Source organism: Canis lupus, chromosome 18 (assembly GCF_011100685.1).
Source record: "Canis lupus familiaris isolate Mischka breed German Shepherd chromosome 18, alternate assembly UU_Cfam_GSD_1.0, whole genome shotgun sequence".
NCBI classification, from domain to species: Eukaryota; Metazoa; Chordata; class Mammalia; order Carnivora; family Canidae; genus Canis; species Canis lupus.
Genome location: NC_049239.1, coordinates 49,655,315 through 50,131,093, shown reverse-complemented (window position 1 = coordinate 50,131,093; position 475,779 = coordinate 49,655,315). Strand labels below are relative to the sequence as shown.

At 47.2% G+C, this 475,779-nt stretch overlaps 7 protein-coding genes and 1 long non-coding RNA gene across 46 annotated transcripts in view; 4 read left to right on the top strand and 4 right to left on the bottom strand.

The window, feature by feature from the left end:
- Positions 1-37,173: 37,173 nt before the first annotated feature.
- C18H11orf24 (chromosome 18 C11orf24 homolog) lies at positions 37,174-47,633 on the bottom strand. Of its 3 annotated transcripts, none has more exons than XM_038563699.1 (4): positions 47,497-47,633; positions 43,520-43,720; positions 39,324-39,497; positions 37,174-38,564 (listed from the first exon to the last, which is right to left on the bottom strand). In XM_038563699.1, exons 3-4 carry the CDS (start codon positions 39,397-39,399, stop codon positions 37,453-37,455), a joined length of 1,188 nt encoding a protein of 395 aa, XP_038419627.1. In that variant the 5' UTR covers positions 39,400-39,497; positions 43,520-43,720; positions 47,497-47,633; the 3' UTR covers positions 37,174-37,452. The 3 variants fall into 3 exon arrangements, with proteins under 3 accessions (XP_038419627.1, XP_038419629.1, XP_038419628.1); XM_038563701.1 differs by having other exon boundaries at positions 47,423-47,513; XM_038563700.1 differs by lacking the exon at positions 47,497-47,633 and adding an exon at positions 46,886-47,203.
- Positions 47,634-81,379: 33,746 nt separating this feature from the next.
- LRP5 (LDL receptor related protein 5) lies at positions 81,380-188,778 on the top strand. Of its 2 annotated transcripts, none has more exons than XM_038563697.1 (23): positions 81,380-81,484; positions 111,724-112,120; positions 118,299-118,496; positions 121,914-122,110; positions 123,237-123,368; positions 139,072-139,468; positions 140,865-141,036; positions 151,060-151,276; positions 153,520-153,809; positions 155,401-155,627; positions 156,791-156,975; positions 161,356-161,679; positions 162,889-163,088; positions 168,241-168,449; positions 169,644-169,834; positions 170,459-170,668; positions 173,765-173,890; positions 176,987-177,223; positions 179,608-179,748; positions 181,556-181,792; positions 182,001-182,140; positions 186,026-186,123; positions 188,324-188,778. In XM_038563697.1, exons 1-23 carry the CDS (start codon positions 81,421-81,423, stop codon positions 188,583-188,585), a joined length of 4,851 nt encoding a protein of 1,616 aa, XP_038419625.1. In that variant the 5' UTR covers positions 81,380-81,420; the 3' UTR covers positions 188,586-188,778. The 2 variants fall into 2 exon arrangements, with proteins under 2 accessions (XP_038419625.1, XP_038419626.1); XM_038563698.1 differs by having other exon boundaries at positions 179,638-179,748; positions 188,324-188,664.
- A 7,009-nt stretch (positions 188,779-195,787) lies between these two features.
- PPP6R3 (protein phosphatase 6 regulatory subunit 3) lies at positions 195,788-340,749 on the top strand. Of its 22 annotated transcripts, none has more exons than XR_005373574.1 (27): positions 195,788-195,914; positions 242,621-242,773; positions 248,497-248,574; positions 263,385-263,617; positions 268,228-268,414; positions 271,853-271,990; positions 274,646-274,711; positions 277,260-277,372; positions 282,045-282,158; positions 293,351-293,480; positions 295,593-295,745; positions 297,694-297,843; positions 299,130-299,194; positions 301,893-302,008; positions 304,104-304,189; positions 310,937-311,023; positions 315,704-315,801; positions 317,421-317,475; positions 318,809-318,939; positions 325,021-325,142; positions 327,276-327,429; positions 328,849-328,955; positions 330,626-330,776; positions 334,960-334,977; positions 335,246-335,365; positions 336,027-338,315; positions 338,517-340,749. XR_005373574.1 is itself a non-coding variant. In XM_038563691.1 (25 exons), the coding sequence occupies exons 3-25, from the start codon at positions 263,391-263,393 to the stop codon at positions 338,566-338,568; spliced, it is 2,589 nt and encodes an 862-aa protein (XP_038419619.1). In that variant the 5' UTR covers positions 195,788-195,914; positions 242,621-242,773; positions 263,385-263,390. The 22 variants fall into 22 exon arrangements, 10 of the variants coding, with proteins under 10 accessions (XP_038419619.1, XP_038419617.1, XP_038419615.1 ...); XR_005373573.1 differs by having other exon boundaries at positions 248,439-248,574; XR_005373579.1 differs by lacking the exon at positions 248,497-248,574 and having other exon boundaries at positions 315,755-315,801.
- Positions 334,788-348,037, bottom strand: LOC119864261. Its single transcript, XR_005373584.1, has 3 exons — positions 347,865-348,037; positions 340,097-340,539; positions 334,788-338,672 (listed from the first exon to the last, which is right to left on the bottom strand). It is a non-coding gene; the product is annotated as an uncharacterized LOC119864261 (long non-coding RNA).
- Positions 348,038-382,081: 34,044 nt separating this feature from the next.
- Positions 382,082-387,886, top strand: GAL (galanin and GMAP prepropeptide). The gene is made up of 5 exons (NM_001313781.1): positions 382,082-382,162; positions 382,898-382,952; positions 385,862-385,948; positions 386,333-386,416; positions 387,622-387,886. Exons 1-5 carry the CDS (start codon positions 382,082-382,084, stop codon positions 387,690-387,692), a joined length of 378 nt encoding a protein of 125 aa, NP_001300710.1. The 3' UTR covers positions 387,693-387,886.
- Positions 387,887-396,291: 8,405 nt separating this feature from the next.
- Positions 396,292-436,267, bottom strand: TESMIN (testis expressed metallothionein like protein). Of its 15 annotated transcripts, none has more exons than XM_038563669.1 (12): positions 436,192-436,267; positions 435,114-435,700; positions 431,880-432,038; positions 429,648-429,768; positions 427,129-427,205; positions 423,642-423,733; positions 420,148-420,219; positions 404,894-404,996; positions 401,603-401,740; positions 401,198-401,251; positions 399,535-399,710; positions 396,292-397,938 (listed from the first exon to the last, which is right to left on the bottom strand). In XM_038563669.1, exons 2-12 carry the CDS (start codon positions 435,621-435,623, stop codon positions 397,746-397,748), a joined length of 1,695 nt encoding a protein of 564 aa, XP_038419597.1. In that variant the 5' UTR covers positions 435,624-435,700; positions 436,192-436,267; the 3' UTR covers positions 396,292-397,745. The 15 variants fall into 15 exon arrangements, with proteins under 15 accessions (XP_038419597.1, XP_038419596.1, XP_038419603.1 ...); XM_038563668.1 differs by having other exon boundaries at positions 436,091-436,225; XM_038563675.1 differs by having other exon boundaries at positions 396,292-397,934; positions 436,091-436,225.
- Positions 411,061-411,429, top strand: LOC119864260 (histone H2B type 2-E1-like). Its single transcript, XM_038563685.1, has one exon. It carries the CDS (start codon positions 411,061-411,063, stop codon positions 411,427-411,429), a length of 369 nt encoding a protein of 122 aa, XP_038419613.1.
- Positions 436,268-437,429: 1,162 nt separating the features above from the next.
- CPT1A (carnitine palmitoyltransferase 1A) overlaps positions 437,430-475,779 on the bottom strand; it is a 104,844-nt gene continuing 66,494 nt past the window's right edge. Inside the window, 16 exon segments of the mRNA NM_001286860.1 lie at positions 437,430-439,702; positions 441,042-441,134; positions 441,401-441,514; positions 442,725-442,877; positions 443,760-443,894; positions 450,129-450,293; positions 452,526-452,642; positions 456,327-456,432; positions 457,122-457,310; positions 459,962-460,157; positions 463,126-463,213; positions 464,181-464,288; positions 464,966-465,043; positions 465,449-465,586; positions 468,523-468,624; positions 470,126-470,297. Coding sequence (NP_001273789.1) covers positions 439,616-439,702; positions 441,042-441,134; positions 441,401-441,514; positions 442,725-442,877; positions 443,760-443,894; positions 450,129-450,293; positions 452,526-452,642; positions 456,327-456,432; positions 457,122-457,310; positions 459,962-460,157; positions 463,126-463,213; positions 464,181-464,288; positions 464,966-465,043; positions 465,449-465,586; positions 468,523-468,624; positions 470,126-470,297 — 2,041 coding nt within the window. The 3' untranslated portion in view covers positions 437,430-439,615.

Here is a 475,779-nt window from a genome sequence, read left to right as displayed (position 1 = left end):
TCGGATACTTTACTGACTGAGCTACCCGGGCCCCTCTGCATCTATATTTCTTCTTCTTCTTATTATTTTTTTAGATTTTATTTATTCATTTGAGTGAGAGAGCAAATATGAGCAGAGGGGAGGGGCAGAGGGAGAGGGAGAAGCAGACTCCTCGCTAAGCAGGGAGCCCAATGCAGGGCTCAATCCCAGGACACTGAGATCATGACCTGAGCCGAAGGCAGATGCTTCACCAAATGCACCACCCAGGCACCCCATTCACAGCTATATTTCTATATCTAAATACATATTGGGGCATCTGGGTGGCGCATTCAGTGAAGCATCCAACTCTTGATCTCAGCTCAGGTCTTGATCTCAGGATTGTGAGTTCAAGCTCCCTGTTGGGCTCCATCTAAAAAAATCATAATAAAATAAGTAAGTAGGGCAGCCCGGGTGGCTCAGCGGTTTACACTGCCTTCAGCCTAGGGCCTGATCCTGGAGACCTGAGATTGAGTCCCATGTCAGGCTGTGTGGAGCCTGCTTCTCCCACTGCCTGTGTCTCTGCCTCTCTCTCTCTCGCTCTCCCTCTCTGTGTCTCTCATAGATAAAAATCGTAAATAAAATAAAATAAGTAAGTAAATAAATAAAAATGTGTAAACATAGACTTCAACCTAATTCCAATACATTACTGGTTCATTTTCATATTCTCTGTCCACCAACAGTTACAACCCACGACTACTATCTTTCTCTGGGCTGTTATAATACAATACCGCGTGCAGACTGGGTGGTTTAAACAACAGACTTTTCTTTCTCAGGATCAGAGGCTGGGAAGTCCAAATCAAGGTGCCTACAGATTGCGTGTCTGGTGAGGACCTGCTTCCTGGTTCACAGACGCCCTCTTCTCACTGTGGCCTCACACAGCAGAAGGGGCGAAGGAGCTCTCTGCTATCTTGTTTATAAGGGTTCCTCCCTCATGTCCTAATCACCTCCCCAAAGCTCCACCCTCCAGTATCATCACACTGGGGATTAAGTTTCTGTATATGAATTTGGGGGGGAGGACACAAACATTCACTTGATAGCCCTACCATTTACTTTATTTTGATTGCCCCAGGTTTGGCCAGTGGAATCCCCTTCAAGCTGGCACCTGTCCCTTTGGAAATGTTCCTCTCATTCTTAGAATACTTCCTTATTTTGTGAAGTCACAAGAAATCCTAGGATCAAGTTGTACTTTCCCTGCTCCAGTTCTGAACCAGTCATTTCTCTAAGAAGGTCACTTCATGTTAGTGGAGGATGGATTTAGAAAGCAAGATTCTGATGCCAGGTGTGCACATCTCCACTGGTGTATCATTTGCTCCTCGGCTCTCTTAGCAGACATGGCAGAGGGAGTATATTCAATCCACACAACACACACACCTACACATATGTATTTCACATATAACTATTATTGTTTCTATGTGGTCTGTCAGTCAAAAACAAAGAGTTCAGTTCTATGTTCATAACTCTTCCCCAGCAGTGAGAATCCTGACTCCCATTAACCTCAATAGATGTACTCATTTACTCAAGGCTAAAATACGCAGAGGGTAGGGGGCTCTTGGGTAGCTCAGTTGGTTAAGCTTCTGCCCTCAGCTCAGGGTATGAGATAGAGCCCCGCCTCCGTGTGGGGGTTCTCTGATCAGCAGAGTCTGCTTCTCCTTCAATCTCTGCTCCTCCCTCTACCTCTCCCCCTGCTCATGCTCTCTTTCTCTTGCTCACTCTTTCTTAAATAAATAAATGAAAAATCTTAAAATAAAATAAAATACACAGAAGGTAGCTTCAAAATTACCAACCAATTCCACCACAAAAAGCCACCCTATCAATAAGCGTTCAATATTTGGTTGCAGTTCCTTTTTTTTTTTTTTAGGTAAAATGTACATATATTGAAATTCTCAAATCTTAAGTGTACAATCATGTCCTGACAAGTGGATATAACCATGTAACCCACAACCTATCAAGATATTCACATGATCCCCAGAATGTTCCCTCATGTCTCTTGTCTCTTCCCAGTGTCTTCTCCCAGAGGCAGCCACAGTGCTGAAGTTTTTCACCTTTGATTAGTTTTGCCAGTTCTAGAGCTTCTTATAATTGAAGCATAATGTTTGGGATCCCTGGGTGGCGCAGCGGTTTGGCGCCTGCCTTTGGCCCAGGGCGTGATCCTGGAGACCCCGGATCGAATCCCACATCAGGCTCCCGGTGCATGGAGCCTGCTTCTCCCTCTGCCTGTGTCTCTGCCTCTCTCCCTCTGTGTGTCTACCATAAATGAATAAATAAAATCTTTAAAAAAAAAAAAATGAAGCATAATGTTTCTTTCTTTTTTTTTTTTTTTTTAAAGATTTGTTTATTCAGGGATCCCTGGGTGGCGCAGCGGTTTGGCGCCTGCCTTTGGCCCAGGGCGCAATCCTGGAGATCCAGGATCGAATCCCACATCGGGCTCCCGGTGCATGGAGCCTGCTTCTCCCTCTGCCTATGTCTCTGCCTCTCTCTCTCTCTCTCTCTCTCTCTGTGACTATCATAAATAAATAAATAAATAAATAAATAAATAAATAAATAAATGATTTGTTTATTCATAAGATACACACAGGCAGAGACCCAGGCAGAGGGAGAAGCAGGCTCCACGCAGGGAGTCCAACGTGGGACTCGATCCCGGGTCTCCAGGATCACGCTGGAGCTGAAGGCGGTGCCAAACCGCTGAGCGCCCCCACCCCACCCCGGGGCTGCCCCTGAAGCATACTGTTCTGTGAGTCATTCATGTTGTTGGATGTATCAGGCATTCGCTCTTTTTTTGTTTAAATTTATTTATTTAAGTAAACTCTCCACTTGCTGTGGGGCTTGAACTCATGACCGCATGCTCCACTGACAGAGCCAGGCTCCCCAGCAGTTTGCTCCTATCATTCCTGATATGCATACAATGCATAGATACCACGACCTTTCTACCTCCCCACCTGCAGCGGACTTTTGGATTGTTTCCAGTTCAGGATACTATGAATAAAGCTACCAGGAACATTCCTGTAAAAGTCTTTTTGTGGGAAAATATTTTCATTTCCCTTGGGAGTAGAATGGCCCAGCCATAGGGTAGGTGTATGTTTAATCATAAGAAACCGCCACACCTTTCCCGGAGTGCTGCACCAATTTCCACTCCCACCAGCAGAGTAGGCTCTATCTGTTCACCAACTTTTGATACCATCAGTCTTTTTTAAGTTTGGCCATTCTAGGGGGTGTGTAATAATATTTCATCGTGGATGTTATTTGCATTTCTCTGATGACTAAAGATGTTGAGCATTTTTTTTTTACAAGTTCATTGTCCATGGTGTATCTTCCTTTGGGAAAGTGTCCGTTCAAATCATTGACCAACTTATTAATTGGATTTTTTGTCTTGTTATTAGTGAGTTATAAACATCTTTTATTTATTTGGATACAAGATGATATGTTGTATATATATCTATACACATATATATGTATACATACATATATTTATATGTATATACATATAAAACAAACTACTTTATTCTAACAAATTTACAAATTTGACAAGTTAGATAAGATGGGTGTATTTCTCAAATGGCAAAAAAATAAAAAAATACCATGAATAACCAAAGAAGGATATAAGAATCTGAATAGGCCAATACCTATATCTATCAAAGAAATTTAATTCATTATGAAAAATTTCCTCTCTCTCTCTCTCTCTCTCTCTCACACACACATGCACACACACACAGTCCAGTCCTAGATGTCTTCACTAGTCACTATAAATTCTAGTTTATAAATAATGTAAATCTTACGCAAACTCCTTCAGAAAACAGAAGAGAAGAGAATATTTCTAACTCATTCTTTTTTTTTAATTTTTTTGACGATTTATTTTTGTTTATTTATGATAGAGAGAGAGAGAGAGGCAGAGACACAGGCAGAGGGAGAAGCAGGCTCCATGCAAGGAGCCCGACGCGGGACTCAATCCCGGGACTCCAGGATCACGCCCTGGGCCAAAGGCAGGTGCGAAACCGCTGAGCCACCCAGGGATCCCCTCTGACTTATTCTGTAAAGCTTGCTCCATCCCACTGCCATAACTGAAAAAGATATTATTACAAGAAAATAAAGTCACAGAAGGACATCTTTCATGATAGACATGCAAATATTCTTTTTTAAAATTTATTTTTATTTTTTAATTAGAAAATTGGGATGCCTGGGTGGCTCAGCAGTTGAGTGTCTGCCTTTGGCTCAGAGTCCTGGGATCGAGTCCTACATCAGGCTTCCTGCATGGAGCTTGCTTCTGCCTCTGCCTGTGTCTCTGCCTCTCTCTGTGTGTGTCTCTCATGAATAAATAAATAAAGTCTTAAAAATAAATAAATAAATTGAAGCCATAGACAGGAAAGTGTATAACATACCCAGGTGGGGAGCAGGGCTTCTTTAGTGGAAATAGCCCTGCCATCACTGATGTTTGGAACCAGATGCCAGAAGTTCCACCATTGAGATCCCTCTCCCCCAGCCCAGTGATGGTGGGGAATGAAAGTGAGGACAGTGAGGATAAGGGTGGGGGAAGAGTCTTGGCTTCAAATGCCTCACGGTCTAGTCACTCCCGGAGGGAAGTGATGTGCTTGTGCATTAACTCATTCATTCCCCCAAATATTTATGGACTGTCTCCTTTCTGCCAGGAGCCCATGCTAAATGCTAGGGATAATGTAACAAAGGTGCCTAATTCTTGCTGTCATGGTGCTTCCAGGTTCCTGGGTGAGACAGAGCCAAAGCAAACATCCGCTGGGAGAAGGGAAGAGGCAGGGCTCTACTGAGGAGGGTGGGGTTGATGAGGTTGACCTGTTTCAGAAGCAGCCACAGCCCGGCCCTACATGGGCATCCTTGGACCTCAGGGAGCATAGGTGCCAGGCCCGCCCAGGCCAGTCCTGGCTGTCCTCCTTGCAGGCACTGGCCCACTCCTCCCCTTCCAGGAAGCAGTTCTTCTTCCCTCTTCCAGAGCTGGCGTTGAAGAAACACATGGTCAACAGGGACCTGCAGGGACCTGGGAAGGGAGGCAGAAGGCAGGTGGCAGGCCTTGGGAAGAGGTACTGGCTTCATTCCCCTGGGTACTGGCTGCCAGGGTACTCAGCAGATGAGAAGGGTTGCAGGGAGGCAGAGCCAGCTCATCTCATGGCCTTGAGGGAGGTGCTCCTCCATGCAAATATTCTTAATAATATATTAGCAAAATAAACCCAGCAATATAGATGACAGATAAAAATACATAATGACAAAGTAGGGTTTATCCCATGAATGCAAGACTGATTTAATACTGACAAAAGTCAATATAATTCACTACATTTATGTAAAGAAACTTAATTAATTAAAAGGAGAGGGAAAACACACGTGACATTTTAATAGATGTATTTAATAAGAACTTGACAGAATTCAGTGCTTTGATGATTTAAAGAGAAGAGGAAAGAAAACCATCAGCAAATTTGAAATAGAAGTGAACTTGTTCAATCTTAAAAAGGCTGTCCTCGGGGATCCTTGGGTTTTTAAGATTTTATTTATTTATTCATGAGAGACACAGAGAGAGAGAGAGAGAGAGAGAGGCAAAGACACAGGCAGAGGGAGAAGCAGGCTCCACGCCAAGAGCCCGACATGGGACCCGATCCCGGGACTCCAGGACTGCGCCCTGGGCCAAAGGCAGGCGCCAAACCGTTGAGCCACCCAGGGATCCCCGACAATAATAAATCTTGATGAGGATGTGGAACAATAGGAAATCTGAGTCATTGCCAGTGGGAGTAAAGTGATACAGCCACTTTGCTAGACGTTTCTTACAAAACCAAATATCATTTCACCGTACAACCCAGCAGTCATGTTCCTTGGTATTTACCCAATTGAATTGAAAACTTATGTCCACACAAAAACCTACACAGGAATGCGGATTTATTCAATCACCAAAAATGGAAACAACCAAAATGTCACCCAACAGATGTAAGGATGAAGAGGCTGTGATACATCCAGTTGATAGAGTGTCATTCAATAATCAAAAGTAATGAGCTATTAGACCATAAAAAGTCATGGAGGAACCTTAAATATATACTGCTAAGTAAAAAGCCAATGAGAAAAGGCCTCATACTGTGTGATTCCAACTATAAGACATTCTAGAAAAGATTCAGCTGTAGAGGGATGCCTGGGTGGCTTATCAGTTGAGTGTCTGCCTTCGGCTCAGGGCATGACCCTGGGGTCCTGGGATTGAGTCCTGCATCGGGGTCCCTGCAGGGAACCTGCTTCTGCCTCTTCCTCTGACTACATCTCTGCCTCTCTCTGTGTCTCTCATGAATAAATAACTAAAATCGTTTAAAAAAAAAAGATTCAACTGTAGAGACAGTAATAGGATCAGTGGTTTCCGGGGATTTGGGGGAGTAGGGAAGTATGTAAGGAGAGCAAGGGGACTTTGAGAGCGTGCAACCATTCTTTGTATCACTGGGACTATAGATATATAGAAAGCACAACACCAAAAGGGAACTAATGTAAAGTATGGACTTTGGTTAATAATTATGTATCAATGTTGGGTGATAGAATGGAACAAATGGGCCACACTAACCAAGATGTTAGTGATAGGGAAAACCCTGGGGTGCAGTGGGATGTATACTGGAACTATCTGTACTGTCAGTTTTTTTGTAGATCTAAAACTGTTCTAAAAGAAATGAAGGTGATTGGGGTGCCTGGGTGGCTTAGTTGGTTAAGCTTCCGACTCTCGGTTTCAGCTTGGGTCATGATCTCAGGGTCAAGTGATCGATGTTGGGCTCTGCACTTAGCAGGGAGTCTGCTTGGGTTTCTCTCTCCTTCTCCCTCTGCCCTTCCGCCCTACAATAAATAAATAAATCTCTAAAAAAATAAGAAATAAAGTTTATTGATTTAAGAAACAAACTGAACAGAGAATTTGAATTTGCAGATCAAAAATGTCATTTGTACTCTGCTGGTCTCCTGAATTAGGGTCAAGTAAGCTAGGCAGTCCCCACCTGGCTGCCTGATGCTGTGCTCTGGGACAAATGGAATTAGCTGGTCTACAGAGAGAAGAGAGCAGCTTTGCAGGGAAGGTCAACACCAGGCAGGGGAGTGTCCCAGACAGAGCTTGAAGAACAGCCACTCTTATTGCTTTGTCTTTCCAGTTTCCTGTTCCCAACTCCGGGGCAGGCTAGGGCCCTTTCTGCCTGTGGTTCCATAACATATACAAAATGGGACAGTATGGTATCTACCTTAAAGGAGAACTATGGAGATTTGTGCTGTCACGTAGGGGCTCAGTGAATGTCAGCTCTCACTTGGCCATCAGTGTTCCACCTTCGAATTGTTCCAATCAAGTCCCCTCTTGGGCCCTACCTGTTCTGATTTTTTAAATATTTCTCATTATAAAAAGAGTCTTGCCTAAGGTGAGAATGTTCACCAAGAAGTGGCTGAGCTGGGCCATGGGCTGCAAGCCGGAGAAAGAGGCTAGAAGACTAGAGCCCGGGGGCTGGATCGGGCTGACATGGTTTCAGGGGATTCTATACAGGCTTGAGCAGGGTCTCTCAATCTCTGCTCTCTTGACATCTGTGGCCAAACTACTCTTTGCTGTGGGATCTGTCCTGTATATTGCAGGATGTTTAGCAGCATCCTACCCACACCATCCCTAGTCATGACAAAAATGTCTTCAGATGTTGCCAGATGCCCTCCGGGGACAACGTCACTCCCATCAAAGAGCCATTGGCTTATAGAGGGGTTGCTCTGATTTATAGCCGAATTCTGAGGCAAAGCAATTCCTGGTGACAGGAGGATCCAGGTGCAGCCATGGGAGTGGGTGTCTGCACTGGAGGCAGGAAGAGGACTTGAGAGATAAAGGGGTCAAAGTAGCAGGAATTTGCCCAGCTCTTGCAAGAAGGTGGCATAAGAAAACCTAAAAACTCCTCTGCTCACAAACACCTAGAAATGCTGAATAAAATATATCAAAATCAGAGCACCTGGGTGGTCTGCCTTTGGCTCAGGTCATGATCTTGGGATCCTGGGATTGAGTCTCGCATCGGGCTCCCTGCATGGAGCCTGCTTCTCCCTCTGCCTATGTCTCTGCCTCTCTCTGTGTCTCTCATGAATAAATAAATAAAATCTTAAAAAATAAAAATAAAACATATCCAAAATCATTTCTAGCATACAGCTGAAGTTTATTTGTTTGCTTTTTCAAATTAAATGCCATTTTATTTTGTTTGGTTTTGGTATATGCTTCTGTGAGATTTCACATGTTTATAGACTTGGGCATCCACCTCCATAGTGAGGGATGAAACAGCCCCATTACCCCCAAATTCCTTCATACTGCCTCTTTGTAGTCAAGTTGTCCCCTAAATCCTGGCAACCACTGGTCTGTTCCAATCCTGTTCTAGAATGTCCTGTAAGTAACGTTCTTCGGTAAGTAATCTTTTGAGACTGGCTTGTTTCACTTAGCATAGTGTTTTTGAGAGGCTTTCATGTTGTCACCGTATCAATAGTTGGTTTCTTTATGTTGCTGAAGTAGTATTCCAGTGTGTGGCCATTTGACCATTTGCCTATCTGCTCTTCTGGCAAGGACATTGGGTTGTTTCCAGTTTTTCACTGCCATGAATAACACTGCTGTAAACATTCATGGACAGGTTTTGGTGTGAACAGAAGTTTTTGCTTCCCTTGAGTAAGCAACCAGAAGTGGCATTGCTGATATATGTTTTATTTTATAAGAAACTGCCAAACCATTTCCCAGATGCTGTGCCATGTTGCATTCCACTATGTGTGAGAGGTCCAGCTCCCCACCTCCTTGTCCACACTTGGTCAGTTTTTTTTTTTTATTTTAACCATTCTAATAGGTCTGGAGTGGGGTGTCTTGTAGCTTTAATTTGCATTTCCCTGGGGACTAATGAGGGTGAGCATTTTTTTTTTCAGGCTTATTTGCCATGCTTGTATCTTCTTTGATGAAGCGTCTGCTCAAACCTTTCATGCATTTTGAAATTGGGTTATTTGTGGAGCACCTGGCTGGGTCAGTCACTAGAACATGGGACTCTTGGACACCTGGGTGGCTCAGTGGTTGAGTGTCTGCCTTTGACTCAGGGCATGATCCTGGGGTCCTGGGATCGAGTCCCACATTGGGCTCCCCAAGGGGAGGGAGGCTGCTTCTCCCTCTGCCTATGTCTCTGCCTTTCTCTCTGTATCTCTCATGAATAAGTAAATAAAATCTTTTAAAAAAACAAGATCCTGGGACTCTTCACCTCAAGGTCAAGAGTTCAAGCCCCATACTGGGGGCAGAGATTACACAAACAAATAAATAAATAGGATTGGTTTCTTATTTTTTATTTTTTTTAGAGAGGGAAGAGGAGAGGGGCCAAGGAAGAAGGAGATAGAGACCCAGCATGGCCCAGCATGGAGCCTGATCTCACAACCCTGAGATGACTGAGTCAAAATTAAGAGTCAGATGCTTAAACAACTGAGTCACCCAGGTGCCTCTCCTAATGCTTAATTTTGAGAGGTCTTTATAATATCTCCTTAATACAAGCCCTTTTTGGATAGGTGATCTGTAAATGTTTTTACAGTCTATGTCTTTTTTTTTTTTAAGATTTATTTATTTATTTCAGTGAGAGAGAGAGAGAGAGAATGAGCACAGTGGGAAGAGGCAGAGGAAGAGGCAGAGAGAAACTCAAGCAGACTCTCTGCTGGGCACAGAGCTGAGGGGGGGCTCAATTTCACCACCCTGAGATCAGACCTGAGCTGAAACCAAGAGTCAGAAGCTTAACCAAGTGTGCCATCCAGGCTCCTCCAGTCTATGTCTTATATCTCATTCTCTTGTTTGTTTAAAGTAAGATCTACGCTCAACATGGGGCTTGAACTCAAGACTCTGAGATCAAGAGTGTACGTGAGGAAAACAAAATGTCTGCTCAAACCTGGGAGACAAACACCCAAAAGGATCAGAGGGAACAATCACAATAGCTTACACAGGGCCAGGAGTAGATTTCCTGCTTCCAGTAGCCAGAGGGAAAGCCTTCTAGACTTTGGGTAAAGTGCTGAGAAGGTTCCTGCTTGTGTAGAGGGGAAAATTAGCCCTAGACTAAACACTGCTCTGATCTTGCCTCACAAAGCAAGACTAGAAAGAATCAAACTCTGTCTCAGGAACATGTGTGTCCCAGAGCAAAGTTCAAGAATATTTATATAAACACCAAACAGTCCAAAACAAAGTAAAATTATTTTAAAAACTAGTGTAAATGGTGTATGGCATCCAAAAAAAGTTGCCAGGTATGCAAAGAAGCAAGAAACTATGAGCCATAATGAGAAGAAAATTCAATCAATTGAACTGAACTAGAAATAACACAGATAATAGAATGAGTAGAGAAAGACATTTAAAAAAAAATTAAAAAAAAAAAGAAAGACATTAAAGTAGTTACTATAACTGTATCCCATATGCTAGAAACTAAAGGAAAGATTAAGAATGTTCAGTAGAGGTACGCCTGGGTGGCTCAGCAGTTGAGCATCTGCCTTTGGCTCAGGTGGTGATCTCGGAGTTCAGGGATTGAGTCCCACATCCGGCTCCCCGCAGGGAGCCTGCTTCCCCCTCTGCCTGTGCCTCTGCCTCTCTCTTTATATATATCACTCATGAATAAATAAATAAAATCTTTTTAAAAAAGAATGTTCAGTAGAGACATGGAAAATATTTGTTAAAATACCCAAAGTAAACATGCAGATATTAAAACTACAATCTCTGAGACAAAACACATGTTAGATAGGATTCACAGCAGATTAGCCATGGCAAAAACAAGGATTATGCAACTAACAGGTCAAAGGAAGTCCTTTGGCAGAAGGGAAATGATACCTGAGGGAAACCAGAATGGAATGAAGAGCTTTGGAAATGGTAACCCTGCATAAGATGTTTTCTTATGATTTAGATCTCATTATGAGGTCATGGCTGTATAAACAAAAATATTAACAGTGGGGTTTACAGTGGTTGTAGTGGGGTTTACATAAAAGTAACTATATGGTAACAACAACATAAAGACTATGAGGGAAGAAATGGAAACATGTTATTGTAAGTTTCTTACAGTATACATGAAGTGGTGTATAGCAGCTGAAGGTAGACTGTGATAAATTAAAGATATATAGTATAAAACAACCACTAAAATACAAAACTGAAAAGTTTTAGCTAATATGCCAACAGAGGAGATAAAATGGAATTCTAAAAAATTTGTAATTAGTAGAAAAGAAGGCAGAAAAAATATAAAAAGGGGGGAAAAGAAGATGGAACCAAAAAACCTACAAATAACAAGATGATATATTTAAACCTGATCATATCCATAAACACATTAAATTTAAATTGTCTATCCCAATTAAAAGGCAGAGATAGTTAAATTTTATTTTGTTTTATTTAATTTTATTTATTTATTTATTTATTTATTTATTTATTTATTTATTTATGAGAGACAGAGAGAGAGAGGCAGACATAAGTAGAGGGAGAAGCAGGCTCCCTGTGGGGAGCCTGATACAGGACTTGATCCCAGGACCCTGGGATCACGACCTGAGTCAAAGGCAGATGCGCAACCACTGGGCCACCCAGGTGCCCTTAAATTCTATTTTAAAAAAAGCTCCCCTTCTATACTACCTCCAAGAAATCAACTTTATTTTTAAATTTTTTATAATAGATTTTAGGGCAGCCCGAGTAGCTCAGTGGTTTACCACCGTCTTCAGCCCAGGGTGTGATCCTGGAGACTTGGGATCAAGTCCCATGTCGGGCTCCCTGCATGGAGCTTGCTTCTCCCTCTGCCTATGTCTCTGCCTCTCTCTCTCTCTCTCTCTCTCTCTGTGTGTCTCATGAATAAATATAAAATCTTTTTATAAAAAGATTTTATACTTACTTACATGAGAGAGACAGATCAAGAGAAAGCATAAGTGGAGTGGAGGGGCAGAGGGAGAGGGAAAAGCAGACTCCTCATTGAGTGGGGAGCTCAATGCAGGGCTCCATCCCAGGACCCTGAGATCATGGCCTGGGCTGAAGGCAGACACTCAACTGACGGAGCCATCCACATGCCCCCAAGAAATCAACTTTAAAAGTAAAGGCACAACTAGATTAAAGGCAAAAAAGAAAGAGAGAGAGACAGAGAGAGAGACCATGCTAACTAACACCAGTAAAAAGAAATCTGGGGAGGTTATTATGTTAGTATCAAGGTGGGTTTTTGAGGTGCCTGGGTGGATCAGTTGGTTATGTGTCTGATTTTGGCTCAGATCAAGATATCAGGGTCCTGAGATTGAGCCCCCCCCCCTCCCCTGCCCTTTGAGGCTCTGCACTCAGCAGGGAGTCTGCTTCCCCGTTCACATGTGCACATGCAAGCGCTCTCTTTATCAGCCCTCCTCCCCCTCTCAAGTAAACAAATGAAATCTTTTTTAAAAAAAGAGTAGATTTTAGGGTAAGGAATACTACTAGGTATCAATTTTATTTCATTGTGAAAAGTAGATCAATTCATTGAGAGGACACAACAATCTTAAATGTTTATGCATCTAATAGCAGAGCTTCAAGATACATGAAGCAAGAAGTGAAAGAAATATAAGAAGGAATGCACAAATCCACAATTTTAGTTGGAGATTTATTTTTTAAAAGATTTTGTTTATTTATTTGACAGAGAGAGAGAGAACCAGAGAACGCAAGTGAGGGGAACAGCAGAGGGATCAGGAGAAGCAGGCTCTCTGCTGAACAGGGAGCTCAATGTGGGGCTTCATCCCAGGACCCTGGGATCATGACCTGAGCAGAAGGCAGATGATTAATGACTGAGCCACCCAGGCGCCCCTTAGCTGGAGATTTAATACTTCATTATCAATAGTTGATAGAACATGTAGATGGAAAATCAGTAAGGATATAGAAGAGTTAAACATATTATCACACAGCTTGACTTTATTACGATTTATACAACACATCATCCAATAACAGCAGAATGCATTCTTTTCAAGCTCACATGCTAGACCAGATTCTGAGCCACAAAACAAATCTCAGTAAATTTAAAGAGATTCACTTTATACAAAGTATGTTCTCTGATTACAATGGTATTGAATTAGAAATGAATAACAGAAATAGCTTTGGAAATTCTCCAAATATTTGGAAACTAAACAACACCCTTATACATAATAAATGGATCAAAAATTCAGAAGGGAAATTAGAAAGTGTTTTGAACTCAATGGAAATGAAATACAACATATCAAAATGTGTACCTGAAGTAGTATCTAGGAGGAAACATAGAGCACTAAATATGTATATTAGAAAAGAAGAAAGGTTTCAAAGACTTCAGTTCAGCTTCCACTTTAAGAAACCACTTATAAGAATGTTAAACCCAAAATAAGCAAAAAAGAGGAAGTAATGAAGATAAAACTGGAAATCAATGAAATAGAAGACAAAAACAATAGAGAAAAAATCCACTAATCCAAAAGTGGTTTTTTGAGATCAATCAGATTTATCAATCTCTAATGCATTAATCAAAAATAAAAGAGAGAAGATATGAATCACCAGTTTCAGTCACATAAGAGGTGACTGACTCACTATAGGATTCATATATATTAAAAGAGTATTAAGAATTATGAACAACATGCTAAAAATTCAACAATGGCTTAGATGAAGGGGACAAATTCCTTGAAAGGCAAATTACTAAAGCTCACTCAAGAAGAAATAGACAACCCAAGTAGCCATTTGTTTATTAGATAAATGTAATTTGTAGTTAAAATTCCTCCCACAAATTAAACTCTAGGCCCAGATGGCTTAATTAATGAATTCTTACAAACATTTAGGGAAGAACAAAACACCATTTCTATGCAAAATCTTCCAGAGAATTGAAGAGGTGAGAATGTTTCTTAATTCATTTTTTTAAATATTTTATTTATTTATTCATGAAAGACACAGAGAGAGGGAGAGAGACAGGCAGAGGGAGAAGCAGGCTCCATGCAGGGAGCCTGACGTGGGACTCGATCTGGGGACTCCAGAATCACACCCTGGACAGAAGACAGGCGCTAAATCGCTGAGCCACCCAGGGATCCCCTTAACTCATTCTTTGAGGTCAGAATTATTCTGATTCTGAAACAGAGACATGGCAAGGTGGCACGGGAAAAACAAACAAACAAATAAAAAAACAAACAATAAAGACCCTGTAGACCACTATCTTAATAAACATAGATGCAAACATTCTTTTTTTTATGTTTTTTTTTTCCAAAGATTTAATTTATTTATTCATGAGAGACACACAGAGAGAGGTAGAGACAAGCAGAGGGAGAAGTGAGCTCCCCTACCAACCCCCAACCCATGCAAGGAGCCAGATGCGGCACTTGGTCCTAAATCCCAGGATCACACCCTGAGCTGAAGGCAGACACTCAACCGCTGAGCTACCCAGGCATTCCAAATGCAAACATTTTAACACATTTTAAGCAAATCCAATCCAATGAAAGGATAACATATCATGACCAAGTTGTGTTACTGTAGGAATGCAAGATTGGTTTAACAAGGGGAAATTCAAGAAGTTTAATGTAATACACCATATTAACAAACCAAAAAAGAAAAACTATAATCATCTAATATAAGAAAAACTATATAATCATCTAATAGATGCATAAAGCATTTTGTAAAATCCAACATCCATCTATCCTGTAAAAATGGGTAAGTGAACTATGAACAAAGGGAACTTCTTCAACCTGACCAGGGCATCTATGAAAATCCTACAGCTAACATTATACATAACAGTCCACTCTAATCATGTCTATTCAACATTGTCCTGGAGTTTCCAGCCAGTGTAATCAGGCAGGAAAAGGAAATTAATGACATCATATTAGAAAGGAAGCAGTAAAACTGCCTTTATTCACAGATGACATGATTGTCTATGTTAAAAATCCAATGAGATCTACAAAAAAGCTATTAATAAAGATGTGTAGCAAGATTGCAAGATACAAAACTTGATTGTGTTTTTACCTACTAGTAACAAATAATACTATGTACAATAGCATCAAAGATGAAATATTTTGGAAAAATGAGAAAATAGATGTGTAAGACTTACATATCAAAAACTATAAAATATTATTGAGAGAAACAAAAGAATACCTAAATAAGTAGAGACACATACCTTGTTAGTGGGTTGGAAATTTTAGTATTGTTCAGATGCCAATTTTCCCCAACTGATCTATAGGTTCAAAATAATTTCAATCAAAATCTTAGTAGACTATTTTGTAAGAAACTAACAAGCTGATTCTAAAATTTGAATGGCAATTCTAAGACCTAGAATGGTCAAAATAGTTTTCTTTTTTAAAATTTTATTATTGGGATCCCTGGGTGGCGCAGCGGTTTGGCGCCTGCCTTTGGCCCAGGGAGCTATCCTGGAGACCCAGGATCGAATCCCACATCAGGCTCCCGGTGCATGGAGCCTGCTTCTCCCTCTGCCTATGTCTCTGCCTCTCTCTCTCTCTCTCTGTGACTATCATAAATAAATAAAAAATTTAAAAAAATAAAATTTTATTATTATTTTAAAAAGATTTTATTTATTTATTCATGAGACAGACAGAGAGAGAGAGAGAGAGAGAGAGGCAGAGACACAGGCAGAGGGAGAAGCAGGCTCCATGCAGGAAGCCTGATGTGAGACTCGATCCCGGGACTCCAGGATCATGCCCTGAGCCAAAGGCAGACACTTAACTACTGAGCAACCCAAGCATCCCTCAAAATAGTTTTCATAAAGAACAACAAAGTTGGAGGACTAACATTAACTGACTTCAAGTTTTAATATAAAGCCTCAGTAACAAAATAGTATGCTGTTAACATGAAGATAGACAAATAAAGCAATAGAACAGAATAGAGATTTCAGAAGTCCACAAATATATGTACAACTCATTTTGAAAAAAGTACAAAAGCAAATCAGTGTTTGTTTTTTTCTTTTTTTAACAAATGGAGTTGGAATAATCGCAGATGTGCATCCAGGAGCAAATTTCAATCCATACTTCTTAACCTATACAAAAGTTAACTCAAAATAGATCATAGGCCTAAATGTAAAATATCAAACTTCTAGAAAAAAAAAAGAAAATCTTTGTAACATTGGGTTATTCAGAAGTTTCTTAGATACAATCCCAAAAACATGATCCATTAATTTATTAATTTGACTTCATTGTGCTGGCTGGGTGGCTCAGTTGGTTGAGCATCCAACTCTTGATTTTGGCTCAGGTCATGATCTTGGGGATGTGGGATTGAGCCCTGAGTGGGGCTCTGCACTCAGTATGAAGTCTGCTTGAGATTCTCTCTCTCCCTCTCCCTCCAGCCCTACTGCCATTCTCACTCTATCTCTCTCTAAAATAAATACATAACATCTTAAAATTAGTTAATTAACTTCACCACAATCAAAAATTTGTGCTATTCAAAAGACATGATTAGGAATGCCTGAATGCCTCAGTCAGTTAAGGGTCTGCCTTTGGCTCAGGTCATGATCCTGGGGTCCTGGGATCAAGGACTGCATTGGACTCAGCATGGAGCCTGCTTCTCCCTCACTTTCTCCCATTGCTTGTGCTCTCTCTCTCTCTCTCTCTCCCTCTTTCTCTCTGTCAAATAAATAAATAAACAAACAAAATAAAAGACATCATTAGGAGGATGAAAAGATAAGCTATATACTGGAAGAAATCTTTGCAAATCATACTGATAAAGGACTTGCACTGAGAGCTCATATCTATATATCTATATCTATATCATATCTCAAAAACTCAGTAATTAGACAATAAGCTAATTAAAAATAGGCAAAAGATTTGAATAGACAACTCATCAAGAAAGATACATGCATAACAAACAAGCACAGGAAAATATGCTTAAAGCATTAGACTTTAGACAAATGAAAATTAAAACCATAATGAGATACTACTCATACCTATTAGAATGGCTAAAGTTAAAAAGACTGACAGCATCAAATGTTGGTGAAGATATGGAGCAACTAGAACACTCATACACTAATAGTTGGAATTTGAAATAGTGCAAATATGGGAGCCTGGGTGGGTCAGTCAGGTTAGCATCTGCCTTCAGCTCAGGTCATGATCTTAGGTGGGACGGAGCCCCATGTTGGGCTCCCTGCTCAGCAGGGAGTCTGTTTCTTCCTCAACCCTTGCCCCTGCTGGTGCTCTCTGTCTCTCACTCTCTCTCTCACTCACTCTCTCAAATAAATAAAAAAAAAATTTTTTTTTAAAGTTAAAGACACCAACCATGTGATCTAGCCTCTCCATTTCTAGTTATTTACCTTAGAGAAACAGAAGCAAATGCACACAAAAAGACTCACACACAAATACTGATAGAGCTTAATAGCTCAAACTGGGAATAACACAATGTTCACCAACAGATGAAAGAACAAAGAAATTGTGGTATATTCATACAATGTAATACTACTCGTAAACAAAAAGGATGAAACATTGACATACATGACGTACTAATGAAAGAAGCCAAACAAAAAGAAAACACATACTGTATTCTTCCATTTACAGAAAGCTTTATAAAATGCAAACTAATCAATAATTGCAGAAGGTAATTGAGTGGAAAAAGTGGACAATGTGCATGAACAGATGGGGAATTCCAGCAGAGGGATGGAAACCAAAAGAAGGAATCAAATGGAAACACATTAAATTTTTTAAAAGTCTCAGATATGAAGAGTTCCTTCAACAGGCTCATCAGAAGACTTGATATGGCCAAGGAATGAATCAGTAAACCTGAATATATGTCAATAGATATTGCCCAAACTGAAATACAAAGTGAAAAAAAGAGTGGGAAAAAGTTGAACAGAGGATCAAAAAGCTGTGGAATGATAACAAGTTTTATTTTTATTTTTTAAAAATTTTATTTATTTATTCATGAGAGACACAGAGAGAGGGAGAGAGACCGGCAGAGGGAGAAGCAGGCTCCCTGCAGGGAGCCTGATGTGGGACTCAATCCCGGGTCTCCAAGGATCATGCTCTGAGCCCAAGGCAGACGCTCAACCACTGAGCCACCCAGTCGTCCTAAAAAGTTTTAAATAATTTTATCAGAGTCTCAAAAGAGAAAGAATGGAGCAGAAAAAATATTTAAAGAATGTTTCTAAGAATTTTACAAAAGCAAAGATAGGTAACAAACTATAGATCCAAGAATCTCAGAGAACCCAAGCCCTACAGGGGTGCGCGCGCGCGCACACACACACACACACACACACACATCATATTCAAACTACTGAGAAACTGATAGGAGAAAATAATGAACACAGCTATGAGGGCAAGTACATTGCCTACAAAAGAGCATAGATAAGACTCATAGCTAAGTTCTCATCAGAAAATAGGCAAGCTGAAAATAGAGTGACATCTTTAAAATGCCGAAAGAAAAATCTGTCAATCCAGAATTCTCTGTACAGGAAGAATATCTTTTTAAAATGAGGGTGAAATAAAGACTCCTAAAGAAAAAAAAAAAAAAAAAAAAAATCGGGCAGCCTGGGTGGCTCAGCGGTTTAGCGCCACCTGCAGCCCAGGGCGTGATCCTGGAGTCCCGGGATCAAGTCCCACATCGGGCTCCCTGCATGGAGCCTGCTTCTCCCTCTGCCTGTGTCTCTCTGCCTCTCTCTCAATCTGTGTCTCTCATGAATAAATAAATAAAACCATTAAAAAAAAACTAACATCTGAGAAAATTCATTGCTAGCAGACCTGTGCTACAAAAACTGTAAAGGAATGTAAAGGAAGTTCTTCGGGAAGGAATTTGATTTAAGGAGGAATATAGTACCAAACAGGAACTTTGGCCAACACACACAAATGAACTCTGGAAATGGTTAAATTGAAGGTAAATATTAAAAGACTCAAACAGGAACGCCTGGGTGGCTCAGTGGTTGAGCATCTGCCTTGGCTCAGGGAGTGATCCTGGATCTGGGGATCGAGTCCCACATTGGGCTCCCTGCAGGGAGCCTGCTTCTCCCTCTCCCTGTGTCTCTGCCTCTGTGTGTCTCTCATGAATAAATAAAAAAAAATCGTTTTTAAAAAAATTAAAAAATAAAAGACTCAAACATTTTTTCTAATCTAGGACATAACTGTCTAAAGCAAAAATAGTAAAATGTGTAATTATTAAAATATTTATTTATTTATTTATTTATTTATTTATTTATTTATTTGAGGAAGAGAGGTAGAGGGAGAAAAAGAGGGAATGAATCTCCAGCGGACTGCTCACTGAGCGTGGAGCCCAACGCAGAGAGCTTGCAACCCTGAAATCCTGACCTGAGCCAAAACCAAGAGTCAGTCACTTAACCGACTGAGCCACTCAAATGCCTCCAACAATGTATAATTTATAGCATATGTGAAAGTAAGCTGTGTGACAAACATTTAGCACAAAGGATGAAATGGAGAAACTAAGAGTTTATTGAAAATTGTGATGTCAGACCAATATGTCCAAAACCCATTCAATACCATAGGTCCCATTCATGAGTTCTCCCTTTTAAATTTGTACTTCGGTTGTCCAACCATGAGAAACATGTCTCTCTAAATCCTTAATCTCTTTCCTTAATCAATTCCTTTCAATGTAGCCAACTCTGCCACTGATGTTCCCCAATGCCAATGCCCCCCTCACCATACTCAGACTCTGACAACTTATGCTTGGATGCACATAGCTACTTGGAAGCTCTTCTCAACCTCCTTGGGCTCTAGAAATCTGCACTGGTCTTCCCTCTTCATAAACACTCTCCTCACCTTTCTTGGGGTCTAACCTCCTGCACCTGGCACTACTGTGTGCGTGTCCTCTTCACCGAGCTAAGGTTCTGACATTTTGCACCAAGATGCCTTGTAAGTGAACACTCTCCTAAACTAGGCTCTTGAAACCCCGTGCTGAGCTGTCACCCATGTGGACACTTCATGGACTCTGGTAAGGTTCTGACACCCTGCATTGGGCCATACCCTCACATGAATGCCCTCTTGAAATCATAGTGCTGCACTGAGTCATATTGGAACTTGAGGCAAAAGAATAATTCAGTATATTGATCCTTTGTTTAATATTTTTGATGGTTTGGTCATTATGGATTTTTTTGCATTTACTTTGCTTTTTTAAAGTAATACGTTAAAATGTGATTTATCTTAATTAATGAGCTTTTTAACACCCTCTTAAAGTTTTCAGCCAAGGTGAGTACCTCACTCTTCTTACCCTAGTCCTGGCCCTGTATCTTCACTCACTCTAAGCTGTCAAACTCTGCCTCCACCTACATGAAACCCTTCTATTTCTGCCCTCTCTAAAGGCTTTTGGGCTGAATTGTTCAGATGGGAAGAGAAAGAAAGAGAAAATGGAAGAGATTTCTAACATCTAAGTATTTTGCACATTTTCATTGCTTCCACTTGTATTCTTGGACTGGATCCTGCGAATATTTGGGGCAAAGAGAATCAGTGGAAATTCTTAAATTAATAGATGTTTCCTTCTTCCCAAAGAACTCAAGACTCAGCTCAAATACTAATGTTTATCTCCTCTCTGAAGGAGATGCTTACAGCTCTTTAGCCATTTTTTGGTTAATATTTAAATATATTGTCTTTCAAAAAAAGTAAAACTTTACCTCCTTACTTTTTCCTATACTCTGCAAACAATCCTTGCCCTTAGCCTTCTATTATTTAAGAATTCAGTGCATCAACTGGTACAGCCACTCTGGAAACAGTGTGGAGGTTCCTCAAGAAGTTAAAAATAGAGCTACCCTATGACTCAGCAATTGCACTATTGGGTGTTTACCCCAAATATATGGATATAATGAAACACTGGGACACCTGCACCCCAATATTCATAGCGGCAACATCCACAATAGCCAAACTGTGGAAGGAGCCACGATGTCCTTTGACAGATGAATGGATAAAAAAGATGTGTACACACACACACACACACACACACACACACAATGGAATATTACTCAGCTATCAGAAAAGACGAATACCCACCACTTACTTCGACACGGATGGAACTGGAGGGTATTATGCTGAGTGAAATAAGTCAATCAGAGAAGGACAATCATCATATGGCTTCACTCACATGTGGAGTATAAGAAATAGTGAAAGGATTATAAGGGAAAGGAGGGGAACTTAGTGGGAAAAATTAGAGAGGGAGACAAACCATGAGAGACTCCTAACTCTGGGAAACAAAGGGTTGCAGAGGGCGAGGTAGGTGGGGAGATGGGGTAACTGGGTGGCAGGCACTAAGGAGGGCACTTGATGGGATGAGTACTGGGTGTTAGACTATATGTTGGCAAATTGAATTTAAATTTTAAAAAAAGGAAAAAATGATTCAGTGCATCTTTCTCCAGAACTTTCCCATTCTTTCATATATATGCATATGTTTGTTTATTTAGAAATAACATCATAAATAAGCAGTATGGAGGATGGACTGAGGTAGCCTGGATTGTCCCAGCGTACTGGTATTCATGACGTTATGTAAGCTCCTCCCATTGAGTGTGGGAAGGACAAGGACCTATGACTTGCTTCTTATAACCAGTAGAATGCAGAATATCTGTGAGCACAGTAAGTGATGGTATTACATACGATGTCACACAAAATGGCAGAGTGGGAAGTTTTAGGAGTTGATCCCTCCACAGAAGCAATGAGAGAGTAAGAAAGATGACTGGAACCACCAACCATTTTTGAACTCTGACACCTGATTGGATACTTATAACAATCAAAAGAATGTTTTTGTTGTTGTTGTTGTTAAGATATTATGTACTTATTCATGAGAGACACACACACACACAGAGGCAGAGACACAGGCAGAGGGAGAAGCAGGCTCCATGCAGGGAGCCCAATGTGGGACTCGATCCCAGGTCTCCAGGATCACACCCTGGGCTGACGGCGGCGCAAAACCACTAAGCCACCAGGGCTGCCCCAGAGGAATGTTTAATGAAGGGAGAAGCTGCTATTCTTTGGTAAGAGAGAAGTGTTCAGTAACCATCTATCATCCCCTGTTCCTCAGTCTTGCCACAGCTGTGGAGATAGGGACCCATGTTGCTGGAGAGACTGGCTTGTGCCAGGGTGGGCCATTGGGTCCTTACTCTTCAAATATTTGGGATGGTACATTTTGGTTGGTCTGGCAGTGTTTTGAGGGGCCAGTGCAGATGCTTGCCTTGGTTTCAGACCTCTCAGCTACAGCAGCCTAGCTCCCCTGGCAGGATCTATGGACAGATTTAAAGAGACAAAAACTTTTTTTTTTTTTTTTGAGCCAGACATTTAAAGAAATCTTTGTCAGGTCACTGACTGACCACAGATTTAATGGAACAGAAACTTCCCTGACCATGCACAACAAGGAATACACACTTTGCAAGAATAGTTTGGAAAAGGCACAAATGGATGTTTCAGCCCTCAACAAGCAAAAGCCAGCAATCCCTGAGGATTGGGTACATCAGATTTCCAGAGCGACTTCATTATGATATTTGTAAGATCCAGTTCTCAACTAAAATTATGAAACATACAAATAAGGAAAAAATGGACCATTCACAGGAAAGAAAAAAAAAAACCTTGACAGAATACATCCCTGAGGAAGCCTAGACATTGGTATTGCTGGTCAAGAACATGAAATCAATTCTTAAATATGCTCATTGAGCTAAAGGGAACTATCAACAAAGAACTAAAAGAAATCAGGAAAATGTTTGAAGAAAATGAGAATATCAATTAAAAATAGAGACAGAAAAAGGAACTAAATAAAAATTCTGGAGCTGAATGGTATAACTGAAATGAAAAGCTCACTAGATGGGTTCAGCGTCAGATTTGAGCAGGCAGAAAAAAGGAGCAGTCAACTTAAAGATAAGATAATTGAAATTACACAATCTGACAGGCAGAAAGAAAAAAGAATAAATAAAAATGAGCAGAGCCTAGGGGACCTGTAGGACACTACTAAGCATACCAGCATATGCATTATAGGAATCTGAGAAGAAGAGAGGAAGGGACAGAGACTATTTGAAGATATAATGGCTGAAAACCTCCCCAATCTGAAGAAAACATGAGTAGGCATATCTAAGTTCAACAAATCCCAAGTATGATAAACTCAAAGAGATCCACTCTGAGACACATTATAGTGAAACTGTCAAAATCCAAAGTGAGAATTTAGAAAGCAGCAGAGCACAGCAACTTATCACATACAAGGAATCCTCAAAACATAGCTACCTGATTTCTCCTCAGAAACCACGGAGGCCAGAGGCAGCGGGATGACATATGTGAAGTCCTGAAAGAAAAAAATTCAACCGAAAATTCTATATCCAGCAAAACTCTCCTTCATTCTTGAAGGAGAAATTTATATATTTCCAGATAAACAAAAGTTGATGGAGTTTATATACAAGATATGCTAAAGGGAGTCCTTCGGGTTTAATTGAAAGGACACCAGACTGTAACGTGAAGCCATAAAGAACATTGGTAAATATAACTATATAGGTAAATATGGAAGTCAGTATTATTGTACTTCTGATTTGTAACTAATCTTTTTTTCACACATGATTTAAAAGGCAAGTTCATAACACAATAATTATAAATCTATGTTAATGGGCAATAAAGGTGTAATCTGTGGTAAAAACAACATAAAGGGGAAGGGACAGGGATTTACAGGGGCAGAGTGTTGATATACTGCTGAAACAAAGTTGGTATTACTCAAATTAGGTTGCTAAGAGATTAATTGTAATCCCCAAAGAAAACTAAGAAAATAACAAAAAACATACAGAAAAAAAGGGGCACCTGAGTGACTCAGTCCTTTAAGTGTCTGACTCTTGATCTTAGCACAGGTCATGATCTCAGGGTTGTAAAATTGAGCCCCAAGTTGGGCTCTGCACTGGGCATGGAACCTGCTTGGGATTCTCTCTTCCTTTCTCTCTGCCCTTGCCCCTCACTTGCTCTCTCTCAAAAATAAAAGTAAAAAGACATATATACAGTAAAGGAAAGAGGAAGGGAATCAAAATAGGTTTCTACAAAAAATCAACTATAAACAAATTTAAAAAGAGGCAGTAATGGAGGAAATTGAAGATCAGAAAAATATAAAACAGAAAACAAATAGCTAAATGGCACAGTAAATCCTTATCAGTAATTACTTTAAATATAAATGGCTTAAATTCTCCAATTAAAAGGCAGAGATGGTAATATTGGCATAAAAACATACTGTCTATATGCCATTCATAGGAGACTCACTGAATTGAATCTTCAGATCCAAAGACACAGAGAAGTCAAGGCAAAAGGATGGAAAAAGATATTCAAATAGTAACCAAAGGAGAGCTGACTCTATTATTTTCAGACAAGATAGTCTTTAAGCCAAAACAGTTATCAGAGATAATAAGGACATTGTGTACTGATACAAGTTTCAATCCAGCAAGAAGATATAACAATTATGAACCTATACTTACCTAACAAAGGAGCCCTAAAATATATATAAAGCAAAAACTGACAGAGCTGAAAAGAGAAATAGACAGTTCTACCATAACAGTTGGAGATTTCAATACCTCACTTTCAATAAGAGAACATTAAAACAGAAGACCAATAAGAAAAATTGAGCACTTGGGGTACCTGGCTTGCTCAGTTGGAAGAGTGTGTGATTCTTGACCTCAAGATTGCGAGTTCGAGCCCCATGTTGGGTGTAGAGATTACTTTTTAAAAATATTTATTTATTTATTTATTTATTTATTTATTTATTTATTTATGATAGAGACAGAGAGAGGCAGAGACACAGGCAGAGTGAGAAGCAAGCTCCATGCAGGGAGCCGGACGTGGGACTTGATCCCGGGTCTCCAGGATCACGACCTGGGCCGAAGGTGGCGCTAAACCACTGAGCCACCCAGGCTTCCCGAGATTACTTTTTTTTTTTAAAAGATTTTATTTATTTATTCATGAGAGACACATAGATAGAGGCAGAGACATAGGCAGAGGGAGAAGCAGGCTTCTTACGTGGAACCCAATGTGATGTGGGACTCGACCCCAGGGCCCTGGGATCACGCCCTGAGCCAAAGGCAGATAGATGCTCAACCACTGAGCCACCCAGGCATTCCTAGAGATTACTAAATAAGCTGAGTATACATTCTTCTCAAGTACACGTGGAATGTTCTCCAAGACAGATCATGTGTTAGGGCACAAAACAAGTCTTAGTAAACCATAAAAGGTTGAAATGAAACAAAATATCTTTTCTGATCACAAGGGAACAAACTGAAATGCAACAACAGAAGAAGAACAAGAAAGTTCACAAATATGTGGAACTCAAACAATACAGTCTCTTTTTTCTTTTTCAAATTTATTAAATTCTCTTTAGTTAACATATAGTGTAATATTGATTTCTATAGTAGAATATAGTGATTAATCACTTACATATAACACGCAGTGCTCATCACAACAGGTGCCCTTCTTAATACCATCACACATCTAGTCCATCCCCTACCTACCTTCTGCCATCAACTCTCAGTGTGTTTTCTATCATTAAGACTCACTTATGGCTTGTTTCCCCCTCTCTTTTTTCCTCCTCCCATATGTTCATCTGTTTTGTTTCTTAAATTCCACATATGAGTGAAATTATATGATAATTGTCCTTCTCTGGTTGACTTATTTTGTTTAGCATAATACACTCTAGCTCCATTCACATTGCTGCCATTGGCAAGATTTCCTTCTTTTTGTGGCTGAGTAATATTCCTGTGTGTGTGTGTGTGTGTGTGTGTGTGTGTGTGTGTGTGGTGTCTTCTTTATCCATTCATCAGATGATGGACACTTAGGCTCTTCTCTTAGTTTGGCTATTATTGTTTAAAGATTTTATTTATTTATTCATTAGAGAGAGAGAGAGAGAGAGAGAGAGAGAGAGGCAGAGACACAGGCAGAGGGAGAAGCAGGCTCCACGCAGGGAGCCTGATGTGGGACTTGATCCCGGGTCTCCAGGATCACACCCTGGGCTGAAGGCGGTGTTAAACCCCTGAGCCACCGGAGCTGCCCTAGTTTGGCTATTATTGATAATGCTGCTATAAACATCAGGGTGCAGGTATCCCTTCAAATCTTTATTTTTGTATCCTTTGGGTAAATACCTAGCAGTGCAATTGCTGTGTTACAGGGGAGTTATATTTTTAACTTTTTTTTTAAAGATTTTATCCATTTATTCATGAGAGACACACAGAGGGAAGGCAGAGACACAGGTAGAGGGAGAAGCAGGCTCCATGCAGGGAGCCTGACGTGGGACTTGATCTTGGGTCTCCAGGATCACGCCCTGGGCTGAAGGTGGCGCTAAACCGCTGAGCCACCCGGGCTGCCCTATTTTAACTTTTTGAGGAACTTCCATGCTGTTTTCCAGAGTGGCTGCACCAGTTTGCATTCCCACCAACAGTGTAGGAAGGTTCTCCTTTATCTGCAGCCTCACCAACATCTGTTGCTTCCTGAGTTGATAATTTTATCCCTTCTGACAGGTGTGAGGTCATATCTCATAGTGGTTTTGTATTTGTATTTGCCTGATGATGAGTGATGTTAAGCATCTTTTCATGTGTCTGTTAGCCATCTGGATGTCTCCTTTTGAAAAATGTCTATTCATGTCTTCTGCCCATTTCCTAACTGGATTATTTGTTTTTTGGGTGTTGAGTTTGATAAGTTCTTTATGGATTTTGGATACTAACCCTTCATCATATATGTCATTTGCAAATATCTTCTCCCATTCCATAGGCTGCCTTTTAATTTTATTGATTCCTTCCTTTGCTGTGCAAAAGCTGTTTCTCTTGATGAAGTCCCAATAGTCCATCAAACAACAAACTCTTAAAGAACCACCTAGTCAAAGATGCAATCCCAAGGGAAATCAGATGATACCTTGAGATGGATGAAAATGAAGATAGAGCAAAGAAAGCAGGGTAATTACAAGGGTAATTCATAGCTGTAAATGTCTGTATTAAAAAAGGAAGAAAGGGATCCCTGGGTGGCGCAGTGGTTTAGCGCCTGTCTTTGGCCCAGGGCGCGATCCTAGAGACCCGGGATCGAATCCCACGTCGGGCTCCCGGTGCATGGAGCCTGCTTCTCCCTCTGCTTGTGTCTCTGCCTCTCTCTCTCTCTCTCTCTGTGACTGTCATAAATAAATAAAAATTAAAAAAAATAAAAAATAAAAAAGGAAGAAAGATCTCAAATCAATAACCTAACCATATAGCTTAAAGAACTAGAAAAGAAGAGCAGACCAAGCCCAAAGCCAGCAGAAAGAAGGAAAATAGTAAGGATTAGTGTAGAGGCAAACAGTGGAGGAGAAAGAACAATCAAGAAAATCAGTGAAACCAAAAGTAGGTTCTTTGAAAAGCTCTACAGAATTGACAAAGCTTTGGCTAGATGAACTAAGGGAAAGAAGAAAGAAAGAAAGAAAGAAAGAAAGAAAGAAAGAAAGAAAGAAAGAAAGAAAGAAAGAAAGAAAGAAAGAAAGAAAGAAAGGAAAAAGAAAGAAAGAGAAAAAGAAAGAACACTCAAATAACTAAAGCCAGCAATTGAAGGACCAGTAGTGTGTGGCTCTACTTATGATTCCACCGTATCTGGTTCAGGCATAGTTTATAGAGACAAGAGAGTTGAGTAGAGGTTGCCAGGGGCTGGGGGAGGGGAGTAGAGAGTTGTTGCTCAATGAGTACAGAGTTTCTGTTTGGGATGATGAAAAAGTTCTGGAAACAGTGGTGATAGTTACACAACACCATGAAAGTGCTTGATGCCCCTGAACTTGTATGCTTTTAACCGGCTAAAATGGTAAATTTTATGTTGTGTAAAAGATTTACATTATATAAAAATATTTTATGTCTATCTTGCTTGGAGACTCCCTTGCTGGCTTTGAAGAATGTGATGCCAAGTTCTAGCTGCCTATGGAGTAAGCCATGTGGCAGGGAGGTGCAGGAGGCTCACCCCCCACCTGCAAGGAACCCAGGCCCTCAGTCGAGCCTTGCAAGGAACTGATTCCTGCCAACACCATGTGAGCGTGCAAGAGCTCCTTCCTCAGGTGAGCTTCAGATGAGAATGCAGCTCTGGCCGACTCCTTGATTAAAGCTCTGTAAGACCCTGAAGCAGAAGACCCAGCTAAGTCGGGCCCGATTCCTGACTCACAAAAACTGTGATAGGTAACTGGAAAATGCAAGCAGTATTGTACTGTGACTTCGGAAACTTTTCCTTTCTTGCTCAAAAATATGTCTCTGGAAACTACCAATTCTATCACAGATCGTTCTAGCTCTTTCTTTTAAACTGCTATCCATATTTGGTGGTACTGCTGAAGACCATTTAGAGCATCTGCATTTTTGCCTTTACAAAGAATGTGGTCAACGGTGTTCTAATCCGTGCCTCTCCTGTGCTTCCGTAGGGCAGAAACCGGGGCATGTGATTACATCTGTGTTTTAATACCATGGTCAGTTGCCCTGCAAAGTGCCTGCATGAATTGTGCTCTGAAGCAGGACCTAGGGGCCCTCCGTTTCTTTTGTAACTCTTGTCTGCGCCTCACTGTCCACCATCTGAATGCCCCACAAGCCTGCAACTCCTTGAGAGCAGGAAGCACGTCTCTTGAGTCATTGTGCCCTGGAGCTCAGCCCAGGGCCTGGCACATGGAACAGAAACCCACCAAGATGTGGGCATCCTTTCTTCTCTGTCCACACTCTTTTCATAACATCTGGGCTGCACCCACAGCCCACAAGGGACAGCCTCATGGCCATGGTGGATAGACAATGGATGACCTTAGGAGTTGGACAATGCAGCTGAAATGGGCCATGGTTGGTGCCAAGGTTACAACCAGAGTCACTTGGGGAGATCAGACCCTAAGACTTATAAAGGCAGGTGCTCAGCCCAGGGGAGAGTGGAGATGTGCTGAGAGAAGAAGAAACGGAGAGGAGCACACAGCACAGCTCCCAGAGTCTTGGCTCTTCTATCTTTGTGACAAATCCCCTCACTTTGGAAAGTCCCAAGGTTTCTGTTGCTAGCAATCCAAGGTTGTCTGAGACAAATAGCTGCTCAGGGCTTATGGAATAAAGTGGACTTGTTCTCTGGGGCTCCCAAGATGCCACACTGGGGGTCTCCCAAAGGTTCAGGAGAAAGGCCATAAGTGGGCATGAGGTCTCCTCTTTCAAGCTTTTCTATTTACAGGACCCAGGGCCGACCCCTTAAGGTCCCCTTGTGCTTCCTCTATACCTACCTGGATTCCTTTGTACCTGCTTCCCTCACGCAGTGTCCTGAGCACTGGCAAAGTGGAGCCAAGCCCCCGCTGTGTACCCTGCTTACGGGGCACAGTGAGCTTATTCACTGAGTATAATAACTGGCCAACAGGATGTGGCACCCCCAACTGAGCAAACCTGGTGCTCTACTCAATTTGGCAGTGGGAATGTGTGACTTGGAGCCAGATGGACTGAACTCAGAGCCTGGCTCAGTTCTTAGCTATGTGGCCTTGGGCAAGTCACCTAATCTTCTGTCCTCAGTTTTCCCATTTGGAAATGGGCACAATAGTTGCTCCTCCTGTGTGGGAGGCAGTGAAGCACTGATTTCCTTCTTTGGGGGTGGCTAGGTGGCTTAGTCGGTTGGGCATCTGACTCTTGATTTCAGCTCAGGTAATGATCTCAGGGTTATGAGACCGAGCCCCAAGTTGGGCTCCATGTTGAGCCCAGAAATGGACCTTCAACTCTATGGCCAACTAATCTTCGACAAAGCAGGAAAGAATATCCAATGGAAAAAAGTCTCTTCAACAAATCGTGTCAGGAAAATTGGACAGGTACATGCAGAAGAATGAAACTGAACCATTTTTTTTTACACCATACACAAAAGTAGACTCAAGATGGATGAAAGACTGAAATGTGAGACAGGAATCCATCAAAATCCTAGAAAAGAACACAGGCAGCAAGCAACATCTGTGACCTTGGCCACAGCAACTTCTTGCTAGACACATCTTCAAAGACAAGGGAAACAAAAGCAAAAATGAACTATTGGGACTTCACCAAGATAAAAAGCTTTTGCACAGCAAAGGAAACAATCACAAAACCAAAAGACAAGTGACAGAATGGGAGAAGATATTTGCAAATGTCTTATCAGAAAAAGGACTAGTATCCAAAATCTATAAAGAACTTCTCAAACTCAACACCCAAAAAAACAAATAATCCAATCAAGAAATGGGCAGAAGAGATGAAAAGACATTTCTCCAAAGAAGACATACAGATGGCCAACAGACACATGAAAAAATGCCCAACATCACTCAGCACCAGGGAAATACAAATCAAAACTGCAATGAGATACCATCTCACACCAGTCAGAATGGCTGGAGTTAACAAGTCAGGAAATGGCAGAGGTTAGTGGGGATGCAAAGAAAGGGGGAACCCTCTTACACTATTGGTGGGAATGCAAACTGGTGCAGCCACTCTGGAAAACAGTATGGAGGCTCCTCAAAAAGTTGAAAATAGAGCTACCCTCTGATCTAGTAATAGCACTACTAGGTATTTACCCCAAAGATACAAACATAGTGATCTGAAGGGGCACCTGCACCCCAATGTTTATAGCAGCAATGTCCACAATAACCAAACTATGGAAAGAGCCCAGATGTCCATGACAGATGAATGGATTAAGAAGATTAAGGAGATATTATATATATTAGATATATATAATCTATCGATTCTCTCTCTCTCTCTCTTACTCAGCCACCAAAAAAAGAAATCTTGGGGCACCTGGGTGGCTCAGTTGGTTGAGCCTCTACCTTCAGCTCAGGTCGTGATCTCAGGGTCCTGGGATCAAGCCTGGCGTTGGGCTCCTGCTTAGTGGAGGGTCTGCTTCTCCCTCTCCCTCTACCCTTCCCCACCCTACTTATGCTCATTCACTCTCTCTCAAATAAATAAAATTATTTTTTAAAAAAGAAAGAAATCTTGCCATTTGCAATGATGTGGATGGAACTAGAGAATATTATGCTAAGCAAAATAAGTCAGAGAAAGACAACTATCATATGATTTCACTCATATGTAAAATTTAAGGAACAAAACAGAAGCATAGGGGAAGGGAGGGAAAAACAAAACAAGATGAAATCAGAGAGAGAGTCAAACCATAAGAGACTCCTAATCATAGGAAACAAACTGAGGGCTGCTGGAGGGGAGACAGGTGGGGGGTGGGGTAACTGGAGGACGGGCATGAAGGAGGGCACATGATGTGATGAGTACTGGGTGTTGTATAAGACCAATAAATCACCGAACTCTACCTCTGAAACTAATAATACACTATATGTTAATAATTAAATTTAAATTAAAAAATTCTGGGATCCCTGGGTGGCGCAGCGGTTTGGCGCCTGCCTTTGGCCCAGGGTGCGATCCTGGAGACCCGGGATCGAATCCCACGTCGGGCTCCCGGTGCATGGAGCCTGCTTCTCCCTCTGCCTATGTCTCTGCCTCTCTCTCTCTCTGTGTGTGTGACTATCATAAATAAATAAAAAATTAAAAAAAAAAAACAGCTTCAAAAAATTCTCTCCTTCTCCCTCTGCTCGCCCTTCATTCATGCATGCTCTCTCTCTCAAAAAAAAGTCCTTCTTGGGCACTGAGATTACACAGAGTGCACTTATCATGATGAGCACTGAGTAATGCACAGACTTGTTGAATCACTAGGTTGTACACCTGAAACTAACACAACACTGTGTGTTAACTATACTGAAATTTGATAATATCCTTCTTGGTCCCCTCTCCACCTCTACCTGCTGCCCTGTGCCCCCTCTCCATCCCCACGTCTAACCAAACCTTTCCAGATTGTTGCCCCAGGTCACTGCCCCTTGCTCACCTGTCTTCCTTCCTAACCCTCCACATGGACTTCCTGAGGCTGCCTCCCCGAGGCCACTTGCCCACACAAGCAGCCACTCCCTGCCATGGACCCAGCCCATGGCAGCATCTGATGTGGCTCCCCTTCCTCCCTGAAACAGCAGCTTCTCTCGGATTCCAGGATGCCCCACTCTCCTGGTGGAAGAAGACAGGTCGTCTCTCTCCTCTGCTCGGCCTCACCTCCCCTCTCTCCTCAGACCACCTGCTCTGGCCTCCTGGCGTTGAACCCCATCTCTGCTGATGGCTCCTGACGTCTCTCCCGTGGGGGCCTTCCAGGCCTGTAGACCCGTATCCCACATCCTCCTGATGGCCTAACCGACATCCCAGCCTCAGCACAGACTCAGACTGGGTTCCCTGCCCACCTCCCCGCACCCTCCCGGCAGGAGGCAGTGGTGCCTCGTGGTAAAGCACAGAAGCTGGGGTGTGGCTCCAGGGTGTGAATCCCAGCTCTGCCCCCTCGTGCTGTAGGACATCGGGTAGACTCACTAATCTCTGGCCTCAGTTTCCCCTCTGTGGGCTAGGGGTGATGATGATAAGGATGCTTCTGTCTCATAGGATTGTAGCAATGAATTACTGTGCAAAGTGCGGAGAATAGGGGTGCCCTGCTCCCCAGCTCCTGGAAATGACCTCACCCCCATCCCATCCTCAAGCTCCAGATGGAGAGGCCATCCTGGCTTCTGCCGTGTGTGTGTGTGTGTGTGTGTGGCGGGGGTGGTATGGAAAGAAACACTGGACGTCCTGTTGACTCAGCTTCCAAAACACATCCCCATGTTCATGTGCGTCTCTCCCTCTGGGACACTCCCCAGTCCAAGCCGTGTCCGCATCACCACGGCCTGGGACACTGAGCAGCCTCCCAACTGACTGGCCATTATGCGCTGCCCCCCAGCCTCCCTCCACATCACAACCAGAGCCATCATTTACCTAAGAGATTTAAATGATAGCTCTAGGGACACCTGGGTGGCTCAGTGGTTGTGTCTGCCTTCGGCTCAGGGTGCGATCCTGGAGTCCTGGGATCGAGTCCTGCTTTGGGCTCCCTGCATGGAGCCTGCTTCTCCTCCCTCTGCCTACGTGTCTCTGTGTCACCCATAAATAAATAAATAAAACCTTAAAAAAAAATGGCAGCTCTACATCTCCCTTCCTTTCTCTTCTTCTTTTTAACTTTTCATCATGGAACTCTCCAGACATGCACACAGAGGAGTAGGTAGTGGCCCCCCCGTCGTGCAGCTCTTCATCTCCATCATGAGTTCAAGCCCCGCGTTCTTAGGCATTGAACCTACTTAAAAAGAAAAAAGTGAACCCCAGGGGCACCCACTTCATCTGTGAAGACTTCAGTGCAACAAAATAATGCTTCAACCTGAAATCAGAGGACATTAATCTGCGGAGCAGAGTCCTGGGCCTCCACCTCTTCCTTGCCCCACACTGGCCATGTCCTCCCAGCCCGGCCCCACCGTCTGTCACTCCCCCCCTTGCCCTCCAGTTGTCCATGCCCACCAGTGTCTCTCTATCCAGGGACTACTCCCCTCCTCCTTCTGCCTGGATCCCCATTTTCCAGATTTTTCGTGAATGCTTCTCTCTGGCCACGTGCATCCTTAGTTCACATTTGGATTTTTTTTTCCTACTATGGTGAGAAGCCTTTGAGGGACCTAGGCGGGGTGGATGGTATCCTGATCTGGGTTGTATTTTTAAATCATCATTCTGGCTGCCTTGGAGGATGACTTGTGTGAGGGGGTGGGGGAGCAGGAAGACTGAAATCTGAGATTATTAAATGAGATGATAGTTATCATCAGTGCCTGTGCTGCCTAGACACTGGTCTCTCTTATTTTGAAGCATAGCTGTTGTGGCCGAGCATGGACATGAATGCCCCGCTGGTTGCTTCTGGGACAGAAGTGCAGGGCTGTGGTCGGGAGGGTACTGCGTTCTCCCCGAAATCCTGATTTCCTTTTAGGGGGAGATGGTTGCAGGCACAAATGACAGGATTCCACCCAGAACAGTCTGTCCTACAGGAAGAGACCCCCAGCTGGGAGCATGCAGGGGCAAGAGCTCTTCAGTGTGGGGTTCCCAGGGGGGCCTCCCAGTGCCAGGGGGGCTAGCACGGAGGGAGACCCCCGAGCAGCGAGGGGAAAGCTGGGGTGCTGTGCTGGGTGGTGCTGGGACTAGCACCCAGGGCGTTCATCCCACTGAACGGACTTCATCCCTCTCAGGATGAAGGAGTGAGGCTTGGCCGCCAGGGGGAGCCCGTGGACCTCCCTGGCTTGGGGATACGTGGCTGCCCCCAGAGGAGATAGGCTGGGTCCCTGGGTGCCCCAGCTGCCTGTGCTCCCAGAGTGAATCCTGTCCTGCCACTTGCTTGGAGGGTGGCTTTGGGCAGCCCCTCGGCCTTCCCACACCTTGGTCTCCTCACTGGAGGGAAGTTTGGAGGCCAAGCCCCGAGTCTGATTTTCACTGCACCTCGGCCTTCCATCTAGACTCTCAAGTAGGGACCCTGCTCCTCTGCGTCAGTGCTGCTTTGGCCACTGAACCAGCCACAGCCACGGCCACCACAGCAAAATGCAAGGAAGAGAGGGGCTCTGAGTCCTCTCTGCCAAGCAGCCTTCCCTGACCTTCCCAGGAGGGTAAGGCACCTCCTCCATGTGCTCACCTCTTGCCTCCCTCCTTGTGTTTGTCACATCTCACTCACCACATGGTGAGTTCCTGTGGGCAGGGCAGGTGGATTTGTCTCTGAATTCCCAACTGGTTGGCAAACAGTGGGTGCTCAATGAATACCTGATGAGCTAATGCTGAATGGGTCTTTTGAGCAGGCCAGGAATGCCTGCTCACTGTGGGCTGGAGGCCTCCAAGGCAGGGGGATAGCTCGGGACTCAAACCTGCGGCACCCCACCCCCCAGACTGGACATGCATGGTCTCCACCTCCTGTGAGCTCTCTGTAGACTGGCTCTTTCCCTCATGCTCTGCTTGGCCAGGACTAGCCAAGTTTGCCTATTTCTAGAACGCCAGACAGAGCAGCTTTGCCTTTATCTTGGGAAGAAATACTGACTGGAAACGGTGTGGTCATGTTTGTGTTTCGAGGGGCCCCTGGCTACAGGGTGGAGGATGGCTGGGTTGGGGCTGGCACTTGGCGGCAAGGTCCCAGGCAGGGCAGCAGCAGGGGCCTGTTCACAAGAATATGGGGAAGGGGCCCATCGCTGGCTCAGTGACTCCTGATCTCAAAGTTGGGACTCTGAGCTCCACATCGGGTGTGGCAATTACTTAAAATTAAATCTTAAAAAAGGAAAAGAGTCTGTGGGTGGTTGACAGGACCCTGGGCTGAAGCACGGGTCTCTAGCTCAGGTAAGCAGCAATGCCTGTAGGTTTAGGAAGAACCCCAAGGGCCCAGGACACTCTGGGGCCCAATGCTGAGCTTGGCCATGGACGCCATGGCTTGAGGCACTCGTGGCCCACCTAGGGAGCCAAGATGACTAGATGGTTGGGAACATGACCCCCCACGGAGGGAGGGATGGAGATTGCAACCAATTCTCAGGGGATGAAAGGACAAGACGTCTCTGGCTGGGGCAGGGAGGCAGGCAGGCCCTGACGTCCTGTGCCCTCATTCCTTGTACATAGGGGTGCCAGGCAGAGGCCCCTGGCCGTAAGCTGAGGATGAAAGCCATCCCTGTGGGTTGTCCCCCATCCCACCTCTCCAGAAGGGAACAAAGCACCCGATTTGTGGGGATAGCCTCCAAGCCCTGGTTCACATGGGTCCGAGTCTCTGGCTCTCACGAGACTCAACCAGCCTGGGTATGAGACCTGCCTTCCGCAGACAGGTCCCGGTGCAGGCTGCCAGCGCTGGCTGGCAGAGGAAAGGGCATGCTCCAAAGTCCTGATGCTCTCCCCTGAAATGCAGAGCAGCTGTCAGGGCACAGTGATGCAAGATGGGTGGCAGCTCCGGCCAGGAGCAAGAATGACGAGCCAGGGGCTGGAACAAGCACCTTCCAGCCACAGCCAGCACCAATACCTATGAGCATGCACGCGATGGGCTCCGGTGTGCGATGGTGTCCTCTGGGGAAGGGAGAAACCAGAGGCACAAGCTGGTTGAGGCCTAGCTGCCAGGACACATGGCATGGCTCAGAGACAGGCAGAGGCCTGAGAGGGGAAAGGGGGCTGGTGGACAGACCACAGACAGACAGGCAGAACAGACAGGCTGCAGGAGCTAGAAGGCGGTGAGGACCACGTGGGTGTTCTGATCCCTGCTCCCTACTCTGTTTCTCCTCCCTTGGCTCCTACGGGATTTCTAGGTGATTCTAGGTCTCCCCATTCCACAGATGAAGAAGTGGAGTTCCAGAGCATTCCACACTTGCTCCAAGTCACGCAGTTGGCCACTGCACACTTGGTCTGGGGACTCAGCTTGATGTGTTGCCCACCAGCTCTCACTGCCTTGGGCAGGTAGGCTGAGCAAGGCTGCAGGCCAACCTCCACCTGGGCAGGGGAGTCAGTAAAGAGAGAGGATTCCAGAATGGGTTTAACCCTGATTCTGGCTCTCAGGGGGTGAGTATGTCTCCTGTTCCTCTGTGCCTCAGTGGGGTCGGGATGGCCATGCCTCTGTCTTAGGGTCAAGGTGGAGGTTAAGCGGGTTAGTGTGTGAAGTATGAGTAGCCAGGACAGTTAAGTACCTGACGCACACATGACAGGCCCCCTGTGTGGGCTCTGAGGGCTGTTTGGAACACGGGAACCCAGGAACGTCATCCTGCGCAGGAGAGGGCCCTGGGTGCCCTCACGCTGGGGGCTCCTCTGTGTTCTAGGGTGACACAGGGCAAGGTGTTAGTAAGGACTGTCCCGCCACATGAGCTGATTGGGTTTCCATGAGGTGAGTGCACAGCGTGAGCTATGCAGGTTCACTGAGAATCTAGTCCGAGCAGGTCCAGGCTGACCCGCCATGCCGGGCAGCTCACATGTGGTTAAAGTGCTGGCTTCAGCTCTCTCGTGCCCAGATCAGACTCTAAGCACGCACCACTAAACAATTCAGCAAAAGGATGTCTGTGGGAAGGCCCCATCCGCATGTGGTGCCAGGGGTGCCCAGAGGCTGGCACGCTCCTCGCCAAGGGCAGGGCAGGTGTGGGCATAAGAGTGAAGCCCCAAGGGCAGCCCAGGGACGCTCAGTTTAGCTCCTGCCTTCAGTCCAGGGCGTGATCCTGGAGACCCGGGATCGAGTCCCACGTCAGGCTCCCTGCAGGGAGCCTGCTTCTCCCTCTGCCTGTGTCTCTGCCCCCCGCCCTCTCTGTGTCTCTATGAATAAATAAAATCTTAAAAAAAAAAAATAAAAAAGAGTGAAGCCCCAGAAAGTTACACAGACATAACAGATCCCAGGGCCTGGGGTTACAGCAAGTGTTTATGAACACGAACCCCATCATGCGTGTCCCAGGCAGGCTCACCACGACGTAAGGGTTGGAAGGACTCGGCCTACACAAATGGGGAGACACAGGGCTGAATGGAAAGCAGTCATTGCTTTAATTCTGGTCGGGATCCACCTTGGGGCCCTGCCAGCCCCGCCCACGGGGGGATCGCTGCCTGCTCCATGAACATGACTGTTTACAAAAATAAATATGAAAAAGCAGCAACTCGAGTGATCGTGGAATTTGTCTGACAGCATGTAAATGTGTTGAAGCGTCCGGCATAGCTCCGAATTGCACCAAAAGAATCTGGAAGCACTGGGTTTGGTCTCAGGCAAAATGGAAGGAGGGGTGGGCTCAGCCTCCCAGACTCCTCACAGTTCTGAGTCCGCGTACATCCCATTGATTAGATAGTCTACCTGTGTGTACTCCTTCTTCCTGTAGCTCTCGTAGGCTTGTAGGGCAAACAGAACCAAAATTATGATGAAGAGAGTCACCCCGAGCAAGAGCAGTGCCAGGAGGAAGCCTTTGTTTACTAGAGACTGGGAAAGGGGCTTGGTGGTGACCACCAGGTACTGGCCTTGGGTGCTAAGCGAGCACGAGTCTGTGGTTGGCATCTTAGAGCCCCCTGAACTCCCGGGTGTCAGGGTGGTGGAAGCAGTACCAGGTGATGTTTCAGGCAGCACCTGTTCTGGTGTCCCAGGTGTGCCTGGTCCTGTGGCTCCCCGGGTCAACGGCGCAGGGCTTGGCTGTGTCGTGGGGGACGTGACCTCCACCTCGGGGGTTGGGCTGGTGTGAGGTGCAGGTGCTGGCTCTGTGCTGGTAGTCAGCTCCTGGGCTTGTGTCATGGTGGCAGTCACTGTGGTGGTGGACACAGAAGCCACAGAAGCCACGGATATGTGGGTGGGCTCTGAGGTTGTGTTGAAGAGGGTGGGTGTGGGCCCACTTGCTGTTCCATCCATAGGCCAGGCTGTCAGCGTCTGGATGGTGGAGACTTGTATGGACTCATTAAGTGCTTGGGGACTCAAGGAGGGTGCCAGGCTGGCTGGGGAGTTGCCAGGGATGTGCTCGGAAGGGCCCTGTGTGCCTGTCAGGCCATTGGCACCTGGTGTCATCCCAGGGGCAGTCTGAGCACTAGTGGCCGGTGTCGTCAGAGCTGCTATTCTTGGCACCTGCGTTGGGGATGTGCTGATGACAGTGCTGGAGGATAGAGTCTGCCGTGCTGATGACGTCAGGGCAGGTGGCAGGGGCAGGCTGGAGGTGACTGGGTCAGAGGGACCTTCTGTCCCCGTGTCTGTCCTGAGTGTTCTCCCTGCTATGACCACAGGAGAGCTGGGGTTGGCCTCCGGAGTCCCTGCAGCCAAGGTGACAGGAGAAGGTGCCACCACAGACACTGTTTTAGACGTTCCATTAAGGATGCTTATAACTGTCATCACAGATGCATTTATCTTGGCTGGATTATCCGTCTGGTTGGGGAGTAAGTGCCCTTAAAGTCAAAAAAGGGGAGAAGAAAGAGATACCATCACTTTTCGTCCTGGGCAGGTGGATGATTCAAAGAGTGTCTTAATTGCTGGCCTATTGGCCTGGCGTGGGTGGCTTTCCCCTTGGCTCGGTGAGAACAAACGTGATGTGTGAACACGCTTCCCTCTTATCTTCCCCCTGAGCACATGAAGCCTGCTGCCCAGCAGAGTGGATGTAAAAACTCCTCGTCCTCTGAACCCCTGGAAGGCTCGAGAGCTTCACTCTTTGATCCGATTCCCAAAACAGAGTGAAAGTCTCACCGTAGAGGTGTGAATCACTATTAACAAAACCCATCAAACACACACCTAAGTTTACAAAGCAGTAAATCATTGCCCAGATATTCACACCATAAAAGAATTCTTGGCTTTACGAAAGAATTTGTGGCAGGAATTTCTGGAGATGAACAGTGCCTGGCACACGGCAGGAGTGTAATGAAATATTTGATGTATGAACAGATGAATTCCCCAGTGAAGATCAGATTTATAGAAAAGATTTTGCAGGGCCAAGCAAGTGACCCTCTCAGGACTCAAAGGCCCAGTCCCCTGGGGGCTTTCTACCCAAGCTGGCCCCCAAGAAGCGTGGCCTGACAACCCTCCCCAGAGCAGCATCCAGGCAGCACTGGGGCCCCCAACTCACCAGCCTAGGCTTGTATATATCCCTTGGGCTCAGGGTGCTTTGGGACCACTGTGGGCCTGACCAGCAGTCACAGAGCTTTCTCACTTACATGAATCCTGAGTTGACACTTGGCTCTTAGATAAGGACAAGAAGGAAATCCAAACGAGCACAAGGGCTGTCCACATCTTTTGGGTGAGCCAGGAGCAAGGCTGGGCGGTCCCTGAGGCTCCCAGCTGGCCAATCCTCAGGCTGCTAATGGTTCCCTGCTGCTTGGCTGAAGGGTCTGTGGTCAAGAAAGAAGGTGTCTGGTCAGTAATGCACAGCCTCACCTGGGACATGGGGCATGGCACGGTACCTGTCATGGAGGGTTCTGGCAAGGACCAGGGTGCAAACCAAGCTGAGTGTTTAGACCAAGGCCTGGCGCCCAGGAAGTGTGATACGTCTTAACCATGGTGGTCTAGTGATCTGCTCTGTGCCTGCATTTGATGGGTTTAAAGCATGCCTTGACCGACCTTCCTACCCAGAGATCCTAGTGTGAAAGAGCAGTAGAGAGAGGTCAAGGTCTTTTGGTAATCAGGATCAGCCAAGATCATGTATATCTGGACCAAGCTACTTCTGTACACCCCATGATAGCCAACCGCACCTTTTTTTTTTTTTTAAGATTTTAAAAATTTATTTGACAGAGAGAGAAAGAAAGAGTGAGAGCACAAGCAGGGGGAGCAGCAGGCAGAGGGAGAGGGATAGGCAGGCTCCCTGAGGAGCAGGGAACCCAATGTGGGACTTGATCCCAGGACCCTGGGACCATGACCTGAGATGAAGGCAGACGCTTCACTGAATGAGCCACCCAGGCATCCTCTGACTCACATGGGAGAAAGCATTCATTTATCTATTGATCGATCGATTGATCCATCGATCTAGATTCATCTATTCATCATGTGTCATCCATTCACCCATCTATGATCCACCCACCCATCAATCCACCTATCCAACATCTATCCATCTATCCATTCACCCCATCCATGCACCACCCATTTACCACTCACTCATCCATTCACCACCCACCCACCCATCCATCCATCCATCCACCCATTCACCACCCACCCATCTATCCATCCATCATCCATCCACCCCTCCATTCAACCAATACTCCCTGATTCCCTGCTCATGTGCTGAGCAGTGCAAACAGAACAAAAAGATGAAAGCCACACAACTCCTTCCTCCAGGCAGCTTGCCATCCCGTAGGAGACACAGAAAGAGGTCACTGCACGCTGCTGCAAGCACAGAGCAGGTGTGACTCAGTGCCTGGAAGCAGGCAGGGCATGGCACATGGGAAGGCCTTGACCTGTAAGTGGGAGCCTGATCCTCTGTGTGGAGGCCCCAAAGGTGGGTGGGGAAGGACAGAGTGCTGTGGGGCTCGGAGGGGGCACTGAATTCTGGTGGGTGGAGGGGCGTGGCCAGGGAAGGCTTCCTGGGAAAGCAACACATGAGCCATGTTCTGAAACAAGGGATGGGATCCACTTGGTGGGGAAGAGGTGGGGGAGGCGAGTGAGAGAGTAGATGACAGCGGCAGGGCCAGAGGCTGAGAGCTGGGATTAGATCAGAGATTGGCAGGCCACCACCAGGCAGTTGGGATGTGTGGGGGAAGCCCCTGCAGGCCTGAGGCAGGTGTGTCACTAGCACAGCAGGTGCTTGGGCAGGAGGGACAGATGAGGGGCAGGCATGAGCGGAGCCCAGCAAGGAGGTGGCAGGGGTAGTAATGCAGGCAGGAGGGGACAAGGCCACAGGAGGCTGCAGGACTGGACCAGGGGGGTGCCACTGCAAGAGACAGAGGTAGTTGTGAGGATCTAGTCACCCAGCTGGTTGCAGAAACTTCCAGAAATGCCATGACGCTGAGCTTCACCAGGAGGAGGACTGGATCCAGCCAGAGCCGGCTTCCTGAGTACACAAGAGTCTCCCCACCCTTACCCTGGGGCCCTCCAGTATGCTGGCAGGCTGGGGTCCCTCACTGCAGGGGTGCAGTGGGGAGTAGAGGGGCCCACTGGCCTCAAGCATCCCATTGCTTCCTGCCCTGCTGGTCCTGGGTGTGCCCTGAACCTGTCCTCAGCCCTCACCTGCCTGAGTCCCGCGTAGCTGCCTGAAAGGCCCACGTCCTCTCTAGGCTATGACGCGGTCACGTGCAGTCATGGGTGGTCCCATGGACTAAACACTCAATTTGAGCACAGGGAATATAGAACACAGGCATGCTGGGAGCTGCAGGGCAGGCGAGGAGTCTGGAGCTCCTGAAGACACCTCCAAAATCAGTCCTGCCTGAAGACACCCAAGACCTTTGGTCTTTCCATTGGCCCTCACCATGAAGTTCCTGGGTTGCAGAGAACATCTTGGAAGGCCCTCAAGTCACACTAAGTGAAAATGTCCTGATCAATTCTTCACCTGGCATGGAGGCTGTCCACTGCCCTGTGATTAGGCCAGCTCCTGGCGGTTACAGCAGGCTCGCTGTCTTCCCATGAGCCCTGAGTCACAAATGAATCACCTTCAAGCATCCCTACCCCAGCCCTGATGCACATGCCCCCACACAGCTTCCAGAAAGATCCTGTAACCCACAAAGGTGACCTTGTCTCCACTGCTTAAATCCCATACTATCCCAAGATAACCCCCAAACTCATTAACACAGCCAAGGTAGCCTTCTAAATCTGGCCCTGCTACCTCTTTCCCAGTGGTCCCAGTCCCACTGGGCATGTGGAATACCTGAAGGTTCCAACCCAGCACCAGGCTTAGCCACCAGTCCATCCCAACAAGCACTTCCAGTCCTGCTGGGAGCTATGCCAAGCAGCCCCTGTGCAGCAGAAAGGGATGAATGGAGGGTGGCCACATGGCGGCTTTCTGCCTCCTGTGATCAGAGGAGATTGTGGTAAAGTGATTCCAAGACTGGAAAACCCCCTGGAGCACCACCTCTTCTGGAAGCCTGGTGCATTCTTTGATGCTTCTCACACCTTTGCAAGCGTCCCTAGCTGTTTTTTAGCCTCAAATTGTACGTTCTATCCAAAACTGTCCGTAAGGGCTCTTGGTAGCTTACAGGTCTAGAGGACTCAGTCCTACAGGCTACAGATCTGCATCTGTTCTCTAGAGTGCAAAGGCATTCTTTGTTCTGACAGAAACAAGTGGGGGAGGGTGGGGAGAGAAGAAACAGGCCGACACCATGAGAAGAAAGAATTGAAACTGGAAGGTTTCAGGGACAAAGAACCTACACTTACCCCATGAGCTGAGGCAATGCAGCTGGGCTTTCGGTAAATAAATGCATTTATAAAGAAAAAAACTAATAAATGCATTTAAATGACTCTTTCTTTGGCCAGTCACATCTACTGAATGCATTTAAAATGCTACCACTGCTGAACCCAGCATGCTCCCTGTGTGTGAGGCCTGGATCTGGGGTCCGCTGTACTGGGATGATGTGACTAAGGCTTCCTGAATGTACTCCAGGCCCTAGCGCCTTCTGCTACACCCCTCTTACTACAAATCTCCAGGGCAAGGTTGGCAAATTTTTTCTGTAAAGAGCAAGGCAGCAGATGTTTTAGATTTCTGGGGTCCACGCAGTCTTTGTCTCAGCTACTGAAGTCTGCTGCTCTAGTGCAAAAGGGCTGTGGGCCTTTGTAAACAATGAGTGTGGCTGTGTCCCAATAAAACTTTATTTACAAAAACAGGCAACAGGAAGGATTTGGCCCACAGGCCATAGTTTGCCAACCCAGCTCTAGCACTTGGATGAACTTCAAAGCTGATAATCCTGCTAAGGGACAGGGGGACCAATCCACCGTGCTGAATAGATTGCATGAATGCAGGACAGACACAGACTGTCTTGTTTGTGGTCTGGGCAGCCTCTTGTCTATCTCCTCCTGGGCCACTGCTGCTCGGCGGTTCCTCCTCCAACCCTGGCATCCGTGAGGGCCAACATACCCTGCTTGTGCAGCAGGATGGGCCCATGCAGGCATTGTAAGATCTCAACAAGAGGGCAAGAGAAAACCTCTCGAGGTGTCTGGCATTTGTGTCACGAGAACAGAAGATGGCCTAGAGGACCACATGCTCCCAGCCCCGCCTGTCCATCCCAGCTCGTGGCCCACGCTCCTGGTCTACCTCGGAAGGCAGAACCCCAGACAGTGAAGTGCCACAGAATGGGCCCCTCCTGGTTATGGGAAAGCTCAGCCCTCTGGGCTTTGCTCTTTCTTTTTTCCACCTGCAGCAAAGCCCTCTTGTGGCCCTCTCTGGGCTCACTATCCCGATACTGTGCTAACACGCAGGGCCACAGACACTCACCAGAGGGAGTTGCTTAGGGCATGCTCCCTGGCTGGGCTGTTTGCTTCCTTGGAGAGTTGTGGGCTTGGCACTGTGTGCGTTCTGGGTGAGGTCTGGCTTTGCAGGAGGTAAGAGCAACTTCGGGGAGCACTCGCAGGCCATGGCATGCTTTGCGGCAGATGTAGGACATGGGCAGATGCTCCACTCTGGGAACAGACGCATCTAGGATTTGAAAAAGAGTAAATACTTCTTAGGAAAAGCTTAGGGAAAAAATCCAGGGAGAAGGGAGGCACTGAAACAGCAGCACTAAATAGATGATCATGCTGGGAAGCTGATAATGTGTATTAGAACTTTCAAAGTCAAGACTTCTGATGTAGCACTTTCTACTGCTGGATTTCTTCAAAGAAAGCAACTGGATGGATGTTTAAAGATGGAGGTCTAAAAAGATGTTAATCGTGGCATTATTTATAACAGCAAAACAGAATGGAATGGTTACATAGGGATACAGTCCCACCCACATATCAAATACTATGGTGGCTGGGATGCCTGGGTGGCTCAGCAGTGGAGCGTTTTCCTTCTGCTCAGGGCGTGATCCTGGAGTCCTGGGATCAAGTCCCTCATCAGGCTTCCTGCATGGTGCCTGCTTCTCCCTCTGCCCGTGTCTCTGCCTCTCTGTGTGTCTCTCATGAATAAATAAGTAAAACCTTAAAAAAAAGAAACAAATATCATGGCGGCTGCTCAAAAACATATAACTTCCTGGCTGACTCAGGGGAGCGTGTGGCGCTTGATCCCGGGGTTGTGAGGTTAAGCCCCGCATCAAGTGGAGATTGCTTAAAAGTAAATCTTAAAAAAAGATATAGTTTCCTATTTATTGACATGGGAAGATGTGCAGCATGTATCATTAATGATTGAAAAAGCAGGGATCCCTGGGTGGCGCAGCGGTTTAGCGCCTGTCTTTGGCCCAGGGCGCGATCCTAGAGACCCGGGATCGAATCCCATGTCGGGCTCCCGGTGCATGGAGCCTGCTTCTCCCTCTGCCTGTGTCTCTGCCTCTCTCTCTCTCTCTCACTGTGTGCCTATCATAAAAAAAAAAAAAAAAAATGATTGAAAAAGCAGATCATACGATAGTATACACACCATGATCCTTTTTACTTAAACAGACATTTGTTAAGGGGTCTACAGAGATTTACACAAGAACATGATGATGGTTATGCCTGGGGAAAATACGTATACTGGTGATTTCCATCTTCTACTTCTAAATAAACAAACAAACAAACAAATGCATTTTTTTTCACACAAGCATGTAACAGTTTTGGAAAACATTTCTGAAAGGCTCATGAAAGAAAACAATGAATTGAGTATTTTGAACTATGGGAAGAAAGGGACAGAAATAACCCCACTGGATATATACAGTTTCACATGGAGATTTTAATAATTTAGAGAAACTCCATAATTTATATACCAGGAGTTGTATTTTTCTAGAGCCAACCAAAACTTTAGAGGAACCAGGAGGATAGTTGTAATGCAAAGATATTCTGGTCCATGATTCTCTCATTGATGAATATTTAAGGTAAACTCGGGAGACTAAGAAATAGCTCATCACCTCCTACTGTGACAGATATTAGTAGGTGGTGATGTGTGAGGACCACCATGGGCCCACTCCCTCGTACAAACACCCACAAGGGCACACACAGCCGCACACATGCACAATGCACATGCACACACATGCAGTCACACTTATGTGTGCATACAACTGCATGCATATCCAGCTACACACATGTATAGGCACACACATGCCCACATACCGCCACATATGTATACATGCATGTGTGTGCTATTGCACACACAGTTAGAAACACAAGGGTGAACGCATACATGGTGCATTTCTCTAAGACTATGTCAAGAAACTCCACAAGTTTCTTAGGAAACTTCTACTGGATACCATCATTGCTATTCACTCCCAGGCGGTGGGACTAGTGATCACTCCCACAGAAACGGGAATTGACCGCCTTAGACTCCAGAATGGGCCCTAGTTGGGCCATGACTTCATCTCTCTGGAATGGTCCTGCCTCCATTTTCCAAAAGCATATTCTAAATGTCAAGATTCACGTGTGGGGACCTGCACTCATCTTTGTGAGTTGACTCACAATGGCAAACCCTCAACAAGATTTAAAATAATAGTTTGTCCTGCAAATGCTTCAGTGAGCCTTAAGTGAGGGGCTCACATTATTAGGGTGCAGGGAGACTGGGTACACCAAGGTTTCAGACTACAGTGGATGGAAAGGAAAGAGACCCTGGGGCAAGAGGGAATAAACAAGAAAGAATTAAGTTATTATGAAGTGGAAGACCTGCAGATAGAAAGACAGGAGTTAGGCTGGTGTTGGGAGTCCCTCTTTTTCAGCAGTCAGCTCCCCACAAATTCTGCTGGGAGGAGGTAGCACCCCTTGAGCCAGGTGACACTCCATCAGAAAGACACCCCCAGACTGTGGCCCTAGGTGTCAACTTCCTGATCCTATTTTGGTCCATGATCTTGTGATGCCTCCCAATACCTCCTGTTTCTGAAATTTTTAAAAAAGATTTTATTTGCTTATTCATAAGAGACACAGAGAGAGCCAGAGACATGGGAGGGGGAAGAAGCAGGCTCCTTGAAGGGAACCTGATGTGGGACTTGATCCCAGGACCCCAGGATTATGACCTGAGCCAAAGGGAGATGCTCAACCACTGAGCCACCCAGGTGCCCCTGTTTCTGAATTCTTGTGTTCCCAACCTTGGCTTGATTTTTTTTAAAAAAACTCTTTTTTATGAACCTGCTTGTTATAATGCTGAATGCTGTGTGCAAGTCACATGGAATCAGACTCCAAATTGCTGGATTCCTTTTTCTGGTCCAAACGGGTTCCTAAGATCCAATGCAAGTAATCCTTAGGCTTGGTAAAGGATTGTAAGTGTTACTCCCACATTCTGGCACTCTAGCAGGATTTCAATCACTAGCAGGATGGCCTGGGCCCCTACTCCAAGCTGGAGAAACTATATAGACCAAGAAGCAGGAACTGCAGTAACAGATGCAGGGCAAACCACAGATACCTAATACTGACACGTCACCTGGCTGAACTTTGGCAGCAGAACCCAAGGAACACAGGCTCACGGTTTTGTGTATACAGACATTGCCCTGTGGTCTAAAGGATGTGTATACGTGGCAGATGGAAACCTGGAGAAGCGGATATCATCTTAATTACACTACTTGCTTCCTGGTTTCTCTAAGTTTTGGTATCACAGCTAAATGCTGATGGAAGGCTAGTTTTTGTTAGCAACGTGGACAAATCTGGCATTCCTTTGTCCGTGAAGCAAGTCCAGCATATAAGAGGAAAATCTGTATTTTACTTTCCTCACCGATTTTATTGCAATTTTTGGAGATGCTCCCTCCGGGGGGTAAAAATAGCTGCACGTCGGTAGAGGCAGATTTCTAAGCACGATGTTCATGTCTCATGGCAAACCATGTGGATGCCGCTTCCTCCTGTCAGCCGATGGGTAACTGCACGCGACCAGGCTCACCGGGGGGAGGGAGGCAGGCAGATGGAAAGGCACAACCCCCTCCGCGGTGCTGGGCCTGGGGAAGGCCTGGGGCATCCAAAGGGCCACCTCCTTCCTGCAGGGCAGCACTTCCTGGGGCCCAGCCTTGCCCCGGGAAGACCTTCCAGGTCCCCGCGCCTATGGGAGTGTCCCGACTCTCCCATCCTCCGCTGCCGGACCAGCGAACCAGCCGGGCGTCTCCCCTGCAGCCCTCCTCCTGCTCCTCCCTCCGGCCTCCCGGTCCCCCCTGCGTGCCCCGACTGACCCCCTCCGCGTCCTCCTCTCTCCTGTCCCCTCGTCTGGCACCTGCGCCCCCGCTAATCTCTTCTCGGTCCCCCCCTGCCTCCGTGCCCCTACCTCCCTCTTTCGCTCGCAAGCCGGTTCAGGCAGCCGTGACAACAGCTCCCCGGCCGGCGGCGCGGGCCCCTTACCCGGGCGCGGCAGGCCTGCGGCGGCCGGGCGGCCGTCGGACGGCGGGGAAGTGCCCGCGGCCCCGCGCAGAGACGTGGCGGGCAGCGGAGTCAGCGCACCCGAGCCAGACTGCTCAGGGCAGCCGCCCCAGCTGGCGCCCCGCCCGGCCGGCCCCGCCCCGGAACTGATGTCACGGGAGGCGGGCCCAGGAGGGCGGGGCAGCTCCGGCCCGAGCCGGCAGAGGCTAGGCGCTGCCAGGCACCGCCGAAAGGGAGCCGGAAGCGGGGGGCGTGGCCGCCCTCGGGCCCCGCCCACCGCGGGGCGGGGCGGGTCCTGTGGCTCGCGTGGCCGGAAGCGGCCCGAAGGAGCGCCTTCGGGCGAGAGTCCGGCGGAAGTGGCGGCGCTCGGCCTGGGCAGCGGGGCCGTGGGTGCCCGGGTGGGGGTGGCCCGCGTGCAGCTCTGCGCCCGCACACTTGGTCCCGCCCCTGGGGGCCGGGCATGAGGACTCGGGGTGCGGCCACCGTGCTCTGAGCGCTGACCACGTGCCCAGCGCAAGGTCATTGATTCAATTAAGCGGCGGCAGGCTAGGCGCTTTGCGCCCATTTTATAGATGCAGAAGCTGAAACTCAGAGTGTTTAGTAATTCTAAGACGCAGGATAAGAATGGGGCAAGCGTATAGGACTCGACTTAGAAGTAGGCTTGCAGGGATCCCTGGGTGGCGCAGCGGTTTGGCGCCTGCCTTTGGCCCAGGGCGCGATCCTGGAGACCCGGGATCGAATCCCACGTCGGGCTCCCGGTGCATGGAGCCTGCTTCTCCCTCTGCCTGTGTCTCTGCTTCTCTCTCTGTGACTATCATAAATAAATAAAAAAACAAAAAAGAAGTAGGCTTGCAAATCACCCGTTTTGTGACTAAATCCCATTCTGTAAAACTCTCTCAGGTCCCCCCAAGACCAGAAAGCCTGTGAAGGATGCTCCCTTGGGAATAAACAAAAGGCTTTATTTTCAGACGAGTGTGTAACCCGTCTTGGGGTCTTGGGCTAAGGAACTACATACACCAGAGCGGGGAAAACACGAGTGTGTAACCCGTCTTGGGGTCTTGGGCTAAGGAACTACATACACCAGAGCGGGGAAAACACGGTGTGCAAATCCAAGATCGCCTCCCTGCTCTGAGTTCCTGGGAGCCCTTGAAATGCAACTTAGAGCTGCAATGTCCAGTTCAACCTCATAATTTCAAGTTGTTTAGAACTCACCCCGCAGAGACAAGTTTACTGGGACCTAAGCCATTTGGGAATGTTTGTGAAGACAAGGTCCTTTTTTTGCTTTGTGCTTGCTTTGGTTTCCCCAACTCGCTCAGATCTAACATGTTCTCGAGAAAATACACCCCACAGCCAGTTGTTCTATGCCCGTCTTCCTCATAAGTCAATGTCTGTGACCAATTTCCTCTTTGGTAAAATCAGGACAATTTTTACTGCTAGGGGTGAAATTACAAAGATAAAGACACAAGCCTCCTGGAAGAGCTCATAGTCTAGGGCAGAGGTCTGCTGGCCCTCTGCTTCTGTAAGTAAAGTTTTATTGGAATACAGTTACACGTTTTTGTCTCTCTGCTTTTGCACTGCAAGGGCAGAGTTGAATAATTGCAACAAAAGCTGTATGGCTCACAACACCTGAAATATTTACTGCCTGCCTTTACAGAAAATATTTATGAACCCTCCAGTCTAAGATGTGAGTAGGAAATGATTTAATGATTTTCAGACAGCAATGGAACCATCTTGTCAAGATGGTCCAGAATACAGGGAAACTCACTCTCTTGCAGAGGAATCTAGCACCTTTTCAATGGATTGGGGTCACTTGGAACCTAGTGTTGAGCACAGCTCTGGGAATCGCATAGCTGCTTCTGTAGAGTGAAGCAGAGCTGCTGTGCTGCTCCTGATGGCAGTGGGTGCACTAAGTTAAGAGAAGGGTCCATTTAGATCCTCAGGCTTTTGTCTCAGGGCACAGATCATCTCAGGTGCTTTCTACGCAGAAAGAGCTAATAATAAACTCAGAGCCCAGTCCTCTTAGTTGTTGAGTTACGTTATTATTTGAATATAGTCCATGCTAGATTGCACATGTAAAGAGCTCTGGAGTAACCCTGCCTGGCTTCAAACCCCAGACCCACTTTTTAGCTGAGTGACAGCAAGTAAGAGGCTTAGGCATTCTGTGCCTCAGTTTTATCATTACCCATGGTAGTTATGTTCAATAAGGTCTCCATGAAGACTGACTTAGTGAATTCTGAACCATCACTCCTAGGAGAAAAAAAACAAGGACAATTTTCACCTTCATTGTCATTATTAATCGAAGGTTTGTTTTTATTGTAAACAGAAAAGGACATTAAAATTATGAAAATTTGTAGAATAAAGATGGCTAATGATGAAAATAGAAATATAATTCTGTATGCATTATTGGGCAGATGTTCCTGACCTGTCACTTATAGTGTTCAGAAATACTAAGTTTGGCAATCTCCAACATATTTACCCAGAGGCAGTGAAAACATATATACCCACAAAGACCTGCATGAAAATGTCTACAGCAACTTTATTGATAATTGCTAAAAGCTGGAAACACTCAAATGACAGTCAGTGGGTGAGAGGATATAAAATTTTGGTACAACTGTACTATACGATGGACTATTAGTCGTAGAAAGCAGAATTACTGATATAGCCACCATGACCGAAGAATCTCAAAAGCTTTATGCTAAGAGAAACCAACCAGACAGGAGAAACTACTGTTGAGGAAGGTCCTTAAGAAGATGTGACTTCTGGGGACGCCTGGGTGGCTCAGAGGTTGAGCGTCTGCCTTTGGCTTAGGGCATGATCCCAGAGTCCTGGGATCGAGTCCTGAGATCAAGACCCACATCAGGCTCCCTGCATGGAGACTGTTTCTCCCTCTGCCTATGTCTCTGCCTCTCTCTCTCTGTGTCTTTCATGAATAAATAAGTAAAATATTAAAAAAAAAAAGAAGATGTGACTTTCAGTTGACCTGTGAGCTGGACCTGGGCTCTCAGAGGCTACTCAGCCTCTCCCCTGTCCATGGAATGTGGGTTCTGCTTGATTTTCCCGCTCTCAGAGGCTGCTCCAAGGACATAGGCTTAAGATAATGAGTTGGTGTTGAGAACACCTGAGCAATATATGTGACTGACACTGTTTAAGACTTCTCTGTATATAAACTTCCAAGATTCAGCAGGTGGTGAAGGGATTCACTCACATTAATGCCACCTAAGACAAGCCTCATATATAAGTTCCCTTCACTTATTAAAACTGCCACCTACCAAACTGGAGTGCCCTTTCTCTTTCTTCAGTCTCTTCCTGCCCTCTGCATTTTGGGGTCAGTTTCATATTATACACAGAAAGCTCCCAAAGAGGTTACAAACCAACAACTACATACAATATGATTCCATTTATATGACATTCATGAAAAGACGAAAGTATAGGTGGCTCAATGGTTGAGCATCTGCCATTTGGCTCAGGTCATGATCCTGGGGTCCTGGGATCAAACCCTGCAACAGGCTCCTGGCAAGGAGCCTGCTTCTCCCTCTGTCTATGTCTTTGTCTCTCCCTGTGTTTCTCATGAATACGTAAATAAAATCTTGAAAAACAAAAAAGAAAAGAAAAAAGTATAGAAACAGAAATCAGTAGTCACCAGGAGATAGGAGAGGGTACAAGAATTGGCTAAATTTGCCAAATAAAGTACAGGTTGCCCAGCTAAATTTGCTAAATCTGGCAACTCTAAATTGACTACAAAGGAGCATAAGGGAATTTTGAGGGATGATGTAAATATTCTATATCTTGATTGTGGTGATGCACAACTGTATGCATTTATTACAGGTCATGAAAATGTGAATTTTACTGAATGTAAATTATGCCTCAATACATTTAACTAAAAACAAATACTTTGCTGTAAAGAAAGGCAAAAATTAAGGGATTATATTCGTAGTTACATGAGTGTATGTGCCTGTGTGTATAAGTGGAACTGAGCACTTAAAATGGATGCATTTTGTTGCATGTAAATTGTATCCCAATAAAGTTGGTTTTTAAAAAAACTACACTAAGAATAAAGAATGTCACTTCAAATTGATTCAAAATCCAACATAGTAGGAAGATGTAACACAGGGGCTCCTGGGTGGCTCAATTGGTTTAGTGTTTTACTCTTGATTTCAACTCAGATCTTGATCTCAGGGTTGTGAGTTCTGACCCCATGTTAGGTTCCACTTAAAAAAAAAAAAAAAGGAAGATGTAACATTTCTAAATATTCTATATGGGAATACACCCAATAATAAGACCTCAAAATATACAAAGCATAATTGGCAGAAGAGAAAGAGAAAAATCCCCAACATAGATTCGAATATGTTCCTTTTAATAATGTACAGAACAAGTGGACAAAACAACAGCAGCAACAACTACAAAACTCAGTAGGATCATTCAAGACTTGAATGACACCACTGACAAATCCTGGCCTCCTAGACATATAGAGATCACTCCACCCAATAACTGAAGAGTCAGTAGCATTAGTGGGTGTCCTGAGGGAAAAGTTTGAGAGTATGCTTATTGGGGCACCTGGGTGGTGTGGTCAGTTAAGCATCTGACTTGATTTTGGTTCAGGTTATGATCTCAGGGTTGTGGGATCAAGCCCCATGTTGGAATCTATGCTCAGTGTGGAGTCTGCTTGTCCCTCTCCTTCTGCTCCTCCCTCCACCCCAGCTCATGCTCCTTATCTCTAAAATAAATAAACAAATCTTAAAAAAAAAAAAAAAAAAAGAAGGGTATGCTTATCAAGTTTGCAGTTAACACTGGGGTTTTAACCAGTTGCCTTGGCTCACCTTCAACCTTGGGTTGGCCCCACATGGCCGTTTTGTCCAGGGAAAGTTCTGCTGGCAAACCCTGGGGGTCCCCAGTCATCCAATACCGATACTCGCTCCACTGCAAAGTTCTCCAGTCTAAGGAGGGGCTATTACCAGCATCTCTTTCAATGCTTCAGAGCCTCCTGCTGCCTTCACCAACAAGGGCTGCATGTTGCTGGAGGTGTTCATACTCCAGGAACCCAAGGAGCATGGCTCAGAATCCAAGAAATGAAAAACTGAGGGTACAGAAACATTGAGGTCAAGCAAGGATTCTCATCAGAAATGGTTGATTTGGGTCACCTGGGTGGTTCAATGGTTGAGCATCTTTCTTCAGCTCAGGGCATGATCCTGGAGTTCTGGGATCAAGTCCTGCATCAGCTCCCTGCAGGAAGCCTGCTTCTCCCTCTGCCTGTGTCTCTCCCTCTCTCTGTGTGTGTCTCCTATGAATAAATAAATAAAATATTAAAAAATAAATAAATAAAATCTTAGCAAAAAAAGAAATGGTTGATTTTAAAAATTGTTTTAAATATTTATCTCCTACTTATGCGAATAATGTATCTTGTATATCCTGATTTCCAAAATTCTGAAGAGATCATCATTAAAAATCTTGATTAAGGATTCTGGGTCATGGGTAGCCCCGGTGGCGCAGCGGTTTAGCGCTGCCTGCAGCCCAGGGTGTGATCTTGGAGACCCTGGATTGACTCCCATGTCAGGCTCTCTGCATGGAGCCTGCTTCTTTGCCTGTGTCTCTGCCTCTCTCTCTCTGTCTCTATGAATAAATAAATAAAATCTTAAAAAAAAAAAAAAGGATTCTGGGTCGTTGTTCCAAGCATGTGTTCACTATGTATGACATGGATGGAGAGGAAATGACAGGAATTTCTATTACAATTTAGTAAAAAAAATGGCTAACATGGTTCTATAAAAATCCTTAGCAAACTAGGAATCAAACAATATTTACTCAAAGTGATAATGATTATTTTGAACTATTATCCCACATCAAAGTTATTGATTAAGATTTTTTAAAAAGCTAGAGATATTCCTAGAAAGATCAGAAACAAGGTAACTATTCTCAAACTCTTAGTGAACGTTGTTCTAGTCAAAAATAAATGGAATATATATTTTTAAAGATAAGCTTTCATTATTTACATATGATATGATTACCTGAAATGTCTAAAAGAGTCACCTTAAAAATCAATTAGGGGCACCTGAATGGCTCAGTGAGTTAAGCATCTGCCTTCAGCTCAGGTCAGGATCCAGGGTCCTGGGATTGAGCCCCTCATCAGGCTCCCTGCTCACAGGGAGGTCTGCTTCTCCCTCTCCTTCTGCTCCTCCCCCCGCTTGTGTTCTCTTACTCTGTGTCAAATAAATAAATAAAATCTTTAAAAAAAGTTATAAGAACAAGTCAATGATTTACCTGGATGCAAAATAAATATATGTCAGTAGATTTCTTGCATACCAACAGTAATGAGCTAAAAATATTTTTTAATTAATTAATTAATTAACTAATAGTAGTTAATCAATTAGGGAACTTAAGGGAAATACCCAATGGTGGGGCTTGAACTCACCACCCCAAGATCAAGAGTCACATGCTCGGGACGCCTGGGTGGCTTAGTGGTTGGGTGTCTGCCTTTGACTCAGGGCCTGATCCCGGGGTTGGGGATCAAGTCCCACATCGGGCTCCTGCAGAGAGCCTGCTTCTTCCTCTGCCTGTGTCTCTGCCTCTCTCTCCATCTCTCATGAATAAATAAATAAAATCTTTATATATACATAAAAAAAGCCACATGCTCTACCCACTGAGCCAGCCAGGCTCCTCTAAAAAAATTTTAACATCAGTCACTCTGATAACATTATAAAATACCTAGATATACATTAGCGAGAAACATTCAGGACTTAAGGAGGCTTTCTAACTTGCTTTATATGGAGAACTTAAAAATAAACTTGAATAAATGAAGAGATACATTATGTTCCTGGGTAGGAAAACGAAAGATGTCAATATTCCCAAATTAATCCATAGGTTTAATGGAATTCTAATAAAAAAGACTCTTTGTAGGGATCTGTGGATGGCGCAGCGGTTTGGCGCCTGCCTTTGGCCCAGACCCGGGATCAAATCCCACGTCGGGCTCCCGGTGCATGGTGCCTGCTTCTCCCTCTGCCTATGTCTCTGCCTCTCTCTCTCTCTGTGTGACTATCATAAATAATAAATAAAAAAAGAAAAATATAAAAAAAGACTCTTTGTATTCTTTTGGAACTTGAGAAAATAATTCTAACATTTAGGGTGCCTGGCTGGCTCAATTGGTAGAGCATGCAACTCTGGATCTCAGGATCATGACTTCAAGCTCCATGTTGGATGTAGAGCCTACCTAAAATGATAAAATAAAGATCTAGTATTCATCTGTATTTCTTTTTAGCTATCTCACCAGAGGTAAGGGAAACAAAAGCAAAAATGAACCATTGGAACTTCATCAAGGTAAAAAAATTCTGCACAGAAAAGGAAACGGTCAGCAAAACTAAAAGGCAGCCTATGGAATGGGAGAAGATATTTGCAAATGGCATATCTGATAAAGAATTAATATCCAAAATCTATGAAGAACCTATCAAACCCAATACTCAAAAACCAAATAATCCAGTTAAGAAATGGGCAGAAGACATGAATAGACATATTTTAAAAGGAGTCATCCAGATGGCTAACAGACACATGTAAAGATATTCAACATTACTCATGATCAGGAAAATACAAATCAAAACCACCATGAGATACCACCTCACACCTGTCAGAATAGATAAAATTAACAACACAGGAAACAACAGATGTTGGCAGGATTCGGAGAAAGGGGAACCCACCTACAATGTTGGTGGGAAAGCAAGCTGGTGCAGCCATTCTGAACAGTATGGAGGTCCCTCAAAAAGTTAAAAATAGAACTACCATATAACACAGCAATTACACTGCTAGATATTTACCCAAAGGATACAAAAATAGAGATTCCAAGGGGTACATGCACCCTGAGGTTTATAGCAGCATTATCAATAATAGCCAAACTATGAAATGTGCACCAGCTGATGAATGAATAAAGAAGGTGTCATATGTGTACAATGGAATATGACTCAGCCATCCAAAAGAATGAGTTCTTGGGACAGCTGGGTGGCTCAGCGGTTGAGCATCTGCCTTCGGCTCAGGGCGTGATCCTGGGATCCTGGGATCGAGTCCTGTGTCAGGCTCTCCACAGGGAGCCTGCTTCTCCCTCTGCCTATGTCTCTGCCTCTCTCTGTGTCTCTCATGAATAAATAAATAAAATCTTTAAAAAAGAAAAAGAAATCTTGGGCAGCCCTGGTGGCTCAGCGGTTTAGCGCCACCTTCAGCCCAGGGCCTGATCCTAGAGACCTGGGATTGAGTCCCAGGTCAGGCTCACCGCATGGAGCCTGCTTCTCTCTCTGCCTGTGTCTCTGCCTCTCTCTCTCTCTCTCTCTCTCTCTCTCAGTAATAAATAAAAATATATTTTAAAAAAATGAAATCTTGCCATTGGCAGTGACATGGGTGGAGCTAGAGAGTATTATGCTAAGTGAAATAAGTCAGAGAAAGACAAATACCATATGATTTCACTCATGTGGAATTTAGGAAACAAAACAGATGAACGTGTGGGAACAGGGGAAAAAGAGTGAAGGAGAGAAAAGGAGGCAAACCATAGAGTCTCTTAATGATAGAGAACAAACTGAGGGTTGATGAATGGAGGGGTGTGGGGATGGGCTGACTGGGGGATGGGGATTAAGGAGGGCACTTGTTATAATGAGCACTGGGTGTTATATATAAGTAATGAATCACTAAATTCTACTCCTGAAACCAATATTACACTATATATTAACTAAAGAGAATTTAAATAAAAATTTGGAAGAAAAAATGCTAATGTTCATCTGAAAGACTAAATAGTGAAAATAGCAAAGATACTATCATGCCTTTCTATATTTCTCAAATTTTCTATAAAATATGAATTCTTTTTATTGTGGAAAAAGGTTTTCTGTTATAAAAACTTTTTGGAGGCAAAGTATTCTTTAACAACAACAAAAGATAAACTAATCCCAATACATATTTTAAAATACGTATTGAATGTAACTACTGATACAAAAACCTTTCTCTACTATGGCTCTATCCATTCCTTATCAGATAATTGTTAGAAGTGCAAATTATGGGGCGCCTGGTGGCTCAATTGGTTAAGGGTCTGCCTTTGGATCAGGTCATGATCTCAGGGTCCTGGAATAGAGACCCTCATCGGGCTCAGCAGGGAACCTGCTTCTTCTCCCTCTCCTGCTCCCCCTGCTTGTGCGTGCGCTCTCTCTCTCTCACTATGTCAAATAAATAAATAAATAAATAAATAAATAAATAAATAAATATCTTTAAAAGAAGTTCAAATTACTCTGCTTTCAAAAACTGACAAAGGAAATGGAAAAATAGTTTTTTGGGAAGAAGTCAGATGATTTGATACTGTCTTGCCTACAGAAAGAAACAAACCAGTTACAGTCTTGTAAAACCTGAAACAGGAGCAAACAAGCAACAGGAGTCCCCAGCTTGGACAGTAATCATCTTGAGAAGTAAAGGCTGCTTTTTTTCACAACAACTATAAACGCAATAGTCTCATCTGTGTGTTTAATTCCAGTCAAATGAAGTGGAATGCCCAGGTACTTTTGACCAATTCTAAACACTGAACTTCACTCCTGTCTCTGATTATAAGCCTGATCACAAGGTGCATGGAGGCAAACCCTAACCAGGAACCTTTCCTTTCATGTCTGATTTCAGCTAAGCTTCCCTGTGGCCTTTAGATTTCACTGATCACACACACACACACACACACGCACACACACACGCACACACACACCTGTAGATCCCTAAGATTTTGTCTCCCATGCATTTCACCTCTTGGGAGATGTCTGACTGTCCTAAAGCTGGTTTAGAATGTCCAACTAGTGTTTCCAGAAAGGCAGCCTGGAAGAAGTGCTAGGGAAGACCTTTCCATGCCTTGAAAAATGCATGTGGAGGTGCTTTAGGGAGACTGTGCTACCCTCTACCGCCACTGGGCACAGCATTCTTTTTTTTTTTTTTTAAGATTTTATTTATTTATCCATGAGAAACACACAGAGAGAGGCAGAGACACAGGCAGAGGGAGAAGCAGGCTCCATGCAGGGAGCCCGATGTGCGACTCGATACCTGGACCCGGAATCAGGCCCTGAGCCGAAGGCAGACGCTCGACCGCTGAGCCACCCAGGCATCCCTGGGCACAGCCTTCTACCAACATCCCCATCCCACCTCTGATGGCATCAGGTCACAGTCCTCCCCCACCCCTCCTTTGACATCATTAAGGGGGACTCCATTGTTTGTGTGCTCTGACTTTCTCTGCCCCCTGTCACGGTGAATTCCAGGCTTCTCCACCTCAGTTGGCCATCTCAAGGCCAAGATCCAGAACCTGTCATCATTCCTGTGCAGAGGCTCCCCGCTCTTGGGCCCTCCTTCCAGCTATCCCACTTCATTACTCCCACTGTACCTGTTCTTGAGCCTCATCCTCACCTACAGCCCCTTCCACTCTCTGCTTTCTCCTCCTTTGCCCTGCTGTCCTCCAGCTGGGATTCTGCGATCCAACAAGTAAGTCACTCTTTTGCCAACATGGTATCTTCAGCTTCCTTGTCCTTCAGCACAACCACATGGCAACACCACACCCCTGGATGAACCCAGCTGTCCACCTCTTTTCTGACTACACCTGGGTGCTAGAGAAGATCTGTAGTCTCTGGCCTTGGTGGGGTCTTCTCGGCTGCCAGGAATCCCACACTTTCCTGGGAGGCCCTTTGCTTCCACTTCCTTCCATCCTCTTCAAAACCCTGTGCTCATTTTCTCCACCTGTACTGGATAGGCCTGTTCCTCGGCCACTCTTCTCTTCTCCCTTCCTATCAAGTTGGAAGAAGAGTTCTCTCCTGTAAAAGATGATCTCCTCACCTGTGTCTATTGTTTCCTGTGAAACCTGAGTCTGCCAACTAACTACTTCCCTTTTGTCTGACCCACCTCTTCCTCTCTACTGGCATCTTCCCGTTGACAGTAAAACACTCGAGTTCTCATCTCACTTCCTGAGATGGATGTTTATTCCATTAATCTTCAACCTTGAGTTGTTTCCTAAGATATGTGCACAAGACTAAAAATGTCCTTTTTTTAATTTTTGTGATAGTCACACACAGAGAGAGAGAGAGAGAGGCAGAGACATAGGCAGAGGGAGAAGCAGGCTCCATGCACCAAGAGCCCGACGTGGGATTCGATCCCGGGTCTCCAGGATCGCGCCCTGGGCCAAAGGCAGGCGCTAAACCGCTGCGCCACCCAGGGATCCCTAAAAATGTCCTCTACGTGCTGTTTCACATACTCCACATTTTGGGGATATGGTATTATTTTTTTAATTCAAAATATTTCTCAATTCCTATCTGAATTATTCCTTGGGTCTATTTATTACTTGAATGTGTGTTTCTTAATTTCCAAACAAATAGGGATTGTATACGATGACCAATTTCCTCTTTGGTAAAATTTTTGTTTTTGATTTCTAGATGAATTGCACTGTGGTCAGAGAGTATGTTTTGTATTATTTTAGTCCCTTGAGATTTCTTCAAACTGCTTTATTTATTTATATTTTCTTTTTCTTTTTTTTTCTTTCTTTTTCTTTTTTTTCTTTTTTCTTTTCAAACTGCTTTATAAGCCAGTGTATGGTCACTTTGCACAAATGTTCTGAGTGTGCCTGAAAAGAATGTGTGACGGTCAGTGCTCTATACTCATGTATCAAGCCATTCGTTAATTATGTTTTCCTGGGACGCCTGGGTGGCTCAGCGGTTTAGCACCTGCCTTTGGCTCAGGGTGTGATCGTGGAGTCCAGGAATCAAGTCCCGCATTGGGCTCCCTGCGTGGAGCCTGCTTCTCCCTCTGCCTGTGTCTCTGCCTCTCTCTTGCTCTCTCTCTCTCTGTCTCTCATGAATAAATAAATAAAATCTTTAGGGATCCCTGGGTGGTGCAGCGGTTTAGCGCCCGCCTTTGGCCCAGGGCGCGATCCTGGAGACCCGGGATCAAATCCCACGTCGGGCTCCCGGTGCATGGAGCCTGCTTCTCCCTCTGCCTATGTCTCTGCCTCTCTCTCTCTGTGTGACTATCATAAATAAATAAAAATTTAAAAAAATATGTTTTCCAAATCTATACCCTTACTGACTTTTTGTTTCCTTGTTCTGTCAGTTAGGGATTGAGAAGGGTTATAATATTCTGTGGATTGTAGATTTTCCATTTCTCCTTGCTATTCTATCAAATTTTGCTTTACTTACTTAAAGCCTGTGTTATTAGGTACATAGCAATTTATTCATTTATTTTTACATTTTTATTTATCTGGGATAGATAGAGAAAGCATGAGCAGAGGGAGGGGCCCAAGGGGAGAGAGAAAGAATCTAGAGCAGATTCCACACCGAGCAGCTGCCTGGTGCTGGCCCCATGATAGTGAGATCATGACTAGGGAAAGCATCCTGCTGTAAGTCAGACGTGCAGGAATCCACATTGAGATCTCTAGTAACAATACAGGAAGCTAAACAATACCTTCTGTAACAACCAGCCAATATGGCCAGGATTTGATTAATAACTGACCATTTCCATAATTTTTGTCCCTGGTTCCAACTTAAGGCCAACCGCAGGAAGCTAAATATGCTCCCCTTACGAGTCACACAGGATGCCCCACTTCCAGTCCATCTGCCTACTACTTCCCAGGCCACCAGGCTCCAATCAAGGCACACCTAGAGCCTTCCCTTGCCCACCAATAAAGCTTCCCCACTGCTCTGCCTGCCCTGAGTCTCTGCTAAACACAAGCGATGGTGGTTGACTCCCTTATTGTAGCAAGCCTCAATCTGTATCCTCTGTTTGTGTCATTTGGGTGGTTTCTGTTTATTTCCATGCTTTCTGTTCATCTCTTTGACTACAACAAAAGTGACCCTCCTCGGAGCTGCAGAGTGTTCCTGTCTATCACACGCTCACCTCTACTTGCCGTTGAGAAAAGACAGCACCCGTCCCCAACACATCTACATGGAGGGCCCAGCTTATTGAATGCTTTGTGGCCAGGCCCCTCAAACAAAAGCCCCCTTGTCATCCACTGCATGTGGGCTTTCTTTTTTTTTTTTTCATCCACTATATGTGTAGTGAGGTTCCCTGGAAGGCAGACTCTGAGATGCCAAGATTTGCATGCAAGAGGTTTATCGTGGAGGTTTTTGGGATGGACATGTGTGGGGAAGTACAGGACCCAGGACAGGATGAAATAAACTGGCCTGAGATGCAGTAAGAGCACAGCCTCAGCTCATCTTGTGAGGGATCTCTGGACTGGAGGTGAGAAGCTTGGGCCTTTATTCCCCGACATCAACCAGTCATTGAATGAAGCTGCCCCAGGAAGGGCCTTGATCATGGGACAGGCAGCTTCCATTGTCTGAGAGCAAGTCCAGGAGAGAACTCCACTTGTACCTCAAGTGGCTGGGGAGTGAGTGTTTCGGTTCTGGGGGAAGAAAGATGTAGGGGGTCTGTCGGGGTGTACTGCAAAACCTCAAAGCCTGCCCTACCAGAAGCCAAAGGAACCTGTACATTTGTGTCTTTTGTTTGTTTGTTTGTTTTTTTTAAAGATTTTATTTATTTATTCATGAGAGACACTCAAAGAAAGGCAGAGACATAGGCAGAGGGAGAAGGTTCCCTGTGGGGAACCTGATGCAGGACTCGATCCCAGGACCCTAGGCTTGCAACCTGAGTGGGAGGCAGACACTCAAGCCCTGAGCCCCCCAGGCACCCAGAACCTGCACATTTGCATCAGCAGAGAAACCAATGACAGACCGCTTGTGGACTTTGGGACGTGGAGGGAGTGAGGCCAAGCTGAGCATGGAGCTCCCATGGAGTCAGAGCTCGCAGAACAGGCTGAGAGAGAGTAATGGGAGCCTCAAAGTGGATGCAAATAGGTCCTGGACAGTTTCCCAAGACCAAGAAGACGTCATTTCCAAAATTAAAAATTCAAAAGAGGAAATATAAAAAACCAATAGTCACGACAGAGAACCTTCTGAAATATCAGATGGAAAATCTGAGAACAAAGCAGAATTATAGTAAAAATGGAAATTAACATGAAAGAGAGCAGAAAGCTGCAGGACAGATCTGGAGAACACCCACCCCCCCCACCCCCCGTGAATGATGGAACTTCCAGAAGGGTGTGTGCCTGGGTGGCTCAGTCGCTTAAGTGGCTGCCTTCTGCTCAGGTCATGATCCCAGGGTCCTGATCCAGTCCCGCATTGGGCTTTCTGCTCAGCAGAGTCTACTTCTCCCTCTCTGCTGCTCCTCCTGCGTATGCTCTCTCTGTCAAATAAATAAATAAAATCTTTTAAAAAAAGAAAAAGAACTTCCAGAAGGAAAAGGGGAGTAGAGATGGGGTAGGGATGGAAGGAATAACAAAGCACTGGCCCCAGCCTCTGGGAGAGTCTTCCCTGGCCACTGTCGCCTGCAGCCACATCTGAGGTGTACACTTGGGGACTATGCCCTCCCTGGGTGATGTCCAGCTTTGGCAGCCCATGTCTGCTCATGCACATTTGTGGGCCTACAAGTCCTTTTTTTTTTTTTTTTTTTTTGTCTTTTATATTTTAGTTATTTATTTGAGAGAGACAGAGAGAGAGGGAGGGAGAGGGAGAGAATCCCAAGCAGACTCTACACTGAGAAACAATGACAGACCGCTCATGGACTTCGGGACGTGGAGGGAGTGAGGGAGTGAGCATGGACCTTGATGCAGGATCTCTAGCCCAATGTGAGGCTTGAACTCATGGCTGTAGAGTTGTGTACCACCGTTTGTCTCAGCTCTGATTTGAACCTGACCCCTGCATCTTTCCCAACTTCCAGCCCTGTGTCATGGCTACATTCAGAACCTGGAGTCTAAGCAAAGTCTGGCCCAGGGGACTGTCATGCATACTATCACCTGAGCCCATAAACAGAGAGACGCCCAAAGATGTATGTGCAGGATGTTAGCTGCAGTATTAGGTCCAATGCTGAGAACATGGGGACAGCTAGATGGTATGCAGTTGTAGTATATCCATAAGCAAAATTATTATTTTTAAAGATCTTATTTGTTTATTTGATTTGGAGAGAATGAGAGAGAGCATGGGGGGCAGAGGGAGAGAGAGAAGCAGGGAGCCCGATGTGTGGTTCATTCCAGGACCCTGGGACCACGACCCGAGCTGAAGGCAGAGGCTTAACTCAATGAGGCACCCGGGTGTCCTCCACAAGCAAAATAACTAAGCAGCTACTAAAAAATTATGCCTGCTGGGGCAGCCTGGGTAGCTCAAGGGTTTAGTGCCGCCTTCAGCCCAGGGTGTGATCCCAGAGACCCGGAATTGAGTCCCACGTCCGGCTCCCTGTATGGAGCCTGCTTCTCCCTCTGCCTGTGTCTCTGCCTCTCTCTCTCTCTCTCTCTGTCTCTCATGAATAAATAAATAAAATCTTTAAAAAAAATAAAAATGATGTCTGTGAAGGACGGCTAAGAATAAAGGAAAATGTTCAAGATATAATACCAGGTGGGAAAAAAAGCAAGAAAAAAAAAAAGAAAAAAAGCAAGATAAAAATTGCATACAAAATGCAATTACTAAAAACAAAACAAAACAAAAAACAAAATGCAATTACTCTTTGTGTCTCATGAATTTTATGTAAATGTATGGCTGTCTTAGAAATGTAAAGAACAGGGGATCCCTGGGTGGCGCAGCGGTTTGGCGCCTGCCTTTGGCCCAGGGCGCGATCCTGGAGACCCGGGATCGAATCTCACATCGGGCTTCCGGTGCATGGAGCCTGCTTCTCCCTGCCTCTCTCTCTTTCTCCCTCTGTGACTATCACAAATAAATAAAAATTAAAAAAAAAAATTAAAAAAAAAAAAAAAAAGAAATGTAAAGAACAAAATAAAAGATGCAGTCCAAAAAAAGAATGAGGGGCAGCCCCGGTGGCGCAGCGGTTTAGCGCCGCCTGCAGCCCAGGGCGTGATCTGGAGACCCTGGATCGAGTCCCACGTCAGGCTCTCTGCATGGAGCCTGCTTCTCCCTCTGCCTGTGTCTCTGCCTCTCTCTCTCTCTCTGCATCTCTATGAATAAATAAATAAAATCTTTAAAAAAAAGAATGAAAAAATAGGTATAAATGTAGGGCGGAAATAGTTAAATCACCCTCTCTTTCTTTAGCTGAAATGATTTAACAGCTAGAAAGCCCAAGATAATCAACATTAAAAAAAAAAAAAGACACACCTAGCCCCCAATCTTGGTTTCTAAATACCATTCTTTTTCTTTTTTTAAAGTAGGCTCCACATCCAGCATGGAGCCCAATGTGGGGCTTGATCCCAAGACCCTGAGATCAAGACTCAGACACTTAACCAACTGAGCCACATAGGCACCCCTAAATACCATTCTTTGTAAAAGAAACAAAGCTCCCTGGAGAAGTGGTTAAGTGATTGGTTCTTGGCTGGGCAGGGAATATACCAAATAATCCTGGAGGAACTCACAGAGCTAAAATGTAGGGAAATGCTAAAATAATAATAATAATAAAGTACTCATAATGGAGAGTATTTATCAAATGGACACAGTCAACTGAAGGAATTCCCAATGACCAAAGCTGGAGTAATTTGAGCAAGAAAACAAGTAAATAGGGATGCCTGGGTGGCTCAGCAGTCGAGCGTCTGCCTTCGGCTCAGGGCCTGATCCAGGTCCCGGGATCAAGTTCTACATGGGACTCCCTGCATGGAGCCTGCTTCTCCCTTTGCTTGTGTCTCTGCCTCTCTCTGTGTGTCTCTCATGAATAAATAAATAAAATAAAATATTTAAAAAAGAAAACAAGTAAAATAGTATTGAGCTAAACCCTAAGTATAAAATAAATATCCATGAGTGATATAAGTAAATGACTAAGTCAATAGGAGGAGGGAGATGGCAGTTCGATGTCCCATACAGAGGAATTCTAAATAATTTATATAGATACCCCACTCTCAGAGAGGTGAAGCACCACTCCCTTCCTTAAATGTGGGTTGCAATGAGGGACTTTCTTCCAAAGAGTACAGCAGGGAAACAGGAAGAGAGTAACTGCGGTGGAGAAATCTCACACATGCCCCTCAGCCAGGCGGTCAAGATTGGCAGCAACGGTGGTAAACCAGTCATGTTGATCCTATGTTCCCTTGATGTGATGTGATGTGATGTGATGTGATGTGATGTGATGAGAAGGTGCTTTACCTCTGTGGTCTTTCTCCTCCCCAGCCCCAAACCCCTGTCTCACCATGAGGAAACAATTCCAAAGGAGAGACGTTCTGCAGAAGAGTGCCCAGTGCTCCTCCAAAGCGTCAAGGTGAACAAAAGCAAGGAAGGTCTGAGAAACTGTTCCAGTCCAGATGAGCCTATGAAGACATTACTAAATGTGATGTGACATCCCAGATGGGCACCTGAATGGAAAAGGACATCAGGTAAACTCTTTGAAAATCTGGGGACACTTGGGGGGCTCAGTCGGTTACACATCCAACTCTTAACTCAGGTGTTGATCTCAGGGTCATAAGCAGGGCCTGGCATTGAGCTCCAAACTGGACATAGAGCCTACTTAACACACACACACACACACACACAACTATGGAAATCTGAATAGAGCATGGATTTCAGATACTAAGAATGTTATTGGATCATTAATTATGTATCATGCTAATGAGAGATATTAATACCACAGGGACCTGGGTATGGGCTATATATGATCACTTTATACTCTCTTTGTAACTCCAAATCTGAAACTGTTCCAAAAATAAAATGTGTACTTAAAATGCAGTTAGATAAAATAATGAAATAATATGTAGACATATTGGAAAGGAGGGAGTAAAACTCTTTTTTTGGTAGGTAATGTGATTAAGTAGAAAACCCAAGATAATTTTTTTTTAAAAATTAAAACACAGGGGCACCTAGGTGGCTCAGCTGGCTAAGTGTCCAACTCTTGATTTTGGCTCAGGTCACGATCTCAGCGTCTTGGGATGGAGTAGAGTCAGGGTCCCTGCTGGGTGTGGAGCCTGCTTAGGGTTCTCTCTCTCTCCCTCTCCCTCTACCCGACCCCCCACGCACACTCACACTCATACATGCACTCTCTCTCACTAAAAAAATAAAAAATATAAATAAATAAATAAATAAATAAATAAATAAACAAACAAATATAAAAAATAAAAAACAAGATGAAACAGGACAGACTTAGCATCCAGATCTTGGTTTCTAAGTACCATTATCCTGCCAAAGGAGCCAGGGCTCCTGGGAGAACTGATTATTCTAGCTTTGGAGCAGGGAAAATAGAAGATGGTCCTGGAGTGTCTTATGGGGCCAGACACTCAGTAAGTGCTGGTGGGGGTGTGCACCTTACAGGGACAGGAGCAAAGGACAGAGCTCGATGACCAGCGCTGCAACAGCTGGCCTCGCAAAATAAATAAGGGCAGTCTGTGATTATGACCCAAAGAAGAAACCAATATCCGTGAGTCCACAAGTCTACATAAGTGAGAAAGATGAAGAAATGCAGAATGCTGTCCTGCAGTTTCTCAGATCCACGTGGCTTCCTCCTGCACACACAGTGGGTGTTATGACTACTGTATACAGTCATTTATTTCCATTTATCCAAACCTTTACCATTTTTGTTGCCTCCCATTCCTTTACAACTCACACCTTTTCCCTGGAGAATGTGTTCAGGCAGCTTCTCCGCGGAGGGTATGTTGGCAAACTCTCTTCGTTCCGTTTGTCTGATAAAGGCTTTGTTTGGTCCTGTTCTTTTTTTTTTTTTTTTTTTTAAGATTTTATTTTAGTGCAGCCCGGGTGGCTCAGCGGTTTAGCGCCACCTTCAGCCTAGGATGTGATCCTGGAGACCCAGGATCAAGTCCCACGTCACATTCCCTGCATGTGCTTCTCCCTCTGCCTGTGTCTCTGCCTCTCTCTCTGTGTCTCTCATGGATAAATAAATAAAATCCAACTTCCTATAACTTCTCCCACAGAAAGAGAGGCAGAGACACAGGCAGAGGGAGAAGCAGGCTCCCTGTGGGGAGCCCAATGTGGGACTTGATCCCAGGACCCTGGGATCATGACCTGAGCCAAAGGCAGATGCTCAACCACTGAGCCAGCCAGGAGCCCCAAGTTGGCCTTATTCTTGAAGATGGTTTTCCTGGGTCTGGGATGCGCAGTGGAGGTGCTTCTGCTCCAAGGTCCCCCTGGCCCACTGCCCCCGGCCAGGCTGGCTGGCACTGGCCCGTTGGCATTCCATCCTTCCCTCCAGCTGGCTTTAGGAGCTCTTTCTGTCTGCCGTCCTGCGGTCTCGCTGTTGGGCCAGCTGCAAGCTTGCTGTCTTCCCTGTGGCAAGGGACCCAGAAGGCGCAGGGGACAGTGGAGTGGAGGACCGATTGCTTGTCCAGCTTCAGTGTGTTCCTGGGCCCTGGGCAGCTTCCTAGCGCAGGGCCACCAGCAGGACACCTCTGCACGACAGGCTTCCCTGGCACTCAAGGGGGGATTTCTCCAGTCTCTTGACTGGACTCTCAACATATCCTTATGTGCCTAGGTGTGGATTTCTTTTTTTAGTCTTTTAAAAAAATTATTATTACTACTTTTTATTATTTTATTTAAATTCAATTAATTAATGTATAATGGATTATTGGTTTCAGAGGTAGAGGTCAGTGATTCATCAGTCATCTATAACCCCAGTGCTCTTTCCATCATGTGCCCTCCTTCACGCCCATCCCCCAGTTACCCCGTCCCCCCATACACCCCACGCCCCTCCTCTCTCTAGCAACCCTCAGTTTGTTTCCTGTGGTTAAGAGTCTCTTACGGTTTGTCTCCCTCTCTGATTTCATCTTGTTTTCTTTTTTTCCTCTCTTTTTTCTCCTATGAAAACCTGCTTGGGATTCACTGGGTTTTCTGAGTCTGAGGAGGACTCCGTGTCAGTGACTACTTCTGTACACTTCTGTAAACTTTCAACCATTACCACACTGAATATTGCCTCTGCCCCTCTGTGGTTTTTCCTTCTGTAGGATGATGCTCTCTATGAGATATTCTTGTCCCACCCTCCATGTCTCTTCATCTCTCTTAAAAAAATCTTTGTTGAGATGCAATTCACATACCATACAGGTCACCTATGTAAGGTGAAGAGTAGAATAGTTTTTTGTACATTCGCAGAGTTGTGCAACCACCCCTTCAACTGACGCTAGAACATTTCATCATGCTGAAAAAAACCCATCCCCATCCTCCTATCCCCCCAGCCCTTGGCAAATTCTAGTCTGCTTTCCATCTCTGTGGATTTGCCTATCCTGGATGTTTCAAATAAACAGAATCATACAATATGGGGTCTATCATGCCTGGCTTCTTTCATTTAGCATAATAGTTTCCAGATTCCTCCTCATTAAAGTGTGTGTCAGCACCACATTCCTTTTTATTACCAAATAATATTATATTCGATAAATCAAATTCACCACATTCTGGACCCCGGGGCATTTGGGTTGTTTCTACTTTGGGTCTATCATGAATAATGCTGATGTGAAATTTCACGTGTATTTTTGTGTGGATTTTTGTCATCGTTTCCCTTGAGTAGATGCCTGGGAATGTGGTGGCCCTATATGTAACCTATATGAGCCCCCAGAGCTTTTCCAATAGAAACAATGTAGAACACACCATTGTATCTTGCCACCAGAAATGTGGACCTGACTTCCCCTTTACTTGTTTGGCTCTCTGGACTTCACCCGGGGCAATCTATTCCATCTGTTTCCAGAGCACTTAACAGTCTTGTCAGATCCTTAACCTGGCCATTTGGCTCCCAATTTCAATTATAATTCTTATTTCTGGAATCCTTCTTTAGTGTTTTCCTATAACTTCCCTGAAAATGTGATGGTTTCTGGTTTCTTTGTCATACTTTCAATATCCTGTTTTATTTCCATAAACATTTGAAGAAGGTTTTTTTTTTTTTTTTTTTTTTTTTTTTTTTTTTTTTTTATGGCTCCAAACTAAACTTTCTCTTGAACTTTAGAGTCTTGGCTCTAGACAAGTTTGCTTTTCCTGCCGACTCTTGCTTATGATGGTTCATTTCCCGATGTGCTCTTTGAATTGCACAACTTTATGAGTGGGAAGCCTTTGAGGGCTCCGTCTGAAGTGCATTTACTCCTGAGTTGCCTTTGCTTTGCCAGGCTCTGTGGAGTTCTACCAATGGGGACCACTTTGGGTGACACCTTCATTCATTTTTGTTAAGATTTTATTTATTTATTCATGAGAGACACAGAGAGGCAGAGACATAGACAGAGGGAGAAGTAGGCTCCCTGCGGGGAGCCCAATGTGGGACTTGATCCCAGGATCCTGGGATCAGGACTTGAGCCAAGGGCAGATGCTCAGCCACTGAGCTACCCAGGTGCTCAAAACCTTCAAACTTTATGTGGCTTCTTGCTCCAAGCCCCTGTGAGTATAGCACCACACTGAGACATTCTCAGGAAGATTTCTTTCTTCCTTCTAACTTTTTCTGTTCTACTCAGAGGCAAGCTAACGAAGTCCTCTCCCTCTTATCCCCATGGCCCTCCATGGGGGAGATAATTTTGTTGCAGTTTACTCACTGAGGATGTCTCTTTTCTGGGGATTCTCAGCTTCTTGGGGGTTTCTAGCATGACCTTCCTCCTTGCTCAGGCCCAGAGTTTTGCTCCTGTTTGGAATGTGCTGCCTTTCCAGGGCATCCTAGCTCTGAGGTTCTTGGGACCAGAGACACCCTGGGGCAAAGCTAGATGTAGCCCTCCATGATTGTGTTTTCATTTAATGGAAAATTTCAAATTTACATAACTATGCAAAGAATAATGTAATGACCCCAGTGAACTAATGACATGGCCAATTTTGAAGCTCACCTGCTCTCAATATGGTTTTGAAGCAAATTCTACACATTATGCTATTCCATCAGAAAATACTTCAGTATACATCTCCAAATGATGAGAGCTCTTTAAAAAAATATAGCCAAAGCATCTATATTCACACACAAAAATTTAAAATAATAATTCCCTAGTATCAGCAGTGTTCATGTCTCTGCTCTAATCAGTGCTCAAACTGCCAGTTGCCTCAAAAATGTGAATATGGCTTTCTTTGTTATTTCTGGCCTGAAAAATGTCCCCTACTTTCCTGCCAACTCCACTATGCCTTAACAAAGCTTTTTAAAATTAATATTGCTTCAGTATTTTTACACATTCTGTATCAGGAGGTCCTCTCTGGATATCTAGCCTGTCATTCTGCCAGAAACAGAAGCTTCTGACCACAATCTTGCTTTAAAAGTATCATCTCAGTGGCACCTGTCTGGCTCAGTCAGTTGAGCCTGTGACTCTTGTTAGTTGGAGCCCCATGTCAGGTGCAGAGATTACTTAAAAATAAAATCTTTAGGGATCCCTGGGTGGCTTGGCAGTTTGGCGCCTGCCTTCGGCCCAGGGCGTGATCCTGGAGTCCTGGGATTGAGTCCCACATTGGGCTCCCTGCATGGGAGCCTGCTTCTCCCTCTGCCTCTCTCTCTGTGTATCTCATGAATAAATAAATAAAATCTTTAAAAATAAATAAAACATAAATATTAAATAAAATCTTTTTAAAAGATGTCATCTCCACATATGTACCTAGGAAAAAAAGACTGGAAGGAAATAAATAACCATGCTAACAGTAGTGAGAGCTCTGTCATAGATCATTTATGATTTTTGTTGTCCTCTATCCTTTCCTATCTGTATTCTATAATCAGAATACAAAATAAATCCCATTACTTTAACCCATGAAACCATAAGCACTGCCTCTGAAACTGAGCTTCTCTGTCTTTGACTTTCAGCCTTATTGACACCTTATTATAATGATGATAGGGCTGCCCCAGGACACTTGCATGTTCCTCAGTCTTTTGGGGCTGGCAAGGGATGAGTGGGGGGAGATTCCTGTCTGCATCCCCCCTGGCTTCCCACTGTCTTGCTCATGGCTAAGGGTCCTGAGCCAGTGGAGAGAAGGCAAGGTAGACCAACAGTGGAGCTCTGCCTAAAAATTTTCGTAGGAAATCTGGCAAACCTGCCGGGGGTGGGGGGCAGATGTGAGGAAGGACAACTGTCAAAATGTCCATCAGCAGCTCTCACCTTGGTTGAGGGGGTTTGGGAGGAAATGAACGTCCCTGACCATGCAGAAGTCACTCAGACAGCCTTTTGTGCAGGTTTGTGTAGGACTTGGAGGGTGCCACCCTCACCCTCACAAATCCCAGCTCCTGGGATCCTTGGCTGAAGCAGGTGATGGCTCCAGGCCAGGTACCCAGCCTCTTTGAGCCTGTTTTCTTATCACAAAATGGAGATACCAGAGTCTCCCTGGTGGGGTGTGTGTGTGTGACGTGGATGCTCAGTGGCTGTCATGCATTTCTAGATGTGGGTCCCAGCGCTGGCCGAGGAACAACATACCTGGCTGTTGAAAGTCGTGGGCAGACCAGGGAGACTCAGAGCAGCCCTGCCCTGAGGGGCACCTGCCCAGGTGTTATGAGGTCCCAGCCTGGATGCTCAGGATCCCTCCTCCAGGCACATGCAGAAGCCTAGCCCTGGTCCTTGCTGCTGACCCTGCCTGGGGGCCCTCAGGACCCTGCCAGTAACATTTTACGCATGCTACCTGTGTACCTTTCTTTTTTCCCTTTTGAGGATTCTTCCCACCAAACCCCTTTAAGTAACTAACGTGAACCTTAGATGTTCAGGCAAGATTTTTCCAGGTCTCTCTACCCACTATCTTAATCCCCAACACAGCCAAGCCAGCAGCTACTATTATCATCATTAGCACCCATTAGAAAACTGAGGACCCCCCAGGTTCAACAACTCGCCCAGGCGGGCATTCCAACCGTGTTCACGGATCAGGGAGCCTGTTTTCCTTCCTCCTATCTTGACAGCATCAGGTGGTTTCTCTGGGGAGCTCCGCTTCGCTGAGAGCGATTTCTTGGGTTCCTCAAGCGCCAGGCAGAGCCAGGCAGAGCCAGGCAGGGCAGGCTGCTGCTGCCCCCTTCTGGCCGCATGGCTTACCGCAAGCCCGAGGACCCGGAGCGCCCAGAGCGTGGAGATGCCTGAGTCAACCCTCCCGGACCTCAGCTTCTTCTCCCCAGAAGGGACTCAGAGCTTTGTGTAGAGAGGAAATCACCGAGTCTGCAGCTCCATCCTTTGCACACTGATGAACCTCAGTCATGTCTCCCATCTTGCCCCTGGCCTCAGTTTCGCCCTCTGTAAAATGGGCATAAATGAGGCCTTGGAAGGGCTGTTAGGAGGCAAGGGGCTCAGCCGGCTGCAGATCGAAGGCGCTGGGTGCCCTTGTCCTCTGCCCGCTGTGATCTCTGGTCGGAGAATTCTGGAAAAGCAGGAGGAATGTGTGATCCTAGCCTGGGAGGGAACACTGGCAGGAGACACCCCAAGCCTTAGGCTCTCCCCTTGCCTGCAGTACCTGATAAGGGCTGAGGCCACGCCCACCAGAGCCCAGGGGTGCTGCTGCAGCTTTGAAGACCTCTGCAGGGGGAGGGAGGGGACTTCATGGGACTTGTAGGGACACAAGACCCCTGAGCGTGCCGTCAGCCACAAACAGCCCGGAGATCTGCACCCTTCTCCACCTTGTTCAGGCAAAGCCTCCTGTCCTGGGTGCCTTCCATGACTTCCTTTCCCATCACAGCTACTGGAGTGCCCACATCCCAGGATTCTACTGGGAAGGAGTGTGTCCTGCAGGAAGGGAGGGGTTGAGACCCACCCCACAGCTGGGCTCCAGAAGCATCCCTGAGGGCACAATGCACAATATTCCACCAATGCAGAGCCCTCATTAGGGGGATCCCCTGTTTGGGTCCTTGCCCCTACAGCCTGCCTACCCACAGATCCCATTCCTCTCCGCACCCCAGAAACCAGCTGCTCCTGGCCCCATTTCATGCATGCACCCTGTCTCCTTCCAGAGACAACCAGCCTCTCCATGGCTGCCCGTCCAAGCTGACCCTCGGTGAGGGCATAGTTCACCTGGTTCACCCTCGCCCATGGCTGGCATGTGCCTCCCCCACACGGAGTCTCTGCAGTATTTACTTTCTCTTTGCTCCTCCCTCTGTCTCCATCTGAGCCTTGTAGGCCTCATCCAGTGAAAGGTGACCTTGATGTCATGTCTGCAGAAGGGCAGCAGCTAGACCCAGAGACCCAGGGCTCTGGGAGGATTGTGACCAGTCTGGAGCATCTGTGCCTGGCTGGGGATGGATGCCAGCAGGAGAGGATGCTCCAAACCTGGAAGCTGGCAGAAGCAGGAGCCCTCGGGCACTGGGGAGCCATAGAGGATTTGTGTATAGGGAGGACCATGGTCAGATGGGCATTTCAGGACCGTCGGGCTGGTTATGCCGATGGCCAGACTGCCATGGGGGAGAACCTGGGGGGCCTGAAGCTGGCCCTGGAGATGGAGAAAAGTGGCACAGTGGTGGGCCATGCCTGGAGCAGGGCAATGTGTGTGGGCAGGAGAGGCTAGGCCCAGGAGAGGGGAACCACTGAGGGGGGTTGGACTCAAAGAAGCACAGGAAGGAGGCCTGGGGTGGAGAAAGCTGCAGAATCCAGAAGCAAGATACAGCAGGAAAGGCCTTTAGGGCTGGCAATGGGAAGATCACGGCAGGGGCAGGATTGAATGAGCAGGGGCTGAGGACAGGAGGCAGTGAGTGTAGACGGTGGGTTGGAGAGGCTTGGCAGGGGTGGGGGGCTGTGGGGGGAGCAGAGAGGAAAGAATGAAGGGGAATGGGGAGGTTGGGTTGTGCTTTTTTACGAGGGCAGACTCATGCTGCGGTTTGCAAGCTGAACAGGTAGAGCTGGAGGAGGGGGGTGCCCGGAGTGGTCCTGGCAGGAGGTGGGTTCCCGGGGAAGGAGAGGTGGTCAGTGCAAGGAAGGGGGTCAGCCTGGCAGGAGGAGGGCCTCGGCAGAGCCGGGAGACCTGGGTTCAAATTTTAGCCTGGCCATTTTCCAGCTGGGTGACTTTGGGCAGGAGCCACACCCGTGCCGAGCGGTGGTGTCTCTCCTGAGGGGTGAGTTCACGCGGGACTTTCCACCCCAGTTTTGCCTGATATCGAAGGCTTCAAACAAAACAGTGCCATCTGCCTGGGGCTCCAAGCACCCCCACCAGCCTCCCCATCCCCCACAGCAGACACGTTCCCTGCCCCCCACCCCACCTTGGACTCTGAATCCCTGCTGGGACAGCACAGAGCACAGGGGCCAGGCCCATCCCCCCACCTGCTGATGTCTCCTGGGGCAGAGGTCAGGTGAGCTCGCCTGACTCTTGCTACCAGGCTCCAACGCAGAACTCCAAGAAATCAAAAAGTTCTATGTGCCACTGCCTTCCTGATGTTAGGAAGGTGTGTTTGTCCAGCCAGGAGGACCGAACACTCCGTGTTCCATAGTCTGTGCACCTAATTCATTACTTTTTTTTTCAGTGGTCGCCCATAATTTTATTACCTAGGTTCTAAATTTGCTAAGGTTTTGCCACATTTGCCAAAAATATAAATATTGAGGACAGTTGCAGACAATATGGTGTTTCTCCACTGAATAGTTTGGAAGAGATCTCCTAGGAGAATCCTCCTACATATAGTTTGTCACATCTAAAAAAAAACAATGCTCGTGAGGCACTGGGTGGCTCAGTCCCTTAAGTACTTGTCTTCAGCTCAGGTCATGATCCTGGGGTCCTAGAATCAGCCCCAAGTCAGGCTCCCTGCTCAGTGGGGAGTCAGCTTCTTCCTCTCTCTCTGCCCCTCCCCCTGTTCATGCTCATGCTCTCTCTCCCTCTCAAATAAATACATAAAATCTTTTTTTAAATGTTCATAATTCTAAAAAAAAGAAATAAATAAAATAAAATGTTCATAATTCTTAATGTCATCAAAATTATTTTTTAAGCAGGATACCATCAGTCAGGATCTCTCTTTCATCTCTTTGTATTCAGGAAAATCCCTCTACTTAAACAAAAAATGACATTGATGAGCTCAGGAGGGATTTTTCAACTTTTAGGTGGCAGGCACAGTGCAGGGCCTGCTTTATATTTTTGCCCTGGGTCTGCAACGTGCTTGGGGTCAGGGCCTGCCAGAGGGGAGTTTGGTTTTACCAGCCCTACGGCAACCAACTCATTCCCGTTTGCCTGGGACCTTCTCAGGTTAAGCTCTGAAAGTCTGGAGTTCTGGGAACACCCAGTGCCAGGCAAACAGGGATGGCTGGTCACCTAATTAGCCCACTGCCCACCATGAGAGCATGAAAGAGGAGAAGACACAGTGAGAAGAAAGAGAGGCTCTGCGGTGGGTCCCTTTCATATTAGGACCTGAAAAAAGGGGATCTGAGGAACCAGGGGGACGATTGTCCCTGGAGCTGGGTCTGGCTGGAGGGGCCAACACATGAGTCTGGTGCTTCCTCCATGCCTGATAAAGTAAAGGGCAAGGCCATTGCTATAGCTGCCTGGGTGGCCACGGAACTAAGCAAAATCACGTGTCCAAGTGTCAGATGGCATCTAAGAAATAGCCAGCTTGCCCACCAAGAGCCCAATAGGGAAAGAATTGACATTTGGAATCCCCAAACCTACAGGCCCCCAGTCTGGTCACAGGGAGGCCTGCCCATCCCTCCTCCCCCACATCCCAGCCTTCTCCCGCCACCATGTCCTTCCCTCCCCCTGCTCCAGGAGAGCAGAGGCCAGCTAGCTCCCTCCTGCTGCGGCTCCCCTGCCCCCAGCCCAGTCCAGCTGGAGGAAGGGAGAAGCAGTGACTGAATAAACTTTGGTTTGGGTCATTAAGCCAGAACTGGAATTGCCGCTGCTAACCAGTGCTGTTTTGAGGCCCAGAAGTGACCCCAGGACCTCACTGCACCTGAGAGGGACCAGAGAGATGTGGCAGCTGCCTCAGTTTCCCCCCAGGTGCATGGCCCCAAATGATTTCTGCCTCCATCAGTGGAATCCTCCAGGTGTTCAACGGACTGTACATTGTGAGCCTGGTCCCAGGGCAGAGCCAGGTGCGTGTGAGCCACGGTGTCTTCCTGAACAGCTTCTCAAGGTCACAGCAACCAGCCACCTGCTAAGTATGGACAAGTCTCCATCCCCAGGCCACCCGTCTGGGCAGCAGCCACACTCGGCCCTGGCCCTCCACTCACTTTTTTCCCCCCGGCTTCTGGTCCCCTCACCTATAAGCTTGGAGACCCCAACCTGTAGCCTTGAACCCCTTTCTGCTTGGATGCTTCCCTAGGATTGTGGCCTCCACACTGAAGATTCCCACCTTTCTATGCCCAGCCCAACCCTCCTCCCTGAACCCCAGTCCCTGCCTGTTCTACTCCTCCCCTGGGAAGTCTAGTAGCTAGGCAAGTTCAAGGCAGGACACCACACCCTGAACCCGGGGGTCTCCTCCCTTTCACTCAGCAACCCTTACAATCTCAGCGAATGGTAGCCGTGCCTCCAGGTGCTCAGGCCAAAAGCTTTGACAGCATCCTTGACTCCTCTCAGCCTTGACGATGCTCTCTGTGTCCTCTCTCCTCTCAGAGAGATCCAGAACTCGACCACTTCTCACCGCTGCCGGCCTCGTTCCCACCATTTTGAACTTGGGCTCCTGCAATGGCCTCTCCACTGGCCTCTGCTTGGTTCTCCTGCCCCTGCAGTCTGTTTCCCACATAGTAGCAGAGAGATTCCATAGCATGGAAATCAGATCCTCTGCTCCCTCTGCTCCTGGCCTCCGTCTCACTCAGAGAGAAGATGGCAGAGCTGGCCCACTCCTCTCTGACCTTGGCTCTCTATCCTCGGCTCTACTGGCCCCTCACTGTGCCTCTGGGCCTTTGCACTGGCCTTCCCTGCTGACTGCAGTCTCCCTCCCTCCCTTTTTCCAGGTGCCTGCAAGGCTGTTGCCTTCCTAGGGAGGCGACCCTAGGAACTCGGTACCCCTTGACCCTCTTCCCCTGCTTTATTTTTTCCAGGACAGGCATTACCATAGGACTCCCCAAAGCACGGGTGGAAAATGTGTCTGGAAAGGACCAGATAGCAAACATTTTAGGCTTTGCAGGCACACCATCTCTGTTGCCACTCCTCGACCTTGCCCTGATCGTATAAAGACAGCTGGGGGATGGCACCCCGGATAAACCTCTCTGACCTCAGGTTCCTTCCCTGGGTTTGAAAAAATTAGGAGCTATATTCATTGCCTGCGGCTGCTGTAACAAACCACAGACTGGACGTCCTAAAACAGCAGAAATGTATTCTCTTGTAGCCTGCAGGCCAGAGTCCATGATGCAGATGTCAGCAAGGCTGCGCTCCCTTCCGAGGCTCTGGGGCAGGATCCTTCGTGCCTCTTCCACCTTCTGGGGGCTCCGGGCACTTCTTGGCTCATGGCCCTGTCTCTGCCTCTGTCTTCACATGGGCTTCTCCTTTTTTCTCCTTCTCTTCTGTCTCAAATCACCTTCTGTCTTTCTGGTATAAAGACAACTGTCACTGGACTTGGGGTCCACCCAGATAATTCAGGATCATCTCCTCATCTTATGATCCTTAACTTTAAAAAAAAAAGAGATTGTATTTATTTATTTATGAGACACACACAGAGAGGCAGAGACACAGGCAGAGGGAGAAGCAGGCTCCCCTTGGGGAGCCCGATGCAGGACTCAATCCCAGAACCCAGGGATCACGGCCTGAGCCAAAGGCAGACGCTCAACTACTGAGCCACTCAGGCACCCCTGACCCTTAACTTATCGATACCTGCAAAGACCTTTGGTCCAAGTAAGTTAACATTCCCAGGTTCTTGGGATTAGGACATGGGTATGTCTTTTGGGGGGCCACCATTCGACCCACTACAGGTGTCTTTAAAGTGCCCTAAAAGGAAAATGAAACCGGAACATCAGCTTCTTCATCTGCAGCAAAAGAGAAAATGAGGTGGATCAGACACCTGTGTGGCTCAATGAAGAACATGGTCCCCAAGGACACAACTTACACAGCAGCCGAACCATCAGCAGGGCTGGAACTCAGGCTACAGAAAGTCAGTGTTGGTGACAACGGTCAGCAGGGGAGGTGGGGAGGTGACACTGAGTGGGTGCCGGCACATCCATCCTCCTGCCCCGTCCTGGGCCCATATTAATCACAATTCACATCCAGGCAGGACTTTAACATCTAAAGAGCACATTTCTGAGTCTCCTCTTACTGGAGGGTCACATCAGCACCGACAGGTAAGAAGTTGATCAGATACCACCATTGTCATATTAACGATTGAGGACACCCAGGCTCAGAGAAGTAAAGTCCGGCCCATGTCCCTCACAGCCCAGCAGCTTCCACAGTGACCATGCCCGCTACCATCGAAGCCTTCCACTGCCCATCCCCTCGCAGCAGTGGCCATCTGCCCTCGCCTGGCCCTGGTGCAGGTTGCTGGGAGGTGGTGCAGGGGAGAGGTCCGGCGAGCTCGGTGACATTCCCATTGCACGCCTCTACTGAGCAGCCCTCCGGACGACGCTTGTGGCCCAGAGAGCCTGGGGACACTGGGTACCCAGTGCACACCTCTGATCACAGTGGCCAGGCCGGACGGGCAGGAGGGCTCTTGTGCTCAGAATAACTCTCTACAGAGTCAGCATGTCCTAGCTTGGGAGGGCAACCAAAAAGGCACCTTCCCCCAAGTGTCACAGGGCTGAGATGCCATCCCCTGATGGGCCCTACAGGGACCCCATTTGAGCCCCTGTCCCCGGAAACGATTAGATCCGACAGGTGCCGAGCCCCGTTACCTCATTGTGATGGAACTTGCATCTGAGCGGTGAATTGAGAGTGAACACTTCCAAATGTGAGGCCTAAGAAAAGGTCGGTGGTGTGATGAGCTGTGACAGGCAGTCTTCTGGGGAAGTGGGAGCTTAGCACATTCTCCGGTTGCTTCTTATGTGAGTGAGGAGTCTAAAAATGACTGCCCTTGTGATGTCGGAATCCTGTAGGATCTAATCGTGATTAGTTCTCATTTGTTCTCTGTAAATGACTTTTCTCAAAGTTCTGATAGGAATCAAGCAACCTCAGATCTTGCTATGATGCCTTGAGACCTGGGGCTCAGTCCTTCCCTTCTTGGGAGGGAGAGTCTCTGGTGGCTTCTCCACCACTGGCATCTCAAGAGTCCTCACAGGAAACCGTGGGGCATGCTTGGAGCTGCTGCCAGCCCGCCATCACCTGACCTCCACGGTGTCTTCCTTGTTGACTGAATTCTCCCACTGAATTCTTGTCAAGCTTTCCATCTCCCTCCTTGAGGGCAAAGAATCTCTGTCTGTCCTTTTATTCTTGGTTCATTTTCCTTTTAATCATCTGTATAACTGGGCATAGGGTCTTCAGCCACTCTATGTTCCTTCTCAGATCTAGAACCATGATTTGAACTTTGGATCAGCTGCTATTGTACATGTCCCCTTAGCAGAGCCCCTACAGCTGGCCTCCCTGGGCCCTCTTCCCCTGTGCCCTCAACAAGTCCCATTAGATCTTCCCAAAGCATGCTGAATCTGGTTCCTTCTAGCCATTTGTGAGCCTCTTGCTCCCCAACCCCATCAGCCCAAGCCACTAGCTCTTCTGGTTGCTGCCATGGGACCCATATGCAGACCAGTCTCCCACATCCTCCCTTCTCTCTGGTCCTCCTGTCCCTACTCAGCAGCCAGAATGTTCCTTTTATGAACATAAATCAGCTCTTTGCTTCATTCTGTCATTCAACAAACTTTTATTGAGCACCTACTGTGTCCTGGGCCCTAGTCCAGACTCGGGAGGATACACAGGGAACAAAACAAATGAAAATCTTTGTCCTCTGGAGCTTCCATTCTAGCGGAGGGCAGAAAAGTTAAGTAGACAGTGTGTCAGATATTGGTCAGAGCAAAGAAGAAAAGTAAAACAAAGAAATGGAGCAGGATGTATTTGCAGGGGTGAGTGATGGAAAGGGTGTAGTGTACTATTTTCAAAGGGTGTCAGAGAAGGCCTGGCTGAGGAGCTGAAGACGTGAGGGAATAAATCACATGGATAACTGGGGTAAAAGAGTTCTAACAGAGAGAAGAGCAAGCGCAAAGGCCCTGGGGCAGGAGTGTGCCTGGTGTGTTTGAGGACCAGCCAGGAGACCTCCGTGGCTGGGGCAGGGTGAGGAAGAGGAAGGACAGTGCATTAAGAAGTTGGAGAGAAAAACAAGAGAGATGTGGCCAGGTCAGGCCTTTAGGTGCCCTAAGGCCTTCTGCTTCTCTTCTGAGATGGGAGTCATAGCAGATTCTTGAGCAGATGAGGGAACGGGATCTGTCTTGTTTCAAGAGGCTCATTCTGGTTGCTGAGAAATGAGGCTGAAGGGGGTCACGGCAGGAAGTGGGAGACCCGCGTAGTTTGGGAGGTGTTGGTAGTGGAGGGGCCACAAGAACTGGGAGTCTGCATCTGGCCCCAGGAGAGGCAGCAGGATGTGCTCCTGGAGCTGGGCATGGGGCCTGCGTGAGGAAACAGCAAGGGTTTCTTGCTACTTAAACCCCGTGATGGTTTCCGGTTGCTTTTGGGATAAATTCTTGACGCCTTTTCCGGGTCTGTATGTGTGGCCCCAGCTAGCTTCTCCCGCTGCGGCTCTGGCCCTCTCCCCCACCACCCCGGCCTCTGCATACCTTGGCCTCCGGGCTTCCTCCCACGAGCCCAGCATCCTGGAGGGCCTCTGCCCAGGGCCTTCACCCTTAATGCTGTCTCCACCTGAACTGCCCTCCCTACCATGCGCCTGTTCCTGGTTTGTAGCCAGAAAGTCCTCACCTCCCTAAAGTCACAATGTCCTGAGACACTGCAGCTCAACACCATCCATTTTTCATGGCATCCCTTGTTGTCTGTTAACAGTGTTTTTGGTTTTCTGTTTTAAATCTGCTTGTCTCTTGTGGTTTTGTCTCCTTCTCTAGAACATAAGCACCGGGAGGACAGAGACTCCTGCCTGACCAATAGCTTGGTCAAGCTGTCACAAATATATGAAGAATGTGGGTATCCTGGCACATGTGGCTGCTCGTGTGAGTTACAGCTAGCTTAGCACCTGCCTGCGAGGTAGGCATTGCCCTACCTGTCTTATAAGGGAGGAAAGACTACCGGAGAGGTTTATATTTAGACCTGCCCAAGGGCACACCTACTTCTAGGAAGCAGCAGAGCTGGAGTTTTGAGCTTGGGCCCCCAGTTCAAGAGCCAGTGCATTGTCACCTCCCAGGCCCTCCTGTGCCCTGAGGGTTCAGAGCTGAGCCACCAGCTCAGTTGGGCACAGAACCTGAAGGATGGGGTGGGGGCGGCGGGCTCCCTTCGGTGCCTGCTCTAGGGACCAAAGGTGAGGTCTGCCATCCTAGGGGGGCTTTCCCGTCAGCCGGCCTGGAAGCGCATCTGGAAGAACAGTGCGCCTACTGCTCAGTGTTCATGCGCTGTGACCAATATGTAGGGTATTGCATTTAGTTTAAAAAAATAGCCTCAAGCCCACCCCACTGTCAGCCCCTGCAGCTCCTGCCTTTGCCCACCGTCTGCTTCTGGGGCTGCCTCCAGCTGACGTCGCGGTCGCCCTCCTCTGCCCTCGGGTGCGCCCTCACCGGTGAGAACAGGTGTCTTGGGGCCGCCCGAGCACTGGGCCCTGCCAGAGCGGCTGCGGTCGCGGGACGGCGCACGGGCTCCCGACGCCAGACGGGCCCGGTCGCGCGCCCTTCCCACGCCCCGCCCCCCGTGCCTCAGTTTCCCCGTCGGTAACGGCCGGCTCCGGCGCTGCTCCACAGGTGACACACCTGCTTCCGGGACCCGACGGGGCCCGGAGCCCCCGCGGCTGTCAGGCCGGCGCCCTCCCCGCGCCCCGGGGCAGCGCCGCGGGGGGGGGGCGCGGGGAGGGCCGCGGGGGCTCCGGGGGGCGCCCGCGGGAGGGCGCGGCGGCGCGGGGGGCGGAGACGCGGCGCGGCTTCCGCTCCCGCGCCTCCTCCCTCCTCCCTCCTCCCCCGCCGTCCTGGTCCCCGGCGCCCGAGGGGGGAGGCGGCAGGCGCCGGGAGCCGCGCGAGGAGCCGCCGCCGCCGCGCCATGGAGCCCGAGTGAGCGCGCGCGGGCCCGCCCGGCCCCGGACAACATGGAGGCGGCGCCGCCGCGGCTGCTGCTGCTCGCGCTGTGCTGCAGCCTGGCCCCCGCCGCGGGTAGGTGGCGCGGGCCGCGGGGACAATGGCCCGGCGGCCAAGTGCGCGGCGCGCGGAAGCGACTTTGCAAGTTGGGGGCGAGTCGGGGCGCGCCGCGGGGGCCCCCCCGCCCGGGCCGCGCGCCGGCCCTTTGTCTCGCCCGCCGGGCCCCTCCCGGGGAGGCCGGGCCCGTCCGCGCCCCGAGCCGGCCGGAGGGCGTGCGGGTGGCGCCGGCCCCGCCAGGTGCGGCGCGGGCGGGTCCTCACCTGCCCGCGGCCCGGGGCGCGCCCCGCAGTGCGGCCGCGCGGGACCGTGTGGCCCCCGGGCGGCGGCGGGCGCGCAGCGCGGACTTTGGCCCGGAGAGGCCTCGCCGCCCTGCTCGGGGACTCCGGCGCGCCCGCTTCCGAGGGCCGCGCGGCGGGCCTGCCGCCCCAGAACTGATTTAAGTTGCGGGAAAGTTCGGAGACGCGGCGGCGGGCGGCCTGGCCTGTGGCGCTGCCGCGTCCCCGGGCGGACCGACACCTGCCAGGTGTCCGCGGGCCCCTGCGGCCGCCCGGGCCCCCGCCGTGGCGCCGGGCCGCTGTCCCCGCGGGGGCGGGCGCGTGGGGCCGCCGCGAGGGCCGACGGCGCGGTCGGAGCGCGTGTGCCGCGCTGGTGCACGGCCGTGGTGCGCAGCCCCGGTGCACGGCCCTGGTGCGCGGCCCTGGTGCGCGGCCCTGGGGAGCTGGGGGCCGGGCACCTTTCTCTCCGACTTTTGGTGTGTCCCGAGCGAGGGGTGGAGTTGAGGTCAGGAGGACTCAGGAAACCTAAGCGCCTCGTGAAACGCTACACATGTTCTTTTAATTTGGAGATTGCCATGTGGTTTTGAAGCAAATCTCTTGCTACCTAAATCATTCTGTTTGGACGTGAGTGTTTTGTTTTTCTGGAGTGTGGCTGGCCAGACTGGACAGGGCCACAGAGCCCTGGGCTCCCCGGGCTGCTGTTCTGCTGCTGGTAGCAGATTTTTTGGGGGGTGGCGGAGGCGGTGGCGGTGGCGGTGGCGGTGGTGGTGGCGGTGGTGGTGGGTGGCTCAGGTCCCTTTGTCTGGGCCTCTTTAAGGCAAACAGCTGTCTCCCTGAATATTTCCAGTTGGGACATTGCAGGGAGGTGTCCTGGCCAGGCTCTGTGGTCACACTCCCAGTGCTGCAGCCCCTTCATTGAGGTTTGGGGGGCGTTGAGGGGAGCGTTTCCTCAGGTCCTTTTGCCTCCCAGCCCAAGCCTAGAGAATGTTGGCGGTTTCACCCCAAATTTATCTCCCTCAGGAGCGTGTTTACATTTCTCGGCCATGTCTGATACTAGCAAAACAAGGTGATGACAAAACAATGACAGTATCTGGGTAGTTCAGGCCAACGCTGCTTCTTTTCTTTCCGGAAATGCCTGGATCACGGAGGCAAAAGTTTTTTTTTTTTGGAAGATGTTTGTTTTAAAGGTGGGGTTTCTCAGCCGGCTGTGTTGCTTTTCACTTCGTTACAGTTTTGGATTTCCTGTACCTTTTGGGGTGACGTTGCTGGAGTCAAACGCCTGTCGTTTTGTGGTTCAAGCCCCTAATGAGAAGGAATCACATCTGTGGAGTGCAGTTCTGTAGGAGGCAAAAATAGAGTTGATTATTTTAACATTAGGAAGCATGTCAACACAAGGGTTTTAGAGCACTGGCTAAAGTGGCTACCCAGTCCTAAAATGGAAGGAGAAGGAGGGCTCTTTCTGCACAACTATTTTGACTGTTCTTGATATGTTCTGTCCCCGATTTCTGTGTTAGATTCATGCGTTAGTCCGGAGTGGAGCCAGTAAGTTGGTGGCTAATTATTTTTCCTGATTGCTTCCTGTTGCAATTTGAAGCTGTGAGCCCACGGAAATGCCTTTGTTTTAGTGGTCCCGGTGCTGGGAATGGCCTTCCCCAGCTCCACGGGCCCAGGCCTCCTTACCCTCTGGCCTCACAGCACTTGCTGCAGGACCACCTGTCTGGGACCCCCCCTTCCCTCCCAGGGTGGTTACTGCAGATGCCTACTGCCTGGCCCACTGCCTGGCAGGTGGGTCCTGCTTAGTTAATAATTAAGTGCTGTGTGGAGTCCACTGAGAGAGGTCCCCCAACCCCTGTTTTCAAAGCAGGGCCCACATGCTTTTGACCCTCCCTGTTCAAATCCAAGAATTTACCCCGGTCAACCTGTATGATCCCACATTTGCTGTGGAGATCCTGCCGCATTTGGAACCCATTTAATTTCAGCTACACTGTATCACTGCTCAGGCATTTAGCAGAATTTGCCCAGTGCCCTGGGGAGGGGTGGGGTGGGGGGGTTGCAGTCAGGTGAGGACTCAGCACGGCTGCCTGCCCTGCAGCTTGGGCTTGCCAGGGCTGAGATTGGAGAGCTCTGGGGTCAGGCCAACCTGGATTTTACATGCTCAGGAGCTATTTGGCTTTGGATGACTTGATTAGCTTTTCTGCGTCCAATGTCTTCACCTGGTCCCCCCTACCCCGGAGAGTTCAAGAGCAAGAAATGCTGTGTGTACAACTCTTAGCACCATCCCTGGCCCAGGTGTGGGGACCAGTGGTGGCCGAACTGCAATGCCTGTTGTGTAATAGGGTCCTTGATCTTTTTGGCCTGGAGGTCCAAAAGCCGTTTTTACACAAGCTGGATTTTTTTTCGGCATCCGATATTTAGTCCACTGCCCTGACTCACTTATTGCTGCAACCCTGGTGGGGTCTCGAGGTGATCAGCAGTGGGGACAGACAGAGCCTGAGGACCAGGGCCTAACATCAGCCTTGGTGCTTGCCATGTGGAGGAGCTTGAGCAGACGAGCCCACCTTGTGTGCTTTGGTTTTCTCTTCTGTAAAATGGAATAATAATACTTCCTATCACTAGCCCAGTGAGTTAACACCTGCCTGGCACTCCATCAGATCTTATCATTGCTGCCGTTACTCTTTGGTACCCCTGGTGCCATGTGAAGTGCGGTGATAGAATGGCAGATGAGGCTGGGCTTTTGCTGTCAGGGCGTCCTGTGTAGACGGGGAAGGTAGGCAGACAGAAGCTAAGTATGCAGCTGTGGGAGAGGTGGACCCTGGGGGCGCTCCCTCACAGTCCCAGAGTCCTGTCCTCAACCACCAGGTGGTCTTCTCCACTGAAAGAGACCAGATTGCCATGTAGAGTCTAGATGTGATCCAGAAGGCAATGGGAGCTTCTGGAAGAATTCAGTCAGAGGGATCGGAAATGTAGGCTGGAGTCAGGTCTGTCCTAGGTGAAAGGTGTCAACTTGATTTTTTTTTTTTATTGAAATGAAAATCACGTAATATAAAATTAATCTTTTTTAAGGATATAATTTATTGGCATTTAATACATTGACTAGGCTGTGCCGCCACCAGCTCAATCCAGTTACAAACATTTCTGTCTCCCTGAAATAAAACCCCACACCCGTTAGACAAGAACTTTCCATTCCCCTGTCACTGTCTGCTTTCAGTCTCAGTGGAGTTGCCTATTCTGGACATTTCATGTATACGGAGTTATATGATATGTAGGCCTTTTGTGTTGTGTCTGACTCCTTATGTCACTGTCAGTGTTTTCTAGATTCATCCATGCCGTAGCATGTGTCCATGCTCCATTCCTTTTCTTTTTTTTTTTTTTTTTTATTTATTTATGATAGTCACAGAGAGAGAGAGAGAGAGAGGCAGAGACACAGGCTGAGGGAGAAGCAGGCTCCATGCACCGGGAGCCCGATGTGGGATTCGATCCCGGGTCTCCAGGATCGCGCCCTGGGCCAAAGGCAGGCGCCAAACCGCTGCGCCACCCAGGGATCCCTCCTTTTCAATGCTGAGCAATATCCATCGTATATCGGATAGAGTGCACTTTAACAACCCCATCGATGGGTCAATCTTGGTTAGGGACCTCTCAACAGGCCCAGGCTCTGGGCTGTGCTGAGTGGGGTTTGGGACAGGAAAGCCATTTTAAGCTGGGCTGGGAGCAAACAGATTTGTTCTTAGATCCGTGTCTCGGTTCAGAGATGTGACAGCTGGTGGCTGAGGCTGGGGACAGGCTAAGGGCCGGTGCTGGCCTCTGGGAGGAGGGATGCTGGGAGGTGGGTTGTAGTGCTGTGGTTAGTGTTGCCAGAGCACTGAGAGACACTGGACATTGTGGCTTATTCGGCGTCTTGGACAGTCACTTAACAGGCTCTCAAAATGGGGAGACTCTGATGGAGTGAGGGGCTGTATCCAGGACCTGCTGGCACATTTGCTCAGAAAGCAGTAGTATATGTACCGTGGGACAGGCTCCCGGGGTGGAGGTGGGGGGTGGCTGTCCTGGGGACAGCATGGGTCCCAGTGCTGACCTGTCAAGGCAGCTGCGGGTCTGGCCAAGAGCTGACTCCCTGGGTCCTGCCTGCTGTTCCTGGCTGGTCCCTGCTTTCTCTTCAACTCTGGGAATGGTCTGCTAGCTTGTGGCCTCAGATTCCTCATGGGCAGAAGTGGCATCTAGCTTGTGGGGTTTGTGAGGAGGGTGTCTAGTGTCCATGAGGAGGGGCCAGGAGGCTCTTCCCTCAAGACAGGCTGCAGTGCCAAGGACACCAAGAGGTCCTGCCCTAGGTAGCCAGGTTACCTTTTCAAAGTGCTGGAGAGCATGATCAAAGTCAAGGTTGAGAACACCTTCCCCAGTGGGGGGGTGGGCAGGAGTGCTGAGACCTGATGGGGGCCTGGGTTTGGTGCCAGCTTGTCCCCAAGGGGTGCTCCAAGCAGGAGCAGACCTGGCTGCTGACTCTTCCCTGTAAGTAAGGGTGTCCCACTCCCCTGAGCCACCTTGGGCCCTTGTACACATCCATCCTGCCCCTTCTGAGCCCCAAGCAGCCCCATCTCCTGTGTGCCTCCCAGGCCAGCATTTACCCACCTGGCTGTGGACAGTTAACCCTCCCCAGGCCCCACCTGTTGCTCACCTGCCAGGGGAGTGCTTACCTCACAGCAGCCGAGTAGCACTGGAACTCAGGTCTAGATGCAGTCTGTGCCCAGAATCACATGTCCACTGTGTCCTCTTTGCTCAGGGTCTCCGTTGCCATGGACCCCTTGAAAGGTTATCATGGTGATGTCACATCTGAGCCCTTTCACAGGGGTGGGGATCTGTACTCTCTGGGTATTATCTGCTTTATTTGTTGGTATTTAATTTAGTGCTTTCAGATTGCCTCGTAGTAGTTTTCTAGTGCTTAAAGGAAAGCAAAGATCCGCTCAGGGAGACGAGGAGAGTTTAGGCTTTCTGGGGTCTCAGGTGTCCCTTTGGAACTATGGTAAGGCTCCTGTCCCTGGAAGAGCCAGAGAGTGGTGCACACACACTGGGCCCTTGCGGGCTCCCTCTTGAGGTCCTGGGTGCACTTCCTTCCCATGAACGTCAGTTTCCTTCTTTGTAAAATGAAACAAGTTGGCCCTAAACTTGGAGGTATTTTCTAGGATGAGGCTTTCATTTTTCTCCCTTCAGAGGTCTTTGGGAGGGCTGCTCCTGTAAGAGGCACCTTGTCTGCCATACTGTCTGGCCCCGCTGCTCCCGGCTCCTGTTCCCTTGGGCTGTGTGGCTTCCCCAGGGTCCTCGGGGCTCCCCTTTCCCCTGGGAATCCTGTATCCTCGGGTCTGGAGTATGGTCACCCCCCCCCCAGCTCTGCCATTTCTGCCTGTTTTCCCCCTACTTATAAGTGTATGATTCAGTGGCATTAATTGCATTCACAATGGCATGCGACCGGTACCACTATTTCCCCAGTTTTTTTATTTTTTAAGATTTTATTTATTCATTCATGAGAGACAGAGAAAGAGAGGCAGAGACACAGGCAGAGGGAGAAGCAGGCTCCTTGCGGGGAACCTGATGTGGGACTCGATCCCAGGACCCTGGGATCGCTCCCTGAGCCGAAGGCAGACGCTCAACTGCCGAGTCACCCAGGTGCCCCTATTTCCCTGGTTGTTTATTGCCTGAAACAGAAACAGTGTCCGTGGAGCAGTCAAACCCCATGATCTCTCCCTCTCTACAGCTCCATCCCAGATGTGGCCTTCTTACTTTCCCATGGCCACGAATCTGCCTGTTGTACGTACCCCCTCTTCGTGGAATCACACAGCATTTGTCCTTTTGTGTGGCTTGTTTCATTTAGTGTAATGTTTTCGGGTCCATCCGAGTTGCAGCGTGTGACTGAACTCCATTCCCTTTTATGGCTGAATGATACTTTGCTGCATGGGTAATGCATGTTTTGTTTGTCCACGTACCTGTCACCGGGGCTCCTGCCCCGCTGGCTGTTGTGAACAATGCTGCTGAGAAGGTGGGTGTGTGAGCACCTCCCTGAGCCTCTGTGTTACTCTGGGGGATGTGCCTGGAAGTGGAGCTGCTGGACCATATGGTGCATCTGTGTTTGATTCTTTGGAGGATTCATCTAACTGCACGATTGTATGCAGCCGGCAGCAGCCCTGGAATTCCAGTGTCTCCACATCCTGGTCAACACTTCTTCTCTTCTCTTTTCTTTTCTTTTCTTTTCTTTTCTTTTCTTTTCTTTTCTTTTCTTTTCTTTTCTTTTCTTCTTTTCTTTTCTTTTTTCTTTTCTTTTCTTTTCTTTTCTTTTCTTTTCTTTTCTTTCTTTTCTTTTCTTTCTTTTCTTTTCTTTTCTTTTCTTTTCTTTTCTTTTCTTTTCTTTTCTTTTCTTTCTTTTCTTGCCATCCTAGTAGATGTGAACTGGTACTTCATTATGGTTTTGATTTGCTTTTTCCTGGACGCTCATGACGTTGAGCATCTTTGCTCCTACCAGTTGGCCATTTTCTTTTATAAATACGCATAAATATTTAAATGCAAGACATACATGAATATATATGCTCTGCTTAACTGTGGTTCTTATTTCCATGTGGATGGACATCTTTGTTTATTGCCTACTTTATTTCTCTCCTCAGAGATGACTAGACCTTTAATACATATCGTAACAAATGTATTACATTGTTTTGAACGCTGTGTTCATATTTTTTACCTAAACCCAGTCACTCTTTACCTGTGATTCAGTAGCCTTTTTTACTTGCTAATGAATCTTAAATGTTTTCTGTATCTTTACTTTCAGATTTTCATTCTTTTTAAAACCTAAGTAGTGTTTTATAATATGGATCTACCACAGTTCATAGCTTTTTTTTTAAATTTTTATTTATTTATGATAGTCACACAGAGATAGAGAGGTAGAGACATAGGCAGAGGGAGAAGCAGGCTCCATGCACCAGGAGCCCAACGTGGGATTCGATCCCGGGTCTCCAGGATCGCGCCCTGGGCCAAAGGCAGGTGCCAAACCGCTGCGCCACCCAGGGATCCCATATTGTTTTATTTTTTAATTTAAACTCAATTAGCCCACATATAGTACCTCATTGGTTTCAGATGTAATGTTCAATAATTTATCAGTTGCATATGACAGCCAGTGCTCATCACATCACCCACTTACCCCACCCCCCCTCCACCATCAGGCATTATTATTATTATTATTATTATTATTATTACAAGGCATGCCACAGTGACTGCCTTGTTCATGCATATCTATGCATTTGTGTACAGGCTTTTCTGTAGGATTCGTTCCTTGTCCAAGAGTATATCCGCTTGTAAGTTTCTCGAGCTCCTGACCGAGTCCTCCAAAGAGGCTGCACCAGTTTGTACCTTCCCAGGCATTTGTGAAAGGATGTGTTTTCCTGTGCCCTCTCCAGTGCTGGCAATGACCAGACTTTATTGTTCTTAAATCATCAGTTTGTTTAAAAATTAGAACACGTTTTGATTTGCACCTCCTTCATTACTGGCTTCTTGGCTGTTTGGCCATTTGTATTTCTTTTTCTGTAAATTACCTACTCTTGTCCTTAGCCCATTTTTCTGTGGAGTTGTTTCTCTTTCTTATTGATTTGTGGGAGCTGTTTATGGGCATGGACAGTAACTCTTTGTTATATTTGTTCCAGTTTTTTCTTCTGATCTGTAGTTAGTCTTTCATGCTTATTTCTGGTGGTTTATTATCCTAAAGGCATTAAAAAGTTTCATGTAATCAAAACCCTGTGTCTATTCCCTCATGGTGTGTGGGTTTGTGCTTCGTTTCTCTACCTCTAGATTATAAACACCTCTTCCTTTATTTTCTTCCAGGGCTGTTATTGTTTTGTGTTCTGTATTCAGACGTTATTTTATCTGATTTTGGGGAGGTATATGGTATCAGGTAAGGATCTGAGCTGTTCCTGATGTGCCCCTCCCCCACCTCCATCAGTGGATGGAGAATTGTCCCAACACATTTCTGGAATGGCCCATTCTATCCTCATTCACTTAAAATACCACTCATTATGTCATGTGCAGTGTTCACAGATGGCGTGGCTCCTTATTCTGACATCTTCTATTCTGCTCCATTGACCTGTGGGTGTCTTTCTGTACCAGTGTGCTGTTTCAACTCCTATAGCATCACAGTGTATCTAGAGACTGAGTGTATTCAGAGACTCCCTCTTCATTATTGTCTTTAAAACATTGTATTGACTGTTCTTTTACGCTTATTCTTTGGTGATAAACTTGAGAGCCAGCCTATCAGGTTTCATCCTTTGATCTCTTGATCCAGAGACAGTGAGTGGTCACATTCAACAGGTGTCAGAGGGCTGGACTTTAGAAGTGGTCTCTGACAAGTAAGCTGGCCTCAGGCTGTGGAAGTAAATTCATCTTCTTCCGCCACGAAGGAGCTGGTCTTCATGCTTTTGTTTCCTGTTGGCACATGGAGTGCTCCAGAGGTGACATTTGTGCCAGATAGCCAGCCACGCTCCTGTTCCCCGGCACACCAGCGTCTGCTCGGGAGATGAGCTCTTAATGCAACCAATTCCATCGTTAGCCCGAAGGGAAATATAATTACCGTGTAAATTACTGCTCCCCTCCCCTAGTTCATTCCAGAACAAAATGTGAGTAACTTTAATTTCTTACCTGGCTTGCACCCCTTTATTAGCCCAATAGGGAGTTGGTTCCTGCCTAGCAGAACTCTAAGGCAGTTGCTCAATAGGGCATTAAAAGCCGCCCGAGCGCGTGGCCCTGGCCAGAACATGTTAGCCGGGGGTGCCTGGGTGCCTTCCAGACTGTCCACTTGCAGCAGCTGCCACCCTGGAGTTCACCCTGGGAGGAGCAGGCCTTTTCCGAGATGGGAGCTGAAGTGATGTCCTCGCTGCAAGATGGTTTCAGAGCAAAATGTGTCCTCCAGCTGTTTTTTTTGCGGGGGTGAGGGGGTGGAGGAGGGAGGGAAGACCATTTTTCTGAACTTTCCCCAGAACAGATTTGGTTCCAAAAAGAGCCTGGTGGGAGTGTACACTGTCTTGCCCACCCCCCACCCCTTGCCCCATGCCCCAGATTCCTCCTGACTGAGGCTGGAGCACGGGGCTGATTCTGACACCCATTCTTCCTCTGCTCTGTGGTGCAGGCCTGGTCTCTGTTCCCTCCCACATGTTGGAAAGCCCTGGTGCTTCCTTCCTCTCCATCACCACCCCTTCCCCAGCTCCAAGACCTCCCCTCTAGGCCCCCACAGTACTCACCCTTGGGGTGGGAGACTGTACCAGCTTCTAGCAAGTCTCCTAGAACCTCCCCCTGCCCATTTACCTTTTACTCTGGCCAGATTATGTTTTCCAAAACTAGTTTCATCATGTCCTTCCTTCCCCTTCTCAGAAAATGACAGCAATTTCCCAACATCTGAAGTTGGGACTTTTTGGCCTGGGATTCCACGCTGCCCCCAGGCTGGCTTTAGCCCTCTCCTGTGCTCCCTGGGATGAGTGCTTCTCCAGACAGAGCTGTCTCCTTGGAGTCCAGAAACTTCCATGACCCACTCAGCCTGAGAGGGCCTTGGGGACAGGGGCTGCCTTCATGCTTGTCTTTCCACCTGCTGTCTTGCATGTAGTAGATGCTCAGTAGCTATCTAGAGGATTCCCAAGACCTCGTCTGTCCAGGGAGCCAATCTTTCCTATCCTTATCCCCTCTGGCCCCTAGATCTACAGTGTGGTAAGTTCCCACCCCCATCCTGGCATCCAGCATGCTGTGTTTCCCAGATTACAGAGCACCTGTCCTTCATAACAGAAGGCTTGTGGGGCCAAGTGTGGGACCCACTTCCCCAATGGAGAGTCATATTCCTGAGATATGGACTCTGAGAGGGCCTACTACAAATAAAGCTGTTTTATTTCAAGAAACCCAGTGCATCCTGAACATACTTAACTGGAGTCCAGCGTCCATGAAATACCTACCCACTCTGGGGGTCATTTGTGCTGGTTCTCTCGGTGTCACCTGTGTTTGCACAGAGTTCTCCTTTTCCACAGGCCAGAGCAGTATCAGCTCATGAGGGCCAAGGTGCTGGATCCCTAGCCCTGCCAGGGAGCAGCCCCGGCACAGGGGATTTGGGTGGGCACCTCTTGCCTGAGAGGAGTGTCGGCCTGGTCATCTTGGTGCTGGCTGTGGCCCTAGCTTTGCCTCTCTCCACAGAGCAGGTGACTGCCTGGTATTGTATCTGCTGAACAGAGCAGCCCCGACATGTCACCCTTTGCCCCAGGCCCCCAACCTGCTGGGCTGGGTACAGCGTGTCATGTTGTGTCGTGTCCCTAGGGAGGATGCAGTGTGTGCCGTTTGCAGCCCTGGGAGGTCTCTGCCCGTGTGGCCCCCAGGTGAGCACAGCACAGTAGGTGGAATGGCCTTGCTGATGCTCCTCTAGTTTTCATGTAATCCCCACCTTCTTGCTGGAGGCACTTGTGCGGCCAGTGGTGGAGCTTGAGGACGATCACTCAAAAGAGCAGTTTTCATCTGTTTGGTTGTTACCATTCCTGGGTTCTTTCTCTTTCTTTCTTTCTTTCTTTTCTTTTCTTTCCTTTCTTTTCTTTCTTTCTTTCTCTCTCTCTCTCTCTCTCTCTCTCTCTCTCTCTCTCTCTCTCTTTCTTTCTTTCTTTCTTTCTTTCTTTCTTTCTTTCTTTCTTTCTTTCTTTCTTTCTTTCTTTCTTTCTTCGTGAGGACACACAGAGGCAGAGGGAGAAGCAGACTCCCCGCTGAGCCTGATGTGGGACTTGATCCCAGGACCCCAGGATCACACCCTGAGCTGAAGGCAGACGCTCAACCACTGAACCACCCAGGTGCCCCAACCCTTCCTGCTTATTGATTGCGGCTGCGCATGTGCAGGTGGCCAGGCACAGCTGGTTAGAGCTCTATAAGGCCCACCAGCAGCAGCCAGAAACTGAGGCTCGTGTTCCCTTTGCCCTCAGAGGGGTGTCTGCATTCAGCTTTTCTGTACCAGTGGCACCTCTCAGTGTCCATGACCCCTAGGGCCATGGATATGGGCTGGAAATAACTGATTTGGAGGGTGAATGGAACCCATGCCAGGATCCAGGCAGGTCTGGCCATGAGGTAGGCGCTGGGCTCCATCTATGAGGATCCAGAAAGACCTGCTCAGGAACTCTCTACCCCCACCACCCCAAAGCATTTCTCCAGCCAGGCTCCTGCATCCTGCATCCCTGTGAGACCCACTTATTGAGACCTGTCTGTGTGACCAGGCTTTCTTGGGGCCCCACTCCATCAGGATGGAATAGGATGTTTCACAGATGGGACTCTGTTACACAGGCAGAGGGATCCTCTTAGGGTGCTTCCTGACCAGGGGCCTGTGAGACAGAGTTTCCAGAGTCTCCAGGCATGTAATCACTGATTTCTTCTTACCACAGTAAGAGTGCAAGGTCTCTCCTAGATGGCTGGGAGCTGGAGAGGTGCTGGGTTTTCCTGAGCTTCACTAGCTGGTATCAGCAGAGCAGGATGCAGAAGCAAGTGGGAATGCAGAGTTAGGAGTGTGCTCCCATCCATGGCCAGTGAGGTCCTCCCTATCAAAAGGGATAGGGGACGCATTTGGTTAAAGTGACCCCCTTCTGCTCTTTGTGGGTGTGAAGAAGGCAGGAAGGCCTCATTTCTTCTTGCCTGCCTATGGTACCAAAGGCCAGATGGGTCACTGGGGAATACTTGGGAAGGTCACTGTAGCACATGAGTGTGGTATGGGTTTCCATGTAGCAGCTGCCCCTCGGAGCTTTCTGCCTCCCAGCAGTCACTGTGGTGGGGATCCTTGGACCGAGGACATGCTGTACCGCAGTGTCCTCCCCTGCTGACCTGCCCAGGGTTATTATGAGCAGCAGAGGGGGCTGCAGAGGCATCCCAGTAGGGAGCCCCGGGGGCCCTGGGAGCCTGGAAGCCCGGGCAGTGCAGGCTGCCTCCACCTGTTCCGGCCTGGCCTGCGTTCCTGGCTCTGCTCGCAGCTCCGTGGCCTTGGGCAAGTGTGTTAACCCCTCTGGGTCTCAATTTCCTCACATGTCAGGGGAAAATTGTTGCCTGAGGATGCAACGAGGCTGTAAAGTGCTTAGCATGGGGCTGGCTCCCAGTGAGGGCTCAATAATTATTAGCTATTAGGATTATTATTACAATCGTAATTGTGATTCTCCAGGGAGAGGGCCCTCAGGGGATCCTGGAGTCAGGTTCAACTCCAGCTAAGCGGTGGCTTGGCTGAAACCATCTTAGCTCAGACTCGTTAGAAGGTGGAGTGCTGCGTTGCGGTAATGGCCATGTTGAACCCAATCACTCCGCTGAATTTGCTTCCTTGCCCAGGTAAAGCCTGGTAGGGGTGTGCTCTGGAAGCCCTGCGGCTGGGAGAGCAGGTGCTTGTGTCTGTGGGGGTGAGGATCTTCCTGGGACTTTGCTCTGTCCGAGGTGTGGTGGGGGGTGTTTACCTCTAGTTCTTTCATTTGGAGCCCCCACCCCGTCTATTTGTAGGTGTTGCCTGCCTCGCCCCCGCTCACAGGAAGTTGTTGGTAGCCCCGCTTTCTTCTCTCCCCATTGCCTGTCTTCTGACTGCTGGCTCACTGGCCTGCCTGGCAGGCTCCCGGGCTGGGCAGGGCCTCCCGTCCACTGGATCGGCCACCTGGCCAGCCAGCAGTCATCTCTAGTCCTCTTGTGTCCATTGGCCTTCCCCCTGGAGGCAGAGAAGGGAGCCCAGGCACCAAGTCTTCACCCTCAGGTGAGGTCCCTGCTCCATCTGGCTTCCCTGCCCTGGGATGGGGACAGTCAGTGCCTTTGCCCTGGGTTCCTGATGGGGCCCTGTGCCCAGCAGGCACTCCGTAATTAGAGAGGCTGCCTTCCAGCTCGGGTGCCAGGCTGGGTCTCCCATTGCCATCTCCCTCTCTCTACAGCCTGCAGGAGGGGAGCAGACCCCGCAGCCCTCAGCTCCTGGCCCTTCTTCTGCACCTGCCCTCTGGCTATGAACCTAGGTGGGACCTGCCCGTCCCTTCCTCGGCCTAGGCTGGCTTTCCTGACTTCCTGTTGCCTCTAGCCCGAGAGTAATTTAAGCCCCTAGCAGGTGCTCCTGGCCCCAAACTAGGCCCCTGGAACAGGATGAAGACAGGCAGGCAGCGGCTCTGTCATGGCCAGGCCAGATCTGGGAATAGAACACTCTGACCCTTGACCAGTGGTGATTGTCCTGGAGGTGAGGCTGTGAAGGGAGGGCACCCCTCCACCCTGTGCCTGTTGCCCAGGCCTGGCTCCTGTGCTATCTGGACCCTGATTTCCTTGGCATTGGTCACTCCCTCTTGGGAGAGTGGGGTGGCCTCTCTCCCTGGCGGGCCATTCTTCTTCCATGGTTGACCTTCACAGCAGCCCCGGAGGCAGGGAGGCTGGGCCACATCTCCATGGTCACCAGAGAGGCTCAGAGTGCTGACCTCTGTTTGGAGAGTGAGCCAGTGAGGGGCAGGCACTCCTTCCCTCCACCCTTGCATGCTGCTCAGTGTGCGACAGAAATGTTAGACTCTGTCATGAGGGAGACCTGTAGCTCCAGGCTTAGAGCCCCTGAGGCACTCTTGAAGCCCAGTGGTCCTTATAAGGGGGCCCTTGGGGAGTGTGTAGGCACAGTGCCGGGTTGCCGTGTGGTTTTAATGGTTGGTATGTCCTTACCCCCTTCCTACAGATGTGGACATTGAATCTGAGGAGCACCTGGACCCTGTACAGAGTTCTGCTGGGATGCTGGGGGTCGGGGGGCCTGGGGCAGGAGCCACGGAGATGAGTAGGAGGGCCTGCCGACCCACCAGCCTTACCTGCTCCCCCTTCTAAGCAGCACTCTTCTGGGACCTACTCTCTCTGCGCAAGAAGGAGCAGTTGGAGTCCCAGGCTCCAGGTGCATCTCTCTGTTCCGTTTCTTCTCCCTGGGCACAGAAGGGTTGTACTGAAACACAGGACCCAGATATATGGTCAGGGGGTGGGAGGCCACCATCCCTGGGGGCAGAGGCTGAGATGCTGGGCTTCTTCCTTGGAGTGTGGTAGGTCACCGCAGTGCCTTGGGGACTGGATGCCCCTCCCTTGTCTGACCCTTCTGCAGAGAGATCTGGGGGTCATTCAGGTGCCCTGAATGAGTGAATTTCAAGTGCTTTGGTACGAACCTGTCCTCTTTGCTCTCCCGTGTTGCTGATTAGCAGAGGGTGACTTTGGGCAGGTTACCCAGTCCCCTCTTCCACATACCCACATACTGAAAAAGCCCCCCCCCCCCCCCCCCCCCCCCCCCCCCGCGCACCCAGGGCCCTCCCAAATGCTCATTTCAGGCTTCTCCACATTCTTACAAAACTTCAGATCTGAAGCTTAACTTGTTTCCAAGTATAATGAGAATAATCAGAGCTGGTCTAAAGTGCTGAGCATTTACAGGCAGCCCCCAGACCTGCATAAGATATTCAGGACCCAGAAGCTCCAGCTTTTCAAGACATGTTAGTGGCCGGAGGGGCTTTGGACAGGGTTTCAGCAGGGACCAAGAACCATGGTTTCTATCTGTCCACTCTGCTCTGCCTGGGACAGAAGTGTTGCGAGCCTGAGGTCTTTTGTTTGGCTCTTGGCAGCAGCCTCGAGGCCTCAGCACCTAGCGGGCTGCTTTTTTTTCAGGAACAGTAGATCATTTGAAAGCAGAGCCTCCCAGTCTTGCCCCATAAAAAAGGAGATTTTGTAGAGTGATGGTAAATTTGGCACGCCTTTATTATTATTTTTTTTTGTGCAACACTTAAAGAAAATAAAAGCTGGTACAAAGGTATGTTTGTTTCTGAAATGCATTTCCTTTCCCAGATGTTCTTTTCTGCCAATTCCAAAATGCATTCTGAGCTCAGTTCTCGTTTCCTCTCTGTGGAGCAGAACAATGAGATCTCTGTGACCACACAGGGAAAACGCAGTCTTCCTCGCCAGTGGGCCTGGGGCGGGGTGGGGCCGCTGCAGTCGTCCCACCTTCTCCCACTTCAGTGGAAAGGACCAGTCTGTGCCAGCAGGGTTAGGGACTCCCGCTGACACTCCCACTGACTGTTGGCGGGGGGTGGGGAGGAAGGGGGGTTGCTTAGAGGCACCGGGGCCCTGTGCACCTTTGTTTCTAACTCTTTAGTTTGCTGTGTGGCCGTGCACTAAATTCTTGTATGTGCATTGCCTTTGTGCATCCTGGGACTATGTTACCTGGAGCTGATCTGGCCCCTTCTTTCTGGCATCAAATACTGGTGTCCCTGGCCAAAGGGCAGGTGTCTAGGACACATTGCAGAGGCAGAGTTGGCCGGAGAGCCAGGTAGACCCCGGTGGACATCCCCAGAGTCGGCAGGACCTCGGGCCTTCCTTGGCTGGTTGGCCTGTCCCTTTTGCGCTTGACATGGGTGATGCATGTGCTCCTTGGGAGCCATGGACCGCACAGCTGCATGTGCTCCCACATAATACATGCGTGCACACAAGTGCAGGATCCTTAGCACCTCCTTGGTTAATTTCCAAGGACTGTTAAGAGACCCATAAAAGCTTGCACTTAGGATGGATTTTATACTGATGTCCATTAAGAATGTTTCTCTGGGGTGTGCATTTTTATTTAGGGTGTGCATTACATGATATCTTTACTTTTTGGTCAAGGTACCCTGCCTTCGAACACCCGTGATACACATAACTAGGCTTAATAAATAAAAGTAGCTCACGGTTACTACACATTTACAGTGTGCCAGGCAGGTTCTGAGGGATGTTCGATTGACTCATTGAATCCTTGCCGCCACTCTGGGGACTGGGTGCCCATTATATAGATGAGCAAACTGAGGTTAGGAGAGCCTGCAGAACTTGCTTGGGATCACGCAGAACTCAAATTGGCAGACTGAGGCCCCACTGCCTACTCCTTAATTGCAATTTGAATTATAAAAGTGTTTTCTTTCATCTATAAAGGAAATAGGCTGCAGAGCCCCCAGTGCATTTAGATACGTGGCCTTCATTATAAGAGGTGGGGAGGACCCAGGCCAGAAGGCTCTCCTGGGTGGCCCCACCTTCTGTACGAACCTGAGCAGCCACCTTGGTGCCCGTTTCCATGGGGCCTTCAGGACTTTGGGTGGAAGCTCCTGCCTCCCCTTTCGCTGGAATGGGCTGGCAGAGTCAGCCCCCCAGGGCCTCCGGGTCAGTCCCTGCCATGGCCTTGGGCCACTTCCGGGAGCGGGGAGCTGTTGAGCCGAAATGGTATGTAATCAGAATGCTATATTTTGTCGAAAATAAGAATGTTAGTAATGGGCTGGTTTCTGGCAAGTCCAACTGGGACTCTGAAATACATATTTTTCCCTACTCTGCCCTAAACCTTCTAATTAGTGAAAACGCACATTTGCAAACATAAATCAAATGTCGTATTTCCTACAAACTTGTCCTAGGTATCACTGAGCTAGTAACATTCCACGGTTGCTAAATTAGGGCTTGCAGAGTGAGTGCATGTGAGTGTGTGTGTGAGAGAGCGAGCACGAGAGAGCGAGCACAAGCTCATGAGGAACAGGAGGGAAGGAGAGACTGGGGTGCCTGTTGGGGAACCCACTTCTGTCCCTCACAGGTGCTTGGGCCCCTGCTTCTGGCTCCCTTACCTGTCAGCACCTACAGGGTCACCGCAGTGAAACTTATATATTTGCCCAAATACAACATAGTTGGTAGAGGAAACGGCTTCAGGGAGCAGCACTTTCCCTCACAGGGAAATCTCTGCAGTGTTTGTAACCAGACCCTGACATCCACCACCAATGCACTCCGTTAATGGACTCTGTTTTGGAAAGGGCGATCATCTCTGGTAACTGGCCCTGGTGTGGGCTGTGCCCTCCCTCCCTGGCATTGGCACCAGCTCTGGAGCCCCGTGCACTTCTGGGGCTGCGTTCAAGGAACTGGGCTTGGGGTCCCAGGCAGTTGGGGTCATTTCCAGTTCTGAGCCATGTTGTGGGGGTAGGATGCTTACCTGCCTGTGTAGACCAGCATCCTGGAGCTTGTTGGGTCATTGGTATCTGGGGTGGTTGGTTGCAAATGATTTCCCAGTAACCGGATGGAGAAAGCCTCTTTGTCAGGACTGACATCCTCTGGCCAGAAGACCATGTGAGAGCCCCCAGAGAGCCTCAGAGAGCCCCCAGACTTGGATATATCAGTCTTCTTGTTCACGAAAAGGGGAGGAGGTGGCTGGGGATGGGAAGTAAGTGTGATGGGCTGGAGATAGGATCTGTGGTGCCTCTGCTCAGTCTCTGCTGACGTGTCCCATTCAGTTTTGCTTTTGTGTTTTCCATTTCACTTTACCTCCAGGCCACTTTTTCTCAAAATGTGTCCCCTAGGTCAAAACTAAATGGTGCTCTTTCATCAGATACACTTGGGAAATCCTGGGTATAGGACATGAACTAGGTTTCCTCATTGTGGGACTTCTCAGAGCCTTTAAAATGGCAGTTACATGCTAGATGGTGTCTGCTCTCTATAGGCTCACTCCACAGGTTGGGGAAAAGGGGTGGTTACTGGTGTGTGAGCTCTATAGTGCCCAAGGTAACAGGGGACATCACTGGCACTGTTCTTTCCCATCACCACTGCTTCTTCACACTTGTCACCTCTGGGCAGTGGTCTCCTCACTCTGCTGACTGTATAGAGTAGCCTGGCTTTGTGTCTGGGTCCAAGGTCAGAGTAAGCCCCTGCCCACTCCTGTCAAGAGATTTAGTGAGATCTGTCAACTTTTACATTCTTTGAGGTTGCCTGTTGGTTGCTTTTGGGATTTGTGCCCTCAGATAGACGTGGGTGACGTGTGGTGTGGTGGGTGGTAGTGGAGGAAAAAGCCAACTTAGGATCGGGGTCTCCACCCCTGGGCCCCACCTTTTGTGTGCTATGTGGCCTCAGTGAGCTGCTGGAGGTCCAGCTTTTTTTGGTCATAAAAAAAAAAAAAAAAAAAGAGAAAGAGGTAAAACTGCTCTTCCCTCAGGCCAGGCGGCGGGGCAGGGAAGGTGCTATGAGATTGAGTTGGGTTAAGATAGAGAGTGAGTGGGCAGTAAGCCCACAGCAGATCCCTCTGGAGTCTGCTGACCCATGTGGGAGTTGGGCTGGGGGCTGGGGGAGCTGGCTTCAGTTGTGAAGGGGTGTCCAGGACTTGCCAGGTGGGAGGCTTGATGATCATCTGACAGTCATCCCGGGAGGTGTTCTGCATTGGGGGTGAGCCTATGTTGGGTGGGAATTACGGCCCCATAGTCACCTCTGGAAGGGGTCCATGTTACTTGGGCCAGGGTCAGGACCTTCAGAGTGGCCCTTGGGGGCAGTGTGCTACCCCAACTGATTCCTAGGGGTCCCTCTGACAGGTGCTCAGTGGGTCTGTGTCAGGTCCTGGGGCTTTGCTCATCTTCTAGGACTTTCCAGAGTAGCTGAGCTCAGGCTCCTCCTTAGCATGGGCCACAGTGTCGTCCTGCCTGCCCCAGGGCACAGCCCCCTTACACAGGGTGGCAGCAGGGACCCCCCCACCCCCACCCCCCGCCCAGCCCAGCTCCTTGTTTAATGAAAATACTATTTAAGGGTTTTTTTCTAAACTTCTTTGTACTCTAAGACATCTGAAGCTTCATTTTCTTGTATCTTTTACAACTGATTTCTTCTTTCCTGCTCCACTCCCCCCAGACCTGCCCTCATAGTTTCCTGTCCGCCTGCTTCCCTGACCTTTGAAATATGGTCCCTGCTCTGGAAGCTTTCCTGGGCCTCAGGGTTAAGTACCCTGTGTGTGTGTGCGCGGGTGCGTGTTAAGGCTAGGGAAACTAGCAGCTGGGGAACTGTAGAAACGGGGTGACCAAGCTGGAGGAAGATGGCTGGCTCTGAGCTGTGCCATAAGCCCAGGCTGGTGAGCCTGTGAATGGGGGAGCAGGTGGGGAGGCAACTGGAGTCTAGCAGGTGCAAGGTGAACCTGAGGACTGGGCACCAACCCACGTGACTGGGCTGGGACAGGGCAGGTGGGATGAGAGGTGGTGACCTTGCCTCTGCAGCCAGTGATGTGCATAGACCTCAGAGAGCAGCTTGATGAATGTCCACAGCCATGCGTCTTAGTCCAGGTCAAGAGTATAACTTCCGGAAGATTCCTCGAGCTGCTTTCTAGCTTTCCCCTGCCCGCCCTGTCCCAGGAGGCACCACTCAAGTTTTGTCTTCTGAACTCCCCACTCTTGTGGTCGTAATAAAAGCTATTTCTTTTTATCCCAAGCAGCCTTGGTTTGGGAGTAGATAAGCATCCTTTGTAATGGGTTATAGTCTTAATGCCAACTGTGGCTATATCTGCTCTGGATTTGAAGCAAAGTACAATATTTATTTATTAATATAGTGCAGATGTCAGCATACCTGATTGATGGATAGGTCATTATCAGGATAGCACCTTGAACAGAGAGGGAGAAGGAGGGCCCTCTGCCCGAAGCCCCATGTGCCAGAGCCAGCCTTGGAGGGGAGTTGGGCAGTCTCACGGAGGACTTGGCTTTCACCTGGGCCAGGTGTGGGACGAGGGAGGGCTCAGGGGGTAGGAATGGTGGAGGCATGGTGGTAGAGAGCGGAGTCTCCTTGGTCTGCTCTGGTGGGAGCTGGAGCCTGCGAGGAACCTGGGCGGCTGAGGCCAGGTTGGGGGTGCGAGAGGAGTTTGGGCACATCCCTGGCTGAGTGGGTCTGAGGTGGATAGATGGGTGGGGGAGGCTTTGGGGGCTCTGACAGGGCAGGCCAGGTGGGAGCTGGGAGAGCCGAGTCTTCTGGGGCTTTGGGAGAGGTTATGGAGAGTTCCACTCCAGCTCAGCCCACTCAGGCCAACACGTTTGTTTGTTGAGATTTCCATAAAAGGCAGAACATCTGTTTAGTTAAAGGAAACCCAACATTTATGATTGTTGTAAATGTCAAGTGTCCCCTTTAGAATGTTTAGGAACCGCAGAATGTGTCACTGAGGGGAGCCTGTCTTCATTGGGCAGAAGCCCCAGAGGGAAGGTGAAGCTCCGTTGCTGGGATGGTGGCCGCACGTGGCCTCTGCACCCCAGTGACAGGGTGCTCCCCTGAGCTGGGCGCCGGGCGGAGGCGTAGGGTGGGAGGTTCCCAGCTCCGAGGAACTGCCCATGTAAAAGGGATTTTGGGCATTTAACATGACGTTAATCAAGAAGTTGCCTTGAGAAGTTGCAGTGGGGTTTTGCTGAGCTCGGTGCTCCTATGGTGGAGCTGCAGACATTTTCCAGCCATTCGAACATCCCCGCAGTCTGTGCTCCGCGATCCAGCGTGTGCTTCTCGGACTCGGAAGTGAGGGACTGAACTTCTCTGTGCACACACCTGGGGAGCCTCATTCACTTGCATTTTTGGGGACCACGCAGATTTTTCCTTGATCCCCGTCATTTTAGCCAGATCAGCGCCTTTCCTGTGTTTCCTCTTATAGGGGAAATAGAACTTTCCTGCCCAGTGGTGGGGAGAGGCTCCCACCCCAGCCCAAGTGCCTCTGAGGTATGCTTTATTATAACATTCGAGGGAATTCTGCAGTTTCTCTCTGTTCAAGTCATGCTACTTTTTTTGTTTTTTATTTAATGAATTAATTTATTTTAAAAGATTTTATTTATTTGAGAGAGGGAGGGAGAGAGGGCGAGCACAAGCAGGGGGGGAAGCAGAGGGAGAGGGAGAAGCAGGCTCCCGGATGAGCAGGGAGCCCAATGCGGGACCCGATCCTGGGATCCCGGGATCATGACCTGAGCCGAAGGCAGATGCTTCACTGACTGAGCCACCCAGGTGCCCCCCCTTTTTTGTTTTTTTTTAATTAAAAAAATTTTTTTTTAAATATTTAAATTCAGTTTGCCAACATACAGTATAACATCCAGTGCTCAACTCATCAAGTGCCCGCCTTAGTTTTTTTGTTTTTGTAAATGATGGTTTGAGCTTTATCTAAAGTACCTGGGATTGTATCTAAGTAGTATGTACAAGACGGTTTGGGAAAAGAATACAGTTTTGTAGAAGGACCTAAACAATATTTAAATAAATGTTTATGGATAGGAAGACACAGTCCTGGAGGTGTTACTTCCCCTACACGAACCACTGTGTCTATCCTTTCCCAGGGCATAGGTGCTAGCCCCTGGCATGTGAGGAAGCGGGGTGGTGGTGGGGTACGGTGTGGAGGTGCTGGTGGTGATGTGGCCTGGGTGCCCGGTGTCCGGGAAGCAAGCAGGGGTGCTGTGAGCAGTGGCGGGCGGCAGAGGCTGGGGAGTGGTTGGGAAGTTGGTTATATTGAGCAAATAAGTCAGTCAATGGACAGCCCCAAACACCAGTTTTCCACTTTGGAGAAGATACTAACACACGCAGAAAGGGAACTGATTAGGGATGCCTGGGTGGCTCGGTGGTTGAGCGTCTGTCTTCGGCTCAGGGCATGATCCCGGGGTCCTGGAATTGGGTCCCACATTGGGCTCCCCGCTCATCGGGGAGCCTGCTTCTCTCTCTGCCTATGTCTCTGCCTCTCTCTCTGTGTCTCTCATGAATAAATAAATTAAAGCTTTAAAAAAAAAATCGCCAAAAAAAAAAAAAAAGAATGATTAGAAAGCACCCTGAAGAAATGTGTAAAATCGCAAGGAGTGCCACACACTCAAATGGATTTTTCCTGCATGTGCACGCACATGCAGAGGGTGATATAGAAATACAATTTTAGGTGTCTCTGTCTGTAAAAGTGCATGGATTCACGACTGTTGGTTCTCCTTATTTATAGCAGTGTGTCCTGTAAAGTCTCTACAGACACTGACTTAGTGAAGACCGGGAAATGCAAGGCTGGCTTTCTGTGGGCCTCTCGTCCTGACATCTTCATCTACCGATCAGTATGTAGTCTTACTTCCCACATGAGTTTGTCGAAGACTCCTTGTTTAGGATGGATGGCATGAATGCATGGCCAGCAGTGCTGGGAGTCATGCCCTCAGGAAGCTCCTGCAGCCCATATTGTGTCTGTAAGGCTGGCCTTGGCCTTCTTGCATGCGGGCATGCCACACAGCATTTGAGCACCGTGCCTAGGGACCGTTTGTAATGGTGACCCCGCCAAAAAGCCCAGAAATATGAACAACGTGGCACTCACTAGGGCACAAAACAGGATGCTAGTTTAGTTTGAGAGCAGAAACAAGGAGGCAGAGCATCGCCTCGTCCTGCCTCAGTGGGACATGCACATCAGACGACAGTTCTTTCCCTCTGTGTGTGCACAGAGGGTCTGGTGATCACAGGAGCTTTGCCAATGACTTGAGGGTTGTAAAGAAAATTTAGTATAGGCCAACTAAGAGATGGGATATTTGGATAACGAGGGTGGCCTGTGCTCGTGTTTTCTAGCTGCACCTCCTGACAACCCCGGGGATGGTGATTTCCAGGTAGCAGTGAGCAGACCCCATGCCCAGGTCTGGGCTTCCAAAGCTCACTGTCCCTGGAGAGGAACCAGAGCTCCTCAGAGGAAAGGCCAGAGCCAGGGCTGAGGTAGGGAAAGGGGCCCCTGTGCCTGGAGCATATTATTGGGGCAGAAAGTAAAGAAATCCTCAGGGGGCAGTGGAGGTGTGCCAGTAGGAGTCAGCGTGAAGGGAATCTCACTGTCCAAATGTAGGGAAGTATAAACATCATAGTAAATGGGAATATTGGACCTTAATCCATTTAATGAGCTAGGAAGGGGTGGCTAGGTGGCTCTGTTGGTTAGCCATCTGCCTTTGGCTCAGGTCATAATCCTGGGGTCTTGGGATGGAGTCCTGCATTGGGCTCTCTGCTTTAGCAGGGAGCCTGCTTCTCCTTCTCCCCCTACCCCCCACCTGGTGCTCGTATTCTCTCTCTCAAATAAATAAATAAAAATCTTTAAAAAAAAAAAAGCTAAGAATAGATGAGTCTACACGGGCTTAAATAAATAAGTAGCACATTGCAGACATGCTTTAATGACTGCCCAACATTTAAAGATAAAATCCTGAATGCAGGCTCTACCTGCAGTTCTAAGTCATTCTTTTCAGTAGCTTGTACGATTCTGTGATGTTACTACCCATGCGCTTTTATTTATACCATTAAGTTGTGTTAAAATATGCATCATATAAAATTTGCCATCGTAACCACGTAAAAGCGTCCAGCCCAGTGGCATGGGGTACATTCACCCTGTTGTGAAGCATCCGCTCCACCCACCTCCCACAGTAATGTATACACTCCTGAAGCTATGAGACAGCAGCGCGATAAGCATCCTGGTGTATCTTTCTGTCCTGCCGGCTTTGCTGTGACATTTTTGCCTTTCATACTGTGAACACTTTAAGATCCCATATAAAACATCCCAGCAGAGACTCTGGAACTCAGGAAGCTGGTTGTGAAATGTGGAGAAGGCTCAGGACAGCCAGGACATCCTGAGGAGGAAACGAGGGGCTGGCGCTGCCAGGTGTTGGGGAGTGTGCTGCTGGTTCAGGGCTGGACAGGTAGACAGGGGCAGAGGGACCCAGGCATACCTGGGGATATGGCATGAGTAGGGGAGCTCCTGGGGATGGGGTGTGCAGGAGGGTAGCATCAATACCCATTTGAGAAACTGCTAGAAGGCATCCAGAGCTGTTAGGAGTTGGATAAGTTGCTTGTAAGCCATTGTGAGTAAAATTATTTCAAGTGCATAGATATATCTTGGTATTGAGCCTGGGCACACTCGGTATTCACAAAGCCTTATTCATCCTTCCAGGCTCTGGTCTCCCTTCCTCCAGGAAGCCTGCCAGGTCCAGCCAACAGTTCATTTTCCTTCAGGCTCTAGATATCTCCTGTCTGTGGCACTCACCTGCCATTTCTTCTTGTTTAGTTAAACTGTGTGTGTGCAGTGTGTGTCCTGCCCGACTAAATCCTTGAATGTGTCCCACCCATGTAGTCTTCCTTTCCTAGAGGGCTGGTGTGGGATGGAGGGTCACTCCTGGCTGGTAAATCCACAGCTTGTGTCCCGGGCTAGCCAGCCCAGTGAGCAATGTAACGCTTGGTGAGTATCAATAAGGCGTGCACTAAAAATGTTGCTTATTTGGTCGAGTAGCAGAGGATTGGGTTACCTTGAGTTGCGTTGTGTTTAGAGTAACCATGTGAACAGTATAAAATACAGGCTATTGGAATGGAAGCCCAGACATCTGCTATGAATTCTATATATAAATACTGGATATGCTTACATGGGGTAGAGTGGGATGGCTGGCGCTGGATTTTCAGACTTGGAAATTGGTCATGGGTCCTGAAACCCAGGGGAGGAGGGAGAAGGAGCCAGCGGCCTGTGTCCGACGCTGTTTGGCTGAGGGTGCTGGGAACGTCAGACCACTTGCAACCAGGTGGGAGGACCTGCCCCCAGGCCCCTAACAGGGAGGGGTGGGGAACCCACAGGACTCTTTGGGGGGTGTCCTGAGGGTTATGGCAAGAAGGGACCATGCAAATCCAGGGCCACGGAAAGGGTAACCTATGCCTGGTTAAACCAACTGGGAGACCAGGACAGAGGAAACATCACAGGGGGATTTGGTCCACTCCGGGCCCGGTGGTGCCCTTTTAAGGGTAGATCTCATTTCCTGCCTCTAAAATTTTGTCCCAAATTTCACAGTGAGAGCCCAGTGTCCCCCCACCCCCACCCCCAAGTGTGAGTCCGTGCACATTCCTTTGGAGCCGAGCTGGCCCAGTACTGGATGGAGGATACTGCCCCACCCCGGCTGCTGTCTGGGTCAAGCCTGTGTATGAATCGTCCTGGCTCCCAGTCTAGTCCACAGTCTTTGAACTAGACGGACAGTAATCCCCCCCATTTCAGGCCAGACGCGGCCGTCCGAGAGGGTCGGGCCTGAACCGTCGCCCCCAGTGGGCTCCAGCGCTCACACTTGGAGCGCCGACCTGGTTGGCAGGCCCCTCTGATCCATGGTCCTGAAAAACTTGTTGGCACAGATAAGTTTGTAGCCACATAAATGGAATTCAGGGTGAAGACATGAAGAGTAAATTTACTCAGAGACCCAACGAGGTCATCTTTCCCGGTCTCCTGTTCAATCTTCGTCCCCACTGAGCCTGTTGGTGAAACCGCAGTGCAGGGGATCCCTGGGTGGCTCAGCGGTTTGGTGCCTGCCTTGAGCCCAGGGTGCGAAGGGTGCGATCCTGGAGTCCTGGGATCGAGTCCCACGTCGGGCTCCCGGTGCATGGAGCCTGCTTCTCCCTCCTCCTGTGTCTCTGCCTCTTTTTCTCTCTCTCTGTGTCTATCATAAATAAAAATAAATAAATAAATCTTAAAAAAAAAAAAAAAAGAAACCACAGTGCAAGTACAATTAGAGTTAGGTCATGTGGGTGTGGTTTTTTTTTTAATAATAAATGTATTTTTTATTGGTGTTCAATTTACCAACATACAGAATAACACCCAGTGCTCATCCTGTCAAGTGCTCCCCTCAGTGCCTGTCACCCATTCACCCCCACCCCCCACCCTCCTCCCGTTCCATCACCCCTAGTTCGTTTCCCAGAGTTAGGAGTCTTTATGTTCTGTCTCCCTTTCTGATATTTCGTGTGGGTGTGTTTTGACTTAACACGATATTGTGCACATTCTCTGATGTCCCCGCAACCACTTTTTTATTACTTCTGTGGATGTGACTTTACGCTGGGAGAACAGTCTGGCTACCCCTGACTGTGGAGATATTTTGTTTATATTTTTATTGCAAATAAGGCTGCAGCAAATACTGTGATCAGATCTTTTTCCTTCCTCCAGTATTCCTTCGGATGCATTCCTGCAAGGGTGAGCCCTGGGGAGACATTTCCATGGCCCTTAATGCCAGGTGCTACAGTGTTTTCCAAAACTGTTTTCCTGGTGTCCGTGGCCATCAGGTGACAGTCTGTTTTTCATGGTGACCCATGTGGGTTCCGGAGCTTGGAGGTGGCTGGGCCCAGTGGCTTCCGCTCAGCCTGTCCACCCTACCTTCCTCTTCCCTGTTGCGTTGCACTCTTTCTTCCTGCGATTCCTTCTTGCTGCCCAGAGGCTCAGGCCTTTTTTTTTTTTCTTTTCTTTTCTTTCTTAATTTTTTATTTATTTATGATAGTCACAGAGAGAGAGAGGCAGAGACATAGGCAGAAAGAGAAGCAGGCTCCATGCACTGGGAGCCCGATGTAGGATTCGATCCCAGGTCTCCAGGATCGCGCCCTGGGCCAAAGGCAGGCACCAAACCGCTGCACCACCCAGGGATCCCCTAGAAGCTCAGGCCTTGAGTCAATAAATCATCCCTGGGAATAAAGGGAAAGGAGAGAAAATGAGTGAAAATATCAGTGAGGGTGACAAAACATGAGAGACACCTAACTCTGGGAAATGAACAAGTAGTGGAAGGGGAGGTGGGCGGGGGGGGGGGTTGGGTGACTGCGTGATGGGCACTGAGGGGGACACTTGGCGGGATGAGCACTGGGTATTATGCTGTATGTTGGCAAATTGAACTCCAATAAAAATTTTTTTTAATAAAATAAAATAAAAAAATCATCCCTGGGTGGAGTGACCAGAGAAGGTCAAGGTACATTTCTTAGAGCTGCAGTCCTCTCACCTGGGGGATATGCAGCTGAGACCTCTGACCCACAGAGGACTGTGGGATGCGAGGGTCTGGGGCATACAGGCGCGCTGCCTGGCAGGGAAGGAGGACCTACGACCCGTGTCTGCTCCTCCTCCATGCTTCACCCTAGGACCTTTGCACTGGCTGTTCCCTCTTTTGATGATGCCTTCTCTTCAGCCCTCCCTCACCCCTTCACGTCTCTGCCAGGTGTCACTCTCTCAGGGGATTGCCCTAACTGCCTTAGGTGAAATGAGAGCCCCCCCACTCCCAGACCCTGTACCCTGCTCTGTTTTTCCAAACCATAGCACTAATGTTTCAAGGTACTAACTTTGCCTGTCTATTGTATTTATTGCTTATGACGGTTTCCCTACCATCATAGAGGACATGAAGGGGGTTCTGTGTGTCTGGGGTGATGCTATAGGGTCCTCTGCCACCACTCTCCTGGCTGTCTCTGCTGTGGTCTCAGTGCAACACACTGCCCGTCTTGACTGCTGTCCTGAGAGCTTCCTTGCCTTTCTGCTCTGCTCTGTTCTCTTCCATCTGGCCCCACTCCCACCAGCATCCCCATGGCTGGCTGGCTCCTGTCCATTCTGTGCCCAGCGTCTCTCCACCAGTGGGAGAAGAGAGGTCCCAAGGAGGCCGGGTGGGAGGGCCATGTTGGCCGGGGTCACCCAGGCCCTGAGCAGGCCACGAGGAGGGTAGGTGCTGCCTATGGCAGCTGGGGAAGCCGCCCTCACTCTGAGTTCCCAGGTACTTGGAGAGTGAGGTGGGTGCCCCTGTAGACCTGGAAGTGGAGTGTCCCATGCTTTCTAAACATCCTAGAAGCAGGAGCCGCTCCTCCTGGAAAGAGCCTGCCTGTTGGGGCCACGCCCATCCGGGTGGCGTGGAAGCTTGCCTGCCACCCACTCATCCACCCCTGGCTCCCCAGGGTGGTTCCCCTCCCTAAGAGTTTCACTTTGGGAAAAGCATAAGAAATTGAAAAACACTCCCCATCTGTGGCCTTTGAAGGGTGCACCTGAACTGCCCAGAGTGTAAACCGTGGTGAAAATGTGGTCTTTCCAGTTTGGGGAGAAAGTACAGAACAGAGCTAGAATTTTTTTTGTGCCTGGGGCAGCTTCCAGGAGCTCCTTTCCTCCCCATCTCCACAGCCCAGGCACCTCTTGCTGCAGGGTAGGGTGTTCTGGGTTTCTGGCTAACACTGGGTCTGGCAACTCACCCCCCCGCCCCCGTACCTCCTCCCCAGCGCTTCCCCTCCTGGCTGGAGAGCAGCCGATTGGAGGCCAGTCCTCTATGGAGCTGTCTTCCCGATGGTGCTCACACCCGGCGAGGCTCACCTGCGGCCCCTCACCTGTAGTCCCGGACTAACACTTGAATACCTGGCAACAGGGAGCTTGCTCCCTCCTGAGACAGAGGTTACTTTATAGAAAGAGAGGTCAGTAGCTCCCCTTACCTCCCCACTTGCCTAACAAGGGGTTATCGGGCTGGAGCTGGGTCCTCCCTGCCAGGGGGAGGTCATGGGACTTTGGTGACATCACTGAGTGTGCTCCTGTGGGTGTCTGTGTCGGATGAGAGGATCAGTTTATCAGAGAGAGCATTGTGACCCTCAGAAGGTTAAGAACCATAGTGTGGAATTTTGACTCCTCATGCCCCGGCAGGTCATGCCTTGGCTGGAGGAGTGGGGATGAGCCAGGGGACCGTGCTGCAGGGAACCTCAGGAGCCTGGGCACTGTAAACCTCTCAGGTGGGACGGGATTCCTGGTAATCCCTGCTCTGGGTGGCCGGGAACATCATGGCGATGATGAATGGGAATGTTGTCTAGGCATGCCACATCACCCTGGGTGTGCTGAGGGGTGTCTGCGTTTGGGTGGCTTTGTCCACTTGTGCCACTGTGTCCTTCAGATCCCACATGCGACCCTGCTCACAGTGAAGGCCCCCGTCCTCTGGCCTCATGGATTCTTCCTCTCAGAAGGTTCTGGACCCTCCTTCATCCTGGGTCTCATCTACCTTCTCCCACTGCCTTACACGGCTGGCCAGGACCCAGCTCTCACGTGGCACCTAACTGCCGGCCAAGCCGTGGGGGTGGGCATCCCTGCTTCACTACCCAGAGCCTCTGGCTGGGGGTGGGGGCCCACACCCTTCTGGACAGTCTTGCTTTCCCTCTCCACCTCTCACAGGGCAGAGGTAATGCACTTTCTTAAAGTTGGGGGATGCCGTAGGCTGGGTGGGGTGGGTGATGTGCACTTGCAGAGCAGCCCCTGTGCACGGGCCTGGGGCAGGGGCAGGAGCATTCTCAGCCAGGCAGTGGACCCTTGGCATATTGGGAAAGATTCCTATAAGAAGCCAGGAAAACAGGAAAAGTACCATTTTTGAATTTTTATTGAAGTGAATATACAACAGAAAAGCAATGCATTTTTACAAACTGAATACACCTCTGCAACCAGCATACCGTAAGCGACCCACAGTGCAGGGGCCTTTGGTACACTGTTGAACTGGGCTGCGCAGGCACCTCTCAAAGGCTTATCTTTCCCTTCCATGAAGTGGGCACAATGTCACCCACAGCCCAAACCTGGGCACGGGGTTCCCAGGGGACTTACTGACGAGCCCGCACAGCTCTGCGTACTGTGCATGAGCTGCAGAGAGCTGTCAGCCTGTGATGATGAATGTTCTTTACTGTCTGCATCTGTTTGGGGCAGGGAGGGGTGAGATCCGAGGACAGAGTACTTTGCAAGAGGTCCCTCCTTGCAAGAGGTCGGGGCGCCGGCTCAGATGTGTCTGCACCACCCCCACTTGATCTTTACAAGCGTCCCCTCCTGCCTCATGACGCAGTGATGCTGGTGATGGCGATGGTGATGGTGGCAGTGGTGGAGCCCATGGGGTCCTCACCTTCAGCCGTCCTTGTGTCCTTGTGTCCTCTAGAGGTGCAGCCTAGGTTTGAGCCTGGCACTTGCTGTGGCAGCCTGACCTCAGCCCCAGCAGCACAGGGCGCTGTCGAAGGGTTTGAGCTGAGGGGGTGGCATTCCAGAGTGGCAGACCGAGGCCACAGTCCCAGGAAGAGGCCTGAGCTAGGACAGCAGGTTGGGGAATTGTAAGGGAATCCTGAGACTGTGGCCCAGCCGGGACTGTGCCCTCCCGTCCCCTTCTCTGGCATCAGGCTGATGTGACTTACCTCTCTGCAGCCCCCAGGGGTGCCACGTGGTGTGGGCATGGCAGGCAGAGTCATCTAGGCTTGGGGTGCTGCACGGGGTCCTCCATGATCCCAGGAATTAGGGGAGCTAATGTTTGCTGCTTTAGAGGAGCTTTTGAGATGGCCCGGGCTGGGCCTGCCTGGGCACCTTCCAGCCTGTGCCCAGGGGAGTGGGAGGATGGAGCAGAGGGCCTGGGGGTGCGCAGTGCCCACGGCCCCCTGTGCCAGGCTGTGCGGGCTCTGGCTCAGTGAGTGGTCCTCATGGTTCGCTTCCACCCCCTGCAGCCTCACCACTCCTGCTGTTTGCCAACCGCCGGGATGTGCGGCTGGTGGACGCTGGCGGAGTCAAGCTGGAGTCCACCATCGTGGTCAGCGGCCTGGAGGATGCGGCGGCCGTGGATTTCCAGTTCTCCAAGGGAGCCGTGTACTGGACGGATGTGAGCGAGGAGGCCATCAAACAGACCTACCTGAACCAGACGGGGGTTGCTGTGCAGAATGTGGTCATCTCTGGCTTGGTGTCACCTGATGGCCTGGCCTGTGACTGGGTTGGCAAGAAGCTGTACTGGACGGACTCAGAGACCAATCGCATCGAGGTGGCCAACCTCAATGGGACGTCCCGGAAGGTCCTCTTCTGGCAGGACCTTGACCAGCCACGGGCCATCGCCTTGGACCCCGCTCATGGGTAAACCCAGCTGCCTTCCTTCTTGGTGGGAGTGAGGGGGGGTCGGGGTTTCCTTCTTGAATTTGCTTGAGCCCGAGCAACTTTTTCAGAGAAAACCTGACAATCTTACGAGTTTACCTTTCAGAACTTGTTGAGAATCATTTTCCCTTGATATGAGGAACTTGTTAGGGGATTGTTTCTCTGAGCTCTCCGGAAGCCCTCTGCTCCCCTCTGGTCCCTGGTCTGGCTGAGCTCACAGTGACCCACGAAGGCTCAGGGCCCAGCCGTGAGTTCCAGGTGGGATTGTGTGAGTGGCAGTGAAGCTAAGAACATCCTTGGATTTGAAGGCCCGGAGGGAGAGATCGTGGGGAGGTGGCTGAGTGTCACTGCCCAGCTTGGCCAGGCTCATTCTAGATTTTTCTGAGTGGGAGCTTTTGCTCAGTGACCCCTCCACCCTCAGTCCCCTCTTCCCACAGCCTGGGAGTGACACAGTCTTACCTGGGCAGCAGGTGCCTACCTGCTATCAGCAGCTGACCCACTGATGTGTGTCCAGTTCTCTGCTGATTCCGTTGTCAGAGGTGGATGGCTCCCTGACATCTGGAACGGAAACACAATAAGACCCCCGGGTTCTGGTCCTGATGCCACCCACTTGCTCTGCCCTGTCAGCCTGCCCCAGGGTGGGTGGAACAGGGGCTGGGAAGTGCTGACCTGTCCTGCCGGGGCTGTCATTTGAGTAACTCAGGGAACAGGTTGGTTGAAGGGGTGCTGTGGTGGCCGAGTAAACCTCCTTAGGTCGGGGGTGCTCGGTTGACTTAGAAAATGTACCTCGCTGATTCTGCTGTCCACCACGTGTGAGGTATGGGATGGTCTGGGATTTATGGCCCTGGTGTCTGACTCACTGAAGTCAGGCCAGACAAGCCTGATGCCTCCACCACGAGAGGAGCAGCCCAGCCCAGCATCCTGAGGGGCCAAGCCTAACAGTGACTTCCCTTAGACCCCTCTTGCCCAACTTCTGAGCAGGCTGAGCTGCTCAGGGCCAGGCTGCCCTTCCAAGATGTTCCCCATTTCAGACCTCTCCCATACTGCTGTATGGCTCCAGGACTTGCAGGAGGTGGCAGCTGGCATGGGCTGAGTCTCCCTGGCTAAGAGGGAATATTGTCAGTGATGGGAGAGGCTGAGGGGTGCTGCCTGGAGGCCCTTATGATGCACCAGGGGGAGAAGACCATAAATGTTGTATGCTCAGGAGGGATGTATGCCGCAGAGGAGAATAGTGCAGGGCCTGAGGACAAAGAAAATGAGGCAAGGGGCTTCCTGTTGTAGGTCAGGAGACTAGGAACATCTGTTGGTGACATTTGAGCAGAGACCTGAAGCAGATGAGAGTGAGAGCCACATGGCCATCCCAGGGATACATATTCCAGGCAGTGAGAGCAGCCAGTGCAAAGGCCCTGGGTAGGAGGAGGCCCGGCCTGTTGGAGGGGCTGTAGTGGAATGAGGGGGAGAGGGAAGGACACAAAGTAGGGGAGGGGCAGGTCCTGTTTAGAGTGGAGGGGTTGCTCTTCCGACTCATGTAAAGGAGTCCCTCTGGCTGTTAGAGTGAGGATGGACTTTGAGGTGGGAAGGGCGCTCATTAGCAGCTATCAAGCTATCATTGTGATCTGATAGAAGGTGGAGGCTTGGATCAGGAAGCTAGTGGGCTATGGGTGAGCAGTGGCCAGATTTGGGATGTTTTGAAGGCAGAATCACATGGGTTTGCTGGTTCTTTGCATGCAGGTTAGAAAGATAAGAAGCAGGGGTGACTTGCTGTTCTGTGCCTCAGTGTCCCCATCTGTACAGGGTGTGACCATGTCATGTCATGCAGAAAACACCAAGAACAATTAGTGGCTTCAGTAAATATTAGTAGTTGTTACACTAAAAATGCCCCTGCCTCACCACCCCAGATACAGTCTCCTTGTCTGTGCACAGAGTTCTCTCTTTTCTTCCTTATGACCTCTCACCATCTTGGTTGGGAGGTACTTGGTGCCTGGTTGGGAGGTGCTCAGCACTTGGTGGGGAAGTGCTCAGTACTTGGTGGAGAGGTGCTTGGTAGGGAGGTACTTGGTGGAGAGTTGCTTGGTGGGGAGATGCTTAGTGCTTGGTGGGGAGGTGCTTGGTGCTTGGAAGGGAGGTACTTAATGGGGAGATGCCTGGCACTTGGTAGAGAGGTGCTTGGTGCTTGGTTGGGTCTTCTCCATGTTCACGTCCAGGCTGGCCTTGCCTGTGCCATCTCTGCGAGTCGCTCAGTCTCTGGCTCTGGCTTTTCTTATTAAATGTTTGAAATCCTTTCTGATCTTGGCTCTGAATTCGCTCCCACAGCCTGGCGCCTGGGGTGAAGTTGACTTTGGTATTGATGCCCTGGGTAGGGCATTCTGAGGCCCTAGCCTCTCCCCCACACTTCCCCTGGGGAAAAGGTCAGAGGCACCATGCTGCCAGGAGGGGAAGACTCCAGCCAGTACCCAGATGCCATGGGCAGCACCACTACTCTTGCTGAATACAGGTTGGGGCTGAGTCCCGGGGACAGGACCACTGTCCTAAAGAATAGAGACAGTGGATCTTGTGCTCTCTCCTGGCCACAAGCATGAGGTTGCAAGAGCAGTAGCGCCCCTTCCCGGTCCCATGGGAGCCTTTCCCACATCAGATGAGGGGACCCGGACCTCAGGAGGGTAGATTCGCAGTCCATCTCAGTGTTCACGCCACCAAGAGCCCACAGCCAGGAGGGCCCTGGTCCTGACACTAGGCTTGACATGGTTTCCACAGCATAGGTAGTAAAGTGCAAACGTCCAGGTAGGGTAGAGGGTGGACACCCCCTCCCCAGTGCCACGTGCCCACGTGGGGGGCAGAGCAGGCACTGAGGGAGACCTTCTGGCCCTGAGTACCTGGTGCCGGGGACAGGGCCAGGGGTGCAGGGGAGGCCCAGCTGGCATCAGCCCAAGAGGGGCTGCAGTGGCTCCTGGGTCTCAAGTTAAAGCCAGGCTGAAACCCAACCCCTTCTTTAAAATGCAAAATGGTCCTTCCCTAAAATAACACACAACCGCGACCCACCACGACCGCAGCCAGCCTCTGCAGAGAGACCAGGCAGCCGTGCTTTCCTTCGGAAGTTGATTTTCCCCGTGGAATTTGGCCGGGCCTGGGGCAGTGTTCAAGATTTTGCAAAAGCACATCCACGCCAACTGGTCTCTGGTAATGGAGTGGCTCGCAAATTCCCCATTTAAGGAAACCAGCGGGCCTCTGTTATGAAACCCGGGGGAAGGAATTTGAATTATGCTCCTCACGGAGGTCCCGAGCCTTCACATTTTCCGGCCTTTCTCGTTGGCTGCAGTGGAGCATTCAGGGAGGTCATGAGTGGATCGCTCTGAGATTTATTCTCCTGATATCTTCTTGGCGGGTGGTGGGAAGGCTGGGCCCTGTCTGGGCTGCTGGGGGCAGGGAAAGCGTTGGGAAGAAAGGCGGCTACAGCAGGCCGGCGGGAGCCTTTGCCGAGCTGGCTGACAGCACCTGCCAGCCCGGGGCTGCCAGGAAAAGTGCACCAACGCCCCGGGCCTGCTGGCACGGGGGTGAGTCATATGATGGCTGGGCTCTGGTCTTACTCAGAGAACCACACGGTGCTCCCAGAACTGCTGGCGCAGGTCAGCCTCAGTTTTGTAGACTCAGTTTTTCCATCTGTCCAGTGGGAATAGTAATTCCTGCTTCCCCTTCATCTGCTGAGTACTCGCTAGATGCAGAGGAGAGAGTGCAGGAGAGGCTCCTGGGACAGGTGTTCCGTGTGAGGTGTGCCTTCTTCTCTCTGTCCCCACTGGGCATGGAGAGCAGGGGAGCTTGGTGACAGTAAGCTTGCTGCCACATGGGGCAGAGGGTGCTTTTTGAACCAAGCCCCTGCAGGCTCATTCTCAGTGACCTTGTCACAGCTCCTCCAGCAGATAGTAATGGCACTGGCTCGGAAATGACACCCCTCTGGGAAGGCTGCACAGCCTCACAAATGCAGCTGGTCACTCAGGCACCCACACCTCCTGTGGCCGCCGGGGTCCCAATGGACAAGGACCCATGAAAGGCCAGGTGGGGTTTGTTCTCCCCACACCCCTGATGAATGTGCTGACCTCTGGCGCACAGCAGTAGCTCAGGATTGGCTGAAAACGGATGAAATCTGGGAAGAGGTAGAGCCAAGAGCAGTGGGGGGGTGGGGGGGGACTTGCTTGGTGGGAGGGAAGAAGCTCGAAGGGGAGAGAGAGTCCATGGGCCCTGGAACTAGGATGCCTGAGAAGGGACAGGCCACAGGCTCTCCCCATCTGGATTTGCCATCCCAGCAGGCCCTTTCATGATGGCACAGATGGGGCCCGGGAGCTCCCTGCCTTCCTGGGTCAGGGTTCCAGGCTAACTCCTGTTGGCCCAGCATGGACGAGCTGCCTGCTTTTAAAACAAAGCCTGGCCCAGGGTTATGGGATTTGCTGATTGACCAGGACCCACCCACACCTACCTCAGAAGGAGAGCTTCATAGACCACACGTGGCAGCAGGGCTTCTCAAAGGGACACTGTCCTACTTATCTGCCGAGAGACACTGGGCAGAGCAAATAAAATAGGTCTGCCATTTGTGTCCTGTGGCTTATCCACGTCCGACTGGAACCTGAGGGTCATGTGTCCTCCAGGCTGGTGTGGTTCCTCTCAGCTGTCACCAAGACCCATGCCTGGCTTTGAGGAGCACGCTGGGTGGTCACCCCACCTGGAGAATTAGATGTGTTCTCTGGGTGCTGGTGAGCTTTTGGCCTGTCACCCCAGCTGCCTAGTGTCACTGCATATTATGTCTGCTTATGTGGTGGGACATCACATAAGGAAGACTTTAAGGAGGTAGGGTGGCTTCTCAATGGATGTGAGGCACCTGGCCCTTATTGAAAGCTGGAGGATGTGGATAAGCAGAGCCAAATCACCCACAAACCCACCCAGGCAAAAATGCTATTACTATTGCAGGGCACAACGCCACCCATGTGGGTTTTATTTTTTAATAGACTTTATATTTTTAAGCAGTTTTAGGTTCACTACAAAACTTAAGGGAAGGTATAGAAATTGCCCGTATACCTATGAACAGTCTGTGGTTTTGACCATGATTTAACATCATGTGTCCACCAGTGTCGAAAATCCTCTCTGCCCCACCTGTTTGTCCTTCTCTCCTCCACCTCTGGCAGCCCCTCATCTTTCTGTTCTATAGTTTTGTCTTTTCTGAGATGTCCTGTGGTTGGAATCACACAGTATATAGCCTTTTCAGATTGGCTTGTCTTGGTAATATACATTTACAATTCCTCCATGACTTTCCATGGCTTAATGGCTCATTTTTTTAGACTGCTGAATAATATTCCATTCTCCGTATTTTTAATTGGCTTTAGCAGTTCACTTACAGCATTTTTGTAGTAGCAAAAAATCAGAAACAACTCAAACGCCCAATGTGGAGTTGTGTAAATAATTTATAGTACATTAAGAGAACAAGGAGGATATCTATTAGTGTATTGCTAACTGAGGACACATGGGAACAGTGTATTTTGATTACTCAACTTTTTTTTTTTTTTTTTTTAGATTTTGTTTATTTATTCATGAGAGACACAGAGAGAGAGAGAGGCAGAGACATAGGCAGAGGGAGAAGCAGGCTCCATGCAGGGAGCCTGATGTGGGACTCGATCCCAGGTCTCCAGGACTCGATCCCAGGTCTCCAGGATCATACTCTGGGCTGAAGGCAGTGGCGCTAAACCGCTGAGCCACCTGGGCTGCCCCCCAACATTGTTTAAAAATTAATATGTTACTAACTGCTTAGAACACAAATTAGAGGAGCACTTGGGTGGCTCAGTTGGTGAAGCGTCTGACTTCAACTCAGGTCATGGATCGAGCCCCATATCGGGCTCCCTGCTCAGTGGGGAGCCTGCTTCTCCCTCTCCCTCTGTCTGCCACTCCCCTTGCTCTCTCTCTCTCTCTCTCTCTCAGATGGATAAATAAAATCTTAAAAAAAAAAAAAAATTGGAAGCAATAATAGCCTAGCCCCTAAGCACTGGTTCTCTCTAGTGGGTGAGATTTTAGGATGAATTCACTGTTTCTATGTTACATGTTTACATTTGTGTGGATAGAAAATGAGGACGAAAGCAGATCTGGGCTAGCCTTGTCTGCTTGTGCTCTGCCTCCTTGTTAGGTACATGTACTGGACAGACTGGGGAGAGACACCTCGAATTGAAAGGGCAGGGATGGACGGCAGCACCCGAAAAATCATCGTGGACTCGGACATCTACTGGCCCAACGGACTGACCATCGATCTGGAGGAGCAGAAGCTCTACTGGGCCGATGCCAAGCTCAGCTTCATCCACCGCGCCAACCTGGATGGCTCCTTCCGGTAAGTGGGCCCCCACCTCTTACTCTGCTCCCCAGCCACCGCCAGGGCCTTGGCCAGGTCTGGGCTTTTCAGAACTTCAAACAGAGAGTGCCCAGGGCATGTCTAATACCACACCCAGGCAAGGTCTGCCATCCACTGTGGGAATGCATTCACAAAAAAACCACAGAATGTTCATTCTAAGTGGGGTCGGAAGACGATAAACAGCCCCATGTCACACACAGGTTTTGCCACCAAATGAGTAATAGAACTCTAGAAATTTTCAGAGCTTTTTGGATTTCAGAATTGCAGATAAGGGATTGCAGACCTAAAGCCCAGGGGATCTGACAGGGTTGTGAGCTGTTCGGCTGTGTACCCCCTTCGTCCCTGTGCCAAGTACGCATCCTGAGGGCAGGAGCAGGGTTGGTTTTGGTGTTCATTGCATCCCCCAGTCTTGTGAGAGGACCTTATACATAGTAGTTGCTCAGTAAAATGGGTTAAGTGAATGAAATATAAAGGATTTTTACTTATTAGGTAATTGCTTTTAGAACTTTCTGGTCAGCTTAGCTTGACAGCCCCTGCCTCATTACCCTATAGATGTAGCAATGTCCCTCTCATGCGGAGGTGTTTATTTATTTTTTATTTATTGACCAAAGGCTGCCTGTTAGCTCTGTGCCAGGTCTTGGGGATCCTCCTGGAAGGACAGACCCTGTTCCTGCATGGTGGAGCTTCTGAACCAGGCAGGGTATATGTGGGTGCTGGTGCCATGGGCTGCAGTCACATGGTGTTGGGAACACTTAGCCGGATCTCTCCACACAGGCAGATGACAACTCCATAAGATGTGAGGATGTTAGCCAGTTTGCCACATTTTATCCAGGCCTGTGTATTAGTTAGCTATTGCTGTGTAACAAATTACCGCAAATGTGGCCACCTAAATCAACAAACAGGGTTTTTTGCAAGAAAGGGGTATCAAGAATTGAGAGTGGCTTTGCTGGTTTAGCTCAGAGTGTGCCCTGTGGTTATAAGCCAGCTCTTGGCTTGGTCATCTGAAGGCTTGACCAAGACCGGAGGATCAATCTCATGGTGGTTGGCAGGAGGCCTCAGCTCCTCCTTGATCTCTGCAGACCATGCCTAGCTGGTTAGAAACATTCTATCCCATTGTTTCTGTTGCACAGACTGGCCTGGGGCCTGGATGGAGACCTGGAAAGTGTGGCAGCCTGAAGAGCTGTGATTCTTGGGAAGTTGAATGACCCTGGCCATTGTGAAGGGAGTGTGTGAGGCCAGAAAGGCTGCAGGCTGGGGGTCCCTGGCAGAGGGATTGTGACAAGACAGGAGGGATGGTGGTGGCATTTAAGACATGATGATGACGGTGATGATTATGGTGATGATGGTGATAGTGATGTAATGATGGTGGTGGTGATGATACTAATGGTGGTGACGATGATGGTGGTGGTGGTGATGGTGATGGTGGTGAAGATAGCAATGACATGGTGATGTGGTGATGGTGGCTAACCCTTCCATACCGCTTGGTGTTTGCCAGGATATTTATCAGTTTGTTTCATGTTCACACCAACCCTCATGTGCTAGTAGTTATAATCCCGTATTATGATATTGCACAGAGAGGCATGTGAACCCCCCCAAGGCTAGTCAGAGTCAAGATAGGAAGCCAGGCACTATGACTCCAGGGTTCACTCAGCCCTTCTTCTGTCCTCCTCAGCACCAGATTCTTCTGGCTCTGCAGGTGGCTAACACTCTTTATGGATGTGTGTAGGGCCGTTCCAGTAGAAGCATAATCTGCTGGTAAAGAGGGCAAGCACTGCAGCCAGATGGACCTGCTTGGTCCCCTCTCAGCTGTGACCATGGCTGGGTCACTTCAGTGCTCTGAGCCTCAGGGCTTCACATGTGAATTGGGGGTGGCAATTATACTTTCTAGGGGTATTCACAGGGTTTGATGCAACAACAGACATCAAACTCATTGCATGGTGCCTGGATACAGTAAGCACTCAATAAAGGCTGTGCTCAGGAAGTTCCTGGACCCAACAGGAGGTGGGGTGGGCATGGCTGGGCCAGCACCTGAGAGGAGGGGTGAGGGTGGGTGAGGGGAGCTGAAGCCTGCACCAGCTTCCTGTGGTGCCTCTGGCTGAGGCAGGGCTTGGGGGGAACAGCCTGAGATATGATGGGCCTCTGGCTTCTTTGGTTAAAAAAGGACATCATGAAAGACAGTTGGGTGGTTCCTCAGAATGTCAACGTTGAGTGACCGTACGATGCAGCAGTTCCACTCCGGGGAGAGATGCCCAAAGGGAGTGAGAATTGGTATCAGAATAAATACATGTGCACATATGTCCGTAGCAGTAGTGCCCACTGTAGCCCAGAGGTGGAAGCAGCCCTGGTGTCTATCGCAGATGAATAGATAAACAAAGCATGGTCCGTCTGTGCCGTGGAATATTGTTCAGCCATAAAAAGGAAAGCTGCACTGGCATGCCTACAACGTGGGTGACACAGAAGGACTCCGTTTATAGGAAACGTCCAGAACATGCAGATCCATGGAGACAGAGAGTAGGCTGGTGGCCTCTGGGGGCTGAGGTGGAGGGGATGGGAGGAGGAACAGGCAAGTGGGCTCCGGGTTCTCCTGAGGAGCTGTGGGAATGTCTGGGAGGTAGATGGAGGGAGTGGTGGCAAAGCACTGTAAATGTGCTGCACGGCGCCGCATTGCTCACTTAACAAAATGGTTGATTTTGTGTTATGTGAATGTCACCTCAATGAGTTTATTTTAAAAGTTACACAGGCTGGGGAGGTGGTGGTGACCAGCCCCCTGCAGGCCACCCCCCCACCCCGCCCCAGGAGCCTGTAGTCGGGGGAGGGTCATTAAACCAGATAATCACACATGCTACCAGGTGTAAAATTATGAGTCTATTACCAGCGTCCATAATCCTGTTTATTTTTTTTTTCATAATCCTGTTTAAAAAAAGTTGTTTGCTGGGCGTTATAAACACATGAAAAAGCTGCTTTTTCTGGCACTGATAGCAACTTCAATTTACTCTGGTACTGTAAGTTATTGGCATTACAGGAATGAGCAGGCACATTTGGTCCAATCTGTACTACGTTGTGGAAACATCAGGGCTGAGCAGGCATGCTTGTCACCAGCTCGCTGTCATCAGCTGTGGCTCCCCCTTGTTTCCCTGTGGGGCACTCTGCCGCCAGCCACTTTTGTAGAAACAGGTGGGGAGGGGAGGCCCATGTCACCGTGAGGGATGGCAGGAGGCTGGCTGAGTCTGGGAGCTGCCCTGCACACATGGGCCAATTCCTGGGATGCCTGCCCCACGGTTATCCTATGTGATGTGAATGGGTCCACCGTGGCCGGTACGGAGGGTGTTCGAAGCTGGGCGTGCGGGGCTGTGGGGAATCTGCTGATGGCTCCTCCGTCTCCTCCCGCACCTGCAGGCAGAAGGTGGTCGAGGGCAGCCTGACGCACCCCTTCGCCCTGACACTCTCTGGGGACACTCTGTACTGGACAGACTGGCAGACCCGCTCCATCCACGCCTGTAACAAGAGGACTGGAGAGAAGAGGAAGGAGATCCTTAGCGCTCTCTATTCACCCATGGATATTCAAGTGCTCAGCCCAGAGCGGCAGCCTTACTGTAAGTGGGGGGCTGGGGAGGGGGTGGCTGGCCTCTTCCCTCAGCTGAAGCCCTTAGTCTTGGGGTGCTGGCCTCAGAGCAGTGGAGGAGAAGAGGAGGTGCTGGTAGAGGGGAGGGAGGTGTTTGCAGAGTGCAGGGCCAGGTTCAGGGGCAACCAGGGGAGCTCTCTGCAGAGCTGGTGTGGGGGCTGCTTCATGTGCCCCCCACCCCCTGCTGTCCTCTCTTCGGAGGTGGCAGAGGGACTCCCCAAGGAAGGTTGCTTTGTTTTCAAGGCCGACAGAAGTTACAGAATTATTGACGAACAATCAATAAGGCTTTAAGTTGAGACTCAGCCTGGGATCCCCATACGGTGGTGGCTGGGGTCTTTGTTGGTGAGAAGCTTGAAACACATGGGCTCAGGGCTCCTGTGACAGGTGGATAGCAGAGTGGGGGCCCTGGGCTTATGTAGAAGGTTCCAGCTTTGAACTCAAGAGTGGAGACCCAAAGGGGGCAACTGTTGTCAATGCCAAAGGGAAGGTGGGGCTCTCTGGAATCGTTTTCTGGTGAGAACATCATGGTCCTTAAATGGATCCACACTTGGGGCAGCCCACCCCGGAAGGCGGCTTTAGGGACAGGAGAGGCACCACCCTACAAGTCTGCTCCAGTTGTCGGGGGTGGGGCGGTTCCTACTTTGCATTTTAGGGTACCACACCCCAGCCTGCCCTGGGCAGAGTGAAATGACGGCAGTATTCAGTTCAGTAGCGTGCTAGTTGTGGACAGTCTTGAGAGAATGAAAAGGGTTGTTTTCAGCACTGAGAGTGTGCAGGTGTGGCCACCAAAGCATTGGTGCATATCCGGTGGGGTCCAAGCATGGCACAAAGACAAGACAGACCTCTGCTCCAGGAGCCCCCGATCCATACTGCATGGGCAGGTCCTGAGATCGTGGCAGGGAAGGCTGAGGGTGGCCTTCATGGAGGAGGTGTTGTCTGAGGGGCTTGGGAGACAAGAGTTTCTTATCATAGAGGGTTGGGGGGAGGAGCAGGGAGGATGCTCCCAGCGGGAGTGGTGCATGGGGGTGGGAGTAGGGTCGAGTAGGGTCGAGGGCCCTGTTCTAGAACCTTTCCTCAGTCTTCCCTGTCTTCCCCAGTCCACACACGGTGTGCGGAGGACAATGGTGGCTGCTCCCACCTGTGCCTGCTGTCCCCGAGGGAGCCTTTCTACACGTGTGCCTGCCCCACTGGTGTGCAGCTTCAGGACAACGGCAAGACGTGCAAGGCAGGTGAGACAGGGAGCGCCGGCTGGGGGCAGCCGGGGTGCTGCGGAGAGGGGGCAGCCCAGCAGCTGGGACTGGGGTTGGATCTGGGTACTGCTGCCCGCTGGGCACGTTCCCAGGCTCCGGGCTCCGGACTTGTGTTCTGGTCCATCGGGCCAGCTTGCAGTGGGCCGCCAGCACAGTGTGGTTGTAGTCCAGATGCTCACTGTTGCCAACTGCCACGTGAAAACTGTGTGGAGTGTAAGAGTGACATTAGGGTGGGGTGGGAGTGGCCAGGGAGCCGGGAGGTACCCTGAGGGAGGTACGGTCTCCTTTCCTGCCTCTCCATCCCTCCCGAGTGTGCGCTGCTGCACACTTGGGATTCATTTCTGTCCTTGCATCCGCTTTCCGTGGGGCCTTTGTGCCCTACTAACCTGCCCCATGGAAATTCAGCTTGCAAGCACATGCTCAATGGGAGAACACTTCAGGCACAGGGAGTTCAGTGGAGGTCCCTTCCTGAACACAGGTGTTTCTCTTTGCTTCAGGTATATGTCAGCCTCTTTGTTCTCCTCCCTAATTCTCAGCACTTGCCGCTTCCAGGACTTTTTGTATGATTATTTTTTAATGACATGCCACCCCCTGGTCCGGGACAGTGTCTGAAGCTCTTCATTTCCAAGTGTCAGGTTCAGAGTGTGCTCTTCTGGACATGATGCGCGTCCAGGATACAGCCATCTCTGGGATGCCCAGGGCCCAGCGCGGCTGGGTGGAGCCTGAGTGGCCAGTGAGGTGCTGGTGAGAGACGTCAGGAAGCAGCTGCCCCTGGGCCAGGGACTTCCCTGGGGACCTAGGGGCGGAGGGGAGGTAGTGTTACCAGAACTCGAGCATGGGTTTAGAACAAAAAAGTTCAGGGGTGCCTGGGGGGCTCAGTTGAGCACCCAGCTCTTGGGTTTGACTCAGGTCATGATCTCAGGGTTGTGGGATTGAGCCCCACCTTGGGCTCTGTGCTCACTGTGGAGTCTGCTTGAGATTCTCTCTCTCCCTCTGTGCCGCCCCCAGCATACACTCTCTCTGTCTCTCTCTCAAATAAACAAATCTTAAAAAAAAAAGTTCATCTTGGCAAATCTGAAAAATATGGAGTATATTAAGTTCCATGTATCCACAAGCAATGACCGCATGCCTGTTATGTGCTGGGTGCAGAGAATAAAAGCAGTAAGTGACACTGGCCTATTCCCCACCCCACTCCCCCCGCCGTTCTTAGAGCACATGTGCAAGTTGGGGTGGGGTCGACAGGAGGCCAGCAGGCACACAAATGAATAAAACCAATTCAAATTTGGATCAGAGTAAGGAAGGGCACAAAGGAGAGATTCAGATGGGGTAGGGTGGAAGGTCAGAGAAAGTCCTTCCCAGGAGGCACCATTCAGGCTGAGACTTGAGGATTAACAGGGAGGAAGGGCAAGGAACAGTGAGAAGGAACAGCATGTGCAACAGCCCTGGAGCAAAAGCTAGATGGTGTCAGAACTGACTTCACAGGGGTTTGGTCTGTGCAATCACTCGGGGCCCCGAGTTCAGAAGAGCCCTGGTTTGGTGCTCTGTTGTTGCTGACTTGAAATGCTTAATAATTTTTGGACAGGGGGCCCCTCATTTTCATTTTGCAGCGGCCCTGCAATATATGTAGCCAGTCCTGCTTTGTGTGCAGGAGAAACTGAAGGGAATCTGGAGGTAGTCTTAACATTTTGCTGTTTCTTTCTCTGCTGCTTTTCCATGGGTGTTTCTGCATTTTACTCAATATTATTGCAGGAATACTTGCAATTATAGGAGGTGTATATGCTTCTAAAACATGAGTTTTAGTGCCTGAAAAATGTTTATCCAATGACACATCTGTCCCCAGTTGTGCATTTCTGTTTTATTTATGTTTTTGCTATTTCCAAGTCATGCTGCCATGAGAGAGCCAGCTTGGGGCCTGGCCCTAGAGTTAGAGGGATCTGAACATGGTGTCTGTTGCTGCCATGTGAAGCAGGAGATCCATGCACCCACAGATCCAGGACTGGAGTGTGGAGCCCCCTAGAATCCCAGAGTCATGGCCCAGTGCAGCTATACAGCTAGAGAAGCCTGGAGTTCCCCAAAGGGTTGCCCAGGCTACCCTGGTGTACAAACGGCTGTTGGTCATCAGGGGTGGACGGTGTCTGGGGCCTTGTCACTCTGTGCCTCTCTTCCTCATTTGAGAGGTAGGGCTCACCGACCACCCCCTGCCCAGGGGAGCTGGGAGGACAGTGTATGGATAGGACTTAGAAGTGCTGTGCAGGGCACCCAGTGCATAGTCTGTGCACATACATGGCAGCCACACCCACCATTCACACCATTGGGATCTGTCTTCACGTTGGGCCAGAGGGAGTAGGGCAGGTCTTCCGGAGGCCTAAGTTTGTCTCCATGGTCCACAGTCCTCCCACCCCTTGGGGGAGGGCTGCCTTCTTTTCCAGGCAGAGGAGCAGGGACTTTCTGGTTCTCTGCATTCCAGTAGCTGGAGCCTCTGAGCTCTGGGGACCACTGCCTGTGGTCAGGCCCTTTGAGGGCATCCTGTTCTTTCTGCAAACATCTGTGGGAGGTGGGGTACAGGAGGCAGAGTAGGAGAGATGCCCTGGGGGAGAGGCCCTCCTGGAGGAGGCTGTACAAGGGTGAAGGGGGTTGGCTGGAAGCTCTGGTGGAGAGCTGGCACCAACCCTTGTGGATTGAACCTGGTGAGTTAGCAGCAGGGCCTGGCCCTGTGGGAAGCTGTCTGGCAGGGAGCTGATCCTTCAGGAAGGATGGCCAGCTTGCAGATTCCCCTGGGATTCAGGTCTTGTGAGAGCCATTTCCATCTCCCAACTGTAAAGGGCACTTTTACAAATAACTCAGTTGGAGAATGCCAAGTGAGAGGAAGAAAAAATTTTTGTTGTCTTTCAGGGCAGCCTCCTTGGGTGTGTGGGTGTGTGGATCTGTCTGCATAGAGCAGCTCAGGGGGCTCTTTCAGGCTTTTGCTCCAAATGCCCTGGAGGGTGTGTCACAGGAGGGGGAAGCTACCAGAGGACACAGAAGGGATGGGCTGGGACTTTTGCTCTGAATGAGAGTTCTGTGTTTTTATAAGAATGGTTCCCACCCCGTGTGCTTCCCACTAAATAGACTGGCTCTGGAGGCTGCATGGGGCTTCTGTAGCTTCCTGCCCTGGGACCACTTGAAGCTTTGTGGGAAAGGGGAAACAGAGTTTCCTCAAGATTTTAGTTCGAGTTGAGAAGAAATCCAGAGCTTCTCAGAACATTTCAAGGGTTTGCCACGAAGGTGGCTCTCTGGAGATCCGGGGTGGAACTGAGGTATGTATCTGTCCATGTATATTAATCTAGAGGTATCAGGGCATGAGTGAAACATGGATTCCATCTTTGAGGGGTGTCTGTTTAGGGGACAGACATGGCGAGTCAGAGATAGGGTCGTGAGCCAGGACCATGGGCTTCGGGCTTCACACAACGTGACAACTCCGCTGGCAGGCTGGGTTTTAGGACACAGATCTGCCCTCCAGGTTTCATTTCTTGCCACAGAATGTCACATTAAAGGAAGATGTTTGATGAAACCAGTGTGTCCACTGATTTGCTTTTTTCGCGTGGCCTTCCAGGCCTCTCATGTCTGCCGCCTGTAGTTTTGCCTGGGGGTAGGCATGACTTACATTGTGCAGCGTGGATTTTGACTGCTGGCTTTGTGCAGGTGATCCTGAAAGCAGCCTGGAGATAGTAGCTGGAAACATGAGGGTAAATTGGAGAAAGCAAAACACTGAGTCCTGCCTGTGGAGGCTGCCAGTGCTTGGGAGAGGCTTCCTGGTGGCCGGTAGGATGATGGAAGGCAGGCGCTGGCAGGAAAGATGAACGGAAGGCACCTGCTGGCACAACTTCCCGTCTTCTAAAAGGGGAGGCATCAGAAGTGACATTCGCTCTATAGAATGTAGCTTTGCTCTTTAATTGACTTTTGGAGTGGTGAGGAAATCCAGTCTTGGGGAGACCCAGAATTTAGATCAGTTTCCAATTATGTGATGGCTTTGTGTGTCCAGTCACCATTTTTTGATACCTGCACACACATCCTGGCTGTGTGATCTTGGGAAAATAACTCGGCCTCTCTGTTTTCAGTTTCCTCCCCTGTAGAAAGAGATGATAATAGTACCTGATTCTTGGGAGGAAGGCCTGGCCACCCAACAAATATGAGCTGTGCTTAAATTTAAACTTGAACTTGGAGCCAGACAGGCTAGTCTCATTTGAGGCCAGAAGAGCAATTCTTCCCTGAATGTTTGAAATCAGATGATGAGGCTGGGTGGTGGCGAGAGGAGTTTTGAAGATGGCATAGGGTGGGTGGGGAGCAGAAGAGTGAGGGGTATGTTCTGGGGGCACTGGGCATGTAGCTCCCTTTCCAGGGATGAAGGCCAGCATCAGGCAGGGCAGGATTGGGGTCTGAGGCAGAGGTCTGGATGTGTCAAAATTACTCGGACCCTTACATCATGTGCAGATTCCCCAGGCCCCAGCAAATCAGAGTCCCCAGGACAAGGGCCAGGTATGGGAGGCAGAAGGCTGAGTCTGGACTTGACACGCACCCAAGGTGGCTCATGTGCTGCATTTGGGGAACCTCCACACAGCCGGGAACATCGCAGGACCCGGAGCCACGGCCTCAGGCATGGCTTGGCGGATTCCTGGGGCTTTCACTCTGGGCGTCTGACCATCTTTGCTGTGGATTTGAATCTAAAGACATTTTTGTAATATGCATGAGTCCTATTTTTTTCCTGCTTTTGAGCAAATGAAAGCCAGCCCTGTGCACAGAGTTGACGCCACCTTCCCCAAGGAAGGGGCTGAGGTGGCAGAGATGCTCAGACCCCAGTGGATGGGGGTGGTGGTGGTGGTGACAACCCAGGGCCTGCAATCTGTACCCCAGAGGCAGAGGATGGCACAAGGCAGGGTGCAGAGGGTCACATCCCGGCTGCTGCCTTCTCACCTGTGAAATGGGGAGAGCAGGGTGACATCCCTCCATGTAGCTGGGGGACAGTTGAGAGGCTACTTTCCGCAGCACCTGTGTGGGGGCCACACAGACAGGATGGGAGACTTGGACTCCCTTCCTTAAGATCAACACTGGCTTATATCCCATGGCCCTGTGGGTGGGGTGACACACACTCGCCGCAGGGTGTGACGTCTCAGGTCCCCAAGCCCCTCCTCAAGGGGCCCCAGTGGAGGTCCTGTAGGCTAGGAGACTAGAACCATTGATGTCCTAGCAAGCGGCCCCTGCTGGGTCCCAGCTCTGCAGGGGGTGAGCTTGGTGAGACCCTGGGGCCCGAGTGACTCTTGTCTCGTGAGCCAAGAGCCAAGAGCCAGGGGAGGACGCCTGGGCCGGCCGTGATCCCATGCAGCGAGCCAGTGTCCTCCAGCGCCTGCCGCCCCCGCCCCTCCCCAGCAGCCTGGCCCACGGGGGCGCCCAGCTGGATTTGGTTTTCCCCATGTTTTTCCAATTATGTGGGATCGGCTACAAACAGCAGTAGCGGGGCCCAATCTGGGAGTTACCACCACTGTCCAAGGAAGCCTTCCGCCCCCCGCGCTCTGGCCCAGGCTCTCTGTAGGATACGCCCCTGCTGTTTTGACATTTATCCCCCTGCACCCCTCTCCGCTGGGGGCTTCCGGGCATTGTGCAGCCCTGCTCCCCTGCTCGGGGCCTGAATGACCTGGGCAGGTGATGCGTTGGGGCCGTGTCCAGAGCGGCCAGCCTCCAGCCCATTCCATGCCCTCCACCTTGGCCTTCCTAGAGGAGGCCGTGGCTGCGTGTTGGGGCAGGCGGGAGGCTTGGCCTTCATGATTTACGCTGAGAAGGAGCTTTAACAGATGTTCGTGAGGACAGGAAACAAAAGGACGAGGGGATGTGGGGGGCTGCGGTGGTGGGGGCCGGGCGAACAGAGGCGTCACTGTCGGGTCTGACGCGCAGACTGACAACTGGGCCGATGTCTCAAAGCCCCTCACATCCATCCGTCTCTCTGGGTGGATTAGCCGGGGCTCAGGGCTGAGGAATAAGGGGCGCGTTTGTTCCTGGTCTGGCTGTCTTGTCACTTATCAGGGAAGTAGGTCAAAGGGAAAAGAAAGGAGGCCCTTGTGGCCGAGGCTGATGCCGCCTGGGCTGTGATTGGCGTTGACTCTGCAAACAGAAGGCAGCTGCTGTTCTCAGCCATGGACCGTGAATTTTTAATAGCAAGAAAATCAGATTGCACAGTCCCAGGAAATGGTGTAACAAGGCCAAGCACTAACTTTTTTTTTTCTTAGTTTTTGGAGATGAAGGTATAACTCACAGACTATAAAATGCACAGATTCTAAGTATATGTTGTGATGTAGCTTTGAGAGTTGTATGCACCTGCCAAGCCCCCACGCTGGTCTGGATACAGAACATGGCCAGCGCCCGGGGGATTCCCGGGTGCCCCCTCCCCACCCACAGGGGCAGCCCTGTCCTGATTTCTATCACCATGGATTAGTTTTGACTGTTCTGGAGCATCATAGAAATGGAACCACACAGCATGTGTTCTTTTGTGTCTGAGCCTAGAGACTACTAAATCTAATGAAAGAGAAGAGGGGAGCATGCCGTATTCTTAGAAAGAGAAAACTGTCATCCTGCAGCCCCGGGATAAGACAGAGTGGTGCCTCCTGGGTGCGGTTAGCTCCCTAGATACCCTGGGTCCACTGACTGAGAGCTACACTGCAGTCACTCCCAGCCCTGGCCCTGTGTCCCTGCCCTGTCCCCTCCACCAACCTTCCCCCCCACCCACCCTGTCCAGCGTCCCCTTGGCTGGTGCTACCTGAGTTTGGCCCCAGAGTGGAGTCAGGTTCTGTGCCTGAGGTCTGGGCCCCGGTGGAGCCCTCAGGCTGCCAGAGAAAGCCCCTCCACCATGGGCTCCTCATGCCCTCTCTGGCTTTGCGGATGGCTACAGGTCCTCAGTCTTGGTTCCTCCCACTGACTGTGCCCTCCCCAATTCCAAGTGCCCTGGAGGCAGTGACTCGATTGCCCTCCCAGGCTGGGCTGACTCCAGGAGGCTCTTTTTCACTTTGCCTCCTGTTCCCATGGAGGAGATGGATGGTTCACCCCCTTCCCTCTGAGGACTTCCCTTCTGCCTCTGCCTGTGCTGTGCCCGTTGTCTAGAGCACCCTTCCTTGTAGCTCCCCACCTGATGTTCCTCCATTCAGACAGTCCCCGATAGATGTGTCGTGATGCGCTCCCACATCCACTGCAAGGGAGGGATCCTGGCTTCCCATGGGACCAACAGGCCCGGGAAGAATGCTGGGAAAGTTGGTTAGACACCTTCAAGAGCATTGGCCATGGTCATCCTGGAGCTGGGGACAACTTTGGTGACTGTGCCAAAAGGGACCTCTCCTTGTCCCCTCCCTGCCACCCCAGGTTTGGTAGGAATCAAGGCATCTGAGTCTGGTCTTGGCCCTATAGATGTGGCTGTGACCTGATGAAATGTAGGATCTTCGTGTCTTATTGGCCTGGGAGTATCAAACAAGCTTGTGTTAAATTGTAAGGTGCTGGGGTGCCTGACTGGCTCAGTCGGTTAAGTGTCCTACTTGACCTCAGCTCAGATCTTGATCTCAGGGTTATGAGTTCAAGCCCCATGTTGGGCTCCATGCTGGGTGTGGAGCCCACTTAAAACAAAAACCAAAAAACAAAAAAAATTCCAACCAATCTGTAAGGTGAAGTGCACTTGACTTAAGTTGAACCGTGTGACCCACCAGTGCTCAGCCACCTGCCTGCTCTGTGATTCCGGCCTCCACCCCCAGAGCAGGGTGGACAGTAGCAGTAATGATGTTGCCTGGGGGCCGCCATGCGGGTGCACTTGACAGACCAGCCTGCTTCAGAAGTTTGGGCACTCAGAGCTTGCTCAAAGCCACAGAAGAAGGGATGGAGGTGGGATTCGAACCTGGGGCCCTGGGGAGCTTTCACAACTGTGGATGTTATCAGGAGCAAGAAGGATTGCTGCTGTTTGCAGGGCACCTATAGTATGCCTGGGCCCCGGAAGGCACTCTGTTTTTTTTTTTTTAAAGAGCTGAGCCATGTGCCCAGAGAGGTGGGACCCTGCCTTCCCCATCATGTGAGTCACCGCCTGTTATATAGCTTCCAGCCCCACAACCGTTTCAGGTGACTGGGTAGCCTGCCTTCAATGAGTCCAACCAACTGCACTTTGTTCACATGTCTCTCTCTCTCAAGATCCTGTGGCCTGGGTCGTGAGCCTTCAGGGCACCTCTCTGCTGCTGGCTCAGAGAGAATGTGGCCTAAGGGAGGTCCCCTGGAGCATGCTCCGTGCCCCTGGGAGGGAGCCATGTGCTGGGGCTGTAGCCTTGGGCTCAGGGCCTCACTGACTTTGTCATGGGACCTCCCAGCCTCGCTGGGGAGCCTTATCTACTCCTGACTCTTACGTGTGAGGAGATGGAGGTCAGGTTGCTTACCCAGGGTCACTCAGTGAGGAAATGTGGCTGGGGGCCGAAGTTGGGTGTGACCATTGGGCTGTGTGGCCTGGATGGTGAATAGTCTCTGAGGGGGAGAGGCAGGTGGCAGAGGACGACGTGAAGGGCTGATGCCTGCGAAGAGGAGAGGAAGGGGCTGGCTGCAAGGAAGTCCTGAGGCCGGCACTGACCTTGCTACCCTGGCCGCCCCAGGCCTTAAGGCAGAGGAGTGACTCTGTGTAGAGCTGTGCAGAAGGAGGCCAGGACCCTGGGCCAAGGTACCTGCCTGGCCTCTCCTGGTGGGCTCTGGCCTCCCATGGGCTCACAGAAGGTCTGGGGTGGGCCCCGCAGGCAGACAGCTGCTCGGGCCTCAGGTTTCTAGTGGAGGCTGAGCCTGGCCCAGCCACTTCCCCTGTGGTCACTCGGCATGGTCTCCTGGGCCAGGGCGCCAGGCTGTGGTCTCAGCGCCTGTCCAACAGCTTACCCCAGGGGGCAGTGGAGAAACTTAATCAATTGCTAAAAAACAAAAATAAGTTGGCTGCCTACCAGCTGTGAAGCTGTTTATGGCCTCAGAGACTGTAGTGTGGACGGCGGCCTGCGCCGGGACCGGCTCTGCCCACGCGACTCCAGGCCCACTCCTGAGCCCACGTGAAGTCAGCGATGCGGGGCAGCGAGGGGAGCTGGGGCAGAAGAGAGGTAGGAGGCTCTGCTTCCCAAGTCTAGCATGATGAAAAGCTAGTAGGAGGAGTGGCCCTGGGGTAGTGTGAGCATCTGGGTGGGCACCCATCCTTTCTCGGAGATGCCATTGCTTCAGTGGGGACAGTTGTGATGTCCACTCTGCCAGCCGGGAAGGCCAGGCCCTGCTGCTGGGTGGCGGGTGGCGCAGGGGTTGTGGGTGCTGCCTCTTTAATCTGTGTTGATTTGGTCAGTCCACATCCTGATATGTGTGGTTTTGCTCATCCTGAAAAATCCTTTCCCATGTTGGAGTACAGAGGAGATTAACCTCGAGGACCTTCCAGGTCTCGCTGGACGACCTGCCAGCAGGCCCTCCTCCTGCTGGGCTGTAGGGGGCTGTGGATCCTTCTGCCCCATCCTGCCTCCCTCCTATGGTTCTTTCCTCCCACTCCGCCCAGAACCTGGAGGCTAAAGAGGTCAGCCCCGTGTGGTTGCTCCATTTCCCCTGGTCGTCGGGTGAGAAAGCCTTGTCCCCAGAGCTTCCCCCCCCCCCGCCCCTGCCCACTGGAACCACGAGGCCTCTACCCATAAGCGGGGGCACCATGTTTTAAAGTCTTGTTTTATTCTTGTTAAAAAGTAACATTTGTGTTTACCCTCAAAAAGAAAACATCACACAAAAGAACAGAAAATAAAAACCACCCGGAATGCTGCCGCCCAGAGATCGTTGCTGCTAACCTTGTGCTAAGCTTATCGCTCCTCGTTGCCCTCTGCTTATGCTCAGAGCTGGGTTTGCATGATTCCATCACAGCGTGTGAGCCCCACTGCACCTCACCTCACACACCGCTTCGCAGGCACGTCCACCCTGACCCTTCTCCAGAGCCCGCTGCTTTAGCGGGTCCCTCATTTACTCGATGTTCTAGCGTTAGTAGGACATTGACACTTGCCTACGGAGCTCTTCCTGCAGGTTCGGGCTTTGCTGTTATCACCACACCATGGTGACCCTCTGCAACCAGGAGGAATCTGTGGCCAGGAATCCGTGTGCATTTATTTTCAGCAGCCGCTCTGGGCTGGGTTCTCAGAGGGGAAGTTGCTGGGTCAGAGGGTCCCTGAGCCACACTGCCGGCCAGGAAGCGTGCGCTGGGTACGGTCCTCTGGGAGGCGGGGGCCTGGCTGTGGCCATGCTGGGCTGCCAGCATTTTCCACCTCTAGAAACCTTCCTTTCTCAGGTTTCTTGACTGTGTTTTTTTTTTTTTTTTTTTTTTTTTCTCCTGTTAATTTGCATTTGTGGTCTTCACCTGCTTGCTGCTGGGATCTGGGCGGTTTTCTTATTGATGTATCCACCTTCTGGTGTACTAAAAAAATGAATAGACTTTATCTGGCATAGCAGTTTTAGGTTTCCAGGACAACCGAGTGGAGGGTCCCGAGAGTTCCTGTGTATCCGCTCTCCCTCCGTAGACAGTTTTCAGTGTTATTGCTATGTGCTGTCTAATGTTGTAAAAGGCACATGTACTTGCCATGCAAGGGTCAGCAAAGCTCCCTTGGCCCATGGGCCGCATGGTTTGCACCTGCTTTTGTGCAGCCTTCGAGCTCAGAATGGTTTTGGTGTTTTTACATGGTTGAAAAGAGAATCACGAGAATGTTTCATGATGTGGGAAAGTACTGATAAACTCAGATTTCAGTGTCACTTCATGCACGAAGTTTGCCTTGCACACTGTTGCTTATGCGTTCTCTGTGGCCACTTTCATACTACAACTTGGGGCTGCCTGATGGCGACAGAGGTGGTTGTGGCCCGCAGAGCCTAGAAGGCTTACAGCTGGTGCTCCACAGAAAACGTGTGCAGACCCCCTGCTGGAGACCAGAAGGAAGACCGGGAATGGTCCAAAGATAGCTGCTGTGGACATTTGCGTGTGTTTCCTGCCAGGCTTTTGTTCTAGGATGGCTTTTGTTTGTCTTGTGGCTGGGCTCCTGCTGTATGCACAGCGTGCTGTTTGCACGAGGCTTCCTTGTAGACAGGGGTGGGCTCAGGGCTGTCCTAGCATCCTGTACACAAGGCACCCAGCCTCCGAGCTCAGACCAGACTCGCCCTGGGTGGGGTGGCAGGGTGGGGCTAGTGTCGATGGGCCAGCCCCATCCCTGCCCATCCGAGCTGCAGAAATGGCCCGGTGCACTCTGGCCTCCACGGTGTGGTGCACCCCTGCCTGGAGTCTCCCCACCCCTTGGACCTGCCTGTCCTCCCATGGAAGCTTTCCTCTCACCTCCACTCCCCATCTCTTGTGGATTGAATTGTGTCCCCCCAAAAGACATGGTGAATCCCTGGAACCTATACATGTGACCTAACTTGGAAATAGGGTCCTTGCCAGTGTAACCAAGTTAAGAGGAGGTCATACTGGTGTAGGAAGGGCCCTAAATCCAATCACTGGTGACCTAATAAGAGGGACACTGAGACACAGAGACATAGGGGAGGAGACTGTGTGAAGACAGAAACAGAGGTTGGAATGGTGAAACCACAAGCCAAGGAGCATCCAGGGCTTGTTGGTAACTGCCAGAAACTGGAAGAGGCAAGGAAATCTCCCCCAGAGGCTTCAGAGGGAGCATGACCCTGCCAGCACCTGGATTTTTTACTTCTATTCTCCAGAACTGTGAAAGAGTCCGTTATTATAAGCACACACACCCCAACCCCCATTTGTGCTGATGTGTTACAGGAGCCTTTTCCTGCATCTTGCCTGCTCTGTGTGGCCCACAGGACAGTGCCCCATGATGGAAGGCAGCTTGCTCCTCAGGGATGTTGGCAGGGAGGGATGGTGTTGAGCTTGACATGCCCATGACATTGGGCCATCCGTCAGGTCTGATTTTTTTGTTTTGAGAACGCCTGCTGCCAGGAAGGCTGTGCCCTGGCCTGTGTTCCGCGCCCGCGCTTGGCCTCAGGACAGGGGCACTGCCCTTCTTTCCTGCGTGTGCTTGCAGGGAGGAAGGGGAGAGGTCAGGAGTCCGCCCGAAGGAGGCTCCGGGGACTGCTGCCCAGCCAGCAAGGGGAAGGTTTCACTTTCCTTGGCAGCGCTGTGGGGTAGGCTATTTGTTTAAACAACCCCAAAGAAAACCATTTGGCCAAACTGTTAGTTTCTAAACAATTTACTTCCCTGGTGTTTAAACAAACTCCTACCCAGGATCTGGGTCTGGCCCCAGGGAGGGGGTTGGCTTCTCCTCTTCATGGCCGGCACAGTGCCCTACACCCTCCAGGCGGCCCAAGGCTGGGGCTGCTGCTCAGACCTCACTGCAAACAACCTTGGAGGTCACCTGTGAGCCGCAGCCTCGGCAAGCATTCAGCGGAGCCCAGGCCAGGGCTCTCTCTCTCCGGGTTCCTCTCTCCGCGGCCACCCCCTGCTGGCCTGGCCCTGGACACAGTGCTTTACCACCTTTACGCTTCAGGCAATGAGCTGGGCCATGGCTCTTGCCCACAAGTCCTGGTCTTCTAGGCAAAGCTCAAATAAAAACTTCAAAGGCTCTGCAGCCCAAGGGGTGTCAGACACCCCCGTTGGAATCAATTATCACCTACAGATTTATCCTGGCATTCAATTACTGCCTCAGCCACAGAGACTTAATTCTAAGGGATGCTGATAATGGGGTTCCCTGGCAGTGGGGTGTGCTGGGGACTTTGCATTGACCTGGTTAACAGAGAACTGGGGCCAGACACACTTGACAGCTCTGAGCCCACTGGGGACACTCTGCAGGGATCTACTACGTGGTCACAGCCTCATGAATCTGAGGTTCTTGAAGCTGGCAACCAACCTCCCCAGTCTCCACTGGTGCCCTGAGCAGGCCCACCTGTAACCCCAGCTCTCCTCCTAGTACTTGTTCACTGGTGGTCTTCCTCACTGAAGGTCTCTGCCCTGCGATCCCAGGAGCACCATGGGGGTCGATCCTGTGTTGGTTTTGCCCACCCCCACCCCTAGTTTCCTGGTCCAGGGCCTGGTGTGAAGTAGCTGCCTGCAGAGATACTGGTGGGGTGACCGAGCTAGTGGGGCAGTGCTTTAACCCTGGGCTTCCAATGTGTGCCATCTCCAGAGATCCAAGTGTCTGCGGGACCTTATTTTCCCTCTTGCTTCTGTGTGCCTTTGAGCCAGGAGCTTTACCTCTCTGTGCATCAAGGTCGTCCTCAGTAAAATGGGGCATCATCATACCTCAGGGGGTTGGTGTGAGGATCATACTATTCTAGGTGACTGTGTCTGGAGGATCATAGGAACAGGGTTGGGTGAAACAAGCTCAGAACGTGTTTTATGGGGCACAGTCAGTTAGGTGTCCAACTTGTGATTTTTGGCTCAGGTCATGATCTTAGGGTCGTGAGGTTGAGCTCTGCGTCAGGCTCTGCACTCAGCATGGAGTCTGCTTGCAATCCTCTCTCCCTCTCTCTCTGCCCCTCCTCCTGTTCATGCTCTCTCTCTAGTAAATAAATAAAAATCTTTTTTTAAAAAATGTGTTTTGGGACAGAACATTGGTTTTCCTTGGGGACAAATGTTTCCTCTGGGGAAGAAGGGCTGCTTGAAGTCAAGTGGGGTTCGACACACACCCTTCTGCTTCACAGACTGAGCTGTCCCGGGCTCAGCTTGGGAGGCTGACAGCCTCTTTGTACAGTTCTGCAGATGCCCGCTTGGACGGGGTTCTTCCTGGCCATGCTGTGGGGTCGGGGGGTTTCCTCCTTCCATCTATGGTGGCAGATTAAGCCAGAGCCTTTCATGGAGTTTGGTTCCTTTGATGTCAGAGCTGGATGGAAACTCAGACACCATCAGGTTGGGCTGATTCTTCACTATAAACGGGGAGACCAAAGCCCAGGGAGGGTTAGGGATCTGTCCAAAGTCACACAGTGGGAGCAGGGCCAGGAAGTTTCTGCCCTGTGTTCTCCCTGCTTGTCTTAGGATGTCAGCATCTGCTCTGGGTGTGGCTCTGGGTCTGCAGAGGACCAGGGGGGCATGTGCCAGAATCCCAACGAACTGTTAAGTGTGGTGCCCACGCAGAGGGGCAGGTAGTGTGTGTGTGTGTGTGTGTGTGTGTGTGTGTGTGTGTGTGGTCAGCCGATCCATGGGGGTGAGTGTCACAGGAACAGCTTCCTGGAGGAGGAGGAGGTATGTGACCTGGGTCTTGAAGGACAGGGCAGATGTCCATAGAACATTTTGGGAATGGAGCCCAGAGGAAGACAGTTTGTTGAAATTCACAATTCCCCTCCCCTCCTTCCAGCACACACCAGATCACGACCAAATCTGAACTTGGGCCTTGGCGGTTTCCAGTGTAGTCAGGTACTTGGGGAACTTTCTGAGGACTGCCTGCCTCAGTTTCCCATCCTGGGCTCATAAAGCCTTTGCTGTCATGTGTGCGCCCTCTAGTGGAGGAATCGGATTATGACCTCTAGGTCTAGGAGCCCAACAGTGAGGATCCTTGTCCTACCCTTACTTGAATGCCAGGCGAGGGACCCCAGGTGGATTCCACAATCACCAGGCTCCGGGGGGCTCTGCCGCTGTGGCAAGAAGCTGGCACTGGGTGAAGGAGACAGCCTGCTGTTTGAGGGCTGTGGCTTGACCAGGCAGCTGGCTGCAGAGGCTGGGCCTGGGGGCCTGAGTTTGATAAGTGTGCCCTGCTGGTTCCGCCCTGTCCCCATCCTGCGTGGCTGCATGACTTGAGGTGGGTCCTTCCCCATTCTGGGCCTTTCACCAAACCAGGCAAGTGGTCCCAAAGTTCCCAAAGTGGTCTCTGGGCCTAATCTTGGTTGTGGGTCATTGAGACCAGAAAGGGCCAGAATGAGTGAGTGGACAGTGACCCAGCTCTGGGGGAGGGGCCGCATCCTGACCCCGGCAGCCTCCAGAGGTGTCCAGGTCAAGGCTGGGGAGCACTGTGAGCTTCCCTGTGTTGTTTGTCCTGGAAGTTCTGACAAATCCCAGCAGGGAGGGTCCAGGACACAATCAAAATATTAATACTGCTGGGGTGGCCGAGGCCCCAGTTGCTCACCCTTGTCAGTGAGAGAGCCACATGGGGAAGAATCGGACTTTGCAATGATGTGTGTGCTTAGGTGGCATGAAGCTGCCCTGGGGGGTGAGCGGGGCAGGGGTAGGGCCTCAGGGAAGAAGTGGTAACTGAACTGAACCGTGAAGGATGAGCATGTGGAAGGCAGGGCCCAGGGGGGCTTTGAGAAGTATGGCTGGCAGTTGATGTCTGGAGCCCAGTGTCTGTGTGGGACTTGTATTTGGATCTAGCTTGTGGCCAGGAGAGGGGCTGGCAGGGGCGAAGGGGGACTGCATGTGAAGCGGTTCTTCCATAGTGATTGAAGTCAGGTGGCTGTGTTGCTTGACCTCTCTGTGCCTACCTCGTCTCATCTGTAAGATGATGGTACAAATTGCGCCGGCCTCACAGAGCCCTTATGAGGATGCACTAGTGACCACGTAGGAAGATCTCGGCAAGTGTTCCCCAAAGTCACCTGCTGTTGCAAGGAAGCTCTGCCCCCGAGGGCTGGCTGAGCCCCTCCCTGCCAGTCTCAGCACAGGCCCAGGCTGCTGTCCTGCTGCAGGCCTCTGACCCCACTGCTTGTGCATCCACAGGGGCCGAGGAGGTGCTGCTGCTGGCCCGGCGGACGGACCTGCGGCGGATCTCTCTGGACACACCAGACTTCACTGACATCGTGCTGCAGGTGGATGACATCCGGCACGCCATCGCCATCGACTACGACCCGCTGGAGGGCTATGTCTACTGGACAGACGATGAGGTGCGGGCCATCCGCAGGGCCTACCTGGATGGGTCGGGTGCACAGACGCTGGTCAACACCGAGATCAATGACCCTGACGGCATTGCCGTTGACTGGGTGGCCCGAAATCTCTACTGGACGGACACAGGCACTGACCGCATCGAGGTGACCCGTCTCAATGGCACCTCCCGCAAGATCCTTGTGTCCGATGACCTGGATGAGCCTCGTGCCATCGTGCTGCACCCTGTGATGGGGTAAGGATGGGGGTGGGTGGACCTCCCATCTGGTGGGGACTGGGAGCCAGGCCATCCAGAAGTGAGACAAGTGGTTCTGGAACTTTCTCTGGCATCAGAATCCTTTGGAGGAGGGCTTGTTAAAATGCAGGTGGCTGGGCCCTCTTTGCGGAATCCTGATTCTGGAGGTCTGGGGTGGGCCTGAGAACTTGAATTTCTCACGAGCTCCCTGGTGATACTATTGCTGCTGGTCCAGGGACCAGACTTTGAGGAGCTCTGACACAGGCTATTGTGCATGTGTATAGAGGGCCTGTTGAGCTTGGGTAAGTCATTTCTTCCCATGGGCCTCACCCTTCCCATGGAACGGTCCACCAGGGTGGTTTCCAGGCTAATCACGGTTTGTCCTTACTATGTATGGTCTGGGCCTCTTCTTAACACATTACACACAGTGAATCTTTACCTCCTCCTCTCACCCCATGAGGTCAGAGCAGTTGTACAGTGGAGGAAGCTGAAGTCCAGAGAGGTTAAGGGACTTGCCCAAGGTCACATAGCTAGGAGGTTGGGATTGGATCTGGCAGCCTGGCTCCAATTTTCCATTTTAGGATTCTGTGACAATAGCTTGTGAGTGGATGTAGGAGCCTTTCTGAGAATTTCAGCAGCTCAGGGCAGGGTCGCAGCCCCCTTCCTGGGGGTTCATGGCCAACAATGTGAAACTGGCAGACCCTGAGGGAGGAAGAACAGCTGGAGCTCCTGGTGGGTGGAGCCAGGGCTGCAGGGAGGCCTCCCACCCTCTGTGCAGGATATGGACAGTGTCCCAGAGATGGCCTGGAGGAGGAGCTGCAAGGACAAAACGGAGGGCAACCCATGAAGGCAGCCCTGGGAGCCATGCCTTGTGGGGAGTAGCAAAGCCAGTAATAGTAACCGTGGTAACTGGCTGCCGTCCACGGAGCACCCACTGGATGTCAGCTGCTTCTCTCATTTCCCTGGGTCTGAGGCTCAGAGCATGCAGTGACCTGTTGAGGTGCCTGCTGCCAGAACTAGGGTTCTGGGCCTGTCTGCCCGTGGAGCCTGCGCCTTGTACATGGGGGCTATATACTTCTTCCTCATCCTGGTGCTCAGTCCCGCCAGCCCATGGCTCTCTCAGCAGAGTGTCTGCTGTCTGCCAACCTACAGCCCGGGAGATGAGTCCCAGCAGCCCCCTCTAAATCAAGGACCCATGTAGTTAGGCCTGCACTGTGGGCACCACTGCTCCCGTGGGGCCCCTGGTCCTTCCTGCCTAGGGGCTTGGTGCTCATCTGTCCACCAGCCAGCACTTCTCGAGCACCTGCCATGGGGCAGGGAGGGAGGTGTCCTCAGCCCTGGGGTTGCAGCCGGGACTAAACAGACAGTGCCAAACAGATATGTGCTTCTTCTCCAGCCTCATGTACTGGACGGACTGGGGGGAAAACCCCAAAATCGAGTGTGCTAACCTAGATGGGCAGGAGCGGCACATCCTGGTGAACACGTCCCTCGGTTGGCCCAATGGTTTGGCCCTGGACTTGCAGGAAGGAAAGCTGTACTGGGGAGATGCCAAGACGGACAAAATTGAGGTGAGTCATCCCCACCAGTGGGCGTTGGTTCCTGGAGCTGTTTAAGATAGGTTGTGCAGCCTGGCAGAGCCCGGCAGGCCTGGAGCACTGTTGTAGGCAGAAGCCAGGCCTGGCCACCCCTGTGGCCTATCACGTGTACCAGGTGGGCATCAGATGGAAGCCTGTGCTCTGCTATTTTTTTAAAAGATTTTATTAATTTTTTTAGAGAAAGAGAACATGCATGTGTGCATGTGTGTGTGTGTGTGTGTGTGTGTGTGTGTGCAAGCCGTGGGGAGAGGGAGAGGAAAAGAATTTTAAGCAGTCTCCACATTTAGCACAGAGCCTGATACGGGTCTCGATCTCACGACCCTGAGATCATGACCTGAGCCAAAATCAAGAGTGGGACATTTAACCAGCTAAGCCTCTGTGCTCTGATATTTGACCAAATAGGATCCTTGATAAAATAATTTATTATGATACATTTCTGACATGTAAGAGGCCTTTAAGGATATATGTAGCCAAGTGAATGCCATCATAGGATATACTGTAGTGATGTGAGGTGTTACCCCAGGGAAGCTGGGGGAAGAGCACACGGGAGACACTTGAGTGACTTCTTGTGAATTTTAAGACTATTTCAAAATACAAAATCTTTTTTTTTTAAAGAGTTTATTTATTTGGGCACTTCGGTGGCTAGTGGTTGAGCATCTGCCTTTGGCTAGGATCATGATCCCAGGGTCCTGGGATCAAGTACCACATCAGGCTCCTCACAGGGAACCTACCTCTCCCTCTGCCTATGTCTCTGCCTCTCTGTGTATCTCATGAATAAACAAATAAAAATCTTAAAAAAAAAACCAGACTTTATTTATTTGACAGAGAGAGAGCACAAGTAGGCAGAGTGGCAGGCAGAGATAGAGGTAGAGGGAGAAGGAGAAGGAGGTTCCCTGCTGAGCAGGTCCTGGATCCCAGGACCTGAGGATCATGACCTGAGCCAAAAGCAGACGCTCAACTGACTGAGCCACCCAGGTGTCCCACAGAAGTCTTTTTTTTTAGTTCATAAATCAATTTATTTTAGAGAGGGGGAGAGAATGTGGGGGGTGTAGAGAGAGGCGGGGAGAGAGAGAATCCTCAAGCAGACTCCCCGCTGAGCACAGAGCCCGATGCAGGGCTTGATCTCAGGATCCTGAGATCATGACCTGAGCCAAAATCAAGAGTTGGGGGCTTAAACTTAGTCACCCAGGTACCCCTCAAAATACAACATCTTAATGAAAAATAATGTGCACATGCCCACCACCCAGCTCAAGACATAAAATCTCATCAACATAGTTGAAGCCAGAGGTGACCACTGTCCTGAATTTGGTGTTGCATTCCCAAGACATTTTCTTTGACTACATGGGTGTTCCCCTGAACAGTCTTGTTGTGAATGATTCTACATGGTTGATTTAAGTGGTGTCTGAATGTGTTCTTTGGCAACTTGGTTTTTGCTCATGGGTGTATTTTTTTTTGAGGTGCTCTTGATATGGTAGCTAGATCTGTCACTGTGGAGGGGAGACCCCAACATTCATGCCTGTCCTCAGTGAGGACGCCTCCCTCGGTTCTGGTCACTTTTGCATCATTCTGGTGTTTCTGGTCATATCACTATTTATCGGCATCACCACCTAGGAGTCACTGTCTCTCCTCTCTCGGCTTCATGGGGAGCCCCCTACCAGGCAGCTTGCAGGGAGTGAGGATCCCAATGTGTCTCAGAGTTTCCAGCCATGCTTCTGAGCAGGAATGTGAAGGGGACTCAGGGTTGGGTGGATGCCTCTCCTCAACAAGTTGCTGCCAGAGTGGCCATTTCCTGTCACATTCCCTACAAACAATCTTGTTGCAAAAGGGAGTTTCTTTTGAGCCTCTGAGCCTGAAGCTGAGACCCTTGATTCTGGTACAGTCAGCAGAGGAGGCTTCGTCTCCAGGGACCCCACCCACCCCTGGGAGCAGGCTGGGGATGCGTGTGTCCAGCTCACACCACTGGACACATTACAGGCATGGCTCTGTGTGCTTCCACGGCAGGGTGTTGTCTGCTGTGGTGAAATACATGTGATCTACGATGGCCATCTTAACCATTTTAAAGTGTGCTGAGCATTCAGTGCACACAGCAACCATCACTGCTACCTAGTTCCAGAATGTCTTCATCCCTTGGGACACCATACGCATTAAGCAGCCGGTCCCCAGTCTCCCCTCCCCAGCCCCTAGCATCCACAGATCTCATCTTGGTCCCTCTGGGGTTGCCTGTTGCGGATGTCATCTAGTATACAGCCTGTTGTGCCAGGCTTCTTCATGCAGCATGATGTCTTCAGGATTCATCCACGCCGTGGCACCTGTCTCCGCCTCCTTTTTACAGCAGAATAACACTGGTTGGATGGACAGACCACAGGTCATCCACTCATCTGTTGATGGACTTTTGGGTTGTTTCCCCCTTTTGGCTGCTGTGAGCAGTGCTGGGAAGAGCACTGTGTGCACATTTTGTTTGAGCGCCTGTTGTTAATTCTCTTGAGTACGTACTGAGGAGCAGAATTGCTGGGTCATGTAGGAATTTTATGTGTGATTTACTGAGGAACAGTCAGACTAGTCCACGGTCTACATCGATTGGCACTCTCGCTAGCAGCGTAGGTGTGTTCTACTCTCAGCATAGCCTCACCTGCTGTAACATTCCATGTCCTTTATCATTGTGGCCATGCTGGCTGTGGTGTCTCATGGGTTTGATTTGCATTTCCTGATGTTCAGCACCTTTCATGTGTTCGCCCCACAATAGTATGTGACAAGGTCCCTGTTTGTGGACCAGGAACTGAGGTCCAGGGGGATGGTACCTTGCTCGGGGTCATATAGCAAGTGGGTGGTTTTTTATTTTCTGCTCTTAGACTCAATCCACAGACAGAACCCAAAGACACTGTCAGGCTTCCATTCAGAATCCAAACGTTATCCCTTGTGGTAACCACTAAGTAGAAAGGACGGAAGTTAGGAGGCGTGAGGCTGGGGTGAGGTAGGAGCATGGTTTCAAGGGTAACCAATGGAGGAACTAGGACGGTGCCAGCACAGTGGCATGAGGGTGAGGGAAGGCCCGGAGTGAGGGAAGAGGCTTCGCCTACGCAGTGGCTGCGCCGGCAAACCAGGAATGTGCACCACAGGCCTGTTACATCTATCCATTTGGAGCTAATCACCAGAAAGCATAAAGAGAAAGGGCTGCAGAGTTAGAAGTGTTTGAGAATCTTGGGTCAAGCAGACTCAGGAAACATGCGGCGACTTCCCTGTAGGACTCCTCTTGTGGGAGCCTTTCACATGCTCACATAAGCTGAGCTGCTCTGAGGGGATGAGGCACGTTAAGTGTTCTCAAACCGTGTGATCGAGGGTCCCTTTCTTTCCCTGCTGTGGCTCTGGTGGCACACACTGTGGGAATGCTGACCCCGGTGGAAACTGTCGCTGCTGCCTCCCACACATCCAGGCCTGACCCTAGCTGCGGGGTTTGTGCAGGATACCCCTCAACCCCTGCCCCTAGGGAGGCTACTGACATGCACAGACAGACATGGAGACCATCCTCCACATAAACTCAGGGAGTCTTATCCCGCCAGTGGGAGATGCTCCAGGTGAGTCACGGGTGCTTTCTGGTCGTGCTGGTTCCTCTGGCTCTAGTGTTCTTTTCAGTGGTGAAATACCCCAGACACAGGGGTGAATGTTTTGGAGGTGGCCCAACCATGCTAGGGGACGTGTCTGCATGTTCCTGCTGTGAACTCCTTACTCTCAGGTCCCAGGGTTTGCCACGAGCACCTGGTGAGTGCCAGCGTTGTTCCCAGTGCTGTGGCCACCTTGGCAGGTATGCCCAATAGATGTTCCTCTGGTGTGCCCCTCAGGACAGATCTTTGGATCAGGCCACCAGCTTGGGTGCAGAAGCCCCTGCCAGAGGTCACAGAGGATCCTGAGGGCTTCAGGGGGAACAGCTGAGGAACCAGGGGCTGTGTTTACTTTTCAGTTTCCAGGTGGGAGGGGTGGTCAGGGGAGGCAGAAACCAGGTTAGGTCAGCAACAGGACATGCTTCTGGCAGTGGTAATGTCTCCAAGAAATTATGCCCAGTGACAATGGAATGGCCAGGCCAGATGCTAAGGAGCCCCAGCACTGGCCTTGGGCTTACCTCACGCGGCTGCCTTTGACGGGGAGAACTGATTCCATGCGGCCTCATTGTGTGCATGGCCTGCCTCTGAATGCAGAGAGAAGGCACTGGAAGAAAGGTACTTTAGATGGTGATAAACTGGCTTTTCCTTTGAAGAGGTGATCAGTCTCCTGTGTTCTGCCCACCGGGCCCTCAAGAAGGACTTCATAGAGCAGCTGTGGCTAACCAGGAGAGTGAAGGTCTGGAAAGGCCGGACGTGTGAAACAGGGTTGCATCTGGATGGCATTAGTGGCACGTAGATGCATCTTACAGAACAGGCCAAATTGCTGGCCCTGTTGGTGACAGCTGTCTGGACATGGGGTTCAGGCCAGCCCTGGGGCAGCCCCTCAGCTGTCCAGCGAGCTGCCATCATGGGAGTCGCAGGGTGGCTCCCCCTGTGGCGGTGGCCTCAGGCCGCTCCCTCCAGGCTTACACTGGGAGGCAGCCCCGACCTCCCCCAGCACAAGCAGGCTGGAGCCACGTGGGATGGGTGGGGGCTGAGGAGCCCCTCCTGCAGTCTTAGGTCTTGTGTCCCAAAGGTCAGCCTGATTCATGAAAGCAGCTGGGACTCACTGTCTCCCTAAGCTGGCTCTGACCAGTGGCCACTGGGGCCCTGCGCTTCTCTCTCTCTTTTTGGCAGATGCCACGTCCTTTCTCCCTCTGTCCATGCTGCTTGGCAGACACCAGGCTCGTGACAGCCCCGCGTGGGGCCTCCCCCAGGCAGCTGCACCTGTCCCGGCCGCCCCCAGGTCTCAGGCGTGGGGACGGCTCTTCACAACTGGAAGCCGCAGCACCTTTGAAACCCGTCCAGTGCCCATGCTCTGGCTTAGTCACCAGATCATCTGCATTGTCATTATTAATTTTTTAAAATTTCATTTAAATTCAATTTGCCAACATAGAGTATAACACCCAGTGCTCATCACATCATGGGCCCTCCTCAGTGCCCATCACCCAGTTGATCAGCATCATTATTTTCACCCCTTCCCTAGTTTGTGAGCAAGCCTTGTCTCCCAAAGCAGACGGGAGCTCTGTTGGGCCCAGCTTGAGTCAGGGTCTCCGTGCTGACCATGGGTGGAGACTCAAGACACACCGGGTCTGTATCGGGAGTGCCCTCCTCTGTTCCCTCCCACACTCTCTGTCGCTCCCACTTGCCCCTTGCTGGGCCCCCTCCTCTTGTCCCCCTCTGAGCAGGTCCCCCTTTCCCACGGCTGCTCAGCAGGCCCCTGAACAGAGCTCTCGACATGCCCCCCAACCCCTCCACACCCCTATTCATTCTCCAGCATCCACAGACACTGCCTCGTGCTGGAGGAGCACCAAGGGACAGCCCTGTGCCCTGGTGGGGCAGATGTTCTAGAGGGGAGATGGACACGGGGTGACCTGACAGCTGTAGCACGTTGGAGGCGGGCCGTGCTCTAGAAGGACGCTGAGGAGAGGCGATGGGGCACCGTGGTTGGGGGGTGACATCCAGGCTCCCCTGACGGCGCCTCAGCTGTGTTTCCAGCCGCGTTTGTTCTGAAGTCCTGTCTTCTCTGCCTTATTTGTGCAGATTCTGTTGCCTCTGTTTCTAGAGTAGAGGGAGGAATTGTGCCCATGAGCGACGCTCAAACAGGCAAAGCATTTAAACAGCCAGACACACACACCGCAATACATGTCCACAGAGGGTGGTTTCAGCTGTTACTGAATCAAAACTGGGACTGGTCTTGCCCCTTTGAAGTCTTGAGCTGTCTTTCTAAAGCTTCCTCCTCAGCTGTTTCCCTCTGGATTGTCTGGACTCCAAGACAGACCAAGCAGAGGTCTTGCAGGCCAACCCAGGCTCCCTGCGGCAGGAAATATCACCAGTGTGTGGGCTTACGGTGGACCTGCTGGGGCCCCCACCCCAACCCCCGTAGATCATCTGGGCTCTTTGAGGCACCCTGCTGTCTCACTCTGGCCAGGACAGTGGGAGCTTGCATCTCCTGCCCTTGACATCTGCCATTGGGGTAGGCTCTCAGATGGAGGATCCGAGGATCTGATCCACACACCTGGTGGGGCTGGCTGGTGGGTGGGCTGAGGATAAGTCACAGCCTGAGAAACTAAAAATATATCTATGTCCCTGTTCCTCACATGTCCTAGGTCAATGGAGGGGATTTCTGGTATGCCCAGAGTAAATACTTGGCACAAGAGTAATGGTTGCAAGGCCTGATGGCTGTGTGTCCTTCGTCCCCAGGGAGGACATTAGAACATGAGCCCTGCGCATGTGCATGCAAGTGTGTGTTTAAGATCTTTTTTATTATGTAGAACAAAATAACCAGGGCAGTTTTAATTTGATGCTTATGTCCAACTGTGATAATTATTTTTTTAAAGATTTTATTTATTTATTCATGAGAGACACATAGAGATAGAGAAAGGCAGAGACATACATAGAGAGAGAAGCAGGCTCCATGCAGGGAGCCCGATGTGGGACTTGATCCTGGGACGCCAGTATCACGCCCTTGGCTGAAGGCAGGTGCTCAACCGCTGATCCACCCAGGCATCCCCAACTGTGACAATTACTGCATCAAAAAACAGAAGTCTTTTTCCCTTTAAAAATGTATTTTCAAAGGGTTGGTCTTGGTCTCGTATCTCTTTGCATGGTGACTTTCTGGGGTCCACCATTGTGTGGGCCTCCCTCCAGACCCCCGTGGGTTCAGCCGCTCAAAGCTCAGCTGAGAGTGGGCTTCTTTTGGATCTGTAGGCATCTGCTCTGCTTGTCCCACGTCTCAGCCACCCCCTCTCTGACCCCAGATCTGGGCATGGAGTGCAGAGTCGGCCAAGCCAAGAGGACAGAAGCCAGAGGTCAGAGAGAGCAAGACTCTGGGCATGTTCGGCATCTGATGTGATCGCCTTTGGCATAAGTTCTTGGAGAGGTGGTTCCTTTCCTGAGGATCAAATGCACAGGTGTTTCTGTTCTAGAGCAGGGGTTAGAATCTATAGCCTGTGACCCAATTGCCTGTTTTTGTACCACTCTTAAATTCTTAAACTTTCAAATGATTGGAAAAAAATGAAAAGTAGTATTTCATGATGTGTATAAATTACATGACATTCGAATTTCATGATCCACAAAATTTTGTTTTGTTTTGTTTTGCACAAATGATGTTCTGTTGGAGCATAGCCCTGCTTGTTCACTTACATACGCTGTCTGTGGTTGCTCTTGCGCTGAAAGGACCATATGGCCACCAAGCTGGAAATATTTATGATCTGCTGCAGGAAAAGTTTGCCAGCTCCTGACCTGGAAAGTCTGTCTCCCATGCTCTCCCGTTGGCTCCAACATTCTTGGATGTTTAGATTTTATTCTGTTATTGCTGAATTCTTTTTGGATGTGTTATCCCCTCAGGGGTCAGAAGGATATGTGCCCTGGGTCTTGTCTCCTTACTCTTGGCTCTTCTCAGGGCTCTAGGAAAGCTGGAATGTTGAAATATGTGTGCTCCCTGTAGACAGGCCCCACTAGTGCTCCAGGACTGAGGAAAGGCCCGGTCCAGCAGAGTTACTTTTACAGATGGGCTGGATTTGCTCAAGAGGTGCTAAAAGCTGCCATAGGAAACCATTTTGGGGGGTGCCTGAGTGGCTCGGTCAGTTAAGTGTCTGCCTTTGGCTCAGATCATGATCTTGGGGTCCTGGGATAGAGTCCAATGTAGGGCTTCCAGCTCAGCAGAGAGTCTGCTTCTCCATCTCCCTCTGCTCCCTGCTCCCTATTCTCTCTCTCTCTCTGAAATAAATAAAATCTTTAAAAGAAAAAGAAAAAAGAAAACCACTTTGGGCTCATTTATTTTTCTCAAGTGTTAAGAGTCTTGATGGAGAGCCCATGGGTTCCCATGGGAGCTTCGTGGGTTCTCTAATTGGTGGAAGGTGACCAGCACAGGTGGGCAGCAAGGAGGGGGCAGGGGTGGAGAGAGGAGGTGATGCTGGCCACCCTCCCACCCTCCCCCGTTGGCCCCATGTCCTCCGTGGACTCATTCTCATTGTTCCTGAGCCAGGAAAAAGGTACTTCCTTTTCTCAGTTCAATAGAAATGTGTATTTATTTATGTCTGGAATTCAGCTATTAAAGGAAATTGAGAAAATATGGAAATAGTGAAGGAAGAGGAAAATCTCATACAGAGATGATATTGACATTTTGGTGTATTAAAGCTGAATCTTTTTTCTAGATGTGGACAATTTTCTTTGTATACGGTTACATGTACAGACCACCCTCTGACCACCCCCCCAGTTATCCTGAGCCGAGGGGGGAGCAGGAGTCCCCAGGCCTCGCTTGATCCCTGCCCTGACGAGACGTGTTCCTGGACACACTGTCTTTCTCTCCTCCCAGCCTCACCTCCATGGCCATGAGCCCCAATGTGACCCCTCCCGGGGGCAAGTTTTGTGCTGAGTGTCCTCTGAGGAATTCCTTGTGTTCTAGTTTTCATCTTTATGTGCCTTCCCGTTGGCAGGGGGATAGAATGGGAGCCAGTGCCCAAGCCGTTTGCAGAGGTGGTCTGTCACCTGCCATTTACTGCTAGCCAGAGGGGCCGGCCGGGATAGTGCCCAGATCCTCACAGAAATTGGTACAACCTGAGCTCCTCCCTCCGGGTGAGGCTGGCAGCTCCCCGGCTCACCGTCCAAGGGCATCCCCTAATCCAGTGTTCTCACCTGGGCTGTGTGTTGGAACCACACCTGCGGGGGGAGCTGCTTTCAGGACCCATACCTGGGCCAGGGCCCCCCATTGCTGGCTGAATTGCCTCAGATTGGGGCCTGGGTGGTGTTCTGTCTTTGGTGAAGTTTCCTGGATGACATCAGCTGCTCCTCTCAGTTACAGGTGGGCAAACTCAGGTCCTTGGGGTGTGGGGGCTTGCTGGGTCAGCCCAGAGCTGCCCACCCCTCCCAGCTGACCTAGCAGTTTTGTCCTATGCTGTCCTACAGCAGAGGACCCAAGCCTCTTCTGTTCGGCATGAATTTTATCTGTCTTCTGTTCTCACCACCTGCAAAGCAGAGGGTCTGTCGCTTTTCTGACGGGCTGGAAACATAATCTGGCTGCAGGAGGCCTGTTGGGACTCGTCATGTCGCTTTCATCCTGGCCCGAGAGCCTGAGAATCTCGATGTTGTGTTTTATCGAGTCTTCCTTTCAACAGAAGCTGCTACAGGATCATCTGTCATCAGAATCCCATCTTACCCCGTTTGTGTGTTTCAGTTGGTTAAGGCGTTTTGATGTCTGACAGCAGTTTTCTCCTTTGTGGCTTTTGTGGTTAATGCTTTTCATCAGCACTGATTCTTCAAGAAGACTTAGCTTTTCTATCTCAGAATAAATGACCACTGGCGTGTGGGGGGTGGAAAGCGTCTTAGAGTTACGGGCTCAGGCTAAGGGCCAGAAGTGCCCTCAGAGTTCATTTGGTCCTGACCAAGCACGACCTTGGTCCCCAGGCCAGTGGGAGGTCTGGCCCAGGGCCCACGGCATGTTCACAGGCCAGCCTCCGGAAATGCAAGTGTGTACCAAGAGTGTGATTTGATGCCTTCTGGTGCTGCATGCAGGCAGACGTTGCTATCAGAGGCTGCCCCGGGTCTGAGTCCCATGCCTTGGGACTGCAGGTGGCCATTGTCCGGCAGTCAGCAACAGGAAGGGTGGAGATGCCCATCTGCCCCGCCTGGCCCTTTCAGCACAGTGTCAGTACCCAGGTAGGGGAGGCTGCAGGGAGAGCCCCGAGCCAGCCGCAGCTCGGAAGATGTCATCCGTCCAGCTCTGCCAGTGAGCCACAGCCCTTGGCTTTGTATCGTAGCCTCGCAGGCTGCAGACAGAGCTGTGCACCCCACTAGCTGAGCCCACTTCCTTCTGGCTCAGGACCGAGGCTGCTTCATACCTGTGTCTGCCGTCCTGCAGGTGATCAACGTTGATGGGACAAAGAGGCGGACTCTCCTAGAGGACAAGCTACCACACATTTTTGGGTTCACGCTCCTGGGGGACTTCATCTACTGGACTGACTGGCAGCGGCGCAGTATTGAGCGCGTGCACAAGGTCAAGGCCAGCCGCGATGTCATCATCGACCAGCTGCCCGACCTGATGGGGCTCAAGGCCGTGAACGTGGCCAAGGTTGTTGGTGAGTCTATTGGGCCTCCAGCCACGGGTGAGCCACGCCGACTGGCACCAGAAAGGGGCTGTGGGCTCGGGGCGGCCCTTCACACAGGCGCTCACCCTGGAAACTGGCAGGACAGGATATGGCAGTACCTGGTTAAGGACAAGTGGGAATACACATGGTACCTCGGCCAGGAATGTTGACTCGCTACTGGTTGTGGACAGGCACTGCTGGTGATAATTATTATAATAATAGCTAATGTTTATTAAGTGCCTGCTGTGTGCCAGGCTCTGGCTAAGTGCCTTTGTGCCTGAAGCAACCCTGTGCGCTAATTATAGTATTGCCCCATTTACACTGGAAGGAATGGCTGATGTTTGGCTGAGCTCAGGACTCACCCAAGTCTGCCTCAGCCTCCTCCCTGCGGGGCAGCCACAGTGGCCAGGCTGGACCTTCAAATACATGCCTTTTTTTTTTTTTTTTTAAGATTTTATTTATTCATTTGAGAGAGAGAGAGAGCCTAAGGGGAGGGAGGGACAGAGGTAGAAGGAGAAGCCGACTACCTACTGAGCATGGAGCCCAGTGTGGAACCTGATCTCAGGACCCCGAGATCATGACCCAAGCTGAAGTCAGACCCTTGACCAACTCAGCCACCCAGGTGCCCCAAATACACACCTTTTATCTGAAAGCCAGGATCTGCAAAAGGTTCCCTTTACATGATTTGTCTCTTTATGAAAAAGGATTCCAAATGCAAGTCATTAGGCTACACTGGAGACAGTAGCATCCAGGTGTGGTAGGGGGAGTTTGGAAGCAGGGCTATGGGCTCCATGTGGGCAGGGCCTCTGTTCCCACCTGAGGTCTCTGCACCTAGTACAGTACCTGCATGTCAGAGGTACTCAACAGACCTTTGCTGGATGAATGAATGAATAATGAATGAATGAGCAGAGAGGATGCAGAGCTTGTCCTCAAGTAGCTCATGGTCTAGAGGGTGAGACACTCCTTAGCTCTACTGCCAGGCAGTGACTGTAGCTGGGACACTAGGGGTGCCTGGGTGGCTCAGTTGTTTAAGTGTCTGCCTTTGGCCCAGGTCACGATCCCAAGGTTCTAGGATCAAGCCCTGGGTTGGGCTCCCTGTTCAACAGAGAGTCTGCTTCTCCCTCTCCCTCTGCAGTTCCCCCTGCTTGTGCTCTCTTGCTCTTTCTCTCAAATAAATAAATAAAATCTTAAAAAAAAAAAAAAAGCATAAGGGAGGTCACTTGAGCTTAGAATTCAGAGAGCAGGTGGGGGCAAGGTTTGCCTGGCAGAGGGGCAGCTGAGCAAAGGCCTAGGAGTGAGGTGGTGTGGGGTGACCCGAGAGCAGCTGGTGCTTCTGTGTCACTGGGATGGGCCTTCCCTTCCAGTGACCTAGGTTCCTGATAAAGAGGTGATGGGACTGACTGATAAACTTAGTTTAACAGTCGCCTTTCAGAACATGTTGATTATCTACCATGGAAGGCGAGGCCTGTCTGTGAGTTATTGTTTAAAAAAAAAACAAAAAGTAAAACCGACAGGAGAAAAAAGATGTGTCTGTCGGGTGTGCTTTAAAGTTGAGAAATTGGGTTCATCTCTCTCTCTCATCTCAGGATTTCCTGAGAGAGATGGGGAAAAGGATTCTTTTTTTAGCTGAAATACTTAACACTAAATTAAAGCCAATTTTAATAGCACCTCAGTAGGTAAGTGAGATTAACAGGCTGGCCAAAAATAAATGAACACCCTAAGTACTCTGCTTTAATAAAGAAGAGACCCCTTTGGTGGTCCTGGGTGAATCTGGGTTTGTGAGGCTGCAGAGAACTGGTGCAGTGGATGGGCCATGCGGGTGGTCAGTCCAAACAGCAGGCCTGGAGTCCAGGCCTGGGGTGAGGTTGGGGGTGTGTGACTTGTCCTGTCATGTGACATTCTTACATCTGTGCTACTTCCTGCCTACGTCACCTTCATCAGACTCTCTGAGCTTCAGTTTTCCAGACTGGAAAAAGGGTGGGAATGGCTCCCACCTCCCAGGCTGCTGGGCAGACAGAGTGAGTTCAGATGCACTGGGTCGCACTGGGCCCAGAGCTACCACTTTGTCATTGCCACTGCCCTTCCCTGTACTGGGGGAGGACCTCGGTTTCCATCATCCCCACTGGTATCCTCATGTGATGTGCGGCTGAGGCAAAGCCGTGCGTGACTGTGGATCGATGCACGCCTCTCTCTGCTGGACTGCCAAGGTTTAGAGCTAGTATGCTTACTTCCAGGAACCAACCCGTGTGCGGACAAGAATGGGGGGTGCAGCCACCTCTGCTTCTTTACGCCTCACGCGACCAAGTGCGGCTGCCCCATCGGCCTAGAGCTACTGAGTGACATGAAGACCTGCATCGTCCCTGAGGCCTTCCTGGTGTTCACCAGCAGAGCTGCCATCCACAGGATCTCCCTTGAGACCAACAACAATGACGTGGCCATCCCACTCACGGGCGTCAAGGAGGCCTCCGCGCTAGACTTTGATGTGTCCAACAATCACATCTACTGGACGGATGTCAGCCTGAAGGTACAGTCTGCCAAGTATCCTATGCATGCAGCTTTGCCTGTGACAGCACCACCTCAAAGGCGTTTACGTTCTTTTTAAAAGAGCTGTAATATTTAGGGGTGCCTGGGTGGCTTAGTCGGTTAGGTGTCTGACTCTTGATCTAAGCTCAGGTCTTATCTCAGGGTTGTGAGTTCAAGCCCCACATTGGGCTCCATGCCCAGCATGGAGCCTATTAAAAAATTTTTTTAAAAAGAGCTGTAATATTTATTGTAATTTGATCTATGACAAAGTATTAGTGAGCTCTTTTAATAAACTAACGTGAACAATTGTAACAAGCAGATCCAGTAGACACACAGATGGGCTTTTCTAGACTGTGTATCTGTGAAACATTTGTGGTAAGTTGACACTGTCTTTGGATTCACACCCTCAGCAGGTGCCCACCTGCTTAGCAAATGCTATCTTTATGCATGGTGTGAATATATGTGAACACGTGGAAGGGCCTTTTCATCTTGTAAAGCAGGATTTGGCAAACTTGTTCCCGGGCTGGCCTCCTGGTTTTGTAAATAAAGTTTTATTAGAACACAGCGATGCCCATTTGTTTATGGGTTGTTTACAGCTGCATTTGTGCCACTAGGTTGGGTAGTTGCAACATTTCTGCGTGGCCCTTGATCTTTTATTCTATCGATTATATTACACAGCTCTCCAATCTTTCTGATTCTAAAACTCATGGGAGCTCACTAGAGAAAGAGAGCAATAGAAAAGTATGCAGAAGAAAATTAAAATAAAAAAATGAGATTCACTCATAACCCCCCAGCCAGCATTTTAGGGTAGTTCTGATGTTAATGTTCCTGACATTCACCAGTAGGTGCTATAGAGGATTCTGTATCCTCATTTTTTTTTTTTTTAACTTAACATTATAAGAGGTAATTGATTAAGCTGTTAGGAACTCTTTTTCTTTTTCTTTTTCTTTTTTTAAAAGATTTATTTATTTATTTGAGAGAGAGAGAGAGCATGCGCATGAGTGAGCAGGGGGAGGGGGAGGGGCAAAGGGAGAAGCAGGTGTCTGCTGAGCAGGGAGCCTGACCAGGGGCTTGATCCGAGGACCCCAGGATCACAACCTGAGCCAAAGGCAGACGCTTAACTGACTGAGCCACCCAGGGGCCCCTGTTACAAACTCTTTAATACAAGTCTTTAGATGTGTGAAGTGTTCCACTGCACAGATATTCCCCATTTTGTGTAACCGTTCTCTTCCAGTCTCCCCCGCTCTAAACCTTATCATGGTCATGAGCACCTCTGTGTTGCTTTAGTAGTGTCTCATCTTTTGCATTTTTATTCCCTTGGATAAAACTTCACATCACGGATTACTGGATGAAAAGACTTATCTCTATGTGATATACATATATAAATATAAGTGCTTAACTCTTGCCAAGTCATTTTTCTCCTAAAAAAGTGTGTCTTGCTGTATATCAAGCATTTTTTAAAAAAACTGTCAAATGTTGGCGATCTGGCCCCAGATGTGGTCAGTAGCTGCTCCAAGTGACCGAGCATCTTGTGGTTAGAGGTCTGCAGAAATGCTGACTCCTAACCCGTGGCCCCTGCCCCCTGCTCCCAGACCATCAGCCGAGCTTTCATGAACGGGAGCTCCGTGGAGCACGTGATTGAGTTTGGCCTCGACTACCCGGAAGGCATGGCCGTTGACTGGGTGGGCAAGAACCTCTATTGGGCAGACACTGGGACCAACAGGATCGAAGTGGCCCGGTTGGATGGACAGTTCCGGCAGGTCCTCGTGTGGAGGGACTTGGACAACCCAAGGTCACTGGCCCTGGACCCCACCCAAGGGTAAGAGCTGTTTTTGTCATACGTGTCCCTGCCCCCCTCCCACTTCTGTACATCAGCCAGTGTATGACGACCCTAGGCCGAGGGGGGTGGCTGCCCAGCTGGCACTCTGTGATTAGCGCCCTAGTGACCACTACTAGCCCTGGTGACCACCACTAGCTTTGAGGTGGCTGGGGCCAGCGGGACCTGAGGAAGAATCTAGTTTATTTCACAGATGTGGAAACTGAGGCTCAGGGAAGCTGAGTGACTTCCTGAGGGTCACATAACTGGGGAGAGCAGAGCTGGGCTCCTTCCTCGCCCCACTTGGATTCCAGAGTGCTCAGAAAGGGCTCCTCACAGGCCTCTTAGGCAGGGTGTCACCTGCTTTGCCAGGTACCTGCTTTTATCTGTAGGTGGCCAGGGGGCCCTGCCCTGGGCAAGGTGTCCAGAGGGGCCAGGGTGGAGTCTCCTCTGCACCAGAGCTTTCTGTGCCACAGACACAGCGCTTGCTCCCTAACATCAGTGATGTGTACAGCTTTCCCTAAGCCCTGCCTTTGCAGGCAACTAGTTAGGAAAGGAAGATTTTAGGATGGCAGAGTAGAGGGAAAGGCCGAGTTTTAGCCAAAAGGCAAGGAAAATGCACACAATTCTGGAACGGGGTTCCTTTTTTTGGAGCTGCTGAAGAACAAAGAAAGAGGACCCGTTGGAAGCAGGAAAGCTGAGTTTGGATCCTGGCCCGGTAGTGCTCACTGGCCTCAGATTCTTATCTTCTGCCCTCTTTGAGTAAGGGGATATCTTGTATATCTTGATTTGCCCACATTCATCCTGGCTTCCCCGTCACCCTGGCATCCTGTCCAGCTTATCTCACCTGGGCATTCTATTACATGGTCACTCCAGCTGAGCACCCGGCTTGTGTCTGTAAACAGATATATTCGCACTTACCCTGCAGGTGAACTGTTGTGGGAATCCAGGAGGTAGGAGGCATCGCAGTGATGCACCTGGGGGATGTTAGGGTTGTGGGCGGCTCCCAGGGTGTTGCCCTGTTCCTACTTCCTGGAGGGATATCACCAATGTGGCTTTCTCCAGGATGGAGAGGGCCACGCCGAGGAGACGGTGGTGGTCGTGTCCTCCTGCCCTGTAATGAGTGGACGCTCCTGAGCCCGCCCTGCCCTCCCTGTGTCTTCCAGCTACATCTACTGGACTGAGTGGGGTGGGAAACCCAGGATCGTGCGGGCCTTCATGGATGGGACCAACTGCATGACGCTGGTGGACAAGGTGGGTCGGGCCAATGACCTCACCATCGACTACGCTGACCAGCGTCTCTACTGGACGGACCTGGACACCAACATGATCGAGTCGTCCGACATGCTGGGTGAGAGCCAGGTGGGGTCCTGCTGGGCTGGGGCCTCCTGCGGCTGAGATACTGGCTGTCTCTCAGCCCCTGCTGCACCATTCCCTCTGACTTGCAAGTCCCAAGGCCCCACAGGAAGTGTGCACACAGCCCTGGCTGCCCATCCAGCCTTGTCTTCTCCCAGGGGCTGTCCCCTTCCACCCTGTGCCATTGCTCTAGGCATGTCGGCCAAAGCCTTGGTGACAGCTGTTTCTGCACACCTACAAGAGCTGGGGCCCAGCTAAGCCCTGGGCCAGGACCCTAACATGGTGTAGGTTTTCACTGATGGAGAAGCTAGGGCCCAGGGAGGTCACTGGATTTCTCTGAGGTCGCAGAGCATTGCTCAGATTCCAGGGCTACACACATAATCTCCATATGATCCTGGGCACCTACCATGTGCTGGGCATTATTGTGGGACCCCTCACAGGCCACCCCCAACATCCTGGGATTAGGTAAAAAGAGAAAAATACCTTATTCCAAGTCACCTGCCAGCAGGGGCAGGGCACACAAGTCTAGACTCTGTACAGCTGGAGGAGAGTGGTTGTGTTAGCTGTCTCCAGTGATGCACCGGGTGATAGGGCTGCCCTGTGTGATAGAGAGAATTTAATTTTCTGATCACTGATGCTGCTCCCCTGTGATGAGTGTGGTTGTACCCATTTTGCAGGTAAGAAAACAGAGGCATAGGCTGGTTGAGAGGCTTATGCCAGGTACTGTGTGAGCAGAACCAGAGCTAGAACCCCAGTGTCCTGGTTTCTGCTCAGGGCAGGCTGCAGCCACCCTGAATGCTGACTGTCCAGGTTTCTGAGGCTGATGGCAAGGTTTGAAGGTGTCTTTGAGACAGCCACCCCAGCCCCACAGTGAATTACAAGAGGCTGGTGCCTGATGAGGAACCCATCACTGAACAGCAGGGGTTGCCTGAAATAAGGAAGCTCACTGATTGCCCTGGGGTGGGGGGGTAGACATACTTGGGTGGAAATCTGCAGGAGCCCCTGAAAATTGCACAGCCCTGCAGACCGAGGGTGGGCCCGTGCCGCAGGCCTGCCTATCACTGCTGTTGCACACTCTCTATTTAACACCGCAGACATTCCTGCACTGGGGGCCTCACTGTCAGGTTGCAGTCCTGGCCGTGTCTTTTACTGTGTGACTTCAACCACGTTACTTAACCTTCCTGGGCCTCGGTTCCTTGATACTGATGGCACTTTCCTCCCATAGCTGCCATGGGGAGAATTGAATGAAGCAGTCAGGGTGAAAGCACTTCTCCCTGATGACGGTTGTTGGGAACCTGCTCCTGGTGCAGGACCCAGGGGCACGTGGAGGCAGTTTGGGAGCATCTTTATGTAATAGCTGGTTTGTTCCTAATGGTAAAATAATCAACATAGGGCATTTCTGAAAACACAGAAGCACAGAAAGAAAAAGTAGTTATTCATAATTTTTATCACCCTGTGATAATCAATATTGACATGTCAGCATATTTTTTTCTAGTCTCAAAATTTTTAATTGATTTTTTTAAAGATTTATTTATTTATTTATTTACTTATTTATTTATGAGAGAGAGAGAGAGAGAGAGAGAGAGAGAGAGAGGCAGACACACAGGTAGAGGGAGAAGCAGGCTCCATGCAGGGAGCCCAATGTGGGACTTGATCCCAGGTCTCTAGGATCATGTCCTGGGCTGAAGGCCGCACTAAACCGCTGAGCCACCCGGGCTGCCCTTTAACTGATTTTGTAAAGATTTTAAGTAGTCTCTACCCCCAATATGGAGCCCAAACCTGTGACCATGCTCCATGGACTAAGCCAGCCACTCTTTTAATTAATTTAAAAGTTTTTAAAGATTTATTTATTTGAGAGAAAATGCACGAGCTGGGGGAGGGGCAGAGGACGAGGGAGACAGATTCTCAAGCAGACTCCCTGCTGAGTGCAGAGGCCAACACCAGGCTTGATCCCACAACTCTGAGATCATGACCTGAGCCGAAATCAAGAGTCAGACACTCTTCATGTCTTTTTGCCCATTTCATGATTGGATTGTTTGTTTCTTTGGTGTTGAGTTTAATACAATCATGAAATGGGCAAAAGACATGAAGAGAAATCTCACAGAGGAAGACATAGACATGGCCAACAAGCACATGAGCAAATGCTCTGCATCACTTGCCATCAGGGAAATACAAATCAAAACCACAATGAGGGATCCCTGGGTGGCGCAGCGGTTTGGCGCCTGCCTTTGGCCCAGGGCGCGATCCTGGAGACCCGGGATCGAATCCCACGTCAGGCTCCCGGTGCGTGGAGCCTGCTTCTCCCTCTGCCTGTGTCTCTGCCTCTCTCCTCTCTCTCTCTGTGTGCCTATCATAAATAAATAAAAAAAAAAAAAATTGTTTAACAAAACCACAATGAGATACCACCTCACACCAGTGAGAATGGGGCAAATTAACACGGCAGGAAACAACAAATGTTGAAGAGGATGCGGAGAAAAGGGAACCCTCTTACACTGTTGGTGGGAATGTGAACTGGTGCAGCCACTCTGGAAAACTGTGTGGAGGTTCTTCAAAGAGTTAAAAATAGACCTGCCCTACGACCCAGTAATTGCACTGCTGGGGATTTACCCCAAAGATTCAGATGCAATGAAACGCCGAGACACCTGTACCCCGATGTTTCTAGCAGCAATATCCACAATAGCCAAACTGTGGAAGGAGCCTCAGTGTCCATCGAAAGATGAATGGATAAAGAAGATGTGGTCTATGTATACAATGGAATATTCCTCAGCCATTAGAAATGACAAATACCCACCATTTGCTTCAACGTGGATGGAACTGGAGGGTATTATGCTGAGTGAAGTAAGTCAATCGGAGAAGGACAAACACTGTTCTCATTCATTTGGGGAATATAAATAATAGGGAAAGGGAATATAAGGGAAGGGAGAAGAAATGTGTGGGAAATATCAGAAAGGGAGACAGAACATAAAGACTCCTGGGGATCCCTGGGTGGCGCAGTGGTTTAGCACCTGCCTTTGGCCCAGGGTGCGATCCTGGAGACCCGGGATCGAATCCCACGTCGGGCTCCCGGTTGCATGGAGCCTGCTTCTCCCTCTGTCTGTGTCTCTGCCTCTCTCTCTCTCTCTCTCTCTCTCTATCATAAATAAAAAAAATAAAAAAAAGAACATAAAGACTCCTCTAACTCTGGGAAACGAACTAGGGGTGGTAGAAGGGGAGGAGGGCGGGGGGTGGGGGTGAATGGGTGACGGGCACTGAGGGGGGTACACTGGGTGTTATTCTGTATGTTGGTAAATTGAACACCAATAAAAAATAAATTTATTATAAAAAAAAAAAGAGTCAGACACTTAACTGACTAAACCACCCAGGCACCCCTTACTTGACTTTTTAAATCTAAATATCCTTGTCAATATCTGAAGTTTTTCTTACGTTTTTACTTTTCGAAAATAATTCCTAAAGCGTTGTTTCAAGTCATGGCATATGTAATTTTCGTTCTGGTTTCTCTCGCTTGCAAGTATCACAAGCATGTTCTCATGCCATTAACGTGTTTCCACCGACACCCTCCTTATTATGATGTAGAACATGCTCGAAGTGTTCATACAACGTAGTACAGGGTCTGACAGGTGGAGACCTGGAGAACGTTGCAGGGTGGAAGAACAGAGCTTATTGAGGTCACAGAGGCCCTGCACATGGGCTCTGCCTCCCCCATGGTTCAGCCCCCATTGGCACCATCCCCCTGAGCCAGCACGTTCACCTCCTTTCCTTGACACACAGCCGATAATTGGTAGATAGCAGGTGCATACACATGTGCTCCGCACACGGCTCTGCTACCGTATGATTATCCCATGGTTCATTTCAAGAGTCCTCTGCTGCTGGAGTGCAGGGGTGGTTGCTGCCCTGGCTTCTGTCTCAGGTGCTACTTTTGCTGTTTTAGAACTTTCTATTCTTGTGATCATACAGCATGTGCTCTTTAGGGCCTGGCTTCTTTCAACCTCACAATTGTGTGAGATTTTTCCCACATTATTATTTTTTATTGCTATGTCATTTCTGTTCTATCAAGATTGAGCATTTTTTTATCCACTCTACTACTGATGGTCATCTGGGTTCTTTCCTGGTTCTGGCTTTTACAAACAATTGCTTCTGTGCATATGATGGTCTCTGTCATTTGAGTGCACAAATGAGTGCATTTCTGCTGTGGTGTAGGAGGGGGCCTGCCCGGTCACAGGGTAGGTGGCATCCAGCTCCAGCCGATCTTGCTTGTTGTCCAAAGTGGTTGAACACTTGAACTTTGACCCAGGTTGCCAGGCAGCTTTGAAGCACGTGGCCCCGTGCTGTGGCTGGCTATGCGTTGCTGACACTGTGCCCGTGTATCTCCATGCAGGTCAGGAGCGGGTTGTGATTGCTGACGACCTCCCACACCCCTTCGGCCTGACACAGTACAGCGATTACATCTACTGGACAGACTGGAACCTGCACAGCATTGAGAGGGCTGACAAGACCAGTGGCCGGAACCGCACTCTTATCCAGGGCCATCTGGACTTTGTGATGGACATCCTGGTGTTCCACTCCTCCCGCCAGGATGGCCTCAATGATTGCATGCACAACAATGGGCAGTGTGGGCAGCTGTGCCTCGCCATCCCTGGCGGCCACCGCTGTGGCTGTGCCTCACATTATACCCTAGACCCCAGCAGCCGCAACTGCAGCCGTAAGTGCCTTGCTTTGCTCGTGTGCCTCTCCTCCATATCAGATCAGGCTGGCCCTGGGCACAGAGGCAGGAAGGAGCTTCTTAGCTGGAGGTGCCTTGGTGTTCATGGCTGGTTGAGTAGACTGTACACTGCATAAGCTGCATGTTACCTAGAAGCCTAGACCTGGCTGTGGAAACGAGGGCTTTTGCCAGTGATTGTTTTTTGTTTTTATTTTTATTTATTTATTTTTAAAGATTTTATTTATTCATTCATGAAAGACATAGGGAGAGAGGCAGAGACACAGGCAGAGGGAGAAGCAGGTTCCATGCCGGAAACCCCATGTGGGACTCAACCCCGGGACTCCTGGATCACGTCCTGAGCCAAGACAGATGCTTAACCACTGAGCTACCAGGTGTCCCTCAGTGATTGGTTTTTATACCCAAAGATCCTCCTATGGAATGTCTCTGCTGAGGGTTCAGCCCATTTCCTTGAGTCTTGATGAAGCAACAGGTCCTCTATGCAGCCTGGACCTCCCTGCGCATGCACCCCCTTTGGTCCTATTGTCCCCTTCCCCTGGGGGCCATAACCTTGAAAAGATCAAGCAGAGGTGCACATAACCCGCTGGTGGGGATGCTTGTAATGCAAGTCTCTGCTTTTGGCCAGCAGACTTGGGGCCATGACATAGTTTCAAACCACCCAACTGTAATTCTCTGACTGTGACTCTAACGGTTGCCTCCTACACATTGTGAGCAGTGCCATTTCTGCACCTAGACAGTTTTGCTCACTGCCACCCCCATACAGTGTCCCCTCTCATGTCATGTTCACTTCATACAGTTTTAGCGTTCACTTGAGCACATCTAGGCATAAGGCAAATAATATGGTTACCCGAGCATTAAGTACGTGTATGGCTGGGAGTTTCATATTTATTACCATTACCTTTCTTCTGTCTTAAGTCTTGAGAATTAAAACATGCTCTGTATTTTAAAAGAGTTCGTGCGCTTACCAAATATCGAAACAGCAGAGACACACATAACACGGAGAGTAAAATTCACCAAAGTTGTACCCCGCCCCTCCGCCACCACTGGCTCCAGTGCTTTCCCCACTGCATCTAGTAGGTGCATATGCAAATCTGCCTCTTCCAAGAAAGCGGAATGCTGTCCATCCCCACCGACCTGGCTTCAGTTGCAGACGCTGATGTGCAGCCCCCTCGTCTGTTCGCCCCATTCTAGCGCCCACCAGCTTCTTGCTGTTCAGCCAGAAATGTGCCATCAGCCGCATGATCCCTGATGACCAGCACAGCCCAGACCTCATCCTGCCCCTACATGGGCTGAGGAACGTCAAGGCCATCGACTATGACCCGCTGGACAAGTTCATCTACTGGGTGGATGGGCGCCAGAACATCAAACGAGCCAAGGATGATGGGACCCAGGCAAGTGTACCCGTTGGGGAGCCACAGGGGTCACTTCAGTGAGGAACTCCCCTGGGCAGTTTCCAGGCTGCTACCCCTTTTGCCTAGCAGAGGGGGTGCCAACAGAGCACGGCTTGCGTCAACGACCCTTTGGGCTCTAATTATGTCATCCTAGGGTATAATCTGAGCAGTGTGAAACCCTTAGATTATGATTATATGTAGAAATGGGATTTTTTTCTTTCCACAGTGGTTTTGTGCAAAGCTAGTTGCTATTGGTTATTCTGGATTTATTCTTAGTTCATAGGACTTATATAGTCAGTTTTGTTGTAATGCAACATATATGTTCCCTTTTTTTCTTTTTAAAGATTTTATTTAGGTGGGTCCCTGGGTGGCTCAGTGGTTTAGCACCTGCCTTCAGCCCAGGGCGTTATCCTGGAGCCCCGGGATCGAGTCCCACATCGGGCTACCTGCGTGGAACCTGCTTCTCCGTCTACCTGTGTCTCTGCCTCTCTCTCTCTCTGTCTCTGTATCTCTCATGAATAAATAAATAAAAAATCTTTAAAAAATTAATAATAAAAGATTTAATTTATTCTTGAGAGAGACAAAGAGAGAGGCAGAGACATAAGCAGAAGCAGAAGCAGGCTCCCTGTAGGGAGCCCAATTTGGGACTCGATCTCATGACCCTGTGATCACGACCTGAGCCGAAGGCAGATGCTTGACCACTGAGCCACCCAGGTGTCCTGCAACATATAGGTTCCTAAAACTCACTACACTGTACAGATTCACACAGTAAAATCACAGGGCTATAGGGGAAGGGGATGAGGCACACAGCACTCAAAACTCTTGTTGGCGATATATGAAGAAGAGAAAGGGACCTCATAAATACAGGCACACTTTTTTGCATATGTTAAGTGGGTCAAGACATAACTCCTTATGACCATTGCTTTACCTTGGAAAGCCTTCAAGTTGGCTGAGGACATGGGGCCAGAGGGCTGCAGCTGGTGGGTTTGCGGGAATTGACGGGAGGGAACAGTCTGAAATGGGACAGGAGTGAGGAGCCAGCAGTCACAGACAGGCGTGGCTCACGGCACAAGGGAGGTGGAAGCGTTGGAGGTGTGTGTGCTTGTGTGTTCCTTAGTGGCTCACTCCATGCTGCGTGCTGTCCTCGCCCTCTCCTAGCATTTCTCACTGGGTTAAAATTGTGTGTTGGCAAATGCAAAATCTATGTTAGGCTCAAACTAGCCCTGGTGTATTGCTCCATCAGAACAAATAAGCATTTTCAAAATGCTTATTCTAGCAGAACTAACTTCCTTCATGTTAAGTTTTTGTGGCCTTTTCCACGAAGGACATTCTCACTGTGGCCTTGGGACCCACTCGGAGTCTCCACGTGGCAGGCAGCTGTGGCTGGCATCCGCTGGTGCGTCATCCACGGACTTGGCCTGGCTCACTGTGTCAGTTTCCAAAGAATCCTTTTATGAAAGCTACAGAACCTAGGGGTCCCTCTCTCTGTGGCATGGTCAGGGCAGGAACTCACGTCTCCACAGTGAAATCATGGCACCATTACAATAGTGACACAGAGAAATGCTGCTGGTGGAGATTTTCAGACGATTTTTGTGCCTCTGAATTCCTTTGGCCATTCTCCACCCTGAATTGAGCACCAGCGCTGTGTGTACAGGCTGGGCATCACTTTCGACAAAGTATTCCATCTGACAGCACAACGATGTAGATAGGACATTGGCAGTCTGTGTCCTTGGTTGGGAATAAAAGCCTCAGCTGAGCCTGGGCAGCTGTGGTATCATCTCTGCAGGGGGCAGAGCCTGGTGGAATGGTGGGAATGCGTTCCTTTCATCCCTCCACCATCCCTCCACTGTGCAGGTGACAGTCACTTTGAGTCCTTTGGAGAACGGGAAGTGTTAATTGATGGCTGGTGGCTTCCCTGTGGAGGCAGGTACTGGGTGCAAATTGCCTTGAAGTCTCATCAAGAGGTGTTCTTTCTTAGCGTCCACCAAAAGCAGGGAGAGACTTTGAAGGAAAAGTCTTTTAGGGACACCTTCTGGGTTTCTTTTCTTTTCTTTTCCCTTCTGGGTTTCTACTTAATTTGGGACACATCTGTTTCCCTCCCTGTGAGTCTTGCTAAGCTCCACCCTCTGGTGGCTTTCATTCTTTATTAGGGATGTGCCCCCAAGGATGGATGGATGGATGGATGGATGGATGGATGGATGGATGGATTTATTTATTTATTTATTTATTTATTTATTTATTTATATTTGATGGATTGATTATATTTATTTGGGAGAGAGAGTGTGAGAGAGCACAAGCAGGGGGAGCAGTGGGCAGAGGGAGAGGGAGCTGAGGAAGGAACCCCACGTGGGGCTCGATTCCAGGACCCGGAAATCATGACCTTGAGCCGAAGGCAGATGCATAGATGCATCACCAACTAAGCTACCCAAGACCCTCCCCACCACTCAAGGATGATGTTTTAAATTATTATCTACTTGACCAAGTTGTGTTTGCAGTAAACCTTTTTTTTATTGCAGTAAACATATGTAACACAGATTTTACCATTTTGACCATTTGCACGTATATGGCTCAGGGGCACTTAGTACCTTCATATGGTCATGCAGCTGTCACCATGACCATCTCCAGAGCTCTGTCATCTTCCCAAACTGGAAATCTGTCCCCACTAAACGCTAGCTCCCCCGCCCCCTCTTCCAGCTCTGGCAACCTCCCTTCTACTTTGTGTCTCCATGAATTAGGTTTTTCTAAATACTTCATGTAAGTAGAATCATGCTGTATTCTTCTCTGTGCCTGGCGTCTTTGACTCAGTATAATGTCCTCAAGGTTCATCCACATCGTAGCAGGTGTTAGAGTTTCCTTCCTCTTAAGGCTGAAAATACTCCACAGGGGATATACCACAGTTTGCCCCTCTGTCCATCTGTTTTTTTTTTTTTTTTTAAGAAAGATTTTATTTACTTATTTTGAGAGAGAAAGAGCTTGAACAAGGAGGAGGGAGAGAGGGAAAGGGAGGAGCAGATCTCCCTGCTGAGCAGGGAGCCTGACATGGGGCTCCATCCTAGGACCATGAGGTCATGACCTGAGCCGAAGGCAGATGCTCAACCACTGAGCCACCCAGGCACCCCCTCTGTCCCCATTGACGGATCCCGGGTCCTTGGGCTGTCATGACTGCACTGCTATGGACACTCCCCCGTGGCCAGGTGCTACTTTGTACTGGTATGGAGGGGTGGTGGTGTTTGTGGTATCGAATAGGATTCTCTTAAGAACTTTTGCATTTAGGGATGCCTGGGTGGCTCAGTGGTTGAGTGGCTGCCTTCGGCTCAGGATGTGATCCCAGAGTTCTGGGATCCAGTCCTGCATTGGGCTCCCTGCAGGGAGCCTGCTTCCCTCTGCCTATGTCTCTGCCTCTCTCTCTCTCTGTCTCTCATGAATAAATAAAACCTTTAAAAAAAAAAAAAAGAACTTTTGCATTAGCCTAAGTTTTGTTACTGATATTAAAATTGGAGTTTGCATTTTATAGCTGGCTAGTCGTTACAGCTCATCTGCCCTGGGAAGAGGTATGAGGGTCACCTCATACCACGTATGTTTCTTGGCTGGTTGTTCTGATGGCTGGTGTCCCAAAGTCTGGTTTTATGCCTGGGCCCTCACAGACCTGCCCTCCACAGAGAGCCTGATTCCTACTAAGGCCAGCTAGAACCTTGCTTTACTCCCAGCCTGGCAATTGCTCTGGGCTGTGGTCTCTGGCCAGAGTCTGTGGCTTTGGGGAAGGGGATGTTTGCAGTTGGAGCTGATGCTTGGCTCCCAGAGCCCCCAACTCTTGGGGATATGGCTGTTTTTACCAGCAGGGATCCATGGCCCTCGAAAGCAGTTCTCTGTGTTCAGACGTGAATCACACGCTTCTAGCAGCCCAGTGTGGCTGGATCAGAGGCTGCTGTTTGTGGTTTGTGTGTGGGGTGGTGTTCCTTTCTAGCTGGGTTCAAGAGGCTGGGCTTCTTTTCAGCTATAAGCCCCTTCTTGCCCCAGGAGACTTTGTTTTGACTGTTAACAAGAGAAAAAATTTGCAGTGACTTCTTAGCAGAGCATCATCTTAATGATGCCTTTCTTAGAGGGAAGGACTTTTCATCTAAACCCTTGGTGGGACCTCTGGGAAGTCCACTTTGCACCAGGTCGTGTCACCTGAGAACCTGAACACAGTCTTTCAGGGTACCCCCGAGGGACCCACATGCAACAGAGAGCCAGGCTTCTGGCCTGTAGGGGAGATGAGGGTGACATTGGGCTCTCCCCTCCTCCTGTGGCATTTTGGAAAACGCATTCTCTGTCGGGAGCTCCAAAAGCCAGGGCTCGACCCTGCTACACAGCAGATGGCATAGAGTCAGGCAGAGTTCTCCAGAGAGTCTCCCAGGGCAGAGACCCAGGGTGTAGACAGAACCACTGCTGGGAGAGGTGTCTGGCCCCTTGCTCTGGAGGTGCGCTGTGTGTCACCCATCCACCCTTGCCAGGGCCCGCAGCCCTGGTCTCTCCCTCAGGGAAGAGGGCTGCGAGAGGTGGGCTTCTGTTCAATACATCTAATTGTCCTGGCACCCTGAATTTAAAAAATGACAAGGTTTGAAGTTCTTTTTTTTTTTTTTAAGATTTTATTTATTTGTTCATGAGAGACACACAGAGAGAGGCAGAGACACAGGCAGAGGGAGAAGCAGGCTCCCTGTGGAGCCTGATGCGGACCTTGATCCCAGGACTCTGGACACTACCCAGGTGTCCCAGGTCTGAAGGTCTTAATCCAAAAGCATGAGTCCAAGATGATAAGCAGGAAGAGAGATGTCTTGAGAAGGAGGCTGTGGTTTGTGTGTGGGGTGGTAACTGTTGAACCATCAGGTGGCCCTTCTGTGGGGCAGGAACGGGACCCAGAGGGCATGGAACATGACAGCGCACTGCGAATTTCTTAATGAGTGGGCTGGAGATTTGAGCTAATGGGCGAGCGCCCTCCCAGGAGCTGCTGCTTGATCCATCTTCCTCTCAGGTGGACACAGGGGTGCGCTGATCCAACAGGAAAGGTCCCCAGACAGGGCAGGAGTCTCGACTTTCATTCTGGACTCAGGCGCCAAAGCCTCCACCCTCTCCTGGGGTCTGTAGCCAATGCTCGTCTCTTCCTGTCTTACAGCCCTTTGTTTTGACCTCTCCGAGCCAGAGCCAAAACCCGGACAGGCAGCCCCACGATCTTAGCATCGACATCTACAGCCGGACGCTGTTCTGGACGTGCGAGGCCGCCAATACCATCAACGTCCACCGGCTGAATGGAGACGCCATGGGTGTGGTGCTCCGTGGGGATCGCGACAAGCCACGGGCCATCGTCGTCAATGCTGAGCGAGGGTGCGAGGCCGGGGGTGGGCAGGCACTGCAGCGTGGGGTTTTACCTCAGCAGGGAGACATTGGAAGGACATAGTTTTAATTAATAGGTTTTGCACCATCCCCATCAAATTGAACCAATGCAAAAATCCCTTCCATAGCATGCCGGCTGATGGCTGTTATTTACTTGCATACGTTCCACCACAGGGAGCTCACTCCTTTCCTGGGTGCAGCCCAACTCCTGAGAGCTTCCTCCTTCCATGAAGATGTAGGCAGACTTGGAGGGTCGCGAAGGGAATAACCAGGGCAAGAGGGAGACCAGAAAGCCGCGTGACATAAAGCTCAGAAATAAACTTAAGCATGCGGAGGTTTGGAGGTGGGTGGCAGGCACATGGCAGCCACTTCAGATACCTGCAGGGCTGCCATGCCAGGCGGGACTCAGGCTTGTGGAGGCACCACTTGGTGGAGGGGTAAGGACAGCTAGTGTGAACACAGGTCCTGGGCTGGCCGGGTGCAAGTTTGAAACCTGACCCCATCACTTACTGCCCTTGTGACCTCAGGCAGGTGCTGTAACCTCAGGGATTTGGTGTCTTTATCTGAGAATTGGGGATGATGATGGTATCAGCCCCTGCAGCCCACAAGGGCTTGGGGAACACAAACCCATTTATTTCAGGTGGCTCCTTAGCAACCTAATGAGTGTCCCTTGAGGCTGACCTCCATGGAGGCAGGGACTTCTTAGCTGTGGAAGGGGACAGAGCGTGTGCTCGTCCTTGAGGCTGTCACAACAAATGACTACTGGCTGGGGGGATTGAAAGAACAGATGTTTGTCCTTTCACGGTTCCAGAAGCCAGAAGTCTAAAGTCAAGTGTCAGCAGGGCTGTGCCCCTCTGGAGGCTCTGCGGGGACCCTTCCTTGTCTCTCTTCCAGGTTCTGGGGGCTCCAGGTGTTGACCAGATGGTCTCCCCTTGATTCTTAATTGCATCTACAAAGACTCAGTTTCCAATTAGGGTCACATTCTGAGCTCTGGGCAGATATGAATTCTTGGGGGACACCCTTCAACTCTGTACAGTCTTGGGGGCCAGCCCTGACGGGCCAGGGCCGTGTGACTGTTATCTTCCCAAAGGCCTGCTGGATCAGGGGCTTTGTGCACTCAATCCTGGATGAAGACATGGCAGGTCAGGATGCAACACCTGACCTTCACCTGCTCCCCTCCCACAGGTACCTGTACTTCACCAACATGCAAGACAGAGCAGCCAAGATTGAGCGTGCAGCCTTGGACGGCACTGAGCGTGAGGTCCTCTTCACCACAGGCCTCATTCGGCCTGTGGCCCTCGTGGTGGACAACAGGCTGGGCAAGCTCTTCTGGGTGGACGCGGACCTGAAGCGCATCGAAAGCTGTGACCTGTCAGGTTGGTGCCCTGGGGGCCCCCCCAGGGGTTGGGCTCCTCCGCAACCAACAGGTCTGACCTTCCCAGGGCCAGCCAGCCTCCCTTGTCATCAGTAATTTTGGTACCAGCCACCACATGCGTCAAGGATCTGTTTCAGGTGGGCACTGTATTGCAGCTTTGTGTCTACAATATATAGTCCCAGCCAAGAATTCCAGGACACAGATCGTGAATGATCTCCATGTGGTGAGGCAGAAGAGGAGTCTCAGAGAGGGTGGGTGACCTGTCCAGGGTCCCATAGCGTGGGCTGGAACAGGAGTCTGACCCCTCCACCTCCAGCACCCACACTTGTAGCTACTCTGCTGCGGGCTGCCTCTTAGACTGGGATGCCCTGAGGCTGGAGAGGTGCTTCGAGGGGTTTTTCTTCCATACGTGAGGTGAGGTAAGGGAGGGGCCGGCCCAGATGGGAGCAGGGCTGTCGGAGGGCTGGTTTCAGATCTGTCTGCTTCCAGGGAATCTGCTTTAGCTCCTGGCCCTGGCCAGAGCACAGAATCCCCCAGGGTCGCTGGCAGCCCTCTGTTCTGAGATGAGCAAGGGTTGAGCTCTCAGGGTCAGCTTCCACTCAGGGGGCATTTGTCTCACTTGCAGGGGCCAACCGCCTGACCCTGGAGGATGCCAACATCGTGCAGCCTTTGGGCCTGACCATCCTGGGCAAGCACCTCTACTGGATTGACCGCCAGCAGCAGATGATTGAGCGTGTGGAGAAGACCACCGGGGACAAGAGGACGCGAGTCCAGGGCCGAGTCGCCCACCTGACCGGCATCCATGCTGTGGAGGATGTCAGCCTAGAGGAGTTCTGTACGTGGAGCAGGGGAAGTGTTGCGGGCAGGTCCCCGACAGGAGGGTGGGCATCTGTGCAGAGCCCTGAGCCAACCCCTCTTAGCAAGTAGGAGGCTGGCCAGTGCAATGGCTGCGGGGCTGGCTGTTGGCCGGGGCCACTCTTAGGCCCTCATTGGGCGCCTCTGTCTCAGCAACAGATCCAGGTTTGACTTCCTCCTCTACTACCAGCTGGACAACCTGCTCTGCCTTTCAGAGGTCCTGTGATTAGTTTTACACACCTTTAAATTAGCATCCCTTTTAATTAACTCCAACTCAACTGGTGAGTAGCCTTAATGCTCTGTAAAACCCCTCTACTGTATATGGTAACAAAACCACAGGCATGATAGCTCATCACACCCACTGTGCTGAGTGAGGATCAGGCTGAGGAATGGGATTTAGGATTTCACATACAACAGTCTGGGCTGTGCCCAAGGGCTGGGAGAGAGGGACCCCTATACTTAAGACCTCTTGTTCCTCCACCCTCTCCATTTATGGCTGTAGATAGATGTAGGGGCATGTGTGCATCTGTCTTTCCACTCTGTATTCAGTAAATATTCCCCAGCTACCAGCTAGATGCTTGCTACTGGGACAGAGTAGTGAACAGGGCCATCACTATCTCTGTCCTGTGATGCCTCTGGTCTGGCTTCCTTCAAACTGCCTGTCTTCAAGGCCCTGGGGGCTGCCCCACCTGCCCACCTCACCTGGGCCCCTCACCCTCCCACTGGACATGTCCACTCCTCCCCAGAGTCCTTGTCTCTGATCCCCTTTCCTGCTCTGAGTGAATCCTGCTAATTCCTTGGCTTCCCCTCAGCCCAAGTGTCGTGTTCTCAGTGGATAAGCTTCTCTCTTGGCCTCCTTGCTCAGCCACGCCGCTCTGAAGGCTAGCACCCGGTCCTTGTGCTCAGTGCATCACTCTTTGGTTTTTTAAGATTTTGTTGATTTGAGAGAGAGAAAGAGAGAGCGTGAGCAGGGTGGAGAGGAGAGAAAGAAGCAGACTCCCCACTGAGCAGGGAGCCTGGTGCAGGACTCGATCCCAGGACTCTGGAATCATGACCTGACCCGAAAGCAGATGCTTAACCGACTGAGCCACCCAGGTGCCCAAGTGCATCACTATGTTATGCGTGTTATTTTACTCTAATTCTGCATTATATCCGAGGAGAGCAGGGCTCAGAAAGGGTGTTAGCTTTCCTTGTCAAGTGGCTAGTACACAGGGTGGGGCTTGGGTCTGGGGGCCTGGGTTTCCACACTGGGCTTTTCTGATGCTTACCTCCTGTGGGGTAGGTAGATTAGCAGCTGAGATCGGCAGAGGTGTGTGGAGTACAAACACGTGGGTCTGAGTGGGGTTCTGGGGCTCCCTGCTCTGAGCTAGGGATGTGACCTGTGACAAACTGAATTGGTCACTTCTGTGGCGACTGTTGGGTGGCTGGTTCCTGTCCTGTGGGTTCTTGGTCGGGTCCTGGATAAGTGAAGTCACTGGGTAAGTGACTTCCAGATGGCTCAGATGCCCGATAGATGGGTCAGAGTGCCTGAGTTCCCGTTGGCCCCTCATACCATTGTCAGTGAAGCCACAGATTCTTGGGTGTCACAGCCTTCAGAATGGCTGGCATGTGGTCCAAATGGTGAACTTCAAGGCCACGGATGTCCAGACCTGCTGGTGTTGGCGCAAAGCTAGGCACATAACCAGCAGCTCCTTAGACCTGAGGGGGTGGGAGAGCCAGGAAATATTTAACAAAAAGGGATGAGGTTGGACACTGGGGTGCCCGTGTGCATGCAGTTGTGCAGTGTCTAGGGTGACATGACGTTTTTGAGGAGGCTGGGAGATCCTTGAGTGTGCTCCCCTGTGTTGATTTGGGACATGGAGCACCCAGCCTGCTTACTCAGGAAATTCTACAGTAAACTCTAAACCAGAGGTGGCGCTCCACGGCCTCTGGTCCCCATCCAGACATCTCCTGATTCTGTAAATAAAGTTTTATTGGCACCAAGCCATGCCCATTGGTTAATGTGTCATGTACAGCCACCTTCATGTGACAGCTGGCAGACCTGTGATGGATGGTCTGGCCCGTCAAGCCAAAACTACTTACTTTCTTGTTTATAGGAAAAGTTTGCTGACCCCTGCTCTGAACCATGATTTTTATCACTTTATATACTTAGTCCTGGAGATTGAGGCAGGCCACTGATTTTTCTGTGGGGTTGGGGCTTGGGCTCACGCTTTCTCTCATTTCCCCTCACCTGAGGGAGGGCAGGCGCCTTCCCAGGCTTCACCCTATTGTTAGGGTGTTAGTTAATCCAGCTAATTGAATCAAAAACACCACATTCCTTGGGGATTCGCTGACCTGGTATTTATCCCCATGTACGTTAGCTTCCTGTGGCTGCTGTAACAAATCACCACAAACTGGGTGACTTAACACAACTGAAGTGTATTCTCCTACAGTCTGGAGCCCAGAAGTCCAAGAACAAGGTGGCAGCAGCATTGCACCCCTCCTGGAGGCTGTGGGTGGGAACACTCTTTGCCCCTTCCAGTTTGTGGTGATTGCAGGTGCTCCCTGGGTCAACAGGGCTCCAGTCTCTGCCTCTGTCATCACACAGACTTCTCCATGTCTTCACCTGTCCTGTGGTCTCTTACAAGGACACCTGTCATTGGATTTAGGGCCCACCCAGAAAATCCAGGATGATCTCATCTCCAGATCCTTAATTTGATTACATCTGTGAAGACCCTTTTTTCCAAATAAAGTCACACTCACAGATTCCAGGCATTAGGATGTGAATGCGTGGAGGCCGCACACCATGAGAGACAGTGCAGAGTGGTGGTTGTGGGTGCAGTGGGAGCTGGTGTAGACAGGCTGGCTGTGATGAGAGTGCTTTTAGCCTCCATTTTCCTTCTGTAGAATGCACATTGTTGAGAAAGTAGACTCTGTAGGCTGCCCTGGAAATTAAGTGGGATGATGTGTAGGGGCTTGGCCACAGGAGCACACATTCTTGTGAGTTCTCACCTGGCCTTTATTTCTAGCACCCTCTGGGCTGCAGTCTTGAGGTGAGAGGCAGAGCCTGACCCCCTCCCTCTTTTTGTCTCTACAGCGGCCCACCCGTGTGCCCGGGACAACGGTGGCTGCTCCCACATCTGCATTGCCAAGGGAGATGGGACACCACGGTGCTCATGCCCAGTCCATCTCGTGCTCTTGCAGAATCTGCTGACCTGTGGTGGTAGGTGTGATCTCAACACTTTCTTTTGGGACATGGACAGGGACTGGATTCCTGTCTGTCAGGTCCCTCCCCAGCATCCTTTTAAAATCACAGTCACTGTGGCATCCAGTCTCCAGGGACAATTGTCTCTCTGTCTTCCGTCCTTTTCCAGTGTATGCATTCAGGGCTATGAATTTCCCTTGAGATACTGTTTTTGCTGCATCCTACAAATTTTGATAAGTTCTATTTTCTTCTGTTAGTTCAAACATTATAAAATTTCTCCTAAGACAATTTCTTTGGCTTCTGAGCTATTTAGAAGTATGTTATTTTAATATCAAAATAGTTGGGGATTTCCCAGCCAGCTCTCTGTTACTGATTTCTAGTTTAAAGATTTATTTTTATTTGAGAGAGAGACAGAGAGAATCCAAGCAGAGGGAGGAGCAGAGGAAGAGAGCATCTCTAGGAGACTACCTGTTGAGCACAGAGTCTGACGTGGGCCTCAATCCCAGGACCCTGAGATCATGACCTGAGCCAAAATCAAGAGTTGGATGCTCAACCAACTGTGCCACCCAGGAGCTCCTGCTTTCAAGTTGAATTCCGCTGTGGTCAGAGGAATACTTTGTATGGTTTCTATCCTTTTAGCTTTGTTCATTTGTGTATTACAACACAGCATGTGGTCTTTCTTGGCAAGTGCTCCACGTTGAAAAGGTTGTGTTGTCTGCTCCCTTTGGGGGAAGTGTACTGTAGACATCAGTTAGATCCAGTTGATGGATGGTGTTGTTCAAGGCTGTCTATATCCCTCCTGACTGCCTGTGAGCTCTCAGTTAGGAGGGTGTTGAAGTCTCCAACTCCAATAGTGGGCCTGTCTGTTTCTCTTTGTAATTTTGTCCGTTCTCCCTCCTTCCACCCTTGATCCTCTTCTTCCCTAAAGCTGGGTGGGGAGTGGTCAAAATGTAAGCTTTGGGGTCAGACATATCTGGTTCAGATCCTAGCTCTACCACTTCCCAGCTGAGCAATCCTGGGCTGGTCACTTGGCTTCTCTGAGCCTCCACTTTCTCTTCGGTGGAACAGAGAGTTTGAGAGTGCCTGGTAACCTTGGAGTCGTCGTGGTATTAAGTAACATGCATTTTTGCGGGATCCCTGGCATGTGGCACACAGAAATGCTAGCTGCTATTGGTTGTGGGACACTGGGCAGTCATAATAAAAAGAGACAATTGTTATCACTGTGATGAAGCCCAAATCCCAGGGTTCCTCTCTGCTGCCCCCAGTGTCCTCCAGGTAACATTGAATCCTCTCATTTACTCTCTTTGAGTTCCTGGGTGCTGGTTTTTATCCTGTCCTGTTTCTGCTTATCTTCACCCCTACGGCCCGGCCTGCACACTGTGTCCTACCCACAGCAGGTGCTCAGCATATGCCCGTCAGTACACTGATGCCTGTTCTCAGCTCACCCTGCCCCTGGAGATAATATCCACTGCCCAGGAGCCTGGGGAGTAGGACCACAGGGTCTGTCCTTCTGGAGCTTTCTCTTGCCCTGCCTTACACTCTGAACCCCCAAGAGTGGTGCGCAGAGAAGAGAGGACATTTTGTGCCTGTCCCCCGCTACCTTGACCCTCCTGAGCTCTTTATGGCTTTTCTCCAAATTCCAACCCCAGGGCTCATGTGGTTTTGTGGCCTGAGTGGCTTGGCAACTCCCACAGATGTCCAGGCTGCCTTGGCAAAGAGGGGACCACACAGAGCACTCAGCCGTCCCTTGGACTGCAACCCTGGGTCTCTATGTGAATGACATGAATGACGGGAACAATGTGCCCCCTGCCCCTTCCCCACCGTGCCCTTAGCCCTTCAGACTGGGGCTGCCTGGCTACTTCTCTGGGGAGAGCATAAGAGGACGAGAGCTCTGAGGGACTCTTGGGGGTGACAGTGGGCCCTTGTGCCTTGTGAAGTGGCAGGAACCAGATGGTGGAGGTACAACCACATGCTTCATTCAGCATTCTCAGGGCGCATCAGCCCCAAAGCCATTTGAGCTCTTCTGAGCCATGTGCAGTCACACACCCCCACGCTTACTTTGCTGTCCTGTGAGGAGCATAGGATGTAGCATTGTTTCCTAAACTTCTGTTTTAGGAATGAGGGAACAGAGGCCCTGAGAGGTTGGGACGTTTGGTTGAGCAAAGTTGCCAGGGGGAGCCTACGTTCAACCCCAGAGCTGTCTAGCTCCCACATGGTTCTACCCTGCTCTCCAGCTGTGTCCTGGCCTGCACTTGGCCTGCACTGAGGTAGTCAGACATGAGGAGTAGAGCGACTTGCCATGGTCACCAGGAAGGAGTTGGCCCCTGGTCCCCTGTCTCCTGTTCACCCAGTTCCCCACCTTCAGGTGACGTCTTCCACCAGGAGCCTTCCTACTCCCTCTTGCACTCTCCCACCATGGTATCCTCGCTTTCCCGCCTCTCCTTAGCCTTCCTCTCAACAAGATGCCTGGTAGGTCCTCCACTAGCCCCCCTGCTGTATCTGTGGGCATGCTGGCCACTCACAGAGTCCCAGCCCCACTGCTCCAGCTGCCTGAAACCTTTAATGGGTGCAGGTCCTAAGCACCTGCTTTCTGACCCTCCATCTCCTAAGGGGTGTGTGTGTGTGGGGGGGTGTATGTGCGTGTGCATGCAGTGGATGCTCAGGTGTGGCCAGCCAGGTATGCACACAGACCTGGGACCCCAGGGAGGCAAAGGTGAGGCTCCAGTGGGCATCCCCAGAAACCTGGTCCAGTGCCTCCAGGTGCATGTGAGGAGACTGGAGACCTACAGGAGTCTGCCTTGGCTTCTCAACGGTCAGGGTCGAGTTTCCAGCCCAGAGCATTTCCTGCTCAACTTGGTGTAGTGTTTGCAGCTTAAAGCTCACGTTCAAATCAGCATCCTTTCTCCTCCACAGTAAAAAAGCAACAAAGATTCACGTCTCCTTTCAGCAAACATTTAGGATCCCCGCCTTCATCTTACTCTGGGGCTGGAGGCGGGACAGCGGCAGGTCACGCTGCAGTGGAGACCGCGTGGATATAGCACCGTGATCGAGCCGAGCGTCTCCTGCTTGGAAGCCCAGCAGGGTGGTGCGTGATGGTGTTTGTGTTCTCCGCAGAGCCTCCCACCTGCTCCCCGGACCAGTTTGCGTGTGCTACCGGGGAGATCGACTGCATCCCCGGGGCCTGGCGCTGCGACGGCTTCCCCGAGTGTGACGACCAGAGCGACGAGGAGGGCTGCCCCGTGTGCTCGGCCGCCCAGTTCCCCTGCGCGCGGGGCCAGTGCGTGGACTTGCGTCTGCGCTGCGACGGAGAAGCGGATTGCCAGGACCGCTCGGACGAGGTCGACTGCGACGGTGAGGCCGGCCCCGCCTCCACCCCGCCTCCACCCTGGCCCCACCTCCTCTCCCCCGCACCCCGCTCCGGCCCCGCCCCCACTCCCTGAGCCGCCTCTGCTGCACCAGAGCCTGCTCCAGCCCCGCCCTTCCGTGGCCCCGCCCCCAGCTCTGCATGACCTACCCCTGGCCCCTCCCTGGTCCCGCCCCCACTCCCTGAGCCGCCTCCACTCCATCAGACCCTGCTCCAGCCCCGCCCTTCTCTGGCCCTACCTCCGCTCTTTGCCCCTCCTGCCCCCACCCGCCCCCACCCTGACCCTACCCCTACCCCAGCCCGCTCCCGACCCTTCTCTTACCTCTGCCTGGTCCCACCCCTGCCTGCCCTGGCCCCGCCCCCACTTCTACCTGACCTTGGACCGGCCCCTTCCTGGTTGCCGCCCTCCCTGAGATAACGGCCCCAGCAAGCCACTGGCCCTGCCCTCCTGGAGCTTGGGCTCAGTCCAGCCACACAAGAGTAGGTTTGGTGTAGAACCTTTGCCAGGAGCAAAATTGTCAGATCCTCAAGGATCCTTTTAGGTCCACTGAGGAAAACCTTGCCATCCACTCTGTCCTGTCCTGCAGGGCAATTTGACTTGAAGGCAGACTGTTAAGAGTCTATCTTGCCTTCCCTCATTGGAGCTAGAGTTTCACAAAAACCCAAGGCAAATCCAGTAGTCAGCAGGATTTCCATGGTGCACACTCTATTAATCTCCATCCCAAAAGGTAGTGCTGTCCTCCACAGAGCAGTCTGTAGGATAATGCTTACTCCTGGGTGGTTTCTAGCATCCCACTGAGCCGAAAGTGACAAAAAGATTTGCTTGGTCATCCCCAGTCCACTCTGACCAGCAGGATCTTCCTTTAGACCTTAACAGTGAAACCTCATCTGTGTGCATCCTCTGAATTTTCTTTTTATAAATGACTTGCTCAGTTGTTTCCTGCCACGTATCTATCGTCAGGGCCATGGCCCGATGACTGAGCTATTAGTGGGTTGCTCTAACTGCCCCCAACAGCTGCCAGATGCTGTTCTTAGATAACTCACGTTATCTAACTAACTATCTAACTCATTGGTCACCGTCCCCTGTCCCCATTCATGATATGTATCCATTTTGTGGAGGATGAGGGCCTGGGGGTGGGGGGAGTGACTTCTTCAGCTGTTTCTATAAAGCTGCAGTTGTGAAGTCTTTCCTGCCTATGGACCCTTTGAGGATTTGATGGAGGTGGGAGACCAGAGATTGGCAGACTGCTTACAGCCTGAGTGCCAGATCCAGACCTCCACCAGTTTTCCTCAAGTTTTATTGGAACATATCCAGGCTCATTTGTTTACGTATTGTCTGTGGCTGGTTTTGCATTAAAACAGTGGAATTAAGTCATTACAATAGAGACCTGTGGCCCTTGAAGCCTAAATACCTATTACCTGGCCCTTTACAAGAGTTTGCTGAGCCTTGCCACCCACTCTTGCCCTAGCGCAAGTGTTTTGGTGACAATCTCAGAGCAGGACAGGAGCCCTGATGAGGCACCATTTCCCTGCCTCTTCCCCTGTAAATGTTTATCCCGGTGCAAAGTGCAGTGCTGACCGCAGGCACTGTTTCAGGCTCTGGGCTTTACCGTCTTTTAGAAGCTTCCTCCCCTGTTCTGTTACCAACAAATTGTCCCACCCACTGAAAGGACAGGTTTCCCTCATCTCTAGTTCCCAGGAAGGGGCACTCGGGACAGGCCAGGGCAGGTGGGGAGCTGAAGTAGCAAGCCCTGGGGGTGGGTGATGGCTGAGCCTCCCCAGGCAGTGCCTTTCAGTGCCTAGAGCTGTAGCTCCTTCCAGGTCAGCCTTCTGGAACATGGAGTGAGACAGGGACAGCAAGCCATACCCAGCCTTCTTCCTCCTAGTCCAAAAGGCTGTGAACTGCCTTTGCCTTCCTGGTTGAGCTCTGCTCCGCCTTCCTGATTCTCCACCCACGGAGCTGTGCTGAGATGTATCACCTGTCTCCTGCCTCACCCATTCTGGATCATTCCTACAATTGGCTCTTACCTCCCCATAACTCAGGAGAGCCTTGGGGCAGGGGCTGTGTTAGTCCTGGCTCTGCATGGGCTGACCCGTCATGGTAAGAGCTGATAAATACTTCCTGGGAGTCATTGAGGTCTCTTTCCTGCCAGTCCTACCCCAGCTATACATAGACATTGGAACAGGGGTCATTGAGGGGAGGGTGGAGACTGGATTTGCTGTGACCACTCCCTGACCCCATCCTAGAAAGGGTCCCATTTGTCCATTCTGCTTTGGAACCCAGACCTTTCAGTTGGGTCTCAGTGGCGGGGCAGGGAGCAATGGTTGGTGGCTATGCACTTAGCACACCTGGCTGCATCATACCCTGTAGCCTCTCTGAATGCAAGACTCCTCCTTGCAGCCGTCTGCCTGCCCAACCAATTCCGATGTGCCAGTGGCCAGTGTGTCCTCATCAAGCAGCAGTGCGACTCCTTTCCCGACTGCATCGACGGCTCAGATGAGCTCATGTGTGGTGAGCCAGCTTCCTGTAGAGGGTTCACCCTGGGCTGGGTTCCTCCCCACAAGGGTGGGGTCTCGAGGGAGGAGGTATGCTGGGGGCCAAACGAAGAGGCTAGAAGGTTGGGAGTACTCAGCCTGTGGAGGAGGTGGGCAAGGGAGGAAGGAGGAAGTGGAGGCAGTTGTGAGGCTGAACTAGGATGGAGAAAGAGGATTGTGAGCCATGGAGAGACAGGCCCCCTGTGGAAGAGGCTGACTGCCTGAGAAGGAATGCTTGTGCCCACTAGGACCTCACTCAGCAGCATCTGTCAGGCAGCAAGGTTACTGATGGGACTTAGGGTGGCCCCTTCCCTGGCAGACTGTTCTCTGGCAGAGGAATTGCAGTATGCAAATGCACACATATGCTCCATACCTCTTGAGTGATGCAGCCTATACAGTCAGGGATACAGGAGCCACAGGATGTGAGGCCAGGGCAGTCAGGGAAAGCTTCCTGGCGGTGGTGGCTCTTGAAAGCCTGTCTTTGATTCTGACAGGAAGAGAGCTGGAGTCCCAGACAGGAAGTGGGAATGTGTACACATGTTTGGCGACATGGGCTCTCTATTTACCGTAGAGGTACCTAGGCTGAGAGCTGACTACAGGAGAGAGGTCTTATGGGCAGGGAAGGAGGAGGGGTCCCCGAACACTTTTGTACCTTCAAGTGAAGCCAAGTGAGGCACCTCAGTTACTATCTCAAGAAATTGGGTCCCTGGGGTCAGCGGGCAGAGATGGGTGCCACCAGGGGTCTGAAGCCCCACCCCGTTGCTGGGCATGTGTCATTCTGACAGTGTCTCTCTTCAGCCTCTGGCATGGTGGTGGCTCCAGTGTCGGGGGTGACATTTATCCACAGTCTGGTCCTGTCACCCGAGCCAACACTTTTCCTCCTTCCCTTTGGGTTTAGGCTGGCAGGAGGGTCACAGTGGCTTACCCTTGGAACCATTGGGCCAGCCTAATGGGAAAGTGAATGTCCTTTTGTCAAAGTTGACTTGAGAGCCTCCATGCTCCTGCCCTATGCCCCAGGCTTTGACAGTGGAGCCAGTTGAGGACTGTCCCCTCCTGGCCGGCACACTGTCAGGGCACCCAGAAAAACCTCCAGGTACCTTGTAGTCCTGAGCGGGCTCTGGCTTCGCAGGTTGACAGAGCCCCAAGCCCAGGCCCTATCACACTCTGCCCCTCACGCTACTCTCATGGTGGGCCGCTGTCTCAGGCAGGCATGGGGGGCACCGTGAGCCCTGTTGTGGTGAAGCCCTCCACCCGTGGGTGCCTCCGTCAGCCCAGCGCAGTCCCTACACGTGGGTAGTCCCCAGCTAGACAGGCTCATGGACCCTAGGCCTTGCCTACCTGCCCCACACCTGTGGCCCCATGGTCAGCTCCAGGTAACCGGCTCCAGGGGCCTCCTGGCCCTGCTGTCTTAGGGGCGTGACTCACAGAGCTTCCAGGGCGCACACTCTCAGCCACCCAGAGAGCCCCCAGACACAGGGGTGAATCTGAGGCTACTGTAGAGGAGTTGCTGTTGATGGGTTGTTGGAAAGTATGTAAAGCTTAGCCAGCCGGGAGGGGGTAAGGGAGGGTGGTTGGAGAGGAGGAGGGAAGAGGTGCTCCAGGCAGGCCAGGTAGGCAGGTGTCAGTGGTACTGAGGTCATGTGGTACCCCAGCACCCCAGCATCTCCCTCTTCCCAATGGGTGCTGTGCCTGCACCAGCCCCTTCAGGGCACACAGTATCCACCCCCAGGGGTGAGCCTATTCCTTGGCGCCTAATGTCCCTTGTCTCATCTGTTCTCTGGCAGAGATCACCAAGCCACCCTCCGATGACACCCCGGCCCACAGCAGTGCCATCGGGCCGGTCATCGGCATCATCCTCTCCCTCTTCGTCATGGGCGGGGTCTACTTTGTTTGCCAGCGTGTGGTGTGTCAGCGCTACACGGGGGCCAATGGGCCCTTCCCGCATGAGTATGTCAGCGGGACCCCCCATGTTCCCCTCAATTTCATAGCCCCTGGCAGCTCCCAGCATGGTCCCTTCCCAGGTGAGGAGCTGATTGATGTGTGCGGGGATCCTGGGCAGAGGTGGGCACGGTGTGGGGCGAGGGGGCAGAGGGGCCTATGGGGGCAAGGACAGGACAGGACTCGTGCCCCTGAGCCTGGGTCCTACGGGCAGCAGGAGCCACAGCGTGTGCTGTGTCTGTCTGTGAGCGCCCTGGCCCCTGACCTGCCTTGTCCCTCTCCCCCGGGCAGGCATCTCATGTGGCAAGTCCATGATGAGCTCTGTGAGCCTGATGGGGGGCCGGAGCGGAGTGCCCCTCTATGACCGGAACCATGTCACTGGGGCCTCGTCCAGCAGCTCGTCTAGCACCAAGGCTACACTGTACCCACCGGTAAGTGGGGGCGGGAGCAGGCTTGGCCATCTGGGGTTCCTCCACCATCAGTGGCTGGCCAGGGGCCACTTCCGATGACCTCAGGGTGCCTAGAATTATTAGCTGTCCTACCAGCACAGAGAATGGTGCGAGTGTTCACTTTCTTCCTTGTGTGTGTCTTGTCATCTTTCTCCTATGGCATTTTTTTTTTCTGTTTAGAAGGGGTGAAAAAAAAAAGAAGGGGTGTATACCCCTTATTCATTGTAGCTAATCTGGAAACCTCATAAAAATATCACGGATGGAGTCTCCCCCACAGTCCCACCTCCTGGGGTTGCTGTTGGCATGTCAGTGTCCCGGTGAGCACCTGTGTTCCTCACAGGGCCGCCCCTGTGACTACTTCTTGTAGGGCCAGTCTGGACCAAGTGCTCCAAGTCTGCTTATGTGACCTCTCCTTAGGGTCTCTGCTACAAGCATCCTATTTTCCCTCCCCACTGCTGGGTCCCAGGAAGTACCTGGATTGTTTTCCAAAGGACTGGCACTCACAGGTGACTTTTGTGGCTGAAATACTCCAAGGAGCCCACGTAGGGTGAGGACCTGGCCTGGCCCCATGCTATAGAGAAATGACCATACAGAGGGTGAAACACTAAATCCCCCAGTGTCCCCGCCCCCATCCCCAGGATCCTGCCAGGGGACCTCTCCTGAGGCTGGCTAGGAGGGACATTTGCAAGAGTACAGCCCCAGGGAACTTGATTCACGAGAGTCAATCTATGTAGACAAACATCAGGGTCTGACTTTATGTAGTTCTATACTTTTTAATCCTTAAAGACCTGACTTCCTGCCACATTTGCCCTTCTAAGGTGAATGTGGCCTCCTGTGCTTTCTCTGGGGTCTCCAGGAAGCTGCCCCTGCCAGAACTGGTGTTTCTGCCTTCCTGGTGTCTTCCATGTCCCGCTCTCCCCACCTTTTTTTAAAATTTAATTTTATTTATTTATTCATGAGAGACAGAGAGAGGCAGAGACAGAAGCAGGCTCCATGCAGGGAGCCCGACGTGGGACCCAATCCCGGGACTCCAGGATCACATCCCGGGCCAAAGGCAGGCACCAAACCACTGAGTCACCCAGGCGCCCCCCCCCTTTTTAAAAAATTTTATCCGGTCTCCCCTCCTTACCACATCTGACACTGGCAGCCCCCGGAGGAAGGGAGCAGCAAGGATCTCTGTCTCGGCTCTGGCTGCTGAGAACCGCGTCTCCTAGAGGCTATACGTCTGGGCTGTGTCTAGGGGCAGCCAAAGTGAGGAGCCGCAAGCCTAGAGTTTACACTCCTCCCCACCATCCCTCTGGTCCTCTCTGCTGCTGTCATCCCCTGACTCTCACATGTGCTGTATGACCAGCTAGAAATACCAGCAATCATGAAAGGCCGAGCCCACTCCAGGACAGCCCCTGGGACCCCCCCATGCAGACACCAGGAGGCTCGGTCCCCTGGCTTCTCTGTCCCCTGGCTCTGCTGGGAGCTGGGGGGGGTCTTCTTAGCAGCCAGAGGATAACTCTGTTACCAGACAGCTATTTTTTTAAAAAAAAGCTTTGTTGAGATAAACTTACATACCATACAATTCACCCGCGTAAAGGGGAGAAATTGGCGGTGGTTAGTATATTCATGGATTTGTGCAACCTTCACCACCGTTTTAGAACATTTTCGTCTCCCCCCCCCCCAAAAAAAAATAAAAAACCCTGCGTGAAGCTAGCTGTTTTCAAATTAACTGCATTATTTCACATCAGTAATATATGCTCATGGTACAAAATTCAAAAGGTACAATAGAATATACAGCAAAAAGACGGTCACCTCCTCATCCTGAGCAAGAACCCCCCCCACCAGAGGCACATCCTGTGGCAAGTTTCTTTCTTTCTTTCTTTCTTTCTTTCTTTCTTTCTTTCTTTCTTTCTTTCTTTCTTTCTTTCTTTCTTTCTTTCTTCTCTCTTTCTCTCTCTCTCTCTCTCTCTTTCTCTCTCTCCTTCTTTCTCTTTCTTTCTTTCTTTCTTTCTTTCTTTCTTTCTTTCTTTCTTTCTTTCTTTCTTTTCTTTCTCTCTTTCTTTCTTTCTTTCTTTTTCTTCTTTCTCTCCTTCCTTCCTTCCTTCCTTCCTTCCTTCCTTCCTTCCTTCCTTCCTTCCTTCCTTCCTTCCTTCCTTCTTAGATTATTTATTTATTTATTTATTCATGAGAGACACAGAGGAGAGAGAGGCAGAGACACAGGCAGAGGGAAAAGCAGGCTCCATGCAGGGAGCCTGACGTGGAATGACGTGGGACTCCCGGGTCTCCAGGATCACGCCCCGGGCTGAAGGCGGCGCTAAACCGCTGACCCACAGAGGCTGCCCTCTTTTTTTCTTCTTCTTTTTTTTTAAAGATTTTATTTATTTATTCATGAGAGACACAGAGAAAGAGAGGGAGAGGCAGAGACACAGGCAGAGGGAGAAGCAGGCTCCATGCTGGGAGCCTGATGCGGAACTCGATCCCAGAACCCTATGATCATGTCCCAAGCCAAAGGCAAATGCTCAACCACTGAGCCACCCAAGTGTCCCAAAAGCTGGTTTTTCTGAGCACCTGTGAGGCTCCCAGCTGGCGAATGCATTCGCCACATGTGACAGTAACCCAACCAGAAGGAGGCGCTGTGATGAACTTCCACCCCATGGAATTTGGGAAATGCTGCCAGACAACAGTGCACTGGGGGCCATGGCCCTGACTGGCAGCAGAGGAAGGGATTCAGGATCTCAAAGCTCCCCTGGGGGTAGAGGTCAAGGGAAAGCAGATCCAGATAGATTCTTGGGCAGAAGAGGAAACAGGACCCCAAGGGTGTGGGGGCAGTATAGGAGGCCCTTCCTGCTGGGCTTCCCTGCCTGGTTTCTGCTCCCCTTCTGAATGACACCCTCTCTGTATCGTGCCCTCCCGACTTTGGGGTCAAGTCCTGAGGAATCCTCTGGCTGGCTATTTGGGCTGAAGAGGACCCTCCCCAGAATAAGCAATGGGGACCCTTGACAGTTCCCAGAGGGCACTTCTTATGGGTTACTATCTGCGTGTCACCAGGGGGCATGGTACAGTGGGAAGTGATGGATCGGGACTCATACACAGCTGCCTGTTAGTGTCGTGAGTGGTGGCTGCGGGCGGAGATGCAGACCTGGGCGGGTCACTGGGGCCTAGGCCTCTATCCCTCTGTGGGGCCACTTGTGGGCCGCCCAGCTCTGGAGGATGCATTTACCTGGTGAGCTTGTGTATTCATTAGCACAGTTTGGGGCAGTACCTCCCCTGAGAAAGGTGCCGTGGGGGCCAGCAGCATGGCTGGGGTCCCTCTCTCAGCTTGGCGACCCTTGTACGTGGTCAGGATTCCAGCCGGAATGTGGAGCCCCCTTGGCGTTGGGAATAAGGAATGTCTTGTAGGAATTGGTCTTCGCACCTTGTGGGGAGAGAGGGGGGTGTAGTGGTCTAAGAGGGGAGTTGGAGATGTCCCAGAGGACCCTTGCGAGGTGCCCCCTGGCACCGCGGGACACCCCAGGGCTGGGGAGACATTTCCCGCTGCCCAGTGTGGGGGCCAGTGCAAGGGGCTGGTGCAGGCACCTGGGGACCCCTCCGAGTCGGGTTGAGCATCTGGGTTTGGGCCTGGGGGTCCCCACCAGTCTGCAGGGCGGGTACTTGGGCCACAGGCACCCTGCCTCTCACTGTGATGACCTCCAGGGGTGACGTGACAGCTGTGGATTCCAGTCCACTTTCCAAGTGTCACCACCCCTGACCCAGAGCTGTACCCACAATGTGGAGCCCGCCTAGCCCAGTAGGCCTGTGCCCATCTACCCGCCTGCTCAGGGGGCCGCGAGGAGCGCGCTGCTCCATCAGGTCACATCACCCTTGCTTGGCTCTCCTCAGATCCTGAACCCGCCGCCGTCCCCCGCCACAGACCCCTCCTTGTACAACGTGGATGTGTTCTACTCTTCAAACATTCCCACCACTGCGAGACCCTACAGGTACGAAGTCCCTGCTCTGGCCCTCCCCACCCGTGGCCATCTGGGCCTCCACACAAGCCTATGGTAGAGGGGGGGCCCTGTCCCCATATCCTGGGTGAGAGACCCCTGGCAGAGAGGTCCAGGGTTCTGGAAGGCTCTCCTGGCCCCTCAGACCCTACCTGGCCTGCCTGTTAAGTACAGAAACCGATCAAATCACATTTTCTGAGCAGGCTCTAGAATCTAGAAGTATCTCTGGGGGTGTTTTGTGAGTCGGGACACATCCAGGCAGGCGTGGCTGGAATGGTGCCACCAAGGGATTCCCACTGTGGCACGGCTGGCCCCACTGCCCAGGCTAATGCACAGGGGCGAAGGTTTGTGTCAGAATCTAGCCGCAGGACCCCAGTAGTGATGCCGCCGCTGCCTCCATCCCATGACGATCAAATCCAAATCACCTGAGTGCAGTTGTGGCACCTGCCACGGCGAGCCCTTGAATGTATGATCCCCTCTTCCACCCACTACAGGGAAACCCACAGGTCTGCTCAGGGCCCCAGGTTGTCTGTGTTGGGGTCACATTCCCCACCTCCCTGGGTCAGGAGGGGGCACTTGAGAATGTTGAGAAGAGGGATCTGGGTGTCCTGGCTTGTGTCCAGAAGCCAGGTCAGGGCCTGAGATGACCTTCAACCCAGTGGTTTCAGCCTACAGGGCCTACTGCAGAGGTGCACAGGACCCCTCACCCCAAGGGAGCTACTGAAGGGGCCATTGGAGGCGGATCTTGGGAGTGGAGGCCCTTCCTCTTCCTCCTCCTCCCCCTTCTTCTCCTCCCCTCCCCTCCTCCTTCCCCTTCTCCCCCTCCTCTTCTCCTCCTCCTCCTCTTCTTCCTCCCTAGAGTTGCCTGGTGCAGAGGAGCCTTTTTTTTTTTTTTAAGGTTTTATGTATTTATTTATTCATATGAGAGAGAGAGAGAGAGAAGGCACAGACACAGGCAGAGGGAGAAGCAGGCTCCATGCAGGGAGCCCGACGTGGGACTTGATTCCTGAACTCCAGGATCAGGCCCTGAGCAAAGCAATGCTCAACCGCTGAGCCACCAGGTGTCCCGCAGAGGAGCCTTAGAGCATGGTGCCTCCCGCCATCTGGTGGCCATCTCAGGAACTCTGGGGCCTGAAGAGGAGAGGCACCCAGTGTTACTGGTGCTGCCCTAGTCAAGGACTTGAACTGGTCCTCCCAGTGTGTCAGCGTCCCAGTGCGTCTCCAAATCTCCTCAGTTACTGGTCCACCCCCTACTCTACTCATTATGTCCAATTTGGGGGCCAACTCTTCCCTCCCTCTGTGTGTCAGGGCCCCTTCCTGCCCCCCTCCCCAGGGTCCTGTGAGGCACATCCTCCTGCTGCTCTTTCTCAGCACCAGGTGCCCCTGGCTGTCTCCGAGGTGCTGGCTACACCTCCTGACCCTCTGTGAGCCCACTGGGGCTCTTGAACACACCCTGCCCCCCCAGCTCAGGCCAAGCGGCTGCCCCACATAGAACCTTAGGGCGCAGGGGGCATCTGGGAGGCATCTCCTGGGTTGGATTGTCTTAATTTGGTAGGGGACTCTTCAGGCCCATCGGTCTCTGATATTTATAGTGATGATAGCATGGGGAGCAGGTGTCCAGCGCTTTCTGGTGTCCTACACTGTGTCTTCCACTTTCTGTGCAGAATCTCATCCAACCTTCACAAGCTCCCCCTACTTTTTTTTTTTTTTTTAAGATTTTGTTTATTTATTCACGAGAGGCAGAGAGAGAGGCAGAGACCTCGGCAGAGGGAGAAGCAGGCTCCCCATGGGGAGCCCGATGCGGGACTGGATCCCAGGACCCTGGGATCATGACCTGAGCCAAAGGCAGATGCTCAACCGCTGAGTACTTTGGTGCCCCCACAGCCCCCTACTGAATGGGGTGCTCTTTTTCTCCTCCTCATTTGACCACGGAGAGACTGAAACCCAGAGGAGTTAAGTTTGTTGCCCAAGGCCAACCAGGTAGGCTCTGGAGGCTGTGTTGGCCCGAAGGCACCCTTGACCCAGGGTTGAGGTCCCTGCCAAGGCCGGGGCTTGCAGCCCTGGAGCGCGGGTACAGGCCTGCCTGCATTAGAGGGGGGGGGGGGGCGTGTGGCTCAGGGAGGCCACATGATCGAGGGGCCCCCGGGGCTGTTCTCTGAGCCCAGACCCCACTGGGTGCCTCTGTTTCCTTCAGGCCCTACATCATCCGAGGCGTGGCACCCCCAACGACACCCTGCAGCACGGATGTGTGCGACAGTGACTACAGCGCCACCCGCTGGAAGGCCAGCAAGTACTACCTGGATTTGAACTCAGACTCAGACCCCTACCCACCACCGCCCACGCCCCACAGCCAGTACCTGTCTGCAGAGGACAGCTGCCCCCCTTCGCCGGCCACCGAGAGGAGCTACTTCCATCTCTTCCCTCCCCCTCCGTCCCCCTGCACGGACTCATCCTGACCCCTGCCGGGCCACCCTTGTAAATAGTTTTAAATATGAACAAAGAAAAAAATATATTTTATGATTTAAAAAAAATAAATAGAGTTGGGATTTTAAAAACATGAGAAATGTGAACCGTGATGGGGTGGGCAGGGCTGGGAAAACTTTGTACAGTGGAGAAAATATTTATAAACTTAATTTTTTTTAAACGTCACTGCCATTCTTTTGTGCCATGTGTGTTTTTGAACTGAGTGCTCTCCCGGAGTGCATCCTGACCTCTGGCCCTCCCCTGGGCAGCTGTCAGGGTTGTGCAAGCGTCCTTCTGAGCACCGTGTCTCCATAAGGCTCCCCCGGGATAGGCTGAACCCCAAGGCAGAGGCGTGCAGGCCGGTGCCTGAGTCATGCAGTACTGAAGGGCCCCTGCACCTTGCTTTGTGTGCCACTGTCGCCACCCCGGAATTCTAAATCGTTTTTAAGGAAGAGGCCCTGCATTTTCATTTTGCACTGGGCTCGACAGATTACGTACGTGGGCTTTGGGCTGGTCCTTGGCGGTGTCTGCTACCACCTGACCTCTGTGTGTGGCCGGCCCAGGCTTCTGCAGTCCGTGGAGATGGGGCCAGGGGATCCCTCCCAGCCCTGTCGTCCATGTGGAGCCCTGGGGATGAGGATGCCAGGCTGCATTCACCCAGGGTGGGGTGGGAAGCTCCCAGCCCTCCTGCCTCCCCAGTTGCCGCCCTGTCCTTTCCAGCAGACTTTCCAGCAGACAGGCCCTGTAGAGCTGGGTCCTCACAGAGGCAGTCAGTAAACACTGCCCCAGGCCTGCCCTGTACCTACTGGGGTGGTACTGGAGGAGGCCAAGAGATAAGGCCTGTTCCCTGCCCAGGGGGTATCTCCAGCCTTCAGGAGATGGAGAAGTCAGCAAGTCATGAGTCATGAGGAAGCCTGGCTGTTCCCTTGGTGCCAGGCCGGAAGGGCCAAACCCCAACCAGAATGTTGTGGGGAGGTCAGAGGAGAACCACTACTTCTGGTGCCGGGCACATACTCCACTCGGGAATCAGCATGGAGATCTGGAAGAAGGGCTTCCCAGCAGGACCGGAGATGGGACCCTTGGCCAACCCTCACGGCCTGGAATGTGGAGGTGACAGGCTCCAGGATGGGGAAGCCCCAGAACACTCAGATCCTGGGGCCCCGGTGCTGGGGAGGCAGGATGGGACAGGTGGTGGCCCTCGGGGCTCCCAAGACTGCTCGACCGGGGGACATAGCTGGGGACATCAGGCACGTAAGCCTGCCAGGCCTGGTTTCCTGAGACTTTTGGGGAGCTGCCTCCCCTGCTCCCTGATTGCCCAGGAGTCCCCTGAGGTCATGGTTAGCATTGGTGGTGCTGGGGGCTGGTGCACTTGCTGGTGCTACTGCAAGAGACAAGAGGATGAGGTGACCTGCCACTAGTGCAAGCAACAGTTTGTGCAGGAGGTCCGGTCCTGGTGGGGACCTACACTACAGGACCCTTTGCGACAGGAGGCATCGGATTTGCCCGGGGAAGGCCAGCTTCACAACTTATCCACTTCACCAGCTGGCCGCTTCTGTTAAGGAAGGCGCTGTCACCCACCCTCAGGACCGTCGTAGGCTTCCCTGAGATAATGCCTATCGAGAGAGGAGCCTTGCCCAGTAAGGGCCTGGCAAGTAGCACTTCCATAGTAAATGGAACCTGTGACCTGTTCAAGCTCAGGGAGGTGACATGCTCACCCAAGGTCACACCGCTAAGGACCAGCAGAGCTAGAGGGTGCACTCAGAGCTCTCAGGCCTGAGGTGGGGTCCCCTGCCGCCAGAGAGCTGCTTGCAGGGGTTTGGGGCCTCCCAAGCACTCGGGGTTCCTGTTCTTCCAGGTTGGGTCACAAGCCCTGAGGTGCTAATTGGAAGCACTAATCTCAGCCCGGGCAGATGGGGTGGGAGGCTTGGCTGACTCCAAAGCAGGAGCTGCATTGTGGGAGTCCACCAGGACACCCTCCCACGCTCCTGCCCTTCCTTTCATTCATGTGTTCTCCTAGGCCAGCTAGGGATCAGGCAAGGGTGAAGGGTGGCCTGGGCTGCCGCCCCCTGGTGATAGCCTGCCTGGGCTCAGGGGAGTTGAGACCTGCTCTTTAGCCCTCCCCCCAGCATCCCGGGCATGTTTCTAGAGGCCACTCTGCGGGACCCGTTCCTGCCATGAGGTGAGCGAGGAGGAATGGGGGCCGACCTGCTGGCCACTACTACCTTCTAAGTGAACCTGTCAGCCTTCATTAAGCACCCACTATGTGCAGAGCCCCGTACTTAAACCGCATGCTGGGGGACCCAGAGATGAGTCAGATGTGGGCCTCTCTTGAGGGTGCTACAGACAGTTTCCAAAGCTGAGGGGAGAGCTCTGTGCTGAGATATCCTGGGGCCCAGAGAGAATATCCTATTCAGATGGGAGGGCCAGGAGGACTTCCTAGAGGAGGCAATATCTGAGCTGTGTCTTAATGGAGTGAAATGAACCTGCTTTGATTCATTTAAACTTCACAACAGCCCAGATAGGTAGATTGTGGCCCCAGCTTGGAGTTGAGGAAGCCAAGGTTTAAGGGAAAACAGTAAAGCCAGGATTTTTTCCCACTCATTTGTTCAATCATTCCTTTACACAATAATTTAGTACTGACAGTTGGGCACTGCTCAAGGACTTCCATCCTGTCGCCTGTCTCTGAGTCCTGCAGGGGTCCCACTACTCCACTGGCCCTAGCACTTGCTGCACTCAGCCCCCCAACCCTCATCCAGAATATTAGTGTGAAGATCCTCTCTGGCCTGGGCCCAGCAGCCCCCTTGGGTCTCCAGCTGCCGTGGGCGCTTGAACAAAATCCATGTTGCCAGATCTTGGTCATATCCACTGCCAGGTCGGACGCTGGGGAGCACAGATGTGGCAGGTGTGGAAGGCTCTGACCCTGAGACACCTGGGGGTGGGGGGAGTTGGGTGGCACTTGGCTCCTGCAGGGTTCTTTCTTGAGAGCCACTCAAGGCTGACTCCTCACTTCACTGGGCTCCCCTTACTGGACCTCAGCCTCAGCTCACCAGGGAGGCTTCCCACTAGGGGGACCCCCGCCCCTGTTGGCTCATCCCTTTGAGTACATCTCCCTCTCTCTCTCCCCAGATGCTCTCTCCTCTTTTATAAGCCAGAAGCCTTGATCATTAGCAACACTAGTGGCTCCCCTTTCTATTAACCCTTGGGTCACACGGTCCTGGGTAGGAAGCAAGATACTCACTTCCTCCACAACCTAGATTGAATCTTAACACATTGAAGAAAAATAAAGGAAACGGAACAACTAAGTTTACAACATTAAAATGGACTGACCTTTCCTACCCACGAGAGCCCCCTACCCAGCCCTGCCCGCTCCAGGCTGCACAGGTGACCTGGCCCGGCACTGCTCACCTCTGCCAGGGTGGCCTCACTCTAGCCCTCAGACCAGGTCTGAGCCCTGGGGACATGACAATAGGAAAGGTAATGGGGAGTCAGTTTCTCTAAATTGAACTTATTCAATTTAAAGCCTTTTTCTGAGGGTATGTATGTGTTAAAATGTCCTTGCTTTTATGAAATCATGGCAATAGTATAAAGTGTTTTGTTTTTTTTAAATCACTACTTAAAAATTTTTTTTATTTATTTTTTTTTAAATTTTATTTATTTATGATAGTCACATAGAGAGAGAGAGAGAGGCAGAGACACAGGCAGAGGGAGAAGCAGGCTCCATGCACCGGGAGCCCGATGTGGGATTCGATCCCGGGTCTCCAGGATCGCGCCCTGGGCCAAAGGCAGGCGCCAAACCGCTGCGCCACCCAGGGATCCCAAAAATTTTTTTTAAATAAAATCATTACTTGCTAGAATTAAAATTTGGCAGCTCTGTGTCTGTTCCCAAAATTAGGGGGCAATAGCTGGGTGATGGGTATGTGGGCATTCATTATTCTTTTCTCTCTACTGTTGAATAAGTCTGAACATATTCACATAATTTTTTTAAGTCCAGGTGGATTGAAATTTTAAACATTAAAAATTAAACCATAAACTTTTCTCTCTACTGTTGAATAGGTTTGAACATATTCACATAATTTTTTTTTTTAAGTTTAGGTGGATGCTGAGGCCAATGCAAAGGTTCAAAGTCACTCTCCTGCTTAAAGCCTGTCAATGACTCTCTATGGCCCTCAGGGGACAGGCTGAGTTCAGATGCCTCCTCTTCCTTCAGGAAGTCCTCCTGGACTTCAACCCTTCCAGTTAGGTTAGCTCATCATAATTGGAGACTTTTGGGGCCCACTTAAGTTGGGCGAGGTACTACATTATTTCATGTAATTACAGTGCACATGTCCCTGTGACCCTCCTCAGAGTCTGGGATGGAAGAGCCTGAAGCACGTACCGGCAAGTTCTCTGATGATGAATGAGTGAAGGGATCTCTGTGTGTGGCTGGGCTCTCCGCAGGCTCTCTGGAGGGCAGGTCCCAGCCCTCGCCCAGCCTCCTTCTCAGACACCACCCCCTGTCCAGGGGTGTCCTGTAGCCACTCCCATGCTCCTAGGTCTAGTTCCTGGGGCCTGCCCCTCTGGCCCTGCGCTATTCCAGTAGCACAGCTCTGCTGCCCTTGCTCTAATCTGTCCTTTCTAACCTGTGGCCAGTCCTAAACATGCCCCTTCTTGCTCAGAAGGTTTTCCTTGCCTTCTGTCTCTGAGCACAAACCCAAAGTTACTTGGCTTATCCTCCAATGCCTCTGTGAGTTCCCTCCCACGCTCCTCCCCCAGTCCTGGGTCACCCCCACCGGATCCTCTGACCAATGGACATTCTGCTCCCACCTTCTGCAGTTCTCTCCACCAGGCATGGCGGTTCCCCTGCCCAGGCTATCTGTGCATTCGTTCTTTCTCAAACCCTCTGCGCCAGCACACCTCCTGAACTGGTTTCAATCTTGACCGTGTATGTTCCTCATGAGCCCAGTGGTCTTCCCCTAGAGGCTCTGAGCAGCAGGATCAATGCAAATAACATCTGCCCTTGGCTGCTACCTCCCTAGAGGTCCAGCACCCTTCAGCACTCGCGGACACAGGTGAGTCAGTATTAGCGGTACTCTACAGATAAGAACTGGAGAGTCCGAGAGGTCAGATCACCCAGCCAAGCTTACTCAGCTGATATGGGCCACACCTGGTGTCTGAATGCTTCCTGGGTTTCTGTTAACTAATCTGTAAAATGGAGATGATAATACTGTACTGTCCTGGAGCTACCAGCCACAAAGTCTTTCTAGAGTCTGCCTCAGGCTCTGCTGAGGGAGTGAGCTGGGGGAGGGGCATGTTTGTACCAGAGGCCCAGCTTCCCAGGCAGTGGGGTGGACTCAGCTCCATTAGGTTTCATTCTCCCTGCTGTTTGGCATGGGGACTCAGGGAGCCTAAGCCCGTGAGATGGAGGGAGCTCGGGCCAGCAGGGGGTGATGCAAAGGATGAAGGTACGGGTGCAGAAAGATGCTGAGCATCTGGAGAGCAATCTGGTGGCCAACTCCACTGGTCCTGCCCTCCCTACCCCCAGTGGCCAAGTTATGTCACTTTTTTCAGGATGCAGCTTGGGGACGCTCCACAGTAACCATGCCTTGCCTTCCTTGAGCTTGAGTGGCCATCCCTGACCGAGCCAGCACCACTAGAATGAGCTGCCCCAAAGATTGGGAGACCACCAACCTCCCTGCATGGAGCCCCCATTATGACTCCAGGCCTGGTGCCCAAGTGAAGTCTGGGCATTGAGGAGTGTTGGTTTCTCCTTGGCGTGGTGGCACTGTCCCCAAGGCCCTGCACCATGCAGCCACCTCTGCCACCTCCAGTCCCTGCCATGTCCCTCTCTCACCACAACCCTACCTCCTCGCCTGCCTCTCCAACGCTCGGCTTCCGGGTCTCTGGTCTCTCTCCCTGCCACCTGGACCCAGGAGCCCATGGCTCTGTCTTTCCTGTTAGTGGGTTGAAATGCCACCTGCTCAGGAGGGGCCCCCACCACTCTGCGGCCTGTCACTCACATGGAGTGTCCGCCCGTCAGAGCCAGGACCCTCTGCTCCCCACGCGCCCGCGCAGGCTGGGCACGGAGCAGATGCTCCCGGGAGGGCTGCCCAGGGGGCAGCGCACGCCTCCCCTAGCGCATGCGCACTCGCGGGTGTGCGATGCTGCGTGCTGCCCAGCTCGGGCTGGGCTCCGCGGGACCCTCACCTGGCCTGGGCTTCTCAGCCCTGCCGCCACCTTCCGCCCTCCCGTCGATTTACTCGGGACTCGGGACAGCGCCTCGCTTCTATTTAGAAGCCAGACAGGTCATTGGAAAGTGCCCAGGATGGGGCAAGGCAGGCTCTTCTTCTGTGTCCTGGCCCTCCTCCCCCCTCCCCCGCCCCGGGGAGCCCGCGCACAGGATGGGGAGTCCGGGAGAGCATTTCGGAAGAGGCTCCAGTGTAAATCCTTTCGTAAGACAAAAGGGTCGCCCGGCCTGCCAGTTTCCCTCCAGGGGATGCAGGCACAACCGGGGGCGCGCGCGGGCCCCTCACCTGGGCCCCAGGGGTGATGTCACCCTCACCCGGTCCTTCACCTTGACCTCAACTCCGAACACGACCACCACTTTGTAGGAAAGGGCCCAGGACAGACGCACCCCCCTACTTCTTCTGTAAAATTCAACCGTGGAGAATGCGGGCATCGATCCCGCTACCTCTCACATGCTAAGCGAGCGCTCTACCATTTGAGCTAATTCCCCAGCTCGGGCGGGCCCCGCCGCCGGAACGCCTTGTGGCTCACGTCACCACGGGTCTCCTCCGGGCCCGCCGACCCGCCCGCCCGCCGGCCTCGCTGCCCCATTGGTCCTCCCGCTGCTCCCAGCTCCGCGGCCAGGATTGGTTTGGCTCCACCGAGTTTTAAACAGCGTTGGCTATCGGATTGGTGGCCCGAAACATCCGTCAGGCGGAGGCCCTGCTGTTGCTACGGCGTTAGGGGGACCCAGCCAGGTTTCTCCGGGTTTCTGATTTGTTTCTCCAGACTCCGGGGTCCTAGAGGTTCCGGATCCGTCAAGTCCCTGGGAAAAGAATGCTCGCTCACATTTGACTGACGGGGCCCACGAGCCAATCGGAGTGGGCGCAACCGGGCCGCGGGGCGGCCCAATAGGATGCAGGGGGCGGGAGAGGAAGGCCAATGAGCGCGGGCCTGGGGGCGGAGACTGGGCAGCGATTGGCTGCGAGGCGGCCGGAGGGAGGGCGGGGGGAACTCAAGGCCTGCTTGATACGTCCGCCATTTTGGGCGCTTCGCTGATGGTGTCGGTGAGCGCGTTTCCCGCCTGAGCGCAACTAGCGGCGGGTCGCGGGCACCTCCAGGTAATGGGGGTGGGGGGGCGGCGGAGCGGGCTGCGGCGCGGGGTGCGTGGGGCGCGCGGCGCGCGGGCGGCGGCGGCGAGGCCCGTCCGCCCGGCCTCGGCGGCGCGGGGAGGGAGCGTCCCGGCCCCCTCCCCTCCCCCCCGGAATTCGCCGCTCGGCGGCCGGGGAGGTGCGGCGCCCGGGCTCCCCGGCCGGTCCCCGCCCGCGTCTGTCAGCCGCCTGCCCGCCGCCGCGGGGCGCGGGGGGCCTCGCCGGGCCGGGCGCCGGGGCGGGCCGCGGGCCGGCAGCGAACTTTGCGCCCGGGTTGACGTCCGCGGCCTTGCGCGGCGGCGGCGGCGGCGGCGGCGGCGGGCGGGGCGCGCCCCTCACCCGGCCCGGCCCGGCCCCTCTGCGGCCCCGCCGCCCGCCCGCCCGGGACAACTTCTCTGGGCGCGGGCCCGGGAGCGTGTCAAGTTGAGGCGGCCGCTCGCGGCAGACTGGCGCGGGCCATTGTTGGACTCCGTGCTGCGTGGAACAAGTTCTGCGGGGTCCTGCTCTTCCGCCGCAGAGCCCTCGGCACGCGCGGAGCCCAGCGCGGAGTGTTTCCGCAGCCTTCCGAGCGGGGCTCTTCACTCCGGTGTTGTGACTCGAATGTAGACCTGGTCACGGACGCCTCCCTGGCGAATATGAGCGAGGGGGGTGGTCCTCCGCGCGGCTGGAAGTACCTCCTCTTAAAGAAGCCCGTCGTGGTGAACTCGGAGGGCTTTCCTGCGCGCGCGGCGTGCTCTCCTCGCAGCTGCGCCGTGGGTTGTAGGTGCACGAGACGAGCCCACGGCTGTTACCCTATGTCCGACGTCTCAGCCTCCGCTTCCTATCGTTTCTTCACGTTTTCTCTCTGGGTCGGCTGGAGCTTTGTTTATGTTTTGCTTTTATGGGAGGGGCACTTGGTGGTGGTTTCCTTTCGTCCCCACGGCCCTTGTTAACGTGGATGCTGTTCCACTTTGTGACCATGTGAAGTTTACTTTGATTTATGTCCCCAAGGTCATGTGGCAGGTAGGCAGCAGCAAGTGGGGAAAGGGACACTGGATTTCCAGCCACGGGAATAAACGTCTCCTAAGTGGTGCTGGTGTTTCCGCTTTCTTGACTGCGAAGTTAGGCTTTCCCGGACTCGGGTCTTGGCTTCACCACTTTCTAGCCCTGTGACCTTGGACAAGTGCCTCCACCTCTCTGCTCTCCCTGTAATGTGACAATAATAGTAGTAGTGTCAGCCTCGTAAGTGTGTCGGGAGTAAATGGGCTACAAACGGGGCCTGGCCTGTAGAATCAGCTTAGTGCAATTAGTGGCTATTACTACTTGAACTTTGATTTTTAAATGTTTAGTATCTGGAAGTTAGGTGAGTGTTTGTGACTTGGTGACTATCTTCAGAAAGCTCTGTGTATTTGTTTATTTAAAGATTTTGTTTATTTATTTATGAAAGACAGAGAGAGAGAGAGAGAGGCAGAGACACAGGCAGAGGGAGAAGCAGGCTCCATGCAGGGAGCCCAACGTGGGATGTGATCTTAGGACTCCAGGATCACACCCTGGGCCGAAGGCAGGTGCCAAACCATTGAGCCACCCAGGTGTCCCAGCTCTGTGTATTTAACATTAGTTCTGCTGAGAAAGTGAACTGGAAGTTATTTTAAATTTTTTCAGAAGAGGGATGGTTGAAGATTCATTAAATAACAGATGTTTCTGGGAGCAATAAATGAGTGGTGGTGCCTTAGGATGTTTCCTCTAAGAGGTGGTTAAATAAAGAAAAGCCCATCAAAAGCTTGGGTTAGATTCTGTCCTTGGGATACTAGGTCTTGAGTGTGATTGGTCCCCATATCAACTCCAAGATTTCTCAGTGTACCTCTGGGTTATTGAGGTTTGAAAGGTTGCTGTGCATTGACATATACTTCAGTGAAACCAGTTTGGGAGATAACTGTTGTCCTGCATGGATGCTTTGGAAGCTGTTTTGCCTTTCAGTGTGTCTGATTATGGAGTTCTGCAGTATCTAACAAAATGCCGTTCACTCAAGTTACACATAATACTCAGTCTTCAAATTCCTGCCCTATGCTCTTTTTCCTGGTACTCAAAGCCATGCTTGCCGGTCTTTTGGTATTATTGCTTGGGATCTGGCTTGCTTTATTTGCACTGGGGAAATGTTTTTAGGCAGTTGTAAGTAGAAGTGAGCATCTTGCTGGTATAACTTAAGAACCGGAAAAAGGTTGTTTTGGATTAGAAAACTATAGTTTTTATGTGAAGTGTAGCAAGACAATGCAAAAACTTACAAGTTTGAATTAAGTACTTGAGAGTATGAAAATCAGACCATAGCTGGACAGAAAACGAATGGTAATAAGATTAAGATTTGTGGGACACCTGGGTGGCTCAGTGGTTGAGAGTCTGCTTTTGACTCAGGTAGTGATCCCGGGGTCCTGGGATCGAGTCCCACATCAGGCTCCCCACAGGAAGCCTGCTTCTCTGTTCATGTCTCTGCCTCTCTGTGTCTCTCGTGAATAAATAAAATCTTAAAAAAAAAAAAAAAGATTTGACATGGTGAGATTTGCTTCTTTAAGATAATTTTTGCATCAATTTGGTATAAAAGTAATGTGCTTATAGCAGACAAAAGTCCCTGCCCCCCAGTTTGTATTGGAATTGCAGTTAGTTGCAAGAATCTCTTCCTTAAAACGGTATTTGTCAGGATCAGTATTTAGTTTGTTACTGTCCTGAACTTGTGTCTTGCGGTTTTATATTTTGGATATTTGAGAGGCAGCATGAGTGTATATTGGTCTAAAATTTTGCAATGTTTTAATACTCCTAAGAAGAATAAATGCTAGTAACAATGAAGTTCTAATCATCTGCTCACCTAAAACTCAGCCTTTAGTTTATTTCATAAAAAGCACAAGAAGTTGTGGTTTGGTCTTCATAAGTCAAGATCTGAGTCCCCATGTGGGCGGAGTAGTTTGTTAGTTACTTAGGTCAGGTGGACTGAAGAAATAGGCCTGGGCTCTTAGCTTTAAGCAGCTAGCTTTCTTTCTTTCTTTCTTTCTTTCTTTCTTTCTTTCTTTCTTTCTTTCTTTCTTTCTTTCTTTCTTTCTTTCTTTCTTCTTTCTTTCTTCTTTCTTAAGATTTATTTATTTATTATAGACACACACAGAGAGAGAGAGAGAGAGAGAGAGAGAGAGAGAAAGGCAGAGACAGAGGGACACAGGAGGAGGGAGAAGCGGGCTCCATGCCGGGAGCCCGATGTGGGACTCGAGCCCTGGACTCCAGGATCGTGTCCTGGGCCAAAGGCAGGCGCTAAACCGCTGAGCCACCCAGGGATCCCCTAAGCAGCTTTCTTATTTCTTCTTTAAAGAATGTCAAGTAATTGGCTTTTTAAATTTACTGTAGATAGATGTTAACTAATTCAGGGGTGATTTGCCCCCAAAGAAACATTTGGCAATGTCTGGAGACATTTTTGCCTGTCATACCTGTGGGGATGGGCAATGTGCAACCTGGGTAGACACCACGGATGCTGCTGGACATCCTATAATGCACAGGATAGCACCGAAACATAAAATTATCCAGCCCCAAATATTAATAGTGCAGAAACTGAGGAGCCCTGTTCTAGATAGAGGGTAGGCTGGCTTGCATTAGAATCATTTGGGACATTTTTAAGACCATGGATGATGGGCTCCACTTCTGGAAATTTTTGGTGGTATTGAGAATATATTTTTCGGAAGCTCCCCAGGTAATAACTGAAGTATAGCTAGGTTTTGGAACTGCTCTGCAAGACCACAGATACTAGTGACTACTTGTGGGTCAGGGAATCCTTCAGGTGATCTGTGAGCTCGGTCTCTGTGGTCCCTAGATCCTGCCTTGGAGATTACTTAGTAGTAGGGAGAGACGGTATACATGTTGTTTTCAGGTGCATAAAGACTGACCTTTGAAAGAAATTTTAAATGAATTGATTGCTTGATATAATTTAGAAACTTTTTTGCCTTTATCTCATGAAAATACATTACCATATTGTGCTGAAACTTAGCACTCTTGGGTGTTTAGGGTTGTTTGCTCTTATGCGTAATAACTTTATACCGTGATTTTTGAGTTTTATATCCTGTGCTCTCATCCAGTCAGCTAGCTGTCAGTTCTGTTTTTAGATGCCAGCTTCATCATTATCTTTTTTTTCTTTTGTAATGAAGACCTATTTCCAGAGAGTTAGCCCAGGATCCGTTTGCCAGTTTTGTGTTTTGAAGGCGAGAGAGGCATACTTCATGCTTCACGTTTAACACAGACCCTTGCTTGCTAGTAAAAGGGGCTCCTCTGGGCCCTGGACTCTGGCCCAAATGGGTGAGTGTTTTTTCCTTCTGGAGGGGGCGACGGACGGAGAGGGATGAGGTGCAGTAGTAGAAAGGCAGATGTCCTTTTCTCACACATACTTACAATTTAGATCGTCTGGTTTATTGAATGAAAGAATATTAGTTTAAAAACTATTAAAACTATACAAATTTTCAGCAACTGGAATGTTAGTATCTGAATATATAAAAGGGAGACAATCGTGGAGGCCTTCCTAATCTTTCATCCCGAAATTCAGCTTATGGCTGTTATTGAGAATGACAAGCGACCCCTCCCCTACCAACTTCTTCTAATCCTCATTTATTTGATCAGCAAATATAGTAATTGAATCCTTACCTTGCCAGGAACTGTATTAGGGATTCACTCGTGAACAGGCACTTAAGGACTTGCAGTTTAGAGTGAAAGGTAGCAATTAGGAAAGGGATGCAGTTTTGGCTGGGAGACCAGGTAACAAAGCTTGTTAGAATTGTACATGGTGTAAGTGGGCTCCTCAGGGAGGCTCTACTGGCCTGGGAGGTTTGCTCCTTTGCAGGTTGAGTTTGCCTGAAGTCTCTTGCCAAATAATAAAGTAGTTACACCTTTGTTTCTTATATTTACTAAGTGGTTACTTTGACTTGCCTCCTTGGTTTGGTGTAAATTAGAAAGCAATCCCATTGTTCCTGTGCTGGTGAAGCTGTTTTATAATGACAAATAGGATTGGGCTGTATTGTTTTTTGCTCCACAGATGTTGGTTGTAAGTCAGTCATACCGGAAACACTGACAGGTTCCATACCGATCGGAGGTTTGCTGTAGATTCATGCCATGTTTCTTAAGCATCCTTGAGGTTGATTGTGCCACCAACGGGAATGGGTTTTTTTTCCTGCTGCAGTTGGACCTAGGTTGACTGGAGATTTGTTTTTGTGGTCTTTTGACTTTGGCTTAGATTTAGTTGCCACAGAAACCCCTTTTCTTCCGCTCTCCCTTCCCATTTATTTTTATTTACTTGGAGAGAGGAGATAGTTACTAGTCTAATCAATACTCAGTTTATTTCAGGGTTTGAATGATGATGCACTGACATCAGGTAGATCAGCTAGCGAAGAAGCAGGTCAAAGGAAAGGGAACCAGGGCACCTGGGTGGCTCAGTTGGCTAAGCGTCTGCCTTTGGCTCAGGTCATAGGGTCATGGGATCAAGCCCCACTGCTCAGTGAAGAGTCTGCTTCTCCCTCTCCATCTCCCCCCCCCCCCATGTTTGCTCTCTCTGTCACACTCTCTTTTTTAAAAAAGGAGGGGAAAGGGAATTTTGGCAGTAGTTGAAAGGCTTCTCACCTTATTGGGGATATTTTCATGTCACAGACTTGGCAAAGATCTGAGTTTACTCTGAGCAGAGGTGTTTTACCACTTGTCACTTACAGCTGGCTAGCATTGACTTGTTTTATAAGTATTAGGACAACACAGTGAACTGTGAGTTTATACAAAGTTTGATAGGTCCTGAACATCTTTTTACTGATATAAAGAAGCTCTGCTTTTGTACTTTTTGGTGACTTTGGAGAAAAATAGGGTTGTATTCCAAAATTTCTTGCAATGGGAATATATATTGACTTGGAATGGTCTGTGTAACCCAGAGGCTGACTGCCATGAAATCTGGTAACCTACAGGAAAGATAAATTAAAGATTGTTACTTTGGAACATTAGAAGAACAAAAAGGCTGCAGGAATAGGAGTCTGACTGGGTGTTGAATTAGACTTGGAGAAGGCTATTTGGATTGCTGGTTGGAGCCTTGAGTTCCTTTACCTGGATATAAATATGAACAATAGTGCTGGTGTCAGAGATGTGCTTTCGCAAGAGGAAAAAGGAAAGCTTATGTGAACAGCCAAGGCACCCTGAGACCCCAGTCAGGGCAAGTAAGGCAGGGGTGTGACTAACCCACTGAGGCGTGTTCTGTAGTGGCCTGTAGTCCATAGACATTGGCTGGACTTTGGTAAGATCTGGGCTTTTGGTCCATGGATGGGGGCAGTGGCAGGAGGAATATTGAAAAGTACTGACTTGATTGGCTATTTGGGGCTTCCTTTCTTGAGAGTCATGATTTTGGAGCTGGAACAGACATTAGAGGTCATTGATTCCTAGAGAAAAAATGCAGGCCATTGCTGGAGAAGGGACCTGTAGGCAGCTGACAAATTTCAGTTCCTGGGTGATTCCTTAGGGTTTTGGTGTCCCCCCCCCCCCCCCCCAGAGTGCAATTTCTAGTGTGATTTGCTTCAAGAGTGACATCACAACTGGATCTCACTAGAGTTGAGAATAAATGCTTAACTTCTGAGTTGTTTCCTTTTGGTGGTAGTACTTGTCAGTTTTCTGTCGTAGCAGATGAGGGGATAGTGTTTCCAGTTTTCTTTTCTTGACCTGGAGACACACAGGGTTTCTATTGCCTCTGGACATTGTGCACAAATCATCTGACTCTGCTGCCTGCAAGCAAGACCCTGCCCCTTCTGATTAAAAAATGCTCTTTCTACTATGGACCTCTCATCCTTGATTTATTACACCCTTACATGGATTCAACGACTGTGTATTTGGTACCTATGATAGGTGCATAGTATTTTAAACTAAAGGAGTTTTCACAGATTAATACTGTTCTCCTTCCCCAGTTCAGAATATATTGTGAAGGTCAAGAGTACATAAGGATCTAAAATAATGGGCTTTGACTTCTGATTCCCACAGTCTTCCAGCTTTGTAATCCTAATATTAGATGACATCTTTGTTCATTTAGTTTCCTTATCTGTGACATGAATATTAAATGTAAACTGATTATGGGCACCTGGGTGGCTCAGTTGGTGAAGCGTCTACTTTTGGCTCAGGTCATGATCCCAGGGTCCTGGCATGGAGCCCCATGTGGGGCTCCTTGCTTGTTTGGGAGCCTGCTTCTCCTCCATCTGTTTCTCCTCTTGGTCATGCATGTGCGTTCTCTCTTTCTCTCTCCCTCTCTCTGTCAAATAAATAAAATCTTTAAAAATAAATTAAACTGATTAGTACAATGTCTAGCACAGTAGTAGTTTTATTGATATTATTACTGTTATCAGCCTTCTTCCTAATAACAATAGAAATAAGTACAGAAATGACTGAGGTGCAGTGAATCTCCTAAAGAAGTGAAATGGAATATTGAGGGATCTTAGAGAACTTTGAGGTCTGACTAGTGGCTCTGGGGAGGTCCTGTGTGATGATGGTACAGGTTAAAAGAGGTTACGAAATTAGTGTTTGTGTGTGTGTGTGTGTGTGTGTGTGTGTGTGTAGAGAGGGAGAGAGAGGAGTTGTGTGTGTGTATATATGTATATATATATATATAGAGAGAGAGAGGAGGTAGTGTTTATATTATATATTAGAGGTTATGGAATTAGTGTTTTTTCTTTCTAAATTTGGATAGTGTTATATATGCTTTACTTAGGTAAATGTGGTATTTTCTTACTTTGATGAGAGTAGAGACCATAAATTTGAAGTTTTGCATTTTGCTTTATAAAACAGTTTAAAATTTCTGTTTCTGGCACTTATGACATTATAAAGGTAACTATTTGCTTTAGAGTCTCCTATGTTACATAGAACCATATTTTTCAGTGTACTGTGCTCTTGAAGAAAATCATATATGCTTTGAGGGATCAATGCATTTTAACAGATAATTGGATCTTTTTTATTTTGCACTTAATTTCTTTACAGATTCCGTGTTATAACCAGATAATACCTTTTTTTTTTTTTTTTTTTAAAGACTTTGAGAGAGAGAGAAAGCATGAGCTGGGTGGCAGGTGAGTGGCAGAGGAAAAGGAAGCAGCTGAGCAGTGAGCCTGACCAGGGCTCAATCTCAGGACCCTGATATCATGACTGTGCCACCTAGGTGTCCCTGGACAACACTTTTCTGTAGAGGGGCGGTTAGTAAATATGTTAGGCTTTGCAGGCTGTGTGATCTCTTAACTAGTCAGCTCTGTCATTGTGATATGAAAGCAGCCACGGACAAAATCTAAACAAGTGAAGGTGGCTATTGGGGTGCCCAGGTGGCCCAGTGGGTTAAGCGTCCAACTCTTGCTTTCAGCTCAGGTCATGATCTCAGGGTTGTGAGATCAGTCTCTCTGCTGTGTGGAGCCTACTTAAGATTCTCTCCCTCTGTCCCCTCTTCCCCCATCTCTCCTCTCTTCTCTTCTCTCTCTTCCCCTCCAAACCCCCCCCCCAAAAAAAACACCCTAAACAACAACAAAAAAATGATGACTGTCTTCCCGTAAAACTTTATTTACAAAAACAAAGTGGAATATATAAATACCAAATAACCAAGTTGTACATTTCAAATGAATATGATATTGTTTCTTAATTAAAGGTCAATGGAAAAATAATAAAACTATTTTGAAAACCAGGACCTCACAAACAGAACAGATGGTGGGCTGGATTTGGCCTGTCCTGCTCTAATATACTTTTTTATTTTAATTTTTAATGTGATCATATATTCAGAGAGTATATAGTGGCATGTGTAGGTACTACATGTTAAAACCAGCAACTATGTACCGACTAACTAGCTTAAGAAATGGAATGTTGCCACTACCTTTGGCTGAATGTCTTACCCTGACCACCTCTTCCTCTTCCATCTCCAGAAGGCAAGCACTACACTGCATGCAGCATTTTCTTGCTTTATGCTATTGCCATATGTGAAAGTATTCTTATATAATGTAACTTAATTTTTTCTAAGTCTTTAACTAGGATAGAATCATTTTATTCTATGCCCCTCCCCCTCAGTATTGTTTTTTAAATTCCTTTATTCAAATGTTTGAGGTTTGAGTATGTCTTAGGCACTAAGGTATATATTTTGATGCTGGATATGTTAGCATGAGTAAAGCAAACAAAAGTCTCTGCCCTCATGGAGCTTACATTTCATTGGGGGAAAGAGTTAACATGTAAGTCAAAGATAGAGCAGTATTTATGTAGCAGGGAGAAAAGTGAAGCAGGGAGGTGGGTGGATGGAGACTTTGTGAGGTTTGAAAGGTGGTCAGGGTGGACTTCCTGAGAAGGGGGCCTCTGAACAGAAGGGGGTGTGGGAAGGAGCCCTGTGGCTGTGGGTGAGGGTGGGGTAGAGTTGCGGGAGGACCCTTACAGGTAGGGTCCTGCTGGAGATGCTAAGAAGGGTTGTGCCTGCTATGTTGAAGGGACACTGGGGATGCCCACTGGCTGGAGGGAGAGCCCAAGGGAGAGTGGTAGTAGATAACATCAGAGGGGGGTAGGGGTGGTCCTTGGGGCCGTCACACAGACCATTGTTAGGATTTTATCTTTTTCTCTGAGTGAGATGGGAAGTCATTGTAGTGTTTTGAGCACAAGTGTGATACCAGACCTGAAGCTGTCAGGGTAGCTGCTGCCCCTGTGCTGCCTCAGGATCCAGCTGAGCAATGATTGCAACTCGGGCTGAGGGGGCACAGGGTGGCCATGAGAAGTGGTTGGGTTCTGGATGCAGGTAGACTGACAGGATTTGTGGACAGATTGAATGTAGGTGTAAGAGTGGAGTGAAGGATGGTACTAGGGGCTTTGCTTGCAGTGGGAGTTGTCGTGTGTGAAGAAAGGGAAGACCATGGGAGGTATGGGTTGTGGATGTCACATCAAGATTTGGGTTAAGCTTAGACATGTGAAGTTTGTGGAGGTTTTAGAGAACCAGCCAGACACATGGAGGATTAAGATGTCTGGAGTTGAGGGGAGAGGTCTGGGCTGAAGCTAGAAATGTTTGAGGCTTCAGTGTTTGGATGACACTTGAGCACCCCAAGGTGGAATGGGGGCCAAATCAGCAGAGACAACAGGGATGGGCCGTCTCTGAGGTGTAGGAGGATCAGGCTAGTGTGTTGTCTGGGATGCCAAGGAGGGAGGGAGAACCTGTGCTCACTGCCACTGCTGTCAGGTCAAGTGAACAGAGGGCCGGGGCTTGTTGGGTGACTCTGGCAGTGCTGAAGCCGCCTGCAGCCTTGAGAGCAGTTCCCACGTGCTGGTGTCTGAGAAGCCTGGGAGGGAGGCTTACAGAGGATGGAGAGAAGAGGACAGCAGGTAAAGAAAGTTCTTTCATGGGCATGTGCCATGACACCAAAGGGAGAGATTTGGGACCCTGAGCAGGTTTTGTTGAGATGGCAGAAATGACAGAATTTTGGTATCTGTGGCGGGAGATGATTCTTTATGGAGTCAGCAACCCAGTGAGGCAGGAGGCAGACACTGGCTGGAGCTGTGCTCTTGGGAAGGTGGCAGGAAATGGGCAGAGTGCCCAGGTAGAGAGCCTGTGGGGTCCTCCTTGCTGAGAGTTGGGGTAGTGGGAGCATGTGGACATGCTTCTCTTTCTTTTTTCTCTTGATGAAATAGAAGTTATCAGCAGTCAGTGAAGATTAGGTGACTGGAGGCTGGTAGGGACAAACAGAAGAGGGACAGGCCAACCTCAGGGAAGTGATCCTGAGTTTAAAGTGAGAACAGACAGCACTTGAGTTTGTTTTACCAGAAGCAGAGTAGGTAGTGCTGCAGTGGTGTTGGGGTTGTGGGTTTCCTGGGTTATAAGTGGCTGAGCAAGAGGTTAACGGAGTGATTGTAATGGGGTAGGGAGCATGGAATTACAGCTGGGAAGGGAGGGAAGTGAGGATGTGTGGACAGGGAGGTTTGGCCGTATTGGTGCACGAAGCTATACTTCATTCCTTTTCAGTTCTATGTTCTGTTTCAGACTGGGTAGATCTCAATCTTTGTCCAGTCATTGGAAGATAAAATTGTTTCCAGTAAAGAAACAGTGCTGCTTTGAACAAATGCAGAAACAATTTCTCCAGGGTATATACCTTGGAGAAAATTGTAGGGTAATGGGACCTATATACATTTTTAACTTTCGTAAATGGTGCAAATTGTATTCCAGGGTGGTTGTACCCATTTACCCTCCTACCAGCATTGTTATTCTGCATCCTTGCCAACACTGATATTGTAAGATTTTTTTTTATATTTGCCAATTTAAAAAAAATAAGCTTTATTGAGATATAATTCACATCTACATTTCATCCATTTAAAATATAGAGTCCAGGAGCACTTGGGTGGCTCAGTTGTTTAAGCGTCTGACTCTTGGTTTTGGCTCAGGTCATGATCTTAAAATTGTGGGATTGAGCCCCATATCCTGCTCCATGCTCAGTGCAGAGTCTGCTTCAGATTCTTTCTCCTTCCCCCAATACCCTCCTCCATGCTTGCTCTTCTCTCTTCAAAAATCTTAAAAAACAAAAAGTAAAGTGTAGAGTTTAATGCATTTTAGTATATTCACAGAATTGTGTAATTCTGTAATATAGAATTGTGTAATTAGACCACAGTCTAATTTGAGAACATTTTCATCACCCTGAAAAGAAACCTTGTCCTCTTTAGCAGTCCTTCCCTATTTCTACCTAACTTCAAGGCAACCACCTATGCTTTGTATTGATTTGCCAATTCTGGACATTGGATATGACAAATCATACACTGTATGATACACTGTCTCTCATGTCTGGCTGCTTTCACTTAGTGTCAGGTTTCACAGTTCATCCGTGTTGCAGCAGGTGTCAGTATCAGTACTTCATGCCTTTTTATTGTCCTATACATTGTCATATGGATATGCCCAGTGTTCTTATCCAATTATCAGTTGATGGACATTTGGATTGTTTCTACTTTTTGGCTGTTATGAGTAATACTGCTATGAGCATTTGTGTACAAGTCTTTGGGTGGACATATGTTTTTATTTTTCTTGGTGTATGCTTAGGAGTGGAATTCTTGGGTATCATGGTAACTCTGTGTTTAACATTTTGAGGAACTGTCAAACTTTTCCCAGCACTGTATCAGGGTTCCAATTTCTCCATGTCCTTTACCAACATTTATTATTTTCCATTAAAATTAATAGCTATCCTAGTGGGTGTGAAGTGTGGTATATCATTGTGGCTTTGATTTGCTTTTTCTTCATGACTATTGCTGTTTGACATCTCTTCCTGTGCTCATTGGAAGTTTCTCTCTAGAGAAAATTCTCTTCAAATCCTTTGCCCATTTTTTTTTTAAAGATTTTATTTAATTATTCATGAAAGACAGAGAGAGGCAAAGACATAGGCAGAGAGAGAAGCAGGCTCCACACAGGGAGCCCGATGTGGGACTCGATCCAGGGACTCCAGGATCATGCCCTGGGCCGAAGGCAGATGCTCAACCTCTGAGCCACCCAGGTGTCCCTCTTTGCCCATTTTTATTAGTATATTTTTGCATAGTTACAATGTTCTTTTCTCTAACTACTAATGAAGTATGCTTTTGGCAGTTTCATTTCTACCTCTCTAAAGTGCCTGCTTATGTCTTTTTTTTTTTTTTTTTTTTGCCTATGGAGTTGTTTGTTTTTTAAGTAAACTGTACTCTCAATGTTGGGCTCGAACTCATGATTTCTAGATCAAGAGTTGCATGTTCCACAGACTGAGCCAGCCAGGCATCCTTGTAGGAATTCTTGCGTATTCTGATTAATAGTCTTGTGTTAATTATCTGTGTGAAGAATACTTTTCCCAATTGATGACTTGTTTATTTACTGTGTTTATGGGGCTTTTTAAAAAGTATTTTTTGAAAGCATGGAATAAAAGGGCAAAAGAGGATCTCCATGTCTTCTGACCTGATCTTATTGGTGTACTGGCCAGTTACAAGAGGAAACAGACTTTTGGTTTATAGGTAATTGTCTTTTAAAAACTTTTATGGGGATGCCTGGGTGGGTGGCTCAGCGGTTGAGCGTCTGCCTTCCAGCTCAGGGCATGATGTTGGAGTCCCCAGATCAAGTCCCACGTTGGGCTCCTTGCATGAAGCCTGCCTCTCCCTCTGCCTGTGTCTCTGCCTCTCTCCCGGTGTCTCTCATGAATAAACAAAATCTTTTTAAAAAATAAATAAAAACAAAAAATAAGTTTTATGGTTTTTCTCCCTAAAAGTTTTACACATCTTTTGTTAGATTTATTCTTTGGGTACTTTATAATTTTTGTTGCTATTGGTAATGATTTTTTAAGTTAAATTTTCTATTTGCCAAATGGCAGTGCGGGTACCTTTATATGCAGCCCTTCTATGCTGTAATTCTCTAACTTAATAATTTGCCTGTGGACTCTAGGGGTTTTTATGTAGATAATCATCTCATCTTTGAATAACGGCAGTTCATTTCTTTCCAGTACTTTTACTTTTTATATCTTATTCTAGTCCTTTTGCACTGCTTGAGGACAGCCATTGCAGTGGAGACTATAACTGGTAATGGCAGACATCATTGTCTTATTCTCAGTTTTAAAGGAAATGCTTTTATATTTCATCCTTAAATGTATGGTACTTTTTTCCCCATTAACAGGTCGAGGATGATTGCTTCAGTATTAAAGAGAAATAATTAAAAAAAAATCACAAGTAGGTATTAAACTCAACTGAATGCATTTTCTCCCATCTATTGAGATGATGTTAACATGATTTTCAACTTTAATCTGGTAATGTGGAAAAAATTAAGGCAATTTTTAAATTAAGATAATATTGAAATGAACTTGGGATTAATCCATCTTGATCATGACATATTTTAAAGAAATACTGTATTATTAAAATTTTTTTCTGGTATTTTTTTTAATGTTTTGACTCACTAAATAACTTAGGATTTATGGATCCGTGTTAATTGGTAAGATTGGTCTATAATTTTCCTTTTTTTATATCAACCTTGATAAGTTTTATAATCAGGGTTATTCTAGTCTAATAAAATAAGCTATGGTATTTCCTCTATAATAATACATTCTCTTAGAGAATATGTAAAATTGGCATTACCTGTTCCTTCAATGTTTGATAAAATTTGCCTGTAAAACTATCAGAGCCTGCCTGATATTTTCTGTCTGACATTTTAAAATTACTGATTTGGTTGCTTTAACATTTACAGGATCATTGGGGTCTTTCTTTTTCTTTTCTTTTTTTTTTTTTTTTTTAAGATTGTATTTACTCATGAGAGACAGAGAGAGAGGGGCAGAGACACAGGTAGAGGGAGAAGCAGGCTCCTTGTGGGGGAGCCTGACGTGGGACTCGATCCCAGGTTTCCAAGATCAGGCCCTGGGCTGAAGGCGGCACTAAACCGCTGAGCCACGTGGGCTGCCCGGTCTTTATTTTTCTTGAGTCACATTTGGTAATTTACATTTTTTCTAAAATTTATTTTGTCTTCATTTTCAAATATATTGGCAGGAAATTTTAATTTCTTTTGAATCTGCCTAATTTGGAATTAGTCACTAATTTTTAACCTATTAAATAGAATGTTTAGGTCTATAATATTCTGCTTTTTCATCTACTTACTTATGTGTACATATATTCTAAGTAAGGTAATTTTCATTTAAATACTACTTTGACTATATCTCAAGTTTCACTATGTAGAATTTTTATCTTTCAGTTCTGAATATATTAAGATTTTCATTATGATTTCTTCTTTGATTAAAGAGTTTGGAAAGTATATTGAAAAATTCTGGTGTAGTTTTATCTTTTCTTAATATTTGTTATTGACTGCTAACATATATCGTGTTAATGAAGTGTGATCCACTGTGATTTTGATTTTTTTAAAATTTTGTTTCAGGCTGTTTTATTTTTTAAAATTATTTATTTATTTATTTATTTTTTAAAGATTTTATTTATTTATTCATGAGAGACACTCACAGAGAGGGAGAGAGAGGCAGAGACACAGGCAGAGGGAGAAGCAGGCTCCATGCAGGGAGCCTGACGTGGGACTCCATCCGGGGTCTCCAGGCCCAGGCCCTGGGCTGAAAGCAGCACTAAACGCGGTGCTAAACCACTGAGCCACCAGGGCTGCCCTGTTGAGGCTGTTTTAATGATGTCTGGTTTGTGGTAAATTTTTATCAGTCTTCCAGTGTATCTGTGTCTAAAAAGCCAGTGTGTTTCTGATTTTAAGGTGAGGTTTTTGTGCTCGCTTCAGCAGCACATATACTTAAGGTGAGGTTTTTCTGTGTATATTAAGTGAAATGCATTAATTGATTCGCATTCAGACTAGTATCTAGTTTGTCTGCTGTTATGTCACTTGCAGAGGAGTATTGTTGAAATCCTTTGTTATAATGGGAGCCCTGTCACATCTCTGAGGTGCTCTTAGGTTTTGCTTTGTGCCCATAGGTTTAGAATCATCTTGTGGTGAATCTGTCTCGCTAGGAATACTTTTCCATTAAAGTATATTTTGTCAGATATTGGTGTAGCTATACCAAGTGACTTTTGGTTAATGTTTGTCTTAATAGCTATTTTTCTGCCCTTTCACGAACAAACTTTTTGTTACCTTAACATTTTACATGTGTCTTGTTAAAAAAGACTGTATTTATTTATTTTAGAGAGAAAGCGAGGGAGAAAGAGTGCACCCACTAGTGCATGACCAGAGGGAGAGGGAAAAGCAGATTTCCTGCTGAGCAGTAGTCTGATGCAGGCTCCATCCCAGAGTCCTGGGATCTTGATCTGAGCTGAAGGCAGAGGTTTAACTGACTGAGCCACCCAGGCACCCTTACTCTTTGTTGTTACCTCTGAATACCCAAGTACCAGATATATGTTTGGCATAAGTATCAATCAGTATTAAAAAGACCTGAGAAATTACAAGTGATAGAGGATATTAATTTTGTTAAGAACTGGCAAATATTGAGTTTTTTTCTCCATTAGTGTGGAGCGGGTTTTGTGTCAGTAAGGGATTTCTTAGGGATTTTCTACTTCTTCACATTCGTTAGGTCATTTTTATGTCTAGAGATGGGAAAGTTTTCAAAGATATTACCTTTTTAAAATGGGATCATTTAATTGCTAGAAAACATTTATGTGGACCTCACATGTGACTGGCCTAGTGCAGAACACCAAAAACAATCTGGAAAAGGGATGTGGATCAAAATAGATTATGAGCCAAGTGAAAAGAGAGAGAGAGTGCATTTTAGCATTTAGAGCACATGGCCTATTCCGAGGGAGCGGAAGGACTGTTCTGTGCTTATTTTTTTATATGAAATCTTTTCTTACGTTGACTAATAAATGAAAGAGGGACAGTCAAAAACAAAAGAAGCATGGAGAGACTGGAGGGTATGTAGGCTGGGCTAGGGTTGGAACTCACTTTGTGACCCTGTGGTTCACAGGCCCTGCAGATTGTGGTCCTGCTTCTGCCACAGCCTTCCTAGGAGAGAGTTGGGTTTGATGCCAACACTGCTGATGTTGGGAGTGAAGATTTAATAGCTACTTCTAGTCCTATCCCAGTGGTTTTTCAATGAGGACAAAGTGTTTGAAATGCATAGACAATGTAACTATTGTTTCCATCAAACTTCAAAAAATAAAGCTCCATAATCTTCTGGGGCATTGAGGAAAGAAAGAAAGAATTATTGGGGGAATGGGGTGGAGAGAGAACTGGCTTAGCAGAATTATTGTGAGGATTAAAAATAAATATTACTGGGCATGTTTGTATGTATCTCCAGAAAAATATAAAGGAAGTCCATTCCTGCCATTTACCGTATTGTCAGGCCTGTTCAGTTTTGTTTTGTTTTGTTTTGCTTTTTTAAGATTTTATTTATTAGAGCATGCGCCCACAGCAGGAACAGTGAGTGGCATAGGGAGAGGGAGAAGCAGGCTCCCCTCTGAGCAGGGAGCCCCATGTGGGGCTTGATCCCAGGACCCTGAGATTATGACCTGAGCCGAAGGGAGACACTTAACAGTCAGTTACTACTGAATTGCCTCCTAATTAATGTAAACTGCCACCAGCCTGGTGACGTTATCTGTTATTTGGGGTTACTCTTTGTGTCTTGTGTTTCTGAATAACCATGTGCCAGATACATGTTTTGCATAAGCTCAATCAGTATTCAGAAGACCTGAGAAATTACAAGTCTGCATGCCTACATGCCTTACCCTGGTAGATGTAAATTGTGTCTCTTCTAAGTTTGTTTGCCCTGTGCCTGTTATTATAGCTATACTTGTGTTTGATTCATTGTACACATTATTTTTAACTTTTTCCCTCAAGATAAGTGTGGGATGTTCATCTTTCATATCAAGAAGGAGCCTCTGGGAGGGAGGTAGGCAGTATGGCCAGAATGGTTTAGAGGAAGGGTGGATTAAGTTCATGAGAACTGGATTGGAACCTTGGCTTGACCAGACTAGCTGTCTGATTTTGGGCAAATTATTTCACCTTTCTGAGCATGTTTCTCACATAAAACAGTGATGTTAACTTTGAGTAATTTGAATTTATGGGTGTTTATTTTTTATTTTTTGCAAGCATTCTAGTATAGAAGTCACAAACTGACAGAACAAATAGTTCAGGACAAACTGACTTTCTCAGTGGTTAATAGCTTATTTGATGAACTTTTACTAGCTTTGGTTTTGAAATCTTGACTAGAAGTGTAGGATATTGTGGATTTTTCTTTTTAAGTTTATTGCCATTTTTCTGTTTGGGATGAAAACTTAGTTTTTTTTTTTGTTTTGTTTTTTTTTTTTTACTCAAATATGAGATTATATTTGTTTTGAAAAAAAGTAGTCCTAGATAATACCAAACTCTCTTCTGATCACCTCCTGATCCTTTTCTACATTCTGCTGTTAGTTTTGTGTCTGACTTCTTGATTTTTTTCTGTGTATTTGCGTACTTATATATGTGCTTATGGAAACTGTACTGTGTTGGGAACATACACATTTTTACCACTCATCATTTCTCAGTCCTGGCAGTACAGAGAGCTCTTTGCCTCATTCACTTCGATTGCTGCATGGTCAAAGGGTCTCCTGCAGCCGTTTCCCATATCGGTGGGCTTTAGAGTTTTGTTTTGTTTTGTTTTTAATAGCCAGTAATTCAGCTTGTTTCGTTTGGCATAACAAAGTACATTGTTTTTAGAAGCTTTTAGAAACACAGTGTTTGCTGCAGAAATAGGAAAATGCCAAATTATAACCTGGATTCTTTGTTCTTTGGTTTTGCATGTAAAGTACAACTATTAAGCAGCGGAAAAACCTTGTTTTCTTTCAGAAAATTATTCATTTATCTCCCTTTCTTTTTCATTCAAATGATATATGACATATGACATTTTTAAGCTCTATTAAAAATGAACAATTATTTAGCAGTCTTTTTTAAGTTGTAAAATACACATAAGATTTATTTTTTAAACACTTAAAAATTAATAAGCTTTATTTCATAGAGTCGTTTTAGGTTCACAGCAAAATTGAGGCCAAAGTGAAAAAGCTCCCATATATTCCCTGCCTACAGTTAATCCCCACCATGGACATCAGCACCAGAATGGTACATCCATTACAATCCGTGAACCAATACTGGCACATCATTATCCTTCCAAATTCACAGTGTACTTTAGGGTTCACTCTTAGTGTATATTCTGTGGGTTTTGACAAATGTATAATGACATATATTCACTTTTATAGGATCCTACAGAATAGTTTCACTGCCTTTGAAATTTTCTATGTTGCCTATTCATTCCTCCCTTCTACCTTAACTCGCAACAACAACTAATCTTTTTATGGTCTTTATGGTTTTTTCTTTTCTAGAATGTCATATAGTTGGAATCACGGTTTTGGATTTTGGCCATTCTGATAGGTATGAGTGGTATCCTTTTTTTTTTTTTAGATTTATTTGTGTGTGTGAGAGACGGGTGTGTGCCTGTGTGTGTGTGCGCGCATGCGCGCGCACACACACATAAGAAGAGGGAGGGGCAGAGGCAGGAGGAGAGGGAGAGAGAATCTCAGCACACTCCCCACTGAGTGTGGAGCCTGACACCCTGAAATCATGAACTGAGCTGAAACCAAGAGTTGGATGCTAAACCAGCTGAGTCATCCTGGTGTTCCTCTCCTTTTTTTGGTAACATTGTTTTTAAATTGCAGTTCCCTAATATTGAGCATCCATTCATATGCTTATTTGCCATATATATGTGTGTGTGTGTGTGTGTGTGTGTGTGTGTGTATATATGTGTGTGTGTGTGTGTGTGTGTATGTAATTTTTTTTTTAAGTAGCCCATAGGGGGCCTGAGATCAAGAAAGAGTCGGACGCTTAATTCACTGAGCCACCCAGGCGTCTTTATATATCTTCTTTTTTTTTTTTTAATTTTTATTTATTTATGATAGTCACAGAGAGAGAGAGAGAGGCAGAGACACAGGCAGAGGGAGAAGCAGGCTCCATGCACTGGGAGCCCGATGTGGGATTCGATCCCGGGTCTCCAGGATCGCGCCCTAGGCCGAAGGCAGGCGCCAAACCGCTGCGCCACCTAGGGATCCCTTTATATATCTTCTTAAGTGAGGTGTCTGCTCAGGGTTTTAGTGCTGTATCTAGAAAGTCATTGCCATAGTTCAAGGTTTCTTAGTTTGGACTGGTATAACAATACTGTAGTCTGAGTGGCTTATCAACAACAGAAACTTATTTTGCACAGTTCTGGAGTCTAGAAATTTGAAACCAGAGTGCAAGCATAATTGGGTTCTAGTGAGGACTCTTTAGAGTTGCAGACAGGCATTTTCTCATCATATCTTTATATGGTCAAAAGAGGGCAAGGGAGCTCTCTGGGGTCCCTTTTATAATGGCACTAATCCTATTTATGAGAGCTCCACCTAATTATCTTTGCAAGGCCTCACTTCTAATACTGTCACCTTGTGGGTTAGGATTTTTTTTTTTTTTTTTAACGATTTTATTTGAGAGAAAGAATGAGAGAGATCACAGAGGGAGAGGGAGAAGCACACTAACTGTTGAACAGGAAGCCTGATGCAGGGCCCTGTCCTAGGACCCAGAGATCATGACTCGAGTTGCAGACAGATACCCAACCGACTGAGCCAGCCAGGTGTCCCTGTGGGTTAGAATTTCTGCATATGAATTTTGAGGGGTCAAAAATACTGAGTTTATTGGGCAAGGTCATCTAGGTTTTAGCTTACGTTATCTTCTGGGAGGTTTATGGTTTTGCATTTTACATTTAGGTCTATGATCTGTTTGGGGTTAATTTTTGTGAAGAGTACAAGGTCTGTGTCTAGGTAAATTCTTTTGCATATGATGTTCCAGCACCATTTGTTGAAACAACTGTCTTTACTCCATTGTCAAAGATCATTTATGTGCATCTATTTCTGGGCTTTTTTGTCTTGTTCATTGCTCTGTCCTCTGCTTAGTACCACACTGTCTTGATTATTGCAGCTTTGTAGTAAGTCTTAAGTTGAGTAGTGCTAGTCTTCCAACTTTGTTCTTTTCAATATGGAGTTTGTTGTTTTGGGTTTTTTTGACTCTCGTATACACTGTGAAATCAGTTTGTCATTAACCACCAAATAACTTGCTGGGATTTTGATTGTATTTGATTGGAATTGTTCCTGATCTCAGTGGAAAAGGTTTGAGTTTCTCACCTTAAGTATGATGTTTGGTGTTTGGTGTAGGTTTTTCATGGATGTTCTTTATAAGATTGAGGAACTCCCCACTATTCCTAGTTTGCTGGAAGTTTTTAGTCACAAATGAGTGTTGGATTTTGTCAAATGCTTTTTCTGCATTTATTAATATGATCATTTGATTTTTTTTCTTTAGCCTGTTGACATGAATTCTTTTAATGGTTTTTGAATGTTAAACCAGTCAGTCTTGCATACCTGGCATAAATCCTACTTGGTTTATAATTCCTTATATATGTTGTTGGGTTTGATTTGCATATCTGTTGTTGAGGATTTTTACATCTATTTATGAGAGATACTGAACTGTAGTTTTCTTGTAAGGTCTTTGCCTGGTTTGGGTACTAGCATAATGCTGGTCTTGTAGAATGAGTTAGGAAGTACTCCTTCTGCTTTTGTTTTCTGGAGGGCATTGTAGAGAATTGGTATCATTTCTTCCAGTAAATGTTTGGTAGAATTCATGAGTAAACCCATCCGGGCATAGTATGTTCTGTTTTGGCAGGTTATTAATCACTGATACCTCTTTTTTAATAGATAGAGACCTAGTCAGATTGTCTATTTCCTCTTGTGTGAGTTGTGAGAGATGTTGTCTTTCAAGGAATTGGTCCATTTCATCTTGGTTATCAAATTAGTGGCTGTAGAGTTGTTCATCCTTTGGTTATCCTTTTTTTTTGTTTTTTTTAAGATTTTATTTTTAAGCAGCCTCTACACCCAACATGGGGCTTGAACTCACAAACCCGAGATCAAGAGTTGTACACTCCTCCAACTGAGCCAGCCATGTGCTGTTACCTTTTTATTGTTCATGGCATCTGGAGTGATACTCCTTTCATTTCTGATACTAGCAATTTGATTCCCCCCCCCCCTTTTTGAAAGATTTTATTTATTTGAGAGAGAGAGAGAGAGATAGAGAGAAAGCATGAGTGGATGGAGAGGCACAGGCAGGGGCAGAGGGGGAGGGAGAAACATTCCTCACTGAGCAGGGAACCTGATGCTGGGCGCCATTCTAGGACCCTCGTATCCTGACCTGAGCCAAAGGCAGACACTGAACCGACTGAGCCCCCCAGGCGCCCCTGGGTCTTTTTTCTTTAGCTTAGAGAAAGGCTTATACATTTAATTGATTTTTTTTTTTTTTCCTCCTTAAAGAACCAGCTTTTGGTTTTCTTGATTTTTCTCTACTGATTTTCTTGTTTTCAGTTTCATTGAGTTTGCTAATTTTCATTATTTCAGTTTTCTGCTTGCTTTGGAATTAATTTACTCTATCTAGATTTGTAAGGTGGGAGCTTAGGTCATTGATTTTTAAAATCATTCTTAATATGTGTTTTCAGTGCTATAAATTTTCCTCTAAGCACTGCCTTTGCTGCATCCCTCAAATTTTGGGACGTTGTATATCTTATTTTCATTTTGTTCAAAAATTTTTTTTAATTCTCTGGAGATTTTTTTCTTCAATTCATGTGTTCTTTATAGGTGTGCCGTTTAATTTTCAAGTACTTTGGAATTTTCCAGCTCTCTGTTACTGATTTCTAGTTTAATTGCATTGTGGTCCGAGAGCAGACACTGTTATGATTCCTCTTCGTTTAAATTTGTTGAGATATGTTTTATGTGTGGTCTGTCTTCGTGAGTGTCCCATGTGAGTTTAAGAAAAATGTGTAATTGCTGCTGTAGTCTGAACATATCAACTATATGTAGTCGATTGAGTTGTGTTGAGTTGTGTTGCATTGTGTTGAGTTCAGTTACATCTTTGCTGATTTTCTGCCTGCTGGATTTGGCCATTTCTGACCCAAATGGTGTTAAAGTCCCCTTGCTACAGTGGTGGATTCATCCGTTTCTTCTTGCAGTTCTGTTTTTGGTTCTACTCTGTTGTTAGGTGTGTAACATTAAGGATTGTTATGTCTTCTTAGAATATTGACCCCTTTTTCATTTTGTAATGCCCCTTTTTATTCCCGATAACTTTCCTTCTCTCAAGTTTGCTGTCTTTAATTAAAATAGCTGCCCCCACTTGTTTTAATTAGCATTAGTGTGCTATATCTCCCTCCACTTTCATTTGTATGTGTCTTTAAATTTAAAGTGGTAGACAACGTATGATAATGTGTCTGTATAGTTTTTTTTTGGCTTTTGTTTCTTTGTATTTTGTTTTTATCCTGCTTGGTGTGCTTTGAGATTCCTGAATCTGTGGTTTGGTGTCTGATGTTATTTTGGGGGAATATTCAGTCATCACTCCTTCAAATATTGCTTCTGTTCCTTTTATCTCTTCCTTCCGGTTTCCCTATGACATGTAAGTTACACCTTTTGCTATTGTCCCACACTTCTTGGATATTCTGTTCTATTTTTTCCCTCAATCTTTTTTTCTCTTTGCTTTTCTATTTTGAGTTTCTTGTGTCAAATCTTCAAGCTCAGAGATTCTTTCCTCAGCCATGTCCAGGCTGCTAACGAGCCCATCAAAGGCATCCTTTGTTTGTTACAATATTTTTGATCTCTAGCATTTCATTTTGATTCTGTCTCCAAATTTCCATCTCTCTGCTTACATTATCCATCTGTTATTGCGTATCGTCTGCCTTTTCCATTAAAGCTCTCAGCATGTTAGTCATAGCTTTCTAAAATTCCTTGTCTGATCATTCTGACGTCCTTGTCATGTCTGACTCTGGTTCCGCTGCTTATTTGGTCTCTTTGGACTGTTTTTTGCCTTTTAGTATGCTTTGTAATCTTTTTTTGAAAAGGGGATATGATGCACTGGGTAGAACTGTGGTAAATAGGCCTTTAGAAATGTGATGAATTTCAGGGGAGGGGAAGCCGTGCTGCAGTCCTGTGGTTAGGTCTCTGTTTTGATAAGCCTGTGGCCCTCAACTGAACTGGAGTGCTTCGCCACTTTTTCTCTCCTTAGATGGGACAGAATGGTTAAGGTGTCCTTGAGTTGTATTTCCCTTCCTCCAGAGAGTATAGGTTCTGATAAAACCCCAGAGGTTAGGCTCTGGTAAAATAATTTCTGCTGAGGGCAGGCCTTGTTAAGAACAGAAAACTGAGGGATCCCTGGGTGGCGCAGCGGTTTGGCGCCTGCCTTTGGCCCAGGGCACGATCCTGGAGACCCGGGATCGAGTCCCACATCAGGCTCCCGGTGCATGGAGCCTGCTTCTCCCTCTGCCTGTGTCTCTGCCTCTCTCTCTCTCTCACTGTGTGCTTATCATAAATAAAATAAAATAAAATAAAAAATTAAAAACAAAAAAGAACAGAAAACTGACGTATTTCGGAAGCGTTCTCTTCCCCTCCCCCTGCTGAAAGCAGGAGATTTTTCTTTTATATTCCCTGTTAGGACCTGGTAGAACAATCCTCCTGGATTTTGTAAGTCTATGAGTTGTCCCCACTGAGCCTCCAGCAATTCGTTATAGTTGAGGTTTTCCTAACCTGGCAGTGGTTCCCATGGAAGTTCTTTGTTCACAGGTTCTTCTCTGGTAAGTTGTGACTCTGTATTTGCCTTTCTTTCTCCACAGTTTTAGGACCTTATTTCTCTGATGTATCTTTAAAAAGCTGTTGATTTCTTTAGTTCAACTTTTTACTGTTTGCTGGGACAGAGTGGCAACTTAGAAATTCCTTACATACTGGACGAGAAACTAGAAGTTTTATTCTACTTGTACAGTTCATCAACATCGAGTACATTCACATTGTTGTGTAACTTTCACCACCACCTATCTCCAGCCATGTTTTCATCTTCCCAAACTGAATTTCCATACCCATTAACTAATTACTCTCCATTCCCTCCTCCCCTAGCAACCAGCATTCTACTTTCTAGCTCTACAAATTTGACCAAGTACTTCAATTAAGTGGAATCAGGTAGGATTTGTCCTTCTGCTGAATAACTTGAAGCATAAAGTCTTCAAGGTTTATCTGTATTGTAGCATGTATCTGAACTTCCTTCCTTTTTAAGGCTGAACTATATTCCATTATAAGTGTATACCACATTTTGTTTATTCATCTGTCACTGGATACTTACCTTTACCTTGACTATTCTGATTTATGTACTACAACATGAATGTACAAGTATCACTCTGACACTGTGCTTTCAATTCTTTGTGGGTATGTACCCAGAAGTATTTTTCCTTTTTTTTTTTTTTTTTTTGCAAAACTACCATACTGTTTTGCATAAAAACTGCATCATTTTACATTCCCAGCAACAGTGCACAAGAGTTCAGTTTTTCCTCTTTAGCACATCTTTTTTTTTGCAGACTTATCTAGGAGGTTTATTTATTTATTTATTTTTAATATTTTATTTATTTATTCATGATAGACATAGAGAGAGAGAGAGGCAGAGACACAGGCAGAGGTAGAAGCAGGCTCATGCCGGGAGCCCGACGTGGTACTTGATCCCTGGACCCCAGGACTGCGCCCCTGGGCCAAAGGCAGGCGCCACCCGCTGAGCCACCCAGGGATCCCCTTAGGAGCTTTAAAACACTATTTGTTGTTTAAATCTTACTGGCAGCAAAAGCCAGGGAAGTTTTCTTTGTAGGATTTACAAGTTTCTGACGCTATATTTTCTTGGTTTTCTTCCTACCGTTCTTGGCCTTCTTTTTAATTTTCTTCCAGGCTAGTTTCACATTTTGTTCTTCAGCCTTTCTTATTTCCACACTTTGCCTTGTGCAATCTCTCCTTTCATGGCTGAGTTTATCAGGTACACGCTAAAGGTGCTTAGATCTGTCCCTAGCCCTGATTTTCTGTTGGGTTCCAGCTACCTGCAGAGCATTCTCATTCATAATCTTTCTGTCCCAAACTCAGTAATGAACCGGGTAATGTAGGTGAACTTGAGTCCTGTTACTGCCAAATCATAGTTGTTTGAGCTCTGAATTTTGTTTTTTTCTTTTGTACAATAGAAATGATGTATTTATGAGGATTAAATGATAGTTCATGTAACATCCACATTATAGCATACATGAGTTGTAGTAAGTATAACCATAGTTACTATTATCCTTTGTACAAATAATTTTCTTCCCTTTTGATAAAATTCTTTTTAATTTTCATGAGATTACTCATTAAATAAGACTTGCAAGACAATAAAAGGTACTGTCATTTCATTTATTTATTTTAAAAATATTTATTCGAGAGAGAGCATATGAGTGAGAATGAGTGGGATCAAGGTTGGGGGTGGCAGGCAGAGAGAGAAGCAGACTTCCTTCTGAGTAGGGAGCCTGACAAGAGGCTGATCTCAGGACCCCAAAGGCAGATGCTTAACCAACTGAGCCATTCAGGTGCATTGGTAGTCATTATTATTAATCTTGTATAGCATATTCTTCTTTAAAAAGCTCATACCTATTTATAGTGTATTAGTGATAGTGAAATATCTTTTCTCCCATATTCTCCTACCAGTTTTAATTCTAATTATTTTTTGTTTGCTGATTCACGGGATATAAAAGAATACCTCATGGATTTTTTTATTTCAAAAATTAGCCATGCTAGACATTTTTCACATGTTGGTTTATGTTTTGACTTTTTTTTTTTTAATTTAATGAAAGTACTCTGTTCAGATCTTTCGACCATTAGGTTTCGATTTTCTCAGTTCTCCAATAGGCATTGTATAGCTGAAAAATTATCCTCTGGTTTCAGTATACTCCTTCACATTTTGGAAAGATTTCCTGTTCCTTTTTTTATGCCATTGTTCTTCTCTGGGCTCTGTTTTTGTTTTTGTTTTTTTTGTTTTTTTTTTAAGATTTTATTTATTTATTCATGATAGTCACACAGAGAGAGAGAGAGAGAGGCAGAGACATAGGCAGAGGGAGAAGCAGGCTCCATGCAGGGAGCCCGATGTGGGATTCGATCCCGGGTCTCCAGGATCACGCCCTGGGCCAAAGGCAGGCGCCAAACCGCTGCGCCACCCAGGGATCCCTGGGCTCTGTTTTATAGTCATCTCACCTCTGTAGTTGAGCTGTATGCTTATAACGAATCCCCCCAAACACATTTATATCAAATAAGTTTACTAGAGTGTAGTCATGATTGGGTTACTCAATTTCTTAGTGTTAATGCCTTCAGTTATAAATGGAGTTATGAGAAATGAATGTGATTTATTTACCAAAATTTTGGAGTGCCTGTTAAGTGCTGGGTATGAAAATGTTTAAGAACCACTTGGCTCATCATATTAGACCGTCTGCAAATGGTGCAGCTGTTACAGTAGTTCCACGTGTAGGATAAGCTTCACTTTTAACAATCTTGAAGGTGGCACAATGGTAGGAAGAGCAAGGTATTTCCAAGTCCCTGGCCTAGCCACTTCCTCAGTTTGTGACCTGAGTCACTCACTCCTTGTCTTTGCACCTCAGGTTGCCTACTTGTAAAAAATGATATAACTTCTCATGTAAGATTGTTGTGAGGTTCAGATGAGAATGTATATGAATACGTTTGGTATAGATTCTACTGTTTTTAAAAACAACCTTTTCACCTTTCTTTGCAGGTACATATGGCACTTTTTTTTTTTTTTTTTTTTTTTATGATAGTCACAGAGAGAGAGAGAGAGAGAGAGGCAGAGACACGGACAGAGGGAGAAGCAGGCTCCATGCATTGGGAGCCCGACGTGGGATTCGATCCCGGGTCTCCAGGATCGCGCCCTGGGCCAAAGGCAGGCGCCAAACCGCTGCACCACCCAGGGATCCCTAAGATTTTTATTTATTCATGAGAGACAGAGAGCGAGAGAGGCAGAGACACAGGCAGAGGGAGAAGCAGGCTCCATGTAGGGACCCTGACGTCAGACTCGATCCTGGGTTTCCAGGATCAGGTCCTGGGCTGAAGGTGGGTGCTAAACCGCTGAACCACCCAGGGATCCGTACATATTGCATCTTATAACAGCTTATTGAAACATAACGCACATATAGACATACAGTTTACATGCTTAAGCATACTGTTGATTTTTTTTTTTTTTAGTATATTCACGGCATGTGCAGCTATCACTACAGTCACATCTAAAATGTTTTCATTTCCTCAAGAAGAAACCTCATACTCTTTAGCAGTCATACTCCCATTTCTCTCCCATCCCCCAGCCCTGTAACCACTCATCTACTTTCTGACCCCAAGGGTTTGTCTCCTCTGGACATTTCACATAAATGGAACCATAGAAAATATGGTCTTTCATGACTGGCTACTTTGCCTTAGCTGTGTTTTCAAAATTCATGTGTGTTGTAGCATGTACCAGTCCTTTTTTTGCTAAGTATTATTCTGTCATACCTTTTATTTATTCATTAATCAGCTGACGAATATTTGAGTATTTCTACTTTTTGGCTATGATGAATAATGCTTTTGTGGACAATTTTTCTGTGGATACACACTTTACTTTCTCTTGGATATATACCTAGGAACAGAGTTGCTGGGTTATAAGGTCATTCTGTGTTTAAAAAAAACTTTTGAAAAAATGCCAAAATAATCTCCAGTGTGACTCCTTTTAGGTTCTCAGCAGTGTGTGAGAATTTCAGTTTTTCTACATCTGTGTCAACTCTTGTTACTGTGTGTCATCTTGATTATAGCCACGTTAGTGTGGCTGTTTGGTGGCATTGCATAGTTCTGATTTGCATTTCCCTGATAGGTAATGACATTGTCTTTTTAGTGTGCTATTAGCCATTTGCCCATCTTCTTTGGAGATAGTCCTTTTTTTTTTTTTTTTTTAAGATTTTATTTATTTATTCATGAGAGATACAGAGAGAGGCAGAGGGAGAAACAGGCTCCCCGCAGGAAGCCTGATGCTGGACTCAATCCCAGGACCCAAGGATCACAACCTGAGCCAAAGATAGAGGCTCAACTGCTGAGCCACCCAGGTGCCCCGGAGACATGTCTGTTGAAATTATTTGCCAGCTTTTAAATGAGGCTGCTTGGCTTTTTATTATTGAGTTGTGTTTCTCACACTGTAAGTCCTAATTAGATGCACAGTTTACAAATACTTTCTCTCATTCTATAGTCTTTTCACCTTCTTCAACAGTGTCATTTAAGCACAAAAATTTTTTACTTCTTTGAAGCCCAATTTATCTATTTTTTGTTTCTTACATTTTTGGTATAATCTAAAAAGGCTTTACCTAATGTCACAAAGATTTACTCCTGTTTTTTTTTTTTTTTTTTTTTTAAGAGTTTTGTTTACATCATTTTAAAGACTATTTTTTACGGCATTTTGAGGTCACAGCAAAATTGAGGGAGGTCAGGGATTTCCTGTATATCTACCGCCTCTCCTGTTATCAGCATCCCAGAATGTACATTTGTTGCAGTTTATGAAGCTACATTGACACATCACAATTGCTCAAAAGTCCATAATTTACAGTATGAGTTCTTGGTGTTGCACATTCTGTGTGTTTGGATAAATGTATAATGACATGTATCCATCATTCTGGTATCATACAGAGTATTTTCACTGCCCTAAAAATCCTCTGTCCTTTGCTTATTTACCCCCATCCTGCAACCACTGATCTCTTAAGCGTCCTGTGGTTTTGCCTTTTCCAAACTGTCCTATGGTTGGAATCACAGTCTGTAATCTTTTCAGATGGGCTTCTCTAAGTAATATATATTTAAGGTTCCTCCATGACTTTTCATGGCTTGCTACTTCATTCTTTTTAGTACCCAATAATATTCTGTTGTCTGGATGGACCACAGTTTATTTATCCACTCACCTACTGAAGGACATCTTGGTTGCTTCCAGGTTTTGGCAATTATGGATAAATTTGTTCTGAACATTTGTGTGCATGTTTTTGTGTAAATCACAAGTTTTTATCTCCTTTGTATAAATACTAAGAAACACAATTGCTAGATGGTATGGTATTTTTAGTTTTGTAAGAAACTGCCAGTCTGTCTTCCAAAGTGGTTGCATCATCTTGCTTTCCCATCAGCACTGAGTGAGAGTTCCCCAGACTCCATAGTGTTGTCACCATTTGGTATCCTTTTTGGATTTTGGCCATTCTAATAGGTATGTGGTGGTGTCTCACTGTTTTTTTAATTTGCATTTTCTTCATGACATAATAATATGGAGCATCTTTTCAGATGATCATATCATTTTTAATGACTATATTTCATTGGATGGATAAAAGAATCTTGGTGCAGATAAAACCATTGTTATTTATTGGATATTTAGGTGCCATGTATTTGTGAATGACCTGGATTATTTGTCCTCTGGTAGTCCCTACAGTGTCCTGTGTCCTCTATATTTACACATTTTTCTCTTTTCTGTTTTAAACTTTCTGGACATTGTTATATATAAAACTTTTTGTTTAGTATAAACACCTTAGGATACAGTCATAGAAGCTGAATAATTGGGTCAAAGAATGTGAAGAATTCAACACTTTTTGATATCTAGGACCAGAACAGTTATGCAAGTTTATACTTTTGCCACCAGTTCCACCCAGTTTTTTTTTTTTTTTTTAAGATTTTATTACTTTATTCATGAGACACACACACACAGAGAGAGAGAGAGGCAGAGACACAGGCAGAGGGAGAAGCAGGCTTCACACAGGGAGCCCGACACAGGACTTGATCCCGGGTCCCCAGGATCACGCCCTGGGCTGCCTCCACCCAGTTTTATATTAAGAAATTTTAAAATCTTTAAAAAAATTTTACTTCTTTGAAAAAAAATTTTTTTTACTTCTTTGAGAGAGAGAGCAAGAGCAAGCATGAGCAGGGAGGAGGGGCAGAGGGAGAGAAAGAAGCAGACTCCTTCCTGAGCAAGAAGCCTGACAGCACAGGGCTCAGTCCCAGGACTCCAAAATCATGGCCTGAGCCAAAGACCGACACTTAACTGACTGAGCCACCCAGGTGCCCCTAAACATCTTTATTAGGGGAAAATTTTAACATGCATAAATATATAACAATAGTATAGTGATCCTTCGTTTGGGGAGCTCCAAACAGCTGTATACTGGAGGACATTGCTGTTATTTCCTCCCCCATTCCTCATTTCTCTCCTGAATTGTTACTAGTTTAAAACTCTATTGAAATAGTTATAATAGAAATATAGAAAAGTACATATTGTAATAAATTTTCACACTGAAACACACATGGGTAATTGACATCCCAGATGCCCCTTTTGTCTGCTTCCTTCCAGTACCCTCCCTGTCTCAGGTACCCAGTATCCTGACATTTACCTGAACTGATTAGTTTGTCCAATTTTGTTCTTAAGTAAGTGAACTCCTACAGTATGTTAGGTTGTGTCTGAGTTCTTTCTCTTGTCATTGTGTATAGGATTATCCGTTATTACATGGAGTTGTTGACTATTCTTGTTGCTGTATGAAATTTCATTGTATGAGATTACTTTCTTGTTGGTGGACATCTAGAGAGTTGGCAGCTTTGCTGTAACAAATAGTGCTACTCTGAACATCTCAAGTGTGTTTTTTGGTGGATATACATACATATTTCTGTTGCGAATGTATCTAGGAGTAAAACTGCTAGGTCCTTAAGGTATATGTACATTTTTTTGGAAAACTGTGGCTGCAGCTCCTGAAGTGGTTGTACTGAATGAAATTACACTTCCATCAGCAGTGTGTCAGATTTTCACTTACTCCATATCCTCTCCTGCAGCTCATATTTTCCATCATTTTCATTGTAGCCACACTTCTAGCTGTGTAGTGACAACTTAAGATAGTTTTAATTTGCGCTAGTGAAGTCAAGCACCTTTTCATGTTTTTTTATTGGTCATTTGGATACCCCTTTTTATGAAGAGTATATTTTATTTTTTATTTTTTATTTATTTATTTTTTTTATTTATTTATGATAGTCACAGAGAGAGAGAGAGAGAGAGGCAGAGACACAGACAGAGGGAGAAGCAGGTTCCATGCACTGGGAGCCTGATGTGGGATTCGATCCCGGGTCTCCAGGATCGCGCCCTGGGCCAAAGGCAGGCGCCAAACCGCTGCACCACCCAGGGATCCCTGAAGAGTATATTTTAAAGTCTTTTTTTACCGCGTTGTTTTTCCTATCCTGCTGATTGTCTTTTGTTGCATAACAAATTATCCTTAAACTTTTAGTAGCTCGTAACAACAAAAACCCTTTTCCGTCTCTGCTTCTGTGGGATAGGAACTTGTGTCTACCCCCTGAAGGCTTGACTGCAGTTGGAGGATCCTTCCCAACGTGGCTCATTCACACACATGGCAGGTTGGTCCTGGCTGTTGGTGGCTGGCCACAGTTCCTTTTCATGTGGGCCTTTGTTGGAGATCCTCCGTGTCCTGTCCTTAGGACATGTTTTCAAACATGACACTTGGTAGGATTTCTTTTATTTTGGATATGAGTTTTTCAGATCTAAGTGTGGTGAATGTCTCTCTCCATCTGCTCTGTGGGTTTCCATTGTGTCACTTGAGGAAGAGAAGTCATTATGAATGCAATTTAGTTTATTACTTTTCCTTTTATGGTTAGTTCTTTCCATATTACTTTGAAGGAAATCCCAAAATAATTATTTTGTTTCTTCTGTAAATATGTCAGAGTGTATATGTATGTGTGTGTTGCCTTTCAAAGATATTTTTGTTTAAACATAACCACAAAGCTCTCATTTCTAAAAACAAAACAAAACCCAATCCAATACCCAATCAGAGTGAAATTTCCATTGTGTCAAATATTATAATTTTTTTGATACAGTTTTCTAATTTTGGCAAATCAGGATCCAAATAAGGTCTACCAGTTTAAAAAAAAAAAAGATTCCTCATTCATCACTCTTTTCCCCTCTTGTCCTCTATTTTTGGAAGACCTAGATTGTTTTGTGGTGTCCCCACAGTGTTCTGTGTCCTGTTAGCAGGTAGCTGTAAGTTTCTTTGCCTGAGGGGTAAAGTTTGTTGTCCTCTCACTAGTGTTGCTTCTTTGGTTGTGATCTGTCTCTGAAGGTTGAATGGGGACCCAAATTGAAATTTCTAAAGGGCTTTCAACCTAAATTACATAGAAATTCACTCAGGTCATAGTTGTTCTATACTTAAAATGTAATGATCGTTTCAGAGTGTGTTCTACTCCATCACTTTCTGTGTTTGTAAGGCCATCTGAGAGTGCTTTTTCAGTGTTTTTTTGTAGAATGACAACATAATGGCTGTACGCCTTGTCATCTTGAGCATATACCATGCCCTCTGGTGATTTAATAATGTTTCAGGGCATTACAAAATGAGGTCCAGCTCTCATATCTTAGACTTTCCGTGTTTATTCTCTACTTGGTTTTTTCTCTTTGTACTGTCCACTCACTTTCCTTCTCTTGTGGCTGATTTTTTGAGTTGTAATGACCAATGTTTTAAGAATTGATGAGTCAGAATCTTATTTTTAGGTGAGCTTGAATTTCCAGTCTTCCCCAGGCTTGGTCTCTTAACACATATCTTGGCCATGAGAAATTAGAAAAATTAATGACAACATTAGAATGAACATTAAAGAAATAGATTAATTTTTAAGATGCATGTATGTCTAAAGTTTAAACATAGAAAATTTTCTTAATACCAGTTGTATTGTAAGTGTCATCCAGCTTCAAGTAAGAGTTATATTTTTAGTGTTTTGTTTTTAAGTGAGCGCACGTTAATGATACTGATTTTTGGCCATAATTCATTTACCAAATATCTCCTGGTGCCTGCCCCATGCCAGACCTGGCACTTCCAGGCTTTAGTCATACGTGGTTAAAAAGATGGCTAAAGGGGCACCTCGGTGGCTCAGTTAAGCGTCTGACTCTTGATCTTAGCTCAGTTCTTGATCTCAGCATCATGAGCTGTCAAATCCCACGTTGGGTTCCACACTGGGGGTAGAGCCTACTTAAAAAAGATGGCTTTGGTGCTGGTGCTTTCAGTGAAATGCTCAGGACAGTGTCTCAATAAGGGATATAATCAGGCTACATATATAATCTTAATTTTTTTCAACATGTAGTCAATATAAAATTATATTTTAAAAATATTTATTTATTAGGTTGAGTGTGAGTGGGGTGGGGGTGGGATCAAAGAGGCAGAGGGGGAGAATCCTTAAGCAGACTCCTGCTGAGTGCAGAGCCTGATGCCAGACTCCTTTCCTCTACCCTGACCTGACCTGAAATCAAGAGTCAGATGCTCAACTGACTGAGCCACCCAGGCCCCCCATAAAAAATATTAATGAGATATTTTCACTTCTATTTTTGTACTAAGCCTTTGTTTTTTTTTTTGTTTTTGTTTTTTTTAGATTTTATTTATTTATTCATAGAGACACAGAGAGAGAGAGAGAGAGAGAGAGAGAGAGGCAGAGACACAGGCAAAGGGAGAAGCAGGCACCACACAGGGAGCCTGACGTGGGACTTGATCCTGGGTCTCCAGGATCACACCCCAGGCTGCAGGCGGCGCTAAACCACTGCGCCACGGTGGCTGCCCATATACTAAGCCTTTTAAATCAAGTGTGTATTTTGTGATTACAGCACATCTCAGTTCAAATTGTCTACATTTCAAGTACTCAGAAGCCTTGTGTGGTTACTATACTGGACCACATAGATCAGAATTATTATTACCATGGCTCACATGGAGTAGAAGAGGAAACTGACTAGGAACCCAAATAAACAGTGGCTTATGGGCCAGAGAAGACATTGGGAAATCAAGTAAGAAGCTGTTTCTGCTTTCTAGTTGGTGGCAGAAAATGGAGGAGGGGAGACACTCAGAAGATGGAATTGGATTGGGAGGGAAAAGAAGAGCTAGGGCAGTTTCTAGGCTGTCTTTCACAACTGGGATGTGCCTTTTCTTTCTTTCTTTCTTTTTTTTTTTTTTAGATTTTATTTATTCATGAGAGACACAGAGAGGCAGAGACACAGGCAGAGGGAGTAGAAGCAAACTCCACGCAAGGAGCCCGATGCGGGACCTGATCCCGGGAATCCGGAATCCGACCCTGATCCAAAGGCAGACGCTCAATCGCTGAGCCACCCAGGCGTTCCAGATGTGCCTTTTCTGAGACAGGGAAGACTTGAGGAGGAAAAGATTTGATTGGGGGGTCAGTGTTGGTGTATGATAGACGAAAAAAGGCTTTGTTTTGAAGATACTCAATTTAATGTGGTTGTGACACATCCAAGGGGAAATTCTGCTAGCAGTTGGGTACCTGTGGACGAAGTGCAAAGATGGGTATTTGGTTTTATAAATTTGTGTCTTAACTGTGTTTATAGAGGTATTTTTAAAACCTACCATTTATTCAACAGAAGTGGTTTTTTGTTTTTGTTTTTTGTTTTTTTAAGTCTCCTGGGTTTTGTTTTAGTTGCTGGGGCAACAGCATGAATGGAACAAGTGTGAATTGACATCCCAACCAGTGTGGTCACTGGTCTGGAGAGTGTAATAGGTGATGTCCACAGTCTGAACCCTGCATCAGCTTCTACCTTAGTAGGGGTGTAGTAGGGGAAGAAAGGAGAAGAGGGAACCTCCAACGTAGGAGACTAAAGAAGCCAAGTAAGGAGAATGTTTAGTAAGGAGGGTCTATTGGTCAGCTGTGTTGAAAGCTTCTGAATGTTGAGGGTAAGATGAGGACAGAAAGAGTTTCATTTGGATTTGGCCCTATCTGGAGGTCACTGATGACTTGAAAGAGCAGTTTGAGTTGAGTGGTACAGATAGACACCAGATTGGAATGAGTTGAAGAGGGAATAATATTAGACAAAGGGCTCATTTTCTTTGAAATAACCACTACAAATCATTGAGATGACCAGCCAAATAGAAAAATGGACAAAGGATATAAACAGACAGTTGGCAAAAAAGCGAAGTGTAAATGGCTCTCAAACATATAAACAGTGCTCAAAAGAGAAAACCACCAAAGACAAGGGTGTTGGGGAACGACAGTCCTGTGTTGCTGGGGGGAAGTCTAGATAGGTATGACCTCCATGGAGAGCCATTTGCCAAAATGTTCTCATTAGAAATGCACACTTGATCTGGCAATTCCACTCCTGGGAACTCTGGCATTTGTTTGTGATAGTAAAAATTGAAAACTGATCATCAGTGGTGACCTAGTGAAATCAGCTGTAATGCAAGGAAAAGTCTATATCAGGTAAAACATTTATTCTGTAGGAAAGTAGAATTTGTTTTTGTTTTTTTCCTACCATGCTGTAAATCAAACCCTTTGAAAGTGGTTATTTTCCCTATTTATTTATTTATTTATTTGTTTGTTTGTTTGTTTGTTTGTTTATGATAGGCACACAGTGAGAGAGAGAGAGGCAGAGACACAGGCAGAGGGAGAAGCAGGCTCCATGCACCGGGAGCCTGACGTGGGATTCGATCCCGGATCTCCAGGATCGCGCCCTGGGCCAAAGGCAGGCGCTAAACCACTGCGCCACCCAGGGATCCCTATTTTCCCTTTTTAAAGATTGAGAAAAATGTTATGTCTGGTATGGGTTATAGAAGATATTTGTAAATGTGCCTTTGAAGAGCTATGTTAAGTTTTTCATTCTGCCGTGATCTTCTGCCTGTTTAACACATTTCACATAAGTTATTGATCTAAATTTTGTTGTCTGGATACCTGTTGGGATTCTTTTCCAAGGACCCTGTCCTGTTTTATATATATATGTGCCTAGAGGAGAGGTGAGTGCGATGTATCTTAAAAGCTTCGCAGATGAATTCACACTCCAGTTTATCTTACAGCACCTGAAAATAACTACAGCTCCTATCAAAAGGGCATCAAATTGTACTTGGTGTGGGTCATTGACCAAGCAAGCATATGATAATGTTTGAGAACCCTAAATGTAGCAATGGGGATTATACTAGTCTGGTGTAGGGGGAAGACTTTCTTGGTCAACTTTTATGGGAAGAGGACAGTACAAACCTTTCTGAGCTCTGTGTTCTGACTTTTCTGCCATTTGGCTTTCTTTGGAGATAATGTGTTCACATGTGGACTTAAAGCAAAATGAAAAATCAGGCACACCTGAACAGACCAAATCAGTTTCCTAGCAGAATACATTGATTCTGTACCAGGACTCTATACTTTAAGATCTTGTTTAAATTTATTTAATTTCTTAAGAGTTTGAGACTGTAGTTATTGATTCCTTTTTCTTCATTTCTTTGAATATCCTGGTTTCACTTTTATTTTATATTTCATTTTATATTTCCGAAGTTTAGGATTTGAAGCATGTTAAGTGATAATTTAGTCTAATCTTTTCATTTTCACAGATAAGAGAATAAAGAGAATGAATTACTTGCCCAGAGGTTGACTGTGTTCTCTTGTGTTCTTTTTAAGTCTTCCCCATGAGGTTTGGTGATGTGCAGGACACTATGGTACCTTGCATCATCTGTAGAAGTAACCTGCCGTCATTTTGAGAGAGGTGTCATTTTAATTACATTGCTGCAGTTCTAATGCAGATAATTTATATGCTGCACTAAATTATTTACAATCACAGAGACAATCTAGCTGAACCTTTTTTTACATTTTTTTTGTTGTTGTTGAGAAAGTTGCCTAGACATGTGAACTTACTCATCCAAGATTGTAGACCATTTATTTTGTGCTTAGTTTTTAAGGTGAGTCAGAATTAGAGCAGTGATGTTCAGCAGAACTTTGTATAATGATATTCTTTATCTGTCCTCAGTGTGGCTATTTAAATTAAAATTGAAAATTTAGTTTCTTAGTCTTACCAGCCACATTCCAGGTACTTAATAGTGATGTGTGGCTGGTAGCTATTGTATTGGACAGCACAATCTGGGGCACTTCCTTCCTCCCTTCCTCCTTTCCTCCCTTCCTCCCTTCCTCTCTTCCTCCCTCCCGTTTGTCAGTCCTTCTCCACACCAAGCTTGGAGCCCAGTACAGGGCTTGAACTCACAAGCCTGGTGAGATCAAGACCTGAGCTGAGATCAAGAGTCAGATGCTTAACTGACTGAGCCACCTCTGCACCCAGCACTTACCTTTTTTAAAACAATTATTTTGAGGGCTGCTTAAGTATTAGTGGAAGAAACCAAGGCTTATGAATAAGATTAGAATTGCCAACTAGAAATTAGGCTTTTGTTCAAAGCTAGGAGGAGAAATGTGCTCTTGGAGCTTTTGACAGAGCTACAACTGGTTGTGGCATGGGCCTTTTCTTGGTTCATATTAAGTCCATTCTTTAGGAGAGTAATCAAGAACCTTTATAAAGATCTTTTTATTATTTTTTTGCGTGTGTGTCTTTTACCCTGTTTTGCCAGTGAAAATCTCATTCTTGGGTTGAGTTTTCAGTGGACAAATTCTTTCACTTTCATGGTGCTTAGCACATTTTTTAGTCTCTGTACTTTTACTTATTAATCACTTGGTTACTAAGATACCCTACAGAAAGTTTTGATGCCTTTCTTGCAGTTGTACTCTGGATTATGGAAATTTCAGCTTTTACATCAAATTAAACTTGATTGTCATGGCTGAGCCAGTTAAGTATAGCTGGCAGTTGGGATTGTGTACTCTTCTGTACCATTGCTGTACGTTTCTTCACACTGTTGTTGTAATAGGCAGAGTTGGTTCTCTGGGCTTTACTTTGTATGCTAATTTACTGATTTATGACTTGGCTTCATTTTAATAGCAACTTAGATTGGGTTGGCTTCATGCATGACTGCAGTGATTTGGTTGTCCATTAGGGCGCATAGCCAGACGGTGATGTAATCCAATCAGGTGCCAAAGTTTTTACCTAAAGTACTTTACGCATATGATTTTGCTTTTAAAAGGTGGTAGTATGGATTTTTACCTTGGATGCTTTATACTTTAATAAAGTCTTTTTTTTTTCTTTTTGCATTCTTGGTATGGTGATTTTTGATTACTGATTTACAAATCTTGGTGTTCTTGCCATGGCTTGTATTAAAATGATTGGTGTTTCTAAAATTAGCTGAGTTATATGTATGGATATATATCGATATATAAATAGATTTTTTTTTTTTTTTAAAGATTTTATTTATTTATTCATGAGAGACGCAGAGACACAGACAGAGGGAGAAGCAGGCTCCACGCAGGGAGCCTGATGCGGGACTCGATCCTGGGACTCCAGAATCATACCCTGGGCCGAAGTCAGGCGTCAAACCGCTGAGCCAGCCAGGGATTCCCTATAAATAGATTTAAATATTTACATGCAAATATGTGTTTAAATTTTTGTTGAAAGATGCCTCTCAAGCCATCTGAATTATTTATTTAGGTTTTTTCTTCCAATTATGAATTGTTTATATGCTCATTTTTGATGACTTTTGTATTCTTTTCTTTTCTGACTTTTGTATTCAAATTTTTGTAGACTTTTAAAATTTTTTACTCATAGCCTGGGCATTGAGGCTAAAATGGTGAACGAGACCTCAAAGAGATGGATTATTTTCCCATCTCATTATATTCTATCTCTTAGGACTTGGGCAGTTTGGAGAGCATGTGTGAGAACACTTGCAGAAATGGGATCAATATCCATGTTAAAATGCTACTCTGATTGAGCTGGCCTACCTGAGGGCTGCCTAGTGTTAGTAAAAGTAGAGTTACTTGCTTTTATGTGTTCGGTCTTTGGGCTGTATCACTTGTCTGTAATTGAGAAGGTGTTTATTGTTCTTGATGTATGATACAAGGAGAAATTAACTTTCTTGCATGTTCTGTAATAGTTATGGCTTCCTTGTGTGAATTTGCATCAGTGAGGAATATCTTGGAATTTACATGATAGCGCGGAGAGATTTTCATTGCCTTTTTTCCTAAGATATATTAAAGAAATAACCTAGTTCCCATAAGGTTTATATGGAGTAAGTCCTTTCTTATTATCCTCAGCTATAAAATAGGAATTAATACCTAAGAGGATTGAAAGCTCTTGTATAATGCTGGCACAAAGGATTTGTAAGGGTAGATGTTCATTCTTGCTATTCTCAAATTCTGTGACTAAGCAAGTACATATTTAGATACTGTTGAGTTGAGAATCTGTTTTTTCACCATTTTAGGCTAAACCAGTCCTCATTTCTGACTGGTTATTTTTATAGTTATATTGTTCTTGCATTCTCCTTATTGGCCTTGGTCAGAGTATTTAAAAATTGAGATGCTTTGTGATAGGATTGGGTTGTATGGCTGTTGAAGAAAATGTGGCTCCTTTAAGGAATGGTTGGCAAAAATAAATATAAAAGTGTATTATCTCTTTTTTAAATCTTGATTTCCTTTTCTGAAGGGGCCCCTCCAGATCCATTTCCTCTGAGAGAATAATATAATGATACCAACTGCTATAGACTGAATGTTTGTGACCCCCCTCCAGATCCATATGTTGAAACCTAATCTTCACACTTCATCAGTGTGATGGTATTGGGATGGGGGACCTTTGGTAGGTGATTAGACCATGAAGGTGGAGCCTTTGTGAATGAGATCTAAAAGAGACCCTAGAGATTTGCTGGCCCTTCCTGACATGAGAGTACACAGCAAAAAGACAGCTGTCTATGAACCAGGAAGCAAGCCCTCACTAGATACTGAATCTGCACATGGTGTGATCTTGGACTTTTCCAGTCTCTAGAACTGTGGGAAATAAATTTCTCTTGTTTATAAGCCACCCAGTATGGTATTCTGTTACAGTGTCCTAAATAGACTAGGACATCCACTATTACAGCTCACATTATATTGTTTACTAGCAAAGCCCTACTTTTCCTCCTTTAGCTCCACACATTGTACTGTTGCTCCCAATCCTTCAGTACTCTGCTCTCTGGCCAAGGCCCTTTTCTTATTATGTAAAACTCGGGTTTCCTGCAAGTTAAATACCTGGAGAGAGTTCCCCCCTTTTGAGAGGGAAGCAGCTTTCGTCATCTTCATGGATTCCACCATCATCTGTATATTTTAACTTTCAAAGCAAACCTCTCTCTTTGGCTTACGTAGCTTTTTTTCCAGTGGTCTTGTGTCCTAATTTGTCTGTATACTGTCAGTTAAATTCTTTCCAGGCTGGGATCCGGAACTCTTTGTCTTCAGGCCCTAAACTGTGCGTGTCTAACTTCTCCCTCACCATCAGCAGCCTGTCGGTCCCCAGGGGCTTTAAGCAAAGTTTTTCCCCCCATTTTACTTCTCTTTCCATTTATTCTTTCACTGGTCCTGCTTAGGTCTTTCTATAATTTAATTGACTAATGTCTGTAGCCACTGGCACCATATTTAAAGCCTAGATTACTTCATTTTTATATTAGATTCATAAGTTATTGAAGCAGGAAGAACAATGTTTAGAGTTAAGTAGTCCAACTCTTTATTTCATAGATGGAGGAATGGATGGATAGTCAGGATGGATAGAAGGCTCATGTCTAGAGCTAGGGAGTTGCTCATGTTATAGCTGTCTAGTCTCAACATTGAATACCTTTTTCCAGTTTAGCATTCTTCTTAAAAATTTATTAAGGACTTTTTTTTTTCTTTTTTTTGGTCAAAGCATTACACATCCACAGTTAAAAGTGAGCTAGTTCTAGGAGGTTGGATGAGATTAACAGCCTTCCTTAGCCTCCTCACCCTCTTTTTGCTTTTCCTGAAGGCCACTGTAATTTTTTGAACTTTTTTTTTTTTTAAAGATTTTTTTCTATTCTTTTGAGAGGGACTGTGAGCGCACACGTGAGAGCGCTTGAGCAGGCACTAATCAGGGAGGGGGGGTGGGGGTGGGGGGGAGCAGACTCCTCTCTGAGCAGGGAGTCTAGTGGCTCCATCCCAGGACCCTAAGATCATGACCCAAGCCAAAGGCAGACGCTCAACCAACTGAGCCACGCAGTTGTCCAGAACACCTTTAGCCAATTAAAAAAAAAGTGTGTGTATATATATACATATTATATATTTACCTCCTGTGTCTGAAGAGCATATTTGAAAACTTCATACTTGCATGATTGTACGCTGAATTATTTTTAGTTTCAAGCATATCCGTTGATTTCCTGTTATGAAAAGATACAGAAGGTAAGGATTAGCTCTCTCTTCTCACCTCCCACATTCTATCTTCCCCATCCTTCCAAAATAATTCTATTGCAATTGTGGTTAAATCAATATTTAGTTTTATCATTATGACCCTGTGTGCTATTTATATATTACATAGTGAATTACGAATACTTTTCCTGAACAACTTTTGGTTTTCCTTGAAAGTGTATCACTTTTCACAAAACGTTTGTTTGTTTGTTTGTTTGTTTGTTTGTTTGTTTTGAGTAATCTCTACACCCAGTGTGGGGCTTGAACTCTGACCCTGAGATCGAGGCGCATGCTTCAGTGACTAAGCCAGGTGCCCCATCACTTTAAAAAAAAAAAAAATTCAGTCACTATTTTAGCCTCAGACTTTTTGTCAGTTCCATGCTCAGGTATTCAATCAGCTTTCACTTTTGGAAGAACTCTTCCCCAGCTCCAGGCTGCCTTGCTAGCCTTCCCTGCTGGGAGCCCAGTTGTCTCCTGGGATCCCAGGGATTTTTCCTCTCTTGTTCTCGTGTTCTTTGCTGTCTTCAGAGCTCTCCCTCTGTGTTAGTGGAGCATAATCTCTCTCCTCAGTGTCTTCTCTGAATAACTTGTGTGGGAGGTAAATCTTTTGACTTTGTGTTTCTTTCTGTGTAGTCTTGATTGATGGTTGGAAATCATTTTCCTTCTGCATTTGTTATTTGTTCTGTGTGCCCTTTTAAATAGTATTCTTTTGTTTATGGATGTATTATTATCTTTCTGAGGACATCAATTATTATTTTATATATTCTCTTTGTTTTTTCTGTTTTTTTTTTTTTTTTTTTAATTTATTTATGATAGTCAGAGAGAGGCAGAGACACAGGCAGAGGGAGAAGCAGGCTCCATGCACCGGGAGCCCGATGTGGGATTCGATCCCGGGTCTCCAGGATCGCGCCCTGAGCCCAAAGGCAGGCGCCAAACCGCTGTGCCACCCAGGGATCCCTCTCTTTGTTTTTTATTTTTCCTCCAGCTTGTATTTTTCTGTTTTGCCCTTGACTTTTCATGATAGTGGCTTTCCTGAGATACATGATAATCTTTGTTTTCCTTCATATCTAAAAGTCAGGGATACACAGCACAAAGAGTTGAATTATATGAAATTGCTCTTTCCCAGCTTTCCTATCTGTGAACATCTTTACTTCTCAGATCTTCATTTTTTTTTTTAAGATTTTATTTATTCATAGAGAGAGAGAGAGGCAGAGGGGGAAGCAGGCTCCATGCAGAGAGCCTGAGGTGGGACTCGATCCAGGGTCTCCAGGATCACGCCCTGGGCTGCAGGCAGCGCTAAACTGCTGCGCCACCGGGGCTGCCCTCAGATCTTCATTTTTATGTTACATTCTCCACTAAAAGAACCAGGGCTTCCTGGAGAAATGAATGATTTCAGAGTTGGGGCAAAGAATGTTCAAGATGAATCTGGAACATGTCATGTTGTTATGCCAGGAAATAAGGAAGTGCTCAAAGAGTGTGAGAAGCACACAGGAGTCTGCTTGAATCAGGACTCTTAACTGGCCGAATGTGGGACAATTTGAGCATCAGAGTGGATGATGGCATTAATAAATAAAATAAGAATCTGTGAGTCCATATTGTTAAGGAGTTAGAGGATGAGTGAGAAGAGGAGGGCATACCTTACTAAAGTTAAAATATCATCTGATGGAAGAACAGTAGATTTACAAAAAAAATCACTTTTTAGCCATCAGAGAACAGTTGATCAGACAAAAATTGCCAATAGGTAGTAAAACTACTGAGTGAATGTTTTAAGAACATAAGCTCAAAATATCTTTCCACAGGGACACCTGGGTGGCTCAGCGGTTGAGCGTCTGCCTTTGGCTCAGGGTGTGATCCCGGATTCTCAGGATCGAGTCCCACATCAGGCTCCTTGCATGGAGCCTGCTTCTCCTCCCTCTGCCTGTGTCTCTGCCTCTCTTTCAGTGTCTCTCATGAATAAATAAATAAAATCTAAAAAGAAAAATCTTTCCACAGATTACTTATTTATTACAGAAAAATGGTTATTTTACAGCGGTGAAGTATGGCACATATCATCTTAACCAGGTGATCTAAATGCTCGCCAATAGTGGGACAAATTGACACCCTCTTTATGTGATACTTCAGGAACAACAAAACTTCATTTATTCATGCCAGAAATGTATACCGTGTATTCCTCAAAAATGTCAGTGAAATGAAAGACAAAGAAATAATGCAGGACTGTTTTAGACAGAAGGAAATGAAGGAGTTAGGACATAGGATCCTGGATGGAGGTGATGGAGGATTACCATGAAGGCCATTGTAGAACATTTGGGAAAATTGGAATATGAACTATTTAATCCTTAGTCAGTAAGTACTATGTTAAATTCCTGACTTTGACATACGTACTGTGGTTGTGTGAATTAGTGTCCTTGTTCTTAGGAAATACACAGTGAACTGTTTGGTGGAAAGGTCAGTGATCTATAGTAACTATCAAGGGGTTGGGATATTCGTGGAGAGGAGGTGCTCAAGCAAAAGTGACAAAATGATTAGTTGTGAGTCCAGGGGAAGGCTTAGTGGGAGTTTTCTCTACTATTTTTTTTTTTAAGATTTTATTTATTTATTAGAGACAGAGAAAGAGAGAGGCAGAGACACAGGCAGAGGGAGAAGCAGGCTCCATGCAGGGAGCCCGACGTGGGATTCGATCCCGGGTCTCCAGGATCACACCCCAGGCTGCAGGCGGCGCTAAACTGCTAAGCTGCCTGTTCCTCTACTATTCTTGTAACTGTTCTGCAAATTTGCAATGAAAAGCTTTTTAAAAAAATACTAGTTTTTAAGAATGGTAGATTGGAGGCTCCCATCATGGGAGGGGCTCATTGGCTATGAACTTTCCAGCAGTGACCAGTAGTGCTTCTTTGGTTGGGAAATTCCTAGTGTCAATATTTTCAAGTTCTTTTTTCTCAAGGTCAGTTAGTTCACTCTGAAGACATTCCTGTCTTCAGCCTAGCTGGGAAACTGAAGAACCCAGTAGGAAAACGTGGCTGGAGTTGGGGTGGGCCGTGGGGTATGCCTGTGTCTCAGCATTTATTCTGTAGTTCCCGCAGTACCTCTGTTATCAGGGTGGCGAGCTATAACAAGCTGTGCTGGCCAGGCTCTCCAGTGCAGAGGCCTGCTTTCATGGCTCATCATCCTGTCATACGCCGAGCTGGCAGGGATGGGAGAGGGTGAAGATATTTAGGGATCTAAATGTTCAGTGAATAACTTTCTCAGCCTGTACTCCTTTTGCTCCCTTTCAACACCTCTCTAATTTGGTTGCCTTCTCCTGGTCCTTGTGGATTGTGTCTTTAAGGCAAAACAACCAAAATAGTCTTTTTACTGTAGATCTAGAGGCATTTCAATGTGTATTTGACATACACTCTTTACTCAAGAGGCCCACGGCTACACTCAGACACTCTTCCATTCTATTTGCCGTGGTTTGGTCTTGTTTCTCATGTTCTCACACTTTAGAATGACTATATTTCTTACCATCAGTATTATAGACCCACTCTTTTCCCTCATTAGCCCAAGTGAAAAGAGTATGAGCAATTATACAAACACCTTATTCCAGAAAAATGGATTAAGTCTCAGCACACTTGTTACTATTTAATAAGCACCCAGGTTCATAATGCCATGAGCACATTTGATAACTGTTTTTTTTTCTTTTGGCTTCCCTGAATATGGAGTGTGCAGCATGGTGAGGCAGGCAGGCAGGTTGGTCCAACTCTGCTGGGAGCCTGTGATCTACCTACTGGTGGGGGGAGTGAGTGATCTTCGCTCCTGGAAGAAACAACTGCAGATCATCTCTGAGGGTCCTACAACCACTCATTTAAATGCTAAATTGTGTGTGTGCGTGCGTGCGTAAGTGTACATTTTGTGATGCATGTAAATTCATCGGATTCTTAAAAGGACCTGGAACCCTGGGCACACAGAAGGTTGGGATGGGGCTAGAATTACCTGCAACATTTAGTGATACACTTTTTATAATAACACGTTAGCCTTGTTATGCCTGAGGACTGTAATAGCACATGATGGCACATGATGTCTTAAAATTTAAAGCAGAAATTTAGTTGGTCAATTTTTTCAAGCGTTTGTTTAGAAAGCATTTGACTGGTAAAATGTTTTATGTTTAGAATTAAATAATTTCTTAAGCTGGGTTTGTTACTGTTGGTTGATTCAATTTATTGTTTCTTTTTTTATTATTAAAGATTTTATTTATTTATTCATGAGAGTCACAGAGAGATAGGCAGAGGGAAAAGCAGGTGGGGAGCCTGATGTGGGACTCAATCCCAGAACCCTGAGTCAAAGGCAGATGCTCAACCACTAAGCCACCCAGGTGCCCCTCAAGTTATTGTTTTAATAAGAAGTCAGCAGTCAGCATTGTTTCTGTTATCTTATTTGATGGAAAACATTGGCTTGAGTGTAGTGAGTTTTATGGAAGAAACATATCCAATGAACAGCATTATGTTTTGAGATGCCTTGTAGACTGTCTTCTTACAGGATTTCTAATTAGCATATTGTCCATAATTTGAATCTTTTCCTGCAGTGTTATCCATAAAGTGCCTTGGAAAATGGTTTATAGTCCTTTCATGTGTAGTGTTTGATTAATTGACATTAGAGACACAGTTTGACTATAGCTAGTACTTCAGTGACCTCAATATTCTGCTTTCATTTCCTGGTGAAAGTTATGGTGTTTAAAGGTATTAACATGGGGCTACTTGGCGGCTACTTTTAAAATTTGATTTAGTATTTTAAAATATGGTGCCATCACAGTCAACCCTGTGTTGGGTAAGAATATCATTGATGTTTTCATAACATAAAGATAAGAACATTTATATGTTCTTACTGATAGTGCTATTATGGTGTCTGTGTTTCTGGGTTATTGTTTAGTGTAGGGTAAAAACTGAGGCAGAGGGATGATAGTGCCTTTCCTCCTCTCCTTTTTTTTTTTTTTTTAAGATTTTATTTATTTATTCATGAGAGACCAGAGAGAGAGAGAGAGAGAGAGGCAGAGACACAGGCAGAGGAAGTAGCAGGCTTCATGCAGGGAGCCTGATATGGGACTTGATCCCGGGTCTCCAGGATCACACCCTGGGCCGAAGGTGGTGCTAAATCACTGAGCCACCCAGGCTGCCCCCTCCCCCTATTTTCACATAGAAAAAATTTCAGTTAACTAGAACTGTTTGATCTTCTGAGATTCTGTGAATCAGGACCTTCAACCAGTATCTTTAATGTCAGATGTCACCAGACCAAAACAGAACATGCTGTGAAAATATGCTCTTTTTTCTTTACAGGAGAGCTTCTGTTTTGCTTCCACATCCCACTTTACCTCTGGCTAGTCTGCTAATGCAGTGAATTGGAAGACAACTGTTACCAGCATAACCTGTAATGGGCAAGGAGCCACAGAGAAGAAAACATTTCTTTTAATTTTTAAACTTGGTTGAAAGGTAAGACCATTGAAATTATCAGGAGTTTCCTTCCATGAGTTCATCAAGGAAGGCAGTGTTCTTTTGTGAGACCCTGGAGTCTAGGTCGACCAGGGCCAGACCAGGTACAGTATGGTTCTGTGGCAGTGTGGTATTTTTAGCAAGTTAAATAGCCTCTGTAGTTTGCTCTTGCAAGTTTTGGAATCTACAGCACACACGATGTGTGGGTTTCCTCATTTCCTAGGGGAGTTGATCTGGGTCCCAAGGATAAGCCAGGCCTAGCAAGCTGAAGGAGCACACAGAGAATGACTGGTTCTTCAGACTCAGCGGCTGCTTCTAGGTCACCTGGAAGTATGTGTGTGCTGGCACAAGAGAGATTGAGCTTGGGTTGTTTTGTTTTACACCAGCCAAAGGCCATCTCTCTCTGGCTTTTAGCTAGCCATCTGACTGCTTTCAAGTCTTAATTGCTATCATTTTAGAACTCTTTACTGAAACTTTTTCTTAAACATCGGAGGTTAATTTTGCGTATTTGATAGTTGGCACCTCAGAAAGTGGTCCAGTAGGGTCTTTGGAGGATGTGACACATTTTTAATCCATTTTCATTTGCTCCATTGTATCTTGAAGAAAAGGTGGGCATAAACCACTTAATTATATACAGTTCAAGCTTCTTTATCTCAGGAGATAGTCTAGTTATGGTGCTATAGCAGCTCTCTGCTTTTCATCCCAAGGCAGTTTTTCCTTCAGCCCCTCATAAATGACTCTCCTCCCCCTTCTGGCCTCTCTCCGTGCTTATGCAGTGAAGCACCACCTCCTGGGCCTCCTGATATTCAGGATTCTTACATAAATCTTCTGACTTGTCCAGCTTTTTCTCTGTAAAAATCCTGACGGGGAGAATTCTCCTCTAAGTATTCATTCACCTCTTGGTGCCTTGTCTGGTAAGGCACCTTTTTTTGGGGAGTAGGGGTGTCCAGCTGTTTCTTCTCTTTCTCTGCCCCGGGTTACATTCTAACCCTGTGGGTAAAGCCACTTCCATTTCCCACCTGCCTGACTGTGTGGAAGAATTCATCCCAAGTTGAGGGTTCAGATTTGAGAAAGTCGGGACCACATGCTTACAACTGTGGTCTGACCATGTAGGCCCATTGATTATAATAAAGAAAGTGGTTTATGATGCACATGAGCTGTTATTCTGCCTTTTGATCAGCTGGTTCAGAGCTGGGAGTAACAGGAAGAGGGGGCACAAATTTCAGGGCCCCCAAAGACCTCCATCTTGAATTCAGCTGGTTATTTTATAGGTTGTACCTCTTTTTTCTGTTTATGGGACTGTTGTCTGTTTGTAAATTGTAATAGTTACCCACTTTTCATTGTGGGTATTGTGACACTATCAAAGAATGATTTTTAAAGCTGTTTCAATAATACCATACAACTGTAAAAAATTGAGATATAATTGACATACAACATGTGAATTTTACTGTATTTTATTTTTTTTTTTTAAAGATTTTATTTATTCATGAGAGACACAGAGAGAGAGAGAGAGAGAGGCAGAGACACAGGCAGAGGGAGAAGCAGGCTCCATGCAGGGAGCCCGATGTGTGATTCGATCCCGGGTCTCCAGGATCATGCTGTGGGCTGAAGGCAGCACTAAACCGCTGAGCCACCCAGGCTGCCCAATATGTGAATTTTAGGCACACAACATAGTGAATTGATATTTGTATATATTTTGAAATGATCACCACAGGAAGTCTAGTTGACATTCATCATCACACAGTTTTTTCTTGGGGTGAGAACTTTTTTTTTTTTTTTTTAAGACCAGGAGTTGGGGGGCAGCCCGAGTGGCTCAGCGGTTTAGCACCGCCTTCGGCCCAGGGTGTGATCCTGGAGACCTGGGATCGAGTCCCACATCGGGCTCCCTGCATGGAGCCTGCTTCTCCCTCTGCCTGTGTCTCTGCCTCTTGCTCTCTCTCTCTGTGTCTCTCGTGAATAAATAAATAATAAAATTAAAAAAAAAAAAAAAAAGACAAGGAGTTGGGGAGGGGCAAAAGGGGAGAGAGAGAATCTTAAGCAGGCTTCATGCTCTCTGAGGAGCTAGACACGGGGCTCAATTTCACAACCCTGAGATTATGACTGGAGCCAAAATCAAGAGTCAAGGGCACTTGGGTAGCTCAGTCAGTTCAGCATCTGACTCTTGGTTTTGGCTCTGTTAGTGATCTTGGGGTCATGGGATTGAGCCCTAGTAGCAGACTCCACACTCAGTGGGAGGTCTGCTTGGGATTCTCTTTCTTTCTTGCCCTCCCTCTGTCCTTGCCCCTGCTCGCGTGCATGGTCTCTCAAATAAATAAATTTTAAAAATAAATAAAATTTTTAGTAAAACAACAAAAAACAAAATCAGGAGTCAGATGCTTACCCAACTGAGCCACCAGATGCCTCTGTAATGGGAACTTTTAAGATCTCTCACAGTGACTTTCAAATACATAATTCAGTATTATTATTAACTGTAGTCACAATGCTGTACATTACATTTCATGACTTATTCTATGACTTGAAGTCTGTACCTTTTGACCTTCACCCATTTTGTCCACCCCCCCATCATACGGTTTTATTATTATTCTCTGTATTTGATTACCCTTTTACTAGGGCTCAGCTCTTTTTCTACCTTATTGGCAAATCTTTCTGTATTGTTTCAATTTCTCTGTGGCCACTCCTTTGTGAACTCTTAGAATATCTCAATTAGTGAAATAAGTCAATCGGAGAAGGACAAACATTATATGTTCTCATTCATTTGGGGAATATAAATAATAGTGAAAGGGAATATAAGAGAAGTGAGAAGAAATGTGTGGGAAATATCAGAAAGGGAGACAGAACATAAAGACTCCTAACTCTGGGAAACAAACTAGAGGCGGTAGACGGGGAGGAGGGTGGGGGGTGGGGGTGAATGGGTGACGGGCACTGAGGGGGGCACTTGACGGGATGAGCACTGGGTGTTATTCTGTATTTTGGCAAGTTGAACACCAATAAAAAATAAATTTATTATTTAAAAAAATCTCAATTATTTTAGCGTTATTTTTTTTCTTTGAGTACATTTAAGCATTCCACAAGCAAGGATTTTTGACTTCTACTTGATATTTTTAGTACTTTTTACACAATAGGTATCATTAATTGTATAGTGGTAGGGCTAAAATTTCAGAAACATTTCTTAGGATGACATTTTTAGGACTTTCTCCCTCTCATTTTGTTTTTGTTTTATTTTGTTCTTTGCTGATGACTCTTAGTTGTGGCAATGGATAGAACAATTCCTTACCATTAGCTGTATTCCTTCTGTTTCTTTTTTTCACTCCCTCTGTTCATCATATGCTGTCTGATGCCAGGTGAATTCTTCTCTTAGGAAGTTATCCATTAGTCTCTAGGAGTCCTAGAATCAGTACCAGGTGGTAGAGAAGGATTCCCAAAGAGGAGCAGCATTGTAAATATAGGGTCCTTTAGACAGGGTTTATCAAGGCCCAGATAGGAAATTTTTTTTTTAATTTTTTATTTATTTATGATAGTCACAGAGAGAGAGAGAGAGAGAGAGAGAGGCAGAGGGAGAAGCAGGCTCCATGCACTGGGAGCCCGATGTGGGATTCGATCCCGGGTCTCCAGGATCGCGCCCTGGGCCAAAGGCAGGTGCCAAACCGCTGCGCCACCCAGGGATCCCCAGATAGGAAATATTTTAGGTTTTGCAGACCACAAGGCAAAAAGGAGAATATTGTATCGGTATTTACATAACAGAGGAAATTTTCACAGATATTATTGATGGAATTAAAAATTTAAGAGTACTTGAGTTCAATATTCTATAATACAGATCTATTAATGAGAAGAATGGAATTCTTTTTCTAGGGGGATACCATTTCACCTAAATGGTGTTCATAGCCAGACTTCCCCTCTCAAACTCTATTGTAAATGTTCATCTAATCTATTAATGCTGCTATAATGAGATTTTACATATTTCATCTTTGAAAATATCTTTTTACACAAATAGGTACTGCCACATTCTGATATCAGTTCTAAAAGCATGTATATTCATTACTTGGAAGGCATTTATAGAATTCTATTAGATTCTTCTCTTAGTGTTTGTCTTTTAGCATGTCATTACATTGTAGATTGATTACTTCTAGTTGATGGTTAGGAAAATTCTCATTTGTATAGCTGTATGAATTTTGCAATAGGATAATTTCCTTTACATTTGCATTAAGGTCTGAAAAATTCTTTTAACTGTAGTTTGAGCTAAAAAAAATGTACCCACTGCAAATTTGTATGGAAACAGAGATCTCACTTCAATTTTAGGTTCTGACAACATGGGAAGGGTATGAAGCAGTTTGAATTTATGATCCTAACAAAGTTAGTAGTGAAATGACCTTACCACTGCAGCAGGTTTGCAGACCAGTGCTGATTAGCCTTGTAGTTTTAGGTTGAATTCACTAAGAAGCCTCAAGTCTTAAGCCAATGCCAATTTTCAGAGCCATTCAGGGCTTAGCAGTAGTGGTTGAGGGTTATTCTCTCATTCAGAAAGATTTCAGTCTTGACTCTGAGCTCAAAAAGTTGCAGAAGACATTAACCCTTGCTAAAAGCCATTATGCTGCTTGCTGGTGATAGGAAAAGTCAGGGTCGGATGACAGGTCTGGAGAGTAAATGAGGTTCGCTGTTGATGTTACCAGTACAGTAACACATGAGGAATTTAAAAAACCTCTCAAAGGACCTGCTGATGAAAATCAAGAACTGTAAACTTTGAACAGTACATTTTCACAAGTTTTGTAAATTTGTCCAATTAAGCCGTTTTTTGCTCTACATGTTATTTTACCATTATCAGCTGTAACACGTCACTCATGGCCGAACTCTGCTACACACTGTAGTGACTTTGTCTAGCTTTTCTGAAAACACCTGGCCTGTGGCTGTTTTGTGTGGGCTCTTAAAGACTCATTTGTCATCATGTCAAATGCCTCAAATAAATAACAGCTGAGCTGCATCGGTCATATCTGTGAACTCCTCAAGAGTCCAAAGGAAAACTATCCTTGGCTTCCTTGCCATATGGCTAATAAGCTACTTGGAGACCAGCTCTGCTTGAGGTTTCATTTTCATCTTCTATTTTTGTGAAGAAATTTTCCTGTTACAAGATAATCCAGTTAAAAGCTTAAATGTTTCTGACACATGCCTTCCTATGCGTTGGGAATACTCTGATGACTGCGTGGTCTGGAAGTGTGGACATAACATTATGTTCTCTTAGTACAGGTATGGTGTCGTTACATTGCAGACACAGCACTTTGCCATCTGATTTTGTGACATAAGAATCACCGTCCCACTCTGTCTTACAAACACAACTTGTGAAGTCTGGTTTTTCTTTTCTTGTTTTGATTTGTTGGGGATGCAAGGATAATAAAATAAGTGTTGCAGTTCAACATTTTGCCCCAAGTTAGGACTGTGTCATCGTGATCCAGCGAGCAGCAGTGCAGAGTGATAAGTACCCTCAGGTGGTCTCTGCCACGCTCAACTCTGCCTTCGTAGTGTGACAGCAGCCAGAGGCAGGATTTAAGTGGATGTTGTGCCTGTGATTCAGGAAAACTTACTTGAATTTGAAAGATTTTTCATAAGTCATGGAATAATAGTCTTCTGATTCCCCCCCAACCAATTAAAAATCTGAAAATCATTCTTTGCTCAGGAGCTGCATAAAAATAGGTGGCAGACCAGATTTGGCAACTTCAGTACTGTACCCCCAGGTCCCAGGTCTCTGGAGTTGGCTCACATGCTGATGGCAGAAAGAATGAAGTGAAAAAAAGGACCTAAATGTGAAAAAGGTACCCTTGTGGTTTTTGCTCTCGTTTGCTTGGCTTGTTCTGTTTCTTTGTTTGCTTGTTTTTTATACACAGACTCTTAAGTATATGCAGCTACTTCCTATCTTTACATATGAGTGGGCAGCTTAGCTAATCTTTCACAATGTCTTGATTTCAGACTGAGCCTACGTTTGTAGAGCCCTTATTAAGTGCCAGGATTGTAGTAAATACTTTTATATTTTCATTTCTTTCATAATATCTTATCATACTTGGGTATATAGTTTATATAGGTGCATAGTTTAAAAGTCAAACAGTACCACAAAATTTACAATAAAAAATAATAGTCATCTGCTCCATCTTTCCTATCCTTTCCTTTCCTCATCCCTTAATCATGTAGTAGGGGCCACTACCTTTATCTCTTAGCTGTTTTCTCACATTTACTTCCTTTCATATTTCTAAGTCGTGTGCCTATAGCTGTTTCTAATCTAGCTGACTTCTGACAATGAAGGTGAAAGTTTAGCTTTTACACGCACAGCTTCTTTCCCTCCCCCATCTTCTAACATAGTTTAAGCTCAACTTTGGTTAAAATCAGTATAAAAGTATGTATATCTTGGTTAATTATTCCCTAGGTCTCTGACTTAATTAGTAAAATTCTTCTCAGCATGGTCACATATATCTGGCACATAGATCTCCTGTGTGGATACATCCTTTTCAGAGCCCTCTGTCTCATGCATGCCTCGCTCCCGGCAGATTCCTCTTGACTTCATCTGTAGTGGCAAGTGTTATCTTACTTTTCTTCTGAGAGTTATCTTTGCTTCTTAGTGTGTGGGATCCCTGGTTCCATGTATTCCATGTCTTCCCATCATGCTTATTGCCATGCCTTTTTATATATTGTTTTAAGATTTTATTTTTAAGTACTTTTTTTAAGTTTTTTTTTTTTTTTTTTTTAACAGAGAGAAAGAGAACACAGGCCAGAGAGTGGCAGGCAGAGGGAGATGGAGTGGGAGAAGCAGGCTCTCTATTGAGCAGGGAGCCCTGTGTGGCTCAATCCCAGGACCCTGGGATCATGACCTGAACCAAAGGCAGATGCTGAACTGACTGAGCTACCCAGACGCCCTTATTTTTAAGTACTTTGTACTCTCATCATGGAGCTTGAACCCACAACCCTGAGATTCAGCGTTCCATGCTCTACAGACTGAGCCAGCCAGGCACCCCTCCTGGCTTACTGCAAAGCTTTGGTGGAGCCCATTTTCTGGTAGCTTTTTGAGAAAGTGTGAATGTATCTTTCTGACCTTCCATGTCAGAAAATGTTCTTTTCTAGAATTGCTATTGAGGAAGCTGATATTCTGATTTTCAGTCCTTTTTTGAGTGTTTTTTTCCTCATGAGAAAAGTTGAGATATGTCTTTATCCCTGATACTTTGAATTTTCACACTGTGCCTTAGAGGTCTGTTTCACCACTCACTGTGATAGGATCTGTAAGTCCTAGATGGGAGAGTCCTATTCTTTACACTGGGGAGGTTTTGTTTTTTTTTTTTTTTTTTTGGTGAGGCAGGTGATTGTGGATTTTAATATATTCTTCTACAACTTATGTTATTTGGACGTTGGATTTCTGAATTATTTCTCTATTTTCTGTACTTTCATACATTTATTGGCATTTTTTTCTTTTTTTACTTTATTGCTGTCTTGCTTGAGTTGTCAGAGGAGTAGAAGATTGTGTTTACCCAGTAAACATCTGGAACGTTGTGTAATCTTTTCATTTTCTTGTTGAGGCCCCATGTCAGCGCCAATAAAGCCATGCCTTTTATATCAAATGGACTTGAGAAGAGATTTATGAAGCAGCACGGCCATCACTTAGTATTGCCTTCCTTTCCTGAAGGAGACAACCATCTAGGCTTTGGCCAGAGTTCCTTCAGGCTTGGGGCATTGTGTATGTTCACAGCCACAACCTTTAGCCTCATCTTTTTTTTTTTTTTTTTTTTTTTAAATGTTTATTTATTTATGATAGTCACACACACAGAGAGAGAGAGAGAGTGGCAGAGACACAGGCAGAGGGAGAAGCAGGCTCCATGCACCGGGAGCCCGACGTGGGATTCGATCCCGGGTCTCCAGGATCGCGCCCCGGGCCAAAGGCAGGCGCTAAACCGCTGCGCCACCCAGGGTTCCCTTTAGCCTCATCTTTAATGAGTTCTTGCTGTAACTACTCACACATCATCTATATTTTTCACTCATTGGCTCTCATTTTATGTTTGGGACCTATAAATAATAGTATAAAAGAGCTTTAAGATAGAAAGCTAGTTCTTTTATCCCCGGTGATGAGTCTCTTTGCGTGGTCATCTCTTTAGGTACCACGTGGTTGGCAGTCTCTTCCTCCTTCCAGAACAGGGTGTGGTATTGCCTGGCAGAAGGTGATTTGCCTAGGAAGGCTACAGTAGGATTAGATCTTCCATGGTCCTAGACAAGATTCATCTGACTTTATTCTGAGGTTGCTTTGTTTTTAGTCACATCAGAATATGACTTAATGTTGAGCTTCAGTCAGCTAAAATCTTTGGACCTACTTCCGTCTAACTTGACCAGCTCTTTCTAGCTTATGCCTCGGTTCTTCTGTCACTGCTCTATTGCCAGGGCCTTCCCCTGTAGCTGCAGACTTCAGAACTGTTCTGTGCTGTGCCAGGTGACTGCTGCCTCTTTTTGTTTGTTTGTTGTAGTTTTATGGTTTTATTAACACAAATACAACGTGCACATGAGCTGTCTATTCATTTTCTTTGCTCTGCAGCCTGGCATTGGGATTGGTGGTTCTGATGGCCAGCTGAGCCACCCTTTGTACAGTGACTTTGTGGTTCTTGGAGAAGACATGTGAGCAATCTCTGCACAGTGAAATTGGTTGCACATCAGCAGCACTTCAAACTCCTTGATGTTGTGGACTATGAACTTTTGGAAGCCGCTGTATTGTCTTGTTGCTCCCATAACCAGTGTAGGACATCAAAAGCTTGTCCTTGAATCTTCGGTATACCCTCCTGCCAGTGCTTCTGGGTTTCTGCCAGTTGAATTTAATTTTGACATATCAGTCTGATTTGTGCTGGTTAAACTTACTGATCTTTTTAATGATATTGGGCTTCCCTAGAGGTCTGAGGGCAGCTCTAATGCTGGACAGGAGGCGGCTGCTGCCTCCACAGGCAGCACTGGGGAAGAGAGCAGCAGCCACCCTCTTGCTCTCCAGTTATATGTTGTTTCTGTCTGATGTTTGATGCCAATTTGTTGATTCTCCTACTGGCTTTTAGAGATTCAGAGAATCCTGGAGCTTGAGATGAAAAATCCGCTGTTAGAGCCCATAAGAATTTTCTGATGTGACTTTGATGGTATCACCCTCTCTTATCCTTGCTTGTTTGCATGTGCAGTCTCTCCCCACTCTCTGCCCCCACCCCCCCCATGGGTGTACATACACAATACCTAGATGCAGCTGGGTTTTTGCCTTCATTCTTTTGATCTCAGGCTTCTGGCAAGAACTTGGTCACCATGGTGTCCCCCTAATTACTTGTCTTTTTTTCTTCCCAACCCCTCAGTCTCACTTTGAAAAGATTCACAAACCTTGTTCCTAGTAAAGTGTTATGCTTTACATATACTTAGACTAAAGTTTTTGAAATTGTGGAAATTATGCATAGAAATGCATATACAGGGACACCCAGGTGGTTCGGTGGTTGAGTGTCTGCCTTTGGCTCAGGTTATGATCCTGGGGTCCTGGGATCAAGTTCTGCATCAGCCTCCCCACAGGGAGCCTGCTCTCCCCTCTGTCTCTGCCTTTCTCTGTGTCTCTCATGAATAAATAAATAAAATCTTAAAAAAAAAAAGAAATGCATATACATTTGCGTTTTCATGATACTTTGTACAGGAACGCATTACTTGATTTAATGCGGACCAGGTGACAGAAAAAAGACTGGGTTTTCCCTAGCAGTTGGCTTTTTTTTTTTTTTTTTTTTTTTTTTATTTTTTATTTTTAGCAGTTGGCTTTTTAATGTAAAAGTGAAGTAGCTGATGACATTGCAGCATGTGCCCTGCCCAGCCTCTGAGTGCTAGATTTGGAGTGAGCTCCAATATGGGGGTGATGTTTGCTTTCTGAGGGTCATGTATTTCCCAGGCAGCTCAGAATTCCAAAGGCAAGCCATAAATTTGTATCATCTGATACCACAAAGTATAGCCACGATTGAAGAAAACATGAAAATCGGGTTTTGCAGAGGCAGAATCATGGTTGATGCTGGAAGAAGAGAGGTAGTTTAGTGGGAAATCTTTAGGGGATGCTTTGGTTTTCAGAGTGGAGGCTGTTGCAGGGCTCTCCAACTTCTGTGGGTTCTGATAGAGGCTTCTGGATGGGTTGCTCACTCTTAGGCTTCTCTGTCTCCAGTACATCTGCTGCATTGTAGACAGTTCGTATATAAAGTACACATCTGACGCTGCTTATTTGCCTCTTCTTACTGGATTCTCCCGCTTATGTCTTCCCATGCACAGTTCTGCTCTGTCCCACCTTCATGGCCTTGTCTTTAGCACCCCCTCCCTGCCCCATATTTCAGTCACACCCAAAACCTTGGCCATACCCAGAACAGGTTAGACCTCTCCCTCTCTTCACCTTTGTAGGATTCCAGCCTCTGTTGAAAGCATACCTGCCATGGCTTAAATATCATCTCCTCTATGTGTGTCACTTTCCTCTGCTTCTGCTCAGAATGATTTCTTTCCATATGTTATTAAAATATGTTGCTTTGTCTTTTCTGTAGATATTTTAATATATGTTTATCTTAGTTAAAACTCACCAGTTCTCTTTCTCTCTGCTTCTGCAGCAAGCCTATGGTGCTCTGTAGTGTACTTTTTCAGGGCCCTTTGAGACCTGGTCTTGATGCCTAAGCTTATCTTTGAGCCTTTTCAGTGGCATTTATTATCAGGGCTTTCTCCCTGCCATGACTTTCCTGAAGCTACTAGAAACCTGTCCTATTCTCCGTGCTTGCAGGCTTATGTTTACTAGCCTGGAATACTTTTTGCTATAGCATCACTTATGGAACTCTACCTGTCTTTTGAGCCTCATATATAAGGAAGTCTTTTCTGGTCAAGTTCCCCTCTGTTGAGCTCTCTTTCTACAGAATAAGCTTGGAGTTGATACCTCTCATTCTGTGTTTCTTTCTTTTTCTTTTTCTTTTTCTTTTTTTAGTTTTATTGTATTTTTCGAGGGGGTAGGGACCATTTATCATGTTATTCCTATATTCAGAGTATCTGCTGGTTGATATAACACATAATAAATGGAGTTGGCTCCTTTATTTATTACTCTCAAAAAACCCTGAAATATCAAAGAAATTACAAAGTAAAACTGAAAATGATTCTGGAATATCTGAGTGGTATAAAGGTGATTACTTGTGACATGTTCTTTGAAGAATCCGTTGCAAAGCAAACTCTGGTCCAGAGTTTGTATTGCCCTTTCCTCTAAGGAAATATGTATCTCTAAGAGACACTCTGGTCTTTGATTTAATTAGTCCAGTCTTTGAGGGCTGGGGAGGGCAACTGTAGGAAACGGAGGAGCAGCTGTTGTGTGGACTTTCTAGTCCTTTGTGATATTTTTCCTTGGTACTGAGTGAGAGCTGTCTCTCAGAGTCTAGCTCTTAACTCTTTTCATTGTGTTCCGTGTTTCTGCCTTTTTGTGTGAAAGTTGGAACGTTTGCCTAGGCATTCAGCTTTGTGAGGAGGAAGTTTATTGTTAATGTGTAGCACAGAAGTAACCTTCTTTCAGATGACACTGCATGGTCCTATTTATAGGTGCTTTGCTCTCTGTCCCCTTCTTGTGGCATGCTGCTTTCATTGTACCAAGTGAGCAACCACCTGCCCTCCTTGAGCCCAGCACTTCCCCATTTGGGTCTTGTCATATGCTGCCCAACTAAGTTCTCCCAATACCTGAGTTCAAGCCCAGGGAAGGGAGTCCTGATACTCCAGGTGTCCGGATGCTGGCAGGAGTAGGTGAGCCAGTATGAGCAGCCTTTCAGCAGCTTGATTTGTCCAATACATCCTGTTCCCACGCTGCTTGTAAACTTGACCAGAGGTGTGGGGTAACTGTCTGCTGCCGTGGAATAAGCAAGTTGTTTTCAATCTAAATGTGGGCTGTGAAGGTTCAGTGTACTCCCAAGATGATAGGGAATCTAGTGGCTTTTTTTTTTTTTTTACATTGATGAAACATCATTGTTTCCATATTTGAGTGACCTAGGCATTTTTTTCTTCTTTATAATATATATATATTTTAAAATTTATTTAGGGGCACCTCAGTGGCTCAATCGGTTAAGCATCTCCCTTCAGCTCAGGTCAAGATCCTGGGTTCTGGGATTGAGCCCTGTATTGGGCTCCTTGCTCAGCAGGGAGCCTGCTTTTCCCTCTCCCTCTGCCTCTTCCCTCCTTGCTTATGTTCTCTCTCACACTTACTCTTTCTCTCTCAAATAAATATATAAAATCTTTTTTAAAAAAGATTTATTTATTCATTTTGTGGGGGAGAGGGCCAGAAGGACAGGGAGAAAGAATCTTCAAGCCGATTTGGGGTTTGATTCCGTGACCTATAAGATTATGACCTGAGCTGAAAGCAAGAATCACATGCCCAACTGACAGAGCTACCCAGGCACCCCTATATTTTTGAGTTAGCTTAGAAAATTACACATGCCTGGTTTACAATTTGGTGGATTATACTAAAACCAGCTAGCCCTTCATTGTTTTAAGGTGAACCATGTGAAAACTTCCCTTTAATTCCTACAAACATTTCTAGATATTAGAGGCTGAAAAACAGTGACCTACTTTTTTTAAGTTGAAGAATGTCCAAGTTGCTTTACATATCTAAGAATAAATGCGATTTCTCATGTATGTTTACATTTTAGAAGAAGGGAAGAACGTGGCCCATAACCTCTCCTCACTGACCCCACATTGGCCCTATGTGGAAAAGGTGGTTAACTGTTGACTTTGGCTGTGGAAGGAGATTGGGGGGAGGGTGTTATTTTAGTACGAGAGGAGAAACTTTGAATCGTAATTGTAGTAATATATAATTAGAACTGTTTTTGTCCGGTACAGCAACCACTGGCCATATATGAGTCTTAAGCATAAAATATGGCTGGTCCAAATTGAGATGTGCTGTAAGTGTAAAATACACACAGATTTTGAAGACTTAATACCAAAAGAATTACATGTTGAGATAATAATGTTTGGGTATATGAGGTTAAATAAAATATACTATTAACATTTATGTAGTCAGTTTCTTTTACTTTTTTGATGTGGCTGCTAGAAAATTTAAACTTACACATGTCTCACATTATGGCTCTCGCTAGATAGTTTGTTAGACGGGGGTCATGTTAGCCAGTAGGCAGAGCCAGGGGCCTGGGAGGAATGCACCCCCTGAGGTGCATGGGGGTTTGAACTTTGACAGTATGTGCTTGTATGTCTTTGTTGAGATCATGAAAAATCTGTTACAAATACTCCCTTCATAGTACAAATAAAATAGAAAAAAATATTAAAAATTTAAAACATTTAGTTTATAGAGTTAAGTCTTTTCCTTTGTGTTGTCTTGGACATAAGCAGCTGCTCCTTTTCTCTTTGTCGCTTGTACTCTGTATATTGAAGTCAAACTGGAAGACGTTAGCAAATATTTACTTAGGACATGAGATCTTGGCAATTCCAGTGGGGCCAGTGATAAAATGGTGTGGACAGGCTGTCTTCATGCATGTGCCACCAATGTGGTCTCAGGGCCCCACGCCCAGAAGTGTTTGCTTTCGTGCCCAGCTGTTTTTCATAAGCTCAGAAATTCTAAATAAATTTGGAATCTTTTTTTGAATGTTTTGCCCTGGGCCTAGCCAACAGTTCATAGTAGTGTATGGTGGGGGTTTTATGGCAGCTTCTCCTGCTTAGGTAGAACGGTTAAGCACAGTTCATGGGAAATAGGAGATTTTGAGTTTTAAGTTAACACTCTTTGTCATTCCCTCAGTTTACTTCTATCATTTGTAGGGAGGACAATCAGCAGTTTCTCCCTTCAGAGTGCTACTAGTTTATCTTTCACCATGTTTGTCTCATTTTTTCTGGGCTCCTGTTAGAAAGTGATACAGTGTGTTATGTTTTACATCTGTTATATTGAAAAAACCCTACTAATATCAGCCTGTCCACAGGGAGTTTCTGAAATAAATAACATAGTCACCTGTTTGCATCATATGCCTTTTTCTTTTTCTCATGGTTATGTAAGCATTTTGAATGTGTGTATTGCAATTTGTTGCAAATGATCAGCAATAGTTTAAACCCAGGGCAGCAGTAACAGCAGCATCTGGGAACTTAATAGAGATGCACAATCCCTGGTTTACTGAATCTGAATCTGAGACTGTGTTTTAATAAGACCCTTAGGTGTTTCCTGTGCTCATGAAAATTTGGGAAGCACTGGTTTAAACACCTCACACACTTCTGTGGGGGGCATGCTTATTGCACATGGAACTTCCAGTGGTCGAAGTGCATGTGTGTTCCAGCTCCCATACCAGGCCTTTCTCAGTGACTCTTCACAACCAGTTTGCTGTGTGAGGATACTGAGATTTAGAGAGGTATGGTTGCTTTCCCAAGGCTTTGGGACCAGCCAGTAGTGGAACCAGCATGGGAAGCCAGGTCATCTTAGATGCTTAACAGTCCTCGCAAGCCTGGGAGGGAAATGCTGTTTATTTGGTGAAGGCAAGTGATTGTAAGTGGTTTACATATGCCACCATTGGGCCCCTATTGAATATATTCTCCTGGCAGCGCCCTGGAAAATTCTACGGAGGGTCTGATATTCTTGTCATACCTCTTATAGATAGCTTAACACAGTTCCTATTGTCATAGACAGGGTATACCTTTTCTTCCAGAAATAAAGTGTCACTGCTTAATTGCTTTGAAATAAAGGTAGCATGGCTCAGAATTTGCTTCCAAGAAGGAATATATTTCAATAATCTTAGAGGACCTTTAATTAAAGTGGTTGATGTGAGCTGCATAGGTTTATGGATCCTTTGGTCCTGTTTTGTGAATGTAAGATGGTAATTTTACCTGTGTCTTTAGTTCTGGGGAATACAGAGCACAGTTGAGGCCATCTGTGGCAAGCTGATGGGTCACTCCCCAATGACTCGCCTACCTGACCCTCAGCTGTTTTAGAGAAAACCCTGCTTTCAAGCTACTTAATCCAATTTATAAAACAACTCTAAAGGGACACGTGGATGGCGCATTCAGTTGGGCATCTGAGTCTTGGTTTAGGCTCAAATCATGATATCAGGGTTGTGAGATCAAGCCCATGTTGAGCTCCATGCTCACTGCGGAGTCTGCTTTAGACTCTCTCTCCCTCTTCTTCTGCTCCTCCCCACCATGCTCAATCTCTCTCTCTCTCTCTTTCAGATAAGTAAAAATCTTAAAAAAATAAAATAAAATAAAATCCTAAAGAAACAAAACGACTCTAGGATTTTGAAGGAAACTGGCAGGTTCTCTAGTTTTAGTTACTGTTTCCCTCTTGTTAATAGAAAAGCCCATGATTTGGTTTACTGTAAGAAATTGTATTCCCTTTTCTCCCTAAATCCTATTCAGGTATAGCTAGGATATGAATTTTAAAGTGTATTTATGTTAAACTAAAAACTAGCTGTTGAAGTGCTGGCTCCTTTCAGCTTTTCTGGGTATCGTAGTTGTATTTTTGCAAGGTCTCTATTTTACCTCAGGGCTTTGGTTGAACTTTGTAACCGTTAGTTCATACCTAGCTTATTTCTACTTCAAAGGGCACAAATAGAAGCTAGGGTAACTAACTTACTGGGGCCATTCATTTCCAGTTGATTTGCTGTTTGGCCAAAAGATAAAATACATAATGTTTGCTTAAGGAGTCTACTGTGGCTTTATTTTATTTTTAAGTTTATAACATACCAAGTTTAAAGAAAGTGCACTGTAGAAATGCATATTTCAAAGTGTTCTGATTTTAAAAATGCTAATCTAATTCAGGATGGTGGAAAATGAAAGGACCTAGGCATTTTAAAAGAGTTGCTAAAAAATTCCTGTTCTCGTGCTTAAATAAGTATAATAAAATAAGAAGTCATAGGCTTGGGGTTTTGAGAAGCTGGCTGGTCAGGTAGGATACACTACTAGAACACACAGACCAGGTGTGTGATGGCTCACCACAGCACAGCCTGCTGGAGGCTTTCTCCCAGGTGGTGATTTGGGGATGTAGAGGCACCTTCCATCTTTTGGCTTTGCCATCCCTTAGAACCTTTTTTATCTTGGGCATCCAGCCAGATGCAGAGGAGAAGGCATGGAGGTTTTTATGGTTCATGGCACACTGGGGAAGACATTGTCATGTGTTAATACCTACCTTCCCAAGAAATTGGGAATGTGGTCTGGGTAAGCGCCTGGGGAAAGGAGAGTGGGTCTCTAGGTATCTGGCCCAGCACCATGTGACTGCACTTTGCCAGATGGCCTGCAAAGACCCAGGGTGGATGCCCATGTAGGCTCAGAGATAGCAGAAAGGAAAGAAAATTAACATTAGTGAGAACCTGATTTCCTCCTGAGCAAGGGATGCTAAACTTCTTCTGTAAAAGACCAGGTAGTAAATATTTCAGGCTCTGTGGGCCACTTTTGGTCTCTGCTGCACATTCTTCTCTTTTCCTAAAACAACACTTTAAAAATATCTAAACCGTTCTTAGCATGCCGGCTGTGGGCTGGATTTGGTCTGTGGGCTGCAGTTGGCCAACTCCTGCTCTTATTTCATCATGGCTAATTACCTGTCTTCTTATAAATCCAGTATGTATGTATGTATTTATTTATGTTTTATTTTATTTTATTTATTTATTCATGAGAGACAAAGAGAGAGAAAGGCAGAGACACAGGCTGAAGGAGAATCAGGCTGCCTATGGGAAGCCTGATGTGGGGGAATCCATCCCAGGACCCCGGGATCATGACCTGAGTCAAAGGCAGACGCTCAACCACTGAGCCACCCAGGCGTCCCTAAATCCAGTATTTAATGAGTTACCTTTATAAGGTTGAAATTTGGAGAGTCAGTTTTTGCTTGCAGTACGTCGATGTGATTATATTCTGACCCATAATTGAGGAGTATGGACTTTCTATTTGTGGACATTTATAGTTTCCGCTTGACGGATGTGAGTGTATATCTTGTTTATAACTAGCCAGTTGCAAGGTCTTGATAATCAGCTTTGCTTTTTTGTAATTGATTTCTTAGTATTTTTCATTATATTTTTGCCTTTCTATATGGGATTACAAAAAATAAAAAAGGTATAGTATTTTATTTCTTAAAGATTGATTTATTTTGAAGAGGGTATGAGCAGGGTGGACGGGGTAGAGGGAAAGAGAGAGCAGCAGACTTCCAGCAGAGCACGAAGCCCGATGTCAGAAGCAGGGCTCCATCCCAGGACCCTGAGATCATGACCTGAGCTGAAGTCAAGGCAGTCACTCAGGTGCTCAGAGCCGCCCAGGTGCCTGAAAATGGCATACCACTTTATTTATTTATTAAAGATTTATTTACTTATTTTCGAGCGTGGGTGCAGGGGAGGGTGCAGAGGGGAAGGGAGAGGGACAAGCCTACTGGCTCTGAGCACGGAGCCCAACCCCCAGCTGGATCTCAAAACCCTGAGATCATGACCTGAGCTGAAACCAAGAGTCAGACATGTAACCAACTCTGCCATCCAGGCGCCCTTAAAAAAAAGCATACTACTCATTTAGAGACCTAATTAAAAAAAAAATACTTTGGGCTGAATTATTAACTGTGTCCAGTATTCTGAATTCAGGTGGAGAGACTGTTCTATTAGATTATCAGAAATTTGATTTACAGACCAAAATAAGCACAGTCTGACCTGATGTCAGTGGAGCGTGGGAAAGTATTTGAATACACCTGGTAGCTTTTCAGTCAGTGACTTTGCTAAAGTATTTAAAATAAGTAAAATGGGGATCCCTGGGTGGCGCAGCGGTTTGGCGCCTGCCTTTGGCCCAGGGCGCGATCCTGGAGACCCGGGATCGAATCCCACGTCTGGCTCCCGGTGCATGGAGCCTGCTTCTCCCTCTGCCTGTGTCTCTGGCTCTGTCTCTCCTTCTCTCTCTCAAGAATAAATAAATAAAATCTTTAAAAAAAAAAAATAAAATAAAATAAAATAAAATAAGTAAAATGAACTCTTCTGTCCATTTGTAGACATCTCAGGATCAAAATTTCCATGGTTGACTTTGAAGGCAAGGTGTACTGACATGGATGGTGAGGGTTTGGCAGTTCTTTCAGGTGCTTTGTTCCTTAAGCTGACCTGGAGCTCCAGCATCTGTCTTAGGTGCCTGTATCTATCTACTCTTAAAGACTGTGGATTAGTATGTGCCTAGAGTCCAAATACGGCCTGTGACTCGTGTGCTGTGTCTTGTGTCTGTGTGTGAACACAGCTGTTTGCGTCCTCATACACTTCAGTAGCAAGGAGGAGGCAGAGGGGTAGAGTGTGCTGTTTTTAGGATTTGCAGTTTAAACTCCCAGATAAATGAGCCACGTTGCTCCGCCAGAAGTGTTGTAGTCTGTGCTGACAGCGTTACTTTGGAAAGCTGCTTTTTTTCCTCCTTTGGAATTAGCTCTTGCTATCCTTGTGTCTTTTTTTTTTCCCTTGTCGTCAGTTTTATGAGGATAAAATGGCATAATAACGTCTCTTTTGTTTGTTTCCCATCTTCCCCAATCTGAAAACCAAAAAAAGCATTTATGGTTTTATTTATTTCCGCCATCCTTTTCCCTGAAGTTCCTTTCTTGTTAGGGATATATCACCTTTGTCCTTCTTCCCTTAGAAGTAGAAGTAGATTGCTCCTCTGTTTGAAGCATACATTTCAGTCCTTCACTACCACAAGTGTTACAGTGCCAGTGAGCACTCTGCCTGTTCCTGGTCTTGAAGGCGAGAGGCCTGGCATGTGGGTGGTTGCTGACCATGCTGGGAATTGTGACATTGCTTTTTTAGCATGTTATGTACATAGTTAGTGGCCTAATCATTAAGAAAAGAGATGGCTGTGCCTCACACTTGTGTCATCTACTGAGCTTTGTGGGCAGTGTGTCCACATGCAGGTTCCTCTGGAGGGAGGCATTGTCAGTCTGGTTTAGGTGAACTGTCAGAGTACCTTCTCATCCCTAACTGTGGCTTCCTGTTGCTTCCTGATGGAAGCATATTGCCATATGTGTCTTTTGAAACATTTAAAGATCTTTTTTTTTTTTTTTTGAAGCAGAGACAACTTTTATAACACCATATTTCATAATCTTACCTAAAACTTGTTCCCTTAAGGAGTCCTTTTTTTCCTCTTTTTTTAGATTCCTTAAAACTTTGCCTATATTTTAAACTCTGTGATTGTATACTTAATAGTGAAGTCATATATACTTCTACACGTCCTTACGTGACCTGCTGTGGCATGTAGTCTTCTATTCCTGGATCAATCAGTATGACTGGCTGTATAAATAAAATTTGCCCTCCATGATGTCTAATTTTTAAAATATTATTTTGAACAAATGTTAATGAAAATGCTAAATCAGGATTATATTCCTACTTGATCTCCTAATACGGATGATTTAAACAAATACTTCTCAAAGTGTGTGTGTGCTCTACATAGGTTATGAGCTTTGCAGCTTCCTTTCTTCTACCTAGGCTCTTCCAGCAAAGGATTTTACTTGAGCACAGGTGGATATTAACATGTATTTGGTGATAATGGTAACAGGAGCCACTACACTGAGTGAATAGTAAAGCTGCAGTTGATCTGTAGATTTGGGGGTTACTTGAAGTATGTATGTGTGTTACCAAAGCCTGGGTCAGAAATTCTGCAGTGAGCATGGTGGACAGATAATGACTTGTGTGGCTAGTCCCATCCCTGATCAGGACTTCAGTTACATGCTGTCAGCTTTTCATGTGTTGCTCAAAAGTAGCGTTTGAAAGTGTCTTGTGGCTGCTGTAGATTACATAGTGACTCCTGTGCTTCCTAATTCCAGTTGTAACCAGTAAGGACTTTCTGTAACTCTTTAACTTGAAGAAAACAAACTTTGTGTTCTCACTATTGAGGAAGGGTGGGAGGAAGAGGAAGGAAGAGTATGCACGTGGTCCTGTTCATGTCCAGTGGTTTTCCTGATAGCTAAGGATGTTGGTTTCCCTCATTTCTCAAGAATTATGTTCCATTTGTTTAGTTTCTTTATTAAGAATGGGACAGATTTTATCATTTTATGACCTTTAGACTTTTCAGCTGTGAAAGTGTTCTCAGTGGTTGAAGGTAACTGGTTTGTGATGATGATTTATTTAATTCTTTGGTATTCTGAAGAATACTATGTACTTAGATCACAGTACTTGTTGTTTGTTGCTTGAATATATTACTTCTGTGTAAGCATGTGTTCTTCAAATGTAAGAAAGGGTTTACTTTCTTCCTTTCCCAGCGTTAAATTCTTTTTTTTTTTTAAAGTATTGGGGCTCGAATTCATGGCCGTGAGATCAAGACCTGAGCTGAGATCAAGAGTCAGACACTTACCTGACTGAGCCATCCAAGCACCCCTCCCAGGGTTAAATTCTCAACAAAGTGTGGATGGGTTAATTTCGTAGGTTAAAATCATCCCAAGTTTAAGCATTCTTTCATCATTTTTAAGTCAAAAATTTTTGTTAATAAAACTATTTTCTGAGAAGGAAAAGTCCTGTTGATTTTACTCCTTTACAAAGTGTTTTAAATATGTTCAATATGACACATTTTACTTATGTGACTCAAGTTGGCATTATAGACTGTAAAATTCAACTGAAATTTGAAAAATTAATATGTGAAGTTGAAATTTTATTTGAAATACTCTCTGCATTTTGTTTAGACCAGCATGTTTTGGAAATTTGATCTTCATTCATCATCCCACATAGACACACTTCTAGAAAGAGAAGATGTAACACTGAAGGAGTTAATGGATGAGGAAGATGTTTTACAGGAATGTAAAGCTCAGAACCGCAAACTTATAGAGTTTCTGTTAAAAGCAGAATGTCTCGAAGATTTAGTCTCATTCATTATAGAAGAACCACCTCAAGACATGGATGAAAAGATCAGATACAAGTAAGAAAATTCAATCTTTTCTTTAGGGTGGGACTGAAGTGAAGTGGGGGTAGAATATTACTCTTGTTATCCAGCAATTCCCCAGGGCTGTTGTAGACCATTTAGAGTGTTAAAATGGTCAAAAGTGACAGACTGAGTGGAGCATGTAATCCATTCTAGAACCATGTCCAGTGAATCACATGGTTTTTTAAAATGAGTGTTCTAAATTGCAGTCAGAAGGCTTTGTGGAAGGGCAAAGTGCTTTGTGAACAGTGATGGAAGTTTCTGAAAATAGTAAGACGCTTCAAGTAAGTATTTTCTCTTCTTTGCAAATAGGAAGATAGAAATTATGTGACTGTCCCAGATCACATGCCAAATCTAAGCCAGAGCTTGGGCTATGAAGACTATGGCTGATACAAGAAATTCTGACTTGTTAGCTTATGATAAGGGAATGGATCTTGATGAACATCAGCAGAGCTGAATTTAAGTAGCTAGTGCCTCGGATGACTGTAGCAGGTTTATGTCCTCCTTGCCAGTTTGCTCACAGTAGAACAGTAGTGGATGGGGCCCTTTATCACTGTCTCTTTCAACACTCGGACTACACATGTCTGGAAACTCTTAGTGAGCACTCCATGTGCATTGAAAGTATTGAAGTTTCAGTGAACTCTCTTTCTGTCTCCAACTCTAATTGAAATATTTGATACTTTCCCTCCTCCCCAGAAAATAGGACAGATTTAGGAACAAAAAGTCATTGATTATGCATTAAATAAACAATGGAATAGGGAGAATTAAGACTTTTAGTAGATCCCCCTGCCCCTTCCCCAGTCTGTTCCTCTTTTCAAATATCTTTTTCTTTCTTTGTGGGGAGAGTTTTGCTGTCAGAGAAATAATACTTATTAATGCTTTCAAGTGCTGGTGGCTTGGACTTTCAAGCAGGTGAGGTTATGTTCTTTGGCGGCCATTAAGATGGACATCTAGCATTAGCAACAGCATCCACGCAGATCAGTCCCCTAAAAAAGAAGAGGAAAGAAATGTGGCAGCAGGAATACTAGTGTACTCCCATCCCCCAGAAGACAGACACTTTGCTGTTTGGGAATTCCCTTCACGTGTGAGCCAGCACACGTGGGTGCTACTTGTCAAGGGGCTCATCCTAGTGGGAGCCATGTGCTGTGGGCTTTACATTGAGCCCACCTGGAGGGTTGTTGTATCCCCCTCTTAGAGAATGTGAGCCAAAGGACTTGCCCTTCTGGTGTCAGTTTTCTCACCAGCTGAATGAAGTTAATACCTCTTTAACTGGGAAGAATAGGCATACCACACCTTAGGGAAGGTGCTTATTTAACCAAAAAGTAGTCATGGCTTTTGTAGTATTGCCTTGCCAGTGGTTTTTTTTAATGAGTGTGTGTGTACTACCTTTGAAGTTGAGGGAACAGATGTGCCTCCCTGGACACACAGTCTTCTGGATGTCACCATTGTGAAGGAACATGACTTATGCTGGGCAGATGAGGTCTGTGCTACAGTTCTGGCCAAGATGGAGACACCAGCTGTGCGAGAGATACATGATATGCCTGGCTGGATACGCAGAGGGGTATTTCATATGGGATCTGAAAGCTTTTCAAGGTTGAGATTGACCTGTGGTCATCTCAGGAAATTTAGACTAGTGTTTATAGAGTCTGGGTGATAGAGTGATTGCTGTATTTTGTGAACCTCATAACTTTATTAGTTACACATGTGAACTGAACTCACACTGTTCTAAGTCAGTGATCATATACAGGGTATTAAACATTTGTCATTTTGCACTGATCTTTTTAATCATAATGACAGATCTCTCAGTTCCAAATAATATAGCAGAAATTTGAACTAAAAGAACTTTGAGAATAGGGCTCTAAGTAATATAATAAATCCTAAAGCTAAGGTGCTGTTGGTTGAGTCAAGGTTCCTACAGAGGGACTGCAGAGGAGGAGAGATAGGGGAGAAGAATAACCAGGAGGGACTGCCACCCTGAAAGCTAAGGGAAGCCAGGCTTCAGGACAGAGGGATGGACAGGTGGGTCGAGGGCCTGCTATTGACCGGACACATGACCATTGGCGCTTGCAACACAGAGCACGTGGCTCCATCAGTGTAGGTTTTCTGGAGTGCTGAAGGTGAAAGCCTGGCTGGAATGTCTTTCAGGAGAACTAGCGACAAAGCAGAGACAGCTCTTTCAAGAGTCTCCCAGAAAAAGAGCAGAGAGAGAAAGTGGGTGCTGTAGGCAGATGGGAATCAGTAAAGGTGTGGTGGTGTTTTTATCCCTGTGGGAAAAATAGTGGGACATTTATATGCTGATGAGAGCCATGCAGTACCGAGGGAAAAGAAGGAACAGGGAGTGGGACATCCAGGGATGTACTGTGCCTGAGTAGGTGGGAGGCCATGCAATCAAAAGGGCAAGTGGAGGGTGGCTTTAGGAGCAGAGTCAGCTCTGTGGGTAGGGAGGAGGAAGAGCCCAGATGTAGGTTGGTGTGCAGTTCTCTTCTGTTTGCTTCTGTGTTCTCACTACAGAGGAATTGAGGTCAGAGCATACAGTGGGGGAGGGGAGAAATGGAGGGGGTCTTTGGGTGTTTTAGAGCTAGTTTAATGTTTAGGAAAGAGAGAAGAGCCCCAGCCTGTCTGGAACCAGGACTGTGAACCTTACGTATAGGGCCCAGACCCTTTACATGTGCTTCTTTAGCTAGATCATATGTCTCAGTCACTGTGGGAAAATAGGTGAAAATTTCATAAAAAAGATATTGTAAATGCCCATGCTCTGTTCTGGACCTTGTGTGTCAGAATTTGGAGAACACTCTATGCATTTGGTTTGCAGCCTCACTTGAGGTCTACTGTCTTTTACCTGTGCTTTACTTGCCAGCAGTTTCAAATTGGGGCATTTGAGACAGTGCACCCCCTAGCCCCCTACAGCAGTATTTCAGAAGTTTTATAACTTAGAAAATACAGAGGAATAAAAACAGCTAGCTTTTGTTTATTCTAGGCCATCTTTTTCTCAGTATTTTGTGTTATCCTTCTCCATGAGGTAAAGGTTACTTTCTTAATTTTACAGACTTGAAAACTGAGGCCAGGAAGGTTAACTTGTCCAAGGTCATGCAGCTTGTAAATAGCAGGGACAGAGTCTGAATCTAGGTAGTGTGAGTCCAGAAGCCGCACCTGCAACCACTGCATTATCCTGCCCTGGCATAATGACAACTTTCTATTATGGCATCTTTGAGCCCACATATTTCATAAAGTAAGGAGGAAAGACTTTAATTTGACTGAGCCACAGAAGACAGCTATTTGATAATATGATCTTCATGCCCACACACCTGCCAGTTCTGTTGTCTTTCTTTTCCTTTCTCTTCCTCCCTACAAAGGTTCACTTGGGGACATTCTCATACTGTTACATCTTCCAGCCTCACACCAGACCCTCTTAGGGTCTACGGCCTTCTGGTCTGTGGCCAGTAGCCTCTTGAGCCAGTGGCCTCAGAGCAGGCAGCCCTTGCTTATCTTGGGTGCCTCAAAGGGTGTTGTCTCTATTTCAGACTACAGTCCTTGCCTCTCTCTTGTCATACAGCAATCTGTGGCTGTTTTGTCACCTTCCTGTCCAGCCAACCTTTGACTTGCCACTCCAGATGACTAGTTGGTACTGGATCCTGGCTGCTTGACAAGGAGGAAAAAAGAGCAGATAAATGAAATTGGGGGTGGTAGAGAATGTCATGTGGACCGGCCTTGGAGTCTGCCTTTGTTGCTGTTAAAAACGGAAGAGAGATTGTGGTAAAAGGAGTGAGTGGAGAAAATGGATCAGCTGTCTGGTTTTCAGAGAGAGAGAGAGCTCTGATGGTCAGAGGCAAGCATGATATAGGGGTGCAGGTATTTCCAGGGCTGTGGGGTCTGTGGAAGAGGTCTGTGACCCACAGCAGTGAGACCTATCAGTTGGGTAATCCCTGGAAGACCTTGGAAGGCTGGGAAGGCTGGCAGGAGAGCTTGTGTTTTGTACACAACTTTCCCATTTGGGTGACTCAGGCTGATGTCCTGTTCTCCAGTTCCCTATGTTAGAATATTTATTCTCTTATGGTGTAATATAGACTGAATACTTGATGAGCCCCCCAAAAGAGCTTTCTAGTACATTTGCAACTCCTGTGAAAATAGAGGTGGCTGATGGGTCTTGAAACCTGAATGTGTCTTAAGTAGTTAAGGAGGTACTGTGTTGTACTGTGTGTAGTGCAATTTCCTGGAAACCAGTGTCCCCTATGGTTGTCCTACCAGCTCTGCCACTTTCCTGCCAGAGCAGGCTGCTGGCTCTTACCTGCCTCATCTGGCCAGTCCTGTCCAAGAAGGCCCACACCCTGTCCCGCAGCATGGCCTCCCAGGCTTCCTGAGTCCTAGGTGTGCTCTAGCTTTGTTGGGGAAAGTGTATCCTGTTGAAACTTGCTTTAGAAGTAACTTTATAGATGCAGTAGAGAATTTCACTTTAATTTAGAGGTTGGACAGAATGGAATAAAATTTCCTAATTCAGAGGTGATTTTGTTATTTTTCACAAAATTTTAGGAAGCCTTTCAGATTTATGTTTTACTTTCTATAATGAAACTGTTAATACAGATGATGATGCAAGTGTCCTGTTCTTCTAGGTACCCAAATATATCTTGTGAGTTGCTCACTTCTGATGTCTCCCAGATGAACGATAGGTTGGGGGAAGACGAGTCCTTGCTCATGAGGTTATATAGCTTCCTCCTAAACGACTCCCCCTTGAACCCGCTACTTGCCAGTTTCTTCAGCAAGGTGCTCAGTATTCTTATCAGCAGAAAACCAGAACAGGTAAATATCATTTTCCAGAAGGTAAGTATTAGGGCTAATGATCCCCCAGTGATTTTGTTGCTTCAGTATTCTGAGTGGGCCTTCCATCCAGGTTCCATAGTGACTCTGGTGAAGCGACAGTTAGTTTATTTTTTTCCCCCCAAATGACCACAACACAGATGAAGCTTTAAATAAAAAAGCATTTCCATAAATGTAATCTCGATGATTAGTTTATACATATGGTGATTATTTTCTATTTTGATTCCACTTAAGAACTTAAGTGTTTAGCTTGGACATCTTTGTTTATTTTTATTATTATTATAATAATGTCTGAGCTAAAATCAGACATTTGACCTACTGAGCCCACCAGGTGCCCTGGACTTCTCTGTTTAGACTGCTGTTCTGTCCAGTAGTGCTGGGCAGAAAATCCTCCTTTACTGTTGTGGCAGGAACTGTCCCTCCCTCTGCTCCTCCCCTTCCCCCCCTCCCATCCCCACCCCTCACATCTGTTTTGTTCCTCAACAACTCAGATATAATTAGGAAATTGATTTTCCGAGGACCTGTTACATATGTAGTGGTTCTTAAAGTATGGTTTTTTGACCAGCAGCATGAGTACCACCTGAGAATTTGTTCGAAATGCAAGTTTGTAAGCCCCACCTCACGCCTAATGAATCAGACACCCTGAGGGTGGGGCCCAGTGATTTGGAATTTTTAATAAGCCTTCTAGATGACTGATGCATACTAAAATTTGAGAGTCACTGCTCTAGTGGATACTGGTGTGAAGAAGGATATGCTTACCAGAAGATTATGATCCACTTCTGGAAATAGGCACCCAAGGAGCAGCAAGAGCCTCCGAGGCTCCAGTACAAACAGACCTGCCAGAGCGTGGCAAGCGAGGGTGTGATGCCAGAACTGCAGTTGGTCAGACCAGCTGGGCCTGGCTTCTTCCCCATGGAGAACAGGGTCCGTGACCCATCCTTGCTGTCAGCAGACGTGGAGGGATAGAACTATTTTAGGCATAGTATGTCTGTCCTTTGCCAAGGCAAAGTGGATGCATGTTTTATTTTAGAAAGACGAGATTGTTCTTTCATGTTCTTAATTAGGAAGGATTATCCTCCTAAATGTATTGGAATTGAGGTTCTTTTTTCTTAGATAGTAATCCCCAAATCATGATTACTGTAATACAGGCTGTCTTTCCCTGTTCCGCCTTCTGGTGAGAAATAATAGTCCCACTGAGTGTTCTAGCAAAGTGCACGCCGTCCCATCAACACAAGGTACTGGTCCTTTCAGGTGGTTGTAGCCTTTACTGACACAGGCCTTCCACCTTCATCATACTTTTTTTCTCTTCATTCGATGCGAGGGGAGCCCAAGTTCAGGGCCCCAGGTCTCACCAGACATTTTATTTTATTTTATTTTATTTTATTTTATTTTATTTTATTTTATTTTATTTTATTTTATTTATTTTATTACTTTATTTTTACATCTGCAATTTTATTTTTTATTTGCTGTTAGGGTTGAGGGGAAACAGAAGTTTGGGCTGAGGAATAAACTTTTTTCCTGAAATTACATCCTGAAAGTTTTAAATAAGTAGAAGGAGAAGATAGGTAGTTGGTAAACTGGCGCCTAAGGTTACTATCCCACTTCTGCCACCAAGACTTCCTGTCCCAAACCAAATTATAATAGAGAAAAAAATTATTCTATATTTTGCTCATTAATGATCTAGACAAGATATAGAGAGGGTGGTACCACCACAAGTTTCCAAGGAGGGGCACAAGTCCGTTCATTCTACATTCTACGTCTGTGTCTGAGATATCATCCCTTAGACCCCATCAAAGAGTTCACCAGACCTTTTATATAAAGTGAGAATACACTTGAAACTTTCTGGGACTCTCAGTGCTTGTGCTGGCCTTCCAGGTCAGACGTATGTGCACAGGTGATGGCATATGCCGAGTACATTCCGAGAAAGGGGCCCAGTCGTTCCATGGTTCTTTGTGCTTCTTGGCTTGGGACTTTTGGAATGAAAATGAGAGAATTCAGTCACCCTCGTTCTTCACCTCTCTCCGTTTGAGAATTAAGATTGCCAGTGAAGATTTCTCGTCTCATGATGTTAGTGAAGATGCATGCAACTGCAGGTGATGGCGGGGGCTTAGCCAATGCAGTCATTCATTAGCTCACAGGGAGGATGTTCAGCTACAGGATACCTTCAGCGTTGGGCGGAGGGGAGGTTAGCATCTCCACAGTGTTGTCCTTGATCTAGGACACCTTTAATCCTTGCTGTGCTGTCCACGGTACTGGCAGCACTCGGTGCCTTTGGGCTCCTGGGCTAGTGCTTTTGCCACTGAATCATGCAATATTTTGGTTATGTCTGCCTTTTTCTTCTTTTCTCCTCTATTGTGCTTTTAAAACAACTCTGTGACTCAGTTATGAGTGTATGAATTGTATATAACTTCTTGAGGTTTATTTTGTAACATCTAACCTTACTGTTCAGAGGATCCTCATAGGATCATTGCTCCCGCGTTTGCACTGGAGAGCATGAAGCAGTTTTTGTTCATCTCTGGCTCATAGCCTTCCTCATGTGGGATAATGGCAGGATTGTGGCTTTTGTGGCATACAAATCTAAGCTTAATCCTCAGGGCAGCCACGTTTGGCTCTAGCAAGATGCTTAACTGATCTGTGCCTTGTTTTCCTCGTCTAGAATGCTGAGTGGTCAGCCCCATGTTAGGGCCTCCTGAGAGATTTTGGTGAGACTTAGCTGCTGCCACACTGGCCATGTTGCTTTGAGGACTTTTGAAGAGACACTTGGTGCATATGGACAGGAGGCACGCAAAGGACAGAACACTCTCTCTCTTCTTCTTGTACAGAAGAGAGACCCTGATTGTAGTTGTAGCTTCTCTTGTCTCTTCTGTGTAGCCACCTGTCTCTTCTGCATTCCCCCTCCTCTTGTTAATCTAGTCAGAGGGACTGCTGACATAAAACCCAAATGTGATGTTGCTATAGCAGGTGATACTTGATGCTTTGAATTTTTTTTTCTTACTTGCGAGAGACTAATTAGGATTTTGAAGATTTATCCTGCATTTTAGTACAAAGTCTAATGAACTTGCTTTATCCATAAACTGTTTTATGATACATTCTTTGCTCTTTATGGGCTGTTAAGTTATCCTTATTTTTTGAAAATTAATAATGAGAGTGAATAGAAATAAGATATTCTGTTATGGTGTATTTATATGAAAGAGTGTGATAATTTGAGAGGTTTTTTTCCAAAGGAGCTTTTGCATTCTATAACAATTATAGTGGACTTTCCAATTTTATATGTGATTACTAATTCAGCATTTACCATTCTTCAACTTCAGGTGGTGGTGGGATTTGAGAGCCAATAATTTGAGGGGTGAGGTGGAATACATGCTAAAGTTCACAGTTCCCCAGTTACGTGTCTTTCAGGTTTGGTTTGTTCTCCTCTAGATTGTGGATTTCTTAAAGAAGAAACGTGATTTTGTAGACCTTATAATAAAGCACATAGGAACTTCGGCCATCATGGATTTGTTGCTCAGGCTCCTGACATGCATCGAGCCTCCACAGCCCAGGCAAGATGTGCTGAATGTGAGTAGAATTAGGACACCTTCACTGGGGTGGGAAGTGGCCCAGGAGCCCACAGGGCTGCTGGGTGCTGGGAGGGATTCCACGGGATTGGAGAGGAAGGTTGCCTGGGAAACTAGGAGGTAAGGCGGGGGCAGAGAGGAGGGTGGAGCGGGGAAGGAAGGTTGTTCCTAGGTAGAAAGAGATTCTGACTTTGCAGGATTAGTTTCTGAGATGTGCACATCCAGAGGTGCCTGGGATGTTTCTTTGTGAAGGGTCCTTTACCCTTTACTGGTTTGATTTTCAGTGGGAGTGGGGTGGTAGAATGGGTTGAGGATGTGTTTAGAGCTGGTCTGGTGGTAAGAGCAGAAGATTGGGAGTTACGCATCTCATCTGAGGATACTGTGGGCCATCACTCTTGGGAGTGTGATCACACTTCAGGGTCATGGCTGCAGAGATGGGGGCAGGTGTTTCCAAGAAATCAGCCTTCAGGGTAACTTTCCTCTTGTGGGTTGTTTGGATCATAGAATAGGAAGGAGAATGGAGGTTATTTCCAAAAGCACACATTGTAAAATTTTGGTAGAGAGTTATTTTAGGAAATGTGTGCCTCTTGAAGAGCTGTCTTAGGTGGAATTTGGGTGGGAACAGGGAGAGTATGAGTGACTGGAAGATGAGATTTCTCACAGGCTTTTATCTTTGCCCCTTCTTCTTGTCTTCTGTCTCCTCCACTCTCCTTCTTTTCATTGCCTTCTTCCAGGACCTTCCCCAATCCGTTCCATCCTTAAAACTCAGCCTTGAACCCTAGTATTTACTCATTTCTTTGAAATAAGTTCTGTTGGAAATGCCAATTTTAATTAAAGATTCAAAGAACCAGAGAAGAGAGGTAGGAGGTTCTGTAAGGTAGTATTCCAGGAAAGGGCATGTTCTGCTGAGGTGAGCAGGCATGCCTGGATGCGTGTTTGTGTGAGGGGGAGGGGTCAGAGCTGAGTCTGGAGAACCTGGTCATTGTGAGGACACCAACTGAGGGTATCTAGTGAATGTCTTGGAGTTGTCTGTGGGAAGGAACCCTAAATTGGGGTGCTGGTTCCTTTTAGATGTCTTCTTGTGGATATTTTTTCTCAACATGTTGAGGATTCCAGAAAAGATTGTTGAGGGCAAGGGGGAGGGAGGGTCAGCTTTACATTTGGATTGCTCTGGGAGAAAATTATTAAATATAGTTTCTTAGAATTCCTTTGGCCACTTCTGGGTTGAATTTTAGGGCAATTTCTAAAGGAATAGATGAACTTCTGGAGGGATATGGTGATAGGCAGTTAATACAGACCTAGGTTAGGGGAAGAGTAGTTAGAAACTTTGACTTGGGTGCCCGCCCTGGGGGAGTGCTTATTAGTGGCTCTGCAGGCAGTAGGGGTGTGGGGCTGATCCTTCCCTAGCTCACAAAGCTTCTTTCCTTCTTTCTTGGTGGTCAGGAACTCCCCCCACCACCTCCCTTGCTACTAAAGGATGGCCCCAGGCGTCACCTCTGCCTTACTCTGCATTTTCGCAAGATCCCCAGGAGGGTGATTCCTGTGCCCATTTAAAAATTGATCTTAAAATGTAAAGTTGGACCTCTAGTAGCTTTACCCTCTAGCAGCTTTGTTAGCATTTTCCTTGGGCACCTTTCTCCTTCGGGAGCAGGCAGCTCTGCCCTTAGCAAATTGTGTTTGATTCCTTGCTCCCCAGCCCTGTGCCTCCCTACTTCCTCCAATTTCCCTTTAACCTTTGGGTTTTGTTCTCGGGCTGTTTTTGTTTCTGTGTCCTTTCTTGGTTGTAAATGCCTTGTTTAGTATGGTGTTTCCGTCCTGCCTAACATTCTGCTAGCTGATATTTAATTTATTCTTCCTTATTCTTCTCCTATTTTCATTTACAGCACTACTTCACATGTAGGTGAGAAAGAGGTTGCCTAGGCAGGATACTAGCTCTTTACTAACTCCTGACTGGGCAGATAAACTCTCCGGCTGTGGTGCCCTGCCCCCCATGTCTCCTGTGGCTGTTTTGGTTTTGGAGTCTGAAAGTTCATGTTTTAACTTACCATGTTTTAAGAGGCTTGATACTAAATCATGCTTTTCTCAATTTTTCTGACTGTCTTTTTTTTTTTTTTTTTAAGATTTATTTGACAGAGAGCAAGAGCGTGCGTGTGTAAGGGGAGGGATAGTGGGAGAGGGAGAGAGAGGATCTTCAGCAGATTTGCCTCTGAGCATGGAGCTTGACCCTGAAATCATGACCTGAGCCCAAATCAGGACACTTAACTGACTGAGCTACCCAAAGCCCCTGTGAAACTGTCTTAGGGTGAATACTGTCTTATAGAAAATCTATAAATTACACACACACCCTCAAACAAAATATAGACCTTTTTAGTGCTTAGTGTCTGAGAATTACCCTGTGGCTAAGAAGCTGATGTTAGAATTTTTTAAGTGGGAATTGTAATTTGGGGCATAGTTTGTACTGTTGGCTACTGTTTAAATAATATATTCACTGGCATTTTCCTTGGGGGACTTTTAATTTCCTGTAGTGTTCAAAGTCCAGAGAAACCTGTAACATTCTACTTAAAATGTGATGGATATTTCCAAGTATGTTAATCTTCATTGGGGCTTGAACAAGAGCCACGCATTGCTATGATTACCTCTACAATGTGTTTTACAGTGGTTAAATGAGGAGCAAATTATCCAGAGACTTGTGGAAATAGTTCATCCATCGCAAGAAGAAGATGTAAGTTCTTCTGTGTGACTGTAAACTTGATTTTTTTTTTTAAATTGAAACCTTTTTATTTGAGCATAGAGCTTAATCTTAATTGTATGAGACATGGATGTAGACGACAGGTATAATCTGGCATTCTTAAAGTGGGCAATTTTCTAAGACCCCAAAGCTTTAAAAAATACTACATTTTGCTGATGTGTAGATCATCTTCAGAAATATGGAAAATAGCTCCAAAATTTGGAAAATGGTTCTACCTCCATCTTCTGGAGCTGGGATTTTGTGCTGAATCTGCTTAACTTTGTCACAGACCTCCTCCATCCTACTTCTTTCTCCTTGTATACACATCATTAGCCCAAATGGTGTAGCCACATCTGCACTTGGGTTTTCTGTTCTGGCTAAAGCTGTCCTGGCAGCACATCAGAATCTTTGCCACCGTTGAACCCCTAAGTGTTGGACCCTTGGCAGTCATACTTGTTGGCCTGGCTTCTGGCACCAGCAGGTTTAACTTTGTCCCTGGTGCTGGGGATTGGCTTGGCAATATAGGATTGAAGCTGCTCTGGAGTTTGAAGACTGAGCTCTGTGCTGAGAGGATGCCCTTCTGGGTCGGGTCTCCAGGATTGGCCTAGCCCATCGGCCCCTGTGGAGGAAGCTGTCCGCTCTTCTGCTCTGCTGCTATTCTTGTTGCCACCCTCTGTTGCAGCCTGAGCCCTACGGACTTGCTGGTATTTCGCCATTTCTGCCTATTGACATGACAGCTCTCTACTGCTCAGCCTCCTTTCTGCAAAGTAGATATGCAGGATATGTCATGGGAAGGTCAAGTGACCTTCTTGTATTACAGAGGTTGCCAGTGAGATTGAAGAGTGAGCACCATGGAAGAATTAGCACAAAGGTAAAAGTGTATAACCAGAGGAAATTCTCACTCATTTTGACTTAGCCCCTCTACTCTGGTATATTCAAAAACTTTTGATACCTGGAGTTCATCTAAAGCAACCCCTTCCCTCTGCCAAGTTAATCATTAAATGTGCCACTGATTCCCCATCTTCCCCTTGGGACAGTGTATCTGGTGCTCTGGTGCAGTGTCATTCCTGTTAACATTCAGAACACATTCCAGTATGTACCTGTATTGGGTGTGGAGTGGGAGAAGTCCTGTTTAGAGGGAGCCTGCAGTCTGAGTGGGCTGATAACGCCTCTTATGGTTCCTGAGCATGTTTCCTGTGTGATACAAATGTGTGGTCAGTGTGGGCCATGGAGAGTGATGATGGGAGCTTGACCTCTCCTATTCACAGGGAATACATGTCCATGGACGAGGCTTGCCTATTGCTAGGATTTCACGTTCTTGAACAGAAGAACTTGATTGCCCAGCAGGAAATTCTGCCTTTCTACAAGGCTCAGAAGAAACTGATGAAGGAGAAGCCCAAGTCTGCAGCTCTTTTTTTTTTTTTTTTTCTCTTCTTTTGAAGGACAAAGCATTTGAGGCATTCGCACCTTCTTTACCTGACTTGCAAGAAAGTTAATTTTGCCTTTGGAAAGTCCTATTAATACTTCTCTTTTGTATTAAGTGATAAATTATATGCTAAAATCATACGGACCAGTTTATATTTATTAAGGAAATGTTAAATTCCTAATTCTAGTCAGTAGATTTTGATATGTTGGTGTGTGTTGTTAGTGCTGGCATTTCACTGTCTCCCTGTGCTGGGCACATAGCTGCTCAGTCTGTGGACTGTGCTCAGTGCCATGTGCCATGAGACATAATGCATTTGGGGGCTGACTTTAGACCTTTCCTATAAGGTGAAAATTGTATGATAACAGTGGGAGAAGATGCAATATTTCTTACCCATTGGTATATTCCAGAAAGCTATATTTGACTTTTTTTTTTTAATCAGTGTTGATTTATTAGCTTCTATGCTGATAAAAGCATATATAATTGACCTTTGAACAACACGGGTTGGGGTGCCAACCCCCTATATGAAATCAGAAATCCATATAAAACTTTGGACTCCATAAAACTTGACTGCTAATAGCCTGCTATTAGCTGTAAGCCTTACCAGTAAGGTAAATCATCAACTAACACATATTTTGTACATGTGTTACCTACCATATTTTTACAGTAAAGCAAACCAGGGAAAAGAAAATGTTATTAAGAAAATTGTAAGAGAAAATACATTTAAATAAGTACTCTACCATATTGAGAAAATCCGCGTGTAAGTGAACTTGTGCACTTCAAACCCATGCTGTTCAAAGGTCAGCTGTATATTGGGGGTGTGTCTTTTTCAAGTTTTCAGTCGTAGAAATTTTCCCCTGCCAGAACTTTGATCCCATGTCCCTACATAAAGTGATCTGTATTGTGCAGTATTGTTATGTGAAGTTCATTACCCTGGCAGAACCAAATCCTCCTGTGTCGACCTACATTACTTCTTCTGAGCTTGACTTTTTACTCACTGCAGCTTCTTAGGGCCATTGTTAATTTGTGTTATTTCTTAAGCAATTTCCTTGCTATCGTTTTCTTATAAATTTGACATTTTATGTGTTTTATAGTTAAAATTGTACTTTTTTCCTTTAGCGGCATTCAAATGCTTCACAGTCACTTTGTGAAATTGTTCGCCTGAGCAGAGACCAGATGTTACAAATTCAGAACAGTACAGAACCAGATCCCCTGCTTGCCACTCTAGAAAAGTATGTTTAAAACTCTGTTCTTGTTCTTTTAAAAAAAAATTTTTTTTTCAACTGATACTATTTAATGTGTTACCGGAATGAGTGGTTGGTAAGTCTTCCATCTGTGGGAATCCTGTTCCTGCAAAATAACCGTGGGATGGGGGAGAAAGTAGGAGAACCAGCTTATCTGATTTCAGCCATTTATGATGCCCAGTGGAAACCTACAGGGTAAGAATGTAAATAAATGACATTTATATGTAGACTTTGAACTTTTCAAATAGCTGTAAACTAGAATTTCATAAAGCCATCGTAAGATGGTATAGTGCATCATGACTATGGTCCCTGCTCCACAAGTCTTTGGTGGAGAATAGTCTGATACACAAACTAACTCATGTAGTCAATGATTTTTACCAGAAGATCTTCTTAGGGTTTACTATATACCTTTGCAGCTGACTAGGGGCAACCTGACCACACCTGATTTGAAGGGTTACAAGTCTTGTATGGTTTGTTTCTTTGTACTACCCTGCCCTTATTTTTGGACAGTTCCTTGTGAACAGCCATCTCCTGTTTGGGTGGAAGATAGCTTGCGGATGGTGTGCTGTTTTGAAATTTGTGAATGGCCAACCCATGGACACCAGTTTTTCTAGATTCACACATTTTCTGAAAGAATATTTGGCATTGAGCATGAGCATACATTCAATCTGCATCCATATAGCTGCAAGTTGTATTTATTTATTTATTTATTTAGTTAGTTAGTTAGTTAGTTAGTTGTTTTAATAGAGAAACATCAGGCATTTCCCCACTTTGGATGAGTAAATCGAGAGTGTACATACAGTTAGCACTTTTGAGTACAGATGGCAGTCCTGCTTCAGCTCACTGCCACTGCTGCTATTTTTTTTTAAAGATTTTTTATTTATTTATTCGTAAGAGAGAAAGAGAGAGAGAGAGAGAGAGGCAGAGACACAGGCAGAGGGAGAAGCAGGCTCCACGTAGGGAGCCTGATGTGGGACTCCATCCCGGCTCTCCACGATCATGCCTTGGGCTGAAGGTGGCGCTAAATCGCTGTGCCACCCAGGCTGCCCCACTGCTGCTATTCTTGCTGGTGACTTTGTCAGGCCTCTTCTGGTCCTGCTATATGTTGACACTCATTTGACTTCTTTTGGCTTACCTGCCTGGAAGGCCCTTTTATTAAAATAAAACATTTGTGTGTATTATTTACCTGGCAAGTGTGAGATGAGCAAGGAACAAATTAGTGATGTGGTATCATTTTTAAAGTCTGTCATCTGAGAAGTAGAGTTGTATTTTCCCAATTTGTGTCATAGAATAGGATGGGGTTGACTAATTCTCTGAAGTAGTGAAATTTAAATTATCAGTTTCTAAGTAAAATATCATTTTCCTTCCCCACTTCTGTTATTCTTGGCACATGGTGTATGTGCTCTTTCTGTAAATCTAAGACATTCCACATTCAAATACTAGTAATTATAGTAGTGTTAGGTTGATCCATGTAAAGCTGCCATTTGCATAGGTTAAAAAAATGTTGCATACCAACAGTCCCGTGGTTCTTGACAGCATTGTCCAATAGAAATAAGTCAGGTGTAATTTTAAATTATCTCATAGCCACATTCAAGTAAAAAATAAGTGAAATTAATTTTAATAATGTTTTATTTAATTGATACAAAATATTTGAACATATGCTCATTGAGGTATTCTACATTCTTTTCTTTGTACAAAGTTTTGGAAACCCAGTGTGTATTTTACACTCAGGACAGGTCATTTCAGACTAGTTACAGTTTGAGTGCAGTGGCCTTATGTGGTGATTGACTCTGGCCATCTGGGAGAGCAGGTTCCCCCTGGATGCCAGACGATCAGCAGTAACCACTGAGTTTCAGTGCCACCAGAGCTCCCTCAGATGTGGAAGCTGGCCCTTGGAGCCTGCATCTGCACCAGCTCTTAGGGTGCAGACTGTGTCCTTAGTCCTGGATCAGATACCTATAAATTGAATCATATGGCTGCATGCTCAGAATTGGCATCATTAAGTATTAGTTGGAGTAAATTTCTTCAAATTCATGGACCTGACAAGTCAGGGGTCCCATGATGTCACTGAGTTATGTCTTCACTGCACTTAGCAACGGGGAGACTTACTCTATAATAGTCTTCCTGCACTTTTCTTGAGAATGAAGACCAAACCCTTTTAATATCAGACATGCTCCACGTTATGGTGGTTCTTCTAGTATCTGTTGGTTAAGAAAACACACAGTGATCAAAGGCTTGATAAACTTATTGATCGTAATAGCTTTTGTATATGGTTGATATATTAGGCAATAATGTATAATGTCTGTTTATATTTGATAAACTATCAAATAATACAGGAATATTGTATTATGTTTTATAGTCTCCTGGCAGTACATAGTAGATGGGTTACCCAGCTCTTTAGATTATAATGCCAAATAACCCACAGGTAGGGCGCCACCATGTATACAAATACTTTCACGTATGTATAGTGTAGCATGTAAGGAAAAGTTTAAAATGAGTTCATTTTGGAGAGAATGGTAAAGATGGGTAGAGATACCAAAAGGTGTCTGAGAAGGTGGACGGGAGTGTTAGACAGTGAGTGGCATGGGAAGCAGTCAGGGCCTGAGTACATGCGGGGGCTCTGGGATTCTGAAGTTCAAAAATCCTTTAAAGCCAGTGGTGGTAGGGAAGGTGATAGGGAAGGTGGTAAAGAAGGTCGAAGGAGCTTAGAATGAATTGGAGCTTGATCCCAGTTTGGCCAGCTAGCTGAGGACAGTGAGTCTTTATTCAGCCTGCCCACCTACAAAGCAGAAACAAAAGTGCACCATTGTCTCAAAGGCATGGAGGGAGTCCCTGGCGGGCTTCATGCCTAGAACAATTCCTATGGGCAGTTTACTAATGTTCATCCAAGAACTCCAGTTCTTTTAAATGTTGAAAGTATAAATATATTTTCTCTCAAAATTAAGTAGATGCTTTAGTATTTAATGAATACGAAGGCATTCATTTTATCCTGTTTGAATAGCTTAGTCCTTCAGTCTATGATTTCTTTTGTATTGGATGATACTAGACTCATAATATGGTTCAGCTACTATGTTGCATCCTGACCTTCAAATTCCTGCCAGTTATCATATTGTTTTTGTCCATTAGTAGGATGCTTTCATGAATATAGTCGACTGATGAAGCCATGAGCTAGTGAGGCTTCTTTGTTAGCCACTCTCTCAGGCACCAGCATTTATGAAACTATGATTACACTCTGAAAAATAAGAATGTTACACTTGAACGTGGACATCTACAGTTGGATGCTGTGTCCATACTCTTCTGGCTGGCAAGAGGCTACTTTTTTTTTTTTTTTTTTTTTTAAGATTTTATTTATTTATTCATGAGTGACAGAGAGAGAGAGAGGCAGAGACACAGGCAGAGGGAGAAACAGGCTCCAGGTAGGGAGCCTGACGGGGGACTCCATCCTGGGTCTCCAAGATCACACCCTGGGCTGCAGGTGGCGCTAAACCACTGCACCACCAGGGCTACCCAAGAGGCTACTTTTTGAAAACTATACATACTATACATATTTACTATGAAAAAGCTGTTTGTTTTCCACAGCCCAATCCCAAACCTGGTATTTATTCTATAGACTGCTATGTGTTGAGTGACGACTTTTGTAGTGCTGTTTTGGGTAAAGGTCTCAACATTTTAGTGCTGGCGTAGGAGTTCTTAAAATCTCCTTCCAGCAAGGGGTTGCGGGGGCGGGGGGGTTCCTCTGAAGTTAGGTTATATGTCAGTTTTATTTGCTTTCCCCAAATGAAAAGAGATTCTCTCCTCTTTTCTGCCCCTCCCTGGTAAGAGAACTGGTGTTGGAATGCAGTGAGCACAGCTATACCTTGGGATGACTGGCATCTATGCTGGGTGAGCAACAGGGACAACCTAGCTGTATGTCACACTGTAAGGGAGATTCCAGTCTTTTGTTCCCTTGGATTCTGAAAATTACTGAGATCTTAAGAAGTGGAGATCTTCCTTGAGATTGTCCATATAAATTTACCTAACAAGTTACCCTTGTGTTTTACATTAATCATGGCCTTGAGTGTGTAATGGGAATAGCCTACAGAGAGAGAATACATTTTGGGCAGTAGTTCAGGCAAATCCATTTCATTGCTACCTTATTATTTTGATTTGCCAAATTTTAATTATAGGGTAAAATGCAACAATTGATCGTGTCTTTTACCTGTTTTAGATCTTAATTATACATTAATGCCTTTGTGGGAAGACATTTGTGGGTTCTAATTAGCCTTTTTGAAAAATTCCCCTCCTTTTGTGGGATGAAGAGCTCCAAATCTTACCACCCACAGCCGCTACCACCAGCACCCTGGTCTGAGTGGGAGGTGACTTCCAATCTTAAAACATTTGTTGGCTCTCAGTGAGATTGGCAAAGGCAGGGAGGGCTCAGGTGATTCTGCTGAGGGGAGGGAGTAGGAGAATACATGTGGGAGAGTTGCATTTATAATAAGCAGGATCACTGGTCTACTTTAATAAATGTATGAAAAATAAAATATTTGTTAAGTGAAACAGATATGCCCCAGTGAGATTGAACTTTGATAAAGTATTTGCCTTACTGGTACCATGCTCTTTTTCTGTTATTATTAAATCCTGTTACAATTAGCACTTGACTATTGATTTGTTTCCCTAGGCAAGAAATTATAGAGCAGCTTCTATCAAATATTTTCCACAAGGAGAAAAATGAATCAGCCATAGTCAGTGCAATCCAGATACTGCTGACTTTACTTGAGACACGGCGGCCCACGTAAGCTTTCCTTTTGTCTTATAAATGTTAAACCATTTTGTTTTGCTTTTAGATTTTCTAGAAACTAAAAGTTGGTTGATAAGCTACAACCTCATGCCCTTGAATTGCAGGCGTTCAGTCTTCCTCTACCATGTGAACTCTGAGTTAGTTTTGTGTGAGTGCAGATGGAGGGAAAAAGTTAAAGATAGTTTGATGAGCGCTGTTCACTGGCAGTGTTTGGGTATTTAGTAGTTTAGAGAAGATTGCTACAATAAGTGGGGTCATACACAAAACATGTAACACAAGAGAAGCCTATTTCTTGATTATCAAAATTGAAAATAGGTGTTCCTCCTGGTCAGTGGGCAGCTCTCTCCCCTCCAAGTGGCAGTTCTGGGACACCTTCTGTCTTGTGATTCTTTTCTATGCATGCTAACTTGAGGCTTCATATTGGTCCTTCGGGGATTTCACATGAGGGCACTGCAGTTTGTGAGGCTGTTTTAAAATGGGTTGGCAGGTGGCTTGCAGCCTTTAAGGAAAAATTTGTCCCAAGTGTTTCAGAATCAGAAACATGGTCTGCTTTTCCCGTGTGTGTGCCCTGCACTAGCCATATGATGTCTGTCATGTTATTCTTTACAGTTTATGTCCAGTGCTAATTCACTTACTGTTAGAATTTTCTAATTGTTCCCAGAGCATGGATTTGAAGAGCTACATATATATATGAGCATTCCAGGAATATGCGGTTTAGAGGTTAGAGTTTGTGTTTTATCACTCACAGTTAGATTTCTCCAGTAAACCAGAGGGCATGAAGAGAACAGAGAAGGCTGCTCTCAGCATCTGAAAATCTCAGTCGTCATCCAAGGTTTCTGGATATACTTTTAATGAAGTAATTTTGGTTTCTAGCAAAGTAGTGAACATAATCATTCCACTTCCCAAATTCTTGATCTCTATTCCTGGTTTGTTTAATCTTTGGTTAGTGGTAATGGAAGGGCAGTTGGGCAGTACTGCTTTAAAGGTCTTGTAATTTGGAGATGTATGTCTGCAATTTTGACTGTGTCTGTGTTTTCTGCAAATTCTATTTTAAATAATGTAACCAGTAACTTAAGGTATTAATCAAGTGGTACAGGACCGTCCTCTTGCTCCTCATGCTTCAAGACAGTTGCACCATCTCCTCAAATGGTTTGAAAGCACCGGAAATGGTCCTGATGCTTGTATCAACAACCCTGATTTAAGAAAGGAATAAATCTGGGGAAAAAAAGTACATCTTTACAGATAGAAGTGAGAAAACACATAGTTGCACAGTCTAGAGCAGAGAAGATACAATAATAAGAGAAACAATAGAAGGAAATTTTTGACCAGAAGAAACTTGTCTTCAGATCATCAGAAAGTGATGGAATGCTGAATAAGATTAAATTTAAAAGGAGTAGGGGATGGGGCTTATATTTTAGCCTTTTCCTGATGAGATTTCTGAATCCCAAGAAGAAAGGATAAATCCTAGAAGCATCTGGATAAGAAAAAATGGGTTAACCACAAAGCAAATCAGATTGCCAAGCATCTCATTTGTCAAGCTAAATAAAGACTGGAAAGCAGAGGACAGGTCTGTGCCCCTGATATGCTGCTGCTGATGCATGAGGGCAAAGCAGGCATTCTCTGGCCCCTGCAACCTTAGTGTTCCATATGGCTTCTGTTCCCAACGTGAAATACCTGAAGATGGACTTCACCAAAACCAAACAGAAAATAAGTTAGAATAAAGAACTTAAATAATACTGGTAAAAGTGATGATAGGGATCCCTGGGTGGCGCAGCGGTTTGGCGCCTGCCTTTGGCCCAGGGCGCGATCCCGGAGACCCGGGATCGAGTCCCACATCGGGCTCCTGGTGCATGGAGCCTGCTTCTCCCTCTGCCTGTGTCTCTGCCTCTCTCTCTCTCTGTAACTATCATAAATAAATAAAAATTTTAAAAAATTAAAAAAGTGATGATAAATGAAATGGATAGGGAGTGAAAATGATTAATGAATGTGAAAGCTAAGTGTTCAGAATTGAACAGTTGAATAAGTCACATATGGGAAATAAAACAATAAATCTTAGATTATTTTAGTAAAACTCAAGAAATAAGGAGAAGGAATAAGTTAGTATATATTAGTTCTTACACCAAGGAAGTTTCTTTTTTTTATCTTGGAAAAATTGAGAGTTCAGATATGTTTTCCATAAATGTAGAATAATAGTAGGATTTGGAACTTCCAAAGCTCCCTCGGGGACAAAGAGGTCAAAGAAACCTGAGAGTTGTTCTCCAAGGTAATTTGCACACACCTTCAAGCCCTTCCTGGGGAAACAAGTGGTGGCAGGGTGGGGTGGAGACCAGAGAGAGCTTCCCTTGCAGAGGGACAGCCTTTGGAGGAAATGTACGAGTCCCCACCATAATCATTCCCCTAGCGCCTGCTGAACGAAGTCATAGGCTACTGAGGAAATCTTAAAGCCATAAAGACACAGGTGAAGACCATTTGCAGTGGGAAGAAGGCACCAGAAAAAATTCTCTAGTCCACAGAAGAGGCAGGGACACATTCTGGGCCCCAAATATTAGAGATCCCTACCACTAAAGCAAGGTCAGTGAGACCTAGGGACTCTTCAGCTGCCTAAGACAAGCTAACCCAAAACAGTAGCATTTCTCCCTGCCGTCCTGTCCAGCAGGCCTTCAGTGACAGCTGCAGTCGGCTTGTAGAGAACAAGCTAGTGTGGGAGGAGACTTTGTTACGCAAGGGAGCAAGTTTAAAGGGAAGAACTTTAGCTTAAGTGTAAGCTAAAGAGTGACTTGGAAAAAACTGTGGCAAACCAGCCCTAACTATAAATACAAAGTAACTTGAGACACATTTGAAGTCTGTAAGGCACTGAGGGAAATCATCACAGCACACCTAGCTCAATTACTGATCCTAGATTGATTTAAAACCCACACTAAAGATCTGGAGAAAAAGAGAGGTGTTCATTCCAGAAATAATGTTTACATTGGTTTCTACTACCCTACACAACTTGTCCACCTTTCAACCAAAATTTGCAAGACAGACAAGATAAAAAGAATCCCAGAAAACTCATAAACACGAGTAGTCAATAGAACTACATTTAAAAGTACTGGAACTGTCTGACAGGTAATTTAAAATAACTCTCATTAATATCTTAAAGGATTGTGGGGAAAATAGTATGTGAACAGGTGGGGAATTTTAGCAGAGAGTTGGAAGATCATATGAATATGCTAGAACTAAAAACTAAAAACCATAGCAGAAATGAAGAATGTCTGTGGGCTTATTGGTGAACTTGGCCATAGTCCAGGAAAGAATACGGACATGAGAAATTACCCACACTGAACCATAAAGAGTTAAACCAAAAAGACTTGATTGGTGAGCTTCAAGGGTCTAGAAGTAATGACATACCACAAGGAACAAGGACAAGGGCTCAGATCTTAGTTTCTCACACCATTCTCCAGGGAAGGGAACCAGGGCTCCTTAGAGAAGGGCAAGAGGAGCCTACAGCATTGTGTGGTACAAAAATAAGTATAAAAAACCCTACAAAAGCCCACAATGTGAGTGGCAGGGGTTATGTCAGAGGAACACAGGAGCCAGCTTGAAAGAGCTTTCATGGCCAAAGCTGATTTGCACAGTCAACAACAGCATAATAATTTGTACAATAAAATAAAGTACTGTTGTCTTATAACCCAAAGTCCAAAAATATTCATTAGTTCATACCGATACAAATAAATGGAGGAGAAGAGACAAATCTCCCCTGCAGAAGAATTTCAAATAGTTTGGTAGATGCTTCCTCCTCAAGGAAGAACAACAGAACTGTCCATTCTTTTCAGTGTGGACTGCACACCATGACTTCCTTCCAAAGAGGTCTTATGAAAGATAAGAAAAAGAGCAACTTGACAGTGACTCTGACAGACACTTCCTCAGCCAGATCATCAAAGTGACTAGCAAATGATAAGTTGTGTTGACAGCTTATACTCTTGTCAGTGAAGTCTGAGTAACTCTCACAGCCAAGAGGAGGCCGAGGAGACATGACAACTAAATGCGATATCTTAGGTGGGATTCTGAAATGGAGAAAGGACTTTAGGTAAAAACTAAGGAAATCTGAATAAAGTGTAGATTTAATGTACCAGCAATGGTTTATTGATCATGACATATATTTATAGTACTAATGTAAGATGTTAATGGGAAACTGGGTGTCAGTTATGTGGGAATGCTCTGTACTACCTTTGGAGTTTTTCTGTTAATCTGAAATGGTTCTAACAGAAATCGACATAGCATTTAGACAGAAACCCAGTGAGGATACAGAAGACCGGAACAGCAGTGGTAGCCTGCTTGACATAAGTGATACTTGCAGAGCCTTCCCTGGCTATGTCAGGGTGCACAGTCTTTTCAAATGCACACAGAACTTTATCAGGGTAGACCAGACTCTCAGCCATCAAACAAACCTTAACGACTTAAAATAATTTAATCATGCACAGTATTTATTCAGACCATAATGGGTTTAAACTGGAAATCAGTAATAAAGATTGTTGGAATATCCCCAAATATTTGGAAATGAAGCAGCACACTTCTAAATAATCCCAGTGTCAAAGAGGAAACGACGAAAGAGAAATGAGAAAATATTTTGAACTACTAGATAAATGAGACAGGGCATGTCAGAACTTGTGGGATGTAGTGAAAGTAGTAGAGGCAAAGTTAGAGCATTAAATGTTTATATTACGAAAGGAAGACAGAAAAAAGAAAAAAAGGAAGACCAAGTTTTGTGTCTGTGACCTAAGCTCCCACCTTAAGGAAAAGCAGATAAAACCCAAAGCGAACAGAAGGAAGGAAATAATAAAGATAAGAACAGAAATCCAAGAGATTGAAGAGGGAAAAAAAATAATACAGAAAATCAGTGAGACCTAAAAGCTGTTTCTTTGAAAAGATCAATAAAGTTAGTAAATCTCTGGCCAGATTAACTAAGAAAATGTAGAAAAGATACACATTACAAATTACAAGAATAAAAGAGGGGACATAACTGCATTCCTACAGACATTAAAAGAATAATAAGAGAATATTGTAAACAACTTGGTGAACTATTTCAGCAGTTTAGATGACGTGGACAGGTTCCTTAAAGGAGTAGTACTGCCAAAGCTCACTCCAAAAAACAATAGCTAGGATAAACAGTCCTAGACCTATTAAAGAAATTTATTTATTTATTTTAAAGATTTATTTATTTATTCATGAGAGACACAAAGAGAGAGAAAGAGAGGCAGAGACATAGGCAAAGGGAGAAGCAGGCTCTTCGCAGGAACCCGATGTGGGATCACTCAATTCCAGATTCCAGGGTCACAACCTGAGCCAAAAGCAGCCGCCCAACCACTGAGCCACCCAGGCGTCCCTATTAAAGAAATGTAATTCCTATTTAAAAGCTTCTAACAGGCGCCGGGGTGGCTCAGTCAGTTAAGCATCTGCCTTTGGCTCAGGTCATGATTTCAGGGTCCTGGGATTGAGCCCCATGTCCGGCTCCCTGCTCAGCGGGGAGTCACTTTTCCCTCTGCTTCTCGTGTTCCCCCTGCTTGTGTGCTCACTCTCTCTCTGGCCACCTAGGCTCCCGAATAAGTAAAGTCTTTTTTTAAAAAAAATAGTCTGGGACACCTGGGTGGCTCAGCAGTTGAGCATCTGCCTTTGGCTCAGGGCATGATCCCAGAGTCTGGGATTGAGTCCCACATCGAGCTCCTTGCAGGGAGCCTGCTTCTCCCTCTGCCTATGTCTCTGCCTCTCATTATATATATATCTCTCATGAATAAGTAAATAAAATCCTAAAAAATAAATGAGTCTTGGGGATGCCTGGGGTGCCTCAGTTGGTTAAGTGTCTGCCTTCAGCTCAGGTCATGATCCCAGGGTCAGGCTCCCACGTGAGGCTCCATGCTCAGTGGGAGTTGGCTTCTCCCTCTGCACCATTCTCCCTACCCCCATGTTCTCTGTCTCAAATAAGTAAATAAGATAGTTGACAGTTTTTTACAAAACCAAATATAATCCAGCAGTTTGGCTCGTTGATACTCACTGAATGGAATTGAAAACTGATGTTCACACAAAAACCTGCACGTGAATTTTTATGGCAGTTTTATCCACACTTGTCAAAACTTGGAAGCAACCAAGATATTCTTCAGTAGGTGAGTAGACACACTGTGGTATATCCAGACAAATATTACTCAGTGCTAAAATGAATGAGCTGTCAAGCCTTCAAAAGACATGAAAGAACCTTGAAATGTATATTACTAAGCGAAAGAAGCCAACGCAAAGGCTACAAACAGAATGATTCTAACTGTATGACTTTCAGGAAAAGGCGGAGGAAGTATGGAGACCTTGAAAAGATCAGGAATTGGCAGTGGGAAGATGAGTAGGCAGAGAGCACAGAGGAGTTTTAGGGCAATAAAAATAGTATGAGACCATGGTGATGGATGTGTGTCATACATTTGGGTAAATCCCTGGAATGTACCACACCAAAAATGAACCATGGTGGTAAACTATAGACTTTGGGTGATTGTGTTGTGTCAGTGTGGGTTCAATGATTGAAATGAGTGTACCATTCTGGGGGTGAGGGGGTTGATAATGAGGAAGGCTGTGCATGTGTGGGGGCAATCTCTGTACCTTTCTCTCCATTTTGCTATGAATTTAAAACCGCTCTATAAAAATAAAATCTTATACAAAATCAATCAGTATAACTCATATTAACAGATAAAGAAGAAAAACCATGTGGTCATTTCAGTAAATTCCTTTATGATAAAAATCTCTTAATTAGAATGGAAAGGACTCTGGAAACTGATAAAGCCCCCTTAAAAAAAAAATTCATAGCTGACACCATTCGTAATAATCAGAGACTGAAATGATATACCCAAAAATCAAAGAAACATGGCAAGGCAAGGATCTTTGCCATTGCCAGTCCCAGACAGCCTTGTGTGGGAGGTCTCAGCCAGTGCAGTAAGACAGGAGAGGAAGATAGAAAACTGAATCTGTTAGCAGAAGTCAGAATTGTCTTTGTAGAAAATCCTAAAGAATGTACCAAAAAAACCTCTCCTAGAACTGATAAGTAAATTTAGCAAAATTGCAAGATATAAGGTCAATATTCAAAAATTAGTCATCTCTTTATAATAACAATAAGCATCTGGAATTTGGAATTTTTATGAAATACCATTTACTATAACAGAAGACATTTAGACATGTATCTATATACAAAATACGTGCAGGATTTAATGCTGAAAACCACTCAATATTGATGAATTCACAAACTGCCCAAATAAATGGAGAGAAATACTGTGTTCATGGATTAGAAAATTCAATATTGTTGGCTTTTGATTGATTGATTCTCCCCAAACTGATCTGGAATTTCCGTATAATTCCAATAAAATCAAAACAGGAGTTTTTGTAGAAATTAACAAGCGTAATTCAAAAACTTAATGGAAATTGAAAGCAAAGTAGCCACAACAATTTTGAAAGAGAAAAGCAAAATTGTAGTACTGGCACTCTCTGATTTAAAGCTGCAGTAGTCAGAACAGTGTGGGAGGGATCCCTGGGTGGTGCAGCGGTTTGGCGCCTGCCTTTGGCCCAGGGCGTGATCCTGGAGGCCCGGGATCGAATCCCACGTCGGGCTCCCGGTGCATGGAGCCTGCTTCTCCCTCTGCCTATATCTCTGCCTCTCTCTCACTCACTGTGTGCCTATCATAAATATAAAAATAAAATTAAAAAAAGAAAAAGAACAGTGTGGGATTAGCAAAAGGATAGACACAGAGTTCACTGGAACAAAATAGAGTCCAGAAGCAGGCCCACACAGTATATGGTCAATTGGTTTTTAACAGAGCTGTGGAAGCAAGTCAGTGGAGAAGAGCTAGCCTTTTCAACAAATGGTGTTAGAAGATCCATCTGCAAAAAAAATGGATGAGGACGCCTTGATATGTACCCTGCATATTATGCAAAATTTAACTCAAAATGGATCATAGGACTAAATGTAAATCCCAGAACTATAATGTTCTGGGAGAAGATCAGTGGCCTGTGTTAGGCGGAGATTTCTTAGATGCATCACCAAAGTCCAATTGGTAAAAGAAAAGTTGACAATGCAGATTCCATAAAATGCTCTTTAAGGGACTCTGTTGCGGGGCACCTGGGTGACTCCGTTGATTGACTATCTAGCTCTTGATTTCAGCTCTTAACTTCAGCTCCGGTTGTGATCTCAGGGATTAAGCTCTGCGTTCTGCGTCATCTGGCTCTATGCTTAGTATTAGTAGGGAATCTGTTTGAGGATTTCTCTCCCTCTGCCCTTTCCTATCTTGTTCTCTCTCTCTCTCTCAAATAAATAAATCTTTACAAAAAACAAAGAAAAAAGAAGACCACTCTTGTGAAAATAAAAAGGCAAGCCACAGGCTGTCAGAGAATATTTACAAATTGTGTGTCTGAGAAAGGACTTACATCCAAATATATAAAGAACACTCAAAGTTTCAGTAACAAGAAAAACAATCTGGTTTTTAAGGTCAAAAGATTTGAGTGGAACTTAATAAGTAAAATGTATTTGTATAGCAAATAAATACATGGCAAAGGACTGTCCATTGTCATTACTGAAATTTAAGTTGAAACCATATTGAGATACCACTATGTACCTTTTGAATGATTTGTATTTGTTTCCTGTGGCTGCTGTAACAAATTGCCACAAACTGTGGCTTAAAACAGCAGAAATTATTCTCTCACAGTGAATGCTAGAACTCCAAGATCAAGGTGTCAGCAGTGCTACACTGCATCCAGGAGCACTAAGCAGACACTTATCCTTAACCTCTTCCACCGTCTAGTGGCCATTTGGTTATGGCCACCTTGCTCCATCTTTACATCAGCTTCTCTGCTGTGTGTCTGTGTCTCTCTCCTCTTTGAGGGCATTTGGGATGTCATATAGGGGCTGTCTGGGTAATCCAGGATAATCTCAAGATCCTTATTTAATTACATATTCAATTAAGGTAACATTCATAGGCTCTGGGGATTAGTGTGTAGACATAATCTTTTGGGAGGGGGCACCGTTCTGCCCACTGCACAGCACCACCATAAATACTCAGTGCTAAAAAAAAAAAAAAAAAAAAAAAAAATACTCAGTGCTGGTGCCAGTGGAGAACATCTGAAGTCTCACATGTTGCTCTTGGGAGTGCAAAGTCATATAACCACTTTATAGAAATATTTGGCATTTCTTACAAAGTTAAGCAGACTTTTTTTTGTATTAGCCAACAATCTCTTAGATACTGTTACAAGTAAAATGTGTCACACAAAATGTAAGTGAATGTTTATGTCATCTTTATTCATAATCACACAAAACTAAACAACCCACAGTGTCCTTAAACTGGTAAACGGATAAAGAAGCTGTGGTCTATCTGTAGTGGATTGCTATTCAGCAGTAAAAAGGAATGGACTCTGATACGTAAAACATGCATTATTTCTTGTGCCTTTCCAAATTTAACATAGTTCTACATGGAACTATCAACATGGTTTTTGTTTTGGAATCAGCAAATTCTTACATGCATTTGGAAGAATGAAAATGTGAGGCTAGCCAAGAGATTCTGAGCAATAGCAATGATTAAGTCACCTCCTGCATATTACAGTCACATTATTGTTGTAATAAATGTGGCGATGTGGGGATCCCTGGGTGGCGCAGCGGTTTAGTACCTGCCTTTGGCCCAGGGCGTGATCCTGGAGACTCGGGATCGAATCCCACGTCGGGCTCCCGGTGCATGGAGCCTGCTTCTCCCTCTGCCTGTGTCTCTGCCTCTCTCTCTCTCTCTCTCTGTGTGACTATCATAAATAAATAAAAATTTTTAAAAAAATGTGGCGATGTGATACCAGTGCAAGTCTTATTAAACACTGGATGTTGGCTGTAGCACCTAAGTCAGGGCTGGTACAGAAGTTGATGCTCACCAAGTATTTATTAAATGTGAACAAAGTTTTCATGAATGCTTAAGGAATTTTAGTATGCTTTTTCACATTAGTGGGGAAATGGGAATTTTCTATAAATGTGGTTTGGAAAGTGACTCACCATTTGAGAAAAAGCTATACCTGTTCTGTGTAAAAAATAAATTCCAAATGAGTTAAAATACTGGAGGAAAAATATATTAAAAAATCCTAGAATTATGGGCTTGTAAAGAACTTTTAAAGCATAGCTCCAAGTACAAAAGCTATAATAAAACTGTATTTGGCCACACCAGTTATTTACTAAAACCCCTAAACGTTTAAAGAAAAAAAACACCAAACCAAAAACCCTTTCCTTTCCTCTTTTGCATTCTGTTGAAGTTCTGAATGCTGCTACAGGCAGCTGTGAGTGAGAAGTGGCATATATGTGTGGAATACCTTGAAATAATACCTTTCAAGGAATACCTTGAAATGAAGAGTCCTAATAACGGCTCTTGGGTGTTAGTTGGGTGCCAGGCAACATTGTCAGCCCTCTGCGTAAGCGCGCCCCTCATGGTGGGCCTGGGAGAGACCATGTAGAGGCTCCCCATATCCACAGTAGAATACACAGCTGGTGGGGAGGAGGCGGGGCTGGGCTCTAGTTTGCATTCATGTCCAACTGGCACTCCACTCTCAGGTCTGTCTCTTCACTTGAACTGCAGGCCCATGTTCGTAGGCCCCTGACCTCCTGAGGTCCTTCCTCCTCCCATTTCGAGACCCCTTGGCCCACATGCTCACTAAGGCCCATTGGGATTGGGCATCTCATTCTACTTATAATTGCTTTCCTATAAAGAGTAGATTATAATGATTGAGCTTTATGTGGTAGAGTGACTTACACTTTTTTTTTAAGTAGGAAGCAATGTTGGTTTCCCAAGAAAAACTATATGGAACAAATATAGGCCTGTTGGTTATCAACATCTCAAATGGCGCATAGTATAGTATGCCCTATAATTCAGGGATCAGATCTCCTTTTGCTTTCCAGATTTTCTGGTAGAGACCTGCTTTAGTATAATGGGTATAAAGAGCTTAGAAGGTTTGGGAGAATGGGAAGAAATCACATGTAATTTCTCTCCTGACACAGTAGGCCTGTGGATTTCAGGTCCTGTTGCTGTTTCCCAGCAAGCTTGTATTACACCCTCTTCCTATCTCTCCAGAAATATTGATATAATCATTTATGTAGTTATAATGTATCTACATGCTGATAGGGATGAAATTATAATAAAATTAACTTGCTTTGTTTCAAGATTTGAAGGCCATATAGAGATCTGCCCACCAGGCATGAGTCATTCAGCTTGTTCGGTCAACAAGAGTGTTCTAGAAGCTATCCGAGGAAGACTTGGATCTTTTCATGAACTCCTGCTTGAGCCACCCAAGGTAGGGCAGCTGCCTTAAGCATGGCCGGGTCATGGCTGGCCAGGTCAATAATTTGGTTCAAAGAATTATTAGAAAATATATGAACCTTGTAGGTAATAGAATGGGCTACAACCAACATGTACAAACTAGCCCTTCCAGTTGTTTTTATCATTTTTGAGCTAGTTTTTAATTTGCTTTTGTCTATAGTGTCTGCATTGATGAATGAGGTAAAATTAAAATTAGGCAAAATATTTATCTACTTAGGAAACTCAGCTTTTTCTTTCTTTTTATGAATCCTGGGTACTTTTATGCCAACAAAATAAACAGTTCTCATAGTGTGTTATTTTCACCTTTGAGGTAAAGTCAGTCTTTTAGGAACTGATCTCTGACACTGAGTTGCCTTATTTAGAGTTGGAGTGCTGTATCAGTCTAATGGCCAGGTATCTTATTTAAGGACAAGTCGGCTGAGCCTGACTTGGAGTGCTAGTTTTTCCATCAGGAGCCATCCACATGCTAATCCAACAGTGACTTTAATCTGGCAGTCTGCTCTGAGCACAGATGATAGACAGTGAGGCCCCACAAAAGAGAGCTATTCACAGGCTGTTCTGCTGCTGCTCCCCAGGATTGGTGTAGGGATTTAGATTAGGGTAAGAAGCTCTTCCTTTGAGAGTCTCTGTGGAACACTTGGCTGTGAGAGGTCCCCTGCCAGCACCAGTTCTCATGCTTTCCTTTTTCCTCTGTCCCGTGTCATCACAACCAGTGGCCTAGCTGTTGTAGTGCGTCTCTGTAGCATCTGCTGTGCATGGTATTAGGAATTTAAGATACTAGTTTCTCCCTTCCACAGTAGATGCTTTATGTGTTTTTTTAGCATTTGTGGAGGGGGACCATAGAATAATTTATGTCCATGATGCAGGGCATCTAGGTTAGCTTCCAGATGGCCTCTTCAGACAGCCGGTGCTACCCTGCCTGTGTTGTGCAGTTTTGTCTGTGTTCAGCCAGATCTGGGTGTGGGCCAGCGTGTTTGGCATTCACTCTCAGGCACAGTGCCTCAGCTGGTATTTCATAGTTACAGTCAGTGGCGTCCTTCATGGCAGACATGAGAAATAGAATGGGAGAGTAAGGAAAGAGAAAGAAAGTATTTATTCAGATGAAGAAGAGAGAATATCCCAGGTGGAAATTGGAGGTGGGAGAAGGAGCCATGAGAGAAGAGGATGTGTGAGGAGGTGCTCCAGCCTGTGTCTTCATGGCCTGCCTGCTTCTTTCTAGGTGGACAAAAAGGCAGCACCTAGTGTGGATTCTTACCCACACTAGGTGGGTTGTTCTTGGCCCTGATTCAAAAGCAAGGCAGTCTCTCGTTTGGGTTTCTTGTCTTCTGCTAGGAGTCTGTGAGTTCAGTTTGTATGTAGTTTTACCACATGATGTGGTATCTGTGTAGGTTCCTGAAACCTTTTAACATGTCTGTTAATTGGAGGTGCCTTGCATGGAATACAAGGGGTAGCCTTCCAATTCCATTAAAGCCTTGAGAGGAGCAGGCAGGGGCATGGGGAAAGGTCAGGCTCACTGCTGGGTTAGAATTTGCCACCTTTTCCTGTCAAACCTGTGAAATTCTGAAGTGTCCTGTATCTGTCTTCTGTGATTTAAAGTATAGAGACTCCCTTTTATGGGCAAGAACAAGTTTGAAGTTGATCCTGTTTCAGGATCATGATCCAGAAGCAACTTCTGAGTTTGCATTTTTCTCACGGATTTTGCAAAGATTGATAATTGTGTTCCAAACCACTTGTAACTTGTCTTAGTTCCAAGATTTCTGGTTAGGTTTGGAATATTGCACTTTTTCTCCCCATGAACTTCTGCAGCTTCCTGCTCTCTTCCTCTGGCAGTTGGAATGTTGAAGCAGGGGGATACCTGATCTCCTGTGGAATTTCTAGTCCTGGGGAATTCCTTGATTCCCCCTCTTGGTTATTTCATCATATCTTGAAGATCTCAAAAGCAGCTTTGGATTTTCCTTCAGATGTGGAACTCGGGCCACATGATTTGCAGGGTTAGTTTACCTAGTGTTACGTATTAGTACACACCTCTCCACCCATTTGGTTTCTTACGGAACTGGATTTGATTGGAAAGCTTTTTCTCCCTCAGAAAAGTGTGATGAAGACCACGTGGGGTGTGCTGGACCCTCCGGTGGGAAATACCCGATTGAATGTGATCAGGTTGATATCCAGCCTCCTTCAGACAAACACCAGCAGTATCAATGGGGACCTCATGGAGCTGAATAGCATTGGGGTTATATTGGTAAGATTTCCCCCAAATGATAATTTAATTTGCCCGTGATGTTTTATGGACAACTGAAGTTAAAACCTCACAAATTTACATACGTGTCTGTGACTCTTGTTTTGAGCACAAATGGTCTTTTACATAGTTTTTGCCTTGAGTTTATCGTCAGTTTCTAATGCTTTTAAGTTTTCAGTATTTATTATTTCAAAGATGATTAAGACATAGACTTCTTCAAGAAGCTCAGGTTGGCACAGATGGATCGAGTATAGCCCTCTTCCTGAGGGGGGTCATGTTAGCAATAAATGACTGCTGTTACAGCATCATTTTCTGGTCCTAATTAGCAAAGGGACAAGTGTTTATTGTATTTCCACTGACCTAGATCTGTATAATGTATCTGTATGTGATCTTGTGATTTGAGTCCAGACCCTTCCTTGATACACACAGCTTTGGGTCTACTTGTTAGTGGAGGCAGCAAGGGAAGCTCAGGGGTTATCTGGACTTCCCTGACCCTTAAGTCCCCCCGTTCCAAGGTTTGTGTTTAGAATCTGGAGGCCCAGCTCTCGTACCCGTGCTTGCCCGGTCTGTCCTGCCACCCCACAGCACAGAAGGCACCAGGGCTAACACAGGTTTCATAAGACATCTGGTCATACCGTACATTTGGGTGGGTTTGGTTTTCACACTACATGAATGAAAAGCATGGTACTGTGCACTTTAAATGCATTTCTCGTGTGATGCTGGGTATAAATGTCTGTGTGAGAGAGAGGATCTATTTTGCAGATTGTGCCCAGAGAAGGGAATACATTCTATGGCTAATAAGTGGTGGAGCCAAGATTTGAATTCACATTTAGTTTCAAACCAGTGCTTGCTTTATCAACCACACTGTTATGCCACCTGGTGTCATTAGTTATTTTTAGTTATATTTCACCTTCGGGTTAAATCATGGCAGTTCTAGGGATAGAAAGCAGGAACATGTTGGAGCAATATGAAACATTAAAGGATCACAGTCTCTTTGGTGAATTTAACTGTTGTCCTCTGAGGTAGGGTATTTTTGTTTGCTCTACCTTCTGTCTGATATATAAACTCTACTCCTGTCCCTGAAGTCGTCAATTACTAGCCTCTAATCTTACTGATAGTAAGTGTACAACTATTGTTAATTTGCTAATTCATTCCATCATTAATCTTTAGAACAACTTTTGAGTCACAACAAATTTGATAAAACTCCTAAATGGGAGGAGTCATTACAGTTTTATTTTGAATTTAGATAACCAGACTCAAAAGAATGTTCTGAATATATACTTGATGCATTTTGTGCTTTTAGGAATTGTCTTTCCTTTTTGTGGTACTATCAACTTTTCAAGCAATCTGGAAAACCCATGTACTTTCAGGAGGTCCACATGTCATTGCTTCTCAGACCCCTCTTGTTTTGCTCCATTCACTGATAGTTGCAGGAGTTTCAGATGCTTGAGTGGTTATAACTGAGTGGTTATTGACACTAGGGTGTGAGTACCTTGAGATTGGAGACTGTCTCCGTATTGCACCTAGCACCATGCCCTGCACAAAAGCCATCAGTAAATATTTGTTGAATCAAAGTAAGTAAAAGTCTTAAAAATTTATTGGAAAAGTGTTGGAAGTTTACTGAACTTACTAATACCTGTGTCAGTTGCCTGGAAAATATAAAAAGATACTCTCATTGGGGAACTTACCATTGCCTTCCCGTTTTCATTGTTGTTTATACTAGATTCCATGCAAATGCTGGCATGTTGAAGGAGCAAACATCATGCTACTTTGTCTAGTGGCATTTCAAACCCCTTTTAAAATAAACTTGTGTTCTTTTTAATTATTCCTATTGGACTAAGAACATATCATTTTTATTTTATTAAATCACTGTTCTGGAAATGTATTAAAATAGTGGATTTAAATATCCAAGTAACTGGATAAAAGAAAGCCTTGTTTTTCTTTTTTGTAGGACATGTTCTTCAAATACACATGGAATAACTTTTTACATACACAAGTGGAAATCTGTATTGCACTGATCCTTGCAAGTCCTTTTGAAAATACAGAAAATAGCACAATTACTGATCAAGACTCCACTGGTGACAATTTGTTACTGAAACATGTAAGCTTACTGGGCTGGTTTCTACCTCTCCTCGTTATAGCATTCTCCCACTTCAGCATGAAATGAAGTGGAGTTTAAGGGCAGGGAGTTAAATCTCAGAGTCCAAGGGATCCCTGGGTGACTCAGCGGTTTAGCGCCTGCCTTCGGCCCAGGGTGTGATCCTGGAGACCCAGGATCGAGTCCCACATTGGGCTACCTGCGTGGAGCCTGCTTCTCTCACTCCCTGTGTCTCTGCCTCTCTCTCTCTCTCTCTCCCCCTGTCTCTCATGAATCAATAAATAAAATCTTTTAAATAAATAAATCTCAGAGTCCAAATATTTAACTCCTGTGTTCTTCACGCTGTTGGCCAGTGATTCTATAAGTCACATCCTGGAAGAAGTCTAAGCGGCCTCCTTATTTGGTAAAAACAATTGAGTTGAAGATTTAGAAATTTTTTGGAGATTAAAAGACCTATAAGAATTTAGAGAGTGCAGAAAGTGTTTGAACAGCTGTTTGGCGTACCAGTTTTAATTTGTGGGCTGAACTCAGGACAGAATGGTAGCAGAAGTGGGCTCCGTGCAGCGTTGTGAGGACCTCTTCTGTGAGTCTGTTTCCTTTCGTTAAATAGGTGATTTCATTAAGGCAGTCTTCACATTTCTTTTTGCTCTCAAATTCTGTGGTTGTATCAGATTGCCTAGCTCACGGTGGGTTACTGCCAAACCTGGGAGGTGGGAGAGGCTAGCCCTCTGGAGTAACAAAAGGGAAAGACCACCGACGCTGGGTAAAGCTAGCAGCATACGTGCCGAAGCATAGATAGCCCATGGCGCCCATGTGCAGTCGGAACGCAGTAACCATAGTCACTCCCTGTGCAGGAGCAAGTGTTGCTCATGTTTCAAAAGTACAAGTATTGCTGCGGATTCTGTGCTGCATTTTTGCAGGGCATAACCTTCTTTATTCCTTTTAAATTTGGGTCAGGCTCTATTTCCGAGCTCAATTTTCATGGCTAATAAAACATGGCTTTGCTTTAGGTCAGCTACTCGCCGGAAGCCGTACATGAAATGTTTGTTGCTTCCCAGTTGCTACACTGTTGAAGGTGTGGATCCAGTCTTGAATCCCTGTAGTGTTCTGATGGCCTTGAGTAAATTTATTATCATGTTGCATATGATATAGCCAATAATTCACAACTAGTTTTAGCTTGCTGGGTAATACATATCACTGTTCTATTTGAATTGAGTTCTGTTTCACTTTAAATTTTTGACAGTTGGACATTTATATACATGTTAACTGGAATATTCCTTTTTATTCAGCTTTTTCAAAAATGTCAGCTAATAGAACGGATACTTGATGCCTGGGAAATGAATGAGAAGAAACAGTAAGTACACTGTTTTCCCATAGAAATTCAGTGTGATTTTTAATTTGAAGAAAATATCTGCCTTACCTTAGAGAACAGTGAAAATAATGATGTGATACAGGCCACTCTACGGTTATAAATAGTTCTCTCGGGACTTCCGGATTATTTATCATAGCAGATCTTTTTCTAACAATTTTTAGATTGCCTGGTCTTTCTACCTCTCTTGAGGGGGGACCCAGGGGCTGGCTGCTTTTGAAACTTCCTGGTCCTATTTGAATAACTGTTTTTCTGGCAGGAGTGCGAAGTCTAAAGAAAAAAGTCATAAAGTCAAGTCCTCCCTGACGATGCTTTAACTTAGCAGGTTTGTCCCTTTTACCCCCCGGACTCACTGGAAAGAGTCCCTTTGTGCATGGGAGGAGAATGTCGGGGGAATTGCCTAGTGTTTTTTGTTTAGAAAATTTCCATTAGCTGATTGACAAGATTACTTGGAGTATTGACACATGTAAGCAGCTTTGCCTATAGATTTTTTTATCTTTCTTGTGCCTGTGAGGCTTTTATGCCATCCCATAGATTCTGAGGTAGATAGGGTATGTTTGGGAGACACTCTCGGGCCACGCTTCTTGCATTTGTTTTCTAAGTCAGGTTTGTTGAGGTATAATCCTCAATAAATTGAAAGTTCATCCTTTTTTGGTGTACATTTCTAGGAACTCTGATGAATGCATGCAGTTGTGTAAGCACTTCGGTCAGGCACGGCTTATTTCCATCAGCCTAAAAAGCCATCCATGTGCCTTTATAAGTGAACCTATGCCAGGGCTTTTCTTGCTCTGTGTATCTGTTCCAATTCCTCTTGTGGCCTCTAGGAGAGACCTAGGAACTAAAGGGATGTGTCAGTTTTATTTTGTAAGGTTTGTTTTAAAAGTGCTCCCAAGCACTGGTAGGGCTCTAATGACTCTGTGGTAAACCTGATTGAATTTGAATGTAGCAGGGGGCTCATCTCAGTAGACTTCAGGTACATTCTTTCAAATGGATCTCCTTTGGGGGTGCTGTGTGTGGCTAGGTCGACATCTCTGGTTATGTGTTTGATCCTTTGTTAGCCCCATGTGCTCTATTTCCCCCTGAGCTCCATCTTCTGGAGGTTCAACTATTAATAGTGCCCCGATTTGGGGGTTCCTGACCAGAGTTTTTCTAATGTTTCCTTGCCCCAGGAGCCTAAAGAACATCGATAGCCTTGGGGCAAAACACTGGCAGGTGGGCATTTGTTTTTACTTGGGCGCTTGTGGGAGCATGGTACAGTAGTAACTGACTGAGAAGGTGCATGAGAGGAAGGTGCATGAGAAGGTGCATGAGAGGTCTTGGGATCTTATTGTGAAACCAGAAGAGCCTCTTAGCAACTCATTTGAGATCAGCTCAGTGCCTCTGACCCTTAGCTGTCCTGACCTTCTATGATGATTAGCAGATATTCTCCCCCCCCCCCTCCAGGCAAGCCTTCAAGCGTAGTATGGGTTGTTGTTTTTTAGCAGCTCCTGAAAGGTTCTCCCTTTAAACAAAAATCTGTTCAGTTTGTTGCCTCCTATCTGCAAGCAAAAGTCTGTTGTTTCATAGAATTTAAAGCCCTGGCACTTTATAAATAGGCAGAGAAATCACAGCAGTGTGAAAAGTTTATCTAAATGGGCAGATTTGGGGGGCGCCAGGGTGGCACAGTTGGTGGAACATTCAACTCATAGTTTCGCTCAGGTTGTGATCTCGGGGTGGTGGGATCAAGCTCCACATTGGGCTCTGCGGTCAGTGAAGAGTCTGCTTGAGATTCTCTCCCTCTCCCGTGGCCCTCCCAGTCTCATAAGTAAGTAAGTAATTAAATAAATAAATAAGTAAATAAATAAGTCTATCTTAAAAAAATAAATAAAAGGATGGATTTGAGATGCCTGTGTGGCTCAGTCAGTTAAGCCTCCAACTCTTGATTTCAGCCAGGTCATGATCTCAGGGTCATAGGATCAAGTGCTTCATGCTGGGCGTGGAGCCTGTTTAAGATTCTCTCTCTCCCTCTCCCCTCCCCCTCTATCCCCAAATAGGTAGGTAAGTAGGTAGATTTAGTGAAGATGGGTCCTGGGTGGGAAGGGTATACCCTAAGTGGGGGGAAGGGATAGGGACTCATTGATGTACATGTGAGTACTTGGCCCCCAAGTGCAGTGCGGGCCAAATACCAACTGACTACCTCATATTGGCCAAATCTCAAAATCAGCCACTATTTTAACTTGAGAAATGCCACTGGTAGGCAATTATGTTGTTAATTGAACTGATGTGATGAAGATTTGATGTCTTTTAGCACAATTCTCACCTTAATGTTCCTACAGTCTTTTTAAAGTCTGAAAAATAGTTTCACGGAAAGAAACTATACGAAGGAAAGTCACAGAAACTTAGGCATCAGTGAATGGGCTTCTTTTCTAATCTTTTTTAAAGTAACTTGTAATTGAAGATCACTGATTGGTTTGTGTATAGAATAAACCTTGCCCATTGTGACCACCATGTGGTCCTTGAGCAGAACATTTCTGCCACCCCCACCCCTGCCTGACCTTGTGACTCTGGCACCTCCTTTTCTGTCCATTCTCATCTTTAGGGCCTCAGATTTTAGAACGATTATTCCAGCTCACTGTACTTACCAAGTTGCTTCATCACTCTATCCGATCAGGAGTCTGAGTATTTTGTCCTTTTCCCCTGTCAGGGCTGAGGGAGGCAGACGGCATGGCTACATGGGACACCTGACAAGGATAGCTAACTGTATTGTGCACAGCACTGATAAAGGCCCCAACAGTGTGTTAGTCCAGCAGCTTATCAAAGGTAAGTGGTTTATGAAAATTTAATTATGTTTTTGTTGGATTAGAGAAAGGATTCAAGGGTAAATGGAAATGTTCATGGCATTTTTTTTAAATAGCAGTCTACGGAGTTTTCTGTATACTTGGCAAATTATCTGGAAATTTGAATGAAGTTCTCGAGAATATGTTTGAGCAGTGTCATTCTTTGCTGTATGTCTGTAGTCCTTTTAGTAGGTATTGGCAGGCTCGGCCAAGTTAACTTCTCTCTCTCTCTTTCTTCTCTCTTCTCTCTTCTTTCTCTGTCAGAGCCTGCTCAGTACACTGCTCTGGTGTGCATGAGGTCCCCATAAGCTGACAGTTGAGTCACTTGAGCTATGATCACACTTGCTTTTTATTTTCTTCTGAAAGCCCCTGCATTGCCTGTGGATTGAGTTCCTTTAGCTGGATACTGAAACATTTATCCACATGTTTGACATCTCTCTCTTACTAAGATGAGGGAAAATGGACCTTAAAGGATGCTTTCTATACCAGTATTTAAATGTAATCAGTCCAAGGTTGCTGGGAAGAAAATGCAGATGCCTTTTACTAGTGCCCAGGCTGTGAGTCTGTCTCCTCTAAACCAAGAGCCCTAAGATCTCTGTGGACTCTGGGGATTGGACCAGTCCTGTGACTTACTGTGAGTGTGAAAATCTTTAACCTCTGCGGTACCAAATTCGTCCAGATTCAACTTGCTAAAACTGGATGTTGTTTCCCGGTCTATCCTTCTATTTGTCTTTAAAGAATATCTGTGTGTTTGAGAGGTTAACCTGTCGAGCACATACTGAAAGAGTTGCTCCAAGTGAGGGAGCAATTGGGGCTTGCCCTCCCTTAATTTTGCTTCTTGAAAGAGGTACAAGCCAGACCATCACAGTTGATGCTCTTACCAAGGAGAAATGGCCATGTGCGTGATACTTTCTTTAGATTAGGCTTTGTTTTACAGAAACTGCTTACCAGGTAATGGGGAAGGTACACATACGCATGTGTGTTGAAACCACTTGTCAGAGGATAACTCTAGGAAGGCTTCTAAGATTATAGCCAGGGTTTCTTTTTCTCAGAAGCATTTGCCTTTTCTTTTCCTTTCTTTTCCTTCCTTTTCCTTTTCCTTTTCCTTCTCCTTCTCCTTCTCCTTCTCCTTCTCCTTCTCCTTCTCCTTCTCCTTCTCCTTCTCCTTCTCCTTCTCCTTCTCCTCCTCCTCCTCCTTCTCCTTCTCCTTCTCCTTCTCTCCTCTCCTTTTTTCTTTTCTTTTCTTTTCTTTTCTTTTCTTTTCTTTTCTTTTCTTTTCTTTTCTTTTCTTTTCTTTTCTGTTTCTTTTCTTTGTTTCTCTATAGAGGAACCTGGGTGGCTCATTCAGTTAAGTGTATGCCTTTCTGCTCTGGTCATGATTTCAGGGTCCTGGATTGAGCCCAGCATTGGGCTCCCTGCTCAGCAAGGAGTGTACTTCTCCCTCTGTCTCTCCTCCTTGCTTGTGCTCGCTCACTCACTCTGTCTCTGTCTCTCTCTTGCTCTCTCAAATAAAATATTTTAAAATAAATAAAATTTCTCTAGAAGGTAGAATTTCACTATTGCCTATGTATCTAGAGGCTGGCCAGTGGGCACAGACATCTAGGAAACAGCAGACTGGGTTCCATGGAGCATTCACTGGCTAGATGCCAGTCACGGTATCTGATGAGTGTATAGGAGCTTGCATTGGTAGCATTTCCTAAACTTGAATGATCATGGAAGAAGAAGGCTTTTCCTCCTACCTTAAAGACCTGCTAACTCCTCAGAAGTTTGTTAGAAACACATTTTCCAGGTTTAGTTTTTACCAAAAGATTTTTAAAAGCTTGTTAAATTCACAGAGCTGCTTAGCACCCTTGGCATCAAGCATGAGCCATTTTGGGGGTGGTTCTAGTTCCTGAAATTCCTGGGCCTCTTGCTGCAAGGCTTTATAACTCTGTTTCTCTAAGAGTCAGGTGCTCAGATGATGGGACATGTTTGCCTTTGATGGACCGATTGGGTGGCACTCTCTTATATGTCCTGTTTATGTGTCTGTGTGCAGGTCACTAGAGTGACAATGCCTTTTTTTCTTTCTCCCTCTGCAGACCTTCCAGACACAATCAGGGAGCGATGGGAGGCGTTCTGCGCAAGCTCCTTGGGAGAAACTAACAAGAGGAACACGGTAGATCTAGTAGGTTTTACCAGGTCACATTTCTGTGACCCCAGTGCTCTCAGCCTTTGCCTGCTTATTCAGAAAAAGATGCAAGATCTTTCGTTTACCTTGGTAATTTGGGGCCAAGGATAAGTTCATGTTTCTTTACCTGGAAGAGAGGTCAGTGTTCACCCTATTCTTGATTACTTGTCTAGTCAGCTTCTAATTCCTGCCTGGGTTGAATCAGAGGGTACAGAGAGGCCACTGTCTCTACATTCCCGCCTCCACAGTGCCCTGTTCCCTAAGCACCTCAACAAAACCACTGCTAACCTACTCTGTTGGCTTTGTTGCTTTATGCCTCAGATAAGCCTGGTTGGTTAGAATCCTCAGGACACCTTTGGATGTTTCCTAACTTTACTGAGTTGTTTACCTTCATTTTAAATTGTTCCCAGGGTGAGGGCGTGGGGTGGGATTTTGTAGGTGACTTTGAAACCCCACCTTTAACAGATAAGTGCGTCAGCAGATTAGCCAGGGAATAATGGCATTGATAATATTTTTTAAAATTATATTGGACTTTGGAATGTATTATTTGTTTTTTTAATGCATTAGGATTTAAGGTAAGTATTGCTTTTGCTTTTTTTTTTTTTTTTTTTTTTTTTTTTTTTTGGTTGCTTTTGCTTTTGCTTTTAAAGATAGGGAAAAGCATTTCTTTCATAAGCACATGCCAGCTGATAATTGAGGTGGTGGCCTTAACTCTACATGGCAATAGATGTGTCAGGCATTTAATTCTATGATTGAAATTCAGCAGCTACAGTCTGAATTTCTAATACACATTAATGCCTTGCTTGTTAGGCAGTCAGGTATGTGGCAGCCATATCAGTTCAGAGCAGAATTTAGAAACCGAAACACTGTAATAGCTACAGAGCAGTCCCTAGGTCTTCCTGTGTCACACCCCCAGCGGGGCTGTTGCCTCCTACTTGGTAGATTGTCTAACACATTTGGTTATCTTTTTCTAGACTCTTCACAGATTGGTTGGGTAATGGCTTGTTAAGGATAGGTATAATGATAGAATCAGTAAGAGTTGGAAGAATTATGAAGTTAAGAGGTGACTATAAGGGAAGTTGTGTGAAGCCATTTAATTAAAATAGATCTGATGGCCCTTGGTGTCTCAGTGCATCATAGCCCAGCAGAGAAACTGACATCCACATTGACAGCCTTGAGTCATCAAGGAAGAGTTAATTTTTGATGAACATATTATCCACAGCAGGTTGCTTTTTTCCCCAATCAAATTGGTTAAAATTCTGGATAATCGGGATTTTATTGTAAGGTGAAATTGCTCTCTTCTACTGTTAAATTGAACCATTTTAATTAAGAAGCCACATTTTGATTCTTTGCTAAGGATACAGGCAATGTAGTCTCCTTAAAGGGATTTTTGTCTTATTTCTTATTTATAAGGGAATATTTAGGAATATTAATTCTGATTTTGTTTGGGGAACTTCTTTAAAACTTGTACCTTCAAAGAATTGACTTCAGAGGTAGACTTCAAAAATGTCCAGTTAAACTTGTTATCAGGAGTTTCAAAAATGTCTTTATCCTTGGTAATTCAAACTGATTTCTCTTGTGATCAGTTCTGTATAAAGAGAGACTTCATTGCAATTCATATAACAGCTACTTTTCATGATGCTATCAGTAATCTGGTCCATAACTGTCGGACATCCTGAAGTCTACATTCTTATCCTGCCCGGATTCGGAATAATTTCTCACATTGTCACTTACTACTCAGGGAAAAAAGAGCCTTTCGGCTATATAGGGATAGTATGGGCAATAATCTATTGGGTTTTTAGGCTTTATCGTATGAGCTCACCATATGTTTACCGTAGTAGTTGTTATGTTTAGCTACATGATAGAATATGGACATGCAGTGCAGAATTAATGTGCAGCAGCCCTTTGAGTCTAGATCTAGATTTTTATACCTGTGTTGAAAATTATCCTGGGCCAACCTACCACAAATGGCTGCTTAGTTCTCTTTGCTAAAAGTTGTCAGACTTGTAGAGCCTGTGTTGAGTTAGCCCCACTCTGTAATTTTGTTGTCTGTGGGACTTTCGGGTTGATGTCTTAAGACCTGTTCAGTTCCTTGATCCCACATGTCTAGTACTTATACCACCTTCTTTAAGTTTTAAGGCCTCCCAGGAGGGAATTTTACTCTGTGTAGTATTTTTAGGGGTACATAGGTTCTGGGTTTTTGAGGATGTTCACATATCCTAGGCCGTGAGGGAAAGTTTCCCTGCAGCCTCCAGGCTTTCCATTTTTGGGCCCAGAATATGTCAGGTTATATCCTAGGGGGTTGGGTACCATGTTCCAGTGAATATTATTATAAACACAACTTGGTAAATGTAGTGAGTCCTGCCCTTGTGAAAACTCACAGAAAGGGTGTTCACCCATATAACGTAGCACAAAATCTAAGTAAAAGCGTTTCAGACATTTTCATTCTTAAAATTGACAGTTGAGTAATAGATTGCTTAGTTCCTGTTCCCTCCCTAAATAGATATAGATTAGACCCCCTGTCTTGATGCCTTAACTTACTAGTTGTTTTTATGATGGCTCAGACACCTCTCTGGGAGTCATTTCCAGTATATTCATAGGACTTGAGTCAACCTTGGGGCAGCCCGGGTGGCTCAGCGGTTTAGCACCACCTTCCGCCCGGGGAGTGATCCTGGAGACCCATGTCGGGTTCCCTGCATGGAGCCTGCTTCTCCCTCTGCCTGTGTCTCTGCCCCCCACCCCCCCCCACCCCATGTCTCTCATGAATAAATAAATAAATTCTTAAAAAAAAAAAAAGGACTTGAGTCAACCTGTAATTCAGCACCATATACTTGGGCTGATGCTTTGTCATACGGCCCTGGCCTCTTCTTATGTTCTAGCCGTGGCAAGGATTCGTTTATAAATTCATTGAACACTACTGGCTGTGGGCCAGAGGTCTTGCACACTTATGTCGGGAAAGCTATGCCAGTCCCAAGCTCTTAACACTTCTGGGGCAGCTTTTTAATTACCCTCTGTCTGAGGTCTTTGAAGTACTTTAATCTGTTGACCTCATCACGCCCAAGTATTATATATAAGTAGACTCATAGATTGCTTATGTTTTTAATTTGGGAGTTTTATTATATTTATTATTATTATTTTAAAGGTTTTATTTATTCGCGAGAGAGAGAGAGGCAGAGACACAGGCAGAGGGAGAAGCAGGCATCATGCAGGGAGCCTGACGTGGGACTCGATCCCAGGTCTCCAAGATCACGCCCTGGGCTGAAGGCGGCACTAAACCGCTGAGCCACTGGGCTGCCCTGGGAGTTTAATTATAGATGAAATTAGGTGTATTACTTACATCTAGAGACCTCTCTGTGGGTGTGTTGGTAAAAATTGGTGAAGATTTAGACAGTTTATCTAGGTAACATAGGAGATGTCTTGGTATTGACTTTGGAAGGCAGAGTTTGCTTTGTTGTCTCCCTTCCTCTCCATGGGGGAGAATGTGTTTTCTAAAGTACTGGTGCTTCTTTCGCATCACTGATGAGATTGTGTAGAATGATACACATATGCAGTTGTGGATTGCCTACATATCCCACAGGTTGGGGTGGAACCTCCCAGAGTTTATGTTCTAGGCAGCTCTGGTCATGGAGGTGCCCGGGGCCCACAGCAGGACCCCACTATAGCCAGGAGGAAGAATCTGTGACTTCCTCGTTTCACTTAGGTTAACTTCAGTCATGCTTATGATCTTCTTAGCAATCCAATCAGCCAAGATGAAGAAAGCACTCTTATTTTTCCTGTAATTACAGTTTATAAAACTTAAATTTTATTATGAAAGAAGGGAACATCTCAAAAGTATCAAGAATATACTTAGAACACATCTGGCTTGGTCACAGTGTTCTTATATACTTGTTACTTTTTTGAAAATTATTATTGTATTCTCATTCAGTGATTTGTTGGTATTCATTAATTCAATAAATATTTGAGTGGCTACTGTGTGCCATGCATTGAAGCTGTTACAGTAAACTTGATTGGCAAAAATCCCTGCCTCGGTGGAAATGGATAAACAAATGGATGGATAAACTCCAGGAGAGGGAGCCAGGATTAGTTTTGGGTAGATGTGCAATTTAAGATTATGTAGTCTAGGAAAACCTCATTGAGAAGGAAATATTTGTGTAGAGGCTTGCGGGAAGTGGCAGGGAAAGAGCTAGCTAGTAAGAAACTGGCATATTGTCCAGAGGGAGAGAACGGGATGTAAGGTCCTAGGGGCTCTGCAGGCCAGATCTCATACTGCTTTTAATCCACACAGGAGCCTTGGGTTGTAACCTTAGTAAGATGAAAAGCCATTAGGTACTGAATTAAGAAAGGATATAATTTATAATTTGATGGACATTTTAAAGGATTATTATGGCTGCTAGATTCAGATTAGACTGTAGAGGGAGTGAGAGGTCTCAGCAAGGAAACTGGTTGGCTGCCAAGAACAAGTGTTAATCTAGATGAGATGATGGTGGCTTGCACTGGAGAGAGATGACCAGAGTGATGAGAAGCGATAGGCTTTTAGGCTGTGTTTTGACAGTGGAGTGAGTAGATTTGGGTGGAACAGAAGAAACTAGATGGCCAAGATTTTAGCTGAGGAAGGAAAAAACAAGTGACATCTGAGATGAAGATGCCTCAGAAAGAGTGTGTTTGGAAGTTTAGGTCAGGGACGCTGGTGGCTGCATCTGTGTGGTGAACTCAGTGGCATTCTAGTTAGCAAGTCCCTCTCCCCACAGGGGTGTGGCGGATCCAATCATCTTTATAGCCTGTTTTTTTAGTAATGATTTCAGGCCAGGTATGGTGTGGGTAGAATCAGAATCACCATATATTTCAATACATAAATGCAAAAGTGTATATGTACTGTGTTATTACTAACTTTCTAAAACTTCCTTTTTGGAGAAAAAATTATTTTAACCTCTCAGAATTGCTTTGAGAATACAAATTATGGAGACTATGTGAAAAGGGGTCACAGTGTCTGACATATAGTAGTTGCTCAACAAAAACTAGTTTTTTACCTTTCATTAATGAACTGATTTATAGCAAAGAGTAAAACTATATGAATGAGGAAACATTGTATCCTTTTTGAACTTGGACAAGACATGCTGAGAGTATCCAAATCTTTTTGTTGTTGTTGTTCTCTGTTGTTTAGTTGACCTAGTTTGCTCTTTGAGTTGTCTTGTGGTTCTGTACCCTACCATGGGGTTGCACTCCTAAAACATATACTGGCTTAGTATGATTCTTATACTAACTTGCCCTCCAAGTAGCCCGGAGTTCCTTTAAATCCACTGCAGTAGAATGGCATAACCTGTTCTTGATTGCAGTTCTCCTGTAAGGTGCCAGATGCCATGACCAAGCAGTATCTGCCTCCTCCCTTCTGCATTCTGGCAGGGCTCTCCTGGAATGTCTACATCTGCACATCTTTCCCCACTAATTCGCTAAACCAGTGACTGACCCAAGCAGGTTCCCTTCATTGGTCACAAATTCTGCCTTTGACTTCATCAGGCCAGTTCCCAAATCACAGTGTGAATGCTATATTCATCCTCAGAGAAGAGGGAGAGGGAATTAATTGGAAATACTGGATTAGTCACTTGGCATGGTATCTTTACCAAAGATGGTCAAAGGAAAAAGAGATTGATTTTATTCCAGCAGTGATGTATTCAGAATTTCATCAGCCATACCACACATAGACCTATTTGGATTCTATTATGGGTTTCTTGAACCAGTGTTGGAACCTCATAAAGCAAACCAGGCCAGTTTCTGTAGCTCCAGGCTCTTAGGCACAGACAGCTTCAAGGGTTGGCAGGTGCCAGCCGCTCATGTCTTCCCATGGTGACAGTGCTCTCTGCCAGTCACACTTCTGTAAGAGTAAAGGGTGAATAACTCAAAGTACAGTATTAGTTACTCTTAGAAGTACAGTTGCTTGTTTTAGAATTTTGCAGACTGTTGATATTTTTACTTGCTGTATAGCAGTGGCCATTGCTTGTGCTCTGCTTAGTCACTTACATGTCTTTATTTTTAATAATATATTTCCCCAATACTATGTGTCATTTATGAATTAATTAAAAATCACTTACTGTATATTAGTGAGCAGTTCATGTTTGTGTTCTTGTTTAATTACTGTGAGTTGGTTGTAAGTCTTGAGGGCAGGGGGTAATTTTAAGGGACAGAAGATTTGGGGGTCTTCTTCTGAGCAGGGTACTGCTGGCTCACAGTCACTAAGCACTAAATAGTGCTTTATGGACAGTGTTTTTCTTAGAGTGGACAGGCAATGCAAGAAGTTAAACTGAAATGCTGTATTTAAACCTGACCTTCCTTGTGACTCACTAGTAACCCCTAGGGATTGCAATTTCACCCCTCAAGCTGGGCACTTACAAGTTACCTGATATTTTATCTGAGTCGTTCTTCTACCTTCCCTTAGTAAACATTAATAATTGGAGATGATCGTTAAAATCACATAAATGGAGTAACTAACCTCTTACCTGTTTTCTGGTGGAATCAGTAATGAGACAGATAACACAGATGGGCAACAAAAAAGGATAGGTAACTGACCATCTGATTGAGTGAAGTGGGCCTTTGAATTATTTGGGTGGATTTTACAACTTAACTGTTATTTATTTTTGTTCTTGCTGTTGTTACACATTGAGAAAACTAATGTGATTTTTCCATTAAAATGCTGATACAAATGTCCAAAACTTTTCTGTTAAATAGTTTTTTACATTTTTATGCATATAGGTTACAACCTGCCATATTCATTCATCCAGTGATGATGAAATTGACTTTAAAGAAACGGGTTTCTCACAGGATTCTTCTTTGCAGCAAGTGAGTCATGCCTAAAGCTTTGCTTTTTGTTTTTATTTTAAATGCTTAGTCTAGTTGCCATCTATGACTCAGCATCAGAGGCAGATTATGCACTAGGATGTGATTTGGGGTTACTTATTAGTTAGTCAAAAGCATTTAAAATAGGAAGTGTTGGGTATGTGAGAGGAAGGTTTGTATTGATATTTCCAGGAAATGTTTTGTATCTGATAACAACAATGCTAAGTCGGGTAAATTTTCAGATTTGAAAGAACTGAATGGTTTTGCAAGTGTCTCAGACATGCTCATTATGCAGACCTGTGCGTAGTTGTGTTGTTGCTTAATGGGAATAATGCTTTTAACATCGGTAAAAGTAACTTTCAAAAAAATCTCTAAACAAAATGGCTTATATGTTTCTGATATCTGAGGTCTTTTATAGTGACTCCTAAATTAAGTTTTAGTTGAAGTAATTCACTGCCACCCTACCCTCCTGCCCCACCTTCATCTCCATTTATCAGTTGCTTATACTCTGTGGGGGAGAAAACAGGATATAAAAATACATGTACTGATTTATCTGTCACTCAGTGGTGGTTCTTGGAGAGGCAGGCGACCGCTGATCTCACTGGCTTGTCTAGGTATCAGAATTGGAAGCTAACAGTAGAAGCTGCTCTTTCAAGTTACCAGCTCTTCATATGGAGAAATCCTCCTCAGTCAGGACCAGGTCTGGCATGGCAGTTGTTTTGGTGTGGCAGTATGATTGATGTAGTTCCCTTCCCACCTGGCACTGAATGTTTGCTTGGCTACTTTTTCTCTCATTCTTTAAGCCATATCTTTTACCAGGGCCAGGGCCAGGGTGAAGCTGCTGACGACTGCTGACCCTGACTTTTGGCTTCCAGATAGGCTACTCTGGTAAAAGCTGAGTCAAACAGCTGCTTGGTTTCGGTACACAGTCAGTTTAACATTCACATTTTCAGGGCAGGTCTGAGGTGGTTTTTCAGCACTTCGCTGGCTTCTCCATTGATTTTCGACACTGCTGCCCTTCAGAAGCCAACCTTTCAGGGTTTGGCAGAGAGCACCTGGCCTGTAGGGGCGGTTGTGGAGCAGCAGGACCTTCGTGTAGAGCACAGCAGCCCCTTACTGCCACCCTCTTGCCTTGGCTTGCTGTTGGGCAGCACTAGCCATTCAGGGCGCCCACCTGGCTCACTGTGAACCCTCATATCTACAGGCACTTCTTTCTGGATCCAGAGTTCTCTGGGTTTAGCCCAGGAAGCACTTTCTCCCCCACAGAAGCACCTGGAAAGTATTGAAAGAGTCCACTCTGCCTGGCATGAACTCCAGTGCCACACATTCTCCACCCTTGTGATGAAGCTCATTGGTATAAAATGTAAATTATCAAGGTGATTCTGAACCTGTTGAAATAGCTCTAAGAAAATAATTTACCTATTTGTAAATAAGCTAATAACCTTGAAACTTTAGGCAGCTGATTTAACCTAAGAGTGGTTACATTTAGTTATCTGGAGAGTGGGTTCCCTTCTCATAATCTGATTCCATGGTTGTTTTGGGGAGAAGTTTTTCTGACAATTTTTGGGGTTGACTAACTGCTGGCATGCACAGGATCAGCCCCTATCACACAACTGCCATACCAGCAGAGTCCTCAGTGGGCTGCTGCCCTGTGGCTTTCATCTACATCCTAGGACTCTTTGAAGTAGGAAAAAGCATTCCTTTTTGCTGAACAAGCCTCTAGTAAACCTTTCTTTGCGTGTTAAACTATAAATCAGCCATGGAGCCATGGATCATTATGCAAATAAGAAATAGGTTTCCAAACCCTTTCTTTTTAAAGTTGGAAAGACAAGATTAGGTTAACTTAAGAATTTTATACTGAGTTCCATTGTAATTAGAATATTAGCTTATCCATTTCAGTTTCTCATTCACATTTGCAGTTAGGTCTCATTTGGTAGAGTTCTGAGTGTAGAAACAGGGCAGACCATTTAACAAGGTCACCTGACCATGTCACTGGTGGGGCCATACTTGGCTCAGGGAATGCTTCACAGCTTTTGTCTTCTGTCCCTTCTGGTTTCCTCACCTCCAGCGTTTGACTCTTCTGATTCTGAAAGAAGTGTGGAAAGGAAGCTGAGGAGGTCTTCCTCTTGCTGGGTCTGGAGAATGAGGGTTGACTTGTAGAGACAGGCTCTAGAGGTCTGATTGGCAGCCTCCCACTCCCCCATCCAAGCAGGCCTGTTCACAGGCAGTCACGTGAGATGGGGCACACCAGGACTTTTGTGGCTCAAGTGGAGCCTCCAAAGAGATTTGCTTAATAAAATGGTAGGCTCACTTTTCAGTGACTGTCTTTGGCCAGGATGATAGTTTTGGGAAGTGTGGGTTTTGGGGTTTTTTTCCTTAATAATTAAGTTTTTAATAATTACACAGCCATATGGTACTTTCCAGACTTGGATTTCTCCCTGTCCAGAGTACTTCTTCTATAGCTTTAAATACAGTATAGTAACAGTCTTTACATATGTGGCTTTAGGAAGCTCTGATAGCTTTATTAGCAAAAACTGTATTTGAAACCTGAAATTCTTTGCTAGCTTATATCTTCCTAGAAGCTGTAATTGTCTTAGAAGTAATGAGGACTGTAGTTTGTTGGTTTTCTTTTCCCTCTAAGTTACTTGGGTCTATCAGCTATATATCTCCGTAAGTAGATAAATGGATAGATAGGGAGACAGATGATGTAAGTATGTGTGTACATATGTATGTGTATTTGTACATATGTATGTGTGTTCATGTATATACATATATAATTAGTATTTGTATGCTCTTTATGAAGCATTTAACTAAACACTTTTGGGAACATTCCTTTCCTTTTGTTCCCAAAAAGATTCATATAGAAACACCAGAGTCACAAAAAAATTAAAGGGGAAAAAAAGAATCAAGCAAAACAACTGGGGAGGGACCTTTACCTTTGTGTGACCAAATTTCTATTCTAGAAATAAACTCAGAGCCCAGCTTATGCCATTGCTCAGAAGAATGATTTCATTACTGTGTCTTTGAAGGTGGCACACATCCCATTTTACCTTACAGAAGATAAAGATGCAATTCAGAGGAATTGGTTTCTTCCTTGTTGGTTTTTACGAATATGAGTGTTACATGTCATATTTTTCATCCATATGTTCAAGACTCAGCCACACCTTGCAGAACTTGTTCCTGACCTTCTCCGTTCACCCATACTCCCATGGTTCAGCCGTGGTATTCCTTGTGAGGCTGGCCCCCTGCCCCCGTGTTCATATAGTATCACCTCTGCAGGCAAGATAAAGGATGGCATGGAAGTGTGCGAGTGAGCAGCGGGGCGGTGGGTCTCTAGAGTTAGAAAAAAGTGAGGTTTTAGGTTCTCGGTAAACTAGATACCACTTTTTCAGACCAGAAGAGATGCCTTCCAAAGCCAAATATAAGGTTTATTTTTTAATCATCTTTAACTTGGATTATCCATGCCATAATTCCCTGCCATAAGAATGAGTAATCAGGAATTAACAGTAGAGGCATTTTTGCAGCAGATGTCTGCAGGGTGGAATCTGTGGGCTCTGCTCAAAAAGAGAACCAAAGAGGGTTCAGTTTCACTCAGTTATAGCTGCCTCCATACCAGCAAGTGGCCTCAGGGGTGATGCCTTTATTCAGTTCAGCCACCAGTTACTGCCCATGCTCTTGTCTGGGGTTCACCTGCAGGAAAGAGCTTTCTCAGCTATCCAGAGCTCTGTCCACAAGACAGCACACACATTGGTATTTATCTGCCTCATTTATTGTTTGGGGTAGAATGAGGAGTGGTGGCACTTGCTTATCTTCATTGTCCTTCACTCCTGACTGATAACGTAGAACGCATTTGTGCATTTCTCTTGCTCTGCTGGGCCTGCTTGTTGTTTTAAATCAGAGTATCAACATTTCTGTGAAGTCCATTTTAACATTCCCCCATTTCTCACCAAGAAAACCCAAGTGAGCCTGGTGCTCTCTAGAAATGGTGTAGGAAACAGAACAGGCTCCTCTATGGATCTTACAGTTGTAGGCTTTTCAGAGTGTTGTTGGATCAGTGTGAAAAGTTTGTCCTGTCTCTCTAAGGTAGGTAGGATAGAAGCTACTTTCATACTTTTCCCAACTTCTGAGACTGAAGTCTTTCTTTTTTTTTTTTTCTTTTTTAAGAAAAGTGTCCCTGAACATTGTGTCATAGGATGGTGAATGTGGTTATTAGTTGTTTTTCCTCTGGTGCAATGTTACTGTAGTGGATTGGGGGTGGGAGATACAGAGGGAGGCCGGGTGGTCACCACTTACTGGATCTTAGGTTAAGGTTGGTTGTGTCCAGAGGTGATTGATACATCTTATAATTTCAGACTGTCACATGTCACTTGATCGCCTCTTTGAACAAGTCTTAAGCGAGACCTCTCTAAAGATAATTCGCAATAGAGGACAGAGTGGTCACTTAACATTTCTTATAGTGAGTGACATGTGCATTGGAATGACTTGTGGGCTAAATTCCAAAATTTCCTTTTTTGGGCAAATGGTGTCTGAAATTATTTGATTTTTTTTTCTTAGAAAAACACACCAACTTTTTAAGCCCTAAGGCTCTATAAATAAGATGGTTTCTGGAACACAAATGGGCAAATAGTATGTAGAGTGTCATTAGAATCATTATATCACTGTCACTGGTCCTGGGGTTGCCAGGCCTTTTCTGATTATCAGATGCAACAAATGACGTCCAATTTTATTGACCAGTTTGGCTTCAACGATGAGAAGTTTGCAGATCAAGATGACATTGGCAAGTGAGTATCTTTTCCTGTTCCCCTCTCTCATGCACTCCTGCTTTTTGTGAGACATGTGGGTTCTGGGGACTCTTCCACATTCATGTGTTAAGAGGAGCCTGCCCTCCAAGGTGTCCTTGTAGTTCCGGCCTATTGGGCACTGAAGCACCGGAAGACAAGTAAGGATGAGAGGGTCACTCCCACAAGAGGGGCTGCCTCTGGTGTGGCTTCTCTCCCAGGGGTCTGTTATTGTTTAGATCGAGCTTCTCTTAGAAACCCTGCCCCTTGCAGTTGTAGTGCTGGATAGTGTTACCTGGAGTAACGAGTCCCTGCTGTATAGTTAGTGGGTTGGAGCAGGCATGGTTCCTTTACATCAGCAGCTGGTATTCTTTTGTGACAGGAGCAGCTCACCGTGTGTGCCTTATCTGGCTGACTCACCATAAGGTCGAGCTGGGTATTTTGGAAGACAGACCACTCATTCTGCTAGGCGGGGGAAGAGGAGCACAGAAATGGGAATTATTGGTACTGTACCAGATTAATGAATAGGTGATCTACAGAAATGAAAACAAATGGTATAGCATCTGGCCTCAGGAAAGGAGAGGAGTTTATAAATAAAGTATTTACAAGGAGGGTATTCTACATCACTGAGAACAGAGTTGAGTGTTAGATGGCTCTAATACTCCCCAGCCACTGCCTGGTGATGCCCGTCAATACCTGGCATCTCTGTGGCTCCTTACTGTATTAGGTCCTTGTGGCTTAACAACAGTCAGTGGAGCTGTCTTCTACCTCAAGTTGTGGTTTCTAGCATGTGAGAAGTTGGAGATTTTGAGCACACTCTTAGTTGTACCATGCAATATGCTGTTAGCGCCATGGATGGAGGCTTCACTGTAAACAGAGCAAGACTTATAGGCTATCAGCTGCCCTAAGAATCAACTCATATGATCCAAAAAGAGCAAGGACTGTCCACATGGTGTTTGTGTCTGTGTCCCAGAGGTGCTCTTACCAGAGCCTGTAGGCTCCCCACTGGCATCTCTACACACACCCCCATCCCCACTGTCAGTAAGTGTTACTAGTTAGGAATCCATCGCTTTAGAATTTATATTGTGTGGTTGGTGTAATGATTGATTAGAATAGATCTTGTAAGAATTATACTGACTCAGAAAGTTACATTTCACAGTCTAGGAGCTTTCTTCCCCCTACTTTCTTCCTCATTATGCCTATTAGAGGATTTTTGAGGTGTCTCTTCTGTATATGAATTTGTCCGTCCCTGGAGAAAGCTCAGTGTCTGACAACTCTTGGGTAATTTTTCATGTTTTGACTTGTTTCTTCTTTGCAAATAACGTATTTCTTGGCCAAGTAAATATGGCCCCAGGAACCATGGTTGTTACCGTGGGTGTTAAAAATCTTTTATAGGAAGGCTTCGAGGGAGGGTGTGTTTATTCTGTCTTAGGCCTTTCCACCCTGTATGAGTTCCTTAATACTAAGGGAGAAAGCATCATTTAATGCAAGCAGGTTTCTATTTTTATTTCACCTATGGAGATTTTAATGATGGTATGAATATTTTAACTTTGAAAAGTTACATAAATAGTGTTTATGTCAGTCTTTTGCTAATTATTCCTATACTTACATTTTGTTTATAGTGTTTCTTTCGATCGGGTATCAGACATCAACTTTACTCTGAATACAAATGAAAGTGTAAGTATCAATGTTTCATCTGGTGAGTGACAAGGTATGTGAAGGGTGGACGGGGGAAGCTAGGATCTGTCTGCATGCAGATGCCATGTGTGTCAGGACCCTCTGTGCTCCAGGAAACTTCATCTTAGTTTGGTGTTGCTTCACCCACTCACATGACCTTTATGCTCCCTGTGGGTATGAGCTTGCAGCCATGGTTTTCTTAAGATGTAGCAGGGCTGACAAAACTGGGCTCATTTGTGATTACAGTGTAGACATGTATCTTTAAAGACTGCAGTTTGAGTCTAGCCAGCCACCTTTTACTTCAGCTGTCTGTCACCAGGAAAGAAACTTGGGTTAGATCAGGGCCAGCTTGTCATCCCCAGGCAGGGCTCAGATACCAAGTCAGTCCCATCAGCAGATGACATGGGATTAGTGTCATTTGAGTGGGCACAGTCTTGACTTTTATGTTGATTAACATGAGAGACCACTTGTTTATTTGCTGATGTGATAAGGTAGAAACTGATCAGACTGTTGATGCTCCTGACTGCTTAGCTGGACTGCCAGATATGGAGGAAATGGAGGTTGCTTTGCTATTGGGGCAGATCTGGGACTGCATTTCAGGTGCTGGGGCAAGGAAGCTCTTGGAAGTAACCCGGTGCTTTGTCAGATGAAAGGGAGTCCATGATGCCAGTGTAGGCTCCTACGTGCCTTTTATTTATTTATTTATTTATTTATTTATTTATTTATTTATTTATTTATGAAAAGATCTTATTTATTTATTCATGAGAGACGCACACAGGGCGGGGGTGGGGGGTGGCGGGAGCAGACACAGGCAGAGGGCTCCATTCAAGGAGCTCGATGTGGGACTCAATCCCAGGTCTCCAGGATCACACCCTAGGCTGAAGGTGGCACTAAACCACTGAGGCACCCAAGCTGCCCCTACGTGCCTTTTAAATCCATTCTTTTTGGGGGAATTTTCTGTTGTCACACAAAGCTGACATTAGATGCTTTTACATTTTATTTTGGTGTATATGCTAGGCACTGTTTTTGAAAGGAAATGAAAGAGGGCACCTGGGTGGCTCAGTTGGTTAGGTGTCCAACTTGATTTTGGCTCAGGTCATGATCTCAGGGTCATGAGATTGAGCCTAGCACTGAGCTATACGCTCAGCAGCAATTCTGCTTGAGATTCTCTCCTTTTCCCTCTGCCCCTCCCCTGGTTTGTCTGCATGCACGTGTTCTCTCTAAAATTAATAAATCTTTAAAAAAAAAAAGGAAATGAAGAATATGATTTATATTGGCAACTTTTGGATAAAATGTTTGTCTTGTTCTTTTTCTCTCTCTTGTTTTTATTTAGGGAAATATTGCCTTGTTTGAAGCATGTTGTAAGGAAAGAATACAGCAGTTTGATGATGGTGGCTCTGATGAGGAAGACATCTGGGAGGAAAAGCACATTGCCTTTACACCAGAATCCCAAAGACGATCCAGGTAAGAGTCTGTTACAGTAGCAGTAATATCCAGTGCATAAAGTAGATGATGGTTAGGAAACATACATTGTATCCTGTGCAGATGTATATGTGTGAATTAGAGACCAGTGCTTCTGTCACAGTCAGAAATGCCCGGGTTGGGGCACCTGGGTGGCTAAGTTAGTAAAGCATCTGACTATAGATCTCGGCTCAGGTCTTGATCCCATGGTTGTGAGTTCAAGTTCCACATTGGGCTTTGCATTGGGCCCAGAGCTTACTTGAGAGAGAGAGAGAAATATGCCCTTATTAACTGTTGCGAGATGGTACTGGTACTCCTGTCTGTAGTGCGACAGGAGTGTGGACGAGTCAATGTGATGAACTTGAAAATACTGGAAGTGTTTAGACAGAGTTCATAAAGCGTTGTGACACAGCCTCTTGTGAATGGGAGGCCTTGCTGAGAAATGTAGTATTAAGTACTCTGAATAGATGTTCCCTTACCAGAAACACCTGTTGCTGCTGAGTTACCTGTTGTTTCCTATGAAAGACAGAGTTTCCCCAAGAAAGGGCAAAGTTGTTTCTAAAAGTTTATCTAACTGGGGGAGACAGTTCTGTCCATGGGGATGCTTTGGGATCAATCCAGTTGGGTTTTTTCCTCTATAATTTGTTGAAGTTACTCTAACCCAAGAACCTAAATACATTTGCTTCAGTACACAAGGAGTTCTTGTTATCTGAGAATCCATTACCAGAATCTTCATAGTTGAGAGAACAGCAGCTGAACCTTCGTTTTTATTTCATTTGTTTTTAATAAGTAACGTTTCCACATAGCATACAATTCAGAGAAAACAAAATATACAGTGAAAGGTAAAGCTCCTCCCCCCCCAAAAAAAAGTAAAGCTCTCCTCCCCCCCCAAAAAAAAGTAAAGCTTCCCTCCCACACCAATCTCTTACCCATTTTATCCCCCCCAAAAAAGTAAAGCTTCCCTCCCACACCAATCTCTTACCCATTTTATTCCTTTTGCTGAACAGAGCATGCCAGCCTTTCTTGCCTGTTCTCTGCATGTACCAGCAGTTATGTTGGGTTTCTTAGAAAGGCTTGTTGTTTCAGGTTACAGAAGACCTCACTGTGACTCAAACTTGGAAAAGTATATTTGTCTCATGATCCACAGCTGTTTAAGGTCATTCAACCTAGCTGCTTTTTTTTATGCCCACTTTTTCATCTTTTGCATATTGGCTTATTACTTTGTAACCACAAGGTAGCTAAAGCTCCAGAACCAGGAAGCAAGAGATAAATGTCTAAATGGCCTTTTGTTTGTTTGTTTTTAAGATAAAGCTCCAAACTTGTCACCATTTACTGTGAAATTTTGGTCCTAATGTTGAGTGAATTCACTAAATGGCCATTGCCTACTGCCATCTGTCCTCTAGGGGCAGACCATACTCACGCATTATTACAGCAGTGTGGTATGTCCCAATGGAGTACCATTTGTAGAGCATGTAGAGAAAGAAGTATGGTGATAAAGACAGTATCTGGAGGACGTGACAATTGATCCCCAGAGGGAACACAGGATGATGAGAAAAGGCAACTTTCTATTATTTAACGGCTCTGTTGAGGGATAATTGACATAGAGTAAACTATGTATTTGAATTATATAATGTGGTAAGTTTGAACATATGAATATATCTAAGAATACATCCATGAAACCATTATGTCAGTCAAGATTATGAACTTACCCATCACCTGCAAAAGTTTCCTCATGCTCTTTTATATTGCCTTTACCCAATCTGCTTTTTGTTCCTTTAGGATGATTTATGTTTTCTAAGGTTTTATATAAATCAGATTGTACATTATCTACTTAATGTTTCTTCCATCAACTTTGAGAGTCACTCATGTTGGGTGATGTATCAATAGTTCATTTGTTTTAATGTCTGTGCAGTGTTCTGTTGAAGGGATGTACTATTTACTGAATGGGTGCATTTGTTTATTCATTTGCCTGCTGATGGACATTTGGGTTTCTAGTTTGGGGCTTTGATATCACTAGAGAATAGACTGTGGTAAGTTATGGATGTATATCATATACCCTAAAGCAACCACGCAGCAACAAAACAAGGAATTATAGTTAATAAGCCAACAAAAGAAGTTACATCATAAAAAATATCTAAAAGAGGGCAAAAAAAATAAAAGGCAGTTGGGACACTCAGAAAATTACTAGCAGTATGATAACATTAAACCCAGGCAGCCCCATTAGGTATTACTGAATGCTGTTAAATAAGTAACGTCAAAACCTGTTAAACTGAAGAGATTGTCAGATTGGATAAAAATTCTGGTCTAACATTAGCTGCCTATGAGAAATAATTTAAATATAGACACAAACGGGTTAAAAGAAGTCTACACATTATAAATAAAGCAGATTTCAGAGGAAAAGGGTAAAGAAAGGGTCATAACGAGGTCAGATCTTCAGGAAGACATAACAGTTCTAAGTCCGTGTGTACCTAATAACAGCTTCAAAATAACACAGCAAAAACTGAGTACACTGCAAGAGAAGTAGACAGATCCACAGTTCTAGTCCAGTTCTACAGCACTCCTGCTCTGGTCATTGATGATGGGCAGAAGTCAGAGGCACAGAGCACTGAATACTGTCAACTAATATGACCCTGTTGGACATTTGCAGAGCACTCGACCCAACAGTAGCAGGGACAGGCACTGTTTTCAAGTGTACCACATGACCTATTTATGCCAAGAGAGATCATATTTGGGCCATAAAGCCAGTCTCAGCAAATTCCAAAGGTTTCAAGTCCTACAAAGTATGTTCTCTGACCCCAGTGGAATTAAATTAGAAATCAGTAACAGAAAGGTCTCTAGAAAACCTCCAAATATGTGGAAGCTAAATAATAAGGGAGTTACAGAAGAAATCAAAGGGGGGGGGGGGTATTTAAAGGATCGTTTTTGTACTGTTTATATCTAAAAAGTAGAAACCTCTCAAACCAATAACTTTAGCTTCCAGCTTAAGAAACCAGCATGAGGGATCCCTGGGTGGCGCAGCGGTTTGGCGCCTGCCTTTGGCCCAGGGCGCGATCCTGGAGACCCGGGATCGAATCCCACGTCGGGCTCCCGGTGCATGGAGCCTGCTTCTCTCTCTGCCTATGTCTCTGCCTCTCTCTCTCTCTCTCTCTGTGTGACTATCATAAATAAATAAATAAATAAAAATTTAAAAAAAAAAACCAGCATGAAGGGCAAACAGAAAAACAGTGGAGGAAATTGTTGCAAAAGCTGTTCTTTGGGACGCCTGGGTGGCTCAATGGTTGACTATCTGCCTTTGGGGAGACTGCTTCTCCCTCTGCCTATGACTCTGCCTCTCTCTCTGTATCTCTCGTGAATGATAAATAAAATCTAAAACAAAACAAAAAGCTGTTTTTCGAGAAGATTGAGGAAGTTGATGCACCTCTGGACAGAATGGTCAGGAGAAAAAGGAATGGCTCATACCAGGAGTGAGCAAGGCAATGTCACTCCTGGTACTAAAAGAATAGTAAGTGAAAATTGTAAACAACTCTGTGCCAATAAATCTGACAACTTAGATGATCTTTGAAAGACACAGACTACCAAAGCTTAAGCAAAAAACAAAAACAAAAAACAAAAACCCAAGAAGTCTTCTATCTATTAAAGAAGTTGAATTTATAGTTTAAAAATTCCCACATACACACAAAAACTCCAGGCTTAGATGGCTTCTCTGGTGAATTCTACCAAACATTTCAGGAATTACACCACTAGCTTTATAAAAAGCTTTTGGAAAATTGAAAAGGAAGGAATAGAGTGCCCATGTCGATCTATGAGGCCACATCAATGTGACCTGATAACCAAAGCTGACATGACATGACATGACATGACATGACATGACATGACATGACATGACATGACATGACATGAAAAGTGATTCAGTTATTTTTGTGAATGTGGATGCAGATGCTCTTTTAAAGGTTTTAGTAAATAATGGAATAATAATACATCATGACCAAGGAAGGCTTATTTCAGAAATTCTGAGTTGGGTTAACATTTGAAAATCAATCAGGAAGCATGTGGCCGAATCCAACATCTATACCTGATTATCAGAATTCTTAGCAAACTGGAGACAGAAGGTAATTTCTTTAGTCTGATTAAAGCTTTTACAATAAACCTACGGCTGGCTGACTGCATAGTAAAAATGGAATGATTTCCCTCAAAGATTAGGAACAAATCAAAAGATGTTTACGCTTACCACAGCTTTTCTCTATTGTTACTGGGGCTTCTAGCCAGTGCAATAAGTCAAGAAAAAGAAATAAAAGCCATCTATGTTAGAAAGGAAAGGGTAAAATTATCTTTATTCACAGACAACAGTTATTGTCAGTGTAGAAAACTTGTTGATATCTACGAAAAGATTATTAGAACAATTAAGTCGGTTTGGCATGATTGTATGGTACTAGGTCAATATAATTGCATTTCTAAGTACTGCAACAAACAGTTGGAATTAAAGTTACTAAAAAATCCTATTCATAGAAGCAGCAAAATATTAAATATGTGAGGATAAATTTGGCAAGATGTGCAAAACTTAGATGCTAAAAATTACAAGACAGCTGAGAGAAATCAAGAATTGATAAATGTTTATAATTTGAAACTCAATATTGTTAACATGCCAATTCTCCCCAGATTGATCTAGAATCAGTGCAATCTCAAGTAAAATGATAATAGGGTTTTTTTTTAGTGATTTAAGCTTGTGCTTAAATTCATATGAAAATGCAAAAGAGGAATCCCTGGGTGGCGCAGCGGTTTAGCGCCTGCCTTTGGCCCAGGGCGCGATCCTGGAGACCCGGGATCGAATCCCACGTCGGGCTCCCGGTGCATGGAGCCTGCTTCTCCCTCTATGTCTCTGCCTCACTCTCTCTCTCTCTCTCTCTCTCTGTGACTAGCATAAATAAATAAAAATTAAAAAGAAAATGCAAAAGAGCCAGAAGAACCAAAACAACTTTTTTTTTTTTAATTTATTCATGAAAGAGAGGCAGAGACATGGGGAGAGGGAGAAGCAGGCTCCCCACAGGGAGCCTGATGCAGGACTCGATTCCAGGACCCCGGGATCACGACCTGACCCAAAGGCAGACACTCAACCATGAGCCACCCAGGCACCCCCAAAACAAGTTTCATAAAGAACAGTTAGAAGACTAACAGTATTTGATCTCAAAATACAGTAATTGAGACAATGTGTTTGGGAAGACAGAGTAGTTTGGGGGATAGAAAAGTGTAAATAAGTAAGTATAAAGACAGCTGACTTCTGATGCAGGTGCAAAAGCAGTTCTGTGGGGAAAGGATAGTCTTTAAACAAACAGTTCTGGAACAGGTGAACATCATGCAAAATTATTGAACTTCTTGCCATATATACACATGGATTCCAAATGGATCTTAAACCTAAATGTGAAGCATCAGACTATAAAACTTACACTAGAAAATCTTTGTCCCCTTGGGTTAGGGAAAGATTTCTGAGGTAGGATGCCAAAAGCACTGCATGAAAGGAAATTTTCATAAGCTCGACTTGTCAAAATTAAGCACTTCTACTCGTCTAGCAACATTAGTTAAGAAGAAAAGGAGGATGGTACGTAGACTCAGGGAGGACATTTGCAAATTACGTGCCTGGCATAGGGCCTCTCTGGAGGGTGGTGCATAAAGGACTCTTAGGATTCTATACAAATTAAAGACAGTAACCGTTTTTTAAACTGTGCTAAAGGTGTAAAAAGATCCTTTAGAAAAGATGTGTGGATGGTAGGTTGGCACATGAAAAGCAGTTCAGCATCTTGGCCATGAGAGAAATGCAAATGACCACCACAGTGAGCTGCCTCTAGGCCCTATTGGAAGGTCGTCTGTAGATGTGCCCACATGTTCATGCAGAGCCAGGTGCAGTGGGGACAGCTGAGACCAAGATTAGGCAACACACTCATGAAGGCAAAGAATGAGCCCTTTGGAGTGCATATGATTTTTTTTCTTACTGGATGACCTCAGAATGTCCTGGATTTAGCCAGTGACTGATAGGCAGCATTAAATATTTTATTTTGGTCTTTGTGTCCCCCCCCCCCCTCCCCCCCCCAGCTCGGGGAGTACAGACAGTGAAGAAAGTACAGACTCTGAAGAAGAAGACGGAGCAAAACAAGATTTGTTTGAACCCAGTAGCACCAGTACAGAGGACAAAATGGAGGTAGACTTGAATGAACGTAAGTCAGCTGTTTCTTCCTCTGTATTAGTCACTGTGTGTTGGAAACAGGTGTATTTTTAAACAAGGCACTCTGGTCTGCAGGATGGGAGTTAGGTTGAGTCCCCTTGGAGGTGTAAGTGTCAGGGACAGGGCCTGAGGGAAGGAATGACTTTCCTTCCGATGATGCGGTGTCTCTTACAGTGTGGACACCCCACTGTGTGAGTCTGGCTAGGGATAGAGCACACTGGGGGGTCTAGCCTCTGGCTGCAGGGCCTAGGAGCCAGGCAGCAGGGGAGAGACCAGAATTAGGGAAGACAAGGAAGGGCTGTATTTGTGGAGTCAGAAATCCACTAAACCAGAGGAAACAACTTCAAGCTGAGACAATTTGAAATGGGTTCTTCAGAGTTGATTTATGAAGCCTATAACCTAAAACTTGTCTGGCTTCAGTGCTTATTCATGTCCTGGTACTTGCTAAGACGACTTGCTTTCACTGGACTTTAAAAAAAATGCCTGTTAACTTCTGAAAGTCCAGGTACATTTTTATTTGGAAGAGCCGTGTGGGTTGACACTGGAGCTTTCCTCAAGGCTGACAGTGCTTCATGTTCCTGGGGAAGGCCTTTGTGTCCTTAGTCCTGGAGGCTAAAAGCTAGCTCTGGGCATCAAGTGGACCTCACTACTGCAGAGTTGGCCAGGACCTTAATATTAACCCAGCACAGCCCCATGGGACAGACCTGGAAAGCGAGAGCCATGGAGGAAAAGAGGTTTGGCCTCTCTCCTCATTGCTTTCCCAGCTCACCATCTTCAGGAGGAAAAAGTGGGCTTTTCTCTATTAATTCAGTTCGAGTCCACATGCCTTTATCGAGATCCAGCTATGTGCCAGATGTGGAACACAGACTCCATCTAGAGTCTAGAGTCTCCTGAAGAATGGAGAGATTGTGGTAGATTCTGGGGCGCTCCCCTGGGAAGGTCATTTCTGTGTAGCCTAGCATGGTGTGCAGTGAGAGCACATAAACAGACCCAATTTCACCTGAAAGGACACATCCCCGAGGAAGTGACGTTAAAACAGACCTACAGGTTAGATCCAACCTTGGTCAGCAGTTCGTGCCATGAGGCTGTTTTGATGGATAGAGGTGAACAGCCAGATGAAAGGAGAAGTAGGGATATGGTCAGGAAGGGTCCTGAGCATAGGATCTTCTGTTCTCATGGAGTTTGGGGTGTGCCACCTGCTGTTTACTAGCCCAGAAGCTCTAAACCCCTGAAATTTTGAGTTTTTTATGGAATCTTCATTAAATGGGTACTTTTGATCAAATAACTGGCCATTAGTGATTTTCTCCACTTCTGGCCCCTCTTCCCTCCTAGGAGGGTGGGCTATGGGATAGGGATAAAAGTTCTAGCCCTCTAACCCCAGGCTAGTTCTCCTGGCAGCCTGCCCAGTATTGAGCCCCATCTTGAGGCCACCAGTCATCTCTTTAGCATACAAGACACTACTTCAGAGATTCCAAGGGTTTGGAGGTGGTGGTGAGCTGAACACAAATATGTATTTTTTCTTGTGTCACCAGAAGTCTTCCTCTTTGTGTTAGCTACAGTGGACTGTGGGAAGGCCATTAAAAGTATGAAGTGGGGCCACATCTGGATTGAGATGCATTTAAAGTTTCCAGTTTATTACAGTTGAATATACAACATTCTGCTTAAAAAAATTTTTTTTTGGAATAACTTTGGATTTACAGAAAAGTTGCAGAGATTATACAGGGAGTTGGGGCTGTGTACCCTTCCTTCGCCCATCTTCCTCCTGGTGTTCATATAATCTTGGTACCTTTGTCCAAAGTAAGAAATTCTAATATTCTCAAAAAAAAAAGAAAAATTATAATATTCTTTTATATGTATCTTTGCATCCTCGTGTGATATTTCTGGTGGAGAAAAAAATCTTAGAAATGGGAATTAGGGATTAAAGGAAGTCTACAGTTTTATAATAAGATAGATGTTATCACATTGCCTGACACTGATTCTGCTGTTTCCACCTCTATCAGGGGTGTGTTAGAGTGCCCTGTCCCCACCACTCTGGCTGCCTCCTTGCAAATGTTTCTGAAAAATATCTTGGATTGCACTGAACTTCTGAAGTATTCTCAAAATGAGATTTCTGCTCTCTTTTTAGCACCCAACTGGTCAGCCAACTTTGATGTCCCCATGGAGACAACTCATGGTGCTCCCTTAGATTCCGTGGGTTCTGATGTCTGGAGCACAGAGGAGCCGGTGCCAACTAAGGAGACGGGCTGGGCCTCCTTCTCAGAGTTCACATCTTCCCTGAGGTGAGTGTGTGTGTGCTCGCTCCCTGAACCTTCCATAGGAGAACTGGGAAAGGGGACGGGGTCAGCTGCAGACATTGTCTCTCACCTTGATTTACTCCCTACATGAAGATAATGCTCTACGCTAAGTCACAAATCAGCACAGGGGAGCTAGCGACACAGTTATGGATTAACAAGGAAACTAGTCTCTATATTCCTTTTATCCAGGTGAGCTGGGAAAGGCAGTGGGCTGTGTACACATAGTAGCCCAGGAAGATAGGGCCCCAGGAGGTTATATAGTAGGGTGCAGACCATCAGAAAACAAACAGGATTGAGGAGGATAGAAACAGGATAGAGCGAGAGCTCCTGACAGGCACCTCTGTGTGGAGTGTTACAGAAGAATGCACAGTGTATCTTGAATTTAACAGATACTCTGAGCTTGCATTTCACTTGTAGCTAATCTGGTGCTGTAAATTACAGGGCGTGATAGGATGGCTGTCAGTCTTGTTATTTGTAGTATTTTTGTTGACAGCAACCTATCTTTTCATAATTTTCCTGAATAATATTGCCAGCATTTGAATATTAACCATGGATTTCATGTCTTACTAGGCTTAGTTTGATTTGCTAAACATTGTTTTGTCTCAACTACACATTTAAAAGACTTTGTTGCTCTCCGTGCTGTCATGGAGAGCAAAAAAGTGTGTTTTTTAACTAATCACTGGTAATAGGCAAGATGGGAGCGTGAACTATCACAAGCTCACGGTTACCATCTTCAACAGTCAGGGGGCTGGCTGACACCTGTGTGGCTTTACAGCAGTTTCAAGGATAGCAGGAAGCCATTGTCAGGGGCAAAAGTGAGGTTGTGGGAAATGTCTCCAAAGTATTTTAAGTTATTTCACTAACTCCACTCCAGCACTGAACAGTCGGGTTTCCACCTCTTGTTTTTTTTCTGTCTTTTGTAACTAGAGGATAAGACCCCCTGGTTACTTGGAAGCTTGCTGCCCTTTACCCCTTGTGCTCAGGTCATGTTTTCTTGTTAAATATCACTAAGGCCCTCAGGCAGTTTGGCTCAAGGTAAGTAGGGATTTTTGTAAAAATCACAGCAGGTACAGTTGATGGTGCACAGTGTCAGCCCCTGTTGTCCCAGCCCTTGGGACCGAGGGGGAGGATGAGAGACTGGTGCGTTTTGAACCTGTCTGCAAACCTCTGCGAAATCCCCATGCTCCTATCCTACTGACTTAGCAGAATATTTACCTGCCTGCGCTCACCTGCTCTGCAAGCAGCCCTCTGCACCTAGATCTATCTCTGTGTACTTGGAGTCTGTGACAGACTGCTCCTGTCACCCCAGCGAGCCTACAACTTTGAAAGGGTTTTTGTGAATGAATCATGGTAACTGAGGGCTATTTGCCACTGCTAACATCTGAATTTTCTCTTTTCTAAAAGTACAAAAGATTCTTTAAGGAGTAATTCTCCAGTGGAAATGGAAACCAGCACTGAGCCGATGGGCCCTCTGACTCCCAGCGTTGGCACGCTGGCTGCGCAGCCTGAAGGTGGGTGTGGAGAGCAGGGCACCAGCTGACCCAGCCTGCTGGCCTTTCACCTGACTGTTGTTCAGGCTTTGACTGTATGCTTAGTTTTCTAGATCTGAAGAGTTGCTTTTGTCTACATAACAGTTTATAAAGCTAGTCTTGATTCTTAGGCTCAAGGGCTCAAAGGGCTCAGGGAGTTGAGGTGGTAGGTCTGATGTCCTCAGGGCAACTGATAAATTGTGTATTCATTCCAGAACCATGGCATGGTGATTTTAGAAGGCATTAGGGACCTAAGTGGTCAGTTGTTCAGTCCTATCAATATACAGAAATGGAAACAGACCCAGAAAAGAAGAACATCTTTGCCTGCAATGCCCAGTGTGAATAAAATCAGAATTAGGCGTGTCAGTGTTTTCAAGCCTCGCTGGTACCAAGTTCTTTTGTCCTTTGGAATTTGCTTTGCTGGAGCATGCGTGTGTGTCTTAGCATGTTTCAGGCATAAGGCTGTTTCTTTTCTTTTTTTTTTTTTTAAGATCTTATTTATTTATTCATGAGAGAGAGAGAGAGAGAGGCAGAGACACAGGCAGAGGGAGAAGCAGGCTCCATGCAGGGAGCCCGATGTGGGACTCAATTCCGGGTCTCCAGGATAACGCCCTGGGCCAAAGGCAGCGCTAAAACGCCGAGCCACCGGGGCTGCCCTAGGCTATTTCTTTTCATTTCACCTTTATGAACAGTTGAAATGGTCAGGGACATCCAGTGGGTTGTCTCGTTGTTCAGACTGCACATGTTATTCCTTGCAGAGGCCCTGAGCTGTTTCTAGCCTGATGAATGGGGCTTGGGAGCTGGGAGGGGGAGAGGTTGGTGAAACGGGTGTGAGGAATCAGTATGTAGAGGGGGAAAAAAAGCAAGTCTTGGAAAAAGAAATGAGGACCTAGGTGGGATGGAGGGGAGCACAAGAACCAAAGGACAGGAGAGGTCATAAAACCAGTAACTTAAAGTTGATTTGTCATTCTTCTCCAAATTTTATAGAGTTGACCCCATTTTACCCTGAGTTCTGCAGGTGGGTTTAGGTAACTTCATTTTACAGATAAGAGAACTCTTGCCCTAGAGTGAAACAGCTAGTAAGTGGTGAGGCTGGGGTTTGAATTCAGGGAATGTGACTTCAGAGCCCACACTTATAACCAATATAGCATATGGCTCACTAGTACAGAACAACGGAATAATAATCCACAAGGAACCATAAGAAAGTAACTTTAAAACAAAAAAAAAAAAAAAGGACCCAAGTGAAAGGAAAAAGACCACTGAGACCAGTACCCTGAACAAACTATAATCTCAGCACTTGTAGGCTGAAGTGGGCAGAGGCTGAATATATCCAGCTGCCCACTGCACCTTCTGCTATGAATTGGAACAGCCCCGGAATGGGAGGGCTGACTGGGAGGAGTTGAGGGTGTGGGTAAACTCTGGGCTGGGAAGGCCACAGGGTTCTGCTGGCCCTGTGAGATGAAAACCTATGGAACGTCTCTAGTGGGCGTTTTCAAGAATCCTGTGCCCATCAAGAACCGATTTAGGCAACAATCGGCAAACTGTCTCTTTCTCAAGCAGTAGATGGAACATCGGGTGGCTGGGTCCCCACAGAAGGTGAGGGATGCTTATTGTTTTTGGTAGGGTGACCATCCACCATGTGTTCTTTTCAGCGCCAGCCAGTGTAGCCATGGAAGCCAGCTCTGACGGAGAGGAGGATACAGAAAGTACAGACAAGGTAACTGAGACAGTGATGAATGGCGGCATGAAGGAAACTCTGAGCCTCACTGTAGATGCCAAGACAGAGACCGCAGTTTTCAAAAGGTAACCAGGCCAGGTCCTGCTGGCAGCTTCAGGTTGGGTTGGGGATCTCAAGTGTTAACATCTTCAATTGGATTGAGATGTGGATTCAGACATTAGCCTGACATCTTCCGAGCACCTCTGTTCAGCCCCATGAATCTGAATGAAGAGAGGGAGAGTTTGGGGTCTCCAAGTACCTCTCCTCTGCCTTTCTAGTACTCAGAAGACTGTAGATTAAGTCTAGTAGGTTCAAAATATGGGACAATAAAAATGGACATGTCTGTAGTCAAGAGTAGACACTGGCCCATCTAGAACAGGGTCAGTGCCCTGCACACCGTCTTCTCCAGACATAATACAGCCAGAACATTCAATAGCAGAGTGATAGCTTAAACAGTCAGTTTAACCTCACTTCTAAATTCATGGACCAAAAAAGAAATCATACTGCAAAATAGGAACACAAACCTGAAAGAGCAGTGACAGCCTTTTTGTTCGAACTGGGTGCTGCAGCTGGGTCGGCGCTCGTCACTGCGTCTCGATACTCTGCAGAGCCTTCAGCACAGAAGAAGGGATGTGTCCCACCTTGTGGTGAGGTCCCTACAGAACAGCCAGCACAGAAGGGGAGCATGGATTCCCCGTGGGGGTACATATGTGAGAGATTCTAAAGTTAAAAGCTAGCAAACTGAATCCACCTATGTGTTCTTGAGTCACAAGGTGCACTCAAGGACAGGGTGACCTGGTGAAGCATACTAAATGTGATTCTCGGACTGAAGAAGATAGAATCTATTCGGACCTTTAGTAGACAGGAGTATTTGAAAAAATTAAAGCCATTCATGACTTTTTGGCAGCCTAGGAAGAGAAAGTAGCTCCCTGAAACTGCTAAAGGTGTGTTCTGAAAATCTGTAGCCGACTTGATTGTTCACAGTGAGATGTGAGGTATGAGAAATGCTCCCTTCCAAGACATGACCTGGACAGTGAGACGGGCCTGTAGTCACTGCTGCTCTCTTCAGCACTGTACTAGCTAGCGGTCTTAGCACATGCTGCATAAACAAAAACAAAGCATACAAAGATTTGAAAGACTAAAATGGTTCTTGTTTGTAGATTATGATTTTCTGCACAAAAAATTCCCAGCAGTTTCATGAAAAATACTAGAATTACTAGGGAAGTTTAGCAAGTTTTTTAGACACATGTGAGTCAGATGCATCCTGTAAATCGATAGAAGGTGTCCTAGATGTGCGCCCCCCCCTTTTTTTATTTTTTCCCCCTTTTAAAATTAAAATGTTAAGCCTTGTCTATCAAGATTGAAAGGCATAATAAAGGTTTAAATAAGTAGAGATATGCCACGGGACGATATCTTTGGCTTTTTTTTTTTTTTTAAGATTTTTTTTTTTTTAAGTTTATTCATAGAGACAGACAGAGAGAGAGGGAGAGGGAGAAGCAGGCTCCATGCAGGGAGCTCGACGCAGAATTCGATCCTGGGTCTCCAGGATCACGCCCTGGACTGAAGGCGGCGCTAAACTGCTGAGCCACCAGGGCTGCTCATCTTTGGCAATTTTTTATTTTTTTTAATTTAATTTTATTTTTTTTAATATTTATTTATTCATGAGAGACAGAGAGAGAGAGGCACAGACACAGGCAGAGGGAGAAGCAGGCTCCATGCAGGGAGCCCAATGTGGGACTCAATCCTGGATCTCCCGGATCACACCCTGGGCTGAAGGCAGTGCTAAACTGCTGAGCCACCCAGGCTGCTCCTTTGGCAATTTTTTAACAAGTTAATGTATAAAATGATTGCATTTCTAATCAAAATCCCAGTGGAGCTTTTCATGGCGATTAGAGGCTGATAGTGATATTCGTAAAGAAGACCAAAGAGCCAGAAATAACCAAGGTCATTTTGAAGAAGGAAGGAAAGGAGAGAGGCAGAGGCATCACCAAGTGAGATCTCCTTTTGGACATGCTGTGCAGGTAGACACCACAGTTACAGGAACTTGGTGCATGCTAGAATGGTGTTATAGTCGGCAAGGAAAGAATAGCCTGAGAAGTAATGACAATTCTGTCAGAGAAAAATAAAACTGAGTCTGTCTCAACGTAAATATGAAAGGCAAAACTACAACTTTGAGAAGAAAACATGAGAGCGTATCTTTATAATTTGAAGGTTAAAGGGTTTTTTAACCATTAAAAAACCAACCATAAAGGAAAAAAGTTGATGAATTTTCTTTATTTAATTTCTGGTATTCTGAAAAACATGATAAAATGAAAAGATGTGCCATAACCTACAAAGGAAGATTCAGGAGCAGGGTAAAGGAAAAACCTAATATCAACAAGAAAAAAACAAGCTAATAATAAGTTTTAAATGGACAAAAGACACGAGCCATTATCTGTGGTGGAAAACAAGGAGCAAGCCAGCTCCAGGGCAGGCCAGCTTTACAAGTAAATAGGATGTGCTGGTTGTAGTAATGATTCGATCCTGTTTTGTGCACATTCATCTGCGCACTCCTGTCTCAGTTGTTGCAGAAAGTAGAAAAAGTGCAGAAGTTGCTGGATCTTTTTATGAGGCTGTGAAATCTTAATTCCAAAACCAGATAAGGATGATTACAGAAAGCAATCAGTTTATACACTTACAAGCGAACTAAATGCAGAAATCCTGTAGAAAATATTTGCTAACCGAATCCAGTAGCACATTAAAAATAATTCATAACATTAAGTTATGGTTTTCCCTGGACTGCCAAGAAAAGTGCCCATGTCATTTACAATATGTTAATAGCTTGAGAGGAAATCATTTGAGGCTTTTCATGATGCTTCTGATAAAGTTCCATACCCACATATGATTAAAACTGAGCAAAACAGGGACACTTCAGTGGCTCAGTCAATTTAAGCATCCAACTTGGTTTCGGCTCAAGTTGTGATCTTGTGGTTGTGGGCTCGATTATAATAATATAATAATCATCACCTGCCACCAAGTCAGTAGCAAACTTTTGTAACTAGTAAGAGTTCAGCAAAGCTACTGGGGGAACAGATCAGTTTTAAACATCAGTAACCTTTCTCTGCATCAGTAATCAGCAATTAGGATGTATAATAACAGGCAAAATACCAGTCATAAACTACATCAAAGTTAAGAAAATTCCTAAATAATTAAACCCATTTATCTATAGAGAAAACTTGAAAGTGCCACTAAAAGCAGTCCCAGAAGAAGAGTAGTCACGTGGAGGCCACAGTGGTGAGCATGGCAGCACTGTGCATAGAGGGGCATTGTGAGAAGCCAGGTGGAATTGGGCAGTGCACACCATCAGGCACTGTGCCATCGACACTAGAAACACATGGATCTTCCAGAGTATGTTGAGTTACAGAGATAAATACAATGAGGTATACAATTCAGAGCCACTTACTTGCCTCAAAATATGCATATGCAATGACTGTACATTTTATAAGAATGAAAGTAATACATAAACACATCAGGATAGTTGCTTTTCTGGGGAGGGCATGGATAATGAGGATAGAGAAGAGTAAGGAACCAGGTAGCTCGAGTTGTTAACAAATCTTTAGACTTTAGTTCAAGTTCTTCCTTATAAATTGCCTAGACCCATCTGAAAGGCACCCAAGAGATCATCCTAAAATTAGGCTTTTCATAACCAAGTCCAGGGCAGGACTCCCCTCTTGAGAATGATGGCCCTTCCCAGAGGGAACCTCTAGCTGCCCTTGAGCTTATTTTAGTGCTGTCTTGATTGTGTCAAATGGGAAGTCCAGACAGAATAGCTAACTTTCTACCCCACAGTCAATCAAAAGCATTTGCTACTTGTCTTTCTCCACCAAGAGCCAGGAGAGGGGGAGATAACCCTTTCTATATTTTTGTTTGCCCTCTTAGGATCAGCTTTTACCTGTTCTGGCTACTTCTTGGCTCTCCCTTTATGATGTACTTCTCATGCATTGTCAGAAGGCATCCTGGTGCAGGCACCTGGTACCCTGCTCATATGATGGGAGCAGCAAGCTGATAGGGGTTGCTCCTGCTGACTGTTTAATGCTGGGCTGGGCCCTGAAAGCAAAATGCCTTAACTAAAGACTCATTCCTTCAAACAGGTTCATTTGACACCTTCACCGAGTCTGCAGTTCTGCTTATGTGCAGTCGTGGACATATTACCCCCCCACATTCCTCATTTATAGGAGTATTCTGAAACTCTTGTACATTTCTTTTTCTATTTTGCACACTTGGCTTCAGAGTGTTGAAATCCTATCGGTATGTACAGTAATGCGGGCCATTCTTTATCAGACACCAGCTGCATTACATTGTCCCTCCTTTGGTTCCCTCTTGTGTGTGATCCTTTCCTTTTGTGATTTCCCAGTCACTGTCTGTGGCCCCTGTGGTCCCTCCCCTGAGCATGCTCAGCCCCAGGGCTTTACTCCATGGCACCCATGACTTCCAGGGTCATTTGCATGTGCCTTCACCCTCCACCCCTGCCGGTACCTGGGGTGCCTAACACTGCCTGTCCTCCTCTTTACTGCAGTGAGGAAGGAAAACTGTCTACCTCTCAAGATGCTGCTTGTAAAGATGTTGAGGAGAGCCCTGAGACAGCAGAGGTGAAGTCTGTGGGCCCCCGGCCCCCCAACAGTAACCCAGAGCAGAGGTAACTCCTCACTTCCTCCAACCTGCCCAGGTCCTATTCTGGCTGTCACTGTTTTCTCCTGGAAGCTGGGAGGGAAGTTGGGGAAGCAGGAGAGATAGGAGTAGTCATTGTCCTCAGGCATTCAGTGACTTACTCAGTATAGTAGCATTATCTTAGGCTACATCTAGGCAGGGTACCTGGGCCAAGAACTCAGAACGGTTTACCTCCTTACCCCAAAAGTCAAAAACTGGTTTTTGGAGATTTGGTAATATCACTCGCTCTCTAAAGAAATTCCTCAAAATGGAAGGGAAGGGTCTCCAATGCTGGCATAACCTTCCCCTGTACTTTTTTTTTTTTTAAAGGAAGTACTAATTTGAGGCTGATCTTGAGCCTCCCCTGGGATCGGGGGCCACTAGGCTGTGGCAGCCAAGTTCTCATGGGGTCCACAAGATTACCAGCTGCCAGCCACAAGCAACCCCTGGTGGTACTCCTTTTCCCATAATCATGCACATGTGACACATGGGGAGAGCCTTCCTGGAGACCCTTTTCTGTATGTTTCTAAATATTCTTAACTCAGATGATTCCCTGTATGGTTTTGTTTATGCAAAATATTTGTCTTGATTACGTGTGATAATCCCACTGCCAGAGCTGAGTGATTTGGAATGTGATGTTTTCTTTCTAGTCACCTATTGCTTAGACTGAGCCAGTGGTCTGAAGGGATAGGCCAAGCCAAAGCCTCAGCCTCCGAGGGCCGGCGCCCTGGCCCATACACACGGCCTCGCAGGTAGAGCAAGGGCGGCCTCCGATTGCTCCAGAGCTCGCGCCAGAAGATGAGGATTTGCCCTTGGACCACAAGGAACTTTGCTCAGCACTTCCCAGAGTTAACTTTTCTTGTTATATATACCTAAGTTTGTACATTCCTTGCATAAGGAATAAAGTAATCTTTAAAGCCATTTCAGAAAAGCTGTCTTTCCCCCTCACCAGATCCTCACCCCCAAAATCAGTCATGTTAGGGGTGACATAACCAGTGGGACCCAGCAGGGGGCACACTCTGTTCACTGGTTGACAAACCTCTTTTGTGGCCCAAACCCTGCTTTTGTTTCTCATGGGAATTATAGCCAGAATGAGGAGTTTGCTTTTCTATGATTTAAAAAAAAAAATCTTGGTGTATAAAACAAATCAATTATAAGAACTATTTGAGCATGTTGGCTCTAGTGAAAGCTTTGGGAGGAGGAGGCATGGTGACACTACAGCATTGATGGATCCGGCCCCAGGTATGCTTCTAAGTGTTTTGGGCAAGTCACCTCTTTTTGCCTGCGGTTTCCAGTGGATGTTTTTTCAAGGGTATTTTGTAGGATCTTATTCCCAGTCAGTTATGTCCTTTCCCTAATTTCTGTCTACAACATTCCTTTATATCGAGATCTGTTTAGAAAGCAGGACAATCCAGGTCTGTTCCAATTTCGAGTTGATTCAGGAGTCTCTTCTTGGTTTCTCAGACATAAATGATACAGGAAGCTCTGGGATCATTTCCTTGGCTCTCTGGAGTGCAAAATTATTTGCCTTGGGGGAACCTGCTTGCTCTTCTACCCACCTAGAGACGTCTGGTGTGAAGAGTCCTGCCCCTCAATCTGCTGGACTGAGGTGGTGGGGGAAACACTGAGGAGGGCCAGTGGACGAAGACAAGGGCATCACGTGTGTCCATGCGTTCATCCATCTGTCCTTCCTCTACCCAACACACGTGAGTGTGGCAGCCAGTGGTCTAGGCCTGGGGGTAAAGCAGTAGCATAACAGACACCCAGATGATCTAGGCACATGTAGAAAGAGGTGCTGCTGGAGGATCGGGCCAGCTGGATGGGAGATCAGGAGTCCCACTTAGATGGGGCAGTGGAGAAGGCTGCTCAGAAGGTGGCATTGAGCTGCTATGATGGCAGGGAGAAGGTAAGTGGTTCCGCGAGCCCATCTGTGTTCTAAGAGCAATGTATGGGAGGTGAAGAGAGCCACTGGGCCTTTCTGTCTGCACTTTTCCCCACATGATTTGTGTCACAACCAGGTATCAGGGCCCCTTGGGTTGACAGGCGTGCACTACTGCACTTAATGGTTTGCACTGCCACGGAATTTAACTTTTTAACTATTGTTTATCAAGCACATGCCAGCCTGTATGCCAAGCACTTTGTATACTTCACATACTCCCCCACCTTTAGGGGGGTTGTTGTCCCCCTTTCACAGGGGGAGGAGCTGAACTGGGAGAGGTTAGAAGATGGACTCGAGACCCGGCAGCTTGTGAGTGGTGATGGTGTGATTTGTACTCGGTGTGTCTGCTGGCAGAACCCCAGTCCCCTGGTCTCTGAGGTACGGAGACACCATCAGTGTAAGCAGAGTGCATTGCTTGTGGAGCCAGCTTTTTGGCTCTCTCTTACAATTAGCAAATGTCTGAAGCCTTGAGCTTGTGAGCTGTGAGCTGGTCCAGAAGCACCCATGTGCTTCTAGGTACATCTCTAAGCACCCTTTCCCAAGCCTGCTTTGTAAAAATCTGGGAATGCCACCAAGACTGAGATCATGACCTGAGCCAAAATCAAAAGTTGGACATTTAACCAACTGAGCCACCCAGGCGCCCCTAGCATTCCCTCTTCTGTTCTCCCAACTTCAGCCCTAACACTTGCCTGGTGGGAGCACATTTGTTAAAGTACACACCTGTTTTCAAAAGCTGGTCCTGTTTACAAGCCTTTTTTTTCCTCTTTCAGTAGAAGAATCCTGCTTTTCAAGTGTAATTTATGTGGAGTCCAATATATGGAACAAATAAAAAGCTGTTTGAAGGAGGGGATGAGCACATGGCTCGTGATGGGTCTGGGAGCAACAGTCTAAATACCACTGACCTGGTCTACAGTGTGCTTCTAGGAGGCCGAAGTGGGATGGTTTCATGGAACTCTGCTCTGCTACAGCCCTTGCTAAATGCCTGTTAACCAGAGCTGAGGTGAAGCTTAGGAACCGTTAGATTTCCTGGAGTTTTCGATTAATGCGTTTTTGAAGCATTCCAATAAGTAACTATAAGTGCCAGGCTTTGTGCTAGGCATTGCATAAACAATATTAAAATAAATGTTCCCATGCTCAAGGAGCTAAACCAAGTTGGTTTTTCTGCCTCACATGCCTCACATGTCTGTCTTTTCCTCTGCAGGACTGACCAGCCAAGCATGCCAGGCGACACATCCGTCAATGGCCCCGTATGATGAGTGACCCCTGCTGCTGCTGGCTGAGGACTGCAGGCCGCCACCGTTCAGGGCCTCTGGAGACGTCACCTGGAGCCCACCAAGCCGTCACTGCTGCACTCACTCTGCAAGGGATCAGGACCAGCAACCTTTATATTCTAGATTCTAAGACATTGTACAGAGAAATCCAGAAGTGTAAAAATATTGCACATTGACAAATACCAAGAATTTTTGCGTATGTTTATATTGTATTGTTCTAAATAATGGGTAGCCTGTGAAATAAGATCGTGCCACCCATGTAATAATAGTAGTAATACTATAGTTAAAATGGCTGTAAGAATAGTTTTATAAAAGTGAATACACAGATCTATTGTATTTGAAACATAACTATTTGACAATTATTAGTGTGACCAAAGTATTAGGCAGTTTTCATACATTTTTCACCTTGTACAAAATTCTGAATTCATTTCTCTTCCAGGCTGGCAAGGAGATGTGGGGTTGAAATGCCCTCTAAGTGTTATTTTGGTTGTTCTAACTTACAAACGTGATTTTGAATAAGAAATATTTGGTGTTCTTTTTATAACCAGTTTTTGATTGGTAACTGTTTTCTGTATTGTTTTAAACGGATCAAAAAATGTAAGTCTATTGGTAGAGATTAAGTATTTATTGCTACAACTTAGTTGATAAATTGATGTTATTGTAAAGCCATATGTTCTGTTAAAGTCTTGTTTGCTTGAAATGGTTATTCCTACAGGTGAAACACTAGACTATTTGGAGTGTACATGGCTTGTGGTTTGAGTTCTTTTGTTTTTCGTTTTTGTTTTTGTTTTTTGTTTTGTTTTGGTAGTTCCTCTGCCTTTTAACCCATTCACCAAAATTTACCTTGTTAACAAGCATCACCAATGAACATTTCTGAGCAATTTGCATATTTAACAAGCCTAAACCATATCAGGCAGGCCAGTTGAAGAATGCTCGTGCTACGGATGGATTAGAGCACGTTCATTTTACAGGCTAGTGTTTCCAACTAGAAATCAGAACCTGGCACCTAAGCATGGTAATTGTGCTCCTGTACCTTGTGAGGTTTCCACTCGTAACTCCTAAACCAGTGTATTTTTTTTAGAACTGGTTTGTGTATATATATAGTGATTATGGATACTAATTCAATGTAATTTATAATTTTCTATGTCAATATAAAAATACATCACAGCCTTCTCAAACAGCTGAAGCAATATATCATATATTGCCATATCGTCTGGGGAAAGGGTTAAATTTCTTCACCTCTTGCACTTTTAGATGCAGATCAGGTTTTCATTTCTGTAATAGACAACTATTCACGTATTTTTACATCATTTGTTTGTCCTGACCAGTATTTAAAACCAAAAGGATATTCTGAATAATGGCCAACGATTTTTTTAGAACTAGCATCCCAAGCAGCGTGCCTAAACATTACATTGCATATGGAAATAAAAAAAAAAATCAAATGTTTAATGCCTTATTTCTTATTTACTTTTTCACTGTAAATGGTGTAGAAATTCTGTGTGAGGCTTACCAGGGCAGACCTGTCAAGGACAGTAGAGACTGTGGCGTGCCCTGGGACGGACAGCAAGGGTGCCTTACTTGGCCTTTGCACGCCTCCTCAGGAACCCTTTCTGTTGTGAGCTCCTCTCAGAAGAGACTGTCCTCATGCATTCTCCTCTGGAACCTAGCGCCACCAGAGGACAGGGCTCCTTTCACTTGTCTCAAGAATGCTGACTTCCATGGCGCCGGACCTCGGGGACCGCTGACAGATGGTACACTATTGTCTTGCCTGGTGAAGAGCCTTGCTGGCCACCTCCAGGGCTTGGCTCCAGGGATGGCACTGCTGCCTCCACAGTTTGGATTTGGTTGGCTTTTCCATCCCATCTAAGGTAACAGCATCTTGTTGCATCCCACCTACCACTGATGCCAGGGCACTTGATGTTTTTCTTTGGAGTAGTGTTTTGTTTAGTTTGTCTTACATGGGAGGGAAAAGACATAAGAATGAAAAGAAAGTCTGTTGGGGGTGCCAGCCCAAGGGCCAGGAGCAAGTACACTCTCATTTAGTCTCTAGTTTCTGTGTATTGGCCTCATTGAATTGCGAGGCTAACAGATGTCTACAATACAGTTACCTGTATTAAAAATAACTACAACAAAAATAAAGTCTAATTTTTTTGTTTCTAGAAATCTCTTGTACCTTGCTTAGGCTTTAATAACCAGACAAGTTATGTGAGGGCACCATTGATTTCTTTTTCCCTACTGTTTTAAATTTTTTATTTAAATTCAGTTTAACTAACAATGTGTAATTAGTTTCAGAGAGAAAATTGAGTGGTTCATCAGTTGCATATAACACAGTGCTCATTACATCTCGTGCCCTCCTTCAAGCTCATCACCCAGTTACCCCATCCATCTCCCCCACCCCACCCCCAGCAACCCTCAGTTTGTTTCCTAGAGTTAAGAGTCTCTTACAGTTTGTCTCGTCTCTAATTTTGTCTTATTTTTCCTTCCTTTCCCCTGTGTTCATCTGTTTTGTTTCCTAAATTCCACGTAGGAGTGTAATTATCTGATACTTGTCTTTTTCTGACTTATTTCGCTTAGCATAACATCCTATAGTTCAATCTGCATTGTTGCAAATGGCAAGATTTCATTCTTTTTTTATGACTGAGTGATATCTATCACATCTTTATCCATTCATCTATCTTTTTGGCTATTATGGACATTGCTGCTATAGCACCATTAATTTTTAATGGTCAGGGCTTCCTGACAAAGCTCACAGGCTGTATTTCATATCCCGAGTTAAGGGTATGCCATCCCTAGTGTCAGGGACTCATCTTGCCCACAAGTGTTCAGTGGGTGTACTTCTGACAGAATTGCCACTAGCTCTTTCAATGGTTTATCTGGTCTCTAGCTTCTCACCTGCTCCATGGGTTGCACTTCTCCAATCTGTATTCTTGGCTCTCAGCCCTACCAGTAGTGTAATTCTTTGGTGATAAAATTTCTCAGGTTTTCCATTATGATGTTTAACATGCAGTACTACCTCACTGCTTGGTTTTCACTCTCCTTCCACCTGTTCACATAAACAAGTGTGGTTCCTGATCCTCAGAACCTGTCTTCACCAGGGGTTTCTGTGCTGGTCCAGGCACATGCCTCTGCATACCAGGGCTCTGCGGGCATCCCTCCGGGTGATCGAGGGCAGAGCTCTGAAGACAGGGGCTTGTGTTCTCATCCCACCTCACCCTCTCATAAGGACTACTTTCTCTTTGTCTCAGCTGCTTTTCCTGACAGAATGGGACTTGATAAAAGTTTACAGGCCTAAAAGTAGAATTGTTCTTGCCTATGGTAAATGGTTAATAAATGTTAGTGTTAACCCTTTGCTTACTTCTCAGCCCCATAAAGTCACAAGCTAACCTTTCTAATCCTGGCTTAGAACCTGCTGTTGTACTTAAAACCCGTGCCTCCTGAAAACTCACGCTGCTTCACTCCAGTCAGGTGGCTCCAGGGGTCTGCTACATCCCATGTGCCAGCTCAAGCCCATCACCTGTTATTTACGGGTAGCTTTACTGGAACAGCGTATTCATATGCTGTTGATCGCCACTTGACTCATTGCACACCCTGTGTTCTTTCTTCACTTTGATGTACTTTCCTCTTTCTCAATCTCACTCCCATCCGTGTTAATCCCTTTTCAGTCATTAATTTTCAGCATTCAGCATATGCTGGCTCCCTTTGCCTTCACCATCTCTACTACTTACTCAGAACTTACCAAAGAGAGATGACACAGCGCTGCCTTTGCAGTGATCTCGATCCCCCCACCCCCACCCCCAGATATGTTCTGCATGCATCAAAGGCAAGGACCATGGCGGCTGACAGTGCTGCTGCATGTTGCTTTAGGTGAGGCATTTGGTTTAGTTTGGTTTTTATTTTCCTGGAGGATTCTCTACTTGTTAACATAGAATAGAGTCCTTACTGTATGCCAGCTCTGTTCTAAGTGCTTTATGTGCATTCACTTTACTTCACAGTGATTTTATGAGCTAGATAGCTGCTGTCATTTTATACATGCACAAGAGGTGTACAAGTGAACTGGTTTTTTTCCAAGGATGCCCAGCTAGCAAGTGACAGAGTTGTCAAGATTAAGTGTAACACAATATTCTATGTAGTAGAATAATACTTGACTGTAAATGTGCATTTAATATTAGCTGTTAGTATACTCCTAGGCAAAGCCTTTTGCCTTGTTTTGTTTTGCTTAGAATTTGACAGTTTAATTTCAAAGTAGCACAACAAATGGAGATTGGCTGCATGGCATGTTTGATAGCCAAACAGTAGAAATGTTAACAAAGACTGAATAGTGCTCAAAACAGTTCTGAAGCAGATCAGTGTGCATGTGAGAATTAAATTTGAAGAGTGAACTCACAGGAATAAAGACCTTTAGGTGACTTCTGGGACTGCCCCCACCTGCTGCTGGACCTGACCCCCATTGGCTGTTCTCGTGATCCACTGGTAGAGTGGAGTAGTTGCAGCTGAGACCATGGAGCCTACAGACCCCAGGACACTGACTCTTGGCCCCTTACAGAGAGGTTGCCAGCCCCTGAAGTAGCTCAAGGAGATGGAATAGAATCTGCAAATAGAACCACAAATGCAAAAAAAAAAAAAAAAAAAAAAAAACCACAAATGCAGTTATTTGGCTTTCAGCAGCATTGCCAAGGCAGTGACATGAGGAAGTCTTTTCAGCCCCTAACTAACGATTGGGTATTTGTATGGGAAGAAATGAACGTTGACTACTACCGTCCACCTTCTACAAAAACTAATTCAGAGTAGGTTCGAAGTCTTAAACCTAAGCACTTCAGCTTCTAAAAGAAAACATGAATATCTAAACCGCTTTGGAATGAGCAAAGTTTTCTTAGAACACAAAGCACAAGTCACAGAAGAAAAATGCACTGGGATTTTACCACAATGAAATTTTTCTGTTCTTCAGAATGAACAAGTAGGCCTTGGCCTGCCATGAAGAAAATGATCTCTGGGTGCCCTGATAAAGGACTCATCCCCTGAAGATAGAAAAATGCAAATCAAAAATAAGATGGAAAACCCAGTTTAACAAATGGGCAGGAGACAGCATCACAAAGAAGGTACATGAGTGGCCAAGAATATGAAAAATCATTCAGTGTCAATAGTCTTCCAGGAATGCAAATTAAAACCACAAAAAGCATTTCCCATCTGAAGAATGGATAAAGTTAAAAAAAAAAAAACTGACAATACCAAGTACTGATGAGAATGTAAAGCCACTGGGACTCACATTGCTGTCTAAAAGAAGGCATCCAACATGGAAATCTGTTGGGCAAGGTTCCAGTTTTTTAAATTGGGGATATTTCTACCTTATGACTTGGCCATTCTAGATATTCATCCAAGAGAAATGAAAATCTATATCCACAGATGATAGACCAGCATATTTATTGTTGCTTTATTCATAATGACAAAAGATTAAAAACATGCCCAAAAGCAGGAAAATGGTTAAGTGGGTTATGGCATATTAATACAATAGAATATCACTCAGCAATAAATAGGAACTATGATAAGTGCAATATGTTAATATGTAATTTAGTGTTATCAATCTTAAACGTCAAAGGAAAGGAGTGAGACATGTAAGCAAGAGTACTTCATGTGAAGCTCTAAAACCAATCAGACTGACAAGGCTAGAAATGAGTACATGGTTTGTTCCTGAAGGAGAAGGGAGGGATTAACTGTAAAGGGGCCCAAGGAAACTTGGATCTTCTGTGATGGAGGTTACATGACTGTAGACATTTGTCAAAACTCACTGAACTCAACACCTGAAATCTATGCACTTTATTACACGTAATTTATACCTTAAATTTTTTTTAAGATAGGGAAAAGGAGCAAAAAATAAAGCAAACACTGAACATCATTAGGGAGGACACATTGCCCTTGTTGCATGGTGACCAGGGCATTCCCTTTCCTCCCCAGCAGAAGAGAAGAGGCCAGATCTTGGTGGATTTGGGAAGAGGACCTGAGCATGCTTGGGTCAGTGTTTTCTGGAATCCAGCCTAGATTTGTCTGCCCATGATATATTCTCGGTTACCCGTCACCATACAATAATCTTTCTGTCCTTGGAGATAGAGGTTTGCATTTGTCCAATGCCTGTTCCGGGTGGGTAAATGTGTCTAACCCAAGGATCAAGTGTTAGGAAACACCCAAACCATGTTCTTCAAAACAGGTTCGTTAATAAAACGAATGTTGTAAATCCACATTTGCTGTGTCTTCTCTCCAAGGGGATACTTTACAAGATTAGAGGGGGGCAGTGTTTATTATCTTCACTAAAACTGCAACCAACATTTTGTTGCAGGAAGCTTGCAGTGGGGGAGGAGCATGAAGGTGGGGCAGAGTTGTCCCACCTTTGCTTCCCTTTCCTTGGGGAACAGCCACACAATGGTTGACTATAGTTTCATGGTGAAGTCTAATGGACTAAAAGGATCAACAAGTGGGCAATATTGGGAATCATTTTTTCTCCTGGTCTCATTTCTCTATGGGATCGTATTGCTACACTGACACTCCTGACCTCTCTCTAACTAATCTCACTCAGGGGAGGAGAGAGGGATTGATTAATTGGGAAAGGATCTGCATTTTTGGTTCAATGCCTTATGTGCTTTTTTTCACGTTTGCCAGCCTACTGAGGAGTACGTTCTAGCTTGTCTATGTATAAGCTCTGTCCCTCTGGACAAAACCTGTGGTTGTACAGCTCTGCAAGTAGTCAGGTATGTGATTCTGCATTGGGAATGAAGTATTCACAAGCCCATTTAGCCACACATCTCAAGCTAGACTTTCTAACCAGGTTTTGTCTTCCACATTATAATCCTCACCTATTTCTGAACTTCCAGGTAGAGAGAAATGGTTTCCCCTAATCCTCCTCCCAAACAAAAATAAGAAAGGATATAATCTGTTACATCCAATCTAGATTGTCTTTTTAAAAGACAGATGGTCAGACTGGGGTTGAAAATAAAACCAGCGGGATCCCTGGGTGGCTCAGCGGTTTAGCGCCTACCTTTGACCCAGAGCATGATCCTGGAGTCCCGGGATCGAGTCCCACATCAGGCTCCCTACATGGAGCCTGCTTCTCCCTCTGCCTGTGTCTCTGCCTCTCTCTGTGTGTCTCTCATGAATAAATAAATAAACTCTTAAAACCAGCAATATATTGTTTATATGAAAGACATAAAAGTGACAAAAGCCGAAGATAGAGGAAAATGCAAACAAAAGACAATATTAAGTTTAGGATTTAAATTTAAAACCGCTGGGTAAGGTTAAGAGATGGTGCATCAAACCATAAATACGGTAGCTAAGTAATTATTAGAAATTGCAAAGAAAAGGACTTAAGTTTTCAGCTATCGGAGTGATTTCATCAGTTTAAACATCCTGCAGACAACAATAGAACCTCTATAATCTTGTGTTTGAAGGCAGTGAGTAGAGAGCAGATAGGCTAGGCTGCATGTGCTTGAAGGGCCAGGGTCCTAGAGAGAAAGGAAACGCATCAAAGTGAACCTGACAGTCCATGCCGCTTTTCACCTTGCGGACTTAGCTGATTAAGTATGAGGAGCCGCAGAAAGTAGAGGCTCAAAGCTTTCAGCCCTTACAAGGCTGGGGAGACAAATTGGAGCAGATAGCCATGAAGGAGGCCAAGACCGACAGCACGGGATCTTGGGGCAAAGAAACATGAGTGAGCCTGACATTCACTACATAACCTCTCGAGGCCTTTGATGATTCCTAAGCTATGCAGGGAGAGATGCTACAAAGCCAAGCAGAAAATAGCTGAGAAACTAAGAGGCTAAGAAGAGTCTTTAGGCAGCTCAGTGTTGGGGAGGCAGAAATTGGAGTTTAGGGACTTCAAAGGAGGAGGGACTTCAAAGGAGGAGGGAACATGTTGAACATGTTGAACATGTTGAAACCACCAAAGGACTACACTCCAGGGGTAAGGGGACAGCAGAGACAGAGCAATCTTAACTACTGGAAGAAACAAATCCCCTCACAAGGACAACTGTATCATCCAAAAAGCCGCTACCATTTTCCATACACAATGTTGGCATTGAGTAAAAACTTAGATGTGCCAGAAGACAACACGTGCTGAGTGATTGAAAATTGGAGAAAGCGGGGGTCCCTGGGTGGCTCAGTGGTTGACCACCTGCCTTTAGCCCAGGCCGTGGTCCTGGAGTCCTAGGATTGAGGCCCACATCGGGCTCCCTACATGGAGCCTGCCTCTCCCTCTGCCTGTGCCTGTGCCTCTCTCTCTCTCTCTCATGAATGAATGAATAAATAAATAAATAAATAAAATATTTTTTAAAAATTGGAGAAAGCAGGTGATCCAGATCTTGGAGATTTTAGATTTTAAACTATTAATATATTCAAGACAATAAGTGTCCAATTGGCACATTTAAATTATATATTACAAAAAAAATAACTGGAATCTATTACAAAGAAAAAATCAAACGGAAATTCTAAAACTGAAAAGTACAATAATTTAAATTAGGAACCCCATAAATGAATTTAAAAGGAGATTGGACAAAGCAGAAGATAAGATTTAGGAACTTATGATAGGTCTGTAGAAAACAGGAAAACAAGTGTGGAGAGGAAAAGGATGGAAAATCCAGAAAAGCACCTACAAGAAATAGAGGACACAGCAAAAAGCTGTAGCAAAAAGCTACATGTATTTGGAGTCCCAGAAAGTGAAGGGGATAAGAATCAGGTGGAAGAAACACCAGTAAGACTTTTCCAAAATTAACCAAAAGACATAAAGCTTTACATTCAGTAAATTCTCCAGATGGCCAAGGAGGAAAAAATACGAGAACCGCAACTACCAAACCCCAGAGAAAAAGACATAGCCTTCAATAGACATACTACTTTTCCTCGGAACTTTTGAAAGTGAAAAAGTATGGAGTGACATTTTATGCGCTGAAAGAAGTGCCAACCTGGAAACTCTATGCTTAGCAAATTATCCTTCAAAATGAAAGAAAAATAAAAATAATTTCAGAAAAACAAAAACAAGAGACTTCAACATCAGCAGAGCTGCATTGAAAGGAATGTTCCCAGGAGAAGGAAATCCAGCTGGAAGTGAGAGCACCAGAAAGAGAAATAATTGACAAAAAGAAATTAATATGCCTGTGTCTTGTGGAGGGGTGGAGGAGGTGAAAAGATACTTGGATTTAATATAATGTTGGGAAAACCGGATATCCACATACAAGAATGAAATTGAACCCTCACTTTATACCATACACAAAAATAAACTTGAAAATAGATCAAAGATTTACCTGCAACTGTTAAAGTCCTAGAAGAAAACACGGGTAAAGTCTCATGACATTGGTCTTGGCAATGATTTCATGGATAGGACACCAAAAGGACAGGCAACAAGAAAAAAATTACAAGTAAGATTACATCAGACTCAAAAGCTTCTGCACAGCCAAAGAAGCAACATGAAAGGGTAGCTAGGAATGGAATGGAATGGAATGGAATGGAATGGAATGGAATGGAATGGAATGGAATGGAATGGAATGTTTGCAAATGGTTGATAAGGGGTTACTCTCCAAAATGTATAAGGAACTCCTACAACAGTAGTAAAAAGAATAACCTGATTAAGAAGTAGGCAAAATGGGACAACTGGGTGGCTCAGTGGTTTGGTGCCTGTCTTTGGCCCAGAGTGTGATCCTGGAGACCTAGGATCAAGTCCCTTGTCGGGCTCCCTGTGAGGAGCCTGCTTCTCCCTCTGCCCGTGTCTCTGCCTCTCTCTCTCTCTGTGTCTCTCATGAATAAATAAAATCTTAAAAAAAAAAAAAAGAAGAAGAAGTAGGCAAAGGACCTTAATGGACATTCCTTCAAAGAAGACGTGCGAATGACCAATGGGATATATGAAAAAAAAATGTTGACCTCGCTCATCATCAAGGAAGTGACTATCAAAACCACAATGAGATACCACCTCATACTGTCAGGATGGCTCTTAAAAAAAAAAAAAAAAAAGACAATTGTTGGAGAGGTGGAGAAATTGGAACCCTCAAATGCTGTTTGTAGGAATGTAAAATGGCACAGCCACTATGGAAAACAATATGGAGGTTCCTCAAAAACTAAAAGCTAGAACTATCATATGACCCAGCAATCCCATGTTATTTATCCAAAAGAATTGAAATCAGGGTCTCAAACGGATATTAGCACCCTCATGTTCATGGCAGCATTATTCACAATAGCCAATATGTGGAAATAACAAATGTCCATTGATGAATGAATGAATAAAGAAACTAGGGCATGTATATATACAATGGAATACCATTCAGCCTGTTAAAACAAGAAAATTCTGTAATCTAGGACAACATGGATGAACCTCCAGGACATTATACTAAATGAAATAAGCTGGTCACAGACACAGATTACATAATTTGTCTTAGATAAGGTAATGAAAATAGTCATATTTATAGGATCAAAGTGTGGAATGATTGCCAGGGGCTGTGGGAGGTCCTTATCAGTGGGAATAATGTTTCAGTTAAGACAGATAAGCTCCAGAGATCTGTACAACATTGTACCTTTGGTTAACAATAATGTATCCTACACATAAAAATGTATTGGAAGAGTGAGTATCATATTAAGTGTTCTTACCAAACTTAAAAAATGTGTTTAAGCAAGTAAATGTCTAATTTTACTAGTAAAAAACTCCACATTTTTAAAAAAGAGATATGTGACCGCAATACAGAAGGCAGAAGGTACACAATTTACCTTTCAAAATCCTGGCATTATCTAGTTAGTGTTGAAAATACTAATTATCCTCTGATAAGGATGCAAGATACACTCTCTAGGGTCACCACTAAAAAAAAAAAAAAAAAAAAAAGGTGTAACTAGAAGTTACTATAGAAGGGACGCCTGTGTGGCTCAGTCAGTTGGGCATTTGCCTTTGGCTCGGTTCATGATGCCGGGTCCTGGGATGGAGCCCTACGTTGGGCTCCCTGCTTAGCGGTAAGTCTGCTTCTCCCTCTCCCTGTTACCCTCCCCCACTTGTTCTCTTTCTCTCTCTCACATAAATGAATAAAATCTTTTTTAAAAAGTTATTAGAGGAGTAAAATAGAATTATACTTGATTGTAGCAGCCATAGAGATGGGCTGCTCAGCTCCCTTTGAAAGGACTTGATTTTATCTCCAAGAACAGAGCTAGATGGCAGCCTGCAGTGAACAGCTCCTTACCGCATGCCTCATCTGTCCTGCCTAAGCCCTGCTCTAGTGGCCCTCACCCAGGTGGTGGTACCAGGTCCCAGCTTTCTCTGCCGAAGGGGAAACCTCTCTAAACAACAATCTTTGTCCCAGGGATCTAGCTCCCCACTGGGTAGAAAGAGATGCCATCCAACCTAACTACATCCTTTTTCCTTTCCTGGTCAGTAGGCCCTTTGTATTCCTAGCTCTACCTTGGTTTCTGCTTCCTGGAGAACCCAACAGTCAACAGCAGGAATGGGCCAGGAAAGCAGGTGGTGAGATAGAGCTTAGGGATTGGCTCATTCACGGCCTGCCTGGGTGCAGCATGGACCAGTAGTGTCTTAAAAGAACGAGCTGGTGGGGGAAATGCACTCAGAGTGATGACAGGCACTGGAAATGTGCGGGGTCGTGGGAGTGGGAGCTCTAAGGATCGTGGAAATAGGTGGATGTTACTGAGCTGCACTGAGACCCTTCAGCTGGATAATGAAAAGTAGGGAAAATTAACAAGCCAAGTGTGAGAGCCAGAGGGTCTTTTTAGCGGCTTACATTTCCTTCCATCTCACGCAGTGGGACGTCAGCCAAACTGAGTTCAGAATGGCAGCACTTCAGATGGTTGAATGTGGGTGGAGGTAGAACTTTCATGCCAACCAACATCAGGGCCCTGGTTGAGAAAATCTGTGATCCTGATGCATGAATGGTGGACGCCTATAGAGACTTTGACCCCTCAAACTTTTCTGAGTGGTCCACCCTTCCCCATAGATAAAGAAAATACAGAGGTATTTCTCCCAGGGGGCAACAGGTGCCGCCCGCAGGAGCTAGCCGCATTTCCTCTCCTCTCTGCTTAGGCTCGAGCCTACGTTAAGATGCAGTGTAACCCACTTGGACCCATTGGGCCTGATGATACAGGAGGCTGGATTCTGAGGGGCATGTGAAGGAATCAGAGCATAAGGCTAGATTAGGAAGCATTTATTGACTTGAGGTCACTCTCGGGATCCAAAATTTAACACCCTGTCAAACCCTGGGAGAGGGTATAAACTTTCTTAGAAACCTGTCAAAAGCAAGGACCCATGCTGAAAAATGGACCTGAATTGGAATGCCTGAGCTGCCATGCATAGGACAGAGAAAGGCTTGCGGACACGGGTATGCTGGAATCCACATGGTGCCAAGGAAGGCCCAGAGATCATACCATTCAGCACAGCCAGGAAAGTACTGGCTGATGACCGGAAAGGTGGCCATTACAGGGCGGCTCAGTGATGGCTGTGAGATGTGAGGGCCCCAAGGCAATGGAGGCCAGGTGGTAGCACTTAACCACCAGAAGCCAGGGGATTGCAATTACCCCAGCAACTGAAAAGGTCAAGGGATGGCCTTGAAAGACCATCTTCCCAATGGGTGGAGCTGCGAGTGGTGCACCTGCTTGTTTACTTTGTGTGTAAGAAGCAGCCTGAGGTTACATAGACCATAGTCTATACATAGACTCATGGTTAATGCCAAATGGCCTGGCTGGCTGGTTTAGGACCTAGAAGGAGGGAAATTGAATGACCAGAGATAAGAAGTTGTGGAGTAGAGACATGTGATGGCTTTTGGGAGTGGACACAAAGTGTGAAGGATCGCATAGTACTGCCCAGCATCTTCAGTGGAAGAGACACTAAATAATCAAGCAGACAAAATAGCTCAACTATTAGGAGCCACACCAACACCAAAATGATGGACACAGAAATGACATGGCCACAGCAACAGACATGGAGGGCACACATGGACACAGCAGTGTGGACTCTTACTCTCCAAGGCTGACCTAGCTACTTCCCCATCTGAATATTCAACCTGCCAACAACAAGAGACCACCACTGATCCACCAAGGTGGCACTATTCCTCAAGGACCCCAACCAGCCACTTGTTGACAACACTGGGCCCCTTTCATTCTGGAAGGGCCAGTGGTATGCATAAAAAATAGACACTTCTGGGTGTGGGTTTGACTTCCTGGCTACAGGGCCTCAGCCAGGGCCAATCTCCAAGGGCTTGTGAAATGTCTCACCTATAGGCATAGATTCTCACAACACAGCTTCTGACCAGGGAACCCACCTTATAGTGAAGGAGATGGGGAATGAGCCCATGTCCATGAGAGCCACCACTTTTTTCTTCCATCCAGAAGCTATCAAACTGGTAGAACATTGTTCTCCCGAATGGACAACCAAAGCACAAACTTGGAGGCTAGGTCATGGCATACACGTTGAATCAAAGACCTTAAATATGGCACCGTATCCTCAATAGAAAGAATACATTGTTCTGGGAGCCAAGAAGTAGAAATAGGAGTGGCTCATTTGGCATCACTCCTAGTAAGCCACATGCAGCCTTATGCTTTTCATCCCTACAACTCTTGTCTCTACAGGTTTAGCGATCTCTTTGAAGGAAATTTGAGTGACCAAAGAAAAGCATATATGCAATGATTATATGAGCATGGGGGGAAGCACACAAGAATACACATCAGATGTGATACACCACATTAATAGAACGAAGGATAAAAATCATATGATCATAGATGCAGAAAAAGTATTTGAAAAAATTCAAAATTTTTCATGATTAAAACTCTCAATAGGGGCGCCTGGGTTGGTTAAATGTCCAACTCTTGATTTTGGCTCAGGTCATGATCTCAGGGTTTTGAGATTGAGCCCTGTATTGGGCTCCATGCTGGATGTGGAGCCTGCTTCAGATTCTCTTTCTCTCCCTCTCCCTCTGCTCCTCCCCCCTCCCCCATCTCTCTCTCTCTCTGAAAAACAAACCCAAAACTCCCAATAAATAGGGCACAGAAGGAATGTACCCCAACATAGCAAAGGCCATATATGACAAGATAGAGTTTGTTTTTTGTTTTTGTTTTTGGGTTTGTTTGGGGTTTTTTGGTACAAGATAGAGTTTTTATTTCCCTTTGGAAAAATATCCAGACATGGAATTACTGGATCATATGTAGTTTTATTTTTATTTTTTTGAGGAAACTCTCTTCTGTTGTTTTCATAGTGGCTGCACCAGTTTACATTCCGACCAACAGCACACAAGGGTTCCCCTACCTTCACATGCTCGCCAACACTTACATCTCTTGTCTATTTGGTAATAACCATCCTAACAGGTGTGAGGTGGCATCTCACTGTGGATTTGGTTTGCATTTCCCTGATGATGAGTGATGTTGAGAACTTTTTTGTGTCCTTCTTGGCCATTTGTATGTCTTTGTAAAAAGGTGTATTTAGGTCCTTTGCCCATAGTCTAAGTGGGTTTTTAATTTAACTTATTTTATTTTTGCTATCAAGTTGTATGAGTTCCTTATACATGCTGGAGAGTAATCCCTTATCAGATACATGGTTTACAAATATTTTCTCCCATTTGCCGATTGTCTTTTCATTGTGTGGATTGTTTCTTTTGCTATGCAGAAGCTTTTTAGTCTGATGTGGTCCTATTGTTTATATTTGCTTTGGTTGTTTATGTTTCTGGTGTCCTATCAAAAAATTCTTGCCAAAACCAATGTCAAGAAGCTTTTTTCCTGTTTTCCTCTAAGAGTGCTGCATTTCAGGTCTTACCTTTAAGTCTTTAGTCCATTTTAAGTCAATTTTTGTGAGCATTGTGAGATAGGGATCCAACTGCATTGCTTTGCCTGTGTGAATATTCAGGTTTCCCAACACTGTTTACTGAAGAGACTTTACCCATGGAGTGTTCTTGGCTCCCTTGTCAAATATTAGTTGACTGTATATGCATGAATTTCCACTATTTTTTCGAGCTATTTGTATCTTTGTATTTCAAATATATCCTTTGTAGAATATTGCTGCTTTTTAAAAAATTTCATCTGGCAATATCTGTCTTTCTCCTGGAGCGTTTGGTCCAGGAGAAGGCTAATTTCCTGAATTGATGAACATTTCAGGCTTGTTGGGCCAGTGTCTATCATAACTACTTAACGCTGCCACTGTGGCATGAAATCAGCCATAGACAATAAATGAATAAATGTGTGGCTGTGTTCCAATAACACTTTATTTATAAAAATGGGCAGTAAGCAGTATTTGGCCGGCCAGCTACAGTTGGCTGACCTTAGCTTTAGTCCATTATGTTGAACGCAGCTACTGATATGCTTAGATTTATTAATGTTATTCATTTTGTGGTAGTCTCACCTGTTTGGGTTATTTTGGTTCTTCTAACCCTCCTTTCTTCTTCGATATTAATCAAATATTTTTTAGTATTCCATTTTAATTCCTTCATTGGCGGTTTTGCATTTTTTAGTGACTTCTCTAGGGACTACGATAAGAATCTCTGACTTAACAAAATATACTTAAAGTTAATATTTAATTCCTTCAGGTAGACTATAGGTATCTGCAACAGAAGTGTTCCACTTATTTCCCTCATCCTTTATGCTATTGTTGTCGTATATATTACATCTATGTGTACTATAAACCTGGTGTTTTTTTTTTTTTGCTTTATAAATAGTCATGTCTTTGTGTTGGGGGGGGCTGTGATAATTTTTTTAGTTGAAATTCATATAAAACTAACCATTCTAAAGTGAATTATTCAGGGGTGCCTGGGTGGCACAGTGAGTTAGATATCTAACTCTTGGTTTTGGCTCAGGTCATGATTTCAGGTCGTGAGATCGAGCCCATCATTGGGCTGAGGGTAGAGTCTGCTTGGGACTCTCTCTCTCTCTCTCCCTCTGCCCCTCCCACCCATGTACTCTCTCTCTAAAATAAATAAATAAATCTTAAAAATAAATAAAGAAATAATAATAAAGCAAACTATTCGGTGACAATTAGTACATTCACAATGCTGTACAGCCACCACCTCTCTCTAGTACCAAAATATTTTCATCACCACTCGCCCCTCCTCCAAGCCCCTAGCAACCACCAACCTGCTTCCTGTCTCTACAGATTTACTGTCCCTTATGGTCATTTCCTATAAATGGATTTCTAGAACATGTCACCTTCTGAGCCTGGCTGCTCTCATTTAGCAGAATGTTTCCAAAGTTCATCCACATCGTGGTGCATGTCAGTGCTTCATCCTTTTGATGACTAATATTCCATTGAATGGATAGACCACAATTTGCTTATCATGCCATTCATTTGGACATCTGGGCTCTTTCCACCTCCTGGCTATTGTGCATAGCGCTACAATGACTATGAAAGAAGTAAAGAGAAGAAAACAAACCTATATGCAGTGTTTAATATGTATATGTTTATTTACTCTTTATGGTTATTCTTTGTCCCTTGTGAGTTCATCTGAGGTCATTTACCTTCCACCCAAAACTTCCTTTAGCAACCCTTGTGGTGAAGAGGAGCTGGCAAAAATTTCAGGCTTTTGTTTACCTGAAAGCGTTTTTATTCCAGCTTTCAGTTTCTGATTGTTCCACGGCTGTATGACAGCCTTGCTCCGCGCTTCGTCTTCCAGCCGTAGCCTCTATGCCCTGCCCTCTACACCTGCACACTTACCTGCCGGCCAAGGATTTGAGCACAGGCTCACCAGCTCCTTGTTTAGGGAGGCTGATGCCTCACTTCCCGGCTGCTCTGCCAATCCCATGCTTTATCCCCTGACACCCCAAGCCAGGAACGCTTCTGCCTCCAGCCACCCAAGCTGTGCATGAGTTGGGGAATACCTACAGCAAAGAGTAGAAGCCCCACACATCCCCCCAGTGCAGGCGTCTTTCAAGGGCAGACTCGTCTCTCCTATGTGCCTGCTGTGGGCTCCGCCGTGCGTGTGTAGTTTGCTGGTCATCCAGGGATTTGGGCAGCGTTTCCACCCAGACTCTGGGCCTCACTCCTTCTGCAGTGATCTTGCTTCCAGGATTTCTCCCCCATTTCCAGCTCCTCTGCCAGCCCTGGACCCTGGACTCTGCCCCCTACTGAGCTGGGAAGATTGTGGCTTTCCGGTGCTTATAGTCGTGGGGCTGGGGAGCACACCAAGTCCCGGGCAAGTCCTTGTATAACTGTATCAGGGTGTTTCTATCCAGCGAGGGCATCTCTCCAGAAAAGGGGCCTCAGAGGTAAACCACCTGCATTCCTCCACCAGCTGAGGAAAAGGGATCTTGCGGCCAGACCTACCACAAGATCCCACCAGAAAGGCTGCTTTCCACCTCTGCCTGGGAGGTGGGCGGGGGTCGATCTCCTAGGAATTAGGCTCCCCCAGGACCCCCTGCTATGTACTACCCACCACCCTCCTTTCTGCTTGTCTCCTGACAAATTCCCCTGGGTTTAAGGGGAAGCCCATGATTTCTCTTTGGAAAGTCTCCTGTGATTTCAGGTCCCCTAGGCTGCAGGGACCACCATGGAAAGCTTTATTTCAGACGCTCTTACTTGCCAGCCTCATCTGTCCCAGGCACTTTTACCAATGTCTTTTCTCAGGAATGAAACCAAGTACGAAGCTTTGGTTCTGCATGACCCAGCCAGATCCTGGCCCTGCCCCAGGCCTTCTCCCTGCAAGGGTGCGGGGAGAGAACACCGCAGTGTGAGGCATCCCCAGAGGGGATTTTGAAAACTTCACTTTCATAGAATTTCCGGTGGTACAAAAATGTATATGATTGTTCTACTTTCTTTAAAACACACATTAGATTTTCAGGTCTTTTTCTATTGTGATATTTCTTGGGTAAATCCTGCCTCTAGTTCTGAGCATCGGGTTCACCCGTGATACCAGAGTATGTCCATGTTCAGAACTGCCAAATCCTAGAATGTGCTGATGACTTTTGACAGTATTTATTTTATTTTTTTTAATTTTTATTTATTTATGATAGTCACAGAGAGAGAGAGAGAGAGAGAGAGAGAGGCAGAGATATAGGGAGAGGGAGAAGCAGGCTCCATGCACCAGGAGCCCGACGTGGGATTCGATCCCGGGTCTCCAGGATCGCACCCTGGGCCAAAGGCAGGGGCCAAAGCGCTGCGCCACCCAGAGATCCCGACAGTATTTATTTTAAAAACTAGCCAAATGCAGTGTTCGATCCCAGCACACTGTTCTCCGCCTTTGAAAAGAGAACCCAGGAGAGGGGGCGCCTGGGTGGCTCAGAGGGTTAAGGACTTGCCTTTGGCTCAGGTCGTGATCCCGGGGTCTTGTGTCGGGTGAGCTCCCTGCTCAGCGGGGAGCCTGCTTCTTCCTCTCCCTCAGCTGCTCCCCCTGCTTGGGCTCTCTCTCTCTCTGTCAAATAAATAAAATCTTAAAAAATAGAGAAAAGAAAAGGAAACTGGCTATTGAATACCAGGCAAATAGGGGATCTTTTGAAAGAAAAGCACACAACCCAGAGTCCAAATCCTGAAAGCAGACGGAGACTGAAAAGATAGGTAAAAACCTTCATGGAGAGAATTAAGGCAGCAGTGATACTATTAGACGTCTGTGACTAATTGCAGCTGATGCTTGCTGTTGTCAATTAGCCTTATTAGCCGGGGGGCTCAGGATGGCCTGGAGGGAATGACAGCGAGCAGCTGTGCTTGGGAGTGGGGGGGGGGGTTCCAAAAATATTATGCTATCCGGAAATTCATCCTAACCTACATTGCTGGAAGTTTAGGAAAACGGGGCAAAAAACCATAAGCAAGCAGATAAAAACATAAAGGTGATGAAAGTTGCACCATAAACTTTACTGTTATTTTTCTACTATTTTGTTTCCTCCACTAACTCAGACTAGGACCATTGTATGCATTTTTTCCCTGAAATCTGTGAGTGGGAGGCAAGATTACTCACATTAGAATTCAGCCAAGACCTTAGGCCCATTAGGGAGGTGATGCAAAAGAGCCTCCAGAGGCCCAGCTTGATTCAGCTCAGCTCCCCGGCTCAGGGGAGGGACCAGCCAGCCTGAGCTGCCCCAGGGCCCTGGGCCGGCTCTTCCTTGGGGTGCTTCCCCCTGCCTGCCTCCTGTCCACATGCCCCGCAGTGCTGACGGGGGTCCCTGCTGCGGGGCCGGAGGGAAGTGAGGGGCTCATACTTGCTGTAGCCCCTGACCCTACCCTGGTGCAGAGATGGCAGAGGGCCGGATCCCGGTCCCTCCCATCAAGCTCTTAGGGGCAGGTGCATGGAGCTGAACAGGATGGTGCCTGGGCTCAGAGGGCCAGCGGGGCAGGGAAGCAGCACCTTGGTGCTGCTGCTGCTGCTGTAAATCCCAATCCTGACTCCTTCGTGCTCATTGTCTTCCATTTCCCATTTTTTTCTGGGCCCCAGACTCTGACCCTGCTCCCTTGGTACGTGTCTGCCCACCCTGGCGGATGCCCTACACCTGATTCTGCTTTGACTGCTGGCACTTCCCTTGGGAGTGGCTTTGTGCATAGACAGGTGGGGGTGGGGGGAGCAGGCCACCTTTAACCTCACGTCCAGCCACGGTCCTATTGGGCTCTTGCAGCAGGCCAGGAACCAGGGGCCCCATGATCCCTGAGTCCCCGGAGATGATGCTCTGCAGGGGGTGATGGGCTCGAACACACGAAAGCCAACATAAAAACATGGTGGGTTTTGTCATCAGCTTAGAAACACAGACTTAAATATTTGCAGCATAACTTAGATACGATAAAGTCATATTTTGTAAGAACCCATTCTACACTCTTGCACGTCCACATGGCCACATCCACATCTCAGTTTCCCTTCCAGCCCGCAGCCCTCCCGAGGGTAAATTGAGGCAGGGCAGATGGGAAGGGGTCCCTCCTGCTCACTCACCGCCCATGTGGTTGTATGTGGTCCTCGTTCACTGGTTTTTGTTGCTCTGTGGCATTCCTTGGACAAATAACCACAATTTACATGGTGTGTGATGGATATTTGTTTTGTAGAAACAAAAAATTGCAGGACGCCTGGGTGGCTCAGCGGTTGAGCGTCTGCCTTCGGCCCAGGGTGTGATCCCGGGGTCCTGGGATTGAGTCCCACGTCGGGCTCCCTGCATGGAGCCTGCTTCTGCCTCTGCCTGTGTCTCTGCCTCTCTCTGTGTCTCTCATGAATAAATAAATAAAATCTTAAAAAAAAGATTGCATGCTCTCACACAGACAACATATTACTGGCTCCAGGGCGCTGTGATCTGAGTGAGGCCCCCCAGGAAGCCCCACACTAATTCAGAAGCCCCCAAGTCACAGCCTGTGGCCCCACCCTCACTCCCTGCTCAGCAGGTCTCTGTACCTCCCTCCAACTCCCTTCTGCTCCCTGTTCCCATCAGAAGCCCCCAGGCCGGCTGTTGGGGGGCGAGGGCGTGGGGCTGTGGAGGCCCGTTCCCTGGGCACACCCACTGCGCTCCCCGCTTGCAGTCATCCTGCAAGGTGACATTTTAAGGTCCAGACACTACTTTTACTGAGCAACTGTCATTGTGTTAGACAGGAGTTTTGTGGTCTCCCAGCACGTCCCTGCTGGGGACACCAAGGCCCAGAACAACGTGCTCTGCTCTTTCCGCTGCCTCACGCCACAGACTGTCTTCGTGTTCAGGGAGAATCTGCTCTGAAAACAAATCTCTGTGGTGGGGCGTCGCCGGGGAGGCTGGCAGGGCTTTCGAGTGGCAGGTAGGGCTTCTGCTGGTTGTCTCTGTTGAGAGTGGGGACACGAGCGGCAGCCCCCAGGCTCACAGGCCGGCAGGAGGGGGCCTCCCCCACCATCACTCGGCTCCCCGCACAATCCCTCGTGCCTGGCGCTCCGGCTGCACGCTCACTGTTGAACCTCCCTTGACAAGGGTCGCGTCTCATTATTTCCTACCGAAGATGGTGCAGCTTCCCTCCAGCCAGCCTCGGGTGCCACCCATGCCTTGGCCTGGCCGCGCCCCAGAACCGCTCCCGCAGGGGGCTGGCCCTCAGCACACGACCGGCTCCCAGGACGGCCTGCGACCTCCTGAGCGCGCCCCACCGTGGCCTCCAGGCAGACGGGTTCAAGCCCCACAACCCCTGGAGCCCAGTCCTGCCAACAGCCTGAGCGGATCTGCGGCCCCAGCCCTTCAAGGCTGAGCATGGAATTTTTGTTTTTTAAAGATTTTATTTATTTATTCATAAGAGAAACAGGCAGAGACATAGGCAGAGGGAGAAGCAGGACTCGATCCAGGGATCCTGGGATCACGACCTGAGCCAAAGGCAGATGCTCAACCACTGAGCCACCAGGTGCCCGTGAGCGTGGGTTTGGAGCGAGGTTGCCCAACTGTGGCCCGGGCGCCAAACCTGGCCCTCCGCTGGGTTCACAAAGTCTTACGGGCCGAGCCACCCCCTCCGTCCACGCGCGGCCTGCGGCGCCTTCCATGTGGCAGCGCCTGGCGTAGCTACTGTGCCCCGAACCTGCACCCGCACCCGCACCCACACCCGCACCCGCACCCGCACCCGCACCGGCTGCCTGAACAGCCTCAAATATTGCCGCCCCGGCCCCTGTCGGGAGGGCTGGCGAATGCTTGTCTTGGGTGCGGCCGCCGCACCTTGGAGCGCGCCCCTGACGGCCTCCCCGGGGATGGGAGGCTGTGCCCGGAGCTAGGCCCCCCACCCCTGGGTGCCCGGCTCCCCTCTGCTCATAGAGGCGCGTCCGGGGGTCGCAGAGCCCTGCTCCCCGCCGTCTGTCTACCGCGAGCTGGCCCCCACTCAGAAGGGTCAATTCTCTAGAATCGTCTCAGCTCGAGTTCGTAATTCTGGCAAATAGTCTTGAAATGTGTTTTTAATAGCTTCAGATGAAGCTCAAATCTTATTAGGTGACGTCAAAGCAAATGCAAATATAAATCTCCATTTGCCTTTTATGTTTTCAAATATTAAACTTATCAACTGAGAGGCAAGTAAAGGAATAAAAATGCAAATGAATGGGGAGAAACTCGCGGGGTGCGGGGGCAGATCCAGAGTCCGGGGGACCTGCCGCCCCCGCTCACCCGCTCGGCCCTCGGCCCCTGGTTCCAGGGGAAGCGTCCCAGCTCTCTGCCGGAGGGAGCTCCGATCTCACCCGCAAACACATCACAGGAAGAAAAAGCCAAAATGTAAGCACAGAAATAGCTACTCCAGAGAGCTCGTCTTTATTCTGTGTTCAGGAAAAGAAGTCACCAGCCCATGAGCTTCAATGGCCCAAATTACTGATAATTTCAGTATAAATTAGGCCATTATGTGCTGCCACAACTGTTCTTTCCCTTGTTGGGGAAAAGTGGGTGCCGAGCCTTGTTCTCCAGGCCCAAGGGGTGTGGGCTGGGGCAGGGGTGTCCCTAGCCTGGCCTCCGGCTCCTCCTTTACAGTGGGAGAGGGGACACCGCGACCCTGGGCCGGCAGCCATCCCCCCATGGGCCTCGGGGGCTCCAGGGGGGCTTCGGGGGCTGCAGCTCAGCTGGGGGAGGCTCTGAATCAGCCCTGACGAGATTTATGGAGCCCATGGTGGGGGCCCTGCCCTTTAGAGGCCCTCTGGGTGCGGGTGTCCAACGCGCAGCTCCGCCGCCGCTCCTGGCTGCGTGGGCTCCCGGAGGCACCGCACGGGGCAGGAGCCGGGTGCCCGGGCCGGTCCTGCGTGGCCGCAGCGCGACAGTGTGGCAGGTGGTCGGGGTCAGGCGAGCTCATGGGGCTGGGGCCAGGCCGGGATCCGGGATCAGTGCCTGGTGGGAAGGGACCTGCGCACAGCGGCCACGGAGCGCACCGGAGAGGGCGGCCGCCTGTCCCCCGGGACGAGGCCCCTGGACCGACCGGGGGGACCGGCACCTTCCTCCCGGGCTTCCGGCCTCAGGGACCGGGAGAAATAACTTGTTCAAGCTGCCTGGGCTGGCCTGGGCACCGAGCCTCGTGACCCCCCTGGAAGGGCGTCCCCGAGGAGGAAGAGTGCGAGCGAAGGCACGGCAGGACACGGGCAGGCCGGGCGGAGGGAGCCCCGGAGGTGGGGGGCACCTGCAGGCAGGGGAAGGCGCCCAGCTTTCACTCTGCAGGCCGTGGGGACGTGGAGCCACTTTTAGAAGGAACATGCAGGGGTCCCGGCGCTTTCAGCCTCGGATGAGAGCCCAGCGCGGGTCCCTGCTCCTCGGCCACCTGTGTGGACGCCGTTCCCCGGGTCAGGGTCAGGCTCTCCCCCTCCCTGGCCCCCCGAGCCCCACGGGCCTGCCGGGCAGGTGCAGGAGCCCAGCATCCTGTCCCAGCGCAGAGATGAGCTCTTCTCAGCAACAGCCCTGGAGGTGGGGACCCCTGCGCCCCCCACAGCTGCGCACGGTGAACGGGGCGAGGGCCCACCTGGGCCCCAGGAGATGGAGGCTAGAGGGCCGGGGCCTGTGGGGGTGGCGCCGCCCAGAGGACGGTCCCCAGAGCCCACCTGCCCGCCGGGGGTCCCCAGGCAGTCAGACCGGGCTCTACATCGTTTATGCGGGGGCGCCAGAGGCCCCCCGGCACCTGCCCCGTGACTCCTAATCTCACCCCCCTTCCCCTCGTGGGCCCTGGTTGGAAAACCAGGGTTCAAGGCGGGCAGCTGGGATGTGAGACGACGGGGAGGGGCTCTGGGCTGTCACCCACCGGCCCGGTGGCCCAGCGGGCCATGGGGATGGGAGACGCCCCAGACGAGTGCAGCCCGGAGTCAGGGGTGAGCGGGGGCCGCTCCTGCCGGAAACCTGGCCCTTGGCGGGCGGTGTCTTTAGCCAGAGAGGGTCCTGCCCACGCTGAAGCTCGCGCGCGACGTGGAGCCCCCGGTGGCCCGCCGGGCTGCGATGTGTGGGGGCTTCGCCGGCCAGGAGAGAAGGCGGGCAGAAGTATCCCCACCTTCATAACAGTTTTATGGGATTGGTTTGTTTTTTAAAGAAAAGTTCATTTACTATATATTATTCAATTAGGAAACCTGCCTGGCATGTTGATGTTTTTTAAAAGGGCAAACATAACCCAATAAGTCAAATTCGATTGGCAAAGTAGAGTCTGTACGATTTCCAGAAGTAGCTGGATGCCACCATGGCTCAGACCAGGGGCGAGGGACAGACTGGAAAGGCAGGGAAGGGGGTCGTGAGCTGCGGGGTGAGGCTGGGGGCTTGGGGAGCCCAGGGCTCCGGGCAGAGCAGCGGACGCCCCAGAGCCAGGCCTGGGGCCGGGGAAAGGGGAAGAGCCCCCGGGGCCACCAGGCCTGTCCCTCCCCTGGCAGGTCCCGCTCCGGAGCTGGAGCTCAGGTGGCAGAAGCCCCAGGCCGGGCCACCTGATGTCCTTGACACGAAGATGAGGCCTGAGGACAGAAAGGGTCTGTTTTCACCCGGGAGAAGCAGAGGGACTTCCAGGTAGGGTGAGGCAACCATAACCCAGGGGTCAGGTCGTCCTCAGAGATGCACACCTTGAGATGCACACCCAGACAAGCGCGAGTGCATGTGCGCACACACACGGCTGGAACACGGCAGCACGTGTGCTCACACACGCACGCTCACGCACACTCTGGTAGGTGTGAACACCCACGCATGCACCCATGCCCATTTATACTATGGTGTCTATCTCTGCACACTCACACACTCACACACGCTTGCACACATGCACACCAGTGCCGCTCACACACTCCTACGGGGCAGGGCGGGGACTGGGGGTTTGTTCCTCCTGCTGACAAGGCACGTCCTGGTCTAAAATAACCTGCTAAGAAATAAATAAATAAAAAATAAAATAAAATAACCTGCTAGCTGAGCGGACACCTTGCACCTGCCACCTCCACCTCCACCTGCGCGTGGAGGCACCTGTGGTCCAAACACCACGTGTTCCTGTAAAACAACAGAAACTGTCCTCCCCATCGTCTGCCTGGACCAGCCTGGAACTTCTGCCGTGGAAGGTCTCCTGAGGGCTCATGGTGAGGAGGGCGGGGTGGAGGAGTTGGTCTGAGGGAGAAGAGTTGCACCCAGAGTCCGGTGACCCCCATCCAGGGCTGCTTTGGACCTCTGCGTCCCAGGCCAGAGGCTAGGCCAGCCTCAGTTTCCCCAACTGGAATGCAGCCTCCAGCACCCTGGAAGAGTCTAGAAGTTGGAACAGATGTGCCTCCCATACTGGGAGATGTCTCCAGAGACTCTCTGGCTCCTCAGTGCAGGGAGGGGACAGGCCATCTGGGCTAAAGCAGTGACTCAGGGCAGGTGGGAGGAGGGCCTGTCCCCTGGGCCAAGAGGAAGGGAGAAGCCGGGCTCCATGGGAGACAGACCCTGAGGTTGAGAGTGGGGAGGGCAGGGCTGTGGCGGGGAGGGGTGCCCTGGCCTGTTTGCCACAGCCCCGCTGGCCTGGTGCTGGAGGGCCATCTCTGGAGCCCCTCTGACCCGGCTCCGATCCTGGCTCTCCCTTTCCGGCTGGGGTAGGACTTCACTGCTCTGAGCCTCCACTGGTGAAGGAGGTTAATGATTTCAGCCCTGAGTGACTTAGGAAGTTTTGTTTAATATAATGGAAATCAACGTGAGATAACTTAAGCTAAAGAGGAGACTGTCCCGGGACCAGGGGGCATCAGGGCCTCAGGTAGTCACCAGGTAGTACCTGGGGCAGAGGAATAGCTGCACTTGTTCTGTCCTTGGTCTCTTATTTTCCGCCCTGAGGCTCCATCTCTGCTCTCTCCTCCCAGCCTCCTGAAGGGCGGGAAGAGACATTTCTAGTAGGAAGCTTTCATTCTTCAGACTTGGACCCTCAAGAGCCTAAGAACTCTTTCCTAGTCCCAAATTCTGAGGGAGGAGGTCTGATTGACCCAATCTGAATCAGGTGCCCAAGATGCCCAGACTAGTCTCATAACTCCTGGGGTGGGGGGAACCTCATGGCACCAAAAGGCTGCCAGGCACCAGCCCAGGTGGATAAAGGGGGACAGTATGGGGGTTGCTGTGAGTCGGTTGGCTTGCACAAATGATAAGATTCAGGACTTGAGCCCAGGTCTCAATAACTCTAAGCCCTTGGTTTTTAACTCCTGCCATAGGTTGGGTTCCCTCCAGCAGAGCCTGAGATAGGATTCTTATGTAAGTGGATTATTGAGGGAGAGACCTCAGGAGAAGCCTTTAAGGAAGTGAGGGGAGCAGCACAGGGCAGGAGAAGAAGCCAGGAGAGTGCCAGCCTGGTCCTGCAGGAGCTCTGGGGTGCTGGCGGCCTCACAGGGTTATCCCATCTTCAGAAAGGAAATCGAACCTTTTAGTCATTCATTAGGGGCTGCACAGAGGGAGCAGAGCCGCCCAGGATCGCTGAGCTGGGCAGGTCCCAGCGACAGAGGGTGGGCCTGCAGGACGGATGCAGTGGTGAGTGGTGAGCACTTGGAAGGGCCATGGGTGCCCGGTGAATCTGGGGACGACGCGATGGCATCTGCTGCACTTGTCCTGCTCTCCGATCTGGGGGCTGCAGATAACGGCTGATGAACGGGGCCTGAGTATTGTCAGGGACTCCGTGACAGATGGGTCAGTGCCTGGGCAGAAAGGTGAGAAGAGGGAAGGGGATCATGTGTTTGGCCTGGTTTGGGGAGCACTCCTTCTCATGCTCACGTCTGCCTGCACCCCAATTCCACGGTCCCCAAATCCCTAGGGAGAGTGATCCTGGGGAGCCGGCTCGAAAGCAACCCCATGAAGGTGGACCAGCCTGAGGAAACAGACCCACACCCCCTGCCGTGGGCCATCGGGGCCACGACAGTTCTGTATCCAGATGAGTTTCCGACAGACAAGAGGCACGCCAGGACCGTTCAAATCTAAACTACAATCTTCATTTATGAACCCTTCCATCACGATGACCCAGAAATGCGACTCCCAGAAGTTGGGATAATGCCATCAAAAGGGTCACGGCGCCCTCATGATTCTCTTGACAGGCACAAATTTATATAATAATCAGAAGGCATTTTCGACATTAAGGGGCTCAGCCACGCAGGCGAGGACGTCTCTGATGGCCACAGCATTAGTCATGCCTCACCGGCCTGTCGCCTTGTCACCAACACTTGCTGCTTTCCCAGGAACACTGCAGAGTCTGGAAGCTAGCTTGTGAAATTTGTACAAGCATCTTTCCCAATTACTCCTTCTGGGGGAATTTGTAAAGGATTACATTACTTTGAGGATAATTATTCCCTCTGGCCATCTTTTCCCTCCACACTTTAAAAATTGTGGTAAAACATACATAACGTGGCATTTGCCAATTTTGTGCGTCAAGTGTACAAGTTGTTGGCATTGCATATATTCACAGGCTTGTGCAACCATCACCACATTATTTCTAGAAGTTTTTCCTTTCCCAAACAGAAACAACGTCCCCCTTAAACACTGACTTCCTAGCCTCTCCCCCAGCCCCGGGGGATGGTTATCCTCCTTCCTGTGTCTATGACTCTGACTCCTCTAGGGACCTCATGTGGGTGGAATCACACAGGACTTGGCTTTGGTGACTGGCTTCTTTCCCTCAGCATCGTGTCCTCAAGGTTCATTCATGTAGTGGCAGGTGTCAGAATGTCCTTCCTTTTTAAGGCTGAAGGTTATTACATTACGTAGATAGGCCACATTTCCTCATCCCTTCATCCATTGGTGGACACTTAGGTCACTTCCACCTTTTGGCTGTTGTGAATATTGCTGCTGTGGACCCAAGTGTGCACACCCCCATCATTTTGGCAATAGAACATACTAGAACGAATTCAGGGAGGCTGCTGCCCCTACAATGGCTCAGCTCTGTAGGCCTGTCTCCCGCTGTAGCCCCAGGAAGAGGCAGTCTTCAAGAAACTTTGCACCATGAGATGAAGAACCAAATGGAGTTAGGAAGTGAGTCACAGATTTCAAGAGTCTTAAAAATATTCAGATTGTTTGATCAGTAATTCTGTTAGAAAGTCATACAGGGAGAATCAGGACACCAGGGAGGTGGCTTGGGACTTTATCACAAGCAGAGGTCTAGGGACATTTAAAATTTTCTTCTCTGCAAACCAAGCTAGGGTGTGAATTAAATTTGTTCCCCACCATATCTGTAATGATATGACTTAGATCTTTTATAATTTGACCTCTGTAAATTGCATAAGAGAAAGGCATCGTCTAAAATCAAAAAGCCTGAGGGAGAGGAGGGGAGGGTGAAAGCTACATATGGCGAGGTAATAACAGTGAGATGCGGGGAGCCTCACCCTGTGTGTGCCCCTCCCCTCCTCACCCTGGGGTGTGCCCCACAGCTGGGGCCATAGCTCAGCCATCTGCTCTGAGCTTCCTGACCACCTCCCTAGGGCACAGCTTCATGGACCCCCACCCCCCAGCGCCCCTCTCCCACCCCAGAGCCCCTGGCCCAGAGTGTTTGGGAGCTAGTGGCCCACTCCCAGAAGAGCACCCATGACCCGGCTGGATGGGAAGCCTGCCCACCTTCTCTCCCCACCTGGATGCACTCTGTCAAATGAAGTTTCTCCAAAACACTCCAAATTGGCAACACATTTTTGCAACGAGAAGAAACATTTCCCACATTTCTGGAAGACCCACATACACACTTCCCCTGGGACCTGGAAGGCACCCCCCGCCCCATGACAGCTCCCCGCTGCTAGATCCCAGGCCTGCATGCTCCAGGCCTCACCTCACCAGCTGCCTTGCCTCCCAGTCCTCCTCAGGGTGGGGGGGCGCCCCAGCTCCCCCACCCCCACTCCACCTCCACCCGATGGCAGGGCCATCGGGGGCTTCAAAAAGCAAGCCCCAGATGAAAGTCCCTGTAATGGAGCCTGTCATGCTCCACGGAGGTGGAGAAACGGAAATCAAATCAAAAAGTGACCAAAGGGAAAAAAAAAAAGTGACCAAAGGAGCCAAATTACTGTATTTCAGACACAGAGCAGCCTCTAATGGGACTCGGGCAAAGTGCCCCGCGCGGGAAGTGGGTCAGCCCCTCGGGCTTCAAGCCCCACACAGGAGGGCTCGGCTTTCATCTGTTTCCCAGCTCAACTGTTGGCCTGGGAACAGCTGCTTTCCTAATGGGGCCCCTACAGTCCCCCCCATCCTGTCCCCACTTCCATCCCCCATCTCTGCCCTCCTCTCCCCCCAGCCCCAGCCTCCTCAGAGGTGACAAGTCTCACTGTGTGCTCATTGTCATTCCTTCTGCTTTCAAGAACTCACCTTTCTGGACATTTTATTCTTGGTGAAAATACTGTCTTTATTTCTATATACTGTTCCTTGGGAAGGGAAAATTTTAAGATAATTTCCAAATATCTTCTCAGTGAACAGGCTGCAATGCAAACAGTCATTTTCACGGCAGAATGATTTTCAAAAGGAGAGAATAAAGCTGTTTTCTCCATCGTCACCACCATGAGACTTCAAGTCAGACCACATTACCTCAGGGAGACTTTGTGACCGCCTTAGATATAAAAACTAATCACCATCCTTATGACATGTCCTTTCCTTGATCAAAACTGCAAGGGCAAAATGAGCATAAATATCCCCAGTTCCATGAATCTCGCCACATTTGGACCAGAACATGCCTGAAAACATGAGAGAGCCGTGCCTGGGGTGGGCTGGGACTGGGGCTTCCCACGACCCCAGCACCCCCAGCACCCCCAGGGGCCGTCATCACATGCCTTGCTGTGTGGTCCCGCGGGTTCCACCGGGTTCGGGGATGTCGTGCCCAGGCTCGGAGTAAGATGCTCTCGTGGAGGGCAGTGGGTGCACTGCCCTGAACACTTGCTTCTCTCGAGTGAGAGAAGCTTGCTTGCTTCCCGAGCTGCCCATGCAGTAGGCAGGGGGCCCCGACAGGGTGCCCACCTGGGACTCGGGCCCCCACCCAGGAAGGCCCCCGTCAGCCCCGCCCAAGGGCTCCCCTGCCCCTCGCCTGTGACCCTCCTGTGACCCTCACCTGTGCTGGGGGCACAGGCCAGGGCCAGCTAGGAGGAAGGGGGTCTGCCTCCGGGTCCCCAGCCCCAGGCAGGCCCTGTCTCCCTGCAGGTGGGTGGGGGGCGGGGGAGAACAGGCCCCACCGGCCCAGGACAGGCCCCCAGCCCTCGATGGCCCTCGCCCCTGGGCCCCGGGACAGGCCAGGCAGGGTGTGCCCGCTGGGGAGGTTCTCCGGCACGAGGAGCACGTCAGGGGAAACGAGCCCAAGGACACAGGGCAGAGTGAGAAACACCGAGTCCCCTCTGGGCCCAGGACGGGGAGCGCACAAAGGAAAGGGGAGGACGTCCAGAAGGAGCGCACCTCGGCGCCCCTCGCGAGCTTCCGACTCCCCCTCCCCGCAGGAAAGAAGATCCTCCCTGGGCCAGGCCGCTTCACAACAGGCCCTGGAATGCAGGCCGCTCCTTTGAGTCTGGCTGGGGGCTGGCCGGGCCTCAGTTTCCCCTTCATCTTCACAGAACCGGCTCATGAGCCCTGCCCTCGGGAAGATCTGCCCTGGAGCCCCAGCTCGAGGAGCCGGTCAGGGCCTCTGGCTGGAGGCACTGGTGCTGCCAGACCCGGCCCTCGAGGCCAGAATCAAGTGCTTCCCCGAGCACCTCTGGACACCCAGGCTCGAGGGACCCCCCGCAGACCCATGTCCCCTGTGGCTGCACGTGTTCTGGGGCCCCACATGCTGCACCCCACGGTTCCATTGGCCTTGTCTCTGCCCATCTCCATGCCCTCCACAGGGGCCTTAGGGTGGACTGAGCACCGGGGACCCCTCTCAGTGGTGGTCTGACATTTCCATCCCTCCTAGAAGAACATCCTCATGTGGTTTGGTTGGAACCATGGCCCGGAGGACCTATGGTACATCTGAACCTCAAGGGCATCACTCTGTTGCCCTTGGACAGAGTGATGGCATTAAATACCTGGTCGCATGAGTCGGTGTCCCCTCCAGGGGGACCGCACCCCCCCCCCCCCGCAAAGGGCAGGCTGCACCTCACACATGCTGGAGGTCTCTAACGTATGGGTCCAGCGTGAGTGTCACCTAAAGAGCCATCAAGCGTGGGACAGAGGTACGAGGCAGCCCTAAACTGCTCGTGACAAAGCCCGAGGGAGTTCCCTGGTGGCCCTGATCCATATGATTGCTGATACTGCCAGCTTTTGTCCCATAACAGGTACCAAGCCTGAAGAGGTCACATGCTGTGCTGGTGGTGGTGTCACTTTACCAGGCATCCAGAGGAGTCCAGCAGCACCAGCCCGATGGGTAGCTGCATCAAAGGGAGTTAGGAGTGAGCCTGGGCCCACCTGCCATGCCTTGACCCACACCAGTCTTCTGACCTGCTTAGGGCTGAAGGGATGGATGCATCACCCCCACCCTGTCCCCTGTGGTTCACAGGATCAGCCCTGTGCATGTGTGTTGGCAGGCCGAGGATGACAGGGAGCTGCACGAATGTTTACCGTGTGACAGACCAGGTATATTCTCAATCTCAGGAGCTTGGGTGGTGATTCTTAAATGAATGGTGCACAAGATGGCCACAGGAAGAGACCCAGGGAAAAGAGCCCTGGTATTTCTGCAGAGTTACAGGCAAGGGCATCTGGTCTTGGTAGAGAATGATTCCCTCCCTGAACCAATAGATGAAAACAAAAGCAAACAATAACCTAAAACAGAACAAAGCCAAATGCCAAACTGAGAATCTTTAGGAGAGGGATGGGGCATTTATTAATGTGTAAAACCATAAACCTTCATGCCTTTAAACAAAAACCAGATAGAAAGGTTTATGGGAAAAGACCCCATTTATAATGGCAGCAAATGAGGTAAAACAATCAGGAATACATGCAGCAAGAAACGGGTAAAAACCATGTGAGGAAAACGTGGAACTCCTCATGGAAGTTCCACCATGACGCAGCGTGGGAGGATCCACTTCAGGGAGATGCCAGCTGTGCCCAAGTTAACTCATGCATGTGGAAAATCTCAATAAAATACTTAAAGGGGGCAGCCCGGGTGGCTCAGTGGTTTAGCGCCGCCTTCGGCCCAGGTGTGATCCTGGAGTCCCAGGATCAAGTCCCACGTCGGGCTCCCTGCATGGAGCCTGCTTCTCCCTTTGCCCGTGTCTCTGCCTCTCTCTCTCTTTGTTCTCATGATTAAATGAATAAATCTTTAAAAAAACACTAAAAGGGGTTTCCTAGAACTGGACAAGCTAGGTTGAAAGTTTGTATGAAGAAATAAGCAATAGGAGGAACTGTGAAAACTCTAAAAGAAGAAGAACAATGAGGAGATATTAGGCCTTCTGGAAATTTGGGCAATTTACCGAATACTTGATGATGTATAATGGCATTGCGGCTGTGCTCACAAAAAAAAAGAATCCTTGTCAGGGATCCTGGGTGGCTTAGTCAGTTGGGAGTCTGACTCGAGCTCGGCTCAGGTCTTGGTCTCAGGGTTGTGAGTTTGAATCCTGCATTGGGCTCCATGCACGTGGAGTCTACCTAAAGAAAAAAAGAGTCTCTGACTTATAGAGATTTATGGCACCTACAGAAGTTATAGATAAAGTTACATAATGTCAATAATTCAAACTGTTCTTCAGAATCTCTTGGGGGAGGTGGGGGGAGGGCAGCTGGCCAGGAGTGGGCAGTGATGGGAGTTGGGTGATGAGAACCTAGGGGCTTATTAGAACTGTCTAATAAGAACTTATTAGAACTGTCTCTGTGGTGACTGGGTGAAGAGTAGCTTCCAAAGATGCCCATGCCCTAATCCCCAACCCCAGGAATATGCCATGTCGTCTGGCCAGAGGGACTTTGCAGATGTGATGAAGTCATGACCCTGAGGTGAGAGATGGGCCTGGAGTGCCCGGGTGGGGCACATGTCAGCACACAGGTCCTTGTAAGACAGAGGCAGGAAGTGTAACAGTGGACGCAGAAGGCACCAGGAGCCAAGGAATGTGGCGCCTCTAGGGGCTGGAAAGAGCAAGAAACAGATCCTCCTCTAGGGCCCCCAGAAGGAACCAGCCCTGCCGTTGCTGGACTCCAGAACCCCGGCCTCTGGAGCCATGGGACTGTCCATCCATGGCAAGTGGCTAAGTCTGAGGCGTGTGGACTGCAACCACAAGAAACTCATGCACTGCTTTATGCAATGTTTGGATATTTTCCATAATATAAAAGTATTTTTTCTAAGATTTAGGTTATTTATTCATGAGAGACAGAGAGAGAGGCAGAAACATAGGCAGAGGGAGAAGCAGTCTCCCTGTGGGGACCCTGACGTGGGACTCGATCCCCGGACCCCAGGATCATGACCTGAGCCAAAGGCAGATGCTCAACCACTGGACCACCCAGGCATCCCAATATAAAAGTTTTTAAGACATAGTATCAGCCTCAATTATAAAAGTGTGGTTCCTGGTCCAGGAACAGTGAGCCAGCCCACAGCACAGAACTTTCCATCCGGATAAGGCTCCCCGGATACACACACACACACACACACACACACACACACACAGAGTTAGTGTATGAGGCAGGTAGGTAGGGTAATCTGACTTCCTATGGAAGTAATGATAAAAAGTGAAATCACAAAATGTTTTTAGAAGAAAACACAGTAAGTGTCCTTTGTAACCTTGGGGTGGGAAGGGCCTTTCTAATGGATTCAGAATCCAAACGCCATGAAAGATTGATCAATTCTACCACATGGAAGCAAACCAAATCTCTGCACACGAAAACAAGCCGGCAAACTTCCATCAGGAGAGTCAAAAGACAAATGGAAAACAGAAAAATATCTGTCACTCACGGCTCAGGCCAAAGACTTATCTTCCTAATACAGAGAGAACTCCCTGAGGGAACAGACAGGCAAAGGACGGGAACGGAGGCTCTGCAGAGAAGAAATGCAATTTCTTATTCATCAAAAATGCACGGGGCTCCTGGTTGGCTCAGTTGGTGGAGGGTGAGACTCTTGATCTGGTCGTGAGATCAAGGCCCACATTGGGGGTAGAGATGACTTAAAAATAAACTGTTTAAAGGAGTGCCTGGGTGGTACAGTTGGTTAAGCGTCTGACTCTTGGTTTCGGCTCAGGTCGTGAGCTCAGGGTCGTGAGATCCTCACGTGGGCTCTGTGCTCAGTGGGGAGTCTGCTTGAGATTCTCTCTCTCTGCACCTTCCCCCTTCTCTCTCTCTCTCTCTCACCTGCTAACCTTAGGAGCTGAGCCCAACAAGAAAGTATGCTGTGTGTATAAAATATTATGTGTCCAGAACAAAGGAAAATGTAATCCCTGGACACAATTTGGCTCAGGTGTGTGGACTGAATGTTTAGGGAGGCGTGGGAAGATGGGTGCGGGTCGGACACCGGAGAGGCTCAAGTGCTGTGAATAAACGTTTGAACCCGATTCCTTAGACAGGGAGGGGTTGACAGGTTGCCCAGCAGGAAAGAGGTGTGGTCAGATCAAAGCTCAGAGCGGCTGCCCCAGCGCGGCCTGCACAACGCGGCCTGCACAGCGAGGCAGTGCCCTGGAAGCAGCCACCGATACTCTGACTCTTGGGCCCCTGAGAGGCAGAGTGTGTCTCTCCCGCTCATGCATGGGGACCGACCCTCTGACTGCTCTGGCCCCTCAGACACAGCAGAAGGTCCAGGCCTCTCCTGCCTCTGGGAACCCAGTGGCCACACTGTAAGGAAGCCCAAGGAGCGTCGTGGAGGGGAACGAAGGGCCCGGGGCTCTGGGCTCCAGCCTCCAGCCGTGCAGGCACCTGCCCTCAGTGAGCCACGAGGTGATGCTGCACGCCTCAGGCATGAGCTGTCCCTGCCGAATCCTGCCCATATTGCAAGACTGTGACCAAATGTGTTTCAAACCACAAAGCTTGGAGGCAGTTTGTTACATGGCAATGGATGCCTGAAACCTTGGACAAGGTGAGGCTGCGATGGAGGACTTGGCTGGACTCCACGGACAGACACCTGGTGGGGCTTAGCGGGGACCAGTGACCAGGAAAAGCCCGGGGCAGGTTCTATAGCTGTTCGCAAGAGTCGTTTCCTACCGAGATCACAGCAACCCCCTCGCCACCCTCACTCCCAAGCAAACAGCCCACCGTTTCCCTGGCAATGCAGGCGGGGCTGGGGGCCAGCTGTCGGGCAGGGGGCTGCAGTCTGGGCAGCTTGCAGGACAGCTGTGCTCCCCGGAAAAGGATGGCCCTGGCGATGGTAATTGGCAATGTCCTTCCTTTGGTAAGTCAGCCTGACTCTTCAAATATAATAACAGGGTTTGAGAATTTAATTTTTTTCCCCACGCTCACGATCTGTTCTGTTGTCAGTGCATTATAGGGGAGGAAAGCTCTTACCACGAAGGAACTGTCAACCTGATTTCCTCTTAATTATTGTTCATATCCACTGTCCTACCTGATCCATGTCTTCTTTTAAAAAAAATATAGAACCGACACAGGTTTTTTCATTTTGCTCAGAGCAGAATTTGATCCCAAAATACTTGTCACTGGAAACGAGGGAGGCATGAATCTGGCACAGCTCATCTCAGTGACCGAGGGTCTCGGTTCTGCAAGACTAACCCCCAGTCACTAGGGCTGCCCGATGACACGGGACGCCTGGTCAAGTTTGAATTTCAGATTACAGCAAATAACTTTTTCACGTAACATGTCCCAAATATTGCACGCGACACGCTTCTGCTCTAAATGTATTCATTGCTCATCTAAAATTCAAATTGAACTGGGGGTCCTGCATTTATATTTGCAGGTCACACCTGAGTCACTAGGGGGCTGACCACAAAAGCAGGAGGAACCACCCAGGGGGAGGCGTGAAGGAAGACGCACGGAGTCCCGAGTCCGGGCCAGCTACACCAGATTTTCAAAGAGGCAGAAGAAGCAGCTAGCAAAGACATGGTGGGAATTGGGTGACAAGTTGTCCTCGCTTGCCCAGGAACTGCCCAGAAGCCCTTTGGTCTCAGGCAAATTGGGATGATCTCAGCAGGAAAGATTTTCTAGACCAAGGAAGGAGGAATTGCAGGATTATAGAGGTGGGCTTGCCTCCCATAAATGGCCTGACTCCATCCACTCTTCCCCACCCCATCCACCCCCACCCTGCAGGACCAGCATGGGGACAAGGCGAGCGAGGCACTTGTGGTGCATGTGAAGTTGGCGGAGCACCAAAAACACAACAGTCAAGATAGATACTTGAATGCAATACTTAAACATCAAGGGAAACGTAAAAATACCCGCGATGAACAAAATATCAAAAATTCAGAGTTCCTCAAATAAACCTTAATATTGAATTACTGTATGACCCAACAATCAATGCTAAAGTGCGGACCTAAAAGAATTGAAAACAGGTATTCAGACCAAAAAAACTCATACACGAATGTTCACAGCAGCATTGCTTGCAACCGCCAACAAGGCGGGCACAATCCGGTGTCCGGCCGCTGATGAGTGGATAAAAATGTGGTCTGTCCATAACCTGAGAAAATACCCAGCCATAAAAGGCACAAGGTAATGACACCTGCTACCACATGGAGGACACTTAAAAGCCTCCTGCACGGTGAAAGAAGACAGACAGATAAGGCCACACGTCATGACAGCTTTATGAGAAATGTCCAGACTGGGTAAACGGGACAGGTGCCCCCTTACAGCCCTACCAACACCCTGCCCGAGGCTGGCCGGCCTCCAGCACATTTCTGTCGTGTGAGCCACTAGCTTGCCATGCTCTGTTACAGCAGCCCCAGCCAATTAGCGCAATCTCCTTGTCAGGCTGGCAATCGTGTAAAAGTCTGGTAGCACCCAGCCAGGGTCTGGGGCAAAGAGTACTTTGACACTGTGAGGGGCCTATAAGTGGACACAGCCTTTCCAGAAGGTGAGGTGGTGTTTCTCACGAACGTTGAGATGTGCGCACCCTGTGTACACTGATCCCCCAGCCCCACCCGCTGGGTCCCTGGCATCTGATTCTGGGAGAAGCCTGCATGAGGAAGTTCATCTCAGCCTACTGGACGTCCAGCACCCGGGGAAGGTCCTTGGGCGTGTGCACCTACACACGGTAGTGCCTGACCACGGAAAGAAGGGCTGGTCGTCAGCTGGCAAGCCACTGGGGCGTGTACAACGAGAGGGGCAAGCTGCAGAGAAAGAAGCATCGCAAAATGCCACTTTGCTTTCTAGGTTTTTAATTGCACGTATGACCAAAGTGAAAACAAGCCTGCAGAAGAACACACGTGTCTCATTGCAGAGGCTCCTTCTAGGAGGGCAGGTGGCAGGACTTGCGTTTCTCATCTTTTTTTTTTAAAGATTTTATTTATTTATTTATTCGTGAGAGACACAGAGAAAGAGAGGCAGAGACAGAGGGAGAAGCAGGCTCCACGAAGGGAGCCCGACGTGGACCTCGATCCCAGGTCTCAGGATTAGGCCCTGGGCCGAAGGCGGCACCAAACCACTGAGCCACCCAGGCTGCCCTGCGTTTCTTATCTTAAACATTTTTTTTTAAAAAGTCATCATTGGGACCTAGAAGACTCAGTCTTGAAATCGATTCAAGAGAACCGTTCAGAAATCGACAGTGCCTCCCAGCGCCCAGCACCTTTTCAGGGAGGGATTCGGCTCCCAGCCCCCCCTGAGCTGACCACCAGCTGCACACTGTCGCCCCCGACAGGCTCAGGGCAGCGGCTCACACAGGTGCCCTCTGGGGCAGCAAAGACGGAGCCGCCAGGGGAAGCAGACCCCGGTGAGCCCGCGGTCCCAAAGCTCCCAACAGGCAAAGCTGTCGGTCACTGGTGCTACAGGTCCGGTGGAGGCTGTCCTGAGAGGAGGTGGCAGGTAGGGACAGGAGGGGTCTGGGGCCCGGGACCTGGGGTGGCCCATCTCAGCCGGGCCGAGTGATACGGTGTGTGTGGGCCCACCCACGCGCGGCCAGCTCCACGCTCATTTGTGCAACTTTTGGTAGGTGCATTATTCTTCAACTAAGGGCTTTTAAAAAATGCTTATCGCTTTGAAGTCTCTTAAAGTATCTTGGGTGTCACCTGAGGCTGCTTTTCTGCATAGCTCAGGCCCCCAGATGGCGGCGCCCCCTTGCTTCTGACTCAGTTACTCCCTTTGGGCCCCAGCTGCCTGCCCTCCGCAGCACCCACATCCTGTTAGCCAGATGGGCTCCCACATGGCCCGGGGCCGCTGCCCCCTGGGCCTAAGTGCCAGGAAACAGGTGCAGCTGCCCGGGGTCTGCAGCTGAGTCACCAGCCTCTGGCCCCCCGAGGGCAGAAAACCAGCTCTCCCCTTTCTCCAGGGGGAGCCCCCAGAGCAACACCCAACAGGGTGAGTCACCCTGGGGCACAGATGGAATCTCAGAGCCAAGCCTCTGACCAGCAGCTACATCCAGGATACCAGAAACTCCTCAAGATGGGCTGTCTGTGGGGGGCTGGGGGGAGACATGGAGGAGGAAGGGGAGGGGGGGCACCCCACGGAGAGGTGGGAGCAGCCAGGAGAGTGAGGGGCCTCCAGCCCAGGCAGGGGAGGAGCCGGCTGCAGGGGGATGGGAGGAAGAAGAGGGAAGAGGAAGGCCCCACGTGGGGAGGCAAGGATGGCTCAGGCCAAAGAGCCCAGAACTCGAAGCAGGACCATCCAGAGCAACGTCCCTCATTCCACCCACCTGACAAAGCCACCCTGCCGAACCCCAAAGAAATGCATCCCCAATCTGGCTTGGCCTGAGAGAACCCAGAAGTGCCGGCAGCCTCTCCACCACTTCATGTGAGGGCAACTGCAGCACAGTGAAAGTTCTGGACTGATTGTGCTCTTGGCTCACTTCAGATGTTACAAATACATGCAATCATGGAAATAATTGTTTTGGACCCGACCGAGCGGAACCTGCTCCTCCACCCTGCAGCCACAGAACCCCACTTTCTGTGGGGCACCAGCACCACCCAGAACTAGAGACCATGTCACCAGCTCCATCACAGCTGGACACCACCGGCCAGCAGGGTGTTCCGAGAAGTAGTGAGGTCATGGTGGGATTGGTAGGCGGGGTCCTTGTGTCCCTTTGTCATCTTCTCTTCCAAGCTTGTCCTTTCCCTGAGCTCCTCTTGCCACCATCAGCTCCCTGCCAGCACCGGAGGTGTACATCCGTTCATTTGTTTGTAGTCATTAATTCATTCATTAGGCATCTGTTGACTGCTGTGTGTAAGACAAATTAGGAGTCATTCCAGCTGCATATAATAGAAAACCCCCCAATAACATCGCCTTAAACAGGAGGGAAGTTCATTCCTCTCTGTTGTGAGAGGGGCGTGAAGGGTGGTGGCCCAGGGACCCAAGGCCCTCCAGTCTCCCCGTCATCCCTGTCATCCAAAGGCACCACCTCACAGCCCAGAATGGCTGCTCTACTCTAGCCCTCACATCCACATTCCAGACAACAGGAAGGAGCAAGGGAAGAGGACCTGACTGCGGGCCTACCCTTGTGATTCCCCCCTGGAATGTGCTGGGCCCCACCTGGCCAATCCTGCTCACCTGTGGGGTCAGGCTCCCTGAGCCCGCGGACCTCCTGGTTCTCATGATAACGAGGTGGTTGTGAGTATAACTGCTGTGCGTACGGCCCCGCTACACTGTGAAACCCACGAGGGCAGGCCGGGCGCCAGGGCAAGCAGCAGCCCCTCCTGGGGGTGCCATGGCCCAGGTTTGCCCGGGCCCCTGCTCTTTTTGCTTTGTCAGCCTTGGGCTGGGTGTCCGCGGTCGTGATGAGCAGGGCTGTTGAGGGAAGATGGGCCAGCTCACGGTGCGGGGGTAAAATTATGCTTTCTGCTTGATTTCCATTACTCTAATGGTGATCCATTTTGCCTGCCACACACTGGGCCGTCCTCAAGATGACAGGTTGACAATGACTCCCATTGGGTCACTGCTGAGCACACAGAGCCCATTATAAGGCTGGCTGTGGGTTCCAGCACAGCTTGTGCCAGGAAGCAGGCGCCTGTCATCTCAGGGGTGCTGTCCCCTTGTCTGAATGCATCTGCTGGCCTCGGGAAGTCACAGCATCTTCATGCCACCGCCTTGCTCCATCGGCCCCCCTTCTGGGCCCACCAAGGTGTCCCGGGCCGGGGTCGCCAGCCACCTTCCAGAATCCCCTGGCCCGAAACAGGGAGAAGCAGCGGGCGGGGCTGGATGGGGCGGGAGGTCCTCCCGAGTGGCGTCGTGGCGAAAGTGCTTAGGAACTTCGAGGAAGCACCTTGGTTTTGAGCTCCTGTCTCCAAGTTAGTGTTAAATGGAGTCACAACCCCCTTGGGTTGGGGCCCAGCAACCCTTCGCCCTCCCCTGGCTGCACCTGTGCCCCTGCAGCCCCCCAGCTCGGCCTCTGGGAAGGTCTGGGAGCTGTCATATGGATAAATAGTCTGACGGCCCCACCTAAGCACATCACCTCACAAGGGTGACACGACTGTCCCATGAGCCTGCAGGGCTGCCTTCTCCCCACTTTGCCACCCGAGTGCTGGCTCCCGGCCAGTGTTCTGGCCCCCAGCCTGCCCAAGGCCACATTTTCTTTAGGATCTGGGTGGACATGTAAGGGTCATGTGCTGCAGAGGGGTGCATCTCCCCACCTGCTCGCTTTATACGTTTGGAAGAATGATGACCGAAAGGCAGGATGTCTTCTTAATAAAGGCCTTCCCAACAGAAAAACTGCTGTTAACTTTCTTTTCTTTTCTTTTTTTAAAGATTTGATTTATTTATTCATGAGAGACGCACACAGAGAGGCAGAGACACAGGCAGGGGGAGAAGCAGGCTCCCCACAAGGAGCCCGATGTGGGACTTGGTCCTCTCTTCCTCACCCATGGGAGGGATGGGCTTGGGGTCTGTTTTTTAATTAGTTCCAAGGACTTTGGCTCATAATTTCCGCTTCTTCAAAGAGGCTCCCTGACAAAGCGAGTTGAGAGCAGGACATCCAAGCTCTGGTGGATGGCAAGAGGTATCTAACATGGAAGGTGCGGGAAGGCAGGAATTGGCCACGTGTCGGGGTGCCCTCAGTCTCAGAAGCAGAGCAAGCATTCCAGAACCAAAGCACGTCTCTCCAGCAGTCGTCAGAAGGTGGTGGCATTTCTTAGGTAACCGGGGACACCGGTGGCCTGGCCCGTGCCCACTCCCCCAAGCCCTGTACGTCCGAGCACACAGGACACAAGAGGGTGTCACAGGAAGCTGTTCAGCTGTCCCTCTGCCCACCACTGACCAAGGTGGCCAGGGGGACAGCCCTACTCCCTCTTCCCTCCCCACGCTTTGGGGTTTACCGTGTGCTGTGAGTCCCGGTCTGGCCTCCTGCCCCTTACCATCCTCCCACCCCATTTGCCAAAACAGGAGTGACAGGAAGTCCAGTGTGCCCCTGAGACCCCCGTCACAGCCAGCAGTCTGTCCAAGTCAGGTCTCCCGGACAGCACCCCTCCTCGCCCGGCGGTAAACCAGGGCTGGGGTCAGCACCTTCCTTCCCGGCCAACGGGCCCTGACTCAGTCCTCCACCGCCCTGCGTCCTTCCCATCCGTGCAGAGGCAAATGGCCCTCCCGCAGTGTGTGGGAAGGTTCCTAAGGCTAAGATGTAGGACACCTGTGGGGGGGGGCATCATCATTGTCATCTCTCCTGTGTCTTGTTCATTCCAGAACTTCCAGTGACGTCACCCAACCTAATGTCCAGCTTGGTGGGTGGGGAGAGAATTGCAGCTTCCTGGTAACTGGGGCCGCCAGGCACCTACAGGCCGGGCCGCCCGGGTCTGCCCCTGTTGAGGACCCCAGTGGCCAGTGACGTCCAGCCAGGTAGGAGGAGGGGCTCTGGGCGATTTTCAGCTGATGGCCTCATCCTTCCTTGGAAGCCTGGAGGGGCCACCCTTATATGTATGTCTCTTGGTGTCTGTGAGCAGGGCAAAGAACAGTCTGGACTTGGCCCAAACTAAGGAAGTACTCATGGGGTACGCCAGGGGGGGTCCTTGCTCCTGTGTGATTGCTTTGCCACCTGCCACAGGACAGCCTCTTCCTGCTGCTCTGCCCACCTGCCCACCCCTCGGCTGCCTCAAGGAGCTGGGGCTCGTCTCACTTGGGGTTCCCCAGACCCCCAAGGGCTCTACTACTACCTGACCCTGCTCAAAACAGCTCTGTGTCCTGCACCAGGGAACCACGGAGAACATCTGCAGGGACCTTTCTGAGACAGCAGTGCCTGTGGAATACAGAGGGGACCCACAGTTCCCAGGCTGGAGGTCAATCAGCCCCCCCAGGAGATGGCCCAATGGCCCTGCTGGTTTGCCTCTTTTTAGCCAAACAGGACAAGGGTCTGGGCACCCAAAGGCCGCTGGGCACTGGAGGTGGTGAAGCTGGGCCAGCAGGCAGGCAGGTTTCGGCCTCCTGCCTCCAGGCCACGTATTCATGGAGGCTGAACCCACTTGCCACCCAGGGGAGGGGGCACTTGCTCTGTACCCTACCGCACCCCTCCCCCAGGACCACCCCACCTGGCCTAGTTTGGGCTGAGGGCTCCTCCTCCAAAGGGTGTGGCCGGAGCACCCTGCTCCCAGCTGTTGTAGCAAGGGAATGCAGTGTGTGGGTGGGGGCCTCTCTTTCCAGGTAGGACCTGGGTTGGGGTGATGGGTGTGGGGCTCACCAACACAGCAGTGATGTGGGCCGTGGGCCGTTGAGAGCTCTCCCCACAGGTTTCAGGGTTTCCCTGTGTGGCCTGATGGGGGCTCTCCCCTGGGATGATGGGGACTCTGCCCGGTGATGGAGGCTCTTCGGGGTGATGTGGGAGCTATCTGTAGGGGTGATGGGGCTCTCTGTGGGGGTGATGGGGGCTCTCTGTGGGGTGATGGGGGTTCTCTGTGGGGGTGATGGGGGCTCTCTGTTGGGTGATGAGGACTGTGGGGTGATGGGTGCTCTCTGTGGGGGTAATGAGAGCTATCTGTAGGGGTGATGGGGGCTCTCTGTGGGGGTGATGGGGCACTATCTGCAGGGTGATGGGGGCTCTTGCGGGGTGATGTGAGCTCTTGCGGGGTGATGGGGCACTATCTGCAGGGTGACGTGGAAGCTATCTGCGGGGGTGACAAGGGCTCTCTGCAGGGTGACGGGGGGCTCCCCCGCGGGGCTTGGGGTCTCTCCGCCGCCCCCCCCTCTCCACCGGTGCTCAGGACCAGGGTGCGGTGCGGGCGCCCCCGCGGGACGCGCTACCATCACTCCCGCCCTCCTCGGTGCGGCGGGGGCGCGGGGGGGCGGGCGTCGAGCTCCGTGACGCTGGCGGCTCCCGGACGCACCATATAAATAGCGGCGGCCGCCGGGGCCGCGGACACGTCGAGGGAGCCCAGCCGCCGCGCTTGTGCCCCGGGGACCCGAGGCCGCGCCATGCGGTGAGCCCCCCGGCCAGACCCGCCCCCCGACCGGACGCCCGCACCCGCCGCCGCCGCCCGGACCCGCCACGACCTCGGGACCCCCCCGCCGCCCCGGACCCGCCGCCGCTCAAGGTACAGCGCGCCCCGGGGCCCCAGCGGGAGGCAGCCCCGCCCCGCCCCCCGGACGTTCCCGGGCCCCTCGACCCCCTCGCCCCCCGTCCGGGCCGGGCAGGCGGCGCACAGCGCTCGGGGGCGCCTCCTGGCCCCTGCGGCCGCTCCCGCCCCGCCCCGCCCGAGCCTCGGCCCGACGAGCGCCCGGGACCGACCGGCCGCCCCGCCCCGCCCCGCCCCGCCCCGCCCCGCGCCTTCCCTTGCAGATGCCGGGCGGCTGCGCCCTCCTGCTCGCCTGGCTGCTCCTCGCCGCGGCCCTTTCGGCCACCCCGGGGCTCGGGGCACCGGTGAGTGCGGGCGCGTGTCCCCGCTACGGGCCAGGAGGGCGGGAGCCACAGTCGCGCGCCGGGCGGGCTGCGGGGGGCGGGGCGGGGGCGCGGGGCGCGGCGGGGGCGCGGCGGGGGCGGGGCGGGGGCGCGGTCCCGCCGAGGCGCTCCGAATCCCCGGCCTGGCCCCTGCCCGCGCACGACCAGCTCCTCGCTGCACAGCCCTTAAACCGGGGGCTCCCTGCTTGGCTGCTTCGCGGAGTTACCGGCGAGGCTCATTTCATCCCATTGAGCAGCGGCTCAGCTCCGCGGGGAGGGAGCCCAAGCCGCAGGTGCCCTCCACGCCTGTGTACTCTCATGGCTTAGAAGCAAGTGGGTGCACCTGCGTTTGCGGGTTGGGGCCCTAGAGTGAATTACCTGCCAAAGCAAGTGTTCATGTGGAATATAGCTTTTGGGGGGCAAAGCCAGAATTTCTTGCAGCCTCCGAAGTGCATGCGTTATTCAAATTCCTACACCATGCCTGGAAAGCCTGGTGGGCTTCCTTTAATATCCACTTCGCTTTAACAGGCTTACACCACGTGGCCTATTACGTGACAGTTAAAAAAAAAAAAATGTTTTTGCGCTGTGAATTCTGCGATTACCTGAAGGGCAGCGGCTTCACAGACCCCCGCAGTGGGCTATACGAACCGAGCCTGCTGCTGGGGCTTCTTTGAACCGCTGCAGCCCATACCTGACATGACTCTTCTCCCATTCGAGGTGAAGGAGAAGAGAGGCTGGACCCTGAACAGCGCTGGCTACCTTCTTGGCCCACGTAAGTGACCCAATGTGCGCGGCCCTCAGAGCCAAACCTGCTCTTGTGATGCTGACTGGAGCCACTTCCGTGAATCCTGCTCGTAGCCAGTCCGCGTTCTGTTACATGCATAGAGGGACGTGGGGAGGTGCTCCAGGAGACTTTGAGGCAGGACGGCTTTCCATGCAGGTTAGGGGGTCAGGGATTCAAATGCCACCTCCCCGGGGGGGGGGAGGGGGGCGCCCTTCCCCCTGCCCTGCCGCAAGCCTCGCTTGCAACAAATGGGCAAATTCCTGGGTCCCTTGATCAGCGCCCCCGCCCAACCCTCCTTCTAGCCTTGCTTTTTCTTACTCAGGCATCTGTGCAACACAGAGCAGGACTTAGGTTATTACCGAAAGATCAAAATGCCCACGGTAGGAGGGGATGGTGAGAAGGAAGAGTCTGCAGCGTGTGGGTTGGTGGGGTCGCGTGACGAACACGTGGAGGTCTCACTGGGCCTGACGGAGTGTGGGGCCTGGGCTGGGGCAAGGTGGGGGGGGAGGAGGTGCATCCACATCCCTCACAGTGGGCCCTATGTGGAAACCGGTCAGCTGATCTGAGTCCTAGAAGGTTCCCAGAACGGGCCTGCTCCCCGCAGTCTGCCCATTAGCACTTTCTCTGCTTCAGAAGGTCAAATCTGGGCAGTGTGGAGTCGGAGGATGCTTTTGCCAACTTGCAGTAGTCCATCAGGGTACTGGGCCGTCCTTGGCCGTAACTCTGCCGTGAATCTACCAGCTAAAATGTGCAGCCGGGGTGGGGGAGTGGGTGGGGGTCCATGCGTGTGTGCACACACCTAGAACCAGAGCATGGCGTTCACCTGCAGCCATCATTTCCCAGACCTTGCCAACCTGTGAGTAGACTAATACTCGGTGTCCTGTCCTTGATTTGACACCGTTTGGACACAGTGTGACTGGAGTGCCTTCAGGGTGCAGAGAACCCATGGACCCAGAGGTGCTGGGGACTTCAGAGATCCCCTATGTGGCAGCTGCGTGTAGATAAGCACGCCAAGTCCAGGGCTTGCTCAGGGCTGTGGAATTCTTAGTAGGGGCAGGAGGCAGCAGGTGTGCACAGGCAGGTTCTGCCTCCAGGTGACCCAGGCCCCAAAGGGCGCAGCTCTGGGACCCAGAGGCTGTGTGCGTCCATGCCCCCCCTCGCTTGTCCTTAGCCCCACCCTCTGCTTCCTGTTTGTCCTGTCTGCAGTGGCACCTTCGGATTTTAAGTATCCTAAAGGAGAGGACCAGAGGAGACCTTTTATTTCCCCCTTCAATCACTTACATGCTCGTAGCTCTCAAATTTGCAGACATGGTTGGTTTGGGGACAGCTGTCAACCCTAAGAAAAACAACCCTCCCCTATTTATGTACAGCCTCTGCCCCAGGAAAGGAGGCAAGCAGCATGTAGGTTGCATTCCCTTCCCACCAGCGTACTGGGAAGGACCATGCGTGTTTAAACTAGCACAGGGCTGGCTCTTAATCCCACCACTTGAACAGACTTTTCTCCCACGTGGATGGTGTCTGACGTTCAGGAGGATGCTCTGAGCAACACGGGCATAGAAATGACCAAGACGAGCAGGGGCCCCAGGCAGAGCCTCTGGGTGCCCTGGTGTCAGGTCAAAGGCAAGGGCAGGTCCCCACATAGTCCTGTCACTGTAAGTCGTGTGACCTCGCCGGCAGGAGGGGCACATGGGCTCAGAGGGCACAGGTTTTCCAGAACCTTCTGGAACCCTGAGCTCTGTTGCTCAGAAAGCATCTCATCTCTGTGTGCTTCTGACCCAAGAGAAAGAAGGAACCCTTCCGCAAAGATCCTCATTCATGTTACTTTGAAATATTAATCTGTTCGTCAAGATTTGGATCTTGAGCTAGAAAACAAGCTCTTGTTTACTATCAAGCTTACATCTCTGTCAAGCTGGCTCGCCAGAGGCGGCACCTGCAGACGAGCTTATCAGGACGCTTTATAGCCCCAGCACACCCCGTTTCTGTAGGCGCACATGGGGGACAGGGGACAATGACCACGATGGGGGCATGACACCAGCGGCCTGGTTCTTCCTGCCCCCAGGGCTGTGCCACGGCCTCCAGCTTTCTCCTGCCTCGCCTTGCAGACAGATGCCACAGGCATCTGAGCCACAGGCCCTGAGCCCCCCTCACCCCGTCCTCATGGCCTCTTCTCCCTCACCCCCAAAACACCCAAACCCGGTGCTTCTTTCCCTGCTGGGCCCTTGGGTTAGCACCTCCTGCTTTCCTTCCGAGCTTCTCAAGGGACTGCTCTGCTTGCAATCACGACTCCCTCTTTTCACACCAGCCAACATAGGCGTGAGCACACACACGCACGCACGTGCACACACGGTCATTTAGCCCCCCTGCCCCCGGCTCTGGCTGGCTTGCTCCAATCCATCTCCCACACAACTGCCGGGGAGCTCTTAGAAAAGTCTGATCAGTCTGAACTTCAGTTCTTCAGCGGCCCCCCGTTTTCAGGGCCATAGGACCCCAGCCCGTGGTCTCCCTGAGAGGTACCCAGCTCACCTGCCAGCACCTCTGGGACCACCTCAAGCCCCTCTCCCTGCACCAGCCGCTCTCCCCAGGGCCTGTCCAGCTCTGCTGAGCGCTGGGCTCCTGCTCGCTTCCCTCCTGGCCCCGTGGGTTCCTTCCTCTGGCAGAGTCCCTGCACCTGGCGGTGGGGGGGGTGGGGGGGAGGTCCGTGCCTCTGGCATTGGCACAAGTTTGTGGTTCCACAGAGAATGATATCTCTGCTGCTATGGCTTCCCTACTGTGACTTTATCTTTACCATCCAGTTGCCTACGCGCTTTATAAGCAGCCAGCGTGTCCTCCTTTGGGAGTGAGGAGAGTGTAATTATACTAACAACCGTCAGGTGTTTTCCTCTCCGATTTGCAAACAGATGCCATTGACAACCACAGATCATTTCATGAGAAGCCTGGCCTCACTGGCAAACGGGAACTCCCACCTGAAGACGAAGGAAGGTCAGGTGAGAGAGCCTGGGTCACCTCACTGTCCATCACCCCCCCGGGGCACACAGGGCAGTGGGGCATCAGGCTCCTGCCACCCCCTACCCCAGCCTGGCCTGGCCAGGTCTGCCAGCTGCCAGGACAAGTACAAGACCCAGCATCAGCATCCTGTGCCCCAGGGCGGCCACAGGGGCAGAGTCACTGGGCTCAAGGCCTCAAAAGAGTTTGGCCTTGACCGGACCCCACCCCCTCCCCCCACCCCCACCCCCGCACTGTGCTAAGCAAGGCCCTCGGGAGGGGTCATGGCCAGTCCACCAGCTTCCAGATGCCCAGCCCTCCGCAGATGGAGATGTGAGATACGGAGCCCCGCGCAGCAGGTGGCAGACGCCGATCCTGTTTTCTAGGAGGCTTTGCCGGGCCGCTGTCGCTGTCAGAGAATGCCGCTGTGCGCATGTTAATCGAGTTTCTGACTTTCTTGCGTCTCAAAGGTACATGAAATATTACCAATTTTAAATTCTACCTCTTAGAGCCCCGCACACATAAAAAGCCTATCAAGAGGATTCCGTAGTCTTCTCTTGGGAAGTAGCCAGCCATCCGCTCACATCCCTAAAGTCAGGGCAGTTGGTTGGGATACTGCCCCAGTCCCTGCAGAGGGTCATCAGAGCCTTGGGGGACCCAGGGACAGAGAGAGCATCTGGCCCCACTCCCTCGCTGGACGAGCCATACTTGGTGGCAGGGTGACAAGTGCTGCAGTTCCCTATAGGCCATCTCAGACCACACCTCGTAAGCAGGTGAACTGACCCATATTTCAGATCCCAGTTTTTGTTTATGCAGCCTTCCTGCAGAGCGGACCCCATTCCCATCTCAATAGTCTCCCCTCTAGACCTGGTATCTTCCACGGTGCGGGTGAGGCCTCCCTGTGGGCCTGTTTCTGCCTGGCCCCTCTGCACGGAGCATCAAACCGCTCCCTGGGAAGGCACCAGGACAGAGATGGCAGTGCCCCAGGAGCCGAGTAAGGGAGACAGGGATGGGGTGGGGGGGTTCTCCAGGAGAGACATGTTTGTCAAGTTTTACACTTTACAATTTTGTTGTGAGTTTGCAGAGTTGAGACTAATTCTTGACTTCTGTTTTGATCCATGTGCTTTTCTGGCTGTACCCATGGCTGTAGTTAAGGGGTTCAGGTGGGCGTGGGAGGGAGGAGGTGAAAGGCAGGTGGCTTCTTCCTTGGAGCCAACCGTGGGCACGGAGACTGCAGAGGAGGACTTTCCAGCTCAGAACCCATAACCAAGTCTGCTCTGTTGGAGCCAAACCTGCAGGGGACTCTCTGCCCGGGGAAAATCTCCTGGTGACTTTTCCTGCAAGGGGCAGATGGATTCTTCTGGGGACTTGTTTGTCACTTTGCTCTGTTTAGAATTTTGTAATATGGAACTTCTTTCACTCAGAGGTACCCATCTCTATTACCCAAACAGGAATTATACTTCATTAAAGTGAGACTTTAAGAGCCCGACAGTTTCAAATGCATAGTAAGTGTGAAACTTAAATCAGTAAGAGGTGAGAAATAGGAAGGGTTGCCCTGGATTTCGGGTCTTATTCTGGGACCCTCCAGAGAATGACAGTGGCTCTGGCATGTGTGCTGAGCGTCACTGTCCCTGGTGCAGACGGTAGGGCTCTGACGGGCACTCCTTCGTTGCAGAGGCCGGGGCCCTGCCCGACCTGCCCGACCTGCCATCTGCGGTCTCCGCAGAAGATATGGAGCAGCCCTGATGATGCCCTTGGGCAGGTTCCTCTGTGCCATGTCGCTTAAGGTCAAACTTGGACACGATGGATAATCTTGTGCCAACTTATGGTGACCAGTCCTGTCCCCCTGTGCTCTGATGCTGTGTCGTTAGGATTTTGTTGTGGAGATTCTTTTCCCTTTGGTAATTATTTTGAGCAGCAAAATAAAAAATAGCAATGGCTTTTGGGTGTCCTTTCCTTCTGTGTGTGTGTATCTGTCACCACTGCCACCAGTGCGTTTTAACAGATAAAGTTTGACTATAATCACGAGCAGCAGAGGAAATCCTAGCGTCCAGAGCATCTCTGAGTGCTACGTGTTGTCTATGTGCCCAGGGGACACAGAGTCACCTTGGTCTTCAGTGAGTCAAACACAACCACGAAGAGAAGTCCACTACCCACACAATCAAAACCAGGATGGACAGAAGCCCTGGCTGCAGGGAGCTGGCACTTTATAGAGAGATGGGAACAAAAACCCTAAAGCAGCCCTAACCATAGTGGCTGAGGGAACTACGAGGTGCCTGTGACAGGGAGACAGAGGAGGAAAGTCCTAACCAGAGGGCGGGGGCAGGGGCCGAGGTGGGGATTGATGTAGCAAAATTCATGTGGCCAGGGCAGAAAGCCAGGTGTCTGGGAAACCTCAGCTACGTGTGGGTGAGCAGAGGGGCGGCCTGGGGGATGGCATAGTAGATGTGGGGCGGGTCCTGGGACAGAAACAGATCACACCAAGCAACAGATCACGCCAACAACAGATCACGCCAAGCCTGTTAACAGTGACTGGAACTTGGAGTTTTAGAGCCTTTTCGGGGGCAGGTCTGAGCTGGGGGAGGGGGAGGGAGAATGACAGCAGAGTGGCTCTGCCCCCTGCCGCACATCAGCGTCCGGGGTGGGGGGGACACAGAGTCTGGAGGCCCCCCGCCGTGTTCTAAGGCTCCCCCAGGTGAGAATTCAGGCCGATTACCCAGCCCCTGCTGGCAGGGCCCCGAGCCCTTGCGTCCTTCTGCCCACGCTGTGAAGCTGGCCCCCCCCAGGCTCCTGCGGCTCCCACGGCTCCCACGTGGTTCCAGGACTCCATCAGCTCTGTCCTCCCCCCGCAAGCGCTGTGCTCAGACTTGGGTCACTCTCCCAGCTCAGTGTGCAACAGCAGCCACCGGGTCCTCTGCACACCCAGCCACACGGGCATCTCTGGTCGGTATCTCGGGTGGCCACCAGCCTCCTTTGTCCTCTCTCACACTGAATACTCTTTAGTTCTCCCAGACCTGGGAGGGGCTTGTGGGACCACGACTCAGCCGGGCCCTCCTCTAGTGCCTCCTCTGGGAGTCTGATTCTGGGGAGCCCAAGCTCGCCCTCCCAGCAAGTGCCCAGTGCTGCTGCTGGTCTGCTCCCCAGGGAAGGGAAGTGAGGGACCGAGAGAGGTTTGGTACCCTCAGTGGCCCAGCAGCGTGATGGATGAATGGACAGTCCTCACGGGGCATCTGTGGAGGACACTTCACTTCCAGAGAGAACGCGGCTGGAACGGGCTACAGCCATCCCGGATACTTCAGCTGCCGACAATGGCAGAATTTTTAAGACAAAAAGTCCGCCAGCCATGAGGGGAAGTGAAGAATTTATAGGTAGTTCTGACAACAACCCAGATGACCTGCTGAGTGAAAGAGGACGGAGAATGAGGAGGTTATTTACCTGCTTCAGGAGGCAGCTCTCTCCATGCCATGAAAGTGCAGTCATGAAAGCTGACTGACATCAAGACCCTCCTTCCACAGTTTGAGGCCAAAGCCGGGGAGCCCCTCCCCAGTGTCTGTCCAGAGCCTGAGGAGGAGAGTCTTGCTCCTGAGGCCCCTGGAGAAGGAGGAAGGGGAGAGGTGTGGGGGGCTAAGGAGTCCCAGTGCAGGGACAGAGTCTCAGAAAGACACAAAAGATCACAGCTGATTACTGTGCAGCCCATGAACTTTTGCTTTAATACACTGCAAAGCAAGAGGTTCTGTGCTCCATTTTACAGCCTGGATTTCACCCTATTTTATCCATGATACAAACTAAGATGGCTCTAGAAAGCAGAAAGCCTGACCACCTCTGATCCAACTTTTAAAGAAAAGTTTGCTGATTTCTGCTTTCAGGAAGATGGAGTAGATGTAATCCTTCCTGATTCCCTTGCTAAGTACAACCCTGGACATTTTGTATAAAGCAAGCATAAGACTCTGAAAGGTCAAGACGAGGGAAGACCTCAGAACCCAAGGATGATACAGTGGTGAGTTCTAGGTTTTCTTTTTGTCTTTGTAACAGAGTAAAGCTGACTCTCTCCATCTTGATATATGGGTTAATGTAATTCTTACGAAGGAAGAGGAGGAAAAGACAAGTTAAGCACCAGGAAAGAATATCTGTAAACCACATGTCACATTAAGGGATATCCCACCAAGGATATATTTCTCTGAAGCATATAAAGGTCTCTCAAACCTCAACAGTGAAGAAAACAATCCAATTTTAAAAATGGGCAAAATACAGGAACAGACATTTCACTGAAGACATACAGATGGAAAATAAGCATATGAAATGATGTTCAACATCGCTAGTCAGTAGGGGGATAAAAATTAAAACCACAATGAGATTCCACTAAATACCTATCAGAACAGCTAAAATAAAAAAATAGTGATACCACCAACTGCTAGCAAGAATGCAGATAAAGTGGACCACCCATCCACTGCTGTTGTAAATGTGAAATGGTACAGCCACTCTGGAAAACAGCTGTAGTTTCTTTAAAAATGAAACATGTAGCTACCATTCAACCCACCAATTATACTCCTGGACATTTAACCCAGATGAATGAAAATTCGCCTGCACACAAATGTTCACAGTAGCTTTATTTGTAATAGCAAAAAAACTGGAAACAGCCCAGATGTCCTTTAATGGGTGAATGGTTAAACTGCCATCCATCCACCCCACGCACCTACCATTCAGCAAGAAAAAGTAACAGACTACTAAGCTATGCCCCAATCCAGGTGAATCTCCAGAGAATTCCTCTGAGTAAAAAAAAAAAAAAAAATCTTAGAACGTTACATACTGTATGATCCTTTATATAGCATTCCTGAAATGATGGAAGTATAGAAATGGAGAACAGGTCAGTGGCTCCCAGGGTTTAGAAAGGAGGATGATAGATATGGCTTTAAAGGATGACTTGGGAAAAATAAATAAATAAAGGATGACTTGGGGATCCTTGAAGTGGTGGAAATGTTCTGCATCTTGACTGTATCAAAGTCAGCATCCTGGTTGTAATATTCTACTTAAGTTTTGCAAGATGTTACCATTGGGGAAAACTGGATAAAGGGTGTATAGCATCTCTCTGTATCATTTATTACAAATAACCATGCATCTACAATCATCTCAAAATAAAAAGTTTAGTTTTTAAAAAGCTATTCAAATATATTTTAGGGCCCTAATATGTTCACAAGTGAATTCTACCAAACATTTAAGGAAAAAATTATTCCAATTCTTTATAACCTCTTCCCAAGATGGAAGTATATCCTCATTCTATGAGGCTAGCTTTACCCTAATACCAAAACCAGAGACATTACAAGAAAACCACAGACCAATATCTCTCATAAACAGAGATGTAAAATCCTTTTTTTTTTTTTAATTACTTCTTTTAAAGTAATCTCTACACCCAACATAGGGCTTGAACTCATAACCCCAAGATCAAGAGTCACATGCTGTACCAACTGAGCCAGCCAGGTTCAGCCAAGTCTGAACATTTTTTTTTTTAAAAGGGACAGGGCTTTTTTTTTTTTTAAAGATTTTATTTATTTTATTTTATTTTATTTTATTTATTTATTCATAGAGACCAAGAGAGAGAGAGAGGCAGAGACACAGGCAGAGGGAGAAGCAGGCACCATACAGAGAGCCTGACGTGGGACTTGATCCGGGGTCTCCAGGATCACGCCCTGGGCTGCAGGCGGCGCTAAACCACTGCGCCACCCGGGCTGCCCGAGATGTAAAATCCTTAACAAAATATTAGCAAATCAAATCCAATAACATATAAAAAGAATTACACACCATGACCAAGTGGAATTTATTAACCCACATATGCAAATCTGGTTCAACATTCAAAAGTCGGTTAATGTAATCATCACATCAACAGGCTAAGGAGGAAAAAAAGTCACATGATCATATCAGTAGATATAGAAAAAGCATTTAGCAAAACCTAACACCTATTTATAATTTTCAGCAAACTAGGAATAGAGGGGAGCTTCCTCAGCTTGATATAGAATGTCTACCAAAAAACCCTACAGCTAACATCATACTTAATAGTAAGAAACCAAAAGTTTTCCTGCTAAGATAAGGAACAAAGCAAGGATGTCCCCTCTCATCCTTGGGGACACTGTAGTGGAAGTCTTAGCTAGGAAGGAAGGAAGGAAGTTCCAGTCCTTCCAAGAAGTCCTTCCAAGAAGGCAGGGAAATAAAAGGCATACAGATTGGGAAGGAAGAAATAAAACTGTCTTTGTTTGCAGATGACATGACTGTCTACGTAGGAAACCAGAAAATCAACAACAAGAACTCCTGGAACTAAAAAGCAATCATAGCAAGGTTACAGGATACAAGGTTAATATACAAAAGTTAATTGCTTTTAGGGGCACCTTGGTGGCTCAGTCTGTTGGGTAACCAACTCTTGGTTCTGGCTCAAGTCATTATCTCAAGTCATGGAGTCGAGCCCCACATCCGGCTCCATGCTCAGTGGGGAGTCTGCTTGAGAGTCTCTCTCTCTCCTTTTCCCTCTGTCCCTCCCCCCTGCTCTCTCTCTCTCAAATAATAAATAAATCTTGGGGCAGCCCCAAGATTGGCTTGGCACAGCAGTTTAGCACTGCCTGCAGCCTGGGGTGTGATCCTGGAGATCCGGGATCGAGTCCCACGTCAGGTTCCCTGCATGGAGCCTGCTTCTCCCTCTGCCTGTGTCCCAGCCATTCTCCCTCTCTCTCTCTCTCTCTCTCTCTCTCTCTCAATAAATAAATAAATAAAATCTAAAAAAAAATTTAAAAAAATAGTTTTAAAAAATCAATCTTAAAAAAAAACCCCACAAAAGTTCATTCCTTTCCTGTTTAACACCAATGAACAAGTGGAGTTTGCAATTAAAAATATATCATTTATATTAGCACCCCTAGCATCATTAAAAGTGAAATACATAGGTACAAATCTAACAAAACTACAAACTCTGACGACAGAAATCAAAGAAGTGCTAAATCACTGGAGAAATATTCCATGTTCATGGATAGGATGACCCAATATTTTGAAGATGTCCATTCTTCCCAACTTGATCCACAGAATCAATGAAATCCCAATTAAAATCTCTGAAAGTTATTTTATAGGAATTAAAAAACAGATTCTAAAGTTTATATGGAGAGAAAAAGACTGAGAATATCCAACATGATATTGAAGAAAAAGAACAAAGTTGAAGGATGGGCTACCACCCGACTTGAAGACTTTCCACAAAGCTATAATCAGGACAGTGTGATGTTGGCAAAAGAATAGACAAATAGATCAATGGAATGGAATCAAGAGCCCAGAAATAGACGTACATAAATATTGTTAACTGATCTTTGGCAAAGGAGCAAAAGCAGCACAATGGAGCAAAAACAGTGTTTTCAAGAAATACTGCTGAAACAGCTGGACAACCACATGCAAGAAAAGGGTGGGGGAATCTAGACACATCTTACACACTTCACAAAAATTGAAACTCAAAGTAAACCATATACATAAACATAAAATGCAACACTCTAAAACTCCCATAACACAGAAGATCTAGATGACTTTGAGCATGGCCATGACTTTTTAGATATAACACCAAAGTCACGATCCATAAAAGAACAATTAATGAGCTGGACTTCATTAAAATTTAAGACTTCTGCTCTGCAAAATCACTATTGAAAGAATGAGAAGACAAGCCACTGACTGGAAGAAAATATTTGCAAAATGCATATATATATGATAAAGGACTGTTATCCAAAATACACAAAGAACTCTTAAAACTCAGCAACAGGAAAATGAAGAACCCAATTAAAGATGGGCAAAAGACCTGTGCAGACAAGTTGCTAAAAATGATACACAGAAGGCAAGGCAAGCAAGCACATGAAAAGATGCTCCAGGTTGTGGGCCATCAGGGAATTGCAACAGAAAACAACTAGATATGGCCACACACCTATGGGAATGGCCAGAGTTCGGAACCCTGACAGCACTTGACTGATGTTGTCACCTCTGCCCTCCTGAGCCTGGTGTCCTTTGTGGGGAGAGCTCCCTGCAGCAGGAGCTGCCTCTGCCCCTCCAGTGCTCTTCTCTTCCCCACACGGATTCCCCAGGCACCATCTGCATCTTAGAAGAAACTTCCACCTTCACTTCCCTCAATCAGTGTCCTCACCTAGTTCACATAATAATTTATCTCTTGTGGTTTTAAGCCACAACCCCACTGGAATTCGACCACACTCAGTGGAACTTCAGGGAATCAGTGCAGGGTTTTGTAAGGGGATGAAGAGCTTCAGAGCCAAGAAGAGGACTACACACAGGTTTCTGCTCAGATTCCCCAGGCAGCAGAAGGTTCCGTTTCCTATGTTCTCATGTTTTCTGTATTGGGTACAAGCTTGTGGTTAATTGAGGGAAAATTTTCAGCATGTGCAACATAGAAATATGTATTTGGTCTCTATGCTGTTTCCTAATAGAGCTCATAAAGCCCTTGTAATTTCTTGGGTGGTAGGAGTGCCTTTGTTCTAATGGGGCAACTCTGGGTGGGCTCCTGGCTGGGGGCTTGTCACCAGAAAGACCAAGCCACATGCTCCAAGGAGGAGAGGGGGCTAGAGGCTGAGTTGATACTTGATTGTGCCTATGACATGAAGCCACCATAAAAATCCCTAAAATACAGGGTTCAGAGTTTGGGGGTTGGTGAATACCACAGGCCAGAGGGTGGCGCCCCAAGCTTCACAGGGACAGAGTGCGCTCCTGAACCTTGCCTTATGTACTTCATCCTCAGGTTGCTCATATGAATCCTTCAATATCCTTTACAATGAACTGGTAATAGCAAGTAAAATGTTTCCCTGAGTTTTGTGAGCTGTTATAGCAGATTCTCAGACCCAAAGAGGCGTTCCTGGAAGCTTCCAACTACAGCCAAGTCAGACAGAAGTGTATGGGTTTTCCTCAGGACCCAGTACTTGCAACTGGTGTCTGGCTGGTGTCTGAAGTTGAGGACAGTGTGCGGGGACTGAGCCCTTAACCTGGGTCATCCGACACTAACTCCAGGAAGTTAGCGACATAACTAAATTGAGTAATATTAGGACACCCAGTTGGTGTCCAGAGACATGGAGAATAGATTGGTGGAGGGGATATGCCACCTGTCTCATGTCTAACTATTATTCTGAGGGGAGAAGCGGCTTTCTTTCAGCATGTCATGTTATGACTTCTTTTCAGATTCTCGAAAAGGCAAGCTTTAAGCTAAGCTGCATTTGGGGAGGAACGACACCAAAAAACCCTCTGAAAACCCAGCAGATAGTCTCACCCTAATCACAGAGGCGGCCTTAGTAGATACAGGAGAGAGCTACAAGGCAGTTCATTTTGCACAGCCACATCCAGAAGCAAGGCATGCTATGTTTATTTTTATATAGTTTTAAAATGGCCTTGGCTCTTTACCAGCAACAGATGATGTACTTTTTTTATTTTTAAAAAGATTTTATTTATTTATTTATGAGAGATACACAGAGAGAGAGGCAGAGGGAGAAGCAGGCTCCATGCAGGGAGCCCGATGTGGGACTCAATCCTGGAACTCCAGGATCACGCCCTGAGCCGAAGGCAGGCACTAAACCACTGAGCCAGCCAGGCATCCCAGAAGATGTACTTTTAGATCTTTAAGTCATCCTATGTAACTGTCACCTTTGGGCATTACACTGGTTTGATACACGGCTCTACTTGGCTCTCACTTATCATACTGAATTTTCTAAAAGCTGTATGGGCTTACTAAATTCTCCCTGGCAGGGATCCCTGGGTAGTGCAGCGGTTTGGCACCTGCCTTTGGCCCGGGGCGTGATCCTGGAGACCTGGGATCGGATCCCACATCGGGCTCCCTGCATGGAGCCTGCTTCTCCCTCTGCCTGTGTCTCTGCCTCTCTCTCTCTCTCTGTGTGACTATCATGAATAAATAAATAAAATCTTCAAAAATAAATAAATAAATTCTCCCTGGCAAGAAACTCCACAGGGATGGGCCATCCCTTAATTTTCAGGCTCCCGCTCAGTATAGCTGGCCACAGTCAGAGTATTCTGGCCTGGCACGAAAGGTCCCCTGCCTCACACGAACCTGGGCTCCGGCCAGCTCCTGGGTAGTGCTGGGTCCCTGACCCGAAGGCTGTTGCTCATCTTCCTCCTTGGGGCTCTGTAGGTGACCACCCCTGGCTTCGGGACCTCTATAGGCAGCTCTTTATCTCAGAATAGTTCTGGAGAACAGTGTTCCCTTTACCTCCCTCCATACCTGTGCCATGCGGCTCCAGAGCCTCTAAAATGTGCCGGGTGTGCGCAGAGATGTGCCTGTAAGATGCACGCTGGACTTCAAAGATGTGGTACATACAAAAGAATGTGAAATACCTCAATCATTTTTATTTTGATTACACGTGACATGACAGTGTTTTGAATATATGGGGTTAGATAAAAGATTGCTAAAATAAATTTCACCTACTCCTCTTCACTTTTTCAAATATGGCTCCTAGAAAATGTGAAGTGACTGGTAAGGCCCTGCAGACATTGCCACTGGCAGCATTTCAGGACAGACGCAGAGGAAAGGCCGCCCCCCAAGAAGGGGATCAGGAAGCCCTGGTTCAGGACCCCACCAACGCCGAGGGTGGAGTGGACGGGTCCCCTCCAGCAGCACCCCTCCCACCCCTTCCTAGATGCACAGGGGGCTGAAAGTGCCCCTAGCCCCGGGGCACCCAGGCCTCTGCCTCTGGCCTGCACCATGAATCTCCATCCGGAGGAGCCAAAGGGGAATTGAAATGGTGAAGAATTAAGTTTATTTCTCTCCCTCCAGGGTTTCCCATCAGAACTTGCTGTTCTGAATACAACTCTACTAAACGCCAGCCAGCCGCTGGGCCCCTTGCTTATGCCGGTGCTGTGCTGGCAAGTAAATTTTCTAAACATACTCTAAGGGGCCAATGCTATTCATAAACACAGAACAGGATGAATATATTTATAGTTACTAAGTTAATTACAACAATGGAAGACATTTGAAATTTTAACCATTTTGCTTTTTCAAAAGAACTAAAAGAGAGTCAACTTAATAACTAATCTTACCTGCTGGCTTCTGCAAACTAGTTACTTCAACCATATTTTAACAAACAGTAATAATATTAGAACAGTAATTAGGGAGAAGTTAATTGGATAATAGAGCTTTTCCATATTCAAATGAAAACACACAAGAAACTAGATAAATTTCAGCCCCATAAGTATGACCCTACGGCCTGTGTTTCATGGTGGCCCTAAGGGAGACAGAGCATTTGTGTGACTCTGGGAAAATGTTCACACTCAGGAATTCCTCAAGGGACTCAGGGCTGTTGAGAGATTTTACGCTGTATCTTAGCAGCCCATCTGGAGAAAGTATTTCAAAATAATTTTAGTAAAAAATCATTATGGCTTTTTAGGCAGAGATGCCTCGAGAGGAAAATTTGCAAGACTGGGTGAAGCCAGTGGCAATGAACTGCTATTTCTCTCCAGAGCCTGCTTCCTCCCTCCATCCCTCATTGTTAATACAGACAATCCTCCCAGCATCACAGGAATCCATGCTCTCTCTCCAGGGCCAGACAACAACGGTTAGTTGTGTCTGTGCTTCCTCAAAAGCCGTTGATCACCAAGACCCTCACCCACTCTGAGTAAATCCCCTTGGCACCCGGATGCAGAGGGAAAGCCTGACCTCAGTGACACAGCCATTGATGCAAACCCGGCCTCGTGTTCCTCAAACCACCTCTCAACTATAGATTTCTTTCCCTTAGAATATTGAAGCAAATTCTATGTGCATTCAGATTTTACCATGCTGTAACGCTACTCAATTTTCAACCCTTTGGATTTAAACTCAATCCGGAGAATCTGTGATAAGCACCTCCCGAACTCCTCCAAGATCATCTGCTCCGCCAAGCACTCGGAGCAGTGCTCCTTCTCGGCCTCTTCACCCTGAGCCAGCAGACAGGCGCACGTGGCCTCCACCACCTCCCAGGAGATGCACGAGGAAGACTGCCTGGCAGAAACAGAGCAGTTACAGGCCACCGTCCTCAGCTCCACATTTTAAATATCTTATATGTTCAAGGGGACGTCCTTGTCATGGTATTTTAAAGAACGTCACCAGTAAAATCGAATGGTATCTTCCTAATGTTGGAAACTGTGACAATATGAAGGACTGCTTTCAGAAGAGTAACACAGAGCACAGGCAACGGTCTACCTCTTGACATTCCTTCTCACAGCAGATTCTGAATATCCTCAAAGTTAGATCCACTACAACATTCAGAGGCACCGGGGCTACTGCATCACGCTGGTGGGCTGTGCAGCGGTGGAAGCAGGAATCTCAGATTGAGATAAGCCTTACAGGTGAGCCATGCAGCCTGGTCCAAACTCCGAGCAGAATATGTATGCTCAGGAAAGCCAGTGTCCTAGTGTCAGCCCCATCCTCCCCAGGGGCATCTGGCACTCCAGGATGCCAAAGGGCTCTGGGGACTTGCCCCGTTGGAGGGACACTGTCAGCCTGGCCTCCCCTCCCAACGCCCCTTAGAACCCTTAACCAGGTTCCCAAAGGTGGCAAGACCATATCATACAAGACTGTCCATGCGCCCCCGCTGGGCTCGAGGGGCAACCTGGCTTAGCTAGACACTTGCCCAAGCAGTGCTCAGACTGCAGAAGTTCTGGAAAACTTCCTATAGTCTTAAAAAGTATTGGATTATGGAAATAGACACAGGAGTTGGAATTGGTTGAAATCTCTCTAGACAGACAACACACAACGACTTTTGCTGAAGCTCAAGGAATAGGGCTGCCCTTGGGTCAAGAGTCACAGTATTTTGAGGCCAGACTCCAGCATGTGGAGGCTCCATCACATTCAGCCTGACACACAGCGTCCCGGTGCCAGGAGATAACATGTTCGCTTGCCCCTTCACAGAAGATGAAGCCACATCTGGTAAATGTTTACTGATAAAGACCTTTGCAGGTCACAGTGATGGTGTTTCTGATGTCTCTGACCAAATAAGCATAAACTTGGCTTTGCAGAATTATATGAATTAATGATATCTGGTGCTTTTTCATGATTTCATTCATGGTATTGAGTTGAAAGCCATTTTTTTTAATGGATAAATCTAGTCTATATAGTAAAATTATCACTCAACCTTTGAGATCTGCTAGGATTATAGTATGGCCTCGGAATAGTTAAATGGGACACTATCCACCTACTGTGAGATCCATGAACCCTCCAGTAAGGGACACAGTAGGCACGCTGTCACTTCATATGGTAAGGAGTACTTCAGGTCTGTGTGTCTCTGTCTTGAGATTGTGGCCTCACTGCCCAAGGGCAGTGGCCTATCAACAGTCCCTGCAAGGCCCTTCTGCTTGTGCACAAAACGGGTAACAGCCCAGGAAGACCGATGGACAGAGCAGTCTCAGCAGTGGGGCCCCCGAGGAAACACAGAGTGGGACCTAAGGCTGGTCAAGCAGGGGAGCTGCTGCTTCCGCCCCATCCCTCATGCCCACCCCATGGACACACACACTTTCTTTCCGGTATAGAGATTAACTGTCCTCAAATTAACCTGTTTCCCCTCTTTGGAGTACCTACCTATCTTTTCACAGTACCTACCTATCTTTTCTGAATTTTGGTAGTCCTGAGAATTTAGTTGGTGACAAATGATGGTTGCCTTCAAACCCTCCAATTTCCATATAGTTGGGCATGTTCATTAGTGTTTTCTGTTCTGGGCTTTCTTCATAATTTTTGCAACCAATGCATTTGCAAATAGAAGAACACATAATTTTGGCCTGGTAACATAAAATACTTCAATAAAATCAGACTGCACTATAATTCATCAAAAAACAACACATTCTATGTGGACCTTAGGTAACCCTGTGTGTGTGTGTGTGTGTGTGTGTGTGTGTGTGTGTGTGTGTTTAATCTGCAATTTTCACACCAAACACAGGGAGGGGATTTGGAAGGCTGGCATGTGAGTGTGAGCATGAGTCCCGAGCAGAGAGGGGGTCACTCTCCCTTCTCTGCAGGGGATGCCAGCAGAGTGCTGCCCCCTGACTGTGTCATGGGTCATAAGATTCTAGCTGTCTCAGCTCACCTCACTTCACTGCATGTCATAGACAATGTGGTTCTCACACACGGGAGGTCTGTGGCAACCTGTGTCCAGCAAGCCTGTTGACACAATTTTTCCAACAGTATTTGCTCACTTTGTGTCTCAGTCACATTTTGGTAATTATCTCAACATTTCAAACCTTTCGTTATTCTTATGTTTGCTATGATCTGTGTCCAGTGATGGTAACTAAGAGCTCAGGGAATAATTAGGGTTTTTTAATGAAGGTACACGCCTTGTTTTTTAGACCTAATGCTACTGTACACCTAATAGACTGCAGTGTCCTGTAAGCAGGACTTTTATCTTCACTGGGAAGCCAAAAACTTCATCTGACTGGCTTGGATGCGGTATTTGCTCTGTTGCTTTGTGGTCTGGAATCGAGCCTGCAGCATCTCCTAGGTGGGCCCATGTCATGCTGGCTCTGCTCTTGTGGGGAATGTGTAGGTGGGTAGAGGCTGAAACCCACCGAAGACAGGCCTTGAGTGGGTGTGAGGGGAGGCCTTGCTGCTTACTTGTGGGTGGAATTCGGTTCTTGCCACAGGGAGCATGCCTGGCAAGCCAGGGCCCAACCCCTTGCTTACACATGCCACCGGGCAGTCTGAAAGCTGGCCCTGCCAACTGCTGTGGCTCCCTCTTTCTTTCAGCTGCTAGGGCTGTCCCTCAGATCTCGTCAGCTCAGAGATGCACATCGAAGGGTATCTATTGTGTTCTACTCTGCACCTCTGGCTGTTTTGAGCAAGAGGCTTTTCAGGATCTCCAGTCCCCTCTGGAGACTACAGGACAGCTGCACCTCATGTGGGCTGCTGCCTGGCAGAGGCTCAGCCTCCAGAAAGTGAGCCTTCTCTCTGTCTCAGGCAGCAGGGAGGGTACTGTGAAGAGCAGGCAGGGATGCTGTCAGTGCATCTGAAAACTGCTTCGCTGGGGAGGTGCCTCACTGTTTGAATTCTGTATCTCCGCACGACTTTGCATTCTCACAATCCCAGCTGGGGGATTGCTTGGCCTGCTTACTCAGGCCTTCCAACATGTGTCCCCCGAATCACGAGGACTCTTCTCAAGCCCAATCATCTGTGACAACCTTTTAAAAGTAAAATTCACAGGTGCCTCCCCCCCACTCCACCCCCTGCAAAGACCTCAAGCAAACCAAAGGAGAGCTTTTTAAGGAAGAGTTACCTGGCTGCTTTGCAGCTGAGGTCTGAGAGCTCTTCCCTCCTCTCCCTCGCTTTCCTTCAACACCAAGAAAGAAGAGGGAAGATGAAGAGAGAGAGCAAGCCTCTCCGCCCCAGTGGGTCTGTGAGGAGCAGGCACACGCTCTGGTCCACGGGCGGCTCTGCACCACGACGTGTGCTGTCCGCCAGCCAAGGCCCACTGTCCACTGTGGTCTCTGAGTGCCAGCCCAGAGACAAAGCTCTGCGAGCAAGAGGCAAGGCCCACCTCTGGGAGCTCCCGAAGTGCTGTGGCAGAGTGGGCAGGGCCATGCAGTGGGCCCGAAGCAGGTGCCAGCCTCCCGGAGGAACTGTGGGTACATCTGCTGTGTCACTGAGCCCAGGGCCCTGGGGGGTGGGGTGGGGGGCTCACCTCGTAGCACTCGCAGTAATTTTTGAGACAGCCTGAGCGCCTGCAGTTACAGCCTTTGTTATGCCGAGGCTTCACATCTCCCAACTTCCCTTTCCCAATTTTTGGCTGGAAAGCTTCTGGATTTCGATCAAGACATGCCTAAGGCAGAAAACACAAAACTCCATCAAGATGTACCTTTTATTTAAAAACAACATTCAGTGAAAGTTGAACAACATTCCGTGAAAGTTCATTTGTCTGCTGTGTTAATCCAGTTGCTGCTTTAGAAGAGCCACACAGCACAGTGGACTATCAGTCAGTCGTCAAAAAGGATGAAATCTCACCATTTGCAACCACATGGATGGAGCTGGAGGGTATTATGCTGAGTGAAGTAAGTCCATCAGAGAAAGACAATTATCATACAGTTTCACTCATATGTGGAATTTAAGAAACAAAACAGAGGAGCACAGGGGAAGGGAGGTTAAAATAAAATAAGATGAATTCAGAGAGGGAGACAAACCATGAGAGATTCTCAATCATAGGGAAAAAAAACTGAGGGTTGCTGGAGGGGAGTGTGGGGGGACAGGGTAACTGGAGGATGGGCATGAAGGAGGGCATGTGATGGGATGAACACTGGGTGTTACATGCAAGTGATGAATCACTGAACTCTATCTCTGAAACTAATAATACATTACATGTTAATTAATTGAATTTAAATAAAATAAAATAAACAAAGAAAGAGCCACACGAGGCAGTGTGTCCTTCCATAGTTAAAGTGCATCCCCGGGATGCTGGGGTGGCTCAGTGGTTGAGCATCTGCCTTCAGCTCAGGTCGTGATCCCGGGGTCCTGGGATGGAGTCCTGTAATGGGCTCCTTGCAGGGAGCCTGCTTCTCTCTCTGCCTGTGTCTCTGCCTCTTTGTGTGTCTCTTGTGATTAAATACATAAAGTCTTAAAAAAAAAAAAAAAAGAAAGTGTGTCCCCTTCTTGTTTCATTTAATTCTTTTACACTGTAAAAGGCATTGTTTTTTTCCTGAGTTTCAAAGTCAGACATGCTTATTGTAAAATAACTGGATATTAAAGACTGTGTCCGTGTGGCTCTATTTCCTTTCCAGCATTTCTTGTGTACTTTTTTCCTGAGACAGCTGGGGCCATGGTGCTCACATTTATTAAACACTGATTGTGTTCCAGGCACCCTTCTATGCGATTTATGTGCACTTTTTCCCTTAATCCTCACCGCAGCCTTGGGGAACAAATACTATTGTTTCTGTCTCACAGATGAAGAAATCAAGGGCAAGAGGTTAAGTAATAAATGGCCAGTGATGGACTCGAATCCCTCTCCCTATGCTTAACCCAGCCCAGACACTCGGCCACCGGGCCACGCCTTGCTGACACAACATGCTCAGCTTTTTATCCTGGCTGGTTTAACTCTTTTTATGTATCTTTCTATGATCCATCTAGACAGACAAATGTGTGCATGTTTTTATTAACGAAGTGATTTGATGCAATTTGAGGAACACAGTAGCACCCCCTGCCCTTTGCTCTCCTCGTACAGATTAGTGGCTAGGGTCTGCGCCGTCTGACACAAGGCCTTCCCATCACCACAGAAGGTCCTTTGGGCAGCACTGGCCTCAAGTGAGGCTGCTACTGTATGTTTTTATTTCTATGGAAGGTGAGGGGCAGGGAATGCACCCATCCGTGGGGTGGAGCATGATGAACAGAGCACCAGTGTGCCCTGTGTAACCTCTGCCCAGCTCAGACTGGAGGGTAGTCCAGCCCCCAGGAACTCCCAGGACTGGTACCCATTGACACCCCAGTGGGAGCCACCGTGCTGACCTCCACTGCTTTCACTGTATGTGGGCCCCTGTGGCGTACCCTGTTGTGCCCGGCTTCCTTCAGCAGCACAGTGCCCACGGGACTTATCCACGTGCAGTGCATGGTGGGACTGCCTTCTTCACTAGTGTAGTAGTCCGCCATACGATACAACATTCTACCACTGATGGACACTGGGTCGTTTCCAGGGTGGGGCTACTGTGTGTGTCTGTGGTCGACGCATGCACTCATTTTTATTGTCTCTGTTTTCAGGAATGAAACTGCTGGATCATAGCATGTACCAAGGTTCATCTTTAGAGGCTATTGTCAAACAACCTCCCCAAGTGCTTGTACCAACTTATGTTCCTACCAGCAATTCTTGAAAATGCCAACACTTTTTAAATAAAACTTATATACATCCAATGATAGACAATCCTTTAACCCTGAAGAAAATGCTACACTACTAAAGTTTAGAGGCATCAAAATTTTCTTCTGTCCCCTGGATCCGGCTATATCAAAATGGGTAAGATATTTTCAAGTGATTTATCTGTAATTCAAGAGGAGAATTAAATTATTGTAGAAACAAAACAGACCAACCACGAGACAGCATGACAGTCTCAAGTCTACATGGGATAGTCCTTCATTGCCCTTTGCAAACAAGGGGCACCAAAATATGCCCCCAGAGCAGGCTGGTGGCCCCATGCCTACCCATCCTCCCTTCTTTAATGATCTTTTATGCCTACAAGAAGGGATGAAAACTGCAGGTTCCTGTATGTAGCTGTTAGCAAGCGCAGGGCTGCCAGAGTTGCTGCTGGCCCCTTGAGGAAAGTCCAAATTCTCCCCTTACCTGAGAGCTATGGAGAATAAAAATTAGACATGAGTTGTGGCTGAGAACCTCTACCCAGTTCTCTGAACAGCAGACTTTCTACACCTCTCAGGCTACACTCCTCAAGCTCAGGCTTATGTACTACATGACAGGACCAAATCTCTAAACCCCAACACAAGACAAAGTGGACATTTGTACATTCTGAAATCAGAACCTTCCAACAGTGCTGTGCCACTGAAGTCATCCCACATGGTAGAGAATAAAGATCTTTCTCTGGCTGCTAACTCCTTACAGCTCTTGTCCACGGCCACCTTCAGGAAGAATCCTACTCAGTGTATACTCATCAACACTTTGGGTTTTCCCAATATTGAAATCAGTTGGGAGTCTCTAGAGATGACAGCTTTATGAATATCTCAAGCACTTTTTTAAAAAAATTATTTTTAGAGAAAGAGAGGGAGTGTGTGAGCAGGGGAAAGGGAAGAGGGAGAGAGAGAACCTCAAGCAGACTCTGTGCTGAGCACAGAGCCCAGTGTAGTGCTTGGATCCACAACTCTGGGATTATGACCTGAGCCAAAATCAAGAGTCAGACGCTCAACCTAATGAGCCACCCAGACACCCCATATCTTAAGCACTTTAAAACACTTTTAGAATGCATGTATTTAGTGGAAAAATTGTTACCTTAATGGCCTTAAACCGTTGGATTTCGTGATGTAGATTGTTACAACAATTATTACAGTTGCAGTTGTTGCAAAAGTCCCCACTGGCAAAGCAATCACAGTACCTGTGAAGCAACAACACAGTGTGTCAAAGGTGTGGATGGCATGAGCAAATGACAATAGCACCCACATAGGAAAAGAGCCTGCCAACATGCTGTAGTTCAGTACAACTTTTATTTAGATGATTCTGACTCCTTTTTTATGAAAGCTACAACACCTGGGATGATGCTCTCCAGTGACAGAGGAGAAAGAGAAACCAGTTAAAACCACTGGTTTCATAATATAGGAGTTTGCAGAGCAAAACAATTTCCTGGATCCTGTCCCTTGTTGTCCATTGCCTCCTGTCCCTAGGTGCCCACTGAATCTCTCCCAGGAGCACTACCAGTGCTGGAGCACTGGCAGGCAGACACCATCAACCACCACCACTCCCAGTCCACCCACACAACTGAAGCTGAGTTCTCTTCCTGGCCAGACATTGACTATGAGTGAAAACTAATGGGGCCTGGAGGCTAAATGTGGCTTGGGCTTGATCTTACTTCCACTCCCTGTTGACCTAGGGGGGAAGAGACGGATGGTGGAAGAAACACACGTACGAAGTGACTGCTGTCATATTCTCTTATAATAAAAGTGCTGTTGGGGAACTCAGATTCTGCAGAACAGCTTTTTTAGCAGAATTTGTCCCCAAATGTGTCCACTGTGCCCTGGTATTCTGGAGGTCATAAAGGTATTACTCGGTGACAGAAACGGTGTTCCTTGAAAAACCATCAGCTGTCTACAGCTGTGCTCTTGTAAGACTCCTGCTCTCATGCTGCAGAACAGAGGCATTTATAGGCCTGTGGCTCAAATGGTTCAGTGTGGGCAGGGATATGACATGTTTCTCAACTCATGTAAAAATTCAGTGTTAAGGCAAGGACTCCCAATATCTTACCTATAACCTGAACCCCAGGGAGGTTTCGGGAGTTCATCAGCCACTCCACAGCTTCCGTTCGTGACTGGAGAAGACCCACATTGCTCCCTCCTGAGAGCATGAGTCATTGAAAAGAGCTTCAAATCCAGGTTTCTCATGTCAGCTCTGCCACCAGGTCCCCATGTTAACTGATATAGGTTATTTGTCATTCAGCATCTTGAGCTATAAAATGGAAGTCGTGGCATCCAACCTACCAGTCTCAAGGGGCCACCCAGGGGAGCTCAGGACATCCCATAGACATGCTTCCTTTACAGTGCTGTGTGATGCCAGGAAGGCCAATGTCTGGCAACGTGGTAGACCAGATAGATATCTCTAGAAACCTTACTGTATGTAAAAGTCCCCACAGAATTCCTAAACGTTATTCTTTTAACATTTGTTTCAATTTTTTAAAATAATATTTTAAAATGCATGTCAAGCCAAAAGAAAGTAAAAGAGATTATCAGAGGTAAAATAAAGAAAAAACTATGCACCTAGAGGGAAGAGTTCTGTAGCTGCTAAGTTTTGTCCTGGGGCATCTGCAGGTCCCTGGTGACTCAGAGCCTGCTCATGCAGGAGACAGGACACCGAGTCAGGACTATGAGAGGAGTTGCACCAGAGAGCCCCCCAACACCCGCACCATGTAAAGCATGGATCCTTGAAAGGCAACCTCTCCACAAATCTACTTCATGGAAGGAGTGGAGATACATCCCTCTCTGAAGCACAGGGGTAATATGAGTGTGTCTCCTAAGGCTTCCTGACCCCTGGGATGGACAGAAGAAGGAAGAGATGACAGAAATTTGGAGGCTGGGAAGCAGAGGGGAGAGAGTTATAAATGACAGACTGAAGAATCCTGAACCCTGGCCCATCAGGAGAGAGGGAAGAAGCAGAAGCAGCTCTGAAGACTCGGATGCAGCAGTTGCAGTCTGCTCTGGAGTGGAGTGCAGGAGGGTAGGATGAGAAGAGAACTGGTTGAAGTTCTCTTTAGAACCCCCAGGCTCCTCCCCTTTCCAGCACCCTTCTCTCCACCACTGTAGCAAGATACTGAAATTACTTTCTGGGGTAAAACAGTTGAGGACGGGTGGGTATCACAATGAACCAAAGGAGGAAAGGTGAATATTGAGACCTGAGGATTTCTTCTCCTTGACCCCTAGAATCCTAGCGCCACAGTGGAAAAGCCTTCTTTCAGGACGCCAACCAGACCAAGACAGAATACAGAGAGAAAGAGCCCCACAGTGAGTCCCCCAAAAGATGGCTTAGTCATACCACCAAGAGTCCCCAGGAAGCTTATGCCTCATTCTTAAATGTGAGTGGAGTGACAGCCAGAGATCTGCAGATATTTCAGGAAACCTGACATGAAAGACAAGAAGCCCAAAAAAACACACTGTTTAGGGAAAGGAAACTCGGGGTGTGTGTGTGTGTGTGTGTGTGTGTGTGTGTGTGTGTGAGCACTAGCAGCCTTAGACAGATTAAGAGGCAAGAAAATTATACTTAAAAAAACAGAGTATAAAAATGATGTTTGGGGGGGGGGAGTAATCACAGAGAGCATTATCTTAACAGAAGATATGAAAAGTAGGACCCCTGCCCTCCACCCCCCAAAAAGGGAAGTAAAAACAACAGGAGAAAGAAAAATGTAGAATCTGTTTCCTAAGTCCAAGATTTATGTAATTAGAGATCTGGCATGTGTTTGCAGACTAAAAAGACTGCCAAGTGTCCAGCACAAGAGGTGAGATAGTCGCAAAGCAAGACTTCACTATCCAGTTTCAAAGCACAGAGAACAAAGAGAGGATCCTACAAGGCTCCAGAAAGAATAAAGCAGGTTTCACACAAGGGGCAAGAACAAAGATACTATCAAAATTTCAATAGCAGTAGTGAAAACTAGAAGAATGCAACAAAACCTTCAAAATTCTGCAGAAAAATTCAACATTTAAAATCGAACTGAAATTGGAAATCTAAATAACTATCCAATCCAAAATAATTGTCTAGGTGTGAGGACATATTCGGGCAGGTTTAGACATGGGGGTTCTGGAAAGATAATCTCTGTGCACCCTCTCTCAGGATGTTCTTGGAGGATGTGCTGCATCAAATGATGCAGTGAGTCAAATGAGGGAGATGACTGGGATCCAGGAATCAGGGAATCAAACCTGAGAAGGAAGCAAAGGAAGCCCTTGGTGTGGTGGCAGAGGGAGAGTCCATGGTCAGAGCTGTCCATCAGGCCTGGAAGCCATCCCATCCAGAGTGGGGCAGGCAAATGGCTCTGAGAAAGGCTTCCTCTGACAACACAGCCTAGTATGTAGCAGATCTGAGCATGGTGGGAAGACAGCTATACACCCAGAGGGCAGTTCAGAGTTAAATTAATGCCATGTACACAGAAAGCTAAGTACCAACTACTAACTCAAAGGAAAAGATGGAGAAGTTCAGGAAAGGAAATTAATCAAGGTCTAGCAGTGAGTAGTGTTTTCCTAGTTGTGAAATATAAACACTACTGATCTAACCACATATTTCTAATGTCTGGATGTGGGAAATGTGTGTGTGTGTGTGTGTGTGTGTGTGTGTGTTGAGGGGGGAGGAAACAGAGCCAAACCCACATCTTCCATGATGCTAAAATAAGAGATTATGCCCAAATAGAAAAGTCAAGAAGTTAGCAAAGCAGGCATATTATTTACATATGTGGAAATATTAAAAGATTCTGTTTAAAGTGTTGACAATTCCTGGAGATCAAAAAATAATGGACAATTGTCAGGGAGCTACCATTCTTTGTCACAAGTCTTACATAATTACTTGGCTTTTAAAACTCTGTGTGTAGAGTGCTTGGCTGGCTCAGTTAATGGAGTGTGCAACTCTTGATCTTGATTGTGAGTTCGAGCCCCATGTTGGACATAGAGGTTACTTAAAAACAAAATCTTTAAAAAAGATAAAAATAGGGGCACGTGGGTGGCTCAGCAGTTGAGCATTTGCCTTTGGCTGAGGTTGATCCTGGGGTCCTGAGATTGAGTCCTGCATCAGGCTCCATGCAGGAAGCCTGCTTCTCCATCTGCCTATGTCTCTGCCTCTGTGTGTCTTATGAATAAATAAAATATTTTAAATATAAATATATATATAATTTAAAAACCTCTATGTGTATATAATATGGATAAAAATAATAACTAAATTAAAAGCAAGAAAGGATAAACTGAAAGATAAAGAAATTAGATTGCGGCACATCATAAAAGACAAAGGGATTAAAAACACAGAAAAGAGGTTAAGAGGAATGGTGCATAGTTAGAAGGACTAGCAAATGGCAGATCAGCATTACAGGACAGAAGAGAACTAAGGTAAGAGGCTGTGGAATGAGGATGCCTGTGAATGTTCCAGAACTGTTGAAAGTTGTGGATCCTCTGACTTCAAAAACTTAACGAGCCCCCAAAAAGATAAATACAGAGAAAAAAGAAAAGATAGAAGGGAAATGTTAAAAGCCTCAGAGAGAAAAAGACAGATTATCTAGACTGGCAGCTTACTTATTGTTAGAAATAATGGGAAAAAAAAAAAAGAAATAATGGGAAATAGTAAAAACAGTATCTTCAAAGCTCTGAAAGGAAAACCAACAATCCAGAATTTTATACCCAAACTACCCTTATTCACTGAGGTCCAGGCCAGGCACAATTCTTCTCTTGTTCTACATACTTTGCTGAATGACTTGATTTATTAACTCTTGCCCTTCACTTTTTTCAACTTTATGTTGAAGATTTTTAAATCTTTATCATCAAACCTACTCTCTTACCCTAAAATACTCATTTTATTCTTCCACTAACATCATGAAAGGATTATCTACATCTGCTGCTTATCCATCCTCGTCACCCATTCACCTTTTACTCTACCTCACTCCAACTTTCTTCTCTGCCCCACTGGCTCTCAAAAGCAATCAACAACCTCCTTACTGGGGATGAAAGGACCTCTTCACTGCACGTCTGTCTCAGCTGCTGTGACACTCTTATGTTCCAGAAACACATTTTCAACTTCCTGTCAGACATTTTTACCTCCAATTCAGTGTGTCTGGCCTTTAACTTGCAATCTTCTCCCACCCCTCTCTGTTCAAGCTATGCTCCCTCTCTACATCCATGGGGCCACCCATGGCTAACATTATCCCGAGTCCCTTCTGATAGTTACCTTTCCCCACACCTAAGGAGTTTTCAAGTCTACTGATTCTGGCTCATAAATGTCTTTTTAAAAATTTTATCTTTATACAAGTAAATCACATTTGTTGAAGACAAGTTTTTGGATATCAATAAGCAAAAAGAAAAAAATTATAATCACTCAGAATTCCACATATGACCATTTGGTGAACATATTTCAGACTTTCTAAAACTATGCATACTGAAATAAACATATGTTGTTCAATTACATATTATACACAAACAAAAACAAGATCATATTCTATACACTGTTTCAGTGTGTTTTTGTTAGTTATCAATATCAGTAATCAGTTTAACTACTTGTTTTTATTACTCATCAATATTATGAGTATTTCCCACATACATTGATTTAAACACCATTTCAGTGACTACACAGTGTCCCCTTCTACAGCAGCATCATAATTCAGTTAATAACTCTCTTCAGGGAAACCTGGGTGGTGCAGCGGTTTAGCGCCTGCCTTTGGCCCAGGGCGTGATCCTGGAGACCCAGGATCAAATCCCATGTCGGGCTCCCGGTGCATGGAGCCTGCTTCTCCCTCTGCCTGTGTCTCTGCCTCTCTCTCTCTCTCTCTCTGTGTGACTATCATAAATAAATAAAAATTTAAAAAAAAATTAAAAAAAAATAACTCTCTTCATACTGAACATTTAGGTTATTTTATATATTTTGGAAGGTAAACAATACTACACCAGTGGCACTGGCCTCCTTTCCATTCCAGAACCCTGTTCCTTCCTTCTCTTGCCACAGGGCCTTTTCATGTGCTATTTCTTCTGTCTAGAACACTCTTAGTCATCCACTCTCAATCCACTTCCATCTGATTAACTCTCCTCATCTAAATACGCGCCTTAGGGAAGCCTTTGCTGGCTTTCATACTTGATCAACTCTCCCCTACACACACCCACTACTACTCCTTTGGCACATTTTCCACATTTCCACAATGACCTTTATGTATATGATTATTTTATTCATGTCCATCTCCCCCTTAGACCGTGTGTGTCAAGAGGACAGGCAGGAGGATGGGCACCGAGCATGGGCAGCAGCCACAGTCTGGGGGCCGCAGGGGACATGGTTCTGGTGATAAAAAGTCCAAAAAGCATAGCCGGCGCAAGGAAACATACTCAATGTATATCTACAAGGTGCTAAAGCAGGTGCACCCTGACATCGGCATCTTTTCCAAGGCCATGAGCATCATGAACTCGTTTGTGAACGATGTGTTTGAACGGCTGGCTGGCAAAGCTGCCCAGCTGGCCCAGTACTTGGGCCAGACCACACTGACATCCTGGGAGGTCCAGACGGCGGTGCGTTGGCTACTGCCTGGGGAGCTGGCCAAGCATGCCATATCTGAGGGCACCAAGGCCATCACCAAGTACACCGGCTCCAAGTGACTCAGGGCCTTCTATCAATAAAGAGTGAGCTGCTCCCCAAACAAACAAACAACAACAACAAACTATCTTGTTCACCTCAGCCTTCCTCACTCCTGAAATCACAGACATTCAAAAATATTTGTGGAATAAATGAGTAAATGTATATGTCTGTTTTTTTCTTAATTGCTACCATACCTGCCTCAGTTCAGGTCTTTCTCACCTCTTCTACAGTCTTGTGATATAGCCTCTTAACTAATTTCACTTTCAACCTCCTCTATTTTGCCATCAGTGCTAATTTCCTAAAACATGTATCAGGCAAAAAGAAGCAAAAAAAAAAAAAACAAAACAACAAAAACAACCTGTAATCAGAAAAACACAAAATAAGATGCTATTGTGCATATTGTGCATTCCTGGTGAGAATGTGAAATGGCATAGCCACTGTGGAAAACGGTATGGGAGTTCCTTAAAAAGTTAAAACACAGACTTACTATATGATCCAGCAATTCCACTTCTGGGTATATCTACTCAAAATAATTGAAAGTAGGGACTCAAAACAGATGCTTGTACACTAATGTTCACAGCAGCATTATTCACAGTAGCCAAAAAGGTGGAAACAACCCATATGTCCATTACCAGATGAAGAGCCATACAGAATGTGGTCTATACACACAATGGCATAGGAGTCGGCCTTAAAAAGGAATGAAATTTTGATACATGTTACAGCAGGGATGAGCCATGGATGCTGGGTGAAAGATGCCAGACACAAAAGATTTTACTCATATCAGGTCCCTAGAGTAGGCAAATTCAGGAACAGAAAGTAGAACAGAGGTTTCCAGGGACTGGGGAGAGGAGACAACAATTATTTACTGGGTACAGAGTTTCTATTTGAGATGATAAAAAAGTTCTGGAAGTAGATGTTGGTGATGGTTGCACAACATGGTGGATGTAATTAGTGCCATTGAATTGTACATTTAAAAATGGTTACAATCATAAATTTTTTCTTATGTATATTTTACCACAAAAAAACCCTCCATGACAAAACAAGATATACAAAGTATGTATGGAATGCTGCCATCTGACTGGGGCAAAAAAAAACTTAAATAAATAAATTTTAAAACTTCAAAAAAATAAGGTGGTACAAATATGTCCACACATATCAATAATGACAAAAAGAGTACAAATGGATTAAAGAAGCCTATTAAAAGATGTGAATTATTAGATTTGCTTTTTTATAATCCAGCTATAGTTGGACTGCAGAGGTCACACCTAAAATAAAACACCCTCACAGAATGTGTGTGCAGAGAGGAATGAGTGGGAGTGTGCTTGGTAACACCAACCAGAGAATACAAGGGTGACAACATGAGTGTCCACAAGGAAAGTACTTAAGGCAAAAAGCAACAGGATACAGAGTATATTTAACAGTTGATGGAAGCATTCAACAAAAAGATACAACAACCATAGATTTATATGCCCTTTACTACAGACTCAATACATATCAACCAAATGGGATTATAGGGAAAAACAGAAAAATCCCAACCAGTGAGAGGTCTTAACATATTTTTATCAAAAACAGATAAATTACACAACATTTAATAAACATTTAAGCAACAAAATTAACAAACCAGACCTAATGGATAGTAAATACATCCAACAAGTACAGAATATACATGTTTAAGTTAATATATTTTAAAAATCAATCAAACATTAATTCATAGAGAAAGTCTTTGTTCATTTCAGAGCATTGATACCATAGAGACCACATTATCTGACCACACAATAATCAAAGCAAAAAATTAACAATTAAAATGTAGTTTAAACATATATCAACATACATATACACATACACATCTGGATACTACAAAATGTGCACCTGAATAACTCATGGGTGAAGAGAATGTTACAATGAAAATTTAAAAATATTCCAATTGAGTAACAACAAAAGCACCTCATACCAACTCGTGTGTGCATTAAAGCAGTGCAGGGGCTAATCTTAAGGTTTAAAGGCATTTCCTAAAAAAAAAAAAAAAAAAATTAAAAAGAGAAAATAAGCATTTAGCACAAAAAGCTAGCAAGGCAAGAGAGTAAAATAATACAGGTGTGCAGGGGAAATAGTAAAGAGCAAAATTTAATGTACCTCTGAAATAGGAAACAGAAATATAAGCAAGAAAATCCAGAAAACCAAAAGCCAATGCCCTGAAAAGGCTGACAAAATAGGCCAACTTCCCATAGGAAAGATCAAGAAAAAGAAGAGAGACATGCAACAATAGTGGAAACTTAGAAAATGTACAAGGTACAGAGACAACTTTTAAAACAATACAAGAATATATAAATAAGAATATACAAGTAGATTTTAAAATTTAGAGAATTCAACAATTTTCAAGAAAAATGTAAAACATCAACATCAACTCCAGAATAAATAAAAACTTAGAAAAAGCAATAGCAATGAGAGAAAGTGACCAGGTAGCCTGTCCCCTTCTCCCACTGCAGCCCACAAAGATCCCCAACCCCAAAGGTTTTACAAGCAGAGGGGTTATCACACTTCAAGGACAAACAAGTGCCACCTAACCTGAACTTTCTCAGAGGCTTCACAGAAGAGCCTGGGGTAGGGGTAGGGAAGCCTAACAGTGCATTTTATTAGAAATACAAAACACTGGTTTTGTAAAACTAAATTTTAGACATGGAAGAAAGGGAAATTGTAGATCTACTCCACTCTAGAAAAGATGCAAAGCCCTAGGCAGAATTATTAGAAAACCAGATCGTGCAGTGTTTACAAAAAGGTAAAATAGGTATATCATGGTCAATTTGGGTTCAATCCCTAGAGTACAAGGATTAACATTAGAAAATTTATTGTAATAGATCATATTATAAGATTAAGAGAAGAAAACAGTGATCATTTCCACAAATGCAGGAAAAAGACTGATAAAATTCACCACTCATGTATAATAATAAAAAAAAAAAAACAGAACACCTATGTTTAGGAACATAAGAACTAGAAGGAAACCCCCTTAGCTTGATGCAGGTGTGCAGTGGAGGAGCAGCCCTTCCACAGTAGCCACTGTCCCCCTATTCTACAGCAGTAGCATTTCAGATGAGCACGTGGGTGGCTCCACTCAAGACCACAATTCCTGGCTTCCAACCTCACCTAATCTGAGCACAGGACAAGGTTCTGGCCAGTGGAGCAAGAGTGGAAGTGATTTGGGCAATTTCTGGTTATGCCTTGAAAGGTGAGAAGGGTGCCTTCACCTTTTTTTCTCTTCCCTAGAGGCTGGAATGAAGGTGAAGGTGGGGAAGCCTTCCATTGAGGACGGCAGAACAGCTGACAAGGGAGGCTGATAGACTAAGCTGAAGCTGCCATGTGAGCCCCCAAAAGACTGCAGTTTAGAGTCTCTATTATACAGCATGTAACCATGGAGTATATCCTTAAAACCTATAGCAAATATCTTATTTAGGGCCAGGCAAGGGAATATTAGAAGTATTACTAATAAAACCAGGAGCAAAAGTACTTCCCAACATGGTAGAGGCTGTGGTAGAGGCCCTCGCTAATACGATACGACAAGAAAAAAAGAAAATAGAATAAAGATAGGGAAATATGTCATGGTCCTTACTTGCAGACAAGACAGTTGTTTAAATACAAAAGTGAAGGAGGTCCAGAGACGAATCATTATAACAAGTGGGATCCATGCACAGAGCAGGATTGAGAACCCAGAACCAGAACCAGAACCGCACACAGACATCACACCCTGACAGCCAACATGAAATGTGCTGCATATCACTGGAACTATATTAATGTTTTGCAATAAATGGTGCTAGACAATTAGTTGTACAAATGGGGGAATAAATGAAATTAGATCCCTACCTAATCCCATTCATAAATATCAATTCCAGGTGCTTTAAGGCCAGAAGGAAAAAAACAAACTTCATAAATTTAGAACAAACTCTTAACAGCACAACTATTTAAACTTGGGATATGGCTGGATTTCTTGAATTCCCTTCAAAATTCCCTGCAAAATCACTTCCCTCTCTGAAAAGGCCCAAACTGCTCTGCTCCAGTTGGTAGCAGCAAGAGAGCTAACAAAGCACCGTCCTCTACGGTCTGAGGCTCCCCTGCTTGACAGACCTGGTGGAGATGGGCTTCAGGGCTCCAAATCTCCCATGGCAGAAAGTCTGACTGCCAGCTGGTGGATGAACCAGTGTGGCTGGCGGTCTCCAGGAGCACACCCAGAGTTTGTGCTTTCACCACTGCTGTACATGGTCTATGTGTTCTTTGCTCTAGGGACTCGCACTGGCCCCCTTCCATGGGCCACTCTTCCTGTTGCCTAGGAAACCACATCCACAGCCACCAAGTGAGCTTTGGTGGTCCCTCTTTTGTCTGTGAAACACATGAAGGAGCATCACTCTGTTATAGGTGCTGTCTTTGAGACAGAGATTACTTTAGTGCTGGGAAGTGGGCAACATTTCAATGCTTCTGGGTAATTCTACTCTGCGACTTAACAAGAAAGTGAAAATGCTGCCCAAGAAAATAGTTCGGACACAGGAACACCGTACTCTAGAATTTTAGAGTCTCAATGTGTTTGAAAAGACCCGAGATGACATATATTCTAAACTTATTTTTAATTCATTGGCCATTCTGACAAATTCTTCAAAACACTTTAAAACATTGGCATTGGGCAGCCTGGGTGGCTCAGCGGTTTAGCGCTGTCATTGGCCCGGGGCATGATCCTGAAGACCCAGGATCTGGTCCCATGTCAGGCTCCCTGCATGGAGCCTGCTTCTCCCTCTGCCTGTGTCTCTGCCCCTCTCTCTCTCTCTCTCTCTGTCTGTCTGTCTGTCTCTCATGAATAACTAAAATCTTAAAAAAAAAAACATTGGCATTAAATATTTAAAACCTTTTTAGATGCATATTTCAGCATTTCCTAAAAATTTAAGGAGCCCCCTCAGAGGCCAAAAAAATCATAGAAAAACAAAAATTTAGAGAAGGAAGCTAAAGTTGAAGGCTGCAGCCATCTGAGGGTATCTGTGATCCCGAAACCAAAGGCAAATGTGTTTAAGAACATGTAGAATATGCCAGCCATTGCTCTAAGTGTTCTACATGTATCGACCCAAAGCCTAGGGCATACCCCAGCAGGAGATCAGCTCCATGAGCTGGCATCAGACTGAAGAGTGGAGGGTCTACACCCAGGGAGTGAGTGAGTGCGCTAGGAAAATATGCCCTGCAGAAGAAAAGGCAAGAAAATGCATCCATCTGGACACTGGCTTGGGAGGAGGGGGCTCATCTGGGTTTGAATTCATACTGTGTCCTAAAATAAGATCTTAGGAAAAATTTTAAGTTGTCCAAATTGGAAGTGCCACCAAGGCCAAAGAAGAAGCAAACACAAACTCTCCCTGCAGGAATGCACCCTCAGGCCAATCTCAGAATTCCTGTATATAAAGTCCCAGTGATTATAATTTACAATTTGTAAATATTTGCAAAATACATGTGGTAACAAGTGAAAAATCAAGAGAACACTAGAATCAGACAAGCAAAGATTAGAATTTTGAGCTACTGAATGTGAATTAGAATATTTGACATTTTGTAACAGAAAAGAAGGAATCTAAAGTATAAGTAAGAAAGAGGAGATTATACAAAATGATTACCCAGATTGGATCTTTTAGCCACAGGATTCTGATTAATTATAATTATTATGTAATATAATTATATAATAATTATAAAATTATAATCAGAGACAAAAGGCCATTTGAAAAACCAGTATTAGAGACTGCCCAATCTATGATTAAAATCTTGATTTGGATTTGATTAGGGTGAAAACAATGCGGATGATATAACTGCTCCTAACAAATCCCACCCAGCATCTCAGCAAAAATTGAATCAAAATGAAGGATACTTAAAAAACTTTGTTTCGATTTGCTGACTAATGTATTTCAGGACTAATTAAAACTGTGTGGAAAAGCATCCATACCCGTAAAGCGGGTTCCTCCTTTCAGAGTGAACTAACTCAGGAGACCTCTTTCCCACAGAGAGCACTCCTCCCCACTCTGTGAAGTTACTGCCCAGAGGTCTGGAATACCACACTTATGTCACAGCCTACATAAAAAAAAATCCTGTTACAGAAGTGACTTTCACAATCAATGCTTTTATAAACTACATATGAAGCAGATCAATGTTTAAAATATATGAAAATATTAAGACATAGGTAGCAGTGGAAAGGGAGAAGTGCACTGCTCACAAACTCTTAAATAATCAGTGAATTTTCAATAAGATAATCACAAAACATTTATCTACCTTTTTATTAAGTTTACATCAATGCCATTTTAATTGTATAGACTAATTTTATCATTTAAAAATAATTCCCAACTTCCGCTGACTAATGACACATCACAGAAAGGTCGAAGTCCATTATGTAAAAGTTTCGAGGAAACCAGGAGAGGATTTAGCAGGGGTGGCTCTAGCTTCTCTGGAAGAGGGAGGGAGGGACATGGGTGCAGAGTGAAACCCTCACAGGGACAAGCGGTAGATAATCCCCCCAGAAAGCCTGAAAACAGAAGCCAATAAAACAGTCGCTTCTAGGGAGGAGTCCAGAGAATGGGAAGAGGTGGAACAAGGTACTATTACTTTCCATTGTCATCTGGCTATTGTGACTGATTTTTACCCATGTGCGTGTATCGCTGTGATTTTCAAAAAATACAATAATGTGTTTCTCGCTTCATTGATGGCCAATTCATAGCAATCCCTCTGGACCTTTCTCCTACAATACTCCCAGTGAAGCAAGACCAGCACACCCCAAGAGAATGATCTTCTGTCACTGTAAGAACATGACTTGTGGGGAGAAAAAGAGTAAAGGAAACTGAAAGCTATCTCATTATGTGATGGTGGGGCAGGCCACAGAGCATCCACTCCCAGCAAGGAGTCCCGGCCGAAGCTCCCCAGCACCTGCAGCGCACGCACAGAAACAGTCATGTTGCCGCCAAGCACGGTCGGCCACCAAGAGACCTGGTGGTTGCCTCTGCACAGGTGGGTGAGTTTACCCACTCCTCAGCCTTTCCGAAAACAACCCTTCCAGGGATCATTGGTTTCTCAGTGATTGATGCCAACAAACCGTGATGCACTGATCAGAATGCCACGTGTTCATTTCAGGTGCAAATAACATCCCCTTCCAGGGCTCATCATGCTTGAGGCCCCCAGCTTCTCAGCGTGGAGCTCCCAGGGCAGTGAGATCACGGCCAGGCGGTGTGACGTGCTGAGCGTGGGGTCGGAGGTGCAGGGTCCTGAAGCAGGACGTGAGTGCCGTAAGCCTCTTGCACACAGCACACATCCTTTCCCTTGAGAAGGCGGTGCCCACGTCCCTCGGAGACAGTGCCTCCTCTGTCTGAGAGCACAGGACACACTCTGAACCTCCTTTTCCTTTGTTCCAATGCTGACCCAGCCCACCTGGGATGGCAGATTCTTTCTTTAATGCATCAGTCACCTATTAATCTGGAAAACTGCTTCTGGGCAGGAAGCCATGTCCTTGGGCTTCCATTGTGGGGTCATCAGTAAGTTAAACCCTTCTTAGAGCCCCACCTGATAATCTCTACATCTTGCTCTAGGCTTCCCAGGTCATTGGGTCTCCCCAGTCCCCAGACAAGACTACAGCTGGGCAGCTTGGTCCCCAGGCCCGCCCTAATCCTGGCTCTGTCCACTCTACACGCTACCACTTTGTCTTCCACCGCAGCGGACGTCTCCATCTGGGCCAGCCACTCTGGCTCGACAGTGTCACGCGGTCCAGGCTTTTCCCTCCGCTCTCCTTCCTCCTCACCCAGAGCTGCATGTTAGTGGTCTCATGGCGCGTCCAGCGTTCAGAGAGGTGCGTGGCTGGCATTCACAGACTAAACCAGGGATAGCTCAAATGTTTTCACATGGTCAACCCTAGATTTCAGCACTGCTTTCGAAAGAAATGGATTTGTCTTTTCAGTGAACCAAGTTTCTCGGACTTCTGGCTTTGTACCCACTTGTATACCCCCCAAGTCACTATCCCATCAGCGGAGCTCCCAGTGACTTCAGCAGGAGCTCTGCAATGGAAAAACCACGTGGAGACAGGTTAGACATCAGGATGAGGATGGATTCCCCCTCCAACATGTCACCTCAAAGCCAGGCAAGCCTTCAGGACAGAAACCGGGCAAAGCCGAGAGCAGGGCAGGCAGCATGAATACCGTCCACACGTGGCAGAGCAGGAGCAGATGTTGGATCCACCTCCCATGTCAGCCACACTGTGTGCCCATGGCCCATGACTCTGCTGCACAACCTGCCCTACTGCCCCTGCCTGAGCCTCCTGTGAGCTGGCATCCGTGGGGCAGGATTTTTCTGAGAAAATTCAACATGAAGTGAACCCATCCACCAAACTTGTAAAAACCAGGATGTGGAAATGTCATAGTTAGGGTTCCACAAGGATGTCATGGTCAGCACCTGTCCGAGGGGCAGAGATGTAAACCAAAACCCAAGAAAGTCACACTACGGGAGGTGCAAGGCCGGGTCCTTTACTAAGTTAATGGGCCAAGATAATCCCAAGAGACCTGACCCAGGCTTGTGCAGAAGGCACGGCGTCTGGCGGCTCTGGCTGGCGGTGAGTGCTAGCACATGGCTGTCAGACCTCGGCTGTAGACTGTGCACTGCTCGCCACCGAGGCTTGTCTGGACTCTGTGCCACTTACTGACTTCTAAACAACCTTATTTCTATTTAATAATGAAGGATTTGTGATTACTTACAATTTCAGACACTGGGATTTGGTACAGTTACATGGCTTTTTAGACTTTGTGTCCCATGAACTAAGAGTTACTCTATAAAGATTAAAAAAGAGAATATTCAGATCATTACTATTTAAAAGGAGAATTAGCTAAGCATCTGGTGTTTTTGAACAAATACTGAAAACTTCAACACCAGGGAGTTATGGGTATTATTTACTGGAGCCTGATCATGAAATGGAAGTGGTGTGCATATCTACAATATGATGGATCTAGCCTGGCCAATCCCACCTGTGTGCCCACAGATCCCCCAGGGGGTCGGAGGGCGGGATTCAGAACAGGACCCTATCGCTGTCCCCTCCCCAAGAAGCCTTCTGGACTTTCTTCCCTTGATCTGTTTCAACCCCTATTGTGTGGGGACCCTCACACCAAATAGCTCCTTTATTTCAACTGTTTTGTATTTTCCAAAATCTGAACTCTGACAAATAGTATAATCTCAAGAAGAGGTGAATCATCACTCTATGTTGTTCCAGCAGTGTTAGAGCTGTCCACACTCTAGAACTACCCCAACATCAAAGCAGGTTTCGAGGGAGACCTCTCTCCCAAGTGCTCTTGGGGATCAGCCCAGGAGCCATCATGAGGAAGATCAGAGGAGGAGAGACACATTAGTCCTGGATGCTAACTATGAGGGGCTGCTGTGGATTAAAAATCGGGAAAAGCTCCAAGTGCTGCTTTACAATACTGCTCACTGAGGAACTTCGAATATTAGTTATGTGAGAAGTTTAATACACTGAGGTGGAAAGGAGGGTCCTGGCGACAGGGCTCTGCTGCATCATGTGTGGCCATCTCATACAGCAAAGCACTCTTTGAGATGATGTGAGTAGTCTTATCTCAGGCCAGGGACACAGCTTGCTCTAGGGCTTCCTACAGAAACCACAATGGTATGTGGCACACGCTTCACGTTTGCCACAGTATCCACGTGGAGCACGGAAATACTCTGAGCCGTGGTCGTAGCTAATACAAATGCCCGGAGGACAGTGTGCCAGGCAAGCCCCTTTGCTTGTACTCTGTGCACTCACCTACTCAACTACCTGGAGTCCCAACTGGGGTCCATCCTAAATCCTAGCTCAGCCCCTCATTCCCTGTGCCCTGGCACAGGTTCCTCCTGCATGGGCATGCCGGACTTAGTGGCCTCCACCCCAGCCTCACCATCGAGGCTTCTGTTAGCAACACCCCATCCCCTCCCATACTTGGTACCCAGCTCACGGAGGAGCTGCTCTTACTTTTGGAGATGCTCCCATTTTAAAGATAATGTCCCAGAAACTACATCACTGAATGCTATATTAATTTATTATTCCTCGGGTTTACTTTTCCCCTTTGTACATAGCAGAACGACGGCTTTCTGTCCCCAAAGGTGCCTGAGGGTGGCAGATCTGGCTACACTGCCCCCTGGCCCATGCACCCTGATTCAGACACAGGCTATGCTATGCAGAGGAGTGGGCTTGCACACCTACTTCACTGACCTTGCCCTCAGCCCTAAGCCCTGCCCCAAAAATGGGGCCCACAGTGGCCTGGCACTGCTGTCCAGAGCAACAAAAATTCTTTCCTTTAAAAAATGGGTGGCTCAGTGGTTGAGCACCTGTCTTCGGTTCAGGGTGTAATCTTGGGGTCCTGAGATCGAGTCCCACATCAGTTTCCCTGTAGGGAGCCTGCTTTTCCCTCTGCCGGTGTCTCTGCCTCTCTGTGTGTCCCTCATGAATAACTAAAATCTTAAAAAAAAATGGGATGGGGTGCATGGAGACATTCCAGGGGTGACCTGCCACAACTGTGGGAGGACAGAGTATATATAGCTCAGTGAACAACCTGTATCAGGAAGATAACAATAGGCATTTCCTGAGGGATCATCAAGTGGTCAGGACTGTGATAAGTGCTTCAGGGAATACCAAAAAATACACGTATAAAAATTTATAGTACCAGTCCAGGAGTAATCCAACAAATAATTTGGGACATGAGACATATAGGATTGAAAAATTGGAGGACAGAAGATAATATATAATCAGCTGTCAAATTACTTGATACTGATTGTCAATGACATAAAATTCGAAAACAATAGTTTAATATAGATGGAAGAAGCCAAACTACTTTGGAAGGAGATAGAACTTGACAACACCGGTGAGGTCACAGATACTTACTATCCGCCACAAGGGCATTTTGGCAGCCATGACACAGAGAGACCTCGGATTGCACCGGGACTCCAAGAGCACACACTTGAAATGAAGCATTACAAGCGCCAAATTCCCTTGAATGCTCCAGACCAGCTAAAGCACAGAGTAATGCCACACTGTTGGCCAGATGCTCCCAGATTCCGAGAAAGATAAAGGGAGTATAGTAGGGATGGTAACATCATAGGTCATGCAGGGTAACCAAAGGTGGGAGGCTGCCAGCAGGAACTACAAGTCACTATGCAGCTTCTGTTTTGCTCAGAAATGTTGAAGAGCCATGATGACAGGACCGAGTACCATAATAGTGACTACACACCCTCCCTGATCTCTCATCAAGACAGTGGAGCAAGGAGAATGCTTCACACAGCCTGATCCCGTCCAACGAACTGAAAGCCATCGTCTGCCCAGGTACCATGTGACAACCACCAGAAAGACAGGCTGTTCAAACCACAGCAGCAGTGAACCACGAGAGCCCCCAACACGCTCCAGCGGCAATGCAGAGGGGAAGGCATTGACAGATCTAGAACTCTGCCAAGGGGTTGGTTTGGCCTTCCACACTGCCCCTAGTCATCCCTCCTCCCACTCACCAACGCCATGAGCCCAGCAGTGGCCTGGAGAGCACCTGAGCCCATGGTGAACACATCATCAACTGCATGACCTGATTGGGATGTCTGACAACATTGGATTGTGTACCCCAAACCCACAGAGGCAGGAACAGACTGACCTCTGTAACCAACTCAAAGGCTCCACGAGCGGGACGGGCTGTCCCGTCCACTGTTAGCAGATGAATGTTCCAACCAGCTTGGTTAGTTTAATTAGTTACAATTATAGATGTGACCTTAAAATGGCAACACAAGGCCCCAGCTAAGGGCAGCCCACATCCATGTGGACTGTGTCCTCGGCACCTGCCACTCAGTGTGGCCTGACCCATCAGGGACTCGGCAGCAGGCAAAGATGGCCCATAAAGACGCTCTAGGCCATCATCGGTGTTAAGTGCATGCCGCAGCATTACTGATGTTGATGACTGCGAAACAGAAATAAACCATCTCAGTTTAAACTCATATGAGACCAAGACAGAGCTCTAAATGGCAGCAGACCCCTGAATCACCGACACGGGACAGTGGACAAAGTGGAAGCCCTTCCAGCGACAAACCAGACACACAGGGCGACATTGTGAGTGGTGCTGCTTAATGTAAAATATATTGTTTAGAGGTCTTCAAGGCTTACAGTTGATTTAGAACTTAGAATAAACTCTTATATTAAAGTAAGTGACAATTGATTGCTTTTAATCCTTACCCAGCCAAAGTTATTTTGGGTGGTCCTGGAAGAGTGGATCCCGAAGGGAAAATAGACCCGTTGACTATGGACGGTAAGGCTCCATTTTCAAGCTGTGTAAAGTCAAAGACAAGCATATTTCTAATTAGTACATGTTTTAAAAGTTCCATCCAGCCAACCCCTAGGTATAGACAAAAATAACTGATGTTCTTCTGGAGGTTTACAACCCAATCACTTTACGACGTCAGGCCCCACCACCATGACAATTCCCCTCACACTGGAGTGGGCTCTGGCCCAGGCTTCTCTGCAGCAGTCGGGGAGCCTAGCCCATGGTGTCCCAGACCCTCCCGGCCACCGTGCCGGGGACGAGAGAGCCCTGCCTGTGTGGACTGGGGGCCGCAGGGTAGGGATGCAGGGCCCGGCAGCCACACACAGCAGTCAAGCGGCTGGCCATGGACACTATAGGATGGCTTTTTCATTTTTATGACTACAAATTATGAATTAAATTCCATCACAAACTTCTGTAAACTGAAACTGTTCTTTAATTATGAGTACATTCTTGGTATAGCATAAGAGCTCTTGAGGTGCCTGGGTGACTCAGCTGGTTGAGCGTCTGCCTTCAGCTCAAGTCATGATCCCAGAGTCCTGGGATCAAGCCCCACATTGGGCTCCCGGCTCAGTGGGGAGTCTGCTTCTCTCTCTGCCCCTCATCCCACTCGTGCTTGCTCTCCGTCTCAAATAAATAAAATATTTTTAAAAAATCTGAAGGCTTATCAATCATTAGTGTCTCATCTAATAAAAATAAAAAACAACTTTGTAGTCAGTTTCAACAAGTCCAAAAGCAATGTCACAACCTCTGCCCCCTCTGTGTCCTTTGTTTTCCTGGCTTTCATTTATTTTTCTTTCTATTACTCACAGCGTGGCTCACAGAGGATATTCCCAGGAAAAGGAAAGGGTAGCAAAGTCAGGAATGACCTAATTCTTTTAAGCCTGAAGAAATGTAAAGTATTACATAAATTTAGGTTTCAACATGATTTGTATATGTCACACTTCAATACCCTATCCTGTTCACCTGGATGAACACTTGAAATTCCTCCCCTGAACACTTGAAATTTAAAAGTAAGCTTTATATAAAAAGTACAGTCTTGCAGGGGAGCGGGGAGGGGGGGGTGGCGGGTGCACCTGGCCAGTCCAGTCGGGAGAGCATGTGACTCTTGATTTCAGGGTTTTGAGTTCAAGCCCCATGTTAGGTGTAGAGATTACTTAAAACTTAAAAAGTACAGTCCTGGAAAAACAAATATTTTATTCATCCTACTCATTTTTTTCTCTCTGCCTCTTGTTAAATTGTGTGTTATCACTGTCTGTAGGGCTGGAAAACACTGAGAAGCCACCCTGGGTCCATGCCCTTCAGCACAAAGCCCTGTCCCTCCGGGGAGCCTCACCCCAGGGGTCCCTCCCTTCCGTGTGGAGCTCTGCCCTCCTCACTCAATTTACAGGAGGGAAGCATTCACAAATTACTGAAACCTCCTCTTTCCCATCACCAGACACCTATCAGGCCTATGTCCCCAGTGACAGTCAAAACCTGAGCAGTGTTTTAGAGAAGGGATTTCACAGTTCTCAGGATCGAGGCAATCCTTTGGATAAACCAGGTACAATTTCTCCTTTCCCCTTTGCTTATTTAGCCCCAAAATAAAGCAGAGAAAAAGAGTTGTCTTAAGTATGGCATAGGTAGTAAATCTCGAGCAGCTTTATCCTGGAACCCATGACCTTCTTCAGCAAAGGTTGGCCACTTAGGAGTAAAGACGTGAACTCCAAGGCAGGGTTCCTCACTCACATCACCTGGGATCTCGCAAAAACGCAGATTCTGGGTCAGCGAGTCTAGGACAGGGCCTGAGATCCTGCATTCTAATAAGTTTCCAGATGATGCCCAGGCTCCTGGTCCGTGCACCACAGTGTGAGTCATTACATGCTTAAAAAATACAGACTTTGGGGGCATCTAGTCAGCTCAGCTGGTGGAATGTGTGACTCTTGATCTCTCGGTTGAGTTCAAGCCCCATGTGGGGTGCAGAAATTACTTAAAAATAAAATACTTAGAAATATATATACAGAACTGGAAGTTTGGCAAGAAAGCAGCAAATGCATTCCTAAAGTGGTTGCTTCAAGGGTAAGAAGTCAGAAGCACCCGACATGAGGCCAGGAATAACAGCCAAGAAAAGATGGGGAGGTGGTGGACAGACAGGAGTTGTGGTCCAAAGGGACCTTGTGATGTGCAAGAGCAAGTCCAAGTGGGTCTCTCTGGTTGGGGCTGACACAGTGAAGAAAGGAAGATGGTGGAGTGGAGGCAGCCAGAAGGCAGGAGGCTTGTGTGCAGCATCTGCAAGACTCTGCGTCAGGTGCTCAGGGGATCACAGCTTAGGATCTCCTGCACTGATCAATACTCTTTGCCCTCCTGGCTAACGTTATCATTTGAGAAATATTTATTTACTCACTTGACTAACATCTGACTGTTTATACCTGCTGCCCCACAACCTTCTTATCTCAAGGCTTTAAATGCCATCTACATCCATCCTTCCTCACCTTCTGTTCCCTTCCTCTTGCTCACTCCATCCCCTCCCCCTGACCCCCTCATCACTATCTGCTGTTTTCACAGCAGGCTGACCCTGTGTTGTGCTCTTTTGCTTGCCTGGGGTGCTCTTCCATGTGACAGTCACACGGCTCACCCTCTCCTCTCTTTCAGGATTTTGCTCAACTGTCACCTTCTCAATGCAGCCAACTGTGACTGGTCCGTTTAAACCTGTATTCTGCCTTCCTCTCACAGAGCCTCTGTACCCTATGCCCATTCCCTGCTCTCCTAGCATATAATATAGTTTATGGACTAGATTTGCCTATTGTCTGTCTCCCACACTAAAACGCAAGCTGCAGGGGGTAGAGTCACGTGTTTGCTTTTGCTTTTGTTCAGGGGGATCATTTAGCATTATTAGCTCACTGATGTAGTCCAAGTGCTCTGACCAGCGCCTGCCCTATTGAGCGAAAGTCACTCCATGTGAATGTCCTGTAAGTGCCAGGTTTGGTTCCAGTTCTCAGTTTACAGAGACAAACTAGACTCATGAGATCTCTACTCCTGTGGATGCAGGCAAACAAACAAACCAAAACACGCAGAAATGCTGTGACCATTGAAGAAGGCTCTACACCAAATGGGAGATTTATGCTGGTGGATAGACAGCAGGGCCGTAGAGGAGGCAGAAAGGTGGTCTGGAGGCTGTGGGGAAGGGCGAGGCGGCCCCACCTGGCAGGCCCAGAACTTGTCTGCAATCATTCCATTCCCTCCCAACACCCAGCGTCTGACACCGTGGGGAAGCTACTGAATACTTGGAAAAGGTTTTACCATTGATTTTAAAACAGGATAAATTATGTTTCCTGAGTAATTCCAACTTCAACAATTGAAATTTTAAGAGAAAATAATGCCCAAATGTACTTTTTTTTTTTTTTTATTAAAACAATGACTCACTTGTTGTGTAATGAGATTTAATTTTGCTGGTACTGGCAAAAATCTTCCTACTAAAGTAGTCATTGGTTTAGGGACATCTGTAAGGAAGACAATTAAAATTAATTGATAACATATATTGTTCCTTTTCTGCTTGCACATGGAAGTACAAACATGATCATGTATCAGGGATTTATCATGTGCAAAATAATTTAAACATATCCTGATCCTATTTGTTTTTTTATTCTGTAAAACTTTTTGAGTCATGTTTTTTTTTTTTTAAGTTATTACCACCCTTTTTTCTTGGCCATAAAACTGCTTAACTTAAGCTTTTAGGGATAGCCTACTATACTAAAAACGAAACTGTTGCCAGGTGTCCAGGTTCCCAAACTGTATGACTGTGTCTGGGTGCCTGCAGGCGCATCAGTGAACTCACCACAGGGTCATGGTCACACAGTCAAGGAAAGCACAGCGACATCTGTTGGACATCATGTGAACTACTTTCAATTTATGTGCATTCTTTTTTTCAAATGGTTACTAACATACTAGGAGGTAAATACTTATTGGGCTATTTGGACCCAAAACTATTTAACTGCTGGAACTGATTGATATTTGGTCTAAGGGTGCAGTGAAAAACATTCCTGAGATATGCAGGCCCTTGCAAACCTCCATGTTCAATAAGTCCAAGCTGAGGAAGAAATGTGTCTTAGTGTTTCAAATCCCCTACCAGCTGAACACACTTCCTGCTCCAGGCTTATGCATCCTTTGAGTGATGTTACCTTGAGACTTCGGTAACAAGATGCATTTATTTTATGCTGGTATTTCATATGTACCTTGTTGGGGGGGGGGTATGATTCTATGACAAGGAAGGAGATTTAGAGAACATTGTATAAACTCTCTCCTTCTGTGGACCTAAAGGCATGAGGATTTTGTCATGTTCCAGAAGGAAGGGAATTAGGAAAGAAGCCTTCTCTGCCTGTGCAGAGGATCTGATGCCACTCTGACCTACAGGGACTGGAGCCAGAAAATCCATGGTGGGACTGGACCAAGGTCTCCTGGAAGACAAAGCTCCAATCCCGATTCTGCATCACAGGAAAGTAAATGCCTTGAAGGCATGTTATGGTCCTGAATAAAGAGACTATCAGGATGGGGTAGGAGTTGCAATATTTCCTATAGCCTTGAACTCCAAAGTTCCACTGAAATGACATCTGTATTTAATATTGATCTAAATTATAGGCAAGTACAGCATGGGGAACATAGTCAATAATACTGTATCAACTTTGTGTGGCAACAGATGGTAAGACTTACTGCGTTCAGTTCCCAATGTATACAAACGTCAATCCACTGTTGTACACATAAAACTAATATAATGTGGTAGGTTAATTATACTTCAACAAAAAGTAAAACAAAAATAAATCATTGGCAAGGTCAGCAAAATATCTGATAATTAAAATATTCTGATTAACTCAAGATGTAGAATTACATGATTATGTATATAATCCATATAGAGATGCTTAGTTTTCAAGAATTAGGGTCTAACTTTTACAAACACAATCCTAAACTTATGCTATTTATTCTTTCATTTATCATTTATAAGTAATTTGAGGATAATTATGTACTTATAGGTCATGTATTATTATGCCTGTTTAAGGATGTTTCTGAGTGAATGGCAGAGAAAATCAGCATTTGATATACTTATTTCAAAGTCATGGTGATTAAAGCATAATCATCGTTCTCACTAATTATATGAAAATGTTTCCATTTGAATGTATATAATTTAAACCACACCTGAGGGGCGCCTGGGTGGCTCAGTGGTTGAGCAGCTGCCTTTGGCTCAGGTCATGATTCCGGGATCAAGTCCCACATCAGGCTTCCTACATGGAGCCTGCTTCTCCCTTTGCCTATGTCTCTGCCTCTCTCTTTGTCTCTCATGAGTAAATAAATAAAATCTTAACAAAAGGGATCCCTGGGTGGCGCAGCGGTTTGGCGCCTGCCTTTGGCCCAGGGCGCGATCCTGGAGACCCGGGATCGAATCCCACATCGGGCTCCCGGTGCATGGAGCCTGCTTGTGTCTCTGCCTCTCTCTCTCTCCTGTGTGTGTGTGTGTGACTATCATGAATAAATAAATAAAATCTTAAAAAAAAAAAAAATCTTAACAAAAGAACAGACAAAAAAACACCACACCTGAACCATTAACCCCCCCACCCACCCAATTCGGGAAAGGCTGATATTTCAACCCCAGTTCCTTCTAGGCATATCCACTTGTTGGTAAAAGCAATCATTTGTTAGGATCACAAGGCTCTCTGCAGTTAGGGGAAGGAAGCACAGGGTAACTATTCAAGAACACAATGTACATAAATTAGTCTATAAAGATTTTTGTTTCTATTCTTAGTTCACTCATAAGGGCTCTGAGGTTTGCCAAATTGCCTTTTTAATAACCTAACTGCCTATTTACTTTTACTCTATAGACAAAGCCAAACATATTCACTTACCAACTTACATATCAAATATGACATATTTTTTTTAATCAATGTACTCTGTACCTGACTGTAGATAATTATTTTGGTCTTGATACTGAGGAACCAAATGAAGTGCTTTTAGTTCTCTTGTCCCAGAATTGTCTATACACAGCATTTGTGTACCCCCTTTCAACTGACATATCACCTAAAATGAAAAATAATGATCAGGTTTCATTTTTAAAAGATATCCAGTAATATGAACCTAAATAAACTTAAATCTGAGAAAATAACTTTAATCCAGAATTTAAGTTTCAATGGAAAAAAAATAGCAAGATGAAGAACTGTTTTCCATTTCTTACTCTACTCTTACTCCATGTCTCACAGGGCAAAAATCCCCCAGGAAGTGCTTTGTGAGATGTGTTCAGTGTGTGAATACAAGTTCCTGCTCATACCTTCCTCTACAGGTTGCTGCCCACGGAGATTTAGGGTAAGGATGGGGTGACTATGCACCAAAGCTTCCTTCGCCATCCTTATATTCCACCATCTGCGTGAATGAAGAGTACGTGGATCTGCCCAACCCCAGTCCCATTAGATCCAGTTAACTGTAAGAAAGACTTCATCCTCAACACCATCCCTAGAACTGGTCACAGACTTAGAATAAATAATCTTTTATTTTACGTTACTCTTTCCTGCTATGTATTATTATTTTACATGTGGGTTTTTTTTAATGTCCATTTATTTTATTTCCTACAAGTACAGTTTAGAAAGGTTAATCCAAGAACTGGAAGATTCTAAGAAGCCATATCAGTTTTCCTGGGCCTGACTGGCTTTCTCAGATCACCTAGTTGGATTCTGAGCATAAATAAATCCTTAGTGAGCCAGGTGAGTCCGTCAGTCAAAGACACAGGTCAAGCAAAGCCCCCCCCGCCCCGGGTGCCATCTCATCCAAGGCAGTGAGGTGTGAATATGAAGGCAAGAGAAGTCATGGTTTCTGCCCACACACAGCTTCTAATTCTGATGGTAAAGCCACAGATACCCAAAGAAGCTGTGGTCTCGGACTTCAGGTTGCCTTAGGGTTTCCCAGACAGGAAAGCCCAAATAAGCATAAAGGATCGATGTTAGCAGAATAACACACGTAGAGACTATGTTAACAAAGTGCTGATCACTGGGTCAAAACTTTAGATCACCCTGACATTGGATAAGAGGCCAGTATTCGTGTTTGGTTGGCATTTTATTTGTATTTAGAACATAAAGCTATAGCCACACACATACCTACACACGCACACACACACGTGCACAAAGCTATAGCCACACACATACATACACATGCACACGTACACACGTGCACAAGAGCAGGCTCTCCTGGGCTCTGCCTGGGCGTCCCCCACCCTACCCCCTGCCCCAAGAGCGAGCACACGCTACCCAGTACTCTGTTATAACTGGAAAAGTTCTCATCCTGCTCACCTGGTCCAGGTATCCTGGAAAAGCTCTGCTCTCGGAACCCATGCACCTGAGCAGAACCACAGACAGAGCGGCAGGTACTGGCATATGCCACAGTTGAGCCAAAGTCTGTGATGAGCTCATTTTCAAATATTTCCTAAAGTATGTGCCTTACAGCCTAGGCTACCTTTCTTGGAATAACGAGCTACCAAGGAAAAGGCAATCTCTGGTTCTTTGGACTCTGCCAAAGGACAGATGGGGCCCGATCCTCTGGGCCCCTCCTTCCCAGTCCTCACCATACTCAGACCAGGAGCCCCAGATACACCACTTACAAGCAGGCCAGGTAGCATCTCTGTTTTCTTATCTATGAAACGTAGATTAAAATAATGTCTAGGCTATAGTACTGACGGGAGGATTACATGAAAACACAAACATGCCAAACAATCACATGAACCACATGTGTAATAGACTATCTCACGCGAGTGTCACTTGGTATAATCAGGAATTTGAGGGCAGACGGGACAGGAAGCAGCCCCATCTGCCAAACCATGCAGCTCTGCAGGCTGCCCCACCCCTGGGCCCACCCCAGTCTGCACTGCCAAGGGGACTTGTGGTTCCTCTCCTCGGCAAGTACAGCAATGTTCTAATCTTTGTTTGGTTTGTTAATACCTGAGAAATGAGAATTTCAGAAGTGAACAGAGCATTGGGAAGGCCCCAATTACATTCTGCTTTTGATGGATGCAACCAAAAATGTGGACTCAAGTAAATAGGATGAAAACCAGTGGCCAAAATCAACAATTCCTATGGTCTTAGCAATGATCAGAGTCAAATATTTAAGATAATGTTAGCGAGACACGTTTTCTTGGGCATCATTACCATTGGGTTAGAGTCTTTCTTGTGAGAGCAGCCAGAGGTGTCTTCTGCTTCTTGTGATGAGGGGAACTTGCAACAGGATTCAGGGCCAAGAGGGTTCTGAAAAGCTGCTTCCTCCGGATTGTTACTTATAATTGTACCACCTGCTTCCTTTATTTCCACCTAAAAAAAGCAATTGTTATTTTAGAAACCACACTGTGGACCTGGGCTTCACAGTTGCAAACTAGAGAAAATTCTGTGTAGAAGTTATATGTTTTTTTAAAGATTTATTTATTTATGTATTTATTTATTTATTTATTTATGAAAGACACAGAGAGGCAGAGACACAGGAGGAGGGAGAAGCAGGCTCCATGCCAGGATCCCGAGACTCCAGGACCGCGCCCTGGGCCAAAGGCAGGCGCCAAACCACTTGAGCCACCCAGGGATCCCCAAAGTTATGTTTTTAAAGTAAAGAGCGGAAAGCCTTGGTGGCTCAGCGGTTTAGTGCTGCCGTCAGTCCAGGGAGTGATCCTGGAGACCCGGGAACGAGTCCCACGTTGGGCTCCCGGCATGGAGCCTGCTTCTCCCTCTGCCTGTGTCTCTGCCTCTCTCTCTGTGTGTCTCTCATGAGTAAATAAATAAAATCTAAAAAAAAAAAAATAGCATCCTTACCTTTACTTCTTCTCTATTATTCACCCTGGAGGGGGTGGGGGGGAGGAACACAACAAGGAGGGTGATAAGTCATCTGATCAGACTCTCCAGGAACTAAGGACCCTGAGAACCAAAGCGACCTGTCTGCAAAGTGTGAAGGTGTGATTTTTTGATGTGGTGCTCATGCTGTCTCAAACACACTGTGTAAGGAACTAAGAAGACGTCCCAGTTGCCTTGGTGCCTCTCAAGCTACTCAACAGCCGTCCACTCTAAAGGAGCTGGCAGCCTTGTGGGACCTTCCCCCAAGTGGCCTCAAATGTGGATCCTTTCTCACCATTCTTAGAGCATGCTCATTAAGTTGTATTAAATGTTCCAAATGATTGTTTTGGTTTTTTCTCAAGAAGCCTACAATCCCGGCAGATGTTTCAGTGATACTGATAATGTATTTACAGCAAAACTTACAATTACATGGTAGCGCTTTCCTGAGTGGCAGGATGATAACTAATAAGAAATGCTGAGGGCAAGGAGAGTTGCCAACTCTGTCTCTAAGCCATCTTCTCCAACAACAGCCAACTCAGTGACGCACAGTGAAATCAGCAGAGGGTGAAATGCCAGTGATAGTACTGAAAATTAATGGAATTTAAGAACGAAAGACTCGGTGGTTAAAAAAAAATTACCATCAGATTTGAGCGTTCCAAAATTGTGAGGATTCCTTCTAAAGTTTGCTAAGAACATGAGGAGGATTGGGAACAGTATCCAACCCACACTTTGCATTGTCCCTGCCTTCCTGAACCTGCCCAGAGTGCCCGTTTGCAGAGTACAGGAGAGCCAGGTCCTGGGGTCCTTCCAAGAAGACAGTGATTGTAGGGTTGCATTCTGCAGACCTCATATAAAATCCCAGCTCAGGTAACAATGTTTCCAAGGTATAGCTATGGCTGTGAATACGGAGATGTGGAACAGTGAGATTGGCAACCCACACAGGTAATAATTACTGGTAGGTTCCTTAGCACAGCAGACTAGCAGGAAGGTATACATCTTCAAAAAGAGGAAGGTTTAGCTGTATTTCAAGTTATGGTTTTATTTTGATAATTCAAATTTTATAGAAAAGAGAAAATTTTAAATTTTATTCTGCTTTCTGCTTTGAGGAACTTACCAGGCACACGCCATCTGAGTTTATTACATCTAATTTACCACTCTGTAACTAACAAGTACTTACATAGTAAATTTATCAACTCAGCCACATGCAACTATGATCCAAACTACTTATACTCAGCAAAGTCCCATTTTTACAGAAGAGATAGAAATAAAGGTCAACGTGGGAATGAATTTCTAGAAAAAGGAAATTAGCAATTCATTCTCAGTATTTACTAAAAATAATCCCATTCTGTTTAAATGATAAACATGTTCATGCTGTATCTTTTTCATTTTACTACCTAACTAGGAAATAGGCAATAAAATATTTAAAAAGCAAATAAATATGCAAATACCCTCTCCTCTATTTTGTTAACTGCACATTCTGTTAAAATTGGATTACATTAAAAGAGAATTTTATGATTTTGACATAAGCTAGTTCCATTCCTGTTCTGGTAAATTCTCACTGGGTCCACTCTGTACAGGAAGGCAGCCATACTAAGCCCAACAGGCAAGAGGTGCCAAGAACCCAAGTCTGGCCTGGAAGCAAAGTGGAGCGGGGGCCATTTCAAGCCATTTGAAAAAGATTCAAGGAAGACCTGTATCGTGGGTGAAGGCTGGTAGGACTGGGTGAGCTCTAGGGTTCCTCTATGTCAAACTGCGAGGGTGGTTGAAGTCTAGCCTCTCCTCTCCAGCTTTCCTTTACACTAAAGAGTAGTGATTGCATGAAAGGAGAACCAGAAAGGCAGAAATTTCAGCTCCTGAAGCTCTGGCTGATTCCTGAAGTCAGGCTACAGTCATCCAACACCAACTCCAAAGTGCTCTGTGGAGGTTTAACTTAATACTACAATGATTTTGTGGCTAAGTAATCTAGGTTTTCAAACCAGGCCCCCTTAGAGGGCCAATACACATACCCTTGGGATCGTTTCCTTTAAAAATTGATTTGTTTAGGTTCAGCAAGAACAAAGCAGAAAATCACCAGTGATGATAGCTAAAGACACTAGTTAGGGTAAAATTAGCAGGAATTCACGTAGACTCTGATTTATATTACATATGGTTAAGGAACAATCCCTTATTAGCAGAGAGAAGCTCTCATGTCTTGATTTCACGAAAACACAATTGCATTGCATTTTTTCCCCCACTAGTGACTGGGAAACACAAATGAGGCTTCTTTCCTAAACCCAGTGATAGCAACAGGCCCAGGGCCACACACTTCTAGCTGCTTCCCTCTTCTGCTGCATGCTCTCTGCAGTGTTAGGCTACTTTGAACCAGTTGCTCAGGACCTCATCTCCTGCAGGGACAATGGCTTGGCGGGGTAGTCAACACCAGGCTTACAAAGGGAGGTGCTCAGCTGGAATGAGTGCATCCAACCAGGGATGCTAGTGACGTGTGGAAAGGCTGGAGAGGGGAATCTTGGCCCGAGCCAATGGTCTCACTTCTCTATCTTGGGCGGGGCACCGAGGTCGTGGGCCTACTTGCCACATGGATCTTACTGGAATCACCCGGACACCGGGGTGGGCAGCTCCTTCCCGGGCCCAGGCGCCCAGCGGCACCACAGCAGGACTCCTATGCGGCGCCAGCAGGGAGGACAGGAAGTGCACGTTGTAGGGCTGCGGCAGTGGTGGCAGCGGCTGCGGGGCCACGGGCAGCACGGCGTCCTCCAGTGGGGGGAGCTCGGGGAGACTTGGGTATTCCGCCAGCATCTCTTCTTCGTCGTTGTCCTCCACCACCAGCTCCACTTTGACTTGACTCTCACAGTCCCCGTGAAGCGGGGGGTTGAACACGTGCAGGAGGGGCTCCTTGGGGTCCGCAGAGCTCAGATACGCATCCTTAAACACGTGGAACTCGTCCTCCTCGTGCTTCACCACTACCGGGGGCTTCAGGGTCAGGTTTTCAGAAACAAACGGATTCTCGGCACTGAAAAGGTCTGTCACGATCTCCTCCTCCGGACTGGACATCCTGCTAAGCAGAGGGGCCTCCTCCATGTCCACTGCCAGGACCTCGGGCCGGCATCGCCCCACACCCCTAGCCACTGGATTCCTTCCGGCCTGGAGCCGAGCACCTGCAAGGACACACCAGGTGAGGTGGGCGGTCCGCCCCGGAATCCCCAGGGGGTCTCTCCATCCCGAGGGCCAGGGAGGGTGAGTCCACCATCCAGAGGGTCTGACTGGGGGAGGGGGGCAGTGTCCCTCCATCCCGAGGGGCGGACCGGGGAGAGGGGGTCCCTCCATCCCTAGGGACGGACCGGGGAGAGGGGGACCCTCCATCCCGAGGGGCGGAGCGGGCGGGGGACCCTCCATCCCGAGGGGCGGACCGGGGAGAAGGGGACCCTCCATCCCGAGGGGCGGACCGGGGAGAGGGGGTCCCTCCATCCCGGGGGGGCGGTCCCTCCATCCCGAGGGGCGGAGCGGGCGGGGGTCCCTCCATCCCGAGGAGCCTACCGGGAACCCACCTTCCCTCCCGGCCTGCAGACCCCTAGGCGGGGCCCGGGGCCCAGGAGCAGATCCGACGGCGGCCGAGGGGCGCGGGCTCAGGCCTCCCCGGGGGACGCACCTGGGCCGCCGGGCTGCTGCGGCGCCGAGCGGGGATGCGGAGCGGGGCGGGGTGAGCCGGCTGGAGCCGGCCCGCACGTGCCCGCGGCGGTTGGCGGTTGAGGGCGGGGCACCGGGGGGCGGGGCCACGCAGGGGGCGGGGCCTCGGGCCGGGGGGCGGGGCTGTGGGGGAAGGGCCAGGAAGGAGGTTCCTGGGGCCTGGGCTCTAGGTTCACTTGAGGAAACCTAGGCGCCCGGACCAGCCTCACTTGTTCAGATCAAAATTAGCATATTCATTGCATTGAATAATGACTCTATTGAGATATTGAAATGCTACAGATAGAGCTGAAGATCCCTTAAGCACTGTGCCATTCCAGTGGTGCTGCCCGCCAAAGGAGACACTTTCCTCAGTTGGGTATCTTTCCAGGCGTTTCCAGGGCCTCACAGGGCCGATGGCCTCACTTCTTTTAGGGCTGAAATAATCGCATCATGGTTAAAGTCAGTTGAGTTCAGGGCAGGGCTGAGAACACAGTTTGGGCTTCCCAAACTAAAGGCAGCTGAAATAAACTGAAGAGCCCTCGTTAAAAAACAAAAAACAATCTGATTAGCTTGAATAGCATGAGCAAGACCATACCATTCACATATTTTTACAGAGCAGTTCCCATGCATGAAGCATGCACAGCTCTCCAGTGTGAGTCACAAGCCAGCCAGACTCGAAGGCCCAGCACCTCCTCAACACTCCTAGATGCTCTTCAGCTCTGCTGGATCAGCCAAAGCCAGCTGTCTTGTTACTCAGACCTCCACTCAAATCCTCCTTTCTCAGCCAGCTACCTCTGCCCACACATGATCCTCTCATCTGCCTCAGGACGCTGAAGGTCCTCTGAATGGCTGTCTTGGTTCTCTCCTCCCACTGGATTCGATCTCCACTGTAGCCAGAACTGGGGTCCCCATTGTACCGAGCAGAGCTTAGCACACAGCAGGTGCTCAATAAAGACTATTGAGAAAGGTAATGTTGTGCATCTACTTAACAGATATTTGAGTACCTACTACGTGTTGGACACTGTTCCAGGCACAGGGACAGGGAGCAAATGCATAAACGTAGAGTGGAAACCACAGCCCAACTCCGCAGCTTCCCTTCTAAGCCAGGTCACTCTGCCCAGGCCAGGCCATCTGTGCAAACCTCCTGTAGTCTCTCACCTTTTGTCTCCAGCATCAGCGCTACCTCCTTATTCACATAACAAAAGAGCCAGAAACAAAAACTGGGATTAATGTTTTATTAATGATAACATTCATACTGCAGTTCTCAGATTTACATCCAAAAGAGCATATTGTATCTACATGCAGTGGACAGCCCAAGATAACAAATTCAAACCACAGCTCTTTAAGACTATGGCTTATTCCAAATTAAATTAAATACATAATACTCTTCCCTCTTCTTTTCAACATGTACAATAAAAACCCACTCTTCCTTCTTTTAGGAAATATAAAATTGCATTGATAACTGCACTGGTTAAAACAATTAATTACATTTGAAATATTTAAACCTGAGAAACAAGCCCAAATATGTTTAAGTGCTACACGTCAACGTTTGAATTCACATGTGAACACTAAGGTCAGTGGTCAATAGCACAGGATTGATGTGGCTCCGACAGCGACTGATCCAGCTTTGACTGGAAGCCACGCCTGCCCTGGGGCAGAGTGGGCTCCTCCCCCCACAACCTCCTTAACTGTGAACCACAGATGAATGGGGGCTGGGGGGTGTTGATAGCATAGTTGTTGGTTTTCATTTTAGCTTTTTTGTCTGTTTTCATTCCTTCTTGCTTTTAAGAGAAAAAAAAAATCTTTGGCCCATTTAGGTGGGATTTTTACATGACAACATATATGGAAATAAAACACATGTGCTCTGCAGCAAGCGCCCCTCTCTCTTCCAACAGCCCAGCCTGGTCATTGTATCACTGGAGTGCACGACCCCATCAGAACAAAGTGGTCAGAAAAATAAATACAGAGTTTTAAAAATGGACAGCTAAGCTTGTCATTACAGCCCAGAGGCAGTGGTGGGTCTTTTCATTCCATGATGCTTTATTTTTACATTAAATACTGAAGACAATTCAGTGCATAATTGCTTTTTGGTCACTCAGACACTTTCAATAAAGGCACACCCATCTAAAGGGCAGACTGTGTTCAACCTAGCACCTGTCACCCACAGCATCTTCATCAGTCACCGAGATGATGTGGCCTACCATGTCCATCTACCTCCATCTCTTCTGGGAAGGAACGTGGTTCTCTCTTGCCAGGTGGGACTGGGAAGCACTCCCAGGGCCTGCTGGCACTGCACTCTCCTGACCATTCTGAGGTTATTTCTATTTCTCAAGCTTTGTTCCTTCATCAGTGGTAAACGTCATGCCCTCCTTGCTGTCAGCCTGGATAAGCAGCAGTCCTGAGGCACAGCTTACCCTTCATTCTGCAGCAACTGCTCCAGACACCTCACATTTAACCACAACATCCCTTGCTCCCCATTTCTCACACACATACATGTGTGTATACACACACACACACACACACACACACACTTTTCTTTTGTTGCTTAATGATACGAAGAAGGTGGTCTGACTGGGGGGGATCCAGGCCAGCTGCCCTCAGGAGGGAACTGGTCTTTCTAGGGGGAAGGAAACCATAGGAAACACTTTTTCAGGTCACCCACTCCATAAACTTGGAAGGGAGTAAGACACTCATGATTCTACCTGCAGACCCGACACAGTAAATCTTCCCCACGGTCTCCCTTTCACTTAGGGCCCTGCATTGTTAAGGCACTGGGTTTTGACAACTTGCTCAGTCAGTAAAACTAAACATGTGTGGCATACTACTTGCTTCAAAGCACGGAGAGGCAAATGAGGACAGGGTTACCCACAGCAACAAAAACTGTTTCCAAAAGCACAGCGTTTCAGTTAGTGCATTATATATGCATCAGCTACGAAAGGTCCCCATCTCCAAAGCTCAGATGCTTTCCTCTCTGAACAAAACAAGCTCCGGTTAAAGTAAATGCCCGTTTAAGTACCAGGTATTTGGTCACCACCAAGGAAACGTGCCACTCGCATTTCCAATGTGTGAAGTCACAACCCCACTACTCCCTTAATTAGCTCAATCATATTTTCGTCCCTCAGGAAGCCCAGGAAGATGCAAAAGCTTTCGGGGGGGGGGGGGGGTTGGGGGGAGGGGATTTTATCAAACTTTCTCAAAGTCAGGACTTGCCAGGAAGTAGTGGAGTTTTACTTCACATGGTTGAGACCTACTGTTCTATACAAAGAAAAACATCAAACCCTTGGAAGGAAAACTTCTGAGTTTTGTAGAGCAATTTTTCATCCTGAACTACGATCAGGATCCACAGCTATTTTTCATTTGGTTTTTATCCGAAGAGCTCGTTTTCCTTCACGGCGGCTCTAATGGAATTATTTTTTGGAGTTGGAGCTGAACCCAAATAAACTGATGATGTCACTCATGGCCTGTTTCAGGTACTTCCCGAAGCGATGCGAGTCCTTTCATTTAAAAACAAAAACAAAAAAAAAAAACACAAAACACATGTTATGACCTGGAAATCTCCACACTTGAGCCTTTCTCTACTTATAACCTGATGCAAAGAACAAACATTCCTTTTTGTCAGTGCTCTAAGCTTTGACCTAACAGCTTCATTGTGAATTTCCACTTTCTGGAGAAATGCTGCGGGTTCCCAGAGATAATCATTTATATATGTTTGTGTGGGTGTGGTCTTGATTTAAGGCCTCCCCAAGGGTCAATGCATTACATAAAGCACAATAAATAGGGGCGCCTCAGTGGTTGAGTGTCTGCCTTTGGCTCAGGTTGTGATCCTGGGGTCCTGGGATTGAGTCCTACATGAGGCTCTCCCTGGGGAGCCTTCTCCCTCTGCCTGTGTCTCTGCCTCTGTGTTTCTCAGGAATAAATAAGTAAAATCTTAAAGAAAAAAAAAAAAAACGACAATAAATGGATTCCAATCCTCTCTGCTAACAGTGAACTTGGCAATGCTTTCAGGTAGTATACAATGTAGAAAGGCAGAAGAGAAACAAGAATTAAGCATGCCATGCAAGGAAAGAGGTTCCACACCCAGAGAACACCAAAGACCGTCCTTCATCTTATATGGTATGTCTCTCCATGTGCACACTGACCACAGTCCACCCTCCAACATTAGAGTCTGAGAGTTACATGAGCACTCCAACATTGAGATTTAAAACCATTCCTATGGGCAAAAACAAATATTTGCAACCAAATAAGATGATTTCTTTAAAACTAGGTTAGAGAGGGGCGGCCAGTGGGCTCAGTCAGTTAAGCATCTGCCTTTGGCTCAGGTCATGATCTCAGGGTCCTGGGACGGAGTCCCAAATCAGGCTCCCTGCTCAGTGGGGAGTCAGCTTCTCCCTCTCCCTTTCCTTCTGTCCCTCCTCTGCCTCGTTGGTACACATGTGCTCCTTCTTTTTCTCAAATAAAGTCTTTTTTTTTTCAAGATTATTTATGTATTTATTCATGAGAATACACAGAGAGGAGAGAGAGAGAGAGGCAGAGGGAGAAGCAGGCTCCATGCAGGGAGCCCGACGTGGGACTCGATCCCGGGTCTCCAGGATCACGCCCTGAGCTGTAGGCAGCGCTAAACCGCTGAGCCACCCGGGCTGCCCTCAAATAAAGTCTTAAAAAAAAAAAATAGCAATGAAGTAAAATTAGGTGAAAGAACTTAAAGTTTCATTTATTTGAAAATGTCCCCACCAAGTAAGAGCATACAGTTGAACTGATATTTTCTGTCAAATTAAGAAGAAAACAGTAAAAAATACTCTGGTCTTTAGAAAAGGGCCTTCATGTTGTACTTACGGTCTCAGGGCTGGAGAACTTAGAAGATATATGGAAATTGATGAGGTTCTCTCCCACAAGGATGTACGATACACCATAACCATCGTCAGCAACCTATAGAACCAGTAAGTTGAAGTTTAACATGGGGGGGGGTGGTGAGGATGATGTGAAAATGGCACCCTCTCACATTTTAAATACAAAATAGCATTAATAACCTGCAGAATTCCCTGGGGTGGGGGGTGAGGGGGCAAGGCACTCAACAAAGTAACACAAGGGGTGCTCATGTTACTCCCGCTCAAAGTCCAGGGAGACATGAAGCGGAGGCAGACGTCCTGTCTCTGGATGTGCAGTTCCATGTACATCAATACTCAGACACTCACCGGCCCAAAGCCCCCTCCGCTGGACACATATTCCGGATTCCTCTCCAAATCAAACAGCTCCACCTGCTGCTGAGGAGTTTGGCTGGTCGATAATCTCCAAGGCTCTGATAAGACCTGTTGAGTAAAACAAGATGATGCTCTAATGACATTTTTCCCAGAGCTGTCTGCTTCTGTCCCTGCGCCGCCCCAGTGGGAGACAGGAAAGGGCTCTCTGGGTCTCTGGGCTCTCAGACACCGGAGGCCTGTGTCCCTGAAAGCATTGCTGGCTCAGGGCAGAGTGTGTGTAGAGGGCACAGGGCAGATGAGGACATGTGGACTGGAAGGCCCAACACCAGCTGAAAAGGGAGCAGGTTCACTAAGATTCGGAAAGGGGGCTGTGCTGTGCTGGAGCTCATTTTCAGGAATTTTGCAAGCTGCTTGTTAAGCAGAACATTATTAAGAATTAAATTTTATTTATTTTTTTAATTTTGTATATTTATTTATTTTTTAAAGATATTACTTATTTATCCATAGAGACACACACAGAGACAGAGGCAGAGGCAGAGACACAGGCAGAGGGAGAAGCAGGCTCCATGCAGGGAGCCCAACGTGGGACTTGATCCAGGGTCTCCAAGATCACACCCTGGGCTGCAGGAGGCGCCAAACCACTGCGCCACTGGGGCTGCCCAATTTTGTATACTTCTTTATGAGAGACTGAGAGAGGCAGAGACTTAGGTAGAAGGAAAAGCAGGCTCCCTATGGGGAGCCCTATGCAGAACTCGATCCCAGGATCCCACTGAGCCACCCAGTCGTGCCTAAAAATTAAATTTTATAACTTAAAATGACATTCTCTTAAAAAACAAGAGTGAAAAAACAAACAAGAGTGACAGGAATGCCTGGGTGGCTCAGTAGCTGAGCATCTGCCTTCGGCCCAGGGTGATCCCAGCATCCAGGATCGAGTCCCACATGGGGCTTCTTGCAGGGAGTTTGCTTCTCTCTCTGCCTATGTCTCTGCCTCTCTGTGTGTCTCATGAATAAATAAATAAAACCTTAAAGAAAAAAAAAAAGAGTAATAAATACGCAAGAGCTCATCACTTCCTAATTAGTTGAGCACATCTTACTATGATCCATACTCGAGGTTATCTGTGTCTAGGAGGTCAGGAGGGTAAACCCAACACAAAGCATTCCCGGGGGCTGAAGGGACACAGCTCAGATCTGACACCATGATGACAGTTTAGCCCAAAAACCTGTTTGTGGGGCTGTTTCCCACTTGTGAGGCTGCCCTGACTTAGTATTCAGTTAGCCAATAAAGCCAGGTGAGCTGCCACTCACAGAGGGGACTTACTTCCTTCAGGAAGGGGGAATCGACGGCCAGGTATTTGGAAACCACATAAAGACAGAAGAGGTGGCGGTCGATCCCAGAGCCAGTCATGGCGAGGCGGTACAGATGTTGATGCTTCTCGGATGCAATCTGGAACAACTTGAGTCTCTGCTCCACCTAAGCAGCCAAGGGTGGGAGATTCACGTCACCGTGCGGGATGCATGTACCAGGCCTTTCCCTCCAATGGCCAGACAGCACCATAAAAGCAGGCATCAGGGGGTCTCTGGGAGAGACGTGCAGAGCAGAAGTGCCACAGCAGAAGCCCCACTGACCAGCTGCCCCCTCCCCAGATGCATGCTGCCGATGGGGTGGCCCAGAGGCTGGGGGCGGCTGGGGGGGCACGGTGGAGACGCACTTTTGGTGCCATGTGCAGCCTGCCCAGCACACCTCATTCACACCTACTGATATCTTCCAAAGAATCAAAAGCCTTAGTCCTTGGGAACAAAGTTTCCTCAGAGCAGAGCACCCTACCCAGCATCTCCCCCGCCACCTGCAACGTGCACCTGGCCTGCTGGGTGCAGATCTGGCCTCTGCCACATCCTAGCTGTGTGGCCAGCAGTTTACGGAACTCAGAGTCGTCTCTGCTCCTTAGAACGAATGGATAGCATACCCCCCAGGCTCCTGCCAGGATGCTCAAAGGCAGTGTGGAGGAAACTCAAGCCCCGAGCCTGTGCAGGGGGCCTGAATGTGGGCCGTGGGCTCCATTAGCCCCACGGAGAAGGTTCCAGGGCATGGTTCCAGGTTCCCCACCCACCCATCAGCTCCTAAGACTGTCCCACTGCACCAAGTCCCATGCCTCTCCATGCTGGGTGAGAGTCTAGTTTAGACTCATAAGGAATCCAAGCAGATTTGGAGACATCAGGAAACTGTACAAATGTTAACCTCTCTGTGCACATCCTGACCACATTCAGTTCCCTTGAAAGGAGGCAGGGAGAGAAGCCGAATCCAGCACCCCTGGAGAAGGTGCACACACCACCTCTCAGCCTGGGGCCACATTACCGTCTGGGTGGGGTCCACCATGGCGAGCACAAAGTTGCATGACTCAGTGGTACAGGAACGCACAGTCTCCGTCCTCCCTTCGCGGAAGAGCCGGGTCATGGAGGCCTCGTACGTGAGGCAAAATTTGCCCATGTCCTGGGAGAGGAAAAGTATTTTAATACAAAGCAGGGCACGCCAAGGGCCTCAAACGCACAAGAAGGGATGGGTTACGGTCAGCTTTAGCTTTTACTCATCAGTCTTCACACAGGGTTGTGCAGCAGGCAGATGGAGACTCGTTAGCTTTGAAAAGGCCTGGGGGTGGGGGTCAGTTTCTGGGTAGCCCAGATTCTATTTCCAGATGCAACTGATGCCATGGCACAAGTTCCTGAGCATCACACACCTACCCAAGTGCAGACACATTTATGGAGGGAACACATGACAAGGTGATGCGCATGCAACGGTCTGAAATTGTTAAAAGACACGAGGTGTTGGCAGGAAATATTCTAACGTGTTTGGATGACAATGAGGATGACCCAGTAGAGAAGGGACAGGTCCGGAGTAATGTCCCCCAGCAGGAGGGCAGGTGGCCAAGCTGCCGCACCAGAGAGGAGGGGAAATGAAGTGAGGTGGGTGTAGCCAGGGGGGGAGTGGTCAGGAGGTCTCTTTGCAATGTTTTCTCCTTTTCTCAGTGAACCCAGAAGGCGGCTAGTCTGCTGAGGGTGAGGAAGCAGGGAGGTGCTAGGAGTCGGAGAAGAGGGGTATGGAACAGGCATGGAGGGGCTAAGAGTGGGCTACCTGGGGGTCCACCAGAGTGAGCGCTCAATAATTTGAAGTGAAGGAGCCAGTGCTCTGGGGTCTGAGTGCAGCCATGCCAGCCTCCTGGGTGCAAGGCCACGCAGGGGAGAGCTGGCCTGAACCAGGGGTGGTCCTGATGTGCCTGGGGCCATGGGATAGTCAGGGAGGAGGGCAACAGACCGAGGAGTCATGCCCAGTGAGAGGGAAAAGGGAGGGCAAGACGGGCGGAGGCGCTGTGGGGTCCAGAACAGTGGCATCAGGGACCAGGAGGAGGACAGGATGACAGAGGAGGCAGCATCTGAAGTGGAGACCCTGCTGGTGACAGGATGACAGTACATCAAGGGCTACAGGTAGAAGCGACAGGGGGTGCGGGGGGGGGGGGGGGGGGCCGAGGAGCACACGGCGTCCCACCACATGCGCCGTGGGAGGGAGTCAGGTTGCCCACGGCTCGAAGACACACAGGTTCCCAGCCCGGATGGGAAAGTGGTCAATGGCAGTTTGTGAACCCCGATTATTCCTGTTATGACCGGACAACACCTCTCGGCATTCGGGCCCCGGTGGCCCCGTGGTGACAGAGGACACCCTGCCACCAGCTGGTGCTGGTAAGGAAAGCTGGTGCCAGAGTCAAGGTTGAATCTCCTGGTGTGCGGGCCATGCCTGTGAGTGGCCTTCGGGGCTCTGTCCCTCCCCCAGTCCTGCCTGTAACGTGATGAGGCGAGCAGGCCACGGGGTGAGGAACACAGGCCAGGAGGTCTGTGACGAGCCGCCGCTGACTGCCATCCACCTGTGCTGCCCCACACGAAAGGCTTCCACGCTGCCCCCAACGCCCAACACAAAGAGCCACCAACTCACCACACTTCTTCCATACACCAGTCATTACTTTTCCCTTGGATGGGGTCCAAGAGGGGCTCTAACTCCTCATTCTATTCTATGTAGAGTAAGAATAAGAATAGAACAGGTAAGCAGGGGTCCAGGTTATTTGTCAAATGCGCCTTTCAGAGAACCTCCTACCAGCTCTCAGAGGGGCACATGATGAAGCAGTCGGGAGAGGGGGAGGGAGAGGAGAGCGGGAGATAGAAGAAGAAATACAAATCCGGCATTTTAGTCAATTTAATAAAGTCAGCTTGGGAGACACAATCCAATGATTTACGTGAGGTCCACTTGCCAACATCAGGCTTTTAATTGTGTGAGTGGGCAGCACAGTCATGTACGACACCCACAATCTTTTTAAATGATCATCTAAAAACCTCTTGGCAAATGCACTGACATTTGTCAGGCTGCTCAGGCCCTCAGAGAGCCAAGCCACTTCTCCTGCCACAACCAGCCACCATCGGGAGAGCAGCCACTTGCCACCCACAGAACACCACCGGTTCCTAACGAGGGGGATGAAAAGACACGGTCTGTGAAGGTATACTGACATGCATGGTGTGAGGACACAAACCTGTCACACCCTGGGATCGGCTGCCCCGGGGCTCAGTGTTCAGGCTGGTGGCACTTGGGGGTTTTTCACGTCTAGTTTCTAAATGAAAAATAAACATGACCCAAATGCAGGAAACAAACAGGCATATTTGACTAAAATTATGACCACAGCCAAGAACCTTCAATCAGTTGTCATTTACTGATGCCTATTCTTCTGTGGCTGGCACGTTCCTGGCACTGGGGATAGATAGATCATGTCTCTGCCCTCGTGGGGCAAATGTTCTAACGGGAGAAATGTGGATATTCGATATTACAGTGACAGGTGCACCGAACAGAAACAATGCAGGGTGACGGAAGAGCAATAGAGTGCAGGCTATTTTAATAGGAGGTGGGAGCGCTTGAGTAAAGACCTAACCAACCATACATCAATCTAGGAAACAGCAACTATCCGTGGAGAGCAAGTGCAAATGTCCTGAGGTAGGAATGGGCTTGACGTATCTGAGCACAGCAAAAAAGCTAAAGCTGAGTCCATGAGACAAATATTATATTAGAGAAGGCTGGAAGGGCAGAGGGATCAGGCCGGTGGTCACTAACCTTGGGAATGTGTTAACTCAGAAGGGAAAAATAGGTATGTTTTAATTCCTACTAACCTCAAACTGAAATATTGCATTAAGTAGCACAGGCAAAAACCACAGTAGTTATGAACACTGTGGTGACTTTGAAGAGAAAATCATAGCTATTTGCACAACAAATTATAGTTGTTGCAGATACCCCAAAATATCATACATGCTTACAACTACTCAAAATTATAGTCGTTATTAGATCCACTATCCCAAATTTAGTGCCTAATTACATCCACTGCACCACAAATTTACATTTAATATTTTGACGTGCATTTTTATCAACCAATTAACTCTGTGACCATATGTATTTCCTTTAATGCTTTGTAAACGTTATTGTGAAATGGGATCCCAAAGGCTTTCCCAAACTGCCTACAAGGTCCAGGGGCACAGAGAAGGGTCAGAAGTCTGGGAGAGATCCCCCAGAACATGCAGGACATCTGGATTTATGCAGAGCCACGGGGAGATCCCGCAGCTCTGAGCTGAGCAGAGAGGGTCTGAACAACATCTCCACAAAGAGAGCCGTGTCCCCAACGCAGCTGGTGCTCAACCGAGCACGTATGAAACTTCTTCTGAATGGAAAGATCTGCCCCACATTTTTAATGGGTCATCTTAATCCACGGACCATTCTTAATAGGTTGAGGGCTACATAAAGAACTGAATGGGGGGGCAGGTGATTATTTCTAGCCAGAGGACAAAGGACCAATGGAAGTATCAAAAATAAATAAGTGATCTTCTACTCTGACAGAGGAATTTGGTTTCTTAAAAAGTAATTGTAATACGAGCTTGTGCAAAAAATGTCAACACAGAACAATGTGAGACAATACAAATCAACCTTCACAGCACCTTGCTGGATTTTCCATCTAGATTGGATTTTCCATCTAAATCTCTTCTAGATTTTGCATTTAATAAAGCAAGAGCTGGGACACATGTTCTATAACAGGCAGGTAGCAAGTATCACAGTTCTGTGGGTCAGGTGGTTCTGTGCTGCACCTGCTCGTTCATGCCCCATAACTCAAAACACCTGCGGATAGTACAGCCAAAACGAGCGTGACTGAGTGCTAACAAAATGTTCTCTGTGAACAATGAAATTACATTGGATACTCACACATCACAAAATATTATTCTTTTGAGGGTTTTTTTTTCCAGTTATTAAAAACACAACACCATTCAACTCAAGGGCCACACGAAAACAGGTGAGGGGCTGGATGTGGCCCATGGGACACAGTCTGCAGATCACCGTAGTGAATAAAACTTTCACATGGTGTTTTATGTTCAAGCGTTTTTACTACACCACAGACACATTTAATGGTCACGCAATAGTCCGTTGTACAAAAATACCATAATTTAACATGTTTCATGCAGACTGATTTAGCCTGATTCAAATTTTTACCGAGGGTGATATTTCAGCACATCTTTGTGAACCTGTCCTTAAAGAATACAATTCTCAAGGAAGAATTTGCCAGGGAAATGGTTATACTTTCAGGACACATACTTCCAGCTAGATGAGCCCAACTGCCACACACGCACTTCCCTAAATTCCCCTGTACAAACACGGAAGGGTCAGAAGACCTTTGCGAATCATGTAGGCAAAAAATCCAGTGTTACTTACGTTGCACTTATCGGATTCCTCAAAAGTTTAATTTTCCATGTACGTTCACTGATAATTTGTATTGTTCTGCTCCCCTGAACCAACTTCTGCTCTGACTCCCGTTTTCCTACCAGGCTGTTTCCCAAAAGGAACCATCTAAACCAATTTTCCCAGTCCTATCCACTAACGGACTCATCCTCTCACACCGATGTCAAACCCCACCTTTACCACAGAGAACAGCGTGGCGCACGTTACAGCCCAGTGCCACATTGTGCTCATTACTAAAGCACAATAATTTGTTGCTGATTCTTTGTAGGATTCTGTACCAGGCTCCTTACTGAGTACTCTTCTTAATTATAGAAGCTTTTCTGGAGGTTCTATCTCCTGAGAAGACATACCGATGCTCCTCCTGCCCAATGATCCCAGCTGTACGCACTGTACTTCCAGAAAGGCCTTCGAGAACAGTGAGAACAGCGGAGCTGCTGGAGGCAGCCTCATCACAGCCCCATTGTTTTAATGGGGTTATCTCACATTTTTCACCTCTCAAGCCACACTCTGGCTACTAATACATGGTGGTATTTATCAGGTGAAGGAAACAGCCCCTATTACTTAGAGCTGTTATCAGGAATGCCTGCCAGGATTTTAATGTCTTTTTAGTATCTGTCAAAATGACTGTTTTCTTCTCTGATCTAATAATATAATTTAATCTGTGACTGGATTTACTAACACCAAACCATCTCCTTGCTGCTGGGACCATAAGCTGCTACTGCTGCTTACACTTTTAATATACTGCTAGATTCTATTTGCTAAGATTTTACTTAGTTTTTTTGTGTTTATATTCATGAGCAACGCTGATCCTATGGTTCTTTTTCACGTCCATCAAATTAAGACATGGGTTCCAGAAGCAGCCTGCCTAGATGCAAGCTCAGCGGTGCCACCGTGAGCTGTAGACTTCAGGCAATGGAGCTCCCCATCTCCTGAGTAAAGCGGAGATGAAAAAGGCCCTCCAAGCCGCTGTTAACCAGCTCCTGTGAGGCACTCAGCACTATACCCGGGCGGCTCTCAGCTGTTCCTTGTAATGCTCAGCATGAAGCTGGTCCTGGGAATCAACCAGGCAGCTCCCAGCTTTCTGAAGCCTCCAGAACCCTACGCTCGTCAAAACAATGCAGCAGCTTCCGAGCAGGTTCACGTTAGTGAGTGGCTCTCCAACTTCTGCCTTTCATCGTGGGTACTGCCTCCTGCCTTCTTACCTTGCCTCGGGTCACCTTTACTAACCTCTGTCGCTGCAGAAAATAATCATTGCAAGATTTTCAAATGTATTACCACGGGCCCTGGGGCTCTCTTAGGAAAATCTTCCCTGTATCTGAGACGGCACCTCCTTTTATCACCCTAACCCTCCTTTTATCACCCTAATCACCATTTTAGGTGAAATGTTTGCTCATCAATTTTAAACATCCAATTATTAATTCTAAAATCCAATTCCTCAACCCAGTTCCTCTTTCAGTCTCTCACTCCATCGGAAAAAGAGCTCTTACAATGGCTGTGCCTCCATCCGACTGCTCTGGGAGCATGCATGTCAGTGCCTATGTTACTTGGGAAAAGAAATCTTCGTGATTCAATCATCTTTGTCAAAGACTATATGGTAGAGTCCGTTCTAAGTACAATTTTGGCCCATCTGTTCTAGTTTATTTTAACATCACCTCTTTTGCTATCCTGTATCGGTTTCTTTTCTAGACTTGACCCCTGCCCCCAAGAGGGGTTCTGCTCACCACGCGTCCCATCCCTCCTGTGGCAGAAGGCCTGGGTGATGGCATGTGAGTAAGAACCAGCGGGTGGTGCTTCCGTGATGGTGGCTTCCCTCTGGGACAAGTGTCCAGCCACCACCACCTCCCCCCTGAAAGCCAGGCAGCTCTGGAAATGTGCTCAGGACCCTGAAGCGCTTGTGACAAAACCCCAGGCTCGTACCTTGTAGTGTGCCAGCTGGAGAGCAAGCTGGACAAAGGCATCCGGGCTTGTCCGGCACTTCTTGATCAGCCCTTTGCCAAAGGTGTGGAAAGGGAAAGAATGGAAATCCACATCGTTCGCCAGCAGGGTTGCACTGCTCAGGGCAGTCTCTATCACCTCTTGACACTTGACAAAAAAGGAGAGAGAGGTTTTACTTATTGGTGGGGAGGGCAGGGTTCCTGACTTTAGTGCAGCTGACAGGGGCCGTTACTGGAAAATGCACACATCCCAGTTCCTTCCCATTTCTTTCAGGAAGTGTTCTCCACGGTCCCCTGCTCGCCGCAGAGTGCTGGGGTGACCCGAGCAGAAGGAATGCTGGGAGGAGCTGGGGGCTCCTCAGTCCAAGTGGGACCCCTCAGTGCATCTCACACAGTCCGAGTTCAGTTTTTGAAATCCACTGTGGTGACCATGAGGATCTATTTCCATTTCCATTTCATTTCATTTCATTTCATATTTTATTTATTCATGAGAGACCCAGAGAGAGGGAGAGGGGGGGAGAGAGAGAGAGAGAGAGAGAGAGAGGGAGAGAGGGAGAAGCAGGCTCCACGCAGGGAGCCCGATGTGGGACTCGATCCCGAGACTCCAGGATCACACCCTGGACCAAAGGCAGGCGCTAAAACACTGAGCCACCCAGGGATCCCCGAGGAACCCATTTTGAAAAACAAATGGATACACAAAAAAAGGATGGGACACCTGGGTGGCTCAGGGGTTGAGCGTCTGCCTTTGGCCCAGGGCGTGATCCTGGAGTCCCGGGATCGAGTCCCACGTCGGGCTCCCTGCATGGAGCCTGCTTCTCCCTCTGCCTATGTCTCTGCCTCTTTCTCTGTGTGTCTCATGAGTAAATAAATGAATGAATGAATGAATGAAATAAAGGAAGGAAGGGAGGGAGGGAGGGAGGGAAGGAAGGAAGGAAGGAAGGAAGGAAGGAAGGAAGGAAGGAAGGAAGGAAGGAAGGAAGGAAGGAAGGAAGGAAGGAAGGAAGGAAACGAACTATGGCATAAGCATGCAATGGACATGAGCCACCAAGCCATGAAAGAACGTGGAAGAATCCTAAATGCATGTGGCTGTGAAGGAAGCTGGTCTGAAAAGGCCACATTCGATAGGATTCCAAGAAGGGGACATTCTGGACGAGTCAGGTCTGTGGAGACTGTGATGAGACTGCTGGTCGCCAGGTGCTTGGGGGGCAGGAGGCACAGGCAGTGCCTGATCTCTGGGCTGCACTGGTGGACACAGGCCATCATACATCTGTCCAAATGCCAAGAATGCATGACCCTGAGTGTGCCCCACATCAACAACCAGCTCTGGGTGAGGACGACCTGTCCGTGAAGGCTCAGGGGTTGTGACAGACGCACCCTGGTGGGGACATGGGTGGTGGGGGAGGCTGCATGTGTATGCACTGGGAGGGGGCAGGCAGCTGTGAGGGAGCTCTCTGGACTTTCTGCTCCATTGTGTTGGCAAACTGAAACTATTGAGAAAGTTCAATCTATAGAAAAACTTGAAATAGGGATACCTGGGTGGCTCAGTGGTTGAGCGTCCACCTTTGGCTCACTCAGGGCATGATCCTGGGGTCCTGGGATTGAGTTCTGCATCAGTTTCCCTGCAGGGAGCCTGCTTCTCCCTCTGCCCGTGTCTCTGCCCCACTCGGTCTCTCATGAATAAATAAATAAAATCTTTACAAGAATTTAAAAAATAAAAGAAAATAATTCTTTAAAAAAAAATTGAAATAGTGAATGATTGGGTCAGGTCCAAGCATCCTAAACCTACCCTCTTTGGCAGAGGCTACACAGTCACCGAGGAGCCCACACTAGCCTCTGGAGATGCAGGACAAAAGGACCAGCTGAGGGTGTAGCACCACATGTGGCATATTCTACTTCAACAATAGTCTCTTGGGCTCCAGGAATGCCTGCTTGGATCTGATGAGCTGGACTGTGGTATTTCCAACCCTCACATTCCTTCCTCAAAATGCTTCCGTCTGAGTGGCCTGCGTATGAAAATCATTAAGCACAACAAAAATGATAAGTTGTGCTTTCAGAGTATTTCAACTCTGAAGGAAGTGACTTTGTTTTTTGCTCTTTCACTATGATTGATATCTAGCCAAGTCTGAGCTAGAAATCTCTGTTGGCAATCTTCACCAAAACTGGAAGCAGAAGTATTATTTACTGGGGCTCCTGAGGCAGCAATAGTTGAAACAGCTCCAGGGCCCCAGGAAGAACCCACACAGGGACAAAGTTCAGCCTCTGTGGCCTTCAGCTGAGCTGATGCATACTCAGGAAGCAGGCATGGACAAGCTGGCTGTGACCCTTTAAGCTTGTCTCCCACCCCAGGTAAGTTAACAGGTGTTTGAGAACCCAGACTCACTTCCTCTGGGATGTCCCACTGCAGCCGGGTGGGGTATGGAATGTTCGGGTTGGGGTCGCCCTTGCAGTGGCCGTCCTCTGCATAGCTCAGCTGAAAGCAGTCAGTGGCCAGGACGTACTGTCAAATGAAGAGATACACACGTCAAGTCAGAGAAGATTATCGTGGTCAACAGTGTTACATGAAACATCTTTGTAATGACCTCCAAAGTACACAGAACCTTATTTTTCATCAAGATACCATGACGACTTAGCAGTAGCTACTGGAGGTATGTTGGGAGTATGCTTCTGTGCACCTGACATCCTCCATACAGCCCCCTACCACGAAAGGTTTTTTTTTTTTTTTTTAAGACTTTATTTATTTGTTCATGAGAGACACAGAAAGAGAGAAGCAGAGAGAGGCAAAGGGAGAAGCAGGCTCCCCTGCAGGGAGCCGGATGCGGGACTGGATCCTGAGACTCCAGGACCATGCCCTGGGCTAAAGGCAGAAGTTTAACCTCTGAACCACCTAGGGGTCCTGTACCGTGAAAGTTCTTATTTCCATTTCAGAGGAGAGAGCAACAGCCCTGGCTTGGGAGGCTCCCCAGCATATGGGCTAGTGAGAACAGCCAGGACTCCAGCACGTGTCATACATGACACCGCTCGAAGCCTGCTTCCAGGTCCCAGCTGCGCTGGAGGTGCCCTCCGGGTGCCACCCCACTGCCTTTACAGCTGGCCCAGAAGGCAGTCCCCAGTGTTCCCACTGTGTAAATGAGGAGACAGCCTCCCAAGGGGGAAGACGTGTGCCCCAGTTCATGCTCCCGGTGAGCCAGGACCCAGGTGCAGCTGTGATGTTCTCTTGCCGCTGGTGAGGAAACCCAAATCAACATCTTCAGCTGTATTTACTGAGCAGCTACTATGGCCACCAGCAGCCCTCTGAGCATCAGTGAGAGAACAGTGTACAAAACAGACCAGAATTTCTGCCTTTCCTCAAGAAGTTAGATAAATACAGACATTGACCTACCCATTCTGCTCCTGGGTACACACGCATAAGAGACGAAAATATACATTCACTACTACGCGAATGTTTCATTGGAGCGGTATTTATAGTAGTCAGAATGTGGAAACCACCCACGAAAATGGCCAGAACAGGCAAAGGCACAGAAACAGAAAGTAGATTTGTGGTTGCCAGGGGTGGGGGCAGGCATGGGCAGGAGTTCCTTCTGGGGAGAATGAAAACATCCTAAAGTTAGATGCTGGTGATTGTAAATACACAAAACTCAGCAAACTGTACACTTTAAGACAGTAAATTTTATGGTATGTCAATTTTATCTTCATAATTATAAAAAAGAGTTTTTTTTAAAAAAAGGAATCCCTACACTCACACTCAGGGAGCTTATATCTTAGCGGGGGAGGGCCCCCCCCGCCCAAAGAAGTCAAAAGACAAAACCACAACCAAAGTCCAGCTGGTGGCACTGCCCGGTGGTGAGGCGTCAGGGGCTCCAGCGTGAGGGCGCGGGGAGGTAGCCACATGCAGGTATGGCTGGCATCCACACAGATCTGAGCAGGCAAAGGAGCCAGGCCTATTTGTATCTGAGCCGCTCTGCATCAAAGCCCCCAGAGAGCCCAACACAGTGAAGCTTCAGACAAACGGCAGCAAACAGGATCCAACCCTGGCCAGATTTGTTCTTAACTGGCTTGCCATGGTCAGATTGGCTCTTGTTCTAATTTGGCCTGGGCCTCTGACAAGAGGGCAGGTCAGTTCCCATCCCCAAGGGAAGCTTCTGGGGCTCCCGGCTCGTCCCTGGGACCACAGGCCATGCTGTCAGCTGATAGTAACAGTTAAACCCCAGCACTTCTAAGTGATGGTCCTGGGCTAACACACAATCCCTCTACCCTTATCTCCTCCGGAGAACTTAAAACCTAAGCATGGCCTTGTCAACATCCCGATTACTCCACCTGGTCAGTTACCCTGTGTCGTCCACACCACCTGTGGCTCAGGTTCTGTCTCATCCACAAACATGCACTTAGTACTCAGGACCTTAGCACAGGTGCCAGCAGACCTGGACTATTCTGCTGGGTGGACAGACCTCCAAGGACAAAGGAGGCTGGATCTTCACTGGGTTTTAAGCTGAAAGGACTGTTAAGCCTTTGTTGGCATCAATAGACTGGCAGCGGTCAAGAGACTTGACTGCCTTTATTATACGTTCATGTCTTGGGACCAATAGTACTACTATCTTCGAGACTGTTTTGGAACACTTCATTTTCCCTTCATTTATGCTTTTTTCCCTACATAGAGAAATCTCACTTGGCTAAAGGAACAGCAGGTTAGGTTTTGCTGAGACCCCAACCAGGGGTAAGATGGTCAAGAGAAGCCTCGGAAGGAGTATTAGGCTGTCCTAACCCAGGACTGGGAGGAGGCAGGAGAGGGGGAGGGGACTGCCTGGAAGGAGTGAAGCCTGGCAGGGCTGGTGGCCAGGGGAAGAGTGTTCTGGGCAAAGGAGGGGGCACATGCCAAGGCCATGCCAAGGCCCTGCCAAGAGACAGCAGGACACCCTCCAGGATTTGTATGACTCTAGGGAAAAAAATACATATGATACATTAAAAATAAACATTGAGGGGCGCCTAGGTGGTTCAGTTGGTTGAGCATCTGACTCTTGGTTTCGGCTCAGGTCATGATCTCAGGGTCCTGTGATCAAACCCTGTGTTAGGTTCTGTGCTCAACTGGGAGTCTAGTTGAGTCTCTCTCCCTCACCCCTCCCCACGCTCGTGCACACGTGCACACACACGCTCTCTCTTAAATAAACCAATATTTTAAAAAATAAATATCGAGATTCAAAGCCTTCACAGAAGTTAAAAGAGAAAGAGGTCATGCATTAAGATGTCTTCACAAGTTCACTATGATTTCATCATCTCAGGTACATGACCGAGCTCCATGCCCTGTGAGGGCCAAGGAGGTCCTCACTCTGTGGTTGCAAAGGTGCAGCTCCCAGAGATAACAGCAACATTAGGGTCACATTATTCCACTCCACTCGCTAGAGCAGCAGGAAGACCACAAAGTACAGTCTGAGCGTTCAGTGTGAATTTCAAAGGGCCTTGTAGCTTTAACCAAGTTACCCTTGAGTTTCATCAAACCAAGATAATAGAGAATTTCTGGATCAGGTCCACTGTTGACAATCTCAGAGTTTGGAAGCTTCTTCAAACAAGAACCAGAGGAGTTAAGAAAGCAAAACCTTCCTTCGATTGTTCGTGCCAACATGAAGACTGTTACCACAGTTCAGGGGGAAATGAGTTTTTTAAAATTTAAAGAATTTTCAGGGCTGATCCAACGTTGCATTTTAACAAGCTGGGTAGAGGGATGGGATGACAGGGGTTTGGGTTTGGTGGTTTTTAAATTAAATTGGTAATTTTAAGAATTAAATGATGTGGTAAAAAGCACGTTGCATTTTTATCAACCAGGATTTTAATATGCTTGCTTCTAGCTGGCCTAACACTCAGCCCATGAGACAAATCTTGAAAACATAGCAAAGAAGGTTTTGCTGAATTCTTCCCTGAAATCCCTGCCTGAAAGCCGACTCTCATTTCATTATTTTTGGTTCCACCTGGAGATGGCATTAAATGTGTTTCTACTGAAAGAACTTAAGTTTCAGTAGATGAGGACACAGGTACCTAGGTTTTGTTCAGCCAATTAACATCACACGAAGCACCAACGTGTGTTAAGAAGTGTTCTAGATTCAGGGAGCAGGTATCACACAATGAAATGCAGTCTGGGGTTTGGATTTGCAACGGCAGGCCCCACATTCATGTCAAAGCTGCAAACACTCACCTCCCACAGGTGCCCGACAATGGGCGCATCAGCCCAGGAGTGCTCTGCGTTCATGCCCATCTTCCCATTTTTGAAGACAATGAACGTGAAAGACTTATCGAACCACCTGCATGGAACACAAATGTTCATGGGACTTAACCGTTTTTTAAAAAAAAAGCAAGTTGAACAAAAACTAGGCACTGATTTTATTCTGCATGGGTCATCTGCCCCCCACTTGCCACCCCTACTGCCCCACCCCCGCCCCACCCCGAACAGCTGGCTGGCGGTCAAAAATCTCTGCAAAGTGATAACAAAAGCACACACAGAACTCTGGTCACTTCTCTGTCATCAGACACAAAGATAAGCAGTTATGCACCAGAGGCCAGCAGAACAGAACATGTTACTCTAACATGAAGGGAATCGATAAGGCATCTGCAGAGAGATGGGACAGCATGTGCTGTCCGGGAGCCACACACCCCATCCTGGGCCGACCTCACCCCTACGTGCGAGGCAGGCAGGACGGCCCTGCACAAACTAGGTAAAGGAGGCTCCAGGATAGTCACGAGCTCAGTGAGCAAGCCAGAGCCGACATCCAGGTCAGCCCTGTCTACCACCTTCTCCTGCCTGGTCAAGGCACCACAGCCACTCTTCTCACTAGCACCTCCCATCAGAGGTGGTCGTGCACGGAGGGGAAAATCTCAAGTCTGCTGCTTGAGCTGTGTGTGTGTGCACACGCGCACACGCACAGAAAAGAGAACCAAAGTGTTTTTATGCAAGCCTTATTCCTCCACCTGAGGCTGGTGTGAGCGATATTACCTGTCAAAACACCTGCCATGAAGGAGAGACTTGGCATAGCTATCCATCGATGCATCTGGGTCTTCCTTCCTATACCCTTGTTCTGTTTCGTCTAGTGTCACGAAAAATGCTGCTTTTTCCACAGCATCAAGGGACTGCTTGTTTTTCCCACGTCCAAAATAGGCTTGGCGACACTTGGCCCAGGGTACTCTGAAACAAGAGTTAAAGGGAGTTAAACCTGTAGCAACGTGGTGACTGACATCTACTTATATGTGATGTTCAAAATGACAGGGTGTTTCACTGTTTTGTAGAAATTTAAGGGAAACTACATATTTATGACTGTCTGCCGGATTTCCAGAGCAGAGCACAGGCATGGTGTGCACTTCTGTTTGCTAAACACTGATTGAGAAAAAACAAACAAACAAACAAAAAACACTGAGGGCGGCCAGGGTGGCTCAGCGGTTTAGCGCCGCCTTCCGCCCAGGGCATGATACAGGATCAAGTCCCACGTCGGGCTCCCTGCATGGAGCCTGCTTCTCCCTCTGCCTGTGTCTCTGCCTCTCACTCTCTCTCTGTGTGTCTCTCATGAATAAATAAATAAAATCTTTAAAAAAACAAAAAATAAATGCTGATTGAGCAACAAGAATGCACGCCGTGAGCTCAGCCACCTGGGGGCAGCAACCCCAAGAAGTTCTCCTTGGGCCCAAACCAGGGGCCATCCTGAAGAAGTTCTGGCAAGCTCATGTGAGCACTCAAGTCCTGCCTGGCTCTGCTCCAGCCCTTATCCATGTGCTAGCTCACTGATCAAAACTAGTTTCTATCGTTCAGAGGGGTAAACAGGCACGGAGATGCGGTCACAGCTAGTTGGTGGCAGAGAGAGCTTCAAACACAAGCTGCCCCAGTCCATGCTACTAATAACCACAGGACACCTTGGGACAAGGAGGCACCCCGGGAGTCCACCTAGAGTGACTCTTTCCATCCTCCCTCACGTGGGATCCAAGGAGCTGATGTGACACCCACTTCCTGAGAGTCACCCCAGCTGTGGCTGCTTTGACTGCTCCTGGGCCCCTCACCCAGGCCCTCCTGGGGTCCTTCACCCCACCCACCCTTCCAGATCAGAGTCATCTGGCCTGTCTCCCGCCCTCTTCTCTCCAAGGCAGCCTGTGATGCCAACACACCTGTGAATACAAGGATACACACACACACCTGGCCCAGACCACTCTACTCTGTCTGCCAGGGGCAACCATGACAACAGGATGGCTACTATGCACCTAGTGCTGTGTGAAGGGGCAGGAAGGTAACATGCCAGCATATACACTCGGCATCTATGTGAAGGGCTCCAGGGGGAGAGGGAGCAAGACACCTATGTATACACTCGGCATCTATGTGAAATGCTCCAGGGAGGTAACATGCCAACATATACACTCAGTGTCTATGTGAAGGACTCTGGGGGACAAGACACCCATGTATACACTTGGTGTCTATGTGAAGGGCTCGGGGAGAGGGCGGGCAGAGGATAGGCATGTACATACACTCAGCATCTATGTGAAGAGCTGGGGGGAGGGTAAGATACCCATGTATACACTCGGCCTCTATTAGAAGGACTGTAGACAGATTGGGGTGGGCCGGGTGCCCACGAGCCCCGCAGGTTGGGTGGTCACAGGCAAACCCACTCCTCGCAGCACGTTGTAACCAGTGGCCAGCGAGCCCACTGATGCCCATGAGCATGTGGGAAGGGAGCTCTGTCTCCAGGACACGCCGCCCTCTGCTCTTCCATCCAGCCTGCAGAGCCCCAGTTATGGCCTAATATCCCTCCTGGGCTTCTGGCACCGAGCCTCCCCTCCAGCTCACACGGCCTGTTCCAGCCCTCACTGCCTGGGGAGCCCCGGGACTGGGATCATTCCATACACCTGCTCGGGTCCCTGGGGTAGCCCCTTTGACAGCTGAATCCAGCCCAAGTGTAGTCAGACACATGAGGACCCTCTCTGCTCTGCGTTCTGGTGTCCTGACCCACTGTCGCTCCCAGCATGGGGCGTGCAGTCCGCTCCCCCAGACACCCGTCACTCCTGCTGGCCCGCTGCCACCCTCTGCGTGCAGGGGAAAACTCTTCTATGAGAAGGGCTCCTCATACTGCCCCAACAGCTGCCACATCGCCGTAACTCGGATGTTCAACTGCAGACAGTACCGCCCCCCCAGGGACAGTGGGCAATGTCTGGACAGTTCTGTGACAACAGGGTGGCTGCTCCTGGCCGCCAGGGATGTGCTCAACATCCTACTGCGCACAGGACAAGGCCCCCACCCAAAGATTTACGCAACCCAGTGGGCACAGAGCCAAAGCTGGGAGGCCAGCCCCATCTTTACAAGCTAATTCCTCAGGTAAACAAAAGCCTCTGAATGATCTTCAGACATGGCAGAAAGTTGATTCCTGACTCAGAGGCCTTGGTTTAAACTTGTTTTTGGGGGGCATCTGGGTGGCTCCGTCAGTGAAGCATCTGTCTTCAGCTCAGGTCATGATCTCAGGGCCCTGGGATCGAGCCACATCAGTCTCCCTGCTCAGTGGAGAAGCCTGCTTCTCCCCTCTCCCTCTGCTCATTCTCTCTCAAATAAAATCTTAAATAAACACACTTGTTCTGTGTCCTGAATTAAATACGCCTGCAGCCCCGTGACAGAGCCTAACTCCCGCCCGCATGTGCCCTGGTCCCCGTGCAGACACAAGCCCACCTGCCACACACACACACACAGCCAGAGGGGACCCGCCGGCGGGGCCCCAGCCCTGCCCCACGGCCACGGTGAGTCACCGACACACGCCTGTCCCCCAGCCAAGCCCCTGGTGGGACTTATGTCCCAGAGCCACCGCGCACCTTTCTCCCGCAGTGAGGGCCGCCAGCTTGGCCTCCCCAGGCTGAGGCTCCGACGGGTCGTCCAGAATCCTCTGCATCTGCTGCTCAATTTCCCGGGGCTTCAAGAGCCGGCCGTCGTGGTAGAGCCAGACCTTGAAGTACCGCCCTTTGTGGAACACGACGATGTGCTTGCTATCTCTGATGTGCTGGATGGTGTCTGAGCAGGATGGGGGGTGAGACACAACATTCAGAGGCAGGATGTGAGGGAACGCTGAGAAAGACCCCTCGACTTCCCAGCGGCCCCACCCTGTCACCCCACGTCCCTCCACTCAGCTCATCCGTCCACGTCTCAAGAGCCTGCAGAAGGTTCAGTACAGAACCAGAGCAGAGAGCTCTGGAGTCAGGCTTGACCTCGTCTCAGCTCCACTCAGCCACTCACTGGATGTATTCAGCTGTGGCCAACAACTTAAGCCTGTTCAAGGGTTTCTCCCAGAAAACCAGGACAAACATGCACTTAAAGCCTTCACTTTAGAGTCAGAAATAAGGCGATGCACACTAGGGCCACTTCCGTTCAACACTACACCAGGGCCTGCCAGCAAAATAAACTAAGAAAAAAGAATCGAGATTCAAGGATGGGAACACTGGCCTCTCAGAGCCATGATTAACCACAGAAAATCCAACCAACCTCCCTCAAATAGCTGTTTAAATTACTGAGAACATAGCTGGGTAGAAGCTCAGTGTCTGAGATCATCTGTGCTCCTCTAACCTGAGTTCTGGGCTGAGCTGAGCCCCTCCCACTCACAGGCCGGAGGCAGACTCTCACAGGCTACTGCATTGGAGGTAGGGCCTTTAAAGAGGTAATTATGTCAAAACATGGTGATTAAGATGGATCTTAATCTCATATGACTAGAGTACTTAGAGGAAAAGATTAGGACACAGGGGTGCCAGGGTGGCTCAGTTGGTTAAGTGTCTCCCTTAGGCTCAGGTCACGATCCCGGGGTCCTGGGCTTGAGCACGTCAGGCTCCCTGCTCAGGGGGGAGTCTGTTCCTCCCTATCCCTTCCCCCTCCCCCTAGACTCTCTTTCTCTCTCTCTCAAATAAAATCTTAAAAAAAAAAAAAATTAGGACACAGACACATGGAGGGACAACCCCGTGAGGACTCAGGGAGAGCGTGGTCATCTACACACAAGCAGAGAGGCCTCAGGAGGACCTACCTGCCTGCACCTGGACCTCGGGCTTCCAGCCTCCAGGACAGGGGTGGACAGTGAATGTTTAAGCCACACAGTCTGTGCTTTTGTTACAATGGCCCTAAAAACTAATATATTCAGTAGCCTACAAATCAAAAATATACTGAAGACAACAAAAACAAAGAAGTTGGGAAGAACTCTGACCCTGGCAGAGAAAAGCAGAGCGGAAGCCCCCCCACCCCAATCTGAGGCGGATGTGTCCAAGACCCCCATGGTGCCTGAAGCCGTGGAATGTACCGAACCCCAAACACGCTATTGTTTTCTCTAATCAATATAACTTTAATCAAGTTTAATTTATAAACTAGGTATGTTTAAAAATCAACAAAAATAGGGGATCCCTGTGTGGGGGTTTAGCGCCTACCTTTGACCCAGGGCGTGATTCTGGAGTCCTGGGATCAAGTCCCACATCAGGCTCCCTGCATGGAGCCTGCTTCTCCCTCTGCCTGGGTCTCTGCCTCTCACTCTCTCTCTTGAATAAGTAATTAAAATTTCTTTTAAAAATTAACAAAAATAAAACAAAATAATGATGTGTGCTAACAAAGGTTATGTGGATCTGCTCTCTCTCAAAACACCTTGTCCTGTTCTGTCTTCTTGTGACGATGTTAGGAGTGATGTAGGTGTGACACGGGGTTAGGCTGCTATGGGGGATCATTAGCCTCCACACCACAGCTGGCCACGGGTAACTGAGACCACGGAATGCGAAATCATGGGTAAGAGGAAAAACTGTAGGACGTTTTATTAAAACCACTTTTAAAAGCGCTATGACTGGGGTGCCTGGGTGGCTCAGTTGGTTGAGCATCTCTCAGTTTTGGCTCCAGTTATGAGATCAAGCCCCACATGGGGGCTCTGTGCTCAGTGGGGAATCTCCCACTGATTCTTGCTTACCCCCTTTGCTCCTCCCCCCTACAATCTCTCTCTAAAATAAATACTTTTTTAATTATTAAAAAAAAAATTAAGAATGCAATTACTGTCCCCAACTGTCCCAAAAGTGCTTTTTGCCAATTCATCTGCTTTTCACAAAAATCTGGCCACCGATCACTGGACTCCAGAGTATGAGAGACATAATAAAGGCTGACTTCTTAGCCAGAAATACCCCCACTGTAAAAGCACTGAGTGCACTGCTAGAGTGAGTTTCCAGAAAGCCCCTGAGCCCTGGGTCTGAGGCAAGCTGAATCCACTTACAGAAGCCTACCCGGAGGCCAGCTTTTGTGTCTGAGGACCCACATGCCTACGTCCACGGGACAAGTTACTGCCTGGGGCTCACAGTCTGGAGGTACCCGGCTGTCACGACAGCCCCCAAAAGCTGGATGAGCTTGGGACTCTGTATACAGTTAGCTTCAAAGGCAGCGACGGGTCATCATAATGGCCCACCACGAGGTCTCAGACAGGACCCGGTTTGTTAGCTGAGAGTGGCCAGTATCTCCTACCTACACAGCCTGAGCCCTGGCTGGCCTGGGACAGTCCCAGATGGCACATCTCTCCCTCTCATTCTCCAGAGCATCGTGGCTTGTATAATTACGTGGCCGCCCGGCATTCTGCGAGGGTCGAGGGTGGGATCCGCTGTCCCAGGTCAGGCTGCCCCAAGTGAGCTGCTGGATTCCAAGTCCAGTCTCCCAAGCACAAGCCAACATGTGTGTGAGCCAGAGCACAACTCCTCCGAGGGAGCCAGATGAAGACAAGGAAGACTCCTAACCAGACGTGGGAAGAACACCCTAGAAGACAGCCTTCAACCAGAGGGAAATTGTGAAGTCTGAAGAAAAGCCGCATGCCCGGGCCTAATAAAGGCCAAGGAAATTCAACAGACCAGTGTTCCTGAGCCTAAAATAAAATCGCAGATGCTCAGAAGCGGTCAGCACAAATCTGTGCGCTGAGTTTTGCCACCTTCCATACACGGCGAGGAAGGAGCAAGAAAGTGCTTTGCGAAGGAGCCTCACTCACCCGTCTCCTCTCCTGGGATCCGCGAGGTATTAAACATTCGCTCCCACTGAGCAGAGCACAGAGGAACTGTGGATCCCAAAAGAAGAATCTGCAACAAAAATATGTTTCAAACAAACAAAAAATTCCTCAGGGGGTGGGGAAAGGGGGGGAAGGAGCAGATTACACACTGGATTTGTTTTCCTTGCACATATCATTTGACTTCATCGCTTCCATGCTGGGAAGAGCAGCTCTTCCCCAGGATGCTGACCCTCATCACCAAGATCACTGGACCTGCCAGGGCTCAGTTTCCTGCACCCTTCCTTCCCAAGGGGCACGCTCTCATCAATCGTTTACAAACCGACACTTAAACCACAGATTATTTAGAAACTGACACTTAACCCGGGGATATTTAAGAAAGAAATGTCTGTTTCCCTGGAATAATTCACCAGCTAAATTGTTTTCCTCCAAAAGCAAACAAGAGCTTTTCTTCTGGGGCAGATCTCGGGGCTGCGGTACAACAGACGTATATCCATTCGGGGTACGCGAGGAGAGTTAAATCTTGGAATAATTACACAGAGTGAAAGAAACTAGACAGAGAGAGAGAGAAAGTACCTACTGCAAGATCTCATTTGCATCAAACTTTGGAAAGCTCAAGTGATCCGGAGTGACAGAAGGCAGAATGAGGCATAGCTGGCGGGCGATGGCAGGGTGCAGCAAGACCATGGGGCACAACGAACTTTTGGGGTGATGGATGTGCTCACTACACCTGGACTGTGGGGATGGTTTCAGAGCTACGTTATTTAAAGTGATGGGACTCATCCAGCTGTATGACAACAAAGTCACCAAAGCTGTTTAAAAAGAATGTTTTTTCTTTTTTAAGATTTATTTATGAGAGAGAGACACACAGAGAGAGAGAGAGAAAGGGGCAGAAACATAGGCAGAGGGAGAAGCAGGCTCTAAGCCCAATTTGGGACTCGATTCCAGCACCCTGGGATCATGACCTGAGCCGAAGGCAGACACTCAGCCACCTAGGCACCCTAAAAAGAAATGTTTTAGGAAGCAGTTTGTGGGCATACCGGCTTGATCTCTTCCCGGTCCAGCCTCCGTCTATAGAGCAGAATGGCATGGATGGCGTTGCCCGCTCTCGCTGCCTGAATCGAAGTGGGTAAGACGTACAGCAAGTCCTGAAAAGGTAAACATGTGTTAGCGGAGGGAACGTTCGCAGGCAAAGCTGAGCTAACATACACAGGAGAGCATTTCCACGCTGCTAAAGTATCTCCATAGGCGTTCAATCACACCTGCTCTGATAAAGAAGAAATTGAAAGTACATTTCCTATACTTTGCCAATTTTGAGTTCTACAAGAAAATAAATGGAAATGAAGAACAGAAAGAAAGAGACAAAGAATAATGAGATGGCCAGTTACTAAAGGTAGTAAACGCCAGTTACCAGAACCCAGACTGTGGGACTGCTAACAAAACAATGGGACGTGACCTCCTGGGCTATCACTGCCTTGGAGAAAAGAAAAATCTGGCATCCCAGAGCAGAGAAGGAGGAAGCTACACCCTGGGCCGCCAGGTGTTGAGCTCTGGAGGTGGCGGGGACATAGGCCACACGCCGCTGTGACAACAGGGGAAGGCCCTGCTGTGAGGGGCAGCTGATGGGCTTGAAAGTATTCCTGCGGCTCTAATTTCTCCATGGTGGCTCAGGGCAAACACAGAAGAAAGTCCACACAGCTTTCGGGCCCAGCAAGCAGGTCCTGGGCCCTGGAAGGAAGTCCGGCCAGCGTAGGCAGGGGCAGGAGCTTCCTGGGTGGTCCCCAGGCCCATGGGGATGCCCGCCTTGCCCGCCTAGGGGACTCACCATGGCATAGTAGTTGCTGTTCACCATCAGTGGCCCTCGTCCCCGCAGGTAGATGTACTCTTCCCACCAGTCGCTCACCTGTGGGTGCAAATAGGACAGACCCCCAGCAAGCTTAGCAGGAGCCACACAGGCCGGCGGGGTGCCAGGAGTGCCATCACTGCTCGGCGGCACTCCCATCACAGTGCCTGGAGGAGCCTGAGTGCAAGTGTGAGTTCAACACACCCATGTAGCCGGGTCACCTGATTAAAACAGCGCACACCTGAGCAAGCTTGCCTGCCGTTCCCTGCCCCTACATTGCCCACCCAATGACTGCAGCCACTCCAGCCTCATCATCTGGTGTCATCTGATCACATTTAATACCTCCTCTTCCACATCCCACCTTGTTTCACTTGCCATGCACGGGGAAGCCCTGCTGGTTTGTGGCATGGACAAGTATTTGCACACGAAAATATCACCACCAAGAAATAAGGTGTATACACTTACATAGTTTGTGGCCCACCAGGACTTTAACTTCAGATACCACTGCAACTTGGGTCCGAGGCTGACAGCAAAATCTTGAGCAAGGACCGTCATCCGTTTAAAGTCTGATTCCTTCATCAGAGGCTTCACCGATTCCAGATACTACAGGGTTAATGAAAAGCACACATGCCGAGTTAAAACACACAGATCCCTTATCTGTGCCTTAGAAAACATATAAACCTGCTTAAGAATTTAAAAATCTTCCCCAGCTTGGGACGCCTGGGTGGCTCAGTGGTTGAGCGTCCACCTTTGGCTCCGGGCGTTGATCCCGGGGTCCTGGGATTAAGTCCCACATCGGGCTCCCTACGAGGAGCCTGCTTCTCCCTCTGCCTGTCTCCATTCGCTCTGTGTGTCTCTCATGAATAAGTAGATAAATTTTAAAAGATTTTATTTATTCATTTGAGACAGAGAAATAGAGTGAGAGCACAAGCAGGAAGAGCGGTAGGCAGAGGGAGAAGCAGACCCCCTGCTGAGCACGGAGCCCAACATGGGGCTCCATCCCAGGACCCTGAGATCATGACATGAGCCAAAGGCAGATACTTAATCATCTGAGCCACCCAGGTGCCCCGGAACGTACAACTCTTGATCTTGGGGTCGTGAGTTCAAGCCCCGTGTTGGGCAAGAAGATTACTTAAAAATAAAATCTTAAAAAACAAAACAAAAACCTCTCCCATGTGGTAGGTTTTGTGGGTCCTCACACGAGTTAGCCATGTGGCTTTATGTCAGCGACAATGACACAATCACACTTCTTCATCATTTACTGCCCTTTAAATTCTCCAGACCCGCATCGCCACAAGATCACTAGAGCAAATTCCAGAGTGACAAGATCACGGTTTGGCCGACAAGGACATCTCCATAGTTCCCATCATTCGGCCCTCAATCAAAACCCTGATTCCCACTGGATCATGGCTCAGGACAGTGCTAGGACAGTGCCAGGAAGTGAGCCCAAGACACCAGGGTGGGAAGGAGGAGCCAGCACAATGGATGGGATTGTGGAAGGCCAAGCATCAGGTCAAGGCCAGGCCTCCAGGACAGGGTTCTGGGGCCCCCGGGATGTTGACTGGCACCACTCTGAAGTGAGTGTGCTCACGTATCAGGTCAGACGTGCAGGGTTTGGAGACCGTCATCTAAAGTTGCTGCAATGCACACGAGCAAACTTATAGAAAGTAAGGCCCTCAGTGTATGGGGAAACGTGTCAATCCACCTAGTGGCAATGCCCACTGAGCCAGAGATGCCAGCAGCTTGCTCACTCTCCCACGGGACTGGGCTTCTGTCACCACGTCGCAGGTGAGGACACATGAGAGCAGAGAGGAGAAGAAACCTGAAAAGCCAACAGGCCTGGTTGCAAAAGCCAAAACATGTCCTGCTTAGTCTTTAAAATGGGGCCAAAAGCAGAAGCCAGCCCTGGTTGGCTGCAGTGGCAACCAGCCCGGCTGCTCCTCCAGGTGACACAGAGGTCCCGTCAGACCCCAAGGTCCCACTTCCAGGCCTCAACCCACCCCAGTGCCAGCAGGTCCTTGAACAAAACCGTTCACAACAGCTGCAGGCTGGAAACCAGGCAAACATCCACCAACAGATGAATGTAGGAACGCAGTGTGGTCCAATCGTCCAGTCGGATATGCTGAGAGATACTCCGGCATAGACAAATCCTCAAAACAGTCTAAGAGCCAGATGCAGAGGCACATACTGTAGGATTCCATTTATAGGAAACATCCAGGACAGGCAAACCCACAGAGACAGCGCAGGTTGGTGGGTGCCAGGGGTCAGGGAGCGGGGGAGACATGAAATGGGGTGTCAGGCTAATGCATGTGGGGTTTCAGTGATGGAAAGTTCTGGAACTAGCCCATGGTGGAGGCTGCACTATGAAAATGTACTCAATGCCACACAACTGCCTCCTTAAAGTGGCTAACATGGTCACTTTTATAGTACATACTACGTACCACAATTTAAAACAACTAGTTATGTAACATACCAAAGACGACTGAATTGGACACTTTGAGGGAACCACATGATATGTGAATTATATCACACAAAGCTGTTTATTCATTTTTTAAAGATTTTATTTATTTATTCATGAGAGACAGAGAGAGAGAGAGAGAGAGGCAGAGACACAGGCAGAGGGAGAAGCAGGCTCCATGCAGGGAGCTTGACGTGGGACTCCATCATGGGTTTCCAGGATCAGACCCTGGGCTGAAGGCGGCGCTAAACCACTGAGTCAGGGCAGCTCCGGTGGTGATCCTGGAGTGGTCCTGGAGACCCTGGATAAGTCCCACGTCAGGCTCCCTGCATGGAGCCTGCTTCTCCCTCTGCCTGTGTCTCTGCCTCTCTCTCTCTCTCTCTCTGTGTCTCTATGAATAAATAAATAATCTTTTTTTTTTTTTTAAAGATTTATTTTATTTATTCATGATAGACATAGAGAGAGAGAAAGAGGCAGAGACACAGGAGGAGGGAGAAGCAGGCTCCATGCACCGGGAGCCTGATGTGGGATTCGATCCCGGGTCTCCAGGATCGCGCCCTGGGCCAAAGGCAGGCGCCAAACCGCTGCGCCACCCAGGGATCCCCTAAATAAATAATCTTTAAAAATAAAAAAAATAAACCACTGAATCACCCGGGCTGCCAACAAAGATGTTTAAAAAATTTTTTCCAAAGCTGTTTCTCTATCAAATGTGCTGCCTTTTAAAAAAGGTACCTCATGGGGTGCCTCTGGCTCAGGGAGTGATCCTGGGGTCCTGGGATCGAGTCCTGCATCGGACTCCCTGCAGGGAGCCTGCTTTTCCCTCTCCCTAGGTCTCTGCCTCTCTCTGTGTCTCTTGTGAGTAAATAAATAAAATCTTAAAAAAACAAATTAAAATAAAAACATCAAAAAACAAAACACCTCCTATGTGCTGATATGTCAGAAAGGAAGATCTCCTCCAATAGCTAGACAAGTACGGCGCTGAGTATAGCCAGCCAACTGCTATGGGTCATAAATCTTAATCCCAGGAGGACTGACACATGGGGGAGTGGGAGTGTTCCAGTGAGCTCGAAGCTGTACCTACCCTGTTCACGGTGTCCTGAACGGCCGGGACTGGCAGGCGTGGCAGTGACGTCTGGAAGCTGTATAACATAGGTTTTCGGCCGGAAAAGATCTTGACCATACCCTTTAAAAATAAAAGGAATGTTTTAAAACATGAGACCACATTAAAGATGCAAGCCAGCCCTCAATTTGCTGACTACTGATTTTTTTTGTGGTCTTCCACCCCGACACTCCCAGGCCTTAGCAAACAAACAGGGAACCCCAAACAGAAACCGGCCTGATGAAAGCCCAGGTCTGATGGATGCTTCGATATGCCCTGGCGAGGATGCGCACCCAGGTGTTGCCGGCTGACTGTATGTCTGCACGTGGCCCAAGATCCACCCAGCTACCTCCGCAAGGCCGCTCTTGGTCTGGGGACTGACTCAAAGTGCTGGCAAGGGTGAGCAGAGGCAAAGCTGAGAAGCTCAGACCTCGAGCCGATCCCAGTGGAGCAGCAAGGAGGCTGCCTCAAGCCCAGCAGACAACACACATTTGCCCACTCTCGGCCCTGGCTTTCCTCTGGAAGGATCTAACACCTGCTCATCTCACACTGGGATCTGAGATCTCAGACCTCGAAGGCATTTCTTGGGCTCACAGCGGGCAGCTGGGACTCCACCGGACACACGCCAGGAGGGCCACCCCGGGGATCGCCGTTTAGCTCACTCCGTCAAGGGTGGGCACCAGCTCTGACTCTGCCAATCAGTGAAACTACACCCAGGCCAGCGCAGGAAGTCGGTCAGGGGAGAGTGCACCCCAGGGGTGAGAGTGGGCCGGGCGTGGGGGTGCCTCTCCCAAGCAGCCCCGGGGAGGAAGGGAATCCGGGACAGGCATCCATGCGCACGGCAAACCAGGGCCGCTCGGGCTGCGGCCCAGGGGAGCCAGCAGGACACCCTGAAGCACGGGGTGGATCAGGGAGACCAGGTCGGACCGGTCGGCAGGGGAATCCACCTAACGTCTGCCTTCGACTTAGTCAGAAAAGCTACAAAGAAGTGGATGGGCGTCCCTTCTCTTTGATGGATAATCCGGATGGCAAGACGTTAACATACCACCTTCAGAAGTGACAAACATCATTAAAGAAAAATATACTCTTTGGCCCACACTTATGAGTCAAGATGAATCAACGGCTCTGGAGCAATGAGGTCAACTCCCAGGTCAACCAATTGTAGAAGGGGAAAGGTCCCATGAGGATCTCCCTTTCAAAGTAAAAGCCACCCGCCTGAGACACTGTGCTGAGTGAAGACTGAATACTATGGTGAAGGGGGGGTGGCGGGGGGTGGCAGGTGCCTGCAGCACTGGGCCCCTGATCACGCTGCCCCTGTGCACCTACACCTTTGCTAAGAGGGCAGATTTTGCTTACATGCTCTTAACCGCAAAGGAAAAGCAGGGTGGGACATGAGGAAGCGTTGGGGGTAGGGGGAAGGCTAGGTTTGCGGCACTGATGGACCAGGTGCATACTTACCTCCAGACACAACGAGCCATGCACACTCCTAAACTGCTCTGAGGCCTTTTGTACAGCAAGCGTACCCCAAAAAAAAGCAGTTCTAAAAAATGCACACAGCCCCAAGAGTGAAGGGAGGGTCATTTACCATCCAGATCTTGGTGGCGCGGCTCATCTTGCCATGCTGGGCGAACATCCAGCCGTGGTACGAGAGCAGCACTTTGAGGGAGTAGCGCATGGTGATGATGAGGGCCACCCACAGGCCCGTGCCGAAGAGGATGCCGCTGACCACGTTCTTTGTCTGGCTGGACATGTAGCCCCTAGGGACACGACATAAGCCCAGAACACATTAGGGTGGATGCCACACGCTGCCAGCCAGAGCGGCCTTCCTTCCTGAACACAAATGAGACCACATTCCAAGAACACCACGTTCGCTAAGTATCAGCCTAACTCTTGAAAGACTCAGACACCGCTCTCCTATCCTCAGGATAAACCAGGCCTCCTGTGTTCTCAGGGAAAGATGCACATCTTTCTCCAGGGTCTAGGGATGGTGACGGGTGACATGGGAGGTGGTGGCCTGCCCACGATGAAACCCATGCCCCAGGTCCACCTCCACCTGCTCAGCTGGGTGCTCACAGCAACTCTGGGCCATTCCCTTCCTGCCCCTCCTCCTCAAACCTACCTTTGGGTTCATCACCATTAGTCATGGGACACTCAGATCATTTGGGGAAACCATTACAGCCATTTATATCAAAAAAGCTTCTTTTTGATCTAGGCAGGCATACTTATGTATAAATGAAGAAACTGATGGCATAAAATGATCTTTTTTTTAAAGATTTTATTTACTTATTTAGACAGAGAGTGCAAGTGAGCAGGGGGAGGGGCAGAAGGAGGGAGAGAGAGAATCTCAAGCAAACTCCTTGCTGAATGCTGAGCCCGAAGCAGGGCTTTATCTCCGGACCCTGAGATCACGATCTGAGCCAAAATCAAGAATCGGACACCCAACTGACTGAGCCACCAGGCGCCCCACAAAATGATCATTTAAATAATGAACTTAGGGGATGCCTGGGTGGCTCAGCGGTTGAGCGTCTGCCTTCGGCTAAGGGAGCGATCTTGGAGTCCTGGGATCGAGTCCCACATCGGGCTCCCAGCATGGAGCCTTCTTCTCCTCCCTCTGCCTGTGTCTCTGCCTCTCTCTTTCTGTGTCTCTCATGAATAAATAAATAAAATCTTTAAAAATAAATAAATAACTTAGGGGCACCTAGGTGGTTCAGTTGATTAAGCATCTGCCTTTGGCTCAGGTCATCATCCCGGGGTCCTGGGATCGAGTCCTTTATGGGGCTCCCTGCTCAGCGGGAAGCCTATTTCACCCCTCTGCCTATGTCTCTGCCCCTCCCCCTGCTTGTGTATGTGCTCTTTCTCTCTCTGTCAAATAAATAAATTAAATATTTAAAAAATAATAGTAATAATAAACTTAAGAGAAAATGTTTTCATTGGCTAAGGAAGGGGATAGACTGTACGGTAAAGATGGGACTGTCAAAAATCTTTGTGGTTTTTAGTTTTAGTTGCTCTGGAAACCACAACCTAGTATAAAATAAAAAGGATTTAAATAACAAAATGTTGGTAAGGACCCAGAGAATAGGGAACCCTCAGCCACTGAGGGTGCAGCCACTGCGGAGAACCGTATGGAGCTTCCTCAAAAAAACTAAAATAGAACTACCCTATGATCCAGCAATTCTACTTCTGAGTATTTATCGGAAGGACATGAAATCACCCTCTCGAAAACGTATCTGCACCCTCATGTCCATTTAGCATCATCCAAAAGAGCCAAGACATGAAAACCACCCAAGTGTCCATTGATGGGAGAGTGGATGAAGGTGTGCTATATAATATGATGGAATGTTATTCGACCATAAAAAAGAAGGAAATCCTGCTGTTTGTGACAACCATGGAGCTTGAGGGCTTTATGCCAAGCGAAATAAGTCAGAGAAAAACAAACACTGCAGGATCTCACTTATACGTGGAATCTAAAACAAAATTCTAAATTCACAGACACAGAGAATGGGCTGGTGGCTGCCTGAGGCAGGGGACAGGCAAAGTGGGGGGGGGGGGGGGGGGGACCATGGTCAAAAGGTACATATTACCAGGAGCGCCTGGCTGGCTCCATTGGTAGGGTGTGTGACTCCTTGATCCCAGGGTTGTGAGTTCGAGCCCCACATGGGTGTGGAGATTCTTAAAATAAAATCTTAATAAAGAGGGTATAAACTTCCAGCATTAAGACAAAAAAGTCTTAGGGATCATAGGTAACAGTGCCATATTGTATATTTAAAAATCGCTAGGAAGGTAGATCTTAAAAGGTCTCATCACAAGAAAAAAAATCTGTACTCGTGTGGAGAGGAGTGTTACTTAACTAGATGTGTGGTTATCAGTTTAAGCTATATACGTCTACCAAATCGTAATGTTACACACGTAAAACTAACATAACATTATATATCAATCATATCTCATTTTTTAAAATTATTTCAGGGGCACCTGAGTGGCTCAATGGTTGAGTGTCTGCCTTTGGCTCAGGTCATGATCCTGGGGTCATGCAATCGAGTTCTGCATCAGGCTCCATACGTAAGCCTGCTTGTCCCTCTATGTCTCCACCTCTCTGTCTCATGAATAAATAAAATTTTATTTTATTTTATTTTTTTAAAATAAATTAAAAAAAAATATTTCAGTGTGCTTCAAATCATTAAAACCAGTATACATAACCTACAGGTATCTCCAATATTTAAAAACCATCAAGTTAACATCTTATGATACGTAAGTATTGAAACAAATTGTCTTCAAGGTAAAATAGTTTGCTTCAAAACTCATGTTTTCCTTATAATCTGTCAAATCTTGTGTTCAGACTCAGCTGTGGCTTCTACTTTCCACCTACACATTCTTTGCTGACAATATAATCTACAAGCAAGCTTGGAGCTAGGAGTTAAGAACCTATCTTTCAGATAATCTACATTTTAGATTCCAAAGGACTATGTCACTAAAGGAAAAGACACACATACCTATTGACCAACAAAAACCGAACAGTATTTTAACATTAGCAAATAAATACACGTTCACAATTTTTATATGATATACACACACAGGCGCTTCAATGACAAGCATTCACAAAAAAAGTTTTCTTTTAAAGAACAGGTTCTTTCTGAGATTGCAGGAGTCAGACAAAAGCAGAGCACACCCTGCTGGGCCAGGTACATCTGCGCTTGTGAAAGCAGCCACCTGGGGTGCCAGGGTGGCTCAGTCGGTGAAGCATCTGAATTCGACTTGGGTCATGATCCTGGATCGAGCCCTGCATCATTGGGCTCCCTGCTCTGCGGGGATCCTGCTTCTCTCTACCACTTGTGTGCTGTCTCACTTTCTCAGTTGCCATCTCTCAAAGAAAGCAAACAAGCAGCCACCTAGGTTCCAGAATGACCCATGCCTGGAAAACACTGACCCTTAACCCGGTCCTTCTAAATTTGGGCCAGGGATGGCCCAGTTCACTGCAATCGGTTTACAGACACAAAGAGACAAATCGTATAAGGATCCAGATTATTATAGGGCTTTAAATAGCCAACACTTTTAAATATAATCCAGTGTTAAGAGCCCACAGTGGGGATCCCTGGGTGGCGCAGCGGTTTGGCGCCTGCCTTTGGCCCAGGGCGCGATCCTGGAGACCCAGGATCGAATCCCACATCGGGCTCCCGGTGCATGGAGCCTGCTTCTGTCTCTGCCTCTCTCTCTCTCTCTCTCTCTGTGACTATCATAAATAAATAAAAATTAAAAAAAAAAAAAAAAAAAGAGCCCACAGTGGAGGGAACCCTGGGTGGCGCAGTGGTTTAGCGCCTGCCTTTGGCCCAGGGCGCGATTCTGGAGACCCGGGATCGAATCCCACGTCAGGCTCCCGGTGCATGGAGCCTGCTTCTGTCTCTGCCTCTCTCTCTCTCTCTCTCTCTCTCTCTCTGTGTGTGACTATCATAAAAAAAAATTTAAAAAAGCCTTCCTTAAAAAAAAAAAAAAAAAAAAAAAAGAGCCCACAGTGGAGAGTAAATTAAAAATCTGTGTTAAGGGACACCTGGGTGGCTCAGCGGTTGAGCATCTGCATTCGGCTCTGGACATGGTCTCGGAGTTCCAGGATCGAGTCCTGCATCAGGCTTCTTGCATAGAGCCTGCTTCTCCTCCCTCTGCTCCCTCTGCCTGTGTCTCTTTCTCTTATGAATAAATAAATAAAATCTTAAAAAAAAAATCTGTATTAAGCCCACAACAGTGTAAAGAGGATGCAAAAAAAGCACGACCTAGCATGCAGAGGCCAGCTGTCTACAAGGGTCTTGACAGCAGGAACACGGTTTGGCCAGAGCATGGGGAGTGTCAGGGTCGCTGTCTCAGCCTCCCCAGCCCCCAGGCAGAGCAAGGAATCAGCAGGCGTCCAGCCCAGGCACACTTCCCCTGAAATGATGGAATTTTTATTCTAGGCCTTGCAGATGCTTATAGAGGCAGGAGCCAGCGTTCTTGAGGCAGCTCGGAGGCCATGAGCAACTCGGCTGGACTCTGGGCTTTAAACAAGAAGCAGGGGAAGGGGAAGGGGCACCCACTCAAGGCAGAAGTTCACACCTTTACATAAAACCACTGAATTCCAGGACGCCTGGGTGGCTCAGTGGTTGAACGTCTGCCTTCGGCTCAGGGCATGATCCCAGGACCTGGGATGGAGTCCAGCATCTGGCTCCCCATGGGGAGCTCGCTTCTCCCTCTGCCTGTGTGTCTGCCTCTCTTGTGTGTCTCTCATGAATGAATAAATAAATCTTAAAACACACACACACACACACACACACACACACTGAATTCCTTCTTCAAAGTCATCGGAGTCTGACTCAGTCATGAGCTGAGAGTTTTCATCTAAAGTCCTACCCTGCCAATTTATTCCTTTCTGCAGGAACGACATTAAATCCAAACAACCAGCAAAGTGCTGGTTTATCAAAAGGCCTGGAGTCTGTTTTGCTCAGGCCAGCACCTGACACCCCAGGTACACCCCAGGAAACGTGAGGACACCCCTGGGCTACCATCTGGTCCATCAGGGGACCCTACCCTCCACACGCAACCACTGCCCCAAACAAAGCCTGGCTATGTGACAAGGACTTGGGAGACCATCATTTTTCTAGGAAGAGACCTAGAAGGTTTGTCAGTGCAAACGAGAAACAGAGACACAGAATGGAAGGTCTGGCACAGAACAGCTACGGCGACATAGAGGTACTGGGATACTTTCTAGCCAGAAAATAAAAATAAATATTCTAGACAAAGGGCCAGATGCAAACAGGGTGACAGAGATGCCTGTGTTCTATCATCTGGTCACTCAAATGCCAACCAGGGAGTGGTGCCCGTTGTATGTGTGGCAGGAAGGTTCTCTGAATGGAGGCTCAGGGCATGTTGCAGGAAGCTTAGATTTTGGAGATGTGCCAAGCTGGGTCTGAATTCCAGTCCCTTGCTTCCTCTCTGAGACTTCGTACCTGTGTACCTTTCTTCACTTTACCCCAGTGAGAGGTCACCACAGCGTAGAGTCTGAACCTTAGGGGGTCCTACACGCATGTCAGGGCCCATCCCTGGGACTGCAGCAGAGGAAGGACGCCGGGAGGGTTCCATAAGTGCTCTCGCACTACATACACCTTCCCAGAAACATAATAACCCAGAGGCTCCTCTAGGCCAAACATCATGGTGAAAAGAGAGCCTATTTTCAAGCTCCTAGAAAAACCTGAAACTCTCAGGAGTGCTAGGGTTCCCTCT

Coding starts and splice junctions, on each gene's coding strand:
- PPP6R3 (XM_038563686.1), top strand. CDS start 263,391: ATGTTTTGGAAATTTGATCTTCATTCATCATCCCACATAGACACACTT. Junction 327,430..328,848: donor GAGTTCACATCTTCCCTGAG/GTGAGTGTGTGT, acceptor CTTTTCTAAAAG/TACAAAAGATTCTTTAAGGA. Junction 328,956..330,625: donor GCTGGCTGCGCAGCCTGAAG/GTGGGTGTGGAG, acceptor TGTTCTTTTCAG/CGCCAGCCAGTGTAGCCATG.
- TESMIN (XM_038563669.1), bottom strand. CDS start 435,623: ATGGAGGAGGCCCCTCTGCTTAGCAGGATGTCCAGTCCGGAGGAGGAG. Junction 404,997..420,147: donor AAATCCCAGTGTCTGAAATT/GTAAGTAATCAC, acceptor GTTGCTTCACAG/GTACTGTGATTGCTTTGCCA. Junction 401,252..401,602: donor ATTACTGCGAGTGCTACGAG/GTGAGCCCCCCA, acceptor TTGGTGTTGAAG/GAAAGCGAGGGAGAGGAGGG.
- C18H11orf24 (XM_038563699.1), bottom strand. CDS start 39,399: ATGTGGACAGCCCTTGTGCTCGTTTGGATTTCCTTCTTGTCCTTATCT. Junction 38,565..39,323: donor AGTGTCAACTCAGGATTCAT/GTAAGTGAGAAA, acceptor TTTGACTTTAAG/GGCACTTACTCCCCAACCAG.
- LRP5 (XM_038563697.1), top strand. CDS start 81,421: ATGGAGGCGGCGCCGCCGCGGCTGCTGCTGCTCGCGCTGTGCTGCAGC. Junction 122,111..123,236: donor CCCAGAGCGGCAGCCTTACT/GTAAGTGGGGGG, acceptor TGTCTTCCCCAG/TCCACACACGGTGTGCGGAG. Junction 169,835..170,458: donor CGAAAGCTGTGACCTGTCAG/GTTGGTGCCCTG, acceptor TCTCACTTGCAG/GGGCCAACCGCCTGACCCTG.
- GAL (NM_001313781.1), top strand. CDS start 382,082: ATGCCGGGCGGCTGCGCCCTCCTGCTCGCCTGGCTGCTCCTCGCCGCG. Junction 382,163..382,897: donor CCCCGGGGCTCGGGGCACCG/GTGAGTGCGGGC, acceptor CTCCCATTCGAG/GTGAAGGAGAAGAGAGGCTG. Junction 382,953..385,861: donor TGGCTACCTTCTTGGCCCAC/GTAAGTGACCCA, acceptor ATTTGCAAACAG/ATGCCATTGACAACCACAGA.
- LOC119864260 (XM_038563685.1), top strand. CDS start 411,061: ATGGGCACCGAGCATGGGCAGCAGCCACAGTCTGGGGGCCGCAGGGGA.